Raw genomic sequence first — 576,716 nt, forward strand, 5'->3', positions numbered from 1 at the left:
CTTTATCCATCACCACTTCACCTGATTACTTAGATATCTGAATGCACTCTCATTAAAGGAGTCCAAATAGGGAACTGGGTGAGGATTTGTCAGCAGTGCTGTACAAAGAATTCTTATGTTGGCTCTGAGGTTAGAAATATACCTGTGGTCCACAGTATATGACTTTTTTTCTTTTTTTTTTTTTTTTGGTAAAAGTATGACTTTTACACAGGAAGCAATTTGTAAGAAATTAAGTTATCAACTCAATTTTGCCAAGTGAAAACATTCTAAAGAATTCACTTCCCTCTACTACCACCATAATTTCATCAGTGGACATTTTAAAGCCCTCTGGTAAAAAGAAAAAAGGATAAATTTCTTGACATTAAGTGAATTTGCTTTATGAAAAATCCATCATGTTATACAAAACTTTCTTATTTTTGCAAATGGTATCACCCTACAGAGCAGGATTAGATCACCACTAGGTTAGATGAACTTCTCAGATTCTACTTTAACAGACACACACACACAAATACATTTATTTTGGAAGTTTCTACCACAAATTAAATACATAGAAAACAGAAGAAAATGACCTATTAAAACTAAAAGGAGAAATGAAAGTATCAGGAAAGAGAACAGTGAGATAAAACCAAGCACAGTAAGGGAACATTGAAAAAGTCTACGGATAGAATCAAAGAACAAAAAGGTGAACCTAAGAGGGGACTGTATAATGATGATGAGGATTCTCAAGCCAAACAAGATTTTGGCTTGAGAACGAGGCACCCCTGACTGAGATACAAACTGTACTTTCCCAGGACAGCTGGGGAAGGCGGGGGGCGAGCCGGGTGCTTGTGCTGGCTGAGGGCCGCAGCCACTGTTCAGCCCTTGCTGAGTGCTGCCACGGGGAAATCCTGGCCCAGTGTTGACAGTTCTGATTTCTCCGAGAAGCAGAAACATGGATTAAGTGAAATCCCCCAGTTCTTAAATCTTACCGACTAATTCACTTTTGAATTCTCTTTGAATCCCTTTCAAACAAAACAATTTACCCCAAAGATACAAATGCAATGAAACGCCGGGACACCTGCACCCCGATGTTTATAGCAGCAATGGCCACGATAGCCAAACTGTGGAAGGAGCCTCGGTGTCCAACGAAAGATGAATGGATAAAGAAGATGTGGTTTATGTATACAATGGAGTATTACTCAGCTATTAGAAATGACAAATACCCACCATTTGCTTCAACGTGGATAGAACTGGAGGGTATTATGCTGAGTGAAGTAAGTCAGTCGGAGAAGGACAAACATTGTATGTTCTCATTCATTTGGGGAATATAAATAATAGTGAAAGGGAATATAAGGGAAGGGAGAAGAAATGTGTGGGAAATATCAGAAAGGGAGACAGAACATAAAGACTGCTAACTCTGGGAAACGAACTAGGGGTGGTAGAAGGGGAGGAGGGTGGGGGGTGGGAGTGAATGGGTGATGGGCACTGGGGGTTATTCTGTATGTTAGTAAATTGAACACCAATAAAAAATAAATAAATAAATAAAATTAAAAAAACAAACAAAATACCTGTCTCCACGGCGCTCAGCCTCCCGGTGCAGCAAGGGGAAAAGAGGAACAAGGATAACATCCTGAAAGATGGTCAAGGGAAGAGGTGTAGCCAGAACAGAGCCTAAAGAGGAGGAACCAACAGAATAGTGTTGCAAACGGCAAGACAATTTCAAGGAGCGAGTGGGCTACAGTGTTAAATGCGGCTGAGAGTTCCAGGAAGATACTAGGACCTGCTTTTGGAAGCAGTTTCAGTGGAGTGGTGGCATTAAATCCAGACTGTTGTGGGTATTCCTTGTGAAGCTTAGCAAAGGTGTTTTCTTAAATCACATTCATTCACCAATAATATCCAAAAAACCTAAAAAATGTTAAAGAATATCGTAACCAAACCTGAAAATTCTATTCTGGTGAAGAATCTTGATAGCTCAATTCCAAACAGAATATAAATGTCAAACTTTGAGGTAATGGATAGGAAGCAAAGCAAATACTCTAAGAATTTTTACCTTATTATCTCAGATGCTTCCTTAGTCTCATAATGTAGCCTACAAGCTACAGAAAATCCCTCTGCGCTGAATACCAAGGGCAGCAGTGAAATACCCCCTCATTCCAGCATCTCAGGCTCTGCTTTGTGAACCACCCTGACGACCCCACTTTTCCAAAACAAATCACTAGCCTTTCTATCACATGTCTGCATCCCATCCAGGTGACTTTGGGGCAGAAACAAAACAAAACAAAAACAAACAAACAAAAAAAAACAAAAAACACAGCAAAATAACCATTATTTTCATATTTATCATAAATTATAGAGCATTTGCTGAAATGCTAGGTTCATTATCTAAACTTCCATATTTGCTGTTATTCCCCTACTAAGTAAATGTTGTTATTCCTATTTTATAACAAGCAAACTGGAGCTCTGGAAAGTTAAATAAATGCACAAGTTTAAAAACTTAGTCAAGATTTCAATCTAGGTCTGATCCCAAATTCCAGTACATGTGAAAATTTCCAGTACATGTGAAAATCCTTAATGATGTTCCCCAAATATTCCAGCTGTCTGCCTTAAGGACACATGCGTGGCAGGGCTGCACCTCTGGGTACTTTCCTGCTTGGGTGAGGCCATATGACAAATTCAAGCCAGCAAATGGAAACAAGTGTTTCTTCTGAACCACAGAATTTGTTGGAGACTCTAGAATACTGTCTCCTGGAAAAGTTTAAGACAGTGACAGCTTGGGTCCCAGAGTACACAGACATGGAGCATAGCTCCCAGCCAACTGGCAAAATGTAGCATATATAAGAAACACTCCTTGTTGGAACCCCGACTTTTGACTTGTTACCACAGCCTGACTAGTGTATCCTCACTGCTATCACCAGTGGTCTCAAAAGTGAAACACACACATCTCAGTGGGTGAGGATACAGTATGAAAATAGAGCAAAAGTTAAGGTCCACTGAGCTTTTCAAAGGGGGTTCATGTAGTCTATCTAGCATTAGGCAGCTGCCAAAGTTATAAAAGAACTCTGCCTAATGTGCCCAATTTTTATTCTTTATGGTTTTCCTTAGACCTTTCCAATCTCGGGGTACCTGGGTGGCTCAGTTGGTAAACATCTCCCTTCGGCTCAGGTCATGATCTCAGGGTCCTGAGACAGAGTCCTGCATCGGGCTCCCTGCCCAGCGGGATGCCTGCTTCTCCCTCTCCCTCTGCAGCTCCCCCTGCTTGTGCTCCCTCTGCTTCAAAGAAATAAATAAAATATTAAAAAAAAAAAAAAAAAGAACCTTCCAATCTCATTAGCAGTAAAACCTAAGATTTAGTAAGTGGTTCTCAACTGGGGTAGAGTTTTGTCCCCAGGAAGACATTTAAAAAATCTGGAAACTTTTCTTCCTCACATCTCTGGATGGAAAGTTCTATTGGCATTTAGCAGTAGAGGCCAGCAATGCTCCTAAATATATCATGATGCACAGGACAGCCCTCACAATAAATTATCCAGCTCAACATGTCTGTGGTGTCATCGTTCAGAAACTCTGATATAAGTGCAGAATGCCTCTCTGATTTCAGGGGGGGGGGGAATGTCTGATTCAAAAACAGCAATTTACTTTTTAAAACTGGGTAATTATTTTTGCTCAGTAAACTCATGCATTGGGTTCTCATTAGGCCTCATGTTGATACTGTACTGGTTAAGATTATAAATAGTAAATAAATAGAATTTTCCTTTTGTCAAAATAAGGGTAACATAATAAGAAAACTCAGGAGAAAGACTGTAAGTCATCCCTGTTCAGAGAATTGATTTCAGCAGAATGGCAGTGATTTGTTTCAGTACGGTGTGCTTGTCATCCTAATTATACTGAAATAAGACAACTATGAACTTCCTAGTCAGTATGTTAACAGTTTGTAGTATTTCCTTGGTTTATACGCTTATCACAAAGGACCTTTATACTCTGTAGATTCATTAAAATCGATTGTCCTAATTGATACATGAAGATAAATTAACAAATCAAAATAAAAAAGAAAGCTCTCTTGGGTTCTGTTCCTCCCTTATACCGACCAAAAGACTGAAAAATTCATCCAGGGGTTAGGTAAATTAGAAAGCAGCCTTTCTGTGAGCAAGCACAGTGCTAAGTCAATACCTCTCCCTAGTCCTAATGGTCCATTAGTCTAATGACAACTCCTCAGCGTCATATCCTATCATCTCAATTTTCATGACTGTTAACATTTATGAAGCACTTACTATAGAGGCCAGGCAATGTACTAGGTATTTTATTAATAATCAAAAAGTTCTTGTTTCTAAGCACTTAGAGACTAGACGGAAGTAATAGCAGTAAACTAAATACATATAACCAGTTACTGGTGTGCAGTTACTATGAATCAACACGTATGAACTGGGGCACCCAGCCCGGGAGGACGGGAGTACAGACAGGTTGGTGCTGATTACGCCGAGCCCAGGATAATAAGCTAGGTGAAGCTAGTTGGATGAAGTGCTCAACTCTGAATGGCAGCTCAAACACCTTCACGTACGAGGGAACAATGCTGAACAAGAAATGATACTTCTTACAACTTGCTCTAAAGAAAAGAAAAAAATAAATAAAAATCCTTTCAGTTATATTTTTTCTGCAAGATGGAAAAAGATTTTAAACAAGATGTAAGACAGGAAAGAAGAATCAATATGTGAAAACATATGGAAAGGAAGAAAACCACTCATTTGTTCAATAAAAGTAAAAACATTATGAAATTCCCAATTAAATTCTCAGAAACTAAAGAGATCTGCTTCTTCAGCTAGTTCATGCATGACAACCAAGGATACATGAACAATTGTGTACCAGCACTAATGGGCACAAATTTCCTTCTTACTGCTTCACATGCTTGTACACAGGTGCTTGGTCTCCTTCAACACCCATGAGTCTTAGAATAATTCGTTTGTCCTAAATAAACCTTCATCATTCTAAAAGGCTTTAAGCTTCAACCTGATTTCTAAGAGCCATGGCCTAAATGCCTATCACTTTATCTCCCTCTGTCCTGAGACACAATGCTATGCTTCATATATTTATTCCAAATCCCTTAAAGCAAGAATCTGTAATTGTATTATTCTCAATTATATGTAAGGACAAAATAAAGGCTGGATATAATTCTAAAACAATTTGAGAAGAACATTCAAGAATTACAATTTGGACAAACAAATGTTGATTTAATTCATACATCTTTTATTCTTCTTTTGGCAAACATCAGATAATATGAGCAAAACTATATTGCTCACTATAGTTACATACATTCTTTTTTGCTTTATATAAGTTTGTAAACATATGTTAAGTGGATAAAATTCTTGGCTAAGGACATACTCCAAAACTCTGACATATACTTTTCTGAGTTAGGAGAAAAGAAAGCTTATGAAACTTCCATTAGACCATAATCACACAGCAAACTAAATTAGTATATGCTGTTTTTAAATTAACATCTGCCATTTTTTAAAGACTTCAGTTTTTGGTTACAGCTAAAATGATTTTTATCTGAAGTTTATGAAAGAACAGAAGCTGACCACACAAATCTTACTCATAAGCATATTGGCCGTTTCAAAATAAAAAATAATAAAAATAAACCTATAATCAAGGAAATTCCACTCATCTTATTAGAAAAAAAAAATAGCTACCAATGTTATTTTAAATATAGATGGCAATTTGTAATAACTAGGTTTCATGATATTTGCTTTATTTCTTAATGCTTATCTTTTGATTTTAAAGTAACAGATTACTTTATAATAAAGCCAAGCCATTTAGCATTTTATAATTTAATTCTTTTATAAATTTCAGACCCCAAAAATTTCAGATCAAGTATTACAAAACAGTCAGCCTTCAGAATATATTTTGTTTGGCAGACAGAATGGTTTTTCTTCTTTTGAATTGGAATACCTTCATGCAGTACTTAACTTGCTCTAAGCTGACCCATCCCTACTAGCTTCCCACATTGTCACCAGCTGGGCATGTGAGGCTGACACCCGTTTTTAATATTATAAAACTCAGTATTAACTTACAAAAATTAAGTTGTATTCATGGAGCAAAAATTCAAATATATCATAAACTTGATGCTAAATCTTAATACTCATTCCTAATTTGAGAAAAATAGATCAAACCAAATAGGACTCATCTTCATAATACTTAGTTACATAAAACATTATCAATAAGAAATGTTTCTATATATGGATACTGTCTTATTAGAATAGTGTTAACAGTAACCTGAAATCTGAGATAGATAAATCATTCATATCACAAAGTATTATATACTGTCTTTTCTATACAGTCTTGGCTCCCAAACAGTGGGCTTCAACTTCATCCCTACATATAATATAAACATTCTCAAATATTTGAAATAAAGGAAAGGTGTCATTAATAAGGCTAATTAAAATTACAACAAAGGCTTTCTTCTAATCCTAGAGAATGAAACAAAAAGAGAGGTAAGACAAATTGGAAACGAGGAAGAATTTGAAGTCAAGTTGGCCCTGGACCCTTTTACATTGCTACTCCTTCTGTTTGTTCAAGTTAAAGAATAAGAGAGGCCACCAACTGCTCCTTAGTGGAACAGGCTGCAAAGAAAACAAAACAGCTAAGTGATGATGAGGAAAACAAAGAATATAAAAATTTGTAGTTATGAAGATGATCAAGAAATGATGGAGCTCCGGCTGGCTCAGTTGGTAGGGCATGCAACTCTTTATCTATCTCAGAGTCATGAATTCAAGCCCTATGTTGGGCAGAGAGATTACTTTAAAAAATTAAAAATAAAATAAAAAAATAAAAGACATTAAAAAAACTGTAAAAAAAAATGATGGTAGTAATTCTATTCTGAAGTTTAAGAAACAGCAAGGAGTAACAAATAAATGAGAGAGACAGTAATCTGACAGGTCTTTACTTGCACACAAATAAAAGGCTAATCTGTAATTCTTTAGAGGTTTGATCTGATAGGAAACACCTATTTACCTCTGAATTTGTCTCATTTCTTAAACTTAACTGATTCCCATGTGAATAAATATTTTAAAATTTTTAGTTATTAAAGCAAGGTTTATGGCTGCATTTTGACAGGGTTATATAAAAAGCTTCATAGTATTAATCCCATCAGTACCAAGGTTACTGAAATCAGATTCACTTATAAGCATTAATTAAATTTGCTGTCACCATTACCACATATTTGCAATGACAAAGAGACCAAGTCATTTCATTTCTTCAAGAATAGTTACATTAAAATGCTTACTGAAAGCTTTTAATAATGAGAAAAAAAATTTATTTTCAGTGCAGAACAAAATGTTCAGGACCCTATATTAATAAAAATATCAGTAAATAGGGTGCCGTCTTGGTCTGTAAATGATGTTCTCCAAAACTGACTCACAAGTGTTTTTAAAATACCACTGAGGGAACACTGGTTAAAGTTTATCGCTGACACATTTTTTAAAAAGTCTGTTAGTAGCTTTGCCATAAAACTGATTTAAGGTAGTTGTGTTTTTCAGTAATGTTAGAACAACCCAGCACTTGTAAGAATAGTCACATCAGCACACTGTACTAAAACATAATTGTGCAACATTTTGTAAACTAGCTGCAATTTTCAGTAGCTGTGTTCACCAACTGTGTAACAGAATTGTAATGTTCTCCTAAGCCGTATGCATGTCTCATATATCTGAAATGAGAAAAGGAGAAATGAGTAGTTTAGACGAAAGTAATTCATTGTATATAAATGTTTATTATGTATATAAAACCAAACACTCTGAATGAATCACTCCACAGGGGTATCATTCAAAGACTTCATTGACATATTACTTAAAAGTTCAACACCATTTGAAAAGCATCAGCAGTCCCTAAAATCTGGTTCACTAACTCTAACTGAGTTTAAGTCAGGGAATACACAATCACTGGGGGGTAAAGGGAAATACTACAATGCTGAGTGCTCAATAAGCTTAAATTTTCACCTAAATCTAAGCCATTAATGACTACCTTTGTAGGTTTGGCTAATAAACACTAAAACCAATAGCAAATTCTCCATGCTTTGTTTGAGCGAAGAATTCTCATTCATGTAAAATACTTCTACAATATAAATTTTTAAAATCTCTAAGGAATAAACAATTAGGCAACATGAATACATTTCAGCTTTTACACTTGTTGAAACTTAGCATTATTCATGTGAAACCGGGAAAATATGAAAACTAATGCTAAAATTTGTAACCTTTAGAAATGATTTTATTCTTAATTCATACACAAGAATAAACCACTAGAAGTTTTTAAACACTTATCTAAATCACATATTGATGGTGCTTTCTAATTCCATAATTGCCTTTAACATAAAATAAGCATAATTAATGCAGCTGGATTTTTTTTCCTGATTAATAGACATACACAACCTAAAGTCTTTGAATAATTCTTTTTGTCTTACTATGAAAAACATAACAGTAGAAATTTCCAGGTACTTACACAAGTATTAATGGTTTTTTGGGATATTCTTCACCAACTACAATAGGAGGAGAATCTGCCTGGATTATCTCTATTGGTGTTTGCAAAATGTGAGACAAGGCTCTTAGCTAAAGGAAAGAAAATGTATTAGTAAGGAAAATAAAAAGGTAAATCTTACTCAAATCATAAACTATTCAGTATGGGCAAACATCATCCAGGATGGATCCAGGAATATTCTATTCCTCACTGTATACCAAGAGCCTGCCACATAGTGGACACTTAATACATATTTTTTTATTTTTTATTTTATTTTTTTAATACATAATTTTTTAAAAACAAATATAATAGTTATTTAATCAAATGCAGAAGTTTTAAGCCCTGGCTGCGCAACAGCTTTTTAAGAAATAGCAATATCATAGTTAATGAAGTGAGGACATAGGTAGATTAGATTCATTATACTAGTCTTTCTACTTTTGAATATTGCCAGTTTTTAAAAATACTATTGCTCAGGCACTAGACCAAATCAATTACAATTTGGGAGGTGTTGGGGGTAAGGAGAGAAAGAATAGGTAAGAGTAGGAGGTGTATTTTTTTTTTGAGATGTATTATTTTTTTGTAAAGCTTTCTAGATGATTCTAACATACACCAGTGTTGATAACCACTGTTCCATAATTTTCAAGGCATAAGTAGAATGAGTTACGGATATGAAATTATACTATACTTTCATGGAATTTCCATCTGATTAATACACAATGTTCATTTCACACCATTTGTTATCGAATTAGAGCTTAAAGCTAGATGAATAATAATAAATATCGGTAGTAACATTACTTAGACTTACCATGACCAAGCACACTAAAGCGCTTTATGTGTATTAATTCATTCAATCCTCTGGGATATCCCATATATCCAATAACCCTATGTGATATGTACTACTGTAAAAGACCTAGAGTCTGGGACGCCTGGGTGGCTCAGTGGTTGGGCGTCTGCCTTCGGCCCAAGGCGTGATCCTGGAGACCCGGGATCGAGTCCAGCATCGGGCTCCCTGCATGGAGCCTGCTTCTCTCTCTGCCTGTGTCTCTGCCTCTGTGTCTCTCATGAATAAATAAGTGAAATCTTAAAAATAAATAAATAAAGACCTAGAGTGTGAGGCAGAGAATGGTTAAGCTGCCTGTCCGAAGTCAAGCATAAGGAAATAAAATGATCTGCAACTGAACTAGTGTGACTTTGAGGCCAAGTTCAAAATTAATCATTTAACAGTCCTCATAGTGCCCTCATCTATATATTTGCCTGATTATAAGAACATTCTGTCTAGAGCATGGTCCTTTTAGGAAGTTTTAACGAAGAAATTATTTCAGGAATATGAAGAAAATCCTATGCTGCACAGTAGCAAACGTAATCCCATATTCTATCTCATAAAATGTTCCTTTGGGACATTTTTTTCTTATAACTGAAATATCACTTTTTTTAAAAGCCAGCAAGGAATGGATGGCATAAAGAAATTTCTGGAAATCTTAACATCCCTTTGAAGACTTTCGAAATTATATAAAGAATTTCTCTTTAATAATTTAAATATACCCCATTGTGAAAACAGCAGCTCTTATTTCAAATGAATTCACAGACCAAAAATTTATGACTGTTCGTCAAAAGATATTTTAAAGTTTTTTCCTAAAAAATTTTTTTTAAGATTTTATTTATTTATTTGAGAGGGAGAACACGACAGGTAAAGGAACAGAGGTACAGGCAGATGCCCTGCTGAGCAGGGAGCCCAACACAGGGCTCTATCCCAGGACCCTGAGACCATGATCTGAGCTGAAGGCAGACACTTAACCAACTGAGCCACCCAAGCACCCCTTAAAGATTTTTTTTCTCCATTTAAGAAGACTTGCTTAGGTCTCTAGTTCTCATTAATTTGTGACCCTCAAAATAAAGTTCAAGCATCTTTACTCCTAATGTAGTCACAAAGCCACAATGAAAATTTCCTCAGTTTAGAGACCCAAGAGAGGCATACAAAACAAATGGACATATAGTTCCCTCTGGTGGCTCAGAAGAGGTACAAATACAGCACTACTGAGACAAAGATTTTGAAGAAGCGTTCACATCATTTCTTTAAAAAATACACTTCTTGGAAAAAATATATATACATTTCTTGAAGAAGTGAAATACTCCAAGCCACAATGACCTACCAAGTACACACCAGCGGTTTATGACCCCCACTCAATTAGGAAACTCAAGCTCGGGAGGTTGGCTGACTCCCTAGGGTCACCAAACTGAGAAGTAGAAGGAAAGCCAAGACCCAAACTCGGGACTTTCTCTCTCATTCCCTGACTTTCAAATACCCTGGGCTGCCACTTGGACCAATTAGATGTTTTGTTCATTTTGTTTAACGAAACAAAGTTAACAATAAGTTAATCAAATAAGCTTTAAAAAAAATCCTGATTAACTCCCTACAAGTGACTGAACACACTGATTTCCTACATGTGAATTTTAATATATCAAATACTGCTTTGAAGTCAGTATCAACTGAAATTCCAATCGTAATGTATTATGGTAGGACCTGACCTGTAATTTCACAGAAAAATAGTTTTCTATTTTCTGATGTAATGGATGCTACTTTACAATACTGATCTTCATCAGCTGAGCTACTATGGTCAGTTTCACTGTACTTGAAAAAATCTTCACTTCTGTAAGTCCAAGAAAATCAAATATATTGCCAGGAGCAGCATCACAAATGCAAACACACAGAGGCAACATTAGCCTCATCAACCCACAGATCAAACACTGGGCTATTTAAAATGAAATAGGGCTTTACTTCCCATAGATACATACTTTAACCACAAGCCTAAGAATGTTAACTCCTTATTTCAGTGCTTCATCAGTAGAGAAAAAGCAAATACGTAAAGAAAAGGGATATTCAATGAGAAACTGGGATCATCTGAAAAATGTCTGAATGCTACATGAGATTTAGAGATGATCTTAACGATCCACAAATGTCATGAATAGTTACAAACTTACCTCAAGCTGACCTCCCCATGCAGCTGTGTTGACGATATCATCACAGTACTTTCTAAACTCTTCTGTAGAGAAAAATGAGAATATAGCACTTAAAATAATTTTCATACATAACTTACAAGATCCCTTTTGTAGCCTCCACAATTCCTGATCATTGCTCAAGTTGTGACCTTTCTCGTTTCTCTTCCCTGCGCTCTGGAGAATTTAATCCACTTCCCAGATTGCTCCAACTTTGTACCACCTCTCCATCTGAGAGCAAAGCAATTCATTTCTGTTTCTCTCTCTCAGACTGAAGCCCAGGGACCTTCACTACATAACAAGGCTATTCTGTTTACCCAAGCAACCCCCAAATGGCCACCATATTCACTACCTTGACATAGTATTTTAAAGCCCAGACCTGCATCTGAAAAAATACACTGAACAACTAAATCAGGTCTACTGTCAGAACCCATTAAGACATGTGAGAAGAGGTGACCCGGGTGGCTCAGCGGTTTAGCGCCACCCTCAGCCCAAGGCCTGCTCCTGGAGACCCGGGATCGAGACCCGTGTAGGGCTCCCTGAATGGAGCCTGCTTCTCCCTCTGCCTGTGTCTCTGCCTCTCTCTTTCTCTCTCTCTCTGTGTATCTCTCATTAATAAATATATAAGATCTTTAAAAAAAAAAAAAAAGACATGTGAGAAGAGAACTGGGGTAAAAGTGGAAATGAGTGGAAATTCCTTTCCCAGCAATAGCAGCAAATAGGGCCTCCACTTGCTATTTTTGAAAGCATTTACACCTTATTTACTTCAGTATCAGTTCTACCCAAAGAAAGGGCTTCCTAGATCAGTCATGAGAGGACGTAAAGAGCTAATTGCAGTTTAATGGCACATTTTGAGCATATGTACTTTTTTAAAAAGTTTTTTTGTTTTTTTGAGAGAAAGAGAGAGCACAGTGTGCATGCGAGGAGATGCTGTGGGAGAGGGAGAAGCAGACTCCCCACTGAGCAGGGAGCTGGGGACTCTGGGATCATGACCTGAGACAAAGGCAGCCACTTAACTGAATGAGCCACCCAGGTCCCAAGTATACACACTTTGATACAGAAAGTTAAAATGGGAAACTAACAGCCTCCCCGTTCAGAGGAAGGGAAAACAATTAAGGGCATCTACAGAAAACTGTGTACTGTGTGTTTGCCCCATTCACTGCTATATCCCCCATGCTCAGAACAGCACCTAGAACAGTCCCTGGCACTTAATGTCCTTCAATAAATATTGGCTGAATGATTAAGAAATTATGTCTTTTATCTTTTTCTTAAATTCAGCATGCGGAATTGCCACTTCTTTTCCAGTGCCCTGCAACTAGCAGAGTTAGAGATTCCATTAAAAGAAAGCCAACCTTAACCTTCCCTTGTCCAGCCCATCCTGGCCGTATGACTTGCTCCCAAGGGATACCACCACACCTTGCAGTCTTCTCATAAGGACTAACTTGCCTCTGTTATACCCCTGACTCCCCCCAAAACTCTCAGGCTTTCACCTGGTCTCCTTTACTTGCTAGTTGTGCTTTTTTTTTTAACCTCTCCATGAATCATTATTAATAATAATAAATAGTAATAATAATAATATAATATATAATATTATTAATTATTAATTATTATTAACAGTATTATAAAGAATAATAAGGCAGGTTATTAAATGACTTATTTTTGGTTTTACAAAGTCAAATTTTGCCTAAATATATGTATGGCGTATGGAGAAAATTAAATCTCCCAAAGTACAAGATGAAAGAATTTTGTTTTCCCAATCATTCTCTCCTTATGGTCCTGGGGCCTTATATGTCCATAGACTACTCAAAGCTTACCTTGCTCTACACCCAAATCTGTGACATGTGAACTTACAATTTTTTCAATAATAATGCTATTCCCATTTTTATCTTAAATAAAACAATATATTTAGCCACAAAGAGTGGTTAAGTACTTAAAAGATCTTAACAAGCAAAATGTACTAGTATCTATTAAAATAATAAAAATTAATTCTGCCTAAATTTTGAGATTTTTTTCCCTCCATAATAATGATCACAGGTTTTTCTTCTTCTCAATCCCAGGAATCATTTTAACAGCCAAGATGGTGGGGGGGAGGGGGACCGGGGGGGGGGGCGTAGAAAAAGTGGGGGAAAATTACATTACCTGGAGTATACATATTTCCTGTATTAGGATTTGTTAAAAACGGCAGAAAGTCTTCCACATGGCCTTGTATATATTCAGCAGTTTGACTTCTCAAGGCAGCCACGGTCAAGGGGCATTTCTGTTCTTTCAGCTGATCTTCAATGGCTCTGTACATACAGTGGCCATCAGATGGAATCTGTTTAATTTCCAACTGTCTAGCTGCCAATATTTGAGCAAGTTTTTCACTTTCTATGTGCCTAGCTCCAGACAAGTTCTCAATTTCAGCTTCAGCTATCCTTTCTTCTCGCTCCTTTTCCAATGCAGCTTTTTTGTCCTAGGAGGAGAATAGAAGAAAGTTAATTCACAAATAATTAGGATTATTTTACATTGATTGAGAAGACAGAAATGTAAGACTCTCAAAACTTCCTACCATCTTCCTTCTCCCACAAGCATTATCATATTGATGATCTCATCACTTACAAACTTTTCTATACTATGAACTCCTTCCTTTATTCTCATCTGCATGTACCCAACACCAAGCTCTGTACTAGGACAAAAAAAAAAAGGCTTTAAATTTTTCTTTGAAGTCTATTTAAAAACTACATGACAAGTTTCTAAAAATTCTACTTACTGATTTTAAAGTACTGCATTAAGACTAAGTTATCCTAGGCCTTAAAGCAACATCATCATCATATTTATGCCAAGCTAATCCAAGCTTCTTATCACTCAACTACTAGGGCATTAACATGCTAAATCACCAGGGAGGCATCAATATGCCAAAGCTTTTAGATGGTACAGGAATTCTATTTATCTAGCCTAAAGAAAAAAGAAAAAAAAACAGTGCATACACACACACACACAGGCATACACATTTAATCAAAGCAATAGATAAAAACATTCTTCTTATAAAAATTAAAACGTTGGGCAGCCCAGGTGGTTCAGTGGTTTAGTACCACCTTCAGTCCAGGGCGTGATCCTGGAGTCCGGGGATCGAGTCCCACGTCAGGCTCCCCACATGGAGCCTGCTTCTCCCTCTGCCTGTGTCTCTGCCTCTCTATCTCTCTGTGTCTCTCCTGAATTAATAAATAAAATCTTAAAAAAAAAATAAAATGTTACAGATAGACTGAAGTCCCCCTAAGGGCCACTGCCTATTTCAGTGCCTGCTCTAGAGGTCTGGTGTGTATCTTTGTAGATTTTTTTCTAAGCGTTTTAACAAAAACAGATGCATTCATAAAGAAGTACAGAAAAAAATATTTTAACAAAAACGGTATCATATTACATTCTGCAATGTGCTTTCCTTATTCAAATCTCAGAGGAGCTCTTCCCATGGCAACATATGCAAAGATGGGGTGAGGGTAGGGCAATGAGATCTGTGACATGAGGATGGATAGGAAGTAGAGTGGGAAGGTAAGAAAAATGAGGAAAAAAAAAATTCTGATGGTTACACTAGCAAGGATCAAAGCAAGAAAGCACTGTATGTTTCATAGCTAAATATGGATCGTATAGCCAGCGTACCATAAAAACATGCTAAGAGATGAGGTTGGGGACAAAAAAGGTATGTATATAATTAATATACGTTAAATCTATTTATATATTGCTTAAAAATTAGATATAACAAAATATTTACAGTGCTTTTCTCTGGATCATAGGATTACAAAATAAGTTGTTTTCCCCCCAAACCCATACCCCCATCTATCTCCCCTTTAGCAACCATTACTTTGTTCTCTGTATTTATGTCTGGATTTTGTTTACAAAATACATTTTGTTTTGTGTGTGTGTACATGTGTATATGTGTGCTTTTCTGCATCTTTCTAATTCTCTATCATGAATATGTTCTACTATATACAAATCATGAATGCTTTTCAATTTAAGAGAACAAAAAAAGTTAAATTCCACAAATCTTGATATTGGTAGCAAATTACAGTGAAGGATTTGGTAAACCAGGAAAAAGTAAGAAAAAGTAAAGATTTTCATGTCCCTAGCTCTCATTCCTCCTTGGGGCACAAGAAATTAATGGAAAGGCAAATTTCAATTTAACTTAATGTTACAGACTTGAACTACTTGCCTGTTACATGCTATGCTGGAACCTAAAGTGATTTATAAGTTACCTGAATCAAAAACCGTATTATCTCCCTAATAAAACATATGCCATTTAAGTTTATTCTGCCCAAATCCAGCAACGCCAGAAGTAACATGAACCAATTTATTTCACTGCATACCTACAACTATGCATCACAGCAGCATACAAATCTTAAAACACAAGGTGGCACTATTACTTTATAAAAGTCTAAAAAACATTTTCAGGGGGGAGAGGAAGGATAAGCACCTTGGATATCATCTAATCCAAAACCCCTCACTTTCACTTTCCTCTGAGGAAACAGCACGCAGAAAGATTTCCAAAGGCCATACAGCTGGTTTAGAAGCAGAGTGGGACCAAGGACAACACAGAGCGCTCCTTCTATCCAGGCACCTAAATCAGAATAAAAGTTGGAGCAGATGGGAGCTGGAGTTAATTATGTCATATACTAGTACTAGAAGAGTGGAATTTTATACTATCTGCAAAACCATTTAATCCTCTAAAATACTAATCTAAGCATTTCACTTTTGCCCTCAAGTTCTGCTTCAGTGTTACACAGCAATTGTGTTTTCTTTCGAGGGCACAAGGTGGGAAATTTACTGGATTCTCTTCCCAGCCAGGGATAGTTTCCTAGTTTCCCAATGGCGCTAGGCACTGTGGTTGCTACAGCCCTAGTGCTGGAGACAGAATGGCAACAATTAAATCTAATGAAAACACATACTTAGGTACTTAGGATGAAAACAGCAATTAACTCATTAATATACTGTCAGTAAAACTAGAGTCACGTCCAATATGGTAATGCAGCTAAATCAACTCTGAAGAGAAATCTTAAGAGCTAGGTACTCGTCCTGGGTTTCTATCAAACTTTCAGTTTGCCACTGAGACAACTGGGCTTCAGCTTTCTCATGTGTAAAATAAAGAAATTGAACTAGATCTCATTCCAGCTCCCAAATTTCCTATTTTTGGAACCAAATTCTTCTAAGTTCTACTTTGGGCTCTTTGCAGCATACGGAAAAGCTTCCTCCACTGAAGTCTGCTGAAGGAAATAAAATACTCCCTCTGTTTTTCTAGATTAAAAATAAGATATTTGCTCTACAGTATTCCAATAATAAATCTTCATAAAGTTTTGTCATGTTTTTCTAAGAGAGAATGGTATCTCTCCCAAAGATATACACAATTAACTAATTGGCTTTTTATTTTACTTGGTGACTTTGGTGGGGGAAAAAAGTTCAGGTATATATAAACTGTATTATAAACCTAAGTGTTTTCAGTTCTAGAATCCTATTAATAATATTACTATTAATACTATTAATGTAACAAAGCAATAAAAAAACTTTAGGCATTACTTCTAGAGTGTTTTCTCGGGATCCCTGGGTGGCGCAGCGGTTTGGCGCCTGCCTTTGGCCCAGGGCGCGATCCTGGAGACCCGGGATCGAATCCCACATCGGGCTCCCGGTGCATGGAGCCTGGTTCTCCCTCTGCCTGTGTCTCTGCCTCTCTCTCTCTCTCTGTGACTATCATAAAAAAAAAATAAAATAAAATAAAATAAAATAAAATAAAATAAAATAAAATAAAATAAAATAAAATAAAATAAAATAAAATAAAATAAAATAAAATAAAATAAAATAAAAAAATAAAATAAAATAAAAATAAAAATAGAGTGTTTTCTCTGCCAAGTGTTTAAGCAGGTGACTATGGGAAGATACTAATTTTTTTGTTAAAAAAGGTTGAAAAGGTATGCATTTCAGCTATGCAGTATCTTAGGAGAAAAGTAACAAAATGTTTGGGAAAAGTAAGGGAGTTGTTTTGTTGCCTAAGAGTCCGGCTGGGGATGAGTAAGATTTGATAAAGACAAGAAGGAGTTGGGACCTTCGTTTTCCAGAATTAAATAGGCTACTCCAAGATGTATCAATTACTAAGTAGAGCCAATTCAACAAGTATTTTGTTATGCCACTGTCAAGCAAAAATTCTGACCTTTGCTTTTGATCTATAGAAGCTAGAGGACAACTATAAGGCTAGCACAAAGAGAACACACATCGTAAGTAGGAAGTTAAAACCGGTTAACTTCCAAGATACCACAAAGTCTATGATTTTATGACATTCATAATCATAATATTTACTCAAGAAAATAAAATCCTACATACGTATGAGAAATGTCTGACAATTTGCAACTTAACTTTCAAACAACAAAAAAGACTCGGTCTTGACTTGAATTTCTAAGAGGCACACTATGCAAGACAGAACATGGTAAACAATACTATCATTTGCTAACCCACGAGCTCTCCAGGCCTTGTGTTAGGGCTTTGGAAACAGTACAGTATTTAATACTCACAACAACTCTATTAAGTAGGTATTATTTCCCCCATTTTATACACATGAAATTGAGGTTTAAAAAGGTGAAGAATCTTACCCCAAACCGAAATAGTAAGATTAAAACCTTCATATGTCTGACACCAAATACCATGTCCTATTAAATTAGGTACTACTAAATTATAAAATGCTAAGTTAGCTTAAAAATAAAAATTTAAATCCTATAAAACATCAAGCGTTAGTAACAACATTTGGAACTAAACATACTGGATTTAAACCCCTTCTTTTTCCAAATGAACAGCCCTTTCCTAATCTAATATCATTCCTGTAATTTTGATTTCATGAACTCACTACTTCCAACTAATCAGCTTCCCTACAGCTCTCCAATAATGGAAAATTTCATGCTCACATTTTTTTTCTGTGCATGCTGTTTCTCCTGCTTCAAATATCCTACTTAAATAACTGTACTTTCTTAAAATTCCAACTCATTATTTAATACTTGGCACAAACGAACGTTTCCTTCTCTGAATTTTCACTGCAACTAACCATTACAAAGATACCTGCATAATCCTGAGAATTTTGTTACACCTGTGTATCTTGCTTAATTTCTAGATTCAAAGCCTTGTTTCACCACTTTTTACCATAGTTTTTAACGAAAACTGTGCATCAGAATCACCTGGGCCCACAATGTGAAGATTATGAAGTCTGGGATAATATATTTGTAAAAAATATCCTTTGCACACCCCCTTCCTGTCCCTACTCTCTAGGAAACCTGGAAGCTGAATGTGTTATTTTATATTGCTTAGGCGTATTTTCTTCTCTTTAAAATGAGGATAAGAATCTGCTTCTCAGGATTATAATCAGGACTAAATGAGATTTCATATAATCTATATGCCTAGCACTGTATCTGGCACCTAGCAAGTGCTTAATAAATGTTAGTTCAGGTCCTTTGACAAGAAATTCCAACATTTTCTTTTCCTATTCCTTGGCTATACAACACCTAAGATAGTAATAAACGTATAGCACTAACTTAATTACTTGGTGACATGACATTCATACCCGTCTCTTTTGTGCTTTTGATATCCGAGGTGGCTGATTCTCGAGAACCAAGTTTGAAATGTTAACAGCAACAGAATCTATCTGAAGGAAACAAAAGTATTACAAGTTAATGATAAATACTTTCAAGTTATTTTTTAAAGTATTAGATTATATTATTGAAAATCGCAAATATGTATAATCCCACAATTCAGATTTGAATGACAGTACTAGATGCAACAGTACGTGACATGGATTTGTCTTTTTCTATTTTTAAGGGAGAATTCATCAGATTCCCAGAAAGTCTTGTTAGAGCTCTCCAAAGATAATGTTCATCCCTGCAGGCTTTCCTTCCTTCTAGAAATTTCCACTCCATTAATCTGAATACTTCCTGTGAGTGCCAACTCATTCAGCAGTTCACCTTTCCCCTCTAAATGCTGAGAGTACTTATAAAATTTTTAAGGTCCTGTCCTGAGGCGCCTGAGTGACTCAGTTGGTTACGCGTCAGACTCTTGATTTCGGCTCAGGTCATGATGTCAGAGTCCTGTGGAGCCATGCATCAGGCTCCACACTTAGTGGGGAGTCTGCTTATCCCTCTCCCTCTGCTCATCCTTTGCTCCTCCCCCTGTACACACATAGTATGCGCACTCTTTCTCTCACATAAATAAAATCTTTAAAAAAAGAAAATAACAAAATCATGTGCTGGCTCAGGTCATTACTGCCTTCATAACCTCAAATGTGGCAGCAAAGGCCTTTCTCCATCTCAATTAGCCAGACCTGATGAATACTGTTGAGCTTTCTCTATCCTCTCCCATCTATAAACTGATAACTACAGGTAGAAAAGTTAATGTATTGTTGAAATATCACGACCAATCTTAATCATCAAATGGCTATCGTGTTTGGGGAAGAAGAAAGATGCTAGTCTAATGATTAACATTAAGAACTAGTATTTTATTACTGCAACTGTAACTTAGTTATGAGGCCTCTAACAACAAAAAAGACAGCAGTCTCCAAGGCTATACTCAAAGTATCCAAATATCAAAATCAGATTAAGACTTCAAAGAGTGTCTATATCAACTTTAGTAAAATTAGAATTCTTTTATTTTTTCAGAGGAATCTGCTAAAATCTACAAAGCACCTGGAAAGCAATGACATGAGAATTCAGATAGTGTTCAGAAAGAAAAGCAGCTTAAGTTAATGAAAAAGATACTGGGTCAAAGTAAAATAGGAGTTTGTATTTTAACAGCATTAAACAGTATGTAGCTTAAAAAAATCAAACATTTTTGTCCTTGGAAACTTAGGAAAGAACTCTCAAAACTGAAAATTGAAAGAGCAAACCAGACTATCTCGCTAATTGAAAAGATAGGGAGATAATCAGGAATACCAAGATTGTGACAACACGATTAAACACCTGGAGCATCACGCCTTGCTACTTGGCAATAAAATACATTAAGGCATAAAAGGCCAGGATCTTCTGACTAGCTATTAAGGCTAAAGAAAACGAGACCATGTTTAATATAATGACCACTGTAAATCAGTAAAGACAAGTTGTTTTCCCTGTCAACAGCAAACCAAAAATAAACCACATAAAAGTAAATTATGGAAGATAAAGTTTTTGTACAGACAAAAGAAGTTTCTAACTATAGAAAATAGAGGGGTGCTTGGGTGGTTCAGTCGCAGTTTAGCGTTTGCCTTTGGCTCAGGTCATGATCTCAGGGTCCTCGGACTGAGACCCACGTGGGGCTCCCTGCTCAGTGGGGCGACTGCTTCTTCCTCTCCCTCTGCCCTCTCTCCTCACTTGTGCTCACTCTCTCACGTGCTCTCTGTCCCTAATAAATAAATAAAAATCTTTAAAAAAAAGAAAATGGAGTAAGGCTACGGAGTCTGTGATCCTTAATATCCAAACCCAACAATAAACTACCATACCACACAAAGTTATAACAGAATTCTGATTTCACATCTTGGAGTAAGACAGTCCGGATTTTTAACTCTCTTAACTTAATAGCTGTTATAAATTCAGAAGGAAGTTCTAATCTCTCTGAGCCTATTTGTCTCTTGGAAAATGGGATTATCTACATTTACTTCCTGGGTTCCTCATAATGTGCTACTATGAAAATCACATGAGAATAATGCATATAATATGTTAAAAGTCGGGGATCCCTGGGTGGCCCAGTGGCTGAGCACCTGCCTTCGGCCCATGGTGTAATCCTGGAGTCCCGGGATCGAGTCCCATGTTGGGCTTCCTGCATGGAGCCTCCTTCTCCCTCTGCCTATGTGTCTGTCTGTCTCTCTCTCTCTCATGAATAAATAAAATCTTTAATATAGATATATATATATATATGTATATATATATATGTTAAAAGTCTTTGGCACACAATGTCTATTACTACAATGATAAAATAAATATTAGTTAAAATGAGAGCATGCTCCAATTTATCGAGAAACAAAAGGGAATTTTCATTTGTTACAGCTTGTTCCTAATGCACTTTTATAACCTAAACATGATCTCACATTTGCTGTCCCATTGTTTTCTTACAGACTCTTGTGCTTAAACAGCATTATTTGCATCATGTTATATGTGGAGAAGTTCATGCTCGGGAAGCTTAAGTAACTTTTCCAGGGTTACAATACTATTTAATGGCGATTCTGGGGCCAGAGATCTGATCCTCCAACTTCCATTTGGTGAAGTTTCCTCTAGTCCGCTTTATCAATCTGTTCATTTTTGGGGCAAGTACATAACTGAAGTGTCCTTTTTTTTTTTTTCTGCCCTCCCTTACAAAAATACATTCCCACGTAAACCTGCTCCCAGAAATTGTCATGAAAGGTGATACATGAGCATGATTGTGTGACTTCCGTTTCTTCCAATACTATGATTTCATACAGTGAAAAGCGGCTTTCAGATGCCGCAGGCAAAGAGAAACATCACATACTTTTCCCCCCTTAGAATTCAGCTTTAGTTGCTCCAGTTCTTCTTTATGTTTCTGTTCCATTTCTGCTTCCAACTTAGCGACATCTTCAGTGAGTTGCTTCCTCCTCTTTTTGTCATTCTTGGGAACAGCATTCTTCATACCCTGAATTTTGGCTGAAAATCCACCAAAAACCATTAAGCCAACCACACAGGGGTTAAGAGGAGATGAGAAATAGGAACAGTCAGGGGATGATGGCAAGGGGAGAAAAGGCTGCAGACAAGTAATGATGCACACAAGAAGGATGATCACATAATCACACATTTACAGAGAAGAGCCCAGACGGAGAGATCAGAAATAAATATCCTCATCAACCGAACTGTAGGTCTGTTCAGTCAATAAAAATCCTCAACCAAACTAATCATCTGTTCAATAAATAAAAATCCTCAACAACCGAACCGTACGTCTATTCAATAAATAAAATCTCATCAGCCCAACCGTTCGTCTGTTCAATCAATAAATCTCATCACCCAATCCGCACGTCTATCAATCTCATCACTATCCACACGTCTGTCCAATCAACCAACTTCCTCATCACCCAATCCCAGGTCTGTTCAATCTCGTCACCCAATCCGCACGTGTGTCCAATCAATCAATCGCATCACCGGAACTGCACGTGTGTCCAATCAATGAATCAATCTCATCACCTGATCCGCACCTGTGTCCAATCAATGAATCGATCTCATCACCCGAACTGCACGTGTGTCCAATCAATGAATCGATCTCATCACGTGATCCGCAGGTGTCTCCAATGAATCGACCTCATGACCCAAACCGCACCTGTGTCCAGTGAATCTATCTCATGACCCGAACTGCACGTGTGTCCAATGAATCAATCTCATCACCCGAACTGCACGTGTCCAATCAATGAATCGATCTCATCACCTGATCCGCACGTGTCTCCAATCAATGAATCGACCTGATGACCCGAACCGCACCTGTGTCCAGTGAATCGATCTCATGACCCGAACTGCACGTGTCCAATCAATGAATCAATCTCATCACCCGAACTGCACGTGTGTCCAATCAATGAATCGATCTCATCACCTGATCCACAGGTGTCTCCAATGAATAGACCTCATGACCCGAACCGCACCTGTGTCCAGTGAATCGATCTCATGACCCGAACCGCACGTGTGTCCAATCAATGAATCAATCTCATCACCTGATCCGCACCTGTGTCCAATCAATGAATCGATCTCATCACCCGAACTGCACGTGTGTCCAATGAATCGATCTCATCACCTGATCCACAGGTGTCTCCAATGAATAGACCTCATGACCCGAACCGCACCTGTGTCCAGTGAATCGATCTCATGACCCGAACCGCACGTGTGTCCAATCAATGAATCGATCTCATCACCTGATCCGCACGTGTCTCCAATCAATGAATCAATCTCATCACCCGAACCGCACCTGTGTCCAATGAATCGATCTCATCACACGAACCGCACGTGTGTCCAATCAATGAATCATCACCCGAACCACACGTGTGTCCAATCAATCAATGAATCGATCTCATCACCTGATCCGCACGTGTCCAATCAATGAATCGATCTCAGCACCCGAACCGCACGTGTCCAATCAATGAATCAATCTCATCACCCGATCCGCACGTGTGTCCAATCAATGAATCATCACCCGAACCGCACGTGTGTCCAATCAATCAATGAATCGATCTCATCACCTGATCCGCACGTGTCCAATCAATGAATCGATCTCAGCACCCGAACCGCACGTGTCCAATCAATGAATCAATCTCATCACCCGATCCGCACGTGTGTCCAATCAATGAATCATCACCCGAACCGCACGTGTGTCCAATCAATCAATGACTCGATCTCATCACCTGATCCGCACGTGTCCAATCAATGAATCGATCTCAGCACCCGAACCGCACGTGTCCAATCAATGAATCAATCTCATCACCCGATCCGCACGTGTGTCCAATCAATGAATCATCACCCGAACCGCACGTGTGTCCAATCAATCAATGAATCGATCTCATCACCTGATCCGCACGTGTCCAATCAATGAATCGATCTCAGCACCCGAACCGCACGTGTCCAATCAATGAATCAATCTCATCACCCGATCCGCACGTGTGTCCAATCAATGAATCATCACCCGAACCACACGTGTGTCCAATCAATCAATGAATCGATCTCATCACCTGATCCGCACGTGTCCAATCAATGAATCGATCTCAGCACCCGAACCGCACGTGTCCAATCAATGAATCAATCTCATCACCCGATCCGCACGTGTGTCCAATCAATGAATCATCACCCGAACCGCACGTGTCCAATCAATCAATGAATCGATCTCATCACCTGATCCGCACGTGTCCAATCAATGAATCGATCTCAGCACCCGAACCGCACGTGTCCAATCAATGAATCAATCTCATCACCCGATCCGCACGTGTGTCCAATCAATGAATCATCACCCGAACCGCACGTGTGTCCAATCAATCAATGACTCGATCTCATCACCCGCCCCGCACGTGTGTTCAGGGTGACTGGGGGGGGGGGGGGGGGGTAACGTCTCGGGCTAGCTCCGTCCCACATCCTTCCGAGACCTCGGGACTGAGCGCAGGCGTCTCGGGAGGCCGCGGGGGGGGGGGGGGGGCGCAGCGGGGACAGCGGGCAGGCACGGTCCGCGGGGGCGGGGGCGGAGGGGCTCGGCGGGCCGGGGCCCCGGAGCTCCCGAAGGCCTGGCGGCGAGGGCCCCTCCGGGGCGGGGGCGGGGGCGGGGGGCTCCCGGGGCCCCGCAGGACCGCTCGCCCGCCCGCCGCCCGCCCCTCCGCCCCTCCGCCGCGCCCGGGGACGCCCGCCCCGTCACCTTGCAGCTCTTTCCTCTCTCTGCGGTGCCTCCTCGCCAGCTGCTCCTCCTCATCGAGCTCCTCGGCCAACGCCGCCTCCATGACGACCGGGGAGCCGCGCACCCGCGCCGGCAGAGGCCGCAGCCCGCGCGGCCCGGCGCTTCCACCCTCACCCTTCACCCGGGGCCCCATTGGCCGCGGCCGCGACCCAGCCCCGCCTCCCAGACGGCTCCGCAGCCGAGCCGAGTCATTGGACGGAAGGGAGCGGCGCGGGGACGCACGCATGCGCATTCCCGGGCCTGCCCCTTCCCGCTCGGATGGGGCGGGGCGGGGCGCGAGCACGACAGCCGATTGGCGCTGACGTGAGGCGCGCGGTGATGACGCCGCGGGCGCCATGTTGGGCGTTCCCTGTCGCGCCGCGCGCTGGGCAGCGACCGTTAGATTGCCGGCTCTCCGGTCGCCGAGAAAGGCTGCTCGGGAGGTAAGCGAGGGGGAGAAGCCGTTTGAGTAACAGGCTGGTGGTGACCAGTGGGACGCTGTGGGCCCACTCGGTCGAGTGGCGGTGGTTGAGTTCTGTGTATTTGTTTTAAAGGTGGTCCTAGCTGAGCTCGGAAGAGACCGCTTGGAATCGAGAAAATGCCGCCTCTGGACACGGAAGAGCTGGGAAGCCTGGAGAGCTACGGGGCGGGGCAGCTCGCCGACCTGTGCCCGGTCATAAAGAGGCTGATGCGAGAGCGCCTGAGGAGCATCAGGGTCTTGAGAGCGAGAGCGGAGGCGGGCGCGCTCGTCCGGTCACAGAATCGAGCTGCCGACGCGAATACGACCCCGGAGAACCGGGACGCCGGGAAAAAGGAGAAATAAATGGAAGAGGAGAGGAGGCCCATCTCCAGCATCGTGCCCGGGAGATAACCGTCGACGCTTAACAGAAATACTTGAAAACAGCGCAGCCGAAAAAACAAAAAAAGAAAAAAAAAAAAAGAAAAAAGCTAAAGAACCAGTTGAAGGCAGTTTTCCAGATTTGAAGGCCGGTCCGAATCTGCAAACACCAAAAGTGGGTAGAACACCAGTAAAACTTGACAGAAAGCAACACGTAGACACACCCTGGTAGCGACGTTTGTAAAACTGGAAGGAGAAGAAAGAAAATGTTAAATAATTCGGAGAAAGGTTATCTAAAAAGAAAGAAAAAAAAAAAAAAAGGCAGGTTATCTATAAAAGGGTGGAAGTCAGACCCACCCAACCCCCACCCCCGCCGGTTTTTCCCTCGCAGCTCCAGACCCACAAAGGTAGTGAGTGGTGCAAGGTCTACTGTTTTAAGGAGGAACGGTCTTGAGTGAAGAGCTGTGTATCCTGCGAGCGAAGTCGTGGTTTCTACACGGAGGCAAGCGGGAGGCGTTTCCAGATGCAGGGGTGGGAGAAGGTGTATCACCCACACGCCGGCCTTAAAATCCCCGCCAGGTTCTGTTCCCGCCGCCCGCAGAAGCGACTCCAGAGTGGGGAGGCATTAAAGCTTGTTCAGTTCCGTTAAGGTTAAGTTATTAAGTTGTTAACATACAGGGTCGTGCAGAGATGGCGGAGTCGGGTCTGAAGTTTCAGTTTATCTCCTTTGAAACGGAAACGCTGTGCTACAATGTTCAATTTAGGGAGCAAATGTTACTGTTCGTAGTGTGTAACGTAGACATAGACGAGCATTGCCGTTCAGCTAAGCAGAAGTAAAAGAAAAGGGCTTTGTCACTGTGGCCAGGACAGAGAGAGTAAAGGCATTCCGAGTGTTAGTTCGGTAAAATGGGAAATTGGACACAGTTTCGGGTCCTCTTATGTTTGATTATAGAGGAGGAATAAGTAAAAAGTTTGTTTATAGTGTTAATACCGACAGTGTAAAAAGAAAATGTCCAAATCTCTGGCTGGGGAGACGGTAGCTGTGAACCTTGGCTTCTGTACATCTTGCCTCGGGAAAATCCGCAGTTGCTGCTTCCTTCTGAGTAAATTTGGCGTTAGATAAGTGTTAACAGATAAAATATAGCGGTTTTATGGATTGGAGCGGAAGTGATGAAAAAAAAAACAGCCAGGAAACCTTAAAAGTAACATAGATTGACAGAGGTACAGGTGAATCATCACAGTCTTAAACAGGCTAACTACTCTTGTTGAAAAGATTCCAGTTGGGTCAAAAATGACTCTGAACCTGAAATGTGATGTTCACGTTTGTATAAAACAAAGGATTAAAGGAGTTTAAAGATAATGAAAACCTTTAAGTCATAGAAATTGAAGTAGGAAGCAACATTTGTATCAGAATTTAAGCTATAACAAAGTATACAACACAGTGTAGGATGTAGCATTTAAGAATCTTTGGTAAATAACGCGTTCATATGCAGACTGTTCAGTATCTTGATGTGAGTGGTAATTTTTAAAAATAGTTCATTTTAGGTATTTAATAAAGTAATTTCTTTTTTTAAAATATTTTTTAATGTGTGTGTTTGTTTATTCATGAGAGACCGAGAGGGGCAGAGATGCAGGCAGAGGGAGAAGCAGGCTCCTCGCATGGAGCCCAATGCAGGAATCCATCCCTGGACCCCAGGATCACGCCCTGGGCGGAAGGCAGACGCTCAACCCCTGAGCCACCCAGGCGCCCCTAATAAAGTAATTCTTAATTAAAATACATATGCTGGACACTGACTTCAACACTTAGTAAATGTAGTTGTAGTAAATGAAAAAGGATAAAGTAGGAGGGATGTGAATGTGTGGATAGTATGCATTACTTTGCTACTTTATTTGCATTCTCTTCAAATTATCCTGAAACTTCTCTAAATGGTCTTGTACTAGAGAAAACTTGAATATATGATCACATTGCACAAATGACTACATTTCAAGGAAGCCTAGAAACTAAGGTTAAAAGCTGAAAAGTCACATACTTAGAATTTTGGAATGTTCCTAAATTATTTGGGTCAAGGAGAAAAACACAATTTAGGAAACGCTACAATAAGGACGTTACACATTATATGCTGTGGAATGAATGTACAAAAGGCAAGGAACAGGGAACCAATGGCATGTGTACACCTAAGATAGAGTTAGTAACAGGAGTTTATAAAGTTTGTTACCTTCCCATCCTAAGTAGTAGATTTTCTCCAATATAAACTATTCTGAGTGCCACAGTTAGTATCTTGGGGACAGATTTCTCCCAGTTGAGTTTTAAGTTCTAAACAGCTGATTTTCAAAGAGGAAGAAGCCGAAGTCTTTTCTCACCACCACAACCCCCACATACACACGCGGTTTTTTTTGTCTCTTAGACCTCCATATAATATTTCTTGCTGTATGGTTTTTATATTGAAATTATGGTCCTCAGCAACATCAGTATTGCCTGGGAGCTTGTTAGAAACATACCTCAGGTTAATAACCGCATGGGAGTAGATTATAAAATATATTAAACAGCTATAAGCTTTCTCACTGAACGTAAGGCCTTGTACATTATAAATGCTTAATGCTAAATAGTATTAGGAACAGTTTTGCTGAAGCAGTGTTACTGTATAAAAGTGTTATCACTTGATTGTAAGCTATTGCAACGTCCCTATTTGAACCAAAAGATTTGGTCACATTTTCTTAATGTTTCAGGGCAAGACTGGTACTCCTGTTTTCCTCCTGTCTGGAAAATTTGTAAATTTAGGACACAAGGAAAACTTTAGAAATATTGGAGGACAATTTAAAATGGTAAAGACTGAGCCTGTGTAATAATAATAAGCCTCTCCCTAGTGAATAAAATGACCATGGAGTGGATTTAAATTCAAGTCATGTGCAGATCACGGTTTCTGGATGAAATCAAAGACTATAAAAGCTGTAAAAGGCCTTCATTGACAATAGAATTGGTGACAAGTGGATAAATAGGATTATTAACCATTGGAACAGCAGCTCTAGTAAATTACAGATAGGACTTGAGTTCTCCAGTGCTGTACTCCCCTGAAGGTGATAACATTCTTGTATTAGTAAGGGTGGGCTAGAATATGCAAACCAGTTGCCTGAAGATATTAAGATGCATTATGATAAAACATACTTAGGGTAAAGCTGAAATCCTGTATTTCTTAAAAGTGTCCGTGTGTTGATGCTGCCAGTCTGGATACATACCACGCTTTCAAGTAGAAAAATAGTAAGACCTTCACTGTGTCTACTAACCATGAAAGTGAGGCTCAAAAAGTTATTGGCTTAAGGCCACATAGTAAATATGAGAACCAAATCTGATTTCAAGGCTGAAATTTTTGTCAGCTATGTAATCCTGCCTCATCCACACTACAGCACCTTAGAAGATTGTTAGGATAAACTTCTGGTTTATGTGATAAGGAAGAAAGCTCATTACTTCAGTTAAGGTACATACACAGAAAAAATGGCTTATGGGGGGAAAAAATGAGTTGTGTTTGTAACATACTGATCGTATTTGTGACAAGTCAGATGTTTAGAAATTCAGGTCCAGATGCAGAAGAGATGTCAAGATTGGAAAATTTAGGTTTGAGTTTTCTTTCTGATTCAAAGATGGTATTTGAAGCCTTGAGGAATCAGCCTGAAAAGGATGATAAATACAAGGAGAAAGGAAAAAGGAGATTAAACCTTAAGGGACACCTGTATTTGATGGGTAGGTTTAGAGGAATAGAAGATTGAGATTTGTAGTTTCAATTGAATTCGACATCAAAAAACAATGCACACTGCAGTCACCCTTATACTTGAGGTGGCTAATATGGAGTATGGGCTTTTTTTTTTTTATATATCCAAAATTTCCTTTTAATTTGTAATTCACAAATTTTAAAAAAATAAATTGGCACGCCCATTGCTCTAAATGTTCTAATTTGTAGTTCACTGATACATAACTATATATAGTCAATTTTTGTTACTAGTAGTTATTTCTGTAAAGTCACTCAAGCACTGAATTAGTGAATACTGTATCGTTGCATCAGCGAGAAAGATAGGATTAGGTTCCTGTGAACATCTGGTCACATTATTTTCATCAGCTGATCAATACATAATCTTGTTTTAAGATACTTAAATACGTGTTGTTGATTCACTAACATTAAACTCAGCCAACAGCCCTGTTATTTCTCTGTAAGGCACTTAGGAACCAACACCACCCAACATTATTCTTAGGCCATTTTAAACAGCAAAATCACCAAGAAAAAGCACAAAAATGTGAAAACCCCAGTAAGTATATCATGAAAGGGGCACTTGTTTGCAGCCTGAGAGTTGAGACAAGAAAACAGTGTCACCTTGTATTATCATCTAGGCCTATCCATGTCAGGTGACTCAAATTTGCTGCTACTCCGCATATGTACATGCCATAAAAGCGCCATAAGTATTGATTTGAGGGTTTACTAATTTTAGTAAATTCATATGCAGAACCTGCAAAAAAATGAATATGGACTCTAATTCAGTATGTTTTTGTGGAATTTCCAACTAGAATTTGGGGAGCCATACTTACATTTCATCCTTGAGAGGGTACAACCACTGATAACCCCTACAGAATTAAGGGTCATTGCAGTGGTCCTGAAAGACTTGTGCCTGGTTACCATGAACTCAGCAGTTTTTCCTTCTTTCCTTTCTGTCGGCACTGAGCCAGCAAGTCTGGATTCAGCAGCTGCAATTTTGCTGTCCTGTCTGAGACAGCAAGATGTTCCCAATATGGAACAAAGCCAAGTTGAAATCTAGACTCTGTCTCAAATATTTCAAAGAACTCTCAAGACTAAATGATGGTATAAATCTACATGCCAAAAACGTATAGAAAAATTGAGGGTTTGCGTTTTTTGTTTGACCAGACTGAGTAATTGAGAGAGTATGAATTATGAAATGAGGTTGATCTTCAAGGGTCACACTCACCCAGCTGCAAGGCTCATTAGGGTTACACTGCTGAAGGAAATTGGGCCTCGGTTTGTTTTGTTTTTTAAGACTGATTTATTTTAGTGCGGACAGCATGAGCAGGGGGAGGGGCCAAAACAGGGAGAGAGAATCTCAAGCAGATTCTCCGCTGAGTGCAGAGCTCAAAACGGCTTGATCCCAAGACCTGAGAATCATGCATGACCTAAGCCAAAACCAAGAGTTGGATGCTCAACCAACTGAGCCACACAGGTGTCCTTGGGCCTTAGTTTTAATTAATTGGCAATTTTGAGCCTCTCATCTTGAAAGCTATCATAGTAATAATAGTAAAACAGTGTGTGTCTCAGTTTTAGGTGGCTGTAACAAAATACCACAGACTGGGTGTCTTAAATTTATCTCTCACAGTGCTCAAGGCTACGAAGTCCAACATCAAGGTGCCAGCCAACACCATTTCTGATGAGGGTTCTTCCTGGCTTGTAGATACCTGCCTTCTCACCATGCCTCCACTTGGCAGAAAAAGCCAGGGGCAGAGGGAGGAGGGAGGCAGAAAGAGCATGCTCTGTGGTGTCTTAGAAGGATACTGACTATATTGGGTTAGGGTTCTACCTTATGACCTCATTTGACCTCAGTCACTTCTTGATTCCAAATGCAGCCACAATTCGGGAGAGCAATTAGACCTTCAGCATATGAATTTTTGGGGGCTGGGTGTGATTCAGTAATATGGGAAGGCAATACAATTTAATGCAGTCTAAAATAACTGCTAGTTTACCAACACTAAGCTTTTAGGCAACAACCTATCTTACTTAGTTGTTGGTGTGCTTAATGTTTATGATTATACAAGTGTGGAATGAAAATCAATTTGGAATTTTGAGTGTAAGAGCTTTTTGGTTTCTGAAAAAAAATTTTTTTGACTGGACTTAGACCTTGTTTTCTCTCAAGAATTGCAATTGTTTATTTTCATATGGCTGTTATGATTGCTAAAATGGATACTATTTATTATAAAGTCCTTGTGTATTTTACTATCTTGTTTAAACCTCAGACAATCCAGTAAGATAGGGAAAAAAGCTATTACCATTATCAACCCTCTGTTAGAGATAAAGTAAGGTCCCAGAGGTTTGAAAAGGAGCAAACAGTTGTATAGTGAAGAAATGATCGATAAATTTATTTCAGTGTTATTAACTTATTAACATTTTTTTGAGCATGGCTTAATAATTCATAGCAAACCCAGCAACTTCACTTCTAGAAGTTCATCCTGGAAGTGCAATAGAGAAGTGTGCAAAATTCATAATATTAAAAACTAGGGAAAGATGTGTATTTCAGTTATAAGGGCTTAGTTAAATACATTAACAGGAACCATTAGGAAAGAGTAAGCTCTATATTAATTGACATGGAAAGTACCTAGTGACATGTAGTAAGAAAAATAAAAAGCCAGTTAACAGCAAATATTGTAATACTAATTGTACATGTGTGTGTGTTTGTATATCTTTCCTTATCTAGAAAATGTATAGAAAAGTATTTGGATATTGCCAAAATTAACAGTACATAGTATACATCTGGATGGTAGCTTTTTAAAATAGTTCCTTATTTTTTACCTTTCTTTAGCATGTGTCATGTTCGGAGCAAAAGAAAGGCATATTACTTTTTAAAATTAAAAACACTTCTGCAGAAATTTTGAATAAGGTAGAGATGACAAGTGTTACCCCTTATCCCACCATGCATAGATGACCTGAGAATGGGATACTTCCTTCTGGAAATTACTTTTAAATTACTTTTCAAATTTAGGCTGATACTATGTATAAGTTTCTGCTTTTTGTTCACTTGCAATCATAATACAAACATTTCTCCAAGTCATTGATTCTTCAAAAACATTTTTAACTGCTGCATATTTTCCCATCACATAAAACAGCTGTCAAAAATCACCATTTTTCAGCTTGTAATCTGCTTCTCAGCAATATCAGATGCTATTGACTATCTACATTTCTACCTAAATGTCAATGAAGCCTGCTCTTGTCCCACCATATAAAAAAGAAGACATGTGCTCTCCCCACCCACCTTTTCTATTTCTCTATTTCTCTGTTGAACTTGCTTGACTTCTCTCCATAACAGTTATCACTAACTGATAATATTTTTATCCTTGTTAAATTGAGTATTGTCTATCTCCTCCCTTAGCTTCCATGACATACCCTCTCCTGCTTTTTTTTTCTTTGCTTCTGACTGCTCCTTCTCTGTCTCTCATTAAAATTTGCTGGTTCCCTTAGGGGTCTGCCCCAGGCCCATTTTTCTCCCAACTTAACTCCCATGGCTTCAATTACTACATCTATGTGCCAACTGGGCCTTTCTCCCAAGTGCCGGAGTCATACAAATACGGCCTCCTGGGTTGCTTCACTTGGATTGCCCTGCAGGTACTTTGGATTTAACGTGCTAAACAGCTCTTTAAATTTGTACTCCAGTTGTTTGTTTGTGTTTTTGTTCTTTTTTGAATAACATTTCTGTATCTCCAGAATTTTTGTGTGGGTGTGATCTTATTAAATGGCACCACTCCACATCATGAAGAAGGCCCCACATGTTTTTGTTCCTGCTTTCATCTCTGATCCCATCTCCCAATCCCAGAACTTCTGCCATCTTGGTCTTTTTTTTCTGTTTTTAGAAAAATTAAGCTTCTTTCTGCCTGAAAGTTTTTTACTAGGTGCTTCCTTGATTTGGGAGAAATATTCCCCAAATTTCCTAAAGCTGACTTTATTATCATTCAGGTCAAAATTGGTTTGTTTCATTTATCAGAGATGCATCACCTAACCAACAAGCTACCTGAGTCCGGGGGAGAGGCGGGGGCGGCTCATGATAAGTGTATGTCACTTATCTCAAGGAACTATCAATGACTACCTTTTGTATCACTGTAGTAGCCCTGATTATTCTCTGATAGCATCTTTTCCTTGCCTTTTTTCTTTTGCAGTTTTATTTTATTAAGGTAAAATTGACATACAAGCAACTACAATCAACTAACCAGGAAGCGACGCCACTATTGTCTCAGTTGCTCACGTCAGAAGCCTGGCTATCATTTTTGACTAGGGTTTTCCCTTACCCTTCACTTTGAACAAATCATTAAACCTCACTTTCTAAATGTATCTCAAATCAATTAACCTACTTCCAGTTTCTGGCACCACTCTAGATCCAGGATTGAATCATTTCTCACTTGTATTAAGAAAATATAATATTCCTCTCTCAAGTTTATCCTTTATACACAATAGAAGTGATCTTTGTAAAATTGAAGCCAAATTTAAGAGTTTCAACTAAAAAAAAAAAAGAGTTTAAACTCAAAGTAATTTTTCAATAAAGTGTATGTCTCTTAACATGCTTCTCAAGGCCACCTCTGGTCTCATCCCATGACACATTCTGTTATAATCTGTTTGAGCCATTCTGAACTTTGGTACCTTGAATTCTCACACTGTCCCTTCCCTCAGGCATGGAGTACCTTTGGAAATAGTGCTTTCTCACCACTGGAAATACTGATCTGCTGTCACTCCCTGACCGCTCTAAAGTAATACACAATTTTTTTTTCCCTATTCATTCCCTATTGTAAGTACCCTAATTATTCCCCTAATAATACTTTTACTTTTCTTCTGTTTTCTATATTTGAATATACTTCCACGAAGCACAGACTAACTAAATCTGCCTTCTTCACGCTTTTGTCCTCATTACCTAATGTAGTGCTTAGCACCCAGAAGTCCTTTAGTAAACTTTTTAATAAATCAAACATGGACTGGATGAGCAATAATAAAGACCAAAGTACATTTAAGCTACCTTTCATCTTCATATGGTTATAGAAATATTGTCCTATGTCTTATTATCAATATTCTTAGACTCAAATCAGTTCCTCAGTGGTAATTAGAAGACAGAAGATCAGATCTTGTCCCTCCAATGACGTTTTACCCAGTTGCAACTAATAGAATACTAGTAGGTGAAAGAAACACCTTCTAGAGCTTTCTCTTTGGGCATTTTAACTTCTGGTTCGTGTCTTAATTTATATTGAATTCCCCCTTTTTCAAATATTTTCAGTTGCAATGTTCCCGAAGTCTCTCATTTTTGTTTTCTTGCCCATTTCTAAATCCTTCTCGCTGAGTTATTTTTCTTCTTCCTTCACGATAATTTTTTTTTCTTTTTCCTTTACCTATCACTAAGCAGTCATGTGGCATTGGTTAAGAATCCTGAAGTGATGGAATCTGATATAGTTGGTATGGCAAATAGTACTCAGCATCCATTCCAACTTCTTCCTAAAGTTGAAAGAAATTTCAAGAACTGGAAAGATAAGTACTTTATTTCGTTTATCTCTTAAAGGATTCCGGATGCAAATTAGTTTGTTTCCATCAATTAGAGGGACATACCCAAGATTAATTGAGGTGGACTGTTTTCTCCTGTTATTTCATCTGTATGACCAGTTAGGACATTTATAGAGACCCTGGGTGGTACTGCGGCACCATTCCAGTGTCCAGTGCCTTGTACCTCATCTCTAGGTATCTTTCTGGTGTCTGATCAAAGCCACGGAGACATGTTCTTAAAGTCAGCATGTCTTGTGGCAGCCTCTGTATTAGCCTCTTTATGCCTGAGTTTCCAACTTTAAACTGAGGGGGATGGAAAGATGAAAAGCTATCGTTTTATTTTTTTAACCACAAAACCAATTTTTTTAATGAAATCCTATGCAGCAGTCCAGTATATGAAACACGTAAGGGGCACCTGGGCAGCTTAGTCAGTTAAGCATCTTCCTTCAGCTCCAGTCATGATCCCAGGGTCATGAGATAGAGCCCTGAATCAGGCTCCCTGCTCAGCGGGGAGTCCGCTTCTCCCTCTCCCTTTGCCCTTCCCCCTCCACTCATGCTCTGTCTCACACTTTCTCTCAAATAAATGAATAAAATCTTAAAAAAAAAAAAAAGAAAGAAAGAAAGAAAGAAAGAAAGAAAGAAAGAAAGAAAGAAAGAAAGAAAGAAAGAAACCGGTAAGAACAGAGCCAATGAGACTAAAAGGAATGAGTGGCATGGAAGCCTACCTACTATTTCCTAAACTTGAGACCCCACTGACAAGCCTCGAGGAATTTAGTTTGAATATCACTGGATAATCTGAAGCAGAAATTTCCAATCTGTATTTTGGAATCATCTGAAGAGTTGATTAGTTTTGTTTCTAATGTTGATGTTCTGGTCTCCCAAAAAAGTCTGCTGTTGGGACCAGGCAGGTGTATTTAAAAAAAAAAAAAAAAAAAAAAAAAAAACCCTAGATGACTAATATGCAGCCAGGATTGGAAATAATTTGTCCATATAGTTTTGTTTTGTTTTGTTTTGTTTTCTGATTCTGAGCACTCAGCTTTCCACTGCTTTTCAATAAGGCAAATCTCTCCTCTCTTTCTGGGGACTTGTGTTTTTTTTCTCAACCTATAACTTCTCTAGAAGTCCTTGGATTTTGCCAAATTCTTACCTTTCCTTATACTTCTATTCTTTTATGTTACCTAGCTGGTCCAAAACCAGTGTCAGGGATCCCTGGGTGGCGCAGCAGTTTGGCGCCTGCCTTTGGCCCAGGGCGCGATCCTGGAGACCAGGGATTGAGTCCCATGTCGGGCTCCGGGTGCATGGAGCCTGCTTCTCCCTCTGCTTATGTCTCTGCCTCTCTCTCTCTGTGTGTGACTATCATAAATAAATTTTAAAAAATAAAAAAAATGCTTCAAAACCAGTGTCAGTTCCAAAACAAAACACTATCTGTTTCTTAGGTCTTTATTGTAGTCCTGTCGTTCTTTAATACAAGCTTACATAGAATAATTTAATGATTAATAGATGGGACTTGGAGTCAGAATTAGGTTTATATGTCTTCCCTCTATTAACTCTGTCATTTACTAACTCTTTGGACAAGTTAGTGGACAATGGTAGTCTTGCTACACAGAATCATCACCATAATTTGGTAGGGCAACACCTGCAGAGTGCCTAGAACATAGAAAGTGCTCAGAACTCTTCACTGTTACAGTTACCATATATGTAAATAAATCTCCACTATTCAATTTTTGTCTCTTCATAGAAATTAAAAACTGACTTTTGAACCATATGACAAAGTATAAATGATTTCATTAAGTCAGTCTACTCAACTAATTTTTTTTAAGTACCTGTTATGTACTGTGAAAGTAACCAAATAGACAGTCATCTGCCTTTAAATATCCCAAGTGTTAATGGTCAAAGATTCTATCAATTGAAAATGAGAAATATTCATTAGGGTGGAAGAAACAGACATCACGAGGGCTGAGTCTAACATCCTATTTATTTGACCTGACAAGTGTTGCCACATATTTCTTTTAGTTAGCACTCAAACATTTTTTTTAAAGATTTATTTATTTTAAAGAGAGAGAAAGCACAAACAGGAGGGACAGAAGGAAAGAGAATCTCAAGAAGACTCCATGCTCATTGTGGAGCCCAATGTAGGACTTGATCCCAGGATCCTGAGACCAAGAATTGGATACTTAACTGACTGTGCCACCCAGGCACCCCAGCCCTCAAACATTTTAAAAATCGGATAATATAATATTTTTAAAAATCCAACACTGACTTCTCGTTTCTCTAGAAAAATTAAGCTCTCACAAACATTGAAATTATAGAGCAGCAGTGGTGTGGCACCCTTTATTTGGGGCATGTTTTCTCCAGCTCCCCACATCTTGCCATTCTCTGTTGTCTCCTCATCACTGAGGCCATATGTCATTTGCTGTTTACATGGCACTTGCACAGGGGTTTTTCTCAGAGTTAAATGTGAACTGTTTTTTGTAACCATGTCTCTACCACAAGTGGGAAAATAAAAGCCAGGCCAAGAAGACACATGTATCAATAAAAATGAGAGAAAGTATAATTATTTACAGAAGTGAAGAATATTCCTTGTTTCTAAATAAGCAAAATATGTGTACGTAAAAAAAATACAATTTAAGAAGCAATTATTAAACTCCTAGTCATTATTCACTAATATATTTTTGGCTTTAAGAAGGAACTAGACTGAGGGGCGCCTTAGGGGCATCAGGTTAAGCACCTGACACTTGGTGTCAGCTCAATTCCTGATCTCAGGGTTGTGAGATCGAGACCCATGTGGGGCTCCACACTCAGCATAGAGTCTGCTTGAGATTCTCTCCCTCTTCCTTTGCCCCTCCCCCTCGTTATCCCTCTTCTCTCTTTAAAAAGAAAGAATAAGCACATCTTTAAAAAGAAAAAAGAAGGAACTAGGTTTATCTTGTGGTCCCATTGATCTCTTGTGCTACAAATATTCCTTAAAATACCATAATATTAAATATTTGCAGTAAATCAATGAAGATAATGACAAAGGCATGTTCTTTTTCTTTTTAAAAAAAATTTTTTTTTTCATTTGCTGAGCAAGTTGCTGAGCAGGGAGCCTGATGCGGGGCTCGATCCTAGAACCCTGGGATCAGGACCTGAGCTGAAGGCAGACACTTAACTGACAGAGCCACCCAGGTGCCCCAGCATATTCTTTTTCCTATGAAGACTTGTTTTTTTTTTTTTTTACTTGTACCAAACAAGTTAATATACGGCTTTATATGCAAGTAAACAGATAAGTAGACAAGTATAAATTGTATGAAGTACTATGAAAGAAACTAAGCGTGCCATAATAGAGAATAATAGGGTGGTTGGGATGGTGATGGGAATCTTTTCAGATTTGTCAAGGATGGTCTAAATCTGAGAAGGTAACATGTAGGCAAAGATCTGAATGAAACATAAAGAGTCAACCATTCAGAGTAAGTGGGGCAGGTATTTCCAGAAGAAACAGCATATTCCAGGCTATTTACTTATTGATGTTAACTTGAACAAGTGTTAGCAATCTTCTACCCATGGCACAGATGCCACATGTCACCTCCAATCCCTTGCCACCAACAGATTCAGTATGATGCAAGATTTAAAACAGATGGAGGTGGGTTCCTGTTCCTGATGTCCCACGGAGAGAAAAATAAATGGCAAATAAAACTAGGCCATGAATTCAGATAGAATCAGCTAAGGATGATCCTTTGTTGTCATTATGTGAGTACCCACCTAAGTCAAAACCATGGAAAATGGGGAGTTTACCTTCAATGCCCTCCCATCCTCCCTTCCATGTCCCTCTTCCACCTTCTGACATTCTTTCCCACAAGCTATAGGCAAATCAAACATTCATGCTCTTCTCTCTTTATCCAGAGTTGTCCTTTTACCTTATGCTAGATAGACCCAGACCCTACAAGTGTACAGCCTCCTACCCCACACATCAAACAAAAAAAGAAAGGGAGGGAGGAAGAAAAGGATGCTCCTAACAATCTCAGGTGTTGAAAAAAGTTATTTATTATGCTTATTTGAAACAAAATAAATGACCTTAGTTACTATATGTGTCTTAAGCGTTTCCAGAACTTCTATGCTTTAGAGATGATGGTTAACCTGAATGTATTTCCATTTGGTTGAGTTTGAAGAAATTATTTAAATTAAGGGTTTCACCATGGGTAAGGAGAATGATACATTAGGGTGGTTTCTGACACCGCTTCTCCTCATACATGCATTTTGAATGTTCTAGAAGAAAGATAACAATATTGACAGTGATGACTTTTGAAAGTTTGCCAATCAATGAAAAAAATTATATAACCAAATCCTAATAGCCTGTTCTGTATTATGGGTACTTTGGGCCAACTGAAAATGTTATTTGCTGGGTCTCAAGATTTGCTTCTTTGCTTAATTCCTTTAGAAAATATATTTGGCTTTATTTTTCTAAATGTGGGGTTTTCTCCTGAAGTGTCTTCCTTTTTTTTTTTTTAATGTTTCTTACCAGTGTACCAGGAATTGTGATCAAAGGCACTGGAGTGGGTTGCTGCTGTCAAAGCACTTAGTACATTAACAGAGAATAGACACAGAATAAAAGGTGAAAAGGCAGTTAGATTCTAGAGGAACCTGAGAGTTTGGGAATCTAAGTAATGACGCAGAATGCATCAGAAGATAATGCAAAATTTTCAACACAAGAAGTGGCCAGAGTTCAAATATGAATCAGAATTACTGCTGAAAATCAGCCCCATTGTTTGTTGTGGTGATTACCCATTCCTCCCCAACCAATTACAGTGGTTCGGATAACACACTGGGTAATGTAATTTTCTTGGCAGGACTGTTATTGTCTATGCAGTAATTCATGTAATGCCCTTAATTTTGTTTAAAAACACTTAGTTTAGACTGCTAACTCTGGGAAACGAACTAGGGGTGGTAGAAGGGGAGGAGGGCGGGGGGTGGGAGTGAATGGGTGACGGGCACTGGGTGTTATTCTGTATGTTAGTAAATTGAACACCAATAAAAAAAAAAAAAAACACTTAGTTTTAACTTAAATCAGCATTATCTATCATGGTGGGGAAAAGATCAGATTCTGTCAATGTGATATTTATATCACAGAAGTCTTAAGACATGTCATTAGAGTACTTTCTAGCATTTTGATTATACTGAAATTAGGTAATCAGTGGTGCCTGTTCTGAGTAGCATGGGAAGAATCAGGAATGAAAAGCTCTGGGAAAGGAGGAAAAAAAACACAACAAAGATTTCCAACACTTCACTCTCTTAGATTTTAAGGAAAAATTAAATTTATTTTGTAAACAGCTATAAGTTATAATAATTTACCATTTAAACAAAAGCTATGTTATCAAGTAGAAAAAACAATGAAAAAATTATATTCTTTTTTAACAGTATTAAAATTTCAGCTCAACCATCTATTTACATATGTCTTCAAACCCACTCTTTTATTCTTGTATAGCAGTTACTTTAATTTTTCAACATTTAAGTCATCCTTAAAATATGACTATGAAACAACAGTTATGATTTTTTAATCAGCTTAATTAGAACATAATCAACAGACAAAACTACATTTTTTTGAGATTTATTTATTTTAGAGAGAGAGCATGCGGACACCTACACAGTGGGGTAGGGGCACAGTTAGAGAAGCTCACGCAGACTCTCTGCTGAATGGGGAGCCCGATGCAGGGCTTGGTCCCATGGCCCTGAGATCATGACCTGAGCAAAAATCAAGAAGCAGACATTCAACGGACTGAGCCACCCAGGTACCCTTAAAATTGTATGTATTTAAAGTGTACAGCATAATGATTTGATATATGTATATACTGTGAAATGATTACCACAGTCAGATTAATTAACACATCCATCACCTCACATATTTAAATTTTGTGTTTGTGTGAGTCTGTGCATGTATTGAGAATGCTTAAAACGTTCTCATCAAATTCCAATCATACGAAACAGTGTTACTAATTATAGTCACCATACTATATATTCTTTTTTTTTTTCACTTCATACAACTTTATGATTTCTCCTGAGTTCTTTGACTCCTGAATCTCTTGGAATGTGACTTAGACTCAGAAGTTGCAGAAATAGGGACACCTGGGTGGCTCAGCAGTTGAGCGTCTGCCTTTGACTCAGGGTGTGATCCCGGGGTCCAGGGATCGAGTCCCACATCCAGCTCCCTGCATGGAGCCTGCTTCTCCCTCTGCCAGTCTCTCTGCCTCTCTGTGTGTGTCTCTCATGAATAAATAAATAAAGCTTAAAAAAAAGTTGCAGAAATAACAAGAGTTCCTGTGTACCTTTCAGCCAGCTTTATACTATTTTACCAAAAGCAAGAAAGCACCATTGATAAAATATCATTAACCGTAGATCTTGCTTGGATTTCACAGGTCTTAAAAGCACTCCTTTTGTGTGTTTGTGGTACAGATCTATGAAATTTGCTACATATATAGATTCATGCGACCACCACCACAATCAGGGCACAGCACTATTCCATCACCTCAAAAAATTTCCTTGTACTACTGCTTCCTGGTCACACACTCTTACCTAACTCCTATCAAACTTCTGATCCTTGGACATGTTGTCTTTCTTTTTCTACACAGTAGTTTTGGCCCTTTTAATGATTTTTTTTAATTTATTTATGAGTCATAGAGAGAGAGAGAGAGGCAGAGACACAGGCAGAGGGAGAAGCAGGCTCCATGCACCAGGAGCCCAACATGGGATTCGATCCCGGGTCTCCAGGATCACGCCCTGGGCCAAAGGCAGGCGCCAAACCGCTGCGCCACCCAGGGATCCCAGTTTTGGCCCTTTTAAATGCCTGTTAAAAGCAAAGGAAAGGGAAAGGAAAAAAAAAGAAAGAAAGAAAGGAAAGAAGGAAGGAAGGAAGGAAGGAAGGAAGGAAGGAAGGAAGGAAGGAAGGAAGGAAGGAAGGAAGGAAGAAAGATAGAAAAAAGAAAGAAAAGAAAGAAAGGCTGCACCTAGACCCTTCTCTCATACAAAGCGACAGCCTAAGTGAGCCCTGGGAGAGGAGCAGGAAAGCTGCCTCCCCAGGCAAAGATCCACTGTAAAATATTGCAGGTTCATCTGCTCAACTATTAGCTTAACTAACACTTGCTCAACTATTTTGCTTAACTTGAAGCTTAAATGAGACCTGTGTCTGGGAAGGATGGAAAAAAGAAGAAATAGAAGAAGTTGGAGATGAGAAGCAGAGACCTGGAAGCAGAGCGGAAGAGGAGTAAGAAATGGGCTCTCAGAAAACAAACTGAGGGTTGCCGGAGGGAAGATGGAGGGGGTGATGGGTTAAGTGGGTGATGGGCGTTAAGGAGGGCACTTGTTAGGATGAGCACTGGGTGTTGTGTGCAAGTGATGAATCACTAAATCCTACTCCTGAAACCAATACTCCACTGTATGTCTGCTAACTTGAATTTAAATAAAAACTTAGAAGAAAAAAAATGCTCTTTAATTCAGTTTTTTAAAAGGATTTCCTTAAAGATTGTATTTTCTCTCTCTTTCTTTTTAGAGTGGGTAAGGGCAAAGGGAGAGAGACCCTTAAGCAGGTTCCACACCAGCATGGAGCCTGAGGTGGGGCGTGATCTGTCTCAGAAACCTGAGATCATGACCTGAGCCGAAATCAAGGTTGGATGCTTAACTATCTGAGCTACCCAGGTGCCCCTAAAGATTTTATTTTTAAGAAATCACTATACCCAGTGTGGGGCTTGAATCTATAACCCCCAGATCAAGAGTCACATGCTCCTCCAACTGAAACTGCCAGGCACCCTTCTTTAATATAGTTTTAATATTTTCTTATTAAGGATTTTAGGCTCTTAGGTACTGCTTTGTTGAATTTTTGAATTTTTTTGCTTTGTTGATAATGTAAAAAAATATGTTTTCTATTGTTTCCTATCTTGTTACCTCCAGTTCACATAAAATTACTGGTCTTTCTAGCTCTTTTCTCTCTTTTTGGCTTCTATCTCTTCAACTATTTTTTTTAATTTTTTATTTTCTTCCTATTTCCTTGTCAGGGGGAAAATATGTCTTTCCTCTATTCATGAAGAACAATTTTCTGATTTCTTCTGATGCTTTCCACCTCCTAATAGTATTCTTATAAAGTCTCACCCACCATTAGTAGGCTCATCAAAGTAAATTCCCAGACTGATTTCTGCCAGCCAGAAATTCTCTCCTTATTTCAAAAAATGTTAAGGAAAATAGTTTTGCCTAGAAAACTATCACAGAAAGTTTACAGTTATTGGAGCAGAGAACTGTTATAACAATTAAAGAAAATCATGAAACATCATAAATATTGAAGGCTACTGGAAGTTTGCAGTGGCTGAAATAGCAACTATTATAGCAATGCATGCAGTTCTTAGAACTCAAGGATTATCTTACTTTTAAAACTTGAAATTCAGCAGTGAAATTCTTCATTGCTTAAAAATAATAAGAGATTATAATACACACTTCTAAAGTATAAAAAAAGAATCTGTAATTAACCCAGAAGGGAAAAAGAATGTAATTGTATTAAATATAATCCAATGTAATCCTAAAAACTATTTTTAAAAGTTGTTTTTAGAGATGATAAGGATCTTTATTATGTTAATGCTTCATAGAGAGAGACTGAAATAAGTGATTCAATAACAGGTAAAAACCTTTGGGACACGAGGACAACAAAAGGGAAAGCAGCTAAGATAAATGACCACCTGCAAATAACCTTGAGGGAGTGTGAATAAAGGAGGAGTTGTAAAAATTGAGGTAGATGGTCAAAGCGAACAACCTAACTTTCATATCCAAGAGATCATCCTAATAGAATTGAAAAAGATAAGCTTTGGGAGACTATGGCTGATAACAATTAGGTTACTAAAGGATTGTAACAGATGCTTCCATCTGTATATGGCTTCATATTTCTCAGCATATGCAATCTCTCTGTAAGGCAGTTACGTTTAAAAGCAAAGGGTTTGGGATTAAATGACTTGGGTTGAGATTCCATTTATAATGCTTAAGCCTAGCATTAGGATGAGTGAGCAATGTGATCTTAGAGTTTTAGCATCTGCCTCAGTCAAAGGTATATAATGGTAGTACCCACTTCAAGGGCTGCTCTGAGGAACAATTGGGACAATTCACATAAAGTAGAAAGCCCTCATTAAACAATATTAGCTACTATCATTATCAAAGGCAACCCACTTTCCTGTTAATCAATTTTGTCACTTGAGATAGAAATAAAGTATGCCAATCCCTGGCTTCCCCAGTTGGCTCAGTTTTGTATCTGTGCTGTTCATCAGGACAAGAAATAGATCAAAATCTCCATATCCATCGGGGCATGGTAAGACATGGGGGGGAGCACCTGGCTGGCTCAGTCGTTGGAGTAAGTGACTCTTGATCTCAGAGTTGTAAGTTTAGGCCCCATGTTGGATGTAGAGATTACTTAAAAATAAAATATTTTTTAAAAATATATATCATCTAGTCTCTGTTTCTGAACTCTGAGCTTATAAACTTGTGTCCTCCAAGCTGCAAACTTTCCCTATATTTGTCCATCCCTTTGAGTGGGTGATGCCCCACTTGCCCCCAGCTTCTGATTTCTGCTGCTGACCTGGCAGCTGGCCTTGAATATAAGCCTGTTCCATTGATACCCAACAATGCGTGGAGCCTATGCCAGCCCTTTTTCCACAGAGGTTAGACCTGTGCCTCCAGTTACTAGTTTCTAACTCTTCATCAGCTGGATCACTGCTCTTCTAACGCTGATTGTCAGTTCTTCTAGATTCCCTTGCTGCTAGTCAACAGGTCAGAAGCCTTGGGGTACTGATTTGATCTGAAACAAGCTTCAGTTTTCCCTGACCATTTGCATGGTGCTAACCTGCTCCTATAGCCTGCCCTATGCTCCTATCAATTCTATTTATTCTTGCTTCTGACACCTCACCGTTCCCTTTCCAACTAATTACTATTTCCCAGTGTGCCTCAAAACCAAGCTGGTCTGAACTGTGGTACAGAAAGCATGGACGGGGCACCTGGCTGGCTCAGTTGGAAGAACACGCAGCTCTTGATCTCAGGGTCATGAGTTCGAGCCTCATGTTGGGTGTAGAGATGACTAAAAATAAATAAACTTGAAAAAAAAAAAGCATGGAGATATTTCATAAGAAATTGAGGGTTCAATGTCATATGGCTCAACAGTATTAACTGTCCTACTTATTTGTTGCACAGGTTTACTGTGACATGAGAGTCTGTACACAAAGCATATTTTAAACTATAAATTGTAAAAATATAATGATAATAGACAGACGTTCCTCTTTTGTTGCCAGCTGTCCCTTCCTTTGCCTTTCTGGTCCTGTCTCAGGCATCCCTCTGTTTTTAATTCCCTTTTTCTCTTTCTCTCTTTTTCATCCCTCTGTTTAATTTCCCTTTTTCTCTTTCTTATCTTCTACTCCATCTGCACCCTTTTTTCCCTTATACTTTTATTTTTTCCTATAATGGACTCTTATTTCTCTTTGGGAAGTCAGTGCCTCTCTAACACTGGCATTATAAAGCACATTTAGCTTGGAATTTCCACAGCAAATTTGTAAAATACAAGCACGTAACCACCTACACTAAGAAATTCATTTCCCAATAAGTAGTTCGTATTTGTTCAAATTAAACATGGAAGTTAAAGTCAGTCCTGGAAGACAAGGTCCCCCATTCCTCCAGGTTCATATTAGTAAAAAAACATTTGGAAAGAAATCTGTTGCTCAAAGAGGCAATTCTATTTTCCCAGAAGAGATAAGATTAGTAATCAAAATATTGGTATCGATGGCAATGATTTTACTGCAATCTGTGCTCACAAATCATTTTCTATTCCTAAATATTCCTTTATTCCATTACTTGCTAATATTTCCAGATGCCATTCTATTCAGTGTTTTTTTCACCTTACTAGTAATAACATTTTTAGTTGAGACTAAGTAAGTTACTTTCTAAGGTGTGATTGTGTAAGAATTAGATGCTCCCTGGAACTCCTGGGTGGCTCAGTCAGGCAAATATTTGGTTCAAGTCATGATCTCAGGTCATGAGATGGAGCCTGGTGTCTGGCCTGTGCTGGGTTGCAGGCTCCATGGGGAGTCTGCTTCTCTCCCTTTCTCTCCCTCTGCCTTTCCCCTCACTCTGCTCTCTTTCTCTCTCTCTCAAATAAATAAATCTTTAAAAAATAGAGGGGGCACCTGGGTGACTCAGTCAGTTATGCGTCTGCCTTCAGCTCAGGTCATGATCCCAGGGACCTGAGATTGAGCCCCATATTGGGGGGGTCTCTTCTCCGCAGGGGGTCTGCTTCTCCCTTTCTCTCTCCCTCTGCCTCTCCCCCTGCTTGTGCTCACACTCTCTCTCTCTCAAATAAATAAATGAATAAATAAAATCTTTTTAAATATTAATTAGATGCTCCCTTAACTGTGTTTTCCTGGTGTTTTCTTCATATATTCATTAGTGCAGAAATGGTTTGATTTTCTAAGTGTATGTCACACTCAACTATAAACCCCTCAAAATTAGAAGTCATGCTTTATTCATTTTTTAAAAAAGATTTATTTATTTGAGAGAGAGAGAGAATGGGGGAAGGATAAAGGAGAGAGAGAGAGAGAATCTTCAAGCAGACTCCCCAAGGAGTGCAGAACCCAAAGTGGGGCTCAGTCTCACAACCCTGTAATCATGACCAGAGCCACAATCAAGAGTCAGACGCTTAACCAACTGCCACTCAGGTGTCCTAGAAATCATGCTTTATTCATTTTTGTATCCCCACACTTAGGATACTACTTGGTACTAAATCAATAGTGATTTTTATGATTGAAGAAAAGGGCAGATAGGAATAGCTGCTCAGAGGGGGTGAGCTCAGCGGCTTAGCACTGCCTTCAGCCCAGGGCCTGATCCTGGAGACCTGGGATCGAACCTTACATCAGGTCCTCTTCATGGACCCTGCTTCTCCCTCTGCCTGTGTCTCTACCTGTGTGTGTGTGTCTCTCATGAATAAATAAATAGAATCTTAAAAAAAAGAATAGCTGCTTAGAAAAAACAAATCAAAATAGTGGTTGAGGGATCCCTGAGTGGCGCAGCGGTTTGGCGCCTGCCTTTGGCCCAGGGCACGGTCCTGGAGACCCGGGATCGAATCCCACGTCGGGCTCCCGGTGCATGGAGCCTGCTTCTCCCTCTGCCTTTGTCTCTGCCTCTCTCTGTCTCTCTGTGACTATCATAAATAAATAAAAATTAAAAAAAAAAATTAAAAAAAAAATAGTGGTTGAATCTGAAACTCTCTCTAGTATTATGGTAATGAAAAAATTTCAAACATTTGAAAATTTATGTTATTTTACTAATCCTGAGAAGCATTTTGTATAGATTTATGTTTCTAATCCTCTGGTTCATTAGAAATAGGAGAAAACTTAATGGTAGAAGCATTTGTTTAGAGCTTATATGTTTTATTTTAATCAATTTTTTCTAAATGGAAATTCATATTATTATCTTCAAGAGATACTTTCAACCTTTAGACACAAAAAGTAAGTCATAGAAGAATGAAGATCTTTCTTGTATCAGGCCAATTAAAAGTTACCTATTTATCTCTGATTATTACTCTGAGTTGAAGTTAATGGTGTTCCTACCAAAGGGATTATGTATCACGTATTTTGTTTTCACATATTTTACTTGTAGTTTTTGTTTGTTTTACTTTGTATTAATAATGAAGTTAGAAATTTAGTTAAGAATTGGATTTTTGTCTGCACTGAGTGGGTTCATTACTAGATACAATTTAAGAGTCAATTAATGGCCACTAAGAGGATTTGTCTTTCTGTTACAGGGTGGGAAAATCCTTCTGTGGGAGGTAGAACAGTGGCTCACCGTATCCTAAACCCCTGGGAGCGTGTTACTTTGCATGACAAATGGGACTTTGCAAATGTGATTAAGACTATTGAGGTGGAAAGAATTTCCACATAAATAATCACAGGAGTCCTTCTATGTGAAAGAAGGCAGGAGAGACAGAGGCAGAGATTTGAAGATGCTCCAGGGCTGCTTTTGAAGATGGAAGGAGGGGGCACGAGTGAAAAGTAAGGCATGTGGATGGCCTCTTAAAGCTAGAAAAGGTGAGAAAATAGACCCTCCTCTGGAGCCTCCACAGAGGAATGAATGCAGGCAGCTTTGCTGACAGCTTAGTTTTAGCCTAGTGAGAACCATTTTGGACTTCTGACGCCCAGAACTCTAAGATAATAAGAGTTTTGCATTTCTTTTTTTTTTTAATTTGAAAGAGCGTATTGCTCAACATCCATAAAAATAGAGCTTTGCACTCACAACTAATGATCAAAATCCCACACCACCCTATTTGCATTGTTTTAAGCCACTAAATTTGCGGTAGTTTGTTACAGCAGCAAAGCAAACTAATACGCTTCCCTTATGTTATTCTACATACATGATATTATTGGTAAATAATAAGCCCCTCCTGTCATGCAGGCCAGAGACAGCTGCATGGGATCAGGTTAGCTGTCCTGACCAGTTAGTGTTCATTAGTGTGGCCACGGTGATTGGTGACCAGTGAGGATACGTGACCCGTAAGGTCAGTGACAAACTGACTTAGGCAGACAGAGAACAGGATGCCTTGGAAAGACTGAGCGACCAGAGGCATAGCCTTAAGAGTCAGATGACCAACACAGAGTAGCCTTGAGAGTCAATGCCCAATAAGATATGAGAAGGACAAGGCAGGAAATGGTACCTGCTAACTCATGTATCATGTAGTCTACGTTTAACATGAAATGAGAACGAATGAGGCTGAGGGTTCTATCAGCGAAAGTATACATTTTGATATTGCACGGGCTATAAATCAGCATATAAAGAGAAATCATATTTAGAAACATATATGGGAAAACTAGGCAGCCACTAAAAATATTTTCAACACAGACAAAACCAAAAGACATAAACCCAGAAAAACATATGCCTTATTTGTTATATGTGTTGAACTTTCAAAAGCTGACTGAGAATCAAGGGGACAGGTACTTTATTCAGGCTATTGTGACAGAGAGCATCCAAAGGGAGTGTTTCCTGGAAAATGGGAAACAAGGAGAACTGTATGCAGCAAAGAAACAAAAGTGGCCGAGTGCCAATTACAAGTTTGGTGACCAAGCAGGCAGGTGCTGCCATTTTTCAGAAAAGGTAGGGGTGGGTGGGTGTGGGGGCGTGAAGAGAGAGACAGAGAGAGGGAGAGAGAGAAAGAGAGGATTGGGGAGAGAGAAATGAGGGGAGAGAGAGAGAGAAAGCAGGAGGAGGCAGAAAGGGAGAGAGATTTGGCCCATTGCAGTCCATTACAGTCTGTTCTTGGAACTGTTAAAGAGGGAATTGAGAGGAATTAGTTTCTCAGGACCAGGGCGCACAGGGGTCAGGGTACTTTTGGAGCAGAAAAGTTCACATTTCTCCACACAGGCAAAAGAAAAGTCTATTTGCTAGATGAAGATAAAGAAATTCTTTGTAACTCTATGTATTTCTTTGTCAGGGAAACACCTGTTATAATAAACTCTGAAATTTCAGGGGTGTGACACAATAAAGCAGATTTCTTTCACACAAAGCACTTCAAAACCCAAGTTCTTGGTGGGCAGCTCTCCTGTAAGTAAGTGATATAGTGTCTCAAGATCCTTCCTCCTTGTACCGTTTTCAACATGTGACTCCCACGGTCTCCTTGGGGCTCATTTCCTGCCATCTATCTTAGAGAGGAAAGGAGCATAGCAAGGAGGGAGGAGAGGATCCCACAAGGGAGGTTTTTACGGGCCAGGCTCAAAGGAGTCTGTGTCACTTCTACCAACTTCCATGGACCAGAATTTGGACATATAACTACCCTCAAGTGCAAGGATGGCTGGGAAATGTAACTTAGCTGGGTTTTCAGGAGGAAAAGGGAATGGGTTTTATCAATCAAGAAAATTTTAAATTCAACATGAATGAAAATTTGAAGTGGCAATAAAAAAAGATGAACCCCCCCCCCACCAGGGGAAAGATGGCCAATACCAAGGACTGATAAAAATATTCAGTAATATTCAGAATCATTAAGGATAAAGTTAAGGAAGTTACCAAAAAACCTACTTTTCATATTAAATTATCAATATTGAAAATAATAGTCCATGTTATTTTCCTAAGCTGCTAAGAAACGGAGAGTGCCAGTCACCAGAAGTGGGAGTAAAATGATGATCAAGTTCTAGGGGGCAACTGACAGTACACACCCCAAGATTTTTACCTGGGCATAGTCTCTGACCTAGCCTTTCCATTCAAAATAATTTATTAAGAATACATATCAGAAAAGTGTTCAGAGACTGTCTGAAGTCATCCTTGACCTTCTTTTTTTTTTAAGTTTTTTTTTTTTTTATTTGAGAAAGAGAGAGAGCACAAGCAGGGGGGAGAAGCAGGCTCCCCACTCAGTGGGGAGCCCGAGGCAGGGCTCAATCCCAAGTCCCTGAGATCATGACCTGAATGGAAGCCAGACACAGGCATCCCCATCCTCTACTTCTCTCTTTCATACACTGCACGAAATCCATCAGGAAATCACGTTAGATTGACCTTCACGGTATATCCATAATCTGACGCTCTTTCCACCTTCACCCCTTCTGTCTTTCTTACCTATAGTCCAATTTTGACACAAGTAGCCATCGTGATCCTTTTAAAACCTATGTCCTATCAAGTCCTTCCTCTACCCTAGGCCTCCAAGAGCTCCAAAGTTTTCTCATCTCAGAGGGAAAGCCAAACTGGCTGCCCATGATCTGCCCTACCCAAGCGGATGGCAAATTTCTCTGATCTCATCTTCTATGCCCCCACCTCACCCCCACTCCCCAGCTCACTTTGCTCAGGCTGCACAAGCCCCCCACTGCTCTCACACATGCCAAGTGTGTTCCCTCCTCAGGACCTTGCTGTTCACTGTCCACATCTCTGCTCAGACATCAGTGAAGCCCACCTAGCTCATCCATGCAAAAAGGCAACGCGCCCTCTCCCCCTCTCTCTCCTATTTCCCCTTACGCTGCTTGATTTCTCACCATAACATTTATCACCCTCTGATGAATGATATATCGTCTTTCAACTAAGTGTTCCCTGTCCTCTGTTGTTATGAGATCGGGGGTTCTGTAACCCATAAAACAGTGCCTGACACATAAAAGGCATTCAATACATATTTGCTGAATGAATGAATAAAATACTGCAAAAGTTCTGAAATATCAAAAAATAGAGGACTCGTTACATAAAGTGGGATGATGCAGTGAAGGGTCGGACCGTCAAATAAGAGAATCAAAAGCCTAAACGTGCCTAAAATAAAGCCTGAATGTGGTTTTGTATTTCATAGGAGGAAATTCTGTGAATACCAATTTCTAAAGAGATAACAGTTATTATTCTTACCCAACTGGTTTCTGAAGCCATAGGAATAGGAAGTTTTTCATCATAAAATGATTTTACCTTTATCAACGGCTTCTCTGGTCTCAAATAGGCTTTTCTGTGAACATGGGTGTCTCTGAGGGCTGAAAAGATTTTTTAAAAGCAATCTTATTCCTTGCAGATTGTAATAGTCTGCTGGAGTGGCCATAAGAAAATGCCAAAGACTGCTTGGTTTCAACAGCAGAAATTTATTTTCTCACTGTTCTGAAAGATGGAAGCCCAAGATCAAGGTCCAACAGGGCTCAGTTTCTGATGAGGATTCTCTTTCCAACCTGCAGATGGCCTCCTCCTCACTGTGTCCTCAGCTGGGCTTTCCTCAGTGCAGATTCATCGAAAAGAGAGGGTGAGAGCAAGCATATGCGAGTGAGTGCAAGCTCTCTGGTGTGTTTTCTTACACACATCAACCCTACTGGATTGGGGCCCCCATTGTTATGACCGTATTTAACCTTAATTACCTCTTAAATGCCCCATCTCATCTTGGTAGCCCAGCGTTTAATACCAGATACTCGTATTTCTTAGGCAAAAATGTCTTAATCATCAAAAGCTTCTATTTGGGGCAGCAGTCCTATCTATTTCCTTATCTATATCCATCCATCCATCCATCCATCCATCCATCCATCCATCCATCCAAGTTATTAAACAAACTTAACTCAGTGAAGTACAAATTAAGAAATAGTTATAGTTTCCTACAAATGCTGCCCCTAATCTCCATTTTAAATCCCTCCTCCTTGCCTCCTATAGCAGATATCTTATAAGTTCTTGGGTAAATTTTATAATTTTTTGGTCAATTTCAGTGATTAAAAAATCCATTCAGTCTATAACTCCAATTTCATATTCAAATAAAAGATTTCCTTTTTTTTTTCTGTCATCGATTAGCATTGTGGTTTGAAGGACCTGAAAAGGGTGTGTGTGTGTGTGTGATATGGGCTTCTCTTTACTTTTCTCTCATTCTTCTACCTTGGGGGAAAGAATGTACTTTACCTTTGGGCTTTAGGTCCTTCCTTCCTTTTCCAGGGAGTGGACACAGGGAGGAGTCAGAGGGATTCAAGCGGTCATGGTTGTAGTCTTCCTTGGGTTGCCTGGCACTAGCTGGTGACAACAGTCTCTCCACGGCAGGGATTCAGCTATTAGATTCACAGAGGAGGCACAAACGTGAATTCCTTCTCCTTCTCCTTGACTTTATTTTTAAAGTAATTTCTGTACCCAACCTGGGGCTTGAACTCACAACCCCAAGAGTTTCAAACTCCATTGACTGAGCCAGTGGGCGACCCTACAATGTCAGTTCTTTAGGGACCATCCCAGTCCACCATGTCCTGTTTCAATTCTTCCAATTCAATTCTTTTTCAATTCTTTTTTCAATTCTTTTTCAATTGAATTCTTTTTTTTTTTTTTTTGCCCTATAATTACTTTTTGTGTTGGTGCCAGCATGATGGCACAAGCCCAGCTAGTTAGGTGGTGCTCAGTTGGCCTACCAGAAACTCATGTTCTCATCAAAGCAGAGGTGATAGCTGAGCTACAGCATAAGCCTTTCTGTTTGTCCTGCCATCATTTGCCAGTTATTTTTTTCCTGTTCATATAGACCTTAGGAAGATCAACTAGGCTGTGTTCTGATTTGATATACAACTGGAAAATGAGGCACTGCTTTTCCTTTCATGCAGGTATGCCCAGATTTTGCAAGTAATTACCTTAGATCCCTTCTCACTTGACTTTTTAGAAAAGGGCAGCAGAATTTACTAGGCTAACAATATATGACTCCAATAATTCCCATTTTTCTCCTCCTGTGGCTTCTATGGATTAGGGGTAGTTATTGAGGGTTATTGAGGGACCAGTTCTGCTGATTTAGCATGTGTGAAGTACCTATTCTTTCTTTGTCCTGAGCTTTGGACCCTGGCTATCAGTTTTGAGCCAACAGGGAAAGTTCTGCCCAAGTTTGGGTCAAATATCCTCTACCGAGCATTGCATTTCACTCTTCTCTTTTGGAGGGTGCTTACAGAGCTTGTGTCATACTTTATTTACACTTATGGGATCCAATGAGATGTAAGATAGCTGTCCCTCATTTTGCTGATGAAACTGAGATAGTGACAGGCAATCCAGGGCTAATTAATTGAAAACAAACTCTTCTGTGACTGCAGTCAAGCCTGCAATCCTCCTCAATTGTTTTTGCCAACTTTTGCACCTTTTTCAATTCCATAACATGGCCTTGTGCTTTCAGAGTTATAACTTTGTCTGCTGGAGAAGTAAACAAAAAACCCTTGGAGCTGAAGGTAAAGCTCTTTAGTCTGGGTGAAGCCGAGTACCCATCCTTCAAGCTTCCCTCACCTAACAACCAGCTTCCTGCCTTCCCAAGGCATGCAATAAATAAGGGGTATTCATTATGAATGTGTAATATATATGAAATCTAACTCTAATAAATCCCTGTTTTCTTGGACTTCATGGAGTTCCTCAGAGGTTTTTAATAGGCATTCCAAAAGACCTGGGAAACTTTATGAGCCATATATAGCCAATGGCTAATATATATATATATATATATTCTAGACCATTGTACTTTTAGCTTAGTTCAGCGATGCTTATCCCCTGGTTTCCCTTCTAATAGAGTTAAAAAAGGAGAGTAGTTAAAAAAAAAAAAAAAAAAGCTTACACTTACAGCTGTCAGGCACTGATAGTTATATTCCATACATTTTCTCTTTTAACTATCATAAGTACCCCCACAAGGTAGGTATTATTTTCTTTGTCCTACAGACTAATTAGACAAATGAGGTATAGAGAAGTTAGGCTACCTTAACCAAGGTCACCACTTAGAGGTAGTGAATTCAAATTATGTAGAATTATATTCAAATACAATTGATTTCCAAGCATGGGCTACCCCAGCACAGAGGAAAGACCAAGAGATCAAGGTGACAGAGTTGGGGTAACAATCTGATATGCACTGAGATAAGCAGTTATAGCCCTTACAATAAGTCTTTAATATGAACATAATCTACATCACATAGATGTTCGTAAAATATACCTCTTAGGACTTTAAAATTTCAGTTTGAACTTCTTCCCCAAAGCATGGCGTTTCTTGAAGAACTCTCCTTTGTCTTTCTCAATGCTTTTCTTACATCACATATTGTTTTAGCTGTGATAGATCGTTATATAATGACTCCAGTGAGTCACACCTCCCTGTATTCATGCCCCTCCGAACGTCATACCACCACCACTTTCCATCAAGACGTGAATGCGGGCTGGCCTCTTGACTTGCTCTGACCAATAGAAAGTGGTAGAACTAACCTTGTACCTGTTCCAAAACTTGGGGCTCATGAGGCCTTGGCAGCATCTGCCTTTGCTCTCTGGGGAGTGCTATTCTGAGACTGCTGTGCAATAAAGAAGCCCAGAGTGGAAGTGAGTTTGGAGGGAGAGGTTCAGCCAACCTAGCTTCCTCAGCTGAGCTCAGTCTACAGCTGAACCGCCGGCCAAATGCATCTTCCTGAAAAATAATCCTGTTATTTTAATCCCCAAGTTTCAGAATGGTGGATCCTTCCAAAGCAATAAATAAAGCAGAGAAAGTGGGACCAGGAATACAGAGTAATAGACTAACCCAACATAAAATGGTACTTAAAGTACAAAGCAAGAGATGAGTGTAGCAGAAGTTAGTACTGTTCTAACAAAACCCAAACACATGACAGTGTTCAGGGCCAGGCAGCAAGTGAATGCTGGAAGGGGTAGAGAGGAGACAGTTGGTGCAAGCTAGGAAAGCAGGGAGGAAATTGCTCCTGGAGACTAGACAGAGGTGAGCTAAGTAACTGTTGCCTGTGGTACCTTGGAAGGTAGTACATGTACCTGATGAACTTGTTGATCTCACTAATGTGATTTCCTTGTATAATATAGACAGTAACAATTATCTTCTTTTAGCTGGCTTTGATGGGAGGTGGCATTTCCTATTGCTGCCATAAAAAATTTAACAAGCTCAGCATCTTAAATCGCATAAATGTATTATTTTATAGTTCTGTCAAAATCCAGAGACAATAAAAGTTAAGACCAGATCAGTAAAATAGTATTTAGAGCTTATTGTGCACAAAAGAATAGTCCATGAATGGGGCTCCTGGGTGGCTCAGTCTGTTAAGGTCATGTCAGGTCGTGACCTCAGAGTCCTAGGATTAAGCCCTGCCTTGAGCTCCATCCTCAGTGGATTCTCTCTCTCCTTCTCCATTGTGTGCCCCTCCCCGCACAAATAAATAAATCTTAAAAAAAAAAAAAAAAAAAAAAAAAAGAGAGTTCACGACTGGGAGTCTCCAAATCCAACATTGAGATGAAGTTCAGAGGCATGCTGTTTAGGGTGGCTTTTAACGTGGAAATGAGGAAGTTCCTCAATCTTTTACAATGACAGATTTTCACTATGGAGGTTGACCATGGAAAGAGGCCCCTGAGCTTCTAACTTTCTTTGCTCAGGAAGCAGGAGGCAGGCTGAAGGAGATACAAGAATACGGTGGAAATGAAATTGCTTGAGACCAAAGCCTAGATCTGAAAAGTTACCAGAGCTTCCACAATCACTCTCTCACCCTCTTCAAATGCTTCTCTGAGACTACCAGGCATGCAAAGAAACCAGGAGTGAAAGACTAGGTGGAGAGAGAGAGAGAGAGAGAGAGAGAGAGAGAGAGAGAGAGAGACAAGGCTCTCCCCTCCCCCCTCCTCCCCTTTTCAAGCTGTTCCAGCTGAGCGAGCCCCTAACCAATGAGGTTAGCTGAATGCAGCTGCCTGGATATAAGCCCAGGCAAGACCAATAGGATAACCACACAGCTAACCTATAGAATCACAAAAAATAACAAATCATGTTGTCTTAAAACCACTGGGTTGTGGTATGACTCAGTAGTAGATAACTAGTATTGTAGCTTAAGTAGGTCATGTACGTAGTAAGGTAATAGCTTTTCTAGCTCACACATTATCTATATTGTCCTGTTATTCCAAAAGACACATCCTTACCTCATGTCCTGAGATGGAAAAGTATCATAATCATAAAATGCCTTGGATTGAGGAGTATTATTTAATGTTTATTGAGTAACCATAAACTATAGTATCATTTTTAAACCAGAATGAAGTGATACCTAATAAAAGGTTTTCCTTTTCACAAAACTTCACATTGCTGCAAATACAATCTCAGTATACCCTCAACCTTTCATAGTGTGAATAATTTCCACTAGCTGTGTCATCCTCTAATGAGCTCTGGAATGGATAGGGGAGCCATATAAAGAAGAAAGAAAGAAAAAAAGCCTTTATACCTGGGCAATAAAGAAACCCTGGTTGCAGAGAGACACTGTAACAATAAAAACACTGGTCAGATGGCAAAACCGTCATCTTTACCAAAAAAACTCAAGAGATGCTCAGTGTTTTTCCTGCTAACTATGTGCTGTAGTAGATTCTGGTACTGGGTAGGATTTCCTCATACACACTTCTGCTTGTTTATTTGGCAAATCTTTATCCGGTGCTTCTTAATGAGCGAGGCATTGCTGACTCACAAAATCAGTTGGGAATAAAGGGTAGGTGGGTGGATAAGGGAAATGTAAAAACGCTGTTAAAATAGTGTGATAGGTGACAGGACAGGACACCACAGTCATAGGATTTTGTTGATTAGTTAAGTTTCTTTAACCCAATAACTTGCAGGCTGCAATCGTGAAAAAAAACAAAACAAAACAAAACAAAACAAAACCCTGCTACTCGTTTTGTAAACTGTTTATTTTTGCAGGCAGTGCTACATCTTGACCTCTCACTTTTCAGGTTTCTGGGGCTCTACAAATGCCCTTGGATTATATCATATGGGGATCCTTATATGGTGGTGTTCCTGATACTACTGACCCCCAGAAGATGCTGCATAATAGAAAACATTATTCTTTGATTTTTTTTTTCCCTTAGGATTTCCAGCTGATGTCTAAATGGGGTTTTTTGAGAAAGAGTATCTTCAGAGAGGAAAATGAAGACCCTTCTTAATGTAATATGAGAAGTAGTTTCAAATGTCTGAAGTCAGCTTTCTTCATGACCCTTTATAATCTGCAGCTGGGACTGCCAGCCTCGTTTTTTGCTTGCTTCTGACTGTGCTCCACCAGACATCTGGAGCATCAAGAGCATTGCTCTATGTATTCATCTTCGCGTGCCCAGTAAGCACAGAATACATGTTTGTTGAATGACGCAAAGAACCACTGCAGAAAAAAATGATCTTTTGAGACCTTCGCTGTTTCCTGATTGCATTTTTGCCAGGCATATTCAAAACTTTTTACTTCTAAATCATTTTAGCAAACCACCAAAGTAAGACCATGATAAACACGAAAGCACGCCGGTAACTACGACTGGCTCAAAACATTTTCATGAATATTTTCACAAACTTCATTATTGTATGAGGTGTCAGGGACAACGCAGTCCAAAAACCAAACTAAAAGGGCAACGTATTTTGTCAAATTAAACTTGTAAAAGCCAACACCGTCTGCATCGTTTCTACAAGGTGCTGCTACTAGAAAACAAGGACAAGCGCGGCCCAGCACCGCTCTTGCAGAGCTGTATTTCCTCTCAGACAACAGCTGTTGCAAAGTGATTTTCTAGCAAAAGCAGCAGCCCCCAAGCAGGAACTGACAGCCTAAGGACTAAGGACTAAGCTTTCGTGGGTAACCGCTGCGACGCTGCGCAGCACAGCACCCCTCGTCCCCCTCGTCCCCCTCGTCCAAGAGCTAAACCTGAGGTCTGTGTTGGCCGCAGTTCCTCGGTAATCAAGTCACAGGCCTTTCCTCTCACCCCCTTCCCGCTGCTCTCCGCCCCTCTCCCCTGCTCCTGCTAAGGAAACGAAAAGGGTTGCAACCCCTTGCCCTGGGCCCTCCCGCCCTTCCTCCGCAGCCCTACTGTGCTCCCGGCTCCGCCCCTCCCCCCGCCTCCTGCCTTGGGACACGGCCGGGGTGGGGCCCTCCCGGAGGCGGCGGCCGCACCAGCAGCAGCAGCAGCAGCAGCACCTCCGCGGGAGCCGCAGGCCCGGCCTCCCCCCGCCCCCCACCAACCTGGCCCAGCCTCCTCCCTCGGGCCCAGCCTCCTCCCTCCGGCCACGCCTCCTCCCCGCCCTCCCCGCGGCCCAGCCTCCTCCTCCTCCTCCTCTTCCTCCCCAACCCCGCCTCCTCCCCGCCCTCCCCGCGGCCCAGCCTCCTTCCCCCGGCCCCGCCTCCTCCCCGCCCTCCCCGCGGCTCAGCCTCCTCCTCCTCCCCGGCCCAGCCTCCTTCCCCCGGCCCCGCCTCCTCCCCGCCCTCCCCGTGGCTCAGCCTCCTCCTCCTCCCCGGCCCAGCCTCCTCCCCGCCCTCCCCGGCCCAGCCTCCTCCTCCTCCCCGGCCCAGCCTCCTTCCCCCGGCCCAGCCTCCTCCTTCTCCCCGGCCCAGCCTCCTCCCTATGGCCCAGCCTCCTCCTCCTCCCCCGCCCAGCCTCCTTCCTCCAGCCCCGCCTCCTCCCCGCCCTCCCCGCGGCCCAGCCTCCTCCTCCTCCTCCTCCCCAGCCCAGCCCCCTCCACGCCCTCCCCGCGGCCCAGCCTCCTCCTCCTCCTCCTCCTCCTCCTCCCGCGGCCCAGCCTCCTGCTCCGCCTCCTCCCCGTCCCCCTCCCGCGCCTCCCCCCGCGGCCCAGCCTCCCCGCGGCCCAGCCTCCTGCTCCCTCCGGCCCCGCCTCCTCCCCGCCCTCCCCGCTGCCCAGCCTCCTCCTCCTCCTCCCCGGCCCAGCCCCCTCCACGCCCTCCCCGCGGCCCAGCCTCCTCCTCCTCCTCCCCAGCCCAGCCCCCTCCACGCCCTCCCCGCGGCCCAGCCTCCTCCTCCTCCTCCTCCTCCTCCCGCGGCCCAGCCTCCTTCTCCGCCTCCTCCCCGTCCCCCTCCCGCTCCTCCCCCCGCGGCCCATCCTCCCCGCGGCCCAGCCTCCTGCTCCCTCCGGCCCAGCCTCCTCCCCGCCCTCCCCGCGGCCCCGCCTCCTGCTCCTCCTCCTCCCCCTCTCCTCGTCCCCCTCCCGCTCCTCCCCCCGCGGCCCCGCCTCATGCTCCTCCTCCTCCCCCGCCTCCTCCCGCTCCTCCCCCCGCGGCCCCGCCTCCCGCTCCTCCTCCTCCCCCGCGTCCTCCCCCTCCTCCCCGCCCCCCTCCCGCTCCTCCCCCCGCGGCCCCGCCTCCCGCTCCTCCTCCTCCCCCGCCTCCTCCCCCTCCTCCCCGCCCCCCTCCCGCTCCTCCCCCAGCGGCCCCGCCTCCCGCTCCTCCTCCTCCCCCGCCTCCTCCCCCTCCCCGTCCCCCTCCCGCTCCTCCCCCCGCGGCCCAGCCTCCCCGCGGCCCCGCCTCCTGCTCCTCCTCCTCCCCCGCCTCCTCCCCCTCCTCCCCGCCCCCCTCCCGCTCCTCCCCCAGCGGCCCCGCCTCCCGCTCCTCCTCCTCCCCCGCCTCCTCCCCCTCCCCGTCCCCCTCCCGCTCCTCCCCCCGCGGCCCCGCCTCCCGCTCCTCCTCCTCCCCCGCCTCCTCCCCCTCCTCCCCGCCCCCCTCCCGCTCCTCCCCCCGCGGCCCAGCCTCCCGCTCCTCCTCCTCCCCCGCCTCCTCCCCCTCCTCCCCGCCCCCCTCCCGCTCCTCCCCCCGCGGCCCAGCCTCCCCGCGGCCCCGCCGCCGCTGCGGCAGTCATGGCTGCGGACGGGGTGGACGAGCGCTCGCCTCTGCTGTCAGCATCGCCGCCGGGAACCGTCACCCCCACGGCCCCGCCGTACCTGCAGGAGAGCAGCCCCAGAGGTGAGGCGGGCGCGGGCCTCCCGCTCGCTGCGCCGCGGCCAAGGAGGCAGGCCCCGGGGCGCTGCAGCTGGGGCGCGGCGGGCGGGTCGGCGGGCCCGGGAGCGGGGGCTGCAGACTGCGCCTGGCGCGGGCCCGGGTCCTTGAGCGCAGCCCCCAGGAGGGAGGGCGGGGTGCGGGCGCGTGCCCCGCGCCCTTCTCACGGCGGCTGTGCGTGTGCGTGTGCGTGTGCGAGTGCGAGTGCGTGTTTCAGCACTTCTTGCCCGCGGGCCGGGCGTGACAGGAATCGCCCCGGCGCAGCCCCCGGCGCCGCTGGAGGAGGTGCACAGCCTTCGCGGCCATTCAGCCTTCCCTGCTGAGAAGCCCCTAGCACTGCTCACCTTGGGATCTGCCCTTGAAAGGGCTTAGCTTGAAAAATGTGCAGAGCCTGCCCTCGCCCCCCCCCCCCCCCCGGGCTCTGTTCAGTCAGGGAATTGTCTTACCAAGAGGAATAGCGGTAATCGATATTCCTAATATGCCTGAAATTCCTGCCTTTCCTTATTACTCCCCTTTGTAAGGAGTGTGCGTTAGCCTTGCTGGCCGATGAGGAAGCATAGGAAGGAAGATGGGATATTTCTGATGCATCTGGGTGAGGTTGAAATGAACTTACTTCTGAAAGTAACCCCGGCTAACCCTGCACGCATTTCTATTTATTTCACTTCTCAAGATGGAATCAAAAAAGATTTGATTAGCAGTGGGATCTGAAGAAAGAAGTGTATACGTGTGTGTGTGAGTGTGTGTGTGTGTGTGTGGGGGGGTGTTTAGCAAACTATTAAAAGATCTATCTTTGTTCTAAGCCTTTTAGTGGCTTTCTATAGTAGAAAGAAGGTGGAGTCACGATTTATTGAAAAGGGAAGGCAAGACTTGAAAACCACTTAGAGTTATGAAAAGAATGGCCAAATATGGCACTTGCAAATGTAGCTTAAGTGCATCTCTCCCTTTCCAGCCGAATATGAGAGGAGTTTCAGAAATCCCAAGGAGACAAAATGTTAGTGCTTTCGAAAACGTAGGCAGATCATGTTTCTTGTAACACAACTTCTTGTAAGTTCAAGTCTGGAATTGGAGCAGTTGTAGAGCAAGTTGGACTTGTTTAGTATTTAAAATTTCCACTTAATGGTAACATTGTCCCCAACTTGAAGAGGAACAATCTAGGTCTTAGTCAACACCTTACAAGAAGCAGGACAAAGGAAAAAGATGTTTTGCTGTGAATAATGGAGTGTGATCAATCAGTTGAGAAATAAGGTGCAAAATGGGACAGAGACTTATCTACAGGAAAAACCCCAAGTCATGTTTGTATTAAAGGTGTATCAGAGGACACCAGCTGGAGGAATTTCCTTTAATGCACAAATTTGATATTAATAAAAAATCAAAATCGGGTCGGTCTAGGATAAGTTTAAACATTTATAAATGAATGTTGCAACTTCCCCAAGTGACCCTTTAGGGCAAAATATTTGCAGTTTATTAAAAGACAAGGTTTGGATTTAAACAACTGTCCTATGACAGATTTTCATGTCCTCTGTCTTACATCTTTGTTTTTGTATTTTTAGTCATAGTGGCTAAATTATTCCACAAATGTGTTCATGCTCATGGACCTGCTTATAGATTTCTTTATCATTTGCCACATATTTGTCTAATCTGGTAAGACCAGATTAACTGCACAATCAGGTACAAATCACAGTTCAGCCACTGAAGAAATTCAAAATATTAAAACGCAAAATGCCATGGGGTAAATGTTAAAGATCTTACTGGCTTTATTTAATGATTCGTGATTCTAGCAGCATCCCATCTAGCAGATAGAAAGGAGTTTCAAAAAGCTGTACCAAATGAAAGCCTTCCATGGGCAGAAGGGAGTGGGAAAAAGGCAAAAAGTGGATGGGTTGTGGCAAGATCACTTTCATTTAGGGGATGGGGGTGGTCTGTCAGGCAGATGACCTCACTAGTGCTAATAAGGTAGTTCTTGACGGACGTTCCAAGATTCCATTTCTGGGTGAGGCCAAAAGTGTAATTAAGGCTGTATTTGGTGATGTGGAGCTTAGCATAAGTGACTCCATTTTGAGCCTGTTGTCTTGTTTTTAACAACTGATTTAGCAAAAAGCCATTTCGGCCTTATGATAGAGTACAGTTGTGTTTTTTTTCCTTAAACTGGTAAATAAGACAGGTTAGCTAATTAGAAATGCTAATTTCATGTGGCATAGTACCTAGGAAGCAAGAAGCATAAATTAGAAGTAAAGACATTTTATGTTATTGGCATTTATGTCAGAATATCTTTTCTTAAATAACAAATAAGCATCTTCATAAATGTTTTGAGTGATACACAGATCTGATTCTAGGAGACCTGTGGTATTTACTCTTTCATTGATTCATTGGGCAGTATGGTGTGCCAGAGTCGGCTCTAGGTCAACAAAACTGACCAAACATGCCCCCTCTTGAAACCCACATCGAAATGAAAAAAAAGAATAAACACGGGGCTGAATTATTTGTATTGTAAGAAACTGTTCCTAGACCAGATGTTTTCAGTAGTTGACAGGAATTAAAGGTTGGGATTCAAAAGACTGGAATAGAATGTACTTTTTGATAATGAACTTTGGTTTATGATACCATTTGTAATCACCCAGAATTTTTTTTTTAAGTAGTTAAGAGCCATAGCTAATGACTATTCTCTCCAGTTGAACCCTTTGCTATTTGTGTCACCACCGTCTAAGAACACGAATGTTAGCTCTCACTCAAAGATGAAATAATCCATTTTAGGTTGAAAATTGGTCAAGTATTTGTAGACAGGTTATTGATAATGTTGTGGGAAGCAGTTAGTGTTTCGCATTTGGTTTTAGCATAATGAGAATCATGTGTGGTCCGTGTAACAGCGCACCTGGGTTTCTGAGTGGAATACCTCTAGTGGTCTTTGCTGTCAGTATTGGATTCCTGCATAGAGTAGGAGATCATCTCTCCTACTGGACCATTTTGACCATTTTGTGGTCAAAATGCTCCATTTGGTACGTATGTCAGCTTTTATTAAGGCATAGAAATTAAAATCAAATAAATACACTTTTAGGCTCATTTGAAAAAAGATTGGAAGAAATATCACAAAGCTTACACAACTTGGCTATATTTATTGATTTCTTTATTATCTGCTAATTTTATAGGTGGGATATGAGACTTTACATTTATGAGACTTCCTCTGTGAAAAATGTTTATATTTAGGGCTGTCTAATTATCTCTGTATTTAATTGGGAAGGTGGCTATCTACTTCACTATAGTTTAAAAGAATTATTACACAGAGATAGTTTCATTTACCTAGTTCATTTATGTCATTCATGCAGCAAATAAATACATGAGTACTAGCCAAGCTCTGTGGTAGGATGGGAAGAACAGATATGGCCCCTCTTCCAGTTTAATGGGGGATATTGAGACATAAATTACACAATCGTTTGAACAAGTGCACAGCGCAGGGGCATGAGGACAATGCCAGAAATGTATCTGGTGCCATGAAAATATGTAATAACAAGATCTAACCTGGCTAGAGAAGACAGGAAAGGCATTCCTGAGACTTGATTGAGGTCTCAAAGTTGAACTTGGCAAGGGGTGGATCGGAAGAACATTCTAGACTAAGAAAACAGTACGTACAAAGCCTTTAGGAGGATTGAGTGTGGTGAGTGCAGGGAACTGAAACAAGGACAGTGTGGTTAGAGTGGAAGTACTGATGGAGAAGTGGGTGTGGTGGATGTTCTCCAAAGACCCACCTCTCCCTCCAAAGAGCTATGCTTTTTTGACATTCAAGTCCTTGGATGGGTCCCCTCCCTGAATCTGGACTGACCCTGTGATTCAATTTTGACCTATGGAGTAAAGTAGAAGAGAGCTGAAAGACTTTGGAAACTAGGACGTTAGAGGTGTTGCAGCTTTTGCCTTGGTCTCTTATAAAGTGCACCCTGAAGAAAGTAACTTGTCCTGTCAGAATTTGAATGCACTGAGACTACCGTGCTTTGAGGAATCCCTAACTAGACAGGTGGGGAGACTACACGGAAAGGAGGATGCCGACCAGCTCTCAGACCTGTGGATGAAGAAGCCATCTTGGATGCCCAGCTCAGTCGGGCCTTCAGATGACTCCAACCCAAGCCAAACTCTTACTGTAGCTGCATGATAGATTCTAGAACAATCCACAGAATCATGAAAGGTAGTATTAAACTGTTGTTTTAAGCCACTAAATTTTAGGGTGATTTGTTCTGCAGCAACTGATGACCAGAACAATAAGAATTGCTCAGTCCATGCAGGGTATTATTGGTCGTGTTGAGAAATTTTGCCTTCAGCAAAGGGTTGATCCAGTTAGATCTTTATTATTATCATTATTTAAACTGAAATATATTTGGCACACAATGTTACATTCATTTTAGGTGTAGAACACAGTGATTAGTATTTATGTTATGCTCTGCTCACCATATGTGTAGCTACCATCTGTCACCATACAACACTGTTACAGTACTATTGACTATATTCCCTGTGCTGAACCTCTTATCCGTGTGACTTCTTCATGCCGTAACTGGAAGCCTGTATCTCCCACTCCCCTGTCCCCAATTTTCCCACCCTCCTATCCCGTCCTCTCCACCCTCTGGCCACCATCAGTTTGTTCTCTGCGTTTATAGATCTGTTTCTGCTATTTGTTTTGTTTTTTAGATGGCATATGTAAGTGAGATCATACAGTATTTGTCCTTCTCTGTCTTATTTTACTTAGTGTAATATCCTCTTGGTCCATCCGTGTTGCCATAAATGGCAACACCATTTTTTAATGGCTGAGTAGTATTCCATTGTGTGTATATGTGTGTGTGCATGTGTGTATGCACACCACATCTTTATCCATTCCTATGTTGATGGACACCTAGTTTGCTTCCATATCTTAGCTATTGTGAATAATGCTGCAGTAAACATAAAGGTGCATATATCTTTTCGAAATTGTGTCTTCATTTTGGGGGGTAAATACCCAGTAGTGGATAGAATTACTGGATCATATACTATTTCTATTTTTAATTTTTTGAGAAACCTTCATAACTTGTTTTCCACAGTGGTTGTGCCAATTTATATTCCCACCAACAATGCACAGAGGTTTCTTTTTCTCCACACCCACTGACACTTGTTTCTTGTGTTTTCGATACTAGCCTTACTGACAGGTGTAAGGGGATATCTCATTGTGGTTTTTTTTTTTTTTTAAGATTTATTTATTCATGAGAGACACACAGAGAGAGGCAGAGACACAGGCAGAGGGAGAAGCAGGCTCTATGCAGGGAGCCTGATGTGAGACTTGATCCCAGGTCCATGAGATCACAACCTGAGCCAAAGGCAGATGCTCAAGCACTGAACCACCCAGGGGCCCCTCTCATTGTGGTTTTGATTTGCATTTCTCTGACTAGTGATGTTGAGCATCCTTACATGTTTGTGTTGGCCATCTGTATGCCTTCTTTGGAAAAAAATGTCTATTTTTATTATTTTTTATTTTTTAAATATTTTATTTTATTCATGAGAGACACAGGCAGAATGAGAAGCAGGCTCCGTGAAGGGACCCCAATGTAGGACTCGATCCCGGGACTCCAGGATCATGCCCTGGGCTGCAGGCAGGTGCTAAACCGCTGAGCCACCAGGGATCGTAATTTTTTTTTTTAAAGATTTTATTTATTTATTCATGATAGACACACAGAGAGAGACAGAGAGGCAGAGACACAGGCAGAGGGAGAAGCAGGCTCCATGCAAGGAGCCCGACGTGGCATTCGATCCCGGGTCTCCAGGATCGCGCCCCCAGCCAAAGGCAGGTGCCAAACCGCTGCGCCACCCAGGGATCCCCAGGGATCCTAATTTTATTATTTTTTAAATCACTCTATTTCTAGATTAGAGAATGAATGAGACGGGAGCAAGAGTTGATGAGAATAGATGACTTGAGGGGCTACTGTCTGATTCAGGTGATAACCTGTGAAGATAGCATGGACTCAGGTCGTGGTAGGAGTGGAGAGACAAGATGATATTAAGGATGTAGATTAAAGATGGGTTGATGGTGGATTGTGAGAGTGAGAGGGAAGTGGCAAGGCTATCTCTCAGAGTTCTGGTGTCCACAGTCTGATGGTGTGATTGCCCACAGTGAGACAACACCAGAAGAGCATCAGATCATGAGCTTAGTTTAAGACATGCGGCATTTAAGAGTTTCAAATATCCAAGAAGAGATGATAGATGGGCAATTGCATCTTAGGTGTAGAGTGGAGAAATGAGGCCTGGGCTGAAAAATATAAAATTGTGTCATTTGCCTATTGGTAACAGCTAAAAACATGGATGTTGGTTCAGAGCTTCCCAAGGCCCTACCGCTGTGCCACGCAATGTGCTGAGATAGAACGGACATGGGTTAAGATACTGGTTCTCCTCAGTCCTTAGAACAGCAGAAGCCTTTAGGCCAGAGGCCTCCCGCTCTGTGTAGCTATCGAAATATTGTCACTTTCTCTGTGTACTGGCATGTACGGAAGTTTGGGAAGCTATATATGAGACTACTTAGGGAGAAAGAATAAAGTAAAAAGAAGAGAGAGCCTCGGACAAAGCTTTGAGAAACTCCAACATTCAGTAACTAGTTAGAGGGGGACGAGCCCCCAAGAAGGCTGATGAGTAGCTTCCAGGCAGGTAGGAGGAAAACCAAAAGACTCTAATATCACAGAATCAAAAAGAAGAGAACATTTCAAGCAAAGAGTGGTCAAGCAGGTCAAAAGCTGCAAGAAAGAGCGAATAGATAAGAACTCAAAAATGTCTTTTGAACATTAGTTCAAAGGTCACATTAGTGACCTCACTGAGAGTTGTTTATATGCGTTTATAGTGTTCATGTTGAAATCCTTGGTAAAGAATCAAAGAATTATTCACTTCCATCTAATGCAATATTCTAATGTAGATTTATTTTAATTTTAAAATCACTTTAAAGCGACAACTTGCAGGAAGAGGCTAATATTCTTTTATTCTGAAACACTTAGGTTTCCTCTGAAATATAATTAGAAAGGCCTTGCCTTTTTCTTTTCACCTTTGTTTCACTTTTTTAAAATGTGCAAATTTGAGATTGCTTGAGAGAATCTTTTCAGTGACCAGAAAATAAATTGACTTTTGGTGTAAGGGGTAAGTTATTTACTACGTACTCCAGTACTTCTTACTTAGAAACTGTCCAGTAAATAAGGTGTATTTTTAGTGATCCTCTCCTGTCCGCTACCTGGCGAAGTCTAAAGTTAGAAATGGTGCCTTAGTTTAAAGTGGGGCAAAGTTTCATCTCACTTAGAACTATGTTCTGCACTAGCCTAGAGTTTTATTGAGTGTTAGTTCAGGTTGAGATCACAGAATACCATACACTGGGTAGCTTAAGCACCAAGCATTTATTTCTCCCAGTTCTGGAGGTTGAGAGGTCCAAGATCAAAATGCCAACAGATCCGTGTCTGGAGAGCTGTCGTCTTCCAGGTGGCCGAGTGCTGACTCCTTGAATCTTCCTCACATAGTGGAAAGAGAGCACGAGAGCTTCCTCTTTCATTCCTTTATTTATGACACTAAACTCATGCATGAGGGGTCCACTCTCCTGACCTAATAACCTCCCAAAGGCCCCACCTTCAAATGCCTCTACCTTGGGGTTTAGAGGGTCTACCTGAATTTTGAGAGGACGTAGACATTCAGTCCATTGCACTAAGTTAGAGTTCTTGAATACATTTGGGCAGTCTATTAAATTTTGGAAACTCCTTGTGTCCTTGCAAAGTTTAGGGTTGGCTGTGGATTGGCAGGAAAACATGATGCCTACCCGGACAGAGACCTTACACCTCATGTATAACCCGCTGTAAGATTGGATTAACTTTTCATTTTATTTGCCAAGGATTCTGAAGCCCACTGGAAGCCGGGTTCCCGCAATGGGTGGAAACAGATGTGGCACATTTGGGAGCAGCTACCTGACAGCCTCGATAGGGGTGTGCACCAGCCGTGGTGCTGAGTAGGGTCTTGCAGAGGCTTGATTTTGTGATCTGCTGAAGCTAATGCCACATTTAGGAGATTTTTTCAAATTGATTCTTGAATCAAAGTCTGCTTCGCTGAGGCCATGTCGTTAAGGGAAAATAGAGCCCAAACATGGTGAAGTGCACCTGCTTCCAGTTTCCCAGTACTGTGGCAAGCCCGTTTCCTATTAAGATCCTTTCCTATTATTTGGTGAGCATCAGTCTCCATGATTCTTTTATTCTATTTTATAATGCCTACATTTCCTCCTGGCTCTGCTCAGCATCTTTAATACATTTCATTCAGTCAGTCATCCTTTCAAATATTTGAATGCCTATTATAGTGTTCCAGATGCCTGGGAGCTTATGTTCCAGTTAGAGGCACATACATCGAGCACTATAATTTCAGAGTGAAGAAAATAAAGCAGCACATGAGGATGGAGAGTAACTGGCCACATGGGGAGTGTTTCAGATTGCTTCAGGAAAGATACCTCAGAGATGACAATTGCTCAGAGGCCTGGAAGATTAGCTGGAATCAACCACTGGAAGACAAAGGAAGAGGGTGCCAGGCAACTGGGACAGCAAGTATAAAACGCACTGTTTCAAAACATAGAGGGCAGGGGGGTAGAGCTGAAGTGTGGCAGCAGGGATTGAGGGACTGGACCAGGGAAGATGACACTGCGTAGGTCACCGTCAGAGATGTGGTTGCATTCTGAGAGTAATGGGAAGGCATGGAGGGTTTGGAGCATAGGAGAGACATGAAATACTTAGTTTTTAAGAAAATCTTCCTGGGGGTGCCTGGGTGGTTCAATCCGTTAAGCATCTAGCTCTTGATTTGGGCTCCGGTCATGATCTCAGGGTGGTGAGACTCAGCCCTGCATCGGCCTCTGTGTTGGGCGAGAACCTGCTTAAGATTCTCTCTCTCCCTCTGCCCCTGCCCCCATCTCTTAAAAATATGAAGAAAGAAGGAAAACGAACCTGGTTGGCATGTGGAGAATGGAGAACTGGATTATTGGGGAAAAATAAGAAGAGACTAGTAAAATATGATACTAATTGGGAGGCTCTTAATGTGGATGGTGCTCTGAACCAGGGTGGAAGTGATGGAAACGGTGGGACGTGGATTCAGGACATATGTAAGCCTCGAACAGCAGGACTTGCTGATGGATTGCATCAGTGGGAAGAAAGGAATCACAAATCTCCAGAAATGACCCCAGCAATGAGGAAAAAAAATTTTTTTTTTTTTCTAAGATAGACGAACAGGAGTTAGGTATGTGGGGCAGGGGGAAGAAGGACAGTGGAAATCAATATTCTGTTTTTAGACACATTAAGCTTGAAATACTTTTAGCCCTCACTTCATTGGAGGTATCGAGTAGGCAGTTGGACACACAAGTCTGGAGCGTGAAGGGACATCAGGGCTGGAGAGTAAATGTTGCTCACCAAGTATTTATCATCCGTGTACTAACACTTCACTGTGGCAAGAGGTGATGATCTCAATTTCCCATTTATTCCCAAGGACTCTGCATGTTGTTTTCAGGAATGTCAAACTTTTAGGGTAGAGCATTCTGTTAAAGTCTTGCAAGATTGCCAGATGGATGCAGATGTTAGCCGGATGACTACAGATGTTAGAGAGGAGAGCTAGCCAGATGGATGTTCATAACTCTCTTTGAGGGCGGTAAGCAACTATCTGGGAAGGGATCCAAATGGGGGAAAAGCAGACAACACTGGATCCAGCTATGAGCTCAGCTACTGTGTGTTTTACTTTTATAAGGATGAAGAGATGTTGCATACACTGGGAATGGCATTCCTTTAATAGCTCATAAGAGGAAATACATTCTACCTACTATTTTCTGTTCTTTTAAGAGAATTTCTCTATGTGGGTTGGGGGTAGGGAGATACATTGGAGTTTGTGTTGCTTTGGCACTTTTCTAGATTCTTTTCTTTCCCTGATTGATGTAAAGTGAATTTCTTTTTCTCTGCAAGAATTTTTAAAAAGCGAAAAAAATAGAAAGCATGGCTCCTCTTGGTGGCCTTCAGGTGAGTTTCTCAAGCACTGTATAACTAAATCCTTCTAGAGTCTCAGGGATGAGCTCACCACCAGTTACGGTTTAGCCTGTGGGACCTGCCACTTGAGTTCTCTCTGCCAGTGGCTAGCTGTTGACCTTAGAATAGTTATTCTACATTGCTATGCCTCAGTTTCCTACCTGAGAAGGAATGATTTAGTATGTTCCTTTTTGCTTTTTTGTTCTATGCCAGTTTTTCTTGGTGAGGGATCTGGACACACCTAGGAAAATATAGCTATAACTTTATAGGTGGTTGTCATGTTACCTCCCTCTTTTACTTCCACGGTCCCTCTGTCACTGAAATCCCTCTCCTATTTTCCTTTGAAAATTGGGAAGACAATATGTTGAACATCAAGGAGTATTATGTGACTCTTTTAGGCATTGGAAGCCCAAATGGCACGCAGTATTTTCTTCTGTAGGATGTATTTGTACGTGCCACATGACTGGTTAGGGCATTGTATCAAACCACGTGTTTGTAAAGGTAATGACAAAATCTTTCTTTCTCCCATACGTTGTCAAGTTGAGATATTTAAGCTTGGTAGACTCATAATAGGGATTTTAAAACAGGATACTTCTTGTACGAAAGCCTCTAATTGTTCAACATTTGAACATGTGATTTCTACAGAGGGAGAATTTAGGGGAAGGTATGTGACAAGATGAAATTTTATAGTTTCGGAGATTTAAGTGCTAAGATTTCACAATCCAGAGGAAAAGCAACACATGGAGGTGATAGTAGATTTAAAGTGAGAAGACTTGCACAAACACCTGAGTTGTTATTAATCTTAGGCCATAGGATGTTTCCCCAAAAAAACACTGATTTCTACTGAGCTGAATGAATTATACCCATTAATACAAAAGTATTTCAAAAATGCATAGGAAAACCATTTTTTGAATTTATATTTATAAGTATATTTATATTATATTTATATATATTTATATTTATATTATATTTATATATAAATAGTATTTTCAAATTTATATCACCAGAATTCTATTCTGGTGATTCTCTATGTAGAATACTTTGCCATGCTCAGTAAAAGAGTATTTGCATTTACTACCAGCCCTAAATTAAGACATAAGTTGTTGTTAAAGCTACCAGACATACCCGAATACAAGATGACCTAAGTGCCATATTTTAGAGCCTGCCCCACATCTCTGTGCAGGTCCATGTACTTACACCTTGCATTTCAGTGTGTTTGATTCGGTCCATTACTCCGGCCTGTCAAGGATTTAATGGGAGGGATCCTTCCTGTTCTGAAATGGAAAACACATCACTGTGCATATATGGTTTTACTTAAGACCATACTCGTTGCCTCATACTGGTATCATTTATTAGCCACTTCTAGTGTTTTCAAGGTAAGGGTATACTGTTTACTTCCTATGAGTAGATGAATAGGAAAGGGGTTTTGGAAACTAAAACATTCAAATTCTACCCATCCATCAAAGCCTTTTTTCTTTCGTAGAATCCTTTCTAATCTCTATTACTGGAAGACATATGTTCTCAAATATCTCTCCACATTTCCATTGTATGGAAGTATCCCTTGATATTTCCATTGTATACTGTTTTTGTTTTTTGTTTTTTTTTTGAGAGTATAGAAAGTGTGTGAGAGAGAGAGGAGAGAGTGAGCATGTGTGAAGGGAGTAGAGGGAAAGGGAGAGGGAGAGAGAGAATCTCAAGCAGGCTCCATGCTCAGTGTGGAGCCGGATGCAAGACTTGATCCCATGACCCTGAGATCATGACCTGAACCAAAATCAAGAGTTGAACGCTTAACCAACTGAGCCACGTGGAGATGCACCTCCATTCTATATTTTAACATTTATGATGTATATGAGCCCCTCAAAGGAGACAGTGAAGGAGATAGGATTCCTGTATCTTTCATCGCCGTGTCCCTTACATAGCCCCTGGCAAATGATCTAATACATCTAGGCACTCAACAAATATCAGTTGAATGAATGAAAGCAAGGAAGGATGGCATGATGGGGATTTTGAAGTCACTCGGGGAGTGAAGCTTTTGCAGCTCGAGTAACAGGAGAGTAAAAGACAAAGCGATCCCGCAGAGCAGATAACCAGATGTCCTTCCATGTTAGAAATGCCCGCATGGCAAAGGAGGGAGCTCCAGGGCTGTACCCTCTGCTGGCTATAATGAGGAACTTACTCTCTTGGGTTAACTTCTGGAATTCTTTAGCAATCTCTGTATTTTGAAATGAAAGTTAATCCATGAGATAAAAATATCTAAGCACTAGAATTTAAGGGACTTATTCACTAAATATCTTTATACATTCATTGTATGCTTAGAAAATATTGTGGTGAGAAGTTCATTTTATTTCATCTATGTGTCTGATTTTGCTTAGATTTATGGTGCATATGTGCCAGATTCGAAAATTGCTGAACTATTGACTTCATCTGGAATCTTTTAATCCCTAGGTCATTTTTCGAATGGGTGAAATATTTTAAGATAGGAAAATACTGAGTATAATGTTGTCATTCATCTAATTATGTCGGACCTTATTTGTTTGTTTGTGTGTTTATATATTTTAAGTAATCTCTGTGCCCAAAGTGGGGTTTGAACTCACAACCCTGAGATCAAGAGTGACATGCTCTACCAACTGAACCAGCCAGGTGCCCCTAATTATGTTGGACCTTACTTTTTGTGCCATGCTGTTTCATATGTTTAAGCAAATAAAAGTACAAATCTGGTTGAACTTTTTCCTTTCCCATGTATTGAGGTCATTTTACCTCCTTATAGTCTCTCTTTTCTAAAATGTCTTGTAACAAATTTGAGACACAATTATATTTGAGTTCATTTTATAACCAATTTATAAATACTTGTAAACTGTAAGTTATCGCTTAGTTGTCTTAAAGGGGTGTCTCTTTTTCTTTTAGAAATGCACAGTCTTTAGAAATGTAGACATGTGGTGAAAATGAGCTGTCTAGAAGAGTGACAGAATGGGAATTCTTTACCTTCTTAGGCTATGGGAGTTTCTCGAGGCAAGTGCATTTTTTTTTTTTTTTTGCCCTGGGAGCGCCAGTTTGTTTTTCTGTACTGAAAGTAGGTGTCTCTATTTTTCTTGAAACAACATGCCTTCTTGGAAGCAATATTGCAAATAACAAATTATGAATGCAGCCATGCTTATAAACAATATGATTTCACAAAAATCATGTCAGAAAAAAATTGCATTTTGGGGGGAAATAGAGATAAGCGCAGTAATTGATAAAGAATTGATAAAGAATTGATAAAGTAATTGATAAAGAATACATAACTTATTCACCGTCAATACTTGAAGAAAGCACTAGTGCCACAGGTGAAATGCATTATTAAAATGAGGCAGAAATATTGCCTTATGAGAAGTAGAGAAGCCGGAGCAGAAGCTTTTGTCATCCAGGAATTGGTCATTGGCAGGTCATCGGGCATTTCTTGCCAGCATCTCCAATTATGTGGCAGTGTTTTGACACAGCCCAAATGCCTGGGATCACTAAGGGAGGGGAAGACAACAGATTAATAGCTCAGGGTGGAATTCAGTGCTCATGACTGCCTGTTAGATAAGAACGCCCGGTTTGCTGGTGCCTTGGGTCCTGCCATGGGCACACAGGAGCCCTTGCAAGCAATATTGGAGGCATTTGGGATGTAGACTGATACTGGTTCCAAGCTGATATTACAGCCACACTCAATAAGGTTTGGCTGTTTTTCTAGAGCTGCTGTGTGGAGAAAGGATTTAATGGTAACAATTTAGAGAAAGGTTGCAGTATTGGAGGAGAGCTCAAGTGTGCTAGAATGACTGTACCACCACCCTCCTCTCTCCCGCTGCCACCACCCCGCACCCTGACACACACACTCTGCCTGAGTCAGAGTTAGATGCCCTCTGCTGTGCTCACAAAGCCCCTGTGCGCATCCTTATCAGAGCTCTTACCACACCAAGTTGTACTTGCCGTCTCACTGCCTTTCTGCCAGTAAGAACTCAGCTCTTTAACCCCGGGAGCCTGTCTCCTTCCCCTTGATGTTCCTGATATACATCTTGCACTGTGCCTGGTACACAATAGGTGCTTGCAACCCACTGAATGCTCACTAACTCCTGGGACCCCCCCCCGCCCCCAACACACACCCCTAGCATGCCTGGCTGGCTGCTACTTTTCTCCTGATTTTAGCTGAAGGCCTCTTGACTTTCTCTGGCATCAGAGCTTGAGGCGGGGCTTATATCACACCTTCTCAGTTACAAAACTAGGTTTGCCCCGGAGCAGCAGTCCAACTTAGCAAATGAGCAAATCCATGTAGTAGATGGATTTGCACACTTCACTGCAGCATTCTAGCTCCCTAAGCCTTTGGGAAGCCCTTCTCCTGTACATGCTGGGGACGTTCTGGCATCACAGCTCCATGAAGTGTCTGGCCAGGTCTCCCCAACAGACAAGTAAACCGATAGAGAGCTACTTCCAGCTTTAAAACAAACATCGAATCCAGAGCATCTGACAAATGCACCCATATGATTAAATTTGGCTCAACTCAGTGTTATATTCCATCCTCTCTGGTTTAACACTCTTAGGATCTACCCCCACACATATTCTCCACGTTTCTGACAATATATATTTCCAAACCCTTGCAATTCTCTTGGTGTATAAGCTGCTTCTCCCTGAGTCATGCTCTCTACTTGTCCTCCTGGAACATGTTGAGATCTGAGCTTAGTTATGGATGAGGACGAGTCTTAAGGAGAATGGCTGTCAATAGTGAGATAACAGCAGTTTTCCTGTGAGGGAAGGCTCATCTCTTCAAACGCAAGAAGAAAAGCTGCTTTCTACTCATAAAGGAGGCTAAAAGTGACTCAAGGGTTCTCAACTCCGCTTGGCCCTATTCCATGTTTCAGGGGTCCACTCGTTTGCACAGTGTTCCAGCTTTTACATGAAAGCATGGTAAGGCTGTGGATTTACCTGACATTATAGTTTTGCAATCTATACAATTACATCTGTGTTTGATTTACAGCAGTGTAAGCCCTGTGACAATTGGAAGTAAGGGATATTTGAGGGCTACTATAGAAGTTCTCTGGTTCTCTGACCATAACTTAAGCGTTTAAAGACCTGAGCTTCTCCTTTTGTTTCTGCAAATGCTCCAGTGTTTTCATGGGAATCCAATCCTATATCACAATCTGAAAATCTGAATAATAATTGTTGCTTCTGTAATGGTCTAGTGAAGGAGCCACAAACGTCACAGTCATCTGCAGGGGATAATCGGATTCATCAGGGTGCTGCTGCGCGTCACCAGTCACTGCCATACTGTGTCCCATGGTAAAAGAGCTCAGCACTGCATTTAAGCACAAGGCATGACCAAGCCATTTCTCCAACCCTATGTTTAAAAAAAGATTTATTTATTTGAGAGAGAGAGAGAGAGAGAGGGAGAGAGAGAGTGAGCAAAGGGAGGGGTAGAGGAAGACAGTGAGAATCTCAAGCAGACTCCCCACTGAGCACGAAGCCAACGTGGGGCTTGATCCAATGACCCTGAGGTCATGACCTGAGCCAAAATCAAGAGTCGGATGCCCGGCCAACTAAGCCACCCAGGTGCCCCCTCCAATCCCATTTTTGAGGGTCAGTTTCCTGGGATTATACTTGGCATGAGTTTTTGTGTCAGTTAAGACCTAAAGATAGAAACCACTCATATGAATATAATAGATTAGGTATGAAGTTGTTACCTAGGTAACTAAAAGGTACAAATACTATCCTGAGGTGCCAAGTAGGTAATCAAATGCAGGAAGCAGCTACCATGAGGTCTGGGCCAAAAGTACAGAGGGAAGTGATTGGAGTCACTAAGATGTAGTCATTTAGAGGTGGGGTCCTATGGAACTGAGACATGACTTCTAAGAGGCACCAGCCAACTGGTCCTGATGTCCCTGAGCTCTGGAGAAAGACTTTGTACACCTGGGAAAAGGGCTGTCAATCCCTCCTTCCTCCCTGAACCTTGTCGGCTCCCTTTGTCACCTCCTGTGAATGCAGCCTGCAGCCAGCTGGCAAAGCTACAGTGTGGTCTGCAGAGTTCCAGCTCAGGCATGACAAAGCAGAGGAAGGTAGGTTGGGAGCTAAGGGTCAGTAACCTAATAGGTAGCACGTTTACCTTCCATGCTGACATCAGCCAGATGGAACCTTCTGAGGATGTCATGGTTCTAGAAGAACCCAGGAGTCTCACAGAATAGATTTATGCCTGTGGTTTCACAGAGGGGAGGAACAGAAGGTGGTCCTCCCCCTTCTCGGTGCACACCTGCAGGGGAGACGTCTTACCCTGGAAGCAGAGAACCCACCCAGCCAGGCTCACTGTCCCTCATCCATGGTCTCCACCAAGATCCTAAGGAGGAGAAAAAGCTGGCGGGGCTTTCTGCACAGGCTGGTCCTTTATGCTTTTCTTGCTCATGCTGTAATCAGAGTGTCCTAAAATATCTCTCATTTTAATTGGATGTCGTTTTTCAATTTTGATACCACATCTTTCTTTGTCAAGGGCCTGAAGGGGTGAATAGAAAGTGTGCGTTGGTGAAGTAAGTGAATTAAACTGGAAAATATTGCCACTGAAGAGACTTGGAAAGGAAGAACTGAGCTAAGAGAGAGGTCAGAGCAATCCAGCAAAACAATTTGAACCTTTAAAATGCTGGAGGATATATCTGGTAAAAAAAAAAAAGAAAAAAGAAAAGAAGTCTGGATTAATACACTAGGATGAATTAGCAGGATGAGGGGTTTGTTTGGCATAAAATAGACAAATTAGGTGTTGATGGTGGGAAAATGTAATTTGATCACCTGTGGGTTTACAGGATAATAATGGTTCCTTTGGAGGGTTTCAGGAAGACCATTATGTATGCCTCGTGATCCATATTCTTTCATTTTGTCTCTTTTACGAGTCTCAGTTTTTCTATGAAGTTTTCATTACCATGAGTGGATTCTTTTTTTATACTCTGTCTGATTTTTTTTTATTTTCCATCTTCTTTCTCCTCATCCTCTTCCCTTTTAGCTCAGATCTGATTCTTGTCTGTGTGTTTCTACAGAATTCTCACTCGTCATTACATATTTTGCTTGCATTAAATTATTCACTGAGGGAGACAATGGTTATTGTGGAGAAACCTCTGGGAGTGGAGTCAGCTCTTGCCTTTGCTGAAGGCTGGATACAAATCTGTTCAAAAGTTAGAATCTCCAGGCCTCGGTTTTCCATAGGTTGAAGAAATTAGACTCTGTAATTCCTAATATTGCTTGAATTTCTAACAGGGAATATAATTCTGGAATTTTGAAGGAATGTTTCAGGACTGGGGACTCCTGGTCTAACAAATACTGCTCACATGGAGGAAAAGAGATTTTTCACTTAGGCAAACCCCATGGAGAAAACGACCATTGTTTAAGTAATAAGTCTCTTCCAAAATGAAGACTTTTTGTGACTCTTGATATCTAAGGATCCTGAGTTCTGAGATTACAGTGGGCTTTTTATCCAGGCCAGAAATTTGAAATAGGTGTGATAGTTGTGATCTGTTGACTTTTAGAGTGAAAAGAGAGAGAATGAACAATCTAAATTGCCAGTTGTCACTAACAGTAGAATGTATGTCTGCAATTAAAAGTCCCTTACAAAAAGGAGGTGGGGTTATAGGTGAAGGGTTGTTTTTTTTTGTGTTGTTTTTTGGGGTTTTTTTTTTGAGGGAGGGAGGTTAAAGTACAAGACATATCTCTGTATCAGCTTAGGGCTGAAGTAATGGACAGAAAATTGAGACAACAGGCCTGGAAGCACTGTGTAGTGGAGCAATTAGGCTGCAGCATCTGTCATTCTATTGATCTCTTGGATTGATTCCATTTATCTGGTGGGCCAGGCCAGTGTCTCCCGACTACCTCCCCTCTGTCAGTGCGTATTTGGAGGGTGTTCCTCTGTATAGTAGAGACCCTTTCTTCAGGGAGACTTACTTGGATGTTAGGACCCAAGCTCCTTCCTCTTCAGTGAGAGCAGCAGAGAGATAGATGTGTCTGAGTGATTCCCTCGTCCATCCATCCATCCATCCATCCATCCTTCCTTCTTTCCTTCCTTCCTTCCATCCACTGATTCAATGAATAGTCACTGAGCATCTCTCATAGACCAGGCACTGTGACAAGCACTGGTGAGTCAGTCCCGAACAAGCCCAACAGACTTTGGTCTCATGGAACTTAGAGCATCTCCCATCTTAAATTTCTGATCTTTCTTCTTTCCCCTTCCCTCCCCTCTCAAGCCTCCAAAAGATTCAAGTATATTTTTGTCATAATCAAAAGCTATTTTTTTTTTGATGGTTAAAGATTATGTGTGGCACAAATCCTAGAGAAAAAATTCACGGGGTTTTGTTGGCTGTGATGCACTGTAAATGCTTTTTTAAGGTCCCCTACTGGGATTTTTAGATTCCTTGGAGCAAAGCTTTGGCCTGTTGAAGTAGGTGAGCTTTACTGGCCATTTATGTATACGGCAGTGTGTGGCCTCCTCCCCTCATCCTCAATGACTTGTTTTCTTTGTGAAATTCTCTTGTCTTTAAATTTCTATTCTGTCATATTATGTAAGATAGACACCTGGAAATATGGGAGAACTACTTTATGTTACTTCATAAGAAAAAGGCCAGCGAAGAAATGGCTTTTATTAATAATGCTACTAATTATTAATATAACATTTATTATTATACACCAGGCAGTGTGTCTAGAATTTCTAGTGAGGTATGTATTTGTTTTTCCAGAACAATATCTTCTTTATTGAGATCTGATAAAGTAATCTGCAAATTGCAAGGGCTCCAATGTACTGTTGACTCATTGTTCCTTTAACCTGTTTTTTTTTTTTTTCTTGATTAATACATGACAAGCCACTCTGGATCAACTTCAAATTCTTTCAAGGATTTAGAGCTATTTTTATAATTTAAGACATCTATAGATTCTTTTCAAGTTTAGTACTTGGCAGTGTTCTGGTACACGCCTCCCAGAAATCTATGTGTATTGTCATTTCAAAGTGGCCTCTTTTGGAGCCTGACTGCTGTGGACTTCAGCTTATTGTGAATTATTTATTATTATTTTTAAAAAAGATTTATTATTTGTTTTAGAGAGAGAGCATGTGCATGCAAGTGGGGGGGAGGGGCAGAGAGAGAGCATCTCAAGCAGACACCTGCCCTGCTGGGGCCCACGTGGGGACTCGATCCTACAACCCTGAGAGCATCACCTGAGCTGAAACCAAGAGTCGGAGACTAAACAGACTGAGCTACCCCAGGTGCCCCTTATTATGAATCACTTAAATGAGTAGCACTTATTGCTAATCCTTTGCTAGTCTAAAAAAATTCTATATGATAAACCTCAAGGATGCCAGATAGTAATATGTGGATTTTAAACATACCATGTGTGCTATACTTTAAAAATGCCAGAGTTCAGAATCTAATTCAGTGGATAGAAAATCTCTGTTTCAGAAATAACTCTTCAGTTCCCTTTAGAAATCCCATTCCAGGGGCACCTGGGTGGCTCAGTCAGTTAAGCATGTCTTAGGTTCAGGTCATGATCCCGGGGTCCTGGAATCAAGCCCCAAGTGAGGCTCCCTGCTCAGTGGGGAGTCTGCTTCTCCCTCTCCCTCTGCTGCTCCCCCTGCTTGTGCTCTCTCTGTCAAATAAATAAATAAATGCAATCTTTTAAAAAAAGAAATCCCATTCCAGAGTAGTATATCTAGATTCCTTTTCTCAAACCTTCACAACAATATATACCTCTGGTAGATGGGCATGATTCTGAAACTGAGCTTCCGTCCTTTACACAATCAGGCAAACTTAGGATTCAAAATACTGTGTGTGTGTGTGTGTGTGTGTGTGTGTGTGTGTGTTCTAGCAATTTTCTTTTCTTTTTCTTTTTTCTTTTTTAAGATTTTAGTTATTCATGAGAGACAGAGAGAGAGAGAGGCAGAGACACAGGCAAAGGGAGAAGCAGGCTCCATGCAGGTAGCCTGACATGGGACTTGATCCCTGGTCTCCAGGACCAGGCCCTGGGCTGAAGGCAGGCGCTCAACTGCTAAGCCACCTGGGCTGCCCCTTTTGTTTTCTTTTTAAAGGTTTATTTATTTATTTATTTATTTTAGAGAGAGAGAAAGAGCACAGAATGGGGAGGGACAGAGGGAGAGGGAGAGAGAGGATCCCAAGCCGACTCCCTGGCGAGGATGGTGGATCCTGACCCAAAACCAAGAGTCAGATACTCAACCAACTGAGCCACCCAAGCGCCCCTATTCTGGCAATTTTCAAACACACACAAAAGTAGTTAGAGCAGAATGACCTTCTGTGTCATCATATTTCTTCATTACCAACATTTTGCTAATCTTGTTTCATCTCTTAACCCATTTTTGTCTTAGAGAATTTATTTATTTATTTTTAAAGATTTTATTTATTTATTCATGAGAGACACAGAGAGAGAGGCAGAGACACAGGCAGAGGGAGAAGCAGGCTCCATGCAGGGAGCCCGATGTGGGACTTGACCCCCAGACCCAGGATTAGGCCGTGAGCCGAAGGCAGATGCTCATCCACTGAGCTGCCCAAGCATCCCTGTCTTAGAGAATTGAAGCTAACTCCCAGACATCATATTTTTTACTCATAAATACTTAAGTACATTTTCTGAATTTTTAATGTTCAGGTTAAAAATTTGAGATACAAATGTGTTGTTTGTTTTTGTTTTGTGTCTGAAATTAGCTTTGTTCCATGTCGGTAAGTTTAGTTTTCCTTCATTCACTTTTGTCTCTCCTTAACTGCCACCAGAAATTTTTGTTGTTGTCATGGCCAGCGGTTACATACTGGCCCCTTTGTAAACACAGCATGGCAACTGCACACTTTATGGGTATGTATAAGTGATTTTAAAACTTTGCTCTCGTTGACTATTTCTCTTTCTTGGTAATCAGATCATGAGCGGGAAGATTTTTACTTTAGGCATGAATCATCACTTTCCCATTATAAGCTCTATGAGTTTATGTAGGAACAGAGTGGGTATGTTGAGTATAGTCTGGTAAAAGGAAACTGGATCATTTGGGCAGACCAAGGCAAACATGAACGAACGAATGAATGAATGAATGAATGAATTTAAAGATCTTATTTATTTATTCATGAGAGACACAGAGAGAGAGGCAGAGACACAGGCAGAGGGAGAAGCAGGCTCCCTGCAGGGAGCTCGATACAGGTCTTGATCCTGGGACCCCAGGATCACACCCTGAGCCAAAGGGAGACACTCAACCACTGAGTCACCCAGGCACCCTGGCAAACACAATTTAGATTTTATCAGAGTAAGAATTATTCTACTTCACAATGTAGTCCCATGTGTGTTGCATGCTCTGAAACTTGGATGAGTTGGCTAGCTTTAAAAACATAAATACAAGAATGAGGTCATTTTTGATAGTTCCTGCCTTACTTCTGTTCCCTGTGATACCACTGGCTCTGATGCAGTGACTGGTAACCTTTTCAGCGGAACTTCCACCTCCGTATACAGCCATCGCCAGTCCTGATGCCAGTGGTATTCCAGTAATAAATTGCCGTGTGTGCCAGTCTCTCATCAACTTGGATGGCAAGCTTCACCAGCATGTGGTTAAGTGCACGGTTTGCAATGAAGCTACGGTAAGTGGGGCTTTCCATTAATAAAGCCTAAACTGTTAGCTGACATCTTCTCTCTAAGGGAGATACTCCAGTAGTGTTCCTGAGAAAGGTAGATGTGGGCTTGATACAGATATGGCCATATTTTCTCATTCTCTTTTATCATACAAAGATGTCTCCAGGTATTTAAAGCTAATTCCATTACAAAAATTTCCTGGTGAATTGAAATATAATGCCATTTGGCCCTTTACTTTCTAACATGAGACTGACCCTAGTCGGGTATTTATAAGTATCTTGTCTATCCACATCACAACTAAATCCATTTTGATTTTCACAAAAATGATGACATACCAAATTTCACTTTAATGCACGCTTTGCAGCTTACTATGTCAAAAATTATTTAAATTTTCTTTACATCTATAGGATGTTGTATGGTTTTTCTGGGCTTAAGTTCATTCATTTATTATTGATATCTGTGCCAATGTGTTTGCAAATAGCTTGGCATTTAATTCTATTTGCTTGATGGTAATTTAGAGAAATGTTCAAAACTTTTGAAGGGCACTTTTTTAACTGAAACTTAAGAAGAACAACTACATTTTAAGTAATAGTTTTACAGTTTCAAGTAATGACCTCCTAAAGTGTATACTGGTTAGATTAAATATATTTCCACTTTTATGGTTAGGCTTTATTTTTAAAATTTCAATCTCTTGCAAAATATGCAATTAAACATTAAATTTAAATATTAAAATAATATTTAATTGCTGGTATTTGTGTATTTTTCCTTTTCAGAAAAGCCTTAAAAAAAGTCAACCAGAGATTATTGTGCCTCTCAGAGCCATGAAACCTATGTACTGGGCTTTATACATTTTATAAAAAAGTCATAAAATAAAACCTTAAGTCATGAAACAACATATTTCATTGTAAATATGTATTTTTCATAAGAGACATCATTTGGAGATGAACTTTACTGTGTAAATAGAGGCGATACCTACAAAACCAGATATTTTCTTTCTTTCTTTCTTTCTTTCTTTCTTTCTTTCTTTCTTTCTTTCTTTCTTTCTTCTTTCTTTCTTTCTTTTCTTTCAAGATTTTTTTTATTTATTCATGAAAGACAGAGAGAGAGAGAGAGAGAGAGAGGCAGAGACCCAGGCAGAGGGAGAAGCAGGCTCCATGCGGGGAGCCCGACGTGGGACTCGATCCCGGGTCTCCAGGATCACGCCCTGGGTCGAAGGCAGGCGCTAAACCGCTGAGCCACCCAGGGATCCCAAAACCAGCTATTTTCTTTTTAGGTTGAACACTCACTGGCAAATTTAGCATTAACCTCCATGGTGCTCATTTTGGAGCTAGCAACCAAATAAGAGTTGTCAGGCATAGATGGCAATTAAAAAATAATAATAATAAAAAACACAACAACCCAGTACTTTGGATTTGATGTTAGTGTTGATTTTTTTCTCTTATTCGGTCACCCCTACAAACTTTTGTTCTTTAATGAGTAGAAAAAAAGTTTTAAAGCCTTCGATTTACCCTTGGAAGTGAACAGAACAAGCTATGGATTTAGCCAACAGCCTCAATCTGGCTACTCAGAAGTTCATTACACTGGAACAATAGGATTTGGGTATAAATAAGCTATTTCTGGACACAGAGTAAGTTATGCTGACATTTTTATATCATTAGAACTCCTGTTAAATAAGGAAATATAAGTATTTCTCAATATTCTACAGAAAATGAATATTTTCTCTAATATTTAATCTAATAATTACATTGCCTTGTGTGGAATCAGTTATATTACAGGGAAGGAAAAGAAGGGAAAATGTGTGTGAAGAGTGCTTTAACAGATGACTTGCCAATGTTTGCAATGTGATATGATCTTAAATTTATGAGTGAAGATGTGTTAGGCAACTAGCAGCTTCTCTGGAGAAATTCTGGGTTGAAAAGAAGAGGTAAATGGACCAGGGTCCAACAGAGCAGCTCCCTTCTGTTCATGGTCACTATCCCTTGCTCAGTTTCACTGTAGTTCATCCTCATGTCACCTAAAACAGGAGATCACTGTGTCTGTTCTCCTGGGTAGCCAACTCTGGTTGGATCCTGACATTCCTAAGGAGATTAAAAAAATGAAATATAACAAAGCAAAAAAAACACAGCTAATGAAGTCCTTATTTCAGTAGATAAAATTGGGAGAGGAAGGAGAGAAGGTGGGGGAGAGAAAAGATGGACAGATTTTAGAAAGACTTAGGGAATCCAGAATTTCAAATAAAGGGAAAAAGCAATTTCTAGGACAAGTTAATAGAAAAGTTGAGACGTTCTGGAGGAATAGTAGAGGTAACTGGCTGTGTGATTGATTATGAGTGAGATCTGGAAGCTGATGAACTGGGGTTTGCATCCTAGTTCTGCTACTTGGTAGCTATCAAGATAAGTCCTTGGGACTTACCTTCCCTACCCTGTGGTTTCCATATATAGAATGGTATTATAATAATAACATCTACCTAATAGGGTTGCTCTTGGGATTACAGGGGTAAAGTGCCCAGCACAGCACCAGACAAATACAAATTCATTTTACTAAGTAAGAATATTAGAACTTATGCATAAAGACAATGCCATTTTCACCCCTGTTTCCCTGAAGATCAGACATGGGAGGCATGGGCGGGCACTAAAGACCAGTTCTAGTTCATTAGCCTTGTTTTGTAAATGAGGGAACTGAGGTCGAGAAATAGGTAGGAATAAAAAAAAAAAAAAAAAGTAAAAAATCTTGTCATGTACCAAGTACACATTTACTTAATTGGAAAATTTGGATACACAGGAAATAACCCAAGTTCTGGTTTCTTGATATTTTAGATTGGCTAGTAATACTTTCTGGATGTTTATAAATTTTAGATATTCAGGTTTTATCTGTAATATAATTTAATAAATTGTTGATGACTTATTGCTAACTTTTATGTATTTCTAACATATTTATTTTTCTAAATAAATAAAAATTTATTTACCTAAATTTTTAAATCTTTTTTTGAAATATCTTACAGATACACAGAAAAGTTACAGAAATAATAGTACATATTATCTACAGAGAATTCCCACAGACCCTGTACTCACATTCCCCAAATGCATTAATATTTTGTCACATTAGCTTTCTCTAAATAAATAAATACATAACCTTTTTTTTTTAAAAGATATTTTAGGGTAATTGCAGACATGAGGCCCTTCTACCCCTAAACATTTTAAGGGGAATTTCCTTAAAAAAAAAAGGACATTCATTTATATAATCATAGTACAATGATCAAATGCAGGAAATTAACATTAATACAATGGCTATTATTTGATCTTTGGACCTAATTCATATTTGCTCAATGACTCCATTAAAAAAAAAACAACCAACAATATGATCCAGAAGTGAATCTAGAATTCCATGTTGTATTTGGATACTGTCTCTTTAATCTCCCTTAATCTGAAACGTAGTCTTTGTCTTTGATTGCCTTGACGTTTTCAAAGAGTACAGGCAAGGTGTTTTGTAGAATGTTCCTTAGTTTGAATTTGTCTGTTATTCCCTAATGATTAGATTCAAGCTATACATTTTTGGCAAGCATGCCCAGGAGTGATCATCTAATCCTCTCATTGCCTCATAGGTTATCTACATTACAAGCCTAAGTCCTTATTTAAAGGAGTGTTTTCCTTGGTGTTTATTCTTGCTTTTAAATTTTCTGTAAAGTTTTAAAAAATGGTAGCATTAAGAGTTATTGCAAGTTGTTTGCTTTTAAAAGACGTAATAAAATTAATCACTTTTTATATTCTAGACAGAAAAAAAAAAGTTCAAATTTGTTATATACTCCTCTTTGCTCACTAGTTTGCTCTTCCCAAAGAGGTGCAAGAACCTTTAGTGAATGTTTGCACCTGGTAGGACAGATAGTTGACTTTGGTCTTAAAACTTTAAAGGGAAAACAATTCTTTTTTTTTTTTTTGGGGGGGGAAAACAATTCTTGTGAACTTAAATTTTCTTCTCATATTAAAAGGGCATTGCAAGCTAGTTTTGAAATAAGCCCTTCACAATTACATCTCTGCAGCCCCAGAATTTCTTAGAGTGCTTGCCAACATTTGAGCTATTTAACACCATGTATGGTGCATTTTTCCTTTTTTTTTTTTTTTTGGTGCATTTTTCCTTAACCAGTACTTTGGTAGCACTATGGGGAACCTAAGTTTTTAAGGAACCACTTCCTTTTTATATACAAACAAGCTTTGGCAATCTGTCCTTTGGTTAATTTGCTGTGTTTGCATTTTCTTCCCTTATCTAGCCAATCAAAAACCCCCCAACAGGGAAGAAATATGTTAGATGCCCTTGTAATTGTCTCCTCATTTGTAAGGACACATCTCGGCGAATAGGATGTCCGAGACCTAACTGGTAAGAGATAAAAATTCATTCATTCATTCATTTGTTCATCCAACAAGTACTTATTGAGAGATCATTATGTGCCAGGCTTTGTTCTGAGTCTTTGTTCTTAAAATAATTACAGGGCCAAGATTATTATTTTTTCTTTGTTGAAGGAATGATGTGATTAGTTTGAAATTAATGGTCACAGGTATTTGTAAGATATAATATTATTGAATGAGCAATGAAAGTTTTCTTGATGTTATATAAGTACTTAATGCCCTGTAATAAATTAGTGACTCCTTAAACTTATTTAAAAGTAACCACTTATCCTCATTGTTATGTATATAGTGAAGTTCTTAAGAATACTTCTAATAAAGGTATTTATGAGCTCCCTAGTTGCAACCTGCAGACCTTTGTTATCTGAATAAATGGAATAAACCCTTTCTGTAAGGCATGTAGTCAAGTGTTTAAACAGTTACAAAGAAGGTGTTTCTAAAAAAAAAAAAAGAAAAAAAAAAAAAGGTGTTTCTAAGAACACTATTTGCAAGCCACTTCTTGCGTGGGTTATATCAGTGAAGGGAGGTGAACCCAACTGTAATATGTATATGAAGTGATTAAGATCAATTCAAATAAAGATGTTTCAAAAAAAAAAGAAATAAAAAAAAAATAAAATTAACCACCTAGTTTACCTTTTATGTAATTCATCATAACCTGGAAGTGTTTTAGTCATCGTGTCCCTCACTGCGTGCTGTACTAGTCTCTGCTGAACATAATCTATGCACTAAGTTCTGGAGCTTTTTGCCTTTATCAACTGCCATTATAGATATCCCCAGATAGAAGTATATCAAGACTTTAACTCTGTTTTTTCTGTGATTTCTACCTCTTTGACCATTATATGAATTGTTTGCAACCCCATCTGATGGTAGACTGGGGAAGAGAAAGGAAAAAACCTCTCATTTTCCTTTTTGCCCAACTCTGGTTAAATAGACATCAAAGAATACCAGGCTACCCAGAGAAATTTTGTTGTGACTCAGCACTTTGGTACCTTCATGGCACATGCATATTTGTTGATGTAGCATATTTTAACTTGTGTAGTCTCCTACCAAACTCAACTTGTCTATCCTAGATAGAGAAGGATAAAAACTATTCTGATTTGAATTTGTAAGAACTTGGAAATGGCAGTGAAATGGTTCCAAAGGCCATTGATTAGAACCAACTCCATAATATATGATTTCCATCACAAATATTTAAAAATCCTCATTTTTTTTTGCTTTTGAAATATTGATTATTGCTACTTTCTGTGAATTTGGCTTTAAAGCCTGACAATATGTAAAACAAGTATAATCTATTTCAAAATCCTCATTTTTTTTTGCTTTTGAAATATTGATTATTGCTACTTTCTGTGAATTTGGCTTTAAAGCCTGACAATATGTAAAACAAGTATAATCTATTTCCAGTGCTATGCCATATATTACAGGTTTTTCCCTCAGTCCATTTATGGAATAGTAAAGCTGTTTCCTTTCTCTCTACAGTAGACGCATAATTAACCTGGGCCCGGTAATGCTTATTTCTGAAGAACAACCTGCTCAACCTGCATTGCCAGTCCAGCCAGAAGGTACAAGGGTTGTCTGTGGGCATTGCGGAAACACATTCCTGGTAAGTAACCAGACATTTGCCATAGGGACATCAATATGTCATAGGGACATAAAAGTAGGTCATGATCACATATTCAACTACTGCTCATGGTCTTACAGTTTTATCTGAGTGCAAATTAATCAGAAGATTAAAAGAAAACCTTTTTAAGAAAGACAGTTAATCAGAGGTGCAGCTAGGATATACTGCATATTTTGCGAATTAGATAAAAGGCACATCCTCTGATTGGTTCATTTGCTAAAAGGGGCCTCTCTGGGTAGGCTAATGAGAAACAGTGCCCTTTCCTTCTGGGCTTAGCAACATGGGTGTCTTGGCTTGGTGCGTGGCTAAAACTCTCACCTCCTTAGCAGAAAACAAAGTGCAAAGTCTCATGTAGTGGCCCAGTTTCACAGTTTCTAGATTCAAGAATAATTCTTCTTATAATGCATCAAATGTTTTCTGATTTTTAAAAATTAAACTTGGAGTCAAGGGAGTTAACTCTGATGTACATAATTAGATAAAATACTTTAAAAAAAACAAGAAGGTATAAGTAGTAAGATAGGAGTAAGATAGGAGCAAAAGTGACAGGAGTTCTTATTTTACTACTTTTAACTTTAACCCTAAGTTGATTTTTAAAAGTTAATTTCATAATGCTTTACTCTGTCAGGAAGATTTCCTTTTGTTATTCAGCCTTCATAAGGAGACAAAACATTTTCCTTAGAACCTAAGTATTAATGAAAACTTCCAGAGTATGAACACGGGCAGGGCTGAGGTCACAGTCTTCCATGACAAGATCTCCTGTTTTGGGATAAACTAAGAGATGAACCTGTTCAAGAAAGTGTAGATAATTTGCTTTTTTCCCTTCTGATTTTTATTTTAGTAGAATGATTCATGTACATAACTTCAATGTCAAGTAGGATTGTAAAGCTTATAGGGAAAATAATGGTCATCCCTATATACTGTCCCCTAGTTACTTTGAACTCTTTCAGCTGCTCTGCTGGTATTTACCAACATGTGTTGATTGATTGATTGATTGATTGATTGATTGATTTAAGATTATCTATTTTTTCATAGAGACAGAGAGAGAGAGAGAGAGAGAGGCAGAGACACAGGCAGAGGGAGAAGCAGGCACCATACAGAGAGCCTGACATGGGACTCGATCCAGGGTCTCCAGGGTCATGCCCTGGGCTGCAGCCGGTGCTAAACTGCTGCGCCACCAGGGCTGCCCCCAACATGTGTTTAAATCCTTTGCTTATCCTTTTTTTTTCTCTTTAATTAGGCAATTTTAGATATTACCTATTACCCTGTACAATGGAGGTTGAGGATTTAGCATTCATAGCACCTTTCCCCCACTCATAGTCTTTCTCTTGACTCCATGGTCCCGGTAGAGTTTTAATATTTTATTCAGTTAATACTTAGTGTTTACATTTTTTTATGATTACGTAAATTATGTTTACAGCTGAGCAAAGTAATATACTATATTTCAGTACTGTATGGTTTTTAAAATTTTTTTGAATTTGTTAATAATTGTCTGTCCTCCTTTTGGGGCACCTGGCTGGTGCCCTGGCCAGTCAGTAGAGCATCCAAATCCTAATCTCCAGGTCATGAGTTTGAACCCTACATTGAAAGTAGAGTACTTAAAAAAAGAATAATTGTCCCTCTTCCTTTTGAATTTGTTTAATTTCCGATGTACAAATCATTAATTCTTCCCATACTCTTTCATAGAACTATAAAATTGCTATCAATATAGTCAAACACATCAGGGAATCTACTATTATTATTGAAGTTTCTTGCTATACAATTGCCACCATGGGATTTCTCTTCATCATTATCCTAGGAATTCCTTTTTCCTTTTCCTGTATTGGATTCTGTGCCATCCTCACAGTCTTTAGTTTATTCTTTCATTTTGGTGTAGTACATCCTTTCATAGCTTTCTGAGAAAAGATGCAAGGAAGTAAATTTGAGACCTTTTACTTAAACAGTCTTTCTTTCTTTCTTTCTTTCTTTCTTTCTTTCTTTCTTTCTTTCTAAGATTTTATTTTTGGTGGTGGGGAGAGAGACAGAGAGAGAGTGCACATGAGCAGCGGGGAGGGGCAGAGGGAGAAGAAGACTCCCCACTGAGCAGGGAGCCCAGTGTGGGATTTGATCCCAGGACCCTGGGATCATGACCTGAGTTGAAAGCAGACACTTAACTGACTAAGCCACCCAGGCACCCCTTAAACAGTTTTGAATCTAATCTCACATTTACTTTATAATTTGTCCAGCTGTAGAATTATAGGTTGCTAATTGCTTCCTCTCAAAAATTTAAAAGGCTTTTCTCCATTGATGATGAGAAATTCAACTGCTACTCTGATTCTATGTCCTTTCTATCTGACTTTTTTTCATTTTCTCTTTCTTCTTTCATTTTCTCCAGTGCTCTGAAATTGCATTATAATTTGTCTTAGAATGGATAAAGGAAATGTCATACATGCACACAGAGGAATATTGCACAGCCATGAAAAAGGATGAGACCTTGCCATTTGCAGCAACATGAGTGGACCTCAAGGGCGATATGCTAAGTGAAATAAGTCAGATAGAGAAAGACAATGATTTCACTTATATGTGGAATCTATAAAACAAAACATGAACAAACAAATAAAAAAGCAGAAACAGACCCGTAAATACAGAGAACAAACTTATGGTTGCCAGAGGGGAGGGGTGTAGGGGTTGAGTGATGAAGGGGAGTGGGAGAAAGTGTTCCAGTTATGGAATGAAGAAGTCATGGAATAAAAGGCACAGCATAGGGAATATAGTCAATACAGTTGTTCACTTGAAACTAATGTAACATTATATGTCAACTATACTCAAATTTAAAAATGTGAAGAAAAAATGTGTCTTAGGGAAAATATGTTTTAACTCATTGTCTGGGTACTTAGTGGGCCCTCTTATAGTCCACATTATTTTCTTTGTTCGTTCTTTCTAGAATCCTTTATATTAGATCATCTGAATTATTGCCTTTCTTCCCTTTCCTTCCCTTTCTTTTTCCCTTCCCTTCCCCTTTCCTTTCCCTTCCCTTCCCTCCCCTCCCCTTTCCTTCCCTTTCTCCTTCTCCTTCTCCTTCCCTTCCCTTTCCCTTCCCTTTCCTTCCTTTTTCCTTTCCCTTTGTTTTCTTTTCTTTCTTTCTTTCTTTCCTTTTTTTTTTTTTTAACATTTTCTTTATAGATTTCTCTCCTTTAGTTACTGGGAAACTTCCCCAATTATGCCTTCTAAACTTAATTCTAAATTTTAATTTCAGATTATTTAACTTAATTTTTAATTTTGAAGCGTTTTCCTCTGTTCTATGGTTATTTTCTTCCTTTTCCTAAAGAGCATTCTCTTCTCTATGGCATCTTTCTGAAACTATTAATTCTGTCTTTTTTTCTGAAGTATTATTCTTCTTTATGCCTTGTCTCTGTTTTCTGTTTTCTCCCCCACTTTTTCTTTTTCTTTTCTTTTCTTTTTTTTTTTTTTTTTTTTTTTTTTGGTGATAGAGATTTTACTGACAGGTTCATTTATATTTGAGGGTTGGTCACTGATTGAAAGCTGTACTCATGCAGCAGAAGTTAAGCTCCTTCCTTCCTTCCTTCCTTCCTTCCTTCCTTCCTTCCTTCCTTCTTTCCTTCCTTCCATTTCCTCCTCCTTCTTCCTCTTCCTCTTCTTTTTCTTCTCCTTTTTCTCATTTCTTGAAGAACTGTCAACTCTTAGTATCAAAAAGTCTTTTTTTTTTTAAGATTTTATTTATTTAACAGAGAGAGGGAGAGAGAGCAAGCATAAGCAGGGGGAGGGACAGAAGGAGAGGGAGAAACAGACTCCCTGCTGAGAAGGGAAGCCGGATGCAAGACTCCATCCCAGGACTGGGATCATGACCTGAGACCAAGGCAGACACTTAACTGAGCCACCCAGGTGCTCCTCAAGAAGTCTACTTTGAGGGCAACTTTCTCTGGGAAACAATCCTCTTGTTTCTTGTGAGTAATATGCTGGGAGACAGCATTTGGGAGTTAAGAAAGATAATGAGAAGAAGGTCTCATCCAGTGTTCAAACCACAGACTTTAACTTAATTCCCTTCTTTTTAGGATGTTTTATCTTGCCTTCTGCTATGCCTGGTGTTTCTAAGTCTATAAGCTCTCTAGTACAGTTTCTTTTCAGAATAAATTCCTCTTTTCTTGCATGCACTGGGGAGATGAGGCTTTCTGGTTTTGTCATGTGTAGGGGAAGAGTTTACAACTGACACTGCTGCTTGTGTCACTATTTCTGGCCCCATCTTGGAAAACGTGTAATGGCCTCAATCGCTCTGTCTTTCGTCAGTGTGAACCAGCTTTGCATTGACATATCTCTTGGCAGACAACTTTCAGCATCCCTTTCACTAAGCCAGCTGCCAAGTCTCCGCTAGCTTTCCATTGTCCAAAAATTTGAGGCCATTTCTCCTCTTTATCCTTATGGTATTACATATTTTTAAATTCATTTACTATCATTTTGGCCAAGTTTGGGAAAGAAAATGGAAATGCATGCATCTATCTGATTTACTATACTTAATCAGAATTGGTAGGATTTTTCTGAACTAGTAGGAAAAGATAAATCTCTCTTATATTTATGTTTTATCGATTAAATCAGTGAGTAAGTACATAAATTAGAGAATATAGTTGATGGGAGTAATTAACAAACTTTCTTCTGAAAATTACTGTATACTGCTTTTTTTCCTATTTAGAAAAGTTTATTGAATATTATTTCTGCATTACACTTATTGAAAAAAAATTTAGTTGTCCCTGAAGGCACCCAGTCATTTCACATGATCTGTACCCTAATTTTTTTTGTATAAAAATTACAGGTTAAGTATGAAATTAGTAAAATGCAGCATATGAAACTTCATGCTGAGCCTAGACACAAGTCCAAAAATAAGTTACTCTATATTAGTAGAATAGTGTTCACAGTATATGTTTCCTATGTAAGTCATATTTGAATGCAATTTTTAGAGCCATAGTTAAAGATATTTTGCAATTTGCTAACTGTAGGTGTCCACATTTTCCTTCTACCACATAATCTGTTCCTTTGATTAAATGAGCAACATCTACTGGGATCCACAGAATGCAGCAAAAACAAGTAGTGTTTATTTCTCAAGATTTGAGAAATCTGGGCAGACTGGGTGGCTCAGTGGTTTAGCGCCTGCCTTCGGCCCAGGGCGTGATCCTGGAGACCTGGGATCGAGTCTCACGTCGGGCTCCCTGCATGGAGCCTGCTTCTCCCTCTGCCTCTGTCTCTGCCTCTCTCTGTCTGTGTCTGTCATGAATAAATAAATAAAATCTTTAAAAAAAAAAAAAAAGATTTGAGAAATCTGGTTCACCTTTAGTGTAGTTTCCTGAGATCTCTGCTCCACTGAAGTCAAATGTAAGTTTTTTCTGCATTTAGTCTTAACACGCAGGGCTCAGGTGCATATTCATTATTCTAGAAAAATCCAGCAATTTGCTGCATCTCTTTTTGTCTTTGTGAACAATATGGACCATTCTTCTGTTCCCTTATCAGCTGTTGTAGAATCAAAGAGCTTGCCCTTAGGCATCTTGCGACCACCCAGGGCCAGTGGCACGTGCTGACTCTGTAGGCCACACTGGATGTCCTGCATAGGCTTGCCTGGAGGCACCTGAACTTCAGTGAATACCTCCTTCAAGGTCTGGTACCACTGGCCCCACAGCATCCCACATGGAACCACCCCACTGCGCTCCTCAAACAGGGCCAACATTCTCCAGTAGCTTCCCCACTGCAGCCCCAGGGAGCGAGGTTATACTGCTTTAACACAGGGCAATACACTCTGTACAAATTGATAGACATCAATTGATTTGACTAAGTTAAATATATTTATTATTTTCTTTCTTATATGTGAACAAATTATATTTTGAGATACTATTTTTATTTATTTATTTTTTAAAATTTTTTTATGATAGTCACAGAGAGAGAGGCAGAGACATAGGCAGAGGGAGAAGCAGGCTCCATGCACCGGGAGCCCGACGTGGGATTCGATCCCGGGTCTCCAGGATCACGCCCTGGGCCAAAGGCAGGCGCCAAACCGCTGCGCCACCCAGGGATCCCCGAGATGCTATTTTTAAATCTTCAAAACAGATTTCAACTTAGGAGAACTTCCCTCCATAATTACCTTACATTTGCATTTTGTTCAGTTATATTTTGTATTCTAAATCCTTGCCATGGGTAATCTTATAGCCACATTATAAGTGAGCTGATTTAATATGTTCACAAAAACAGACTGAGTGCATACCAGGCACTGGGCTATATGCTGGGGAAGCAGGAACGTACATTTCCTGCCCTCATGGAGTTTTCTAATCTGATTGGAGAAGAAAGACAATTAAAACAAGAATGATATGAAATGTGTTAGATTACAGTAGGACATAACAGAGTGTTCTTAATGCACGGCATAGAAGTACCTAGCCTGGAGGAAGTGACACTATCCTAAGAGTAATGGGAAGCTTTGTAGAGCTTTATAATTAATTCTGTATAAATGGATGCTATGTATAGAATGGATTGCATAGGGACAAGCCTGATGAGGAACAAGACTAGATGTTTAGCTTTTATTATCCAGAAAAGTGAAGATGATGGATGGGAATAGCATAAAGATTTTCAGAGAGAATTGACATACTGACAGTAGGGTAGATAAGGGAATGAGGTAAAAAGGAAAATCAAAGACGACTGTTAAAAATTCTTATTTAATTTTTTGAAATCATCTGGCAGTGAATTCTAGAGAATGATCCAAACTGACAGGTTAAAAGATATGTATGTGACATGATTTTTTTTATTACTTATAAAGGTAATTTATCCATTTAGATCCTTATACACCCTGGGAGAAAATTACTAAAGTAATGTACAATCCAGAGACTAACTTCTAAAAGTAGCTTTTTTTACTTAATATTTAGCACAGACAAGTGAATCATATTAGCACAGTAAATAGGATTAAAAATTTTAGTTCTTTAGCAGGAAAGGCTGTTTTGGATTAATACATGGTATTTAAAGATGATATAAAAATTCCTAGAAAACGAAGTTTTTGGTGATTAAGGGAACATGGTACATACCTAGGGGGTAGCTATTACTTTTGAGAGTTTCAGATTAATGAGAGATGCTCAGTGTCATAAAAACTAAATAGGATGCAAATCTCTTAATTCTAATTCAAGAACTTTGCCTTATCCTTATTATCATGCTGATCACAAAGGGTCTTCTATCCTTTGAGTATGTTCTTTGTCCTTCAAGCTTTCAACTATTAGGATTCATTTACTTTTTCTCTACCTTGTTTCAGCCTTGGATTACAAGGCCTAAAAACAATTGAGACAGATTATAAAGCTCAATGACATTGAAAAGGGAATATGAAAAAATATCAGGGACTGAAAAAGAAAAGGACAGAAACACATGATAAGTCATACAGAAGAATATAAATATGCATAATATTTAATCCTATGCAGTTGTTAAAATTAGCCTCAATTTTAGCTGTGAGGCTTCTGGAGTCAACAAAAAGAGAAAAACATGATCTATTATAAGATATTCCTGACACTTTTTTGGAAGATCACATAGGAGAGGGTTTATTGGAATATTGTAACGTGAAAGAGAATGATTTCCATGGGTTAAGATAAAAGAACAATGTAATGGACTATGTCCTCGACAACTTTCTGTTTATAATAACATCTTCTAAATATATCAGTGTTAAAATACTAAAGTTAAATTTACTGTGAATCCATACTTACCCACACTATTCCTTTCACAGCTTGGTTGGAAACAGTGGTGTACAAAACCAATGTTTAGAAAAGTTAGATTTGTGTTTTCCGAAGTATACTCAATATAACACTCATTTTATAGAATAATAATAGGTATTCAGTGAATGAAGAGTTCCGTGGTCATTGGGAATTGCTACGATAAACAAAAAACTGAGCACAAATTTTTTTACAAGTATATTCTTTAGCACTTTTAGCATGCATTATTGTTACTATCCAGGAAGGAGTTTTAATGTGGTATTTATGGACAGGTTTTTAAAAAGATTTTTTAATTTATTTTAGAGCAGGGATAGGGTCAGAGGGAAAGAATCTCCAAGCAGACTCCCTGCTGAGCACAGAGCCTGACTTGGGGACTAATCTCAGGACCATGAGACCAGGACCTGAGCTAAAACCAAGAGTCCGAGGCTCAACTGACTGAGCCACTCAGGTGTCCCTCCAAACATTTTTTAACCTCTAAGCTATTTTGAGGTCATCATCTAGTCAGAATAATGTTTTGAGGGATGTTGCTTGGAAAATAGTTTTCCAAAAGAATAAAGGGAATACGTAGCCTTTAGCTAGCCCTGCATGAAAAATGAAGAAATTTCTTAAGACACTGAACAGTGGAGTTTAATTTTGCATTTCTTTGGGGGCAGGTGTTCTCTGTTGCTGATGAAAAGCAGGTCCAGATGGTTTGTCAACCAATACTTGACTATGGGGTTGGCATGCCCCAATAAAAACGTAACACAATCTACAATATGTGCCTGAATCATAGATGATGGTTCAAACTTTGCTCTGAAGTGAGCCTGCGTAGTACCTTCAGTCAGGGTCAGATTCTCCTTATTTGGACATAGGACATATGGTTTGGTGTCATAGCAGATAGTAACGATATTAACTTGCAAATTCAAAGTAATGACATCAGTTACCTATTGTATCCCTTAAAAAAATAAAATCCAATAAGGTACTATCAAAGAATTCATTTTTAGCAGTATAACTTTCTTATGGCCTTCTAAGATTGATTTAAAAAAATATATCTTGGGGAAACTAAGTTTATCTGTTACATAGAACGGTTAGAAATAAGTCAAATATTGGATGACCTCTACTAAAAATGATTGAGTTATAGAGAAGTTGCCTTTAATCTTCTGATAGAAAATAGATAATTTTTCCCCCTATTGAAGTTCTAGTAATAAGATTCTAAGAGTACAGAGGCTGCATTTTAGATAAAGGAATAGTAGTAAATCAACTTCCTTTCAAAAGCACAGGTATTTGCATTCACTTGAATAGATTATGGCAAAATTATTTCTAATAATAGATGTTCTTCTGTTCTTAGTTTGCTGCATTTAAGTGAGTACTGGGAGATAACAAAACCCAACGTGTTAGGTTGCTGGCTGTATAATTTACTAATTACATAATAAGGTCTTAGCTGTTTGCCAGTTATAATTGAATTCACCATGATTAATCTATGCTGAAATGAAGAACATGATTAAATGATAATATTGGACTAAATCATCTCTTTAGGTTGGTCATTTAAAATTCTGGAATTCTTATCCCAATTTTAAGCTTGGATTTTGAGTTCTCTTTGCTCAAGGGTTTCATAACTGCTTCCTTAACTACTTTGCTTTTTTTAACTATGAAAAACTTAAATTTGTTATTTGTAAATAAAATTTGAAATGATGTTACAAGTTCAGCATCTGTCCTAAAACTAAATACAGTAACATAAAAAAAGGGACACGTGGGTGGCTCAGTCAGTTAAGCGTCCAACTCTTGATTTTGACTCAGGTCATGATCTCAGCATGGTTCTGCTAGGCATGGAGCCTGCTTAAGATTTTCTCTCCCTCTGCCCCTCTCCCACCTTCTCTCTCTCTCTCTCTCTCTCTCAAAAAAGTACTCATCACCTCGTCCACCTCAGGTTGGGGTGGTTGGGCCTGTTGGGCCTGTGAAAAAAAAAGTACTTGGTAAGATTTCTGGATTCTTCACTTCTTAATATTCTGTAGAACTCAGGAAATTTTTGTCTAGCACATGAATTCTGGCATTTTTACTATTAAGCTTTGCAATAAGTTAACTTGTTACAAAAGTATGAAAAAAAAGACTTACTGGCACTGGAACAAAAAGCGTAGCCTTGGCTTGGCATTCTTAGATGTTGAAAAATAATTATTTTGAAAAGAGAATGAGCATTCATGTAGAGTCTCATCCCTACTTTATTTATCAGGAGACTCTATGTGCCTACTGTGACTGAGATCATTTCCAGGTTAACTAACTTTCTTTGAATTTCCAATAAGAATGAAGAAAGGGAAGTCTAGGAAAATATTTATTTGTTTTTTTCTTTAAAATCAATAGTTTTTAAAAATTAAAAAAGAAAAAGAAACTGTTACACATCAAATGCTTTCTGAAAGTTATCTTGTATTGTGTGGAAAACATTTTGATATGGATAATTTATTGAAGCTCTGCTATACCTAGAACTGGAAGGTTTGGAAAGAGATGTGATTTGGAATCTTTTTTTTTTTTTAATTTTTTTAAATTTATTTATGATAGTCACAGAGAGAGAGAGAGAGAGAGAGAGAGAGAGGCAGAGACACAGGCAGAGGGAGAAGCAGGCTCCATGCAAGGAGCCCAATGTGGAATTCAATCCCGGGTCTCCAGGATCGCGCCCTGGGCCAAAGGCAGGCGCTAACCCGCTGCGCCACCCAGGGATCCCTGATTTGGAATCTTAAACAAAAATTATTTTTAATAAAAGAAAAGTTGTTTTGGTGACCAAACTGAAGTACTTAAAGGAATTCTCCTAAAACTCTAAAGGAAATATAGAAGGAATATAGAAAAGTAAGCAAAGTGAAAAATGAAAAAAAGCATTTTTAAATAGACATTTTGTGATTAAGATTTACTTTAAATTTATATTGCACATCCTTTCAAAGGCTATAACCCCCTACCAGTAAACCATTTCAAGGATCTTAATAACAAGGAAGGTAGCCCCTTCTATTACCTACATTTACAGGGAAGAAAATTTGCACCATAGCAGGAATATCTTTTTATTACATAAAGTAAGCAAGGACAGAACAGAGAGCAGCTGCCTGACTTGAGTTCTCTACCTCTCATGTGTTTTGTTTACTTTGTGGACTTCCGCATAATTAGATTATAAATGTGTTTTAGTAATGAATTTAAATATCCATATATTTAAAAGACTAGTCCTCAAGACTTTTTTTAAAAAGATTTTATTGATTTGAGATAGAAAGAGAGAGCCCAAGCAGGGGTGAGGGGCCGGGGCAGGAGAGGGAGAGGGCGTCTGGGTGGCTCAGTGGTTGAGTGTCTGCCTTTGGCTCAGGGCATGATCCTGGGGTCCTGGGATCAAGTCCCACATTGGGCTCCTTGCAGGGAGCCTGCTTCTCCCTCTGCCTGTGTCTCTGCCTCTCTCTCTCTCTCTGTGTCTCTCATGAATAAATACATAAAATCTTAAAAAAAAAAAAAAAAAGAGAGGGAGAACAGACTCCCCTCTGAGCAGGGAGCCCAACTTCGGGCTCAATCCCAGGACCCTGGGATCATGACCTGAGCTAAAGGCAGACGTTTAACTAACTGAACCACCCAGGCGCCCTTAGTCCTCAAGATTTAAAAGCAAAACATCTTTGAAGGTCCATGAAATATATTTTTATTCCTTGAGAGTGAACTGAGACATAAAGCTGAAAGAAATGACCCTAATTACAGCATTACGTTCAGATTTCATTGTAAAGTCAACCTAGATTGCGTCAGAACTTTGGACAAGTCATGGGAACTGCTGTAGAGGAGAATCCCAAACTTTATTTTAAGGGAGAGGAAGAAGTATTGGAGGGGAAAAGCTCCTATAACCATGAGAAGGGGGTTGCTTCTGCTGTGATCCCTGATAACATTTGAACTAAAAGAAACATCTTATCAGATTGGATAGTTTTCAGTTGTTTTTCTTTTCAATCTTTTCTTTTTATTTACAGTGGATGGAACTGAGGTTCAACACTCTGGCAAAATGCCCACACTGCAAAAAAATGTAAGTTTTACTACCATTGGAAATGCTACTGGGAAGTACTTGAGAACAGTTTAAAGAGCAGAATTCTTACTATGGTAGATTTTGATTTGAAGATATACCATGGGATGAATGCGTACTTAATATATTTATGCTTTCCAAGACAAAAAGAAACCCATATCTTTAAGCTGATTAATATGTTCCATTTTGAAATGAAAATGATTGGGCTTGATTATCACTCTCCAAAGGGAAATCAATTTCTAGGAAAGAAATTACTAATATTACCAGTAACCCGGTGAGGATTTACAAATGTCCTAAGAGGTTATAATCTATAGCAAATAATCTAAAATTTATATTTAAAAAATGGACTGTAATTTAGGAGAAGCACCAGTTTTTTGGAAGTTTATAATTAGATAGTTGTTAGCTTTTTAAATTTCCTGTCTAGTGAGACTATTCTCTGAGAGCAAAGTTTATGTAATTATTTATGTATCTTAACTACTCAGTGTATTTTCCTCTATTCCTAAATAGCGTACCTAAGGAAATTTACAAAAGGTGGTATAAAAATGGTAAAAAAATTGGAGATATTTTGATTAAAGACATATTATGGCAGCTCTATTGGGGGTGGGTCCCCAGATCACCCCAAGATAATGTGATTTTCTAGGAGGATTAATAAGAATTAGTGTATATTTGTACTCACAGCTATGATTTATTATACAAAGCAAAATCAGCAAAAGAAAAAGACACAGGGGACAAAGGCTGGAGGACACCAGGTGCAAGTTTCCAAGAGTCCTCTCCTAGTAGAGTCACACATGAAGGGCTTAACTCCTCCAGCAGGGAATTGCCACAACGCAGGTGAAATATTATCTATTGGAGAGGCTCATTAGAGATAGCGTCCAAGGTTTTTATGGGCGCTGGTCACATCAGCACCTACTGCATAGCACACACCAAATTTCTAAACTCTCAGAAAGAAAGCAGGTATTCAGCATAAATCATATAAATCATATTGCTTACATAAACAATTTAGGCACAGTAGGCCACTCTTATCAGTTAGGGAATTGTGGGAACGTTTTAGATATTTAGGTTCACAGATGCCAGCCAAGGGTCAATCCTGAAAGCAGACCTTTCTAAGGACACCTGTTTCAGGCCTGCTATATATGAACTCTTTCTGCACAATATTTATTTTGATAATAAAATTTTAATTTAAAAATTATTGTTCTTCACTTATATGTGTGAACTGTAACTTTAGCTAAGGAAATTAAACTGCAGTGGGTTGACAGTTAAGCTTTAAAAATGAAAATATGAGTACATAGTTTAATTAGTGTGATCCCTAGTATGATATAAACACCTTATCTGTTTTGAGGGACTCCTAATGATTTCTAGGAGAAAAGAACTGAGAAGTGTCTGAGTAAAGTATGTGTAACAAAATTTCTCCGTTTATCTCTGCTGGATCTAATTCCAACTGAATATAGCCTTGTAAGGATAACTTCTTCATAGCATATTTCTAGGTTCAGAGGAACAGACATTTCCTTTTTTTTATTTATTTGTGAAATTAATCAACTGAATTCTTGACTTTGTCGAATCCAGTAGAAATCTGTACATAAGAAGCAAAGTGGACAACCTCAAATACTACACAGAAAAAGATATACTTGAGAGACACTTCCGTACACATGTATGTGAATATATGTGAATGATCCATATTTTGTGCGTTATCTATATTTTCACAAAAATGAAAAAAATTAAATTGCAAATATCTTCACCAAAAAGATTAAATTGGATGCAAAATTCTATGGAATTAAAAATTCTGTGGCACCTACGTGGCTCAGTCCATTAAGCACCCAACTCTTAGTTTCAGCTCAGATCATGATCTCATGAGTTGTGAGATTGAACCCCATGTGAGGCTCGAGCTCAGCATGGAAACTGCTTGGGATTCTCTGCCTCCCCTTCTGCCCCTTTGTGGTGCATGCATACACTAGCACTCTCTCTTTCTCTAAAAAAAATAAAGTCTTTTAAAAAATTAAATAAAAATCTACGGAAGATAAAAACCAGAAACGTCTTGTGATTAGTAGAGTGTATGCTAAGTACAGTGAGGGTTACTTTATACACAGAGATCTACTAGCTGTAATCCTTCCAGCAATCCTGGAACACAGGAATTATTATCCTCATTTTACAGATGAGGAACTGTTAGTGAGATTAAGGATTTTGCTTAAGTGATTTGCTTGGGTAAGTGTTTTAGAACAGTGGCAATACTTTGCTAATAATAAAGAAACGTTGAATGTCCAGATAGTCTATGATTGGTTAAAATTCCACAAGACAGTGTATTCATGTTAAGAATTTGTATCAGTTACTTAAGGAACAGCAGTGCATAGAAATTCACATGGAATAAATCTGCTTAAAATCACTCTTAAAGGAACGTTTATGGAATTGGAATCACATGCTAAACATGGGAGGACTCAGGGCATCCGTTACTTATTTTAGTAAAGATGCTGTTATCACATGAATGCTCATGGCTTGTATCTACATTTGTTTTCTCTTTGAATGTTCTTCTTCATAATAAAATGATGAGTCAACTGTTGAGATAAGATTCTAAGGAATCTTCTTTCTTTTTTTTTTTTAATTTTCTTAATAGATTTATTTATTTATTTGAGGGGGGGGTGGAGAGGCAAAGGGAGGGGAAGAGGGAATCCTAAGCAGACTTTGCACTGAGCATGGAGCCCAACGTGGGGCTTGATCCCATGACCCTGAGATCATGAGCTGAAACCAAGAGTCAGATGCTTAATTAACCCTGTGCCACCCAGCCGCCCCAGGAATCTTACTTCTTTAAACACAAGTACAAAACACGCTAAAACTATGTTGAAGTTATAGAGGTTACTAAATCATTGCTATGAAACCATCACAAAACACGTGCAGGAAAGCTTGCCCCAGTGGCTCCAGGGACCAAGAAGCAGTTTTTCATGTCACTGTTTCCCACTGGGGCGAGCTTGCTCTTTCGGTGAGCTGGACACCTTGCGGCCACTGCGGGACAGGAGCTGTAGTCCTAGTATTCTGAAATAGTACTTGGTCTACATCGTTATAATAGACCTAAGACTGGTAAAGAGGCTGGTTTAATCCGTGATAATTACTATTGGATATCATTTCTCCGTATCACTGACATACTCCTTTGTGGATCATCTCCTGACATTTTAAACGATAGTAGGCTCTTACTCTCTTTTATTTTGCTGTTTCGTGCTTTCTTTTATGATTATCCATGAATTGAGTAGACAGTCTTGTGCGAGGTACCGTATGCTTGAAATAGAGGATGTAAACTTGTCTTTGGGAACTTATTCTTGTGGATATAGGGGAGAGAATAGTCAAGTACAATAAAGTTTTAAGTGCTTTGAAAGAGCCACACCTTGCATTTTCTGCTCTCAGAGCCCCGAACCCAGATTAGAGGGAAAGGGTACTTGAAGAGAAGGCTTCCAGTTGGGCGGATGGTATATGAAATAGGTTATTAAAGATGAGTGGGAGCTACCTGTGCAGAGGTACAGTGGAGTCAAGGTATATAGATGTGATATTAAGGAAATGGAACAGATAGGATTGAATGTGAAGGTATGAGAGCGGTTGGGGTAAAGGACGACTTTCTGGCAGGCTATAGAACCATTTGCTAAGATAGGGAACTAGCATCTAGAAGAACTATGTCTGGCAGACACATGCCAAATTCACTTTGAACCTATTAGATATAAAGAGACTCTAGGTGTGCTAGACTGTCTGAATCTTCATCCCTTGAAATTCATATCCATCTACTTTTCAAACCACCGATCCTTGATCAGTATAGCCTTGGCTCCTCCCTGCCTTTACCAAGATAACTGACATCTGAAAATGATTCCGTATTGGTTATCTTTTTACAAATGTACAGCTGTGCACTTCAGCGAAACCCTTGCTGGACACTCCCTTTTGATTAAATCCCTGTCCCTGCTTAAATCCTTCTCCCATCCCTCTTAAACTCCCAGCCCTCTAGCACCAGTCCTGCAGCCTCAGCAGGGGAGCTGCCTGCTGTGTCCGACTGAGGCTATCCGTGCACGCTCCGTCTTCCCGCTGCCTGCCCATACGCCACCTATATCTGGGCGTACTTCATTTTCTCTTCTCAGAAGGAGGCAGTTCTCTTCCCTTCGGTGCTTATTCCTTTGTTTGATCATGGCACCCATTCCATCTGGAGTGAAGTGCAATTAGCCATCATCCCCGCTGGATCCCTGAATTTGCTTTTATAAAATTCATGTCCCAATGGCAACTTTGATAGATCTGATCAGTCCTCATCCTGCTTATATTCTCTGTAGTCAGTATTTGGTTCTGTGGATCATCCTGGTTTTTTCCTTAAAATTTGTTATTTTCTCAGTTTCCAGGTACCACTTTGTCCTGCTCTCTTCCCACTTTTCTTTTTTTTTTTTCTCTTCCCACTTCTGAGAACATTCCTGTGCTATTTCCTTTGTTGACTTCACTTTCTCTTCCAAGTAGTTAAATATTGTTTTTCTCCAGGGTTGCAACTTTACCACACTAGATCTTGGTTTTCTCATAGTTTCGTCTGTCATATAAATGCCATTAAATCACAACAAAAAGCCACTAAATCATCTCAGGTCTGTCTTTGGAGCTTCATATAATAAATATGCAGCCTGTATTCACCATTTTCCCTATGATTATTTCAATCTGGATGTCCATAGGTATCTCAAACCTACATACCCAACTTCCTTACACTCTGCAAACTAAGATTCCGTGTCTGTTGATGAATATATTGCACTAATGAATGTTATCCCATCTGCCCAGCAGACCAAGCCAGAAATCTGAATGTATCTTTATTCCCCATATCCAAATGGAAACAAGTCCTATCATTTCTCTCCCTTGACATTTCAGTTCTGATCTCTTATTCCCACTATTCCTACTTTAGTTCATACGTTTAGGATCCCTCTCTAGGACTGTTGTAACAGCTTTCTAATTTATCTGTTGGCCTTTAGCCTTGCCGTTCTCTTTTCCATTTATTAGAGTAATGGCCCAGATACAAATATGATTTTAAACTCTGGCTCTAAATCTTTTAGTAGCTCCAAAATTCATGGTCATGGTGTACAGTTGTACAGGCTGTATATTGCACAAGGTGCTATTTTCATTATTATCCCAGGCTTGTCTATTTGTGGCATATAAAGTATCCTGAAGAAGGACGTATTTTACTTATTGATATAAAGGCACCATATGGACTATTATAGGCCTATTGCCTAAAATCCAAAATCAAACTCCAAACTTCTTAGCAAGGTATATACAACCCTCCAGGTTTAGGTATTTGCCTTATCTATCTAGTGATGTTTTTATTATGCTTTCTTCCATCTTCATACACAAATTACTATGTACCAGCCTCAATAAAATATTCAAATTCCATAAATATACAATACAGTTTCTTGCTTCTGTCCCTAAATCTCATCCTGCTAGACCTCAGACAGCCTGCCTAGTCCGTTCCTCCTTCCTATATACTTGGAAAACCCCTACTTAACTTCACAAATTAACTCCTACTATAACCCTTGATTCTACTACTCTACTACTCACCTACAGAAGCCTTCTCTAAAAGAAAAGTTACTCTGCTGCTTGTTTCTTGAACAAAATTCTTATGTTCTTCAAACCTGAACGATGTCACTGTTACCTGCTCAGATTACTTACTGGCTTACTCACCTCTTCACATCTTATCCTGTCCTTAAGCTATATCTAATAAAACTTTCCCTGGCTACCTCATCTGCAAGTTGTGCTGTAAATAACATTGATTGGCACCGTCTTCATTTTCCAGATGTCCTTTATAATGCCTGTGGCCCATGGGGGGAGTATTGTGAAGGGAAAAGTTACTAACCTGGGGAGCGAATAGTTAGATGTTTGGGAGGTATTGCATGATCTCTTACTTTTGGGAGATTCCTTGTCCATGTTTTGTATATTAGAGGCTCTTGACGTTCATATCCAGTAACATAGAGAACTAGTTAACTATAACAAACATTCTTTTAATGCATAGTTCAGTTCATATAAAAGTTAAGAAAATACCCAGGGATGGGAAATAAAGAGGAAAGGACAATCATGGCTGTCATTTCAAGTATCCTGAGGGTATTTGCCAGTACTGGTGATCTGGGCCCTTGGGCTTCAATGTTCAGATGAAGAATGAGAGGAAGGCCTTGGCCTCCCAGAATGTGGAAAGTTGAAATACCATCCCGTCACTCCCAGAAAAAGTGCTTAAGGCTGTTCTTCATGAAAAGAGTGGGTAGGGAAAAAAAATCTACCAGAAAAGGAATGTTACAAAGTAGAAATTTGATGAGCCTTATATTTTACCTCATTTATGTGGTCTAGGAAAAGCCAGTCTCTGACATCAATTTAAAGTGGTTTAGGGTTTGTATCATTCTAGGGAACCTGGGAAAAGCAAATGAAAATTCTCTGTGGGTGAAGCCTCCCCTAAACCATTCTTATGGATTTCTTATATTAAGAACTGCCAAAATAAATTATCAACAAAAGTTACCAACCACATGAGGAAGCAAGGGACTATAAGCAGAATCAGCATCAGAAACAAACAGTATAATTAGATTCCCAAGGACTTCAGATATAACTATTATAGAATATGTTACAACCATGTATAAAATGTTTTTAAAAATAGAAGTGAGAAAACAGTCCATAAAAAAACCTGTATACAAGCTTTCATGGAACTTTATTCTTAATAGACCCAAATTGGAAACAACTCAGATTTAAAAAAAAAAAAAAAAAGGGAAACAACTCAGATGTCCTTCCATGGGTGAATGGTTAAACAAACTGTGGTACTTCCATACCTTGAAATACTACTCAGCAATGAAAGGAATGAGGTATAGACATATGCAACAGCTTGGATGAATCTATGCTGAGTGGGAAAAAAACAGTCCCATGAGGTTGCCTACAGTATGATTTCATTCATCTAACATTTTGAAATGGTAAAATTTTAGAAATGGAGAGCAGATTAGTGACCATGTAGTGGGTGCAGAGGGTAGGGCAAACCAGAGGGACACAGGTGTGGTTATAAACGGATCCTTGTAGTGTTGGAACTGGTTTGTATCTTTACTGTGGTGATGGATACTTAAACCTACACATGTGATAAGATTGTATAAAATTAAATACGCACATACACAAATGAGTATAAATAAAATAGGAAATCTGACTGTCAGTGGATTGAACCAGTGCCTACATCCTGGTTCTAATACTATACTGTAGTTTGCCAGCTGTTCTTACCTTTGGAGAAATGGCATAAAAACCCATGGGATCTCTCTGTATCATTTCTTATAACTGCTTATGAATCTACAACTGTCTCAGAATAAAACATTTACTTAACATAAACAACAACCAAGTAGATTTTAAAAGAAACAATAAAACTTACAGAAAATACAATGCAACGAATGGACAGATTAAGCAGCAGGTGAAGCTGAAAACTGAATTTTTGGTGGGTTAGAAGAGAGAGGTAAATAAAGTACCTAGAATCGAACAGGGGCACACAGGTAAGAGTAATATTAAGAGAAATGTGTATGAGAGGCATCTGAATTATATCTGATTCAGAAGGCAAAACTGGAGAAAGAGATGGGGCATTTTGAAGAGATAATCCCTAAGGATTTTTCAGATCTGTGAAAGATATGAACCTTTAGATTCCAAAAGAACAGTGAAATCCATGCAAAATAAGCAAGTGCCTTACAATGAAATTGCAGAAAACCTAAGATAAATATAAGATAATAAATAAAAGCAGAGAGAGAAGACCGATTTTTTTCTAAAGAATTTTTAAAAGATTTTATTTATTTGACAGAGAGACAGCACAAACAGGGGCAGAAGGAGAGGGAGAAGCAGGGTCCCCGCTGAGCAGGGAGCCCGATGTGGGGCTTGATCCCAGGACCCTGAGATCATGACCTGAGCTGAAGGCAGATGCTTAGCTGACTGAGCCATCCAGGCTCCCCACCCCCAGATTTTTACTATAAAAAAGTACCGGTTCTGTCAGCAAACATCTCAACAGCAACAATGAAACCAAAAAACAAATTTTAAAACACTTAAAAGTATTAAGAGAAATTAAGTATCAAACTGATATTATAGACCAACCTAAGCCATAAGAGAATAATGAAGGCATTGGTCTGTATTTTAAAATGCATACCAACGCACCACAAACAGCAACAATAGCAAAAAATCCAGAACATTTACCATCTTGATAGCCTCACTAAAGAAACTGCTAAAAGATGAACTTAGGGAAAATGGGAAATATCCTGAAAGAAATTTCTACAAGGCAAAAAGAAAAGGTGAACCAAGATATTGTAAACAGTCATCAGGAACATTGTATAAAAGAGCAAAAACAGCAGTAATGAGAATATTAATGCTAATGAATTTGGGGAAATAATACAAGAGAACTGACATATTGGGAACAAGAACATCTAAGATGGGAGTAGAAGTTTGGAAGTTAACGCTTTCTGTGATACCGTATTGGGAGGGTAGATCTGCTAAATGATTTTGGTTTTTAAATATTATGTATGTTAAAAATTTCTGCTAAATTAGTAGAAATAAATTGTAAAACTTTCTAAATAGTAGGTGGAAAATGAAATAAAAAAATCATGGTCCAGCCACAAGAAGTCTAGAAGTGAGGGTGGAGAAGCATAGAAAATACAGAAACTATAGAAAGCCAAAATAAGATAGCAGAAATAATCCACATATATATCCGCTGTCAGATTATATGTAATTAGACTTGGACTCATCAGCAAGACGTGCCAGGAATTATCAGACTAGCCAGAAGTCCATGTGCAGTTTGAAGAAGAAACCCATGAAATACAAGAACATAGGCTGAAGATAAAAGGAGAGAAAAAAGGTCAAATCACAAAACCCTCACCAAAGGAAAGCTCCACCATGCAACACTAACCAACATGAAAATAATAATATTAACGTCACTTAAAAGAACAGAATGCTGTTCTCGTCTTTATTTTACCAGAAGAACTTTCAAAGTCTAACTGGCCACCCAGCTAACCACATTTTCTAGTCTCTCTTGAAGAAGATTGTAGCCATGTGTTCAAATTAAGGCAAAACTGCTTGTCTTAATTTTCTCTTCCCTCTTCCATTTGGCTGGAAAAGGCATCTGCAGCAGGAGACTTGTCACCTCTGTTGTCTGGCAAGAGCAGTTAATCCCAGAACAGAGCTGTTTCTCCAGCCTGAAGCTGTACATTTATCTTTGAAATCTTATATGCAAGAGAAATAAACTTTTTAAGCTACTGTATACTGGATGTCTCTATTCTAACATTTTAGCAGGTACCTTGAGTATATCTCATGTGCTTTAGGGTAAAAAGAATGATTATTATGGTCACTCCATCAAAAACATAAATTCTGGAGGCTCCTGGCTGGCTCAGTCGGTAGAGCACGTGACCTCAGGGTCGTGAGTTCAAGGCCTACCTACACTGGGCATGGAGCTTACTTTAAAATAAATAAATAAATTTTAAAAAACAAATGCATTAATTCTGGGTTTGTGTGAACCATATAATATGACTTCAAAATAAGTGAAATAAAAATTTATAATTATAAGAACTGTGCTCTTGTACACCAAGACATTAATATGAAAATGTAAATTCTAATACTCTTAGAAGATTTTAGAAATATTTATATGACAGGTAGAAAAGAATTTCCTACACAAGGCAGAAGAAACCTGAAAGGAAAACATGGATAATTTTTACTATGTTAGAATACATTAATTTCATGAATTAAAATTTATTATCGAAACATGTTATTCAAAATGAATTTTAAAACCCACAGGCTTAGAATCCTCAGGGACAGCAGCATCTATGTGCCAAGTCAGAACTAAAACCACCGTCACAGATTTCACCCCACTGACTGTTTATAAGACCCCTGGTGGGTGTAGTTTAAAAAATTTTAAGAACCAAGAATTCGCTCAGTTATTGGCACAGTCTGTGAGCCATGGGTTTGAGGCAGTCGGTGAGCGCACTCACATCTGCATGAGCTTTGTGGTCCCGGAGCAGGATGTTCCTAGCACCCTCTGCCGGGCTGAGGTCCACCTGCAGCCTCCCTCGGGTGGCTGGAGAAAGTTCCTAGACAGGTTCACCTCGCAATCCTCAGGCTTCTGCCTCTTGAGAACTATTGGGTCTTGCGTGCACTTGAATCACACGTGATCGAGAACTGACGAAAGATAATACTTCACTTCTGTGACCAACTGTTGGAATCAGAAATTAAAACAACAACAACAACAACAACAACACCTTGGTAACATTGTGGGTACCAAGAACCTGTATAGTTTATACATTGTAACATCCTGTTGTAAAATCTGTTAAAAGGCATACTTTCAGCAGGACTTTGTAGATAGTTGAAGAGGGGATGGCCAAGCCAGGCACAAATTATGTATCTGGAAAACATTCCTTAGAGATTTTGTGTTTGGCACTTTCAGGTCATCATCTGGCGGGAGTTTATTTAGCATTGGCAGCCTTTCTGAATGTGCTTTTATCAGGTTTAGAACCTATGTTAAGGGTTTTAGTAATATTTTAAAACTCTTTGTTTTAAAAATGGTTTTTGTTTGTTTTTTTAAGTGAAGGTTAATCTTACAAAAAAAAAAAAAAAAAAAATGAACAAACAAACCCACAGGCTGAAAGAAGATAGAAATAGTATAGACAACTTCCTGGAATACTATGCAAATTATATAAATATCATCTGTGAGTCCGTAAGCTAAAGATAGCCCCAAAACCAAGGGATAATAAAATGAACAAGTGATTAATAGAGAAAAGAAAACCAGTAGCCAACTAGCCTTTGAAAAGATGTTCAGTTTTGCTAGAAATCATGTTAAAACCACAGTGAAATACCCTTCACACCCATAAAATTGTCAAGCATGAAAACAATACCCAGTGTTGAAGTGTTGATGTGGATGGAACATTGGAAGCTCTCGTATGAAGATGGTGGGGATGTGTAAATTGAACATTTATGAAAGCTGGAGGTATGTCTACAATACAACCTAGCAATTCTGTTCCTAGGAATATGTTTGAGAAAATTCCTGCCTGTGTACGTACGAAACACAAAGGAGTGTTCAAAGCAGCATTGTTACAATAGCCAAAAATTAAGGGGGGACACAAAGCCCCACAACCAAACCTTTGTCTGCGCGTTAACGGGAAGAATAAGTAAACTGGTACTTTCATATAACGGAAGATAGTTGTGAAAATGAGCTAGATCTCCACATACGAGTGTGCAAGAGTCTCCTACAGAGTGTTAAGCAATCAAAAAAAGGGCAAGTCACAGAAGCATAGTTCAGCACCCACACATACAAAGTTTTAACACATGCAAAACAGCACGACATAGCTCATGCAGATACCACGCGTGTACTAAATGCATATGAGATTTTTAAATCTATGCAGTAGGTACCTGTTGCTCAGTACTTTATCCCCATGATAATATGACACTGGAGTTATAGGGTAGCAGTAGGGTCTTTCTTTTCTAGGAAGACCTCCCAGAGGTAGTGATTGTGTAGGTTGGACGATGGGAAATGAGCATGGCTTTTCTAAGGATAATTCACGCGCTGAAATTAATGTACTAAATAATAAATAAATGTACATTGGCCCACAGAAAAGCTGCTCCAGTATTCACTGAAGACCTTTTGATTTCCTTAATACACAATCTGATAAACTGAGCTGGTTTACAGTCCTTGGCAGATTAGACTGCCAGAGGCAGATACACAGGTAAATGGGACACGACAGCCGGCTGTGAGGCATGAAGGCAGGGAAAACCCCCAAATGCCTGCGTAAGAATTCAAACTAAAAGTAGTCTAAGGCTAACTATAAAGGCAGTGAATCTTACATGTCCTGGTAACTCCACGTACAAGCTGTATGCGATGGTGACGATGACCCCAGGTGACCCAGATGCTTGTTTCAGTTCAGGAATTTAGGAATGTTGATGATACATATTTGAAACATTATTCATTAATTTTTTTAAAAAAGGTTTAGAACTTAAAGGAAGCTATTTTGCTGTTACGCAAAATTAACCTCTTTGGAATAGCACATCTCTAAAGTATGCCTAGTAAGTAATACATTTATTTATTCTATTTATGCAGCATACCTTCCTTGAGCAGTTACTCTGTGCGAGGCATGATGTTGACACTGGCCATGCAAAAGCAGATCAGATACTTGATTATTTGATTCACTAATACAGCACCTCCTACATGATGTGTGTTAATATATTTATACTTAGGAAGAGAAGAAAGTGCTAATTTGGTGGTGTGATTCTCTGCTATACTTGTACCATTTTGAAAATTACAAAAATTAAAAGTGTAAATAACTCAAAAGTATTGGATTTAAAATTTCAGTTGAGAAGTGTGGCAACAGTATAGGCTTTTATGAATTTCCCATAGGCTTCTTGCAGTATGTATTGAAAGATTTTAAAAAGTTTAATCTCGTTGATTTTATAATCCTAATCTTGAAATTTTGAGAAAACCAAGGAAACTAAACAGAATGCTTTTTAAAATGATGTTTACCTGGCATTATTTACAGTAATGAAAATTCTAAGTGTTCAGTAGTAGGGGATTGGTTAAATTAGGTTATATTCATCCATTGGAATTCCAATTTGACAATATTTAATGACATAGGAAAATGCATATACTATGTTAGTAAATTAAAAAAGACTATCTGGAGAAAAATATGCTGAAATACTAAGTGACTATGTAGTGGGTTTATAGGTAATTTTCCTGTCCCTTTTTATTATTTACTCTATTTTTCAAATTTTCTACAGTAAACATACACTGTTATAACTGCAAAAAATGAAGCGCTATTTCTAAGATAGCACATATTTTCCATCTCAGAATACATTTTTTTTTGAAATGGGTTTTTATCTTTGGAGATCATTATTGATCGCAGCGGTTCTTTTGTGGATACTGTCAATAACCAAGGCTTGAACTTTGTGTAAAGCCACTGTAATATAATTTATCATTCATCATTATATTAACTTCTTAAAAAGGACATTTTTATGCATGTTCTTCTCTCTCAAAGAAATAAATGGAAGTACATGTATTACTAAAGCCATAGAAAAGTAGTCACAGAGATGAAATGGAGAAACCGCATGTCAGTAATGTTCTCTTCTGCTGTCATGAATTTGCAGTTCCTCAGTGGGTAGTGCACTCCCACGAAGACGCTGCTGTGCATATATTACCATTGGAATTATATGTATTTTCATTGGAGTTGGATTAACTGTGAGTATTACTCTACTCACTGTTAGAATTCTTTCTTCTTAACTTTACCAGTAGTAAACGATGAGGCCTGGGACAGCCTTCAGTGATCCCCAAAGAGCCTGCCTCCCTGGCATACCAGTCCCAGAAGCTTCTGAAGGACTGTGGGCAATCTGAAGCCCAATCAATCTATGGACCCGTTTGGAATGGAGCTTGCCCATCTGGTGAAATGGTGTTTGGGGACTCCTCTGAAGGTCTCTGACATTGGGGACTTCACCATCCATTAAGCAAAAGCCCACTGTTTTTATTTAGTCCCATACCAAAGCAAAAGCACTACTCAATCAGCTATGGAGGTCTGAAAAGCCATTTTTATTCAAATTAAGCACAGATTTATTATCATTATGGGGATGGCTTATTTTTAGAGGAGACTGAAGCTAAGTAGTTGGCGTGGGGATTATTCTCCCCCAGGAGAAGGAAGGAGTTACTGATCTTTTTTGCTATTATTTACCTCCCATTCTCCTTTGTCCTACCTGGTCCCATATTATCAGAGACACTCCTCTTGTGTCATACAACACTAAGGAGTTTCGATGACAGGTTTACTTACTTATAGAAACACCATGTTCAAGTGGGCTTTTTTTTTTTTTTTTGCATAAAATTCATAGTTAATATAACCGGCAATATTGTCTTACTAAATTTGACTCTGTCAGTGATAGTCCACAAATGCATCAACTCCTATTTCATAGGGACATTGTGGCCTTAGGGATGTATTTCCTAAAAATCACATATAAGCCAACACAAGCTCTTTAAATAAACCTTTGGTTAAAGTTTTTAATCTTTTGTTATTATATTGCTTTTTATTTTAGGTTGGCACCCAAGATTTTGCAAGGCGATTTCATGCAACCTATGTTTCTTGGGCAATTGCTTATCTCTTAGGTTTGATTTGCCTTATCCGAGCTTGCTATTGGGGAGCCATACGAGTGAGTTACCCAGAACATAGTTTTGCATAAGCTTGCTTGTAACTTGGTGATGCAGGTGAGAGTATCTGGCAGTTCTTGATAAGCTACTCTGGGCATCTTTGAGTCATTCATCCTAATGGATTCCATTCTGGTTTCTGTATAAAGTTCCAAGACTTTGGGAGTGTTTTATGAACAAATGCTCATTGCACTACATTATATGCAAACAGTTTGTTTTGCTGCTAGGTTTTCAAAGCTCTGAATAATAAAACTGTGTCTTCATGTTCTTTTACATCTCTTAAAGATATTTTGGATTTGCCAAACATTACATGTAACATCACCTTTCCATTATTGTTTTTAAATCAGTTCCATTACTTGCTGATCTGTGAGTATTCCCAAGGAGTATTTATAAATATTTCTACAATAGCTTCACATTTATACTCACATTTTAGTTAAACAGTATCAAAATTGCTCGCTTTAAAATCTAAGCAATATGCATTTTGCTTGAACTGCTTACTGTAACTTTAACCTAAGATCATAGTGACCTTATTCAGGAAAAAAAAAAAATTGAGTGTACCTTCAAAGACTTGACATTCTTGTCAGATAAAAACCATTTCTAGATACTGTATGCTTGTTTTTTGTTGTTTGTAGAAAGATACAATATTTTGGTAGTAATTTAAAATACAAGAATGAAAATATTTATTTGTCCACAGTTGGAGATAATGTTGGATAAATGTTTTTTCTCAAAGATCACAGGACTTTTGTCTTTCATTTTTGTCTGCTTTTTTATTTACTAATTTTAGAAGTTCTGGTCTAGATTTATGAAATTTAATGTTAATCAGCTGTATGTATTCCTTTATAGATGTTGGAGGAAGTATTTCACATAACATGTTTTATAATAACCATTTGAACAAAGATATATTTACCTTAAGTTGCCCCCCTTTACATTGGATCATGGTGAATTTTCCTTATTGGGCTAATTATGGACTACTTATATGAGAAGAGAGCCTGTGACATTTTACACTAGCTAAAATGTTGAGATTAGAGGTAGTTATTCTTATCATTCTTCTCAAATATAGTCTGGTCTGATAGTTACCCAACTTATTCAAGAAAGTAGATCACAGACAAAAGACAACATAGTTTTCTAAGAATTCAGTAAGATTTAAGGAATCAGCTCTCGCACTGCCCATCTTTGCAGTTTTGGAAAAGAAATTGCTTAATTGAGAAATAATGTTCTAAAGCCTTTAATATAGTAGAATTAAGATAAGGGGATAATATGAGTAAATTAATTGGCTATTCCAGAGATAAGAATAATAATTTAAATATTTATGTTCCTGACTAGTATAAAAATGTACTCATCAGAGAATTTGGAGCAAAATATGTGTAAACTTTAAAGAGTAAATGATAAATGTTTAAATGCAGTAGCTCAGGATTATATGTACCTTTGAAAATACGCTAATAAAGATTATTGTTCAAAAATTACCTTGTTATATTTCCATTTTTTAAAAATAAAATGGTGTTTCCAAAATTGCCTTGAGTTATTACTCTAAAAGGAGTTTTCGTGTTTAAGAACATATGTAATATTTCTTTATATAATATTCACTTATTTTTTTTCTAGTATTTTCCTGCTTTCATTTTAGAAATACAGATTTTAAATCCATTAGTAATACATTTGATGTAAGGTATGAAATAAGAATCTAATTTATTTCTTAATGGCTAACTAGTTGTAACAGCAAACCCACATTAAATTATATGCTGCATGATCTTTTTCCTTTTGGACTATAATTCTGTGATAGTAGGAACTTGGGTGGCCTTTCTCACTGCTTTATCTTCAGCATTTAGAACAGCACCTAGTGCATTTGTATTCAGTAGATATTTGTTGCATGAATGAATAAATGATTGGATGAATTGGTATGTTAAAATTTTATCCCTTGGGTTTAGTCTTTATATTTTGTTACAGAATATATAAGTGAATATCCATATAATCTTGTGTTAAAGAAAAACTTTCTAAGTAAAACCTCAAAACAAATCACATAAAAGTACTGATAGATTGTATGATAAAAAGAAAAAAAGAACTGTGTGAAAAAATCATAACGAAAGCCAAAAGATTAACTTTGATATTTCCACAATAGTAGAAAGAGTTAATCTTTTTAATACAGGAAAGAACTAAAGATACAAAAAAAGCAATTCATAAAAGAAGAAATGCTATAAGTAATAAACATGAACTTCTTTTCAGTTTACTAATAATCAAAGAATATAAGTTAAAACACAGAGATTCTATTTTTTACCTACTATATTAACAAAGAATGAAAAAGAGCGATTAATCCCCGAATGCTGATGATCCAAGAAAGCACACACACACACACACACACAGTCTTTGACATCGTAATTCTGTCTCTAGGAATTTATCCTAAAGATGTTCTGGATAAAAGAACAAATATATTTGTATAATAATACTTATCACATTTTTGTTTACAATCGAGATTAAAAGTAAGAAGTCTAAAAATTCAACTAAGTTATAGGTGAAATAGATCATGGTACCTATATTGTGAAATAACAGGTAGTCATTAACAAGATGATGAAATTTCTTATTTAATTGAATTGGCAATGGTTCACAAAATAATGTGTGACAAAATCAGATTACAAATCAATATGCACAGTGTAATCTACTTTTTGAAGAAAATGATTTTATGTGTATGTGTTCAAAAAACCAAGGCAAATTAAGCACTAAAACATTAAGAGGGGTTATCTCTGGGTGATAAAAGATAATAGTTAACAGATCCTATACTGAATAGGATCCTATATCAATTAATACAAATTTTTACATCCAAATTTAAGAGACTTTATACCCAGTTTTATTTAAAGTAAAGCGTTCCTTCCAATGCCTAGTACAGATAAACACAGAAAGTGCTGGGAAAATGTTGTTTGAAATACACCAAAGTCACTAATCAGGAAAGGAAGGATTTTTTTTGTACCTGCTGTACGAAGTAGTAAAAAATGGCCTAGTTCTTAGAAAAAAGGGAAAAAATGGAACCACACTCAGTTATTTTTGAGCACGTCATTTGGAAGACTACATGTGTCATTTAGAAGATCCTAATAATGTGTGTAAGGTACAGTGCTGGCCTCACAGCACGTGCAGTTTAATAGCCTCAGGAAGCCTAGAAAGCACATATTCTGGTTCCTGTTTTACCAGAAGAAATTGAAGTATCACTCTTACAGATCTGAAAATGTGGGTTTTAAGTGGGGTAGGCAACTGCGTTCAAAACAAGAACTTCTGGATGATTTTGATGTAGGTTTTACTGAATCACTGCACTATACCATGCACACGCACGTTTGCATCCACTTTCTCTGGCATTCAGATTTTCTTAAATAGAAAAGGCTTTGATTGTATTTGAGTAAATAATGCCATTTCCTTCGATTATCTTTTTTTAAGCTCTTATTTATTTATTCATGAGAGATGCACAGAGAGAGGCAAAGACACAGGTAGAAGGAGAAGCAGGCTCCTCCCTGCGGGGAACCCGAACTCATCCCAGGACCCCAGGATCACGCCTTGAGCCAAAGGCAGATGCTCAACCGTTGAGCCACCCAGGCGTCCCACCTTTGCTTATCTTTTGTTTTTAGTTTTGATCTAGCTATGCTTGTGCTTGTATGTTACGAAACTACAGCCATTTCCATGTGCTGGAAATTGCTATAAATGACAAATTACAATTGCTAATTGTACAATTAGCTATAAATTACAATTACAAATTGCTACAAAATCTAAATCTGCACTTATTTGATGTGTTTGAGTATTGTGTATGTATATATAGGCACCGAAGAAAAAAAAACCCTAGTGCTTATTGATTTGCCTTAATATTAAATCTATGTCATAGTCATCATGACTCTACCACTGAAGAAGCTCAGAGAGGCAAAATAATTACAAGTCATTCAGCTTATATGTGATGGAGACTGTTGGGAGCAAACAATCTTCCTTCAAAATTTATCTGCTTTCCACCACAGCAGGAGATTTTTATTGTGCTTTGCTTTGTAGAGAAAAACTTGAATTTTGTGCCCCCTGCTGTTCATTGTCTATAACTGATTTGTGGAAAGAAAATTGAAAACTGCCCTCAGTATTCATTTCACAAATGGAATACTTCTGTTTAAAAAATATTTTTATGAATTGATATTTTATCCAGCTTTCTGTTAGAGGATTTTATGTAACAAAATATTATTACACATATTTATTTTCTTTTTTATAATTAGCATAAAGTCATAAGAGTGGCAAGGAATATGACATTAAATATGAGGAAATTGACATACAATGAATTTTAATGTAACTTATTTTTCTTATAATAGCAATATTGAAATGATTGGTAAATAGCTCAAAATGCTAAAAAGGATCTGTAAAGGTCTTTAATTTTTTAAATCATTTTATATGCTCAGTTACAAATAAGATTGTTATGTTTGGATAAATATACATATATTTGACTTGAGGGGGAACATTATGTGAAAAGCAGAAAAATTAAAAGCCTATGCGTTTTGGGGACTGGCCCACAGACTTAAGTATCAGATAAGGTTACAGTTTTATAAAGTAAATATGGTTTGTAATTTGACAGGTGAGAAGCTTCGATCTACCAGAAATCAAAGATTTTCAGTTTTGTCAGTGTAACTAAGCTCATTTAAGGTAACTTGCTAAATAGGAATTGATCACACACTTTCAACAAATTTTTAAATTTACCTTGAGTGGTTTATACATGTGTAGGTATTAATGGTTGGTTGTAGAGCTACTGAAGGTTTCCAGTGCTCAAATTGATTTTTTTCTGAAAAACCTTGCTGCAGTGTCTGATATTTCTACATTAGATAGATCTTTGGCTTACGATATTGGACATTTAAATTTTATATTTTCATTAGTTCTTAAGCTTTTAGCAAGAGCAAGCTTAGGATATTTGTAGAGAATTCCTTAGCTTATGCAAGGCTTCATTTTTTTCCTGGCTTCTTCTTGAATACCTGTCTTATTCTTTCTTTTGAAAGTTCCTGTCTGCCTACCATCTGCCACTTACAAATATCCGTTCACTCCCCCCTAATCAATGCGGACTTCAGTACCTGGTTTTCATTCTTACCATATGCTATTGATTTAAATGTTGACGTGAATGGTCTGGACTCAGTTCTGATTCCCTCAAATCTAATGACCTTCCATCCCACTTCTGCTATTCATCTCTAGGTGTACAGGGGGGTACGCATACTTGGAAGCACTCCATCTCTGAACTCTTACGCTCAGATAGTCACTCTCTGGACCTGTACTTCCTCTATCCTTACAAAATCCTCACTCTGTTTTTTTTTTTTTTTTTTTTAAGATTTTATTTATTCATGAGAGACACACAGAGAGAAGCAGGCTCCCTGCGGGGAGCCCGATGTGGGACTGGGTCCCAGGACTCCAGGATCACACCCAGAGCCAAAGGCAGATGCTCCACCACTGAGCCACCCAGGTGCCCCTTCTCGCTCTCTGTACTGTTTCATGAATACCACCTTCAGCACTTAGAGTTTCTTAATTATTTTCCAGTCTCTTGTCTCCTAGATTTCCAGTAAATCCCACAACCACACAAATACCACTAGATTTTTAATTTTCTTTTTTTTTAAAGATATTATTTGATAGAGACAAAGAGTAGTGTGTGTGTGTGTGAGAGAGAGAGAGAGAGAGAGAGAGAGAGAGCATGCGCGGGGAGTGGCAGGCAGAGGGAGAAGCAGACTCCCCCAGCGCAGGGAGTGGGGCTCCATCCCAGGACCCTGAGATCATGACCTCAGCCAAAGGCAGATGCTTAACTGAGTCACCCAGACACCCAGATTTTTAATTTTTACCTTCAGCGGCTCCTCAGGGTTGTTTCCCTGTCTCCAGCAGTTCCTGCAAATTTCCCACAGGTGCTATCTGAAAATTTCAAAGTCCGAACGCCCCTTATCACACTTTCCACAGTAGACCCCCTTCCTCCCATGGCAGATGATTTCACCTATTCTCACCTTTGTCCCTTCCCTCCACCTACACTAGACCCACCCCATCCCCCCATTCCTCAGGGAACTCCCAGTATCTTATTATTGTATCCGTCCAGATGCCCCGTTGTGGGCATCTACCTGGCATCACCATTTTCTCTTCTCATTATCACACCCTTTAGGGCTCATCAGGTCTCTATCCTCTCAAGGACATGCACTTCTCTTTCTTCATGTCTAGGGACCCACCTCACTTGTCCTCATCAACACTGCCTGGGTTACCCTAGGAGTCTGGACGGATCCCCCTGCGGCTGTTCTTGCCTTGCCCGCCTCCCGTCCCTCTCCTCAGCCCATTTTAAACAGGTGATTCCTTTTCCAAATGTGCATATGACCCTTTCTTATCTGAAGTCCTTCAGTGTCTCTCCCCCTAGGAGTTAAGACTCTTCATGCTCCTGTAGCCTCATACTGAACCACTTGCTCAAGCAGCGCCCGTATTTTGTGTTCCTGCAGTGTTGAATCACCAGTACTTCTCGTATTCACTGTGGTTTCAGTTCTGTACGTTTTTGGTCACGTGCCTCTCCCTGCAAGGAATATCCCTAAGTTAGTAAACTCCTTTTCAATCCTTGAAAATCCTCCTCCAGGAACCCTCCCGTGATCCCACCTCTTTCTGTCAAGCCCAGATAGAATTCTTTCTTTCCCTGTACTACTTCTATTCTAAGTGTATATTTCTAACTACTACCTAGACTATCCTCTGTTTTATTCATTTATAGCTACTTTTTAAAAAAAAAATGATTTGAGAGAATGTGAGCAAGAGGAGGCGCAGAGGGAGAGAATCTTAAGCAGGCTCCCCACAGAGCATGAAGTTCCACACGTGGCTTGATCTCACAACCCTGAGATCATGACCTGAGCTGAAATTAAGAGTGGGACACCTCACCGGCTGAGCCACCCAGGCGCCCCCAGGTCATTGGTACTCCTAAGACTATCCTTGTCTCCTTGCTGACTGTTCCTCATACTGTCCTATTCCGGTTTGTCTGTATCCTCAGTGCCTGGCACCTAATAGGCAGAAGCCTTCAAAACTCTTTTTTGCTGAGCTGAGCTGAATCAAACCAAGTCTCTATCATGGGTTTTTAGTGCATTGCGGTGATGACTGTATGCGTGTGTGCCCCTCGGTGTGCACGTGTCCTCCATAAAGCGCTTTGTAAATGTTTGTGCAATAAGTGAAGGAGACGCAGACTACGGGCAGGAGGTTGGTACAGATGCTGATGCCCCCTCCTGCCTCTCAGCTTTTCCCAACGCCCCAGGCTTTCAGTAGCACCCCCAGGTGCACACACGCCCGGGGAGTGCCTTCAGCACCACCTTAGCTTACTGAATCAGACTGGTCTGCTGGTGAGCCCGCACCCTCACTAGACAGGACGTTTCACCAGAGCATGTAACCGGTTTGTGTTCCCTGTGCTCCGATAGGGTTTTATTTTTATTTTTATTTTTTTATTTTTATTTTTTTTTCTGATAGGGTTTTATTAACGAAAAGGAAGGTACTGCGAAGGTAAAGTCAAATAAGCTAGGAAAACATAGTGGTAACAAAAACCTCTGCTGACAATTAGACGCACTTAACTGTAATTATTATCCTTGGAGTTGGGATTCCTGTTTCCACTCTCGCTTTTCCTCAATCCATTTTCCAAACCATTAAACAACAACAACAACAACAACAACAACAAATACCTATGGCATCCAGTTACAGATTTTGTTTATTTATTAGATTTTATTTATTCATTCATGAGAGACAGACAGAGAGAGAGAAGCAGAGACATAGGCAGAGGGAGGAGCAGGGTCCGCGAGGGAGCCCAGGGCAGGACCCGATCCCGGGACCCCAGCATCACACCCTGGGCCGAAGGCAGGCACCAAACCGCTGGGCCACCCAGGGATCCCCCTGGTTACAGATTTTAAAAAGCTGACAAACACCAGCTATTCAAAAAACCCATACAAATATCTTGTCTAAGCCACCCCCAATTCCCCCTGCATTTTTACTTTTCTGTGTTTTAATCGCCTCTTCGTTGGGCAGTTTTGTAAATATTTCCTTGAAGAAGAAACCTTCTCTTTTGACTAGCCGGATGGTTCCTGGAGCCTGCACTCAACATTTTCCACATGTGGGGCTTGGACTCCAGGCGAGTTCTCAGGGGAGGCCGCGGAGCTCCTGGAGCCCCACACACCCCGTCTGCCCAGGCGTTTCCCAGGTCGCCAAACTCCAACCTTCTCCCGCTTCCTCTCGCCGGACTGATCTTTGCCGGACGTTGTTTTTCTTGCTGCAGGGCATTGAGACCTAGTCTGCTTCCCTAGACAGTTGGTTTTTTTTTTTTTTTTTCCCTCTTGTACATGAGCTTTAAGGTGTATTTAGATGATCCCTTTTCGGAGGGGCATTCCTTTCCTCACCTCGTCCTATTTTTATTTTATTTTTAAAAATAAGTTCATTCATTCATTCATTCATTCATTCATTCCTGAGAGACACAGAGAGAGGCAGAGCGAGAAGCAGGCCCCCGGGCGCCCCCCGCCGCTGACCCCGCCTCCCGGCGCCCCCTCTCCCCCGCCCCGCGCCGCCGCTCCCCGAGGCCCGCACCCCCACCGCGCCTCAGCTCAGGGACCGGGGCTCCCCTGGGCTCCGCGAGGCCCCTCCCCCCGCCCCCCGCCCCCCCCGGCCCGCCCCGACGCCCACGGGGACGCTCAGAGAACAGGGAGAGTGACCGAGAGCGAACGGGCTGAAGGCGGAACACGGGGCTCGCCCGGGGCCGCTCCGGCTCATCTCGGTCCTCGGGCCGCCTCCGACGCGAGGCTCCCGCCCCGAACGCGAGCGCCCAGCCGGCTCCTCAGCCCCGCGGAGCGCACCCAGCTCCCGGCCGGGCTCTCACGCGCGGGGCCTCGCTCACAGTCGCCGCCCCCGCCCGCCGCGCGGCCGCCGGGACGCCCCGCGAGGTGCGCGAGCCGCCGGCTTAACGGTCGTGGCTCCGCCGCTCTGTCGCCGCGCTCCGCCCGGGCCCCGCCCCCGGCCCCGCCCCCGCCCCCGCCCCGCTCCACTCCGGTCCCGCCCCGCCCCGCCTCGTGCCCGGCCCCGCCCCCGGCCCAGAGCAGACGCGCGGCGGGAGCCGTTCCCCGACGGGCAGCGGGGCGCTGGGTCGCCGCGTTTGGGCTGAGCGCCGCGACGCTCTGCCCCGCAATCCTCCCCGATCTTGAGGCGGTAGGTGGGCGCGGGAGACGAGCCCAACGGGTGGGCGCGGAGGGGGCCCGGCTGTGGGGCGGCGGACGCCTGGAAAGTTGTGAGGGAGGAGACCCCGCGTCGGGCGGGCGGACCGGCCCTCCGCAGGTGGGAGCGAGGACGGAGCGAGGGGCGGCGCCCGGTGTGGACACGGCAGCTGGGGCTGGTGGCGGATGGAGACCCAGCCTGTGGGGGAGGGTCAGCCCGTGGGGGAGGGTCAGCCCGTGGGGGAGGGTCAGCCCGTGGGGGAGGGTCAGCCCGTGGGGGGAGGGTCAGCCCGTGGGGGGAGGGTCAGCCTGTGAGAGGGGGTCATCCTGTGGGGGAGGGTCAGCCTGAGGGGGAGGGTCAGCCCGTGGTGGGAGGGTCAACCTGTGAGGGAGGGTCAGCCTGTGAGAGGGGGTCAGCCTGGAGGATCAGCCTGTGAGGGAGGGTCAGCCTGTGAGGAAGGGTCAGCCTGTGAGGGACGGTTACCCTGCGGAGGGCAGGTTTAAACAAAAACAAAAACACCAGAAAAAAGTACGTAGCGCCCTGTGCCCAAGGACCTGGTCCCAGGTCGTTGGATGGTTGGAAGACCTCTCTTGCCCTGTACCCTGGCACCATCACTACTATTTTCAGGAAACTTTTTTTCTTTGACGTTGTTGTAGTTGTTTTTATTAATAAAATAACCCCCAAGTTAATAATTAGACAAAATTATACTCAAAAGAAAACGCAGCAGGAAAGAAAAAGAGTGCAAAGACATATATGGTTAACTCACAGAAGAAAATCAAATATTTCATCAGAGTATATGAAGATATTCCACATAATTTGTAAAGATACGCTGTTAAAAAAAATACTGAGAGAATTGACATATAACGGTTTCAGGTTGATAACATAATGATTCAGTATTTGTATCAAACCATTTTAATTGCTAACGATCTAAGGAAAGCCCCAGAAAAGGACAGTTACATCAGTTACGATATCCACAGGCATCCGTGGTCTTGATGGTTTTACCCTACTTCAGTGTTAAATTTTATTCCTCTTGGAAGACACTTCACAGAGAAAAACAATTTTTTTTTATCAGTTGTAAAGAGAAGGCATGAAATGGAAAATACGATGGCGTAGTCTCTCCTCTGACAACTTTTTGATAGTTTTACAATTTCCTGAATGTGGCAGCTTGATTAGAGGAACACACAATCCCTGCTATGGAGGCACCTGGGCCCTCAGAGGGCTAAGCATCGGCCTTCCCTTCGGGTCGTCGTATGGGGCCTAGAGTCAGGCTTCTCCCTCTCTCTCTGCTCCCAGCTCCCCCTCATGCTCTCTCTCAAATTAAAAAAAAAAAAATCTTAAAAAAATATCTTTTATCATCTATGTTATAATTGGTTTGTCTCTTACTCCCTGTATTTCCTTTATATTCTGTCAGTTTCTCAGTATGTGCTGTTTACTTTCAAGCAGCATTTGGTTTCGAGGGATCCTAACTTTGCATGATTAATATTTTGAAGTTGAAAATTGAGATTAAATCCTATCTGATTATCATATGGGAAATATACACGATGAAAGCTTGGTCTTTTCACTTCTCAGATTATTTAATTGTATATGATCTCGCTCCTTTTCGATTCCAGGGTAGTTAACATGCAGTGTTGTATCAGTTTCAGGTGTATAATAATATAGTGAATGAGTAATTGCATAAAGTACTCATTGCTCATCAAGGTAAGCGTGCTCTTAACCCCCTTCACCTCTTTCCCTCACCTCCTTCACTCACCTCCCCCCTGGTATCCATCTGCTTATTGTCTATAGTTAGGAGTCTGTGTGTGTGTGTGTGTGGTTTGTCTTTGTTTTTCTTTGTTCCTTTGTTTCTTAAATTTCACACATGAGTGAAATTTGTCTTTCTCTGACTAGCTTATTTCACTTAGTATTATATTCCAGATCCATCCATGTTGTTGCAAGTGGCAGGATTTCATTCTTTTTTATGGCTGAATAATATTCCACTGTGCCTCTATGTATGTGTGTGTAGGTATATCTGTGTATCATGTCTTTATCCATTCATCTATATGATCTTGTTTTTAAAAAAATTATTTATTTTAGAGAGAGAGAGGGAGGGAGGGAGGGAGGGAGACAGAGTACATGGGGGCAGGGGCGAGGGATAGGGAGAGAGATCTCCAGCAGACTCCCTTCTGAGTGCAGAACCTGGCAAGGCTGATCCCAGGACCCTGAGATCTGACTGGGAGCTGAAATCTAGAGCTGGATGCTTTAACCGACTGAGACACCCAGGCACCCCGATCTTATTTCTTAATTGCAGCAGAACCATCAACACTTTATAAAGAAATTTAGAATTTAAGTTGGAAATTTTAAGTATAGTATCTGGTTTCTAAATACAGTACATGGTATGTTTCTTATGTTGTGACCTATGATAAGTAAGGCACAGTGCCAGGTCTACAGAATGAAGAAAGCATAATTTATTTAGCATTCTAAGAAAAATGATAGATTGAGGGAATGGAAATTATTAGTACATAACAGTTTATTCAGCAGCGCCTTATATGTAAATGTCCCTTCTCATAATTCATTTAAAGAAATCCAATAAGCAATGTCCACATGGAATACTAGAGAGATGTCTTTCTTTTACTTACCAAACATGCAGGTTTAGAGACAAGAGCATGAACTTTATAGTTAAATCTTCATTTTTACCAAATACATATTATTTGAGCTTGAGAATACCATTTTTCCGAGCATTAGGTTTCACATCTTAGAGGTAACTAAGGTATGGAACTAATAATGATTTCCTACAACAGTTAATGTATGGCTCAAAATTAAGTGAAATATCTGTAAAGAATTTAGCATGTAATAGGACCTCAGAAATGGGAATTTGAATTAAAAAAGAATAGTATATATTGCTTAGTAAGATTATGTCCCAAATGGTCAGTATCTGTGCTTATTATCCCATCATACTGCATTTTAGAAAATTCTAGGATAATTTATAATTTCAGAATTGGTTGGTCCTTAGCATTCATATGATTTTTTTTAAGCAGAAAAAGAACCTAAGGTGTAGTTAAGTATTGCTAGATGTAGAATAGCAACTAAAGCTTCTTGACATGTGGACCAATATTTTATTCATAGCAGTTGGCCTTTTAAGATGATTTTTAAATATGTGTAAACTTGGAATAAAACCTTTGTTCTGTAGTTATTACTCAGCATATATTAATATGATGAAATTTTGAGACAGTGGATCAAATGTTTTTTAAAAACTCTATGAAAAGACTGTATATTAATAGTTTAAAAGACAACTCCATGATTGGCCCCTACTTGTTATCCAGTGTTGTAAGTGGATTCTTTTTTTTTTTTTTTTTTTTTTGCAAGTGTTGTCCTTTGTAACAGTTGATACCAAAATGCCTACCCTAGGTTGTACTAGTAGCTTCAAAGGAAACTTTTGGAGCTCTATGTGGGGTGAGTGAGGTATTAAGAGTTTACGGTTAAAATGATTTTGTATAATGATTTTTTAGTTCAGTTAACTATTATTTTTTACATAAACTGGAAATTAGACTTTGGTTTGTGGAGTCCTGTCCTTCATAGATTATGATCCTATGGATCAGTTTTACAATAATAATTACTGTAAATACTTGGCTTTTTCGTAAATAACACTGTAACATGATGCTGTTGTATACTGGTGCTTTCCACACTTAATCCCTATAATATCAGTTGTCTCTGTGCAGGAATAATTCATTTAAAAATATTAAATGGAATACTATATGGCATTATATTTTCTCATTTCCTTAACTGATGATGTGAATTTATATATCTGGAGTTCTTGCTTAGTTTTCCTACTATAAATGGAAAGAGTGGCTGATACTAAAAGATCTTTTATTTTTTGTTTATGTTCTTGTGTTGCAAAATCATATAATAGTTCTGTAACTCCCAAACTCTTGAAAATCCCTAGTTTGAATACTGTGGATTTGCAATGCTCAGCAACTGGAAAGGACTTTACAACCTCTCAACTCAATTTCAGCTGAGCAATGAAAAACAAGAAAGTATGTGCCAAAGTACTCTATTGTATTCTGATTCATTAGTTTCCTATGAGAAACAGGATGGAAAGTTCCTACATTCTAGTATTAGGGTTCTAATTATAATGTCTTTTTGGTTGTTATTTAAAATTTTTCTCTCCACATAGAAAATGTTCAATATTTGTCTGAAGTATATTTTTTTGCTTATATACTTACAACTTTTTTTTAATATATATATATTTAAATTTATTTATTCATGAGAGAGAGAGGCAGAGAGACAGGCAGAGAGAGGGAGAAGCAGGCTCCACGCAGGGAACCCAACGCGGGACTCGATCTGTAGTCTCCAGGATCACGCCCTGGGCCGAAGGCAGGCGCCAAACTGCTGAGCCACCCAGGTGTCCCTACTTACAACTTTTTTGACTCCTATTATATCAAAGTTATATTGCCAACGATTACAGACATTATTAGTTTTGTTTAGAAGGTTGTTAGTAACCATGTTGAAATACCAGTCAAGAGACACATTACAAAAACTTGATAGATATTAATTTGGAATGCTGGCTGGCTTATCTCCAAACTTTAGGAAAAAGTAAATACTTTGTGCTTAGTTATCAGCACTAACTTTGAGAGGTTACTTATAGATTTATGATTTTTAACATTTGAATTATATCCAGAGGCATTTTTTAAATAGATGAAAACATGTTATTAGCCCAATTATATACTTACGGAAACAGTCATTTAGGATAGTGATTTGCTTAAAATCATATGCTTACTATTGTTTCTAGATGAACAAAGTCAGGTGGAATTTTACTTTAGGCTTTGTCTTAATAGGCATCATAATTTGGAAAGCTGTGTCCTATTCAGGCATCAGAAGGTTTTGGTTATACTTAGGAGGTATTTAAATTTATATATTTATTTAGTAACACTAGTTATGTTGCAGGTACTAGGATACAAAGATAAATAAGATCTAGTGTTTTAGTCCCAACTAACTCAGTCTAATCAAACAGGCATATAATAGATTTACTCTGATACATCTTAGAATAATTAACAAATAAAATACTGTAGGAGCTAGTGGAAGAAGAAAGATAAAAAGATAAATTTTTATTATTATTTTATTGTCAACTATTCATGAGGAACTAGAAAACATCAGGTGAACTACTTTGCTTAACATTACTGTTGAGACATAAAGATATTTTTTCCAAAGGAATGCCAGGAACTTGACCTTGGTCTTGAAGGATGAATAGCATTTTGGGAGAAGAGCAGCAGGGAGAGTGAAGGAACTGCAGGATGTATAAATATATGGTGAAACAAATAACATTTATGAATTCAACAATTTATTAAACACCCACCAGTGTTCTAGGCACTGTGCTAGATGCTGGAGATATACCTGGGTGAGAGAACTGTAATTTAATGTTCAAAGGATAGGTAATTGCAACTAGTGCAATAAGTATCACATTGGAAGAGGATAGATGCACGGGTGTTTTGTGAGCACATAAAGGTCCTTAACCAGAACCTGTTCAGTTCTGCTTGGGTGTGCAGTGGAAAAAGATTGGGCAAGATTCTTGACTCTTGTTGGCCAGAAGCATGAACATGGGCATCCCATCACTTCCTAGACTCAGGACCTTGGACAAGATACCTAATTTCTCTAGCCTTATCTGTAAAATTAGGATTATAAAAAATGATGAAGCTAACATTTATTAAGCTCTTACTATGTACCAGGCATTGTGCTAATCTTTATACATATATCTTATTTAATCTTCACATCACACCTTAGGAGAGAGGCTATCATTTTCCATAGTTATATAACTAGGTATTGGAGCCATAATACAAACCCATGTGGGCCAACCTGAGACCTGAACTCTAACTCTTAATTGTGCCTAATTGATAGAGTTGTTCTGAATCTCAAATAATGTAACTTAGGTAAATGATTTACTCTGCATGATACGTGAATGTTGGCTCCTGTTTCTATTGTGAATAATCCAGGACGTGATGAGGAACTGAAGTTTTTAAAGCAGGTGTGTGTGTAAAGGGATCATAATTTGGAGAAAAAGAGGTTATAGTCACCTATTGGTTCAGCAAATGCTTGTGTTTTACCTACTTTGGATCCAGTCCAGGTACTGTGTTAGTTGCCAGGGCAAGAGGGTGAATGAAAATATTATTTCTTACTTAAAGAATCTGCTCCTCACTTTTGCTAAGTATGAAAGACAAAGAAATCAGTCATTATAGAATAGTACAATGTTCTCTGATACCATGATGTAGGCGTACTCACTGTGTCCCTCGAATATAGAGAAGGAGGAGAGTATTTAAATCAGACTTAGTGATTAGGGAGATGAATTCAGAGCTACTATGGAACTAAAAGTAGTGGTAAGAAAGAAGAAAATAGATTTGAGAAATATTTTGGAAATAGAATGGGCAGGAATTAGAGCCTACTTATGGTGTGAAGGCCCTTTTTTAGATCTTATTTAACCAAAGGTGGTCTGAGGGAGTTGAAGACTAAGGAATACCAGAGGAGGAACATCTTTGGAGTCAAAGTGATGGATTCAATATTGGATATATTGAATTTGATGTGTCTGTGATAAGATATAAATATCTTAAAAAATAGAACTGGAATTTAAAGGAGAGGTAGGTACTAAATGTATAAATTAGGGTGTATTTATCATGTAGATAAGTAGTTGAAATCATGAGAAAAATGAGGTCAGGGAAGAGGATCAAAGCCAAATTTAGAAGAATTCCTAAATTTAATTGGAGAAAACAAGAGGAATAAGCCAAGGAAATTAGAAGGTAGTCAAGGAAATAGGAAACAAACCAAAAGAAAAGTCAGGGAAGTTATGGGAGGAAAATGTGTTAAAAGAGGGACTGTTCCATTGTGACAGATAACTATAAAAGTAGCTAAGGTTGTTAACAAATTAAAGGCTTGTGATCCTGTTTTCCAACTTACCTTATAAAATAGATATCTTCAAATGAATGCTGTGTGTGTGTGTGTGTGTGCGCGCGCGTGCACGCACGAGCACATATAAAAGCATCTTGGGTATCTTTTTGAAAAGATAAAATGTATTTTTCCTTCCTGAAGTATGGAACCTCAAGGTCTTTGTGATAATGGAAACCAAAAAATTGATTGGTAAACCGCTTCAACCAGCAAGACCTGTTCGTCATCTGACCTCTCCCCCTGGTGAGTAATCTAGGGTACACACCTTTAAGTATTCATTGCTTAGTGGATAAGTAGTATTTGAAAGGCTAAATAATATACAAAAATTAATGATCTTGTTTGTTGGAAGAGTTTAAAGACCAAAGAAAAAGACTTTTAATAGTCTATGTGTCCATAGTCTACCAGACTAACAAAGGTAGGAAGAATAGCTCTTGCCTGAGAACAACTTTGGGTATCCTTTTTTCATGTCTCGTTTTCATGGTTAACTGGCTTCTGCTTAGAATGATACTCTCAATACAAATTGTGCCCTGTGATTATGATCACGGTGGAGCAATCATTCTGGAGAGAGAATTAGCCTCTAAAAAAAATTCCTAATGGTATATTAATGAATGAATGAATGATTACAAACAAAACTGCGGTTACAGATTAGGGCTGTGCTTGAGCTGGGGCATATAGATTTTCAAGAAATCTAAACAAAAATTTCTAAAATTAAAAATTTCTCTTTTGCCTATAAAACTAGTATTTTGGACAAATTCTTGAAATACTTTTTCCTAAATTGGATTATTAACCTTCTGGGGTTTTTTTGCTATTGCCAGAATGGCTTCTGTATTTTTTTTTCCAAAACGATTTTATTTATTTATTCATGAGAAAATAGAGAGACAGGCAGAGGCACAGGCAGAGGGAGAAGCAGGCTCTCTGTGGGGAGCCCGATGCGGGATTTGATCCCAGGGCCCTGGGATCACGACATGAGCCAAAGGCAGGTGCTAAACCACTGAGCCACTCAGGTGTCCCCAGAATGGCTTGTGTGTGTGTGTGTGTGTGTGTATGTGTATCTCCTAAATATTAATATCTAAGTGTGTATTTCTTACCATCTTATTAAAATACTCTAGTCCATGAGTTCAGCTGAGTAACTGGCTACTTTGGGTGCAAACATGAGGCAGGAAAGATAGAAATGGTACCAGTTCCTCAGTCTTCAATTTGTTCTCCCATCCTTGGTTCTTACAAGGAAGATTATCTCTGCTTGGGTCATGTTTCCTCTGAAGATGGCTGTGACTTAGGACAGACCAATGAAATGAAGGGATCTTCTGGACCATAGTTTTAGCAGCGTTGATGTCATCTCCTGCTGTGCTGAAGGAGCGGTTGTTTTCGGGCCAAGTCTCAGATTTTCTCCTAAAGGGAAGGGTGTAAAGCTATTGGCAGCATCTCCTTTCAGTGACCAGCCTTTTTACAACACCCCTCGCTCCCTCATCTGTACAGATTCAGTTTCTTATTAATTGTTTCCTTCCAAGTGTGGTATAGGGGTAAAAGGTGGTAGGCCCATCTCTTATTTAATTATATCCTCTTAAGATCCAGAGAGAATAGTTGTATTAGGTAGAAAAGTTTAGTAAATCAGAAATTAACTTCTGCCTTTTTCAATATACTTCTGTACTCCCTGGCTAGCTCACATCCCCAGAGAATCCTACTTTTTCTTCAAGACCCAGATAGAAATATTTCCTTTTTTTTTTTTTTTTTTAAGATTTATTTGAGACAGGGAGAGAGAAAGAAACCAAGCGTGAGCAGGGCTTGAGTAGGGGGAGGGGCAGAAGGAGAGAATCTCCAGCAGACTCTGCACTGATTGTGTGTACCCTAAGATCATGACCTGAGCTGAAACCAAGAGTTGGACACTGAACCAACTGAGCCACCCAGGCACCCCAGAATTATTTCCCTTTGCAAAGCTTTCCTCTGTATCACAAAGCCCAGTCTGTTCTCCCCTGGGATCTTCTCTGTACCTCTCATATAATGTATTTGTTTTTATTATAGTGATTGTTTGTGAGTTTGTAATTTAAAATAGGTCATGAACTCTTTTCACACTTATATACCCATCCCCTAACACAGTGGCTGACATTTCATGGTGTTTAATAAATATTTGTTAAGTAAATGGGCTATCAGAAAACAGTTAAAAAAACAATAGCTAGAATATCCTGGATACTTAAGGTTTTTGGGTGGTGGTGTATTATTTATTGAAGTTATGGGTATTTAAAGTAGTTTTCTTTCTTTCCATCCTAACAGGAGCAGTGTTCCCTTTCAACTTTCAAAATGAATATTCATGCAACACTCAATGCTTACAAAGTGGAGTTAGCAGAGTAAGTACTAGAAATTATAATAAAATGAAGCATTGCAGACTGGAAGGTAACATTTGTTAGATGGGTATTTTGTGCCAGGTACTGTGCTAGGTACTTTATATACTTTTTAAAAAGTTATGATATATTTCAAGAACATATTAAATAAAAGTATACATGTTGCCCAGCATTTTCAAATCCAAACATTTTTCTATATTTGTTTTAGAAAATGTTAAAGAGAGGGGCTCCTGGGTGGCTCAGTTGCTTAAGCATCCAACTCTTGATATAGGCACAGGTCACCATCTCAGGGGTGTGAGATAAAATTCTCTCTTCCTTTCCCTTTGTCTCTCCCCTGCTAAAAAATGTTAAAGAAGAAACCTAACAGATACATTTCAAAACCCCTACTTCTCGCTCCACTATCCCATTTTCTTCTCACCCTCATCTTCTCCCTTTGTGGGTATATGAGAATAGTCCTCTTTGCGATGGGATCCTGCCATCCGCAAGTGTTGTGTTAAATGCATGCGGTAGGGCTTGCCGCAGAGATGGGCCCAGAGAGAGAGTGTCTGGCCTCGGGGACACACACCCCCTGCCAACTCTCTGGTAGGAAGATGAGCCACTTCTCAGCCCTGTGACCTTACACTTCTCAGAGCCTCAGTTTTCTCGCCTGAAAATGGGGCTAACACTGTCTTTCTCACAGGTCAGTGTGACGTGGAGGCAGCAGTGAGCTCATGCTCCCAAAGTCTTAGCACGTGTCTGGCATGTAGTAAGTGTTCCCTTCACACACGCAGCAGTTCTCACTGTACCTATGGACCGTGCCTCCTCCCCCATCTCACTTTCTTCTCACCATCCTCTGTACCTTCCTCCAAATTATTTTCAATTTGTTATTGTTTCTGTGAATGTATTAATACTTTTGCTACAACAAATAGAATTGTTTTACCTGTCTTACAGTTTTATATAAATAGTATTATACCCACATGTGTTTATGCCATTCTTTTTGCATAGGTTTATATTTTAAAATTTCTAATATAACTTTTGACTATGTAAAATAATCAAAGTTTAAAATTGAAAACATACAAAATGGCATTTAGTGAAAAATTTCCCTGCAGTCTCTATCCCCTAGTCACCAATTTCCTCTGATCAGAAGTAACCATTGTATCAGTATCTCACCAGATACTTCCAGCAAAAGATTATGCATGTACTTTTTATAGCATAAGTTATTCATAATAAATAGAATATGAGGCAACTATTAAAATGAATAAAGCTGTTCTATATGTGCAAATACAAAAAATCTCTTTATTAATATGCTATATTTTTTATTCCATTTCTTGTTGGTGGGCTTGGCACTTGTTTGTATTTTATAATAAAATCTCTAGTGAACATCCATTCATATGTTATATTTTATACTATTTGAGAGGTTTTCTGCTTTATAAAACTGAAGTAGAAGTACTGTTAACAGGTAATCTTATCTTCACTGTTCTTATTTACTGCTAAGTTACTCTCCAAAGTGATTTGCATGAGCAATGTAGGAGAGGTCTGATTTTTCTACATCCTTACTTTGTTATCATCAGACTTCAATATTTTGTCTTGTTTAATGGATAAGAATTTTTTTTTTTTAATAAGATTTTTACTTATTTGAGAGAAAGTGTGCACATGAGTTGGGAGAGGGGCAGAGGACCACGGGGCTTGATCCCAGGACCCTGAGATCATGACCTGAGCCGAAGGCAGACGCTGAACTGACTGAACCACCTAGGTGCCCCTGAGAAATTATATATTTTTGTTGGTTTTAATTTTTAATTTTCTATTATTTGTGATGTGAAGCATCTTTTCATGTGCTTAATTTTCCATTTGGATTTTCCCTTTTTTCTGAATTGCCAATTCATATCATTTGCCCATTTTTCTTAGGTTGTGTTTTTATTTTTGGTTTATATGCCTTTAAGCTATATTTTGGATTTTAATTCTCTTTTTTGTATGCAGAACAAATAAATTATTTCCTGGGAATATAGTCTATGAGAAAATTGTTTCTTTTTTATGATGTTTTTGTTCAGAAGTTTTAAATCTTAATATAGTCATATTAAGATTTCTTTATGATTTCACTTTTTGTGTCATTGTTTGTGAGGTCTTCCCATCCCTGATATCAAAAGGTATTTTCCTACATACATGTTCAGGTATAGTCTACCTGAAATTGATTTTTTTGTATGATACGAGATAGAAATCTAATTGTTTTCATGTATGACCAGTCGTCAAGTATAATTCATTGAATAATCTATTATTTCCATATAGATTTATGACATCTTTATTATATAATAAGTTTTCATATGTATAGGGTCTTTTTCTGGGCTCTTTATCCTGTTCCATTGACCTATTTGCATCTCTCTCTGTCAGTACGGTGGTATCTTAATTACTCTTTATATTAATTTTTTATAAGTCTCTAATGTTTTGTTTTATTCTAGCAGCTAGCATATCCCTAACTAACATAATAGTAATGTTTGTAACTCTTTTTGGAAACATCGACCTTTTTCAAAAAGCTTTATGTGTAAAAAGAGTATATTTAATATTGCAAATTTTATAGAAGAAAACCAAATCATTTAATTAAATTTACTTCTAAACTTAAAATTTTATCTGCTGCTTCAGTTATAATGGAAAAACTACTAGAACCTATGTCAGAAATGCCACATATATGATAGATACTTTTTGCTGTGTATTTTTTAAAACAACTTCATTAAGGTATAATTTACAGTGAAATGAACCCATTTGTTCAATGAGTTTGACAAATATATACTCTATATAACTAACCCCACAATGAAGATACATTTTGATCTTTCCTCTAAGTGCCCTTATGTCCCTTTGTAGTCATTCATCATCCCCGCTTCCACTAATCCCTAATGCTCCTTCCTCCTCCAGGCATCCACTGATCTGCTTTCTTTAATTGTAAATGAGTTTTGACAATTTTAGAATGTCATGTAAATGAAATCATACATATATATCATTTGGTGTTGGATTTTTTTTTGCTCAGCATAATGTTTTTGAGATTCTTTTGTGTTATGTATATATCAGTAGTGGGTTCTTCTTTTTCTTTTTTTAGTTGGTTTCTTTTTAATGTGAAATAGTATTCTGCTCTATGACTATAGGACAGTTTGCTTATTCATCAGGTGGTAAACATTGACTTGTATCTAGGTTTTGGATATTATGAATAATGTTGCTCTGGACGATTGTGTTCAAATTTGTGTGTGGACATACACACAAATACACAGGAATGGAATTTATGGGTTTTATGAGAAGTTTGTTTAGCTTTATAAGAAACTGTCAAAATGTTTTCCATCGTGATTGTACTATCTTATAGTCCCACCAGTATTATGTGCCAGTTCCAGTTGCTTCATAGCCTACCAATTTTAGCCATTGTAGTATGTGTTAGTATCTAATTGTATCTTAAATTTGCATTTTCATAATGATTAATGAGATTGAGCATCTTATCATGAGCTTCTGTTCCATTTGTATTTTTCTTTTTTCTTTGGTGAAGTGTCTGTTCAAATATTTTGCATATTTTTGATATTTGGGTTGTTTGCCTTATTTGGGTTTTTGATTTTGGGTTGTTTGGGTTCACTGAATTGTGAGAGTATTGAAAATCAGTATACATGTGTGAGTTTATTTCTAAACTTTATTATGCTTTATTGATTTATATGTCTTTTATGCCAACTATTGAGATATAATTGACATGTAACTAAGCTTAAGATATACAGTAAGATGATTTGATACATTTATATGTTGCAAAATGCTTGCCACAATGAATTTAGTTAAAATATTCTTCATTTCACATAATTACTATTTGTTGTTGTTATGGTGAGAACATTTAAGGTTTATTCTCTTAGAGGGTGGCTTAGTGGTTGAGCATCTGCCTTCAGCTCAGGGTGTGATCCTGTGATCTTGGGATCAAGGCCCACATCGGTCTCCCTGCAGGGAGCCTGCTTCTTCCTCTGCCTGTTTCACTGCCTCTCTCTCTTCTCTCTCTCTTTCTATGTCTCTCATGAATAAATAAAATCTTAAAAAAATTTATTCTCTTAACTTTCAGTTATATAATACAGTATTGTTAACGATAGTCACCAACTGTACATAGGTCTTCTGTATGTCCATCTTTTTGTCAAGATCACATTTTACAGACTGCTGTAGGTTTATGATAAGTCTTGATATAAGATAGTGAAGTTCACTACAGTCTTTTTCAAATTTGTCTCAGCTGTTTAGCTGTTTGCATTTCCATATAATTTTTAAATGAGCTTGCTAATTTCTGCAAAAAAAAGTCTACTGCAATTTTGATTGAGTGTAAGGATTAATTTGAGAAGAATTAACATCTTAACAATATTGAGTCTTCTGATTTGTGAGCACATATTTCCTTTTTTTTGTATTTTCTAGAATGGGGTCTTGAAGATCTTTTGCCAAATTTATTATAAGCATTTCATATTTTTTGATACTATTATAAGTGGTATTTTTTGTAAATTTCAAATTCTACATGCTGGTTGGTAGGATACAGAAATAGTATTGGTTTTTGTATATTGATCTCATTAAATTCACTTATTAGATCTGATACTTTTTTTTTTTTTTTTTGTAGACTTTTACCTCCCATTCATGTTCCATAACACGTTCTATTATGGGAATAACTTTACTGTAGCTTGTACTATAAATACATAATGCATTGCTGTTATTTTTGATTTCCTGTGTTATCTTTTAAAATAACTTAAGTAAAAGAATGAGTTTTACTTCACCTTCATTTATTCCATTTCCAGTGCTCTTAATTTCTTTGTATAAATCCATGTTTCTCTCTGGTATTACCTTCCCTATGTTCGAATAACTTCTTTTAACTTCTGTTTTTTATTATTACCTCATAAAAATTTTTCTTTAAAACTTTGACTTGAAAAATAGCTTCTTCTTATCTTTCATGGCTCTGTGGGTTGACTGGTGTCAGGGACCTTTTTCTAAGTTCAGTAATGTGCATACAGTCAGGTAGCATCTAGGATCAGAGTCATTTAAAGTCTTGACTGGATGGCAAATGGCTTACTTACATGGCTGGCAGTTGATGCTGGGTATTGGCTTAGGGTTCACCTGCTTCAGTGTAACGGAAGGAACACAAATGGCCTTTCCAAGTGTCTTGGGCTTTTCACAACACCATGTTTGGGTTCCATGGCTAAAGTTCTAAAAGATAAGAAGTGGAAGACTCTCAAAGCCTGGAAATCAGTAGAGTGTTATATCTACTGTATTAGATCTGTTTCAGCAGTCACAGAACTTGCTCAGATTCCAGGGGAGGAGATAAAGAATTGACTTGTTGTTGGGAGGAATGTCAAGATTTTATAGCCATCTTTGATTTATTTATGAGTAATTTGAGGTGGTTGGGTGGCTCAGTTGGTTAAGCATCTGACTCTTGGTTTCAACTCAGATTATGATCTCAGTGTCCTGAGATTGGGCCCCATGTTGGACTGTGCTCTTAGCACAGAGTTGGCTTGAGATTCTTTCTCCCTCTCTCCCTCCCTCCCTCCACTTCCCCCTTGACTCATGCTCTGTCTCTCTCTAAAATAATAAAATCTTAAAAAAACAAAACAAAACAAAACAAAACAGTAATTTGAATTTTCTTTCATCTGTATTATCAGTTCCCGGCCTTTGCCCATTCTTTTTTATAGGCATTATTATTATTATTATTATTATTATTGTTTGTAGGAGCTCTTTTATACTACAGAAATTAACTCTAAATGAGTTAGTTTTTTTCCTGTTTAACTTTTGTTCTAGGAGTAGAGTTTGATATGCATTTAACCTCTAATTCTCCTTTGTTATCTCAGTCGCGTACAGTTTTCTTTTTTTTTTTTTCGCGTACAGTTGTTTAAGATGAGCGACAGGAGCTGGGAACATTTTTGCTATAAATATGAAAAAGCTAAATAGAATATTGGGTATTGTACCATAAATTGCAAAGAACCTTGACTTGGAAAAAAAAAAAGACCTACTGTTTCTTTTGCTTTATTTAAGCCTATTTGATTTTCCATTTCCTAAACTAGCTGTATTACCCCATGCATCCCAACACAAAGCTGCTCTTTTCTTCCATAAACATTCATTTTTTACTAGTCAAGCCAGCCTAGCTACTACTGATCCTCTGAGTGTTATGCATCATGTAAAGCCTTTCCTGACGTTTTTAAGCCAACTTTGATACTCTTGCTCATTCTTTCCATCACACTTTCTGCATATCTTTATTATAGAATTCTCCAGCTTTATTGATTAGATTATATAAGATTGTTAAATTTGTAAGATTATATATGATTTTATTATAAGATTATAATTGAAAAAATTATAAAATTTTGGTAGATGTACTTTCTTACATGCTATGAAAGATTTGAAATAATCAGTATTTTTATATATTTATATATTTTTATATATTTTTGCTAATATATGCTGAAATGACAAAGTACAATTTTTTCCAGTTTTCTTGAGGTATAATTGACAAAAATTGAATATAGTTAGGCTATACAACATGATTTTTTTAATAAAAGTATGTAACTTGATCATTTATGCATATATACATTGTGATATGATTATAACAATTAATTAACACATTCATCACTTCATATAGTTACCAAATTTGTGGGGGAGTGGGAGGGCACTTAAGATCTTAGCACATTTCAAGTATATAGTACAATATTACTTATAATCACCATGCTGTGCAATATATCTCCAGAACTTATTTATTTTGTAATTGAAAATTTGTATTCTTTGACCAGCATCTCCCCATTTCCACTATCCTTAGCCCCTGGCACTCATCATTCTATTTTCTAATTCTGTGAGTTTGATTTTTTAACATTTCATATGTAAATGAGATCATACAATATTTGTCTTTGTGTCTGGTTTATTTCACTTAGTATAATGTCTTCCAGGTTCATCCATGTTGTAACATATGGCAGGATTTTCTTTTTTTATGGTTGAATAATATTCTATTTGTAAACTTTTCATCTATCTCTATCACATTTTGCTTATCCATTCATCTGTTGATGGATATGTAAGTTATTTCCTTATCTTGGCTATTGTGAATAATACTCCAGTGGATGAACATGGGAATGTACAGTCTTCAAGACAGTGATTTCATTTCTTTTGGATATATACCCAGAACTGGGATTGCTGGATCTTTTGGTAGTTCTACTTTTAATTTTTTGAGGAACTTCCATACTGTTTTCCAAAATGGCTGAACCAATCTTCATTCCTATCAACATTGTACAAGAATTCCTCCCCCTCCCCCATTTTTGCCAACAATTATCTCGTCTTTTTGGTAATAGCCTTCCTAATAGGTGTGAGGGATATCTCACTGTCATTTTGATTTGCATTACCCTGATGATTTAGCAATGTTGAGCATCTTTTCATGTACCACTTGGCATGAAATGTTTTCTTTGGAAAAATGTTTATTCAAGTCCTCTGCCTATTTGTAAATCAGATTATTATTATTATTTTGCTATTGTGTTATATGAGACCTTGATGTTTTGGATACTAACCCCATATTAGAAGTATGATTGGCAAATATTTTCTCCCATTCAGTAGGTTGCTGTTTCATTTTGTTGTTTGCTCCTTTTGCTGTACTGTTTTAGTTTGATGTAGTCCCACTTACTTATTTTTTAGTTTTGTTGCTTGTGCTTGTGATGTCATACCCCAAAAATCATTTCCAAGACCAGTGTTGAGCATTTTCCATATGTTTTCTTTGATGGTTTTTATGGTCTTGTATTTGGTTTTGATCTATTTTCAGTTTATTTTTTGTATATAAGCTAAGGATCCAATTTCATTCTTTTGTATTTGAATATCCAATCTTCCCAGTACCATTTTTAGAAGAGACTATCCCTTCTCCATTGTGTATTCTTGGTTCCCTTGTCAGAGATTAGTTGAATATATATGTGGGTCTATTTCTAGGTTGTGTCTTCTTTTAAAAAAAAAAAGATTTTATTTTTAAGTAATCTCTATACCTAACATGTGGCTCGAATTCACAACCCCGAGATCAAGCCAGGTGTCCCATTGTTTGTTTTTTATGCCAGTATTGTAATGTTTTGATTATTTAGCTTTGTAACATAGTTTAAAATCGGAAGTGTGATGGCTACAGCTTTGTTCTTACTCAAGATTACTTTGACTGCTCATGGTGTTTTAGGGTTTTTCCATATGAATTTTAGGATGGCTTTAGCTATAAAAAAAGTACTATTTGAATTTTGAAGGGATTGCATTGAATCTGTAGATCATTGCAGATAGTTAAGGACATTTTAACAGTATTCTTTCAATCTATGAACATAGAATATCGTCTAGTTATTTATGCCATCTTTAATTTCTTTAATATCTTAATGTTTTCCATGTGCAACTATTTCACCACCTTGGTTAAATTTATTCCTAAGTATTTTCTTCTTTCGGATACTATTTTTTTAAAGATCTTATTTATTTATTTATTTGAGAGAGAGAGAGAGAGAGAGAGATAGCAAGAGAGAGCATGAGTAGGGGGAGAGGGAGAAGCAGGCTCCCTTCTCAGCAGGGACCCCAATGCAGGGCTCAATCCCAGGACCCTGGGATCGTGACCTGAGCCAAAGGCAGATGCTTAACTGGCTGAGCCATCTGGGTACCCCTAGATACTATTTTAAAAATAGATTATTTTTTTTTTCTAAAGAAATTATTTATACATGAAAGACACAGAGAGAGAATGAGAGAGAGAGAGGCAGAGACCCAGGCAGAGGGAGAAGCAGGCTCCACACAGGGAGCCCGATGTGGGACTCGATCCCGGGACTCCAGGATTACACTCCGGGGCAAAGGCAGGCGCTAAACTGCTGAGCCACCCAGGGATCCCAAAATAGATTATTTCCTTTTTTTTTTTTAATTTTTATTTATTTATGATAGTCACAGAGAGAGAGAGAGAGAGGCAGAGACACAGGTAGAGGGAGAAGCAGGCTCCATGAGGGGAGCCCAACGTGAGTCTCAGTCCTGAGACTCCAGGATCCTGCCCTGGGCTGAAGGCAGGCAGTAAACCACTGAGCCACCCGGGCTGCCCCTTCTCTAGCCTTTCTTTTCTTTTTTTTTTTTTTTAATTTTTTTTTTTTAATTTTTATTTATTTATGATAGTCACAGAGAGAGAGAGAGAGAGGCAGAGACACAGGCAGAGGGAGAAGCAGGCTCCATGCACCAGGAGCCTGATGTGGGATTCGATCCCGGGTCTCCAGGATCGCGCCCTGGGCCAAAGGCAGGCGCCAAACCGCTGCGCCACCCAGGGATCCCAATAGATTATTTCTTAATGTTTTCTTCAGATTATAATTTACTTTTGAGTTTGATTTTAGGGCTTGCATTTTAGTGTCACTGAAGTGTGCCTTTGCACACTTTAAATTTTTAAATTTAAAAATTTTTAGAAGGGACTATATAGTTAATATTATTGTTTATTAAATCTTTTTTTTTTTTTTTTTTTTTTTTTTTTTTTTTATTGTTTATTAAATCTAATGGGAAGAAAAACTTTGGACAATGAAGATCTTTGGCATTTTCATATTTTTCTACCTCTACTTAAAAATTTTGCTAAAATTTAATTTTTTTCTGATAACTTATTTTGATGATTCAGTATTATAGAGTTATCTCATTACTCTTCATTGTGTCATAGGGTTAAATAATTAATCTTTCTAACTTCATGCAGAGTTGCCTTGGTAGAATTTGCAAATGTTTAAGGAATGAGCTATAACTTGTTACTACTGTGATTGATAGAGCAGAGATGTTTATTTTTCAGGATAGATATCTTCAGAGAAACCTACCTTAATGAATTACCATGGTTCAGAGTATGGCTGACTATTTGCAAACTGATTTTTGTCAGCGTAAGGGATTATCTGAAGGATAGATTGCATTGACCAAATTTGTGAAACTGATTTATAAAATCCGAGAACGCATTATTTTATCATGAGAAATCTTACTGTCATGTGCCTATGATATTTTCTTATTGGTTCCAGGTAGTTTATTAAATGCACTAGGGAGATTAAATTATAATCAGGGTACTTCTCAGTGAGCATGGAATCAGAAGGGGAGTTAGTTAAAAAAAAATCATGACAAAATAGTTAAAGATACAGGTGAATATATTTTGAAAGATTTTTTCTTTTGCTTATTTTTAATAAGCATTCTCTTACAAGATTGCTTATCCTTTAGTCCAGAAATATGTTTTGACTAATACTTTGATTGATTAGGAAAATAGTTTTGGATGATAAAAAAATTTTTTTTTTAAGCCAGTTAAAAAGTATATATTTTTTTCTTTTAATAGTGTAAGACGAATGGAATGCAAGCCTTTACTCAAGGTCATAATGAACAACAGCAACATCAGTCTCCAGTTAAAAAAGGTACATTTTTTACCATAATTCCTAAATTTCATAAAGGAGTCTTAGCATTCCTATTTAATAACTGCTTAGTTGCAAACCTTATGTACATAAATTTTATTGTATTCCTTTGGTTGATTTCTGTCTGTATTAGAAATGCTATAGGTAAATATGACTGCTTTAGAGAAGAAACCATAACAACAAGGCTTGAACAAGGTAGAATTTTATTTCTGTATATTCTATAACAGCTCATAATTGGGCTGGTGTCTTCATTCTGCTCTGGTGAAATGTTACTGGACTCAATCGTATTGCTTTGCCATCTTTATTATTTTTATTTATTTTTTAAAGATTTTATTTATTTATTCATGAGAGACAGAGAGAGAGAGAGAGGCAGAGACACAGGCAGAGAGAGAAGCAGGCCCCACGCAAGGAACCTGACGCGCGACTCAATCCCAGGTCTCCAGGCCCAGGCCTTGGGCTGAAAGCGGTGCTAAACCGCTGAGCCACCTGGGCTGCCCAAGTTTGCCATCTTTAATATATGGCTTCTATCTCTGCCCAAGATGAATGCCTTTCCTTCAGTCACTATATTCCCTGTCTAGCCATCAGGAAAGACGTAAAAGGGAGAGGTAGTTCTCCTTAAAAGTATGACCTGTAAGTAGCATATATCACTTTCACTTAATAACTCATAGACCAGAACTTAGTCATCCTATCCTGTATGAAGCAGACTGGAAAATGTAATCTTTAGCTGTGTAGCCTGCTAATTCTGTTGCTGAAACAGAAGGGAAAAACTGCTGCTCTTGGGGATAACCAGTAGTCTCTCCTACCGGCTAGTTTTTAATAAAATAAGAGTTATTTATTAATTTATCTTCTAGATTTTGTCAGTCTATATAATTTAAAAGTCATGAAAGTACTCTGTTAGCTTTTTCTTCTAGTATTTAACTATTTCTAAGTAAAATGTTTAAATTGTTTCCAGCTTTATTTTTTGATATTGGCAGCCTATTTTGGAAAATGAGAATTTATGTCTTCTATGTCAGTTGCCTCACTTCTTCACCCTTCTGTCTTCCCTCTCTACCGTATAGTTATTTCACAAATTTCAGTTAAAGCATTACCACTCTTTATATTATAAGACAATGTAAATACAATTGCTTAGCCAACAGGTGCATATCTGTTTCAGACAATCCATTATTTTTCTTGGAGCTAATGATCATGTTGTTTTTCTATGTAACTGCTGTTAACTGTTTTCCTTAAGTGCTCCAAGAACTCTGTCACACTTACCTATAATATTTTTCTTATACACAAATATATCAGTTGGTATTTTCTCCCCCCTGAGAAGGGTTTTCTTTCAAAATCCTTCATGATCCTTTTCCAGTATAGACTGCTTACTCTTCAGTACTGTTGTCCTGGAATGTACTTTTACTATTATCATGGGATACCCCTTTGCAGTTCTTTGGTTGCTTTCTCCTTTTAATTTTTATTTAATTTCCTCCCTCTCTCTCTCCCTCCCTCCCTTCCTTCCTTTCCTTCTTTCCTTCTCTTCTCTTCTCCTCTCCTCTCCTCTCCTCTCCCCTCCCCTCCCATCCCCTCCCCTCTCCTCTTCCTTCCACCAGGGGAGGAGCAGAGGGGGAGGGAAGGGAAGCAGGAAAGAATCTCAAGTAGACTCCGTGCTGAGCACTGAGCATGGAGCCTGATGTGGGGCTCCATCTCATGACCCTGAGACCATAACCTAAGTTTAAATCAAGAGCTGGCTGACTAACTGACTTAGCCATCTAGGTGCCCTTTCTTTCTCCTTTTTTAATTGAAGTAAGTCATTTTGAAATGTATAATTTGGTGGTTTTTAGTATAGTAGTGTACAAACATCACAACTGTCTAGTTCCAGAACATTTTTATAATCCCAAGAGGAACCTCATACCCCTTAAGTAGTCATTTTCCATTCTCTCCTCTGCCCAGCCACTGACAAACTCTGATCTACTTTTTGTCTTAATGGATATACTTATTCTGGATATCTCCTCTAATTGGAATTATATGTGACTTTTTGTGTCTGATTCCTTTCACTTACCATAAGATTTTCAAGGTTTATCCATGGGTAGCATGTATCAGTATTTCATTTTTCATTCCTTTTTATGGCTAAATGATATTTTCTTGTATGGATATGTTACATTTTGTTCATCTCTCAGTTGGGCATTTGGGGTAAACCTTTTGGCTGTTATGAATAATGTTGCTGTGAATATTTGTGGAAAGTATGTGTTTGAACACCTATTATCATTTATCTTGGATATATACCTGGGAGTGGACTTGCCAGGTCCCATTGTAATTCTATGTTTAACTTTTTGAGGAACTGCCAAACTGTTTTCCACAGTGGCTATTCCATTTACGTTCTTAGTAGCAGTGTGTGAGGGTTCCAATTTCTTGACATCCTTGTTAGGATCTTTTTTTATTATAGTCATTCCAGTGGGTGTGAAATGGTATCTCACTGTGATTTTGATTTGCATTTCTCTATTGTCTAATGATATTGAGTGTCTTTTTCTGTGCTTGTTGACCATTTAGATTTTTTCTTTGTAAGAAGGTCTACCCAAGTTCCTTGACCATATTTTAAATTGGGTTATTTTCTTTTTGTGATTGAGTTATAAAAGTTCTGGATACTAGACTTTCAACTCTTTTTTCTGTCTGCCACTTCCCTCTCCTGTCCCCGTGCTCACTTCCTTTCTTCCCCTGCATACACACACACTTAGGTATATATAAGGTATTTGAGATCTATGTATTAGACCTTTATCAGATATATGATTCAAGGCTTTTATCAGATATATACTTATCAGATATATAATTTACACATATTTTCTTCTATACTGGAGTTTCTTTTCATTCTCTTGATAGTGTACTTATCTGTACAAATTTTTAAAAATTTGATAAAGTCTATTTTTTCTTTCGTTGCTCATGGTTTTGATGTCATATGTAAGAAATCATTGCCAAATCTCAAGTCACGGAGATTTACTTCTATGAGTTTGAGTTTTAGCTCTTATATTTAGGTCTTTTTTTCCACTTTGAGTTAGCTTTTATATATGGTGTAAGTATAAGCCCACCTTCAATTCTTTTTTGTTTTGTTTTGTTTTGTTTTTGCCTTGGATATCCAGTTGTCTCACCACTATTTATTAATGAGATATTTTTTCTCCATTTGATGATCTTGGCCTCTTTGTTGAAAATCATTTGAGTATAGGAGTATGTGTTTATTCCTGAACTTCTAGTTTTGTTCCCTTAATCTATATGTCTATCCTATACCAGTACCACACAGTTTTGATTACTATAGCTTTATAGAAAGTTTTGAAATTGGGAAGTGTGAGTCTTCAACTTTGTTCTTTCAGAAGGTTGTTTGGGTTATTTGGGGTTTCTTGCAATTCCATGTTATTTTTAGGATCTGCATTTTCATTTCTGCAAAAAAATCTCCTTTTCTTTCAAAAGAATTTTGATAGGATATTAGTGAATTTGTAGGTTACTTTGGGGGATTATAACAGTATTAAAACTTTCAATCCATGAACATGGGGTATATTTCCATTTTTTTTTCAGTCTATTTTATCAGTGTCTCAGTTTTCAGTGTACAGGTCTTGTGCTTCTTCAGTTAAATTTATTCCTAATTATTCCTTGTCATGCCAGTGGAACTGTTTTCTTAATTTCCTTTTTGGACTGTTCATTCATAGTGTAGAAAACACAGCTGATTTTGTGTAGGGACATTACTGTAAGCTTACTGAAATAAAAAGAATTATAAGAAAATACTGCCAATTGTTATGTGTATGCCACCAAATTATTAGGTAAGCTAGATGCAATAGAAAAATTACTAAAAACAGAAATTACCAATACTTCCTTAAGATGAAATAGAATATCTAAATAAGCATATAGCAAGTAAGGAGATTGAGTTTGTAATAAGAAAATCTCCTAACAAAGAAAAGTTCAGGACTTGACAGTTCCACTGGTGAATTCTACCAAACATTTAAAGAAGAATTAACACAACTTTCTCAAACTCTTCCAAAAACTTGAAGAACACTTTTCATCTATCCTGTAAGGCTAATATTACTCTGATACCAAAGCTAGACAAAAACATCATGCAAAAAGAAAACTATAGATCAGTAATCCTCAGAATATAAGGTACAAAAATACCACCAAACCAAACCCAGCAGCAGAATAAAAAGATTATATATCATGGCCATGTGGGATTAATCCTAAGGGTGGTTCAGCATGTGAAAATCAATTTGTATAATACACCACATTAACAGAATGCAAAACAAAAAAAAATAACATCACCATCTCAGTTGTTACAGAAAAAGCGTTTGACAATATCCAACATCCTTTCTTAATAAACACTCTCAGCAAGCAAGAGATAAAAGGGAATTTCCTCAGCATAATAAAGGATGTATATGAAAAGCATATACATAGTAGTGAAAGATTGCAAGTTTTCCCCCACTAATATCAAGAGCAAGTCAGGGATAATCACTTTTACAACTTTTATTCAACATTATACTGGAAGTTCTACCCAGAGCATGTAGTTGAGAAAGATAAATAAAAGACATTCAAATTTGAAAGGACAAAGTAATTTCTATTCACAGATGACACAGTCTTATACATAGAAAACCCTAAAATGTAGGACATGTAAAAAATTAGTAGAGCTGATAAATGAATTCAGCAAAGTTGCAGGATACAAAATCATTGTTATTCATGATCTTAGTAATTTAAGTCTTTTTTCTAGTTGATCTTTGTCAATTTTGATCTTACCAAATAATCAACCTTTGCCTTGTTGGTTTATTTTTTATCTCTATTTCATTTATTTTTACTCATCTTTATTATTTCATTCATTCTGTTAGCTTTCGATTTAGCCTGCCATTCTTTTTATAGTTCCTTAATGTTTGATGTTAGGTATTGATTTGAGCTATTCTTTTTTAATATAGGCATTTGTAGTTATAATTTTTTATCTGGGTGCTGCTTTTGCTGTATCCTTTAAGTTTTGGTATGTTGTGTCTTTGTTTTCTTTTGTCTCAAAGTATTTTCTCAATCCTCTGTTATTTATTCTTTGATCCATTGGTTTAAGAGTATGTTTTTAACTTCCACATATTCATGCATTTTCCAGTTTTACTTCTGATATTGATTTCTAATTTCAATACATTATAGTCAGGATATTTTGTATGATACCATTGTTTTTTAAACTTTTTAAGACTTATTCTGTAGCCTAACATGGTTGATCCTGAAGAAAGTTTCGTGTATATTTCAGAAGAATGTGCATTCTGGTGTTTTTAAATGAAGTGTTCTGTACGTGTTTGTTAGGTGTAGTTGGCTTATAGTGTTGTTCATGCCCTCTGTTTATTTCCTTGTTGATCATCTGTCTAGTTTTTCTGTTCTTTATTGAAAGTAGGATCCTTGGAATCTCCAGCTGTTATTATTAAATTCTCCGTGTGCCTCCAGTTCCATCAGTTTGCCTTTCTGTTATTAGGTAATATATGTTCATAATTGTTATTTTAGTGAATTGACCCTTTTACCATTCTATAATGTTCTCCTTTATCTCTTGTAACAATTTTTGTCTTAAAGTCTGTTTTTATCTGTTATTAGTATACCCACTCCAACTCTCTTTTGGTTATTATCTGTGTCACACATCTTCATTCATTCACTTTTAACTTATTTTTATAATTGGATCTAAAGTGAGTATCATCGTTGTCAAACAGCATATAATTGGATCGTATTCTTAATGCATTCTGCCAATTTCTGTCTTTTAATTGGAGTGTTTATGACTGACATTCAGTTGTAATTACTAATAAGGAAGGACTAACTACACCCATTTTGTATTTGTCTTTTAGAAGTCTTATATCTTTTTTGGTTTTACATTTCCTCCATTAATACCTTCTTTTGTGTTTAATAGATTCTACTGTATCATTTTTATTTCTTTTTCATTCCCCTTACTGTATATTTTGAAGTTATTTTCCTGGCAGTTGCACTGGGGAACTACTTAATTTACAACAATGTAATTTGAATTAATAACACTTTAGTTTCAATATTATATAAAACTCTGCCCCTATAGTTCCATCCCACCTTTACATTGCCATTATGACAAATTCCATCTTTATATGTTGTGTAATCTATCAACCTAGATTTATAAATCTGCAATTTTATGTATTTGTATTTCAAGTCATATAGGAATAAGGGGAAGTTACATCCAAAAATTCATTGATACTAGTTTTTAGCTTTCCAGTGTAGTTAAGTTTACTGGTTTTTACTTATCAATGTGGACTCCAGTTACTTTATTATTTTTTTTAAGATTTATTTATTTATTTGTTCATTCATTCATTCATTCATTCATGAGAGGTGCAGCAAGAGAGGCAGAGACATAAGCAGAGGGAGAAGCAGGCTCCCCTTGTGGGACTCAATCCTGAGCCTGGAATCACACCCTGAGCTGAAGGCAGACACTCAACCCTGAGCCACCCCAGGCATCCTAATTCTGGTTACTTTATACTTTTTAATTTCAAGTTAAAAGATTCCCTTTAGCATTTTTTTTTCTAAGCAATGAACTGTCAGTTTTTGTTTATCTTTGAATGTCTCAGTTTCTTTTTTCTTTCTGAAGGTAGTTTTGCTGGATATAGATTTTTGGTTGATTTTTTGCTTTCAGTACTTTGTCTTCCCCACTGCCTTCTGGCTTCCATGGTTCCTGATGAGAAATCAGCATTTTATCCAATTGAGAATCCCTTGTAAGTGACTAATTGCTGCTCTTGCTGGCCTCAGGATCATCTTATAATAGTTTGCGTATAATGCATCTCAGTGTGAACCTCTTTGAGTGTATCCAGTTTGTAGTTCATTAAGCTTCTTGGATATGTCATTGTATGTATTTCATCAAATTTGTCTTAAGTCTTTCTGCCATTATTTCCTTAAGTATTTTTTTTTTTTTGTCATTTCTCTCTCCCCTCTCCTCCTGTGACTCTCACTGTACGTTTGTTGGCATTCTAGCTGTGGTCTGACAGGTATCTTAGGTTATGTTCATTTTTCTTTTTCTTTTTTCTTTCTATTCCCCAGACTGGGTAATGTCAATTGACTTATCTTTAAATTTGCTTACTCTTTATTCTACTTGCTCATATCTGCTGTTGAACCACTCTAGCGAATTTTTTCACTTTTCCAGAATTTGTCGGGGTCCTTTTCATAATTTTTATTTAACAATATTTTCTATTTGGCAAGGTGCTTTCTCATGGTTTCCTTTAGTTCTTTGAGCATATTTAAAATAGTTTATTTAAAGTCTTTCTCTAGTAAATCCAATGTCTGCATCTCAGAGAAAATTTCTTTTATTCATTCATAGGGACCATACTTTCTTCATTCTTTGAATGCATTGTATTTTGTTGTTTTTGAAAACAGTATTTTGACTATAATGTATAACTGGAAATCAGATTTTTTCCCTTTTTTAGGCTCTATTGTTGCTGCTTGTGAAATTTTTGTTGTCTAGTGACTTTTCTCAACTAATATTGTAAAGTCTATGTTTGTTACATGTGGCCACTCAGGTCTCTGTTGTGATATCTTCATGGTCAGCTGATGATTTGGCAGAGAATTCCTTCAATACCTAGAACCAAAAAACAAGAGGAAAAAACCTCTCCCAATCTTTGTTTTTTATTTTTCCTCTCCCAATCTTTGTATATGGCTTCTTTACGTGTGTTGGGTATGCCTTTAGTACTCAATGGGCAGTTTACAACTCTTCCTTTGACTTCTTACTTCTGAGGAACCTAAAGGTCAGCCAGAGATGATAGTTTAGGACCTTCTCAAGTCTTTCTGTGAGCATGAGCCTAGCCTTTAGCATGCATATAAACTTCTAGAGTCCTAGGAACATCTGAGTCTTTCCATGCCCTTATTCCCCAAAGCATCTTTTTCCCTAATCTTTATTCCTAGGCTTTTTGGGTTTTCCTATTATTTGCTTTAATTGTTATCCCTTCTCCCAGGAGGAATTGGCTAATACATTTTCCTGTAAATGTTTTGCCAAATGAATTCAGATAGCAGCCTCAGCCCTGGAAGAGTTCTTAGGTAAGATACAGGCAAGTCCTTTAAGATAGTTCTTTAGGGGGTCACCAGACAGGTCAAAATGAACAACCACAGTTCTCTGAGAATATGATTTGCATTGCTCTCACCAGTACTGGCAACCTGTATCAGGAATGAGAGCAGTTGTTTTCAAGGCCATTGCCAAGCTGGTTTGGGGGAGATGCTCTCAGGCAAGTTAAAATGCCACAAAACTCTTTACTAAATTTAGCTGTTCTTTATTAAGTATTAAGTATTACCCTGGTTTTGTAAGCTTTTTATTTTAAAATTCAGAAAAAGTTGGTTCTGGAAGTTTTTGACTGTTTGTTGCTTTGGTGGAGAAATAGATTTTTAGAGTTTCTTTCTTGGTTACTTTTGCTGACTTTACTCTCTTGTTTCTTGACCCTTATGTTTTCTTCTTTTTTGATAAACCTCATTTTGCTCAAGTGCATTTTCCAGGAGCTTCAAAAACGAGTATTGTTTGTAAAATCTTTGAATTTGTGTATCTAAAAATGTACTATTACATGCTTGATTGATAGTTTCATTAAGTGGAACTTCTAGGTAGAATGAAACTCTAAAATGTTATGCTAAGAAGCCAGACACAAAAGGTTACATATTATATGATTACATTTATATAAAGTATCTATCTTGGTATTGACAATTCATATGATTTTTTAGTTAGAGCAATTCTAAGAGGTCCTGATTTCCAAAGTACTACAAACCTAGCAATTTTACTCTACCGGTAAAATTACCAAAGACAAATGAAAAAAATATGTCCACACAAAATTTGTAGTATATCCATTTTATCCAAGTTGCCAAATGTTGGCTTAAAGTTATTCATAGTATCTCCTATTTTCTATTTAACATCTGTACAATCTGTGGACAACCCCTTTTTAAAAAACTGTTTTTATTTAGAGAGGGAGAAAGAGTGGGGGTGGGAGGAAAGACAGGCAGAGGGAGGGGGAGAGAGAATCTTAAGCAGAGCCCAACATGGGGCTTGATCCCATGACCCCTAAGATTATGACTTGACCTGAAACCAAGAGCTGGACACTTAAGTGACTATGCCACCCCGGTGCCCCTGGACAGCCACTTTTGATCTTCACATTTGTTTTTTGTGTTCTTTTCTTAATGAATCTAGCCTAAGATTTGTCAAATTTGTTTCTCTTTTTCAAAGAACCAACTTTTGCTATTTTAATCTGATGTTGTTTTCTATTTTGGTGATATCTCCTTACAAATTTATTTTTTATACTTAAGGTTTAGTTCTTTTTTCTAGCATTTTAAAATGGATTGTTAGGTCATTTGTTGTAGATACTTTCTTATAAGAATTTATAAATTTCTATTGGAGCACTGCTTTAGCTATACACAAATTTTGACATTATAACATATATTGTCATTCACTTTAAAATATTTTTAACTGCCTCATTATTTTATCTTTGACTTGTGAATTATTTTGAAATATGTTAATTTATAAGATATTTGAAGTAAGATATTTGAAAATTTTCTGGATTTCTTAATTTTGTTATCAGAGAATATAGTCTGTATGATTTCAAGTCTCTTGAATTGTTTTTTTTTAGCATTTTTTTGTTGAAGTACAGTTGATATATACATTAGTTTCAGGTGTAAAACATAATGATTCAAAATTTGTTTATATCGGGAAATGACCATCTCAATAAGTCTACTTAACATCTGTCACCATACATAGTTCCACATTTTTTTTTCTTGTGATGAGAACTTTAAGTTGTACTCTTTTGGTAACTTTCAAATGTGTGGTACAGTATTATTAACTATAGTCACCATCCTGCATAATACATTCCCATGACTTATTTATTTTATAACTGGAAATTTATACCTTTTGATCCCCTTTCTCTACTTTGCTCACATTCTATCCCCTGTCTCTGGCAACCTCCAATCTATTTGGTGACCTTAGTTTCTTTTTAAGATTTCACATATAAGTGAGGTTTTACTTATATATGTCTTCCTCTATTTGACTTATTTCACTTCACTTAATGCTAAGTTCATTTATGTTGTCAAAATGGTAAGATTTCATTCTTTTTTATGGTTGAATAATATTCCATTATACAGCACATTTTCTTTATCCATTCCTATGTCAGTAAACAAGCTGCTTCTGTATCTTGGCTATTGTAAATAATGCTGCAGTGAATGTAGGGGTACATATATATTTTTGAATTAGTGTTTTTGTTTTCTTTGGGTAAAAACCCAGAAGCAGAATTGCTGGATTTTATATTTCTATTTTTAATTTTTTGAAGAACCTTCAATACTCTGTTTCATAGTGACTGTACCAATTTACATTTCCACAAGTAGTGCATGAATTTCCTTTTCTCCATATCCTTGTCAATGTTTGTTATTTATTACCTTTTTGATATACTAGCTATTTTGACTGGCATGAAGTGATAACTCATTGTGGTTTTGATTTATATCTCTCTGATGCTTATGTTGAACATATTTTCTTTTTGCCATCTGTGTGTCTTCTTTGGAAAAATGTCTATTCTTGGATTTTTTTTTTTTTGGTGTGGAGTTGTAGAGTTCTTTGTATATTTTAGATTAACCCCTTATCAGATGTATCATTTGCAAATATCTTCTCCTATTTGGTAGGTTGTCTTTTCATTTTGTTGGTTGCTTTTCCTTGCAAAAACTAATTTGATGTAGTTCCAATGGTTTATTTTTGCTTTTATTTCCCTTGCCTCATGAGACAGATCCAAAAAAAAAAAAATATTGCTAAGACTGAGTTCTAAGATATTACTACTTTATATTTTATTTTAGGAGTTTTATGATTTTAAGTCTTACTTGTAGCTCTTTTATCCATTTTGAATTTATTTTTGTATGTGGTATAAGAAAACAGTCATTTCAAAATAAATTAAAAAAAACGGTCATTTCATTCTTTTGTATGTGCTGTCCAGTTTTCCCAGCATCATTTATTAAAGAGACTTTTTTAAAAGAGATTTTATTAATTTATTTGAGAGAGAGAGAGAGAGGGCCAGAGCACAAGCTGGGCAGGGAGCCTCACACAAGGCTCAGTCCCAGGACTCTGGGATCATAACCTGTGCTGAAGGCAGACACTTAACTGACTGAGCCACCCAGGCACCCCTTAGAGACTGCCTTTTCCCCATTGTAGTGTATTCTTGCCTCTTTATCATAGATTAATTGACCATATAAATGTGGGTTTGTTTCTGGCCTCCCTATTCTGTTCCATTTGATCTGTAGGGGTTTTTTTTGTTTTTTTGTTTTTTTGTTTTTTTGGTGCTAGTACCATAATGTTCTCATTACTATAGCTTTGTAGTATAGTTTCAAATTGGACTGTGATACCTCCAGTTTTGTTCTTTCTCAAGATAGATTTGGCTGCTCATGGTCTTTTTTGGTTCCACACGTTTTAGGATTTTTTTGTTGTTGTTCTAGTTGTGAAAAATGCCATTAATATTTTAATAGCGATTGCATTGAATCTGTAAATTCCTTTGGATAATATGAACATTTTAATAGTATCAGTTCTTCCAGGCCATTAACATGGCATTATTTGTGTCATCTCCAATTTCTTTCATCAGTGTGTTACAGTTTTTAAAGATAGGGTTTTTGGTTTTGTTTTTGGTTTTTACCTCCTTGGCTAAATTTTTTCCTAGGTATTTTGTTTTTCTAATGAAGATATAAATGGGATTGTTTCCTTAATTTCTCTTCCTGATAACTTGTAATTAGTGTATAGAAACATAATAGAGTTTTGTATTTTAATTGTATTTTGCATCTTACCAAATTCACGTATTCTAGTATTTTTTTCTGTAGAGTCTTTAGGGTTTTCTGTATATAATATTGTGTCATATGCAAATAGACAGTTTTACATCTTTCTTACCAATTTGAATGCCTTGTATTTCTTATTTCTTGTCTGATTGCTGTGGCCAAGACTTCCGGTACTATGTTGAATAAAAGTGACAAGAGTGGACATCCTTGTCTTGTTCCTAATCTTAAAGAAACTTCCTTAGAGAAACTCAACTTTTCACATCGGGTATGATTTTAACTGTGAGTTCATCTTACTTGTGTTTTATTATGTTGAGGTATGTTTCCTCTGTACCCACCATGATCTTTTTAATGTATTGTTGAATTTTCTTTGCTAATATTTTGTTGAGGATTTTTGCATTTGTATTTATCAAGGTCTGATTTTTTGGTGGCATCCTTCGAGAAGAGGATCTATCAGGATAAGGCTGGTCCCATGAGTTTAGGAGAGTTTGGAAGAGTTTTACAAGGATTGATACTAATTCTTTGAATGTTTGGTAGAATTTGTGAAGTTGTCTGGTCCTGGATTTTTGTTTGTTGGGACATTTTTGATTACTGATAAAATCTCCTTAATAATTTGTTCAGATTTTCTCTTGTTACTCAGTTTTGATAGCTTCTGTATTTATCCTAGAATTGGATAAATTTGGTTGTCAGATTTGTTTGATGTATAATTTGTTCATAGAAGTCTCTTTGTACATAATATTTTGTATGTTTGATATTATTTGTAATGTCTCCTTGTTGTTTGTGTGTTTTTTTTCAAACCCCTTAAATTTATTGAGACTTGTTTTATAGTCCAGCACATGGTCTGTTGTGGTGACTATACCATGTCCACTTGAAAATAATTTGTTATTTTGCAGTTGTTGATGTAGTTTCTATAATTGTTAGTTAAATCAAGGTGGTTGATATTGGGCAGATCTAAGTATTTTCTGATTTTTTTGTCTAGTCTGTTTTTTTTTGTCTAGCACTTTTCTATAAAGTGCTAAGGGGATTGTTTTCTATTACCTATTTTTTGTGAAACTATTTTATTTCTGTCATTTTCCCTCTATGTATTTTGAATCTTTGTCATTAGGCACAACCCATCAATAATGGTCTCTTTAGCTGATACTAAGATAGCCCCTCTTGCCTTCTTTTCCTACTGGTATATCATTTTATATCCATTTACTTTCCATCTATCTGTGTATGTCTTGCAGGCAGCATATAATAATACTTTCTCTTTTTAATCCATTGTGTCAATCTATGGCCTTTAATTGCAGTGTTTAACCTAAGAGTTAACTATGTCCCTCAGTTCAAATCCCTATTTCGGAAATTAATTTTATTGGAACACAGCACATGGTTTACTATCCGTGGCTGCTTTTGCATTGTAAGACTGAGTAGTTGTGATAGAGACTTTATGTCCCAAAACTCTCATATATTTACTATTAGTCCTTTTATAGAAAAAAGTTTGTTGGTCCCTGGTTTAGACCATTAACATTTAAGGTGATGTAGTTGGATTTAGGCCTTTTATCATTTATTTTGTCCAATTTTTTTCCTTTTTCTGCCTTCTTTTGGATATTTTTGAATTTTTGTTGGTATTTGATTATAGCTGTTGAATTTTTAGCTATATTGTATTTTTATGTTGTTGGTCTGGGATTATAATATCTAAATCAGTGTACTTGTTAATATTATACTACTTCATGCAAAATGGTGATGCTAAAACCTTGCAACCATGTGTAGGCTTCTTCCCTCCATTTCATTGCAGTGTCCTTTTTGGTGTTATTGTATGAATCACATCTCTACCAGAGAATGTCATTAAGCTTTGATTTCAACATTCACACATTTAAAGAATTTAGAAGGAAAAAAAAAAGGAGTCCATTATATTCATTCAGCTATTTACTCTTTATTCTTCATTTCTGAATATTAAAGTTTGTCTAGTTTCATTGCCTTTCAACCTCAGAAACTTCCTTTAGCATTCCTTGTAGATCAGCTATAACTCTACTACTTATGAATTCTTTGTTTTCTTTCATTTTTGAAAATGTCTTTTAACTTCACATGATTTTAATCTCACACAACTCACCTCCACTTCAGATGACAGTTGTATGTAGTAGGTCCCTAGATTACTCAAAATTTCTGTCCAACTTGGCTGTATATTAGGTTAAATCTGCCTTTAAATTTGATCATTTGCTTGAACAGCTCACAGAACTTAGGGTAAACTAACACCAGTTTATTATATAATGAAAGATATGATAAAGGATACAGATGAAGACAAATGAAGAGATACATAGAGCAAGGTCTAGAAGGGTCCCAAGTATGGAGTTTCTATCCTTGTGGAGTATCACCCTCCTGGTACATGGATGTGTTAACCAACCCAGAAGCTTTCCAAACCCCAACTTTTGAGATTTTTATGGAGGCATCATCATGTGGCATGATCAGTCATTAACTCAAATCTGTAGCCCTACCTACTTCCTAGAGGAGGTAGGGGTGGGGCTGTAAGCTTCAAGCTTCTCATCATGGCTTGGTCTTTCTTTTGACCATCCTGTCCAGAAGCCCACTGAAATTCATCTCATTAGAAAGAAGGACATTTCTGTCACCCAGGAAAATTCAAGGGATTTAAGAGCTGTGTATCAGGAAGTAGGGTCAAAAACCAAATCCTAGAACAAAAGATGCTCCTAGTACTCTTATCACTTAATGAAATTACAAGGTATTTTTAGGAGCTTTGTGCAAGGAACCAGGGATGGAGACCAGCAGAAAATTTTGTTTCACAGTATGGAATTCTAGGTTGTCAGTTCTTTTCTATTACCACTTTAAAGATACTGCTTTTCTGTCTCTGGCTCAGCAGGTGATCTTTTATGGTGATCATTTCTGATGAGAAATATGCAGATATTTGAAGATAGGGACCCTATCTTGGATCTTTTTCACCAATACTTAGCACATCTCTGATGTACAGATATACAACAAAATTTTCTTAAACTTATTTTGATTGTATTACATTTTAAGTATGAAGACTAGACAGGCTTCTTAGGGTCCTATTTTGGCAGGATCTGAGTTACCCAACAGGTGTTACTGCTGTTAAGCTTACGATCCCTTCACTAGATCTGAATAGCCTGATGGAAGAGACCATGCATTACCAATTTTCTGAAATGTTTCTCTCCCAATCTTCCTTGGTTACTTGGCTTCCTTTCCATGTAAAAGGAAAAGTGAAGGCAGTAGATACTTTTCAAAATTTCTTGCTTCTCTTTTTTTTGCATAGAAAATACTCATTATTTTATAAAATAATGGATTAGCAAGGGACATGCAGAAAACCATGAGCCAAAAAAGTGTTCTGGGAGAGTATTTTATAACATTGCATCTGATGTTTAATATCTATAGAGAGAATTAAGTACAGCAGAGATTTCCTGTTGAAGCTCTCAAGTGTTTCCATCTGCAGAAAAAAGCCAGACTTCCTGCCCGATCATCCCATTGTACTTCAAAAACCAGTAAGCAGTTCTCTAATTTTGTATTGTTTTCATTCTAAAATGTTTATCTTTAGTATTTTCACTGGATTCTTTCACTAAATTTTTAATTTTACTGTGGAATATAATTCAGAAAAGTACACCCATCTAAATATATAATATGACCAACTATTGTAAGTAATTACCACTCTGCTCAAGAAACAGGAGGGTATATTTTAAGAAATATTTTCTTCCATTGAAAGATAAAGAGTCTAAAAGTTCTACTGTTTTTCAATTCAGTTCTATGATCCATCGGCAGTAGATTATACTCTATGGTATAAGGTAGGGGTCAGGTTTTCTTTTCTACATGGATATCCAGTCATCCCAGCGGTATTTACTGAAAGGACAGTCCTCTGCCCCCTTTCTGGCAATATATGTATGGTCTGCTTGTGGGTGCTTTTCTCAGTTCATTCTTTTTATACAGTAAATCACATTACCTCATTTATTTGTGTGTTTTTGCTCGTCATAGAGCTTTATATTTGTGTCACTGCATTAAATTTCATCAAAACAAATACAATAAATACACGTATATTTTAGCATATTAATCGGAAAGCCAGGAGTTTTGATATTGGGCGTGGGTTAAATTGTTGCTTCAACTTGTGTGCTAGTATACCATTCAGTTTTATGATTGCAGATGAGGTTGATGATCTCTAGTTGTTAGGATTAAGTGAAATAATGTCTAGAAGGGCTTGAACTGTACTTAGCTCTCATTATGCACTTAGTAAATGTAGACTAGAATTTGACTTTAGAGTCTTCATAAACTATTTTATATGGGTAAAAGTATTCAGTTGAGAGGAACTCAGAATATAGAATGCTGAGAATAGCTCAAATATGAGACATACCTCTTGTGCTTTCCATTCTTGGGGTTTCTAGTCCTTTGGAATGCAAGGCCCTTTTTTCTCTTAAACTCCCTAACTTGAACTCCAGTCAGTTTTTCCAAATTTAAGCAGAAATTCAAGTTTTTTTCACACAGGAATATTTTATCATGGAAAATGTCCTTAATGATGTTCAGATTTTCCAACCATACAAAAATATTCAGAAAAGATCTTAGGAGTGTATATGAATAAATCTAAACTTCAGTGCTATATAAAATATGGTCACTTTTTCATTTGAAGACTTATTTCATCTCTAATATTTTATTGTGTAAATAAAAGTCTGACATACACGTTATTTTGAACAAGCCAGGTACCACAAAAACAGAACAGATTTGGAATACAATCTAGTATATTTAAAAATGAATTACACATTTTATTAAACAAAGGAGAACTGTTTTGTCAAATTCCAGTTACTTTAATACTTTCTATAGTAACATGCACTTAAGATCTGTAAACACTTAATAGGATCACAGTATTTGGTTTGATAAACTAAGTTAAGTAGTAAAAACTGTATTCATTCGAGCTAATTGATAAATTAACTTTTTCTTCTATGTTACAGGAAAACCACCAAAGTTTTAAGTAGCATTTTAAGAACAGATGAATTTGAAGATAAAGAATTATTTGTTTTATATTTTGGACACCTGCAAATGAAGTGGATCTAGTAACAATAACTGTAATGGACTCTGACAATTCAGTTTATTTTTAATTTTGATGGTTGGGTATTTGGTTTCTCCTAAAATGAGAAAGATATTTTAAACTATAAAGAATTTTCTAATCAGTTTCAGCTTTGCAGGCAGTTTCCTGCATAAATTGGGAAGTAACACTGGAAAGTAAGAATTTGTTTAGTAAAGTGGAAGGCTGTATTTATAATTTGCATGCTACTTGCAATTTTTTGTTTTTCATCTCATAATAATGGAATGGAAATGTAAGCTGTAAAGATTCTCAAATATAAAGTATTTGCTATGATGTATATATGGTACATAATTTCTTGTTGCTATTAAAGTTGGCTTTTCTTTTTCCCATTGATTTCATACCAGCACTTTGAAAGGATCTTTACAATCTCTCCTGAGGCTTAGAATGACCCAGGATGTTCGATGCATAGTTCCCAGTGACAGGAAGGAGACTATTTTAATAGGCATGTCTTTGGTCTCTAGGTTTTTGATAAAATTGTTTAAGATTCATAATTACTAGCAGAGATTGACAATTTGGAAAAAAATGAAACTGAAGGTGAAAAATAGCTGCTATTTGTTGTCTCTAATCAGACTACATAACAAAAGAAGTTGGGCAATTGCAAAATAAAACTGATATTTTTATTTCCAAAGGAGGAAAAATTTAGGCATTTGCAAATAACTGAGGTACATTAAGTTTTAATTCTGTAATTTCTTATAGCAAGAACATGTATGGATGAAGAATTTGGGGGTTAAACTTTTACCTCCTAGAAATTTTATGTAATAAATTTCCTGCATTTTGTCACTCTGGATGTTACTATTGAAAAAAGTTTCTTCCAGCATAGTGTCAAAAAAAATTGCTGATATAAAGGTAAGTGTAAACTCTCCCTACTTCTACTCACAGATCCCCAGGTCTACTGGCAAGGCATCCAAGACCACCATTTGGCAAAAAATTTATCTTAAACTGAATTACCAGTAACTTTTTCTTCACTGGTTTTGGGCTTATTACCTGGATTCAAGCTTTTAGTACATGGTAGGCTTCCCATTGTGGTCTTTTAGTATATTACTTTTCATTACTTCGTTCCCCAGGAAAATGTTTTTTATAGGGAAAAATACATTAAAACCATAAATTTATGGGTTACTTAAAAATAAAACATTTATACTTAGGGCCCAGATTTTTTGTCCTATTTTCCCTTTATATTATAGGTTTCAGTGTGTATGGATGTACATATACACACACACAATTTATATAAGAGCTGAGGTCAGTATTACCATATAATTAAATTGGTTTGCTTTATTATTTACCTATTCTTAAAGTTAAAAAAAAAAAAACTATGATAGAACCTATTCCAGTTTGGAATCTAAAGAGCCATTCTGCTTAGCATGTTACTGAGGGCAGAAACCTTTTTAAAGTCAGACCACCACCATACTTTGGAAACTGCTTTACACTCAAAAGACTTAGGTAGTTTCTGAATCTAATACTGAAAAATGTTTTGATTGACTATAATTTGTATTTTTCAAACCATTCATAACCAGCCTTTTCAAGAAGAGTTTATATATGTCAAAAGTCACTGTATATAATCAGAGTGAGACTACAAAGACTGTTTTATTATCTGTTTGCCTTTGTACATATGTATAGCTTGTTTGAATAATCATTGTACATCTCCATTAATGTTCTCTGCTTTGTATATAAATTAAAAGAGTTGAGCCAGGTGTTGTTTCATAGTGTTTGTCATCTTTAGAAATGACCAGAGACACACACACACATATATATGCGCACACAATACGCACATTTGTGTTATGTGTGTGTATATGTCAAAATTTACTGTCCTTATCTAGTAGAAGCTATGAAAAAAATTTTTACTTAGATAGATGAGGACTGAGTATACAAAGGTATACCTTTGATAGGAGCTAATATAAATTAGTTTGAGAAAATATTGTAGGTCAAATTTTATATTTAAAAAAAGCAGTTTAGTTCAACCTTCTCAGTTTTCTAACAGTGGAAAAAAAAATTACAGGTTTCCCTTGAAGACCTGTGGTTTCAAGAGAATCTGGACTACAGAATAACATGGTAACAAACTTCCATATGGACCGGATTTTCATCAGCATTTATCGGAATAGATTTTATTAAAAATATATGAGCTTGTATAGCAAAGTATATTAGGTACATAACTGTTCTGATGAAAGTAGAATTGTCTTTCTGGTGTTAAAACTGGAAAAGGTATGTCTAGTACCTTCCCTATTTTATTAAAGTTTTATGCTTGTTTTACATTTCTTCTTTGTTCACTTAGGTGAAAATTTTGTTCTTTAAATATCTTGAAATCATTATTTAAAGGCAAATGTCTATTTTTCATAAGAAAATTAGTCCCCTAGGATCATATGCTAAAACATTTGAATCAGATTTTCTCAAAGTAAAACTCTATTCTCTTGATTTGTTGAACTTACATACAGGGAATTATGATGCTAATAGATGATATAATGATGTCACAGTACTATATGGTATCCTATCACAGAATTGTTCACTTGTGAAAAACCAGTTTATAACCTGACAGGACTATACAGAGTCTATAGATTATAGCCAAGATCATTGTATGCTCATGTATTAATATTATTTCTTTAGCTTAAAAAACAGAAAGTATTTTTTCACAGTTCTAGAGACTGGAAGTCCAAGATCAAGGTGCTAGCAAGGTTGATTTCTTCCGAGGCCTCTCCTTGGTTTGATGTTGGCACCTTCTTACTGTGTCCTCATATGGCCTTTTCTCTGTACACCTGCTGTTGCTCTCTCTGCATAAGGACACCATTTTGGATCACATATTAGCTTTTCCAGTAAAGTAAATACTCATAAGATCATGAGCTGGGAGTGGAGTGAGCGTTACTGAAGAATAAACTTCATTCACAGAAAATCAGTTACTTAAAAATGACAAAACACTGACTTAACCTTGATAGTCTGACAAATCTACAAAAGCTATCCTATGAAGTAATATTCTCAAAGTTCCCACTTCAATTATTTTTTATCATTTCTTTTTCACAACTTTGTTCCTTTATGGGTATACTTTTTTCACAAATTAGGATTTTGCCACTAAAGGGTTTACAGTGTAGCAAAACAGCAAATATTGAGAAGAGTGAACTTTGAAAATTTAGCTAAACTTCACATGGAAGATATACAAGACATTTTAGAAGAGCGCACATCTTAATTAAACAAAAGTATAGAGTAGTAACTGCTGAGAATTTTCTAATTCACATTTTAGATTAGAATACTTGTTTTCCACTTGGAACCATAAAGAAAATGTCTAGGAACATCTAGTTGTTCAGGATCCACCACGAAGCTGAAAAGAAAAAACAAATTTTTATGATTTTATTTTAATAGATTTTATTTATTTGACACAGAGAATAAAAGTAGGGAGAACAGCAGAGAGAGGGAGAGGCAGACTCCCCACTGAGTGGAGAGCCCGATGCAGTGCTGAATCCCAGGACCCTGGGATCATGACTTGAGCTGAAGGCAGAGGCTTAACTGACTGAGCCACCCAGGCCCCCCGAGAAGAACAAATTTTTAAATAATGAAAATAATTGCCAAGGCTAAGTTCAAGGTGTAATCATCCTTAAACTATTCTCTGGGACCCCTGGGTGGCTCAGTGGTTGAGTATCTGCCTTTGGCTCAGGTTGTGATCTGGGGGTCCTGGGATCGAGTCCCGCATCGGCTCCCCACAGGGAGCCTGCTTCTCCCTCCACCTGTGTCTACCTCTCTCTCTCTCATGAATAATAAAATCTTTTTTTTTTTAATTATTTTCTCCCACCTTTAATCTGCGTAATTATCTTTCAAGTCACTATTTCCTATTTGAACCAAGATTGAACTCTTCCTATGCAATATTTGTACCAGATCTTTTGGCATTTGGTCGTAGTCTAATTTTTTGTTATGTATGAATGGAGCTTATCTTGGCAATGAGATTATAAATGCCCTGAAGATGAAATCATGTTGTTTTAATCTACCCAGTACTGGAAGCAGTTTGGGAGCATAAGATAGTTTTACATAACAATTTCAGAAAGACTGGGTATAAGCAAGTAGATGTGTTTTAAATATTTTTTAGTATATCTATATTGTAAGACTGAAAATGTTTTCCCTTGTGAATACAAATACCCCAAAGACAAATCTATGGTAAAGAAGTAAGAGTAAGATGGAATCCTATGGAAAGGATTAAAATTTGTTTACAAAGTTATTTGGGTGATAATCAGGCAGGCAAATAGGATAGGATCTTACTTCCTTGTGTATTCTCATCTTTTCTCTTAGCCACAGGCCTTTCTCATTTGCTAAGGGACATTCTGCTCCACACACGGAGTTCTTCATACTTTGGGTGTTTTATGATGGCTAGTGGGCCCGTCTGGCCGCACTCCAGTATACCTCATGATTTTGATATTTGAGAGTCCACAGGAATATATTTCTTAAGATGTACTTAGGTAAACCACTTAGAAACTTAATCAAAAAGTCTTATTGGAAATCATAATTTGTGAGTTAAAATTATAAACCTACCCATCTCTGTATAATAGGTGTTTTTTCATGTTTTTATTTTAGGTCTAATTATGTACAGCTAAAATGCTTTTGTTTTTATTTTTAGCCTTCATATCCATATAGCAAAAAAAAATTCGTAAATATGATTACTAAAAATTTTACAAGTTGTATGGCCATTAAAACCATGAATAGGGGCACCCGGGTGGCTCAGTCAATTAAGCGTCTGCCTTCAAGCTCAGGTCATGATCCCAGGGGCCTGGGATCGAGCCCCACATTGGGCTCTCTGCTCAGAGGAGAGTCTGCTTCTCCCTTTCTCTCTCCTTCTGCCTCTCCCTAACCCCCCTGGAATAAATAAAATCTTTAAATGTAAGCTAATTCCGGCAATTAGTCCAGGGAGGTGTATCTGCTGTTGCAACTGACAAAACATTCACATTAAAAAGAAAAGATAGGGCAGCCTGGGTGGCTCAGTGGTTTGGCACCGCCTTCAGCCCAGAGCATGATCCTGGAGTCCCAGGATCGAGTCCCACGTTGGGCTCCCTCCATGGGGCCTGCTTCTCCCTCTGCCTGTCTCTCTCTCCCCCTCGTAAATAAATCTTTAAATAAATAAATCTATACATAAATCGATAGAATAGAAAGAAAGAAAGAAAGAAAGAAAGAAAGAAAGAAAGAAAGAAAGAAAGAAAGAAAGAAGAAAAGAAAAAAGAAAAGAAAGATGCCCCAAATAGAGGTTAAAAATCTTGAGGGAGATTTAAAACATTGCATTAGAAATCAAACCTATCTTTTCTTTTTGTTCTTAGAAATTTCAGTGGTTACCGTTGAAATTAAATGTGATATGAAAATTAATGCAAAACTGGGCAACAAGGCATTAAACTGCAATGAATTGGGGCTCTGGGAATAAGAACTGACCTAGCCCAACTCTTCTAAATTAGAAAATGATTTGAGAGAGAAAGAGTATTAGAAAAACTTTGGCCATATTCATGGCTTTCTTATTTGAGGATTAAGTCTGAGATATACAGCAAAGGTGAGTCTACAAGTCTACCATCCTTGGGCCAGACAGACCTGTCCTTAGGATTCAGAGTAAGTGTTTGCCTAAATCTCAGAGATGGTAGGTCGGCTGACTGGAAAGCACCCACCCCTGATCTCCCCCATCTCCCCACCTACCTTCAATTTCAGAATTTACCTTTTTACTTTCCATCTTTTCCCTAATCCATCAAAATCTACCCTAATTTTCAAATTCTTATCACCGTTATTAAAACCGTTCTCTTGAACAGTGACCTCTTGTCAAATCCAGTTTTCAGTTCATTCTCTTCAGTCCCTCTCTACTACACACACAAGCACTGTGCTTGCACGGTATTCTTTTGGTTTCCTTGCTACTCTACTAGTCTGATTCTCCTCTCTGAGTGGTTCCCCTCTGCATCCTGAATAAAGGGAGCTTTCCCCCTCCCTTTTAAATAAAGGCATTTTCCTAGGCTTCTGTTAGATACTTTGTTCTACCTATATATACCCTTTCTCACCAAACCCAGGCTTCAAATACCATCTTGCTGTGGTTAACCTCTCGAAACTGTATTGGCAAGTGAACTCTCTGGGTAGCTCGGGGTTCAGGTGCCTTCTTTTTCCTGGCCTAGATTATTGTCTTACCTGACGAATCTCTCACCAACCCGTGACATCCACCTTTCTCCCAACTGCCAGTCACTACTGAGTAGAGCATTCACCACTCTTCTCAAAAACCTTTAATGACTCCATTTTATGAAATTCAAACTCCTCATTGTATTTTCTACCCCATTTCCTACTCTTCCCCTCTCTACATGTACCATATATAAGCCCTATGCCTTGGTCTTACCTTTGTAACAATTAGTCAAAACATTTAACATTTTTTTGCATTTGTTCATGTCTATAATTTACTTCTACCAAAGTATTCTCTTTCTTTGTCCAACTCTCACTTTATAAGTTCCAGCTCCTGAGTCCTCTCTTTTTAAATCCACATGCATATTCTGACCAGTGGTAACTGCTAGGATATGCCCTGAGCTGGTTGGTTTCTTTGTCTTTCCTACTGGATAGAAAGCATTTTATGGGAAGTGACTGCATTTTTTCCCTTGCACCGTCTCTAGCTCCCAACATAGTATTTATTCAGAATTGGATCTCAGCACTAGCAAACAGGCTAAGCATCCCAGTATATCCTAGTACCTGGCACATATAACAGTCAGCAAATATATTTCACTGGTGACTGGAAGGGTACACGTACAAATGAATTTTAGTTCTCAATTATCTTAAGCCTTGGCTAGCAGACTTCTTAGACAATTCATTTCAAATTTCTTTTTCCATTCTGCTTTCCCCCAATTACATAAAATATTTTAATAGCTATTAAATATTTCCAGCATAATTCTAATCTGGAGTCTGTGGGTCACACATTTCAAGTTTATTCAATACACTGTATTGTGGCAAAGCATTTGAATGATTTTTTGGAAATATCATGATTTGACTTGTAAGTTTAATAAATTACTGAATGTGACCAGGAAATGACTAATATTAGAATACAAATAGGATCAACTAAGGACTAAAGACAGTAGAATATATAGATCTCTTATTCCCCCCACCCCTTTTAAAGTATAATAAATATAGCACCATGATAAAGTGTAGGGGGAAAGAACATAGTATGTTTTAAAAAGCAAAAGACAAAAAAAAAAAAATAAAAAATAAAAAAAAATAAAAATAAAAAGCAAAAGACAATACAGAAAGCACATAGAAGCACTGTGAAACCAGGATAATTACCAGGAACTAGCATAGTAGATGTGAGTTCTGGAGTTTCCAAGAAATCCACGTTGCTTCTTTGGAATGTCTTGCTATAATTCGTCTGAAGGTGGCTGTATAAATAATTATAGGTTAAGGTTGTGCACTTTTATTATCTTCCTAAGGAGAGTGCAACAGAGTTCAAATTCAGTCAAGATGGCAAGGTTTGGGATGGTATTAATTAAGCATTTGAATAGACTTCTTTTTATGGTTATTTAGCCTTAAAAATGAGACTCAACAATTGTCATCAGAAAAAAAATTTTAAAGACTTTTTAAAACAGAAGAACGTTAATTCTCTATAGAAGATAAAACAAATGGAGAAAGATTTCAACTGCAGACAAGTTTAAACAGAAGGAAGAATATATTGGCTGTCAGGATGATTAAAAAATAGGATAGCTAAGAAGGGAGACTATAGATTTTCTCTCACTCGGGAAAAAAAAAAGAAAAGTAATCTAAAAGTGTAGGCCTGGAGTACAAAGTTGAGTAAGTTGCTTTTAAATTTCCCTTTTGAGTTTGAAATTCTACTGGTATCATTATGTATTGTAGTCTTAAAATAGTCAAAAAAAAATAGAACTTCTGGGTGAAATATTTATCAACGAAATTTCCAAGTGTTCCATTATTTCCATTACCATATTTAAAACCCTAAATATGGACTTACTGGAGGGCTATATTCCCTGCCATTTAAAATCAACTAGAACTATATAATCTCAGAATAGCAAAAATATTCTTCATCCCATTCTAATTATATGTTACTTATTTGTAATCAATTTCAAATAGGTGGATCTGTTTAACTCTGTTGAGGAATAAATGACAAAATATGTACATTCAACATGTACAATATGATTTTATATACATTAACTGCATAATAGTTACCAAGAGAAGTTGATTTTTTAATTGAATGTCTTTATTCTCCCTCTTTTTTTTTTGCAGTGTTTAAAGACATTTAGAAAAGTTAAATAAGCTATGATGACTTTAGTCATTATATATAGTTTCATGGTAAAGTAAAATACCACAGAATTTATGAAAAATTAGAAAGTAAAATTATTTTCTCATCCTTTTCTGTGTCCTTTGTCCACCTGCCCTCCTGACACTTTAGACACCCATGACCCATATCTCTTACATCAGTAAAATGGTTAACACTTAAAGTGGTATCATTACTAAAAGCATTTGTGCTTCAAGAAGAAGCACAATCTAATCTAATTTCTAATCTATGAAATAAATTCCTAAAAGGATGGGATTTAGGAAAATGAACAAATGGGAAAGAGGAGATGTAAAGGGAATAGAGCTCTTCCCTACAAGTCCTAAAAACATAACGTATATTTCCCTCTCCTTGGCTCAAAAAAAAAAAAAAAACTGCTTATTACTTACCTATTCCACACACTGCTGTTCTCCCAAAACTCATAAATTATGTAGCGAGATTCACTGGAAAGCTTCTGTATGGAAATACTGAAATGGAAAAGTAAAAGCATAAGTAGCCCCAAGAAGCAAACTAATTTTTCCTTTTTTAAAGATTTTAGTTAATTATTTTAGAGAGTGAGCTGGGGGTAGGGAGGCAGTGGGAGAGAATCTGAAGCAGGGTCCACGCTGAGCAAGGAGCCCTACGTGGGGTTGATATCATGACCCCGAGATCATGACCTGAGCTGAAATCAAGAATCAGGTGCTTAACTGTCTGCCACACAGGTGCCCCAAGAAGCAAACTAATTTTTCTAATCATCTCTGTATGTGGTATGAAACAATCTTAACCTATTCATATAGGAAACAACTATGGTGCCTGCATGAAAATGAAATTTTTGTGAAGAATTGATTAGTATCTCCGTTTTGTTTGACATAATTTTTTAATTTTCTGGTTTGGCATCATGAAAATCATCTCAATATATTATAGACATCACACACATAACTTCTGTAAAATTTCATTCATTCAAAATATCGAGTATCTGTTGTGTTAGGGTTCCGAACAATGTTGAGTGCCTGCCACTGCCCTTGCCCTTGCCCTCAAGTGCAGCTCCTTGAATCTGTCCTCTCTGCTGCCATAGCTCTTCCCAGATTCCTGGCCTTACCTTAGCCTTGGATTGACTGCTTCTACATTCTACATTCTAGCCATAACTGTAGGTTTGTTTTGTGTTTTGTTTTTTGGGGTTTTTTTTGTTTGTTTGTTTTTTGCTTTTCCAATTTGGGGCAGAAAAATTTGTTCCTTGCAATTCTTTGATTAGCTTGAGAGTGACTAAAAGGCTATGTAATACGGTTTAGAGGAGTTGGATTGGGAGTGTGCTGCAAAGACACACTGGGGTGAAGGCTGGATTTAATCCTGGAGCAATGAAGAACCACTGAAGGATTTAAAACAGGTAAATATTGGGGTTCGAGGTGGGTTTTAAATATCCTGATGGTGGTGTGAGGTATCCCATGGAGAAAGTCAATACGACAGAGGAAGAAAAGCTAGAAAGGTGGTGAAACTGCTTAGGGGAATGATGACAAAGATCCAAATTAAGGTAGAAAGGAGGAGGGGACAGATTGATAAATTTAAGGGAGGATGAGAGACAAATACAAAGATGCCTTTAAAAAATTAATTCCAGGAACTTCCAGGGAAGAAGGTGGAGAATGAGGACCCTAATTCACCTTGCCCCACAGACAGAACTAGAGGACAGCCACATCAGTGTAAGTAACTCAGAAAATGACCCACAGACCAGCAGGACAGATTCTCCAGAGCTAAATGTGGAGAAGAAACCACATGGAACAGGGTAAGAATACTGTTGGGAGCTACATGGACCACGGGACTGCTGGCAGAGGAGAGGGACCCATGGGGGCTAGAGAAGAGACAGAAACAGACCCTCACACTAGGAAGCCTGCACAGGCAAGATGAATTTGATTTGAAAATCAGAAGGGCCAAACTGCATGAGTTCTTACGACGAGTGGGACTTAAGACCTACTTTAAAAATCATCAGGGCTGGCTCTGGGAGAGCCTGGAGGGCAACAGGAAACTGAAGCCCTGTCCTTTAGGAGCACGACAAACAGCCCCATGAACGTACAGCATAGAAGCAGCAGTTTGAAAATACGATTGGGGTGTCCTTGTTTACTAATCTCAGGGCATGTGTCGCAGGGGCAGGGATCAGTGGCAGGTTTCTCCAGGAACCAAGGAACAGGCAGGTCCACTTCCCTCCCCTGCCTTCCAGTATGAACACACAGCCACCTGGGGGAACCCGAGCAGCAGACAGTCCCTACATAACGCGCTAATACTATGCCTCCTGCCCGCCCCCGATCCCTGCACTTAAGCAGATCCACCCTCTCCAACTTGGCCTGTCTTGGTCCTGGTGGCTGCAGGTCCTTCCCACAGTGGACCAGCACAAGCCCTGCGAACACCACACATCCAGCCCCTGCACACTTCAGTGGATCTGCCCCCCTCCCCCCTCCCCCATACACACGCTATTGGCCAGAGCCCATCCAAAGTAGAGCCAGAGCTTGGCAGTGCACAAGCATCTCTGCCCAGGCCGGCATCACTCCACAGCGATGCCTGCCCCTGGGAAAGGGGAAGATAGCCACATCCCCACCAGCCCAACTAGGGCCCCAGCAGTGGGCTGAGGGTGGACATCTGGTCTGACCACAGGCCCCACTCAACAATGAACAGAAACTTTCAGGATACAAAACGGTGGAAGTGCCCTGAGTTCCGTGCTACTACATTTCTGGCAAATGCCAGGTCTGACTCAACTCGGGCCCAGGCCCACCTGAGACTGGACCACTTTCCTACACCATACACAGAAATAAACTCAAAATGGATTAAGGATCTAAATGTAAGACCTGTAACCATAAAAATCCTTGAAGCAAACACAGGCAATAAGTTCCCTGACATCAGCCTTAGCAACATTTTTCTACATCTGTCACCCCAGGCAAGGGAAACAAAGGCAAAAATAAACTATTAGGATTACATCAAAATAAAAAGCTTCAGCACAGCAAACAAAAAAAGCCAACCTGTGGAATGGGAGAAGATATCTGCAAATGACACATCTGATAAAGGGTTAGTATCCAAAAAATATAAAAAAATTATACAAGTCAACACAGAAACCCCATAAATAATCCAGTTAAAAAGTGGGCAGAAGACACGAACAGACATTTTTCCAAAGACAGATGGTGGCCATGAAAAAATGGTCAACATCACTAAACCTCAGGTAAATGCCAATCAAAACCACAATGACATATTACCTCAAGCCTGTCAGAAAGGGGGAAAAAAATAAAAAACCCACAAGAAACAACAAGAGTTGGTGAGGATGTGAGAAAAAGGAACCCTTGTGCACTGCCGGTGGGAATGCAAACCGATGCAGCCACAGTGGAAAACTACGGAGGTTCCTCAAGACATTAAAAATAGAATTACCGTATGATCCAGTAATTCCACTGCTGGGTATTTACCCAAAGAATACAAAAACATGAATTGGAAATGATATATGCACCCTTATGGTAATTGCAGCATTATTTACAATAGCCAAAATATAGAAGCAAGTGTCCATCAATAGATGAATGGATACAGAAAATGTGGTACACACGCACTTCCCCAGAGGAATATTCCTCAGCCATAAAAAAAGAATTTTGCCCTTTGCAACAACATGGATGGATTTAGAGAGTATAATGCTAAGCAAAAAAATTCAGAGAAAGACAAATACCATGATTCACTCCACGTGGAATTTCATAAACAAAAGAAATGAAGGGAAAAAAAAGAGACAAATCAAGAAACAGACTCTTAACTATAGAGAATAAACTGGTGGTTATCAGAAGGAAGGTGGACGGGGTGGGGGGTGGGGGGGATGGGTGAAATAGGTAAAGGGGATTAAGAGGACACGTATCAGGATGAGCATTGAGTAACATATAAAACTCTTGAATCACTACACTCTACACCAGAAGCTAACACAGAGTTAATTACCACGGAATTATAATTTTTTAAAAAATAAAAAATTCCCTCAGTCCAGCTTGCTCAGTCTACAGTTTTACATTATATCCAGATTAGAAATCAAAATGAGAGTCTAAACTAACAGCAACGATATTGATTTAAAAGAGAATAAAGAATGTTCTTAGTGTAAAAGTCAAGCTAAATGTAGTTTAGGATTTACCTAAGTGCGACCAGCAGGTGGTGGTAACTACACACAGAAATTTTAATGCTTTTTTTCCTTTCGTTCTTTGCCTGTAAATAGTTTTTTCATAGCTGTTTATCTTAATTAAGGTATGATGTAGCAAATATTGCTAACTCAATCTCAAATTTTCTAGGGAAAAGGTTTATAATAGAATCAAAGGAAGCGGATGGAAAGTGAAATCAGAGATTTTCTAATTCTCGGAGTTCATAAGTGAGCTCTTGGGTGGGGTTCCTGGAAATCCTTGAAATGAGCTGCAAATTGATGTGCATGTCTTTTTTATTTTGGGAAGAAAATACATAGCTTTCACAATAGCCTCAAAGCGTCTATAATCTCCAAACATAAGTTGATGATGTAATGGGACAAATTTCAACCCATGACTGTTTTTTCAGGACAAAGTTTAAAATATTCAGCTTAGCACTTTAGGCTCTTCAAGAACTACTGATTCATTTATATTACTTATTACATTAAAAGCCAACTTATCCTGCAATCTAGACCTTCTAGACATCTGTAAGCCTGTAAGGAATTAAAAAAATATTTTTAGCATCATTCTCAAGCGTTTAAAGAACTGAAAAGTATCAGTGTGGTCAGGCAATGGTTTGAAGTATAGACCAGCAGGCCTACCTTTCTCTACAACTTCGTAGCTTTGTTACTCTGGGCCCATTACTAACCTCAGTTTCCTCATCGGTAAAATGATGATAAAAACAGGACAGTGAGGACTAAAGGGTTGCCTGCAGAGCAGTTAGCCCAGTCCCTGGCAAATTTGGGGTGTTGAATTCGCTGTTAGTTCAATAGCTCAGAAGAAAGTGGCACTTCCACTGGATGCGCAGTTACAAAGGCTAATAAGTCTTAAACGGTTGTTAAAGCTGAAAAGCACGACAGAAGTAAAAGGAACTGGAGAGAAAACCAGACCAGGCAAAGCAAAACAAAGCAAAAAACCCCCAACAACTGAAGGAAAAAGACATTTGTGAAAACAACGTAAAGCTGCAAGCCAATAATGGTGGCAATTGCTGTATCATTGTACGCGCCAAGAGCGATGGTGCCGGTTGCTACCATGTATGGCTCTATTCCTGCCCCTGGTCTAAGCACTTGACACAGAATGAGTAATTCTACCTTCACATGGACTCTGGGGCGATACAGCAGACACTGCTGCCTGTACGATTACTCACTCTTAACAGAAGCCTGCCACCGCTGAGCTCACAATATAACCAACGTACCAGTCGGCGCTGGATTGAGACAGCCATCACCAGTTCCCGCTTCTCTGTTGGATACGGGTTTTCTCACCTGCTCTGGAGTCAAGGAATGACCATGTGACTTGAGCTGGACCAACGGATACCAAAGAACGTGTGCTGGGAAGCAAGGGCTTCTCGGAAATGCTTGCATCCCGAGCCTCAGACATAAGAGGAGGACTTGTTGGGACTATTCTCTTCTCGTTCTTCCTGACTACAGGCCGACTGGTGAAGAGCCAGGTGGCAGGGCTGAAGACCAGCGTGGATTTTGGCTCAAAGGGACACAGGTGAAAATGCTAATCAGAATTGCTCTAAAGACTGGGTGGTTTCAGTTATGAGCAAGACTGACCGATACACAGCAATGACATTTAAGGATATTGCTATTTAAGACCGTCCAGTACAAAGTGCGACATGTGCGTAATGTGCAATGACGACACTAAGAATTGGTTAATTATGAAAAAATTGTCAGCAATATTTCTCTCGAAAAGGCAGAGGGCTTGAATGATCAGCTTTCAATTATCTGCACACTTAGAATTACATAGAACATTTCTGAGCCTTTGCTAATGTGCTTCAGTCTCCCTCCTTGGTGTGTCCTCTGACACCACTCACTGGCTGAAGCAAGAATTCTTTGGCTAAGTTGTCCCTGGATACAGTGACTAAGAGCTTCAGCCCTGAGCTCTGGGAGACCTTGAATATCCCCAACAGCTGGAAAAAAGTGGTGAAACAGCTTCCAGGGGGAAAGGACGTGGCTCAAGAATAGTTGGCGTTGAAGATAAGTTACACAAAACTCTCTTCCTCTTGGCTTCCTCCTTTTCCTACATGCCCTACTTTAGCTCATAGAACCTAACCACTGGAGAAAAGGCACAACACAACACAAGGGAGTCTCCTGCCCCCCGCCCCCACCCCCACATTTCTCCACACCAAGCTCCAGCCACTGAATTATGTTACTTGCACAAAAATGCTGATAAATTATTCATAGTCAATATGCCACAGCATATCATTAGTTCTTTAAGATGTTTCTTTGGCCATGGTAAAGTCTCAGGATCACGTCTTCTAATACAATTCCACATTCATGTTCTCTAGGCCCTTGACATGGAATTCAGAACACATAACATATTCTAGAATTCTTATCTAAGACTGACTTCAGAAATCATTTCATCCTATTTAATAGTTGTGAGACTTTAGCCTATGAATGAGTAACCTATTTCCCCAACTAGATTCTAAGACCCTTGAAAGCAGAACCTTCCCTCACTTTTCCTGATGTCAAGCACAGTTCTAAGAATACACTGGGTACACCACATATATTCAATTGGTAGCTCACTGGGGATTCGTAAGCCGTCATGATTATAAAATAAGCAAAAAGAGGGGCGCCTGGGTGGCTCAGTTGGTTAAGTGTCTGACTCGTTTTCAGCTCAAGTCATGATCTCCTGGGTCGAGTTGTGAGACTGAGCTCCACGTAGGGCTCCACGCTTAGCAGAGTCTACTTGAAGATTCTGTCTGCCCCTCCCCCAAATCTGCTCCCTCTCTCCCTCTCAAATCTTATAAAAAATAACCAAAAAGAATCATTTTTTGTGTGCACACACACAACGGTCACACAACTGATTTACGTGGCTTTTCCGCTAACAATCATTTTAGAACTCAAGTGACTGACATTTTGGTAAGGGTTCCGTCAGCCCCTAAACCTCTTGAGTGTTGCGGTCAGATGACTTCAGGGCAAAAGCCTGAGTCAGTTGCCCAATTTTGAGAAACTAAGACCTTGTAATTGGAACAGGAGGGATCTCGTCCATTCTACCCCTGGTTAACCACAGGAAGTCCAGAAAACTTTAATTCAAGGATGACCAAATACTAGCAAGAAGGAGTAAATGTGGGTTTTGGAGTCAGATACGCTAGGGCAAGATGTTTAATGCATCTGAGCCTACTCTCGCCTTCAGAGGATGTGATACATACTTCGGATGATTGCAGGGAAGACTAAATAAGAAAATGGAAACAAAATGCCTAGTCGTTAATCCTTAATTCCTACTTTATTTGATGGCAACATGTCTTATCTAGCCATGGTGAAGCTCAGCCTATTACCAGGGGAAAAGAAACTGCAAAACTGATAATCCTGAGTTCTATTTTATCAGCCAAGCACAAGGCAATGGTGCAGGGCATGCTGGAGCACGACGGACAACGTGAGTGGCCCATCTGATTGCTCATCAGCTGATACAGAAGAAAACTGAATTTGACGAAGTGGCACGGCTGAATTTAGACAGGCATGTGGGCATAACGTGTATTTCACATGGTTTCCGTCCATGGGGAGCGATTCTCTGATGCTCATTTCCATCTGATTAAGTCTACTTTTTTGATAATTCCAGTAAAAGACAGAAATCAGTTGAAAAATCAGCAATAAGTGAGTGAAGAGTTCTTAAATAAACGAGCTTGCAAAGGAAAAGGAGAGGCTGAGAGTCTCTTTATCTCATTGGAAGAGCACCCCCCCCCCCGCCCCCGCCCCCGACCTCACAGCTGGAGCCCACAGAGCCAGGGTCCTAGGCTGTTGAGAGAATAGTCTGTAGCAGGTCATGCAGGTCTATCTCCATAGCTGCTCTCCCGCCACAGCTCCCGTCACCCCTCAGGGCCGTCTGTGTAGCTTCTAGCCCTTTCCCCAGCGCACATTAAAGAACTATCACCAGTCCTTAAAAAATACCCACCATTTGCTTTGACGTGGATGCAACTGGGGGGTATTATGCTGAGTGAAATAGGTCAGTCGAAGAAGGACAAACATTATATGGTCTCATTCATTTGGGGAATATAAAAAAATAGTGAAAAGGAAATAAAGGGGAAAGGAGAAAAAGTGAGTGGGAAATATCAGAAAGGGAGACAGAACATGAGAGACTCCTAACTCTGGGAAATGAACTAGGGGTGGTGGAAGGGGAGGTGGGCGGGGGGTGGGGGTGACTGGGTGATGGGCACTGAGGGGGGCACTTGACGGGATGAGCACTGGGTGTTATTCTATATGTTGGCAAATTGAACACCAATAAAAAATAAATTTATAAAAAAATAATCAAACTCTGTGCCCTATTTATAAATGTGAGAAATCTAACCCATTCCTGGAGACTGTGACTACCAAACAAGACTTTATCTTCCCCATGTCCCCACTTCTTTGGGTGAGCAGTTCCTGCTATGGACGGTGTACACACACACACACACACACACACACACACGCATACTCACATGCATTTTCCAAGCATTCCATTTCAGTTTCAGAGGAGTAGGCTTTTAAGACTACATATACTCAAACTGTGGCAGACCCCTAAGTCACTGAACTAAAATGATTAAAAATGGTTTCAGTGTGAGCCCTTCTCAGTTTTTTGTGAACAATCAACAACGCAAACTCAGCATTTCCTGCGTTTCTACTATGCAGGCATGCCTGGAAGACTGTAGGCACTGAGCAAGTCCCCTGCAACTCGACAGAGTGGGTCACTGGTCAACCAGCTAGAGGATGAGGCCACAGTCATCCCAGCTCACGTTTTCTGGGCCCCTCGGTGTTTAGCACTCAGTTCATCCTCACAGTCGTCCTAGGGTCTTAGCAAGTTCTCCATGAGGAACTGGGCATTATGAGATGCAGTTTAAACAAACCCCGAGGTAGGGGTAGATTTGGTTGTAGTTTTCCAGAAGCAGGTGAGTGGCCAGGTCTAAGGCGCAGGTTATGCTGGAAAGACAATGGGCAGCTGGGCACTGCTGACACTCAGGTGGCGAGAGCCAAAGTGAGCAGTGCTGTGCGTTTGTGAGTAGGAAAAACATAGGGTCAGAGAAACATCTAGCATTTGGTTAAGCAACTCAGAGAGTTACTGCAGTTCCTGATGAAAGGAATTCTGTTAAGAACTGTTTCTGTAAAATTATTCTAGTAACTATTGATTGGACCACTTGGAGCAGAGACACTGAAAATGAGGAATAGTTCATAAATTTTAGTAGCCACAGATAATCGAAGCCTGAACTGGGGCGACTACGGAAAGAAGTGGTTTCTTTTCTTTATTTTTTTTTAATTTATTTTTTTGATGACCAAGGTCATAAAAAATCAAGACTTCAGACTTTGTACAATTTCATAGTGGCTGAAATCACTATTAGGCTACGGGGCACGCTGCCAAGGGAGCAATCAGAGCTAGACGCACTAGAGCTGGAGCTCATCTATCGGGGTGATTTTAAATCAGTGTGGGCCTGCCTGGATGCAGAAGGGGAGGTGTCAGGCGAGGAGAGAAACTCCCCTCTTCAAACCGTTGTCACCATTTTATTTCCCTCGGTGCCCCCAATGATCAAATCCACACAGAGTCCAAGAATCGAAGAGAAACACCCAATTAAAGTCTGCAGTCTGCCTCACCCAGAGGGCTGGGTGCTCAACATAAACAACAGGCTTCTCAAATGCCCGTCCCCCATACCTGCTCTCCCAGTTCCCTCCATTAAGGAACATTCAAGAGCGCTTACCGCAAGCATCCGCTCTGGGACGAAGCACTCTCCACATAGTGTTTCAGAGCAAGCTGGAACTCTTCCAAGTCCTCTTCTATCACAGACATCTGACGCTGGACGAGCATGATGTGCTGCCGAGGAAGAGCCAAGTGTTACCACTCTGGCTGCCAGGGAGCCCCCCTTAAGCTGACCCCCCATGGCCCAGCCCAGTCCTCCTCACAGAGCAAACAATTCTCATCTAAAAATACGACCAAAAGGAAGACCATGACTAATCCAAGTAATAACACCGTAGAAAAGCTGTAAAGCAGGCTGGATCTTCGTCTTGCCTCTAGGAGCAGGTGCTAAAGAGAGTGTCTTCCCAAGGATACACTTCCCCGTTAAAAGCGGTGGTTCTCAATTAGAAGCACTGGGGAGGTCTTCAAATTGCACTTCCACCAGAATCTCTGGAAGTGGGGCACAAGCACTAGTATTTAGTGGCTCTAATGTGCAGCCAGGGCTGAGAGTAAGTCCTACTCTACACACTGCGCAGCTGCAGCTTTACCTTAAATATTTTGGGATATTAGCCATGTGTATCATGACAAACAAATTTCAACCTTCGTGCTCAACGTGTTGCGTTTCCAAAGGTACATTAACCACCGACCACATACCACACAGGCCCTGCTCAAAATCTCATGGCGTCAAAGGGAGCCTGTGTTTAAATGGAACACACTGGGCTGGATGGCAACTGCTTCTTGCAATAAATCCTATTATCTTTATAGCACTTGTAGTTTGAAGACTTCCCTATAGATCTGCCTATGGGCTTCTCATGGCACTTTGATCTCAAGATTAAGCCTTTCCTCCATCAACAGTTGGTAATGAATCATAGAGGTGGAAAAGAAAGAAAAAAAAAAGTAAGGATTGGGCGCGAATGATAAAAGTGTGAAACAACAATGTCAGGACAGTTTAGAATATGAGGAAAACAACTTGCACGATATTACCCAGCTGTGTGGTGGCAGAGCCAGAGTTAAGACCCTGGTTGGCTGTCTCCTCTCCAATGAGTTTCTCACGTCATGTTCACAGCCACCATTGTTGGAGACCAGTCCTATCAAACGTATCATATCAGGTTCTTTATATGTTCAGTTCTTGTTCCTACTTTGCTTTCTTACAGGTAAATGCTAGATGCTGAGTATATAGGGATGAATCAAGATAGAATCCTTACCTTCACGGAGTTTAGTAAAGAAATCAACAAGGTTTGAAAACTATATCTATGGAATAATTTTAGGTATTGATACGATCATGAAACTGATTATATGTAAACTGGCAAGAAGTCTACTGAATTTTTGACAGAACTGTGTTGTGCAATAAATCTTGATCCCAGTCTCAAAGTCCTTTGATCGTATAAATCTTAAGGTAATATTTGGGCCCCCAAACTCACCAGAGCAGGAAGCAGGCTACTGTTTAACCCCTATAAAGGACAATAGTCTTCAAACAGCTCTTTCCGATGGAGTCTTGGAGGATAATGAACCAAGAAGAAACTCTCAAAAGGACAACAATGGGCAACAGAATTCTTCCCAGAATGGAGACCCAGTTTCTAATCACTTCCTTCACTGACAAACACCTTCCCAGCATGAATTCATTGTTGCAATGAACCAGTGAATGCTGTGTGCTGTGTGCTAGTCATGCCTTTCTCGAATTGCAGCTCTTACGACATTTCTCCTGGCCCAGTCCTAAGTATTATGTCAGACTGCAAGGAACTGCCTCTTGATCTTACAGGGAGGACTGGTCATCACCCAGAGATCCTGGTCTTTGAGCCAGAAGCAGTAACTGCAGAGGACTTAGGGTGGTCTCCTCTGTGAAGGGGTCTATGTGTTCTATATATGTGAAAAGAATGAATATTTGATGATCAGAAGGTTCACTGTGGCAAAGACTCCAAACTGTCCCCCTAAATCCCTTTCCTCTTTTTTTCTAGGTAGAGTTATGAGTGCATATTCCATAATCCTTTGAAGTTAGGTGTCCTCAGCTGATGCATTTTCACCAACAGAAGACACGCAGGAGTGCTGTGTATTGCTTTTGGACCAAGACTTTCTAGAGAGATGTGACCTCCCTCCAAATTCTGTTCCCCTTTGCTGTTGATAGAATGACCTGCTTTAGAAATGGCAAAGCCACACTTAAGAGGAGGCTGTGTCCCTGAATCACTGTGTGGACCGTTTTACTGGGCAAGGGAAAAACTTTTATTATATTGGAATCATTCTCCATTTGGGTCTATTTGTTTCCATAGCCCAGTCGCCTTAATGAGTTCAGTAATTTTAATTGTGCTTTGTTTTATTTCCCTTAAGGATCAGAGACCAAGAATCAGTAGATACAAGCCTATTAACTGTTTCCTAAGATCATGTAATGAACAATCTCCTGTACCAGTCTCCCAGGACCTGGTTTTAGTATCAGTAACTAAGAGTTTAAGTTAATCTCTGCCAAAATAATTGTAGACATGTTCTTTTGACAGCAGTCTACAGGGACTTCTTGATCACGTATTTGTAATTAACAGGGACTCAGATAATTTCTCATGGGCTTTCCTAATAAATCTATCTACCTATTCCACCATAATTCTTTTAGTCTGAAGGCAATTCTTATGTGATCTAAATTGCAATCAAGAACAGACTCCTTCACTACTCCCTGAAGGCGTGCCCTTTGAAATCTGACTTTTTAGCTTCTTCTATCAAAACATGGATCCTATTTCCCCTTCCCTTGGATCTGGGCCAGCCACATAACTTAATTTGTCCAACAGAATGGGGCAGAAGAAAGCAGTGTGCCAGTTTCATGGTTAACTCCCCAGAGGCCTTGTGAATTTCCGTTCTTTCTCTTGGATCCCTGAAACTGCCATGTGAACAAACCCTTGGAGAGCAGGGCTCAGCCAACTTTTTACGAAAAGGGACAGAGAGTAACTATTTTAGGCTTTGTGTGCCATAAGGTTCTTGTCACACTCCACAACTCTGTTTTAGTGTAGAGACAATAGACAAATGGGTGTGGCTGTGTTCCAATAATACTTTATATATAAAAACAGGTAGTACACTATAGTTTTGCCAGCCCACGTGTGGGAGGATGAACGACCACATAGCACAGGGCTGAGTCAGTGGATTTATCCCAGTGGAGGCCCCAGACATATGAGAAAATCCAACCAAGATCAGCAGAGCTGGTCTGCAGCTGACTAAGGAGGCCAGTTGATACCAGAAGAACCACCTACTTGATCCCACTCTAAATTGCCTACCTCTAGAATTGTGGTTTAAATCACTGAGTTTTGGGTGGTTTGTTATATAGTAATAGCTGAGTGATTCATTCACGTACACACATGGATGTAAACGTAATTTGGAAAATAAATTTACTTTGCAACCAAAACAAGGTATGTCTTTCCCCTCTTTTCCTCAGACATTTGCACAAAGATATCAATTTATGAGGCCCAGATAATCTATGTTTTATGACTACTGTGATAACAGCTTTTTAAAATTTATTTTTATTTTTTTAAAGATTTTATTTATTTATTCATGAGAGACACAGAGACAGAGAGAGAGGCAGAGACACAGGCAGAGGGAGAAGCAGGCTCCATGCAGGGAGCCTGACGTGGGACTCGATCCCGGGACTCCAGGATCACGCCCTGGGCCAAAGGCAGGCGCTAAACCGCTGAGCCACCCAGGGATCCCCAACAGAAGCTTTTCAAATCTTGGGTAATTTAAGGTAGACATTCTGAGGTCCTAAGAAAATCCTTAAATTTTCTAGGCTGGTCAGATCAAGTTGTAGGATGAGGCACATGGGAGAATTACAGGAGTCCTAATATCTTCATTCTATGTCTAAATGTCACTTACATCAAATATACAGCATGAGATCCTTATTGAAATCTAGTGGGAATGGCCAGCCCCAGGCATTTTCTTTCCTCTGCCTTAGAGGGGCTTAGCCTTTATTATTTACTTTATAGGGATTTTGTAATGATGGAATTATGGTGAAATATTTACAGAACAGTGTTTGCTAGTCACATTAGGTTAGTGGCATCTACCTTTGAATTCTTGGATTTTTTTTCTCCAGAAATTTCAGCTTTTTTAATCTCTGGAGACAGAAATATTTTAAATGCAACTAATTTGTTTCATGTTTTCTAGCTCTATTTATGACATTTACCATTGTGTTCCAAGCACATCTTTAGAAATGTAACAGCCTTTCTTGTGTGTTCTTGTTCAATCTCATAATAGCTATTGCAAAGCAAAACTATGTTTTAATAGTCCATGACATCTTTGATGGCAATAATCCCCAATACACATGATATTGTATGTCAGGATTAATTTACTTCACAAAATATTATTATTCACAGGTTTTATGAGGGTCAAAAAGCAGAAAAATAATTAGATTTGTAAATTCCTATGCATAAGTTCTTCTGGTATAAACAACAATATGCTCAAGAAAAGTTACAGCTTTTGAAACTCACCAGAATGTGATCAAACCTTGTTTAAAATTATATTGAATCCAAAAAGAACCCTTTTGAACATAGAAAATATTTAGGAAATTGTCATCATTTTCCAATAGTTGTGCAATACAAAGTGCCATGTGAAGCATACAATGGCAGCAAGCAGAAAGGATCTGGGTGGATAAATATACCTGGCCAGATCCAGGATGTGTGGTCTGGCTGGATTCCCTCCAAAAATCATACTGACCTTTCAATGATTCATACTCTCTGCCTAGTATTTGACAACTAGAAGAAATTACCCCCCAATTTTCCATGAGCCATAAAGTGATAGTCTTGGATTTTAGATCTGAGTTTCTCTCTGATGTACATTTCCTATTTTATTATAACAAGAGTAAAATTATAAATTGTGAAGGTTGATGTCTTTATAAAATGCTTGTGACAAATCATTTGGAACATTTTAATATTCCTACGTAGCACCTTAGAACAACTGTTCTTTTAGTACAACATTGGAAAAATTCAATGTTGTAAAAGATATATAAATATTGTTTCAAACTCCTACTTATTCTTTTTTATTTCATCTTCAATACTATGTCATTCTCGAAGCATTTGCTGGCCTCCTAAGTTGAGCTGAATTCCCTTGCTGTCCAAATCTATGCTTTTCTATAATAATTGTCATCACTTGACCTGCTTGTTGAATCACTGCAGGTCCTCTGGGGTCTTGTAGCACCTGCAATATTCACCACTTTTTCTCTAGACCCTCCTCCAGGGCCTGGCATGAAGCTGGTGGTCAAATAAGCAAAAGATGCTTTTGCTTTTAGCCACTGACCATTCTTAAAAGCTCTTTTTTTTTAAATTTTTTATTTATTTATGATAGTCACACAGAGAGAGAGAGAGAGAGGCAGAGACACGGGCAGAGGGAGAAGCAGGCTCCATGCACCAGGAGCCCGATGTGGGATTCGATCCCAGGTCTCCAGGATGGTGCCCTGGGCAAAAGGCAGGCGCCAAACCGCTGCGCCACCCAGGGATCCCTTGAAAGCTCTTTAATAAATTTCATTTATGCACTATTCATTCCAGGAAAGGATTTGAGGTGGTCCTGCAAACTCAAGAGCCCTACATCATTGTCTTTCATCTATCTCCATTATCATGTCAAAAACAAACAAACAAACAAAAAACCTGACTTCACTTTTACTAGCTATATGGCCTTGAACCAGTTACTTTATCTTTTCATCCTTGGTCACGGAGTGAAATTGGAGCAGTGCGTGGTACTTGTTTCATAGAGATTGGGGGAGGATTAAAAGGAATAGTGTAGGTAAAAATCTTGCCCAGGATAGATACTCAATAGATGTTACTTCTCATACTCTGCTCACGGAGAAAAAAAAAAAAAAAAAGGACCTAAAAAAGAAAAAAAAGAAGAAATAATATCCTAGACTCATCATTATGTAATGACTCACGTCCCAGAAAACTAGATATGGAGCTTGTAGGGTTTGGGACTTTTGCTGTGTGTTTAAATAAGCCCACCAGATACTACTGATCTGCTCTCATGGTAGGAAATCTCATGAAATGGAGTCATGTTAGCTCACACCCTCACTGGCAAAGAACAACTCCACTTTAATGTCCAGAAATGCACCAAACAGTGAAGTCGGACTATTATGGTATGGGGTGCAGGTCTCGTGTAGAACTCCTGGGGTCTGGCTAGGGTATTTAAATCCTTCCACACCTTAATTCTCATCTGCAAAATGGGCTTAATGATGGCACCAACTCGTCTGGCTCTTATGAGGATGAAGTGAATTATAGATGTGTGTGTTTGGCACAATGCTTGGTACGTAGCAAAGGCTCAGAAAGGAACAGCTTTAAACAAATAAAGTGTATCATAAAAATGTATTCTTTGCTTTCCTATGTGGAACTTATTTTTCAAGGTTCTCAGGTATTCGCTAATGGAAAAGGAAAATTACCTCTCTAATCAATGAAGTCTAAAACTGGTTTTGGACACCAAGATAAATCGCTGAACACAAAGGAGCATGCAATGCTGAGCGCTGGCTGTGGATGGTGGAGACCTGTTTTGCTCATTCTGCATACAGGTTTCATAAGAATTGATGGTGATGCATCACCACCATTAATGATAAAATACAACTTTTTTTTTTTTTTTTTTTTTTAGAGAGAGAGAGCCAGTGTGAGAGAAGACAAGCAGAGAGGAAGGGCAGAGGGAGAAGCAGCCTCCCTGGTGAGGAGGGAGCCGACCGGATGGATGCGGGGCTCTATCCCAGGACCCTGGCTGGGCTCATGACCTGAGCCGAAAGCAGATGCTTAACTGACTGTGCCACCCGGGCGCCCTAAAATACAACTTTTCATGACACATATCGGTATCTCTGAGGAAAACAAACTTGTTCAAATCATTACTAGATGTGTATTCCCAAAGAACATAATTATTTTGCCTCTACGTGTCATTAACAATAGTTAAGGAATACCCTTTCCTGCTTTTTAACTAATATTGACTGCTGAACCATCTTGCCCAATCCTATTTTGTTTAATACTTCTATGTACTATTGAGTTAGTATTGCTGTGTGGGTTGATAAATCTTTTACAATTGACATTGGCCTCTCTTCTGTCAGGGACCAGAGAATGGAACAGTCTGCTACCTTCCATAAGCAATCCTTAGACAAGTTTTCTCCCACTTAGCTAGTGAGAGAGAATTGTCACAGGTTAAGAACTTACGTAAGAAGAGACGATGATGGTCTCTCTCTCTCAATATTAGAAATGAGACATTCAGTTTTCTTGACTGGAGTGGAGCTTTTTCCACATGCAAATCTAATTGATGATAGAGATGCAAGATTGCAAGGTCACAGTCCTGTGCCTACGGGATGGCTAGGAATAGTATTCTTAGTATGTGCAGTCGACAGCCTTCTCTCCTTCACAAAAAACATTTTGCTTCCCACCCAAATGTACCCCTTTAGAAATCTGGGTGCCTGATGAATTAATACAGACCACACACCCCTGTCTTTGGAGGAACAGAAACACTGAACACGTAGTGAAATATAAGTTGTCTTTGGGAGAAAGAGTCCTCATCTATGGGATTCTAATCATAGCACCATTAGTAAGCTGCTCTCAGAACCCTCTTTTTTGTTGTGTCTCCATGCCTATTAGCATCACTTCGTCTGTTCTCTTCCAATCTCTATAAATGGCCACCACTCTGGATAGACACCTTTTCCTTATGAGCATAAATGTTCCTTCCTCTCTAAATGTCAATTTTTTTTTTCTTTAAAAACGCTTTCTGAGCACTTACAGCGTGCCTGGCCTTAGGATAAAAGCTGAGATACAATACTGCATAGCATCAAGCTTCAGCTCAGGTGCAGCACTCAGGCTCGCAGGGTTGTTGTTTGTGATACAGTGTTTTTCATAATATAATTTGAATGTCGCCCTTCTGGCCAATCACATTCATTCAATTATTCAATAACTCAGTGATTTATATATGCATAAAATTCTCATTTTGCACACAACACATGCAAGTACTTACATAAAAACCTTGTAAAGTAGGCATTCGTTTTCTACAAATCACGATTTTGAAACTACCATGCAAAATAAAATATACCTCCATACTACTTTTTCAAATTTTCATGGAGATAGTAACTAATTTTGAATAAATTAAATCATATCTTCAGAGTACATATTTCTAACATTTTGATCTAGAAAAGAAGTACTCACAGATTTAGTATTCCCTTCAATAACTTCTTCTTCCCGTGGTTCAAGTTTGAGATCCTTCAAGAAATAGGGAAGGAAGGCACCAGGAGTGAGACACAGGAAATACCATATACTTGAGTGGTAACTCTTTTATGGCTAATATTGTACCAAAAGGACCTCATTATCTTAAAGGAAACGGAATGATTCTGATTTTAAAAATGAAGCCGTTCTAGTAAAGCCCCTTTTACCTATTTATCAATGGTAAAAAGCCATTTCAGATGTGTTTAATTTGTTCTTACTTTAAGTTTACTGATGACATCAAAAGAGAACAAAGTGGAGCAGATTCATTAAAGCAGGGAAAGGATAGGTCAGGAAAGACCAAGGATGACGAGGCTGACCTCTTGCTGTCAGTGCTGATCGCCACTTTTCTCAGAGATCATGACAGACATTCGTGGAAGTGCAATAATACTCTTATACTCTAGTGATAATGTGACATCACTAAAACATGAATTCAAAAGCAATTGAAAACATTACTGATCTTTTCTAAAAGCCAGCGACTACTAAAAAGATCCTAGACTCTTCTGCAGTGATCAATGGACGGCGCTAATGTCTCCGGTGAAACTAAGCATGTAATCTCTGAGGACTTCATTCTAAGAATATATATCCTAGCTTTATGGTAAGTGAGGATTATGTGCAATAATCCCTTCAAGTAGATAAGAAATAAATTGAAAATTGTAGAAATTGAGACTGTCTGAAATAATATAAGCTTGTTAAAGACAGAGCTCCGTAGCTCTAACGCTGCTGTTCTCTTGTAAAACTGTAGACAAGTTATTTGGACTTTTCTAGGGTTCCCTTTTACTGTTTCTTCTGCCTTGAATTCTCTATTCCTTAGGGAATGCATCTAGCTGGCTCCTTCTCCTCTCTCACGCCTCAACTCCAACATAACCTCCTTAGAGCAACCTGCCTGGATCACCCACTTTAAGTATTCAGTGCCTCGTCTCTACCACCCTGCCTTACTTTGTCTTCACAGTACTTTTCACGATTGGGGGGTCACCTTGTTTCATTGGTTTGTTTACTAATTTTCCTGTCTTTATTGGACCAAGGGCCTTACCTGTTTGGATCACCGCTGTACTTCCACTGCCAGAACAATACCTGACATAAAGCAGACGCTCTATAAACACTATTGAGTAAATGAGCGGCTGAGTGAGTGCCCCATTGAAATCACAGCTTTAAAAAAACAATAAAATAAAAATAAATAAATAAATAAATAAATAAATAAATAAATAAATAAATAAGAAATCACAGCTTTTCCCTGAAGGCAAAGTGATGCAATGCATATGCACGTGAGCTGAATCTTAAAGAATAACCTACGGGTAGAAACTGCAACGACAGTGATCTCCTTGACCACTCTTTCCCTGACACCAGGTCAGGTACGCTTTTCACTTCCATCTTCTCTAAGTTAGGAACAACACCTAAAACAAGTGGTATGAACGCAGCATCCTTAGTTCTACTCCTTCAAATGAGGACGTCCTGTGATCTGATGATACACTTAAGGCGTCATGAAAGTCGAAGAGGTTTTGCTGCTGTTGTGTTATTCGACACACAGTTTTCTGCAGAGCTCAAGCAAAACATAAAATCTAATCTCAGTATATCTCCAGAAATTCTCATGGGAAGAATGAATGCCTGAAGGAACTTGTAGAAATTTCAAGTATTATCCCCGCCTACACCCCCACCCCCCACTCCCCATGAATGGTACTGGGCTTGGTTTACAGTGCAGGAAGGATTTATCGTACTAAGTGCAGAGAAAAGATAACAGGTGTTCCACTGCAGGTACACTTCCTTTTAATGGGGGAGATCAAACCCGGCGCCAACAGCTGCAGGAGACAAGAGAGTCAGCTGTGAAATGACATGCACTTAGCTACTGTTTGGCAATTGGGTAGTTTTTCCTCTAAAAGCCTAATTCACAGTACAGAATAAGTTGTAGAAGAACATGGAACTTGCACTGCCTCTCCATTCATTAAGACAGGTCATGCTGAGCCCCACACAGCTGGGACCCAATGCCGAAGACCAGCACATCATACTTTCAGCAAACCTCTCAGACGGTGTCCTCAAAATGAAACCCTTTCATAGGAAGGGAGGGAGAAAAAGTCTAGGAAAGAAAGAGATGTGATAATACTTTGATATAAAGTTGCGGAAAAAAAAAATAGGCATGACCTAAGTTTAAGCCTTCCTTTAAAAATAGCTATATAAAGTTAAGACACCAAATAAAGACAGGTTTGCCAAGAACTTCGAACCTATTTTTAAAAGGAGGTATTTATGTTCTTTAAATGAATCTGAAATTACGTAACAATTGAGTCTTTATGTTTTAACAGGGTTTGTTTTCCAAATAGAGGTCACGCATTCCCACGTCTTCCACGACTGGGAAGCTAATTTCCTTAGCCACCGTTTTTCTTACGGTCATGTTTAATCTTAGCTCGCATACCAATTAATAAAATCAGGAAGGAAGAAAGTTGGATAGTAGCAAGCTCTAAGTTTAGGTTATTTGCCTGGTTAGTGGTCAACATAAATGTAACAAGTAAGGACATGGTGGCAGAGGGACTGGAGTTCTCCAAGGTTTCTTCCCCTGGACTTGGTTCCTTGCACACAATCTCCTTTTCAGAGATCCTCCTCAACTTCAGGGCTTGGAGCGTTCATCTTTGTAGAGACGGCTCTTAAGATCTTAAACTGCGGACCTGACTTATCAACATGTAACCGAACATGTCTGCCCAAGGGGCCTACTGGATCTTGAAATCAACACATGTGATCAACACGTTCAAGTGTTCACCACGCCTCACCTTACCCGTGATCTCTCACTTTTCTCTTCCTTTCTGCTAATGACACGACTAAGGCGGTCAGGCTCAAATCCTCAGACTCTAATCTGAGATCCCCCTGTGCTTTACCCTTTATACTCATTCAATGGCCTTGCCTATTTCACTTCAAGGCTTTCAAATCTGCCATCTTCTTTTCAGTCACATTGGCCAGGCCCATCTCTTGCCATTCCTGATCCCAGGGGGCTCAGACGTACAACCCGCTCTTTAATGGCATCGCTTCAGCGGGCTTTGGTGGCTCTGAGTTTTCTTGTTTGAATCCAGTTTGAATTCTTGCTGTCCAATTTTCTATCTCAAGAATGTTTCTGGTTATGTCACTTACCTGTCAAAAAATAATAAATGCCTCTTATTTTCTCCAAGACCAAGTCCACATCCCTTACTCTGTTATTTAATGCCATCCATAATATGGCCCCTATCCATCCATGCAATCTTACTTGTTACCACGTACCTAAACGAAAGAATCCAACCAGGCTGGCCTATTTAAGGTTTACTCATGCTACCATCCTTACCTGACTGTCCTCTCTAGCTGCTCTCTTTTTACTAAAATTTTACTTGTCCACAGCAAATATTTGTTTGTTCATTGGTTGGTTAGCAGACTGGCATTTATTGCAATTTTAATGACAATACATTTTCTTTTCAGTGAATTCTCTCTTCTCCTTTCAATACAGTGCTCGGGGACCGTCAACCAAGATGCTTTTTCCCTCCCTTATCCAAGTCATCAGACTGGGACCAACCAGATTCTACCCCTGGAAATCTTGAGCACAAGATCAACAGACTAGAGATGGCTGGAACTCATTTATTCCAGGAGCAGTAGCCCGAGGGACCACCCAGTATTTCTCACTTAAATCCCTAGGGTTGTCTCCTGACTTTTCCTGAATCCCAGTTTCTACAGCGCCTGTTGATTCTGTGAGCACTCCCGTATCCTTGCAGAAAAAAATTGATTAAAGAGGTGATTTCTGGGGACACCTGGCTGGCTCAGCGATTGAGCGTCTGCCTTCCGCTCAGGGTGTGATCCTGAAGTGCCGGGATCGAGTCCCGCATCGGGCTCCCTGCATGGAGCCTGCTTCTCCCTCTGCCTGTGTCTCTGCCTTCACTTTGTGTCTCTCGTGAATAAATAAAATCTTTAAAAAAAAGAAAAAAGAGGCGATTTCTGTTGCTTGTAAACAACAATTCCTTTTTTTTTTTTTTAAAGATTTATTTATTTATGATAGACACAGAGAGAGAGGCAGAGACACAGGAGGAGGGAGAAACAGGCCCCATGCCAGGAGCCCGACATGGGACTGGATCCTGGGACTCCAGGATTGCGCCCTGGGCCAAAGGCAGGCGCCAAACCGCTGAGCCACCCAGGGATTCCCTAAACAACAATTCCTAATCGTCATCATTTTAGGGCCCAACTGAAGCCCCTCCTGCCGCACTAGATCCTTGCCAAGCACCTGGCTCACAGTGATCGTTCCCTCAGGAAGCATCTGTAGATTGCAATTACCATCTTTGCAGTTGGTCAGCAAGAATTTACTGAGCCTTAACTATGAACCTGGTTCTGTACTATCACATGTTTTAAGAAAAATCTGTTAACTCCATTTTTATTTATAAAGCTTAATTTTACAAGTAGACTGTTGGGTTCTTCAAAGTGAGTAACTGTCTCAAACATAAACGCTTCTTCTTGGCACCTGGCACGCACAGAAAACACATATTCTTACTTCCTGGCAAAACCTGCCTCTCCTGTCAAAGCTGTTTCAGGGGAACACCACTACAATGTCAGGACCGCACGCACTAATTGATTCTGTCAATAAAAATAACTGGAAACACAAAATATAGATTTGAAAAACTCGTCACATCCCTACTTGCTTGCTCACGGGGTAGTTCCGATGCCAAAATTCATCAGTTAACATGCTAATTTATAGGAGTTGAGACTGTAATTTCATCTTTTTAGTATATGACACAACCACTTCCCTGAATCATTCCAGAAAATTCCCAAGATATCCAGGCTGTCCCTAAGAGCTGCCATCTGCATCGGTCAAGCATACTGCTCCCTATAGCACTGATAACCAAAGAGGCAGGCAATGCAGTACATTCATTTAACTTGAAATGTTACATCCTATTTTTTTTTTAAGATCAACTGATTTATAAAAAAGAGGGAGAGCGTGCGCACGTGAGCAGTGGGGAGTGGCAGAGGGAGAAGCAGACCCCACTGAACAGGGAGCCCATGTGGGACTTGATCCTAAGACCCTGGGATCATGACCTGAGCCAAAGGCAGACATTTAACTCACTAAGCCACCCAGGCGCCCCTCTACATCCTGTTTCAAATATGACTAGGGGTAGGAGTAGGGGGACTGAGAATTAATGTGAGTTCCTGTATCTGCTTTCACAGAAATGCCTAGATAACTACCCAACAGCCACAGCCACTTGTAGCCTCATGGAGCTCCTGGCTGTTATTCTATCTGTGGGGCAGCCACGGATATATTAATGCAGTGAGGAAAATGGGTCAGAATGTACTGAAAAGTGAGAGGGAGAAGAAAGAAAAGGAAGCACCTACCTTCTTTTCCAGTCGATCAATTAATTTCTGGAGTCTATTGATCTGGGTCATCCACTGGTTATCTTCTTCTAATAAGGCTTGAGGGGAAAATCATGAGGGCAGTGTATTAAACAGAGCAGGAATGCTGGGGCATCTCAGAACTTTCCTTTTACCCCGAAGGAAGCACACAGTGTCATTGACTAGTCACCACCCTTTTAAGAAATAGATTCACGTGAGTGCTTTCTAAGTTATTGACTTCCATAGACCATGTGTCCCAGCGGGTTCATTTGCACAAGTCTGTGCTTTTTATGTTGTTGCCTGTACTGGCCTTTGATGGTCAAAGAACAGATCCCGCTGAGCCGTTTTCACCACCCCATGAGATGGCTGATTTTTCTTTTGAAAAAAGGAAAGCATCAATCAGAAATTCTAAATCTGCTTCTGGGACAGTGGCAGGAGCCGGGAAAGTAACTGGCCCGACCACAGTAAGGAAGCTGGTGGCTCCTTTCCTAGGGACCAACCTGAATAAGCATGGACACTATGGCCATGGCACCGCAGGGAAGAGTGCAGAATCTGAAACCTGCTGATTGTGGTCAGATTACTTGACTCCTCTGGCCTCGGCTTTCTTATTTTTAAAATGGCAATAATATCATCACTGGCCACATGGTCATTGTGAGGATTAAATTACAACAGATACATATATAAATACACACACATATATACGTGCATACATATGAGGTCTACGTCTGTCTGTGTGAACATGAGCACACACCTACATCTAGCACCAGATCCAGCATTATGTAAATCCTGCTCCTATTATTGCTGCTATAATTATTTTTTTAGTTTAAAAAATGTTTAAGTATCTTTTATTTTATTACTGATTTTCCAGTAAGCTCGACACCCAACATGGGGCTAGAACTCATGACCTGGAGATTATTCAAAGGTGCAACAGGGGAGTGCCTGAGTGGCTCAGCGGGGTGACTGCGTGGCTCAGTCGGTTAGGCATCTGTCTTTAGCTCAGGTCATGATCCCAGGATTCTGGGGTCGAGCCCCATGTCGGGCTCCCTGCTCACTGGGGAGTCTGCTTCTCCTTTCCCTCTGCTGTTCCCTGATTGTGCTCTCTGGCTCTGGCTCTAAGATAGATTAGATAGATAGATAGATAGATAGATAGATAGATAGATAGATGATAGATAGATAGATAGATAGATAGATAGATAAAATCTTTTCAAAAAAGGTGGAAAGGGAGTATCTGTGGTCTGAGCCCCTGCACAAACATCCTGGCATCTTTTGTGTATCCTCCTTATGGCAGCTCACTCAAAATGATTTCATAGGTATTTGCTGAAACAATATTATTGATTATTTCTGGATGGGAGGATGTGATCGAATTCAAACTAAAAAGCCTTGTTTTAGCTTTGAATGGTAAGAAGTTAAGACCAAATTATAAAGCAGTAGAATTCACTTCTCTCTCTGCATTCTTGGGTAAAAACTCCTCTCAAAGCCCATCACATAAATTATGATGCAAAAATAAGCAGGAGCACACAGAAGTAGCTACCAAAAAAAAAAAAAATCAGAATAAGGGTGCTTTATAATAGAAATCATTGTCACTGTATAAACACAGTTTATATCTGTTTTTTAATTTACAAATTAGTTAACACATTTCCATTCTGCGTTGTTCTTAAAAGGACTTAAGGTGACTGTCACTTCAAAATTCCTTAGAAGGATATTTTGGGTTTCACTCTGTTTTCTAAATGGTTAAAGTGCAAAAGAAAAATCTGTATTTTTACTCAGGAGCCTGGTATTGTCATTTCCTAATCAACACACGGTGGACTGTGTTACTGCTCCCAATTTTTCACTTTCTTCCTGTTATAGAACTGTATGTGTACAGCCGGTGCCCCTCAACTTTGCATACCCCTACCACAACGGGCCGAGTCCGTTTCCCTTCCCACTGTTACTGGGTTTGGCATGTGACTCATTTGGCCAATGAAGAGTCAGAAGCTAAGATGCACCCGGTGGTTTTAAGTGAGTTGTGTGATCTGGCCTGACTGTTTGTGCTTCTGACACCTGCCAAGAGAAGAAATCACTCCAAGGAGTCGCCGATCCCAGGAGGCTACGTGAGAAGCAGGGCCGAACCCATGCTACAGGCTGGAAAGGGCCCACCCAGCTGAGATCACCCGGGTCACCATCAACCACAGACCCGTGAGCAAAAATGACAAATCTTTGCAACTGTAATTGCTGAGCTTCTGAGGTTGTTTTGCAGTAAAAATGGACTAACAAACCATATGACCTTGGGACAAACTGCTTCACTTCTGGCGTAAAAAAGATACTAACCTCTATCATATAAGGATCAGGATAAGATAGACAGTGTTCAAGAAAGCACTTTGAAACCTGTCAAGCACAATCCGTGTAAATATAGGCTATAGTTAATACCTTGCTTTTCTGGAACATTAGATATTTAAAGGTTGATTTGTTTTAAAATGATATGTCATGATGTGTGCAGATACACGCCTGTGCACGTACACAGGCATCATATGCATATATGCAGACTCATGCTTTATAGAAATTACTGCGATGTTTCGCCACATGAATTTCTACATTTCCAATGGATTGTAATTATTAGAAATGATGCCACTAAAATATAATAACCTAAAATATTATGAAGGTGTTAGTCCAAGAAATGTTATATTATATTATATGCTTCGAAACTGCCAGCATCATGGGAGGAAATGAGGATCTCATATGTTTAGGCCACTTTAGGGGACCTGGAGCAAATGAGGGTATGAACTAACGGGCTCCTTTCTTGAGACAGATGAGTTCTACGGGTCTCGGTCTTCGGTCCCTTGTGTATTAGGTGACCCCTCATCCCGCCGAGCAGGGCTGGGTGCAGCTGTGGGATTCTGATGGAAACTGTGGGGCAGGGGGGGACCACCAGCCCATGCTGACTACCGGAGGCTCTCGGCCTCTGTGGCTTCAGACAAACTTACCAGGTGTAAGAAGAGCGTTCCATCACTACTGCTGCCTTATTTGCCCAAGAAAAACAGTAAGGCACCTTGCAAACCCAAACGGATCAGTCTGGAGGCAGAGAAACGACAGAGCTTCCTTACCTGGAGCGCAGGCACTGAACTGAGGGCTCTTGGGGGAGAAGCTGTTGTGTCTCTGGACGCGGCGATTTGATCGCTTTCCAGGCCACTGGATCAGCAGGACTTCGGGCTTGGTGGGCCCTTGCCTTGAACGACAGACACAGCATTTCAGGGCCTGCACTCCTGGCCTCCAGACACAGCCCTTCAACCGTCAGTCCCAAAGCTCTGCCGGTGCAGTGAACTGAAAAGCCGGGAGAATTACTGCTTGGCCGCTCGCTCTAAAGACCCAGACGGGGCGGTATGATAAATGTGACCCTAAAAGGAGAAACTGGGAGCTGCCTTTACTCTTTGCAAGTCTCGGTAAAAACTGTATGTGCGACTCAGGAAAAGCATCTTTCTTTTCTTGACCAAATCATCAATGGAAAAAAATCCATCAGTGGGGGCTGATGGATTTAGTGTGAGAACACCTATGGGGCTCGGTCAGTCTGAAATTCTTTAAATCAAGGCTCTTTAAATCGAGGCCAGGTAGCCATATGATTTTAAAACTCAGATAATTAAAAAACAAATAAATAAAAGTCAGATAATTCTACGAAGCTTATTGCAACACACAGGAGTGCCTACTCACCCATCTCCACATCCTGCCCCTTTCACAGAGGGAACGCTTCCAGCAAGTGTTAATCTGTCATCCCCGTATCTGTATATAATATGCTTAAATTGCTGTCCCTTTACTCTTCAGTTTTAGGACGTACCTATTAACTTCCCAGTACGAAAAGCTCAGGTCAATGACATATATAAGGAACTTACAGGAAGAGTGTTTGAAAGGATGGGTTCAACCTGGGAAACAAGCCTTTGGTCTTTCTCTACTCCTCTCCTGGTTGGAATATACACCTGATAGCTGGAATTCCAGCAACCATCTTGGACCATGAGGCAAACTTGAGGACATATTTAGTAAGTGAAAAATATAGGAGGTCTATGATAAACCTGAGAGCTGTCATATCTTAGGCTGCCACCATCAAGCTCCTTCTTAAGACATAATAAGTCCTTATGTGTGTTTAAGCCACTTTTTTCCCCCTGTTACATACAGGCAAATCGAATGCTAATTTACTCCCCAAAAATATAATCAGCAAGGAAAACTTTCTTTAGCCTCCCTCTAATGCTGATCCCTCAACACTCCCCTTTAAATTTGAACTTCCATTTTTTCTTCATTTTGGTCGAAAAGGACCTCTAATTGCTTCACAGGAAAGGGTGCAACGAGAGGCAAAATTATTGAGATACTGCATATTAAAAAGATACTTTTATTCTACTTTATTGGCAGTTGTATGAGGTAAACAACTTAAAAATTGTTTTTTAAACTCTAGTATAATCAATGCACAGTGCTGTATTAGTTTCAGGTGTACAATATAGTGATCAAGTCTATACAGTACTCAGTGCTCATCATCATTAAGCGTGCTCTCAGTCTCCTTCATCCATCCCCCCACTCACTTCCCCTCTGGCAACCATCCCTTTTGTTCTCTAGAGTTAAGAGTCTGTAATTGGTTTGTTTCTTTTTTGTTGTTTTATTTTTTTTTAATATTTTATTTATTTATTTATTCATGAGAGACGTAGGGTAGGGAAAGGCAGAGACACAGGCAGAGGGAGAAGCAGGCTCCAGGCAGGGAGCCCGATGTGGGATTCGACCCCGGGACTCCAGGATCACACTCTGGCTGAAGGCAGGCACCAAACCGCTGAGCCACCCAGGGATCCTGTTGTTTTATTTCTTAAATTCCACAGGACTAAAATCATATGGTACTTGTCTTTCTCTAACTGACTGACTTTACTTAGCACAATACCCTCCAGATCTGTCCTTGTTGCTGCAAATCGCAAGATTTCATTCTTCTTTATGGCCGAGTAATATCCCACATACCTATATATGTATATACACATACACATACCACACTTTCTTTATCTACTCATCTATCAATGGACACTTGGGTTTCTTCCATATTTGGGCTATTTTAAGTAACACTGCAAAAAATCACATGGGCTCATATATCTTCTCAAATTAGTGTTTTCATACTCCTTGGGGAAATACCCAGGAGCGGAATTGCTGCATCATATGGTAATCCTATTTTTAATTTTTTTTTTTTTAATCTTTGATAGTCACAGAGAGAGAGAGAGAGGCAGAGACACAGGCAGAGGGAGAAGCAGGCTCCATGCACCGGGAGCCCGACGTGGGATTTGATCCCGGGTCTCCAGGATCGCGCCCTGGGCCAAAGGCAGGCGCCAAACTGCTGCGCCACCCAGGGATCCCCTATTTTTAATTTTTTGAGGAACTTCCATACTATTTTCCACAGTGACTCTACCAGTTTGCATTTCCACCCACAGTGCATGAGGGTTCCTTTTTCTCCACATCCTCACCAACACTTGTTTCCTGTGTTTTTGATTTTGGCTATTACACCAGGAGTGAGGTGATAACTCACTATAGTTTTGAGTTGCATTTCTCTGATAGTGAGGTTCAGCATTTTTTCAAATGTCTGTTGGAAACCTATACACCTTCTTTGGAGGAGTATTTGTTCTTATCTTCTGCACATTTTCAATTGGATTATTCTTTTAATGTTGTATATGATCCTTATATTCTTTATATATTTTGGATATTAGCCCTTTTTATTGAATATATCAGTTGCCAATATCTCCTCCCATTCATAGGTTGTCATTTTGTCTCATTGGTTATTCCCTTTGGTGTGCAGAAGCTTTTCATTTTGATGTAGTCCCAATAGTTTATTTTTGCTTTTGTTTTCATTGCCTTAGAAGATATGTCTAGAAAAATACTGCTATAGCCAATGTTAGAGAAATTACTGCCTGTGCTCCCTTCTAGGATTTTTACAGGCCACACATTTAGGTCTTTAATCCATTTTCAGTTTATATTTGTGTATGGTGTAACAAAGTGCTCCAGTTTTCCCAACACCATTTATTGAAGAGATAGTCTTTGTCCCAATGAGTATTCTTTCCTGTCATAGATTGCCTATATAATGATGAATTATTTCTGGGCTTTCTATTCTGTTCCACTGATACATGGGACTGTTTTTCTGCCTGTATCATTACTAGCAGCTTTGAAGTAGATCTTGAAATCTGGACTGTGGTACCTCCTCTGTTTTGCTGTTCTTCAAGATTGTTTTTGGCTATTCAAGGTCTTCTCTGGTCCCATACAAATTTTAGGACTGTTTGTAGTAGTTCTGTGAAAAAATTCTGTTGGTACTTTGCTAAGTATTGCATTAAATCTGTAGATCGCTTTGGGTTATGTGGCCATTTAAAAAATATTTGTTCTCTCAATCCAGGAGTATGGAACGTCTTTCCATTTCTTTGTGTCATCTTCAACTTCTTTCATCAATGTTTTCAGAGTACAGGTCTTTGACTTCCTCGGTTAAGTTTATTCCTGGGTATTTTATCATTTTGGGTGCAACTGTAAATGGGACTGTTTTCTTAATTTCTCTGTTATTTCATTATTAGTGTATAAGAATTTAACAGATTCCAGAAAGCCCGAGTAGCTTAGCAGTGTAGTGCCACCTTCAGCCCAGGGCCTGATCCTGGGGACCGGGGATCGAGTCCCACATCGAGCTTCCTGCATGGAGCCTGCTTCTCCCTCTGCCTGTGTCTCTGCCTCTCTCTCTCTCTCTCTCTGTGTGTGTCTCTCATGAATAAATAAATAAAATCTAAAAAAAAAAAAAAAAAGAATTTGACGGATTCCTTTACACCAACTTTGTATCCTATAACTTTGTTGAATTCATTTATCAGTTCTAGTAGATTTTTTGGTGGAATCTTTAGGGTTTTCTATATAGAGCATCATGTCATTTGCAAATAGTGTTAAGTTTCACTTCTTCCTTACCAATTTGGATACCTTTTATTTCTTTTTGTTGTCTGACTGCTATGGCTAGGACTTCCAGTACTATGTTGAATAGAAGTGATGAGAGTGGACATCCTTGTCTTGCTCCTGACCTTATGAGAAAAGCTCCCAGTTTTTCACCATTAAGTATGATGTTAGCTGTGGGGTTTTATATATGGCCTTTCTTATGTTGAGGTATGTTCCCTCTGCACCTACTTTGTTGAGGGTTCTTATCATGAATGGATATATTTGTCGAAAGGTTTTTCTACATCTATTGAAATGTTCATATCATTTTCAGCCTTTCTCTTAACTGATGTGATGTATCATGGGGACTGATTTGCAAATATTGAACCACCCTGGCAACCCAGGAATAAATCCCACTTGGCTGTGTTGAATGATCTTTTTTTAAAATATATTGTTGGATTCAGTTTATTAATATTTTGTTGAGCAATTTTACATCTATGTTCTTCAGAGATATTGGCCTGTAGTTCTCTTTTATTGCATTGTCTTTATCTGGTTTTGGTATCAGGATAATGCTGGTGTCACAGAATGAATTTGGAAGTTTTCCTTTCTCTTCTATTTTTTGGAATAGTTTGAGAAGAGGTAATAATAATAATGCATCTTTATTCTTCTTTTTCTAGCTCCTTTAGGTATAAATTTAGTTCATTTGAGATTTTTCTAGCTTCTTGACGTAGACCTGTATTGCTATAAACTTCCCTCTCAAAATAGCTTTTGCTGTATCCAAAAGACTTGGGGCCATTGTATTTTCATTTTCATTTGTCTTTATGTGTTTTTTAAATTCCTCTTTGATTTCATGGGCGACCCATTCATTGGTTAGTGGCATGTTATTTAGCTTTCATGTATTTGTGCTCCTTCTAGATTTTTCTTGTGGTTAATTTCTAGTTTGTCTTATAGTCAGAAAAGATATATGATAAGACTTCAATCTTTTTGATTTTGTTGAGACATGCTTTCTGGCCTAACATGTGACCCATTCTGGAGAATGTTCCGTATGTACTTGAAAATATGTATTCTGCTGCTTTAGGATAAAATGTTCTAAACATATCTGTTAGATCAATCTGGTCCAGTGTGTCATACAAAGGCACTGTTTCCTTTTTGATTTTTTTGTTTGATAGTCTATCCATTGATGTAAGAAGCATGTTAAAGTGCTCTACTATTATTGCTTTACCACTGATTACTTCATGTGTTTGGGTGTTCCCATGTTGGGTGCATAAATATTTACAATATTTACCTTCTTGTTGGATTATTCCTATTATGCTTATGTTGTCCTTCTCTCTTTCTTGTTATCATCTTTGTTTTAAAGTTTACTTTGTCTGATATAAGTATTGCTACTCTGGCTTTTTCCCCTTACATTTGCATGATAACTGTTTTTCCATTTTTTTACTTTCAATCTCCACATGTCTTTAGGTCTGAAATGAGTCTCTTATAGGCAGCATTTTTTTTTTTTAATCTATTCCACCACCCTATGTCTTTTGATTGGAGCATTTCATCCATTTATATTCAAAGTAATTATTAATAGTTTTGTACTTACTGCCATTTTGTTATTTGCTTCATAGTTGTTTTTGTATTTCTGTGTTCCTTTCTTCTCTTGCTCTCTTCTCTCATTGTTTGATGGCTTTCTTTCATGATATACTTGGACACTTTTTTCTTTTTTTTTTAGTTTTTGCATTTCTTTTTTTTTTTAAGATTTATTTATTGCAGAGAGGGAGCAAGTGAGTGGGGTGAAGGGTCAGGGAGTGGCAGAGGGAGGAGAAGAGACTCTCAAGCAGACTCCCCGCTGAGTGAGGAACTCAATGCAGGGCTTGAACTCACAACTCAGAGATTATGACCTGAGCAGAGACCAAGAGTCAGAACCAACTGAGCCACCCAGGTGCCCCTATTTTTTGCATTTCTGTTATTGGTTTTTGATTTGTAGTTACCATTAGGTTTGTCTAACAACCTAATGTCATAAGATGTCTAATAACATCTTATGTACAAAACAATGTATACTAAGTTGATGGTTGCTTAAGTTTGAAACCATTCTAAAAGCCCTAAATTTTTACTCCGCCATGCCCCATGTTCTAGGTATATGGTGCCATACTTTACATCCTTTGATTTTGTGAGTTCTTTGACTGATTTTTATAGATACACTTTAATGCTTTTGTGCTTCCTACTTCTCTTACTAATGCTTATGGTTTTTCTGTTCCACTCAGAAAGCTTCTTTTAACATTTCTTATATGGCTGTTTTAGTGATAATGAAATTTTTAAACTTTTGTTTGTCTGGGAAACTATATCCTCTTCTATTCCGAATATCTCCTCTTTTATTCTACCCTTGCTGGATAGAGTATTCTTGGTTGTGGGTTTTTTGTTTCATTTCAGCACCTTAAATATATCATGCCACTTTCTTCTGGCCTGCAACGTTGTCTGCTGAAAAATCAGCTCAAAGCCTTACAGTGTTTCTCTTGTGTGTAATGGTTTTCTTTTATCTTGCTGCTTTTAAATTTTTATCACTACTTTTGCCATTTTAATTATTATGTGTCTTAATGAGCATCTGCTTGGGTTGATTTTGTTGGGAGCTCTCTCTGCCTCCTGGATCTGGACGTGTTTCCTTTCCCAGATTCAGGAAGTTTTCAGCTATTATTTCTTCAAATAAACTTTCTGCCTCCTTTTCTCTCTTCTTTTTCTTCTGGGATCCCTATTATGTGAATGTTATTACACTAGATAATGTCACTGGATTCCCTTAATCTAGTCTTACTTTTTTATTATTATTTTTTCTTTCTTGAGCTTGAGTGCTTTCCACTATTGTGTTTTCCAGGTAACTGAGCCATTCTTCTACTTCCTCTAGTCTACTGTTTATTCTTCCTACTGTATTTTTAAAGATTTATAAATTTATTTGAGAGAGAGAGCATAAGCAAGCACAGGTGGCAAAGGAGGGGCAAAGGGAGAGACAGACAAAAGCTCAAGTAGACTCCATGCTGACTGTAGAACCCAACATGGGGCCCATCTCAGCACTCTGAGATCACAACCTAAGCTGAAACCAAGAGTCATGCATTGAATTGATTGTGCCACCCAGGCACTCCCCCTCTAATGTATTTTTAATTTCTGTTATTGAGTTCTTCATTTCTGATTGGTTCCTTTTCTTTTTAATATTTGAGGGGATTAGGGGCAGAGGGAGAGAGAGAATCTCCAACAGACTCCCCAGTGAGCAAGGAGCCCAATGCAGAGCTTGATCCCATGACCCTGAGATCATGACCTGAGCTGAAATCAAGTCAGGCATTCATCTGAATGAGCCACCCAGGCACCCTATGATTGGTTCTTTTTTTATATTTGCTATGTCTTTGTTGGGAGTCTCACTGAGATGAAGGTCCTGGTCTTTTCACAAGTGAGTATATTTATGATCATTATTTTAAATTCTCTATCTGGCATATTACTTATTTCCATTTCACTTAGCTCTCTTGCTGTGATTTTTGCCCTGTTCTTTCATGTAGAACATATTCCTCTGTCTCTTCATTTTGTGTAACTCTCTGTGTCTGTTTCTATGTTAGGAAAGTCAGGTAGGTTGCCTGCTCTTGAAAGTAGTGGCTTTATGAAGAAGAGGTCCTGTAATGCCCTGTAGTGCAATGTCTCCAGTTTACCAGAACTTGGCACTTCAAGGGGTGTCTCCTATGTGTGTTGTGTGCACCCTAATGTTTTGGCTGAGCATGTTTGCCTTCAGTCCTGTCATCTGCAGTTTCTCTCTTTGTTGCAGTAGGGTTTGGTCCTTATTTTATTAGTGGCACAGTCTGGTGCTTCTTTGGGGTTGAGTTTGGTCACAGCAGACATTTGCCTGAACTGTGGTCACAGTGATCTACAGGGCGCTTTCCCTGTGTTGTCCACTGACTGGCTTTCATTGGTGGGCAGGGCCTGCAGTCAGACTAGATGTCTTCCTACAGCCCACTGCTGGGACCACAGTAGAGCTGATATTTGTGGTTACCTACCCCCCTCCCTAGGGCAGGAATCACTTTGGATTCATACTGGACACTGTAGTGGCTATTTGCCCAATGGCACATTTGTTGTGCTGCTTTGGGCTCCTGCCAAGCTAGGTGGGAGGGGTCAGGTATGCAGAAGAACATGGGTGCAAGGCATGCTCTTAGCAAACTAGATGAAGGGTGTTTGTGCTGTTCATGAAGGAGCTCATGTGTCTACACTGAGGTGCATGGGAGGGAAATTATGCCTGCTAGCTCCTTTGTTCTTGGAGAAGTCTCCCAAAGATCTCTGATCCTCCAGCACATGTTCTGAGATTAATAAATAAGTCTCAAAAAAAAAAAATAAAAAAAAAATAAATAAGTCTCCTTTCTGCACAGTCCCTGCATTTTTCAAACTGCTGCTTCTATGCTGTATCTCAGCAGGGATGTCGGTTGTGCTGTTTCTTTAAGGACAAGGACTCAGTTTCCTATCACCCTCTAGCTCTCTTTAAAGTTCTTGGTCTTAAGCCCCACTGACTTTGAGAACTCACAAAGTTAAGCCCCTCTTGTTTTCAAATCCAAATTATAGGACTTCATCTTCCATATGTCGGTCCCTTATATCTGGGGTGCCTGCTGTGGGGTCTGGTCTTTTCTCTTCTCCATGTTTGCAGTGCCCCTCCCTCCCTCCCAGAGACTATTTGGGGTCTATTTGGCTCCTGACTGAACCTCCACCCTTCCTACCATTTTCAATGTGGCCTCTTCTCTTCACTTAGCTATGGAGAGTTTGTTTTGCTAGCCTTCTGGTCATTTTCTGTATTATTTACAATGATGTGGGTGTATTTAGGTATTTCCATAGGACAATGTGAGTCTAGGATCCTTCTACTCTGCCATCTTCCCCAGAAGTCAGAGTAGAGAAATTTAGGTTGCAAATCATTTTCTCTTCAAATTTTGAAAAAAGCTTCTTGATTGCATTCTAGCTTCCAGTGTCATTATTGAAAAAAATCTAATGTTTTCTTCATCCTTTGTATTTGACCTGGTTTTTCTGTCTGGAAGATTTTAGACACCTCTCTTTGTCTCTCATATTCTGAAATCCCATAATGGCATGCCTTGAAGCCAGATTTTAGGATTCATTTTAATGGGCTCTTGGTTTGTTCTATCAACCTGGAAACTCATGTCCTTATTCTGAGAATTATTTCTTAGACAATTTCTCTCTTTTCTCTTTCTCTTTCTGAAATTACTACTTTTCAAATATTGGGCCTTTTGGACTACTCTATAATTTTATTTTTTTTCTTTTCCTATTTTTCACCTCTTTGTGGAAATGCCATCACACTTTTATCTCCAAATCTTGCTCACAGGTTATTTCTGCAATCATAATTTCCAAGAGGTCTTTGTGTGCTTTGAATATTATTTTTTTAAATAGCATCCTGTCCTTAATTCATAAATGCAATATTTTTCTCTGCTTTTCTGAGGGCATGGGGTATTTTTGGAAGCTTTCTTCTGCTCTCTGGATTATATCTGTTTCTTCTAAGTTTCTTTTCTTGTGTTTGATTTATTCTCTTGGTTGTCCCTGCCTATTTCAGAGGAAGGAAACAGGGATGACTGGGGGTGGGGAGGGGAGTGGGGATTGCCAACTTGTACCCTCCCCTGTCAGGTGGCCTGACTGGGCCTATTCATTAGGGGACACCATCTTTGGTACTTTAAAGTTTTTCTCTTGGACTGATGAGATTCCACAGAAATGCCAGAGAAGCATCCCAAAACTATAGTGTATAAGCCCAGCTGTCAGTGCTTTGGGAGCACAGCATGCTGAGTGGCTTTCAAATCTCACTGTTCAGCATGGAGACTTTCACTTAATGCCTCTGTTTTTAGTATCATGTCATGACCACTGCTGTGCTAGCTGTATATCTATTCACCTTCTCCAGAAAGCACATCGCTAAGCTTCCTCCCCTCAAGGGGAGGGGCACTTATATAGCACTAGATGGAGCTTTCAGAAATATGTTAGCCTCACCTTCACCACCACTATCAGCTGCACATGGTAAAGCCAGTTCTTGAGCCTCTCTGAGGTTTCGTGATACCAATTACATTACATCTTGGCTTCATACATTGTCTATGTTTTGTTTTTCTCAGGGCTTCAACATCAGTCACCACTAGATTCATTTTATTTCCATACTCCAAGTTTCTACCCCTTTGGTTCTTCTATCCTTATTTTTGCACCTTTATAACTCCTTGCTCTGTTAATGTCCAGGCTCTGTTAATGCCTTTATTTTGAAAGGTTTAGGGAGGAAGGGAAACAAATCATATGTTTACCCTCCAATCTTTAACTAGACCACCCTATGGATTTCCCTATGGCATTAAAAAAAGATCAAGTTTCTAGCAGCTTCAGGAGTCATAAGAATAGGTGACTATAGCAGCTCTTCTCTATGTTGAACCTAAGGGAATGTAAACTGTCTGAAGTTTTATAATCACCTGTAAGCACAACTAAAGCCTTCCCTTAGTTCTACAATAGACAACCATCAAAAGGAGAAAAATAATTTCCAAGCCTAGGAGGAATCAGTCATTTCTCTGGATAAAGAAGAACTTCAGAAAATAGAATAAATATTCAGATTCTATTATAAAAAGAAATTCACATATAATTAAACTGTGCTCCCAGAAATCTGGTTTGTGAGGAAGAGAGGCTTATATAAGAGGACAGGGGTCTCTAGAGGGAAACTTCAGTGTAACGTAATGATTATTCTTGTCATTGGTTATTAGGTACTCTCAAAAGACATGGAATTAAAGTGGCTTCCATTTAGCCAGTATGCCAGGACAGATACAAAGAGCGTTGTAGAACGACATCTGAAAATCTCACCTCTGTGGCATTCCAGCTGTATGCATCCCTTCTCTCTGAAATTGCCATTTTCACATGAATAGACACAGACATTCTGCCCAACATTGCATGTCTAACTCATTACTGCAGGATGAGTGATACTGTGTGATCCCTCCCTGGGGTTGAGAGCTAGAATAGATGACTTCTCAAAATTTGCTACATTCCAATGAAGTTCTGTATCCCTAGGTCTCACAAATATTAAGCCCCAAGGTAATGCTGATGCTGAAGGGGAAACAAATTATTATAGCGCTAGGATTTTTAATGCTATCTGCAGGTTGCAACTGTTGACTATGCAGGGCATCATGGAATCTTCCTTTATGTTATATATTAAAAAAAGGATAAGTTTTTGGATACATTGATTTGACCTCTCCTCTTTGACCTAGTTCTAAGTCTTTCCAAATCTCTACTATATACTGTTATGACACTAATTTTCCTTAAAACTTGTTTTCATTATACTTCTTTATTCACAACCATCAGGATAATCTCTGATCATATCAAATCTAAATGCATCTGTGTAGCTTTTAAGACCTTTCCTAACCTTAGACTCCAGGTAGGAGTCCAGGTTGTTCTCACTGTCCCAGGTCCTCATTCACTGCTGTTCTATATAGTTCCCTTTACCTGGGATTCCCTTTCATTCGGTTTCATGTATTTAACATGTAGTTGTGCCAGGTACAGGGAAATAAGGCAAAGTCCCCGTCATTTAGAAACTCAAAGTCTAGTGGGAGAGAGAAATAAAGGACTGACTTTGTACGTATGTCTAAGTAGAGGGTACCGAGCAAGTACACAGGGGTGGAGTAGGAGGTATAAAGTTCTACTTTGAGAGCAAGGAAGTTTTCCCAGAGCAAGTGCTGTCGAAGCAGTGACCAAACAAATGAGAAGAGCCAGCTAGAAGAAAGAAGATGGGTATTATGGGATGGGTGAGGAGACTCATCTCTTCAGAGAGAATATCCTCTACCATTAAATCTACTGTAAAGATCTCATTCAAATCTTATCTCCTCTGAGGCTTATTTACCAGTCTCTTGTCAAATACCATGAAAAGGACAGCCACCTTTCCTGTCTTGTTTTTTTCTCCACTGGTGAGGGCCCCTTGGGGCTCTCTTTACTTTGGTTTCTGGCCGCCAGCTGATTGCAAAATGGAATTAGGGGGAGGAGACACTGTACTTTTAAACATGAACTTAATTTCTACTCTTCAGTCAGGGTTACCAGAGACTTCAAATTGGATATATGGGCACAAACCTAGGGTGGAGATTAATTTTTTTTCTTTTTCTTTTATTATTTTTTTTAATGAAAACTTCCTGGGAGGAGTATCATGGATTCGGGGTGGGATTTGGGCATCCCTGGGTACCTTCGTCAAATCCAAATTTATGTCAGATCCATAATAGCTCTCATTCTTCCAGCTCTGTTTGAGATAGAAACCTATAAATAAAATATTCATCAGTCCTCTAATGTCTTCTACTTTCCTTAAGTTCTGCATTATCACACTCCTTCTCATTAAACACAGCTGCTGTGCAGCTGTTGGTAGCTTTCATAGGAGGTCAAGGCTAGCCTGTGGCCTGAAACAAAGAACAGCTCTTCATCGTATATTCACTACATGGTGGTGCATGCAGAACTCAAGTTTGCAAGGGAGGACTGTAGAAAATACCCAAAGTGCAGTTGAAGAAGGGAAGCAGAGGCCTTTTGCAGGCTTCCTCTCATGTGGCAAATAATTGATTCTAAAAAGGGCAAATCCACTTTACATCAAGAAAACCTAAATAAAACAAAGAAACCAACCTCATTTTCCTATTTGGAACATGAAATCAATTTCATTGTGTTTCAAGATACTTATCCTCTGCTCAAACTTGAGGAACTGGGTTGTTGCTCTTCTAAAGCTATTTGTTACATCTGCCATTTGATAGAGAATCAATCAAGACCATGAAAGAAGTTTATAATGTGAAAAATGCTGCACAGATCAACTGCTGAGTGCAGACCCATGTTCATCAGCTGCACAAGCTCATTACGCTTGAGATTAGAGGCTTTTTTGTTAGAATTTGGTGGTGTTCACTCATCTTGACATTGTAAACACATGGTTGAAAATTCCACTGTTTCTCTGAGATGTCCTAATAATTATGTATCCATTAATTTGTTTAGAAAAATTGGCCCTACTGAGTAGGCTATTATCAGCCTGTTCAAGAAAGTTACTGTGTGGTTCTCCCTAATTTCAAATGCAAAAGTTAGATGGTCATGTGTATAGGTTTGAAGTAACACATGCAAAAATATGTTGCATAAGCCAGAGTTTTGCCAAGCCCTTCTCTAGCTTGCAAGGTATAAACAATGGAAACTCAAGGACCAACTGTTGGTTAGAATAATTGGGACGTCTGCTTTACACAGTTCTAATTCAGGTTTCTCTTTAGCATTAGCATCTTTATTTATATAACTATTATAGTATCATTACTTACCTTCTCAGTGATATTAATTGGCAGTCTTGAATTTTGAAATCTTTTCCTATTATTCGCTTTTCTCTATTTCCTTAAATAAATAGGCTGATTCGATTCCTAGTTCCTAGGTACATCCAGGTTCACTTAACTTTTAAGTCTCTTTTCTATCACTTCTACACTTTCATATATTACCTATTTGCAAGATAAGCCCAAATATCCTCAGGAAATACCATGGAATTATCTTTCATCCTTCTATTCATATTTAATATCTTTTACTCTTCCTAAATCCCTGGCAACCTATTTCCCCTTCTGTATGGTATGTATCATTTTGCATCTTGCCTTATGGTTTTAGTCTTCATGTCTTATTTACATAATAGACATTAGCCTCCTGAAGAGTCACACCATCTAAGATGTATCTTTACATTATCACAGTGTCTTTTAAAGCCTTCTCTATCTACTAAATTAGCAATTTAAATTTGAATAAATGATGAACAGTAAAAGTAGAAGAGTCTCTTTTAGAGGCAAATATAAGGCGAGCACCCAATGGGGGTTCCTGTAATTCTATTTAAATTTATTAATTCCCATTTTTTAGTTTTCACTAGCTTAAGCATGATGCCCTTCAACTGGTCTTTCATAGTCCCTAAAGAACCACCACATGGAAATATTTAACTTGCCGTTCTTGACGGGTTTGTTCCTCAGTAGTTTCCATGGCACATTCCAGAGAATTCTGGAGAGACTGCAGCTGATTCAAGGTCTCCTTCAATAAAAATCGAGTTACAAATTGTTCCAAATTGGAGGCCTCTTGGTAGTCCTAAGGATGACAAAGCAAAGGCAATTAGAAGTATGGTAAGGAAAAATATCCAGGAATGGCTTTCCCCGTGTACCCATCGATCTCAGATTAGTCTTTGAGGAGAAACCAGGAAGAGAGAGGACATGTTGACCTTGGAGGCTGGGGCAGAGCTCTACCCACTCACCAGAAGTTGAATAGAAGAGCTGCAGAGATAACAGGAATCTCTAGCTCCTCTCCCATTATACCTGCCTCAGTATTAGGACAAAACCCTCTAGAATTATGGAACAGACATCTATAGAGAAGGAAAAGAATATTATCTGGGGGAAAAAAAAGGTGAGAAGGTGACTAACTCAGAGTTTGTTCTGTGCTTCAGTAATGACCATGACATCATGCATTTTCTCTCTTGTCAACTAAATGCAGTCACGTTTCAGCAACTGGCTTAGTTCCCTCTTGATGTATTTATTATGCCCAATCTGTATTATACTGAAGCCAAAGGATATTATGTGTAGTTATCCCAAAATTCAGAAAAGTTAGGCATGGAATGTTTAAACAGTTTACTAAATCTGCTCATGTCCCTCCCTCAGGAACCCACCTGAGGCCTATTTGCATCCAAGTCAGCCAAAAAGCACCATTCCTTCAAACGGCCCAACGTCTACCTGGAGATCATCGCATACACAATAGTCATACTCGCCAACTTTAATCTCAGGAGACAGGTGGGCTGTGCATGGTGCCACCTGCTGTTTTTGTTTCTACAGTCTCAAGGAGAACCAAGAAAGAAGCAAAAATCAGGTTGGCAGGGACCAGAACCACTCTTTTGGGTCATGAGCCCAGCCAGCTAAACCTGATTTTTTAGAGTATCAGGTGGGAAGGATAAATACAAGTTCAGCTGAGAAATAGATGGATCTAGCTCTGTCCCTAAGTGATTTTTATAGAGGTGAAAATATGAAACTGAAAGGGGTAATAACAGTGACAAGATAATGCTGGGAGTCATGATGCACTGGGGAGTCTCAGGTCATGGTTGTAAACCCAAAAAACAAGGACATGATTAGTCAATCTTTCCGGGTCTCTGCTCTCTCATTTACAAATCGGACTATAACTCAGGCATACCTTCCAACTCAAAAAATACTCTGTGCTCCTCTTCACCCTAAATTAGGACATAATGAATCATGGCCTCCTGGCAAATGTTACTTTGGGGTTGTTCTTCTGATGGCGCAATCACCTAATGCCACAGAAATCCTCCTTTCATTCTTATTTTGAAATCATAAAACGTTTCAATCATCAGTTTCTCTTTAAGCCCGTTCTCGTAGGTGAACACAGGGAATTCTCATAGCTAATGATCTGATTTAAAACTTAAACATTTTAGTGCTTTTAAACTCCACCTAAGAAACTAACCATAGACCAAAACATTACATGCTTGTAGTAACCTAAGGATTTCCGTGAGTTAATTCAAGGTACAAATACACGAAATATTTAATTTTACCAAATTGCTTGTTAGTCAATAGCAATAAAAACTTCAGAAAGTTATTCAATTGTGTTTGTTTTTAAATTGAGAAAAGTTTTCTCTTGAAAAGAAAATGTGGTCTAAAAAAAGGTGTGCTTGATGTTTCCGCAGTCATTTGCATTTTGTGAAAGCATATTTTTTAAATAGAACTTATTTAAAAAATAAAATAAATACGGAGGACGATCATCATACGGTTTCACTCATAGGTGGAATATAAGGAATAGTGAAAGGGATTTTTTTTTAAAGATTTAATTTATTTATTCATGAGAGACACAGAGAGAGGCAGAGAGACAGGCAGAGGGAGAAGCAGGCTCCATGCGGGGAGCCCAACGTAGGACTCGATCATGGGACTCCCGGATCATGCTCTGAGCCAAAGGTAGACAGACGCTCAACCCCTGAGCCACCCAGGTGATTCAGTAAAAGGGATTATAAGGGAAAGGAGGGGAACTGAGTGGGAAAAATTAGAGGGAGACAAACCATGAGAGACCCCTAACTCTGGAAAATAAACAAAGGGTTGCAGAAGGGGAGGAGAGTGGGGAGATGGAGTAACTGGGTGACGGGCACTAAGGAGGGCACTTGATGGGACGGGCACTGGGTGTTAGAGTATATGTTGGCAAACGGATTTAAATTTTAAAAATGTGAAAATATAAAATAAACAAAATTTATTACAATGCCAAGACAACAGATTGGTGTAGTCAGAGATTATGCCAATTATATTTGCATCTCAGTATACACGGACACTAAAGCAAATGATAAAATTTTATACCTGTTTGTAGACAGCTTGGAAAGCGAAGAGAGCATACATTCACGGAGCAGTGCATTATCACATTAGCCTCGCTGTTTTCTCAGTTAAATGTTAATTATTTGTCATGTCAGAACTATAGAACTAACTGCTTCTTTTTGCAATTAGATTTTAGTTTTTTAGACTCAAAGGTCATGCCTTCTATTTCTGTGTGCCTCATGGTGCCCACACCAGATGCTCACTCAATACCTGATTGCAGAGAAACTCCTAAGTCTGAAAATGCACTGGGCTGGCTAGTGTGGTCTTACATATGAAGATTTTGGTGATGCCAAAGTTCAGTATTTAAGGGCAGTTAAAATCCGACAACTGGCTACTCCATAGCAGCAAATTAAGGAGTGGTTCTTATACTGAGACTTCTCTCCCCCACTCTGATGAGACTTTGCTAACCTCATTAGTGACTCTTCAGATAATATTAAGAGGTATCCAACTGCACTGGACACAATCGCTGATGCTTGGACACTGAGAGGGGTGGCGGGTGGGTTTACGGTTTTGGAGTATTTAGTTTTTTGAGTCAATATGAAGATTGGCTGTTATGTGCTACTCCTTGATCATAAGGAGAAAAAAAGAGCTTGTTTTCTATTGTTTATCCTTCCAGACTCCGTTCATGGCACCATCTCTGTAGAGCCTCTCCTCTCCTTGACCCAACATTTTGCTTCATGAGATTAGGACATTTCTTTTCCCTTCTCTGTGCTCCTAGCCAGTGTGTAGAATCTACTATTGCATATTGTAATCTGCCGTCTACTTGCCCGTCTCCCTCATCCTAGGCCAGCTCTTTAAAGGTAGGAAATCTATCTTATCATCGTCTCTGCCTCCAGGATGCTCAGAACAAAGCCGGGCCCCATAAATAGAGCATCAGCCCCATAAGTGCTTAAACAGTATGTGAGCAGCAGGAGACCACCTGCAGATCTGGGCACCAGAGGGCATGGCTGAGCCCTGGAAACTGCTCCTGCCTTCCCCCAGGCGCCAGCTGCCTCCCCCTGCCTCTAGCCCTTGATGGCAGCCACTGTTGTCCAGCTTGCCTGGTCGTGTGGGCTCTGCAATAAATGGAAATAAAGCTTTGTTCTTAACAGACTGTTTGTCCTCATTTCATTTTCTGGACCGTTTGTTAGTCTTCTTCCCTTCCCTTAATCTGAATCCCAAGGTTTAGGACGGCAGACCCAGGTGGCATGATGCCAATCTTCCTTTCCTTCTCTCAGATGTGCAGCAGATGTTCCTTTGGAAGGCAGTGGCAAAAGAAGCAGATGGAAGATTAAATAGATAACAAGCTGGAAAATGTCAGAGCCTGGCCCTTTCTATTCTCAACAAATGTGTTGGTTCTGCAGGTACAAAAAGGGATCTTTGCATTCTGAACTCCCCAAAGACTGATATGTTGGCTTAAAACACATGCTCCTGTAAGCAAAATCCAGAATCTGAGAGACTGGCGGAAAGAACATCTGCTGGTCTAGTGAAGCAGTCAAAAACCCTACAGACGGTACCTGATATCCAGATCCTGCCACTTTTTCCAAAAACAGTTTAATCCTTTACGTCCATTAGAAAGGATATGGGCAAATGAAGCCTAAAAATACATTCCCCAGATCCCAATAACGTTCATGCATGTCACTGATAACTGTCAGTTCAATTCATCTTTAAGCGCAAGTTGTTAACTCGCATTAATATTTCCATTTGTGTCTCTGGAAAGCAGGAGTGTGACCATTTCGATCTGCCTATTTCTTTTGCGCGGAGCTGGAACAGGGTGAGGATTCATTTAAATAAAGAGCCCAGCATTAGAAGCAGAGTTCCTTGAAAATGGGGTTTCTTGGGGGACTGTCTGAGCATCTTCACTGTCCGATCATTTCTCAAGAAGCAAGCTCCTGCCCATCCGCGTAATGGAAGAGGAGAGATCCGGGCTGCTAAACAACTATGAATCATCGGAGTTAATTAGCAAAATCATAGCATCAGTCTTCCCTGTTTGTATTTGCCCCACTTGAAAATTAATCAAGTCTGTGACATCCAGTCTCAGCGCCTTCTTGTTTACGAGATCAGATGCAATCACATTTAGCAGGGGGCACTGCTTCTGACAGCCGCTTGATCCAAGCCCCTGCAGCCTTCCCTGTTCCCAAGGGAGACAGCTGTGCTGGCTCTGAGACCAGGGGAAAATTCACTTTTACAAAGATAAGGTTATCTTTCTTTCTCCACTTCCCCAAACTGTTGGCTTTTAAAAAATAATAACTGGCTTACATGCTTTATCTACATCCTACTTCTGTAAACATTCTTAGACTTTCATTTTATTTTATTTTATTTTATTTTATTTTATTATTTTATTTTATTTTATTTTTTTAGACTTTCATTTTAAATGACTTTTCTTTTAAACTGGGAGAACACTAGATCAATTTTAAGCCTTATAAAAAAAAACTGGTCCTTAATTCAGAGTCTTGAAAAAAAATAGACTGAGGTTAATTCCAGATAGACAGTTAGAAATTTTAGATATCAGCACAAGAGATTAACATATTTTTCACACTTCAGAGCCCCAAGGATTAAAGGAAATATAAATTTTTCAGGCTAGTGAAAGAGAAAACAAGGCTACAGTTTTGGAATAAAATGTTATTAAATTACCAATAAACTAATTTCTAAGCCCTGTGTTGACCTATTCTGTAGTTCGAAATCAGAAAATATTTTAGAGAGGAGTTCTATTATTAAAGAGCTTTACATTGACAAACTCCATTGTAGAGGGCTCATCCTGAAGTTATCAAAGATTGATTTCTTTTTTTTAAGATTTTATTTATTTATTCATGAGAGACATAGAGAGAGAGAGAGAGAGAGGCAGAGACACAGGTAGAGGGAGAAGCAGGCTCCATGCAGGGAGCCCAATGCAGGACTCGATCCCAGGTCTCCAGGATCATGCCCTGGGCCGAAGGCAGGCGCCAAACCGCTGAGCCACCCAGGGATCCCAAAGATTGATCTCATGTAGGCTTCTTTCCTCTGGCTCCTTCTTCTGCTATTTCATACCAGGAGACTCTAACAAGAACATATGGCCCCTTAAATGTCTTTTCCCAAAGAATAATCCCATTCTGCTTGGAAGTAATCCTCAAACAAGTAGAATTTTGGTTAAAAAAAAAAAAAAACCTGGATTCAAATGTGGAAACAAAAACAGAGTCAGCCCAAATTTGAGGGTTAATAGGTAAAAGATGAAGACTTGGGTCCCATTCATCACATCTAATAACACAGGGTGGTGATTAAGAATCTGGGTTTGAAGACAGTTACACATAAGTTCTAATCAGTGTTTATGCCACTCAACAGCAGTGTGAGCCTGGGGAAGTACTGGACCTCAGTCCCCGTTTTCCTAACTATAGATAATAGTGCCAAGCTCATAAACTTGTGAGGACTGAATGAAATATAGCCTGTAAAGCACATGGTAAGATGTCTAGCTTCTAGTTTCTGATAAATGTTCATCATTGCTATCAGTCCATTGGAGGAACAATGTTACAGAGTGTAATGAACAGATAACTGGCTGAAAATTCACAAGCCTGAGCTTGAATGTTGTGAGAATAGTTCACTTCAGAATTTTGCTAGAATCTATGTCAGTGTTCAGTGTATAGCAGGATCTTCACAAATATTAAACTTTCGCAAATATTAAACTTCATAAATATTAAGCTACAAAGGAGTTCCTTCTATATATATTTGGTTTTTCAAAAAAGATTTATTTATTTGAGAGAGAGGGTACAGTGGGCGGGGCAGTGGGAGAAGGAGAGAGAAACCCATGCAGACTCTGCATTGAGCACACAGCCTGATATGGCACTTGATCTCACAACCTTGAGATGAGACCTGAGCCTAAATCAAGAGTCAGACACTTGGTTGCACCAAGTGCACCACCCAGGAACCCCTTTATATATTTTGTACTGCACATCTCCTACCCTGCTTGTTCAGAAGTGTATACCTTTTAAACACCTATTTCTTACTATATTGAAGCTGTGACCCATGGAATTAAGTCTTTGAGAAGGTCAGTTAAAAATCCAGAGTTCAACTGCAAAAGTAATTAGAAAGTGTTTCTATTCTTGTTTCTCATCCAGGATAGTACAGGGGCCCCAATATACCTATCTAAGCAACACTTCCTGCATTCCTCTTTATCATTTCTGAATCCTACAAGCTGTATCCTCTTCCAGGGCATTTCATTTTCCAGAATGTTTTCAAAATTACTTCTCAACCTGTAACCTGATTTTACTTCCTTTTCCTCTTTTCTCTCCCATATCTTCATATGTATACTGGCTAAGATTTATTCCCTTCTCCTCAAGCCACTGTAATTCTGCTTCCATTCATCTAGGCCAATTTCCTTATTCTGCATCACAGAATTGTAGAAACCAGAAAAAACAACAACAACAACAACAAAAACAACAACAACAGCAGGATCTGGAGAAGATGGCCATGTTGGTGGTATAGCTTTTGAAACTCCTGGAATCCTCTCATAAAGAAAGAGCAAACATAAAAACAACAAAAACCCCCATAGACAACAAATGCAATAAAACTAGATTTCAAGGTATTATCATGAAACTCCAATGACAAATGGGTAAGAACTAAATCACTGACAGCCACAAGATCTTCACTGATGGTATCACTGGATGTTTAAGAAGAAACAAACGGAAATCATGGGATACAATGACAGACCTGAGGATGAGAGAACTCCAACAGTCAACAAATATTCACTAGAAGGCACAATGGGCTAATTTGAGAAGCAGCTAAACCCAGGAGGAATTGTATCCAAAACTGGATGAACATAAAACATCCTAATAAAGCCTACTGGGGCTGGAATTGTGGAGGCTCTGTGAGCTTGTTTTTTTTTTTTTTAAAGATGTTATTTATTTATTTCAAGTGCCAGCAGGAGGGAGGGGCAGAGGGCGAATAAAAGAGAGAATCCCAAGCAAACTCTGCATGAAGCCCGATGTGGGGTTCGATCTCATGACCGACCCCAAGATCATGAGCTGAGCTGAAATTAAGAGCTGGAGGCTCAATGGACTGAACGAACCAGGCACCCCAACCCTGTGAACTCTAAAAATCAACTAGCTAATACTATATGCTAAGAGAGCCCTACAGTGAAGGGAAACTGCTGGGAGTCAAATCAAAACTGAGCAGGATGGGGTCACAGATATAAAGAAGATTTAGTTCAAAGTAGGGGACAGGAACAGCACCAGGAACTCTTAGAAGGAAAGCCACTATATTTTTTTTAATACTACAAGACAACCACCTACAAGGGAGCTCTATGAAGCTAGAGAAAAACATTCTGAACACAGTGGTCTTTGAAAAATTCAGGGAAATTAATATTCTTTATAAAGTGGGCAACAGAAAATTATTAAGGTTAACTTCTATTTTGTTATTATAAGAAAAAGGATATTAAAGGAAAAACAGCATTCTTGCAGATAATGAAAGCATACCAGAAAGACAGAGCTCACTAAACAGATCAAATGTATAACCAAGTATTTTTAAATGAGCTAAAAGACATTGAAAAAGAAAATGAAGAAGTGAAAGAACAACATGTATCAGTTAGATTAGCTCAGACACAAGGTGACAAAATTCAGAAGAGAATTAGAGAAGAAAATTATTTCAGAAATGAAATCTAAATTAGAAGGAACACAAGAACACATAAATATAACAGGTAACACCTTAATAAATGAAAATGAAAAAGAAGCCATCTTCAAAAGAAAGCCATCATCAAAAGAAACCGAGAAAAGTAAAAAGATTGGAGAGGGCATAACAAATATTGAACATAGACAAAGAACACCCAACACATTTATAATAGAGCTCTTAAAGAAGTATAGAAATTAGCAAAAGAACAGTACCAATACTAGAACCCATTATTCAAGAATGCTTTTCTGAAATAAAAAGATTTTAAAAAAATATTTGAAATTAGATATTCAAAGCATGAAAGGTGAAATAAAATGAAGTCATGTGTATTGAGGTGTTTTCAAATGGAGCCAGGAGGGCAGGGCATAGGGAGGTGAGCCTTACACACGACTTCACATGGAACCATATACTTTTAAATTGGGTTAAACCACACATCAAGGACTCTGCAAGAAGAACACTTGTAACTTGCCATAGTGAGAGACTTTTGCTTAGTGATAGCCTTAGCGACTAATTATGTTTAGGCAAGATTAGTATTCTGTCTCCAACATGAACCAAAATTCTTGTAAACAGCTTGTACAGGTAAACAACTTAACAGGCATTCTCTTTTTGTCTTTAAAAATCCCTAACTTTTGCTCCCTAGTGAGACACTGTTTGGATTGCTGCCCAAATCTGTGTACCTCAAATGGCAATTCTTTGTTCCCAAATAAATGCTTTTACTGAATTCCTGCCTCTTGGTAATTTTAGATTGAAAAAAGCACATCACATACCTAAGAATATCAAATAAGAACAAACATCAAGACGTATTTCTGTACAATTACTGGGCTTTAAAAGACAAAGCAAAAATTCTTTGTGTACTTAGACTTAAAGAGCAAATGACATACGGGGGAAAAAAAAAAACAAACACACACACAAACCTAAAAACTGGATTATCATTAAAATCTCCAGAAGCCACTTTCTTCTGTTAGATGAACAGGAACTGCACTATGAGAATGCAATCAGCAAAATCTAATCCATGAGTACCTCATCTCTCTAAAGGACTGCAGGGTAACCTGTAATTTAAAAGACATGTTAACACACGTAAAAAGGGGCACAATTAAACTATAGTTTTCAGAGATGAATATTCGTGTGATGAATCCATAATAAAATGCAAGGAAATGATCACTAGAGGAATCCATTTGGTTATTACATTCAGGAGGAGGGAAGATAATTAGATCAAGGCACATGGAAGGGCTGGGGAAGCTGGCAGGTTTGTTTGGTTTCTTGATCTGGGTGGTGGTTTGAAGAGTTTGCCTATAATCATTAAGTTCTACATATGATTTGCATGAATCTCCTCCTTTTAATTTTATTTTTACAAAAGTTATGTGTAGGAGCCAGCCTGGTAGGGATACACTATCCTCATATTTTTGAGAGATTGTGGGAGTAGACAGTTAAGGGCTGTAAAATACAGGAGTCTTTGGCAGGCAGTAGGACAAGAAAATCTGTAAACACTTCCAAATTAGTAATTTTTATCACCTCTCCTATACTATCTTCTCAACTGCTAGCCTGTATTTTTCTGGAGTGTAACATAGAACCAAATGTTAAATTTTTCAGCATGAAGAGCACAGAGCTATATTTACACATAATTTGGGCTAAATTTATGCTTGTTGATGTTGCAAATAAAATTTCTTCCCCATAAATATGATGCTTTCTACCTTATTGCTCACATACTTTTCTTTGAATATCATTTTTAAGCACATAATATCTCAAAGGTAACACACACTTGTAATCTGATTCCTCCTAAACAGTGTATGTATGTGTCAGATGGATAGTTCTATTTTAACCACAATCTTAAAATATGTTGAGTTAGTATGTCTAAGTTACTGAATTTGTCAGAGGCAAATACATCTTCAAAACGTCATTTATGATCTTTCAACTTTCAAAGACATATTATCCTTGTCTTTGATCCAAACAAACCCTATGACAGAGGAGTAATCAAGTATTAAAGTTTTAGGAGCATTTCCAAACAGCATAATATATGGAAAATAGTAGACGCTTAATACATATGAGCAAAGACATGTTTTTGGATTTAACTTGCTTTTGTGGTCCAGTTATGGATAGAATACCAAAACATTCCAGTAACTTTCTGTTCAGGAAAAAATATTCCTGGGAATAATAACTTCTTCAGAATAATAAATACATAAGGATTTTTGCCAGACTTTAAAAAATTAAAATATTATATTTCATCAAACATGCAGTGCCATTATGAGATGCATTTTTTTTTGTATTTTGTATGCCACTAAGAAAAAAAATATTTGCAATTCAATTTCATCCACCATCAAGTGCAAGATGTATTCCCATTTCATAAATGTGAAAAAATAAATATGTATGTGCCCTAGAGATCGATGGAATATGGGGTTTCGGTACATTTCAATATAGGAGTGACTAACAACAAGAAATATAAACAATCTCTTTGTACCTGTAACTTCATACTTTATGTGTTCCACATTTAAAAGAATTTTTTTTTAAGGATTTTATTCGAGAGACAGAGTATGCCTGCAGGTGGGATGGGGGCAGAGGGAGAGGGAGAAGCACACTCCCCACTGAGCAGAGAGCCTGAAAGGGGCTGGATCCCAGCAACCCAAGATCATGACCTGAGTCCAAGGCAGACACTTAACCGACGGAGCCACCCAGGCGTCCCTATGTCTTTCACGTTTTAAAGTCTGGAACTTTTTTTTTTTATGATTTTATTGCCCTGAGCCAAACACAGGACGCTCAACCACTGAGCCACCCAGGCATCCCAAAGTCTGAAATGTTATACTGAGAGACAACATTGAATATTTATCCTGAGTGTTCTAGAAAATGACTGGTCGACATAAGAAGAAACTGGCTATGGACTGAAATCATAACCATGGCTCACCTTTCTTAAAATCAGGTTTGTGTCAAGGTCTTCTGGTTCACTTTAGAAATATCTGGATAGGCTTACTTGAAATCCTCAGATGCATCCTGAACGTGAGTCAAGCATTCATGGTAGACGTGTCTCTATGGCACAAGGTAACTAAACTAATGCAACCTGCTGACCATGTCCAACCACACACACACACATCCTGGGTGGATCACAAATAGCAAAGACCCCCTAATTCCTATGTGACTAGGAATATGCAGGGAACCATCCGGGGAGCACAAGAAGAATGGGTTATAAAAATCTACTATATTCTCCTTTAGATGATGATACAGATTACTTACAACCAGTTCTGAATACATTTTCAAAATGGTAAATTGGAAAGTAATATTTACATTAAAAAATTTCGGGCAGCCCGGGTGGCTCAGCGGTTTAGCACCACCTTCAGCCCAGGGCGTGATTCTGGGGTCCCGGGATCGAGTCTGGCATCAGGCTCCCTGCATGGAGCCTGCTTCTCCCTCTGCCTGTGTCTCTCCCTCTCTCTCTGTGTCTCTCATGAATAAATAAATAAAATCTTTTTTAAAAAATTCCTGGAAGCTCCACTTTTGGCAACAGAATTTGTTAAATTTCCTAAAAAATACTTCTTTCACAAAAATATTAAAGTATGACAAATAAATGCATGGCAGAGCTTCTAAGAAAGAAAAATGAAAAAACCCTAGCAGTGCCCCCAAGTGAAGAGGAAACAGACACACAGACTTTAGTGTTATAATCTAGCACTGAAATCCTTGCTGTCCTTTAGGCATTTTCTTGAGCCAGAGGCTTCAAGTTTCAGATTATAACTCTGGGGGGAGCTGGAAGTAGAACAGACAAAGGAACATGATTCATAAACAAAGAAAGATGACAAATTGTCTCAGGCCTAGCTATTGGATGCAAAACATTCTTGAAAACTTACAACCAAAGCCTAGTTCACATTAGAGTCTGAAGTTCAATTCCTTTACCTGCAAGATGCAGAGAATTCCTAAACTGAGAGATTAAAGTAGTTCTATATTAGTAATATCCTGGGGCTCCAGTCAGAAACAAAAAAATACATTCTTTATTTAGGAAAAACATCATTAACCACATTTCTCAGAATACCCAACAATTCACTCATCCACATATGAATTCATAGCTAAAAAAAAATTCAATCTAACTATGTATCCATATTGCACAAAGAAAAAAAGAATAAAAAAGTATCTACAGAAACAGGCTTCAATGCTCAAGAATATTTTTTAAAAAGGGTAATTGAAAACATGAGAAAGGAAACAGTATAACACAAAGCCAGGTGGATTTCAAAAGAAGCAATATGAACTTAAAAAGACTGAAACACTCAATGAACAGAGTAAATATCAGATTAGATACAGATAAAGAGAGGTTTAGGGAAATAGAATATAAATCTGAAGTAATGATCCAAATACAAGCACAAAGACAGATAATATGCAATAGGAGAGACGGAGAAAATGAGAAGGTCTAACTTTCTGTAGAGTTCTAAGGGGTGAAGGAGGAGGCAAGAGCGGACAGTTTTGCAGCGCTGAGCAAAGCTATGGTATCTCAGATTCAGCGATTACAGCAGATGCCAAAAAGCATAAATAAAGAAATCAGGGGATCCCTGGGTGGCTCAGCGGTTTGGCGCCTGCCTTCAGCCCAGGATGTGTTCCTGGAGTCCCGGGATTGAGTCCCACGTCGGGGTCCCTGCATGGAGCCTGCTTCTCCCTCTGCCTGTGTCTCTGCCTCTCTCTCTGTCTCTGTGTCTCTCATGAATAAATAAAATCTTTTAAAAAATAAAGAAATCAACACTTAGATGCAATATAATAAAAATTCTTAAATAGAAGAAGTATTGATATTTGATCTTCTTTTCCCTCTCGAGGAACCCTTGTTCCAGCTCCCACTGGACATGTGTCTGCTAACCCTGCAGGTGCGCTCTTCTCTGTGCCACAAGGCAGAGGAAGTTGCAATCACAGGCTCTCACCTTTAGAGTTCACCACAAATAAGTGATCAATCTCTCCCAAAGTCCCTTAAACTCTAAAGTGCAAGGGATCAATATTCTGCATGGGTCCCCTGAAGTTCTCCACTAGCTTAGACAAATTATCTGACATCGCACTTTAGAACTTTCAGCTAATAAAGAGGTTTCAGTAATTCTTCGCAGGCTTTATTGGACTTTCCCCTGTTCCCTTTGGAAGGTATTTGTCCTGTATTTTTGCTTTTTGTCTTTTTCCTATTATGTGTTCTGATTTTTCTTTCTTGTTTTATAAAACTTCTTTAAATGTTCTTGATTATCAGTCCTTTGATAGCTGAGTTTTACAAACACATACTCCTGTTTTTCATTTTCTTTTCAACTTCCAAGTGCTATTTTTTGAAGCATATGATAAAGTGAATATGATGAAGTGAAAATGATCAGTTATACCACATTATAGATATATTATTGTGTTCTATACCTTGTTTATGAAATTCTCTTGGGGCCAAAGTTAAAATTTCTAATATTTACTCTTCTTCCATACATTTTGGCCAAATCTAACATAAGTTAGGTTTCTATAGATATTCTAACTAATGGTTTGTAGGTATGATTTTTTTTATTGTTTTTCCTGCTAACCTCTCTTCCTCATCTTCCTAGAATTCTGATTCTATGTTTTAGCTTCTCCCTCAGTTCTTTGTCTCTTAATCTTTTATACTTTATATATCTTTGTCTCTTTGAATCACACTCTGTGTGATACCTTCAGTTCTGTCTTCCAAGTTCCCTTATTCTTTCTTGTTACACAGAACCTACTGCGAAGCTAGTATCCTGGTATATTAATTTCGGCTATATATTTTTGACCCATACCTATTTTTTGTTCTTTCTCAAATTTTCTTGGTCTTTTTTTGTATACTCTTACTCAATTTCTCACATTTTTAACCCCATCATGTATTGATATATTAACATATTTATCCACTGCCTGATATTTTCAATGTACATAGTTTTGGATTGTGTGTTGAGATTTTTAAACAACATCAGCACACATTATTTGCAAGATTAGTCTTTGAAACCTATTGGACAAGATTAAGAGGATTAAAAGAGGATTTGGTTTACTTTGGTCTAGTTTATGCTTATCTAGTAATTACAATTTTGGAACAATTTTAAATTAAATTCTTGGCTTGAGGCTATTATCACTAAACAGGAAGTTTAAATTTGGCTTGAAAATTCATAAGGGCTGACTTACAATTTTCAGTTACCCTTTGTTTATTTGGTACTCAGGACCATTAGGAGTTATTTTCCTTTTTGTGAACAGTGAAACTTTTTGGGTTCCAAGTTTATGCAGGTGGTTTTTTATTGGAATCTTTACCATGGAGATAGGGCACTCCTTGGAGAGCCTCCCTGGGAGCATGGCTAGGCCTTCTGCCTTTTCCATGGTGTTCTGAAAGTTTTAAAAGTAAAAGTTAGGATTAAAGTCAACTTCCCTGCACTGCCTATTTTTTGAGGTCCCTCTTAGATTTTGGCCCATGAGGAGTCTTTACTGTCTTTCTGGGTAACTGATATATTTAGGAATTTAAAAAATATATCGTGCCCATCATTTTTATTTTGTTTAAACAAAAGGGTTATTCAAGGAATCTATTACTCCAACACTACCATAACAAACACTGCTTATTATTTTCTATGATTACTTTACTTAAGCCTCACAAACTTGTCAAAAGAGATTAAGGTCTTAAAGTCACATAGCCTAGTAGGTAAGTTTTGACTTTTTTGTTCATGAATGAGTAATAATTGTTCCATGGGAAAAAAAAAACTTGACAAAAACCAACTCTATTAGACACCTAACTCTGGGAGACGAATAAGGGGTAGTGGAAAGGGAGGTGGGCAGGGAGTTGGGGTGACTGGGTGATGGTCACCGAGTGGGGGGCACTTGGCGGGATGAGCACTGGGTGTTATGCTATATGTTGGCAAATTGAACTCCAATAAAAATTTTTTTAAAAAAAACCCAACTCTTTTTTGTTAAAGATTTATCTATCTGAGAGAGAGCAAGAGAGAGAGAGCGAGCATGCACATAAGCAGGGGGAGAAGGGGCAGAGGGAGCTGATCAGGGAGCCCAACATGGGATCCCAGGGTCCTGGGATCATAACTTGAACTGAAGGCAGATGCTTAACCAACTGAGATACCCAAGCATCCCAAAACTAACTACTTTTTTTTTCTTTTAAAGATTTATTTTATTTATTTATTTATTTATTTATTTATTTATTTATTTATTTATTTATGATAGACATAGAGAGAGGGGCAGAGACATAGGAGGAGGGAGAAGCAGGCTCAATGCCGGGAACCCGACGCGGGACTCGATCCCGGGACTCGATCCCGGGACTCCAGGATCGAGCCCTGGGCCAAAGGCAGGCGCCAAACCACTGAACCACCCAGGGATCCCCTAACTCTACTTTAAAAATCTGCTGACTTGTATCCTAAAAATCTACTATTATAGGTTAAACTGGCTGAAAAGTTAGGACACATTTTCTATAGATACAGCTGTATTAAAATTTTAAATTAAAAAGATAACTTTCTTTCAAAGTAACAATTTGTTCACCATAAATCAGAAAATACAAATAAGCAATACAAGATGTTAAAATGATTATTCTAGGACGTCTAGGGAAAATGGCAGAGTAGGAGGACCCCAAACTCACTGCATCCCACAGATACAACTAAGTAACACTGACATCAGTGCAAATAACCAAAAATAAAACAACCTGAACACTGACAGAACAAACTCTGCAACTAAATGGAGAGAAGACGCCACACTGAACAGGACTGGGAGGTCAGAGACAGAGACAGTGGGGAGCTAAACCCTATTGAGTCTGGCCACCTGAGGGAGGAGGGAGGGAACGAACAATGGACACACTGAGGAGTGAGAAACAGACTATCACACTGGGGAACCTGCATGGGGAAGACGAATTCCCTTAGAATTTGGCTTTGAAAATCAGTGGGGCTGAATTTTATGAGTTCTTACAACAAGCAGGACTTACAGGCCAGAACTTTAAAAATTAGCAGGCTCAGTTCTAGCAAAACCCAGAGGGTCATGGGAAGCTGAGTCTTCCACCCTTAAAGAGCACAACAAACAGCCCTACTGAAATACAGCATAGAAGCTGCAGTTAGAAAAATGCATGGGGTACACAGGAGGGAGCGTTAGTTACTAATCTCAGAATTTGCTAAGGGACTTCTCCAGGAACAAAAGAGATGGCAGGCACCATTTCCTTCCCAAACTCCCAGTATGGTGCTGGCATTCACTATCTTACTTATTCATACCATGCCCCACCTCCACCAGTCCTTGAGCTGTGGGTCTCCTCCTCTAGAAGTCAGGCACGAACCTTGCCAAACTTTTATCTTCCTACCTTCCACAGAGGATGCCCACACCTTAAAATATTTCCTACATGCACTTTGTGGAATGGCCAGATGGTCAGGTCTCCCCCGTGGTAGAGTACCAGCACATGCAGCTTAAAGTCCCCCATACTTACCCACACACACCTCACAGAACACCCCAGCAGGCTGGGTCTTTACAGTAGCTGGGTTTATCCTGTGAAGAGGACCAGTGCTTGTCCTGCCCACCTCTTTCAAGAATAACAGACATACCTTACTTTTATAACAAACAGAGACACACATAGATATTTAGGCAAAATCCAGAGACGAGGAATATGCATTCTGAAAGAAAATGAAAAGACAAAATCACAGCAAGAAACTAAGCAAAATAGAAATAAGTAATGTGCCTGATAGAGAATTTAAAGTAATGATCATAAAGATACTCATAGACATGAGAAAAGAGTGGAGGACATCAATGAGACCTCAACACAGAGATTAAAAAAAAAAAAAAAAAGGATGAATCTGAGATGAAGAAAACATACTAACTGAAATTAGAACTACACTTGATGGAATAAATAGCAGGCTAGAGGAAGCAGAGGAATGAATTAATGACCTGGACAACAAGAGTAATGAAAAGTAATCAAGCTGAGTAAGTGAAGAGATAAAAGAATTATGCCCAGAGCAGACTTAGGGAACTCGGTGATGCCATTAAGCATAATGACATTCATATCAAAGGGAACTCCGAAGAATAAGAAAGAGAAAAGGGAGTAGAAAATTTATTTGAAGAAATAGTATCTGTAGACTTCCTTAATCTGGGGAAAGAAACAGATGTCAGGATCCAAAAGGCACAGAGATCCTCCAAAAAAATTACTCCAAGGAGGTCCACATCAAGACACATAGTAATTAAAATGGCAAAAAGCAGTTGTAAAGGGAAAAAATGTAAAAACAGCAAGAGAAAAGCAGATACTTATACGCAAGGGAAATCTCATAAAGCTATCAGTGGATTAGCAAAAATGTTGCAGGCCTGAATAGTGTGGCATGGTAACATTCAAAGTGCTGAAAAGAAAGATCTGCAACCAAGACTACTCTATCCAGCTATCATTCAAAATAGAAGGGGAGATAAAGAGTTTCTGAGACAAAAATGAAAGTCGTTCATGACCACCAAACCGGCCCTATGAGAAACAGTAGACTCTCTGAGTGAAAAGGAAAGACTGTAACTCAGAGTATGAAAAGTGGGAAACATGGAAGAAGTAAAAATAACTATTTCTGTGAAAACCAGACAAGCGATTCATAAAATGAAAGAATGTAAATTATGACACCATTTACCTAAAACAGGGGGAGAGGAGTAAAGAATAGGTTTAAACTTAAGCAACCATTAACTTCATATGGACCGCTATATGCAAAGCATGTTTATACAAACTTAATGGTAACTACAAATTAAAACAAAGTAATAGATACACAGAGAATAAAGAAAAGGGAATCCAGGTGTATCATTAAACAAAGCCAGCAAACCATGAAAAAAAGCAAGAGAAGAAAGGAACGGAGAAAAACTACAAAAACAACCACAAAACAAGTAACGAAATGGCAATAAATACATATCTATCAATAATTACTCTGATTGGCTCAGTCAGGTAAACATCCAACTCTTGATTTTGGCTCAGGTCATGATCTCAGGATGAAGCCCCACGCTGGGCTCTGCATTGAGCATGAAGCCGCCTTCAGATTCTCTTTCTCCTTCTCACTCTGCCCCTTCCCTCTCTCACTTTCCCACTCTCAAAAAAAAAAAAAAATTACATTGAATATAAATGGATTAAAAGCTCCAATCAAAACACATGGGGTGACAGAGTGGATTAAAAAAAAAGATCCATCTATAGGCTGCCGACAAGAGATTTGTTTCAGACGTAAAGACACCTGGAGACTGAAAGTGAGGAGATGTAAATGGATGTGAAAGGAAAGCAAATGGATGTGAAAAAGAAAGCCAGGGTAGAAATATTTATATCAGACAGACTTTAAAACAAAGATGGTAACAAGAAGGACACTATGTAATCAATAAACAAGACAATCACACAAAAAGATATAACAATTTCAAATATTTATGCAGCCAATACAGGAGCACCCCAGTACATAAAACAATTAATAATAAAGTAACTAATTGATAGTAACAAAATAATAATAGGGGACTTTAACACCCTACTTACAGCAATGAACAGATCATTTTAACACAAAATCAACAAGGGAACAGTGGCTTTGAATAACACAGTGGACCAGATAGACTTAACAGATACATTCAGAACATTCTATCTTAAAACAACAAAATACATATTCTTTTCATGTTTACGTAGAAAATTCTCCAGAATAGACCACAAGGCACAGACAAGCTGGAACAAATTCAAAAAAGATCAAACTCATACCATGCATCATTGCTGACCACATGCTATGGAAAATCAATCTCAAGAAATCAACATCTCAACCTCAAGAAACAATATCAAGAAAAAAACTGGAAAGACCACAAATACATGAAAGCTAATTACATGCTACTAAACAATTCAGGAGTCAACCAAGAAATCCAACAAGAAATCAAAAATTACATGGAAACAAGTGGATATGAAAATACAATAGTCCAAATAAAAAAAAATACAATAGTCCAAAAATCTTTGGGATGCAGTAAAAGTGGTTCCAAGGGAAGTTTATAGCAACACAGGCCTACCTCGAGAAACAGGACGCTGGGATCAAGACATGAGCCAAAGGCAGACATTTAACTGACTGAGCCACCCAGGCACCACAAATTGGTGAATTTTATGGTATTTTATACTTCAAGTTATTAGCACATCTGTATTTTTAATGTTCTAAAAACAACTATGTGCTTATTTTTAATTAGGTATTTGGACTTAAAAATGCATGCATATTACCATGTCCATAAATATTCATTTGCAATATAATTTTTAATGGCTAAATGGTATTTTTCCATTATATTCATCATTTATTCATTCAATTCCATACTGTTGGACATTTGGTTTATAACAAATATTAGAAACTATTACATGAGGAAGATCCCTTACAAATATACTAAATTCTTTCTTTAAGCAAATTTCTAGGAGTTGAATTATCAAGCATTTGTAGTCTTCAACAGATATCACCAAACCCACCCTCCAACACGTAAAGTCCCATTATTGTGTTTGAGAGTGTTCATTTTTCTGTGTTTGTGAATAATGGACATTACTAAACTTTTTGATTGAGAAGTATATATTTTGGTTTCAATTTAATTTATATTGCCCATTGTTAAGCTTGAATATTCATAGAATATAATTTACAGTATGTGTATTATACACACGTGGGGAGAAAGAGAGGAAAGCTCCTTTGCATTTGTAAGTAGATAATTCAATTCATTCCTTTTCTATATATATCTCAATAGTGATATGTTTTGTACCAGAACAATCTAGGAAATTTCAAGAAATAAGCAACTTGGCATGCTAGAAATGAAATGGGCTTTAAAATCAGAGACTCAAATAAAATCTTAAAAAAAAAAAAAAATAGGGGCAGCCCCGGTGGCTCGGCAGTTTAGCACCTGTCTTCAGCCCATGGCTTGATCCTGGAGACCCGGGATCGAGTCCCATGTCGGGCTCCCTGGATGGAGCCTGCTTCTCCCTCTGCCTGTGCCCCCCCCCCCACCCTTCTCTGTGTGTGTGTCTCTCATGAATAAATAAATAAATAAAATCTTTAAAAAATAAAATAAAATAAAAATAAAATCAGAGGCTCCAGTTTCTTATTCTTAAGAGAATCAATAGGAGAGTCACATGAGCAAGGCTGCATAGTAAGAAGCTCTGAACCTTCCTTCCTTCCCCTTGCAGAGACAATGATTTAGCAACATGTCACAGACAAATCCAAAAACTACTCACAAGTCTCCTGCACTTTGGGCAAACATGAAACCAGGCTCACTGCAGCCAGATTTCCGGACGCCTTCTCGTCAGAGACCTCAGCCCAGCACAGCACCAACTGGATCAGGATTAGCTACAGGTTTTCTCACTGGAGAGAAGGGATTGGTTTGTGTGTCTAGCAACACAACTTTTCCACGAGGACTCCCCCAAAGGCCTGGCTTCTGTCTTGCCAGCCCTGGAGCTCTCACAGCCCTGGCACAATCTAGCCACCTGCTGAAAACTGAAATGGTGGTTTGGGCTGGTAAATGCCATAAATCCTCCCCGATGCTCAGCACAGATTGAGAAGATGGAAATTCCAGCTCTCAGCCTCCACCCATAGGGGGAAAGAGTTGTTCCCTTCATCTAGCACTAAAACGTCTCCAGGGCTGCTCAAAATAGTTATTCGAGTTGAAATAAAGGAATACTAAATAGCAACTTTATAGCATTAGAAACTCATTAATAAAGGTAGATATAGAATCCAGAATGCTGCATTACTATAACGGTGATAGGTAAGTCACTTTTAATTCCAGCATAAAAGTTAAAAGTATTAAAATGTAACTGTAACTAAAAATACATTAAAAGATACACCGTATGAATGCATATAAATTGTGACAGTAACAACATGTGGGTGGGAGAGAAGTTAAAGTGTAGAGTTTTGGTGTGTGATTAAACTTATCTATTTAAAACAGTCTGCTATAATTATAAGACATTTTATGTAAGCCCTAAGGTATCCATAAAAATTATACCCATAAAAGTCACACAAAGAAAAAAGCAAGCAAGCAAACCCTATCAATACCAAAAAGTCAACAAAATATAAGGGAAGACAGCAAGAGGAAAAGACAGACAAAGGAATAAGGCTAAAAGAAAATAACAAAATGGCAATCTTTCCCTATTAATGATTGCTTTAAACACAAATGGAGTCAACTCTCCAATAAAAACACATCCATTCAGCCTGAATGGACGAAACAAAGCAAAACATACAAGATGTTCTCTACAAGACATTCATTTCAGTTTTAAGGACACACAGAGCCTGAAAGTGAGAAGGTGGAAAAATATATTACGGACAAGTGGTAACCAAAAGAGAGCAGGAGTGGGTACACGTACACCACGCAAAATAAACTAAGTCAAAACCCCTCAGGAGACAAAGGATATTACAGAAGGACAAAACAACCAATCCACCGGAAAGAAATAATGGTTATAAATGTATATACATGCAATATCAGGTCACCTAACTATACGATGCAAACACTGACAAAACTTAAAAACAGACAAAAATACCAGGACACTTTAATAACCCACTTTCTAAATGGACAGAAGACTCACACAGAAGATCAATAAGGAACCAGAAGATCCAGACCACATTATAGATCAAATGGTCGTAACAGACATATGCAGAACATTCCATCTAACAGAAGAATGCTAAAGTTTATTTAAGCGATGAGAGACATTACTGTTCTTCTGTTGAAGGCGGAGGGTACACCCTCTGATTCTGGGAATATACCTTCTTTTTGCCACATGCTATTTTCCACTGGACCCAGAATTAATTAAGCCTTTAGTACAGATCATATGTTGGAACACAAAGGAAATTTTCATTTCAAAAAGACTGAAATCACATCAACCTTTTTAACCACAATGGTGGAAAATGAGAAATTAATAACAGGAGGAAAACTGGAAGACTCATAAATATGTGGAACTTAACACACTCCCAAATAACCAATGGGCCAAAGTAGAAACAACAAAAAAATAGGATTCCCAAAAATGGACATACAACTTACCAAAACTTATGGAATGTAAAAAAGCAGTACAAAGAGGAAAATTTGTTGCTAGAAACGCCTACATAGATGACAGGTCTCAAATAAATAACCTAACTTTATACCTCAAAGAGCTAGAAAAAGAAAAAAAAAAAAAACAAGCTATGCTTAAATTTAGTAGAAGAAGATAATAAAAATTAGAGCAGAAATACATGAAATAAAGGATAGCAAAATAACAGAAAAATTAACAAAACTCAGAACTGATTTTTTTTTTAAATTCATGAGAGACACAGAGAGAGAGGCAGGGACACAGGCAGAAGAAGCAGGCTCCATGCAGGGAGCCCAATGTGGGACTCAATCCTGGGTCTCCAGGATCAGACCCTGGGCTGAAGGCTGGACTAAACCGCTGAGCCACCCGGGCTGCCCAGAATTGATTTTTTTAAAAGAAATAAATTGACATTTGACTAGATGAGAGAGAGAGAGAGAGAGAACTAAAATATAAAACCAGAAACAAAGAAGAGACACAATGGATGCCAGAGAAATATAAAGGATCCTAAGAGACTACTATGAACAAGTATATTCCAAAAAATTGGATAACCTAGGAAAAAATGGATAAATTTCTAGAAACATACAACCTACTGTGAATAATCATGATGAAACAGAAAATCTGAACAGGTCTATAACTAATATGGAGATTGAATCAGTCATCAAACACCCCCAACAGACACAGGTTCAGATGGCTTCATGGTGAATGCTACCAAACATTTAAAGAAGAATTAACACCAAGACTTCTTAAACTCTTCCAGAGATTGAACACTAATGAACACTCCCAATTTATCATACGCCATGACTAAGTGGGATTTATCCCTTGAATGAAAGGATGGCTTAATAGGATAATCAATTAATATATCACATTACAGAATAAAGGATAAAAATCACATGATAATCTCAATATATGCAGAAAAAAATTGAGTAAATTCAATACACTTCCATGATAAAAACTCTCAACAAACTAGCAATGCAAGAAAAGTACTTCACAACATAATAAAGGTCATACTTGAGAATCCCACAGCTGACATACTTATTGTGAAAAACGAAAAGCTTTTCCAAGATCAGAAACTAGGCAAGAATGCCCAATCTTGCCATTTCTACTCAGCATAGTACTGGAAGTTCTAACGAGACCAATTAAGGCAGAAAAAGAAAATAACAGACATCCAAACCAGAAAGAAAGAAGAAACACTGCCTCTGTTTGAACACAATACGGTCATCTATATTAAAAGCCCTAAAAAACTACCATAAAAAAGAAACCATTAGAACGAATAAGTACATTCCATAAAACTGTAGGATACAAAAACAACATATAAATAACAGTTGCATTTCTATATACTAACAAACTATCTGGAAAGATAGTTTAAGAAAGAAAATTTAAGAAAAGATTATTAAGAAAATAATCCCTTTTAAAATATTATCAAAGAGAATAAAATACCTAAGTCATAAACTTAATAAAATACTTAGTCATAAATTTCACCAAGGAGGTGAAAACTATAAAATAACTGATTAAAGAGAGTAAAGCAGTTACAAATAAATGCAAGGATATCCTCTGTTCCTGGGCCAGAAGATTTAATATTAAAATATCCATCCTACCTAAAATGATCTGTAGATTTAATGTAATCTCTTATCAAAAGCCCAAGGACATTTTTTTTTTACAGAAATGAATTCTATAATTCATATGGAATGACAAGAGGCCCTGAATAGCCAAAGCAATGTGGAGTAAGGACAACAAAGGCAGAGGCATCAGACCCTATGAATTAAAAATATACTTAAGATTTACAGTAATCACAGAAATCAACTCAAAATAGTTTTAAAAGCTTAAATATAAGACCTGAAACTGTAAAACTCCCAGAAGAAAACACAGGATAAATGTTCCATAATCCTGATCTTGACAATGATTTTTCTTTAGATGTGACATCAAAAACACAGGCAACAGAGATCCCTGGGTGGCGCAGCGGTTTGGTGCCTGCCTTTGGCCCAGGGCGTGATCCCGGAGACCCGGGTTCGAATCCTACATCGGGCTCCCGGTGCATGGAGCCTGCTTCTCCCTCTGCCTGTGTCTCTGCCTCTCTCTCTCTCTGTAACTATCATAAATAAATAAAAATTAAAAAAAAAAACACAGGCAACAAAAACAAAAATGTGGAAGTGGGACCTTATCAAATAAAAAGTTTCTGTATACTGAAGAAAACAGCAATGGGAAGGGAGAAAATACTTACACCGCACATATCTGATAAAGGGTAAATCTCTAAAGCTTGTAAGGATAACAGCAAAAAACCTTATAACCCAATTTAAAAACGAGCTAAAGACTTTAATAAATATTTCTGCAAAGTTGACACATCAAAAACCAAGAGGTAAATGAAAAAAAAAATGCTCAATGTCATTAAATATCAGAGAATTGCAAATCAAAACTACCATATTGCCTGAGGATGATTGTTATTTAAAAAAAAAATCAACCCAGGGGAACCTGGGTGGCTCAGTGGTTGTGCATCTGCCTTTGGCTCAGGTCATGATCCCAGAGAGTCCTGGGATCGAGTTTCACGTTAGGATCCTCACAAGGAGCCTGCTTCTCCCTCTGCCTGTGTCTCTGCCTCTCTCTTTGTGCATCTCATGAATAAAATCTTTAAAACAAAAAAAACAAAATCCAAAGACACTAAGTGTTGGCAAAGAAGTGGAGAGATTGGAACCTTTGTATACTGTTGGTGGGAATGCAAACTGATGTATCAAGGCAACTAGTATGGAGGTTTCCCCCCAAATTAAACAGAACTACCAAACTACGAAAAGATCTCACTTTTCAGTACTTAGTCAAAAGATTTGAAATCATGATGCTGAAGAGCTACCTGCACTCCCATGTTCATTGTAGCACTATTCACAACAGCCAAGGGATGGAAACAACCTAAATATCCACAGGTAGACGACTGGATAAAGAAAATGTGGGCTGACAGTGGAATATTATTCAGCCTTAAATTTAAAAAAGAGGAACTGTAACATGTGATAACGCAGATGAACCTTGAGAATATTTTGGTAAGAGCAATATGCCAGTCGTGGAAAGATAAAGACTGCATAATTCCATTTATATGAAGTATCTAAAATAGTCAAATTCAAAGAATCAGAGCGGAACAAGGGTTGCCAAGGGCTGGTGGGGAGGGGGAAATGGAGAGACAGTAATCAACAGGCTCTAAGTTTCAAGTTAAGCAAGATGAATAAGCCGCGGAGATCTGCTGTGCAGTGTTGTACCTATAGTCAATAATAATATAAGGTACATTTAAAGGTTTAAAAGGACTGATTTCATGTTAAGTGTTCTTACCACGGTAAAATACACATAAATAAGTATGAAAATAATAAAGTTTGAGAACCCCGAACAAAGGAAACCTTTCCAAACCTCTATGTTCAAGTGATTTTCACCACATAAGTGTCTTTTTCTTCTTTAAACAAAAGCTTTATTTTCAAGCTCATGGATTAATCTTTACTTGGAAGAAAAGGGAGAGGATAAAATATGTAAAGGAGTACCTTTTATTTGCTGAATATCCCTTTGTAAATATAACTGTGAGGGTGCATTAAAGAAGGAAATAAAATATACCACCTGCTTTTACAGCTGTACAGATTAAAAAGCTTTCATTCAACACTCAGGTAACATGAACACACACAAAACATAAAGAGTGCAAATAAGGTTTTCGCCAAACACTAAATACACATAGAGCTTGCTAAATGGGGAACATTCTCAACCTCCATTAAATGTATAGGACTACTAAAAAGTCTCGCTTTGAATGAGAGATATCTAATAACGATAACAGGGTATCGTCGGTTGTGGTGGAAAACAATATTCGGGATCAAAAAAATCACTAAATTTCATGAGCAATCAGAAAATCATTCAAAGACAATACATTACAGAGCTGGAAGGGATCACTGAATCTAAATTCCTCCTTTCTGAAATGGGGTCCACACACAAGAAGTATAGCTTGCTCCAGGTCACAGAACTCTTCTAGACTAGACTAGAATACAGGTGTCCCTTTCCTTCTGCCTCCCATCAAAAAGTGTTTAAAACACACACAAAAAAGGCCCCTTGATCGTTCCTGGGTCCGTGTTAAGCTTCTCTGGAGAGAAACAGCAGGTGCCAGCCTCATGAGGCCATGAGGGACAGAGGCTCTTGATTATAACACTTGTGCCCCTAAGAGCACTGCTGGAAGGAAACCTTTTCAGAACAAAAAAATAAGCAATTAAAGAAGAGGACATATATCATCTAAATTGCAGCTGTATTTCTCTTTAAGCAGACAGTAGCAAAAAGAGCATAATTTCTTGATCAGAGACACTTAGATCACATTGGCCTCAGAAGGTTTTTTTTTCCGAAACATTCACAGCCTCCAGGTAAAGATTTATAGAAGCCTATCCTGCAATTAGTATCTCTAGGCTGACAGTTATTTAATTTATAATTTCCTATTCCTCTTTCATATTTGATAGGTTTTTTTGTGTGTGTGTTCCGTACTGAATCCCTCAAAAACTTTAATACTGAAATGTAAAATTAAGATTCTAGGAGAAATAAATATGTTATAGCCTCAGTACTCATCAATCTGTCATCGCTGAAATAAAACCATTCAAATATTCAGAATGATTAAAGTACATTTATACGACTAAAAAAAAAAAAAACCCAGGAAATTGATGGAGCATAATTAATTCACTTATTATATAAACAACAAAAAGCAGATTTCAAGTAGGTACTTTGAGCTCCAGGCCTGGAGTAGTATAAAAAATGAAAAGACTAAGACGGTGATAAAAAACTCTGACAGAAATCTTGATTATTTCTTAACAAAAGGATTCATTTTAATCAGAAGCTTAGGTTTTGCTCCTTTGCCATGGCAACAGATGTAAAATCCTGTACCTGGAAGGTTACAACGATAATCTGCATTATGCTCACCAGAGGCACTAAACTGTGTTAACAGTTTAGTGATTGGACTGGAAGGAACTAATTGGAGTATTTCTACCCTGTTTCAAATAATATATATATTTTTTTTGAGGCTGTGATTCTAGAGAAGACAGTCTTGGCCATTAACTCACAGTAGGACTTTAGGTAAGTCCATTAACTCACCTGTGTTTTTTCCCCCTCAAATCTATGAAGTGGGAACACTAGTCTCAGCTTTCATCCCAGAAACGGGCTAGGTCTGTTGGTCACTGACTCATCTAATGCTGAATGCAAAGAAAAGAACCATTTTTTTACTTTTTTTTTTTTTTTTTTTTTAGACAGGTGGAAGAAATTCTCCCATGCGTGCTCTACCCTCCTGCTATAGGACCTCAAAAAAAGTTAAGGTGGGGAGCCGCAGAACACACAGGGTCATGGTCATTCTGCTCCATGCATCCTGACCTTCGCCCGATCCATGACTGTTCCCACTTCAACACGGGAGGACTGAGGTCAGCTGCTTCACTGTGGAGCCACTATTTTCTCATTGAAATGAAGAAAACGACTCTATAATTAAAAAGTGGAAAGACGAAGTTAAACTCTTCAAGAAAAGCAGGGGAAAGTTTTTATTCCTTCTGATGCACCTCATTAGCTACTAGTAGGAGCTCAGAAATCCTGGGGCCCCATCCTCGTCCTCTCAGCAGGCCTTCAACCACCTTTTGCTAAGGTATCAGATAACAAAGATGTTATTAAGTCTTTTTCTTCCCAGTGACATTTGCTTTAAAAAAAACTTGTAAACACCGGAGAGTCTTAAAGAATGAAAAACCTTTGAGACTTAAAAGAAATGGGTATTTAAAGATGAATTTTTCAAGAATTCTCAAATCCTTGTCCATGTTCTGAAGCCACACTTATGGGGCAGGCACGGAGGCGCCCCAAGAACCAGCTGATGGGGTGTGCTTAAGTGACAGCCTGCTGGACCTGGGGGGCCCCTCAAGTGCTCCTGCTGAGGCCATTCTCTCCAGGTTACTCCCAGCCCCTGACGGAGCACAGGGAAGGTTCAAGAGCTGGGCCCCTTCCCCTTCCCAAGATGTGGGCTCCCAGCTGGTCTGGCTGGGACTTTCTTGGCACTTCTTGCCGGGCTTTCCTGTCTTTGTCTAGGTGACAGATCTGCATCGCCCTGTGAAGGTTCTTCCCGCAACCCCGGCTTCCTCTTCCCTCTTCCCTTCATGGGGAATCTCTTGAAATCCTAATTCCATCTTGGCATCTGCTGTCCACGAACTAGCGAGGACTCAGTACCCCATAAATATTTGTTATGCCGGATGAAGAAGTCTCAGGATGAACCAAGTGAACTCTTAGAGGAGGTGAAGAGATAGGTGAGGACCTAGATCTTAGGCGCTAACGTATCACTTGGCAGGTGCTCGATCATGAGTGTCTTGGGACAGTTGGGCTAAAAGAGGACTTAGGTTAATGTATGCTCAGTGGCTGGTTTTGTATTAAATGCTCAGTAAATAGTAGGTATCCCTATTAACAAGAATTACGATGGATTCCGAGTGAAAAAGTCAGCTGGGAAGGAGACACTGACGTCATGGATGACACAAAGAACCAGGCAAGAGAGCAGGTCAGATCGTGGTCCAAGCAATGCTCTGGGCTCAGCCACTGGGTACAGCTGGGAATGCCCTGGAGCTGCTACTTCTATTGAAGCTTTAAGGCTTTCCAGGAAATGTTCAGCTCTAGGTGGCCCCAAATACTGATTTTGAAGAAAATTTTGAACAAAAATCAAAAATTTGATTTTTCAGGGTTTTACAGGTCCCTAAGTGGTTAATATAATGTCTGACTTCAGTGAAGTTGGGGGACTAGCAGTAACAATCCATTAGGGCTACTGCTCCAGGTCTAAAGACAAGGCTATGTTTTCAATTTGGATTTGGGGCCCCAAGTGGAGAAGGATGGAAGAGGGGTGAGAACAGACAGGATATTGGGGTGAGACCCTGAATCCTTCCTATCTGAACTTATTCTCAAAGAGAAGTCCCAGGTTTGATTAAAGAGGCTTTCTAGGTGTCGGACAGCATGTTGAAGCCTCACTCTTTACCTCCTGAAAAACAGTAGAGGTCATAACTAGGGGCGCCCCTACAGACTACTACAGAGGATACAGGGCCTGCAAGGAAACAACCACCTCATCCTATAGCAACAGTGATTTAAAAAGGAATTATTTTACACCAACTGATTATTCTCAAAGCCATCTAAATCATCGGTCAGCGCGGACTTTCAGAGGGCAGCTCCAGATCCCTCAGTAAATTGAGCCTACAAGTGAGAGCGTTCACTACATGCACTGTACTTGCCACAAACCTAATTAGTTAAGTCACATACGAGTGTCATTTTTGAGAGGTTAATAAATCCATCCATCCTCTCCCCCGAGTACCAGGGGTCAACTTTCATTTGTCTATGCCTGATGTGAGCTGCTGCTTTTTGAAATGCAATGAACTTTCCGAAGAATTGGTAGGTTTTCTTTTTTCTTTTAAGCATAAGATAGAATTACATTTCGGCCTTACTGAAGCATACACTCTGATAACCCGAACATAATTAGAAGATCTGTTACACCCGACCAGGTATTTAGCCATCTTAATTCAATCTGTTAGTGAAAATACGGGAGTCAGATCTGTTTTATTCATAATTTTGGGCAGCCCGGGTGGCTCAGCGGTTTAGCGCCGTCTTCAGCCCAGGGTGTGATACTGGAGTCCTGGGATCGAGTCTCCCTGCATGGAGCCTGCTTCTCCCTCTGCCTGTGTCTCTGCCTCTCTCTCTCTCTCTGTGGTTCATGAATAAATAAATAAAATCTTTTTTAAAAATTCATAATTTTTCAGGACCTAGAAAGGTCATACCTGATACCTACACACACATAAAATACATTCATCATATGCATAACACCCCCGGCAGAGGTTGAGGCAATGCTCTGTAATGACTATATTCATATTATTGCAATCGAACCCTGAATATTAAAATTGGTTTTGTAGGGACTCCTGGGGGCCTCAGTGGTTGAGCATCTGCCTTTGGTTCAGGTCGTGACCCCGGGGTCCTGGGATCGATTCCTGCATCGGGCTCCCTTGCAGGGAGCCTGCTTCTCCCTCTACCTGTGTCTCTGCCTCCCTGTCTCTCTCATGAATAAATGAATAAATAAAATCTTAAAAAAAAAAAAGTAAATAAACCTGGTTTTGTTAACCAAATGGACTGCGGCACCAAGCTGCCCAGACAACAAGGACACCGAGGCATTCAGTTTCTAGAACTTTCTGGATGTCAGAGCTGCAGATCAGAGGTGGGCGTGCAGTGCTCTCGCATCCTAACCGCTCCCGCGTCCATCTCCGCAAGATCTGCGGGCACAGGTGGCACCGGGCTGCCCGGGTTCGGCTTGAGGCGGCAGCCGGAGCTTCCAGCCTCGCGGGCTCCTCGCTAACCCTACGGCGGCTCCTGTGGGGCGGGGGGGCGGCCCGGGGCACCTGCGGAGGGCAGGGGGGGCGGCGGCCGGGGGCACCTGCGGAGGGAGGGGGGCGGCACGTGGGCACCTGCGGAGGGCGGGGGGCGGCCGGGGGCACCTGCGGAGGGCGGGGGACGGCCCGGAGCGCCTGCGGAGGGCGGGGGGCGGCCCGGGGCACCTGCGGAGGGCGGCCCGGGACACCTGCGGAGGGCGGGGGGGGGGGGGGGGCAGCACGTGGGCACCTGCGGCGGGTGGTGGGCAGCTCGGGACACCTGCGGAGGGCAGGGGGCAGCCCGGGGCACCTGCGGAGGGCGGGGGGCGGCTCGGGGGCACCTGCGGAGGGCGGGGGGCGGCACGTGGGCACCTGCGGCGGGTGGTGGGCAGCCCGGGGCACCTGCGGAGGGTGGTGGGCGGCCCGGGGCACCTGCGGAGGGTGGGGGGCGGCCCGGGACACCTGCGGAGGGTGGGGGGCGGCCCGGGGCACCTGCGGAGGGCGGCCCGGGACACCTGCGGAGGGCGGGGGGGGGGCAGCACGTGGGCACCTGCGGCGGGTGGTGGGCAGCTCGGGACACCTGCGGAGGGCAGGGGGCAGCCCGGGGCACCTGCGGAGGGCGGGGGGCGGCTCGGGGGCACCTGCGGTGGGCGGGGGGCGGCACGTGGGCACCTGCGGAGGTGGGGGGGCAGCCCGGGGCACCTGCGGAGGGCGGGGGGGGGCAGCACGTGGGCACCTGCGGCGGGTGGTGGGCAGCTCGGGACACCTGCGGAGGGCAGGGGGCAGCCCGGGGCACCTGCGGAGGGCGGGGGGCGGCTCGGGGGCACCTGCGGAGGGCGGGGGGCGGCACGTGGGCACCTGCGGAGGTGGGGGGGCAGCCCGGGGCACCTGCGGAGGGCGGGGGGCGGCTCGGGGGCACCTGCGGAGGGCGGGGGGCGGCACGTGGGCACCTGCGGCGGGTGGTGGGCACCCCGGGGCACCTGCGGAGGGTGGTGGGCGGCCCGGGGCACCTGCGGAGGGTGGGGGGCGGCCCGGGCACCTGCGGAGGGTGGGGGGCGGCCCGGGACACCTGCGGAGGGTGGGGGGCGGCCCGGGGCACCTGCGGAGGGCGGCACCGGGGCACCTGCAGAGGGCGGGGGGGCGGCCCAGCCACCTGCGGAGGGCGGCCTGGGGGCACCTGCGGCGGGTGGGGGGCGGCCAGGGACACCTGCGGAGGGCGGGGGGGGCGGCCCGGGACACCTGCGGTTCCTGCTCTTCTGAAGTGGGCTTCCTCGGTGTTGCCCCCCCCCCCCCATCTCCGCAGGCTCCGAGGCCCTGGCTGTGCTCCGGGGCCGCCTACAGGTGGGCGGGCAGGCTCCGCAGCTCCCGGGGCTCCACGGGCGGCAGGAGGGCAGGTTCTGCCTAAGACCATCCGTTTTGATCCTATTAAGGAGGCGGGGGCTGCCCAGGAGCCGGGTCTCCCTGACAGTTGTTCCTCTGTATCCTTACGGATTAACTTCTGTTGGGTTTTGCTCATTCGGTCATTGCCTGACAGGTGCACCTCCATCCAACCAGGTCTCTGCCCCTGAGGGCAGTGGGGTGCATGGCCCCGAGGTAGCAGGTACCCCTAGGTACTCACCAGACCGCAGCTCCCCCCACAAACAGGCCCGTTGGCTTCAACTCTTCATCGGGGGCTTATAAGGCGGTGCAGGGGGTAGCCTTAGGATGAAGTGGAGTTTCATGAAGCTGAAGTTAAGGGGATCAGAACACCCAACTTCTACTTGATTATTTCATTGGAGGATCCACACCCCAAAATTTTACTTAGATTATCTGTCAGCTGTTCCACCTTGTAGAAACAAAATGTTTGGGTCATCGTTCTAAGAAATAATCCCTAGCTCCATAAAGCCCCAGACCGCACGCTTAGCAATATTTTCCAATAAATGAATAAAGACTAAAAGTTGGGGAAGACCCTGGAAGTGACCCTAACTAGTCTCTCTTGACTCCCTACAGTGTGCCACACGTAGCGACAGACACCCCGTATGTGTCACCTTACTCGGTGCCGCCCGCACCCTTGGGAGGGAAGTACAGTTATTCACATCCTGCAAACGAAGAACCAGCAGCACAGAGGGTCACCCGGGCACACACCAGCAAGTAGCAGAGCTGGGATGCAGGTACATATTACCTGGTTCCAAAAATTGGTCTTTCCAGAGACATCTCTGCAGGTATCCTGACTTATATAGTTGGGGGGGGGGACCGTTTTCCACTTGTTACTATATCAGGGTGACCCATGCAGAACTCAGAGACAGAAATAACAAGGAAATAAAAGTAGGTTTCCCTTTTTCCCGGTATGATGTATTTTCCTTCCCTACTGAGAGAATCAGGCTGTAGGTATCAAGAGCAATATTAAAAATACTTTAAAAATAATAAATAAAAATTAAAAAGTAAAAATATTAACGTGGGGGGCAGTCCGGGTGGCTCAGCAGTTTAGTGCCCGCCTTCAGCCCAGGGTGGGATCCTGGGGACCGAGGATCAAGTCCCGCGTCAGGTTCCCTGCATAGAGCCTGCTTCTCCCTCTGCCTGTGTCTCTGCCTCTCATGAATAAATAAATAAAATCTTTTAAAAAAATATTAACGTGGGGGGAAAGTGCGTGGAACTATTAAAAACCTACGTAAACGCTATCAATTCAATTTATAGGCTATTTTGTGCTATGTCTTTTTTCTTCCTTGCTCTTTAGATTATTACCATGAAAATGAGGCTTCTGTTTCTAAGAAACTCTAAAAATATTTCTCACCTGCACCTACCATGTTCTGCCACATTATAATCTTGGTTACAGTTCTAAAAATGTCAGAACAGAAGATCGTGAACTGAAGATGTGTCACAGACAAACACATTTGAAAGACAAGTTTGACATAGTGGACTGAGGGGGAAAAAAATTCCAACTGTGAGAAAACTTGATCATGACCTACAGCCTAAAAAAAAAAAACTCATGCTTTATAAAATACAAAATTGTACGAGCACCATGATTAAAACTGCTGATTCCTGGGATCCCTGGGTGGCTCAGTGGTTCGGCGTCTGCCTTTGGTCCAGGGTGTGATCCTGGAAACCCAGGACTCAAGTCCGTTGGGCTCCCTGGGTGGAGCCTGCTTCTCCCTCTGCCTGTGTCTCTGCCTCTCTCTCTCTCTCTCTCTCTCTGTGTCTCTCATAAATAAATAAAATCTTTTAAAAAAAGAAAACTGCTGATTCCTGTTTTCTAGGGCTCCCTAGTTGGCTACAAGGTACACCTGCTTGCCGGGGAACCGGACTTCCTCTGGCACAAGTGGAATCCAGGGTGGGCAGTCCTCATTCCAGGAGTTGGTAAATTCAGAAAGCGTATGCTGCTGCCCTAGACAAGGAATCATTCCAAATTTCAGAGACAGTCTTCGGTGGGAATTCCACACACCTGTTCTCTCCTTGCCTCCTCTTAGTCCCTTGTAATGGACTGTGACTTTGGCCAACTTGTCCAAAACTGGACCGCCGGCACCGAGCCCCTCTCTTCTTTCAGATGACTCATGCTCAGCAGTAATCTGCAGTATATCCTTCCCTCTCCTGTAAACTAATATATAGTAAAAACACATTTGCTGAGTAGCTTCAGTGGCCCCAGCACCATAAGATACTTCAAGACACTGGGGTGATAAAGTGAGAACTGATAGTGGCCATCAGTGGGGACACCTGAGGTGCTTTGAGAGCAGTTGACTCCCCTTGGAAGCATGAGGAAGGAGGCTTCCCAGGGGAAGCGACATTTAAGCAGAGTCCTGTAGCATCACCAGGAATATTACAGGACCAGCCAGATGAAAACCAAGCAGGTAACTGGAGCTCTGAGAAAGAACCTGGGAAGGTCAAAGGAATTCATCCACTCAGAAGGACCACTGCATAACAAAGTCCAAATGGGGTAGAGACTGCGAGGGATTCAGAGAACTGTAAATGGCTAAGCGTGGCTGGGACAAAATCACCCAGCACTGGCAGGAGGTGGGACTAGAGAGATGAGCAGGGGTAGCTGATGGGCAAGGAGAGCCCAGTTTTTGGTGTTATGTGTTCTGGGCAAAGCATCTGGACTTTCTTCCTGAGGGCAATAGGGAGCCATTGTAAGGTTTTAGCCATTTAGGTTTTAGAACAGGGGAAGTCTTATTTTGAAGGAAATATGTCTCATCCTGTAGGGTTGAGTGAGATGGACAGACGACACTGGAAGCAGAAAAATTCACCCTGTGTCTGTGGCAAAGAATCCTAGTGAGAATCATGGCGGTTATGCCTCACAAGGCCCAGAGAGGAGTGGAAAGAGGAGAGAGAGGATGATGGATGGGAGCAATATTAAAGAGAGAAAATTGCTGGAAAAGATGAATGATTCAACCATGGGGGATGAGTGTGTCCTCTTCAGATCTTTGTTGCCTTCCAAATGGCCCTTTTATTGAGGTGATAGTCACATAGGTGATTTTTCATTTATAAGGTTTATTGTCATAATATTTTGACTATTGTATATATTACAAAAAATTTGATAGATGGCATCTTAGTGATTTAATTTTCTTAAAAGCTAGAAATCATGAGGATAAATGTCTCCTAGAATAGCTATGGTTCATATATGACTGAATCATAAGGTAAATCAAGATACATCTCTCTCTCACACACAAGCAAGATAACACCTGCGAGTTAACCCTCCACCTACCATGATTTCATTTAATGCTGATTTTCAGATGTAGAAAAATGACCTGATTATGTGAAGAAGAGTGATATTCTACATATTTTGATATTCTTGAGAAAAACAAAGAAAAATCTTTACATATTTTCTAAACATTTTGCCTAATTGTGGTTTTGTTTGTTGTTGAAAACCAAAAATTCTTGGCCTTTATCCACTACTCCTGGATCACATAAAAATATACTCCACTAGGGAAACACAGCGCTGGCAATGCTGGCTTTGTTTAACTCATTTTGACTGATAATAACGAAAAAAGAATTAGATCAAGAATGGCATTTTTAAAAATGAGCAAAGTTCTTAGTTCCACTATACATTTTCTTAATGTGGAATAAGTAATGCTGTTAAAAACAGTGGAACTTCCTAGAATTCATAAAAAATGACCTAGATTCACATACACATAAATATGCATAAAACATGCATAACTTCTCTTTCAAGGAATAAAGATCAATATTATGACTGAAGTCAACATTATCCTAACTTTTGAGGTCATAGTTGGGAAATTTAAAAAAAAAAATGTATAAGTAAGAGCTCACTGAATTGACCCACAGGTGACCAACTCCATTCTGTCAAATTTTCAGTGTCCCTCAGCTGCTGCACGATTGAATTCTAAATTTCCCAGCCAATTTGCCTTTCAGCCTGAATACCCACCGGCATCCAAAGAAGCTTTATGCTTCCCAAACACTGTGTTCCCCAAATTTGCATGAAAATACATTGTGTTGCTCACATGTGCTAATGTTCACTCACTTTCCTGAGAGGGACTTCCATTCCCACTATATTCTAGAAATCTCTGCCCATTGACTTGCTTTCTAGCCTTTGAAGTTCAGTTTAAATGCCATTTACTCCTTGATAACTTTCCAGATTAGGAGGACAAAACAATGCTTCCCTGTTCTCTATTCTTACAGTGAGGAGTTTGAACCATTTCTATCCAATCTACTCCGAGCTCTGTGCTGCAGATAGTCCCGCATTACCCAATTCTGCTGGGGGGGGGGCGGGGGGGTGTCTCTTGAGACCAGTGTCTAAACCTTGTGCATTCTTTTCCATTTCCCAGCATGGCATTTCCACTGAGCCAGTGACTGAACCGAGCCTTTCCTAAGAGACATGGATTCGCAGTCATTTAAAAAACTGGATTTCTGAAAACTAGTATTTCCAAAGTACTTTTAAAAGGCTTGTTGGCGGTTTGGCGCCTGCCTTTGGCCCAAGGCGCGATCCTGGAGACCTGGGATCGAATTCCAGGTCGGGCTCCCGGTGCATGGAGCCTGCTTATGTCTCTGCCTCTCTCTCTCTCTCTCTCTGTGACTATCATAAATAAATAAAAATTTAAAAAATAATAATAATCCTAAAAGGCTTGTTGTAGAAGAGTCATCTTTACTATTCACTCAAAAAAAATGTATTATCTCAGTATACGTGCTTCAGCTCTATGGGTGCCTATCTCCTTATGCATGTATTTGCATATGTGGCTTGAGGTTTCCTTCTAAAGGTAAAGCATAGTTGATTCTATTTTTCAGCATTCCTGATATTCAACTAACACAAGGAACGGACATGAAGGCCAGTTTTTAAAAATCAATTTGGTTTCTTTTAACGGAGGCAGATGTTAAGAGGGAAAATAAAGATTTCCTTCCACCATTCCACTGCACATGTGCACACACACAGTTAAAGGCTGGCTACTACTTACTGGTGGTTTTATTTTTTTTTATTTTTTTATTTTTTTTACTGGTGGTTTTAAAGATAGGAACATATATTCTTTGATTCTTCCCTTGGAGAACTGGAGTTTAACTTTCCTCCCCCTGGGTGTGGGCTGGACCTTCTTCTAATGAACAGAATGTGATAGAAGTGATAGGATGTTACTGCCAAGATTGTATGATAATGTAGGATAATCTTAGTCTCTCGTTTTAGTTGGTTTCTTTGCCTACATCTCTTGGTCTCTCTTTGTGAGGACTTGCTCTGGAGAAAGCCAGTTGCCACGTATAGGAGCAGCCCTGTGGAAAGTTCCACGTGAGGAACTGAAGCTAACTGACCGAACATGCCAACAGCTGCTAGGAGGTATTCCTCAAGCACCTTCAGATGTCTGCAGTCCCAGCTCACAATTTGACTATAACCTCATGATAATCTGAGTCAGAATCACCCAGTTAAGCAACTCTTAAATTCCTGACCTTCACAAACTACATGAAATAACTGCTAATTTACGGGGAAATTTGTTACACAGCAGTAGATAACCATTGTGGCTAACAAGTCTAAAAATATTTTTTTTCCTTTTCTTTCCAACCAAACAAGGTTTTTGTTATCTTTTCAAGAAATTGGCTAGAAACTCTGATAGCTTCAAGCCTAGAAGGTCTAGGAAGGAACTTAGAGGGCATTAGCTTGAGGTTTTTGACCTTGAGCGAGTTACCTAAACTTTTTTGGCCTCAGTTTCTTTATATACTTACAGGAACAAAGCGGAACTTACCTAATAAAATATTAGTATAATAAGTATACAAAATATTAGTATGATAAGTATACTAAAATCTTAGTATAATAAGATACAAAAGTATTTAGTATAGTTTTTGGGAAGTGGTATTTGCTCAATAAATGCCAGCTATAGTATCATTACAATTTGGTTCAAAAAGAAAAGCTAAAAGGTTGCCCGAGGAGACATTCAATCTCACAGAGTAATACGGAGCCAATACCCAGTCAGCTACAGGTGTAATTACAGAAAACAATCTGCTTCCCATACCGCCAGAAGTCAGGCCACTTGCAGGGCAGCTGGTAGTCTTGAAAACTAAATATGATCCATAACAGAAATTCAAACTGCATTTTGTCCAAGTCCAAAGAAATCCCAGGAGTGTGTCACTTTTGAACCACACCAGCGATCACAGACCACACCACAAACGACAACCTCGTGGGGCTATGAGAGCTACAGACCGCGTGCCAGTACACAACCGTCAGATGGTTGACTAAATCCTTCCACAGGGGACAGACAAAAAAACAAGTGGCCAGGAGCTCTCTCGTCCTGAAGCCACATAGGAAACACAGGTGTAACACCACATTCATCTTGTTTTGTACATGCTACTCAAAAAAGGACTTGGGCAAAAATAAATAATCCTCAAATAACATTTAGTATTCCTTGTTGTGCAACAGCAAACAAGAAAGAGAAAGAACGATGACATGATGATAATTGATGCCTGTCAGATCGAGAAATACAACACAGACCAATTTTTAGTCTCTCCCTCTGCACTTTTCCACTTCAGGCAAAAGAAATGAGGCTTTTCAGATTTGATTCTCATGACAGAAGAATCACATGCTATGCTGTGTATCCCCCTAGATATGTCTGCATGGAGGTCTCCTTCCCTTATTTAGCTTTGAACAAAGATCAGTCCTTTAGAGACAGGGCTATAGCCTCATGAAGACAACTGTAGTTCAGAACTTATCCTGAGGCCAAATAAACTAGCTTTTCTATTTAAATAGTGTATTTTGTACTTCGTTAGGCAGATACTTCACTCCCAATTTGTTAGAAATTAAGCATACCAGCCAGCAATCTAAGAAAGATGAATTTTAAAAAGATTTCCATAAGAAGATAAACAGCTATTCAAAACCATAGGTACATGACACACAATGCAATAATTTCTTACTATAACTTATTTCTGGTTGGGGTGGGAAAAGGGAGCGGGGTTGGGAGGATTATCTGAAAATAGAAAGTGATCCTGAAAAAAAAAAAGTATTTGTAGGGATCCCTGTGGATTCAGGGGTATATTGGAAATTTACCTGGGGTCTCTGACACCTATCTAGAAATTTGTTGGATTTTTTTTTTTAAGTCTTGTCAAGATGATTTGCAGGATCACCCCTTGATTTTTTTACACTCATTCAAGAAACAGTAAATAAGGTGAAAAGTGACAAACTGTAGGCAGTGTGACCTGATCCTGACCACTGATAAACCATAGCCTCTTCTGAACACGACTGAGGGCCTCTGACAGAACCAGTCCCCAACTACCCACTTACAAGGTCAAAGAAGGGCTGATACCTATAGGCCCTTCTCTCTTCCTTCTCTCTTAAAATCCTGCCCCTTAAGTTGAGGCTCACTTAAGTCTCACCTCCTCCCTGACTTTTAGCTGATCACTAAAGTTAAACATTGATCTCTCATTTTTGAATGCCAAGTTTATTCACAGCCCGATGTACCCACCAGTAATTAAATACATTTTTAGTAACTCTATTATTCATTTTTTCCTCCTCTGATAAAAACGGAGAACCTGTTAATATATTACAAGTTTAAGTTTGTAGTATTTTGTGACAACTTTTAAAAAGTTTCAGTTGGTATTGTGGAAAATTATCTTGTTCCTCTAAGACATAAGGTTTTAAAGTGTAGAGTCACATTTATTACGGCCTTGCAGCAGTGAAGAATCGGAAATCTTACATAACAGGCATAAGGTGCACCTTCAAAGTTCAGATCAAAAAATGGGAGAAGGTGAGTCAGAAAGCTAAAGACTAAGTAGAGCGTTGGATTCTGCGGGAGACGGAGGGATGGCTTGGTTCTTCCAGTAAGTGGCAATGGATTTCAAAGCTAGAACCCATAATATCAGCAAAGGAAGATAAATAATATGTCACAGAGTAGCTACTTTAGATGGCAGCTAGCCCAGTTACCAAATTTATATACCAAAAAAAAAAAAAAAATCACTTTCCATTATACCACCAATATTAAGTTAGGGATATGGAGAGGCGGGCCATTTATAAAACCAACAGAAATATAAAATATCTGTGAATTGATCTAACAAGATGTGTTTTGAAGCTAGATGAAGTATCATAAAAAGCTTAATGAGACCTAAAAGGAAGCTTGGATAAATGAAGGATGTATGCAGCTGCATGGGAAGGCATATTACCAAGATGGCAGTTCTCTTAAAATTTCAAACTTAATGTAAATCCATAAAAATTGCCAGAGAATTGGGAAGCAACTATAAAACTTATGTATAAATGGAACACAGAAAAAACAACTCTGTGGAAGAGAAGAACAGTGAGGGTAGATTTGCATTCTCATGCTTTCAATATACCCAAGTATTCAAAAATTAAGACAACATGCTAATAATACTAGACAATATAGTTTTATAAGTGGAACAGGACAATGAGCTTGGGCATAGGCTCAAGTAGTGAACAAATGAGAAATGTGGCATTTTAGTGAGCGGGATAAGAAAATGGAGAAATAGGGCAGCCTGCGTGCCTCAGCGGTTTAGCGCCGTCTTCAGCCCAGGGCGTGATCCTGGGGTCCCGGGATCGAGTCCCACATCGGGCTCCCTGCATGGAGCCTGCTTCTCCCTCTGCCTGTGTCTCTGCCTCTCTCTCTCTGTGTGTCTCTCATGAATAAGTAAATGAAATTAAAAAAAAAAAAAAAAGAAGAAAGAAAGAAAATGGAGAAATAGTGTGGGAATAGTGAGCTATTTGGGAAAAAAAAAATCAGGTGGCTCCTATTTTGGCTACTTTCAGGTCCTTTATAAATCTACCCAGAGCTCAGAAGGCCACCAATATTTCTGCTTATTGATCTCCAGTACATTAGCCTTCCTTTTAAATAAAAGTTAAATATCTTTTAGTTGACATGGCAGGTAACGTCCTTTTTTAGTTAACATCGGTTCTTCTGATCACAACAGACTATGCATTTCAAAATGTATGAGCTTCCTTGCCTAGAAGTCTACTTATACACCATACATATTTTAGTGTTTAATTATTATTTTAGCATTTAGTTATCTGCTTCTGTCTATGATGTCTTTCATATATTCTTCACATATTACACAAAGCTCTGTTCATTTGCCTACAACAAAGTTAAAAATAACCATACAAGATAGAAGTCTCCAGCCTTTGCTGATCCACAACTAAACCCCGAGGAGCTCGATCGTTTCAAAGACCCCTTTTTTTTTGTGCCATGATACAACTTGGAATTGCATACTTGCAATATGTTCCATATGGGACCACATAAACCTTAAATTAAACATTTTCAAGTGAGAACTGGGTTTAAGTCTCACTCACTTTATGATAGTAACTCAACTAACTACCTTATGACTCGGTTTCCACATTTTTGAAATGAGTATATTTTTATTTGCCTGACATTCTTCACCAGGGGCTTATGAAGAATAAATGAAATAACGCGTATCGAAGGACACTGAAGTCTCCAAGGCACTATATACACTCTAGTTGGCATCAACTGTTATTCCTCATTCCTTTTTTGTTCAGAGCCACTCAAGCCCTAAGCTGTTGTCTGGTAACTTGGCTCAGGGAAGTCAGGTCAGCGGCCAAGAGTTTGGCAGGGTCCCAGCAATGGCTAGGAAGAAATACTGATGTGGTTGCCCGGAGGGTGCTGATCCAAGTCCCGAGAAGGACTCGGCTTCACTGTGAGCTGGGGTTCCTTATCCTCCTACCCACCAGCTGATGATCTTGCCTCAATCACCTGCACCATCGTCTGAGCCCTCCTAGTAAACCTCAAAGTGGTCTCTTCTCACCTCTAAATTGTCCCCTGAGTCATACTCACATGACCTGGGTCGGCTCTCTAACCTCCGTTTTGCCCTTTCCCTCTTCAGGCAGTGGTGGCAAGCTCCTCTGCCCAGGATTCCTTACTCTGAGTCAGCACATACGGCAGATTCCTTCAGGACGGAAAGGTGGGTCTTCTAGAGAACCAGGTCTCCCCCCACCAGGGAAGACTTAACACATCGGCCTCTCCAAGGGCCTGGGGTTCTTCTTTGCCTGCACTGAGCACAAGTCTGGTCAAGGCTGAAAGGAGGATCCTAAAGCACAGGCCTCACACGGGGCTTCCCTCTTACTGGGCCAAATTTGCAACCTCCAGATACTTTTCTCCTACTCCCCGTGGCTCTAGTCTCTACCTCCTCTTCCCCCAATACACTCACATAAAAGACACATCATTTCATTTTTTTTTTTAGACACATCATTTCAAATGGGATGTCAAATACACTTGTTTTCCTATGGTTAGCATGAAGTCCGAGAATATTTTTCATTTTCATGAATACGTAAAAGGATCTGTCTGCCTTCTATGAGCTATGAGGCCGTTGTCACTATTCCGCACATGGGACTATTTCAGCACCTACAGTTTTAAGTTTTTGTTTTTAATGATAAATTCTACATAAAACTGTAGTAATTAGTGATGGTTTCCCTAGACAGGAATTCCGAGACCTACTGCGATTTCTTCTTCACAGAAGAACACACACACACACACACACACACACACACACACACACACACACTGGCTTTTCTCAAAAATGAAAAAAAAAAAAAGATGAGTTTTAACAAGTGAAAGGAATACAGAGCCCAGGGAGCCCAGATGCTAAATATAAGAGAAAGATGGGAAGATTAAAAAGAAGGTGTCTACGGATCCCAGATTTAGGAAGCAACGGAAAAACAGAAGCAACGATGCTAGGACTCAAGTCTATTTTTTTTTTATTTACTTTTTTTTTTCTTAAAACAATTGAAGATTATAGAATGTCCTTGTTTGAAAAATAACTTCCGGGTGAAAACTACAAAATATGTATACATTTTAATTTTGGATATTTTTTTCCAGCTTCCCTCGCCAAGGTGAAGTAATTATTCACACCCTAAGGGATTATTTTAAGAACGCTGCTCTTCACTTTCCTCAGGAACATTTCCTTGGTGAGCCTTACCAGTAAAGGCTGAAGGGAATCCAGAATTCCGTAGATGCTTATGTAAATGGCACAAGATGAATCTGAACTTCAGCATCAGAATTCTACATTTGTTTTGAGATCACGAGCACATTACATACTAACAACGTACGTTAGCTTCTCACCCCATTGTAGAAAGAGAAATATAACATTTTTTTTGGTGACATCCCAAAGCCAGACAGGGAGTTGGCCTTTGAGCTACTTTCAAATGACCACTTAGTATTTGACCTATGGTGCTTATTTGGAAAAAATATGCAAAGTGCAATCATCCAGGTAACCCCTGGGGACCTAGAGAACGGGTTAGGTTAAGGGACCAGGAGGAGGAAGGATGCAGAGGTAACAATGCATCCGTCCTGAGTCACCTCCTGGGGCTTAAGTGAAGCAGCTGGAATCCATTTTCTCCATTCTCTGACGCAGCAGACAGATGAACTGCACCAACGGCTTGCATTTCACTTTTCATAAAAGCCTAGAACAGTCAGCCCTCCCTACCGAGACAGGACTTTTCATCTGGGTAAAAATACAGAGAGATTCTCAAAAAGAAATGCTGGATCGCTCACTCAGAAGGGTTCATTGTGCTAGACAGTATGGAGAGGATGTCAGTCAGTCCAACAGTGGCTTGAAAAAAAAAAGAAACTGTCAAACTCCTGCATTTCACTCATCTTTGAGCTATCGCACAAAGAGCCTAATTTTATCTTTGACCATTTAAACGAAATCTTTTCGTCCTTGATTAAGCAAGATGATTACACAGATCAAATGCATTTTTAAGGGTCGTTGTTAAGAAGTAGGTTTTGTGCCGGAGACACCAAAGTAACAGGTGGATCTTGATTTAAATCCCACAAAGCCTCGCTGTATTAATTCAAAGAACACGATTTTAGTTTAATTTGCGAGAAAAATGAGGATTATGTAACTTGCTTTTCCTTCCCGCTAAGGGATATCTGGACACTTCTTAGATGGATGGAAGGGCAACTTTTCTTCCAGGAGTAAACTTAGCTTTCAGAGCTCTATGAATATCCATAGAAGTCAATCTATTTAACCAATCAATAAATTTTGGGGTACTTTTTATCAGGCTCTGTGTATCCCAGAAAGGTACTGCCCTTCTCCCTCTTTACAGACAAGGAAAACAAAATACATGGTTACTCATTCTGATCACTGCCAGCAGGCACAGGAGACACTCAGAGAGAACCTCTTTCGCTAAGGCGGTCGGAGAAGGCCTCACTGAGGACTCGGTCTAAAGGGGAGGCCTAGAGGAGGAGGGGGGAGCCAGCCCCGCCAAGCAGAGGTTCCCAAAAGTTATCATTTCTGAAGGGAAGGTCCCAAGGCGTTAAATCTTAGGCACTTTCCAAATACTCCTTCTTAACAGATCAAGAGAAAACGTCTTCAGGTCCCATTCTCCCGTTCTTTCTTTGTGGGATTGGTTATTTGGATATAGGACAACTCAGTAAGGCTGATGGTCCCATTTTCTCACACTTTTTTTCTGCTTTACTTTTGGGGAGACTTTCTAAACTTTATTTCCCAGAATTCTGCTAAGCCTTTATTTCTGCTCTCTTGTTTTAATTTCAAAAAGCTCTGTAGTGTTCTGTTGGCCATCCTACTCTTCAGGGAAGCGGGATCTCCTCTTGTCGCTCTGAGGAGGCTGAGGAGACTGGGAGCTTTCATCCTCCTGTACAGCCCCCTTGTTACTGTGTCCCTCCCTTCTTCCCTCCCTTGTCCTCCCTCCTTTTTGGTTTGTCTTGGTCTCCGCCTTTCCTGTAAGGAGTCTGGTGGCCCTTGGCTGACGTGCATCTTTAAGGATGGGCTGTGGACAAGCCTTTAGGATTCAAGGGCAGAAGAGGGAGCAGAGGCTGAGCTCACCCACCATGAGGCTCTGGGTCCTTCCTATCGTACTGCTAAGATTTCTCCCAGACAACCTCTTTCTCTGCCCGCAGGAAGCCAACCCTCTGAGTGGCCACCACTCTGGGAGGTCAATGGGTGAAGATAGCTGGCAGTCTTTCCATTTAGTTCCTAAACTTTTATTTTCTCCCTCAGTTGTGGTGACACCACCCCAGGGCAGAGAGCTTCTCCTTTAACCCTTTCAGGGACCAAGTCTAGGTTTTCTTCCCAGCTGGGTCAAGACACAATTGCTCAGCTGGGTAGGGAAGAGCAGGGAATCACAGATTTCCAACAACACCCCCCCCCCCACACACACACACCTGTTTAAGCCCCTTCATTCCCATCCGTTTCCAGGGGCAACTAGTGCCACTAAGGGCCTGAGCCTTTCTAACAGCCAAGCTGTGGCTTTCTGCTTTTCCACTGCAAGTCAAGCAGTCAAATGTGTCAGGTCTGCTGCCAGCAACCATTTGTTCATTTGCTTTTCAGTACAATTTTTGCTACTTCCCCACAAAAAAAAAAAAAAAAATCTCATTTTCGTTTTCTTTGGGGGCTTCAGGAGCAAGCAGAGTTCAGTGATGTACACATAAATCTGCTGTCTTTATCTGGAAAGTCCATGTAAGCTATAAAAATCTGTATTTCTTGGGATCCCTGGGGGGCTCAGTGGTTTAGCACCGCCTGCAGCCCAGGGTGTGATCCTGGGGTTCCAGGATCGAGTCCCACATGAGGCTCCCTGCATGGAGCCTGCTTCTCCCTCTGCCTGTGTCTCTGCCTCTCTGTGTCTCTCATGAATAAATAAGAAAAATCTTTTTAAAAAATGTGTATTTCTTGTTATGCACCTCACATACTAAAATATCTTGATTTACAGACAAGAAATTTCATTGTCCCCTCTCTCAACCCCTCTATAGTAGTCAAAGCTATGGACTACTCGATGCTTCATGGAACACTCTCCTCAACTTCTAGACACTACAGTCTTCTAGATTCCCTCTCTCTGCCTCAAATTCTCGTGCTGGCTCATTCTCTTCACCCACCAACAAAAGTTGAAGTTCCTTAAAACTCAGTGTTAGATCCTCTCCTATAGTTAAAAAAAACAAAGTTTTTTATTTATTTATTTATTTTGCTATATAGTCTCTCTGTAGATTATGTCGTTCAAGTTCTTTGCCTAAGTATTAACAATTCACAAACATATGTCCAATCTAGACTTTACCTCTCAGACACAGATCTATGTATCTAATGATATACTTGGGCTTCCTTAATTTCCCCAAAACAGCTTAGATTCTACAGGCCTACGAGAGAACTTATATTCTTACCCGCCTAGACCTGGTCTTCTTGTCTATTGTCTAGGCATACAAGCTAAAAACCAGGATTCACCCTGGACATGTCCTTCTCCCATCCCCCATATTCATTCCTTCTCCATGGTTTACTGGTAGGCTCTCAGGTTGACGTACAATTAAATTTCCTTTTCTCCGTATCTTCTTCCAGTACCTTTAAACTACCAACATCTCCCACCTAAGTTAGTGAACTACCCTCCTCACTCACCTTCCTAATTCTATTCCCCACATTCTCCACCCTAATCCCAAATTCTTATATGGTCTTTTCAAAAGGCTGCATGAATGTCCATATCTTTGCTGAAAATGTGGCTGATTTATTTGCAACTAGGATACACGTCTAAATCTTCATGTTCCACAGCAACATCATGAAAGGCACAGCCCCCATCTACCACGTTTCATGTCTCATGATGCTGCTCTTGGGCATTTGAGACTTAACCCTATAGACTATCTGTACTTGAACACCCTGTGCTTGCCCCACCCCCTTCCAATGCAGGGCCTCTGTACGGGCCGTTCCATGCATGTTTTACCTTTCCCTAGCCATGACATCATCTGTAATTGCTCAGGTGTCATCTCATCCAGCAGGAGTCCGGTGTCCCATCCTGTGCCTCCCTCTGTGGTGCTGCACTACAGTTGCATGTTTTCACACTTTTCTCACGCCCAGAGCACGAGCTGATGGAGCAGCTCTTTGTATCCTCAGCAAAGAGCACAGGTTCTGGCACCTAGTATTTTGTTATTGTATTGTGAATGGCTACAATAGCTCATCTCATATTGAGAAAGTAGGTTATAAAAACCAATGTATAGGACAGATTAGGAATAAGCAGGATTTTCAAGAAAATTATTTCAAAGAAGAGATTTACAGAAAATAAACTCCAACATCTTACTTTTTTTGTTTTGCCCATTGCCTTCAGGATGGAGAGATTTAGGTCTTCAAGTGCTGCAAGTACATTCTCATATTCGCCCAAGTGCTGGGAAAAATATTCTGAAAGTAGAGATATTGAAAAAAATTCATGTTTGCATTTAGGTATCATAAAATAACAATAAAATCTACTGGTGATTTATTCCACAAATGAGTAAAACAAATAAAATGCTATAAGTGAAAACTGGAAGGTTTTCAAAAGAGACTAGGGTGTCAATATACTCATTTCATTAAAAAAAAAACTGAATAGTTAAAATTATCCTTGCAGAAATGCTCTTCCGTACAAAAATAGGGGAGAAAAGGAATCTGGATCTGTGAACAATAAAAATTTGTTCTCAACAACATATTATTATAGCACTCATTAAAAAAGTAACTTCAGTAAAAAATTAAACTATATTTTATTGTTTCTCCTGGGAGACATTTAAGAAGGTAAGCTCTCCTCATCATGGTTAAAATTAATAATGCTGCAAGACACAAGGATGACCCCCTTAGCACCTCCCATGTAACTTTCCCTATCATGATTTAATTTTTTTCCAACAATCTGGTCAGAGCTAAAAGGATTTTTATCACATTTTCAACTGGTAGAAATAAAATACATTGGATGTTAAGATTAGGAGTATGGAATATAGACTATTCCCAAACAAGCTGAAGTATAGGCAAGATAAATGCAAAGCCTCATATTTACTTACAGAAATCTATATATTTCTGAAATTTGAGATCTAGCCTAACCAAAATTCATAGGAAGTCTATATTGAAAAGATCTAGAGCTTTCAGTCACTAGAAAATCATAAGACCTCACCATTCCTATGAACTCATCTTTGAATGAGCTATAGCTTATTACTGTCTCTCTTTAATGTGCCAAAAGTATTTATGTCATCAAGTTGAATGGTAAGAAAAATCAACATAAAGCTATTTGAGATCACTGAGATAAATTTCAGTATGTTTTATCAAATCTTTAAATTAATGCTCAAGATGGAATTATTTGCTGACATTGATCTTAATAACAAATGGGAAGCACCACCGAATGATTTATTAGTAAATGTACAGAAATCATCTGAGAAGAAAAATAAACACAGGAGAGCAATAAATCAATTCTAGATTACGGCTGTCAAATTATAATTTGTGTACACATGGATTAAAAATGCATGGCATATTTTTGACAAAAAGTAAATGCTTTCCTGATTATGCATTCCTTAAAAAATGTAACACACATTCCTTAATGTGTGTTACAAATTATCCCACATAAGGGTTCTTTCAGGAAGGGATTAGTTGGAAAACAAATAAGGAAGCAGATATTCCTTAAATACCTGCTTGACAATAAGATTTTAATTCTTGGCTCTCATACTGATTTTGAGTGTTGACCAACATGTCCCACCTTGTTGCCATTATTCGGAATAAATGAAGTTCCTGTGAACAAAATTGTTGTGAACTAGCAAGCAGTTAATGTGGCTCCAGAATATTAACTGACAAAAATAATTAGCAGAATAAAATCCACACTAAATTGAAACAAGCAAAATGTATAAAGAATACTGGAAACAAAATTATTAGCAAAATTTTAATATATACAAAGACTCAAAAAAAGACTGCCTGTTTGCATTTAAAATCCCCATCACTCAGGGATGCCTGCGTGGCTCAGTGGTTAAGCACCTGCCTTCAGCTCAGGGTGTGATCCCGGGATCCTGGGATCGAGTCCCACATCGGGCTCCCTGCATGGAGCCTGCTTCTCCCTCTGCCTCTCTCTGTGTCTCTCATGAATAAATAAATAAAATTTTTTAAAAAATAAAAATTAGAAAACAAATAAAATCCCCATCACAGAAATATATTAAGTGAAAAATAGAATTTTGTGCTTAAAAGTCAAGGTTAAAAAAATAAAAGAAGGAACACAGCCTTTTAAAATATTGTCATAAAATACCTGGCTTAATCAATGAAGGTGTCCTGGAGAGAATATAAATTTCCTCTCTGCTGTGAAATCAAGTTTATGAAGGTACGTGCTGATAAAGAGCATGAGAAGACAATGAGGTTTCCGGGCTGACACCTATCTAGCCTGCCTGCCTACCTTCCTGACTTCCTTCCTTCCTTTCATTTTTTTTTTTAAGATTTTATTTATTCATGAGACAGAGAGAGAGTGAGAGAGGCAGAGACACAGGCAGAGGGAAAGCAGGCTCCACGCAGGGAGCCTGATGTGGGACTCGATCCCAGGTCTGCAGGATCAGGCCCGGGGCTGAAGACAGCACTAAACCACTGAGCCCGGGCTGCCCCCTTCCTTCCTTTCTTTATTCGTCTACTCATTCATCTCAATTATCAAAGGAGTCAAGAGAAAAAAAAAATTACTCCCCAAGCAATATACTAGCACACAAAGAAAATAACTCGAATAGAGAGAACTACAATACCCAAGCCCTGGATAGGAGTTTAAGAATAAGAACTATTTTGAGGTGGTGTGGGTCAGTGTCATTCAAATTGTTTTACAATCTACCAACAGTCATTTACAAGGGCAACTAGAGCTCCAATGAGCCAGCAACATTTAACATATATAAAAGAGAATCCACACGCTCCACTTCATGATGGTGAAGGTTTAGTCATTTAGTCATCCAGGCACTTAGTGCCTTCTGTGTGCCATATAGGTTATACTAGGAGCTTAGAATACAAAGAAGACAGAAATTTTAAGGAACCTACAACCAGGTAGGAGAAGTAAGTATTCCAACAAACAACTGCTATACACATGATCATTGTTCCAGACAATGGTTCAAGAACCGGGTACAAAAATGCAATCAAAGTACAGGGCAAAGCAGGGGACATCCCTTGATTGCTTTGCTCTGGTGGCCAGGGGGCTTACATTTATGGGCCCCATAGGACTATGGAGAAAGAGTTCTTAACCAGGTACCCCCCAACCCCATAGAATAGCACAGAAATGGCAGACTGAATCACACCCATAGTCTTACTGAGAAAAAATCCCACTAGCTTATCTTCAGAGCTATGGCATGAGAGGTAGGCTTGTAAGGAACATATATCTAGGGACCAACATTAATCCTCTCTAGAGACTGGGGAGGCAAGCATCACCATCTATGTGCTTCCTCTTGGCCCTACCCAGATCATTGGTGTCTTTAAAGGAGCTTATGTACACATCTGGCATCCCAGCTTTCTGGGCTGTTGCTGAGCCTTGATAGTCTACTTGATGATCAGCAGGGCTTGTGTTTATGAGCACGACAGGATAATAGCAAAGGAAGAAATACTTCTAAGTGGCTATCACCCAGGGATCAGTGCAGAGGGAGCAGAAAGAAATAACTGTCACCCAGACTTTCCCTAAAAGAAGTATATTTGCATACTTTAAAAGCTGTTGCCTGAGGGTCTAGCTTCCAATCAGGGTAACTGTGGATGCTAACTAAGATCTTCCCCTCTGAGACACTGACCTGACTTGGCACACCCTCAGTTACTGGGAACCACTAGAATAAAGCAGGCTACTTGAACAAGATTTGAAGACAACCAAGAGCTAGGGAAAGGCTGAAAGATAAGGTACATCTCTCATATAAGAACATTCTTTCAAGACTGGAAGAGGTGATCATTTTAAATAATACACAGAAATCAACTTAGAGAGAAAAAAAAAAGATGAAACAGAGGAATATGTACTAAACAAAAGAATAAGGTAATAATTTAGGGGAAAAAAAAAGACTTTAATAGAGATTAGTGATTTACCTAAAAAAAGAGTTCAAAATAATGGTTATAAAAATAACTGCCAAAAAAAAAAAAAAACTGCCAAACTTGGAAGTAAATAAAGTCAGAATTTCAAAAATATACAAAGCACCAAACAGTAGTCACAGTATGAAGAATGCAAAAACTAAAGTGAAAAGCACAACATAGGACTTCAAAAGCAGACTAAATGAAGCAGAAGAAAGGAAGGCAGTCAAACTTATCTAATCAAAGCAGCAAAAAGAAAAAGGAAAGAAAAAAAGTCAGGAGAGCTTAAGAGACTTATAGGACATCATCAACTAGACCAACATTCACATTATAGGGGTCTCAAAAGGAGAAGAGAGAAAGGAGCAGAAAAAAAATCTTGTTTGTAAAAATAATGACTGAAAACTTCTCTAACCTGGGGGGAGGAAATAGACATACAGATCCAGGAAGCCCATAAAGTTCCCATCCAAGTAAAACCACAGGGAACCGCACCAAGACACATTATAATTAAACTGTCAAAAGTTAAGGCAGGGAAAGAATCTAAAAAGCAGCAAGAGTGGGATGCCTGGGTGGCTCGGCGGTTGAGCATCTGCCTTTGGCTCAGGGCACGATCCCGGAGTCCTGGGATTGAGTCCCACATCAGGCTTCCTCCATGGAGCCTGCTTCTCCTTCTGCCTATGTCTCTGCCTCTCTCTTTCTTTCTCTGTGTGTGTCTCTCTCATGAATAAATAAAATCTTTTTAAAAAATAAATAAAAAATAAAAAAACAGCAAAAGACAGATGACTTGTTAAGTACAAAGGAACCCCTATCAGTAGATTTTCAGCAGAAACTTTGCAGTCCAGAAAAAAGTGGCATGATTATATTCAAAAACACTGCCAGTCAACCATACCCTACCCAGCAAGCTGTCCTTCAGAATTAGAGAAATAAACAGTACTCCAGAGCAGTAAAAGCAAAAGGAGTTCATCAGCACTAGACCAGCCTTACAAAAACTGTTAAAAGAACTTCTTTAATCTGAAACAAAAGGGTACTACTTAACAGGAACACATTCAAAAGTGTATATCTCACTGGTAAAAGTAAATGTGTAGTAAAATTCAGAATAATCTAATGTTGTAAAGGTAGTGGGTTAATCATTTATAAAGCTAGTATGAAGGTTAAAAGACAAAAGTATTCATATAATGATAACTATAATAAATTGTTACTGTAGACACAAGATAAAAATCTGTAAATTGTGACATCTAAAAAAGGTTTCACAGGGGTAAGGAGGTAAAAATATAGAGCTTTAGAATGTGTTCCAACTTCAGTTGTTATCAAGTTAAACCAGTTATAAATTATTTTGTGGAAGCCTCATGGGAACCACAAAGCAAAACCTTATAGTAGCTAGACACACACACACACACACACACACACACACACACAAAGAGAAAAAACTAAACTATATCACTACAGAAAAACATCAAATCACAAAGGAAGAAAACAAGAGGAAAAGAAAGGAACAGAGGAAAGAGAACTACAAAACAGCCAGGAAACAATCAATAATACATAAATACGTATGAATCAATACTTACTTTAAATATAAATGGACTAAATTCTCCAATCAAAAGACAGAGTGGATAGATGGATTAAAAATAGAGATTCGTTTAGGATATAAGGACACAGACTGAAAGTGAAGAGATAGAAAAATATATTCCATGCAAGTAAAAACCAAAAGAAAGCTGGAGTAACTATACATATATTAGATAAAATAGAATTTAAGACAAAGATTATAAAAAGAGACAAAGAAGGTTATTATGTAATGATAAGGGGTCAAAGCCACCAAAAGAATATTACATTTGTAAATATATATTTGTATATAATTTGTGTGTGTGTGTATATATATATATATATATATATACACACACATAACATAGGAGCACATAAATATATAAGGCATATATTAACAGACTTCAAGAGAGAAACAGGAATGTAATAATAGTAAGGGACTTTAATATGCTACCTACATCAATAGACCATTCAGGCAGAAAAATCAATAAAGAAACAATATTCTTAAATGACACATTAGACCAGATGGACTATGTATATACACGTACACGTACTTACATGCATATATACATACATACACACACACAAAGACCATTCCATCCAAAACCAACAGAATACAAATTCTTCTCAAGTACACAAGGAAGATTCCACTGGATAGATCCTATGTTATGCCACAAGATAAGTCTTAATAAATTTAAGAAGACTGAAATTATATCAAGCATCTTATCTGATCACAATGGTATAAAACTAGAAATCAGTTACAAGATGAAAATGAAAATTTACAAATATGTGGAGAGTAAACTATATGCTCCTGAACAACTACATGCTCCCTGAATCAAAGAAATTAAAAGAATGCCAATAATACCCTGAGACAAATAAAAGTAAAAATACGATATACCAAAACTTAGGGAATACTCCAAAAGCAGTTCTAAAAGAGAAGTTCATAGAGCTAAATGCCTACCTACATCAAGAAACAAGAAAGACCTCAAATAAATAACCAACTTTTGTACCTCAAGGAACTAGAAAAGAACTGGAGCACAAAGTAAGTAGAATGAAGGTATTAAGGAAGATCACAGCATACATAAATGAAATAGAGACCTTAAAGACAATAAAAATCAATGAATAAGAGCTGGTTTTTTGAAAGATAAATAAAATTGACAAACATTATCTAGATTCACCAAGAAAAAAAAAGAAGGGACAAAATATCAGAAATGAAAGAGACATTAACAACAGATACAACAGAAATATAAAGGATCAAAAGGAGCTACTATAAGCAACTATACCATTAAACTGGATAACCTAAAAGAAATGGATAAATTCGTAGAAGAGTAATACATAACCTACAAAGGCTGACTCATGACAAAATAGAAATTTGAATATAGACCAATTATTGGTAAGAAAATTGATTCAGTAATCAAAAACCTCCCAAGCAGAAGTCCAGGACCAGATGGCTTCACTGGTGAATTCTATCAAGCATTTAAAGAACAGTACCAATCCTTTTCAAATTCTTCAAAACAAAACATGGGGGGGAGGGGTGAAGAGGAAGGAATATTTCCAAACTCATTTCATAAGGCCATATTATCCTCCTACCAGGGAGGAGGATAACCAGAAAAGGACGCTACAATAAAACTACAGGCCAGTGTCCCTGATGAACACAGATGCAAAAATTCCCCCAAATTGAAAGGAGAAAAAATGAGTGGGAAACATCAGAAAGGGAGACAGAACATGAGAGACTCCTAACTCTGGGAAACGAACAAGGGGTGGTAGAAAGGGAGGTGGGCAGGGGCTGGGAATGACTGGGTGAAGGACACTGAGGGAGGGGCTTGATGGGATGAGCACTGGGTGTTATTCTATATGCTGGCAAATTGAATGCCAATAAAAGATAAATTTATTAAAAAAATAAAAATAAAAATAAATCTTTAAAAAAATAAAAATATTATAAAAAAAAAATATCCCCCAAATTATTAGCTAACTGAAATCAACATTACATTAAAAGGATCATATACCATGCGGGATTTTTTCCAGAGATGCAGGGATAGTTCAACATCCATAAAAATCAATCAGGCATTTAACAAAATTCATGCCCAGTCATGATAAAAAAAAAAAAGTCTCACTGTGTACAGAGGGAATATATCTTAACATAATAGATGACAAATGTGATAAGCCCACAGTTAACATCGTACCAATGCTGAAAAGTCAAAACTCTCCCCGTAAGAGCAGAAAGAAGATAAGACCACTTTATTCAACACTGTACTGAAGTCTTAGCCAAGGCAATTAGGCAAGAAAACGAAAAGTCATTCAAATCAGAAAGGAAAGGTAACTGTCACTATTTGACAGAATATTATATATAGAAAACTCTAAAGACTCTACCAAAAAAATTGTTAGAATAAACAAATTCAGTAAAATTAAAGGTACAAAACCAGTAATATATAAAAATCAGATGCATTTCTGTACAATAATGAACTCCTTAGAAAGAAATAAAAATTCCATTTATGATTGCATTTAAAGAATAAGTTTAACCAAGGAGATGAAAAATCTGCACACAATCTATAATGTAGGAAGACATTGATGAAAGAGATTGAAGACCAGTAAGTCTGTGCTCATGGACTGGAACATATGGACGTTTTAACAATATTATCTAAAGCAATCTACAGATTCACTGCAAACCCTATCAAAATTCCAATGGCATTTTTTGGAAGTAGAAAAAACTACCCTAACACGTGTACAGAACTACAAAAGGTCCCAAAGAGCAAAATTTTGAGAAAGAAGAACAAAGCTGGAGGGCATCACGCTTCTCAGTTGGACATTCTATCACAAACTTTGGTAATCAAAACAGTATGTTACTGGCATAAAAAGAGATGCACAGATCAACAGAACAAAACAGCCCAGAAATAAACCCATGCATATATGGCCAATTAGTTTATGACAAAGGAGCCAATACATATAATGGGGAAAGGGCAGTCTTTTTAACAAATGGTGCTAGAAAACCTGGACAGCTACGTGCAAAGGAAAAGAAACCAATGCTATCTTTCACCATACACAAAAATCAACTTAAACTGGGTTAGAGATTTAGATTTAAGATCTGATACCATATAACTCCAAGAAGAAAACATGGCAAGTTCCTTGATATCAGTCTTGGCAGTGATTTTTTTTTTTTTTTTTTGATTTGACACTCACAGAAAGGCAACAAATTATAAATAAACACGTAGGACTACATCAGACTAAAAAGCTCCTGCAAAGCAAACAAAAACAAAATGAAAACACAACCTACTGAATAGGAGAAGGTATCTGCAAATTATACATCTGGTTAAGTGGTTAATATTCAAAATATATAAAGAAATCCTACAATACAACAGCAAAAACAAAAAAACAAAAATAAGCAGAGGATTAGACATTTTCCCAAAGAAGACATACACATGGCAAACAGGTACATGAGAAGGTGTTCAACACAGCTAATCATCAAAGAACTGCAAATCCAAATCACAACGAGATAACAGCTGTTGGAATGTGGATTATCAGCAGGATGGTAGTAAGTGTTGGTGAAAACGTGGAGAAAAGGGAACCCTCGCGCACTGTTGATGGGAATGTAAATTGTATATTTTCAATACAGAAAACGGTATGAAGGTTCCCCAAAAGTTATAAATAGAACTACAGTACCTCCCAACAATTCCACCTCTGGGTATTTGCCCAAAGGAAACAAAAACACCAACTCATAAGGCACCTGGGTGGCTCAGGTCACGATCTCAGGGTTCTGGGATCAAGCCCCGCATTGGGCCCTCTGCTCAGTAGGGGAACCTGCTTCCCCCATCTCTCTGCCTGCCACTGTGCTACTTGTGCTCTCTGTCAAATAAATTTAAAAAATCTTAAAAACAAAAGACTCCCGGGATCCCTGGGTGGCGCAGCGGTTTGGCGCCTGCCTTTGGCCCAGGGCGCGATCCTGGAGACCCGGGATCGAATCCCACATCGGGCTCCCGGTGCATGGAGCCTGCTTCTTCCTCTTCCTATGTCTCTGCCTCTCTCTCTCTCTCTCTCTGTGACTATCATAAATAAATTAAAAAAAAAAAATTAAAAAAAAAAAAAACAAAAAAAAAAACAAAAGACTCCCCACTAATTTAAAAAAAATATATATATATATATATACCTCCATGTTCATAACACCATTATTTATGACAGCCACGACATGGAAATAACATAAGTGTCCGTCGATGGATAACAGTGAAGAAAATGTAGTTATATATACACAGTAGAATATTATTCAGTCATGAAAAGATAGAAATCTTGCCATATATGATAACATGGATAGAACTCGAGGGCATTCTGCTAAGTGAAGTAAGTCAGAGAAAGACAAACACAGTCTCAACTTGTTTGTGAAATTGAAAAAATAATAATAAAACTTCTAGATACAGATACTTCTAGAAAATAGATTGCTAGGTGGGTGAAATAAATGATGGTGGCCAAAAGGTACAAATTTCCAGTTACAAAATAAGTCATGGGGATGTAATGTGCAACTCAGTGACGATAGTTAATAATACTGTATAATGTATTTGGAATTTGCTAAGAGACTAGATCTTACAGTTCTCAATACAAGACCGAAAAACTGTGTGGAGTGATGCACGGTAATTAGACTTACTGTAGTGATCATTTCACAATATGAACAGTTATCAAGTCATTACTCTATACCTGAAATTAAGGTTAGGTCAACTAGATCTCAATTAAATCCCTTATTGCAGTACCCTACTGTGAAAGAGATATGTTCAGATAATCACCTTCCCCCCCAAACCCCCCCCCCAAAAAAAAAAGTATAGGTCAAAGAATGCTGAAGTCCCCTGCAGGGAGTCAGAGACAGCTCCACAGAGCAGGCATGACAAGGCCTGGATTAACTGATGAACAGGACTTAATCTTCTGGATAACCAGAGAAAGGGTAAATAAACAGCAGCAGGCAAGCAGGTGATCTCTTACCATATTTGCAGGAACACGTATAGGTCAGCCTTGCTGGGACATACAGGACAGGACTGAAACATATTTGAGGAGAAGGGGTGGCAAGGAAGCAGGATGCCAAAAATCAGTGATGAGAGAGGAAGCTGGACAGGTTGCAAGTAGGCCTTGCTAGTGCTCTAAATTTATCCTCAAGTCTAGGTCAGTATTTCAGACCATCCGCATCAGAATCCCGTAGAGAATTCTTAAGCCTCAATGCGCCAGCTGTGGTCTGGGCCAGCAGCATCAGTATGACCTGGGAACTTGTTAGAATGTAGCACCTCGGGACGCCCTGGTGGCTTAGACTCCTCATTTTGGCTCAGGTCATGATCTCAGGGATCTGGGATCGAACTTGGCTTTGCATCAGGCTCTGTGCTCTGCTTGGGATTCTCTCTCCCTCCCCCCCTCCCCCTCTTCAGTCTCACACTCTCTTTCTAAAATAAGTCTAAAAACAAAACAAAACAAAAAAGAATGTAGCATCTCAAGCCCACCTCAGACCTACACTGAGTCACATTCTTCATTTTATTAAGCCCCTAGGTGATTTGTAGGCACATTTAAGTTTTTTTGTTGTTGTTGTTGTTTTGGTTTTGCTTTTTTTTTTTTTTTTTGGCACATTTAAGTTTGAGAAGCATTGCCCTAGAGTGCTCATTAGAAAGGAAGACTGAGGTCTCATCACTGAATCGGAATCTTTGGGTTAAGGCCAAGGAATCACCACGTTTTATAGACATGCCAGGATGGATTAGGACCTGAAATAAATCTGAGAATCACTACAGGCAATGGGAAGCCACGGGACAATTTTGGAAAGTAGAGTGATATCTTCCAATATTCTTTTTTTTATTATTAATTTATTTTTTATTGGTGTTCAACTTGCCAACATATAGCATAACACCCAGTGCTCATCCCATCAAGTGCCCCCCTCGGTACCCGTCACCCAGTCACCCCCACCCCCCGCCCACCTCCCCTTCCACCACCCCTAGTTCGTTTCCCAGAGTTAGGAGTCTCTCATGTTCTGTCTCCCTTTCTGAGATTTCCCACTCATTTTTTTTATCTTCCAATATTCTTATGAGCAAGGCTATCCTGGACATGCTGTGGAAAGCCTGGGAATGTTGACGACACACCATGAGGAGAGACAAGAGCACCATCAACTGTCAGGAGTGATTTCATCACAGAACAAGGACCTTGCATCATGCAGAAGCTGAGGTGAGGATAGGTAGGAACTTGAAATTTCAGCAGTATTATCTACATACCCGAAGATGCGATAGGCGGGAAAAGAAGACCAGTGATAGCTTTGCAAGTGACTGAGCTTGGACTGTTTTATCCCTGTTACTGCGCTCAAGTGTCTCATTTGGATCACAATTCCAGGATGAGCTGGGCAAATCACAGCATTAGAGAGAAAGAAAGATCCAGAATAAATACTGGTTCATTAGAACTCTAGTTTGTTGACAGCATGGCCCATCAAGAGACACTCAAGCCACAGGGCCAGAGGGGAGACCATGTAAAATTCCAGGCAGGAGGGAGAAGGTGAAGTCAGGGCAGCGATGGAGGTAGAGGTGACTGGGATAGAGACCTGGGACTGCAGCACATGGGGCCTGAGACTGGATGTGAGAGCTGAAGGCAGCTACCACGCAGAAAAGGTGCTGGTCATTACAGACTGTGGGTAAGAAGGGGAGCACCAGCCTGGGGGGGCCTGAGTGTGCAGGCCTGGGTGGTTAGTAGTGCAGAGCAGGAGCTCCAAAGCAGCAGAAATGAGTGAGGAAGGAACCCAAAGGTGGGAACCGTCCCGTCACTCACAAACCCCAAAGATTATCCCATTCAGAGGCACACCCAGGGCTCGCATCTAAGGCGGGTTCCAGCTACTGGGGTCACACTGAGGCCATCTGGGCAGCCTCTATCCTGCAGCCCTCTGCACTCGGGCTCCTTTCCTCTTTTCTAACAACATATCTCTAAGTTCAGGGTCTGAGGCGGACCACAAGAGCCAGGACAACTCTGATCCTTCCAGAGAAAGGGTCCAGGACCCCAGAACACACCTCATTCTCCAGATGTAACCTTCCTCTGTGGCCTGGACTTAGAGCTGCACTTCACATGTGCCCCAAAGGGTCAGAGTAAAGCAGAAGAGGCATGAAGATGGGGACACCCCCCACACACACAGGGTGACCTCTATCCCTTCAGCTCTCTATGGAGCATAAAATGCTGAATATATGCATGGTCTCAGGACAGTCCCCCCCAAAATCCAGTTTATGTGGAACTCTTTTTACCTCTTTTGCTTGTAGGATACTTCTTTTTTTTTAAATCTATAATAGGATTTGTTATAGTATCAAAAGACAATAAAAAAGAGCTGCATGGTTCCATGGGTAAAAAAGCAAAAACTCTTTCCTCCAATAACTAGAGTAGATTTCCTGGAGAAGTGATGCGCTTTTATTGAAACCTGCACGTGAGTTCCACGGGCAGGAGCACACAGAATCGTACAGCGCACACGGAGATGCGTGACAGCCCATTCTCATCAGTTGAAGCGAAGAATCTTGGAAAGATTCTAAGAGTCTAAAAACATTGTCCTCTAAGAGAATAGAGCACGGTTTACAGACAGACGTATTCGACAAGTTATCTATCAGAAAGCAAATTATCTCCTCGCGGAGGTTCAATGCAGTGTCTTCGCTAATAATATGCCGCCTGAAGGTTAGATTCTCCCTTCCCTGCTGTACTTGACTGGTGGTGGCGCATCACCGAGTTTTGTTTTCCGGTTCTGCATCTTAATGCTCCAGGTGGTCGTGTTCTCAAGTTTGAAGTTCTAAGAATTTCAAGTCCGAACCACAGCCCCATACCCTCCGCCCAGGCCACCCTGGGAGCTGATCTCACAAAGCATTCTTAGGAGTTTAGACGACATCTATGGTGTGTATCTTGCTATAGGTTCCCGAGAAGTCTACTAGACCAAGAGGAAAATACTGAGGTGAGGGAGACTGGAGAGGTGGGAAGAACCCATGCTCTGATGGTGCGCCAGTTGGGAATCTAAGGACAAGGGTCATTTTGAGAGAATGCGTATCAGTGTCATGCAAAGTGTTTTACATCTTTTTTGGTGACTTTTTTTTTTTTTTTTTAAGTAGGCTCCACTGCCAGCATGGAGCCCAGTGCAGGGCTGGAGCTCACAACCCTGAGATCAAGTCCTGAGCTGAGGTTAGGAGACAGATGCTTAACTGACTGAGCATCCCAAGAGGTGCCCTTCTTTTTTGGTGATTTTATGAATGTGCCAGATAGCCACAGCTCTAATAGTATGGAAGAGGAATAGTGACTTGTGATTTTCTGGCTGGCACAGGTCCCTCAGCACTGCCCAGGCTGGGGCAAAGCAAGCCGGTGTTCTTCTGGGGTCTGACCAGGGACACTCAGGACACAGTTACTAAAAGGAATCTTACATATAAAGCTTACCTACTTGTCCTCCCCTTGGAGTGTCCTGCACCCTCAGTTTTTATAGATCTTACTTGTAAGCAAATTAAAAAAAAATATTTGGTAGACAGCAACTAGATGAGAAAGTAGAATATTGAATGTGCCTGACTTTGCTCACAGAGCTTTCTTGGAGAAATGCTTTCAGATCAGCACTCTAGCTACACGAACTTTCATTGCAATTATTCTTCATCCATCTCTAAGTATCTCAAAATACTTAGCTGCCAAGTTCAAGATTTGCAAAATAGTTCAGTTAAAAAGGAGTAAGGTTTATCACAATAGTTGAAAACTGGATCGAGGGACACCTGGGTGGCTCAGTGGTGGGACGCCTGGGGGGCTCAGTGGTAGAGCGTCTGCCTTCAGCTCAGGGTGTGATCTCGGGTGAAGGGATCGAGTCCCACGTTGGGCTCCCTGCGTGGGGCCTGCTTCTCCCTCTGCCTGTGTCTCTGCCTCTCTCTCTGTGTCTCTCATGAATAAATAAATAAAATCTTTAAAAAAAAAAAAAACTAGGTCGAGTCGGGAAAGTAATATTTTTCCTCCTGATAGATTTAAGATCACAGCTGAAGATGGAATGAACAGAAAACCGAAGACTCAAAGCCAGAGTTCAAACTCTACACCTAATGTAACTGGGTTATGTACTGGATTGATAAGATCCAGCCGAAAGCTGCTCTTTGGGAAGGCCTTCCTAATCACGCCAAGAGTGGCACGCCTAAACACTGCTGGTGGGCGTGCAAACCGAAGAACCTCTGGCCACGAAATCACACCTATAGGCATCTAACCACACAGGACTACGCATACGAGAGTATGAAGATAATACAAATAAGGATATTTACTCCAGTACTGTTTGTCCAAGCAAAAAGCTGGAAACAGCCTGAAAATCCACAAAAGGGATTGGATTGAAAAAACTAAGGTAAATGCAGCACACTTAGAGCCTTTTTAATACAAGGAACAGTGTGCAGCTGTACTGATGGTATAGTGTGACCTCACTGTTGGAAAAATTCTCTATCAAGGCGTATGTGTCGATGTCAAGGTAGGAATAAAAATATCTGGAAGGATATGCTCCAAGCAGTTAGCAGCGGAGACTAAGGGAAAAGGAGAGGGAGAAAGAAAGAGAGAGACGGACATTCCAGCTTATATGCCTATGTGATCTATTATTAAATTTTAAAAACAGATTTTCTCAACTAAAATAATACTTCAATAGATTTTGATTTCTAGGTCCATAATTTAATAAATTAACAAACTAAGTAAAAGCAACAGAATGCAAGTTTTACCTGGACCTTCCAACTGATTCTATGGAAGAGTCCAAGAAATCTGTTTCCCATACTGATCAAGTGCCACCCCTCCCATGCACAAGGGGGAATTTGTGCGGGGTGTGAGTCGACAGATTTTACTTGCTTGTACTGAAGCATCTGGTTTTGATTAGAATCCAACTTAAATATTTACTTTATATTTACAAAATAACAAGACATGAAGCTATACTCTGGAAATTAAAATGCACATTCTTGAACAGAGAGGGGGAGGATTATAACACACGATTGGGAATACTAGTATCGCTGGTTTTAAAAACACAGAGCAAGTTGGCTGCATTAAAACCCCATACACTAGGGGAGCCTGGGCGGCTTAGTCTGTTAAGCATCCGACTCTTGATTTCAGCTCAGGTCATGATTTCAGGGTCTTGAGATCAAGCCCCACAGCGGGCTCTGACTGGGAGTGGAGCCTGTTTGGGATTCTCTCTCCATCCCTGTCCTTCTCCCTCTGCCTCACTCCCTATCCCCAGCTTGCATGCTCTCTCTCTCTTAAAAAAGAAAAAAAATCCATTTGCCAATGCTCTAACTATGGGGAAAATCATAGTCAAATCTTCTCCCAATAAATACAGAGTAGGTTCCTAATCTACTTCGATTATTATAAAAGACAAACTTTTGTTTTTGAAGAGGATTAAGATACACGGATCATACTAAGAGCGAATAATGTAATATTCCTTAATGACAATACATTAGCCACACAGCAAATAAAGAGGAGCCGTAAACGTCTTTCTGTTAAAAGCCCTCCTAAGAGTTTGCTTTCTCACAAGCCATGCCTATCTACACAAAATTGAGTAGGAAACAAAAAGAATTACCTGGATGATTTGAGGAAATCATTACTTTGGCCTGACCTATCCAGACACGTGAGGCAAATGGGTCTCCCAACTTCACAAAATTATCAAGATAATCTCAGTTCTCTGCTTCATCTCCTGACTTCACTGGCAGGGACTATATGCGCATGGATGAGAATGGATCACAACTTGACCTTTATAGTGATTGCTGTTCTCTAGAAAGCCTGGTGGCCATGGTCCTACTGGCCCCTTTGCCCACTTGGCACAGTTTCATACGTGTGTGTGGATGGGTTATGCTTGAATTAAGTGTAAAAGTATGCCAGGATTTTTTCTCTGTTTTTCTCTACCAGGGTTCCATAATTAACAAAATCATAACACGCCTTGGTATCAGATACCTGGCTTCTGCATAGACAATGTGCTTTTCAGTTGGATTCTTCTCACTGAACAGGAGCTAGACATTATGTAGGAACAGAAAACAGTGTTTTATGACCACTGGAAAACTGGAAAGCTTATGATGAGTTTGTGTTGTTTGGAGTGATTTTCTTGAAACCTTGTGTTCTGATATTTTGTTCTGACATAACCTCGCTTGGCGTTGTCCTACAATTTTGATGAAATGAAAGATGACCACTCTTGAATATTGTATTGTATTTGTACAATACAAAATATTGTATTGTAAAACTTTAACTTTGTAAGAATTAGAAGATGTTCAGGAAGTGCCTGTGACTTCATTTAGGAGTTTTAAAGAATCTCATCTGTAAAATTATTTTTAAAAAACCTAGATGAATAAAAAAAATCAAACTTGGACAGGAGGTTTTCTTATATAACTACCTTAAAACATAAAACTTCTGAAAAAAACTTCTTTAACTTCTCAGTATTCAGAGAAAAATGATGGTTTCACACTGAATAGTCTCACAATGCTCCATAGTTTTTTTTTTTTTTTTTTTCCCATAACAAAAAATAAAGCTTGTGATGCCTGGGTGGCTCAGCAGTTGAGCATCTGCCATCAGCTCAGGGCATGATCCTGGGGTCCCGGGATCGAGTGGGCTCCCTGCATGGAGCCTGCTTCTCCCTCTGCCTCTGTCTCTGCCTCTGTGTGTGTGTGTGTCTCTCATGAATAAATAGATAAAATCTTTTAAAAAATAATAAAGCTCAGAAATCTTTGCCTTTTCCACATTCCCAGCCTTTGACTTTTGTTTCCAACCGTGAAGATGAAGAAAATAAATGAAGAGGCTGTATAAATCAGCAATCTGTAGAAATTCCTCTATTGAAACTGGTTTTGCGAGTGACATTTAAAATTCTAGAAATGTTAAAAAATAAAATAAAATAAAATAAAATTCTAGAACTGTTTAGGCAGGTATGGAACAAAGTTGCTCTTACATGTGAAGGGGGGGTCAACTTTGAAACACGGCAATAAGAGGCAAACTACTTGAAGAGGATAATGAAGTCCTATTAAAAACCAATGTAAAAATATATTCAAACTAGTGGAGAATTTGCTATTGTAAAACTAACTGTACCAACTACAAAACAATTCTCCATGAACAAATTAATGAGCCCCAACTCTTTCTCCAGTGAAATACAAGCTTGAGTAAAACTCACAGACAGGATAAATCCCTTGAGATCTCAATTATCTTTTACTATGTTCCAAAACTCCTAATCTAGGACATTAATTTCAGGGTATATAGGAGTTTATATAAAATGGTATTCTTTTTCATTCTAAAGCAAAGTAGTGAGTTTGACTGCCCACCTCTTCCCCCCAAAATACCACAACTTACCGCATAGTTCTTCTGTGTCAAGGTTGCTGAAAAGAAAAAGAAAAAAAAAAGTATTACTTTGGTAATATTTAAGTTTTTAAATAGTTAAATACTGTTATTCCCCAATCTATACTACTGTATTAATAGATGATATGTAGTTATAGCATTTCTCTTATAAATTCTACATTACTTAATCATATTAAATGACAATTACATCAGATTCTTTTTTTTTAAAAAACACATTTATTTGAGAGGGAGAAGTAGACAGCCTGATGCAGGGCTTGATCCCAGGACTCTGAGATCATGACCTGAGCTGAAGACAAACACTTAATCAACTGAGTCACTCAGGCACCCCGGTTTTATCAGATTCTGTCTTTGAACAAATAATTCCTGGGTTTGTGTTTCCCCCAGTATCCTGCTGGAGGATACTGCCTAAGTATTAAGCTTATAGGCTTTGGAGCCAGAATGCCTGAGTTCAAATCCTGACTCTACCATTTACCACCCATGTAACCCTGGGTACTTGGCATCTCTGGGTCTCAGTTCCTCAACCACAAGATAAGGATAGTAAGTTCTGTTTCATATGAATGCAATAGGATGTAAGTGAGTTAATACATATAAAGCAGTTAAAAGAGTAACTGGCATAAAAGGTTACTTAATAAATGTTAGCTATCATGATTTCTGACTTGATAGAATGGCTATAATGGTTCCATACTCAACCACTGAGGTTAAGTTTGACTCAATGCCTTTTTGGAATGACCTCTGAAACATAACAAATATTCCATGGCGTAAATATTACATGTAAAGAATAGTCTCCTCTTACTCTTATAAAGTATAGAACAGCAGAGAAAATATTCCTATCAAAACAATGTCTTGACCATGGCGGGCACAGTACAGGAATGCAAGAATGGTCCAAATATCAAGCAATAAGTCAATATAAGGTTACATTATAACCTAGAGGAGAACACTCGTATTAAATACTAGATGGGGAAAAAATAAATAAATAAAAATAAATAAATAAATAAATAAAATAAAATAAAATAAATACTAGATGGGAACTTAATAAAATCCAACACTCCTAATTTTGGTAAATTTAAATAAAATTGGAATAAGAGTGGACCTCTTAAAGATGGTAAGACTTACTAAAAGTCAGCTGCAAACATCAATTAACTGAAAATCTTGGACACTGTCCAGCTGCCCCGTAGGTCAAAGCTCAATGGAACTAGCCGTGATCACCCAGTCCTCCTCCATGCGGCAGGCAGGCCCGGTATGAGTGGAAGCATTCCAAACACTGGGTCTTTTTTTTTTTTTTTTCCATCACTAGTTGTAATATAATTTTAAATTCAGGATGTTATCCTCAGATGCTGAATATTTGATTTTTTTTTTTAATATTTGATTTTGGATAAAAGAGTCTTCTGTGGTAGTTTCAGCGTGGGTTTCTGCTCCTTCATGCATTCATTCACCCCACAGGCATTCATTGCTGTGTGCCAGGCACTGTTCTAACCGCCACAGGTCAATCAGGGTGCAACAGGTACTGAGATGAGGATATCCACTCCCTAGTCTCTAGCAGCTGGATTTAGAGGTACACTTGTACGGTAAATGATTAAAATGTGGTAAAATCGTTGCTATGGGGGAAGTGGCTAAGTGCAAGAGTATCAGGGACTATAGAGGATGAAATTTTGCAGCGACATCTCAAGGGTTGAATGAGTAGAAAAGGCAGACAAAGGAAAAACATTCCAGTGAGAAGAAACACTATTTGCAAGAAAAAATATGCAAATGGGGAGTAGTTCCTTTGGCTGGAACATAGATCATTAATAAAGAAATAGGACTAAACAATGAAAAGCCTCATGTGATCATCTAGAAGGTTTCTACATTCTCTCTTGTGAACTTGGCATCACAGAGGATTTTAAAGAAGCTGAGTGACATCGTCAGATTTATACTTTAGAAAGGTCACTAGCACATGGGTTGCAGTTAGACAAAAAGAGGGTGAAAAAGAGGCCTAGAGAACAGTTTGGACATTATTACTAGGGTAATAATATATGTAAAATTCGAGGACTCCTACGCACCTCCATTGGATGGTCTTGCACACCTCCATGGGTTGATTACTCCAGTGTGGGATCAACTGGCCCAGACTAGTAATTTCAAATCTACAAATTTCTAGGTGAAATCTCTTCACTTAACTCCCTCAACAGAGTTGTCATCATTTTATTTCATTTATCACATTCTTTCTCTGTATGTTTCTTCAAATCATTTGATCGTACATTGCAGATGTGCTATCCTTTTACCCCTAAATTCTTCAGTGTGTATTTTCTACAAATAAGGATGTTCTCTTACATACAAGTGAAGAAAATTAATATTGATTCAATGCCATTATCAAATCTGGCAGTTCTCAGGACGCTGGGTGGCTCAATGGTTTGGCATCTGCCTTTGGCTCAGGCTGTGACCCTGGAGTCCCGGGATTGAGTCCCGCATCAGGCTCCCCACAGGGAGCCTGTTTCTCCCTCTGCCTGTGTCTCTGCCTCTCTCTCCGGGTCTCTCACAAATAAATACATTTAAAAAAATCTTAAAAAAAAAATCTGGCAGTTCTCAAATATCTGTATGTATACTTAGCCTTACACCTTTTTCATTTCTTTTTGTGTAATTTATAGTGTATAAATATTAATAACAGTGGTGAATACATAGGATTTGTAAGTCTTTTTTATATGTTAGGATTTCAAGCCAAAAAACCATTACCTAATATGAGAGCTTGATCAGAGGTGCAGGATGGATAGGCAGAGATGGGGAGAAGGGCCAAAAGGATGGTCAAATGTGAAGGATTTCGAGGTGAAACTATCAAAACTTGGAATCTTACTGGATTCAGAACTAGATCACCTCAAAATGTTTAGTATCATTTCAAACATTTTGGCCACTAACACATACGTGTCATTTCCTGACCTTAGTGTTTTCATAGAACTTCAGCCTTGGAAAAGGATATGAAAGGTCACAACGTTGTTTTTTTGTATTTTCCTCAGAATGGTTCACAGGTTCATAATGAGATTTCCAATTTTAAAGGAATGAACAGTCCAATCCACTATGAGAGCTGAATCACATGGAATATATCATAAAACATAGTTTGGAGTAATTTGCATGACATTAGTTTTACTTGGTCCTTAATAAAAGGCTACGTTCCCAGAGTACTATAGTGACTGGCCCCTCAAGCACCCCTTTATTTAGCTGTTTCTGTGCTAAATTTGTTGTGCATAGAAAAGCATGGTTGTTTTTAGAGTAGCCTCAGATGGGTTGTTTCTATATAACTGATTTCTTCCGAGATACCTCCGTCTGGTGGGAACGTGCGATCGTAAAGGAATATTCAGCCGCAGATAAGCCTACAGTATATCTGACAGCGTGTGATATTGTCCTGCTTCTTTTCACATTTATAGCAAGAAAACCTATAATCTTTTAGCTATGCTATTTTTTTTAAAGAAAGCTAGATGGAAAGAATAAATGCTAGTTACATTATAAACACTCTTATGGAAACAGACCCAGAGGGGTGTTCCTATCAGAATGCATCCTCAGCTAGATGCCAAGGCAGGGGAAAGCACAGACATTCAGTGCAGCCCGACTGACAAGTGAGGGGGAGAAATGGAAACAAACTAAGTGCTCATTAGCTGAATAACTAAGCAAATTGCATATCATTACATAATCATTAAAATCTATCTAAAGAGTTGTCAATAGCTTGAGAAAAGCTTATGTGTGGAAGTTATGTAAAAATGTGAAACCAGATATAAATGGTATACGTAAGATCAAAAAAAAAATCAATTATATTAAGGACTTGGGAAAAAGTGAGTAAGAACGCCAACAGTGGGCCACGTTGCTTCTGGATGCTGGGACTCTGGGTGGGTTTGCCTTTTGCCTTCTTTACAGTTTTCCAAATCTTTTTGTCTTATTACAAGGTTTCATTTATAATGGGAAGAGCGAATTTTGTGATTATAGATAGAATGACTCAAGGATGCTAAGCATAAAAGGTTCATATTGGCTAACTTATGAATCTACTTGGTATAAATTACGATATATCTGTCCGTTTGTACCCACCACTCAATTCTGCAAAATGCACCACTCGGATGCTCCAAGTGCAACAAGGACACCACATGCACTGAAAACACCCTCATTTACACGTCTTAGGGGGAGCTGAGGTTTTGACTTTACTCTTCTGTGTTGGGCACTCTTGAGTTCTGAAGAGCTAAATCGCCCTCCTGAGAAGTATGTTTACTGTCAAGAAAAGAGAAAATATTTGGGAAGTGCAGACTGATTTCTACTTGGGAATTCAGCATCTTTCTAATATAACCCTTTAGAAGTCCGCTCTCAATTCTAGGGTCTACCTCAAAACAATTTTAGCTTCACATTAATATTCTTAGTTATCTCCGAAGCATTTTTCAATGGGTTTAGAGATCTTTGCAGCATAAATAAGAACAAAGGATTATGACTTTCTTGCTGAAAAATCACCCTTCTAAACTCCTTCTTTGCTTCTGATTATATTCAAGATTTTTAGCTTCTTCAAAATTAACACGCTGTGGATCTTAGCAGGAAGCTTTAACATCTAAGTCCCACCTCACATTTCACTGAGCTTCCAGTTCATCACCCGCCAGTCTGAACATTACCAGTGCAAAGAGGTTTCTTTCTTCAGTTGGCAAAACACTTTGCTAAACACTGCTAAGCTCCCTAATAACCCGAAGGAGTTAATTCTGGCTTATGAAGATGTTTACCTCCAGACAGTATTTGAGGCAAGGAAAATGTGACTCAGCAAGCAACACGCTTAGTTACTCCCTGATGGGAGCACTGTAGCGATGCCCACATTGGTTTATTGGCAGACTAGCAGGCTGGCTAAGTAACAAATATGCTCAGCTATCATAGTGTTCATCTTACAAAAGAATATTATGATCTTCCAATTCACTAAGAATTCACTAATAATCTGAGCAGAGTATCTTTCCATTCTGAACACATTCATCAGAGCAAATGTGTTCAGCGAGTTCTGACGCAAAAAACAAAACAGCATGAATGAAGATCAATAGGAGCAATATTGGGGGATCAGAAAAATGATAAAGACCCCGACCTTGCAGATATGTTGGAAGGGTTTTTTAACCCCACGAAGTAGATCTGTAATTGGTCATAAAGAGTCTGGTCTTCCTAGAGTCTGTCCCTCTGGTGGAGGGGGACAGGGCAGACAGTGAGAAAGACTAGGGCCTAGATTTGGGATGTGCCTCCTCTGATGGAGCAGATGCTGTAGATACAAACTAAGATGAGCTGAGCTCTCTCAGCTGAGCCCTCTCCATCTAAAGCATCACAGAATTGTAGCCAAAGGGATTTCAGGAACAGATTCTATTCAGATATCGCCATAGGCAGGGGCAAGTTTAGTCACCAGAGCCCTGACCCAAGAGGTAGCATGAGTGCTGGTCCCCGCTTGTAGAAGAACGACCATACCACACAGGTTATCTAACAGGGCCTTGGACTGTGCGATGAGCCAAGAAGACCAGAACCAGCATAGAAATGGAAATTGCTCTTTTTAAACATTAACATTTTTTTCCCCAGTGCAAAATGATCACCACAATCAAGTTAACTAATGCATCCATTACCTCACATGATTATCATTTTCTTAAAAACTGGTTTTTATAATCAAGACAAATACTCAGTTTCAGAAGCAAGGCAATATGTACGGCCAAGCTATCAACACGGTGTGACTGTGTACACGTCGGAAAGAGCTCTGTAAATCCCTCCTGCTGAAGGCCAAAATTGCTCCTGGAACCTAGAAGAGGTCAGATCCTGTAATTACAGGTAAAACAGTCTTAAGTATATGGAGATGAGGGCTGAAGAGTGTTGTAGCGGGCAGCATTTGGCAAGCAGCTGGCTTGAAGTGTGGAAGTAGAGTCTATAGTGATAATAGACTTTGCATTTGGTGTCCTCTATAGGAGGAATTTATAGGAGGTACACAGACAAGAATCTGAATCTTGCTAATACTGAGACAGATTAAGGTCAGACTATTTCCACACATAAACACAAGGTCTCCTGTGAGAGACACAAGGAGATTAGATAAACATTCTATTTTTCAAGGCAAAAGTTAATCACTTACGTGTCCAAGACAATAAACACTTTCTATGTGCCTTGTACTGGGTTGACCTCCCCCAAGAAGGTTTGTTCAAGTTTTACACCCAACATCTATGAATCGATGGATTCATAGATGGAAATAGGATCCTTGTAGATATAATCAAGTTAAGGTGAGGTCATACTGAGTTAAGGTTGGCCCTGGTTTGGACTCAGAGGCAGACAGGGAGAAGAGGTCCTGGGAAGATGGAGGCAGAGACTGGAGTGTGATGTTGCCTTGAGTCAAAAACACCAAGGACTGCTGGCAAGCACTAGAAGCAAGGAAGTGGAGGAAGAACTAAGAATTCTCCCCTGGAACTTTGGAAACGGCATGGCCCTGCAAACAGCCTGGTGTTAGACTGCTAGCTTCTAGAACAGATTTCTGTTGTTTTAAGCTACCCAATTGGTGACACTTTATCACAGCAGCCCTAGGAAGCTAATACATGTTTTACCACATGCTGTGGTCGATTCCAAAGCTATACCCACAAAATAACACTACCTTTTCATTTCTGTGTCATTTTAGTAACTTGGGAATTTAGTGAACTGAAGAGCTGGCTCGAAAGTTGGCAGTTACTATATTGCATTAGATGAACTGAAGTTTGGGAATTCCAAATGAAAGCTCATGGTACCCCAAAGAATCAAGCAAAGGGAAAAATAAAAATAAATTTTTTAAGACCCCAAAGAACTCAAAGTTAAATAGCAGCAACATACTTGGAGCACTTGGCTTATGCCAGGTACAGCGTTGAAAGCTTTACCTGGTGTAGCTCACTTCCTACAACTCTGATTTCATGATCCCTATTGTACAAGGAAGGGACTAGGCCTTAGATAAGGTTCAGTATCTTATCTGAGGTCACACATATGAGTGGCAGAACCAGGATTCAAACCCAGGTGTGTTTAACTCAGGAAAGCTCTTGGGATGGCCGGGTGGCTCAGTGGTTGAGTGTCTGCCTTTGGCTCGGGGCATGGTCCCAGGGTCCCGGGATCGAGTACCACATCGGGCTTCCTGTAGGGAGCCTGCTTCTCCCTCTGCCTGTGTCTCTGCCTCTCTCTCTCTCTCTCTCTCTCATGAATAAATAAAATATTTTTTGAAAATGCTCTTAGCCATGAGATACAGGAATTACGGACTCAGTGATAGATATCTGGAGTCATCAGAACAGGGAGCACTCAAAACCATAGGAATAGTCAAACTACAAAGTGTTCATAGTTCATAGAGAGAGCCATGGATGGACACTTCGATGTAAAGCACCATGTCATCACACCTACCAAAGGTGAGGGTAGTGATCTCTCCAACTTGCTTTTCCTTCATTGAATTCTGAAGTCACACAAGGGCAGGTACTTTATCCCATCTACTATATACAAACATTAAAAATAGGATCTGACACAAAGCAAGGACTGGATTAATACTTTTTGAACTGAATCCTAGAGATGACCATCGTTTAAGACCCCAGTAGAGAACAATCCCAATTTATGATGAAAAAAATTAAAAACCTATGAATATAGTGAACCAAGGAAGTAAAAGATATCTGTACTGAAATCCTTAAGATACTGATGAAAGAAACTAAAGACACAAATAAGTGCAAGATGTTCTATGCTCATGAATTGGAAGATTATGTGTCCATACAATCTAAAGCAATCTACAGATCCAATGCAATCCCTATCAAAGTTCCAATGGCATTTCTCAGAAATAAAAATAATAATCCTACAATGTGTATGAAACCACAAAAGATCCCAAATAGCCAAAACAATCTTGAGAAGGAAGAACAAAGCTGGAGCCCATCATGCTCCCTGATTTCAAATGATATATATTACAAATCTATGATAAAACAGTATATTATTGGCATAAAACATAACAATGAAACAGATTAGACAGCCCAGAAATAAACCCATGAATATTCATAGTTAATTTATGTCAAAGGCGCCAAGAATACACAATGGGTAAAGGACCGTCTCTTTAATATATGGTGATGAGAAAGCTGGACAGCCACAGGCAAAGAATGAAACTGGGCCCCTGTCCTACACCAAACACAAAAATGAACTCAAATTCAGACTTAAATTTAAGACTTAAGTTTAAAATGGAAATTAGGGATGCCTGGGTGGCTCAGCGGTTGAGCGTCTGCCTTTGGCTCAAGGTGTGATCCTGGAGTCCCAGGATCGAGTCCCACATCAGTCTCCCTGCATGGAGCCTGCTTCTCTCTCTGCCTGTGTCTCTGCCTCTCTCTGTGTCTCTCATAAATAAAAAAATAAAAAAATAAAAATAAATAAATAAATAAAATGGAAATTAAAGACTCAAAATTTAAGACCTTCAACAATAAAACTCCTTTAAAAAAAAAAAAGTGGGGGTAAGCTCCTGAACACTGGGTCTTGGCAACGACTTTTTTTGGATTTGACACTAAAAGGCAAAAAGAGCAAAAACAAACAAGTGGGACTTAATCGCAGCAAAGCAACCCATTAATAAATGAAAAGACAAGCTATGGGATGGGAGAAAAATCTCTTAAATGTCTCTCTGATAAGAAGTTAATACACAAAATATATAAAGAACTCATACAACTCAATAGCCAAGAAACAATCTCATTGAAAAACTGCCAGAGACTTGAATAGACCTTCTTTAAAAGAGATACAAAGGGCCAACAGGTGCATGACAAGGTGCTCGACAGCACTAGTCATCAGGGAAATGCAAATCAAATCCCCACAGAGACACCACCTCACACCTGTCAGAATGGCTCTCCTCAAAAAGATGATAAACAGCAAGTGTTGGTGAGGGACGGAGGGGAGAGAACCGTCATGCACTGCTGTTGGCAATGCAAACCAGTAGAGCACTACGGAAAACACTGTGGAGGGTCCTCAGAAGGCCAACAATGGCACTACCACAAGTTCTAGCAATAGACACCCACAGCTGGGTATTGAAATGAAGAAAACAAAAATGCTAACTCAAGGAGCCGTGTATGCATCGCAGCATTATTTACAATGGTGGAGACATGGAAGCCACCTACGTGCCTATGGACGGATGAGCGGATAAAGAAGTTGTGAGACATTCGTAGGACTATTATTCAGCCACGAAAAGGGGACTCCTGACATCTGGGAAGACACGGAGGGACCCTGAAGGCATCATATACGTGAAATAAGACAGAGGAAGACAAATACCACATTCTGCAGAGGAGGCTAAACAGGGCAGGCAGAGGATTAAAAAAAGGGGGGGGGGAATCAGCCCGGGGTCTCAGAAGTCTAGAAGAGAGTTCCAAGAGCTCTTGAGACTGAAGAAAAGATGCAGTAAGGCGTGAAGAAGAATCAGTACAGTTCACATTTGAGGTCTTTGGCAACTTATGAACAACGCTTTCAGTCCTTCCCTGAGATTGGGGGCCTCAGAGATGCAAGAACCACGTCCACATGACTCTGAAGAAATGGGACACAAAAGCAAGAGATAAGGGAAAACTAAGGTGACATCGTGAGAGCTGGAATGGAGGGAGAAGGTCACATCCCCAGGCTGGAACCAGCGGGCAGAGGGGACAGAGGTGGGAACCGGTGGGGAGACGCCCGCCAGGAAGACACAGGGAGGAGGAGCCTGAAGCACAGGTATAGCCTGAGGATGGGGAGGCGTAGTTCTTTGTGCAGACCAAAAATTAAAACAAAACAAAAACCAAAAAAAAAAAAAAAAGGCAGACAGCTCATTGGTTCATATCTGTGACTGTTTTCTAATTTTTTTCCTAGAAGTTTCTAAATCTGGCTGAGCATCTGAACCACCTGGAGACTGTTTTGTCTTTTTGTGTAGATTTTCAGGCGTAACATTTAGAGATGATGCTTCAGAAATTCAAGGTGTGGCTCCTCTGTCAGAAAAGGTGCCAGGGTGATTTTAGTAAGCGGCCTTTACCCGTGACACTGGGCCTCAAGTCAGGTATTTCTTAGAAGGGAAACCATCCGCAAAGAACACCTGTGTTATAATTTATTGGTAATTGTGTAAGCATCAGCTCGGCCATTCCGTCAGCCGAATCCCCTCTCCGACCTCCTTCCCTGGCTCTCCCGACGTCCAAGGTCCATTTAGGAGGAGACGGGACCCGCTCACACGGGAGGGCGGCCTCCAAACAGACAATGGCGCATGTGGCCTGGCTCTCTCGTAGGCCGCGCACCACGGCTAGTGGAGGAGACCGACGGGAATAAAACTCCCCCGAGGCACGGTCAAGTCTCCTCTCTCTGGACGGGTCCTAACACTTACGTGGGCCTCTAGGCCCGTCTTCCAACTCCAGCTGCAAGCCGGCTTCACCTCCTGGGCCTCCCCAGTGGGCCAGGCCCGGAGCCTGTCGGACAGGGCTGCTGAGCCCGGGCCCGAGAGTCTCCGTCGTGAGGAGGGCGCAGGCCTAGGCCTTCCTCTCAAGCCTCCAGTGATGCTGCCGCGGCCACCGGGCCTTGCCCACAGCTTGAGGGCAGCTGCAGCTGCTTGGCCTACTTCTCACCTGGGAGCTGCCCTCACGGGCCACAAGCACCCCCACAAGCACCGCCTTGTTCACGGCTCGTGAAGGAGTCTTGTAGCTAACTGCGGGCGTTAGTCAAGAGATGGACTTCGACACCTCCCATTCGAGGCGTCGCCCACGGGACCTTAAGTCACAGTTGTGTCCAAGGCTCTGATTTTGAGCAGCTTTGTGGACACAAATAGTGTTGAAAACTGCACCTTGAGTGTTGCCGCGTATGGAGAGTGTAACGGATCTGTGTTTTACAGACATTCTTTCCACAAAAGGTATTTCGTGTGTAGGGGAGAAAAAAAAAAACCCAAACCCTACTCTGGCTTTCCAGTTATCTCACATAAATAAGGAAATACTGGGGATGCCTGGGTGGCTTAGCGGTTGAGCTCCTGCCTTAGGCCCAGGGCGTGACCCTGGGGTCCTGGGTTCGAGTCCCGCATTGGGCTCCCTGCATGGAGCCTGCCTCTCTCCCTGCCCATGTTTCTGCCTCTCTCTGTGTCTCTCATGAATAAACAAACAAAATTAAAAAAAAAAAAAAGGAAATACTGGGGTGGAGGCTCCGGGAAAAATAATAAAAGTTTACCAGACACTGTTTTCATGGCTGAGGTTTCTCATTGCCGAATTGTAAAATAACCACTAGCAGCTGCTCGGGCTTAGTTACGCTCTCGGCTGTGAGAGGATGCTGAGCTCTAACTGGCTGACTGACATCTGTATCTTCCAGAACTGAAAAGCTGTCCCGTGGCTCAGGTCCTCATAGGACGAGCATGGGGCTCCCCACCCTTCCAATTCCCTTTTCTGTTGTGGTCTCACTGCTTCCTCTCTATTGCTCAACCCCGAGCCCCTCCCCGGCTGCCCCCAATCAGGGCTCCTCCCAGTGTCTGCTGGGGAGTTCTTCCCTTTTCCTTTTCTGGTCTTCGTTCTTATTTCTTCCACCTCCTGCTATGTCTCAAACCAATGAGCTGTGACACTGAAAAGCTTAGTCTCTACAAGGCAGTAGACCTCTCTTGCTTAGTCTACTCATCTCTTCATTCTTCTCTACCATCACCCCCCCCCCATCTCTGGGGAACCTGCCCCCAACTATAGGTTTCTTAAGGAGCTGCTGACCCAATACCCCAGTTCCTCCCTACCTCAGCCCAATCCACTTGGCCACATGCATGTGCAAGAAAATAGTCTCCTCTCCCCTCAGCTGTGATGAACGGCCCCGGACTGAGCCCACTGTGTAAATGGGGCCATTGAGAGTGCTCCCCGGGGATTTTGTGCATGGCCTCTTAAGAGCACAGCTCCCTCTTACCTCTGGAGGGGCTGAGGTAATAGGATAGAGCCTCGCACTACCGAAAGCCGCTCACCCTTCTCGCCACATGGCACAATCTTATCTGTGGTAGAAGGAACGGAGACAATCCTGAGAGAGAAACAACTGGAGGGAGAGGCAGGAGAAGCAGTGGGACAGCATGAATGAATAAGAATAATGACCCCAAGTCCCTAGATTCCCTGTGACAAGCTGTTACACCAAGAGTCTCTCTCTAGTCATGGAATCAATGATTTCTCTCTCTTTTCCTCTTTCTTAATCTACTTTGAGTTTAGCGTCTGTCACATGTGGCTGAAAAAAGACTGAAAATTCATACTAATGACAGCACTTCTCCAAAATTAATCTTCCCTCCATGAGGGACATTAAAATTTGGGACTTCTGCTGGCTCAGCTGTGTCTACCACCGCGCGGTGGCGAGCCCTTCCCTCCCTCCTCTCACCTCAGCCTTGTTTCTTATCTAGCCCCTTCTCTACCCAGAACTCTTTCAGGAGCCCCACAAACATTCTCCAGAGCAGTGTTTCTTGAACTTTCCTTGGGGAAGGGTGAGATTTTTAAATTTCCATTTTCTGCCAGAGTAAGAGTTTTATATATACATATAAAAAAAACTGTAAAAATGAATTACTAGATCATGTGCTTCAATATCATCGCAATGTCAAACACCGTCAAGTTTCCTTATCTCAGGTGGACAAGTAACAGGTTGTGGGCCACTGTGGGTCTGTGGCCTGCACTTTGAGAAGTGCCAATACGGAGAGCTGCTATCGTGCAGACTGATTTTAATGCCTCTGTTTTAGTTCTCAGAATTTCTTTTTTAAAGATTTATTTTAGAGCGAGCACATGAGTGGGGTGGGGGGTGGGGGCAGAAGGAGAGAGAGAGAATTTCAAGCAGGTTCTACCTCCAGTGCAGAGCCTGATGCATGGCTCGATCCCAGGACCCTGAGATCATGACCTGAGCCGAAATCAAGAGTCGGACACTTAACCAACTGAGCCACCCAGGTGCCCCCAGATTTTATTTCCAAGAAACGTGTTTTGCATCAGAAACATCAGCACAATGTGCAAATAACAACCGGAATCTGCTTTTGTTCTATCACAAATAAGTTAGGTCTCTATTGTCTAATCTCTTAAAATAACTGGATTGTTAAAAAGCCCAAATTTAACTAAAAAGGAGTTTATGGTCCTACATTTTAAAGGGTTTCCAAATAATGTCAACAAAGTGTTAAAGGTTCATACTCTCCCATCTTCTTATGTATTACTTAATAAAATTTCTAGGTAAAGGATTGTTTTACATTATATAAAATGGCTTCATGAATAAGGGGGTTTCATAAGATGGGTTAAGTTTCAAAAAACACAGATTTTTTAGAAGTATACACAAAGCATCAGAAAATTGTCTTAAGAAAGTTTGCTATGACTGGGAATGTCTAAATCTTTTCAAAAGATGAAAAGAACTAAGAAATATAAAGGCTACTTTGGAGAGTAGAAAAAATGATGTTTGGGGGCATATTTACACCTTTTTTATATGATAAAAATTGTTTGCATAACTCTGAATTCGGTGTGCCTCAGAAAATATTTGCTCCTTCTTCCTAGCATTTCTAAAATTCAATCTTGTTGCCTTATTTTAAACATCACGTTGCCATTCAGAATTCAACCTTTGCCATCAGGCAAACAATAAAAAAAAAGACCAGTGGAAAAACACTTCAGAAAATTGTTCAATCTAGGAAAGAAAGATAGCTTTAGAAGTAAGAAATGAATCCTTTCCTTTTTTTTTTCTAATTAAAAATCAATATTCTGTTGTCACAAAATACATTCATGTGCCTTGTATGTATACGAGAGGAAAAAAATCAATTCTTCTGGGATCTGTATAGGTTTTTGGAAAGGATAGAAGTTCCCAAAAGTAAGCACTATACTAAGTTAAAAAGTGCAAAAATGTTCATTGTAAGTGAAGGAAGAGACAGTTTATTGTGTGGCATCAAGATATATGGTATCTCTTCCAACTTTCTTCTGTATTGTTATCAAGTTTTCGATGTTCTAGATTTTTTTTTAATTTATGTATTTTAGAGAGAGAAGAAGAGCAAGTGGGGAGGGGAGAGGCAGAGGGAGAGCATCCAAGTAGATAAACACCCTGCTGAGCACAGAGCCTGACTCGGGTCTTGAACCCACGACCCCAATCATGACCGGAGAGGAAATCAGAAGTCACATGCTTAATGGATATTCTAAATTCTGTATGTGAGTTGGGGGAGGGGAAGTAAAGAGGATACTTGGTAACAACATTTTGGGCTTTACATACATCTTCTATCTCTAATATCCAATAGAATCCATTCCATTCAACTTTTTAATTTATCCACTCAAAAATACGGCTGGATAGAGGTCTTATATATATTTTTTAATCACTCCCAAAGAAAACCCTTTTTAATTTAAACATAAGTAAATATAGAAGTCTACATACAAATGCTGAGCAATATATCCTGTCAGGGGCCTGCATATCCCCCCCTTCAGGACCAATACATTAACCTACCTCATTGTTTTGCTTAATTTTACTGAGATTTCCAAAACTCAATTGTACAAGTTTATTTCAAACATCATGCTATTGAGAGCTTCATCTTTATCATCATGCATATGATGTACCTTTTTTTTTTTTTTTTTTTTTTTTTAGCAGGTAACAATCTACAACAGGGCAAACATTCAAAAGGTGAAACAGCACCTCCAGTGACAACCCTTTCCCTCTTATCTCATCCCCTAACCATTCAGGTCACTTCGAATATGGGCATCTATTATTTCCAGTCTCGTGTGTATCCCAATGATAGTCGTATATAGCCTAACGATTTTTTTTTAAAGATTTTATTTATTCATGAGAGATACACAGATAGAGGCAGAGACACAGGCAGAGAGAGAGAAGCAGGCTCCATGCAGGGAGCCCGATGTGGGACTCGATTCCGGGACTCCAGGATCACACCCTGGGCTGAAGGCGGGCGCCCAACCGCTGAGCCACCCAGGTGTCCCACAATTATTATTATTATTATTATTATTATTAATCAAAAAGTAGCATGCTCACAGTAGCATGCTAGAAGAAAGAAAAAAAGAATATCTCCAACATTTTAATAAAAAAAATCTCGGGCTCAGTTAAGCATCTGCCTTCTGCTCAGGTCATGATCTTGGGTCCTGGGATTGAGCCTCGCGTCGAGCTCCCTGCTCAGCGAGGAGTCTGCTTCTCCCCCTCCCTCGGCTCCTGCTCTCTCTCTCTCAAATGAATAAATAAAATATTTTAAAAAATAATCCCCCATAGAGCTCCAAGGCTTCACTGTGCTAGTTAAGTGGGCATGCTCCTACCTCCATAACTTCGTTCCTTCTCTCCCCTGGACTTGGAAAGACTTCTTTCCTTCCTTCCTTCCTTCCTTCCTTCCTTCCTTCCTTCCTTCCTTCCTTCCTTCCTTCCTCCTTCTTCCTTCCTTCCTTCCTTCCTTCCTTCCTTCCTTCCTTCCTTCCTTCCTTCCTTCCTCCTCCCTCCCTCCCTCCCTTCTTCCTTCCTTCCTTCCTTCCTTCCTTCCTTCCTTCCTCCCTTCCTCCCTTCCTCCCTCCCTTCCTTCCTTCCTTTTGTCACAGTGAGCCCCTTCAATGCCATGTGGTGTCCCATCTACACAATGCTGTTCTGGTTCTGACCACACCAGCCCTTCTTGACCTCCACTCCCCCGAGCCCTCAGCTGTGACTCCCAGCCTCTTCTGTAATGCTGACCCCAATGAGAATCTGATTAAAGCCATGAATCTGGGGATCCCTGGGTGGCGCAGCGGTTTGGTGCCTGCCTTTGGCCCAGGGCGCGATCCTGGAGACCCGGGATCGAGTCCCACGTCGGGCTCCCGGTGCATGGAGCCTGCTTCTCCCTCTGCCTTTGTCTCTGCCTCTCTCTCTCTGTGACTATCATAAATAAATAAAAATTAAAAAAAAAAAAAAAGCCATGAATCTTCTCTGTTTACCCACCTGAAAACTGCATATAGACACAAACACAAAAACCAATGTGGTAGTTTGAGTACCTCCGAACTATCCTTGAAACCCTAGCTTCCACAGCTTTTCTCTCCAAATCAACCAACTTGGTCCTGCCTTGAACTGTTATTTAGCTGATAAACATAACACGTTATCTCCCTCCTAGGCTGGTGAACTCCTGACGACTTCCTAGTGTCATTCTCGGTGTTCTATGAGTACCTCCTACATACAGGGGGTCTCCCAGGAGTCAGGGGTGCACCAGGTAAAGCAACAGGTCATTGTGCAGATTCCCAACCTTGCCTGCTCATAGAATCACCTAGAAAGCTTTAAAAATACTAATGCCAAGCTCCTGTCCCCAGAGCTCTTACTTAGTTGGTCTTAGGTGTACTGTTGGCCTAGTGATCTTCCAAAAAGATCTCAAGTGATTATAATGTGCAGGCAAAAATTGAGAACCACTGGTGGGTGATAATAGTGAAGTTTTTTCAGTTAGACTCGCGGAGTTTGAACTGAATTCTCATATTTTCATTACCAGTGACCTCCTAGCCAGTATTTTTAGGTAGTTTTCTTCCTGTTTTTGTGCTATAGCTCAGCTACGTCAGAGGATCTGGTTTCTGGGTGTGGCACTAGGAGCAGCAAAGAAAGTCTCAATGGAAATATTCAGTGAAAAAAGGTTGGACAGGCACAACGTACGTAGTCAAGTCGTCTCTCTGAGCCACCGTCCTTGACTTGGTGGTACTACCAAGCACTGACCAAGTGTAATCACAGAGCACATGAAGAGTGCCGCCTTCCCAGCCCTCGCCCGGGTTCCCTGTCTAAGCATTTTCCTGTGGGAGATTGGCTTCAAGAGAGACAATTTCCCTGGGAACACTTTTGTGCAATAATCACCCAAGTATAACTATGTTCTTCTCAGGTTCAAATAGTACTATCTGTATTTTAGGATTGCTGCAAATTCAAAAAGGTAAAAAATGATCTATTAAACATAAGCTTATCATTAGAGAAAAATTGTGAGCTTTATTTCAACTGGGTGAACACTAGTTTCCTTTTTCTCTTCTTTATATATATATTTAAATCAGGGTTTTTTAGGGTGGGTGGCTCAGTGGTTGAGCGTCTGCCTTCGGCTCAGGTCATGATCTCGCAGTCCCAGGATCGAGTCCCACATCGGGCTCCCTGCAGGGGAGCCTGCTTTTCCCTCTGCTTGTGTATCTGCCTCTCTCTGTGTCTCTCATGAATAAATAAAATCTTAAAAAAAATAAGGGTTTTTAAAATTTTTATTTTATTTTTTTTTTAAAAGTAGGCTACATGCCCAATATGGGGCTTGACCTCATGACCCTGAGATCAAGAGTCACATGCTCTACCAACTGAGCCAGCCAGGCACCCTGAATACTAGTTTTTTAAGGTCTTTTTATAAGGATGGAACTGAGAAGATAAAACTGAGTATGGATTTAAATTTGTATCCCCTCCCCCAAAAAAGCTAAAAAATAATTACTCTAAGATGTATCAGTGAGCTGCTATAGGCAAATCAATCGATCGCCTCAGCTTCTTCTATTTAAAATGGGCATAGCTAAGTTGGGGATGAATGGGGAGACACATGATAAGAAAATTCAAACTTAAAGACACAAAGTTCTGGTTTGACTCCCTGATCCACTCTTTGCAAGTTGTATGGCCTTGGGTAAGTCACTGAATTTTTCGTCACCATGATAGATGGTGGTAATTTAAAAGAAGGTAACAGCATAAAATGTTTAGAACAGTGCTTTGTGCTCAGTAGGATCGTGGCAGATGGTAGCTTGCCCTCTTCCTGACAGACATTCATATATGGTCAAATCAGATATTTGCCCACAATGAGTGAGCATGTAGGGTTATCAAGCAGAGACTTTGCTGATGCATTTCTCCACAAACACCCCCTCCTCCTGCAAGAAAACTGGAAACAACAAACCATATTAGTTCATTTTAACTTATTTCAGTGAAAGTGACACTGAATCCTGTGTCCTGAGGACGTAAAGAAATAAACACAATCAAAAACCAAATGGGAATTTATTTATTTATTTTTTATTTATTTATTTATTTATTTATTTATTTATTTATTTATTTTTTTAAGGAATTATTTACTTATTTGAGAGAGTACGAGCAGGGGGAGGGGCAGAGGGAGGAGGAGGGAGAGAGGGAATCTCCAGCAGACTCCCAGGCGAGCGTAGAGCCCAATGGGGGGCTTCATTCCACCTCCCACCACCCTGAGATCATGACCTGAGCCCAAATCAAGAGTCAGATGCTTAACTGAACGAGCCACCCAGGTGCCCCCCTAACGGGAATTCAATGATTTCAATGGAAATAAAGAGACCCGACCCCTACTAATAATATTAGAGTACTCAAATCTTAGATCTCCTGCTCCCTAATGGCAGGGGTCCTTCCTCCAAGCTGTCCAATAAAGCGTACTTCGTGATTTGCAGGGTGTTACATTACCTACCAGCTCTCTGTATGCATGACAAATAATCCTCACATGATTTATCTTCTCTCCACGGTTCACGATCCGTTCCAGTCCACCAGTACCCAGCCTCTGTGACATCACACAGGGTCCCTTCAAGCCTTAGTGTTTCTCTACTAATTTTACTGATTCCTTATATGACATGTTTGGCGAAATGTGCTGCTTGGTGAACAGGGCCATTTTCTTTTTTTTTTTTTGGCCATTTTCATTTTATTGAAATGAGCATCAAGGAGCATTACTATTAGAGAAGATATTTTTCCCCTTCCAGAGCAACTTCATCAATCATGTGGAGTTAAGTTTTGCATTCAAGAAAACAAGCCTTAAAATCAAAAAGGTAATTAAACTGTCTTTTCCTATCCCATCTTATTTACTTTTTTTCTATCTCTCTAGTTTCTCCTTTCTGCCTGTCCATCTTTGATCTTCCTCTCTCCATTCCTTTCTGACATCTAGAAGAGGAAATTCCAATGATTTGAAGTTAATTGAGGACTACTCTGCTTGACAGGTCATACTCTCCTCTTAAAATTTTTGGCATATTAAATTAATTCTAAACCAAAATCCATTCTGGTCCTTTCTCCTCTGGCTTTGGAGAGTTCAAAAGCAAATAATTTTGTTACAAAAATGGAAATTATAACTACATACAATGATCAACTATGGTTGTTTTGTTAATAGTTTTATTAAACTATTCGTGATTTGCATGGTGTTACGTTACCTATCAGCTCTCTGTATGCATGACAAATAATCTTTACATGATTTACCTTCTTTATCTTATCTTCTTATCTTTATTGCTTTATTACAGATAATAGTGAAAAAAATAAATAAAATCTGTTTTTTAATCTGTCATAAAAATAATATTCAGAAATCTAAATCCTTCTATTATTTTAAACTCTACAGGGCACCTGGGCAGCTCAGTCAGTTAAACGCCTGACTCTTGATTTCAGCTCAGGTCATGGTCTCAGGGTCCTGAGATTGAGCTCTGTGTCGGGCTCTGTGCTGGACATGGAGCCTGTTTGAGATACTCTCTCTCCCTCTCTTTCTGCCCCTCCTTCTCCCCACCCCCAAAATAAATAAACTATATGTCAATTCTAGTCTGGATGGTTTAGCATACAGTAAGCACTCACTAAATAACTGGAATAAACAAATAAGTAGATAATAGCATCGACTGAAAAAAATACTTGATTTTTGATTGACGCATTCTCATTATCAAAGATACTTAAAGCTAAATTCTCTGTCCTAAATCGTTTGCTATAAAAGACTGAAGACCAGTCACAGCTAGTCTCTTACAATAAGCAACCCATAAAACATTTATTTAAAGTATTCTTTGAGGCTTCTGGAACGATCACAGTTCCATCTCAACAGAGATCAAGCAAAGTTCATCACAGATTTAAATCTATTATGACATAATTACTGCAGTTTCCATTTTGATGACAATAAGATGTCTGTTATTTTCTTTCTTTGTGAAGCATCAAGGGTAAGTGAAATAATTACTCCTGCAATTTCAGTGTTAAACCAAAAGTTATTTTGCAATAACAAGCCTAGGAAAGCATTAGATACCAGTGGCCAAATGTGGTCATACTGAAGACATGTGCACCCAAAGGATACCTATTAAAGGTAAGTTGGCAACACTGGTGGAGTCATTCCAGGTCTGAAAGGTTACCTTATGTAAGTGGCATTAAAATCAAACACAATCGTAGCTATGTTCAGTGTTACCTTAAAGCTGGCATGAAAGTACCTAGGTATCATTTTGTGGTAATTAAGGAGATGTCACTTTTTGTTCACTCAGCCCAGCTTAAGCTCTGCTTCACAGAATTTAGGATGTACCAGGTGGCACTTCATTCTAGAAAACCCTGTGGTCTCCCGGCAACTCAAAAGAAGATATAAGCATTACTTTGTGGGCTTTTAAAAATTATTCAGGGAAAATCTACTTCAAAAATTAGGAACATAGATGACACTCAAAGAAGAAAAACGACCACGCTATTTGGAGAAAAAAAAAATTGCTCACTTTGGAAATTTTGCTCTTAATTTTTACCACTTACCAGTGTTTTCTGATTTTCCATAAAGATGAAAAAATTGCAAGGTCTCAAGATAATCAAAAAGACATCAAGTGAAGTGAAAGCAGTTATACTTCAAATGTTTTCTTTGCAACAAATATCACTTGAAAACTGCTTAAGGTTTTACTTAAATAAATAAATGTATAAATACGTACCTATGGCTCATAAATTTTTTCGATTAATGGAATTTACTATTTGTACAAAATACTATAGTCAATGGGAAATGAACCAGTGCCTGCTTTGGAGAAACTTTTGGGTTTTTTTGGAGGGCGGGGGGAGACCAAAGATAAACACCTGTGAAACTGAAAGTGTACTAATAAAACAGCATATTGAAAAGCTCTAATTAATAATAGTTCAAAATAAGTATATAAGTACTATAATTACGCATGGTACGTATTTTCAAAGAATGAATCAAAGTCTTCCCGTCTGCTTTTATGCCCACAACATCTGTTATTATTTCCTTCTACTGAATAGGTTACTACTGAATAGGTTACTACTTTCTTAGAGAACCAAAGACAAGATAGACCACAAACAAGAGAGGAGTGTGATAATTAATTTTACATGTCAGCTTGGTTGGGCCACAGTGCCCAGATATGCGGTCAAAATTATGCTGGATGTTTCTGTGAAAGTGTTTTTGGATGAGATTAACATTTACACCAGTGATCTGTGAGAGTAAAACAGCCTGTCCTTCATAACGTAGGTGGGCTATGGTCATACAAAGACATGGATAGAAAAAGATCGATCTCCCTCAAGCAAGACAAAACTCTCGAGCAGATGGCTTTTAAACTTGAGCTGCAATACTTGCTCCTTCAAGCTCTCCAGCCTGCCAGCCCACCCTGCAGATTGGGACTCTTTGGTCTCCAAAATTACATGAGCCAATTCTTTAAAATAACTTCTTTCTATATAAAAATATATCCTATTGACTCTCTGGAGAACCCTGACGCATACCGAGGGTTGGATTCTTGACTTTTGACCCAGGTAAGAAAAAAGATTTAGAAGAATATGACTCGGTAACAGCTAAGCCTCCCTACCCCTCAACTAGATACAAGTTCCCTAGAAGAGGGGAAAATGGAAAGAACTGAGATTCATGTGTTATCTTCCCAAAGGTCATTTACCCTGTCTTCCCTTCAAGGCCAAGTCTGTAGTGGAAGTGGTGTTTCGGTGGGAGGACCGTAAAGAAGTGTGAGATCGGACAACAGGGAGGCTCTGTGACTCATCCCCAGGTAGAAAGACTGGTTTTCCTCTAGGTTGGCATGATGGGAGCAGCAGATCTATGGGGGATGGGGGTGGGGTGTCCGGGCAGGACCTGCGACAGCTTCACAAAACTGCCTACCTCTATAGAGACCGGTTTGGGAACAATACAGGGATCATCAGGCTCTGAGAGCAGTAGAGATGTGGCCCCGGGAGCTGAGAGACATGAAAAGTGCTAAGGGGCTGGGAATAAGGGAATGTGCAGAGGGAGATTCTGAACCGAACTCCTGACCAAAGATCACGCAGGAAGAAGACACCACTGCAGATACATCCCCGAGAGCTGAACACAGGGACAAACACGTGCCCCTCTTCTCCCGTGATTTTGCACCAGGAATACACAACCACCAGGAACAGAGGAGAATGACCCTCCATTGACTGCAACTGATTCCATTTCCACCACCCAGCAGAAGAGGAGGCTCGAAATAGAAATTACGCTGACTTACAGGGAAAAAAAGAAAAGTGACACATCCCATCTCCTTCCCACCTGAGTTTCTGGTCTGATATACCTGGAAGTCAGGAAGCAGCACAGAATAGAAAGTAGAGGTAGGGATGGGTTCCGGAGTCATGGGTTCTAGCCCAGGCTGACACAGTCATAATTTTGAGAAATCGCTCTATCTTCTTTGAACTCGGTTTCCTCAAATGAAAGATGAAAGAGTTATAGACCCAGATTTCCCTGAAGAAGCTTGGTTTTTCCTCTTCCTTGATACACTGTCAGTGATCAAAAACTATAAGAGGAAACATCCTGCTCAGAAGGAAGTACTTCTGTCTAAAAATGACGCTAGACTTTGAATTTCCACAGTTTCCAGCCCATAGCCAGTGCTTGGTACGTATCTGTATGAGTGAGATGAAACAAATCTGAGTCCAGCGTTGGAACTATCCGAGGGGTCCCGTCCCGTAGCGTGTCTCACTCTTCCGGTGGGAGAGCATGAACCAGTTCTAATAACAGGCAGTGCAGCCAACGAAAAATCGTCAAGTTCATTTTTCTGCTACACGCTAAAAAAAATATGAAAGAGTTTTCGGAAATTGCAAAGAAAAAGAACAAGAGGAAACCTAAAGAGAGTCTTCCCTCCTTCCTTTGCTAGGGCAAGCGCTACTTAGAACTCTCTTGGAGATGAAGAGGGAAGGAAAACCAGGAGCAATCCATGCATTCAACCAAAAGGAATGATTCTGGAAGGGACACGAGAGAGGTGACCTTCCACGTTTCTGCCTATCCTCATTTGCCACGTTCTAAGGCCACTTCTCCAGCACCTACAATCATGTCCCGCAAGGCCTTGGCAATAGTCACAAGGCTCTTAAACACACACCGTAAGAATCATGGGTGATGTACCAAGATTCACTGAGAAAAACAATACAGGAAAGATGGTCTGGCCATCTCAGTGTCAGCACTGTCTTGACACTGCAGCTCTGCAGAAAAAGTCCTACGTTGGAAAAGCCTGGAAGTGTGGTGAACAGCTCTAGTCGTGCTCAGTGCAGAGCTAGACAGCCCAGGACTCCTCTGAGGAGCAAAGAGCTCTAGCAGACAAGATGTTCCAGCCCACGTAAAACAAACAGCAAACAGCCACCAGGAAGCCCACCCACACAGCCAGGCCCTCGAGAGCCCGCTGACGAGTCTGGTCTGCACACAGCTTCTGCGATGAGAGCTGCAGCTTCACCAACCCTCCCTCCCACCCAGCCACCCAGCACTTGTCCTGAAGGGATGAGAAACAATGGAAAAATTCAGAACGCAGTACCTCTGCATCTACTTGTTCAGCAAGTACATTGGCACCGGATACAACTTTGGGCCCAAGGACAAGTAGGTCGCCTTTTTAGGAGGCTCCCTGTGACCCACCTGAAGAATGTTCCAGAGTCTACCTTTGCACTGCACGGGGTCCTGGCTATCATGACCTCTCCGGCCTGAGCCACCTCTGTGTCCCCTCTCCTCCGGTAATTCCTTCCAGCATCCAAACTGTCCTCCTTTCATTCCGAGCTGCCACAGGAGGCCCTTCTCCCTTAAGCCAGACCCCATATATCCCATCCCCCCTTTCCTCGCTGTCCTCAGCCACAAGTCTCTAAGTCCCTTTCACCGCTGGGAAACCATTAGGAGAGCAGGGAGGTGGAGTCCCTAATGGGGATGGCATTTCTTTATCTTTTTTCTATTTTTATTTTATTTAAACTCAATTAACTAACATCTATTGTATTATTAACACATACTGTGTTATTAGTTTACATAATTAATGACCATATATTGTCATATTAGTTTCAGAGGCAGAGCTCAGTGATGCATCAGCGGCATACAACACCCAGTGCTCATCACATCACGTGCCCTCATGATGACCACCACTTGGTTACCCCTCTCCACACCCCCCTCCCCTCCAGGGACCCTCTATTTGTTTCCTAGAGGTAGGAGTTTCTCATGGTGGGACGCCTGGGTGGCTCAGTGGTTGAGCGTCTGCCTTTGGCTCAGAGTGTGATCCCGGGTTCCTGGGATCGAGTCCTGCATCGGGCTCCCTGCAGGGAGCCTGCTTCTCCCTCTGCCTATGCCTCTGCACCACCCACCCCCTCTCTCTGTGTCTCTCATGAATAAATTATTTATTTATTTATTTATTTAATAAAATTTTTTTTAAAAAAAGGAGTCTCTTATGGCTTTTCTTCCTCTCTGATATTGGCCTATTTTATTTTTCCCTCCCTTCCCTTATGATCCTCCATTTTGTTTCTGAAATCCCACATACAGGTGAAATCATATAATTCTTTCTCTGATTGAGTTATTTCGCTCAGCATAATACCTTCCAGTTGGCGACGGCATTTCCTAACTCCCTTTCCCAGATGATACCCAGAGATTCAAGCAGCTCCAATATTCTCCTGTTATTACTTAAGTCAAGGTCCTTTTGACCCTCATCTGTCTCTAGACTGTGCCCATCTCTTTTTTCAAAGGAAGTCCATTTTCCAAGCTCCTGTTGCCTGCCAACGACATGATTAGGAAAAAAGCAATTCCTGTCAACTGGAGTTCACATTTCTAAGGTGAACTCTTCAGAGAGGGAGAGTTTAATCTCCAAGGGCTCTCTAGAGAGCCCAAGATAGTTCGTTTCTACGCACATCGTCCAATCAACTACTTCCAACTACTTGGTCACTAAATTGACAGCTTCGTCACAGCTATTTTTGTTCTTCCACAGTAACACCTCTTGAAATATCAGATTTCTATTAATTGAGGACACCAGAGCCCCTGCCACAGACACTAGCAATAGCCCTCACAGAAGAGTTAAGACAGCGTGCCCAGAATGAAATGAATGGGACAGCTTCCCAGCCACCATAGTCTCCCCCCCACCCCCACCCTCCGGCCTGAACCCAAGAGGCAGCAATGAGCAAGGACTCTGTGCTTCGTGCAGTTCTGCAATTACAAGTACGATTAACCCAAGTTGAACAAAACACTGAAAAGTTTGCTTGGCCAATGCCTTCAGAAACAGCGTGAGGATTACCACTCTGCCAGACATCAGGGGAGTACATAAAGACTGATTTAGGGGCACCTCTGGGTGGCTCAGTGGATGAGCATCTGCCTTTGGCTCAGGTCATGATCCCGGGGTCCTGGGATCGAACCCTGCATCAGGCTCTGTGCTCAGCGGGGAGCCTGCTTCTCCCTCTGCCCCTCCCCTGACTTGTGGTCTCTCTCTCTCTCTCTCAAATAAATAAATAAAATATTTTCTTAAAAAGAGATTGATTTAACAGGACACTGTATAGAGTAATGGCTAAGAGCCAGACTGCCCAGGCTTACCTCACACTCTCTGTGTGATTTTGGGAAAATTACTAAATCTCTCCGTGTTCCTGCCTCCTCATGCAAAACGGGCTCACTCGTAGGTGTCTTTTGGTAAAGATTAAATAAGTTAATGATGGAACATACTTAAAACTGGCACATAAAAGTTAGCTAGTATTATTGCTCTGCATTATCAGAGTATTGATCATTCAATATCTTTCCAGATCAGAAAAATTTAAACCTACTCAGAAAGACTATTTTTTTAAAATGATGATTCAGATAAACATTATTTTCAAGGATCGCTGAAGCAGCCTCCTAATTGGTCTTTCTGTCTCCAGACTTGTCACCTTTTATCAATCCTCTTCGTTTTGGGGAGATCCATCTTTCTAAACCAGAAACCTAGTGTGGTCACTTCCATGTTGAAGACCCCTTGACGGCTCCACAGCGACCTGAGGGTAGAAACCCAGATGCCCCACTGGCTAACAAGCCTTTCATAAGTGGCTCTGTCTGTCTCTCTGGTCCCTCTCTCCAGCACCCTCCTGAACACAGTGATTTGGGCTGACTGCATGTCTTCCAAGATGCCCAATATGCCACTCTCTCTTACCCAAAGCTTCCCCATATGCCATTCTCTTCGGCTAGAAACTTCTCTCATCTCCATCCCCACTCATATCCACACCTCTTCTTGATAGTAGCTCAACATTCACTTAAAAGTCACTTTCAAGAGGTCCTGGCTGACCCCTTTCCACTAGGTCAGCTCAACCCCTAACTCCAAAACAGTTTCTATCTCCCTGTCATAATTAATCAAGTTACCACTTTTCTACTTCCTCGGCTAAACTATAAATCTCTCGTTCACCACCATGTCCTAAGTACCTCGCACAATATCTGGCACACAGTAAACACTAACACTTTGTTAGAAGAATGGTAAGTTCAGGGGCGCCTGGGGGGCTCAGGGGTTGAGCGTCTGCCTTCGGCCCAGGGTATGATCCTGGAGACCCGGGATCAAGTCCCACATCGGGCTCCCTGCGTGGAGCCTGCTTCTCCTTCTGCCTGTATCTCTGCCTCTCTCTCTCTCTCTCTCTCTCTCTCTCTGTCTCTCATGAATAAATTAAATCTTTAAAAAACAAACAAAAAAAAAGAATGGTAAGTTCAGTTGGTATGGCCAGACAGACTTTTAGACCCTTCAAAGTTCAATTTATTAGCCTCCTTCTCTTCCTAATCGCTAGGATTCTCTTCCTTGGAATTCCAAAGAACTTTCAGTGGGTTTTTGGGGTAACCTCTTTCCATATTTGAGTTTTGTTTTGTTTTGTTTTGTCTTTTTTTGTTTTTTGTTTTTTTTTGCTAAATCAGGGTTGATATAAAACTATTCAGGGGCACCTGGATATCTCAGTCGGTTGAGCCTCCAACTCTTGATTTTGGCTCAGGTCTTACTCTCAGAGTCATGGGATCGTCCCCAACGATGGGCTCTGCACTCAGCGCTGAGTCTGCTTGTCCCTCTCCCTCTGCTCCTCCTCTACTTGCACTTTCTCTCTCTCTCTCTCTCTCTCTAATATATACATACATACTTACATAAAATCTTTAAAAAATTATTCCTAAAAGGCTACGGGCCTGATTTAGAAGTTAAGAGGAAAAGTGGGTCTCACATGCTGGTTCTTTGCTGTTCTGGCCACAACACTGAATGTCTGATACAGTGTATCACAGCCACCTCTCTGCTCTTCCCACCAAAATTAAAATATGTAATATCCATAACATTTTTATTAAATTTCCAGGGATTCATGTTACTGGTCAAGAAAACTTATGTCAAAAACTTTAAATAATAAACCAAGGACAGAGATGTCTGTCATGGGCTTTGAAATCTAGATTGCCTTCTTCGCCCTAAAGAATACTTCTTCAAATAAAATGAGGGTAACAATTTTTCATACATTCATACTATGCTCTTTTCATTGGACTATGTTTCTCTGAATATACTCTATATTAAAGACAAAAATCCCTTTGAGCTTTTCCACATGTAGATTTCTAATTACTCTGAATCATTGTTTTTAATCTAAAGTTCATTAAAAACAGATTCCCAGAAAAACTTAAAAACAAAATTAAACCATTAAGCCCATTAGTGAATGAGTCAAGAATAACGTTCAGCTGATACCCATGCTCAGCTTTCTTCTTAATATAGTCTGAGTTCACTACTAAAAGCCCTTCCCATTCTATTCTTTTCCCCCACTGAGAAACCTTTTTTTGTAAGATTTTTATTTATTCATTTATTTGAGAGAGGCAGAGAGAGAGAGAGAGAGCATAAGCAGAGGGAGAGAGAGAGAGAAGCAGACTCCCCACTGGGCAGGGAGCCCAACTGGGGGACTGATTCCAGCACCCTGAGATCATGACCCAAGACAAAGGCCGAAGCTCAACAGACTGAGCCACTGACGCGTCACAAGAAACTTTTTAAGAACAGAAATGAGAATATAACGTTCTATATAGTAGGAGCTTCTTTTAAAGCAGGGAAGCTTTGTTTATATATAAATACAGATCTACTAAATATACAGGGACAAAGAAAAATTCTTATTTTGAACATATTTTTTGTCTGTTAAAGAAATAATCCATATTTACATCTTAAAATTACATTTCATGGTTTTTAATTCATGGGAGTAGAGAACTATTTTAAAAGATAAATAACATTTCCAATGTTTAATTGAGAGTCCAAAGCCAGACTCATTATTTATTCTTTCCCCTACAAAAAGAGTCAATTCTCCTTTTTGATCTGAGAGGATCTGTTAGTAGCATCATCCTTTCCCTGGCCGGTCAGCCAGGACCTAAATTCTAAAAGTCAACCCTAATGTGCCATTGTATGCTTTTCTTACATCCAGTCAATATATCCCATTCCTATAGCAATCAATCAACTAAGTACTTACCGAATGTATTGTAGCAATTACTGGAAAGATGAGAAAACCATATTCTTGCCTCAAAGGATTGCATGATTTAGATTTAGAGACAAGGTTAATATGTTCATGAAACAATCAGCAAAAAATAATAGATGATATACAATTATATGGTATTGTGTCAAAGTATAAACTGCAATTATAGAAAATTTGGAGAAAGAAGATGATAATCAGGAAAGAAGGAAAGGTTAGTGAATACATCTTAATAATAATAATCATGATCACTATTTTGTGACAGGTATTTACATATTATTGCTAAACCTTGCAAAATGAGTTTTTACCTGGGCTCCATTTTGCAGCCAATGAAATTAAGGCTCAGTAAATAGCAATGACCACCCAGAGTCCTCACTGCTAGAAAGTGGAGGGATTTAAGCCCAAATTTGACCAGTGGCTGAGTTCTTTCTGCATTGCAACATCACTTTTGAATAGACCCTGATGGCTGGAAAAGTTTAGGAGGTAGAGGTGAGGGGCAAGACTATTCAGGCCAAGTGCACAGCATGAGATACGGGGAAGCAGGGAACCATCCCTTCTCATGAGCCCACACTATGTCCTAGAGACTGTGCTGGGTCTGGGAATCGCTGAAAAGCAAAATAGTCATGACCTCTGCCTTCATGTACTTTATACCAGGGAGGTGAGCATTAATCAAATCAACGCTGAACAACATAAAATTGTAGTTTATATGAATGCTTCGGAGAACAGATACACATTATAAGGAGAAAGTAAAATGAGAAATCTAACCTAGTAAGAAAGGTCAGGGAAATCATGTGTATATGATTATTTAAATATGGAAAATGATACAGAAGATCACAGCTTAGGTGGTCCAGATTGGTCATGTGGGGTGAGATTGGCGTGGATCCTGAGAGAGGGCAAGAAATCCAAGAAAATGGCTTTCTGTGATTAAAACAATGCACACAATAGAAGCATGGCAACCAAATGCTATTGGAAGTTAAGTCAAGGTGCTGAAATTTCAGGTATTTTTAGTTCTTTCTTAAGATTTCTGTATTATTTGAATTCTTTTTACAGTAAGTATATGCTATTTATATAATTGTTTATTATAGAACAAACTATCTTCCTTAAGAGACTGCTCTGGAAAAATTGCATTTCAAAAGGAAGCAATCACTATCAGACTATTTGTAATCTATACTCATTGCAAAAATCCTAAAACCTGGAGGTATCATAGAGAAAAAAATTATAAATATGCCACCAAACTGACTGTTTTGAGAATAATGCAGTTGTAAAAGAAAGCTTGCATTTGGGTAGTGGTCCTGACCATAAGGAGAATTAGATGGATTCCTAAGATAAATGAGCTGGGGGGAAAAAAAAAGACACAATTGGTTGGTGTGCTGGGGGATGAAGAGAGAAGAAAACATCCAAGAAGTAAGTATCGTGTGTTTTTAAAAGATTGGGGTTAGCATTCTACTGCCTTGATTTCAACCATTTGGTGGATCCATTAGGGAAGAAAGAATACTGCATACTGTGAATAAATAATTCACCTAGGTTTCTCCGTAGACAATTTTTATTTTGAGCAGTGATCAATTTTACTTTACAACCAGCGATTGTATTATGGTGGATGGGAAGTGAGTTCAGTAAAAATTAAAAGAGAATTCACGTTCTTTACTGGGAGGAAGAGATGACAACCAGAAAAGAATTCTCTAGATAAGGTTAAAAATATAAGATGATCTAAAAGAGCTTGAAAGCAAAAGCCTTTAACACAAATGATTAAAGGAAACAGTAAAACCCTGTGAGTGCTCTGAAGAACAATGGAGAAAATCAGGCAAATGCACAGTGACGGGATGGAAGGCGGCCGGGAACTAAGTCCAAAAGTAGGAGATGAATCCCCAATATAAAGGTAGGATGGAGGGTGGGGAAATGTGCAAAGAATGGAAATAATGTCCACAGAGAAAAAGAATAACATGTCTACATTGTGGCGACTCCCACACTGTAAAAATCCTACATAATGATTATAAAAAGGGAAGAGATTAAAGCAGCAATTAAGGCAATTACCTCTATACTGTACATCCAAATATATTCTGCTGGAGAGAATGAACCACCTTCTCATCAAAAAGAAAATACCTGAAAGTGATTTTTAAGACTGGCTATGGAATATTTTGACTTCTGGTAGACAAAATAAATAGCTGAAAATCTGAAAATTTACTGAAGTGGCCTGACCATGAGGTTGACTTTGGTTTTTAGGTAGCCATGAGATTCCTGGGCCCTTACACACCGTCCCTGTGTAACCCTGGGTGAGTCGCTGAACGTTCTGTATCAGACTGCCTAACTGTACGCTGTGAAGAGGAATGATACCCTTTTATTTGGTTTTTGTGAAGATTAAATAAGACGATGCAAGTAAGTGCCTGGCACGTGCTCAGTCAATAAATGTACTTTTCTATTCAATTAAAAATTAAACACTTTCTCAATATAATTTTAGAAATTATATATGAACTGCCTTGACACAAACTGGGCCTCTCTACCATCGGAGAAAATTGAGACCAACTCTTTTTTCTCAGAAACAGCAACTAATCCATTTCCCACATCATCTGGAAAAAAAAAAATCTCCTTAAAACTTTATAAATCCCCCCCAAACTATGCTAATCTTCTTAATTATAAAGTAGATTTGTTGAGTCCTCACTTTTCATCCAGGAAAGAATCCTCAGCTCAATCAACACTGCAGATTGTAGAATGGCCTGATTTAAGAGGAAGCGGCGGTGGTGTCAAGCAAAAGGCTTCACGGGAAAGTAAAGAATTTTAAAAGGAACTCTCAGGAAACAGCCTGTCTTTTTTCTCTCCATAGGAGCTAGAGATGCTCAAAGAAAGTAAATGTGTTTCAGAGATGACTGTGGTGAAAGGCACATCTGAAAAATAGCTGAATAATAAGTAAATTTGATGGCCGCAGGTTTAGTGCTAATGGCCAAATGGAATCAATAACTGGAGACGTGGTAATGGATTAGGGTGAGGTCTAGAAAGACTGTTAAGACTTCTGTTGTCAGACTCTAAAAATGCGGCAAAAGTGCACCCGTATAGAATAGGCTCACATAGGGACGCCTGGGTGGCTCAGTGGTTGAGCATCTGCCCTCAGCTCAGGGCATGACCCTGGGGTCCTGGGATCGAGTCCCTCATCCAGCTCCCTGCGTGGATCCTGCTTCTCCCTCTGCCTGTGTCTCTGCCTCTCTCTGTCTCTCATGAATAAATAAATAAAATCTTTAAAAAAATATGATCAAATAGTGTTTCTTTTAGCCATCTTTGGTGCTAATCTTTAAATTCTTAAGAAATAAGGATAACACAGTGAGAACTGCCCCAAGTATCCAAACTAGGTGGGAGTAACTATGGAGCAAGACTAAGGGAATAAAGAACAGGTGTCACTCACTGAGCCCGCCTAAATTTGGGCAGTCCCTGAAGATACAGAGGGTTGGCAGGACCACAAGGAGCAAAGACACCGCACTGCAGGCATGATTGTAGGAGTTAGAGTAAGGGAACAGAGGAACACAGGGACATGACACAATCAGATGGGCAGGAAGGGAGCAGGTGTAGGGAACCAGAACCCTGGACAGCTCATGTAACCAGGATCTCCAGCTTCCATCTTTTCCATTAGAGAGAACTCCAGATTGTCCCGAATGACCTCACACTCAATAGAAACTCTCTGGAGTTCAAGCCCCACCAAGCCTCTTGGCCCATTAGGGAAGTGAATTATAATCCTCTATGAGTGGGTAAAGGGAAGTCTTTGAGGTCAAGTCAGCAGGTGACCTACAGGTCTTGGCCTGCCCAGCTTCTAGCATCCTGAAATTCTGAAAATAGCATCCCGGTTCTCATTCACATTCTATTTTCCTGAAAACAGTGACTTTCCAGAGATGTGAATGAAACCCAAGCCAGGCTAACATAAGTCAAGATCAGAATTCTGCTGGGATATTGGGAAAGGAAAGCAACCTCTGGGAGCTCACCAAGCTGGTAGCGATACGAACCCAGGGCTTCTAGTAACCATCCTGACATCCATCAAGAGGATCTACTCAAGAAAACAGAACTCCTGCCTCTCTCTGGAAAACAGCATACACCTCCTGGCCTTTCTCTGGTTATGCCAAGGAGGTTACTTAATGCCTGGACAGCGGTCAACTCACAGCTCAGTGCCTACAGCTAAGTCTTTAAAAATTTTTTTTAAAACTTAAATGCAAGTTAGCTAACATATAGGGTATTATTAGGGGTAGAATTTAGTGATGCGTCAGCTGCACATAACACCCAGTGCTCATTCCATCAAGTGGCCTCCTTCATGCCCGTCACCCAGGTACCCCGTCCTCCACCCACCCCCCCCTCCAGCAACCCTCAGTTTGTTTCCTAGAGTTAAGAGTCTCTTATGGTTTGCCCCCCTCTCTGCTTTTATCTTATTTTATTTTTCCTTCTCTTCCCCTTTGGTCATCTGTTTTGTTTCTTAAATTTCACAGATGAATGAAATCATGTGGTATTTGTCTTTCTCTGATTCCTTTTGCTTAGCATAAAACTCTAGTTCTAGTTCTACACACACACACACACACACACACACAATCTCTTCTTTATCCATTCATTCCCTGATGGACATCTGGCTCTTTCCATAGTTTGGCTATTGTGGACACTGCTGCTATAAACATTGGGGCGCAGGGCCTCTTCAAATTACTATGTTTGCATCCTTTGCATAAATACCTAGTAGTGCAATTCCTGGGTCATAGGGTAGATCCATTTTTAACTTCCTGGGGGAACCTCCATACTATATTCCAGAGCGGCTGCACCAGTTTACATTCCCACCAGCAGTGTGAGAGGGGGCTCCTTTCTCCACATCCTCACTAACATCTGCTGCTTCCGGCATGGTTAATTTTAGCCATTGTGACCTGTGTGAGGTGGTGGTAGCTCATTGTGCTACAGCCAAGTCTTGCTCACAGAGCTGAAAGAAATGCTCCATCTGTGTTGGCTGCTCATTTGCTCTTGGCCAATTTGGGCCTTGCTGGAATACTTGGAGCCCTCTGCAGCCACAGCTCCTTTGCCCATTCTATACTGCTCAACCTCAACTCTGGACACCTGCTCCGTCCACCCCATCTTACCCCGTTATACTCTGGAGTTTGATTTTCCCTTCCCTCCCTTGACATCTTGAGATACAGCCACACCACCTTTTACTCTCTTCTAAGTTCTTCACTGTGCACCTCTCGGGCCTGGCATACTTGCTCAGCACCTGAGACTGCGACCTCCTTGTTCTCCAGGCACTTAGGTCTTGGTTTTGCTTTCTGAGTCTCCAGTTCCAGGTGAAGATGGGATTGGTTGTGTTAAGAGGAAGATCTCTCTTGCCCACTACAAAGAACTTTCCAGTCACTACGTGGTGCAAGCTACGCCACATATGCTTTGGCCAACCCTCCCTGGGGTACTGATACGGCCTTCTTTTCCTACTGCCCACAAAATGTGTCTACTTACACATTTTGTGATGAATAATTCAAGGGAGAAAGTGGCTGCATCAACCAACTCATCAGGCTTTAGCATTTCACTGTCATGCACAAATACAGGATGAACCACCTTCTGTTTCAGAAGGAACCAAATCCTGCCATCTGGAATAAACCCTCTGCTATCATTACTCTCCAATTATTATGGGATTTTATCTCATCATTGGTGCATAAAACTGTCCTCAAATATTAGAAAGACTTGTCATAAAATATTTGTCTTCTGCATGCCCCTAAGGAACAGAACTAAGAAAAATAAGTGGAAGTCGAGAGAGAAATTTTCAGCCTACGAAAGAGATTTTTGAGCTTTTAGAGCTAGCTCAAGATGGACTATGCTCTTTCAGTAGGTGGTGATATTTCTGTCACTTTGGTGTGCTTCAGTAATTTAACAAGTATTGGGTGAAATCCCAGTAATCGGCACTGAAAAAAAATTATTTTAGCCTGGAATGAGGAATACTCGACCTGAAGACGACAGTTGCCCATCTCTAGTCAAACCCTCCCCCCACCCCCATCTGCAGGCCCTGGGAAGCTTTTCTGTGCGTTCACTCTGTGACCTAAGAGCAAAACTCCCATCTGCTCTACCATTTGGTCTATCTTAACAATCTGGAGCTCCAAAGTGCAGGATACTGAAAGAATCCTTTTTGGTCTCTAGGGGATCTTTCCCCCGCCTGTGCTATGGTTAACACCACGGGGAATTATGTTAATTTATTCCTGTGTTCCTCTAACTGACTATAAAATGTAGACAAGCTGGCTTTCTGATGAGTAAGAGCACTTTTGACGAACCATGGAAGTTTCCTCTTGACCTACTAATCTCCCTCTTTATCTGTTCCTGCTCTCTAACTGATGGGATGCTTTCAATTTTTAAGCTATCCAAGCTGTAGATTTTAGTCTGTGCTGAACTTTGCCCAACTTATATGCTAAGCGCTTTGTGTATTCTTTTTTAGACAGTTATGTATACCAAATTTGAGAAAAATGTGTGTCCGAAACCCTTTAATGAAGCTGGAAAAGATGTAACAAGGCTAATTCAAAGGACTGAGAAATTAACAATTCTTTCTTTCTTTCTTTTTTCTTTTTAAGAAGAAGAAAAAAAGATTAGGCATATTTGACCCAGAGATTAGACAGTTAAAATGAGGCTTGACAAAAGTCTATGAAATCATGAAAGGCTTAGTAGGGTGGATATGGCATTTTTCAGAATGTTCTGTAATATTAGATTGCATGCATTTCCCTTAGAGTTTGAGAAAGTTACAAATTTCAATGATAGTTTGCCCTCTTGACAAAAAACTTACATTTTGGACTTCTTTTTCTTTGCTATGCTATATATCCCCAGTATCACCCACAGAAATACACTGGCTTTTTGTTCCACACTCAATCAATTATACCCTTCAAGAAAAAAAAAAAAAACAACTCATGAGAATTTTCTAAATGTCCAAACGTGGTGGAAAAGTTCTGCCAATTTTAAAATTAATGTTTGGATAAAGGTGATGGGAATTTAGATTTCTGATGCCTTCAGATTTCTCCTGCTTTCATTTAGGGTGTTGTCATTTCTAGTCCCTGCTCTGAGTGAAATATTCAGGCTGTGTATATTAGGCCTGAATATAATTTCTGGCAAAATGTTCTAATTAAACAACTAGGATGATTCGTGGAATTCTCATTAGAACAAGATTATACCGCATCTTGAGCTTAAGCTTGCACCTGTACAAGCTGGCAAGGTGACCACAAGTCCCTGGATACCCTGCTGAACACGGAGGGACGTGTGGTGGATGGTTTCATTTTGAAATACACTAAAAAAAAATTCCCTATGATTCAGACCTATAGATACTTCCAATCTTGGTAATATCCATGTATAGAAATCTCTGCAGTATCTCAAAAGTGTAAGCTCTTATGAAGTTGCACGTCTTTGGATCTGTTCTTATTTCTGTTGGTTATAGTTGCACCCAGGAGAGGAAATCTGACTGAAAAGGTCCAAGTGGCTCCAGGGCACACTAAAAGCCGCCTGCGATGGGATCCTCTAAACATAATTTCTTAAAAGCATATATTGATTTTTTAAAATAAAGGAGCAAAGAAATGACTGAATGAAAGGAAAGGAAGAAAAACCAGGAGAGTTGGATTTGGAAATTAAAACTGCTACCTAAAAGCATGTAGAGAGGGCAATATATTTATTTTTTACTTATTAAAACTTCATTTTTATCAATGCACAGCTCTATGTTTATAGTTTGTCTATTTAAAAGCTACTTACAAAAACGTGGTCTGAAAATCTATAGGTTTACCTGATGGGTTTTTTTTAATGTCATTTTTATAAGGAATAATTTACTTAATTTTGGTATTTAAAATACCTTATGTGGTACTACAGGAACAGCTATAATTACATTTCTAAATAATATTTGCTTTCCATGATTGATCATAATATTTCAAGAACATTCTTCATGAGAAAAAAAGGGAGACTTTAGCTAGCAAGATAGGTTCTCAATATTTTCCTTCTTTCTTTCCAAATATTTGCAGAGTGGATATGTCATTTTTCAAACATGGCAAATATAATATTTATAGCAAAACGATGGATTTCCATAGATGGCAGGAATGGGCTAATATGATCTTAGAATATGCTTTTGCATGGGATGAAATCTTACTCAAATCAGCTCAAGAAAATGCAGTGCATTAAGTAGACAGTGACTTAATGGACCTCCAAGAGGAAGTTAAACCACCAGACGGGAGGGGGGCAGGAACCAGGCATCCCTCGGGGCCTCAGCAGCACACACTCATGGTATCTGAATCTCATGGTTCACCATAAATATGAGACCATGAGTCTGCGTGACACGATCCAGCCCATCCTCAGGCCAGATGTATCCTTGAGCAAATCTGACTAGTTGGCAATATGAGAACATATTTTCTTAGAAATTATGTGGAAGGGGAAAGAATATATGGCATATATAATATAATCACTAAACTAATTAAAACTTGGATCACGCGAAGACAAAAGTTATCATTTGCTTGAAGTGTAGCTCCGAAATTTGTGTCAATGTTCGAATTAATCTCCTTAAAAAATCAAAGCCTGACACTGACATTCTTTTTTAAAAGAAAAAAAAAAGGAATTTCACTAATACAATTCAGAAGTCTCTAATATATTTCAGCTCCAAATTAGTTTGAGCACCATTATCATAAAACAGTTACCAGAAAACACTTAAAGTGCTTTTACGAATGCGTATGTGAGAGTAACTGGTTGAAATAATTACTCCTTTGGACTTACTGTATAAATCACTGCCTATACTTCTTTAGCACTTAATATAATCTTAATGCGTGCCAAGTAATTTCAACTAATAAATGTATAAATAAAATACCAAATCAGGCCAGTAAGGTCTACCGAACACTTTACTTTTCACTAATAGGAGTAAATGTGCTTCGAAAAATCTCTGTGAGGCCTAATTTTGCAACTGTGATTCTCAATAATTGTTCCAGTCCCGGATATTGTTAAAACTCTAATAATAACTGTAATGAGGAAGAAATAATCAGCATACATAATGGAGTATTAGCATCTCAACTTCCAACAACTGAGCCACAAGCGGAGCCTCTGCTCGTTTTTTCACTTAGGTTATCATTTCTCAGACCGGCTCACACGGCTTCCTTTCTTCCTTTCTTCCATGCATAAACATCATTCCTAGCAGTCATTTAAGACTTCAGCTAACATCTGTGGTCTTTCTCCACCTTTACCCCCTTAGCTCTGTCCATCAGTGGAGCCACAGTGACCTATAAGGACGTTTCTCCCTGGCTTAAGTGCTTGAACAGCATTTCCCGGCCTGCAGTTTAAATCTGAAGCACTCTCGCATCTCAAGAGTGCCAATTCCTTCCTGTCTGGCCCATTCTTCCCTTCCCAGATTTTTCTCCTCCTGCTCTCAGCCTTACAACTGACACTTTGGTAACATGAAAATACTTGTCCCTCCCAACCAGCTTGACCATCCGGGCCTTTACTTATGCTTTTTCCTCCACTGGAATATATGTCCCCCCATCCCTTTTTTTACCTACCTAGTTTCTGCTCTCCCATAAAGACTCAGCTCCAGACTCCCTAATGCTAAGAACAGTCCTGGAGGCTGCCAAACTAGGCTAAAAATTTCCTTGTCCCACTGTGTGATCCCAAGGTGCGTGAACATACCTCAGTCACAGTATCTATGATATTTTCTTTTTTTAAGATTTTATTTATTTTATTGATTGATTGATGAGAGACCCAGAGAGAGAGAGAGAGAGAGAGAGAGGCAGATACATGGTCAGAAGGAGAAGCAGGCTCCTCACAGGGAGCCGGATGCGGGACTCGATCCCAGGACCCCAGGGTCATGCCCTGAGCCAAAGGCACCCCACAGGGAGCTTACTTCTCCCTCTGCCTGGTCTCTGCATCTCTCTCTCTCTGGGTCTCTCATAAATAAATAAATAAATAAATAAATAAATAAATAAATAAATAAAATCATCAAAATAAAAAAAGAAATGATCAGTTAGTGGGGTCTACGTCCCGTAAATTATAAGCTGGTTCCCTGTCACACCACCCATACATAGCTAGGAGGGACTCAGATCTGTTGAAGGGAATGGAGCTTCTGACACAGTTATCAGCTAACACCTTTTCTGACAACAAAACACTTAAGCCATTTCATAGGGAATTTGAAATTCCAACAGAAGTCAAGAAATTTACAGATTGATTATTTAACAAATTTGCAGCTGCTTGGGGAAAGCGAATTTAATCCTTAAACTTTTCTTACTAGGTTGCCACAAAAAAAGTCTGTGCTTAGATGTAGTCCGAGAGCATTTTCTTGGCAAGCTGGCTCACTGCCTGGAACCATGTCAACGCTTTGCCTAAAGCAAGACAGTGATTGTTCAAGTAGCAGACACGCTGATGGGTCTTCCCGCGTGACCGAAATGACACATCTTCCACATTAGAATCCTGTAATCACGACTGTTACAGATAATGGGATTTGGTTCAATTACCCAAACCAAACAGCACATTTCTGTTGTTCTATATCCTCAATTCCTCATTATTTTACATTTTTAAGTATAGTAAGAATATAAATAGAAACTTGAACAACGTTCTACCAATGCAAAGACTTATATATGCAAAATAAATAAAATAGATCACTGTATTCATTGATTATAATAGAAAAAAAAAATTCCGTGTCCTGAATTACCTGCATGTCTCAGGTAACAGGGACTTAGAGTTAAGCACATCTGAATTGTCCAGATAATCACTGCAGCTCCACATTTTACTGCACTAATAGAAGAATGGCCTAAGGACAATTCTTAGATGAGGAAAATGGAGATGAAACCTAAGAAACGAGGTAAAATTCTACTTTCTTCTTAACGATAGAATTAGAATTATTTATAATCTCTGCTTTTATTTTACATTCTGCATACCCTATGGCTACCTTAAAAGGGCTCGCAACAGAAGATCACTGTTTTGCAATTCAATACTCAGCTTTTCAGAGTATTGCAATTACTCAAAAGGGGGTGTCTCAAAATTAACCACAGAGAATCAAACATTACAAAACATGCCCTCTACGTATTATCTCATTCTCTCCTTCAAGTGTGTGCTTGTTCACACCTTTTCTACATCGTTTACAGAACCCAATAGAAAAGTTCCTTACTTGGTATTATGTGTATCAATGGTATGGAAGAGTTCATGTAATTCTTCTCCACTCAGAACACCATCTGCAAAGTATGCTTTGAATTCTTCAAAGGACAATTTTCCATCATCTGAAATGGTAGGAAAAGACAGAAGAGAAGCAAATCATTTCAAATTTGTATTTTGACAAAATTTTTAAAAACCGCCCAAGTGCTTATGCAGGTTTACTTGTGTATGGATATACATTTATTTAAAAAGAAAGAATAATTCAAGGTGATAAAAAGGAAATAATTTAATATACCCCCATAGTACATAGACTTCAGATGTATACGCCCTTATGGACTAGGTCTACATGGTTTTAAGTATGTTTGGGAACATTTATTTCTAAGGCAAACATTTAACAAGCCATTTAACTAAACAGGCCAAAGAGATATCCACCCAACCAAATAGAGCCTAAAGGCAATTATTTAGACATTTTAGGTCCTCATATACAGGACCTGGCAGCTTACAGAATAAGCAGTAGTTTTTAATAAGTGTATATTGATTGAATGAAGGCGAACATTTAGATTTTAGAATTATTATAATCCAACAAGCCGTCTTCATCCCTTCACTACTCAAGCAAATGAACACTTTTTAAAGACAAACACATTTTACTTATTGTGGGACACAAAAGTGAATGACCATCAAATCAGGGAGTCTAATAAAAAGAGAAAAGAGGTGTAGACATAAGCACAGGTATGTTACACAGTTAACACACGGTAAGTGCAATAAGAGATACACTTTGGAATGTAGGGGAGTTAGGGCAATCAAAGATCCCACTATTTGGGGGCATGAGGAGTTTAGGAACTTTTGCACCTGACTTTCTACTACAAGTAAATCTGAATAAGCAGAGATGGAAGAAACACATTAGTAACAGATGAAAGTAAAAGACCTCTCAAAATACAGAAGCAGAGAATTTAAGGGTCTTGATGGACATGTCGGAAAAGGAAAGCATCCTTCTTTCTGTGCAAGACGCTGGTCTGCCAGTTGTCTCAGGTAAGTGGCCAGATGACTTAAGTGGTGGGATGATCCTCTCCACTTACAAAGAGGCAGCAAAAAAAAAAAAAAAAAGGGAGGGGGGGCAGCAGAGGACTAGGAGGAAGGAAGTTACAGTCACCAAACTCCTATTGTGTGTTCCTACTAACAACACCATACTGAACAAAGTAGAATTTGTCTTTGGGTTAAAGTTGATAAGATTTAATAGGATTGGATCTTCAAGATCCATTTGGGGCTTCTTCTTCTTCTTTTTTTTTTTTTTTTTTGCCTCAAAAGATGGTCCCCAGACCATCCAGAGTTCAGTTAAAATGCAAATTCCTGGGCCCTACCAGCAAATCCCTGGGCCCTACCAGCAAATCCCAATCTCACAGAGGGCATGGAGCAGTGGGGTAGTCAAGAAATCTGGATTTTTCGTGACCTGTGAGATTCCTTCTCACATTAATAATTAACGCAAGGACTCAATAGACCTCATCACTGAATGACCTACTTTTTCAGATAGGGATTTAAAGGCTGTAACATTTTTAAAAAATCTGTATTTGCAAAATATAAATATAAAGACCCCGGAGAGTTTTTAAATTGCATATGATTTTACTTTTTGACTGAATAGGTCAATCAGTCAATCTTCCAGTTAATTCTTGCCAAATGCTAACAGAGCAGACTTAGCATTAGAGATCACAACAGCCTGATCTGGAGTTCCTCACTCCCAGAGGCCCCCTGGACTGGATGACCTGTCTGGCTCAGCCATTCAAAGACCACAGCAACCCAATGCAAAATGAAGCTGAATCCACCAGGCCCATCTATTGTCTAATTTTGTATTTCTGCTTTTGGATGGGCTCTTTTAGTGTCATGTCTCAAATGACTATTTTTAACTCTGGCTTCATGTAACTGATGTTCCAGACTAGACATAGTTTTAGTATCTCCGCTGTGCACCTCCTTACTTTGACAAAGAAAATATATCACCAGGTTGGGGAATTGGACACAAACCACATCTAGGTATGGGGAGGAGGAAAGAAGGAAGAGGGAAGGAGGGAGGGAAAAAGATAGAAATCAACCCACTCTTTCCAACTCTGCTATGGAAATGTGTAACAAATGGGATACATACATATTCATGGTGGAATGTTCCCTTGGTGAGTATTTAATGGTTCTCAGGTAGGCTGACAAAGGCTATCATAGAACTTAACCTGCCTGTGCACTTTGTGGCAGGGTGAGCCTCTGGAAAACTACTTTACAATCAGCAGATGTAAGTAAGCTCAAGTGATAACGTAAATACCATCAAAGGCATCGAACAAGTGCTCTGATGATTCTATGAGGGTGAAAAGCCTTTTTACTTTGTAATTCTTATTAGAAAGAAATATAAAAAGAAAAAAAAAAAGAAGCATTCAATTATAGTCCTGAACTGAAGGGTGGAAATTATATTTTTAAAGCCTGTTTTTACCACATCCAAGATTCCTGGAAGTCCTAAATTTGGGCTACCATACTTTTAAATAAGCAATTGTAAAGAGTTACTTCAGAATATTTCTAGACTAGTACCTTAATGTCAAACAAAAGTATTACAGTATTTTTTGAAGGAAAAGGAGACAAAATACTCCTTTCTAGTGGGGTTCTGCATTAACAAAGCAATCTTAATTTTTTATTAAAGTTGCTTTTTTCTATTTCAATTTTCCTGCTGGTCTTCTCTTTTGAAATGGAACACAATTAAACCTTGATTTATACTGGTTTGGCCTACAGATTAGCCAAATCCTGTGAGATCTGATATACTATGATAATAAATCTTTTTTTTTCCCCCCAGGATTTTATTTAAATTCAAGTTAGTTGTATGTAGTATAGTATTAGTTTCAGGGGTAGAATTTTGTGATGCATCAGTTGCGTATAACACCCAGTGCTCGTTACAAGTGCCCTCCTTAATGCCTGTCGCTCATTTACCCCATTTCCCCACCCACCTCCCCTCCCTAGGATAATAAATATTAACCTTTACCACCAAAGGGTACAAGTTTTTCAGTTTTTTTTATCCGACTTACATGCTCTGCCTGAGTTTATCCTGAGCATACCTGGCCCCTCCTCTGCTTTATTTTTAAAGTATTCTGGTCTTATACTCTATATCCGATTAATTTTTGAGATTGAGGTAGCAGAGAGAAGTTGCTTAGAAAAGCCTTAGAACAAAGAGAATCTTGAGCTTTTAACATAGATTTGCCGTTTGTCAGTATAGCACTTTCATCCATTCTCTCATCAAATTTTCGCTCAGCTTCTACTAGGTTCCAACACTGTTTTGTGCTAAGGACGATGGCAGGCAACCTCGGAAGGAATTTATATTTATGAAGGAGGATACAGCAAACGAGCAAACAAATGCCATATGATAAGGGCAATTCTAGGAGACACAGTATGATGTGGGACCATGTAGAAAAGAAAACTAACCCAGATATAAGTATATAGGGAAGGATTCCCAGAAAAAAGTGACATTTCAGCTGAGATACAAGTGACAAATAGGGGTTAATGGGGAAAGAACTGTAAAGGGTAAGAGTATTCCAGGTCAAGGAAATGCCAACCACAAAGCCAGGGGGCAAGAAATAATATAGTTGGGGAATTGAAAAGAAAAATCAGTAAACCAAGTCAAAGAATATATGCTAGAGTAGAATGATAGTTACCAGGGGCTGGGGCGGGGGAAATTGGAAGATGTTGGTCAGGGGTACTAAGTTTCAGTTATTCAAGATGAGTAAATTCTGGAAATCTAAAGTACAACAATGTGACTACAGTTAACCATATTGTAATGTATACTGGAATTTTCCTGAAAAGGTAGATATTAAGTATTTTTACCAGAAAATAAAAGAGTAATTGTGTGAGGTGATGAATAGGTTAAGTAACTTTATTATACTGAATATTTCACAATACATGTGTATACAAAATTAGCAAACTGTATACATTAAATATACACAATCTTAAAGTGTCAACAAAGCTGGGAGAAATGACTACATGCTGGGTGGGAAGAAAGGCAAGCCAGAGAGTTAGATACAGAGAGTCAATGCCATGAAAAACCATATAAATCTGGTTAAAAAACTTCTGAATTTACCCCAGGAGGAGCCATTGTCCTATTAGGAAGCTTACTGTGGGTGAGTAGAGTGGGGTGGACAGGTGTGGCGCCAGAAGAGAAGACACATTAGAGGTCACTGTAGTAATTAGGGTAAGAATCAATGGTGGCTTAAACTTTGGTGGTGACAGTAAGAACACAAGATATGTGGCCAGATTTATCATCTGTCTCAGAAACAGAATCAGCAGGAACTGGTGATCAGTTAGAGGTGACGGATGAGAGGGAACAATAAGTCAAAAATGATACCCATCCTGGATGCCTCGGTGGCTCAGCAGGGCATGATCCCAGGGTCTGGGATGGAATCCCACATCAGGCTCCTTGCAAGGAGCCTACTTCTTCCTCACCTTGTGTCCCTGCCTCTCTCTGTGTCTCTCATGAGTAAATAAATAAAATCTTTAAAAAAAATGATACCCATACATACATACAATGGAATATTACTCAGCCATCAGAAAGGATGACTACCTACCATTTATACTGACATGGATGGAACTGGAGGGTATTATGCTGGGTGAAGTAAGTCAATTGGAGGACAATCATCATATGGTTTCACTCATATGTGGAATATAAGAAATAGTGAAAGGGACCATAAGGGAAAGGGAAACTGAGTGGGGAAAAATTAGAAAGAACACTGGGTGTTATATGTTGGCAAATTGAATTTAAATTAAAAAAATTATATCCCTCTAAGACTGAGTAATTGGATGGATGACATCTCCATTCACTGCAATAGAGAACACATGGCAAAAAGCATGGGGTGGATGGAAACAGTGCTTAGATCTATTGAAATTAGATGTACCTATGGAATAAGTAGATGCATCTAGAAAGCAGGAGCATCATGGTCGTATAGAAAAGGAGAAGGAGAGAGGAAGAGGGAGAAAGGGAGAGAGAAAGAGGAAGAGGGAGAGGTACTTCTGCATTACCAATATATACTAATTGAGGTCCTAGAAGTGAGTTCATTCTCCCAGAAGAATGCCTACAGTGAGAATGAAAAGGTCCCAGAATAGACTTTGGAAATGCCAACTAAATCCTTTAAGTTTCAGATTTTATAAATGCTTGGCTGTTGCAAGGATTGAGAGGCTGTACAGAAAACACCTGGCACAGTACCTAGCACAGAGTAAGCGTTCAACAAAGGTAGGTATGATTTTTGGATGGATTTACTCGTTCAGTCCTGCTCAGTCATGACCGTTACACATGAATTAGTTCCTATCTTGTTCTTTTTCTTAAAAAGTACTTATGGAGTGCATACAGAATAATGGGTATTTGATATGTTTATTGAAAAATAGAAATTTTAATTTATTTTCTTAGGTAATAAGGGTTTACATAGTCTAAAACTTTGGGCAGCCCGGGTGGCTCAGCAGTTTAGCGCTGCCTTCAGCCCAGGGCCTGATCCTGGAGATCCGGGATCGAGTCCCACGTCGGGCTCCCTGCATGGAGCCTGCTTCTCCCTCTGCCTGTGTCTCTGACTCTCTCTCTCTCTCTCTCTCTCTCTCTGTGTGTGTGTGTCTCTCATGAATAAATAAATGAAATCTTTAAAAAAAATAAAACTGGAGCTTCTTTGAAAAAAAAGAGTCTCTTTAAAAAGAGTCTTGTGGTTTATTAAGATTAAATATTGTGGTTTATTAAGATTAAAACACCAAAACATGATCATCTTCAAAAATAACAACAGCATCTTTGTACAAAATGAACACCTGGAAAGCATTAGTGAGTTTAACACACAAAGAACAGCATATACTTTGCATAATATGCAAATTTTTAGAGGCAGAAATAAAAATAGCAACCTTGTTTCTAAAATGAAGATCTTAAATTGCAAATCAAGAAAAATAATAATTAACATATTAACATTTAATTAAATGTAAATAGATTAAACATGTTCTATCAAATGTACCTATCACTTTGCACAAGTCATTTAATATCATTGTGCATTAACTTCCTTATCTCTACAAGCTTCTACCTGTTAAATGTCTAATGCCATATATTTGTTTTAAAACAAGTTATTAAAAAAATAAAAATAAAACAAGTTATTGACAATCTATAAATGCAAATAAAATAGAAGTTCTTCTGATTTCAACTCTAATATGTAAAACCTTAGACATTATCACTCCTGTCCTTAGCAGAGCAAAAGGCTGAACAAATTAAAAATCAATGACTTTTCTCGGACTTATGAGAGAACTGAGGTTGCAGGACAAACCACTACCCAAAATCTGAGAAAAAGACAAAACCAGAGAATCATAGCCAAGATATGCTTACACAGAGGAGAAGCTACTGGAGACACAAACTGATAGAAACACAGAGTAATTTTGATGAATTGCTGGAGGCTGGGTACAGACTAGCTTGAGAGGGAGAAAATCCTGGGGGCTTCGGGCTTTAGGGAGCTTCCACACTTTCATGGGTTTTGTCTCCAGGAACCGCAGCATGGTTCTCATAGTGAGGAGACAAAAAAAGATGTAGCTTTTTTTTTCACCATGTAGCTATGGCACAGGGAAGAGCAAGAATAATCAATAAATAGACCCAGAGTGCTCATTATAACTGAAGTCTATTCTTCAGGGGCACAGATTTTATCAGAACTCTACCCCACTTGGGGGAAGGACATTTCTCTCACTGCAGTCCCCTCTAGCCTTCATATCAAATAAGTTGAAGGGAAGCTATGAAACACTTGTGAAGGTCACAGCCCAGAAATATAGGCCCACTAAAAGACTGAGATTTAATCATAAGATTATTGAACACATATGCTCCTCCATTCCTTACCATTACACCAACAGGGCTCCCATATAAACCCAGTGGATTCCAGCTGAAAGAGCTGTAAGACTCAGAATCTCTCTGAAGAGTACTTAGGGAAGCTCAGGTCAACAGGGGAGACAAAAAGACAAGAGGAATTTGAAGGCTTTAGCACCTACAGCTGGAGCAAACATTAAACACTGCCCAACTCCTACCAGATAATCATTTCTCAAGCTAGAAACCCAGTAATCTCATTTCCCATTACCTGATACATGATGATCAGCTTTCACAAAAATATTACAAGGAATGAGAAAATGCAAGAAAAAGCACGGTCTGAAGAAACAGAGCAAGAATCCGAACCAGACTCAGATCTGACACAGATATTGGAATTATCAAACAAGAAATTCTAACTATGATTAGCAGGTTAAGGGGTCTAATGGGAATAAAGAGAAGAGATGGGTAATGTAAACAAAGAGATGGGAATTCTAAAAAAAAAAATCAAAAGAAAATGCTAGAAATCAAAAACACAGAAACAAAGAATGCCTTTGGTGGTCTCATCAATATAGCTGAGAAAAAAATCAGTAAGCTTGAAAAAAAAACAAAGAACCTGAACAAAACATCTAAGAACTCTAAGAGATTTCAAAAGGTGTTACATAAACAACTGATGAAGAAGAAAAGATCGTACAAAGCAGAAGAAATATCTGAAATAATAATAGCTAAGAATTTTCCAAAGTTAATTACAGAAACCAAAATACATATCCAGGAAGCTCAGAGAGCGCAAACAGGCTACGTTCCTGCCCTGACATCCCCCCCACTCTGACCCAAACAACCCTAACATGTAGGCATATCATATTCAAACTACATAATATCAAAGATAAAGAGAAAATTTAGAAAGACATAGAAAAATTAATCTATAGTTTATATAGGATCAAGAATACAAATTAAAATTACAGGAGACTTCTCATGAGAAACCATGCAAGCAGAAAGAGTGTGGAGTGAAATATTTAAAATGTTGGAAAAAACATCCCATAATCTAGAATTTTATATACAATGAAATTATTATTCAAAAGTGAAGCCGAGGGCAGCCTCGGTGGCTGGGCAGTTTAGCACAGCCTTCAGCCGGGGGTGTGATCCTAGAGACCCAGGATCGAGTCCCACGTCGGGCTCCCTGCATGGAGCCTGCTTCTCCCTCTGCCTGTGTCTCGGCCTCTCTCTCTCCCTGAATAAATAAATAAAATCTTAAAAAAAAAACAACAACACAGAAGTGAAGCCGAAATAAAGACCTTCTCAGATGAACAAAACTGAAGAGATTCAGTGCCAGCAGAACTTCTCTACAAGAAATGTTAAAAAAAAAAAAAAAGTTCTTAGGGTGAAGGAAAATGATTTAGGTCAGGAACTCAGATCAATATAATGAATAGTGTCAGAGAAAGAATAAATGAAAATAAAATATTTTGTTTTCCTTATTCTGAATTAATCTAAGAGATAAATGTATAAAGTAATAATACTAACAGCATATTAGTAATTAATAGTATTTTGATATGTGAAATAAATTATATCAATTCATAAGGAACAGAAGAAGATCTTGGAAATATTCCAAGGTACCTGTATTACCCATGAAGTTGTATAGTGTTATTTTAAGATTGATTTATATTAGTAAAAAATAAATATTGCAAGCTCAGATTGGTGAAAACTACAGAAACAACTAAAAACTTTTTAAAAATATAATTGATTTGCTAAAAAAAAAAATATAATTGATTTGCTAAGAGGAGACATTATATACAAAATGCTGTTTAAAACCTGATAAGGCAGAAAAAGAAGAGAAAAAAAAGAACCAGGGGAACTAATAGAAAATAGCTATAAACATAGTAGATATTAATCCAAAAATACCAATAATCAATTTTAATGTGAATGATCTAAGTACACCAATTAAAGGGCAGAGATTGTTAGGGTGGGGAAAAAAAAACCAAGAGCCAACTACATGTTGTCTACAAGAAACCCACTTTAGACCTAAAGACTCACATAGGCTAAATCTACGCAGATGGAGAAAGACATATCATGAGAGTGCTGAACAAAAGGAAGCTGAAGTAGCTATATTAATTTCAGTCAAAGTAGACTTCAAGAAAAATTATCAACGATCAAAAGGGAAATTGCTTAAGTATAAAGGGGTCAATTCTCCCAGGAGACAACAATTCTAAGTGTGTATGTGGCTAAAACAGAACATCAAAATACATGAGGCAAATACTCTTAGAACTGAAGACAAAAATAGACAAATCCACAATAATAGCTGGAGATTCTAACACCCCCCCTGAATCTAGACACAGACTCTACACTTTTTGAGATAAGAAAAATTAACTCAAAATGGATCACAGACCTAAATGTAAATGCAAAATAAGAGAAACCTTGGATCAGGTGATGAGTTTTTAGATACAATATTGAAAGTACAAAAAAAACAAAAAACAAAAAAACACTGAAAGTACAACATGAAAGAAAAAAAATGATAAATTGGACTTTATTAGAATTTTAAAATTTCTTTCAAGAGAATGAAAGACAAGCCACAGGCTGTGAAAATATCTGCAAAACACATTTAAATAACGACTTACATCTATAACATACAAAAAAAACTTAATATAGCAAAAAAAAATAGCAATGAGTAGGCAAAAAAGCCAATTAAAAAGTGGGCAAACACATGAATAGACACAAAACCAATGAAAATATACATGCAGCAAATAAGCATTTAAAATATTATCAATATTGATTATAATAGGGAATTAATCATTTAAATAGTAATGAGATACTACTACATACCCTTTAGAATGGCTTCCCTCCAAAATAAAAAAAAAGAAAGAAAGAAAAAACCAAACACACACAAAAAAAAACAGCAGCACCAATTCCTGGCTCGGATACAGGGCAACAGGAACATTAATTCATTGTTAGTAGGACAGCAAAATGTTGCAGCCGTTTTGGCAGCTATTTTGGCATTTTCTTATGTAGCAACCATGCTCCTAGGTATTTACCCAACTGCTTAACAACTTAGGTCCATACAAAAATCCATGTGAATGTTTATAACAGTTTTATTCATAATCACTAAAAGTTGGAAGTAATTAAATGTCCTTCCATAGGTGCATGGATAAAATAATTTTGGTACATACACAGAATGGAATATTATTTAGTTATTTTTAGAAAGTGAGCTATCAAGCCAAAGAAAGTCATGGATGAATTTTGTCAATCTAAAAAGGCTATATACTGTATGATTCCAATTTTATGACATTCTGGAAAAGACAAATTTGCAAAAATAGCAACAAGGTCATTAGTTGTCAGGAGTTCAGGGCAATTAGGGTTCAAAGGACAAAAACGGGATCTTTTAGGGTAGGGTGACTATTTTGCATGACATGGTATGACAGTAATATGGCATTATGCATTTGTTGAAACCCACAGAACTTTACAGCACAAAGAACAACAAACTTTAATGGGTGCCAATTCTTAAAAAAATCATTTAGGAGTCCAGGGGATTCCAGGCTGGAATGCAGAATGTGACAAAATAATTTAAATATATTAGAAATGTATGAAATGACTTCACTGAAGGTAATGAGGGAAAACAGTGTTGACCTAAGCAATTCTGGAAATGAATGGAGTCTATATAAAGGCAAATAAGCTGTCCGGAAGCACTGTAATATAGTTGATATAGTTGACAAAGTTGGGGGTACAAGTAAAACATCCTGAATAATACACATGCATACTGGGACTGAACAGTTATGCAAATGAATAGCTGACGGGGTGGGGGGGGGAGCCAGGTGTCTCACTGTTTGATAGGTTACTGATAAGCAAAGGGAGGAGGTGGTAATGGTTTAAAGTTTGGGACATCACTATGAACTCATGTTTAAATTAATATAGATACATACGAGTACATGCAGAAATATGTAGAGATATGCATACACTTGGGCTAGTATACACATATATATATTTCCTTGCTCCATCAGCCGAGAGAGCTGAGAAGCAACAATGACACACCAGTAAAAATGAGCACATCTACCACCCACATTGTTGTTTTTAATATCATTCTCCAGTAAGAACAAAAATCAAAGATCCTTGGAGAAGTGACTGATTGTCATATTGCGACAGGAATTACAAAAGATGAGCCTCAAGCATCTGAAGGGCTGGAGAGTAAGGAATTATTAAAGAAACCGTAATTATGAGGGTAGGACAAAGGCACACAGGAATCTACTGAAAGAGCTCCCGATGATCAAAGCGGGACAATTTGAACAATAAAATATATTGAGTAGTCCCGGATTCATCACAGAATAAATACCCATGTGTCCATAGTGTTATAAACAAATACTGAATAAATAAATACATCTATAAAGAGAAAATAGACAAATCTCCCATGCAGAAGAATTATAAATATTTCATGCACATACTCAGTCCTCAAGGAAGTGGAGCATAACTCCGCACTCCTTAGGCTTGGGCTGCCCCGAGTAACTTCCTCCCAAAGAATCAACGTTGCAAGTGAAGAAACTTGACAAACACTCCCTGAACCAAGTGATTGAGGCCAACACCAACAGTCATAATCATGTTGACAGTGTAAACCTTTGATATGATGTGATGGTACTTTTCCTCTGTGATCTTCCTCCCCCAAACACATAACCCCAGCCTAATCATGAGAAAAACATCAAAAAAATCCCAGTTGAGGGACATTTTATGAAACACCAGACACTAGTACTCCTTAAAACTGTCAAAATCATCAAAAACAAAGAAAGTCTGAGAAACTGAGCCCAAGGAGATATGATTACTAAACATAATGTGCTGTCCTGCCACAGAAAAAAAAGACATTTAGTAAAAACTAAGGAAATCTAATTAAGAATGGAGTTCAGTCAATAATGAAACAATATTGGCTCATAAACTGTAAACACAAGTACCACACAAAGGTAAAATGTTAATAAGGGAAACTAGATATTAGGTATATGGGAACTCTCTATAGTAGCTTCATAGTTTTTCCATAAACATAAAACTGTTCTAAAATTTAAAATGTATACAATAGAATGTGAAAATTATATGGATTTAAATAATATGTTAAGAACTGATTTGCTATGTTATCAGCATGGTGAAGTCAATTATGTTTATTCACATTAGATCTCAAAATCTACCATATTAAACTCAACAATCAATTCAATGAATTTATTTTCTTAACCCCAAACAAGCTACTCTGGCTCTCTTGTTTTCTATAGATCATCTGGGAGAATGAAATGTGTTTTACGTATTGAAATGTGTTTTACGTATTGTTTATTGTTTTACAAAATATGCTCCATACAAGCAAAAATAAGCTGACCTACTATTTTCCCAAGCATTTCTATTCTACATTTGATCAACTGTATTCATCACAACAATTTCATTAAGTAATTATATATTCTTACTTTTATTTCCAGGAGCAGAAGAAAACTGAAATACAACAGGATTAAGTAATTCCAATGTGGTCCCTGAAAGCACATCTCCTGGAACATATTTTTGGAAGCAGGTCATTAAAACTGCCATCAGTTTAAAATTGACCAAAGTGACCAAAACTCAGGTAGAAAACTGAATAATCCAGTCAAATGGTTAGCTCTTCACTGACTTGATAACCCAAGTATTTAGTATTTAGTAGTTCCTTACCAGGAAAGCTTATTTCTTATATCAAAATAATTTTGTCACTTGGAATTGTGTTGGGAATATGAAAACACTGTCTTTATCCTGAATTAATGAGTGTATATTACTTTTTATGGCTAGAAAAATGTGCTTTTAATTTAGTAAAAAAAATACAGTCAACATATCTGTTTAGAATGGAGAAGACATGGTATATATATTATATATGGAATAATACTCAGCCATCAAAAAATGAAATCTTGTCATTTGCAATGGTGTGGATGGAACTAGACAGTGCTATGCTAAGCAAAATAAGTCAATCAGAGAAAGACAATTATCATATGGTTTCACTTATATGGGGAATTTAAGAAATAAAACAGATGAGAATAGAGGGAGGAAGGGAAAAATAAAATAAGTCGACGTCAGAGAGAGAGATAAACTATTAAGAGACTCTTAACCACAGGAAGCAAACTGCGGGTTGCGGGAGGGGAGGTGGGTGGGGAGATGGGGTAACTGGGTGATGAGCATTTAAGGAGGGCACTTGATGGAATGAGCACTGGGAGTTATATACAACTGACGAATTACTGAACTTACCTCTGAAACTAATAATATGTTAATTAATTGAATTTAAATTAAATAAAATAAAATTTTTTAAAAGATACCTATTTAATGTCACTTTCATAGAGAATTAACAATGTTGTTTAAGGAGAGACTGGGAGAAAGGCAACACACACACACACACACACACACTCAGCCTTTTGTAGAATGACCGACGAGAAAACATTGTTGGAGGAACATTTAGTCATTTGTAGAGAAGGTGTATTCAAATTAGCGATGGAGGGAATACCCCATTTGTAGACAAATTTTACTGCAAAATGAAAATTAAAATATTTTAATAAAGTTGTTATATATAGAAGGAATACCACACATAATTGCTTTCTTTTCCCCTCCTTTATATCTTCATTTCCAGCAAATAATCCCTGCTTTTTTACCTTCCAAAAGAGGAATGTCTGTCATTTTTGCCTAGTCAACACATCTACTTTCCTCTATTTTGGTAAAAACACTTTTTCATTTGACAAATCACCTGCCCTCTCTCTCCCTCTGTGTATGTTAGGTGAGCCTTTATGCAACTCACACCACTCTGGGGGGAGGGGGTGTATGTAATCATGAAAAATCAGTTCATTTCATCCCCTGCTTATTGATTCAAGAATGGGCATGTGACTGTAGTTGATCAGAGAAAATCCTGAGATTTTTGCTAAAATTATTCTACAGGAGGTATTCTCTCTTTACTCCGGTTTGTTGAAGTGGTAGGATGCATTCCAGGAGTTGTCTTTGTCTCTCCTGGTAAGAAAGCCACTCAAAGTAAAACCACCCAGAGGAAAACCAAAACTGAGATGGAGAGAGAGGGAAGGGGGCAGGGAAAGAGTGATTCCTGAACACCTACATGTGACTACTTCTTCACACCTCCTGGGTATTTCAGTTATAAGAGCCAGCAAACTTCCTATTTTATTTTATTTTTTTAAGGTTTTTATTTATTTATTCACAAGAGACACACACAGAGAGACAGAGGGAGAAGCAGGCTCTCCCTGCAGGAAGCCCAACCTGGGACTCGATCCTGGGTCTCCAGGATCACACCCTGGGCTGAAGGCAGGCGCTAACCGCTGAGCCACCGGGGCTGCCCAAACTTCCTATTTTATAATCTGAATTGGGTCTGTGGCACTTTGAACTGAACTGATCCTAATGATAAGTCAATCAGAGAAAGACCATTATATGGTTTCACTCATGTGGGGAATTTAAGAAACAAAACAGATGAGAATAGAGGGAGGGAGGGAAAAATAAAATAAGTCGTTTTATTTTTTTTTTTTAGCTGTTCTTAATTTTCGTTCATCTTTAGACATTTTGAGCATTATTATTCCATAGGCTCACCTAGGCAACCCCAAGCCGAAAGAACTTTCCTCTGAACTCACATTAGTATATTTACCATTCAATTGGCTTCGTGATCCTTCTTGCATCATTGATGACACTCGATTTTATCTGTTTTTAGGACTTTTTTAAAAAGATTTTATTTATGTATTTGACAAAGAGAGAAAGCGAGGAGCACGAGCAGGGGGGAAGGGCAGAGCCTGGCTGGGGTCCATTCCAGGAGGCTGAGATCATGACTTGAGCCAAAGGCAGACTCAACCAACAGAGCCACCCAGGTGCCCTGTTTATGACCTTTTTTTTTCTTTTTAATCAATAAGATGCTAAGTTCCCAAAGGCCATTATCCACTATCTCTTCCTTATCTCAAGTCCCAAATCATTTAGACGTGACCAACCAAGTTTTCTCCAAATCCTTGTGGAAACATCAAAAGGAGTAACTTTCATTAGACAAATACGATTTGTGCTCGTAGCATAAGGCCTTTGTAAGGGCTCACAGTTTTCGGTCTGCTTTCATAATCCATCACAAGTAAAGAAATCATATCCTTAGGACCTATATGAAATGAGTGAAGGCAGAAGGGAACTGACAGGTTTTAAATGGTCACTATATGCTAAACAAAGTCCTTGGGACTTTACATATATTTTCCGTGCATTTTCCTCATAACACTGCTACTCCTTAAATTTTATTATGTTTTTTTTTTACTTTAAAAATGAGGAAACAGGTTTATTTATTTTTTATTTATTTATTTATTTTTGGAAACAGGTTTAGAGAGGTTCAGGAATTTGTCCAAGCACACACCCTGGTGAACATATACTGAAGTTTCTATGTTTTTAATCTTCATATTTCTACCACCTTCCAGGGTCCAGCAAATCAAGAGCACTCATAAAATATTAGGCAAATGAATGAATGAGCAAATGAACGAACAAATGGTAGAGCCAAGATCAAAGGTTCCAAATTTCCGTTAAACTAACCTACAAGGGACCCCTGGGTGGCTCAGCGGTTTAGCACCGCCTTCAGCCCAGGGCGTGATCCTGGAGACCCGGGATCGAGTCCCGCGTCGGGCTCCCTGCATGGAGCCTGCTTCTCCCTCTGCCTGTGTCTCTGCCTCTCTCTCTCTCTCTGTGACTATCATAAATAAATAAAAATTTTTAAAAAAATAAATAAAAAATAAACTAACCTACAAGTAGGATCATTACCAAAATAATCCCATATATTTTTTTGTCTTTTATTTTTAAATTACATTGACTCACTCAGCAGTATGCATGTGGAAACACTGATATTTCTACATTTCAACAGCATAACCCCACTAGAGAGGGGAGCCACAGTACCTGAGGGTCCTGAGCGAAGTACGAGGGGTTTTACGTTGGAAGAGAAGCTGGATATAAACTGTGTTTACTTGTTCTGTGACCTTAAACAAGTAATCCACATCTCAGGTTACTTATTGATAAAATTGGGATAATGGTATTATCTTCCTCATAAGACTGTTCTGGAAATTAAATAAAATCATGCTTAGCAGAACATCTGGCATATAGTAATCCTTTGGTAGGGTTATTTACAGTAATTACAGTAATATTTTCTTTTGAGTCTGAACCTATTTCCTCGTGGTCACAGAGGTCTTAGTAAAGTACAAACTATTCTATTTTTAATAACCTAGGCATGATTTTAGAATATTAAGGAGAAAGCCATGTCTCTTGTTAGCAGCAACAGATCATTCGTAAGCAAGCTCTCATAACTAAAAGTGACCCCAAAATTACAAAAAATAATTTTAATATGTGAGACATTCACAACGTAGATAAGTCTCATTGCCCACCCAGTTTCCCCGAGCCAGAAACCAGAAATCTCACCCTCCTGTCCTCACCCATCACTATGTACCATTAAATACCTTCATCTTCAATACCTTCATAACATACATTTTTTATTAATTACCAAGTCTGTGCTAATAATACATTCAAAAAATATAAAACTCAGTATCAAAAAAATAAAAAAATAAAACCTCCATATTTTCTCTCTGTTATCTCTACTGCCATGGACTTACTGAAGCTTTCAATAGCTCTAAAATTCAAGGATTTTGCAGTAGTCCAGATGCCAGATTACGGAGGCTTTAACTCGGGTAGAAATTTGGAAGTAGTGAGAAGTGATTCGATTTTGCAGGTGTTTTTCACTGTAGAGCCAAGAGGGCCACTAATGGGTTAGATGTGGAGTTACTGGAGAAGGAGCAGAATCAGGGAAGCCTCTGAAGCTTTTGGTTGGAGCACCTGTTGAGCAGTGGTGTTTCCCGGAGTTGGGAAACACCTACTGACGCGGGGAGGCAGTTGGGATTAATGAGTGTGGTTTCAGGTGTGAGCATGGTAGGTATGCAGTATATATTTTTTACAAATTGAGAAATTGTGTTCAGCAAGCAATTTCTACACAATTTTTCAAATTCTGCGCCTTTGTACTCGTTTTCCTTTGACCCGGAATTACCTGTCCCCCACCTACCCTACAGTTACTCAGACGAATTACACCTCAAGAAGAGGCTTACTCAGCACCCAAGGCACAATTAGAGCACCCTCCTCTAGGGCCCCATAGCAATTCAGTCATGTTCACAGAATACTAACAAATAAATCAAGCATTATACTAAAGGTGTAGAGTTGTTGGCCTTCAAAGAGCATCCAGGCTAATGCGGGGTTGGGAAACATACCCACAGACTAATCAGTACAATGGGATAAATGGTGTTACCATTTATGGTAACAACATGCAATGGATTAGCCTCGGTTCTCCCACTCTTCCTCCATCTTCTATATGCAATGGAACTATAGATGAGGGGGGCACCTGGGGGGCTCAGTCGGTTCACTGTCTGCCTTCGGCTCAGGTTCAGGTCATGATCATGGGGGATTGGGCCCTAGCCCCCACTAGTGCTCTCCCCACCCCAAATAAATAAATAAATATCTTCAAAAAAAAAAAAAAAGGAAACTATAGATGAGAGAATGGTGGGCAGTGAGGCAAAGACACTAATACTTAGAGTTGTATTTGTCGTGTGTATGGGACTTTGTGTTACTTCAATGAATCATCACAACAGCCCTATACGCTGAACTTGAACGTGGATCTCTGAGTACCTACCAAGTTATGCAGTTGGCATGCGGCAGAACTAGTTTACGTATCAATCCCTGACTCCTAAGCCATTCTCTGCCAAAACAAATTCAGAGGGGGCTCCCCCAGGGGAGAGAGACTGTAGGCTAGAGGCAGAAGGATGGAGGGTCCTTCCCAGCAGAGGAAGCTGTGCATGTCTACACACTGAGGGCTGGGGGGTCAGCCTTGCTTGGGAGTCTGGATTTTATCTTGTAACAAACGAGGGATTTTGAACAGAGAAGAGATCGTATCAGAGTACACCGTCCGAAGATGACTCCCATATAGGATCTAGGGCCGATTTCTATCACAGCATTTATTACAGTGTATAATTATTTTTAATTCATGTTTATCTCCACTCTAGAATTCAAACTTTAATTTAACTGAACTTCATTCCATTCCTTGTAGTGTGTGTTCATGTGTGTGTGTGTGCGTGCGCAGTGCTGACTTTAATTTAGCCTTATTTATTTCAGTATCGTTAGTGCCCAACATAGGGTCTGGCCAACAGGCGCAGTGCCTGGTCGTAGCTGAATGAATGAAAGAAAGGAAGATGGAAGAAGAGTGGGAGAGCCGAGGCTAGAATTTAAGATTTCTAACTCCAAACCTTGCACTATCATTTCGGTGCATAGTTCTCATCAGCCCTAATAAGACGTTTTAAAAAAATGTGATAACCAGTTGGGGAAAAAAAAAATCAAAATATTTCTACTTTTAAAGGAATCCACTGACCCCACTGGTCGTTTTGACATCATCAAGTCATAGTCAACAAAATCCAGCTTCGCAACATTTTTGATATTCAGGAGAACCTAAGGAACTGAAGGTATCACATATGTTTCAGTTTTTCCAATTTCTTTATTTTATCGAAAAACCAGGAATAAAAATTAATTCCATTTCCTTAGTTTTCAGAATTGGAGTACAGAAACGAATTTGGGCATATAGGGCCAACTCCAAGCACACAAGAGAAACTGTATTAGGGTTATTGGTTTGCAAACAATAAGAAGAGCTGAATGGCCAATGCAAAGATAGAGCAAGCAGCAGGGAAGGTCTGAGGGCTTAGTAAGGTCATCGCGGACAGAACACTTGGGCGCTGCCAGGGGAATAGTTTAGCAGCAGCAGGACAGAGGGTGGGACATTGTGACTGTCCCACCGAGTAAGAATAAGCATTAGGATACAAAACGAAAATGAGGTGGGGGGACACCTGGGTGGCGCAGTCAGTTAACTGTCCGACTCTTGGTTTTGGCTCAGGTGGTGATCTCAGGGTCCCGAGATGGAGCCCACATCAGGCTCCACAATCAGTGGGGAGTCTGCTTGAGATTCTCTCCCTCTCTCTCTCTGCCCTCCCAGCTCTTCCTCTCTCAAATAAATAATTTTTTTTTCTTTAAGATTTTTAACTTATTAATTCATGAGAGACATAGAGAGGCAGAGACATAGGCAGAGGCAGAAGCAGGCTCCTCGTGGGGAGCCTGATACGGGACTCGATCCCTCGACCCAGGGTCCCATCCTGACCCAAAGGCAGACAGACGCTCAACCGCTGAGCCACCCAGGCGTCCCAAATAAATTAATCTTTTTAAAAAATGAGTATAGTTAACACTTATGTAGCTTCTTAAGGGCCAGGCACCTTTCCAAGAAAATCTACATTATCTATTTTATTTTATTCAAAGATTTTTATTTATTTGACGGAGAGCTAGAGCCAGAGAGTGGGGTAAAATGGCAGAAAGAGAGGGAGAAGCAGGCTCCCCCCTAAGCAGGGAGCCCAATGAGGGACTCGATCCCAGGACCCCAGCCAGGATCATGACCTGAGCCAGAGGCAGCTACTCAACCAACTGACCCGCCCAGGTGCCCCCTGTACTATTTCTTTTAATCGCTCAACATGCCCATGAGAGAGGCATTGGTTCCTTTTGCTTCATTTTTGAGAAGCATTGTTTTTCTTTCCATTTTACAGATGAGGAAGCTAAGTAAGTTGCTCAGATCACGGAGAAGGAGAAACCAGGATATGAACCTAGGCCGTCTGACTGCAAAGCCTAGCTTAACCGTAGTGCGACATGCCTCCCACGTCTAGATGGAGTGAGTACAGATGATTCACTGCGGCACAGAAAGGGAAGGGGGTGCTGGGCCGCTAACCTACAAATCTAGATCACAGACAGCACTTATGGTAGAGGCACCATTTTACAGTAGACACTGCGCTCTGTAAACTGCAGGCTCTGACTTCTGAGCCTTTGGCTGCCCATGGCATTCATGTCATTGGCTCAGTAATCTGAATAGAAATTCTGTTTGTTTCTATGACAGCTGATTAGCCCAGCTATGGAAAGATAAGAATTTTCACAGTTTTCTGCTTTTGGCAGAAAAGCAACACATTTATGAGAGTGAAACTGCTTTATATTTTAGAAAAAAAAACATACTGTGGAAATAGAAATGTTGTTTTTCCTTATTTTGTTAAAAAAAAAATGATTACAGTCAGAACTTGCACTCCTGTACTCCCACATATTGTAATGCTGATGAGCCACTTCTAGGGTCCTGGTGAGGGCATGAGATTTTTTTTTTTTTTAAACAAATAGCTCTTACTAGACTGACTTTCTTTCTTTCTTTCTTTCTTTCTTTCTTTTTCTTTTTTTTGTGTGTGTGTTTTGTGTGTGTGTGTGTGTGTGTTTGTGTGCTGACTTTCAAGCTGGTAGGTGTGTAGTTGAGGAGCTTGTGAGTTTGCATACGCCTGAGAATAAGCAGGAATATAGCACTGCATCTGATCCCCACTGCTCTGTGATTAGTTACTTGATTCTGTTACACTGACATTCACAACATATTTTGAGAAAATAGTGAGGAACTATGAAATAAAAATCCGCCTTACGCCAATAATTCTGATTTCCAGAGCCCCGTTTTTTTAATCTCTTCATCCTTACTTGGGGCCAGGATCCCTGATTAAAAGGTCAGGGCGACCACAGAGGTGATGCTTGACCAAGTAGCTGACATCAAAACACAGCCTTGTTATCAAGACGCAGGAAAGAGAGAATCACAGGCCTCTGGGTGGTACTCTGAAAGTCTCCCTGCCTTCAAGGAAAACGCTCCCACTTACCGAACCTGTGTTCCACCCTCCACCTGGGGTCACATTCGTACACGTCAACTGAATAAACCAAACCCTGGGCAACCACATTGAGAGGCTCTTACCAAGCACTGTCACTTAATCTATTAACATTGGTTATATAATGATCCAATGAAGTCTTCAAAACATTCCCAAACACAAACTCAACATCAACTGTTCTTATATTAGTGTTATTTTTATTTTTTATTTTTTTTAAAGATCATATTTATTTATTTGGGGGAGAGAGAGAGAGTGAGAGAGTTGGGGGAGGGCAGAGGGAGAGGAGAGAGAGAATCCCAAGCAGACTTTGCACCAGGCACGGAGCCCAAAGTGGAGCTCAAATCTCACAACCCTGAGATCATGACCTGAGCCCAAATCAAGCTTCAGACACTTAACCAACTGAGCTACCCAGGTGCCCCTGTATTAGTGTTTTGAATGCCAGATGTAGTTCTGTTCCGATTTTAAGATTTTTTTCTTTTTTTTTTTTAAGATTTTATTTATTTATTCATGAGAGACACACAGAGAGAGAGAGGCAGAGACACAGGCAGAGGGAGAAGCAGGCTCCATGCAGGGAGCCCGATGTGGGACTCGATCTGGGGTCTCCAGGATCACACCCTGGGCTGAAGGCTGCGCTAAACTGCTGAGCCACCCAAGCTGCCCAATATTTTTTTTTCTATTTCTGAAAAATGCCACCAAAATTCTGCAAGGGAATACACAGAGTCTCTAGATTGCTTTGGGTAATATAAACATTTTAACAATAGTAAATCTTCTCAGTCATTAGCCCAGAGTATCGTTCCTTCTATTTGTGTTTCTTCAATTTCTCTCATTAATGTCTTTCATTAATGTACAATTAAGTTGTACGTTAAAATGTACAATTAAAATGTCCGTCAATGTACATCTGTACGAGGCTTTTACCACGTTGGCGGAACATATTTCGAGGTATTTCATTCTTTCTGATGCACCTGTAAGTGGGATTGTTTTCCTAATTTCTCTTTCTGATAGTTCCTTGTCAGTCTGCAAAAATGCAACAGATTTTTGTATATTGCCTTGGCACACTACAACTTTACTGAATTCATTCATTAGTTCTAACACTGTTGTTGGTGGAACCTTTAGGGATTTAGCTAATACTATTAACCAATAAACAACAGATAAATAACATCAATACTTAGTTTGATGCACTAACCTAGAAGATTATGCTTCTTCTTCAGTTTTTAGTATCAGACTGTTGGTTATGCACCTCTTACCAACAGATGTGCAAGTATTTATTATTGAGCATGAGTGTTGTGACAGGCTCACTACTGTGGCCCTGGTGCCGTGTGAAATAGGCACGTTGTCCGTCCTCACAGACGTATAATGCGCAGGATGCTGGAATAGATCAAAGGCCAATGAGGAGAACTATGACCATCTCTTTGAGGGATCAGTCAACTCATCGGGATTAAAAGAGCCCCCCTTGCAGTCTACCTCTTTACTAGTCAAGAATGGGAGATCCTAGCAAGCGCACGTCAGCAAAAACAATCTGCAGTGTTATTTACTGTGAGCCTTTTGATTTTGCCTTTTTCTAAGGTTAAATTTTTTTTTGCAAATTTTACGAATTCCCATGTGCCATGTCCCTTTTCATTCAACCTGCATATACGTAAGATTTCTCAAGAGCTTCTGCATTTTTAGGTTTGATTCTGGGCTCTTTAGATCAAAACACTCACATCCCTAATCTATTCTACTTCGAGGTCTGTCTTGATGTCTAGGATCCCAGCCTATGACTTTAAAACAACAAATGATTCTCTCCGAGACACAAGTATGACAGTTAATTGCTCTCATGTATTTTTTCCCCCACCTATTTCTCCAGCAGCTTCTCTCATGTCAAATAGATCCCAGAAGCTAACTCTGTACTCTGGTAAGCTAAGTGTCATGCTGCTTACCACCTCTTATTCCCATCATTATTCTATCACCAATTATGCAGTCCATAAGGGATTTTGTCTTATGAGGGTCTGTTACCCAGAGATCATGTACATGTAGCAGCTGCTTATTTGCAAATACAAAATGGAATGAACACATGGTTCAGAAAGATGGATTTTTTTAATGCTGGTATTTTCTCATTTTGTTAGATTATCCACTATCCTTTTTTCCTTTTTTCAATCCCGCATGTATGCTAAATAGTCTTTTCTCCCCTACTAAACTCCACTGAAATAGAAACAACTGGAATGTCACCAAATGTCTCCAATAGTCAAGGCATCACAACCCCAAAAACAGCTCAAGCTTTACGTAGTGATACTGATCGTATTGATCATAAAAATATCAGCAAAACAAGCAGGTGTAAGCTGTTACTATGTACCATGCACTTCCCCAGGGGATTTTACATATGTCACATCATTTATTATTCATAATAACCCCATGACATAGACAGATGCTATTATCTCTAGTCTGTAGGTGAGAGAGCTGAGGGTGAGGTTTGTTACTTACCCAAAGTCACAGAGCTGCTAGGTGCACCTACCTATCTCTGCCCTTCCCCCACTTTGCACCGGGAATGGGGAGAAGAGGAAAGCAGAATGGAAGGCAAGGGAAAGAGGTGATAGAAGGGAGATGGGTAATGGAGGAGAGTGTCATTAATCAGTGTTAATTCGCTAAGTGAACATGCACTGAGCACCCCGTACTGGCTGAGCAGAGTGCCTGTTAATAAGACAAGTTGCTTGTCCGAGACAGGCACGTTTGGCTTAAGAAAATAGAGTCACTAAAAAAAAAAAAAAAAAAAAAAAAGAAAATAGAGTCACTGGCGAACAACTACAGTCCTCACAAAAGGGAATAATTAGTGCAAACCAAAGTGCAGAGAACACAGGTGGGGGGGACCTCCCAAGGGGGAAGGCTTTTCAGACAAGGTGCCTTCTGACCCCAATGCAAGCAATACACAAGAGTTCTTGGGGTGGCTAAGAGTGGAAAGGGGGGGGGAGCAGGTGTGAGTCCAAGCAAGGACACCACAGAAGTGTGATAGGTGGAGTGATGCTCGGAGAAGCCCTGGTGCTTCCGAGAGAGCGGTGGAAGAGGATGCATGGTGAAGACCATGAGAGTAGGAGCAGAAGGGCAGGTAGCTTTGACAGCACACTGGGCTCAGCATTAGGACAGGGAGCAAGGAGGCGAGAGGTATCCTATGTGGGAAGGAAGGAGGCAGGTAAAAAAAAAAATAATAACCAGGACCACACAAGGCTCCCAACCAAGGGACCATTCTTCATAGCAAAACATATGAGGTTCTCATCAACTCCAATAAATCATGAATTGGGTCTTCAGGTGCTTTTTACTGTGACTATGGATTACCATCGTAGGCCACCAGAAGAGGTAAGTTTTGATGGAGAGAAGAATGCTATGTACAAAGGTATGGATAACCCTCAGTTGGACCGTGGGGTCCAGAGAAAGGAAGGTGGAGCCTGAGAAAACTAGGAGCCTGGGTAGAGGGAGAGAAAAGGCATCTCTGAAGTAGAAATGGCTGCTGAAGTACGAGGCAGGTAGCATGGAGCCATATGGACTATTCAGCTGTGTTTCAGACATCGCTGACTTTGGATGGCAGGCACAGGGCCCACAAGGGAGATGAGAAGGCAGGATGACTGCATCATTACATCTGTCTTAAAAATTAATCAAGTGATTCAGGTGAAACAAGAGAAAAAAAAAAAAAAACCCTGAATCGATAATATATTAACCCCTGCAACATAGTCTGAGCAAACATTCTGAGAGGCAGGCACAGTTAAGTATTATCAGGATCGGGGACAGTGTTTTAATGCTCCTCGGATTAAGATATTTTCTGCTGTGGGAAAAGCTAGATAGTGCCAATCAAGCTTTTCTCGATCTGGCTGCTTAAGGGCTAACTAGAGCACAACAAAGGTATCTAAAGTGTCAGATCTGGACTCTGCCAGTAATCCCACCCCACAGATAAGAAATCCGATTTCAAGAAAAGGAAAGGACTCTTGGTACCCTAAATTTGTCAAGAAAGTCTTGTCAAGAATATGGCTCTATTATGTACTCATACTACAGCAGCAAAATAAACTCAATAAGCTCTGATTTGGTATTCTATGGAACAAAACTTGTAGTGGGATAAGAGTCAAAAGATACTGCTTATGACAGCTTATAATTGGACGCAGCGCAGGCATCGTTTAAATTGTAGTTCCACTGACAGGACTTTTTTTTTTTTTTCTTCTAGTTTCTCTGACTTCTCTGTCTCTGTAGATTATCAGTCCCAGCGCATACAATTCGAATACGAGAGCGATGGCCAAGAGCCATGGGGTGAAGGTAAGTTTGGCAACGCACACTTCCAGGTAACCAACTTAACCTCCAGGTACCTGTTACAGCGCAGCAGCGGCCCCCAAGGCCACCATGAAATCCAGCTTGGACACCCTCGATTTTGAAGCCATGCAGACCTGGGGTTCACGTCTCAGATCTGTATCTTATTAATTCCAAGAAATAACTCAAAGCACTTGGCCCAATGCCTGGCACACAGTAGACACTCAATGAATAGAAGCTGTTATTACTTTAAAATTAAAGCATAAAAGGGAAAAGGCAGAGCTATGACAGCTGCTCACTTCAAAGGCATAAATTCCATCTTCCTGTCAAATGTAAGTACCTCTTTCAATTTCTCATGAATATCCAGACGGAACCATAAACTTCCCTAAAACTCTTATTAGTACCAGAGGCTGACACTTTATGCATCAGTTTCTTGGGTTCTCCTCTCTCTTCCATACTATGCTTTATAGGGTGATCTAAATGGTAAGAGATCAATAAATAGAAAGTGCAGTTTTTTTGGTCTTACCATTTTTATCCGCTCTCCTCAGTATCTGAAAAAGAAAAAGGAAAAATGTTATTACCATTTTTGCAGTTGCAGTGAACATTACACTCACATATAATTCACCCATTAGTAAATGAAAGAAATTCCAATTTTAAATAAAGGTTTCCCAGTTGAGAGGTTTCCTTAGAATAATCAAAAACTGAAAACAACCCACATATCTTTGAACAAGTGAATGGACAAAAAAAAAAAAATCTGTGGCACATCCATACGGTGAATACTGCTGAGCAATAAGGAGGAATGAGCTCTGGATTCACACAATAACTTGGATGGATCGCTAAGTAATGATGTTGGGTAAAAACCTAGACACAAAAGAGTACCTACTACGTGATTCCATTTATATAAAATTCTAGAAAATGCAAACTGATCTACAGTGACAGAAGAAAGATTAAGCGTTGCATACAAATAAGGAGGGAGCACATTAGAAAAGGATATGAGACAACTTTTTGGAGTGGTAGGTGTATTTATTATCTTGATTACGGTGATGGCCTCACGGGGATATATGTATGCAAAAACCCATCAACTCTTCACTTTAAAAATGTGCAATTTAATATACATCAATCATACCTCAATAAAATGGGAATAAATCGAAACAAAAAAGTAATAGATTATGGATGAATAGAGCTTACATGTCCACATTATATCTTACGTTAGGTCTATGCATTAATTTTATTATCTTTGGTGGATAAGAGCTGCCTGGCTATCAAGTCAGGTATCTTTGGGATTTCAAAATTTTCTTCTGGGCAACCAGTCTTTTTCCTACTCTGGGCCCATGAGCTCGAGGACTGGGAAGAGCACTCAGGCCTGGCAAGCAGGGTGTCCCATCACTCCAGCCACAGTGATTACTCAGGCTGGAGCACAGAGAGAGACACACCTTCCTCTGCTGACTCGGAACCTGGGAAGATACAGGTAAGAAGCTGCTGTCTACCCTTCCTCGGTTGTATGTATCGTGGATTGAACCGTGTTGCCTCAAAACACATGTGGAAGTCCTAACCCCCAGTAACTGTGAAGGTGACCTTGTTTGAAAGTAGTCTTTGGAGATGTAATCAAATTACGATACAATCTTACTGGACTGGGGGTAGGCCCTATACCCCAAGACCGGTGACTTTATAAGAAGAGAGAGATTTGGAGATGCAGAGACAGGGGAGACCACATGATAATGTAGGCAGATGTTGGTGTGATGCTGCTGCAAGCCAAGGAGTGTAAAGGACTGGCCACCATTGAGTCCCTAGGAGACAGGTATCGAGCAGACTCTCCCCTACAGCCTCAGAGGGAGCAAGGTCGACTTGCCCGCACCTTGACGTCACCCCCCTAGCCTCCAGGACTGAGAGAGCAAATCTGGTTGTTTAAGCCCCTGTGTGCAGTACACTGTTACAGCAGCCACAGGAAAGTAATACAGCATACGACCCGGACATAACCAGCCCTCAAGAAAGCAGCGTCCAACCAGAGACCGAAGAAAGTAGATCCTGATGACACTCTCTGAGCTTCTGATCAAGACACCCTGACCAGACGATCTCCAACTTTTCATTACAGAAGCCCATAAGTTGTTTTAAATCTTAAGAAAGTTTATTATTTTTTCTGTTAGCGACAATCAAATTAGCCCCAGCTGATAACCATATACTGACAGGGGAAAAAAAAAAATCTGGAGACTATAACACACAGCTATGTTGTATATAGCACCAAGGAAAATGTCCTTTTATCATACTGCAAAGATAACCTTGAATCACATGAAAGGGGCACTTGAGGATCATTTTTTTCTGAGCCGTATACGTTAAGTAACCACAGCTACTCTTAAATTTAGGTCATCGCTTCTTGGTGGGCAGCTTGAAACGTGAGCGATAGTTCTCACTACCAAAGCTCTACTGCTTTCTACTGTATAAACATTACCCCCTTTCCTTCTGTTGACTTCACGAAGATGAAGGATTGGTTAAATCTGAACATCACTACAATGCGTTTATTATCAGGTACTAATATTACTAAAAATCTCACCTAGGAAAAATTTCCGACAACAGATATGCATCATCCCGACTTGTGTGCCTAAGAAGTTGGTCCCCTTTATCAACTAAATTTATTCCATTATTGCAAGAAAACTGCTCTCAGCTGTAAGAGCTTCTATGCTTAAGGCTGAATGAGACACAAATCCTTTTTAACTCCACAGAGGTAATTTCTAGTGGGGGTTCTGGGACTCCCATCTCTCCACCAGGACCAGTGTCCTCCTCTCCTCTGAAACTGTGAAGCCCCAGCGGAGTGTCAGGGAGACATGAGACACAGCCTGAGTCTTACCTTTAATATACCCTCAGATTCTATTTCAAGAGCTAGTGTGTCCTTATGAGTAACTAGAATAGGAATAACCACACACCAGAGACTCGGATCCCCGGCTTCCATCATTTCATAAAGAACTGTCTTAAACAACATTCAGCCCCTTAGTGATGACATTAAGACAATAACTTTCTTTATTAAGACAGTTCTTTGTAATTAAATATGAACAGAACTGGCTCTGCTGCAAATTTTGCCTCTGAGCCCACAGACTAATAAAAAAGGTCCTGCAGGTGCGGACTGAGTTCATAACGTCAGGCCTCCACAGCCCTCCGGACTGCCTAATCCTACACGTTAAGACCACAGGATGGAGAGTAAATGGACACAGATACCATGGCCAGAACGCACAGGTTATGCTGTTTCTGCAACAACTTAAGAATGATCCAGCAGCACCCCTAACCCCCCAAAGCGACTCTCTGGTGGCCTTCATTGAAATTCCTCATTTTGCACCTGAAGTCATCCAAGGCGGCTGTTAAAAATGCAAATGCTATCACCGAGGCCTAAAAAATGGACAGTCACTATTGAACTAATGTTTGCTAAGTGCTTCCTACCCTGTACCTGGTTAAAATTAAGTAATGAGCTGAGATGGCCTCCGAGAGGCCAGGAGAGAGGCCAAGGCAGCTGGTGCTCCTCAGATCGCCGAGTGGCACCCAGAAGGGAAGACCCGCTGGGCAGACCAGGGGGTGTGGCCTGGGCCTGGGGGGGGGGGGTAGTTCTGCTCCACCGGTTGCCAGGAGATGGGCCGCAGGGTGGGGGGGAGCAGTGAGGAGGCCTGGAGGGAAGGTAAACCAGCACGAACATTTTTATCTTCTCACTCTTGCCTGGAATAGGGCTGATGTGAGCCGACAGTTTAAAACATATGAGAGACTCCTAACTCTGGGAAACGAACTAGGGGTGGTGGAAAGGGAGGTGGGTAGGGGGTGGGGGTGACTGGGTGACGGGCACGGAGGGGGGCGCTAGATGGGACGAGCACTGGGGATTATTCTATATGTTGGCAAACTGAACACCAATAAAAAATAGATTAAATAAATAAATAAATCATGCTAACATTAAAGCTGAGCTTCTCTTATTTCTGCAGGTTTCGAAACCTAGGGGAGTGCCGTCTGTCTGGCCACTCAGGGTAGACAAGCGAGGGGGTTAACTGCCATCCTCCCGACTGAACAATGTCGAAGCCCTCTGTCCGGCTCACCTCCTGCACAGGTGAGGATGCGTAGCTGCGCGGGGGACTTTGCAATGCAGTATCGTTGGCAAAGCAGAACTGTGACTCGTTGTCACCAAGTCCCTGAGCGCCCAGGCATCGTGCATGGTGTTCGGTGTTCACGGGTATGCATGACGGGTTGGGGGAAAGGAGGCAAGAGCAAGAGTAAAGTCACCTCTATCCCCTCCAGAACTTTCCAGGCCCCGCGTCTGCCTCTACTAAAATGAGGAAGGGGCCACTTCCAGCTACAAAGCAAAACTGTTTGGGAGAAGACGGTGGCACCACGTGGTGAGGTGGTACCTAATTCACTGCACGTGTATCATGCCTCAGGGGCTGACCGAAGGTTGGCTTTTCTCCCTTGGCACAGCAGCAGAGCTGATCAACGTAAAGACCCAAAAGAGGGACCACACGCTCTACAGACTAGTACTCTAAATTGCAGACTTTCTTCTGGTATCTGGAAAGAAATAACCTGCAAAGACAGGATACAGGTGGCAAGAAAGAAAAGAACCGCCACCCTCCTGGTCCTTCCACGTTGCTGCACACGACACGACACGCAGTGCAGTCCCCCTCCCGCAGGCGGCAGTGGGCCCAGTGCTGTGCAAGCCCTGGGGCCCGCCCTGGGTTTCCTAAGCCCCCCCAGTGGGCATTCGAGAATATTCCAGATGAACTGCTAAGCAATCCTGTCATTTTTTTTTTTTTGATAGAAAAGACTATAAATCACACTCCTAATGGGACAGTGTCTGTATTGATTTGTGGATTTGGCTACTGTGATGTCGGCACTGGGTAGGGGACAGAGATGTAGCAATCCACAGAGCACACTTACACGGCACGTTGGCTTTTTCTTCTCAGTTTTCATACCCTATGAACTCTCACTTAATACAACCTCCTGATTTGGACATATTGGCAAATGGAGCAGAAGCCAATAGTTAGGGTCAATCTCTCTCTGATTATCTGATCTATGGCTAGTGTCTTCCCAGCTGGACATGCCCGGTCATGTCATCAACGGCATCTTCAAGACCGGTTCCAATCATTTCTCAGAGGACTGATTACTACAGTGACACTGGAATATACACACACTGGAAGTCGAAGTTTTCCTCAAATTTGGAAATTAGTCTGGGTTTCATCCCTGTACCTCTTTGAAAAAGGGGGTTACCTATGACCTACTTGCTATAATCTGAACAGAATTCAAAAAGCAATCATTTTTAGCAGTGCTACTAGAATATATTAAAACAAATCAAATAAATTAGGTATTTATATATCACATTTTATTTTTGCTAAAAGCAGTATGATCCAGAAATGAATAATGCAAAAATCCCCAAGTAACAAATCTTTTCTCGTGTCACAAATTTCGCCAGAGTGCTAGATTTTTCACAAAATATCTCAAAGAAAAGTATAAACAAAATCTTTTCTATTTGAGATAAAATCCAGTGGCACTTTTTTTTTCTATAGACACTAAAATTTACTGGCGAACAAGCATGTCAACACTTCTCATGTGAAATCGGTTTTGTGTTTTTATTTTTAAATTCTAGAAATAGAAGAAGGCGAGGGTATCCTATTCATAGAGTACGTGTTCCTTCAGGACAGGGACCTGATGCTGTTTATTGACAGAGCTTAAGAACAATCGTGTCTATACAATAATAAGTAAGATTTTAATTTCCTCTTTTCTTTTTTAACAGCAGTTTGAACAGTTGGGCTACATTAGCGTGGGTGCCGAGGAGGCTGACCTTCATTTATACAGCTCAGTCCATTCATCTCTACGGCATCTCCAGGAGTTGTTAACTGCTTTGGGAAAGTCACAGAGGAGCACTTGATATCCTTGGGGGACAGAGCGAAGACCAGGCCAGAATGAATGGAGGAGCCTCTTGCCGGCTCTGAACCAACTTCAGGGCAGTTTAGCCACTGACCTCATAACAGACGTGACTTTCTGGGACCCTGATGCTACTGGCTGAAGATTCCTTTCTCACGTGTGCTATGTGCCTCCCTCCCCCAGCTCCATTTCCTCAAGGGCTTTTTGGCCCTGAACAGCAGGATTTAAAAGAAATAACAGCATAGCCAGTCAAACCACCAGCACCAAAACACCATCCGATTGACCAGAACCAAGCAGGGAGAAGTGCTCAGGAAAAATAAGGTACTCACTCCTACTGAGAGAAGGAATGGGAATCAGACTGTTTGGGTGGGAAGAGGGCCAGCCGGAGAACGCCTGGGTCCCCAACTGGAACAGCACGGTGATGAGGGGAGGACGCTGCCGGGAGACACACCTGCCTTAGACCAGATCTTCTTATTAATACGGTTTTCTATCCCAATTTAAAAAAACCCAGCTAGGGCAGCCCGGGTGGCGCGGTGGTTGAGCGTCTGCCTTCCGCCCGGGCCTGACCCTGCAGACCCAGGATCCAGTCCCACACTGGGCTCCCCCCATGGAGCCTGCTTCTCCCTCGGCCTGGGTCTCTGCCCCTCTCTCTCTCTCTCTCTCTCTGTGTGTGTCTCATGAATAAATAAATAAAATCTTAAAAAAAAAAAAAAGAAAGAAAGAAAAGCCGAGCTAATCCGTTCAAAATCAACTTGGGAGGGCCCCTCACCCCATCCCTCTTCTCTTCATGACATCTGCTTCCCCACGAGGATACTAGTAAACGGGCTTCCTCACATTTTCATCTCTCCACAAATGAATGTATTTTAATTTCACGTACAGCTGGATTTTTAATAAGAAACGATCTCAGGGGCGGGTAGAGGAGAGGGCACAGGGCATCCTCCACGCCTCGAGCCAATCTTCTATCACGCCTAGATGAGAAGTGGCCAGAACTGGGCCCACAGGGCCAGCAACTACCTCCAGGGGACAGCAGGGCTGTGACGGGAGCGGCTGAGGCCCGCAGGCCACAGGGATGGAAACCCTCCTCCCACAGCGGAGGAAAGAGCCGGGCCGGGGAAAAGAATAAAGTACAGAAACAGCAGAAAAGGGGCAGGAAAGCAAAATGGAGATATAAACTGCTGTAAAGGTAAAAACCCCAGCGTGGGGGCAGAAAAGTAGGAGAGAAAAAAAAAAAAAGGCAACCAAGAATGAGAAAAAAAAAAAAAACAAACCGATCAGCATTATCAGAAAAATGAAGGGACTTAGTCCCGAAGGGGGTGCGGGGGGAGCCCCAAGGGAAGAGCAGTGAGAATGCAGGACCGAGGAGCAGGCAGGGAAACTTGGGGGGTCTCGGGGAGGCGCGACGGAGGGAGGCAGGAGGAGGATCACCGGGAAGGAGAAGAGAAGCAAAGGGGCGTCCCGGGAGCTCCGTCCGTCCCTCCGTCCGTCCGTCCGTCGGCGCCTTGAGGGTGCTCGGCGCCCGGGGGGAGGCGACCGCGGTCACGACCCGGCGCCCAGGCCACGCCGCCCCAGAAGCCGACTTCGGCGGGTCTCCCGGGGCCGCCCCGCCCGGAGCCGCAGGTGCCGGACCCCGGATCCCGGCGACTGAGCGGCAGGTGGCCCCCCGCAGCGGCGCGGGCAACGGGGGACGGGGGGGCCCGGGGAGCGCAGGGGGGCCCCGGGGAGCGTAGGGGGCGCGGGGAGAGGGGAGCGTAGGGGGGCCCCGGGGAGCGCAGGGGGGCGCGGGGAGAGGGGAGAGCAGTAGGGCCCGGGGGAGCGCAGGGGGGCCCCGGGGAGAGGGGAGAGGGGGGCGCGGGGAGAGGGGAGCGCAGGGGGGGCGCGGGGAGAGGGGAGCGCGGGGGGCCCCGGGGAGCGCAGGGGTGCGCGGGGAGAGGGGAGCGCAGGGTGGGCGCGAGGAGAGGAGAGCGCAGGGGGCACGGGGAGAGGGGAGCGCGGGGGGGGGGCGCGGGGAGAGGGGAGCGCGGGGGACCCCGGGGAGCGCAGGGGTGAGCGGGGAGAGGGGAGCGCAGGGTGGGCGCGAGGAGAGGAGAGCGCAGGGGGCACGGGGAGAGGGGAGCGCGGGGGGCCCCGGGGAGAGGGGAGCGCAGGGGGGGCGCGGGGAGAGGAGAGCGCAGGGGGCACGGGGAGAGGGGAGCGCGGGGGGCCCCGGGGAGCGCAGGGGTGCGCGGGGAGAGGGGAGCGCAGGGTGGGCGCGAGGAGAGGAGAGCGCAGGGGGCACGGGGAGAGGGGAGCGCGGGGGGCCCCGGGGAGAGGGGAGCGCAGGGTGGGCGCGAGGAGAGGAGAGCGCAGGGGGCACGGGGAGAGGGGAGCGCGGGGGGCCCCGGGGAGCGCAGAGGGGCGCGGTGAGAGGAGAGCGCAGGGGGGGGGCGCGGGGAGAGGGGAGCGCAGGGGCGCCCCGGAGAGAGTGGAGCGCAGGGAGGCCCCGGGGAGCGCAGGGGGTCCCCGGGGAGAGGGGAGCGCAGGGGGGGCGCGGGGAGAGGGGAGCGCGGGGGGCCCCGGGGAGCGCGAGGGGACCCCCCGGGGAGCGCGGCGGCCCCCGACCCCACTGCGCCGCCCGTACTCACGTCGAGGAAGATGGACATGCCCTTGGACAGCTGCAGGGCTGAGCTGAGCTCGTCCGAGGAGTTGGTGGAGGACGGCGACGTCTCCCGGGAGCCCTCCATCCTCCCGAGCCCGGCGGCGGCGGCGGAGCGGGGCTGGGCGGCGGGGCTGGGCGGCGGGGCTGCCGGGCGGGAGATGGCTCCGCGCTCCGCCGCGACTGTGCCGCCCCCCCCCGCGCTCCCCGCTCGCCGCTCCCCGCTCCCTCCGCGCTCGCGCCTCCCCCTCCGCCCGCCGCCGGCGCCCGCTCCGGCTCCTCCCCGCGCTCCGCACCGCCGCGCCCCCGCCCGGCGCCCCGCGACCCCCTCGACCCCGCCCGGCGCCCCCGCCGGGCCGCCCCCCCAACCGCGACCCCCGCCCGGCGCCCCCGCGACCCCGCCCGGAGCCCCCGACCCTCTCGATCCCGCCCGGCGCCCCGCGACCCCCGCGCCCCTGCCCAGCGCCCCTCGCAACCCCGCGACCCCGCCCGGCGCCCCCGCGACCCCTGCGCCCCCGCCCGGCGCCCCTCCGATCCCTTCGACCCCGCCCGGCGCCTCCGCGACCCCCCGCCCCCATCCGGCACCCCCGCGCCCCCCGCGCCCCTGCCCAGCGCCCCTCCCACCCCCTGGACCCTGCCCGGCGCCCTGGCCCGGCGCGCCGCCCCCCTCACCCCCCCCCCCCGCCGCCCCCTCCAGGCCGCGTAGAAGCGGGTGCGCCCCTGGGTCCCCGAGCACACGGGGAGGGCGCCCGGAGCCTGCGCCGTGGGGGGAGCCGCGGTCCTAGAGGGTCGGGACCTGTCTGCCCCTGCCCCGCACGGGCGGGTGGGCTCAAGGGCCGCACAACTGGGGCGACGGGGTGCGGATCGGCCTGGGGGTCACATCAGTCGGGTTTGGAATCTCCGAGGCCTGCCTCAGTTGCTCCGCGACCTTGTGACCTGGGAAGTCAGCGGATCTTCAAGCCCCGGCTCTCTTCATGGGTAAAATGGTGACAAGGATGGTGGTCCCCGAAAGGCCCCCGAGGCCTCCAGGTGGGCCTGCACCCGCAACGGGAGCGGTGCTGCCGGCCCTGCGGAGAGGCGGGAGGATCTGGGGAAAGTTCAAGCAAGACGATGCCCAGAGTAGACGAGTAGACGGCACACGGAAGGATGCAAGTCCTGTCTCTGCATAAGCATTTAGACGAGGGTCATTGTTCAGTATTTGGGGGCGTCTGGCAAGGCCGCAGGAAATGAGACTGTCGCCTTCCAGCAGGAGAGCTGTCCCCTGCTCCTTGGGCATCGAGATGTGCAAGGCGCACACCCGCGCTTGTTGGGTTAGGACTTGAGCAGCCTGAGAAGAGGACTCCGAGAATAGCCCCTTGGCCTACCCCAACGCCACTTACCAGAGTGCATGGGGCAGGCCCACATCTCCACTGTGGCTTCCTAAGGAAGGGACTATATTGGGGATCCCTGGGGGGCTCCGTGGCTGAGTGTCTGCCTTGGGCCCAGGGCGTGGTCTTGGGGTCCCGGGCTCGAGTCCCGCCTGGGGCTCCCTGCATGGAGCCTGCTTCTCCCTCTGCGTGTGTCTCTGCCTCTCATGAATAAATAAAATCTTTTTAAAAATTTTTAAAAAGGAAGGGAATATGCTCTTTCTAGAAGGTATGTCCACAAACAAGATGGAACAAAATGTGAGTGCTAAGGGATATAAAGTGTTCCGGGTCTCTTAGGGGGCGCAGTTTGATACTCTGGCTGTTGGGACCTTTGCTTGATAAAAGGGACAGTATTTGCAATCGATGGTAAACGTTGCTAGATATTCGGTACTTGATAGAAATGGAAGGAGAGAAAAAAAAAGAAAGAAAGAAATGGAAGGAGAAGAAGGTCCAGGTAGGGGGGACAGCCCGAGCAAAGGCGGGGTACCGGGAAACCGCACGGAATCTGCAATCAGTCCACCGGAATTCTGTGAAAATATACAGCATCCCAGTCCCTACTCCAGGCTTATTGAACTAGAATATCAAAGTCTGAGACTTGGGGATCTAAGTCCTGCCCCACCCACGACTCATACACACGTGCCCTTGGGCAGGGCCAGGACCAGGATGAGGCCAGGAAAGCACCTTGGGCACAAAATCATAGGGAGATGCTCCCCTGCGCTTGCATGATCCCGAGAGTGGCTTCCTTTTCAAGTCGCGCCAGGTCCCAGCCCTGCCCTGCAGGTCAGGGTGTGCGAGACATGGATCCAGGTGTTGTCACCTCTGGCTCTACAGTGGACTCACCAAGGATGTGTGGCAACTTGACGATGTGGCCACAAATTCATCGCTGCGCTTCCTACCTACAGAGAAGTGGGCCCCCTCCCTGAGTGACCCTGACTGCTTCCATGAATAAAAGGCAGCCGAGGTGATGCTATGTGGCCTCCTGAAGCTAAGTAGGGAGAAGGCCCCACAATTCCACCTTTTTCGGGGGAATATTTGCTCGTGGGCTTCCCGGGGGCAAGCTGACTGCGTGGAGCCACGATGCTCAGGGGAGGCTCTCTGGGGAAGCGTTGGGAGGCGCTAACAGTACTGCGGAGCCCGGCCTTTGAGGCATCCCGGTCCAAGCTGCAAAGAAGTGAACAAAGAAGGCTCTAGATGATTCCAGCACCTAGCTACCTGAGACACGCCTAACCATTTGTGATTTTTTTTTTTTTTTTTTTTTTTAGCCAGGACCCCAACATCGTAGAGCAGAGACCCACCATCAGTGTTGTGTTCCTTCTGAATTCTGGACTCCCAGAGTTGGGAGCAAACTAAAATGGTCTCTGTTTTATACAAATTAGTCTTGGGTGGTTTGTTTTATAGCACTAGACGACCACAATAAGGAGCTTTTAAAAACTCCAAAAAACAGAAAAACCAAATTGATGCCTGTCCTTCACCCTCAGATTCATATTCAATTAGCATGCAGTGGGGGCCCTGGGCATCAGTGGGTTTTTTTTTTTCTGTTGTTGTTGTTGTTTTTTAAAGCTCCCCCCACCCCCCCAGTAATTTTGATGTGGAGCCAGGAATGAGAACCACGGAGCTGGTCTACACTGTTCAGCTAGGGAAATAGTAGAAGAAGATGTCAGAAGACAGGAAGAGGCCGTGAAGTAAAGACTCTTGACGTCCAGGGGTAGAACTCTGGATTTAATTAGGCTGGGAGTTAGAGACAGTAGTAGATTAATTGGGGAAGACGTTAATTGGAGCAGTGCCTGAGAAATATTAATCTGGCATCGTTGTGTGCTTTCACCTTATTAACTGTAAATCTTATTATCCGCACTGCTGGAATAGCGCCTTCCCTGGGCCAGGTGGGCACCAAAAGGAAAAACAAAATCATTAAAAACAGATTGTCCGACTCAACAAACGGGGTGCTGGGCTTCGGGTCACCGAACAAGAAATGCCAAAAAAGAGAAGGAGAAGGGGTGCCGATCATCGACATCGGGCTACCAAGTTTAGGAAAATATGCTACTATGTGCTCCTGCCACGCACGGAGCAGCGGACAGATATTTCTGCGACGAGTGCAGTTTCAGTCTGGTCCCTCCAGCCCAAGCCGTGGGTCCCTCAGCCCTTAGGTTCAGCGCTGCACGTGGGGACGTTCTGATGCCAATCCCACAGTATCAAGAGCCGGTGACAAAGGAGATCTTCTCTGGTTTTACATGAAAAACAGGAGAGGAGTCAGTCACTATTCATCCTTCAAAACCAGGGAGCTATTTGTAACACTTCAGTAAGAATGTTCCTTTTACCTCCACCAATACAAATGCTATTTTCTGTACCTGTGGCTTTGCTTATTTCCTCTAATGGGCCATAAAGAAGAAATATAAATTATAAAACGACCAACTAGTCCTCAGTTTTTTTCTTTTTTTTACAATTTCAGCATACACACCATAATGCCATAGTCGACTTCTCTTTTTAATGGAAATGTCATGTTCGTAGAAGGCTCCAATAGAAACGGATGGCAATTAGATTCCCATTCACAGCCAAATTCAATAGGCTCTGCAAAGTGGTAACCAAACATATTTTTAGTTTTTTTTAATGTAGAAAGCGTGCATTTTTGAAAACTGTTTTCACACATCATTTTTCTGAAACACAGATGCTTCCCTGCTGTATGTAGTATCAGTTACGAATGGAGACAGCCGACTTGGGGGAGGAAATGCATCTCCTTACCAAATTCTCTGTAGCAAGATCCTGGAGGAAAAAAAAAAAAAAAAGAATTGTAATTCTAGATTCCAGCTCTCGGGCTTCTTATGATAAGACACTGACACGAAGGTATTTCTAGCATTTCAGGAGATGATAGCTGTGCGGGAACATACTATATTTCAATCCATCTCTGCTTCATGGAGGAACTGTTATCTAAACCATTTCAGAGGGCCAGGAATCGATCTTATTTACATTTTTAAAATTCTACAGAAGGTTATTCCTTCTGTGGAATCATTGGAGCAATGATTCTGAAAACTTCCCATCAGTTTAGGGGACATTTTCATTGCTTGGGCAGCCCAAGATCCAACAAACCTTCCTCATTTAGGGAAAATGTTCCCATGCTGAGGATCCTGATTAGGGGCAGGATGTGTCTCTTCTGAGGAGGGAAGATGATCCCAGGGGTCAGGGACAGATCACAGATCTGTCAGGGAGCAGAAAGGTCTAGGCTCAGTTGACAGGATGCTTTGCTTGGGACTTTAAGTCTGGATGGAGGGCCACGAAGGGAAACTTCTTGATGGCAGTGGACAAAAGCAACCGACTGCCCGTGCCCACTCTCCTCTGTCTGTTTTTGGGAGTTCAACATTTTTAAGTCTCCGTATAAACGATACCAGGCAGTAGTATCTTCCTCTGCCAGGCTTATTCCAGTTAGCATGATGTCCGTAAGGCCCAGCCACGGTGTCACAAATGGCAGGCCTGCCTTCTTTCTCGTGGTGACTGTATCACAGCCTCTTTATCTGTTCATCCATCAGTGGACACTTAGGTCGTGTCCACATCTTGGCTACCGTGAGTAATGCTGCGATGAACCCAGGAGCACAGATATATCTTCAAGATCTTGTTTTCATTTCCTTTGGATGTATACCCAGAAGTAGGATGACTGGATCTTTCAGTGGTTCTATTTTTAATGTTTTTGAGCAAGCTCCATACTGTTTTCCATACTGCCTTGTGCTATGGAAAAGCCTATTAGGAAACTCTGGAAAGTTAGTAAGAGTTGGTTTTTGATGCTTGAACTATGGGTACAGTCAGTCCAAATTTCTCCATTTGTTCACCAGGGGGGAAAGGGTTCCAAAAGAATAATCCTATTCAGACATTTATTTAGTGTCTGCCTCATGCCAAGCAGCTGACAGGCCTAGCTGGGGAGATGTGAAGAAAGACTGGCCCTTGCCCTTGCAAAACACATGCAACTTAAAGAGACACTATTTTAATAGACAGTTTTAATGCAGTGAGACAAGAGTTAACACCAGGTTTTGCAGTGAGTGTGGAGAAAGGATAGCGGAGGGCAGAGCACGGTCCCCATTAGTACCTTTCCGCTCGGCCCTTTCTGTAACTGTAGCCGGTCAGATGAGGACTCAGAATAGTAAGTGCCAGGGGCCAAAATGATTAACAAATAATGGCAATTTTCCTACCAGCTATTTTACCCTGGGGTTGATGTTTTTCTGTTACACCACTGTGTGAGCAAAATAAAGTTGCCATCCGTGGCCTAATGGACTTAATAGCTCTAGCATCTTGTCATATCGAACAAACTTCAAATATCCAGCATTATCCATCAGCCATGTGCATTCCTACAGTCCATCTTCTTCCTTTTCGTGGGCAAATTTTCTCATCTGTAAAAACAAGGTTGAGGTATTGTGTGCAAAGGGCTTAGCAAACACTAGGCACAGAGAAAGTGCTCAACAAAGATAATCGTCATTATCCCCAGCAGCACCAAGACTTTGCATCCACCACGGTGGAAGGGCCAGAGGGACTTCACATAAAATGCATGGCAGGGTGTCTGGCACAGAAGGGTGCTTAAAAACAAAATTCAAACGAGTAATGTGAAGATCCGATTGGCTTGATTAAGCAATTCATGAGGCGGACAGTATCCCATCTAACAAGTAGAAGGGGGTCCACTGAGGTCAACGAAAGAAAGGATTTTAAAGGCACAGAGAGAGTGGAAAAAGAAGAAAAAAGGAATTTATTAGCAAGGAATGTATTGTGTAGGCAAGTTTGCCCTCCTAAGGAGAACAGAGGGCATCTATCAGAAATGTCCTACCATTGACCGGGAAATCCCTTGTTGACTCTGAAAGGTCACATCCCCTGGGGGATTCCCTGTGGTCAGGGTAGGTATTAAGTCTTGGTTTACGGACACCATTTGGGGCCTGTGGTTTTCTTTATAACAGGGTTCTGGTGAGCAGTGGTGGTCATTGTTATTATGAGATTGTGATCGATAGCCTTGGACTCCACTGATTGCTCCCTCCTCCTTGAAACTCTTAGCCTCATCCTCTGTTCAGTCTTTTTTATGGATCTTCTAATTCTTCCAAATGTTAATGTTTTCTAGACAGTGTCCCTGATTCATCTTTTCCTTTCTTTGTGGCTCCCATTCTCACCCACAGGTATTAATCCAATCCCATTGTTACCATTGGTCTTCAGGCTGATGACTTTGCAACCAGCAGACCCCTCCCCTCCTGGAGGTTTTTATTTCAGTCTGTTTGGTGCACATCTCCTTATGGATATTTCTTAAGGCGTTTTGAACTGAACGTGTCTAAAAATGAATTCGTCATTTTCTCCTAATTATCCTATCCTCCATATCTTGTTGAAGACTGTCATCCTTCATCAATCCATCCAAAAGAGAAATCTGGGAATAACTTCAGATCCTTCCAGCACTGCCTCTCACCCCTATTCAATCAGTTGCAAAGTTTATCTTGGAATCCACCCCCTACCTCCATCCTCACTGCCACCACCGGAGACCAGGTAACTGTTCTCTCTCCCCTGGAGCAGTGCCACAGTCACCTGCCTGGTTTCCCTGCCTCCAACCTGTCCTTCCATGCTTTCCACCTTCTACGGAGTGAACCTTCTAAAACACACATCTCAGAATAGCATACACCTGCTGAAAATCCTTCAGAGGCTCACTGGAGCCTTCAAGATACAATCACCTTTGCCTCAGTCACCTCTCACCATTCTCCCTCTACCTCCTCCCCAGCCTCAACATTCTAACCACGCAGATTTACTGGAGTGGAATGGAGTGGGTAAGCGGACAGATTCTCATCTAAAAGACCTGGGCTCAAATCCCAGCCTACCTTTTTATCACCATTAGATAACACTAAGGCACTTGACTGAGCCTCTCTTTTTCTCAACTCATAAATAGAAATAAGAATGCTACCTACTGAGCACGGTTTAGATGAAGATTCAGTTAAATAATGCATGTGAAACACCTAGCATGGGACCTTGCACAAAAATAATGGCAGGCACGCGTATATGGCTATTTATCAGTACTGGCAGATCCTTGGATATGCATTGCTCTCCCAGGCTCCTGGGCTCTTGCCCTTGGCATTCTCTGCCTAGAATAAACACCTCCCTTAACTGGCCTGCCCGTCATTTAGTCAGGATTTTAAGAATCAACTCAGACATCTTTTCCTCACTCACCCCTCTTGCCCCCACCAATCCCCAGAGTGAGGGGTTTCCCTAGCACTCTCTACATGCCCATGTCATGTCCCTTCTCACATTTTTTTCCATAGCACTCTATGGAAAAAAATTTCCATAGCACTCTCTACATGCCCATGTCATGTCCCTTCTCACATTTTTTTTTTAAAATAATTCTTTAGTATCCTCTTTGCTTACCTCCCTGCCTAAACTCTGAGATACTAGAAAGTAAGAACTGCATTTTTCATCTGTATCTTGTGTCTGGTAAATTGCTAGACACACGGTAGGCACTCAATAAATGTGGAATGAATGAGTAAAAGAGAGAAAGATTAAATAAATCTTATAGTCATCAAAGGAATTAGAGTAAGAGAATGAAGGATGTTACCTGCTTCCTTGTCATAATATCCAATTACGTGAATTGATGATAAAAAGATACAGAGACGAAGCAGGGGGACTTCAAGATCTGGAGGAGGAGTCGGAAGCTTCGAAAATAGAAAATATAGGTAATAGCTATTATAATTTTATTTTTATTTAAATTTTAGCATACAGAGCAATATTGATTTCTGGAATAGAATTCAGTGATTCATCACTTACATACAACACCCAGTGCTCATCGCAAGTGCCCTCCTTAATGCCCATCACCCATCTAGGCCCATCCCGCACCTGCCTCCTTCCAACAACCCTCAGTTTATTCTCTATAGTTAAGAATCTATTATGGACTGACTCTCCCTCTCTTTTTTTCTCCCTTCCACTATGTCCATTTGTTTCCTTTCTTAAATTTCACATGAGTGAAATCATATGGTATTTTTCTTTCTCTGACTTATTTCACTTAGCATTATACTCTCTAGCTCTATCCACGTCCTTGCAAATGTCAAGAGTTTTTTTTTTATGTCTGAGATATATATATATCTCACATCTTCTTTATCCATTCATCAGTCAATGGACATTTGAGTTCTCTCCATAGTTTGGCTCTTGTTGCTAATGCTGCTGTGAACATCAGGGTGCAGGTACCCCCTTCAAATCTCAATTTTTGTATCCTTTGGGTAAATATCTAATAGTGCAACTGCTGGATCATAGGGTAGTTCTATTTTTAACTTTTGGAGGAACTTCCAAACTGTTCTCCAGAGTAGCTGCACCAGTTTGCTTTCCCATAAACAATGCAAGAGGGTTTCCCTTTCTCCACATCCTTGCCAACACCTGTTGTTTCTCTTGTTGTTAATTTTAGCCATCCTGATACATGTAAGGTAGCATCTCACTGTGTTTTTGATTTGTATTTCCCTGATGATGAGTGATGTTGAGCATCTTTTCATGTGTCTGTTAGCCATCTGGATGTCTTCTATGGAAAAGTGTCTATCCATGCCTTCTGCCCGTTTCTTAACTGGCAGTTAGTAGGTGTTATTTAGGTGCTGAGTCGCCTAAGTTCTTTATAGATCTTGGATACCAGCCCTTTATCAGATATGTCATTTGCAAGTATCTTCTTGACCCTTCCGTAGGCTACCTTTTAGTTTTGTTGATTGTTTCCTTTACTGTACAGAAGCTTTATATTGATGAAGTCCCAATAGTTCATTTTTGCTTTTGTTTCCCTTGCCTCCGGCAACGTGTTGAATAAGAAGTTCCTAAGGCCAAGATCGAAGAGGTTGCTGCCTGTGTTCTCCACTAGGATTTTGATGCTCTCCTGCCTCACATTTAGGTCTTTCATCCATTTTTTTTTTAAGATTTTATTTATTCATGAGAGACACAGAAAGAGAGAGGGGGGCAGAGACACAGGCAGAGGGAGAAGCAGGCTCCATGCAGGCAGCTTGATGTGGGACTCGATCCCAGGACTCCAGGATCACACCCTGGGCCTAAGGCAGGCGCTAAACCACTGAGCCACCCAGGGATCCCTTTCATCCATTTTGAATGTATTTTTGTGAATGGTGTAAGAAAGCGGTTCAAAAAAAAAAAAAAAGCGGTTCAGTTTCATTCTTCTGCATGTTGTCCAATTTTCCCAGTATGTTAAAGAGACTATTTTCCATTGGATATTCTTTTCTGCTTTGTCAAAGATTAGTTGACCCTATAGTTGTAGCTATTATAATTTTAATAAGCACCTATGTTTTTTTTAAAGATTTTTTTATTTATTTACTCATGAGAGACAGAGAGAGAGGCAAAGACACAGGTAGAGGGAGAAGCAGGCTCCATACAAGGAGCCTGATGCAGGACTCGATCCCCAAGAATCCAGGATCATGCCCTGAGCCCAAGCCAAACACTCAACTGCTGAGCCACCCAGGTGTCCCAATAAGCATCTATGTTTAAAAACATTCAGGCCTGTAAGAGGTGGGAGGGGGCACCTGACAACACTGTAGATGCCCCAAGGATCCCTAGAAACAGGCTTCCTTCCTTTCTAAGGTTCTTCATATAAATGTGGACATTTGGGGATCTCACAATGAGTTCCTGGGGATGTGTTCCTGAATTCTGAGGACCCAGGATGCAGGAGGGTGGGATTAGGGGAGCCAGATTTAGCTCTGGAGTTGTGAGCAAGTGGCTTAATCTGTCTGAACCTTAATACCATTTTATCAGATTTTTGTGCGGTTATGAGAATGGACATAAATTCAACTGTGAGCACTTTGTGTGGGCAGACTCTGAATATTCTGTTCCTCACTGCGTCCCCAGCACTTAAAGCAGAGGAAGCTTTCATTGATATTGTCTGAATAAGTCAGAAACCAGTGCACAGTAGGGTCATCATTACGTGTGCAATGCTATGGACTTTACCAAACTCAAAGAGGTGTTAAGAGATCATGTGAATGTGCCCACGCTCTACCCTGGCAAGTGCTGTCCTAGAAATGACTTTCTCATATGCCTGAAATTATGGAGAGACTGAAGTGCCTGCTTTCACCCTGCTTAGCATTATTCCCACTTGGTTGCTCCTCTGTGGAAGAAAAGTTGTAACATTTCCTTGAAAAGTGCAGATTAACTTCTAATTAGGGAAATCTGTAAAAACAGACTACTTGTTTTCTCCAAAACAGAACTCCCAAAAGCTGAAATGTTTCCTGGTTTGTAAGTGAGCCAAGGTTATTTGAAACCGTTTTTCAAAAACGATTTCCTATTAAATTTATTAAGCTACTTCTCAGTGTAGGAGAGTTGGAAACCATATTCTAATCATATAATTGTTCTAGTGGATGCTTCAGAACCCATAATATACATTGATATGTTTTGTGATGAAACAACTAGTCCTTTGGACTATAGTACATTCTTGAGGTGAGCCGACTCAAAGTATTAAGAACCATATAAGATTCAACATTTTATTTACATCTTAGGGAAAGTTTTTGAAGTGTCTAATTTACTAAAGTAACTTACAGCCTGAATTACACTTGGGAAAATTCTCAGAATTTAACAATGGCAATGACTTCCTCCTTCCAGTTTCCTTCCCAGCTTCTAATCGGTATGTTAAAAAAAAAAAAAAAAAAAAGGGAGAGGTTTGGGGTTAAAGGGACAACACTTTTTTTTTCTTTTTTTTTTAAGATTTATTTATTTGAGGGAGAGAGAGAGAGAGAGAAGGCACCTGCGAGTTGGGGGAAGGATAGAGGGAGAGAATTTTCAAGCAGGTGCCGTGCTGAGCCCAGAGCCAGATGCGGGCTCTAGGAGGGGATAGTGGGAGGCTCCTCAAGCTCACCACCCATGGGATCATGACCAGAGCCCAATACCAAGAGTCAAGTGCTTAACCAGCTGAGCCACCCAGGCACCCCAAAGGGGGTCACACTTTTTTTTTTTTAGCGAAGTTCAATTTGCCAACATCTAGTATAACACCCAGTGCTCATCCCATCAAGTGCCCCCCTCAGTGCCCATCACCCAGTTACCCCAACCCCCCACCCCCGCCCTGGGTCACTCTTTTTAAAATGGAAAATATCAGTCATATTTCAAGAAGGGAAAAGAAAAACAAAAACTGATAATTGTGTCATTCTGCCCGTTAGCCTTTAACTGACACCTACTTCCTAAGAAATTGGGCTTCAAAAAAATTCTTTTGAAATGAACCGCCAGTATTCTGATGGGCAAAATTGCTTTAGGTTTAAAAGAATTTCCCAACTTCACTGGGTTCTCTTTCATTTTTGCTAAGGGGAGCCATCATAATAATATTGAGAGAGAGAGAGAGAGAACGCGCCTGCACACTAGGTCGTGCACAGGCTCTTCCACTTTGACTTGTGTGCTCTTAGGCAAATCATTTAACCTACCTGCACTTCAGTTTCTTCATCTGAAAGTGGGAATGAGAATAGCACTCACCCCATGGGGGGCTGTGACGATTACACAGACTGTTCCACGCCTGGCTCAAAATAGTTGGTCAATAAATCTAATCATTATTAATTTATATAAAAAGCAGTGACATAAATCTCCTCATAGCTCCTTGTGAATATGAGCAAAAGAACAGGGCAAGCTTTGATGGAAATTTTTAATCTTGGGCAGCCCTGGTGGCTCAGCAGTACCGCTTTTAGCCCAGGGCCTGATCTTGGAGACCCGGGATCGAGTCCCACGTCAGCCTCCCTGTGTGGGGCCTGCTTCTCTTTTTGTCTCTGTGTGTGTCTGCCTGTGTCTGCCTCTCTCTCTCTCTCTCCCTCTCTCTCTCTGTCTCATTAATAAATAAAATCTTAAAAAAAAAAAAAGAAAAAAATTTTTACTCTTTTTTTTTTTTTTTTTTTTAAGGAGAATGGGAACCATCTTGACCCTTTTCACCCCTCACAAATCCAGTCATTCACCGGGTCTCATGAATTCCAACATAAATAGTTCTGAAATCCATTGCCCTTCATTTGTCTGCATTTCTGCCTCAGTTCCTTCTGGAGCACCTCACCCCTGAAGCTAGAGCCTCTTCGTGGAACTCCGCATCTCTCACGTTTCCTTCCCCTATCAGTTCTCCAACCCACAGAGCAATGATCTTACAACCTATGATTCCAATTTTCTCTCTGCTCATGGGTAGTCAGTGGCCGCGGCTGACCCTGGATTCAGTGCAAGTGAAACTTTGTGTCCTTTTTGTTATTCTCAAGACCCTGCAAAATCCAGTTTCATCTTTCCCCATGAGCCGGCCATGATTTCCCCATGAGCACGCACACGCACATATCCTTGCATTTACATGCACATGTAATGTGTACACACACACATACACACACACACACAGTTCCAGACTCCATGCTTTTGCCTCCCCAATCCTTCTTTATTCTTTAGGTTTCACTTTAGAGTCCACTTCCCCTGGGAAGCCTCAGGCAGGCCTTTCAGGGCTCCATACTTTTTCTACCCAAACATTCAAACTGTGCAAACTGTCCATTGTCATGTCTGCAGACTGTAAACTCAAAAAAGGCAGAGGCCAATGTGTCTTGCTTCTTTTCCACTGTGTATTAAGCGCCTAATGCATTGCAGTGGCTTAGCAAGTATTGTTGAATAAAAATCTGTTACATGATAAATTGCCATGTTTATTCTGTTCTCTTAAAACTTAAAATTCAGCAAACAGTACCTCATATGAAAAAGGAATATTTAAATTAGATGAGTTTTATATTAGTTTCTTTCATGGGAGCGGTGCTTGAGAACAAATGGTAAACAAGAAAAAAATGTTAAAATGTACCATTAAACACTTTTCCCCAGGCTGAACTGCTTTGAGCTATTGAATTTTTCTTTCAGAAACAGCATGAATTTAACGTTCATTTTAGCAAAAGACAAAAAAAAAAAAAAAAAGATTAAAGATGAGAAAAAGAATTCATGTCACAGTCCATCATGTTCAGGCTCAAAAAGACATTAGCATTCAGTTGATGGGAGGGAGGTAAACTCATTCAATCTGTGTGGAGAGTAGTTAGGCAACTCCTATTCAAGTAAAATTGTTTATGCCCTTCAGCCAAGTAGTTTACTTCCAGGCATTTCTCTAAGGGGATAAGCAGACAACATCACAAAAAAAGATGGCTTAGCCCAGATTGCTCAGAAAAGAGTCTGAAGCAATGTTCAAGTTTGTGGAGAGGTTCAATCTTAGGGCAGTAATAGGGAAGCCTGGCAGGAAAGGAAGGAGGAAAAAAAAAAGTGGTACTTAGTGAGGTGGCCACAGTATCACAAGAAAATAAAGCCAGTCAATAGCTCAGGCCACATTTCTCCGGTCTGGCTGTGCAGCCCCACTGCACCTGGGAACCCGCCTGGTGTTAGAGGAAGGAGGGCAGCAATCCACCTGTCATCTTTCCCTGGTCAGTTTAACCTCCCTCCCTCCTTACCTGATCCCTCTAGGTACTAAGAATTCTTGCACTTCCAGACTGCTACTTGGTTCATCCAGGCAGTCCTGGGAAGTCACTCCTTCCCCCCCCTCCCACAGAACAGAGCTGGGAAGTGGTGGGAAGAGTCAGAACCATGGGTCCCTTTAGTTTAGTTTTTTGTTTTTTGTTTTTTTTGTGGCTTTTTATTTAAAAAAAAGGGGGGGGGATTTTAATTATTTATTCATGAAAGACACAAAGAGAGAGGCAGAGACCTAGGCAGAGGGAGAAGCAGGCTCCCTGCAGGGAGCCCGATTTGGGGCTGGAAACCAGGAAATCCGGGATCACACTGTGAGCCAAAGGCAGATGCTCAATGCTCAAGGCTCAACAGCTGAGCCTCCCAGGCATCCCACCATGGGTCCCTTCGAATCCAGCTGAGGCTAGACTCTCATCTTTGGGGGAGATGAGACAGCCCCCAGAGCTAGGAGATTGGGCCAGTGCAGAGGCAGTGCAGCTCTCCTCTCCACTGAGCTTCCCGAGAAAGCCGCTGCAGGCCTGGCAGGCAGGTGGGGCCAAGAACATTTGGGGAAGAATATGAATTGGATCAGCATCGATGTACACTGTACATTCATTGTAATATGGTTTATGAGCCCCGATTTCTATACAACTCAAACTTTCATGAATAGAGGTTTAGTCCAATAAATTTTAATGTATACAACATTGTATTGAATCTGGTTAAAAACAATATCTAACATATGATAGAATGTATGCAATTATGTAAAGAGAATGTGACTGTGTGTGTGTGTGCACGCGTGTGTGTGTGTGTAAGCGTAGAGATAGTAGGAGGAAAGATTTCTACAATATAAAATGTTAGTGGCCATTTTATCCGGGTGGTGATATTTTAAATGGCTCTAGTTTTTACCTTAATATTTTCTTGTACTTAAACAAATTTATAGTGATTATATATTATTTTATAATCATAAATATTCTGAAGTTATTCCTTGTCTTTAAACATTTCACGTCAAGAGCGATGCTTAATTGATGGCATCATGGCACTCGTTCTACGTGAGACCAGAGGAACCCGTGTTCCGGCTCTGCTATGCTCTGGTAGGCCCAATGTGACTCTCACCTGGAAAGGATTAGTGGGTATATCAATAATCCAGAATATTATGGATTAATTTATGGCATTATTACCAAGTATGATGAATTCACCTGATGAAGATTTAACTCTCAAGCAACAAGACTGAAGCAAAGATACATTGAAAGCCCCCCATTCTGTGCAGCCCGGGTGGCTCAGCAGTTAAGCACCTGCCTTCAGCCCAGGGCCTGATCCTGGAGACCCGGGATCGAGTCCCACGTCGGGCTCCCTGCATGGAGCCTGCTTCTCCCTCTGCCTGTGTCTCTGCCCCTCTCTCTCTCTGTGTCTTTTATTTATGAATAAATAAAATAAAATCTTAAAAAAAAAAAAGAAAAGAAGGAAAGAAAGACTTCTATAGATGTGCTTCCGCACTATCTTCAAAGCCACTTATTTGGACCATGTTTTAAACTGACAGTAGGTCCTCACACTCCTCCTGCCCCTCCCTTTCCCACACGTCTGCTTGTGCCATCCTCGTCTTTGCTCCAGCACACGCAGCTGTCCGCTCTCCCTCCACCCTTATGTCCACCGGGAGGGGTGTGAAGTCCTCCCGCAGGAAGTGCATGTGCTCCCTCTTCTTGGTTACCTCCTCAGAGCAACACACCCAGTCAGTTTGCAAACTACCCTGCCTCTTAAAATTCTTCTTCAACTCCCCCAATAGAATTCATAATATTAGATATTGTCAATAATCCCAGAGAAAAAATTTAATTTGCTTACATAAAGCATGAATAACTAGATTTGCAATTCCAAATGTACAAATTTATCATTTCATGTGACAGGAACAAATCCTGCTTGAAAACGATACTGAGTTGCAAAATGAGACAGTGATGCAATAAAAATGTATCCCAAAGCACTGAAGTTGAATAAATGAAATGACAGTGGTTTTGAAGCTTCTAAGAGTCTCAGGCTGGCTCTGGCTTCATAAAACTATTAGTTCCAAAGCACGAGAGCCAGTAGACTCCATTGCACTCTCTCCAGAGGCAGGTCGGCCTCCTGCCAGCGCAGAGTGACTAGAAGTGAGAGGCAGATGGGACCTGCCTCTGGCAAGTGGGGCCTGGCATCTAGGAAGTACGACGAGCACCCCGTGTCAGAGGAGACCCACATGAAGGAGGTTTGTAGGGGAAAACACTGCTTTCCAACATGCAGATTGAGTAAAACAGTGGGGAATTTGGTGTTGAAAAGAGACCACAGGCTCAAAATGGCATTGCGTTGGTAAAGACCAAGTCAGTAAACCAAGACTTAATACCTAAGCTAACTGTAATTCTAGCCCCCACCCCAAAATCTAACATTTAACCAGTCAACATGGGAATCTCCAGGTCAGCACTAGGAAATTTACTGATAGGCCCTTGAGGAGGGCAGCGTTGCCTACATTGGATTTTTTGCTAGTAATTTCCTTTTTTTCCACTCTCTGTACTTTTTAAAAACCTTTCCCTTCCTCTAACCCTTTGGAGCTCCCCTCTACTTGATAGTCATTTAATAAAGCCAATTAGATCTTTAAAATTTACTACAAATATCTACAGAGATAGCTCGTAAAAAACAATGTTCTTACAGGCAAAATATATGGAGAGCCTACACACACACACACACACACACACACAGCCCAAGAGACAGGCATGATCCCTTTTCCAATTTTGATTTAGACTTGAATCCCTCTGCAGAATTCTTCAATAAAAAGGGAAGCTGCTGAGTCTCCTTGTATAAAGACCACTGCGGGCCTACAGCAAGTTGTGATTCCTCAGTCCTTTCCCAGATCGACCCGCAGGTATTTCCTGGTTAATGATACGCTGGGATGCTGCTGGATTGACAAATTGGAGTCTGAATTGATACTAAACTTGGACACTAAGTGCCATCATGAGCCTCTCCCCCCATTACAACAGCAGTGAATGGAAGTCAAGCAATAAGTAGAGAACTGCCTTGTGTATATTACGCAGGTGGTTCCCTAGGCCCACAGACCCAGCCAGTGGTCATTTCCTCAATTCTCAAATGTCACATGAGAATGAACATATTTGGTAAAAGGCAGACTCTTCACATTATTAGTTTCTTGATCCGTGGAAGAAGAGCTATTAGGGTAGACAAAGGCCAAGTGAAATCTCCTGAAGCTTCCCTTTTCAAACCAATATAATAAACCAAAACCAGGATCACACGTTGAGTGGAACAGCAGAGATCAGTGGCACTTTGGAAGGATAGAGGAGTATCACATCCCCACTTAATTCATCAGGCTGGCCCCTGCAAGAACTGAATAGATTCTGGTGGATAACAGCAAATGCTACAAATTTGGCCCAACAGCCATCTAAGCCAAATGTTGTCATTAATAAAAGAGATCAATACAGCTTCTGGTGTGTGGTATGCAGCTATCGATCTAGTAATGCATCCTTCTCCAGCTATCAAAAAGAAAGAACGAAAACTGTTCATGCTCCCATGGGATGCCTGTGGTTATACATTCATGGTTTTGCTCCAGTGAGAGTTAACTGTTCTGGTATCTGTTACAATATAGTTCAAGGGAGCCTGGATCATGTGGATATGCCATGGAACATTAGCACTAGTCCCTTATATTGCTGATGTCACTTTATTTGAACTAGGATGTGGCAAGTGTTCCAGATGCCCTGGTAAAACACACATTCTCTGGAGGGTAAGAGCAAAACTCTAAAATATATCAGAAGGCTCTTATAGTAGAAAAACTTTGAAGAGTCATGTGGGGGCAATGTTAGTCATCTTCTTCATGGTAAAGGACACGTTATCTTACCCTGTCGCTCCTGCAGCTAAGAAAGAAGCACAGCACTAAATAGGCTTCTTTGGGTTTGGGAAGCAGCATATATTGCTCTTGTAGATGCTGTTTCCACTCATTGATCAAGTTATGTGAAGGCTATCAGTTTTGAGTGGGATTCAGAGCGCCAAAGGATTCTGTAGCAGAGTTAGGCTTGTAGTACAAGCAGCCCTACCAATTGGGTCACTGGGTTCAGCAGATCCCGTGATACCGTAGCTATCAGTGTGGAGTTTCTAGCAAAATCCAGTAGGAGAATTATAGTGCAGACACCTTGGATTCTGGAAAAAGGCCATGTTATCTGGAACAGGTAAGTGTATGAAAAATTGAAAACCAACTTTTGGCATCCTTCACGAGCCCCAGCAAATATTGAGCTTCTGATCATGGAATTTATTAAGTGACCATCCAGTCAGAATTACCTATCATGAGCTGAGACCTGTCAGACTCACTATGTCATGTAATCAGCAGAAATCCATCACGAAGTGAAGATGAAATATCTGAGATTGGACTTAATCATGCCTAGGAGGCAAGAGTCATATACAAGCACAGGTGATCCATCTCCCGTAGATTCAGAGATACGGCCTCATGGGGCTCCCTGAGATCAGATGATGGAAGAGGAGAAAGCCTAGGCTTGGTTCACAGACAGTTTAGCTCACTATGTGCTACAAATTGAAAATGGATTGATGAGGCAGGGATGTTCTGAAAGACGGTGGTGAGATAAGATCTTCCCAAAAAATAGAGCTTCTGTGCAGAGAACCTCATACTTTGTGTGGAAAGAAAAATGGCCTGAATTAAGAATGTATATAAAATCCTAGGCAGTGGTGAATGGTTTGGCTGGTTGGTCAGAGTCCTGGAAGAAGCAGGATGAGAAGACTGGGCACAAGGAGGCCCAGGAAAGAGGCACGTGAATGTATCTAGGGGAAGGGGCACGAAGTGTCAATATCTTTGTGTTCTGCATTACCGTCCACTGGAAAGCATCCAGTGCAGAAGCGCCACGTGGACAGGATTACTTATCAACTTCTGTCCTCGTCTACTTCTATGCTTATGCAATGGCCCATCAAGGGAACAGTCATAGTTGTAAACATGGAGGCTCTGCGTGGTTCAGAATGTACAGGAACTCTCTCACCAGCCTGATCTAGCTAATGCCCCTGCGGAGTATCTGACCTCCCAGTAAGAAAGAGCAATCCTGAGCATCTGATATGACATTATCTCTTAAGGTGACCAATCAGACAGTTGTAGTTGATTACATAAAACCCTTCTACCCTAGAAAGGACAGTAATTCATCCTAACATAGAGTAGGGGTTTACTTTTCCTTCCCGCAGTGCCCCAGCTTGTATCGTAATCAAAAAATGGGATTTTTCTTTATGGGATCCTGTATGACTATGACTTGGGACAAAGAGACTCACTTTCCAGCAAAGGAGGTACAGCAGTGGGCCCATGATGATGGGATCCCATGTAATAGATGCTGATATCGGGTATATAGGGCATCTTCGAGGAGAATATCCCATACTCACAGGGTTGTTGTTTTTTATATCATATACCCTATCTCAGCATCTATTACATGGTATTGTATCTCCAATAGACAGAGTACGTGGGTGTTGGAACTAAGGTGCAGAAGTGGGAATGACCCAGTCATCATTATTCCCAGTCACCCTCTCAGGAAATTTGTGTTTCCCACTTCTGTAACTTTAGGCCCTGTGGACTAGAGATCCCGGTTTCCAGAAAGGGAATACTCCATCCAGGGACGATGAAAGTCTCCTTAAACAAAGAGCTATGGCCCCTGCCTGTTTATTTTGGGATCATTGTTCCAATAGACCAGCAGACCAAGAAATGAGGTACCATACAAATCATTTTGAGGAGGTATTAGATGAGAGGCGAGGAGAAATACGCTTGGCACGCGCGCTATCCACTGAGCATCTCTAGGTATACTCCCGTGCCTGATTTTAATCGAAATGGGCAAATACAACTGTGATCTGAAAGGGGGCATGGCAGCCCGAGGCTTAGTGCCTTTGGGACTGTGGGTCTAGCTCCATCACCAGGCAAGCCATCCAGACCATCGAAAGTATACGCTGAGGAGGAGAGAGATACTGAATACTAGTATGGAGGTCACATGATAATGAGTTTCAGTTTCTTCATTGGGACAGAAAGCAGTAGATCTATAGTGTGTTCTACCTAAGGCTCCTTTTGTAGGTTTACACAGAAATTATGACCAAACAGAAGCCAGAAAAAGCTGTGAGTGTACCAGGAAAACTTAATGCCAGAAATAAGTGGATTGGGATGGTCCAAGCAGGGTGCAGCAGAGGCTGGTGACGCTCTGCCCAGAGGCCTTTTACCACACGCACCAGTGTGTGTTGGCTTCTGACAATTTTTTTTGCAAGGCTGGTGAGGGCCACCTCACCCAGAGATGTCTCAGTTGTGGACCTGGTTCCTCTGTGAAGGTGGCTCATCTTCCAATGACTAACTAACATGGCCATACACCAGCCTCGCTCTCTTGCCTCTGGAATGAGAACTGCACTTCAGAGGTAGGAGAGCAGGCTGGAACCATGGGTGAACCACATTCCCCACTCGTGCTGCGCTGTCCTGATTTTCTCACTCCCTGCCTGTTGTTTTTTTTTTTTTTTTTTTTCCTGAAAGTATTCCCTCTATAAGTCATTTGCACCAGTGTTCCCCTTCAGAGTCTGTTTCTGAGGAGCCTCATCTAAGGCACAAGCCTACTTTTCAAAAAGTGTTACTAGGCTAACATTCAGTGCTAGACTCACACCGAACCCCAGCTTTCTGGGCTAGGGATGCTGAATTATTTCCAGGCTGTGGTTGAGAGGGGGGACTAGGACAGTCCTGGAAAAGGAAGCAGTGAGCAGTGTCACCAGCTACGATGACTAAGACATACCCACACTGGAGGCTGCAGGGCAAGTTCCAGGCAACCCATGATCGGCAGCCAAACCAGGAGTCAACTCCGCCGTCGTAAAAACGTGAGTAGAAGAGAAGGCCTCTGCATGTGGGTGGACCGCTCTCAGGAGACCACTTCTATTTCTGGGGCAAAGAGGTCAAGAGGGATTTGTTGTCTTTTCTAAAGAGAACAGCGTACCCTCATAATCCCTACTGCATTCTTCAGGCACACACTATCTTACCTCCTGGGGACGTCAGTCCCACAGTTACAGATGTCTAGTAATGACACTAAATAAACATTTGCTTAGTGAATGAGTGAATACTAATATCCCCAATGTCAGCCTGTGTGTATCTGAAGTGCCTGGAGCCTGCTTATCCCTGTATGTAATATTCATAAAGCACTTTCAGTCCCATGACAGAGGCTCTTTGCAGACAGAGTACAGTTATCTCTCTCTGAAGGATATGGGGAAGATTAATTAGTTAATTTCATAAAGTGCTTCAGGGATGAAAATTGCTTTATAAGAACTAATTATGAATATCATATTGTGTATATGCCATACATTCATACCTCTGAAGTTGAATGAAACGCATGGGTTTTTTTTTTTTTATTGCTATAAGGAAGTTATTGGAATTCATATACCCCTTCTTTCTTAGACTAAGACTAGACGGTTTTTGTGGTTCAAAGTGTAGGTTTTGTGTATCATGCTGCAGAGATAACTGAGTCTGGCTGTGCAGCCGGGGAATTAATGCTAACCACTTCTTGTTTTGGGCTCATTCAAAACTGCAGGCAGAGCCCATTGTAATTTAAAATACATAAAATGTAGCGGAGTCCACATTCTTCCTCTACAGTATCCAGCTGGGAGACTGGGAAAACCAGTAAAACTCTCTGTGCCACAGTTAATCTGTCATATAATAGGACACACTCCATGAAACCAGATGATACAGTTCAGGTATAGACTTAGCAATGCAGATATAGACTTGGTTAGTACCGGTAACTGCTGGTGCAAAAACTGAGCTCTGCAATCATGACTATTAAGTATGTAACCAAAATATTTGATTTCTCTCTCTTATTGTCCCTTCAAATAAATTTATCCAATAGAAGCAATTTCTTACACTGTGCAACTGCATAAAAACTCTTGGCTTGCCTCACAATTTTTCTGCTTATTGTTGGGTTATGTCACCAGACTAACTTGGCAATTAGAATGGCCATTGCTGGAACAATAAATTTGAAAGTAAATCGTCTTTCCCAGCTAGAGCACAGTTAGGGCTGAACTGCCTATATTTGGCACATGGACTCTGGCCTTCCAGTAGCGCAAAGAGACCACCTAGGATTTGGACTTGGTCTTTTAGACTTGGAAAAACATGGGTCTTCCACTCATAAGAACGTGGCTCATTTGGCATGGAATCTGGCCCTGTGCGCATGGAATGAGGACCCTCCCTCTTTTTACCTCCAGGAGTGAAACTTGGCTCCATGCATTGAATGTGTCCCTCTAGTGTGGAAGTGAAACTTCTAGGCATGGAAAGTTGCATGGACTTAGCCCTTCCAGGCATGAATTCCATCCCATCATGTATGAAATCTGGTTTTCCAGATATGGCCCTGAAGATATATAACCTACCTTTGTACTATGGAACTACATCATATGTGTGGGGAGGTTGGCATACCAGGTATGGGGCCTGGACTTCAAGGCACATAACTCAGCCTTCCTGGCATGAACCACGTCATCCAGTTGTGATACCTGGCCCTAAACATAGAATTTGATCCTACAAATAAGGAGCTTTGACCTCTCTGTGTAGAACATAAGCCCAGAGGAATGGAATCTAACTAACCAGTTATGGAATCTGATCTTTTAGATACTGATTTAAAACTTTTAGGTTGCTTTCCCAGTCATAAAATCTGTTTTTTTTGTTTGTTTGTTTGTTTGTTTGTTTTTTTTAATGACTGGTCCTAATTACAGGCATGTAATTAGAATTCCAGGAGTGGAAACTAACCCTCTGAACATGAAACCTGGCCCTCCAGGTATAGGATGTGGCTCTTCAATCATGGAACGTAGGCCTCTAACTATGGAATTAGACTTTCCAGTTACAGAAATTAGTACAAAATGTGAATCCTGCTTATCTAGGCATAGAATTTGGTCCTCTAGGTGTGGAATCTGGACTTCTACATGTGGCTCCTAGACATCTAGGCATGGAATAAATGTTGATTATACTAGGAACATGGTCACCCTGTCATGGAATTTTGTACTACGTATGTGTAATTTCAATTTTCAAACATGAAACTTGACACAAACATGAAACAGCATGAAAATTGATATTCCATTTATGAGGTCTCAATCTCAGAGTGTGAAATCTGAAATCTGGCTCAGTAAGCATGGACCTGCCATTTCATATGTAGAAGTACAATCTCCAGTCATGGTACCAGGCCCTACAAACATGCAACTTGGCATTCCATGTGTGGACTCCGAGTCTCCATGGTCTTACTGTGGTGAATGTGGTATCCCAGACTTGGAATCTGGTATATAGGTCATAGAAGCTGTCCTTGCAAAACATGGGCCCATGCCTCCCATGTATGAAATTCACTCTCCATGCATACATGTTCAATATCCAAACATGAAAATTGACCCAACAGGCATAGAATCTAGTCTGCCATGCATAGACCTTTGAATTTCATGCATAGAACCTAGGATCTACAAGCTTGACACTTAGTACTTCATGTGTGGAATGTTGATCTCCAAGCATGGAAGGTGACACTACAAATATATAACCTTGTATTTCAGTCATTCACTTGGGCTTGCCAAAACATGGAAACTGATTTCCCAGTCACAGATCCTAGAACTCCATATATGTTGTCTTAATGTCCAAGCAGGGGTTGAAGCCCTACAAGCATGGAGAATGGCATCAATGTGTGGATTCTCAATCTCTGAACATGGACCACCTCAGAGTATGGGTCTTGGTGCCCAACCTGTATGTCATAGATTTTGGCTTTCCACATAAGGAATTTGACCTTCCTGGCAAGGAACCTAAAACTCCATGTGTGGAATCTCAACATCCATGGGTGGAATATGGCCCTGCAAGTACAGAAACTGGCATTCCATGTATGAAATCTTGACTGCCAAGCATGGAGCCTGACTTAGAATCATGGACACTGGCACTCTGGTATGGATTATAAGAATGAAACATGGCCAGACATGTTTGAAAGCTTACATTCCAGACATGGAAATTAGCATTTCAGTCAAAGGCATTGACCCTCCCAAACATGGAAATTGTTCTCTGTGGCATCATATGTGCCACACTATGTGTTACGGACTGAATTAAATCCCCACAAATTCATATGTTGAGATTTTACCCCTCAGTGTGACTTATTTGGAGATAATACCTTTAAGGAGGTACTTAAGGTTAAATGAAGTCATAAAGGTGAGGCCCTAATCCTGTAGGACTGATGTTTTTATACAAAGAAGAAGAGACATCAGAGCTTATTCTCTTTGTGTGTGCACAGAGGGAAGCAAGGCCATGTAGGGGTATAGGAAAAAGGTGATTATCTGCAAGCCAGGAAGAGAGACCTCACCAGAAAATACATTTTTTAGCATCTTGTTTTAGACTTCTAGACTCCAGACTATGAGAAAATACCTTTCTGTTGTTTAAGGCATCCAGCCTATGGCATTTTGTCATGGCAGTCTGAACAGACTAATATACCATAAGGAATTAATTAATTAACTATTTTTTAACCATAAGGAATTTAAATCTCTAGACTGTAAGCATAGAACCTGGTATACTATTTGTGTAATCTGAATCTCTGAGTATGAAACCTGGCTACAAAGAACCTGGGATGCAAGAAATCTTACAAGAAATCCATGCAAGAAATCTTAATCTCTGAGCATAGAACCTGGCACTCCAATATATAATCTCAAATGCAGTGATGGAATCTGTATCTATGAGCACAGAATCTAGTTTTCCATGTGTACAATCCTAATCCCCATGCATGAGACACAGCACCGCCTTACATGAACTGAAGCTGGCCCTTAAGACATGAAACCTGGCACTTACGTCATAGAGGTCACCATTACATGAAACTATGCATAATATTTTTCAGTACATATTTAATACTGACATTTCTAAGCATTTAAATTGGATCTACAAGCTTGGTAAATCCCATTATATGTGGAATCTTGGCCTCCACACATGCAGTCTGGCCCAACAAGAATTTATCATTTCATGTGTGAAATTTCTTCAACCTAGCCTTTAAATCATGCAACCTAGTACTCCATGTCTGGAATCTCAAGCATTAAACATGACACCAGGCTCTATATACATGGTACTGATATTCTATGCAGAGAGTCTCAATCTCCAAATAAGAACTGAGTTCCATATGTATTACACTTGGCATCTCATGTCTGAAATCTCAAATTCCATGCATGGAACTTTGCTCAATTACAATGGAAAACTAGCACTTCATATGTTGAACTTTTGTCTACAAGAAATTCACCTGGTCCTGGGGTACCTGGGTGGTTCACTCAGTTAGGTGTCCAACTCCTGATTTCAACTCAGGTCATGATCTTGGGGTCATGAGATCGAACCCCATGTCAGGCTCTGTGCTGGGCAAGAAGTCTGCTTAAATCTCCCCATCTGTACCCCTCCCCTATGCCACTTGCTTGGAGAAAGAAAGAAAGAAAAAAAGAAAGAAAGAAAGAAAGAAAGAAAGAAAGAAAGAAAGAAAGAAAGAAAGAAAGAAAGAAAGAAAGAAAGAAAGAAAAGAAAGAAGAAAAGAGAAGAGAAGAGAAGAGAAGAGAAGGGAAAGGAAAGGAAAGGAAAGGAAAGGAAAGGAAAGGAAAGGAAAGGAAAAGAAAAAGAAAAGAAAAGAGAAAGAAAGAAAAGAACAGAAGAAAAGAAAAGAAAAGAAAAGAAAAGAAAAGAAAAGAAAAGAAAAGAAAAGAAAAGAAAAGAAAAGTTAATTCACCTGGTCATAATAGTGTGGAACTAAGCACTCCATATATATAATTTTAAACTGCAAGCAAAGAATAGTTTTATATGAGTGAAACCTGCCATTTCAGACATTGGTCATGGGTGTGAGTTATAGTTGTTGGCTTTCCAAGACAAGGAACCTTTACCCTCAGGCATGGAACATTAAATACATGTTTGTATTCTCAATATCCAAACATGTGCTTGGCCCTGAAAACCTGGAAAATAACATTTTATATATGGAATATCTCTGAAAATGGATTCAGGCCGGACAAGCATGGAAGCTGGAACCTTACATGTGGATTATCAATCTCTAGACATGGAATCTAGCCCCAAAAGACCAGGACCTGATGTTCCATATGTAGAATTTCAATCTTTTTTTAATTTATTTTATTTTTATTTTTATTTTTGGAATTTCAATCTTGAAGCTAGACCTGTCGCTAAAAGCTTTCAAAATGGCATCCAATGTTAGGAATCTTAATCTCCAAACATTCAACTTGGCTTTATAAATTTGAAATCTTTAAGTCATACAAGGATCATGGGCTTTCACTATTAGAATTTGTGTTTCTGAGACATGCAAACTTGTTTCCCAGCATGGATTATAAGGATTTGTATCTTTAGATGGAATATGGACCTAAAGCATGAAATTATGTATGGAATATAACATTCATGTACAGAACATGGACCAACAATGATGGAATGTAGCACTCCATGTGTGGATTTTTAATTTCCAAATATAGAGGGTGGCTACAGAAGTATGGGTTGTGACATCTAAAGTTGCTTGTCACTCAATGACACACACTCTGTAAATCATGGAACCTGGTCTTCCAGGCATGAAACCTGAAACTCCCTGTATGTAATGTCAATCTCCAAGCATGGAACATGACACACAAGTGTAGAATCTTCATGCTGTTTGTATTAAATATAACTCTTCAAGCAGGAAATCTGGATTTCAGTGTGAGGAATCTCAAGCTACAAGCATAGAACATGACTTGATTTGCTTGTAGCCTAAAACTCCAGTCATGGAAACTGGTGTTTCAATCACAGACCTTGACTCTACAAAAAATAGAGCATAGATTCCCAGGCTTCATACCTGGGAATCTATGCACATATGGATCTCAATTTCCAAGCATGGAATCTGACACTCCATTGTGGAATTTCAATCTTTGTGCAAGGAGCTTGGCTCTAAAAGCACGTAATCTGGAATACCTTATCTGAAACATCCACTTTTAAGCATGAACCTAACTGTATAAGCATGGAAATTGAACACCACGTGTGGTATCATAATCTCTACACATAGAATTTGGAACTATTAACAGAGAACCTGGTTCATTACGTGTGGAATCTCAGTCTCCATAAATGGAACCTGGATGAACAGTCATAGACACTGTCACTTCTTGTAAGAATACACAAAATCCATCATGGTATGTGGTGTTCCATGTTAGAATTTCAATCTACCAATATGGAACTTGACTTGCCATGTGAGGAGTCTTACACTCCAGACATGGAACCTCATGTTTTAATTATAGGCTTCAGCTTGCCAAGTCATAGAGCCTAGTTTTTTAGACTACCCATCCATCATATATGGAATCTTGTCCTCTAGACATAGAACCCAATCCTACGAGTTTGGGAACTGACACTCTATGTATGAAATTTGAAGCCCTGACCTTAGAAATTAGCCTTTCAAATAAGGGACATGACACGGCAGGGGTGGAAATTCTGTTCTTCAAGCATAGAACTTGACCCTGTAAGCATGGAATATGACACTGCATATGTAGGATCTCAATCTATAAGAATGGAACTCAGCCTTACAAGCATTGATTCTGATATCCTCTGTGTGAAATCCTAATCCTTAAGCATGGGACACTGCCTTAGTGTGAGAAATCTGGCATTCCAGACATACAGAGATTGGCTCCTCAAGATGTGGAACCTGATTTTCTAGGCAGCAAACATGGCACTTCACCTTTGAAATCATCATCTTTAAGCATTAAGCTTGGCTTTATAGGAATGGAACGTGGTGCTCCATCTGTGGAATCTCATTCTCCAAGCATGAGACTGTGGAACATGGTAATCGAGACTTAATAGTTGGCATTTGAGTCATATAAATTGATGCTCTAAGGACCTACATCTCCCAGGTTTGGAACGTAGCACTTCTTATGAGAAAGTTACACTTTTAGTCATTGATTTAGTTCTAAGTGTGAATTATACCTTTCCAGGCATAAAAGTTGGTTCTCCATATGAGACTTAGGCCTTCTCTCTAGGCATCTAAACTTTCTTGAGGAACTTAGCCCTCTGAGGATGAACTTTGGTCTTCCAAGTGTTGAATGTAGCTTTTCAAACATGGATCCTAACCCTCTAAGAAGAAAATTTAACTTTATAGGCATGGGAAGTCTATGCAAATGTGAATCCTGACTTTCCAGACATAGAATCACTGCCTCATCTGTGCTTCTGTCTGTGGATCAGGGCCTTCTAGACATGGAATTAGCCCTTCCAGGCAAACCATGGCTTCCTATCTGTTTGATATCTCTTTCTTTTGGGGTGTGAAACCTGAACCTGAAGAAACAGTATCTAACCCATCAAGTATGGAATTTGCTCAACTAGGCCTGAAATACTGAATCTAGACTTCTTGGTATGAAACACAGCCTTTCAGTCTTGATAATTAAGTCTAGACTTTGAATTATCCCTTTATAGAACTGTGCCTCCAGGCACAGAACGTGACATTTCATGTGTGGAATCTCAATCTCCAAATATGGAACCCCACAAGCATGGAACTTGGCACATTCGGAGTCCGTTTCAAATTCCATGTGTGTTTCTTTACCCTACGTACATGGAACATGGAAAACTGTATGTGGAAGCTCAGTCTCCAGGCATGTAATCCGACCCTACAATTGGGGAAACTGGCACTCCACATAGGATACTGGGCAATTCAGTCTCAGAAGGATCAGATATGAATCCTGGCATTATAAGCGAGGAATCTGCTGCCATTCTATGTCCAGAATGTCTTTCTTCAAATATGGAACATGGTCTTACAAGTGTAGAAACTCATAGTACCTGGATTTCAGTTATAGATACTGTGTTATGTAAATAAGCCAAAGATGGCTTCTGTGCATTTGCCCCTAAATTGTTTCTTCACTGCAAGCTAAGAATTGTCAACTCAGAAGCCACAGGTATCATACTTAAATTTTTATATATCCATTTGGTTGTTTTTTAAATAACCCAAATAAGCAGAATTTTAGCCATTTAGAGCCTGCCTGCTTTATGAGACTTTATGAGACCTTATGAGATTACACTCAATATCTGCTGGTCATTGATAAGTAGAGTCTTGTGGCTAGAAGATTCCACGCTACCCCTGCCCTTAGGGTCTCTGAGGACTCAGAGATTCCCTGCCATGCTGTTGAACAACAGCCCCTAGATTTAAAGATCCTACTTCAATCTTCCTCTCTCCTAGGAGTTCCTTTACCTTTTTCCTATTCTGGAGGGTGACCCACTCACTACAAATCTCTGCATGGACTCATGCTATGCGGGACATTCCTCTCTCATACAATTCTGTCCAAGCACCACACAAGAAACTTGTTGTATGTTACTGCCTCCCATAGTCGTTACTGTTTCCTTGATCAGACCCCAGTCCCTTAAATGAACCCCATACATGGTGTCCTCTAAAACTTGGAGCTTGGTCTCCCAGACCTGGAACCTGGCATTCCATGTTTGGAATCCCAATCTCTAAGCAAGGAACCTGGCCCTATACCATTGACTCTGTCACTCTATACCCAGAATATCATTCACCAAGAAAGGAATCTGGTTTCTCTGATATGAAAATTAGAACTTCATATATAACCTTTGCACAGTGGCAGTATCGTACCCAATGAGGTTTATCCAAGGCACGATTATTGCTAATTGAGAACTTCACATATAGAATATCAATCTCTAAATATGGAATATCAATCTTCAAATGTGGAACCAACCTTATATGCAGGCAACCAGCACTCTGTACTTTCAGGACTGATGTAGGTCTTCTGGATATGAATCCTGCCTTTCCAGGCATAAACTCTGATCCTCCAGAGAAGAACCATTCCTAAAGGAATAGAACTTGGACTGAGGCATAAAAACATGGCTTTCTAAAGCATGCACATTGCTCCCAACCCCCAGATGTTTAATGTGTTAGAGATAGTTGTCTCTGAATTGTGAAATTTGAGTGGTTTTAATTTTGATTTGTGTGTGTACGTTTGTGTTATATGTTTTTGTCTGTAGTTATTATGTAATTTAAGAGTAGTATAAATTTTCACATGCTTCCTTCACATGCTTTCATGCTTCCTTTTATCAGAAAAATAGATAATTACATAACATATATGCTGGTTTACAATGCAATCCTTTAAGAAAGTCCACAATCTGTTGCATGTAATTTTCCATTGCTATAGCTCTTATGCCATCTTCTGGTCTAAATATAATTCAACTATTTGGGAATGTCTAGCATCAGTGGTTAGTACCTCAATGTTATTTCAGAAATTTTACTCCTCCTATTTACTGCAAATATCTATTTTCACATCAAGTGTAAAATTTAAGTCAGCAACTTAAAAATTTATGATCACATAAAGTTTAATATGGTGGGAAGAGAATATTGGAAAATCTTCAGAGATAGATTGAAATAAATACATTCTTGAGTAAACCTACATGAACCTAAAACACAGTATAAATGTATTTCTAACTATTGATTAAAAAAAATAAAAATATTGATTTAGATACACTATAGAAAAAGCATAGGATTTGGAGAAAAAACTAGCTTTGAATACCATTTTTGCCACTTATTTATTAAACAATCTTTATAAACTCACTTAACTTCTCATCTACCTTATTTAATCCCTATTAAATGAAGAGAATAATATCTTTCTCAACTGCCTCTAGCTCTTTTTCCTGCTTAGTCTTGAACTTTTAATATATTATTATTAATCAGTATGTGTTACTATCTGAACACTAAAGACATAAGAGATTTTTTTTTTTTTTTTTTTTTTTATGATAGTCACAGAGAGAGAGAGAGAGAGGCAGAGACACAGGCAGAGGGAGAAGCAGGCTCCATGCACCGGGAGCCTGACGTGGGATTCGATCCCGGGTCTCCAGGATCGCGCCCTGGGCCAAAGGCAGGCACCAAACCACTGCGCCACCCAGGGATCCCGACATAAGAGATTTTAATTTAGGAAAAAGATAAACCAGTAACACCCCAGGATAGAAAAAAAAAAAAAAAAAAGCTGCTCAGAGTTATTTGACATTCTAGTTAATATTCTGGAATTTTGAAAAACATGTTAACTATGTGCAAAGATAAAAGGGATAAGAGTTGGTAAAACAACACTTTCATATCCAGTACACATGCAGGATTTTCACAGTTCCAGAAAAGAATAAAACTCTGAGTGCCAAAATTGATTGAAAGAGGTGATGTGGAGACATAAGAAGATATAATATTAAAGGTTAGGCTCACTAATCAGAATAAAAGATCACTCATCTCCTGATGATGGTTTTCAAAGTCAAATCCTTCAGGTGCAGAAGCTGACAGCTCCCAGCTGTTCCATCTCTGGTCCAAAAAAAGAAGCCTAGAATATCTGCTCATTCTTAACTCCTGCTCTAACTAGACCCCCAATTTCTCCTACGGACTCTCATGTGATTTACCCCCTTGCTCTCAACATCTCCTGTTTCCTCAGACAAGATAACAGATGTCATTCTACATTTATTTTGGAATGTGTGTGATAAATGATTAACATCTATCCATTAGTCCAAACACCATCACCACTGGTCAGCATCAGGAGAATGGGGCCTTATGTTTTGGTTCACCATTTAAAATCCCAGAACGTAAGGATATTGAACATAGTAGATGTTCAGCAAATACTTCTGGAACAACAATTAAATAAATGCAAAGAAGAAAAAAGGTGAAATGACAAAACATAAGAAAGAAGCAAGAGCTTCTGCATTTGGTTCATAGTATATATTTCTGGGGCCCATGATACTGCAAATGCATCATTTCACTCTGCTTTTATGATTAACTAAGGGGATTATTATTAATAATTTTTTAAAAGTAAAAGTACAGGGATCCCTGGGTGGCTCAGCAGTTTAGCCCCTGCTGTCGGTCCAGGGTGTGATCCTGGAGTCCCAGGATCGAGTCCCGCATCAGGCTCCCTGCGTGGGGCCTGCTTCTCCCTCTGCCTGTGTCTCTGCCTCTCTCTCTCAATCTCTCTCTCTCTCTCTCTGTGTGTCTCCCATGGATAAATAAATAAAATATTTTTAAAAAATAAAGTAAAAAAAAATTAAAAAAATAAAGTAAAAGTACATTTTTACAGGGGAAATTTAAAAGTATAATAATTACAAAAAATAATATAATAATTACTACCTTCTAGAATGATTCTCCATAATATCTTGGCATATTTGATCCTAGCATGTTCTGTGATTATGCTTTTAAAAATAAGCATTATTTTAAGTTAAGAAAGTAAGTATTATATGAGCATACTATTCTGCTCTTTCCCAAATGTCTTAGAAACACATTATTAAAGTAACCTATGCACATTAGCTGACTTTAAGAAAGCAGGACTTGAGGTCTTTCGTGCCCTTTGGGAAGTTATGGACCCATCTTCTACATTATCAGCTTCTGTATGTAGAGTGAGAGCCATGGCCTTCTAATAAATAGAGTCCTAATGACGACACTCCATTGTCGAGAAAGGTCTAGTTTGAGATCTATAGTCTGTCTCCTATGACAGAAAAGTGTGTAAAACACTTTAATAGGAATAGTCACTGGAAATGTCCAACTTTCAACCTTCCGATTTTATCTAAAAACTGTTTGGGAACAGTGTTCTTTCTCATTTATAGTGTATTGTTCACTGAATCACCTATACAGTTTTATGAAGAAAGGAAAGCATTCTGTGCCATTTTCCCAGAGTCCTTAAAAGTAATATGGTCTACCTTGGATTGGTGTCGATGGAGTAGAGGCTCTGGTCCTCCTGACCAGATTGATACAGTTGGCCGCTAAACAAAATCAGTTTTCAAAATGGAGCCAAATGTCCTTCAATTTCACATGGATAAGTTTTTTTTTTTTTTAAGACTTTATTTATTCATGAGAGACACAGAGAGAGAGAGAGAGAGAGAGAGAGGCAGAGGGAGAAGCAGGCTCCATGCAGGGAGCCCAACATGGGACTCGATCCTGGAACCCCAGGATCACACCCTGGGCCCAAGGTGTTGCCAAACCTCTGAGCCACCCGGGCTGCCCCAAATATTTCAATATAACTTATACCTGCTGCTAGTTGTATAATCTCATTTTGATGCTTTGCTTTGTACCTTAGTGGCAAGTCATCTATGTATTACCTATGTATACTGTTAGGTAGATTTATCATAATGAAGAGAATCTACACAATTTAAGACTTGACTTTTGGGATTATGTTTACACCTTCATTGAAACTTTTTTTTCAGAGAAACGGTTTTGAAAACACAGTGGCTGACACTCTGTATATGTTTTATAATATACATGTATACCCAATTTTGCAATAGCAAGTGTCTTTTTATATTATTATTCTCTTATAAAAAAATATTATCTTACCTAGAAAAGAGATGCTCCTCTCCAACCACTGCCAAATACCCTTTCTTTTTATTTTATTTTATTTTATTTATTTTATTTTATTATTTTATTTTATTTATGATAGACAATAGAGAGAGAGAGAGGCAGAGACACAGGCAGAGGGAGGCAGAGGGAGAAGCAGGCTCCATGCCGGGAGCCCAATGCGGGACTTGATTCCGGGACTCCAGGATCGTGCCCTGGGCCAAAGGCAGGCTCCAAAACACTGAATCACCCAGGGATCCCCACCAAATCCCCTTTCTATAAGAACACTACAATTGTGGTTTATCAGAAAACATTTTTCTTTTGGTCAAAATATGTGAGGCAAATTGGATTAAATTACAATTCTTTTGTTTTGCCCCTCTATGTTAAGGGATATATGTACAATCTTCTTTAAAAATTTTTTCTGTTGGTGACGGGTACTTGACGGGATGAGCACTGGGTGTTATGCTGTATGTTGGCAAATTGAACTCTAATAAAAAATATATACAAAAATATGATTTGCGGGAAAATTTTTTTTCTGTTGATATCAAGGCAGCCTCATTCCTTTCTTTTTTTTCCCATTCACTCATCTGTTAAATGTTTATTGAAATTTTACTAAGTACTAATCACAGCTCTGGATACCAGGTAAACAGCTGAAAATGAGATAGACATGGACCCTCCCTCCTAGCCTCACTCTGTTCACTCCAAACAATAAAGAGCCTCTGTGTCTCTATTTAAGAAAATCATGTCACCAAGTGTGGAGACTTAAAATAAGATCATAAAGTAGGGGACACTGAATAGAATTAGAATCAGGGAATTAGTCCTGATTGCCCCAGACACAAAGATAAGAGAGGGTAAGAGAAACTGTGTGAAGCACCTTCCTTTAGGTCAACCTGGCCTGAAACCCCAATTCCCACAGACTCCTCTCCATGCTGGTCTTCTACTCCATCACCACACCCATGCTGATTTATTTTTCTGCTCTGACATTTTCCATGACATCAGAGCAACTGAAAACGGTCCCTGGTCTGTGCTGAAGGCCTACAACAGCAATTCCTTCATGGGGAAGTGGCACAGCTGTGTGTCTGAATAACAGTTTTGGACTTAATAAACTAGATTGAGCAGCATCCTTGATTGAAAAAAGGGGAGGGCAGCCCGGGTGGCTCAGCGGTTTAGCTCCACCTTCAGCCCAGGGTGTGTGTGATCCTGGGGTCGGAGAATCAAGTCCCACATCAGGCTCCCCGCGTGGAGCCTGCTTCTCCTTCTGCCTGTGTCTCTGCTTCTCTCTCTCTATGTGTGTGTCTCTCATGAATAAATAAATAAAATCTTAAAAAAAAAAAAAAGAAACAAAGTGGACTAGCCTTTTCATAGTGAAGCCCACTGAGATCCACATTGCTCCTGATTGGACTCTACCCCAGATTCCGCAGGACTGACCTAGGGAGCTGGGTCACTGGACTGAGCCTTCCTCTCTCTCTCAGAGCAATGAAGGTTCCAGAGCACGGTCAGCAGCCAGCAGCAACAGGCCCCAGACTGATCCTTGTCAGGATGAAATAAGGTTCTTTGGCATTTGGGAAACAAACATAGGAAAGGAAGGTGTCATCATTGTTTTTGTTTTCACAAATCCTTAAGAGTGATACCAACTCACATTATCCAGAAGTGGGGTAAAATCATAAACCTCCGTAGCCTTCACAGCACAGAACTCAGGCTGGTTAAGCAGACTCAGGCAGGCCCAGGGAACCTGAACACTCACCTGCCCATTGGCTACCCCTCCTCTCAGAAGCTAATTTTGTTCTACAGGCTGCTATTCTGTTCTAACCTGAGGGGCTTCCCTGAAACATCTTTACCTTGATGTCTATGAGGCCTGCCATGGCTCCCAGGCCCTCCTGTCTTGTCCTACTGATTAAGTCACTTTTCCTGAATATTGGAAAATAGCACTAGGCAAAGCTGAATCTGTCTTTCATCCCCTCTCCAGACCAGGGCAGGGCAATTGCTCTTCTTGCTAATTATGCTTGAATTTTGCCTCTCAACTCCCAACATCCTCCACTGGATGCTTGGCCGAAAGCGCCAACCCCCGTAGCCATCAGCAAGCCAGGGCATCCTAGGTCTTGCCATTCTCAGCTCTTTCCCATGGGTCCTGCATGCAGCGTTTGTTACTGTCACTCCACAGAACTGTAAGAGATGGGAAGACTATTCAATAAGTGACTGAACATCCTCCCTCCAAAAACAGCACTCACAGTATAATGAAAGGGTTTCCAAAAGACAGAAAGAGATATATCTACCAGCAAACAAGTAACTTAACAGGGGAAACAATAGCAAGAAATAAAAATTAGAAGCAAGAAAGCCAAGAGGCAGTGATAACTGATTCGGCGGCAGCCTAAAGAAAATTGAAACCTAAGCTTGTGTTGGGGGAAGCCAGGATTTAAGCTGAATCATGGATTTAACTGCAGAGAGGCTTGAGAAATTAAGCCATTGGTAACTCTGAGAAGGGGTGATGCAGATGCAGCTGAGAACTGGGGAAGTAGTTGAAATGTGGTTAAAAAAATCATTAGATTCCCAGACCTCTTTCCGCTACCCTTTGCAGCAGGGGTAGTGACACCACCTTCCTTCAATTTAGAAGAAGCTGGTAGGTTTCTTCTTCGTGAAGAGGTTGAACCAGATAGATTCTGAACTCATGGACACAAGACATATACGTGGGTGGCACCGTGCCACAAAGTGGAAGATGAAGTGAAAGGCTCTATTCTGAATTACAGACCTCTCTACCCTTTTCCCTACTTGAGTCCTAGAATGCTATTTTCCAGGCTCATATCTCCCAGACAGGAGAATGGAGGATTCTTCCCTCAGGCCAAAGTTCTACAGATGATGAAGTTCTCCCCCATGGAAATGGCCCAGCCAGTTACCCTTTAAAGAAGCCAACCAGACAATAAACACCCACACAAATATCCCATCAGCTGTGTAGGCTTCACTCATAAATATGATCAGTAGCCAAAGCTCAGCAGATACCAAATGAAAGCCACAGGCATGAAATGCCAAAGAAAACAGGTTGAAAAAGAAAAAAAAGGAAAAAGAAATTTTAAGGAAACAGACCCTCAAAGCCCCCCAAACTAAAAAAAACCATAGAACTCTCTGGCCTGATCTCCCTCGGTGTCGACTGTGTGCTCAGTCCTGAACCATGGGGAAGCAGAACAATCTGGTGGCCCTATATGAACACAATAGCTATGTCCAGATCAAGGGTTACAAACCAGTGTTCAGGGCCAATGACCCAAGATTATCTGAATTAATCAAGGTCTACCTGGGAAGAAGTGAAAGAACAACTAGAAAAGAAAAAGGCTCCAAGTCACTGGCTGAATTTAAAGAAAAAAAAAAAAAAAGAACAGGAAGAAAGATTTGGAAAAATAGGGAGAAATTATTAAGGGGGGAATGAGAGCTCATCTATAAAAAAAAAAGGCAGGGAAAGAAAAGAGAAAAGAAGAAATCTGGTAGGTATTCTTCTTCATCAAGCTCTCATTCTTCTGACAGTTCTTCAGATTCTGAAGATGAAGATTAAAAAAAAAAAACAAGGAAAAAGGTAAAAAAGAACTGTTCACATACAGCTTCTGAAAATTCCATGTTGGAAACTGAATCAGACAGCCAGTAAGGATAGTTTAAAAAAGAAAAAGAAGTCAAAAGATGCAACTGACAAAGAAAAGGACATGAAAGGACTCAGCAAAAAAAAAAAAAAAAGTTTCCTGAAGATAAACCTTTATCATCTGAGTCCTTATTAGAATCGGATTATATTAAGATGGTACAAGCAAAAAAGAAACACAGTGAAGAATGAGAAAAAGTAACAGGAAAAAAAAAAGATAAGAAACACAATAAGAAGAAAAAGAAAGCTTCTAGTTCAAGTCCTGACTCATGGTAGCATTAAGAAAAATCAGGATTCCCTTATAAAGAAAGTGCAATATCTAAGGACATTTCAGTCGTGAGAATTATGACATAATCACTAAAATGCATGCATCTCCTTGTTTTCAGAATTAATCCTAGACTATTCAGTAGCCACTCAGAGGCCATCATCGTTGCCCGCTGCTGGAACACCTACTTTTTTCCTTCTCCAGTCCTTAACTCTGGGAGATAATACATTGCAGTTGTGCTAGTGGTTAAGATGCTTGGGGATGGAGTTCATACTTTTGACTAGAAGTATCTAACGACAAATCAACAGAAATAGAATCTGGCGACATCATTAAGATGAACTAGAAATGACCAGATGACTCTAGTTAACATTTTTGAAATAGGGATTGCATTAATATTTCAAAATCCTTCCTCTGTAGAGAAGTGTATTTTAATTTTTTCCCCCTTATATACTTTTATTTACCTGGGGAAGGAGCTTTTAGGGTGGGAGGTGGGGGTAGATAGTTTGCTGTCTTTCTAGCTGGTAGACTAGCCTGCTTTTTACCCTCGCACATCCTGTTTTTGTGGACACAGCAGCCATGCTTCAGCGGAGGTCAGAGCTGAGTATAGCTCTCTTGTCCTTTGACATCCTTGGACTCTGTTCTTTGCCGCTTAAGTGAACCAGAGAAACAGCCCTTTGCAGGATGACAGAGCCCCAGAAGCTCCGGGATTTACCTCTCCTTCAACAATATTGAATTCTTTTTAGCATTAGAATGTGTTATAACTTGAATTAGTTTTGACCACATGTTGGCTTTGGAGAGGAATCATTTCAAATAGATACCGGTACTTCCTGACCTTGTTAGCTACAGATTCTAAAATGTAGGTTTTATACTGTTAAGTTTTTACTAGTCAGGAAAATTTTATGTAACCAGTGATAGTTATTTTATTTTTGTATGGATTTTGTTTAGGCTGCAGTGTTTGGCTTCTATTAACTCCTTATTCTTGCTACCTTAAGTTCCATACTGTGTCTAATGGCATACTTGCCAAGACACTTAGCATGTAAGAAAAGCAGGCTTTTGATTTTTTTTTTTTAAACAGTTTCATATTGAAGCTGAGACTTAACCATAAACAAGTTGAGTGGCAGGCCCGGTATGCTATGTCTTGTTACACAAAGCTATTGCCAGAATCTTAGTAAATACAATATTTTTAAAAATTTGCCTTTGTCTATTCATAACAAATTATGACAGGCTAAGTGAGAATTACATTGTTGCTCTTCCTATGTCATATTTTACTAAGATTTTGTGCCTCATACCTACTGCTAAATTGTTTACTAGTAATGTTAAAAGGAATTGATAAATCATTTTCATTTTGTATTTTATATAATTAGGCAACATGAAATATAATGTATAATTTTGCCTGTTACAGAGGGCGTGCTAGTGATATGGTATATGCACAAAACATTTTGGCATGATAAGGGGCTGAATAAATAGCTATTTTACTTTTAAAAACACATTAAGGGTGGCTCAGCAGTTGAGCCTCTGTCTTTGGCTCAGGGCGTGACCCTAGATTCCTGGGATCAAGTCCCACATAAGGCTCCTTGCATGAAGCCTGCTCCTCCCTCTGCCTGTGTCTCTGCCTCTCTCTCTGTGTCTCTCATGAATAAATAAATAAAATCTTAAAAGAAATAACACATTAAGAAAAACTTTTAAGGGGATCCCTGGGTGGCTCAGCGGTTTAGCGCCTGCCTTTGGCCCAGGGCGCGATTCTGGAGACCCGGGATCGAATCTCACCTTGGGCTCCCGGCATGGAGCCTGCTTCTCCCTCCTCCTGTGTCTCTGCCTCTCTCTCTCTCTGTGTCTATCATAAATAAATAAATAAATAAATAAATAAATAAATAGAAAAACTTTTAAAAACCCACCCCTATAATTAGTGTCCTTAGAAAGGTAAGGCAGTGGTATGCAGGAAACACTATACAATAAAAATGGAGTATGACTTTAGGAACAACAGAAATCCTAGAAATTAAAAATATGATACAGAAGGGGGCTATCTGATAAAAAGATCGATGATAAAGTAGAGAAAGTTCCCAAAAACTAGTAATAAATGGATTACAGAAGAAAAAAGATTAGTTCAAGAGACTCAACATTCAAACTGTAAGAATTCCAAAACAAAACCAAACCCCCAAAAACCAGAGTGGGGAGAATGAAAGGAAGAAAATTCATTTCAAGAAAATGGCTCAAAAATGAAGAACGTAAGCATTCAGATTTGAAAAGGCCTGGTGTTAGCGCTGCCTGCAGCCCAGGGTGTGATCCTGGAGACCCGGGATCGAGTCCCACGTCGGGCTTCCTGCATGAAGTCTGCTTCTCCCTCTGCCTGTGTCTCTGCCTTGCTCTCTCTCTCTCTGAATGAATAAATAAATAAATCTCTAAAGAAAAAAAAAATGAAAAGGCCTGGTGATGCCCAGCACAGGGAGTGAAGGAGGCCCAGATCAAGGCCTAACATGGTGAAATAATGAGAGTAAAGAGAACAATGGGGGAAAGAGAAGACCCCAAAAGCTTACAAAGTTCAAACTAAGGTGGCGCAGCGGTTTGGCGCCTGCCTTTGGCCCAGGGCGCGATCCTGGAGACCCAGGATCGAGTCCCACGTTGGGCTCCTGGTGCATGGAGCCTGCTTCTCCCTCTGCCGGTGTCTCTGCCTCTCTCTCTCTCACTGTGTGCCTATCATAAATAAATTTTTAAAAAATAAAAAAAAAGAAGTTCAAACTAAAAAGAAAAAAAAGAATCAAGATGGCATCAGACCTCTCAAGAGGAACACTGTAAGCCAAAAGGCCTCATGGAAATGTCTCCAACATTCTGTGAAAAAAGAATTTGCAGCTTAGAATTCTATACTTAGTTATCAAACAAGGTACAGGTGGAATGAAAACAGATTTTAGGTGTGTGTGATGGTGAATTTTGTATGTCAACTTGGTTGGGCCACAATGTCTAGATATATGGTCAGACGTCATTCTAGTTGTTTCTATGAGGGTGTTTTTGGCTGAGATTAAAATTTAAATCAGTGCACTCCGAGTAAAGCAGGTGGCCTTGCAAAATGTGGGTGGGCCTCATCCAATCAGTTGATGAGCTGAACAGAACAAAAGGCTGACCTCCCTTGAGCAAGAGGGAATTCTGCAGCAGATGACCGACTGCCTTCTAGACTTGAACTGCAACACTGGCTCCTTTCCAGGTCTCTGGGCTGACAAACCTTGGGCTTCAAGTGCAGTGTTAGCTCTTTGCTGGGTCTCTATTCTGCTAGCTCACAGAACTTGGACTTGCTAGCCTCCATCCTCACATGAATCCATTTCTTAAAATAAATCTCTTTATATATATATATATATATATATATATATATATATATATATATATACTTTCTATTGGTTCTGTTTCTCTAGAGAATCCTAATAAATACTTTATCAAAAATTTCACTTTCCATGTGCCCTCTCTTGGGAAGCCACCGAAGAATGTGTTGCACTCAATCAGGAGAGTAAACAAAGACAGACACTGCACCCAGAACATAAGGGACTTAACAGAGCTGGACGCATATGGGAATTTCCAGGCTAAAGGGGAAGGAAATGTCCATGGTGAGGCAGCTTTCCCACAAGCCGGAGAACAACTAGTTCATCAGGAACAGATGTGAGGGCTCCAGAGAGAATATCTAGGTCAGAGAGAGAGAGCAAGAGAGGCAACAAGGAGAAAGAAACTTGTAGACAATGGAGGGTTTGACTGTTTGGAGAGCTGGAGAGTTTGGGGGAAAATTAGTGATAGACACATAGAAAATAAGCAACTGAGAAAAAAGGATAATGATCTCCTGAGAAAATAAAAAGCAATGTAAGGAAGGATAAATCATCGTAGTATAATACATAGTGGGTCAGTGGACGGAACATCAGATTGCCATCTTGTCCAAAACTATGATTGAGAAATTGGAAAAATGGGGAAAAGGGAAATGGAGAAAATGATCTTTCAAAGTAGAAAGTCAATAGGTCATGTCTAAAATTTAGAAAATGAAATATGAGGGTTGCTTTGGTTTTTGAGAAATGAAAGCAAATATTAGGGGGAAAAAAACAGCTATAAAAAGTAGCTAAAGGAATTGAAAGTGGTTGCCTCCTAAGAATAACTGAGAATCTGTAGGGATGGGACAGAAAATAGCCTTTTTCAAATTATAGTTTCACAGAATTAATCTTTTAATAGAGATAACGTTTGTGTATAGCTCTCATAAAAATAAAGCTAACATATAAAATTAAAATTAATTGGAAAAATAAGAAAAAAACTTAACTTTCATTACATATGTTGCTATGGTATCCACTTGTAGAAAGAGGCAAGAGTGTTTTTGTCCTGCTTTGCTGGCCCAATTCTGTAACTTCTTCAGTCTTAAAATAGAATGTTTGGGTTCCATGACAAGATAGCAAATTTTTAAATACTTTTAGGAAAGAAGATCATTAAGAAATAGTGTCCACATTCATGGAGAGTGGATATTACACATATGCTTCTTCATCCATGGACTGTTTAAATTTAACAATGCAGAAAAATGTTAAAAGACAGTAGCCCACTGGTCAGATGTGACTTGCAGATGTAATTTATGTGACTTGCATAGTTTTCTAGAAAACATTTAAAATTAGTTACCTGTATTTAACACGTGGAAGATTTAGCATAAAAATTTTAATCATTGGCTTCTTCTAGAGAATTGTAAGGTAGGACTACTTTGGGTCCGCATTCCCTCATTCACCCACATGCCATCACGTAAAAGAATAATGAAGCTCTTTATGCGATGAAAAAATATTCACAAACATATATTAATGTTTTAAAAACCCCGTGAAGATACAGAATATTGCATGTAGAATGGTACCATCGGGTAAGAAAGGAAAATATTTAAGTTTATGTATCTATTTGAACCTGTACAGAATAGCTCTGTACGAGCACACAAGCAATAGGTAACATCTAAAGACAGGATGTGGTAACTGGGACACAGGATGAAGGGAGATCTTTTCACTTTTTGTAACTGTTGAATACTGAACTATGTGAAAAAGTACTTTTAAAAGTTCAGAATTTCTTAGCTCTAGAAATATAAATAAGTATATATCTGAATATGAGTAGGTAACATAGAAGTATGAATATATTTTTATATAGAATGTATTCTTTATAGTATACCTACCTATGAATATGTAAATGTTTTCCCCCTCTTTTTTATTTCTTTTTTATTTTTTGAATTTTTTGTTTTGTTTTGTTTTCCCCCTCTTGATTGTTTCATTCTCATTCCACTATTAGAAGACTGGAGATATACAAAATTAATTCTGTCTTGCACTTAAAAACATAATCCTGAAGAAAGAAAAAAAAAACCATAATCCTGAAAACTCCCAACTCTTTCACCAAGATTTCCCCTGTTCTTCTTTTGATCTTTATATGCACCACTGAAGAGATTCCTTCCATGTCTGTACAATTTTATCACCCAAAGAAATGTTAGAGACACCAAATTAATGAATCTACACAGTGTTAGTTCTTGAGAAACTAAGAGTTAAAAATACCTATTTTCAATGGCAAATGCAACACGTTTAATAATCTAATGAAAGAACTTTAAGTATTCCCTCTACTTGCATTTTTGCTAAACCATCTTACTGGTTATTTTTTTTCTCCAGTTGTATGTACTATGTTGGTAACTAGAAAGCCTCTTCTGATTGAGATGCTCAGAGATATCGTACAGAATGATGATCTTAGTTTCCTTCTGTTGATGTTCCACCTTTTCCTAATCCTTTTAATTCCCTGATTTCAATACCAAATAAATGGGGCTCTTGCAAATCTCAAAGGTAAGCGGGTGGCTGGATCTTCTGTACCTACTGAATCAGTCTTATATAGACAAATCCAGAGGTTGGGGAGATGTGGGAACCACACACCCAAGTACTTTCCGGGACCAATGCTGAGGTGACTAAACAATACAGCCATCTGCTCGGTGAATGGGAGGACCATTGCAGTATCAGAAGAGATCCTAATGCAGGGATCAAGGACACTACTAGCAGACACGAGAGGGTCCTTTTTGGCCGAAGATTTGAAAGGCTTCATAGAGAAAAGTAGATAAAGAAAAAATGAGGCTAAAGAGTTTCATCTTCACCTAATTGATTTATTGGTCTCTTATGTAGCAAGGTCACGGACTCTATTTTTTATTTTTCATGTCATAGTTGAATTTCTGTTAAAAAGACATCAAAGGATAAATGGCAGAGCAACATTTATCGGAAGGGCTTGATGACTTTTAAAACTGAAATGACAGGGATCCCTGGGTGGCGCAGCGGTTTGGCGCCTGCCTTTGGCCCAGGGCGCGATCCTGGAGACCCGGGATCGAATCCCACGTCGGGCTCCCAGTGCATGGAGGCTGCTTCTCCCTCTGCCTGTGTCTCTGCCTCTCTCTCTCTCTCTCTCTCTCTCTCTGTGACTATCATAAATAAATAAAAATTAAAAAAAAAAACTGAAATGACAGTGATAATAGCTATACTAATTTTCTGAAACTTTTAGGTTTGTAACATTTTTCATGATGAAGACCATAATGGTATCATAATAGTATTTTTACAAGTAAGTGACTATTATAGGGAATGACACTAATATTTTATTTTAATTTTTTACACTAATATTTTAACACTTGATCTGATCAGTGAAAAGGAACAACAAAGTATTATCAGAGACAGATGCTCAGAACAGTTAAATGCGCTTGGAGTGTGTTTTAAAATCAAAGTTGTGAGGGAGATAAGTGAGCATACAGAGGCCATTAAAGTCATTCAAGATTATTAAAACCAGTATCTTTTCCCTACCTCTTACCTAACTTTTTTGAGCTTCTGAACTTCTATCCAGTAATATGTCATTTTTGACCAGAACACTTTCTGTCCTAGATGGAAAGGAGCATAGCATAGCAGTTATTTAAGAACGTGGGTTCCAGAAAGAGATTGCCTAAGTCCTAATTCTAGTACCACCACTTACTAGCTCGGAGACTTTGGGAAATCTCCTCATTCGTGCTCTCAGGGGCTGTTTCCTCATGGGTGAAGTGGGGATGAAAACAGTAACTACCTAATAGATTTATTGGAAGCATGAAGTGTAATAACAATTAACAGAATTTAAAATGGTATATTGTAATCACTTAATAGATATTATTCCAGCTGCACCCAAAAGGGTTATTTAATTTTTGTCGTGTACTTTACAGCAAAGATGTGTCCAACTTTCCCACCCGCTATAGGGCAGAACAAAGGTGATTACACTGTTAAAAAAAATTAATCTGCTACTTGAAACTGGATACTGTTGGGAGAATAATACTGTACTGTAATAATACTATACTATACTGTTGGGAGAATAATTAGACCCCGTGGATAATTTCTGTGGTTGATAAAATTCTAGTGTCAGAGTTTTTATGGCAAAGACCCTTTTTTACAGAAGTGATGATTTTGCTTCTCTCACAAGTGTTACTTCTGTAAACCCCAGGGAATTTTGGTTATATTGATTGAACAATAATTCTAAAAATTCAGAACTAGAGTGTAATACTTTTTGGCAAGCAAGAAAAGTTGTGATTTTGTAGACCATCTAGTTTTACTCATTATTTGGAGCCATATTCTTTTGTGAATTTCTACATCCTAAACAGAAGAAGAACTAACTTGGACATTATTTTGTTGACTAATTTTTATGCTTCAGCGTTTTTATGCTTGAATAATTTGTATGTCCTCGGTGTTTTTATGCTTCTTTAATCCTATTAGTCCTATTGTCTCACATGTATCAGTTCAATTTTTTTCAGTCTTTTTCTCTTTGTTCTTCAGTTGGGATAAATTTCTAGTAGTTTATGGACACTTTCTTCTGTAACCAGCTATTAAGGTCAGCTAGTAATTTTTTCATATTATATAATGTACTTTTTAGTTCCAGATTTTCCATTTGGTTCTTTTTCAATGGATTCTATTTCTCTGCTTACATTTTAAATATGTTTATCTATTATAAATATACTTTTCTTAATGTCCTTCAGCATAATTAAAATAATTGCTTTAACATTTTTGCCAGTTTCAATATCTAGGTCAACTTAGGTCAGAATCCACTGAGAGTATTCTCTCTTGAGTATCGATCATACTTGCCTCTTTCTTCATATGTCTAATATAGATAATATCCTAGACATTGTGAATTGAAAAGACTCTGGATTGTGTTTATTCTTCTGAAAAGTATTCATTTGTTGTTTCAATAGGCAGTTAAATTGGCTCAACTAAATCTCCAAACTTTGTAACTCTTGCATAGGCAACAAGTGAATACCAATTGTGCATGCATAGTTCAGGGAATCAGCACAATTCTGGACAAATTTTAGACACGGGATTTAAAATTCTTTCTTGTATCTCTCTCTTTTACCGATTATCCTTCCTCATTTTCCAGTTACTATGGTCATATCAAATTCTGTCTCTGGATTTCTAAGCTAAAAAGACTGGGGGTTTTTTGCTGAAAATTTAGTCACCTTTCTTGGAGTTTACTGGAGCCTGTCCCCAAGCAAAAAAGTATATTAATTAAAATTTTAAAAAAGTATAAAAATGAAAACACTGGAGTTCTGGTTCAAGTGATGTAGAAGGATCCTGAATTCACCTCCTCCCACAAACACTGAATTTACAGTTATATCTGGAAAAATTTCTCATGAAAAAAAATCCCCAAATTAGCTGATTGAGACTTACATAGAGGGTGAATGAGAAAAAAACATCATCAAAGTGGGTAGGAGAAATGGAGATACAATCTGTTTCTTTTTTTTTTTTTAATTGAAGTACAGTTGACATGCAATGTTATATTAGTTTCAAGTGTACAACATGGTGATTTGACTAGTTTATATATTATTACTTTGTTATGCTATGCTTACCACAAATGTAGCCACCATTTATCACCATATAACACTATTACAATACCATTGACTATATTCCCCATGCTGTATCTTTTATCCCCATGACTTATTCATTCCATAACTGGAAGCCTATAGTTGAGACACAATCACTAGAAATCCCATTCCCAGAACATCAACCCACAATTGGGAGGGAATTAACAACACCAAATTATCCTTGAGGAATAAAGGGCTGGAATCTTACATCTGGCACTTTTAGGACCTGCACCTGAGAGACAAACCCCCCAAACATCTAGCTTTGCACACCAGTGGGCTTTGTGTCCATGAGACCCACAAGGCTATAGCAAACTGAGAAATAGTTCTTTAAAGTTCCCAAGGACTTGCCCATCTCAGGGCCCAGCACAGAGGCAAGCAATCAAAAAGCACCCAGACTTTCTGTGAAAAGGCTAACTTGTTTATCTTAAAGCATTGACCTGGGGGGCAAGCATCTAATTTAACATACATCTAGAGGCCTACTGAGGTACTTTCTGGGTACAGAAGCCAATGGGTACTATTTTTGCACTCTCTTTCTGTTTTGCTCCAACTTGCAGGTATCCCTAGGAGTGTGTACACTCCTAGAAGAAAACACAGGGGTTAAGCTATTAACATTGGTCTTGGTGATAATTTTTAAAATTTGACAACAATAGCAAAAATAACAAGCATGACTACAACAAATGAACTTCTGAACAACAAAAGAAATGATGAATGGGATCCCTGGGTGGCTCAGCGGTTTAGCGCCTGCCTTCGGGGCAGGGCATGATCCTGAAGTCCTGGGATCAAGTCCCACATCGGGCTCCCTGCATGGAGCCTGCTTCTCCCTCTGCCTGTGTCTCTGCCTCTCTCTCTCTCATTAATAAATAAATAAAATCTTAAAAAAAAAAAAGAAATGATAAACAGAATGAAGAGACCATCTATGGAATGAGAAAAAATGCAAACCACATATCTGGTTTGAGCCTAATATCCAAAATATGTAATGAACTCGTAAAACTCAGTAGCAAAAAAACAATTTGATTAAAAATGAGCAGAGGATCTGAACAGACATTTTCCCAAAGAAGACACTACATGACCAACAGGTACGTGGAATGGTGCTTGGTATCACTAATGATCAGGAAAATGCAAATCAAAGCCACAGTGAAATATCACTTCACACCACTTGGAAAGGCTATTATCAAAAAAGATAAGAAATAACAAATGTTAGGAAAGACGTGGAAAAAGGGTACCTTCATATACTGTTGTGGATTTACAGGCATACCTCGGAGACATTATGGATTCAGTTCCAGAACACTGCAATAAAGCAAATACTGCAATAAAGCTATGAAATTTTGGTTTCTCAGCGTACACAAAAGTTATATATGTTTACTCCACAGTCTACAAAGTGTGCAACAGTATTATGTCTACAAATTATATACCTACCTTTATTAAAAAATACTTTAAAATTTTATTTATTTATTTATTTATTTATTTATTTATTTGAGAGAAAGAGAGAGAGCAAGAGCGAGAGAGTGAGAGAAAGCATAAGCAGGGGGAGGGGGCAGAGGGAGAAGGAGACTCCCGGCTGAGCAGGGAGCCTGATGTGGGGCTTGATCCCAGGACCCCGGGGTCATGACCTGAGCCAAAGGCAGACACTTAACCAACTGAGCCATCCAGGCGTCCCTAAAAAATACCTTATTACCAAAATTCTAACCATCATCTGAGTTTTCAGCAAGTCATGATCTTTCTGCTGGTGGACTGCTGGCTCATCAGTCTGCTGGTTGCTGAAGGTGGGGGTGGCTGCAGCAATTTCTTAAGACAACAATGCAGTTTACTGAGTCTACTGACTCTTCTTTTCACAAACCATTTCTCCGTAGCCATCTAATAACATTTTACTCACAGTACAACTTCTTTCCAATATGGAGTCAGTCCTCTCAAACACGGCCTCGGTTTTATCAATTGAATTTGTGTGATATTCTAAATCCTTGGTTGTCATTTTAACAATCTTCACAGGATCTTCACCATGAGCAGATTCCACTTTAAGAAACCACTTTTCTGATGCCTGGGTGGCTCAATGGTTGGGCGTCTGCCTTTGGCTCAGGGCCTGATCCTGGAGCCCTGGGATCGAGTCCCGCATCGGGCTCCCTGCATGGAGCCTGACTCTCCTTCTACCTGCGTCTCTGCCTCTCTTCCTCTGTGTCTCATGAATAAATAAATAAAATCTTTACCAAAAAAAATTAAGAAACCACTTTCTTATAGGTGATTAATAGTATATGTATTATGATGAGCACTGAGTAATTTGTAGAATTGTTCAATCATTATATTGTGCACCTGAAACTAATATAACACTATATGTTAATTATGCTTCCGTTTAATAAAAGGAACCTCTTTCTTTGCTTATCCATGAGAAACAACTCTTTATCCATTCAAGTTTTATCACAAGGTGGCAGCAATTCAGTCACACGATCAGGGTTCACTTATAATTCTAGTTCTCTTGCTATTTCCATCACATCTGCTGTTACTTCCTCCACTGAACCTTTGAACCCCTCAACAGTCATCCATGGGGGTCAGAATCAACTTTTTCCAAACTCCTGTTGATGTTGATATTTGAGATTCCCATGAATCTCAAATGTTCTTAACATTCTAGAATGGCAAATTCTTTCCAGAAGGTTTTTAATTTCCTTTGCCCAGATCCATCAGAGGAACTGCTAACTATGGCAGTGATTGCCTTGAAAATGTATTTCGTAAGCAGTAAGATTTGAAAGATGAAATTCCTTCTTGATCCATGGGCTGTAGAATAATTATTGTATTAGCAGGTATGAAAACAACATGAATCTTTTATATCTTCACCAGAGCTCTTGGATGATCAAGTACATTGTTAGTGAGCAGCCATATTTTGAAAGGAATCTTTTTTTTTTTTTCTTTCTGAGCAGGAGATCTCAACAGTAGGCTTAAAATATTAAGTAAACCATGATGTGCTGTCATCCAGGCTATGTTGTTCCCTTTATAGAGCACAGGAAGAGTAGATCTAGCATAATTCTTAAGGGCCCTAGGATTTTCAGAATGGTCAATGATCATTGGCTTTGACTTCAAGTCACCAGCTGCATTAGCCCCTAACAGGAGGGTCTGTCTGTCCTCTGAAGCTTTGAAACCAGGCATTGACTGGTCCCCTATAAAAGTGAAAGTCCAAGATGGCATCTTTTTCCAATAGAAGGCTGTTCCATCTCCATTGAAAATATATTGTTTAGGGGATCCCTGGGTGGCTCAGCGGTTTAACGCCTGCCTTTGGCCCAGGGTGCGATCCTGGAGACCCGGGATCGAGTCCCAAGTTGGGCCCCAGCATGGAGCCTGCTTCTCCCTCTGCCTATGTCTCTGCTTCTCTCTCTCTCTCTATCATGAATAAATAAGTAAAATATTTAAAAAAGGAAGATCTATTGTTTAGTGTGGCCACCCTCATTAATTATCTCAGCTAAATCTTCTGGGTAACTTGCTGCAGTTACCACATCGACACTTGCTGCTTCACCTTGCACTTTGATATTATGGAGACAGCCTTTTTCCTTAAACCTTATGAACCAAACTCTGCTAGCTCCAGACTTTTCTTCTGCAGCTTCCTCACCTCTCTCAGCCTTCAAAGAATTGAGAGTTAGGGCCCTGCTCTGGATTAGGTTTTGGCTTAAGGGAATGTTATGGCTGGTTGGATCTTCTATCCAGACCATTTCAACTTTCTCATAGGAGCAATAAGACACCTTTGCTTTCTTCTCAGTCATGTGCTCACTGGAGCAGCACTTTTAATTTCCTTCAAGAACTTTTCCTTTGCATTCACAACTTGGCTAACTGTTTGGTGTAAGAGGCCTAGATTTTGACCTTGGCTTTTGACATGTCTTCCTCACTAGGTTTAATTGTCTGTAGCGTTTGGCTTAACACGTGACTGTCCCTTTCACTTGAATACCGAGAGGCCATTGCAGGGTTATTAAGTGACCTAACTTCAATATTATTGTGTCTTAGGAAATAAGGAGGCCAGAGGAGCAGAAGAGAGATGGGGAAACAGTCCAGTTAGTGGAGCAGTCAGAAAACACGTACCATTTCTTAACTTCACTGCCTTTTTTTTTTAAGATCTTATTTTATTTTTTTAAAATTTATTTATTTATTTACTTTTTCATGAGAGACAGAGAGAGAGAGAGAGAGAGAGGCAGAGACACAGGCAGAGGGAGAAGCAGACTCCATGCAGGGAGCCCGATGTGGGACTCGATCCTGGGTCTCCAGGATCACACCTTGGGCTGAAGGTGACACCAAACCACTGAGCCACCTGGGCTGCCCAATTTCACTGTCTTATATGGGTGTATTCCTGGTGCCCCAAAACAATTATATCAGTAACATCAAAGACCACTGATCACAGATCATCATAACAAATAATAATGAAAAAGTTTGAAATATGGTGAGAATTACCAAAATGTGAGAGACATAAAGTGAGCAAATGCTGTTGGAAAAATGGCTCCAATAGACTTGCTTGATAGGAGGTTGCCATAAACCGTCAATTTGCAAACAAACAAACAAAAAGTGCTATCAGTGAGGCACAATAAGCAAAGTGGAATAAAACAAAGTATGCCCATACCTGTGAATTTTACTCATTCATATGTTTATAAAATGTTAATTAGCCTTTTATCTCCACTTCAAGAATGTTCTTAGCATTTCTTATAAGGCAGGTCTAGTGGAGATGAACCCCCTTAGCTTTTTTGTTTGTTTGTTTGTTTGTTTTTTAATTTATTTATGATAGTCACACAGAGAGAGAGAGAGAGGCGGAGACATAGGCAGAGGGAGAAGCAGGCTCCATGCACCAGGAGCCCGATGTGGGATTCGATCCCGGGTCTCCAGGATCGCGCCCTGGGCCAAAGGCAGGCGCTAAACCGCTGCGCCACCCAGGGATCCCAGCTTTTTTGTTTGTTTGGGAAAGTCATTTCTAAAGAATGGTTTCGCTGGGTATAGTATTTTGCCTATAGGTTTTTTTGTTGGTTTTTTTTTTTGTTTTTTTTTGTTTTTGTTGTTCTCAAAATTTTGAACATATCTTCTTACGTTCTCCTGGCTTGCAAACTTTCTGTTGAGAAATACACTTATAATCTTACAGGGGCAAACTTGAATTGTTCCTTTATAGCTCTGTTTGTCTTTGACTTTTGACAATTTCATTATAATGGGTCTCTGCGTAGCTCTTATTGAATTCATCCTATTTGACATCTTTTGGGCCTCATGAATCTGGATGTCCATTTCTCTCAAGTCTGGGAAGGGTTCAGCCATTATTTCTTTAATTAAACTTTCTGCTCTTTTCTCTCTCTCTTCTCCTTCTGAGACACCAATAATGAATAGATGGTTTCTCTTAATGGTATGCCACAATTCATGTATACTTCTTCATTTTTTTTTCATTCATTTCTTTTTTCCTTTTTGATCTTCTGACTGGATACTTTCAAATGACCTACCTTTTAGTTCACTGATTCTTCTGCTTGGCCAAGTCTGTTGCTGAAGGTCTGTTTGGAATTATTCAGTTCAGTCATTTTTATTCTTTGGCTCTAGGATTTCTGGTTTTGTTTTTGATGTTTTAATAATGTCTATTTCTTTGTTGATCTTATTTCTCCCATGCATTGTTTTCCTTATTTTGTTGTGTGTTCTTGTAGTTGTAAGAGAATCATTCTGAATTCTTTAACACTTCACAAACCTCCATTTCTTTATGGTCAGTTATCGGAGCTTTATTAATTTCCTTTGGCTGTACATTTCCTTGATTATTCATGGTACTTGTGGCCTTATATTGGTACTTGTACATTTGAGGAAGTAAGCACCTCTTTCAGTCTTTACAGATGGGCTTCAGCAGGCAAATCACTTCAACAGTCTGTTTTTCCAGAGACTCTGGGAGGGCTGCTTGGGGTTGTCCATGGTCAAACTGGGTGCTGAAGTCCTTGAGCTCTCAAGTCTCATGCCTGGATGAGCAGATAGGCATGCCTGGTGCTTGGGGACATAGGGACTAGTGGTGGCTGGGTCAGTGGTGATGGGCCTAGAACTTGGGTCTTTGTGGGCAGACTTCTAACCTGAGTCCATAGGGGCCAATCAGAAACTAGGGACAACTGGGGTGGGGGCAGTATGTGAGTCCACAAGGACTGGTCTGGTACTGAGAGGGACTAGGTTGGAGGCTGGGGCCATAGGAGCTGACCTGGCACTAGCATGAGCCTGGAGCCTAGGGCTACAGAAATAGTCCTATAGCCTGAGGCCCTGGGGACTGACTTGGGAGATTAATTGTGTTGCAGTTGGTCTGTCTTAGGGTGGGGCTGAGAACCTAGGTCTATAGGGACTAGCCTGATGCTGGGGTGGACCTAGGGTCGTGCTGTGGGTGCTGGCCTACTGCTGAGGTTAGTTGAATTTCTATATTGATGGTATTTGGCAGCAGATCTGGGTTACAGCCTAAGTTCATGGATCCCCGTCTAGAGCCTAGGTTCACATAGGCCAGTTGGGACCTAGGAGAACAGAAGCTGCCTAGCACTGAGTTGGAACCTGGGTTAGTGGGAGCCTGGTGCCCTGAGAGCTGCCTGGGGCAGTGGGAAGCAGTTGGTGATGGTTTGATCTGGAAACCTGGTTCTACAGAAGCTACCTGGGGCCACTGGTGCTGGTCAGTACTTGAGTTGACTAGACCAGGTGCCTGGGGCCACTGGAGCCACCTGGGGCTGCTGTAGCTAGCTGGCACTGGGCTGGATGAGGAACCTGGGTTTGCTGGACCTTCTGAGAATCTCGTGCCATGGAAGCCACCTAGGGTTGCAGGAGCCACTGGGGCTGCTAGACCTTGCAGGTGCCAGGTGAGCTGAGGGTCTAGGTTCCTGGAAACCCTCAGGGAGCCACTTATCGCCATGGGAGTGGGCCTGGTGCCACTGTGGGCTGACTTGGGTCTGTGGTAAAGTAAGAAATCTTCACTTTCCTCTCATGGGGAGAGTCTCTCTTCATGTTGGCCAAACTGAGCATGTGGAAGGGGTGATGGTGGGTAATGTGAATCTATATTTTTCTAATTGCCGCAATGTCTCTTTTCTTATTCTGTGTTTCATTCAGGTGCTATAATCCTTCACCTGGAATCCTTGGTTCTTGTGGAGGTATTTTGCCTGCAGATGGTTATTCAAATTGCTGTTGGTGGGGAGGGACAAAATTCCTATGCCGCCATTTTTTGCTGTCTTCACTCTCAAACTTTTTACTTTTATTGCATACCTACTTAAAGAACCATTATGAAAGTTTCTAAGTGCACAAAACAAAATTGCTGTGCCATGGGAAAAAATGCAGAGGAGAAATCTGACTAAAAGAAAATCATCACTTCATGTTAAAGAGAAACTTTATTTTTCTGAAACATAAATTCCTCCACAGTGGACACCACAGCTGTGAGCTTCTAATTTAAGGACTCTTGGCAAATGTGTTTCTCCAGCTATGAGAGACATGTCCTGCCAATATTCGGAGACCAGGAGAGTAAGATATGGGGTAAATAAAAATAGGATTGATTTTTATATAATTTACCCCATCCTTATCTACATAATTTTTTTAAAAAGATTTTATTTATTTAATCACGAGAGACAGGGCAGAGGGGCAGAGGGAGAAGCAGGCTCCATGCAGGGACCCTGATGTGGGACTCGATCCTGGGACTCCAGGACCACACCCTGGGTAGAAGGCAGGCACTAAATCACTGAGCCACCCAGGGATCCCCCTTATCTACATAATTGACTCTTAATACTGACCAACTGTTTTGTCTTTCACCTCTACTAGATGTTTACTTCTCCTTCTCTGCCTATTTCATTTGTTCATAACCTTAAACACACTTCTGACTCCTCCCTAGAATGCCCTCCACTCAGTATAATTCATTTTCTGTAATACCTAGGTACTCAACATTCAAACCCATTCAGATCAATAATAATTATACTCTGTTAATATTTTGTGTAATTTATGCTAATTATTCAATATGAACTCTACTAACACTGGAAAATTTCATAGGCCCCACATGACAATAGTTGTACTTCTAGTTTTTCTTGATTGAGAAAATAATGATATTCATTGAAAAGTAAATTAGTATAAGGATCCCATGAAATACCTTTGTGGTTTTTCAGGGTCCTGGATCTATAGGTTAGAAAATGGTTTGAACACTTAATGCCACATATTTTTTTCCTAGTGTTTTCCTGTGAAGATATAATTTCTCAATTAGATTTTATTTCCATAAAATAATTATTATAGTTTTGACTATTTTATTACCTATATTCTCAGTATGGTGTAGGTACTTATTATTTGCCAAACAAGGGAACAGATGACAATTTAACTGAATTTCTTGTATGGTTATATAGCTATGTAGATGGTAATACATTTAACTAGTAGTGTTATTTGGGCTAAAAACACTTTATAGAAACTAACATAACATATATGTAACTTGACAGACTCAAGGTATCGAAGTCCTTGACAAGGCACCAGAATAAACTCCTACCAGTACTTTTTTAAATTTTAAGAGGTATACAAATCACTTGGAACTTTAGTTGAAATGCAGATTCTGATTCATTCAATTGGAGACAAACTAGAAAATTCTCAGAAGGTGATATTACTGGTCTGTAGACCACTCTTTGAGTAGCAAGGCTCTAGTCCCCCTGAATTCTGGTGACTTCATTTCCACAGCACTTAAATAGAGTTCTTTATTGAGACAACAGGGGGAAAAATGTCAAGAATCAATGCCAGTCTGGGTTGCTGTAGAGATTTGGTCAATGGTTAATAGTGTTTTAGTTAACTACCAAGACATCTAAGTAATGTCTCCTGATGATGTAATGACATTATCTTCTCGCTCTTCATCATTTTTTTGCAATGTTCTCTTCTGTCTAGAGCTTTCTGCACCTTTTTCTTTTTTTAAGATTTTATTTATTTGAGAGAGAGAAAGAGGGAGAATGAGCAGTGGGGAGGTGCAGAGGAAGAGAGACAGGGAGAGAGAGAGAGAGAGAGAGAGAGAGAGAGAAGGAGACTCCCCGGTGAGCAGGAAGCCCAACATGGGGCTCCATACCAGGACTGGAGATGGATGATCTGAGCAGAAGGCAGACACTTAACTGACTGAACCACCCAGGTACCCCACCTTTTCTTTCTTTTCTTTTTTCTTTGCTTTGCTTCATTTTTGAGTTTCATGTGGCTCTCCCTGGCTACAGGGACCCCAAAATTACAGGCATGTTATTCAATGACTAATTATTGTAGGATAAATTCTTTTTACACTTATCTATGAAATACACACTTATCTGTGAACCATAACTATTGCAGCTTTATATTTCTTCCTCATCCTCATTGTGTTGGAAGATTTTGAACCATAGCATGCTGTTAGCAGGTGTTTTTGGCAGATGTTAGCTAGAAACATCCCTTTTTTGGGCTAAACAAGAAATGATTCCCCTCTGTGTAGGAGATAATACATCTGCTCTATGATTTTTTGATAAGAAGACTAGCTTCTGAATGTCACTTAGAAAATCATCACCTCTCAAAACCCAAATATTCTGTTCTCACATTGGCTATCCTCATTTCTATTTCAAAATACTCCAGTAAAATCAAACTGCTTCTTACTGACAGCTGTTTATGGGGCACTGGCATAGGAAAGCATTTATCTCATCTTAATCCTCTAGATGAGATAAATTCTCCTGTGGTTTAAGTCTTTCTTGATTAGATCCTTCTTTACCCTCTTTCTTGTTCATATTTACAATTAGTATATCATATAAGACAACATCTGAAAACTTGGCAAGGGGAGGAGGCATCTTTGCTCCACGTTCACACAATACGTTGTGGTTTACACTGTGAATCCCACTTATTGCTTATGTTGAAGTTTTCTGCTACTTACACATTTCCTCCTAACACACCATGCCATGCCAAGGACAGGAATAACTTTTTATTTACCTCTAAATAATATAGTTCATGGGCACTGCATGATTTTTAGTGAAACAATACGATCTGCCACTATCTTGGCCATTTGTATACCTTTAAAACTACCAAAGACCTAATCAGGATCATGAAGAAAATGGAGTATTGTTTCAATTAGAAAAAGAATGGGATAAAATGGGATAAAACCCTCTAGGAATTCACCTTGTACTCTGACCACACATCCTTGGCCTTTCTCTGAGACTTCTTTTTCTATCAGTAGTCAGCTCTTTAATGTTGACGAACCCAATGCTCTGTCCTTAATCTCATTTTCTTCTCTCTCTGGACTCTTTCCCTAATCAAACTCCCACAGTCATGATTGAAACTACAATGATGCTTCCTCTTTCCCTGGCCCAGATTTTCTTTCTGGGCCTCAGGCCTATGTATCTTATTGACTACTAGGTGGCTCCACTTGAATGTACTATACATGTCACAAATAAAACACATTCAAGAGTTTATGAAGCAAGCCCTCTTTTTTTTTTTTTTTTTTTGAGTTGAATATTTTAATTTTATAGTTGGCTCAAAATGTAACATTAGTTTCAGGTGTACAACTTAGTGATTTGACAAGCTTATACATTATGCTGTGCTAACCACAGTGTAGCTACCATCTGTTCTGTCATATAGCTGTTATAATATTATTGACTATATTCCTTATGGTGTGCCTTTTATTCCTGTGACTTATTCACTCCATAACTGGATGCCTGTATGTCCTACTCCCCTTCACCTATTTTGCCCAAATCCTTCCACCTCTCTCCCCTCTGGCAACCATCAGTCTGTTCTCTGTGTTTTATAAGTCTGATTCTACTTTTTTGTTCATTCATTTTTGTTTTTGTTTACATTCCACCTATAGAATCCTATGATATTTGTCTTCCTCGCTATGACTTATTTCACTTAGCATTATATCCTCTAGGTCCATCCATGTTGTCTCAAATGGATCTCATTCTATTTTTATGGCTGCCTAACATTCTACTGTGTGTGCGTGTGTGTGTGTGTGTGTGTACCACACTTTTCTTATCTATTTGTCTACTGATGGACACTTACGTTGTAAAACAAGCCCTCTTATGGCCTCTAAGGTGACTAGTGAAATAAAATCCTTCCTAACTGTATCCTAGGAGATATTCTAAACTCTTTTATCTCCATTATGTCTAATATCCAATCAGTCATCAAGGCTTACTGATTAATTCCTAAATATTAAAAAATGTATCACTTTTCTTTATATCCACTACAATTATTTTGATCCAGACATGCATAATTTCTTTCCTGGGCTCTTGCAATATGCTCTTTACTATTCTCACTACCTTCAGAGCTAACATTCTAATTCATCTCCCACACTGCTTCAAGAGTAATCTCCTAAAGCATTAACTCTGATCTTGTCATTATATAGCTTTAAATTATGAATGGCTCACTAGCTATTAAGTGGTATCCAAATGGTTTTGTCTTCTTCTTTACCTTTATCCATTTTCTTTCCAATTTGCATTTCTTTTTCTAATTATTTATAGATCTCCATTTCTTTTTTGCCTCCATTCCGATTATGCACTCTTCTGTCTACCTTCAGTCCTCTGCTAGCCACTTTAGAAATATTAGTCAGACATCAAGACTCTGCTTAATTATCATCTTTCTGTGGAGGAATAACTGGATCTCCTCCCATTCTGATCCTCCCTTGCATGCAGTTCTATTATAACCTCAATGCTGTAAATTTACTTGTCTGTTTCCCACATAGGACCATGAGTGGTTGGCCTCACACACTGTCTGGCACAGAACATCTGCTCAATGAGTATCTCACAATTTTTATGTGATTGTTTGCCTGGTTGCTTTTAGCAACTTACTTTCTGCATCATGTTTAATGTGTCATGTCAATTTTTGGTCAAAAATAAATCTGTCTCATTTTACTTTATACGTTCATCAAAGATGCTCCTGAGTAAGAACCCTTAGTAGAATTTTTTTTCTTCTGATATAAATACCAAGAACAGCTGTGCATCTCCTAAACAATTGGTTTGTGAATGTACAATTATTTGTAGTACCTTGAATCTTGAAACTGATTGTATTTCCCTCTTTGCTCTTATACTAAAAGAAATTCAGAGTTGAATGTGTGGCTCACCTCTAAAAATGGTATGAAAACTTTTTTTAAAAAGTTTTTTTTATTCACTAATTTAAGCTCTTTTTTGTTTTCTATCATTTTCTCTTTTACTAGATGTTCTCATCATTTCATCTTTTCCATTTATAAGTTTTTGTAAGAGACAGTGGCTTTTAAAACATATAAAATTAATAAGTGATACTGAGTTATTTTGCCTAAATTGAAGCCTCCTTCCTTTTTTTTTTTTTTTTTCCTTCCTTTTTTTGATATTCAAACTTCTTTTTCTTAATTCTGGTTGAAAAAATATTGGGAAAAATATAATCAATTTCTCACTTCTTTTAATTAGCCATGATGTAGGTTTACTTTAAACCTTAATCAGTAAACTGTCTTCAGAATACCATTTTCCCCCAGCTAAGAAAAATTTACACTCCACTTTAGAATAGACTTCTTGAGATAAATTTATCATTTCTATATAAGTATTGCTTGTTATCTTCAGTTTCTATGTGCCCATTATCATTAAGATTGCTATATTTTATTGGGTTATAACAATCATTGCTGTGAAGTAGCACTAACCTTTCCTAGCATCAGATAATTTTGATTAAAATTAAAAGACATGAGAACCTTAGTGGTAGTTACACTCAATATTCATTTTATAATAATTAGTTAAGTTGAACCTGTATTTTATGAGAATTTTTCTAAATATATCACATTTCATAATTTTTTTTTACATTTCATAATTTTAAAAGTTTTTCAGAACTAGTATTACTGAAAGACTAGGAAGGTATTAAATAATTATCGGTCTCACCCTAGGGATTTATATAAATAAAGGTTGAACAAAATATTGTTTTTGAAAATATGGGAGCATTGGAGAACTACAAGGCATAGACAAATTCCTAGACCAAAAACCAAGAGAAGAAAATCCAGAAAGGGAAGCATAGTATTTGGATCACTTTCCTTCAGGGACATAATTCTACAAGAGATGGTTCAGAAGCGGAGAAGCTAAGCTAGGCTTTCCACAGGCTTGTAAATTTAGGAGGATAAAAACTGGAACGCAGAGCCTGCCAAAGAGAGGGGGTTCCTGGCAAATCCTCAGGTTTGAGGTTGGGAGCCTCAACAGCTGCATCTAAGGAGGGTAACTGAAATAGCTCATCTCTCACAAAGACTGAAGCTCAGTTTGAACCATTCAATCCCTGATTGAATCAAGAGCATCTGTATTGTTTTCACACCAAGTTATCTGCCAGAAACAGCTGTAAATCTTATTTGGGATGAAGGTACCTATCTTGGGCATTAGATTGTCTCTATAATTTCTCAAGTACAACAACTGGCACTGAATTTAAAAGATCAGGCCCACAGAGACAAAACTATGGGATTGAAACCAAGGAAAACAATAGACAAGACAACAGATGCACAGATCATCCAGATGGTGAAATTTCAAATACAGACCCACACTGCTTAAAGTACAAATAAATAATGTATTTTAGGGTTTATATCACATGTCAAAGTAAAACTTATGACAACAACAGAACAAATACAGGAGGATGTAAATCAAGTTATTATTAAGAAGGTTCTCACATTGTAGGGAAATGCTATATTAATTTAAAACAGATTGTCATAAACTAAGAATATGTATTATAATAACTGGAACAACTGCTAAAAATAAAAGACCTGTAGATAATTCAGAGGAGGAGAAAAATGGAATACTAAAAAAATTTATTGGTCAAAAAGTAGAAAGGAATAATGCAGTCTCAAAACAGACTAGAAAATAAGCAAAGATTTTCTTAAACCCAACAATATGATAATCAGATTAAAAGTAAATGAACTAGATGTTCCAAATAAAAAGCAGAAATAACTTAGGGTAGGGAAAAAAAGGCATCCATGGGGTTACTTTATGAATGAATGAATTTTGGTTTCACGTGTAGTAAATTAGATAGTTTAAGAATTATTTATCATTAAAAAATGGATTGTTATACTGCTATTCTAATACTTTCAAAGAGATAAGCAGAACAGAGATTCAGTACATTCCACAGATATAATTTTAGTTTTCAGTCTTTAAAAATGTGAGTTCTCAATATGAATCATGTCTATCTTTTTTTAATAGAATTTGAAATTGTTTAGCACATACAAAGAAGAGAAGTTGTAGAATTTGTTCCACTTTTATTTTCCATCTCTGTTCACTGTCTTATTTTAATCAGGTGGCATAAAGTTTGCTTTGTATATAAAAAAACCTCACTTCTGGAAGCAGGTGCTGGAAATGACTAAGTTCTAGGATGCTATGGAATGGGCTATATCCTAGGGATTAAAAGCAATGCCATTTCCAGGCAGCCTTTGATCCCTGAGATGAACCCGTCCTGACTACTGAAGTCCTGAATCTACTAAACTTATACTTTTTTTGGAAAGAGTGGAGCCATAAAAGAAGAGTAGGACTTCTGGCAAAAAGTAACAGAAGTTTTTAATGGATCAGAAACTTTGCTGTCTTCTTAAGGAAGATAACGAAAATGTGAATGTCAATATACTGGCAATGGCATATGTTCAGTGTCACTCTGAATTTTTTAAAAAAGGAGGTCTATTGATTATTGCTGTGCTAAACTGTGTTTCATTGTAATGCAAAAATAAAAATTTGATCTTTGGCATTAGATACCTGAATTCAGCCACTGATTAGGTATGTGTGACATTATAGATCCCAAAGATAGCTAGAACAGTAACTCCCATCCTATGTTTTCTTTTGTCATAACCCTAGCAAAAGGCAGAGTCTGTTTCTTCAGCTCCTGAATCTGGGCAGGTCCTGTGACTGCTCTGACCAGTAGAATAGGGCGGAATTGATGCTTTGTCATTTTCAGGCATTCCCCTTTACTGGCCTGGCATCACTGCTTCCTGTCTTTTGGAAGCCAGCTGCCATTTAAGTAATGCACATGCTCTGAGACTACCGAGCTGTGAGAAGCCTAAACCATAGGGATTGGCTGTGGAGGATAAGAGATCCTGTGGAAAATGAGAGCAATCAAGGAGAAATAAGCTACCAGGCATGTATGAAGAAACCGTCTTGAAAGTTGAGTATGATCCCAGTTGCCCAGCTGATACCACATGTATCAGAGACAAAACATCTAGCCAGGCTCTTCCTGAATTCTTGACTCCATAAAGTATGAGCAAAATAAAACCATTGTTTCATGTCACAAACTCTAGGGTTAGCTTGTCAAGCAGCAACGATTACCAAAAAATGTCTTAGCTTGGGTAATCCATTTAGCTGACCCTCAATATCGTATTTAGCCAAGTCACCATGACTCCTAAGTTTATAATCATCGCCAACCAACATTATCATTACCTTAGCTACTAAAGGATAGAAAATAAATTGTTAAAGTACTCTATCTACATATACTTTTACAGCTATAGGTTGTCAGGGTTTAGAATTTCGTATTTAAATCCTTATCCTGTCACTTAACATTTGTGTGGCAGATGACATAATTTCTCTAAGATTCGATGTACTTGTTTTTAAAATAGGGAGAATGTGGTGTCTTTTTACTGAGTTGTAATGAGTTTTTTAGATTTGTATTTATTTGTGGTAAGAAGGGAACACAACAAGAGATCAGCTCTCCTAACAAATTTTCAAGTGTCCAATACATAACTGTTGAGTACAGGGACCATGTGGTACAGCAGATTGCTAGAGCTTATCGGTAATGGGGAATTACTAATCAATGAGTATAAAGTTTCAGTTAAAGCTGATGATGATTTAGTGAAATACTACATTGTATTATATCATGTTTTGACATCTTACAAAGCATTTCCTGCTGGAAATAGACTGTCTCCCTGGGCGTCCCAATTCTCAGAGATAGCAAAGGACTCAGCAAGGAGCATGCTTCTAATATGAGAACTCACCATTCCAGAGCCAGACTCCTCTTCCCAGCCTGTGCTCCGAGAGGCATAATTCTGCCTTAATCATCTCAGGGGCAGGTATCAGACAACTAGGGACCACTCGTAACCTTGGAGTCTGCCAAAATTCTTTTTTTTTTTTTTTTTTCCAAAATTCTTCAGATAAGCCAACCCTAAACTGCTCAGCTTGCCCTCCCTTGCCTTTCCCACAGAAACTCCAGTAAAAGCTCAGGCCTAAACCTATCCCTCTAACAGCTTCGGCTTCCTGATCAAAACCTGGTGCTCCTCCCTGGCCCTGCATGACCAGCCATGTCTCATGTTTCTAGAAGAAATGTGACTGACATTAAATTTCTCTTCAAATAGCATTGACCTCTCCATGTCATCATTCAGTCACCTTTATAAATTAAGACCCAGGCACAAAGTGTACATGTGAGGTACTTAACACAGTATTTGATACATTAATAACAGTTCTTGAAATTAGGGGTATAATCTATGAAATAACTATAAAATTCCAGACACTAACCTGAAAGTTACTTGCTCTCAAAATAATAGCTGAATTTATACTGAAATCACTTTATATTTTCTTATGATTTTTCTGTAGAGTCATTCAAGGTAGAACCACAAACTGTGAATTGATATCTTGACCTCAAACATGCTAATAACACTGAGTATTTAAATGTTCCTTATGCTCATACATCACTATACAGTTTTAAAATATTCTCAGTCACATTATCTCAGTTTGACCTCACAGCTCTCCGGTGAAATGTTAGGGCAGTACTCCTCATCCAATCTACAAATGACAAAAGTAGGCCAGGAGGACCTATGGTTGGAAAGTGAGAGAGGTAGAATTAGAAAATATGATCTCAGCCTGTTTTCTCCATTAGTACTCATCAGAGGGATAATGAAAACTTTCTTTCCTACTTTACCTAAAAAAATTTGGATTCCAGGTCAATTTCAAATATTATCTTACCAGGTTGTCCTTTGATGTCTCCAATTCAGAAGACTTTCCATTTGAACCCCTGTCATTTGTTTGGATGCTTATACCCCCTGTGACATTTGACATTGTATGGTGGATTTATAAGTTTTTGCACAGCGAGAAATAGGAAAAGGCCTCAGGGTTTAAACATGATGTCCAACACTGTCCAAAATCAACACCATGCTGAGGATTTAGTTTAGAGGCTAGAGTGATATTTAAAGGAAGAAATTCTCCTTCGCAGGACTCCTGTCAATGTTATAATCATGTTCTAATCAGTTATATAATTATGACTGGAGTAAAGAGTACCTACGTTACTTTTTATTTTCAACAATATCTTATTTTCACTGACTTTCAACTATATTTGAATAAATAAAAAATGAATGATGAATACAACTTTTTTGGGATAGCTACAACTGCTAAAAAAAAAAAGTGTCTTGGTGGAACTAATTAGAGGCTGGGTCTTATGAAACATCAACAGTAAGAAAAAAGAGTTTATGGACTTCGTGTCCACAACAGTAAGAAAAAGAGTTTATGGACTTCGTGTCCATGAATTAACATCTACATAGGTGACTTTTAGAAGCAGAGAAACAAGCTTTCAGCAGGGAAATCAGATATGAGTTTCCATAGGAAATTTTATTATGGATTTTAAATATGTCTGGGCTTTACACATGGGAATTTAAACTAAGGGAATAGTTTTATGAAGATAGATACTAATGGTAGCATTTTTATAATAACTAAAGTAAATGCACAGTCTATTCAAAAATAGGAATTTGGAATTTGTGACAATAAATTATGCACAAACAACTAAATATAGTGCTGTGTATATATAATATGTAAAATAAAATAAATTATTATATTATAAAAGTATACTTGAGAGAGATAATCAACATTTTAGAGTTCCCAAGGGTTGTAATAATATCTATACATACATAATGTCTCAGAGTCCACAGAAAATGTAATCAGTGGTCATTTCTGATTCATAAATTTATGTTTTTTTTTCTTTTAAGAACCTATATTTTCTTTTTTTTAAGGAACCTATATTTTCTAATCCTTTTATAATGAACCCAGAGTATTTATGTAGTAAAAAAATAAAATCAAAGTTTTTTTTAAAAAAAACAATAATATGCTTGGATTGTGCCTATGGTACAGGATTCAAGATGAAATATATACTTTGCTTCCAAGATTCATAAAAAAGAAATATTAAAAATTAACCTTTAAAAATAATGTAAAAACACAAACTAATTTGCATTAAATAGTTGACGAACCAAATACAGTGCTCATTAGCATTACAATGTTAAGGCTTGAATTAGAAATGAAATTTTATTTAGTGATTATGACTTTTCTTCTCTATCCACACATTTTTGATACCATGAAAAGATTAGATCGGAAACAAAAGCTTATTGTGAAGGGAAGTAACGTAAGAAAAGAATACAGAATACTTAAATACTTAGAGGAAACCAAAAAACATATTTCTGTTCAGAGTTCAGGAACGCTTTCAGTCAAATGGTATAAAGGGACTAAACCGACATTTTTTTCAGTGTGCATCATAAGCTCAGTATTTTATAAACATTGCTCAGTTAGTTCTTATAACAACTTTAATGGAGTGGATATATTTTTTCCTACTGTACAGAGGAGGAGAATGAAGCTTGGAGAGACTAGTCAACCTGAGAAAGGCCACAAAGATGGTGAATGGCAAAATCAGTAAGCAATCCAGTATCTATCTGATTTTAAGCCTCTTGAATGTTTTGTTATGCCTCTACCTGTAACTGATTTTCTCCTGGGAATGATTTTATAATTTGGCTCTACATTCCTGAGTAAGAGATATATAACTTTTACATAAATAGCCTAAAACATCTCTAATTAATTATACATTAGATATTGGTATGGTATATCACATAAAGACCTCTTATTTATATAGAAGCCATTGTTAATTTTAATAATGTAATTTAAATTATACATGATCTCAGGCCATATCCTTTCTTAATATCATATTACATCCCATTATGCAAAGCCTGTTTTTGCTCTATTCAAAGGCTACCCTAAAAAAGATGTTCACATTAGAAATTAAGAGCATAAGAAGGGCAAAATTCAGGATTTATTTTATGCTCTTTGCAAAATTACTTTTAACATAAAAGAAAACCTCAGGCAAAAACATATTAGCAAATAATATTTTTTCTCTTGAGGTACCTGTATGTCCTCTGAAACAACAATAATGTTGGGTTTGGTGATAGCATAGGAAAAAATATATCCTGTTTATGTTCAGAAACTAAAATGACTTAGTTGTAGGTTATGTTACTTGCTATATACATATAATTAAAAACACATCTCCTGGGGTGCCTGGGTGGCACAGTCACTTAAGCCTGGAAGACTCTTGGTTTCAGCTCAGGTCGTGATCTCAGGGTCTTGATATCGAGCCCCATGTCATGCTCCACACTCTGCCAGGAGTCTGCTTCAGTTTCTCTCTCCATCTCCCTCTGCCCTTCCCCTTCCCCTGTGTGTGCACTCTCACTCTCTCTCTAAAAAAAAAATAATAAATCTTTAAAAACATACCTCCTAAATTAAATGCAAAGTCTCAGGTCAGTGGATAATAAAATCCAATAAATAGGTGAGAAGTATATAAATTTATTTATTTATTTATTTATTTATTTATTTATTTATTTATTTGAGACAGAGAGAGAGAAAGCATGAGCTGAGTGAGGGGAGGAGCAGAAGGAGAAGCAGGCTCTCCACTAAGCAGGGAGCCCGGGTGGGGGGCTCCATCCCAAGACTCTGGGATCGTGATCTGAGCTGAAGGCAGATGCTTAACTGAGTCACCCGAGTACCCCAATGAGAGGTATATGAACATAGTTGGTGCATGGAGAGCACCTGAACTTGAGCTCTGGCAGATAGATTTTGTCTTGGAGCTACAGGAGCAAACACAGGACTCAGTCAAAAGGAGTCCCTGCTCTTGTATTCTCACCACTTGATTAGATGACCACCTATACCAGTGTCACGTGCAGTGCTGATTAAATAACATAATAAGGGACCACAACCCAGAACTAGCAGCATCTTTGAAGCCCATAAATCTCTAATTGTAGAAAACTAAAAGTTACTCAGGTTATCCTTAGGTCTTTATGTTTAAGAACCCTGCTCTGGGGATCCCTGGGTGGCGCAGCGGTTTAGCGCCTGTCTTTGGCCCAGGGCGCGATCCTGGAGACCCGGGATCGAGTCCCACGTCGGGCTCCCGGTGCATGGAGCCTGCTTCTCCCTCTGCCTGTGTCTCTGCCCCTCTCTCTCTCTCTCTCTCTGTGACTATCATAAATAAATAAAAAAAAATTAAAAAAAAAAAAAGAACCCTGCTCTGATCCTCTAAGAATAGCAACCTTCCTGAATAAGCCATGGAGAATGTTCTTTCAATGATCGCAGCAAACAAAATTCCCAAGAAAATTATATTCCATTGTTCTGGACATTATGGGGAGGCTATCAAATATTTAAATTCATTTCTTGTTTAGTGAACAAGAAATATTTCTTCTTCCTAGAAAAGGAGCAAGAAAGGCCAAGATACAGCAAATCACTCCTGGTCTATGTTCTTCCCTAAATCTACTCACAGTTACTCTCCTGACATGGACTAAGAGCCAATGTTCTTTCTGACAAACCAATTGCAGAATGAGTGCACACATTGCACAGTGATGCAGGGTGAATAGTAAATCCCTAGTGATGCTTGCTTCTCAACTTCGAAACTTTCTACGCTCTCAGAACTTGCATCCTTGGTTGCCTCTGTATGTTTTGTGCTCTTTCATAGGATGGTGCTTTTACATCCCCAAACTCTGGGATAAGTCTGCAGATCACCCTGTCAAGGCACCTGGATTTCTAATTGTGTTTGATGACACAATGTTTGTCATTAAACTTTCCAAATAGCTCCTGAGGGTAAACTTCATGGTTTAATGACTTCTTGGGTGAGCAAGGTCATTTCAAGTTTCTCTAGATGAGGTGTATACGACAAACTCTTTTTCTTTTCTTTTTCAACAAACTCTCTTTAACTGACACCAAACTTCTTAGTGTGCTACTGATGCAACTAAGCTCCATTTTCTTTTTTCACTAGATCCAGGGTCAGCAAAGTATGGCCCAGAAGTCAGACCTGGTCAGGCACCCATTTTTGTAAATACAGTTTCATTGGAACAGAACCACAATTATTCATTAGATATTGTTTTTGTCTGCTTTAACGATACAGTGGTGGAGTTGGGTATTTGTGAAAGAGGTGGTATGACTTGCAAAACCTGAAATTATTTATTATCTGGCTCTTTACACATGTTCTTTAATGTATGTCAAAGTTCTGCTGGTTCTTCAAAGATCACGTCCACTCTCATAAAAGTGAGCAATTTCTGGTTGATCCTGAGAAGATACCCAAGTGCCTGAGAAGCTTGCCAAGACTATCAACATTCTGCTTTAAAATATCTACATCTCCTACAAAGAGTTCACGGAATTCAAATATTTTTTCACAGCAGCTTTGATGACTGCATACCACAGATGGCCAAACACGTGATCTGAGTTCCAAGTGTTCACCCAGACAAGCCCAGAGGCCAGGGACAGAGAGTGTCCTACCTGGAGCTGACACTCCAGTGGGTCCAGGTACCCACTCACTCATTATTAACCTGGGCATGCCCCACCGGGAGCCACCCTCCTGCCAGGCCCATCATTCAACCAGCCTGAGGGAGTGAGGATGCCATAGGAATTTATGTTTTACTGCATTCATCTTTTTTCATTTAAAGATTTCCTGCAGGGATCCCTGGGTGGCTCAGCGGTTTAGCGCCTGCCTTCGGCCCAGGGCGTGATCCTGGAGTCCCGGGATCGAGTTCTGCATCGGGCTCCCTGCATGGAGCCTGCTTCTCCCTCTGCCTCTCTGTCTCTCATGAATAAATAAATAAAATCTAAAAAATAAAAGTAAAAAATAAAAAAATAAAGATTTCCTGCAGCAAGCATGGCTATTCAAGTTATCACTCTGTTATCAGTCAGCTTTCATCAGGAAAGACTAGAATTCCCAAATCTCCCAAATCGTAGTGCTTACAACACCAAAGGTCTACTTCCTGTTTCTGTTCCACATCAGCTAGGGATTGTCTCAGAGCCTGCTTAGCATGTTCTCTTTATTCCAGGATCCAGCACTGAAAGAGCAGTGTCTCTTTGCCAGGAACCATTTTAAGGGGCAGAGGGGAATGATGGCCCAACTTTGTGATAGCCCTTAAAACTTCTGCTCAGACATCCCATATTTTTATTCCACTGACCAAAACCAGTCACATGCTCAAGCCTGATAGAAATTCAATGAAGAAATATATTCCTCCCATACCAAAGGCCTACTCCAAACTCCATGGCAACAGGGTTACAACCTTGTTACAGGGAAGAGTGAGAAAACTGTGGAACAATAATACAATTTATGGCATATTCTTTACGTGTTTAGAAATGGAATGGATTTCTGATTTCGTAAAGTGTCATCTCCTCAGCACTAGGAACTTAATTTGGCCCCTGGTACCTTTAAGCGCATGAATCCAATCTGGACATACACTGTGTTTGCCATTTTCTGAGAGTCGAAGAGCCTCAGAGCCCTGTCTTGTCTGGTAGCCAAACTGATCCTGAAACCACAACCTCAAATATTTGCCTGTCTCAATTTCAAGTCTTACGAGTCTCTATTTAAAACTACAAATCCAAAGAGAACACTGTGTTTTGTTTTCACAATTTTCAAAGATTTTTATGGACTGGATAAATGGTACATGCTATGATGACAAAGTTAAAATCCTGCTCTGCTACGCATATCCACCCACACACTTCTGGGGGAAAAGGTAAGTTTAAATAGAATTTTCTGTATCGCTGATGACTTTTAAGCTAATGGTTCTTGCTCAGATCATTCCGGGAACTTGTTCCAGGACGCATTTAGAGCCAGTTGATCAGTTGTAGATGAAAAATCAATGTCACTATTGTCCAGGTGTGGGACACATATATTTATACCACCACTTTTTGGCCTTCTCCCCGCCTTTTGGTTTCTTTGGCTTATCCACTCAGAGTATTTATTAGACGAGTTTTATGTGCTGTTCACTGGGTAATCCCTTTGTCTTTGCTCATCCCAGATTTCTTCAGCCTTACTGTGCTGGCCTCCATGACAGGCATCACAGAATCACCTTCTGGGCTAGCCCGGATTGGGCTCCTAGGTCCGTCAGTGAGCAGGCTGACGGAGGCCAATTCCTTGGAGTGTTGCTTGCGTCCTAGCTGTATGTTGATGCAGGCTGCAAAGCACCATGGGGAGAAATTACCTGAAGTCATTATCCTAGTGAGGTCCTGTTGGCACCCCAGACACAAACTGGTAATTGCATGCAGACTATATCAACTGGGAGGTAAGATACATATATTTCTTTAAAAGGCTCTTACTTGCTTCAGAAGGATTCATTATGAGGGTTTTGCCATTTAAAAAAAAATGCATTTACTTTCAAAATTGGTTATGTGTTCCTATAGCACAAAAATCAGAAGGCACAAGGGAGGTGTACAGTGAGGATAAATCTTCCTTCCTTCTTCTCAGCTACTTAGAGGCCCTCTCAGAAAGCAACCAGTTATCATTTTTGTGTGTGTGTATCCTTCCAGAGATATTCTCTACACACACATGCACGTTTCCTTCCTTCCTGTCTTCTTTCTTTTGGGGGATGGCACCCCTTCTGCACTTCATAATATGTTTTAAGAGTTTTCCTTTCCACTACATATAGAGCTGCTTTATTCATTCTGCTTGTTGAAAAAACAAGTGTTATGTGTGGAGACTAAGGACCAAACCACTTGGGTCCAAATCCCAAAGTCATCATTTATTAGTTCCAAGGCTTTGGGCAAATTATTTAACCTCTCTATTCTTTAGTTCCCTTGTAAGGGTGTTATAATAATTAAGCAATTTAATGTATAAATAATGCATTTATAGTTATCCCTGGCACCCAGTAAGTTCTGAAAAGGGTTTCTTATGGTCATTATTTGTTGTTATATATTCCTGGGCAAAGTGAAAATTCTCCATGGTTTAGCCACTCCAGGGAAACCTATCAAATGCTTCCCTCAAAAGATTTCCTAAATGTCATCTTACTCTGTACATCAGCATTTATCAAAGTGTGACCTACGGACCACCTGTATCTGAATCACCTGGAGTAGTTCATTAAAAGGCTGGAGTAGTTCATTAAAAGTCAGATGCTTACCCTAGACCTACTGAAATCAATGTACAGAAGCTGGAAACTGGAAATTTGGGGTTTAATTAACAACCTGAGCATCCACACAAACAATTAAGTACTACAACTCAGTGATTTAGCCAAATTACTCCCCAAGTTGCTGTAAGTTATAAATGGACCCACTTTTTCAGGAAAGCTTTAAATTTCTGTATCAGCTCTGTTATATGGTCCTTAAATCTCAGAAAATTACAGGAAGTTGCTATCGCCTAGCAGAATTTTGTGTTCTTCATTAAAGTAATTTGTGGTCTAATTTTAGTTTCCAAAAGACTAGAATATAAAAGCCAGAATCAGTCTTCAAGAGGAAATTAATTGCTTGCATTGTTATCTTTCTCAACACGGGGCAAAGTGCTTATTAAGTGGAATTTTTTTTTAAACATTTTATTTATTCATTCATGAGATGAGAGACACCAAGAGAGAGGCAGAGACACAGGCAGAGCGAGAAGCAGGCTCCCTGCAGGGAGCCCGACGTGGGACTCGATCCTGAGTCTCCAGGATCATGTCCTGGGCCGAAGGTGGTGCTAAACCGCTGAGCCACCAGGCTGCCCATTATTAAGTGGAATCTGGAGTACTAGTAGACTGACAGAGGAAAAGTAATGATCAAGGTTAATGTTTAAAGCAGATGTTTAAAAAATACATTAGGCAGATTCCGTATTTAAGGAACAAAATATAATGGGTCATAAAAGATAAACACCCATGAACTCCCTGCACACCTCTCTAAAATCACCTGTTCTCCTTGTATTTCTTTCTTTAATATCACCTTTCTAACGAACTAAGAATGATAGACATTTTTACTTAAATAACACAAGTATCCACAGTGGTTCAGAACAAGAAAGATATGAATATACTAAGGGGAACTCATTTCTGGAATGCTGTGTGTGTGTGTGTGTGTGTGTCACAGTACAGTGTAGATAACACCAACACTTCCATGCTTAGACAAGCTGACTTCAAACCTTGTCTTCTTCAAGCCAGGTCAGTACTCAGTCAATTGCTTTTATAAACCAAAGATCAGGTTTCCCCTGTGCTTTCAGGCATGCTCGAGTTTACCTTGCTGCTCCGTGGACAGAGTGAGTGTAGTTGTCCCAGCTACAACTATCCCATACCCTGGTGTTCAAGCTGAAGCTTCTAGGGAGATGTCTGGGAGCTCAGCTTGCTGAAGCCAAGCAAGAAGACAAGTGCCTGGGGTTCCTGCCACCATCCCTACTTCAGCCAGAGCTTCTCCCCTTGTCTGCTTTACATACCAGAACGTCCAGAGATGCTATTTGAAGAAAGAGTCCTGTGGCTAACAAAAACGTAATAGACATCAGTGTCCAACGGAGTCTGACAGGGGACTGAAAGATATGGAATAGCAGAGCCTGGAGGTTTTGCTACCTAATTGTACTGTCTCCACCTCCTATGCTGGTTTACTAGTTCTTCGTCCTACCATCCTTAAATGAAGTGGCTTCTCAGGACTCAGTCCTTTGTCCTCTGCTTCCCCTTCTCACCCCTTCCCCATTGGAGAAGTAATCCTGTTTGACAGCTTCACAATCATCTTCTCTCTGTAGACAACCATCATATCTACCTCTCACTTAAAAGCATGTGTCAAAATTGAGGATTAGAGAAATTAGATAACCTGCTCAAGCTCAAGGAGCCTTAAGGGGCAACAGTGGACACTTCATCACTCCCAAAGCTCATGCTTTAACCCCTGTGCATCTTCTGTTCAGAGCCCTTTCTCACCTGAACCAAATTACATGTGTCTATTTACTTAAGATATTTTGTAATTCGAAATATTGACGTCATGTCAAATTTGACATGTTTACATTGACATGTTTACAAATGAATTGTTTTCCTCTAGAAGGAAAAAAAAATCCTTTTTCAAATCACTATTTCTACAGTGGCACATCCTCTAACAATTTCCCAAATTGAAACTCAGTAACATAAATGCTCAAAAAAATGCTATCAACTCTCACCTTGAAATAGGTTACACCTGCCTGTTCTTGTCTCACTATCACCACCTTTATTTAGACCCTATTGCTTCAGGCGTAGTCTGTGCAGGATTCTCTTCACATGTACCTATGTTTCCACAGCAGATGCTCTCAATCCCAGAGAGCTTGCTTGAAATACAAATTTCTAGGTCCCAACCTAAAGGGGCGGAATGAATAATTCTGATAAAGTGGCCTAAGAAACACTGAAATACGGCTTTAGACTTTCCTCACAAGATTACAGCTATCTGAAATTGTCAAACTACTCATCATTACTCTGAAACACAATGTGGGAGATATGTGTGAGGTTGAAGATAATGACTTCAAACTGGAACTGGAAACAAACTGTTGGCTATCAGAAAGGGGAGAGGTTGGGGGGCTGGCTAAATAGGTGAAGGGGATTAAGAGGCACAAACTCCCAGTTATAAAATAAATAAGTTATGGTGATATAATGTACAACATTGAGAATATGATTAATAATATTATAATAACTTTGGTGACAGATGGTAACTAGACTTTTCATGGGGATCATTTTATAAAATATAAAAATATTAAGTCATTGTGATGTACATCTGGTATGAACAGGATATTGTATATCAGTTATACTTCAATAAAAAATGACTCAAATTCATCTGGGAAATATAAGATAAATTGGAATATCTAGCTATTTTCTAAGAGTCAGGTGCAAGGCCAGATATTGCTGATACTCCTCTACCCTGAACAAAATAAACAATGACAGAAACCCCATAATTGGTACTGTATAAAAACTAATCCTAATGTAAAAAATTACATTAACAGGGATGGAATAAATTAACAAAAAATTAGTCAAATGCTTGTTTATAAAATAAACAATACATCCATAATATCCTATTCCTATTCCTAAATACATCCATATATCCTATTCCAAAAATTTTCCAGGTGGATAAAAGAGTCAAAATTAAAAGAAAAAAGAAGAAACTAGGGACACCTGGGTGGCTCAGCGGTTGAGCATCTACCTTTGGCTCAGGGTGTGATCCTGGAGTCCCGGGATCGAGTCCCACATCAGGCTCCCTGTGAGGAACCTGCTTATCCCTCTATGTTTCTGCTTCTCTCTGTGTCTCTCAAGAATAAATAAATAAAATCTTAAAAAAAAAGAAGAAGAAACTATATAAAACTAAGGAAAATAATACACAAATTTTCTCCTGGATGGTAAGAGACTTTTCTCCAAATAAAAATTATGAAAGAAATCACAGAAGAAAACATCAGATTGACTACATATTAAAAAACTTAAGATGTCAAAAAGCATAAAAAAGTTTTAAGGCAAATAATTAACTGAAAGCCTTTGCCATAAAAATGGCATTTTTTATCTCTAAAGGTTTCAATGATTAGATTGAGTCTAACTTGTGAAGGAGGAGAACTTTAAGAATGTATTTCTTAGTCAGAATTTGTTTTTCTTATTTTTTCTTTTTCTCTCTTTTTTTTTTTTTTTTTTAGAATTTGTTTCTCAAATAACAATGTAGGCATTACTCCAATTCAGTAAACATTTAGTGGAGGAGTTGCAGTGGTTAAAAAGGGCAACAGGCTCCAAGTCTCTCTGAACAGTCTCACCACTTATCTGCAGCAGTCCATGAGGCGTGGTTCAGAGACTCAGTAGTTCTGAGAACCCACCACGCTTGTAGGGCATGATTGCAGGGCATTTACAAAAGTGCACAACATGGGGCCATGTGGGCAGTTCAACTTGGCCCCTGCATCTTGCACAGCAGGAGACACACTTCAATGGTCAGTATATGGACTTGATTTTAACTTTGAAGTATCCCACTTCAAACTGTCCTCAGAAAATGATCCTCACTTTTTTTTTTTTAAGATTTTATTTATTTATTCATGAGAGACACACAGAGAGAGAGAAAGGCAGAGACACAGGCAGAGGGAGAAGCAGGCTCCATGCAGGGAGCCAGACGTGGGACTCGATCCTGGGACTCCAGGATCACGCCCTGGGCCGAAGGCAGGTGCCAAACCACTGAGCCACCAGGGGGATCCTTGATTCCCACTTTTAAGATACATCCATGAAAATAAAACTAGGAGGAAGACAATCAATATGCTAGAGAAAGAATATTTTTAAAATGGAAAGTAAAATAATTATTTTCAATCGTATACTATCTCAATGCAAGACTTCTCTAAATGAACACTGGCCCCCAAGGCCTGCTCCAGCCACCCGAGTCTCCTCTTTCTTTCTAAACATATGTTGTGCATTCCTCTAAGCAAGCGCTGCCCCAATTAGTTCATATCCTTCCCCTCATTTTCTCCCTATCTGAATTCTATTCATGTTTCAACATTCAGTTCAAGCTTTCTTGCCCCCTTGAACATTTTTCTGAGCTCTTCAGGACACAGCAAATTCTTCCTCTTTGAAATTGCAGTACTGACTTTTTGTACCAATTACCTGGCAAACTGGCCTTGCCACATCTCCCTTCAGTATTGTTATTTATCTTTATTATTTTTTTTAAAGATTTTATTTATTTACTCATGAGAGACACAGAGAGAGGGGCACAGACACAGGCAGAGGGAGAAGCAGGCTCCACGCAGGGAGCCCGATGTGGGACTCGATCCCGGGTCTCCAGGATCACAGCTGTTATTTACCTTAACTGTCTCCTTAGGAGTCAAGAGTCCATGCTACTTTCAATCCATTATCCTCAACTTAGTTCTGTGCTCACAATGTGTGTATAGAATGTGTTTGTCTAAAGATATTCAGTAAAAGAATTAGGCTCGATGTCAGACTGATCTGGGTGGGGTATCGTTCTAACTCTGTAATTCAATTTTCTCATTTGTAAAACATGATGACATACTCCTTAGGATAAATGAAATGTGAAATTCATGGACAAATTTATAGTGCAGTCCTCGGCACAAAGAAGGAATTCAATAAATCACAGCTATTATTTATCACCATCATTATCATCATCACCATCATCATAATGTTCTTCAGATCAGAGATGATTTGGGTCTATGATGTACCCTCACGTCATTATTATTCAACAAATATTTATTATGGCATCTGTTGCATGCCAGACATTAGAGACACTGCAGTAAAGACGGCTGATTAGTTCTTGTCCTCATTGTACTTACAGTCTAGTAGGAATTGGGTCTCCCACCATTTGCTTCAACGTGGATGGAACTGGAGGGTATTATGCTGAGTGAAGTAAGTCAATCAGAGAAGGACAAACATTATATGGTCTCATTCACTTGGGGAATATAAAAAAATAGTGAAAAGGAAATAAAGGGGAAAGGAGAAAAAATGAGTGGGAAATATCAGAAAGGGAGACAGAACATGAGAGACTCCTAACTCTGGGAAACGAACTAGGGGTGGTGGAAAGGGAGGTGAGCAGGGGGTGGGGGTGACTGGGTGACGGGCACTGAGGGGGGGCACTTGACGGGATGAGCACTGGGTGTTATGCTGTATGTTGGCAAATTGAACTTCAATAAAAAGAAATTTTAAAAAAAAGGAATTGGGTCTCATCACAGGAACCAAATCTTAACCCATTAGGGCAAAAGGATTCTATAATAACTTTTTTTCTTTTTTTTTGAGAGAGAGAGAGAGAGAGTGAGCAAATTGGAGGAAGGGCAGAGGAAAAGAGAGAATCTCAAGCATACTTCCTGCTGAGTGTGGAGCCCAACGCAGTGCTCAATCCCATGACCCTGAGATCTGAGCCAAAATCCAGAGTCAGATGCTCAACCAACTGAGCCACCCAGGCGCCCCGCGTCTGTAATAACTTCTAAGTAAGGTATACTATATTACTTCATCATTCATTTGTCTTCATTGAAGCAAAAACAACAAAATCCAAACCAAAACCATGCCGAAAATAACCCTTCCTATCTTAACATATCCACTAATCACATTTGAATTCTTTATTTTGCATGTGATAGGACTTATGTTTTTGTTACACCTCTGATGGTCATCTCCTAAGAATGTAAATGCTCAATGGGATGGCAGAGAGGTTGACAGCTGAACCTTCTCCTTACACACACACACACACACACAGGCTCTTAAGGACTTTGCACGATATTGCACTAGTGCCTGGCACATCAAATCTGCTGGCCCTACCATGAAACTAGATGGCTTCCTTTCCCCTCATTTCCCAAACCTCTATTCACTACCACCATCTCCAAAGCAGGCTCTTTGACTCTATTAACAGCTATTGTTGAAGTATCTCATCACCAGCTAAGTGAACATTTAAAATAATGATAATTTTTAAAAGGCTGGCATGTGCACACACATCTTCTCTTAGACTAGTGCTTAGACCTCTGACATAAATTTAGGGTCTCATTTTTTTTCATAGCATCTGTTAAAAAATGCTTCTTCTGGAGACTCGTCTGGTGGCTTAATATTTTCCATATGAAAAAATATTACAGATGGACTGGTATGTGACCTTCTGGGTGATTCACAAGAATGAAATGAATGTCACTAGGAAAGGAACAGCAGTTAGAGCATATGAATGGGATGAGGAAGGGGAATGCTTTATTTTGCCCCTTGCATTTGAAAAAGAACCTTACTTTTGGCTAGTTTATTATTTATATATTACATAATGTGATAAATTGAGCCACTTAGAGGGCTAATAGATGGGTGTGGATTTGGCTTGGTGCTGTTTTGTTTTGCTTTTGTCTAGCTAATTGTGACATGTCAGCACATTTGGAATTTTGTATAGGAAAGAAAGGGAAGAGTAGCACTTTACGGGAAATGCTGAAAGGATTCTTCTGGAAGAAAGAGAAGAGATATAGGAGAGCTTCCATGAAGCATGGAACCCTGGAGAAAGAAAAATATTCAAAGAGGGTTTTAAAGAAGTTTTGCTCTGTGCTATGTGTTTGAACTCTCTCCCCTGTTGGTGTTCCCCACAGAAAATTCCAGAGTTGTTTTTGTGTGTAAGGAAAGCAGGCTACAAGATGAGTGCTGACTGAAGGCCTTATTAGCAGCTTGAGAATGATATTGTTCAAAAAGGGGATGGTGCCATTCTTCCATTCAATTTTTCAATATGATTTTTCTTCAGGGGGAAGAACACCTGAGTCCTTAATAAAATATCATACAGTATTTTAGGGTGTTCAAACCAATTCCCTAACTAGTCATTCAATATTTACATACCTCAGATAAGCCATCGTAATTTAGGGACATGTTCTCAAGCAAACAACTCTGTATTTATTATTTTTATTTTTATTTTTTCTAAATAATGCATGTCCATTGTCAAAATCTCCTAAGTTGAGAGAAGCGTGTATAGTGAATAGTCAGCTGAGGATAACAGGTGACCTATGTTAGAAATTTAGGGTTAGGTCACTTAGATTTTTTCCTTGTATTTACCATCAGTCTCTTGAGATATTGTTATCTCCATACTTCTACTGCAATGATTTTACAAGTACTGCTTAATACTACACAATTTTAACCTCTGTCATTTTACATCTTTTGTGCTTATTTTCTGGAGTCAGAGTTATCTAGTAGAATTTGTATTTGGAAAGTACCTGTTAATGATATGGGGCTTCTAAATATTTTTAAAAATTATTTTGCATTTATATAATAGTTAGGCACTTAATTCCTTAGGTTTCTTTTTCAGGGAAAGTTTTAAATTTCTACTTCATTTCTTCCTGAAAACTCAATATTTCTGAAATTCCTTCTCGGGCAATATATTTCTTGATTGTCTGTTTTGTGAGAATGTAAACCTTCTTTACTATAATTTTAGCAAAATGAAATTAGAAATTATCTGTTCTCATGCACTCTAAACTACCAAATGCAATTCTAAAGTTTAAAAGAAATATGGTTTTAGATTTTCTATGTTACTATTCCCTGGATGACATAATTTAGACTTAACAACAGTCAAGTTTAAAATTTCTTAGGTCTTGGGATCCCTGGGTGGCGCAGCGGTTTAGCGCCTGCCTTTGGCCCAGGGCGCGATCCTGGAGACCCAGGATCGAATCCCATGTCGGCTCCCTGCCTGCTTCTCCCTCTGCCTATGTCTCTGCCTCTCTCTCTCTCTCTCACTGTGTGCCTATCATAAATAAATGAGAATTTTAAAAAAATAAAATAAAATAAAATTTCTTAGGTCTCATATTTACTGGGGAAAAAATTAATTTGAATTCTGACTTAAAATGAAAGGAAGAAAATAAAAATAAGAATCTTAGAAGTTGGGAAGAGAAATGTATTACACTATATCCTTTCCATATTCAAAATGACTTTCTAATAAGGAGGATATCTTCTTCCCCCACCATTCCCCCCAATTGCTCCTCAAATACTTCCGCATTGTGTCTAAGGCCAATCATTTATCTAGGCTGCAGATGAACGGAGCCTCCTGTTTCCTACTTCCTGCCTTTGGTCTCTCTCTACATCCTGATCAGTATAGAAGGCTGCAGCCAAGTAAGAGAAACAAGGACTATATCATCCCTTCTCTGAGTTTAGATGATTCATTATTGCTTTTTGCATACATTCAAATTACCTATCCAGACCACAGATCTCCAATCTCCTTCCATTCCCATGTGACACCCCGAATTCAAAGGAATGTTTAGGGGGTCCCTGGGTGGCTCAGCAGTTTGGTGCCTGCCTTCATACCCAGGTTGTGATCCTGGAGACCCGGGATCAAGTCCCACGTTGGGCTCCCTGCATGGAGCCTGCTTCTCCCTCAGCCTGTGTCTCTGCCTCTCTCTCTCTCTCTCTGTGTGTGTGTGTCTTTCATGAATAAATAAATAAAATCTTTAAAAAAAAGAAATGTTTAGCACTATTTTTCTCTCTTTCTTTTTCCTTCACTATAACTTTTTCATGTTGCTCTTTATATACAGAATCATTTCCTCTTTTATATCTTTTAGGTCAGTCTTATTATTCCTATTCAAAACTCAAAATCACACAAAAATAACACTCGCATTTCTTCAGGAAGCTATCCTGAATAAGTGAGCCAAGGTAAAGATGAGGATAAAGTAAATAGTTCCTAAGCTTGACTCATGTAAGACATCTCACTCAAGGATTCACCACCTGTGAAATGTTCCATCCATTTATTACTCATTCACTAACTCATTTATGAAATATTTGTTGACTTTACTATACCCCTAAAACTAGGGGTAAAACTTATAGCAACATGATTAAAACCAAAGGCTTGGGGCTTAAATCCTAACTGCCATTTACTAAGTGTGTGACTGACTCTGCAGAGTCACATATTAACATTCTGTGTGTCAGTTTCCTCATCTGCAAAATGGGCATAGTAATAGATCCCAAGGGCTGTTGTGATGATAACATAAGATAATCTTTTTTTTTTTTTTTTTAACATAAGATAATCTATGTAAAACCCTTCAGCCTATTATGGGGCCATGCCAACTGTTTGTGATGGCTTAGAGATAGCATTATACTGCTTAGCATGAACTAGAGACAATACTGTTTTAATTTTTTATGCTCAGAAATTTTTTATGCTTTCAGAGTAAGGGAAAACAGCTGAGTTCCACCTGCTTCTCTGATTGAATCTTATGAGTAATTAAGCAAAGAGAAAATACAGCCATACTTCAGATATGATAGAAGCATGTCCTTCTAAGAAGCAGGGCCTGTTCTGATAGAAAGAACCATGTGCCTAAGGTTTGGGGTTAAAGTGAGATAAGGAAAATCTTTAGTACTTGAGAGGATCTGCCAAGTCATTAGAAGTCTCTCATGTAGGGGGGTAGCTGGGTGGCTCAGCGGTTGGGCGCCTGCCTTTGGCCCAGGGTACGATCCTGGGGTCCTGAGATCGAGTCCCACATCGGGCTCCCTGCATGGAGCCTGCTTCTCCCTCTGCCTCTCTCTGTCTTTGTTTCTCATGAATGAATAAATAAAATCTTAAAAAAAAAAAAAAAAGAAGTTTCTCATGTATGCAGAGCTTGCTTTCACCAGCGATGTGGTATGATCCTACTCAATCCTTTGGGCATGCAGTGGAAATTCAAGGGACTTACCAGCATTTAAAAGCTGTCATCATGTGCCTACCCTTGCCCCTCACGGTGTGCCAACAGAAAATAACCATCTGTTGCAATGCCCTGCCTTGGAACCAATGGAAGAAGGGTGAGAGTGAAGAATTAGAGCTTTCTTCTTTTCCAGCCACAAGACTCCTGCCTAGGTATACCTGTTTGGTAAGTTAGAGAAGATTTTTAATAAGCTCTTTTCCCCCTTGTGACTTCTAGGCTAATTCAGAGCATCCATTTGTAGTAGTATGATTTGGCTTTTGTAAACCATTTTTTCATACAATTAAAATACCTTTTGTATAAAGCAAGCTCTAACAATAGTTCAAATAAATACCCTAAAAGGAAGGAAATGTGAATCATTTGTTCATTAGTTGTGAGTGCTATACCAGCATAAGATGTTAACAACAGGGGAAACTGAATGCTGGGTATATGGGAATTTTGTACTATTTTTACAACTTAAAAAAAAAATCTAAAAGTATCCTGGCATTGTTTGTTTAAACAAACAACAGAAATATATTGGTGCAGCTCTATTCTCAAATTTGGTTCTTTTTGTTTGTTTATTGGCTAAAGAGAATTCTGTTATTGTTCAAATGGAGAATCAAAGTTTTGTTTTCATTTTAGAAAGTCAACTGTTCTTTCATAGTCAACTGAATGTTGAGAATGGAAGTAAGCCAACCACCTGCAACCCCAGTCAGTTCAAGTTCAAAGCAAAATAAACTTAAGGAAATACATAGAAGCAAAAGATTATATATACCGGCTCTAAACTGGATTCATTCACCTCTGCTCCCCAGCAAAAAAGAAAAACAGTATGTCTCTCACTAGGTCATGATTCTAACAAATTATGGCACATAAACATAACAGAATATTACATACCATTTTGAAATAAAAGAATGTAAGAACTTTGAGAATCCTTAATTATGCAGTGGGGATAGCAAGATATGTGAGATATGTGAGAGTCTATATTCAATAAATGCAAAAATGTAAAGAAAAGTGTGTGCATACTGTTCATCTTAGAATAAGAAATGTTGATATGTTCACTAAAACATCAACATTATCTTTGATAAAAACAAATGATATTACAGTGAAGTAGTTAATTTTTTTTGCATGTGTTAAACCTCTCTTAATGAATTTGTTAAGAAACAAATAAGCATTCCATTCCTTTCCATACCTTCTAAATCCAAATGTGTTGACCTAACAGCCCTAATTGCTAGACTAGCAAGACCCCCGACTTTCTTCCTCTTTTCAAGGTTCCTATTCCTCAGTATAGATGACTTGGGTAAAGGGTTTAGGAAAGAAAGGAAGGGAGCTGTTTGTCTTCTATATGCATCTCTCGTGTCATTTAGTTCCAGAAATAATTTTGCTGTCTGCTTTATTTGTTTTGCTGTTAGTTTCGGGATCACTGTCCTCCACTGCATTAAATGACATCAAATGGAGGAGGAGGCCACATTGCTCCATGCTGTTCTTTCCTTTATAATTTTGATCTGTGCCCGTCAACACTTAGTCACTGGCATTACTGTGCAGAAATGTGCCTTTTTTTTCTTTTTGGTCTATAACTGAACTTCACTCAAAAGCTTCCATTTCCGCACAGTTGTAAATTTAATCTTAGAGTCAATCTACTTTCATCAAACAAACATATGCCTAAAATTTCATTTTCTAAATCCCTGATAATAAAAAGAAACTTTTGAAGTTTGAAACTGTAGGCAACCGGGTCTTGCACTTAAAAATAAGGCTTTCAAAACTACTATTTATACTGAGTTATTTCAAAATCCATTTATAAACTCAATGGATTCCTTTGCTTCTTTATGTACCTTGGTCTCTGTTCTTTAGGGTAATAAGTCATGGATATTCTGTTCAGCTTTAACGGCAAAGGGGCTTCAGTGTAAACAAGAGAGAAAACATTAAATATTTCAAAATATCACCTTCAGTCTACCTCCCTAAGCTGCCTTCCAAGCTTTGGTTCTCCTTATTTCTGGGATGAAAGGGCTTAAATAAGACATAAAAACCTTTCTCCCCAAAACCCCTTTGAACCCCCACCTCAACAGAACAGTTGAAATCAATATTACAAATAGCAAAAAAACAAATATTTTGGGGAAAGATGGTAGAGTATGAGGATCCTAGCTCATCTTGTCCCACAGATACACCTTAGGTAACAGCCACGTCAGTGCAACCAACCTAGAAAATGACCCAAAGACTGGCAGAGCAGACTCTCCAAAGTTAATTGCAGAGAAGAAACCACATCAAAAAGGGTAGGAGGGGTGGAGATGCAGTTGGTAAACAACTCCCAGTGAGACTAACCAGAAGCTCAGAGGGATACCACAAGCACAGAGAAGGGAGGGGAAGAGACCCCATACCAGGAACCCCAGATCCAGGAGACCTGCTGTGGGAAGGCAAGTCCCCAAAACATTTGGCTTTGCACACCAGCGGGGCTTAACTTCACAACTCTATACAACCAGCGGGGCTTAACTCTGGGTACTTTAAAAATCAGTGAGCCTAGCTCTGGGAGAGCCAAGAGGGTGTTAGGAAACTGGGTCCATGCTCTTACAGAGACAGCATAACAAATAATATCTCCAAGATACTGCACACAAGTAGCAGTTTGAAAAGCACCTGGGATATACAGGAAGGTGATTTACTTACTGATCTCAGAATCAAGCTCACTGGAAGGACAGAGATCTTTAGGAGATTTGTCCAAGAACAAGAGAGCTGGAAGGTGCCATCCATGCCCCTCCCCAGCCTAGAGAGCAGGACACTTCCAGAACCAGCAAGAGCACTTTACAGCTAGCTTGCTAACATCTGTGTCTGGCCCCGTCTTCTCCTACAGCAATGAGATTGAATTAGCAAAAAAGCCCCACAACAACAACAGCAAAAAAAAAAAAACCCAACACAAATTCAAATGAACCAAAGTCCAGGACCAGATGGCTTCACAGGTGAATTCTACCAAACGTTTAGAGACGTGTTAATACCTACTCTTCTGAAACTATCTCAAACAACAGAAGAGGAAAGAAAGCTTCCAAATTTATTCTATGAGGCCAGCATTACCCTGATACCAAAACCAGACAAAGACATTACAGAAAAAGATAACCATAGGCCAATATCTCTGATGAACACAGATGCAAAAATCCTCAACAAAATATAAGCAAACCAAATCCAACAAATACATTTTAAAAAGCATTCATCAGGCAGCCCTGTGGCTCAGTGGTTTAGCACCGCCTTTAGTCCAGGGCATGATCCTGGAGACTTGGGATCGAGTCACACGTCAGGCTCCCTGCGTGGAGCCTGCTTTTCCCTCTGCCTGTGTCTCTGCCTCTCTCTCCCTCTCTCTGTGTCTCTCATGAATAAAATAAAATAAAAATCTTTAAAATAAAAAATCATTCATCATGATCAAGTGGGATTTGTTCCAAGGATGCAGGAGAAGCGGTTTGATATCATAAATCAATCACTGTAGTACATCACATTAACAAGAGTATAAAACCCCCATGTGATCATCTCAATAGAAGCAGAGAAAGCATTTGACAAAGTACAATATCCATTCATGATAATTACCCTCAAAAGAGTAGGTTTAAAGAGAACAAACTTCAACATAATCAATGCTATACATGAAAAACCAACATCAATACTCAGTAGTGAAAAACTGAGAACTTTTCACTTAAGATCAGGAATAAGACAAAGATGTCCACTCTCATAACTTTTATTCATCATAGTACTGGAAGTCCTAACCACAGAAATCAGACAAGAAAAGAAACGATGCATACAAATTGGTATAAAGAAGTAAAACAAGTAAAACTTCCACTATTTATAGATCACATGATATTATATTTAGGACACCCTAAAACTCCACCAAAAAAATACTAGAATTGATAAGGATTCAGTAAAGTTGCAGGATACAAAATCAATATACAGAAATCTGATGAATTTCTACACTAATAATAAAGTGACAGAAGAGAAATTAAGAAAACAGTCTGATTAACAATTATACAAAAATGAATAAAATACCCAGGAATAAACTTAAGCAAGGAAAGACCTGTACTCTGAAAACTATACAACACTGATGAAAGAAATTGAGGATGACACAAGCAAATGGAAAGATATTCCATGCTCATGGATTGGGAAAACCAATATTGTTAAAGATGGCCATACTCCCCAAAGCAATCTACAGATTTAATGCTACCCTTATCAAAATACCAACAGTATTTTTCACAGAACTTCTAGAATAATCCTAAAACTTGTATGGAACCACAGAAAAAACCCAAATAGTCACAACAATCTTGAAAAAGAAGAACAAAACTGGAGGTATCACAATCTCAGATTTTAAGATATACTACAAAGCTATAATAATCAAAACAGTGGTACCCACACAACAAAAAAGATCAATGGAACATAATAGAGAACCCAGAAATAAGTCCATGATTATACAATTAGTCTTTGATGAAGAGCCAAGAATATATCATGAGAAAAAGACCTCTTCAAGAAATGACGTTGGGAAAAACTGCACAACAACATGCAAAGGAATGAAAGTAGACCACTTCCTCACACCATACACAAAATGCATTAAACTCAAAATGGATTAAAAACCTAAATATGAGTTCTAAAGCCATAAAATTCCTAGAAGAAAATATAGTAAGTTCTTTGACATAGGCCAGAGAAACGTTATTCTAGATAGTCTCCTGAGGCAAGGGAAATAAAAGCAAAATTAAACTATTGGGACTACACCAAAATAAAAAGCTTTTGTACAGGGAAGGAAACCATCAGCAAAATAAAAATGCAACCTACTGAATAGAAGATATTTGCAAATGATATATTGGATAAAGGATTAATATCCAAAATATACAATTCAACATCAAAATAATAATTATTTATTTTTATTTATTTATTTATTTATTTGAGAGAGCAAGTGAGCAAGCACCAAGAAAGGGGGAGAGACAGAGGGAGAGGGAGAAGCGGACTCTCTGCTGAGCAGGCAGCTTGACATGAGGCTTGATCCCAGGACCCCAAGATCATGACCTTAGCCGAGGTCAGATACTTAACTGACTGAACCACCCAGACAATAATAATCATCATCATCATCATCATCATCATCATCATCATCATCTAATTCAAAATGGGCAGAGGACATGAATAGATATTTTTGGCCACGTATAGATGGCCAAAAGAGGTAAGTGTTGGCAAGGATGTGGAAGAAAAAGGAACCCTCATGCACTGCTTGCTGATGGGAATGCAAACTGGTGCAGCCACTGTGGAAAACAGTATGGAGGTTCCTCAAAAAATTCAAAATAGAATTACCATGTGATCTAGTAATCTATATATGTCACATCTTCTTTAATATTAGAATATTTCTCCAACCATTAGGAAAGAATGAAATTTTGCCAATTACAACAAAATGGTTGGATCTAGAGGGTATAAGGGTACGTGAAATAAGTCAGGGAAAGACAAATACTGTATGATTTTACTCATATGTGGAATTTAAGAAACAAAACAAACAAAAAAGACTCAAATATAGAGAGCGCAGTTGCTAGGGGAAAGGTGGGGGGGGGCGGAGAATAGGGGAAGGGGATTAATAGTATATGCACCATGAACGAACACTGAGTCAAGTACAGAGGTGTTGGATCATACTGTACTGTAGAGTTGAAACTAAAATAATCTTGTACCTCAGTTATACTTGAATATAAAAAAATACAGCTTGGCAACAACATTCCTCCTCCCTCACCCCAATTCTGATCCATTAGGGCTGGAACACAATCTGTATTTTTGAAAGACTCTAGGTATATAATAAAGTAGATTTGATGAGGGTAAAGCAACTATTTTCTTCAAGAAAATAATAATTTGCAAAATTTCAATTTTATCCTTCATAAAAGCAAGCACATTTTAACTTTTCCAGGGCAATTTATCCTGTGAAGTGCCTGAATCTTGAACTTCTCTATTTTAGGAAGGTGTTTTTTACCATATACTCATGGTAGTAAAGGTGTCAGGGTGAGGGATAGGTTCCAAGCATAAAATGAAGGTCTGTGAGGTAAAGTCAAGTCTCCATCTTCTATTACCAGAATACTTTTCTGTTTTATCATCTGAAATTATGTGGGATTTCTTTTTGTTTGGTTTGTTGTTGTGTTCTCCATTAGAAGGTTATTTTTCCTAAATGGTTGTAATATTCCAGAATGTTCTTCACCAAGAGTGCAGCAAATAACAATAACAAAAAGCCCTGGAAATAACAAGGGGAAAAATCAAGAATTATTACCTAAAAGGCATGGAGTATGACTGGAGGCATGGCATAGATTCGAGACTGTTTTGAGTACATTTTGGAAGAATGCAGAAGTGTAAGTTTCTTAGATAACATTGGCTTAGGTCTCTATGAGGAAAGTGTTCTTACAACTATTTAGAGTACCGCAACTTCTGGTTTATTCATTTTACTATGTATTTGAGTTATGGAATTTCATAATAAGATATTCCACTGAAAGTACAAACATGATTTGTTGAGGTTATTGCCTCCAAACATTCAGAGTTCTAAAATCTTATTTCAATTTGACCAAGATCTTCTTCCCTTTTAACAAAATCAGAAACACAAAGTGCTTTCATCCTCACAATAAGTCTGAGCCTCAACTTTTAATGTTTTCTACTTTATCAAACTCAACCCCCATACCGTACTGTCCATTTAAAAATATTCAACACAAACATGTTCTCATTTGAATACTTTACTAGCAGAGTTAATGAGATGTATCAAGCAAAAGAGCTTCGGAATAAGTGATAATTACCCGACTCACAACTGTGTTCCTATATCACAAGATTTAACAAACTCCTATAAAAGAATGTGAGCTGTACTTTAAGCCTAAGTACAAAGTATACTTTGGGCTAAGTATAAAGATTAAAGTATACTTTACCTGATGTTTTCTCTACAGTGTCATTCTTACTTAAACTTATTATTATAGACAGCTTCCAACTTATAATCTTTCAATTTAATGATTTTTTTTAAATTTTTATTTATTTATGATAGTCACAGAGAGAGAGAGAGAGGCAGAGACACAGGCAGAGGGAGAAGCAGGCTCCATGCACCAGGAGCCCGACATGGGATTCGATCCCGGCTCTCCGGGATCGCGCCCTGGGCCAAAGGCAGGCGCCAAACCGCTGCGCCACCCAGGGATCCCGATTTTTTTTTTTTTTTTTACTTTACCATGGTGGAAAAGCCATACCCATTAAGTAGAAACTGTACTTTGAATTTTAAATTAGCAAGTCCAGCTGCAGTTTCTCATCAGCCAGGTGATCACAAGGGTAAACAACTGATATACTTACAAGCATTCTGTACCCATACGGAACTTTTTTCAACTTCAGTTCTATACTCAATAAGTGACATGAGATTTGTAACCCTTTATGATAAATAGGCTTCGTGTTAGACAATTTGCCCAGCTGTAGGCTAATGTAAGCGTTCGGAGCACATTCAAGGTGGGCTAAGTTGCGCCATGATGTCTGGTAGGTTTGGCATATTAAATATGTTTTTGACTTATGGGATTTTCAACTTATGATGAGTTTATCAGGATGTAACCCCATCATAAGCCCCATATTAAAAGATAAATATTGAAATACAATTACAGGAGACTTCTTTTGATGAGTGTCTGTTTTGAGGATGGCAGGAACTTTTTCATTCTTGCTTGCTTTCAAGATGCTTTCCTCCTTCTGTATTTTACCTTCTCTACTTAAGGGACAACTGTCCTACCATGGAGATCCTACTTCCATCATACAGTGGTTATTTGGATAATGGCAAAACCTAGCTCATCACCCAAATTTTCCAGGTGATGATGACATTTAGCGTCCATCTGACACAGATGAGCCACAATTTAAGAATGAAAGATACTCAGGAGGTAACTGCTTGTCTTCTGTCTCCCCCTTTATATAGTCAAGGGGAAGATCCCACATAAGCCCCTGGGATTCTAGTCTCTGACAATTTCCATGGGCAAGAAATACTTTGCATTTATCCTAAATTTGTCCCCATGATTATGTTCTCTCAATGAGCCTTTCATGAATAGAGATAATTGCTCATTTCTTCCTTCAGGAGTTTGTGGTATACTGTAGAAGGCCGCTTACTAACTATTTAAAAAAAAAAAAAAAGATCCTTCAGATTATATGGAGACTACTATTTGTTTTTTTTTTTAATCAGACTTAGGAAACCAATTGGAGTTTTATTTTCATATCTGTGTGTCAATAAGTTATATACTTCCTTGGCTCTTCCTTTTTTTTTTTTTTTTGACTCTGAATAATTATTCAAACTTTTATATCCTAACTCAATTGTAAGGTCCAAAGTTACATACAATATTCTAAAAAATTTACATGCAACCTTCAAATACATTTCTTTGCTAACTGCTAAATATATTGTATTTTATCTAACTGCTAAATATATTGTATTTTATAAGATGATGGTAACGCTATTTCATAATTTGTATAGTGTCAGGGTCTGGGCTGTTGCCAAACACATACACACACAGGGAGAAAAAAACCCTGAAAAACTGAAATTTCTGAAGTAGGTGTACATCGTGTGTCATTTGAGAGAATGCCTGAACACAGATACAAGACTATTTTTTCCTCAGATTGAGGCTGTTTGAATTGGTTTCTCAGTGGTGGGTGGGTGGTATCTGTTTCAGAATCATGGTTGGGAGTTCTCTAGGTTGCTACCTGTTTACCTCTGGTGCTCCTGGAGCACCCACAACAGGAAGGGCTCCTGCATCTAAAGGAGTCAGTCAAGGCTGCATCAGATATCAAACTTAGAGCAAGGAAACTAGCTGAGCAAGGAAAAAGAAACAACCTACTATACATTTTAGGATGTTTCTTTAGGTTAGATTCATCTGTGCCAGTTTCCTGGTACCTCATCTCTGTGCCAATCGGAAGTCACCTGTTTCTTGCCAATTTTGTTATTTCCAGCACATTGGACCAACTAACATTGAAAGCTCTTCCATCTGTGAGCTGTCAATAGCTCCACCACCACAAGTCTCTCTAGGACCAAGCAGCTGTAGAAGCCTCTTGAACAGCTCACAGTATTGACTGGACTTGGCAGCAACTGACTTTGGAAGTACTAAACCAAAAGGCTAGCTGGTATTTCACTTGATTAACTGAAAATCTAGACATCCATTTTGCTGATCATGTTCCCAGAAGCAAGCAGCTGTGGTTGAGAGCCCCCGTTCACGGTTTTTGAGCTGAGCCAAGACATTTCACTCCCTGGGAACAAAGGCATGTTGGGAGCAGCCAGCAGCAATCCTGGAGCTTGAGAGTGAAGGAATGTTCTGGCTAATGAGTGCCAGACAGACATCTTTGGTATTTGTCGAATTCTTTCGCTTCAACTAAATATTATTTATTACTTTGCTGCTAATAAAGGGGCTTGCTGTGCTCAATATCCCCACATTGTCCAAAAGATCTAAACCACTGTCCAATGGTTACCGGCCTGGGTTATTACAATATCTCCTAATCAGTTTCCCTGTTTCTTCCCTTGCATCCATTTTCTAGAATGATATTTTTAAAAGACAGATCCCTTCATTTGCTACTGAGCTGCTTAAAATTTTCTAATGGCTTCCATCATGCCTAAAGTCAAGTCCCTATTTCTTATCTTGACTTACAAGGACCTGCCAATCTGCCTCAGCTCACTTCCTGTGATTCTCCTCCCCAGTGTGCCAGGTACATGGTTCTTCCTGATGCTGAGTTCATCGGTGGCTTACTAACCTTACGCCTGCTATTTGTGCTCTCTGCCTAGAACACCCAGAAGAATTTTCTCAGTTCATCTTTTCCTAATGTGACTGAAAACTAATTGGTACAAATAAACAGAATTAGAGTGAGTATAAGTTTATTTAGCTTTTCTTGTACATACGTGCATAAACAGAGCCTTCTGTCCCTCCTACCTTTCTTGGAACATATTAATATTATGCCCATAGTTGTCACATTTTTTTAATATTAGAAATTATGCTATTCATTTATCTAAGAAACAATCGTATCTATACCTCTGTGGTCTAGTTCATGGCTAAAGACTCTAGTAGGTCAAATTCCATCTACATCTCTGGATTTTATTTTATTTTTTTTTTTTCGTCTCTGGTTTTTAAAATATTAAGGCCCAAACAACTCAGTCCTGGCTTTTAAGGTAAAAGTTAAACTGCCATCAGAAAGAGCCCCAAATATACAATGGCTTAAATGAGATAAATGTCTATTTCTCTGTCATGTAACAGCCCAGGGCAGCCTAGTGGGCTAAGTCTCTACATGGATATTCGGCAACTCAGATTCCCTCCCTATTCATGCTCTGCTGATCCTTGGTGCTCACTCCTCTTCTACAAAGTCTAACTAGCTCACGGCCATATCTAAGGTCTAAGATCTTAGGCACATCTAAGCCTCTAGCCATATCTAAGGTATCAGACAAAAGAAATAGGGAAAGTAACTTTCTTTTAATCAAGTGAGGTGGAAGTTACGCTCATTACTGCTGATCCCCTTCCATAGTAGTATGAAGTCCTATGGCTACACTTAGCTGCAAGGGGGCTGGGAAATATAGACTCCATCTGGGCAAACATGTCCAATAAATAATGGAAGACCAGACAGTGGGGAGCCACGAGCTGTTGTCCAAATTCACGTAGGCAGTGCTGTGCTTGATGAGTAAAAGATTAACACAAAGATGATCCTCTTCTACACTGACCTATTTGAGATATGCAAGAAAGGAGTGACAGAGGCCAAAATATCATCTTTATTACTTACAAATGCCAGGTTGTAGGATATGGCTTTGTGTATGTTACTCACAGGAGTCTTACAATGCTGAGTCAGAGTGAGGTACATAGAATCAAGTTTAAGGCAGCAATGGACCAAAGCAACTCTTCCTGTGTGGTGAGGAAAAGTGTGTCCTCGAAGGAGCAGGAGAACATATGCTCTCTGTAGGAGAGACTGCTCCCAAAAGGAAGAGTGGCTGGAATTCAACCAAGTATTCTAATGCTCGGTTGTTCTAGTCAAATTTACTAGGTCATTAGGTCCACCTCTCCTGAAGTGATGTGAATGAAGGAGTGGAGGCAGCCTGGCATGCACGTCTCCAAAGAGTAAGAAAGAGGAAATCTGGAGTGCAATTAAACTAAACTAGATACCAATGCCCCTCTAAAACCCCCAATTCTCGACCCCCTACCAGTCTAAAGTCTTCTCTCTAAAGCTAATCCCTCCTCCAAACTTCCATGCTGTATCTCTGCTTGGAATAATTTCTGCGGCATCAATTTTGTTTTCTTGCTTACCCCTGAGATCTTTTCCCACTGATTTCTCCTCCACAAGTAAATGTACCCATATCTTTCCCGTCTTAAAGAAAAACTGCTTTTGATCCTGAGTTTTCTTCTAGCTATAATCTCTGCTCTTACCTTCATAAATAAGCCTCTTGAAAGAATGATCTGAATTCATTTCATTTTCTGTTCATTCCTCAACCCACAGGAATCTGATATCTACCAGCGTCACTAACTGAAATTGCTCTAATTTCCAAATCAAATGGAAGTTAGTCAGTCTTTATCTCACTTGACCCCTCACAGTGACTAATACTCTTGACTATATTTTTTTGACCACTATATTTTTTGAAATAATATTTTCTTTCCCAAGGTATCCATGACAACCATTTCTGTTTCCTTCTATCTCCTTAAGAAGTGTCTTTATCTCCTCTACCCTATAAATCTTGGTATTCCCCTAGAATTCATCCTTAATCTTTCTTTTGTCATTATATACACTCTCCTTGGATAAACATCTAAATCACCAAAACACAATGATTCCCAAATTACAACACTAGCCTAGATCTTTCTCCTGAGCATCATACCAAACATCCAATTTTTTATTAGATGTCTTCGCACAGACGTCCCTCAGTTCAGCACGTCCAAAGTTAAATTTATTAACTTCCACCTCAACCTGGATGTTAACATCCACTAGTCACCCTGGTCAAGAATCTGGGAATCATCTCTCATTTCTCCCACTTCTTCAAAAACTCTCATTTAATTCTATATCAAAATTCCACTCAAATTAATCCCTTCTTCATCTCTGCTATCATTCATTACCTTATATAGGTCCAGACATCATACATGTTCACCTATACTCTTGCTTTGGCCTCTAGTCTTTCTCCTCTGGAAGGAATGAGGAATTTGAATGGATCCACTGGGAAATCTTTAATACTCTCCTCAGAATCCTGATGTAATCACCTCTTATCTCATCTTTGACAAGGAACATGGCCTCATTCAGAGGAGGGAGAGAACATCTGCACAAACTGTGATTTTTGTTTTAAAGCAGTTAATAGGGGCACCTGGGTGGCTCAGCGGTTGGGTGCCTGCCTTCAGCCCAGGGCCTGATCCTGGGGACCGGGGATGGAGTCCCACATTGGGCTCCCTGCGGGGAGCCTGCTTCTCCCTCTGCCTGTGTCTCTGCCTCTCTTTGTGTCTCTCATGAATGAATAAAATCTTTAAAAAAATAAAAAATAAAAAAAATAAAGCAGTTAATACTAACATATACTTAAGAAGATAAATTAGGCAGCAGAACCCTGTCTAAATCTCCTGGATTGTGAAATACCATCAGAACAGAACATACTTTAACTTCACAGTAAAGTCGAAGCCCTTTCACATGATATGTAAGGTTCCTCAAGACATTGTTCCTGCTTGTCTCTGGGTATCCCTGGGTATCCTCCACAAGAAACTACTTGGAGTAGCCCTTCCACAGAGTATTTGTTAAGTCCAATTTAGATAATTGAAGCTTTCAGAACTTAACCTAATTTTAGATCAAAGTAATCATCATCATCTATTACATAAACAAAAGTACCAAGATGGTGTTCAGTGATACATATAGTTCTGTGGAGCAACATTGCCCATACCCCACAGAACCACATACATACCCAACACCTTAGACTCAGAAAAAGCTGAGGGCAGATTTTACCTTTGTTTTTTTAAATTTTTTTTTAAGATTTATTTATTAATGAGAGACACAGAAGAGAGAGAGAAAGAGAGAGAGGCAGAGACACAGGCAGAGGGAGAAGCAGGCTCCTCACAGGGAGCCCGAAGTGGGACTCAATCCTGGATCCTGGGATCATGACCTGAGCTGAAGGCAGGTGCCCAACAGCTGATCCACCCAGGTGTCCCGAATTTACTATTTAAATATATTCTAACCATAACTCTATTCGATTTTTATTTTATTTTTAAGTAAGCTCTATGTAGGGCTTGAACCCATGACCTCAAGACCAAGAGTCACATGCTTCACCTACTGAGCCGGTCAGGCACCCCAACATAACCATTCAAAAGTAAGATAATAAACGCTAAATTCATTGTTTCTCAATTTTCTTCTCTATTGACTCGGTGATGCCTGAAGCAGGCTGGTCGCGTGGTTAGTTCTGGGAGAAGATAAAAGTTTTACAGTGACTTGAAATAGAATCTGATGAAAACAGTATTAATTTTATTATATAGGAGGTTATAAATAATTTTAAGTATCATTGCTATAGGTGTCATATTTTAAGTGCAACTAATACCAGTTTTTTAAAAAATGGTCCTGAAATGCCATTTTAGGATCTTCTATGTAAGAAGCTGACAGAGTTTTTGGAGCATTTTCCTAGCATGCTTTTTCCACACATGAGAAAAGAGCGTTTCCAGTATAATAGTACATATTAAGCCATTTTAGCATCCCCTCAATTACCTGTCTCCTCTAATTGACTGCATATTCCTTGAAGGCAAAAGAGTATCTGTCTCTCCAGAGTAGAATAGTCTTAAGCCCCATTAATGAATAATGAATGAAAGCTCATGGAGCTTCCAGGTTAAGGTCAAGAGTACTTAATCAGGGAATTAGTACTTCAAAAGGCATGGGAAATTGCATCACATGCTGAATTTTACAGCCTAGTGACTGGCAAGGTGGGGCAAGAGTACTCCTTTCAATTATTTGCCCTCTGTTCTTTCATTTCTGTATGAAAGTTATCATTTTTTGGTTTATATTTTCCTTTTTCCTCACTCCTTGTCTTTCCTCCTCCATAAGCTGTTCCTTATGGAATAAATTACATTTAAGTTTTTTGAATAAACTTGAGTTTTCCTGAACTAAATATTAGTAATACGTTTATGTTAACTTTTTCTCAGCAAGAGTCTTTCTAGACTGCTTTGACTTCTGAGGGCTTTACTCTTTTGACAATGTTATTTAAGAGGTTATTTAACATGAAATATGGTAAGTATATTTTATAAAAGCAATAGTTTATAAATAAGATATTACTACTTTCTTCTGCTCTCTCCTTTTTCTACCTTAAAGAGATAGAAAAATTTGTATGAGGCAGTAAGAGGCTTTAAAATGGACTTTTTGCGTTCTATTTCTGGGATTAAACATTAAGTACAATTTGCTAGAAATTCAATAACTCAAGAAATTAATAGTCATCTTGGTATCTATGTTTATATACTAAAAAGTGCTTTATATAAGGTACCTTAAGGGACGCCTGGGTGACTCAGTGGTTGAGTGTCTGCCTTCAGCTCAGGGCATGATCCTGGAGTCCGGGATGGAGTCTCATATCGGGCTCCCTGCGAGGGGCCTGCTTCTCCCTCTGCCTGTGTCTCTGTCTCTCTCTGTGCGTCTCTCATGAATAAATAAATAAAATCTAAATAAATAAATAAATAAATAAGGTACTTAAGTAAGTGGAACTGTAAGGATTATCTGAAACAGAAATATCACTTTGAACCAAGGGTTACTTGTGACCACACATAAATACAAAAATGGATTTTACCTGTCATTTAAAAATGTAGTTACACATTAAACATTTTTATGAATTTTTATGCAGCAAAAACTACAGCCAGATTCACACAGTTTCGTGCACTGCTTTATACTGTCAAAAGTTAGAAGTACGTTTTAGAGCTGAGTTGCAGAGATCTTTTACAATTTATTTCAGCTGTAGTGTATTTCTTTTTCCTTAGTCTTTCTAATGAAATATAAGAACTGCTGAAGCATATAAGTCTTCAACCATTGTGAACATGAATGGCTGCAGTAACTCCCACAGGTGGCTCAACACACACACACAATAGGTAACATTAGTCTTCTAATGGTCTGTGACATGAAAACAGAGAGGTGATCCAATGAGAAAGGAACTTTACGGTTAGTGTCTAGAAAGGAGATTCTCGAACGTTTTGTTCATTCAACAGATGCTTATTAAATAAAGGCTGAGCCAGGTGATGGGTGCTAGGAATCCAGCAGTGAGCAAACCAGTCTCCTGCACTCCTGCAGTTTATAGCCTAGTGGAAATGCAGATTTTTATGAAGAAATTATAAGAGATCTATGAAAGAAGGATGGCTATGGGGTTATGGACACATAAAATCCAGTCTGAAGGGTTAGCAATGAATTAAACATATTTGTATGAGATCTAATTTTCCTAACTTCATCAGTTATGCAAATGATAATACTTCTAGAGTTAACGTTGGCTACACACTCTATATTTCCGGGGAGATGAAGAAACCATCACCTGGAAGACCCTCCTCAATGCTACTCTGCATAAAAGTTATAGTCAAAGGCACAATGAAGTGTCATTCAATAGGCGAAAAAAAGTCTACTGAGTGCCTACTAAGCACTAGAGAATAAGACATGTCTCCGCCCTTGGGAAGCTCCCAATCTAAGAAAAGATGGCTGTGGAAGAATAACAAAACTTGATGAGCATCTCAAGAGGAGAAGCTGATGTAATGAAGAAGCAAAGCCAGTCAGCTATTATTAGCTGATGGCTTCAAAGAGATTTGCAGATAAATAAATAGCTCTGACTTTGGCATCTTTAGGGTTCTGTGGGTGTCTCAATTTCAGTGCTCTTTGTCTCACATAGAGTGTGTCCTTTTACATGATCTCTGTATTAAGGTGCCCCCCAATACACACAACATCCCAATGTTGAGTGGCCTAGGACTTGGTAACTCAGGTAACATCAGTTCCAAGTGTAAAAGAAAAAGACTCTTTTACCCTTGGTGCTCTTTTTAAAAATCTTGTCTTTCCTCCCTTCTTACTATTAATAAAGTAGCAAGACTCTTAAGGCAAAAATTTGGTTGTAGGCCTAGTGCAGAGAAGTCAGAGGCCTCTTTACTTTCATTTTATCTAGGCTTTAGGCCAACGGCACAAAAGGAGTCCTTGTAGAACTCTATGACTCAGCCCCGCTCACTAGGGCTCTGGGTTAAAGCCAGAGCCAGACTTATTGTAAAGAATGTCTGTGTATAGGGATGGTGGAAGGGGAGGTGGGCGGGGGGTGGGGGTGAATGGGTGACGGGCACTGAGGGGGGCACTTGACGGGATGAGCACTGGGTGTTATTCTGTATGTTGGCAAATTGAACACCAGTAAAAAAATAAATTTGTTATTAAAAAAAAAGAATGTGTGTCTGTGTGTCTGCTGTGTGTCCATGCTTACACTATTCCACCAGTCCCCAAGGAATCAGAAGATGGCTGATTTATTTTTCAGGATTTAGGAATCCCCCAAGAGTCTCTTTTTTACCAAAAAAAAAAATCTATCTAACAGAAAACAAGAAGGCAACCACACTTTGCCTTTTTTTTTTTTTTTTTAAAGAAAGGTACCTAATTACTTGAAATAGTTTTGTTGCTCCTTAGGCATAGAACACCATTCCACATTGACATTCTTTATGTCACTTTATGTCACTTTATGTCGAGGGAAGGAGGATTGATTGCATTAGTAAGATCTTCGGATACTGATTAAGCTGCCTTTTTTTTTTTTTTTTGAAGAGTCAAAGTTTTCTTCGAAAGGGCTATAGGTCACTGGAGGCCTCTCTGTTGCTTCCATTGGCTTGCTGGCAGGACAGAGCAGGGTGTTGGAGGGGGGGGGAGCACAGAGAGGTTATCCTCTCCCTAAGTTTGAGGCACAACAAAAAGTTTACTTCAGCAACACAGAGGAGAGCTAACAGGGTCCTCTCCAATTGGCTTTCTCTCCATTTCCACGAGTGCTCACTGGAGTCTTAGGGCTGCCTTTGAAGCTAAAAAGGAAGAGAGAGCAATCCTCCTCGGAGGCTGCTATAGCCTGAGGTTATTTAGGCCAAACAAGCTCAAGAAAAAGAAGCCTTTCAAGTGCACGGCCTAGTTTACTTGAGCTTTGTACTGTGGCTTCAAGCCAAATTCCCAACTAATAAAATTTTTTTACTGTTGTCATTCGGTTATTTTTGCCCTTGAATTTTGCTTTATAAGAACATACCTCTCAGAAGTATTGGGGAGGTTATAATTATTTGAAGCAATTTCAGGGACATCCTTGATACTCTCGGCAAAACATCATTAAATAGTACCCTGAAACTCACTCAAATTTCTAAACAATGTTAAGCGTGAAAAATTGCTTTAGAAGCAAAAATGCTATTTTTGTTTGCAGAATACATTTTACTGGTATTGGTGTCAGTAAAGGCCCTGACAAGACGGTACACAGAGTAATAAAACTTTTACAAACCAGGCCGTGAAGGTCCACAAGATCTTGATAGTGAACCCATGACCCCGCACACTGAACAAAGGCTACCCGTGCTCCTCCCTACACCTGTTCATCTGCTTTGCTGGGTTTGGAATTTGAGAGCTCTCAAACACTAGGAGAAACACAAATGATTCGAATACCGGTAATAAAATCATATCTACTGCGAGCCACACTGCAGCCCACCATTGAAATTGTGCGATGAACAGTACTGATCACCATAATATGCCATGCTCCAGGTTCCAAAAGCAAACGCTCAAGACTTCCCATTGCACATACATTTAGAAATAGGTCTTATCTGCTGCTTGCGAGGGCATCCTGTAAATTCTGACTTTAGTATACCAAGTCTCAAAGATCTCCACCCGGATGGTTTCATCTGCTGTTTCTAGCAAGCCTGGGGGTGGATAGGAGCCATGGCTGGTCCCTTAGGCGAGTTACTATGCTCATGTAGCTGCTCTCCTAAATCGTCAGGGGTTTTGCATGTGTAATCTGGAAATGGATATTGAATTGCATAGTAATTTGAAAATGACGCAAAAACATTAGTTTTACAATACAGACCACAAAAACCAAAGCTGGAACAATATGGACATTGAGGTTATGATAATGAGGATGAGGGGAAAGTGCTGTGTTTATTCAGGATTTTAGACAGCTGGTAAAGATTGTTCTACTCTCTTTTCCTAAATGATGGCACCTACTTCCATGGCTTTATTAACCATTAAAATGCTGGTGCCTTCTAAATTTTGCATCTCCAGGTTGTATTTCTCTTCTGTGTTTTCTGACTGGTATAGTCTTATGTCAGCTCTCTAGGGAAAAAAAATGCCACTTTGATTCACATTGTTTTTTTTTTTTATGATAGGCACACAGTGAGAGAGAGAGAGAGAGAGGCAGAGACACAGGCAGAGGGAGAAGCAGGCTCCATGCACCGGGAGCCGACGTGGGATTCGATCCCGGGTCTCCACGATCACGCCCTGGGCCAAAGGCAGGCGCTAAACCGCTGCGCCACCCAGGGATCCCTGATTCACATTGTTTTAAGGCATGGTCGGGGCTGGTTTTGGATGGAGCTGAGGCTCTATGGCAGCATCTACAGATAACTAAGCTAAAGAAAAGACAATTTATGGGGCACCCTGGGTAGCTCAGTGGTTGAGCATCTGCCTTTGGCCCAGGTCATGATCCTGGGATCCTGGGATTGAGTCCCGCATCAGGTTGCCTGTGTGGAGCCTGCTTCTCCCTCTGCCTTTCTGTCTCTCATGAATAAACAAATAAAATCCTTAAAAAAAAAAAAAGAAAAGGCAATTTATGTAGGCAACAAAAGCAGATGGACTCTATCAAATCTGATGTGCTAAAATTGCTTTAGCTTATTTTTAATAACACATTTTCTTTATTTGTGACACTATGGATTATTTTTAATTCCAAATTATTTTTGTTCTTTAACAGACCTCAAAAGTCAGTTAGATAAATCATTAGGCTAAAAATAGAAGACTTAAAATAAGCACAGTTTATTACTGGGTTGATCCATGATGGACAGATGAAAAACCTCCCACAGATGAAATATCTGTACAGACAATACTAAAACATGACATGAGGCTATCTGGTGTTATGCTAACATGTAAAGGCTCACATAGTATTTGCAAGGCAGGTTTGCAAAAGAAAAGGTTGCGACTGATTGTTTACAACTGAAATAATGGGATCCCTGGGTGGCACAGCGGCTTGGCGCCTGCCTTTGGCCCAGGGCGTGATCCTAGAGACTCAGGATTGAATCCCACGTCGGGCTCTCGGTGCATGGAGCCTGCTTCTCCCTCTGCCTGTGTCTCTGCCTCTCTCTCTGTGTGACTATCATAAATAAAAATGTAAAAAAAAAAAAAAAAAAGCTCTACAACTGAAATAATGATCATGCCTCATTTTTAGGAAATTGATATTTCAAAATATTAATTCACAGAAAACCTGAACATGGAAACAAGAACTCTTGCTTAACACAAGACAAGAAATTATATAGACCTTTCTATGAGACTTTAGCAATCATTAAAAAACCATATTCTAGCCCGAATTGTATGAAGGCATGTTTTCTGCTGACTTCAACAGATAACACCTTTACATAAACTCAGCTGAAATATTTATACTCAGGGAGGTATGTTTCTCCAAGTTTATTTTTGAGAACATTTGCACAATGAAGTTTTTCTTTGGTATTTGTCTATGCTTGCCCTTATTTCTCATTCGATTTAACTATCTATCCTATAATAGCAAATACTGTTTCAGCAGGGAAACATTTTTCTGTTTGTCTGAAAATATCAGTGTGTTTTTTTTTTTAATTATTTATTTATTTATTTACGATAGTCACACAGAGAGAGAGAGAGAGAGAGAGAGAGAGAGGCAGAGACACAGGCAGAGGGAGAAGCAGGCTCCATGCACCGGGAGCCCGACGTGGGATTCGATCCCGGGTCTCCAGGATCGCGCCCTGAGCCAAAGGCAGGCGCCAAACCGCTGGGCCACCCAGGGATCCCAATATCAGTGTTTTTATAGGTGAATGTTTTAAGTCTTAAAAACACAGGACAACTTTATTTGTTGTCCCATTTGCTTTTTTTTTTTTTTGTGTTTTGAGGCTGACACTGAACACCCTGGAAAACAATATCACAGGTTTCATATTTTTCCACTTATATATTTTATTTAAAAACATTCATATGAAAACTTGAATGAAAAAATATGAAAGAAGATTCACTCCAGGAAGCAAAATGGCTGTGTGAGCCCTACAAAAATCTTATTCAGAGAGTGAAGAAACAGCAACATCAACCCAAAACTGATTTTGTTGTATGTCATTTACCTGCGTAGGTGTTTAAAATAAAAAAGTGCTCCCAGCTGCTTTACTTTCACAGAACAAAGGATTTCATGTTAACCTCTTCCAAAAGTTATCAGTTTGTCAAACATTATATTACCAAAACCCAATATTACTGAGATAAGCTGTATAGAATTTAGTGGCAAAAAAAGACAATTCATTAAAATGCGAATTTTAATGCTACCTAATAAATTAGTAACCACCTTATGGCACTCTAAGATTATAGTAAATACCTAGGCATTTAAATGAAAATGTAACTTCATTACCTTTTAAAAAAAACTTAGGCTAAACTTGAATATGTCAGTGATGCCATTTGTTTTCCTTCGGGACTATAGTTTCTCAATATTGTTGTAAATATTTCTTACTTTAAATGAATTTGGATTGAGGAAAATGTTTAGAATGTTGGTTCCTTTTTACCTGTATGCCTCGTGGATTGGTGAGAAGAGCTCTCCAGCACTACTTTTGCCCTGCAAGCACGCGGAGGCAGAGATTCCTTAGTTGGGATTCCTCAGAAGGGCTGCTCGAGCTTCTCCACTTGATCCTGGAAGACAACTTCAGGCCCAGCTGTGTTCACTTGAGCATGAGTGAGACAGACTCCACTACAATCTCCTCCTACCTATTTCAACATTTGTAGAATAAAGATGATACCTTAAACTGCAAATAAACATCAAAATTGATTCCATTTTTATTATATAGAAGATTAGCATACAAAGCACTAAGGATATTTAAAAAAACTTATCCATATATCTAACACCCAAAGGAGAGCATTTTGGTGGATTTCCTTCCAGTATTTTTATGCGTACTTATTTTCAGTATATGTTTCCTACACAGTAGTAAATCCTCATTTTGTGGGTCCAAGATAAGATTGCCTATTATAAAAGGAAATATACAAGTTCAGCATTGAGTTAAAAAATAGAGCCAAGATTTAAAAAAAATGATATGAAACATTGAAATACCAGGGAAGAGCACAGAATCAGATTTTCACATTACCTGTATCACATTGAAGACAGAGTAATTAAGGACGATGTCCCTTCCAATAAGAGAATCTACTAGGAATCTTTCGTTCCAAAATAAAATTAGGAGGTGACGTGGATAATAGATTCCATATTGCTTAGTAGTTTATCTGTGCAAGGGAGAATCTTGCATTGCTCGTTCCAAGGTTGAAATACAGTCCAAGGAATAATATTTAATGCATTCTTTCCATGTGATCATAAGTAATTTTTACTGTTTTGGAAATAATTTTGAAATAAATCCCTGATGGGGTTGCCAAATACAAAAAAGTGCACTTCATAAACCGGGGATTGAGGAGATATTACAAACAACTCTATTTACTCTAGAAAAATTCTCCTTTTTTTTTTTTTTAAAGATTTTATTTATTTATTCATGATAGTCACAGAGAGAGAGAGAGAGAGGCAGAGACACAGGCAGAGGGAGAAGCAGGCTCCATGCACCGGGAGCCCAATGTGGGACTCGATCCCAGGTCCCCAGGATCGCGCCCTGGGCCAAAGGCAGGCGCGAAACCGCTGCGCCACCCAGGGATCCCGAAAAATTCTCCTTATTAAATAGAATTTTAGGGGTGCCTGTGTGGCTCAGTCATTTGAGCATCTGACTCTTGATCCTGGCTCAGGTCTCGATCTCAGGGTCATGAGCTCAAGCCCCATGTTGGGCTCCATGCTGGGAATGGAGTCTACTTACTGATAAACAAATAAATAGATTTTTAAAAATTATTCTAAGTTAGAGATGTTCAACTGCTTAGAGGGGAGTGTTATTTCATCAACTTACTTGTAAGGTAATAAATATTAAGTTATAAAAAAAAGTTAATGAAGTTAAAGCTTTAGAAATACAAGGAACCATTTTTATTACAGTGTTTGTCGTATTCCCCAATAGAAGGATCTGTGTGGAACAAACTGAATATCCGATTTTCTTAGATTTCAAACTCATGTGTCCAACAACTCCGTGGGAGGTTTTCTCATTGCCAAGTAGCCTATAATCGTGACATAAAGTTTCTTTCCTTTTAGCTTCTTTTTTAAATGAACCAGTGTCATCAACGTTCATGTATCTTTTTTAAAGAGACAACGAACTTCTTGAAGGTTGGGACCATGTCTCTCTTTTATATTCCTGGCACTTTTCAATGGCTGATATACCTCAGGCAATCAGATGGTGTCTTTTTTTTTTTATTAATTTTTTTTTCTTTAAATAGGCTCCACGCCTGGTGTAGAGCGACACAGGGTCAGAATTCAGCACCCTGAGATCAAGAACTGAGCTGAGATCAAGAGCTGGATGCCCAACCAACTGAGCCACCCAGGTGCCCCAAGGTGTCTAACAAATGAATGAATGAGCCACTTTCATATTAGTGCTCTATACTCCTTTCAGTATTTCATAACAAAACAGGAAATTATTTTTTTTAACTCCTCCATGTCCTTCTTCATCTTCATTATCAAACTTTATTAAATAGCTGTGTTAGTTTCCTGTGGCTGCTATAACAAATCATCATAAACTGGGTGGCTTAAAAACAACATAAATTTATTCTTTCACAGGTGTAGGCTGAGTCATCATCCCTGGGAAAACGGAGAATCTTTCCTTGCCTTTTCCAGCTCTAGTTCTTTGGTTTGCAGATGCATCGCTGAGTCCCTTCCTATCTTCACATGGCCTCTCTCCTCTCTGTATTTTCCTCTTCTGTCTCTAATAAGGACATGTGTCGTTTGCTTTAGGGTTCACCCAATTAATCCAGCATGATCTCATCTTGACATTCTTAATTACATCTTCAAACATGTTTTTTTTTCCAAATGAGACCATATTTTAGGTTCTGGAGAGACCATCTTTTGGGGATGTCTATTCAACCCGCTATAATAATTAAACGTGCAGATTTCTTCCTACTGAATATTTTACACTTTTAAAAATAGGCATAGGGGATCCCTGGGTGGCTCAGTGGTTGGTGCCTGCCTTTGGCTGGGGGCGTGATCCTGGAGTTCTGGGGTCAAGTCCCAAGTCAGGCTCCCTGTGTGGAACCTGTTTCTCCCTCTGCCTGTGTCTCTGCCTCTATCTCTCATGAATAAATAAATAAAATCTTTAAAAATAAATACATAAATAAAAAATAAAAATAGGCATAAATATTTGTATTAGTGGCACAAATGTTAAGCTGACATTATAAAGAGCCTCAAAAAACATGGTGGCCTAAAAAAAGGCAGAAGCTTATTTCTCTCTCATCTTACAGTCTGGCCAGCCTAGGCTGTAGAAAGGCTCTGGTCCATTAGGTCTTTAAGGGATCCTGATGCCACTGATGACTGTCATCTCAGTATCTCAGCCCAAGAAGCAGGAATAAAATAGAGCAAAGTATTTCCTTTAAGCAAATGAGACTGGAGTTGCAGGCATCCCTTCTACTCTGCCGTTCTATCGCTGAGAACTTATTTACACGGCTACTGCTAGCTGCCAGGGAGACTGGGCGATAGTTTCTTTAGTGGAGTGGCCACATACCCAGATAGAATTTTAGTACTAGTGGAAGGTAGAGGAATGGAGTGGAAATCACTAACAACATGTGAAAACTTAAAAAAAGAGGCAAAACTTTAACTCTCCAAATCATATATTTTTAAATTAAATAGCTCATTGGTAGAATTATTCACAAGTTATGCATATAATTACACCATTTGTCATCTTCATTCATAGGCTGGAAAATAAACATTAACTTTCCTGATTTCTTAAAATTCTTAATGTCTTTGGCATTAATTATCTTAAAGGAAGAGATTACTCTGACACTCTTCAGAAGTCAAATGATAGGCACTGTGTGGTTAGTCATTGTTATTTTCCTAGAACTATCATTAAAACTTTATTAGAAAATATATCTGTCTTGGGTAATTCATCCCCTGGTTTCCATGAAAGAGTGTTTTTCTGGACTTTTTGTCCTCCACCCCTTTACTCTTCCACATGGTGGTGGAAGGAATTACCTGGGAGGAGGATGACAGCCATTCTCTGCGCTAAAGATTCAAACTTTCCCTCTAATGTGCTGTTTTGAGGACTAGACTGGCGCAGTTTGTCATTACTTGGCTTTTACTCCAAGACAGACTCCCCATCGACCCTATCAGTGATAGAGTTAAAGTTTGGGTCGTCCTTTTCCAGACTCATGCGTCTCTTCCAGTTTAGAATTTAGGTGGTGAGAAGAAGGAGTAACATATGAATCCCTCTAATTTCAACAATGACTATGAAGCTTCTTTGTTTCCCACATGATTTGTGAGCATAAAAATAGTGAATCAGAAAGTTCCTGAAAGGCTACAGCCAGATATTATGTTTAATGTTGTTAAAGATACGGTAATATTTCTGTCCAAGGGAGAGATCTGTTTCCAGTTGACACCCAATCTGATAGTTATTCTTCTAATTTGAAAGGAGCAAAACATAATACCTTACTCCCATCCCGCTCCATACTTTCCTCCTACCCTGCTCCTACCTCATCACTACCAACAGGCAGCACACAGAGGCTGGAGTCTAATATGAAAGACAGAGAGGGTTAATGGGCTGCAGAAAAACAAAGAGAAGCTATAATGGGTTATAACTATTTAGCAATGAGAACTGAACAAATCAACCTCCTTAGAAATGCCACTGGCAGAGATGACACTGATGGAAACATTCAGAAATTGCAAAAAAGATAAAGAAAGGTTTGTACAAGGAAGTGACCATTTCCACAGCCCTGCAAGAGGAAAGAAAAGCACGAAAACACAAGAAAAGGGCCAGCAGAACCTGGCACCGTGGGAACAACAGAGAACAGAACAGAGATGGCTCCTTAGGCACACTTGGCTAAGGATTCAGTTGCAAAGAGAAACTTGAAGCTAAAATCAAAACTTTGCTGAATTGTTATTATGGGTTCAATTTAGGATCAAGTTACTCATATATACTTCACTTTCTCTTCTGTGGTGTCAGCCAGTTGTAACCGATCCTTCATGTTGTGTCTACAAAGTTCCTACGTATCAGGGGAAACTCCTATAGTTATTAAGAGTATATGGAGGCTGGAAAGACCACAGCTGATACCTGGAATCAAAGTTCCGATGTTAATGGACATAGTGGGTAAATAGCACCCCTAGATGATGCTACCTCACAAAGGCCTGACCATACCTGAGTGGGCTTCATGTCACACATTTTTGAGGAGTGACTGATGAATGACCATGACCAAGCTATCCCTCTCCCTCTCTCTCTCTCTCTTTGGCTCTAAAAGCATTATACACGACACTGGCAAGAAAGTCATCTGAGGGATCCCTGGGTGGCTCAGCGGTTTGGCGCCTGCCTTTGGCCCAGGGCGTGATCCTAGAGACTCGGGATTGAATCCCACCTCGGGCTCCCGGTGCATGGAGCCTGCTTCTCCCTCTGCCTGTGTCTCTCTCTCTCTCTGTGTGACTATCATAAATAAATAAAAATTAAAAAAAAAAAAAGTCATCTGAAATTTTGCAAGATTTCTTAGAGCCCATTTTAAAGATTTTGGTAGCATGAGGTCCTTTGAATAAATTTTATAGTATTTTGGTTACATTATGGAACATAATTTTAACATTCTGAGATTCCTTCCCTTTCCCTCATTCCCCATATTCGATCATTCCAAGTAATCTTGATTATGCTTCTAGACATTCTTTTTTGTTGTTGTTGTTTGTTTATTTATTTATTTATTTATTTATTTATTTATTGCCTCTAGACATTCTTAAGTGTATTTCCTCTTTCTGTAAATGGGTTGAGGTCCATTTACTTTGTCTCTTGGACGTGTGAAATAATCTACCAAGTGGTTTTCCTCCCTCGTTCTCCTCATAGCTGCCAGTAAACTTTCTAAATCCAGATCTGATTCACTCTTTCTCAAACTACACAAATTTCAGGTACTCTCAATGGACTATAGGATAAAATCCCAACTCTAAAGAAGTGGTTCTGAAAGTGTGGAACCAGGACCAGCTGTGTCAACATCACTAGGAAATTTGTAAAAAATGTAAATTCTTGCCCTCTCTTACCCCAAATCTGCAGAATCAAGATCTCTGGGGATGAGGCCCAAGGATCTGTGCTTTTAAAAGCCTCCAGGGGATTCTGATAAGTGTCTAAGTTTGCAAATCACTGCTAGAGATTGGCCCAGCGGTTATGCTGTCTCACTTCCCACCCCCCAGGCTCACATGTGTCCTCTGTGCATCTGCCCTCAAACCTTCCCACGACTTCCCAAGCATACTGTGCCCTTTCACATTTCTGTGCTTTGGCACTTCCTGTGTCTGAAATGCTATTCTACTCCTCCACTATCTGGTCAACTCCTACTAGGTACCTTAAATCCCTTTGGAATAAGCAGGATATAAATAAGTGTATACTCATCCTTCAACATCCAGCTCAAATATCACCTTTCCTGCAAAACTTTCTCTGATACCCAGACAGATTTAGTCACTCCTTCCTCTGTGCTGCCCTTATATCTAACGCTCCATGCTATATTTGTTTATGCCTCTCACACTGCAAGATGGATCTGTGAGGGCAGTCTCAGTTTCAGTGCGTCCTTTAAAATGCTGAAATCATAGATGTTCCCAATAAATAATTACTGAATAAGACCTTATTTGGTGGTTTAAGAAGCAAGCCTGTCTACCCCTTCTGTTTGGTTTTTTAAAATTCCTTTCTGTTGACTGAAGATGAATCCTCTTCTTCCAGGGGAGATTGCTCTCTTCTTTCTCTTCAAATGGGAGGACAGATTTGAGAGAGAATGACATGAAGAGATGAGGCAAAAGAAAATCAGCCAGATGGGTCACTTTATGCCTGAAGGTCAGCAGAGTATGCCTTTCTTCCGGAACTCTTACTTAAAACAAATAATCTTGAAACAAATCCAAATTTTAAAAAATATTCTCTAATCATATTTTTCTTCATAAACCTTCATTTATGAGAACAGCTGAAAAGCCACAAGTATTTAATACATGTTGGAAATCATAAAATTCTGTGTATGTATGCCAGAAAATAATAGATTCAGTCTACAGAAATTATATCAGTCTCTGATCATATTTTCTATACTGGGAAGCAAGGGTCATTGATAATAGGATATTCTGAAATTTTTTTTCTTTCTAAACAAAACTTTAAAAATAATATTTTATATTCATTTGTCTTCCTAATATCCTATATGGTGTTAATCAATGTAGTGTCTAGACTGAGCAATACTTTGTGTGTACATCTACTTGTTCGTAACAGTTATAATAACCGCAAGGCTTAGCATTTTCCTACACTGTCATGAATGAACAACAGTTTTCTAACTGAACCTCGATATATTGTTTTCACAGAATTGAAAAAATTTGAAATTAGAAACACCAAATCTTCTGACTGTTCTGAACTGGAAGTTCTATCTGTACCATCAGCCTATAACTTCCCATTTTCTCACCATGACTGGTAATTAGCTATATAACCACTTAGCTGATATGAGTGGGTGCTCCCCCCTTTTCCACTACTTTTGACCTGCTACCTTCACCAAGACTCACTTCTTCCGGGTCAAATATGTATTGAAGAGCAGTGTAAGAGAAGAGGGAGGCTGGAGATACAGTCCTGAAGAAAATGTGTACTGGGTAAAGGATGGGCGGGTGTGTAAGCAAAATGATGGTGGATCAAGGCTGGACAAGATTATAGAGTTTCCCATCACAATGGTAATCATGGACAGAGGGAGTTAGAGATGAAGACTGGTTATATTCACCATTAGCTCTTGGAACTAAGGAAACCTAGGAACAGAAGGAAGGACGCTTTTTGGAAATGGCCAGCCATCAGGAATCGTCTACCTTGCCCCTGCCATCCCAAACCTCTTGACACCACTCTGATGCAGCCATTACCCATGCTTTGTAACTCAGTTAATGTTCTCTTCTTCACAATTAGACTGTCCCTCCTGAAAGGCAGGAAACATCTTTAGTTCATCTTTATATCCTTAAGGCAGCTGGCAAAGTATGGATTCCCAAATAGGCTTCTGATGAACAAATAAGTTAAATATCATTCAGAAAGAGTTAGTTGTTAACACTGAAATAACCACCGCACACCGGGTCCAGACTCTCATTTAAATTATATATCTTAAGCAAGTCTGAAAAAAAGAAGGCACTTGTCTTCTGTGAAGTGCTCCAAAAGTAGTGTTCAAAGTATTTGCCTTGCTAGCTGGAGAGCTTCTCGAAGAACAGAACTGTTCTGATTCCACCACTTGATTCATTGCTTACACTTTCCTTAGGCTGCAGGAGTAGTCACTGAAGGATGCCTGGCCTGTGTGTCCACTTGGCACAGAGTTTCAGGAAGAATTCAAGGCTTCTGAAACTCTATTACAAATTAAGCCAGATTCTAATTCTGATCCCAGAACCCTAAAATCTCCCCCAAAACCTACCAATCAAAGATGTAAACATGAAGTAGAGAAAGATAAAGACATCACAATCATGCAAAGACTCATAACGGTCCATGAGAAACAATTTGCATGAATAACAAGAAATCCTAGCAATAAATCCTAGCAAATTAATTTAAACTATTAATTTCAAAATACCCACATATCAAAATGTACTTGTCATTATGGATGTACTTACATTTGAGTAAAGGTAATATTGGGAAATATTGTAAAATCCATAATTATAAAATAATTTAGAGTTTGCAGAGTAATTTACCATTGAATTAGTTTTTAATAGCATCTTACCATTTTGCATTTAAATGTGATTAATTAATAATGCTTGATTGGATTCCCTCTTCTACCTCCTTCCCTCTCCTCACAGATACTAAGAAAAAAAGAATTCAAATGACAGACACAGTGGCAAGTCTAAAACAAGGAGGCTGGAAAAATGTACCCACTGTATGACTGACACCTAAAGAGCTGAGAAGATAAGCCAGGGAAATTATTTGTGATCAGGGAAATTCATGGAAATCATGCCCTAGGCTACGAAAGGGTAGAGGAAAAACTGTTTGCATCTCTCCAAATAAACCCCCAATGGTGGACTCCATTATGATTAGAAATCAGCACTGGCAAATTTGCTTTTGTTTCTGGCCATTCCTTTAAACCTGAGAGAAAGCTTCCCGACATCTAATCCTTTCCCCTCATCTTTTTCAGAACCTGGTTTCATCACTTTCTTTGTTTCTCAACCCTTTTCTCTCCCCAGGCTGCTTCATCTCAACTAATAAACACGCTGGAGTATCACGTAATCTCGCCATCTGCCTCCCCTGGCATTCCCTACTAGCTCTCACCCTTTTCTTCCTTCCTTTCTGTTCAGGATCATCACAAGAGCTATTTAAACTCTGCTCTACTCACCTTTCCAATAGTCCCAAACTTCTGAAATTTGCCTTTCATTGAAAGAACTTTCCCTAATGCCATAATGGCTACTTTTATTTTTTAAAAAGATGTTTGTTTGTTTATTTATTTATTTATTTATATATGGGGGAGAGAGAGTTGGTGTGAACAGGGTGAGGAGCAGAGAGGTAGAGGGACAACAAGCAGACTCTCCACTGAGTGGGGAACCTGAAGCAGGGCTCGATCCCAAGACCCTAAAATCATGTCCTGAGCTGAAGCCAACAGTCAGATGCTTACTTGACTGAGCCACCCAGGACCCCTGTAAGTGGCTATTTTTAAAACAGATTATCTAAAAAACATTTTTAAATGAATGAATGAATGAATGAATGTATGAATAAATAAATAAATAAATAAATAAATAAATAAATAAATAAAACAAATTTTCTAAGGGACACTTATTGGTCCTTCTTTCACCTTGAACCCTTTGCGACACTGGGCACTGGTGACCCTTCCTTCCTTCTTAATATTCTCTCTTCCTTGGACTTCCAGTGTAATGATTTCTCCTGACCTTTCATGATTCCTGAACTTTGATTTTAAAACCTGGTTCCATCACTTTCTCTGTATAGTCTTGGATAAGTTGTGTGAACTTAGGTTAGTTGTACTGAACTAATCAGCCTTTGACCTTCTTAGCTGTCAGTCAGGTCAGGGTCCCAGTGGGTGACAGAGGCCATAGTAAAGAGTCTAATCAAGGGAGTATTACGAGGATGGTGAAGCATCAGGAAACCATTGGCAGAGCCAGGTGGAGCTGGAAACTTGATAGAGGAACTTTGGTCATGGGAGAATTCAGTCACTGCCAAAAATAGTGAAGCTGGGTTGGGAAAGTGTAGTAAATACTCTGACCCCTTCTTACTCCTACTATCGTCTAGTATTCTTCTGGTGCTTTCCATTGGCCAAACCTTAGTGGAAACCCAGAGTATGAAGGAGGCTGGATGATGGAAACTCTAGAGCTCAGCCTCCTGAGACACACAGCAAGGCAGGGAAAAGTAGAGAATGAACCCTGATGGAGGATCAGCAGAAAACAGCCAGTTACAAGTGCACTACCTATCATCTCCTTCATTAATTTAAAACTATTTCATGTGCCAGGAACTATTCTAGAGAATACAGAGAATCCCAAGACAGAAAAGATGACCACTTTCATGGTGCTTTTGGTGTTCTTAGGGAAGACAGTAAAGCAATAACCATAAGTATTTGAGATCACAGATAACAATTGAAGAAAAGGAGGACTAAGACTCTAATGCAGACTTCATCTCTGAGACTACTGTAGAACTTAAAATAAATAAGAAGGGAGGAAGGAATAATAAACTTTTTAAAAGCTAGGGGAGAGTATTCAAACCAGAGAGATTAGTAAGGGCAGAGTGCAGGCGTCCTGAAGTTGACACCAGGTTGGCTTATTCAAGGGAGAGACAGGAGGCCAGTATGGCTGGAGGGAGGGTAGCAGGAGATGAGGTAGGACTGGTTGGCAGAAGCTAGATCACAAAGGGCTTTGTAGACCAGGCAAGCAGTTGGGATGTTTTTGCTAATGCAACAGGCTGGGGTGGCAGGTCGGAGCGTAAGTTAAGGCATATCTAATTTCCATTTGTACAATATACCTTCAGCAATTCTGCGAAAAATAAGTTGTAGCAGGCAAGGATGGAAACATCCTGTTATAGTTTGCACTGTCCTGACTGCTCCCAGGTTCAGGAGAGCTGCGGGGGGGGGGGGGGGGGATTGGTTTGTAGGGGTGACACTGTTTGGATGAGGATGGGTGCCTGACCACAGACTGGTTGGCCACTAAAGATGTGGCTTAGAGATAAAGGGTCTTGCAATTAGACTGTGCTTCTGAAATGTAGATGAGAGGATAAAAGAACTCGCAGTCAGTAGTGTGAGGACAGATCAAAGAGGTAGAGAAAAAAATGGAGATCCGATGGGAACGAAGTAAGAGAACAGCTTCTGTTTCGAAGGGCCTGGATTCCTACTAGCTACTCATCTATATCCATATAAACACTTCTGCTTTCACCTTTTTAATTAAGTTGGTCTCTGGATCTCTCTTTCTTACATGCAAAATAGTCTAATGAACACAACAGTGTTCTCAAGATTTCATTCTTCCCTTCTCATTCGTATCAGTCAGAAATGACAAAGATCTGCTGCGGTAGCAAATAAACCCCTCAGATCTCAGTTGCCCAAAATGACCAGTGTTGACTTCTCACTCACTTTAAACACCCATCATGAGGTGAATGGGACTCTTTTCTGCATCATCCTCCCTCTAAAACCAAGACTCACGGAGCATATCCTCTCTAGAACATTGTTGATTGTCATGGCAAAGAGAATAAAAGAGTTCTGGAAGGTCTTGCATCAGCAATTAAATGCTATGCTCACAATTCACGGCAGAATGTGTCACGTGGCTCATTCCAACGACAAGGAAGCCAGGAAATGCAACCCTACTTGTACCTGAAAGAGTACAGAAAATATCTGATACATTTGCCACCATTCACTCATCCATAACCATGGCTTTGCCTGCTGCCTATGCACCAATGTCAAAATTTCTAGAAGCCCCATTGTCACTCCTTATCCATATTTTCAACTACCTACTGGAAGGCCACCATTGGCTTATATCATAGATATTTCAAATCTCAAGTACCGAGACTGAATCCTTTATCTTTCCCAGAAACTTTGTGTTCTTTCTCTCGGTTAGTGGTCCCATTATTGAGCCACTATATCAAATAAACTCAAGTGTTATCTTTGACTCCTCCCTCTCTCCCACCATCCAGTTAGTTGCCAGGCCTACAGATGTTCTCCTCTAATTTATTTTCATCCCGCTAACCCCATGACCATTACCCTACTTCAACCCTTCATGGATTCTTGCCCAGGCAATTTTGTTGGTCCTCTCTCTGGTGTTTCTGCCTTAATATCTTTTCCTATAAACTGTGATCATTTATTCATTCCTCAAACATTTATAGAGTCCTTACTCCTTCTTAGTGTGTAAATAATGAGCCTACCTTGAAGAAATTCAGTCTAAAGGCAGAGACAGGGCAGCCTGGGTGGCTCGGTGGTTTAGCGCCGCCTTCAGCCCAGGGCGTGGTCCTGGAGACCCGGGATCGAGCCCCACATCGGGCTCCCTGAATGGAGCCTGCTTCTCCCTCTGCCTGTGCCTCTTTCTCTCTTTCCTTCCGTCTCATGAATAATAAATAAAATCTTAAAAAGAAAATAAAGGCAGAGACAGTGATGTAGGCCAAACATTTCAACACAATGAGCAAATGTGGTAATTATGTAGCGAATAGTGGAGAAATGGAAAGGAAACATCAAATTGAGTGTGGTGCTGATGGGAAGGTAATGTTGGAAGCTTCCAGAGAAGTATAACTTCAGCTAAATGAGAAGGCACTAGGGAGCTGCTCCTCCACCTGAACCACAGCAGCTGGAAAAGGCGGGAGGAAGAAGCATGTGTCTGACATCACCGAAGCACTTGTCCTGACTCAGCCAAACCAAGGTGGATTGAGAAGAATGGCGTGCAAGAGCAAGCAGGAACCTGATCAGCGAGGACCCAAAGTGTCCTGGTCAGTCATCCAGCAGGCAAGTGGTGGAAGGTCATCTAATGAAGTAAGAAACTCAAAAGGAGGAGCAGGTCTTGTGGGGATGATTATTTTATTATTTTATTTTATTTTATTTTATTTTATTTATTTTATTGGGGGGATGATACTTTCAATTATGGATACCTTCACATAGCTGAACACTGATTCCAGGCATAGTAGCAAGCATCTAACTTTTCTTTTCTTTTTGATTTCTTTCTTTTTTTTTGCATCTAACTTTTCTACAGATGACCCTTGAAAAATGTGGGGATCTGATCCCTACAGCCAAAAATCCCTATATAACTTTTGACTCCTTCCAAAATTAACAATAGCCTACTGTTGACTGGAAGCCTTACCAATAAATGATTAACACACATTTTTGTATGTATATTATGTGGTGTATAATTTTATAATAAAGGGAGCTTGAGAAAAGAGGTTATCGAGCACATCATAAGGAAGAGAAAATGCATTTACAGTACTGCACTAGAATGAAAAAAATCTATGAGTGGACCCACGCAGTTCCAATCACTGTTGTTCAAGGGTCAGCTGTATTTTAATTCTCACAATTCTACGAGGCAAAAGTGTACTATTATCTTCATTCTGCAATTTAAAAGCAAACACTGAGATTCAGAGATTAATGACTCGACCGCTTCCACCCTTACTAAATCTGTTCTGCATTGGAGCCCAAGCTGCCAGCCGCGTACCAAGCCCTGCGAAGTTTAAGGTTCCTGCGGGACCAACCCCCGAGTGTGTCCACAGGCTGGAGGGCAAGGGGAAGGAGCAGCTTGGGGTGGGGCTGGGAGGTCATGAGAAAGGGGGGGGGGGCACGGTGGGATCAAAGCAATGCGCGCGGATGAGATGGCTCAGCCGACTCTGAAAAGGAAGAAGAGGACAACCAGGGACATGAAAGTTAAAAAAGGGCAAAAAAGTGGAAAAGACACCAGCAGAAAGAGTTGGAGGAGCCCTTGGACAGCGGGAATCCTTGAAATGTCTCTCCGTCAATCTTTTTTTGGGAAGTCCCTAGGCCAGGTGTCCCTACTATCAAGCCACTTATAGCAAAGGACCTCTGGGGTCAGAGGGGGCATCGGGTCAAGGGTGGGCCTTTCTACCCCACTTCTCCATGCCTGAAGGACCACGTGGCGACCTGATATCCCACGTGGGTGGACTACCGGGGAGCTTCACTGTCATCAGAGCCCATCAGGAACTCTTGTTCCTCTAGGGCCGCCCGGGGGACTGGGTGCCAGCGTCCCCAAAGCCGCTCGCTCCAACAGGTTCCTGCGCAAACGACCCACAGACCCACAGGCGGCGGCCAGGATCCCGGGGCAGCTGGCGGCCTGGACGGGTCTCGGGGGAGGGGGGGGGAGTGGAGGAGGGGGGCGGGAGGAGGGGGTCAGGGGGAGGGAGGAGGGGGGTAGGGGAACATGGAGGGAGAGGGGGTAGGGGGCCAGGGGTAGGGGTAGGGGGTAGGAAGGAAGGGGGAGGCTAGAGGGAGGGAGGAAGGGGCAGAGGGAGGGAGGAGGGGGCAAGGGGAGGGAGGAGGGCGGTGAGGGGGAGGGGAACAGGGGGAGAGAGGAGAGGGGCAGGGGGAGGGAATAGGGGACGGGGACAGGGAGGGAAGAGGGGGTAGGGAGGGGGTAGGGGAACGGGGGAGAGGGGAGGGGAATAGGGGGACGGGGGTAGGGAGGAGGAGGCTAGAGGGAGGGAAGAGGGGGCAGGGGTAGGGAGGAGGGGGCGGGGGGAGGGGAACAGGGGTAGGGAGAAGGGGGTAGGGAGGAGAGAGGCAGAGGGAAGGAGGAGGGGGAGGGGAACAGAGAGGGAGAAGGGGGTGAGGGGGAGGGGGTAGGGAGGAGGGGGCAGGGGTAGGAAGGAGGGCGGGGGGGGGGTGGCAACAGGGGGAGGGAGGAGAGGTGCAGGGGAGGGGGGAGAGGGATTACCTAAGAGACACTTACTGTCCCCCCTTCACCTGGACCCTTCCTTCCTTCTTAATATTCTCTCTTCCTTGGACTCCAGTGTAACGGTTTCCCCTGACCTTTCACGATCCCTGAACTTTGATTTTAAAACCTGTTTCCATCACTTTCTCTGTTACAGCCTCGGGTAAGTTGTGCGAACTCAGGTTAGTTGAGGGGGGAGGGGGCAGGGGCAGGGGGGAGGGGGCAGGAGGAGGGCAGGGGCAGGGCGAAAGTTGCGGGGCAGGGGGAAGCGCGCGCCCGCCACGGGAGGGAGGCGGGGAGCGCGCCGGGCCCCCAGCCCGCCCCCGCCCGGCCCCCGCCCGCGCGGCCCGCGTCCCTTCCCTTCCCGCCCCGCAGCAGCCCCGCCGCGCCGGGTCCCCGCAGCAGCCGCGGACGGTGCGTCAGGAGGGGCGGGGCCAGCAGCCGCCGCCGGCCCCGCCCCGCCCCCGCCGAGGCCCCGCCCCCGCCGAGGCCCCGCCCCCTCCGGCCGAGAAGGGGCGGGGCCGGCCGGCGCAGGGTCCGGACTCGGAGGCGCTGCGGGCCGGGCGGTCGGTCGGTCGGTGGGTCGGTCTGTCCGCCCGCCGCGAGCCCTGGCCGCCGCCCCCCGCCCCCCGGCCCGGGGCGGACGCAGGGAGCCGAGGCAGGGCGTCCGGGGCGCCATGAGGGGCCGCCGCCCGGCCGGCGCCGCGGCGGAGGGGCTGGCGGGCTGAGCGCCCGCGGCGGCCGAGGCATGCGGGGCCCCGGCGGGCGGCTGCTGCAGGCGCTGCCCCGGCTCCTGCCGCCCGCGGTGCTCCCGGGGCTCCCGGGGCGCGCGGGGCCGCGGGCGGCGGGCGGGGGCGGCGGGGGCGGGGCCGGGGGCGGGGGCGGGGGCGGGGCGGGCGCGGCGGCGGCGGCGGCGGCGGCGGCCTCGGCCTCGGGCGTGCTGCTGGGCGCCTGCCTGGAGCGGCCCGGAGCGCCCGCGGCCTCGGAGCTGGCGGCGCCGGGCGGGGCCTCGGCGGGCGGCCCCGGGAGCGGCGGCGCGCTGGGCGGCGTGGCGGAGGCGAGGGGCTGGCGCTGCTGCTGCCCGGGCAGCACCTGTTGGTGCCGCAGCGCCGCGCTGGTGTGCGTGCTGGCCGCGCTGTGCTTCGCCTCGCTGGCGCTGGTCCGCCGCTACCTGCAGCACCTGCTGCTCTGGGCCGAGAGCCTCGACTCGCTGCTGGGCGTCCTGCTGTTCGTCGTGGGCTTCATCGTCGTGTCCTTCCCCTGCGGCTGGGGCTACATCGTGCTCAACGTGGCGGCCGGCTACCTGTACGGCTTCGTGCTGGGCATGGGGCTGATGGTGGTGGGCGTCCTCATCGGCACCTTCGTCGCGCACGTGGTGTGCAGGCGCCTGCTCGCCGCCTGGGTGGCCGCCAGGATCCAGAGCAGCGGCCGGCTGAGCGCCGTGGTCCGCGTGGTGGAGGGCGGGAGCGGCCTCAAGGTGGTGGCGCTGGCCAGGCTCACCCCCATACCTTTCGGGCTCCAGAACGCCGTGTTCTCGGTAAGTGCGGCCCCGCCCCCTGCGCGCCCCGAGACCCGCGCCCCGAGACCCCCGGCGGGGCCTCCGCGGGAGACGCGCTGCGGGACGGCGGCCCCTCCCGGGCGCAGGGCAGTCTGGCTAACAGGCAGCTCCCCCCTCCGAGGGGGAGACGACTGAAAAATGCACATTTTACCCATTGGTCTTTTTTTTTTTTTTTTTTTTTTCTGCAGCAGCTTTGGCTCCAGAGAGCAAAGGTTTCACACGCCTAGCTTTTTCCTCTTGCTTGCAAAAATGCATCCAGGAAATTTAAAAAAAGGCGTCCAGGGTTTTGACCCAAGTTTTTTTTTTTTTCTTTTTTTTTTCTTTTAACGACCCACAGCTGAAGGAAGTGTTTGGGTAAACAGCGCAGGGAGTAGCTCCAGAGTCCGTATGACAGTCTCCCAAAATTTGTTAAGAGGTCCCTTCTTCATAAAGGAATTTGCTTTGGTAGAATGCAAAAGGGGAGATCCTCCTGCTTCTTTTTTTTTTTTTTTTCTTTTCTTTTTTTAAAGATTTATTTATTCAGGAGAGACACAGAAAGAGGGGGAAGCAGGCTCCTAAAATTTGTTGAGAGGTCTTTTCTTCATAAAGGAATTTGCTCCGATAGAATGCAAAAGGGGACATCCTCTTGCTTATTTTTTCTTTTGTTTTTTTTTTAAAGATTTAATTTATTTGTGAGAGACACAGGTGGAGGGATGAGAAGCAGGCTCCCTGCAGGGACTCGATCCTGGTACCCTGGGGTCACGCCCTGAGCCGCAGACAGACGCTCAACCACTGAGCCACCCAGGCGTCCCGCTTATTTTTCTTTGGAGGAACTTGGTTTTGAAATCACTAGGTAGGGGATACAACAAAATAGGACAGATAACCTTTTGCCTAGTAAGCATGTTTTTTTTTTTTTTCTTTATACACCCCTTCTACACTTTTTTTTTTTTTTTTTTTGCCTGGTATCCATATGTTCTGCTTATCCAACTTAGTTTTCTCTAGCTCGGTGCAACTGATTGAGGAATAGAAATACTGCTAGTGAGGAGACCATCTGACTGGAGGAAAAGAACCCAGTCTTGACAACTTCCTGACTTTGGAACGAAGGCATCAGTGACTCTATGTCCCTGCTTTCCTCTTTCCTAAGGTGAAGGGATTGAGCTAGGTTACTGAGTTCCCCAAATTCAATGATTCATAGAGTTCATATAGTGATTTCCAGGAACTCAACCCTTCAGCTTGACTTAAATAATGTGTGTGGAAGTAAAGGGTTACAGCACTCAAAACTGTAGGAATAGATGTATTTTATACTATGGTAGTGATTCTGACACATTGTATTGTTTCGAAAATAAATTGTTAGTCTCTAGAAACTTCCTCATCTTGTTTTGTATTAATATTTCCAACCGCTGATTCCTAAAAGATAAAAATTGGTGTTTTTAGGAGTGTGGTATACTTTTAAATATCTCCTGATTCATTATTTTGAATGATTTTTATCACCAATTGCTAGCGCACCAACATATTACTTTCACAAGCTGTAACCACCAGGTTAAGCAATTTCAATAAACTAGCAGTTTACCTAAAAAAAAAAAAAAGAAAGAAAGAAAGAAAGAAAAAAGAATTCTAACCCTACCATTTTTGTGATGAAATCAAGAATTTTTTTTTCTTAATTTTTAAATTCCTTTTGCAAATCTCATGTTGATTCTACTCAATAGCAATGACTGTAGAATGAGAGTCATGGAGGTGTGAAAAGAGATAAGGGTCTTTTTTCTTTTTGTAGAGAGGAAGTTTAGTGTTTTTGGTAGTTTGATATGTTTTTTGCCTTAAATTTTTCCCTTTTACAACAACTTATAGTATTAAGTATAAACATGAACTTTGACCCAACCTTGGATAATAATGGATCAAGTGTTCTAAGACTTTGGAAGAGGTTTGGGACTAAGGAGAGGTAAAGAGTTTCGTTCTGTTAGTTTGCCTTTTTTTTTTTTTTTTTTTTTTTTTTTTTAGATTTTATTAATTTATTCATGAGAGACACAGGCAGGAGGAGAAGCAGGCTCCATGCAAGGAAGCCCGATGAGGGACTTGATCCCTGGTCTCCAGGGTCACGCCCTAGGCCGAAAAGGGCGCTAAACCGCTGAGGCACCTGGGCTGCGCTCCTTGTGCTTTTTCTTGTTCACCTACTGTGTGCTTCCTATCCTAAGCTCTTCCCAAATGTCATTTCTACTCTTTAAATCATCCCTGCACAGTGTATTTATGAGTATAGTGTAGACTGTTGTTTAACAGTTTGGAGCACAGGACTGACTGCTCTGGAGTCCTACTGTCTGCACAGAACCTGTTGACCTTGGTCAAGTTGCTCATCCTCTTTGTGGTCAGTTCATTATTTGCAAAATGGGGAAACTAGTGGTTACTTACATCATAGGATTATTATTGGGACAATTACACAAGATAAATACATGCAGTAGAACCTAGCTTAACAAACACGTGTTGGTTTTTGTCACCATTACTATTTTTCTTACCCGAGGTCACTTGGGTACTAAGTAAATGGTAAGGTAAACCTATGCCCTATGGTTTGATGATAGGGGCCCAACCCATGGTTCCATTTCTTCACTGTATGTTTAGTAGCTACTGTAGTCCTGGGTATATAATGAGAACTCATATATTTGTTAATTAAAAATAAGACCATTTTGGGGTGTTTGGTTGGCTCAGTCAGTTAAACATCCAATTCTTGGTTTTGGCTCAGGTTCTGACCTCAGGGTCCTGGCCTTGAGCCCCATATCATCTTGCTCTGGACTCAGTGGAGAGTCTGCTTAAGGATTCTCTCTCCCCCTCACCTTCACCCTCTCTTCTCTCTCTCTCTCTCTCTTTCTCTCTCTCTCAAATAAATGAATAAAATCTTTAAATAAGATAGTTTTTTTTAATGTTTTAACATTACATGAATACAAAGAAGTTATACTTTGTGCTTGGGAATAACGTAAGGTAATTATGTAGTTGAAACTGCACTTGACAAGGGGTAACTCTTTGAAGTTGGTGCTGTGGGGTCAAGAGAAAAGAAGGAAAAAAATGGAAAACAGCCTCTTGCAATAGATATCATTGGCATAATTTTACTGTGAGAGAAACAGAGGCTCAGCCCTCCAGGGACTTTCTCAGGGTCACTCAACCACCAAGGGGGGAGCTTGAAACCAGGATGGGCTGATAAGGTTTGTCATACTGTTAAATTTTACTCATAGCCATAGCAGGGGGGATCGTAGAGCCGGGGGATATAGTCTGTTACATCTTGTTCATTTCTTAACTACCTGGTTTTTAGCGATGTCTTTTCTTTTCTTTCTTTTCTTTTTTTTCTTTTTTCTTTTTTCTTTTTTCTTCTTTTTTCTCTTTTCTCTTTTCTTTTTTCTTTTCTTTCTTTTCTTTCCTTTCTTTTCTTTCTCTTCTTTCTCTTCTTTCTCTTCTTTCTTTTCTTTCTTTTTTTTTTTTATTAGCTCTTTCAACCAAAACAGTTTACTGAGTTCTCCCAGGGTATGTGGGTGAAAAGAAAGCTTAGTGTAGGCTGATTCTTACTTTATTATTTTTTTAAAAGATTTTATTCATGAGAGACGCAGAGAGAGCCAGAGGGAGAAGCGGGCTCCCGGCTTGGGGACTCGATCCCAGGACCCCGGGATCACGCCCTGAGCCGAAGGCAGAGGCTCAACCACTGAGCCACCCAGGCGGCCCAGGCTGATACTTATTTTAGTCTGACTTTCTGAACTTGTGCCCTCTCTGGCTTCATTCCATCTTCGTTCTATCTCCAAACTCTCTACCCCTACCCCTCTGCCTGCCCACAGCTCCCCACCTTCCGGGCATGGCTCTCTTGTCTTCTTTCCTTCCTGTCTTTTAAAAAAAAATCCTCCCCCTCCCACCCCTTTCTCCTCTATTCCAGCTAAAAGTCATTTTCTTAATGCTCGTGATTAAAGAAATTAATCTGAGCTTACCTTAAAGAGGAAGTAAGATGTAGTGGTCACGAGAGGCATAGGCTTTGGAAATAGTCCTGGACTGGCCCATGCTGAGTTATGAGGGGGCAGTAAGCTGGTGCAGTGAAGGCTTTAGGTGTTTGCCCGGCACACAGGCAATTCTCAGTCACTGTTAGCAGTTATTAGTGGTGAGGGTAGTGGTATTTACACTTTAGACCCAGGAACTGGATCGTAAAGGTTAGTATATAGAAGAAGGGAGGGATCTCTCCTTTGCTTTGTGACTATTACGGACTGTATTGCTTTGCTTTTTCCACGCGTGCTAAAGAGGGATAAGGAAGCTGACACTCTCCACTTTTGAAACTACTGAAATAAGAAAAACATACATATACTTTATAGTAGCAGTTATTAGATCAAAAGAAATGTAATTTCCCAGGTACCTATTGAAATTTTTTCCTTTTTTAAAAAAACACTTTTTTTGGGGGGGGGGGAGCTGGGAAATATTTAAAGCTCCCACCTCCCCCGCTTTTAATGTAATCTTGTATCTGTAGTTATTACCGCCTATAAAGACAGATTTATAGGCATATAGTTTCTGTGTGTGTCCCTATTGTTCTGACCTGGACACATGTCTCGGATGAGCATTTCTTACAGCTGCAGTCAGGACAGGTTAAATTATGCTGTAGTAAAAACCCCTAAATCTCCATGGGTTAAAACGTAAAGGTTTACTTACCTGTGGACACAGAATCAGGTTCAGCTTGGTTTGGGGAAGGGGCAGGGAATCTTTGCTCTGGGTCACTTGTCAGCCAGGCTGACAGAACCATCATCTTTCACTTCGTTACTGTGACATGGTGAATTGCACACTGGTTTTTCAAGCTTTCATCTGGAAATAATCTCATTTTTTACTGGCCTGAACAAGTTACCTGGCCAGCAAGCGGTAACTTCAAAGAGCTAGGCATGTGCCAGGAAGGAGCTAGGACTGGGGTGTTTGGTGGCAGTCTCCATGACTCTGTCACTTGATTATCTCCCTTCTCTCTCTCTCATCCCCCACAACTAATCATTGGCTGAGTCCTATGGATCTTAACCTCCTGAAAACTTCTATTTGACCTGCTACCATTACTCTGTTTCAGGCATCTCTGCCTCCTACCTGGTCTCCTTGCCTTTGGACCAAGAATTTCCAACTTTTCTCTCTCTCCAGAAAGATCTTTCTAAAATGCAAATCTTTTTTTTTTTTTTTAAAGATTTTATTTACTCATAAGACACACACAGAGAGGTAGAGACATAGACAGAGGGAGGAGCAGGCTCTTTTCAGGAAGCCCGATGCAGGACTCGATCCCAGGACCCCGGAATCAGTCCTGAGCCAAAGGCAGATGCTCAACTGCTGAGTCACCCAGGCATCCCCTAAAATGCAAATCTGATCTTGTTGCTCTCCATTGGGAAACTCTCTGGTGGGTTTTCTCTTCCCCTAAGGATAAATTCCAAACCCTCATAGTATACATACCTCTCTCCCGTGTCTTGCCTTTCCTCAATTACTAAGTGCTCTTTGATGTGTTAACTTCTTTAATACTCAGCATTCTAGGAGGTAGACGTGATATTTCTGATTCAAACAGCAAACCTGTCTGTAGCTTTGAAACGTCAGGTTTTCCTTTTTCCTTTCCTTTTCCTTAGAAGAAACTTGTCTGTAAAGTTGGAAAATAAAAACATTCACAGGAATAACATCCCAGTTATTATTCCAAACATCCTACATGTAGTGAGCATGAGAGTAGTCTCTTAAGATCTGCTCTCAGATGCCCCTTTGGAGACATCTGGACTTTCTGTAGTTTTTTTTTTTTTTTTTTTAAGATTTTATTTATTTATTCATGAGTGACACAGAAAGGAGGCAGAGACACAGGCAGAGGGAGAAGCAGGCTCCATGCAGGGAGCCCAATGTGGGACTTGATCCCGGGTCTCCAGGATCGCACCCTGGATCGCACTAAACCACTGCGCCACCAGGGCTGCCCCTTTCTGTAGTTTAAAGTTGCCTTCTGTGAAATGTCGGTTTTAATCCAAAAAGTATCATGTGATAATTGGTTGACATGGGTAACAGAATTCATAATGGTACTTGCAGCTTCCAGAGGGGAGATCCTAAAAATAGTCTCTGTCTCTTTTTTTACTTTGGTCATGGAAAAGCTTAAAAAAGTCAAAGATCTGATAGGTTCCTTTCCTTAAATAATTCCCCATGGGAAATTTTGTATCTATCATCATTTAATCTTTGAAACCTAAAATAAAAACATGAAGCATACCATGAAAGATTGTCTTATTCATAGGTTGTATAGATTTACATATGTGATACCCCTTAAGCATCACAGCAGGTCTTCGAGGAGCTATCCATGACTAAGAGGAAGTTACTTAGAGGACTGGTTATCACTTGAAATCAGACTTGGTTCTGACATTTACTGTGACATCTTGAGCAAGTTATGGTTGCTCTTTTAAGCCATACTTTCTGTTGGAACATGTGTTTAATGATACCTGCTACGTGATGTGACGAATACATAGTTGACTGATTATTTAACATTTCCTCCTTTCCATCCTCTGCATTCCAAAGAGAGGACATCAGAACTCAGATTTTTTTTTCTTTTGTAACTTAACAAATATTCGTATTACACTGAAGTGTCAGGCGCTGTTCTAACACGCGCACGTTACTTGCTTGACACTCCTTTCAACTCTAAGCCTCATTTTACCACTAAGACTACTGAGGCACAAGGTGGCAAAGTAACCCAGGAGCACGCAGTTAGTAAACGGTATAGAAACGAACTTACCCACGGTTCTGCTGTTGGTCCAAGAAGAGCTGAATTTCTCAGAGATTTCCTGATTCCAGGTGCAGAACACTTGCCCTACAGCCCAACACATAAATGTAAGGTGGACCTCCTATGTGTCAGGCTCTGGGCAAGGCTCTATACAGTTGAATTAGACATTATCCCAGGACTTTAGAGCAGGGGTCGACAAACTGTGGTCCCTGGCTGGGTCCACCATCTGATTTTGTATGTCACCCAAACCAAAAGGTTTTTTTCATCTTTAAATGATTGGGAAAAAAATGTCAAAAGAAGAATATTGTGTGCACGGTACATGAAATTCAAATTTCAGTGCCTTTAAGTAGCATTATTGGACTACAGCCATGCTCATTCATGTTTGTACTGGTTGTGCCTCATTTTAAGCTAAAACGGCAGAGTTGCAGCAGAGACTCCATGGCCTACAAAGCCTAAAATATTTCTTACCTGGCACTTGATAGAAAAAGTGTGCATTAGAGCTTCAGCAGTGACTGTAATAAAACAACCATTAAGCCTGGGCCCCTGCATCTGTAGGACGAGGCCCTTAAGCTCTCCTGTATATCTTACTTACCTTTGCATTTAAGAAAATTATCTTTTTAAAAACAAAAGCAATAAGTACCTGGGTACTGGGAGTAGAAGGCAAACAAAGTAGAAATGAGTAAATTTAAAAGTACAAGACCTGGCCCCATCACCCTGGCTCACTTCTCAGTGAAATCATTTTAAAGAATTATGTGTTAGCAAACTGTTAATCACTTATTTTTGTGGGTCCATAATTGGTTAAAAACAGCAACAGAAAGATTTTCTGTTGGTTTTGGGAGGGCAAGGAGCTGTGAAACCGGGGTACGAACTAAATGACAGCGAAAGGTAATTAAAGATGAACTTGAAGCAAATAGAACTAATGTATTTTCCTCACCTTTGCACTGAGTAGTCAAGAAAAAAAAGTTTTAGTAATTTAGGTCACAGTTGAAATTAATTTTACAAGTAAATAAAAGTTTTGGACTGGCTCGTGATTGTAAGACCACAATTATGGTAAAGTCTTAGCCTCGTGGACTTTTGGGGACCTATAGTTCTGTCTCAGTTCCTCTGTGACTTTGGTGAAGTCATTTAATGACTGGCCCCGTCTTCTTATTCGTAAAGAAAGAGGTTAGACAAGGTCTCATAGTTTGCTCTTAAGAAGGCAGATGTTCTGAGCAACAATTTAACATGCCTCCTTCTTTTAACAGTTTGGCAGTAGTATGTTTTATAAAAATGTTTTCTCATCTTAAATTCTTATTCTGTATTATATTTATGACCATAGATTCAGATGCAGATGATGGGTCATGATACTTGTCGCCGTTCCAGCATTATCTAATGATCCTTTCTTCTCACTGTTAATACTGATTCACTGCAGTATTTGTTTAGCAGTGTTCATTGTAAAAATTGAGAAGTATGGCTAAGTACAGAGAAGAAAACAATCATTAAGATTTTGGCGTTTATTTTTGTAGGCTTTGCATTAATGAATGCCTGTGCTTTCCTTTTATGACATGGGGAGTGATTCTTGTGACCTTTTACTGGATGTAATGAACATTTTGGTCATTAAGTGTGGTACAGAATGACTCAAAATGGACACTGTCAGCTATGGTTTTCTGTCTTTGTATCTTTATCCCTGCTGAGAGCTGGGTCTTAGATATAGAGGCATTAGATAAATTTTTGCTGGATGAGTAAAAATAATAAGCCTGTGTCGTTTTTCAGCTCTACCAATAAGATCTTTTAAATGTATGTTCCAGAAAGTATATGCAGTGAAACGTGTGTGTGTGTGTTTTTGTTTTTTGTTTTTTTTTTTTCGGGGAAAGGGTTAGTGTGTGTGTGTGTGTATTAGTCAGATTCTCAAATGGATCAGTGACTCCTAAAATATTTACGAACCATTAAAAGCAGTTCCTAATTTAGGTACATTGAACTAATGAAAAGGTCTGTATGTATGAAGGTGGCCTCTGAATTGTAGGTAGACCTACTGACCTAACCATCTTTGTCCGTAGAAGCCTATACATTGAAGGCCTCTTCAGCTGTTAGAGTGGGGTCTCTCAGAACCCATGCCTTGTTTTTGTTTTTTTTTTTTTTCTTTCCAGTAGCAAGACTTTCCCCAGTACTTTCACAGTTGCTGCTTAACAAGAGGGTCTCAAGCTTGACATTAGGTTGACCTCGGAGGTTACTGGAAATGCCTCTAGTACTCATTCAGTACTCACTTAATAAGTAACTGGTAGGTACCCAACCTGTACCCACTGCTATTCTAGATGCTAGAGTCATAGCAGCAAATAAGGCAAAGTTCATCTCAAATCCTTTAGAGTGCTTGCAGTCTAGGAGATCAATAACATTCCTAGGTATGGTATGGCATAAATTTTGCTGATAATTTTCATTTATGACATTATTTCCTTTTGAGGGGTTGGGGGAAGGTGTTTTCGGTTTTTGGACAACTAATTGCAAGTGGACTTTCTGTCCTAACGTCTTTATAAACAGGAATTATGAGAAGTCTCCATGTTTATAAGTAGTTTTGATGTTACAGTCCACATCCAATGAATATTGGTACGTTTAGCACCTAATACATAGTAGGCATCGTGCTAGAGGCTAAAGACAGAATGAAGAACAAGACAGGTCCCTTTCTTGACAGAATTAGTAGCCTGGAGAAAGGGCGAAGGGCAAACAGATGGTGAAATCTTCTGTCACTCTCTAGTGTGAAGGGGATGGGGAGGGTCTAGTGTCCTATCAGAGAACTTGAGAACTATTCTTAACACAGGCCTGGGAGCTCAGGGAAGGTTTGCTAGAGACATCCATGACTGAGCAGTGAAATACGGTTGAGGTTGAGGACCAGGACTTTTGCCCAAGTAAGAGGAGTGGGAGGAAAGATAGAAGTTTCCTTGTCAGAAGGAACAGTGTACAAGGGCCCAGAAGGAAAAGCGAGCAAGGAGTGTTCTAAGAACAAGAGAATTTTGATGTGCCTGGAACATAATGTGATGTGAAACAGGAGATCATCAGAGTCTGGGGCGTCAAGCACGTTGCCTGCTGAAGTGAACCCCAACCTTACTCTGATGGCAGTGGGAAAGGATTAATGCAGGACTAGATTTGCATTTTTAAAAGATTTCTTCGGGATTTAGCATAGGTGGTGAGTGGTGGGGAGGTCTCCCTGTGGGAACTAGAGGGGAGAGACTGAATAGGGATAGAACAGACAGTAGGTAGGTTTTTTAGGGATTTAGCAAGTGGACGGACAAGATGGGCAGGAGGGAGGAATGAGCCTGTCACTGACTTCTGAGGTGTCTGGCTAGAGGGACTGTGATTGGGGACAGAGGGGGAGAGGTATCTTGGGGAGGGAAGGAAAAGGAAGGGTGAATAAGTTCATGTTTTTTTTTTTTTTCTTATACTGGTGGTGAAGTTTTTATATTTCTGGAGATGAAAACCACCGGTGACCCTCAAACGACACAGGGTCGACCCCCACCCCGCCCCTGCTCAGTCACAGATCTACATATAACTTCTGACTCCCCGAAAACTTAACTACAAATAGCCTACTGTTGGCCGGAAGCCCTAGGAAGCCTTAGGGACAGCTTAAGGAGTCGATTCACAGATATTTTGTCTGTTATTACATACAGGTAATGTATTATCTACTGTATTCGTATAGTGGAGTGTGCTAGAGAAAAGAAACTCGTACAGAAGAGCAGTACAGTCACAGTACTGGACTGTATTTCCTGGAAGAGGTCCGCGTAGACGTAGTTGTAGTTGCCATTTGCAACTGTTTGTGAAATATCGATAGTATTTTGAGGATATATATACAGTAAGACACACAGTTTGTCAAATAAATAGTAATTAGATGAAAAGATGAAACCATATTCGTTTTCGTTTCCTTTGACCATTCCTTTCTTAAAATTATTTTGGGGGTTTACGATTTTTTTCTATATATTATAAGACATGTTTTTAATTGGAATTTACCTTCATTGCAACTTTCTCGATTAAACAGCATCCTTGGGACACCCGGGTGGCTCAGTGGTTTGGCGCCTGCCTTCGGCCCAGGGTGTGATCCTGGAGACCCCCGGGATCGAGTCCCACGTCGGGCTCCCTGCATGGGGCCTGCTTTTCCCTCTGCCTGGGTCTCTCTGCCTCTCTCTCTCTCTCTCTCTCTCTCTCTCTCTCTCTCTCAATCTGCGTCTCTTGTGAATAAATAAAAAGTATTAAAAAAAAAAAAAACCAGCATCCTTATTGTATAAGCCAAGAAAATTCAGGAAAGCATACTTTGCTGAAACTAAGATTCGCAGAACTGTGGATAAAATTCGAGCTCTCCTGAACACAGATCACCTTTATATTCTTCATTAGATCCATGTCAAGATATTCAGTGTAAAAATTATATAGTTTCTGGGATCCCTGGGTAGCGCAGCGGTTTGGCGCCTGCCTTTGGCCCAGGGCGCGATCCTGGAGACCCGGGATCGAATCCCACGTCGGGCTCCCGGTGCATGGAGCCTGCTTCTCCCTCTGCCTGTGTCTCTGCCTCTCTCTCTCTCTCTGTGACTATCATAAATAAATAAAAAAATTTAAAAAATAAATAAATAAATAAATAAATAAATAAATAAATAAATAAATAAATAAAAATTATATAGTTTCTTAGTGGATTCACTTAAAGCCAGTAAAGCCATTGCATAAATATTTGGAAACTGAGGAAGCGGGGAGGGGGGGGGGAGCTTTCTGGGGGGAGCTATACTTTGTGCTGTGCCTGAGGGGCAGCAGTCCCCACTTCCAGGAGCATCTGAGTGATCCATCTGAAGATAGAGGTTTTCTTACTCTCAGCCCCAAACATCAGTCAGCTCTTGCTCTTTAGAGTTAAGCATTTTTCTTTTCTTTTTTTCTTCTTTCTTTCCCCCTCCCCCTCTCAGATGGGCTCTCTGTTTTCATGATCTCTTTGGTATAAGGTCATGGTCTACATTAACCCTTACTGGCCCAGAGAAACAAATCACACCTCTAAGCAAAGCACAGTACCTTCGGGAATAAGAACGCAGGTGCCTCTGCGGTGCTTCTGGAGGATTAAAAGCATCCTTTTTAAACTCTTCCTGGAGTTTTAATGATCACAGAAGCGGAGCCACAGGATAACAATGACATCCCCGTTTGAGATTTATGTTCTTCAAAGAATGGAGCTGGATGCCCATCCTGAATAGGATATGAGCTTAGAGGAAATGCTGGAATAATTTGCAATCTGTTCATCTCAACGAAGTCAGTAAACAGTCGAAAAATGTGTGTGTCTGTGTGTTGCCGTACTGGTTAAATTATTTGACACTCCAGCAGAACTCGAGAATGATTAGCCAAAATCCGTTTTTTACTCTCTTTAGACATACAGCTTTTCAGAAGGGACATATATATAAACAGTGACCCCTGCTTTTTCCCCAGGATGAGGTTTTTGTCATAAAAGGTTTGGCAGGAAAAAAAATAATAATTAAAAAAAAAATAAAAGGCTTGGCGATATTTGATTTCTGCTTTGGACAAAGGTCTTGTTAAAGAGTTGAGTTGCGGGCTTGTTTCCCGCTTAGGAGATGTGCTTAACATCGCCTTTTGGGTATTACTGACTTCACATCTGAATGTCAGTTTTATGTTTTCCTTAGAGAAACTTCATCACATTTAAAGACTATGGACTGAAGCTTTGCATTCTGATATTTTGCAACTTAAATACTTAAAGACAACTTCCAAAACATGTAATGTTCTATTATTAACTGCAATATCATGACTTTTGTGATTCATCGTTTTGCCGTGTGTTCCCATTTTACACATTTGGCGTGTTCGTTCTGTAGGAAGGTCTCTGTTGCTGTAGGTACCCCAAACTGACAGGAGCCTCTCTTCACCTCGTTCTTTGACGAGGCTCTCCGGTGCTCTTCTCCTGGATACAGACTCGTTTCCCTTTTCACCGCAGGCCCCTACCAAGTGTCACCCCAAGTACTTGCCTTGTATAGGGTTCCCTTGCGTGTGCTCTGTAAACTACCCAAACCCCACTGCCAACCGCACTGATACATCCTGTACCTTCCGTGCCACGTTGTCCTTGCTCATTCTCAGAACACCTTAGCTTCCCCCTCCCACCTGTCTCTGCCTGCCAAACCATGTTTTGTTTTCAGAGTCCATTTCAAATGCCTCTTCTTCCACATGGTTGCCCTCTGGCCCCTATTCCTGCAGCTAAAATTAATCCCTGTTTACCCTTTAAGATCCTTCTCCAGAATCCCTTATCGCCTATTTTTAGGTAGTTGATGTGTCTTTGCCAGTGTGTAAATCCTTTGAGGTAGGAGTCGCATCTTCCTTTCTGTCCCTCGCAGGCACCTGCCAGAACATCTTGGCCTGGGCAGCATGGAGTCAGTAATTATTTAGTTAAATTGTTAACCAGTCACTGTAGTGTTCTTTCCAAACCAGCAGTGGTGGATCTCCAGCTAATCATCTGAGTAGAGATGAATGTAGCTTTATTGAAAGTAGGAATTACACATTCATTAGATTGGGTTAGATTGTAGTTAGAGTAACTGTACGTCACTCTTTTAAAATACCAGATCTTGGGATCCCTGGGTGGCGCAGTGGTTTAGCGCCTGCCTTTGGCCCACAGCGTGATCCTGGAGACCCAGGATCAAATCCCACGTCGGGCTCCCGGTGCATGGAGCCTGCTTCTCCCTCTGCCTGTGTCTCTGCCTCTCTCTCTCTCACTGTGTGCCTATCATAAATAAATAAAAATTTTTAAAAAAAATTTAAAAAAAAAATAAATAAATAAAATAAAATAAAATACCAGATCTTGGGGCACCTGGGCAGCTCAGTGGCTAAGCATCTGCCTTTGGCTTAGGCTGTGATCCCGGATTCTGGGATCCAGTCCCGCATCAGGCTGCCTCCCTCTCAGAGTCTCTCATGAATAAATAAATAAAATCTTTTTTTTTCTTTTTTAATTTTTTTTATTTATTTATGATAGTCACAGAGAGAGAGAGGCAGAGACGTAGGCAGAGGGAGCAGCAGGCTCCATGCACAGGGAGCCCAACGTGGGATTCGATCCCGGGTCTCCAGGATCGCGCCCTGGGCCAAAGGCAGGCGCTAAACCGCTGCGCCACCCAGGGATCCCTAAATAAAATCTTAAAAAAAAAAAAAAAACCTACAACAACAAACATCTTAATATTAGCAAAAAGAAAAAAAAGTTTGGTAAAGTGGTCGATAACCTCCTTACATACTAGTAAACCGAGGGGGGGATATAGAAAAGTTATTCACCAAATTAATAACACTAGTAACAACAATAACACAACATTCTTATCCAGGAATGTTTCTATAATTACTCAAAATCTTTTACTTCTCTTGCTAGTTTGATGGTTTTATTTATATTATACATTTCTTATTCGTGTACCTCTAAGCACTTGTGTTGTTTTATATTACACTCTGACCAAGGAAACCCATAAAGAAATGCAAGTAGGAAGATGTATATTTAATACTAATACCAAAATAAAAATAATATCCATATAAACTAGAATGCATAGGATAGAGTCACGAAATACCATTTTTACTCCCTCAAATTAGGAAAGACCAAAATTTGGTACTTTTAAGTTGGTACAAAGTTTTATGTAAATGGAAATCTGACTTGATAATGAATCAATCTGCTTTAATCTGCTCTTCTAGATTACTGATCTCTCCTTACCCAACTATCTGATGGCATCTTCGGTTGGACTGCTCCCTACTCAGCTTCTGAATTCTTACTTGGGTACCACCCTGCGGACGATGGAAGATGTCATTGCAGAACAGAGTGTTAGTGGATATTTTGTTTTTTGTTTACAGGTGAGTTTGAGGCCAAAGGTCTTTTTTATTTTGATTTTTTTTTAATTTTCTTTTTGTATGGCATTGCTGATTTAAGCCTAATGTATTTCATTGAAAATAATTTAGGAGGATTTTTCCCTTTTTATATCTTTTTTTGTTCTCTTTCAATTATACTTTATATTTTGACATTTACATTTTAATTGTGTGGATATATGGAAGTTTATTGAACTGAATTGAAACTTATTAAAAATTCTTGGGCAGCCCAGGTGGCTCAGCGGTTTAGCATCGCCTTCAGCCCAGAGTGTGATCCTGGAGACCTGGGATCGATTCCCACGTCGGGCTCCCTGCAGGGAGCCTGCTTCTCCCTCTGCCTGTGTGTCTGCGTCTCTCTCTGTGTCTCTCATGAATAAATAAATAAAATCTTTAAAAAACAAATAAAAATAAATAAAAATTCTTTAATTAAAAAAGAGATTGAGAAAAATAAGGTTCTTTTTTCAGTGATTTTCAAAGTTCTCATTCTTTTTTGAGTTTTTGTGAAGTGTTGTTAATACTATCTGAAGATAATTTTAGTGAGATTTGGTAAAGTTGGGTTTTTATCTTACCTTTTCTTCAAATTATTAAACTCTGCAGTTGGTAATTTTAAAAGAGTATTATACTGGCAATGGAAATTTTTTTCTAGTACAATTTGATGTAGAACAAATTTTTTTTTTTTAAAGAAAGTATTGCTTTATTCCATTCCATTTGTAGTCCATTACAAATTCAAATAAGATTTGTGTAATGGACTGGTACAAATTGACATGCAAATTATAGTATACCTACAATTACAAGATTGATAAAAAATTCTGCTATGTAGGCATATTTACTCAGTTCCTTTAAGTTGCAACAGGAAGAGTTTAAAAAATCCATTTCTTTAGTCGTGTTACATGTCCTTCCTGAGATTTACCAAAATATGAAATCACCATAACTTTTGCTGATTAAGCAATACGTTGATAATAGCTTTTACTGAGAGCTTTATATGCTGTATATTTAAGCTCATTTAATCCCTACCCAAAGGCTAGGAGGTATGTACTTTTATCATCTCCAGCCAATTGTGTACATTTCTTCCCAACTCCTCCTGACATCAGCAGTGGTAACTTGAAATTGATCGTGGCAGGAGTATTTAGACCATGGAAAATGGCAGGTGCTCCAAATCAAGATTCCTATCTCATCTCCAAGAGCTAGTTTATTGGCACACCAGTGGAGAGTAATTTGTCTAAAGTCACAGCTGCAAGGGGTAGAATCACGATATGAACCAAGGCATTTGACTCTGTAAACTATACTCATAATGAGGACTGTCGTTTACTGAGTGGATAACACCGAGGTAGCCAACATCTTATTGGTCCCTTAACTTGATAGTTTTAAGTTTTATTCTTAAACGTACGATATCATATTGGAAATTTAGTGTTAGCAGTATTCTCAACTTTTCAGGTACTATATTGTATTAAAATCACTGGTAAAGCCAGAGTTGATTTTCTTTCTGTTTTTGAGTACAAGTTCAGTAAACAGAGTAAACCCAGGAATATTTACATTGAACTATAAATAAAGCTTATCAACTAAATGGCTAGTTTTAGGAAAAATTTTGTAATATTTTTTTAAGATTTATTTATGATAGTCACAGAGAGAGAGAGAGAGAGAGGCAGAGACACAGGCAGAGGGAGAAGCAGGCTCCATGCACCGGGAGCCCGACATGGGATTCGATCCCGGGTCTCCAGGATCGCGCCCTGGGCCAAAGGCAGGCGCCAAACCGCTGTGCCACCCAGGGATCCTGAGTAATATTTTTGACATTCAGGGAATCCCTTTTTTTTTTTTTTACTTTTTTTATACAAAGTTTATATATATATGTACACACACACACACACGCACACACACATAAAGAACCTAAATCTAGGTTTAGAGTTTTTATTATAGTTGATTTATTTTTATTAATGTAGTAGGTTAATCACATCCTAAACTTCTTATGCATTATATCTACATGGTAATTTATGTTTATAATTATCCTGAGGTACTATAACAGTCTAACATACACTGCATTCTCAGATTTTTTTTAGTATAAATTTAAGTACCTTTTATGTTTTTCTAGTTTCCTGAAAATGAATAATCCATTTGAAGTATCTTTTCCCCTTTACATTATGTTTGAATAATTAGAACTTGTTATTTTCAGTAGGTTTCATATGATTTTTACTACTTGATACTTTATATTTCTATGCATCTTAGTGAATCATTCAACTGTAATTGGTAGAATTATACTAAAACAAAATAGTTCACATGCTTGTCAGAAGTGTTTCTAAAATATAGGACCTTCTTTTTTTCCCCATCAAGTTCTTACCCCTTTGAGCTGACAAATTTAAGCTTAGTATACAAGATGGGAGAAAAAGAGCAAATATTTCTTAACCCAGACATCTGTGAAAAACAACAGTAACTACCACAACAACAAAAAGTAAAGTTGTATTTATGCCTCAGTTTTATTTATTGATGTTACTTATAGCCTCGCCTCGTATATTTCAGAAGGGGTTTAATTCAGCTTACAAAAGATACACAGGAGAATAAAACAGGAGGGCATATAAGTCCTCTTGAAGAGGGAAGTACATAGGAGAAAAGGGTGAAGCTTAGGTTAAAGTTAGTAGAGTAAAAAAATAATAATAAAGTTAGTAGAGTAAGTGTATTCATGAGGTTTCTCATATTTTACTAGAAAGCCACAAATTTGCCTCTGAGCTTTATAGCCACCTAAATAGAATCCAGTATCTGTAAAATTAAGCAATACAAAATAGATCCAACTTGGATTCTGTGATCTCTCAATTCCGTTACTCTTCTCCATGCCCTATATTTTTCTGTGTACCCACCAGCCAAAACCCTGGATGAATCCAAGTTTTGATATGCTTTGCACCTGTTGTTTTCAGGAAGTCATACAACCAGATTGGTAATATTTAATTCATTGTCACAAACCTTCTGCTGGTTTCTCAACATTACCCCATTTCCCAACTGTTTCCTTTGTCTTCCCACTCCCTCATTTCCTTAATGACTATTGCAAACCTATCTCAGCTCCTCACAATTTTGACTCCTTTATCCCCATTTTTCCTCGTCAGTCTCAACAGATCACCTCCTTTGCTTACCAGAAAAATCAGAAGCCTTCAAATGAGAAAACCTTTAATTTTCGTCTAAGAAACCCACTAATAATCTTCTGTTCTGCTCAGGCTCTCAGCTTGCTCTCCACTTGACAGTGGAAGAAATAGATGCCTTTGTGTAGAAGGATTGTCCTTTTACTTATGTTTGATTCTCTTGTTTTTAAAACAAGTTTTTTTGTTTTTTGTTTTTTACATTATACTACGGTGGTGGCGTGTTGGTAAAAAAAAAAAAAATCAGTACAAATTGCTGGGCCCTCTGTCTAGAAGGGCATCTGGGGAAAATCCCATGTAAAGATGTAGCCAGTGTACGCTCACTAGGAACCTGAAAAAAAATTTTCTGCTAGATCTGAGCGTACTTGATGTGGCTGTCATGTCATTGTTAACTTTGTTGAAATCAGATGTACTTTCCAGTTCTCTTCTGGCTTGATCTCTTAGCAACCTAAGATTCTGTTAACCATGCCCTTTTATTAAAAAAACCTTTTTTAAACACTTTTAAAACTTTTTAAACCTTTTTAAAACACTTTCTTCCTGGGATCCCTGGGTGGCTCAGTGGTTTAGTGCCTGCCTTTGGCCTAGGGCATAATCCTGGAGACCTGGGATCAAATCCCGCATCAGGCTCCCTGCATAGAGCCTGCTTCACCCTCTGCCTGTGTCTCTGCCTCTCTCTCTCTCTCTGTCTATCATGAATAAATAAATTTTTAAAAAAACTTAAAAAAAAAAAAAACACTTTCTTCCCTTAGCTACTTAGAATTTTTTTTTTCCTGCTTACCTGGTTCATTTATCAGCATCTCTTCCTCTTTTCACCCCAAAATTGGTGTTCCTTTCTGTTCTTACTCTGAAAACTTTCCTTTTTGGCAAATCCTGTTACTGTGGTGGCTGCTATCATGTTTATTTCTGTAAGGACTACCTTAATACAAGAGCTCAGCCTTCTTTCCATAGCTTTGGACCCATTCCCTGAACGGTTTGGGTATCTGTTAGGCACCTCAAATGCAGCATGTCTGAGGCAGAGCTTAGCATCTCATCTACACCCTTCCTAAATCATTTCTAACATCTTTTCCATGTCTTTTCATGGCATCACCATAACACTGATAAGTATCAATCCTTGGGTTTTCAGAAAGCAGATCTTGTTTTTTTTAAAGAGAACTAACCTGTTAGAGAACAAACAGAAGATTTGAAGGCCCACCTTTAAAATACCTAATTTGCTCAGAATTATATTGAGGAATGGATACCCACTTACTAGTGCCCCCCCCCAACGAGTTCCAAATTCCCCTCTTGGAACCCCGCCCCCCCCCCCCCCCCCGTGTGCTCTGCCTCTATCCTTCTCCCACTACCCTCAGTGCTTTCCCACAAAAACTATTAAAATTATGAGCATGTTTAATTGAAACAGTGTTATATTTTAGGGTCACTATGGTTAGAGCAGCCTTTGAAACTTACTGGGTCATTAAACATCACCTGTTCTAATAACCTTGTTGCACTGAGAATATTTGCTCCAAACTCTGAAGAACTGATTTACAAATGAAGTTTTGGAATAAGTACCATTTAGAAGATATGTACTGCCTAAACATTGTGATGAACATAGAATGTTAAAGCACATTAACACATAAAGAGGAGAATGGGTGACGGGCACTGGGGGTTATTCTGTATGTTAGTAAATTGAACACCAATAAAAAATAAAAAAATAAAAAAAAAACACATAAAGAGGAATCACAACTTCCTATTGGACAGTGGGAGAAGCACACATAGTGATGTGAAATCATATCACTAGTTGAGTGGCTAAACCTAGACCAGCACCTGACTTTCATTTCAGTGCTTTTTCTAGTATCCCTTTGACTCGCCTTTTTTTTTTTTTTATCACCATGTTTCCCTTTATTTTTGTTTTTTCCCTAAGCACAATTTCATGTTCACGATCTCTTGTCAATTTCTTTTGAAGTTTATTGGCATTTCATTTTTTAAAAGTGGTTCTTAGGGATCCCTGGGTGGCGCAGTGGTTTAGCGCCTGCCTTTGGCCCAGGGCGCGATCCTGGAGACCCGGGATCGAATCCCACGTCAGGCTCCCGGTGCATGGAGCCTGCTTCTCCCTCTGCCTGTGTCTCTGCCTCTCTCTCTCTCTCTCTGTGACTATCATAAATAAATAAAAATTAAAAAAAATTTAAAAAATAAAAAAATAAAAGTGGTTCTTAATATTTTAAGTTTTGGCTGCACGAAGGTAGTTCATGTGCATATGGTAGTGCTTCTCTCTAAATGGACTTAGGAATACCTATGGACATTTATAGTCATGCAAGATATGATATTACATTAATTACATGAATAAAATTCAGCCAGCAGACCTCTGTTGTAGACATTTTTTTTTTTCCTTGAAAGAAGCTTTTTGGTACAAAGAGGCAAGTTTGATTTGTATCAAGCAAACATTTATATAGATTAAAAGGGATGTATATGCTTGCCTTGGGTTAACCTGATACCCTATGTCGGTCACTTATATGTTGTAGCCTCTACTCCCAGTAGAAGCAGCAGAGGAAAGCATAAATGGCAATGGTGATAACCTATTTAAAATTCTTACCTGACCATATTTGAGTAGCGTCCTGCTTGAAACATTTCTAATCCAAATTTATTGGGTTTATTCCTCCCTCTTTTTTCTGTGTAAAATATTATTAACTTTAATGTTTTGTTTTTATTCACAGATTATTATAAGCATAGGCCTCATGTTTTATGTAGTTCATCGAGCTCAAGTGGAATTGAATGCAGCTATTGTAGCTTGTGAAATGGAACTGAAAACCTCTCTGGTTAAAGGCAATCAACCAAATACCAGTGGCTCTTCATTCTACAACAAGAGGACCCTAACATTTTCTGGAGGTGGAATCAATATTGTATGACTCTAATGAAATGTATGATTGTCAAGAGCTAGTGTGCTGTCCAAGGTCTAGTGGTCACCTTACTCTAGTGGGCAGAGACAAGTTCTAATTGTATTACGGCACAAACAAAACTGACTAGTTTTTAAATTGCACAATTTTTTTAAAGGAAGATCATTTTCTGGATATGTAAGTGTAAATGTAGATGCAAATATGGGCTGCACCTCTTGATCATTTATTATGCCCTCAATGGCCTATAGGTCTGCACTTTAGTGTTTTTTTAATTGTTTTCTTTCTGGGTACTTATGAACAGAGAAATAACCCAAATATTTTTCTGCCTAGTGTCTTTATTTATAAAGTCCATGAATATTAGTTGTAAGCATCTTCCCTACTTAAAATGATGAGTAAAAGTATATATTTTCAAATGTATGATATTATTTAGATGTTCTTTGTCCTTTTCAGAAAATGTAGTGGTTTTTTTGTTTTGCTTTTTGTTTTAAATGGGACCACTTTGCTTCCGTTTTCCAGACTAAGTTAGAAATAGACATTAACTTTTGGTTGAATGTATTTTTGCAAGCATCATTGCAGGGCCATTTACACCTATTCACACAAGCTTAAATCCTACATTGTGGGACTGAAGTGCTCTTAAGATACTTTTTTATTTTCACTGTGTAATATGCAAAGCAAAAGGGAAATCATTTAATGGGTGGTGGCTCAAATTAGAACCCATGTTCTAACTTCATTTCATCGGCTTTACTCTCCTTAGATCTTTCATCAAAGGGCTTTCCCATTGCAGTCTTACTAAAAAGTTTTAGTAAAATAAACTTCTTTTTCTTTTTATATTCATCATTAGGCTTTGAGATAAAGATTTTTTCCTTTAAAATGATGGGCTTACCATCATTGAAGATGTCACTCAGGTGGCCTTGTTTGATCAAATCGCCTTTTTAAAAAAACCAAGCTTTAAAATCATGTTTATAAGTCCACTGAATTACATATATGCCCCCATAGTCTTCAGCTTTAAAACTATAACGTTAATACCCAAATTTGTATTATTTGCCCTACAATAAGGTAGGTTTATTTGATTTGTTTTTTGGTACTTGTTTTTCTCTGATAAGACTCAGGAATTCTGAAATGTGAAATTAAGTCTCAATTCTTTCTCTTGTAGCATGAATTGAGTGTATTTATTAGTAGCACTTAGGAGTATAGCATACAATAATTTGGCATATGATTAATATGACCTATGTATTACTCATATATCACCTTGTTTTTAAAATGGTTTAATTGTGAACTTGATTCATTTTTTTACAACCCAGATTATAGATACAAATGCAAATTTTCCGGTTGGTATCTCTTTTTTTTTTTTGCCATGAAAATTCCACCTTATCAGAGACCTCCCATTTGCCTTTTCTTTTCTTTTTCTTTTTTTTTTTTTTTAAGATTTTATTTATTTATTCATGAGACACACACAGTGAGAGAGAGGCAGAGACACAGGCAGAGGGAGAAGCAGGCTCCACGCAGGGATCCCAATGCGGGACTCGATCCCGGGGCTCCAGGATCACTACTTGGGCCAAAGGCAGGCGCTGAACCGCTGAGCCACCCAGGGATCCCCCATTTGCCTTTTATTAGGGTAAAACCTTTGCCCTGATTTATTAAAGTGCAAAAGAATTCTTTGGAAGCAGAGTATTCTAGTCTTCTGCTAGAGACACATTGCACTCGATAATTTTAACGCATAAGTTTTTTGCTTGATTGCAGTTATAATTGTTTTCCTTTCCTTCATCATGTATAACTTTTCTCACCTTTGGGTCACAGTGAAGTTCACTGATATGTCCACATCAAGAAGACCTCAGTGCACCTGATCCGAGAGTCTACAGTAGTTAATTGGCCTCCAAATCCTTCTTTCTTTCATTGATAGAAAAAAAAAATAAGATATTAGAATATTCTTATTCTTTTTTTTTATCCTAATTATTTTTATTTTTAAAAGTAACTTTAGTTTAATAATCTCAATGAACAATATGCTTGATTTATTCTTCTTTGCCTAACCTTGACAATATTTTTCTTGTGCTTCTTGTTTGTTGGTTAGTTTTTGTTAGAGGAATCATTTAAGATCATTCCTTTCAGACTTGTGTTACACTTCATGTATTTTGAAGTGCATTTATTTACTTAGCATTTTGTAACTTGAATAATTTCACCAAATAAATACCTTTTGGTAGTTTGTAATGAGTTCTTCCAATTATTGCATTTTGCTTCATACTTAAATATATAAAAGGTAGAAGAGAAATAATTTTTCCATATGCTGCCAATTATAATTTTATATAATAAAATCATCCATTTTTACTTAAAATAGTATGGATTTACTATTTCTAAATTACTAATGTAAAGCTGCAGTTTTCCTTTTCTTGATTATTTCTGGCCTCCAGGTAAACAGCAGCCTATTATATTCATGTTATTTGGTAGCTGAATTTGGTTACTGGGTATTGGATGTGCTTTCTATAAATTTTATGAAGCATTGCCATGCCTTATTCACCCCATCTTTAACCTTGCATCCCAGATTTATGGCAGTAACAGATTTTACAGGTTCCTTTTATGTTGCCCAAATAATGCCTCCCGTTATAGAGTGTGTATTTGTAAAATAAAATGTTTTTATTTTGCAGTATGAAGTTGTTTTATGCACATTTTAAAAAGCATACAACATACCTAATTTCTAAATCTGATGAAAGATACATTCCATTTTTAACTCTTTTGGGCCTTTTCCTTAGTTTCCATATATTTTGGTTTATTGTTAAATGTTTTTGTTTACTCTTTGCCAAATTTTGTCACGTAAATTGTTTTTAAAGAGCACATCTTTTTAAAACGTGTACATAATTTACTAAGTGCTTTCACGTCCATTTTCATTTGATCATCTGATTTGTGAAATAACTTGAAATCTGTACCCTTTGGTTTATGAAAATAATAGAACCAGATCTCTGTCATTAGAACATGTGTTTTGAGTTTGTGTTCAAAAGTGACTGTGTGGATTTATCCAGAGCCAGCCATACTCGTTTTATGTACCTCGTAACCAACTGCAAACCTTCCTAAGATGACTTTGCTTTGATAGGGTCAGATATGACTCTAAAACATTTCTCTCCTTGAGAGGCTAAGTTCAGTAGTTTCTCTTACTTATCCTTGCTGTCACTGAGCTAAGTGGTACAGCTTCCAGCAAGTCCCAGCAGTTCTGTGTGTGTTAAATGTGCGACGCTGATTTGGACTGTTCCTGGGGAAGGTGCTATGTATGGCTTACTTATGTCAAAATTTGTGGGACTAGCTTTAGAATGCTTGAGAAAGTAGCTAGGTTATCTGCCAGGGTGATACGGGCCAGTCTTTAGATGCATGGTAAATCCATGCTATTCAAAAGCAAGTGGCATTCGCAGAGAAAAAGAAAGGTTCATGAGGACCTCAGGAACAGTGATACTGGCCTAGGTTGATGACTTCAGTGATGGAATTTTGTTTCGGAGGCCCCTCACTTATCAGAACAATAGCTAAAATAACACTCTCTGGTTTTTAGATTGGACATTGCTGATTTCTATTACAATAAGCTATATAGGATATAATTCTTTTAAAGCTCATCTCTTTTTAAAAGCCTTTAAAGAAGGGAGAGGAATCACCTGTGTCCACAGAATATTTGAAACTCAGGAGTTCTAATAACTTTGCATATTGAACATGAACTGTTAATTACACAACTAAATTATAACTTGGTACTTCTAAATTGCTGAGTGATTGCTGCAAACTATTTTCTACGATACCAGAAGATTTAAAATAGATAATTCGAAGGGTGATAATTGATATCCCAGATCACTTGTGTGCCTGAGAAAATAAAAGGTGATATTTCATTTTCCTTCTTTCTTCTCATTCTTTCCCTCTATAATTTAGTGGACTGTATCCACAGGAAGGAGCAGTTTAGGAGGAAGGGAGGGTGGAATGGATGGAATGGTGGTAACTGACCCTAGATGGAGGATGGTTATGGCTACGGCTCTAGCAGAGGCCCTGTGGAGAAATGATTCTGATCTCTAACATTGGCACTTGCTTTTCCAGTTTGGTTCTTCTAATACCTCTAAGTCATGAAATGCTACCCGCCTGTCGAAAAAGTCCTCAGTCCTTTGTCCCAGGCTGCAGTAATGTTTACGATGCCTTCATAATACTGAAGGACTTTCACCAATGTAACTTCCCTTTGATCTCTACCCTTCTTCCATAACTTTCCTTGAGGGCATATTTTGCTGTCATAACACTTTCATCTCAGCACCTAGAATAATACCTGTCCTTGATTATTTGCAGCAGGTCCCATACTGCCATGTGTACATTTTTTTTGGCCATTTATGGTCAAAATGGCTTGTTAGAACACAAAATAGGCCCAAGGCGGGGATACCACATGTCACAGACTGCTTTCAACCAGAGAGGTGCCTGTGGAGCACTCATTGGGTAAGCGCGTGTGGCAGTGCGTGTGCTCATTACCCAAGATCGTTCAGTACTTTCTGCCGTGCTCGCCCTCCTGGGTTGAGCTGCCTGTCAGCACTCATTGTGGGGAGAACAGTAGTAGTACACTGTATTAGGAGTTCGGTATTGAACATCTTCGGGATGCACGCCATGCACGGCGGCACTAACATAGCATATGTGTGTAGGGTAAATGTAACCACTCTGCCATGTTTCGACAGAGTTGATTATCCAAACAATCATTACTAGCTGATATCGCAGTCCTAAAAATGACTAATATTCTGTAGGCTAATTTGTGGGTGGAAGGCTTAAAAAAAATCACAGAGACGTGGAATAGAAAAAAATGAGTAGAATTGCACTGAACCAAAAAAGAGTAATTTGAAAATCATAAATTCTTACAGTAGGTATACAATTAGAGTGGTTGGTTTTTTGTTTTTTTGGGTTAAGATTTTATTTATTGTCTTTAGGGATAAGTGGAGATAGCGGGAGAGCAAGAGGGAGCATGAGCAGGGGGGAGCAGAAGAGGGAGAAGGACAAGCAGACTCTGTGTGGAGCACAGAGCCCCAACCAGGGCTCAATCCCAGGTCATGACCTGAGCCGAAACCAAGAGTTGGACGCTTAACTGACTGAGCCACCCAGGCGCCCCTAGGGTAGTGTGTTTTAATGTAAGTGTGTTTATCCTAGGATGCATAAAATTCATGACCACCGTACAGCAGAAGCAGCTAAGACACAATTCTTTGGTTCTGTCCTTATGAGTTACAAAGCGCCTTTGAGTGGAGATGTTGTGAAGCGTGGCCAGTTTCATGCTCATTATCTCTCCGGGTTCTGCTCAGCAAGGAGGGCAGAGAACCGAGTGGTTTTCCATTAAGTTTTTTCAGTTCATTACTCTGAATTTAAGTTAATGAACTGGTTTTGTGTCATCACATTTCTACTTTAAATTGACAACAGGACAGCTTTGCTTAGAATCCATATTCTAGGTAGTTTTCATAGGAAAACATTTCCTCATTATTTATTAGGTGGACTCGGAACAGATTCTGGGAACATTGGACCTGACATTGTCTTTGCTTCCGCCCACTTGGCTGCTAGCATCTACAGACTGCTGGGCACAGATAAGGTTTGCTTTCTGGGGTGAGGGGTCTTGGCAGAGAAAACCAGAGCTGGGAGGAAAGACTGCAGAGCTGCAGATCTTGGAGAAACTTTTACTTTGAAATTCATGTGCTTCTTAATGGAAGTTTGACCTGGGCCCCACCAAACTATGTCAGCTCTCCTAGGCCTCCAGGAGGCTGAGAGCAGCTGAGTCGCCTGTTTCCTGCTGCCAGAGAAGGAAAGAATTCAGGAAGGCCATATACAAAGAAGCTTCCTGCAAACTTCCTCCAAGGAATTCACAGCCTGCCTGCTTCACATTCCATCCCAGGCATTTCTGATGTCTGGTATTAATTGCAGTATTGTTTTTTGTGTCAAACAACTGGAAGCAAAGTGAACACAGCTTGAAGGGGAATGGCTGCACCAAATTATGGCACATCCACACCACGGGAGATTGAGCAGCCTCTTCATAGAAAGGAAGAACTAAGTGCATGTCCATGAATGCTGACGTCCACTCTCCGAGGCTGCTCCCACCCTATTACTGGGCTAGGTGGGGGTGCTTGACCCTGTCCGTTCCTGCCAATGTGGGATTCCTCTAAAAGAAAGCATTTCCTTACGGACACCCCATCTGTCTGGCTGAGGTTTTCTCAGGACGAAACTGCAACCTGAGGTCTATCTTTGGCTCCTTTCACAGGTGTTAGTCCCAAGTCTTAGTCAAAAGGCCCTCTTGGCCAACTCCTGCTTCTTCCCCTTTATTCTTCACAGGCATTTCTCCCAGTAAGGCTCTTGGGTTTAATTCAACTTGCATCTGTTTCTTGGGAAACCTGAACTGATACAATCTGCTATGATGCAATAAGGGGAAAAAAAAATCACTTGTGTGATATTTCTGCCAAAAATGCATGATCTGAATCTCTTCATGAGGAAACACCGGACAAACCGAACGGAGGTGCCTAGTAAGAACAATTAGCCTGTAGTCCCCCAAACTGTCAAGATTGTGATTAAAAAATAAAGACAAAAACTGTGTCAGGTTGAAGGAGTCTAAAGAGATGAGATGACTAAATGCATGTGTGATCCTATATTGAATTTGTGACGAAGGACATCATTAAGGTAACTGGAAACCTTGAACTGGTTCTTCGTATGAGATGGTGATAACCATCCTGATGGCATGAGACGAAATGCTCACTGGAGAATTCAGGGATAATGAATGGATCATCATGTCTGAAACTGGGTTCAGAAAGATAAAGGTCTTTGCACTACTCCTGCAACTTGCCTGTACATTTGGAATTCTCCTCTTTAAAGAAGTAAATGTGGAATATGGAGAATGGAGTCAGAGGGGCCGAGAAGGAAAGTCTGGAAACAAATTGGAAGGCTGTTACGGATGTCCAGCTAACAATGAGTGGGCCATCAGGTTTGGTAAGGAAAGAGAGATTCAGGGTAGATTTAAGTGATAGAATTTTACCAGACTCATTAATGAATTGGATATGGGGGATAAGAAAAAGGGTTATTAAAGATAATTTTTTGTTTCAGGCTTTAGCAACTAAGTGGAGGCTAGCCTTCAGCGTAGCAAGGAAGATTGAGGGGATAATAGGTTTTTAGATATGTAATAGTTGAGAAGCCTGATAGTAGTAGGGGGTTGATTATATGGATCTAGAGCTTAGAGTAGAAGTCTGGGATAGAGCTGTAAATTTAGGAGTTAGCAGCATATAGAGCTATTGAGATGGATGGGATCACTTTCCTAGAAAAAGTAGACAGGGATCCCTGGGTGGCACAGCAGTTTAGTGCCTGCCTTTGGCCCAGGGCGCGATCCTGGAGACCTGGGATCAAATCCCACGTCGGGCTCCCGGTGCATGGAACCTGCCTGCTTCTCCCTCTGCCTGTGTCTCTGCCTCTCTCTCTCTCTCTCTCTCTCTCTCTGATGTGACTATCATAAATAAATAAAAATTTAAAAAAAGAAAAAAAGAAAAAAAAAAAGAAAAAGTAGACATTAAAAGAAGTCCCTAAGTTAAACCCTGATGACCTCCACCATTTATAGGTCAGTTAGAAGAAGAAATGCAGCTAAGAAGACCGATTATGATGGGACAAACTTGAATACTCATCTGTCCCAGGCTTTTCAAATGGAATGTACGTAGGATTCTGCGTGCTAATCCAAGAGGAAGGCATGCCACAGTGCTGGATTTGTCAGCACCTGCCTCAAAAAGTGTTTTCTTTATTGTAATTTAACATCAGGCTACAATGGACTGACCATTCCTGCTTCCAGCATCATCCTCCATTGTGATAGTGGCTCAAAACAGGATGAGCTGTAAAGGTGGTTTTAAGTTTGCACTTGTATTAGGCTCTCTCCTCCTAAGAACTTTGGGAATTCCCCTCTCTCCTGGGGCTCATTAGAAGCTTCCTATAGTTAACAAACAGGTAACTAGTTGCCTTATTACATGTATAATAGGGGAAAAACTACTCTCATTTTCAATTCACTATCATTGTTACCATCCAAGGGAATTGTAAATGAGAGTTTTCTTAAATACAATTAGCTTAAGGCTACATAAGTATTCGTTCAGACAGTATTCTTATTTAAAAATGTTTAACTCAGGTCTGTGTCTGAAAGATATAAAACACACATAGATTGATTTTATATATTTTATATGTTTGCTGTTACACAAATTCTATAAAAATAGCCAGCATTCTTTATAGAGAGATAGGTGGTAGTTCTTTTTGGGTGAGTCACCTCTCACCCCAGAAAGTCACCTCTTACCCCAGTAACCGGTGAATAGGAAAGCAAAACCAAAACTAAGTAGGCAAGAAAACAATTCTTTCGGAGTGAAAAAGAGTGGAGGCGTGATCTTGACATTTCAGTGAGGGGGTTTCTAGGGTATACTCCTAATAACCAAGAAATCTGTTCCATCATGTAAGATGTGTATTTTGTATAACCCCTCCTCAAGATGTCTTGAGAGCTCTTGAGAAAGCTGATGCATAAACAATCTAGCTAGAGTTCTGGGCTTCTAACCCTCCAAAATGTTAATAGTGAAATTGGTAGTAGTAATAGTGTGTTGAGTTACTTGGGTGGTATTTGCCATTGCACAATTGTTTTTCTCCTTTTTCCCAAAGTTGACCGTGAATAGGGCTCCGCTGAAGCAGATACAGGGAAGTAACGTGTTTCATGGAGTCTTAGAGATCCCTACTAAGGTGTGCAATTCTCCGACTTCATCCTCGCTCTCTCAGGGGCATTGGTCTTGTTCATCACTGCATTGCCGGCACCTAGACTAGTGCCCAGCGCCTAGTAGAGGCATTATAAATATTTGTCGACTTCCTGAATAGTAAAATTAGCATGACCTTGTGTAGATGGGATATGGCTTGCTTATGTTACCGGATTTAATAAATACTCCAAAAATGTTGGCTCTACATCATTTTTTTACTTCTTCACTTTGGTTCTATAAAAACCAGGGAATATAACTTAATACAATTATGCTCTACCAGAGGATCTTCCTTCTTCTGGACTACTGCAAACATACTCCCTTGACTCAATTTCTCCCAGTGGTAGCATCTTACAGAACTGTAATACAGTATCACAACCAGGGTATGACCTGCATATTGATGCAGTCAAAATATAGTTCTATCATAAGGGCCCCTCATTTTGTCCTTTTATTTATTTTTTTAAGATTTTATTTATTTATTCATGAGAAACACAGAGAGGCAGAGAGGCAGAGACACAGGCGGAGGGAGAAGCAGGCTCCATGCAGGGAGCCCGATGTGGGACTCAATCCTGTAAACTACAGGGCCCAAGGCAGACTCTCAACCGCTGAGCCACCCAGGGATCCCTCATTTTGTCCTTTTAATGCAACACCCACTTCTCTCTTGCCCCTATCCTGTACCTAACGCTGGCACACATTAATCTGGTCTCCATTACTACAACCTTGTCATTTCTAAAATGCTAATATAAGTGGAATTATATAGTATGTAATCTCCCAGAACTGGCTTTTTTCTCCGTGAATTCTCTGGAGATTCATCCAGATTGCAAATAATTGGAAAAGAATTCAGTCTTACTGGTTACGGAAATGTAAATGAAGATGATGATGATACTATTTTGTTAAACCACCAAAGCTTAAGAAACACACAAAAGATCACATGCAATGTTTGCAAAATTGGACGAAAATGGGCACTTTCATAAAAACAGTAACAGCTAATATTGATTGCCTGTTACATGCTTTGCAAGGTTCTAAGCATTTTACCTATGTCAATTTATCTAATCACAACAACTCTATGAGGGAAGTGCTACTATTATCTCCAATTTATAGATGAGCAAACCAAGCATTGAGAGGTTAAGGTAATTTGCCCAGAGTCATAGAATGAGTTAATGGCAGGGCTAACAATCAAATATTTATTTCCTAGTTTTTTTTTTTTTTAAATAACTAGTTCGGTTTTTTTAATAACAAATGCAATATTTATAACATCAAAAATTCACTAGTCCACAATTAAAATGATGCTCCCCTAAGGGAGCAACCAAATATTCTGACGTCAATTATTTCAATACTCCACTTCATCTCCTGTGTCCTATAGTGCCATACCGACCAACCCAAATGGGTCTTATCACTACTGAAAATTGTACGTTATTTCTATTTTATCTACAATTTTAAAACTATTTTCCTTTTGATTGTTTACAAAGCCCTGAAACCATGACTGTTGATATCTGACAAAATGTATTATAAAGTAAAACATATGAACATCTTAGTGTATTTCCTAAGTTCCATGATATCTGATGCATTCTACAGTAAAACCAAGTTTATAAGGCTTATTTTCTTAAAAGGAGGAGAGGTCATTTATTTTAGATCTATAGATTCAGATTTTTTAAATGAGAAAACAAGTCAATTGTCCTGGAGGTATCATTCTCCCAAAACAGTGTTTTAAAACTGCAGCATTATTTGTGGAACCGGAGTCCATATTAACTAAATGGATTCTAAACAATCAAAAGTATTATAATTATTTAAATGATTTCTGAGTATGGTAAATGGCACATAGATTATGTTAATGATTGAAATATCTGTCTAGGGATCCCTGGGTGGCGCAGTGGTTTGGCACCTGCCTTTGGCCGATCCAGGGCGCGATCCTGGAGACCCGGAACGAATCCCACGTCGGGCTCCCGGTGCATGGAGCCTGCTTCTCCTTCTGCCTATGTCTCTGCCCCTCTCTCTCTCTCTCTGTGTGACTATCATAAATAAATAAAAAAAAATTAAAAAAAAAAAAGAAAAAAAAAAGAAATATCTGTCTACATTTGAAATAAAATAAGCTATTAAATTTACTATGTTCCCTCTGATAATAGAAATCAGTGAAAGGCAAACTGTTCTTCATTGAGCTTTTGTCACTGTAGTTTATTTGTTTCATTTAAAAAGTGTTCTTGTTTTCTTTCAAGTTTTAAAAATTTTTGAAAATTGTATCAGTGGCTTAACATTGCTCAGTTAAAAATAAATTATTTTCCTAAACTTAAAAATATTATTTCATGATTACTATGGCTTGTCTTTAAGTTGTGATTAAAATTATGACAAAACATTTTGTTTCCTGGGGAAAGTGTTGCATGTATGAACGGGATATCGTTGTCATTATTATCCATAAAACTGGGCAGGTATATTGACAATGTAGGCAATATGATGAACACGACAACAAAAAAGTCACTGAAATGTGACTTGGAGCACATTTGAACAATTCCTGGTTAACATGTCATGTGATAGTTTGACCCTAGGCCATTATAAATTAATGTTGAATATTTGTTCATCTTGGATTTTTTTGTGTTTCTTGAGGTTTGTATTATCCCACGGTAGAATTATTATGTAATTTTGTAAAAAGATTTCTTTGTAGCAAATTCTTCACAGAGAAAATACAGAGAACTCAAAATAATTCTCAGCAGGTTTCAGATATGAATTATATATTCTAATTTTATCCAGTGGGAAATAAAGTACTAACTAAATTTGCCCTTTACCACAGAACATATGAATCGGCTAAATGAGATACTAATTATATGAATAAGGTAGAGATAGTCTGAGAATTAAATCTTATTTAAGTATTATCACTCCTTTATATTGACAAATGTCTAATTCATATATTACAGCCCTTTTCAAGATAAGTGAATTTACTTCTCGACCTCATTAAATTCACATTCAAGCTCACAAATTTTTCACATTATTCTTTTGTAAAGCCCAAATTATCTTAGATTCTTAATAAGAAAATACCGTTATGGCCAAAATAAACAATTTAAATGATATTTACTTTAAAAAAAAAAAGATTTATTTATTTATTCATGATAGACACATAGAGAGGTGGAGACACAGGCAGAGGGAGAAGCAGGCTCCATGGAGGGAGCCCGACGTGGGACTCGATCCCGGGTCTTCAGGATCATGCCCTGGGCTGAAGGCAGGCGCCAAACCGCTGAGCCACCCAGGGATCCCCTGATATTTACTTTTATGTAGAGAATAGATTCATTTCTGAAATAGGGATCTGTGCTGTAAATCCTAGAAGTTAAATTCCTGTCTGCCCATTGAATTCTCTTCTGTATCTGGAATTACTCTTTGGGGAAATGCATGCCCCTATCCAGTTTAGCTGTGATACTGCTCTTAGGAGCAGAGCGGGGACATTTCCATAGTAGCAATGTAGCATTTTCTCTGGTGACCCGCCCATCTCCTGGGAAGTTCCTGTACTTGATTTTGTATGATCTGGTTCCTCCTGTTGGAATAGTCCCAGGGTTAGAGTCCAAGGTAACAGCTAACAGTTTTTGAGCAACTTCTGAGTGGCAGGCACAATTCCAAGCACTTTACAGGCATAATCGAAACCTGTGAGGTGGAATTTATTAACCCCTTTACAGATGAGGAAATGGAAGAGCACAAGCTCTCAGGGCTGGGAAGGGCCTGAGAACATAGCTTGATTCCAGAGCTGGGATTAGGACCTCTCTGCGATGTTGCCTCCTCACTTTGGAGCTTGGAGCTTCTCAGTCGTGCATGGCTTATCAGTGTGCTCGGATATGGGTCCTCTCAGCCCGTGGGGTTGCTGGACAGGCCCTGTAGCCCAATACACCAGTCTGTTCCCGTGGTTGTGAGCAGCTTCATCCACTTACACCAGTGTGCTACACAAAGAGGATTGTTTTCTATAGGTGCCGTAGTGTGAGAATATTTGACAAGCACATTGTCCTAGAACAAAGTACACGTTTAGAGATAAATATATGAATTATGTTTCCTGAGTTGTAACTGACCTTAAAATAAATATTCAGGGCAGCCTGGGTGGCTCAGCGGATTAGCACCTCCTTTGGCCCAGGATGTGACCCTGGAGACCCCGGGATCAAGTCCCATGTCGGACTCCTTGTAGGGAGCCTGCTTCTCCCTCTGCCTGTGTCTCTGCCTCTCTCTCTCTCTCTGTATCTCTCATGAATAAATATATAAAATCTTTAAAAATAAAAAATAAATATTCAGATTCAGCTGCCTCGTGACAAGTGATAACATGGATACCTGACATAATTCTTTCTGTTGCTTTGTATTCAACTATTACAGATGAAGAAAATTTGAGAACAAAGGCGAATCATTTCTTCCCTTGATATTTTGTTACAATTCATATCAATTGGTCTTCCCTTTACATTAGGCAAGATTTGCCCTGACTAGAGTTACCATTAAGTCTTATTAAAACTGACTTTAATTATTACTGATAATTCATTTTTGACTGTTTATTTGGGCTGCCTGCTTCCCAATTAATCGAATTAGCAAATATTTTCACCTTGAATGTTGAGGTACCACAAGGCACATGTGTGCATAAGGTTAATGAGGGAATGCTTTCTGAAGAAGGGATGTTTCCCGGTTTTAAAAAATATATGATGGAGAGAATAGATATGCTCTTGCAGAGCAGCTCATGTGCAGCACTAAAGTGACTTTGGTGACTTCACATCACTTCAGTACCAGAATGAAATAAAGACATAATAGTTTAGAGTCCCTGAGCACCTTAGAAACAGCTTGGAATGAATCCAACTGGTCATCCCAACTGGCTTAAATCAAAGTACACACACAAACACTTCCACTCAAATGTTTTCATTGTGTTTGAAGTGATTCGTTCACAATGCACTAATCATGGAAGCTCATTTGGAAGTGTGGTTTGTGGTTTTCCAGATTTTATCTCAATAGAAGTATTCAGGTAAAGATAAACATGCTGCAGATGAGTCAAAGAGGAAAAAAAAAAATTTCCTCTTGATTGCAAAAAGCCAGAGAATGATTGCCCACTTACAACAGAACAGGTCCAATCCCGTTTAGCACCTTGGTGGGGGCCATCTTGGGAGCTTTGACCATTTCTCATCTGATCTGGATAACTGATTCCGTGTGAAATACCAGGGAGGAGGAAGCAAAGGTGACTTTGAAGTTGTCAGCCTCACTAACTCAATGGTCATTACCATTGTCCATTGTCAAGGAAACTGTCCCCAGGAAGAGGAGTTGGTTGGGTGTGTTTGGGTGGAGAAGATGATGAATTCTTTGGAGAACGTGTAGATCTGAAGGAGCCAGGAGGAGATTCTCCTGTGGCAATTTCATGAGAGCAATCGAAAATGTTTGCTTTGAATCATGTGGAAAGATTAGGACTAGAAATTTTGAGTTGGGAGACATCTACTCATAACCTTAGGAGTGAAAGAGACCTTCTCTCCAAGAAGGAAAGGATAAAGATAAGCTAAGGAGGCTCATCACATTACTGGGATAACCAATCGCATAGGAGAAGGGCTGGTGACAAAGGCCAACAAAGGCCACACTGGCTGCCTTGATCTCCTGAACCCACCAAACACAGCTCTCTTTCATCCTCACCCTGGAATGCTTTTCCCATAGAGAGGTGCTTCCTTTGTGCTCCCTTAATACGCTTTCTGATTTTTATACTCAACCAGAGACTATGACAGGTTCCTGTCTCACCTGCTACACAGTAAATTTATTCATTGAATGAATGAGCTGGATATGTAGAATAGGAAGAGACTGCTCAGGTCACATTTCAGAACTCAAGAACTTGGTGTTCTCATAAATTGGTCAGATGGCGTGTTATTTCAAGGAAAATACAACTGAATGCCCATTGTGCATCAGCGTTCCCAGAACAAAGGCCAGACGTTTTGAAAACAATGTCAACAGGACTCTCCATTTCTCAGCTCTGGTTTTCTAGGTACTGACCCCATTCATCTTCAGGCAGGCTTTCCCTACTCCGAAGTCACCTCCTGGGGTCACTTGCCTTCCTCTGTGAGTCTAGAGCACATAGAGCCTTGATGGACGCCCTTCGGCCCCCCACTCCAGGGAAGACGTGGGGACAGTTTTGAAAGTAGGGTATGATATGGGGGCAGAAACGATATACAGTAACAGAAATCCATGGTAGGAATCATACAAAGGCCATCAAGTGAAGCAACAGTAGGGGATGGAAGGGAAAGGGAGTAAATTCATTCTCCCTCTTCCTCTGCCTTACTGTTAAAATTACAATCTGTTGGAGAGAAGGATGCTGAGCCTCAGGATTACATTGGCCTTGAGTTGGAGGTTCTGTAGACGAAGGAGAGTATATATATATATATAAAAAAAGAAAAAGGCTGACAATAAAGCCAGCCACTCAGCATTAGAACACTGAGCCTCAGTGTTTGTTTTTATTTAAATCTTGCCTTTGGTTTGATGTGAAAATATAATTGTGAAAATCTTATGTAAACTTTAAAAGGGTCTCTAAAGTTCTAAATCTAAATTCTACATATTTTATAAAAATATTTATATGGGCAGCCCCTGTGGCTTAGCGGTTTAGCGCCGCCTTCAGCCCAGAGTGTGATCCTGGAGACCTGGGATCGAGTCCCACGTTGGGCTCCCTGCATGGAGCCTGCTTCTCCCTCTGCCTGTATCTCTGTCTCTCTCTCTCTCTCTCTCTCTCATTCTCTGTGTCTCTAATAAATAAATAAAATCTTTAAAAACATAAAAAAATAAAAATATTAATATATTTATAACGATACAGGTATAGATAGCATGGGTTTTGTAAATCGACCCAGGCCCAAACCCTGCTCTTCCATTTGCTCTCTGTGCGAAACTGAGACAGATGGCTTAAACTTTCGTATCTCATTCTCTTTGGCACTCACATTAAGGGTTAAACGGGAGAATGCACACGAAGAGCATTTAGCACTTGCACAGTGCAACAGTCCAAACCAGTAGGTATTATTGGCATTATTGTTGCGGCTTAAGGATTTCTCTTTTTTATTGTGGTCAAACATACAGAAAACAAAATGTGCAACTTTAACCACTTTCTAAGCATGCGGTTAAGTGGCAGTAAATATATTCACGTTGTTTTGCAGCCATTGCCATCATCCAGCTTGAAAACGATTTAATCTTCCTAAACTGAAACTGTACCCATTCAGCAGTAACTTTCCATTTCTCTCTCTCTCTCCTCCACACTTTGATAACCACCATCCTACTTTCTCTCTAAGTCTGACAATTCTACACATTTCCTGTTAGTGGAATCATTTTAAATTGTTTTAAAATTTGGAATTAAAAAAAGATTTAATAGGGGACGCCTGGGTGGCTCAGTGGTTAAGCGTCCTTCTGCTCAGGTGGTGATCCTGGGGTCCTGGGATGGAGTCCCACATCCGCTCCCTGTTGGAGAGCCTGCATCTCCCTCTGCCTGTGTCTCTGCCTCTCTCTCTGTGCTCTCATGGATAAATAAATAAAATCTTTAAAAAAATGAATAGTAAAGGCCAACTCCACAGTGTTTAGTCATTAATTCCTGCGGTTTTGCTACTCCATGGGCCACATTCCAAAGGCCTAAATCCCACTAACCTCTTGATAATATTTACTAAGGGGAAGGCCCAATCTCTACATTGCATCTTGATGCCCCATCTACTTTCACGAGCATCACAGAACAGCGTTTGTTTCAGAGACTACAAAACCTGAAAATATTTCCTACAGGGACCTCAGATGCTTTGGTGCTTTAATTGTGGCTGAGCTGAAAAGTTTTCAGCCTGAGTATTGCAGCTTTTTCACCATCAGCCTCTCGGCTCCTCTCCCCGAAGTGACTGTAAATTTGCAGTCGGTAAGCAAAATAGATGGTAATGAGACATAAATATTCATTACTAACAAATGAGGGCCTAAATCAAGAGATAAGATTAATTATTCAGAAAAAGCTCTCTTTTGAAAAGTTTCTTCTCACAGATGTGTAGCAATTACGCAACCTGTGTCTTTTTATCATGCATATGAGCTCTAGAGCGTCTGCGTGCCTGGCAAGTCTGCATTCCTCTCTCTACCCTGATGCCAAGTCCTGGCTCCCGGGCCAAAAAGTAAGAGCTGCTAAGCCAGGAATCGTCAAGGACCAAGCAAGTTGTTCCCATAGCGCTGACTTTACCCCCGTGCAATCTCTTAGGGTTGCAAGCTCTTTGACTCCACTCCACAAAGACTTTGCAATGCAAATGTGGTTCTTTGGGGTGGAACGTCCTAGAACTGCTGCATCCTGGAGCCCACTGCGGTTCCCTAGCTCAGCGCCTACCCCCCCGGGGCCTTCTGTGCCCCAGATGACTTACAACCCTTCCTACCAACGACACGAGCCACCTCTGCAACTTCTGCTGGCTGTGTCGCCTCCTGGGCAAGCAATGACCTCTGAACGTGGGGCTGTTCCATCTGTCAAACAGGTGGATACAGAGAGCCCTGTGAAGCCCCTGGTGCCACGTGTGGCACCTGGGCGGAGGGGGTGGGGCATGCAGGTTAAGGATTAGATTTAGGAAAGAGGCCTGCAAGTCTGGGCAGTAGTTTTCCAGCACTTTCTCCTGGAGACTCCTTCTCATTTCTCTGCCAACAACCATCTCACAGCTTCTCGTGCCAGAATCTGGGAACTGCAATTTCCACCCCACTTGCCCTTGGGCTAAGCAAGGCCTGTCCGACCTCAGGCTCTCCTCGCAGCAGCTAAGCCTGCGGCTCCAATTCACGGCCCTTGTGATTTAATTACCTTTATCTCATCCCTACCCTTGGCCCTCAGGACTCCAACTGCGGCTTTGCAGAGCAGGGGTTTGACAGCCAGCCTCCTATCTCTGGCTTTTAATCTAAACAAACGTCAATGAATGGGACAGACTTTTCCAGGGACACTGATATCAACAGAGAGGAAAATTCTGCAGGAACAAAAGCAAAGCAAAACAAAACAAAACAAAACAAAACAAAAAAAAACCCTAAAGAAACAAACCCCAAACCATGTTTACATTTAATGCTAACTCTGGGCACTTTGTTACAAAAGGCGATGCTATGTTTGGCATATACTTCTGTGTCTTTGAAAAATCATGCTGGTATTTATTGGTGCTCACTACAGCCAAGGTGCTGTGCCCCACACCTTGCATATATTATTTCACTTAATCCACCCAGTAATCCTGCGTGGAAGGTGGGTGCCACCCATACCCACTTTATAGATACAAAAACACAAAGGCTTAGAAAGGTGAAGTAACTTGCCTGACTTCACATGGTTTTACGTGGCAGGGCTGGATCAACCAGGCTGACCGGAGAACCGGTGGTCTGGTCACCAGGCCCGAATATTCGGTGATGTGTTCAAGTGCAGGTCCCCAATTCAGAAAAGGTAATACTGAGTTATTCCTTTAAATTATGAAGTCTCTGGAAGGCTTCATTGATGGGTGACTGCATTTAAATTATGGACTCTGCATTTCTCCCCTCTTATCCTCTTTATCTTTTATTAAAAGTTTTGGGATCCCTGGGTGGCGTAGCGGTTTGGCGCCTGCCTTTGGCCCAGGGCATGATCCTGGAGACCTAGGATCGAGTCCACATCCGGTTCCCGGTGCATGGAGCCTGCTTCTGTCTCTGCCTCTCTCTCTGTGACTATCATAAATAAGTTAAAAAAAAAAAAAGGTCCTTAGGTTTAATTTTTTTAAAAAACTAAAATCCATCTGGTCTCTGTTCCTTGCAGTAGGAAACATAAGGCTTCAAGAGGGCCATACAACTGTCCATGTTTGAAATTCCTTGTCCTTATAACATGCTGAATTCATCCAAGAGTACATGGTACTCAAGACCTCAGCGCCTCTTGCGGTTGGAAATATCTTTTTTTAATCAAAATAGTAAGAACATTTGAATAATTTTCTGGGAAGGTGTGCCTGTAAGCTAAGAATTAGGAATGCTTTCTATCCAAGTAAAAAATAAATAGTCCCATTTGTAGAATTTATTGGCTCTATAAAAAAATATCAGGAATTACTTAGGAGATTTTATGCGAGTAAGTGATAACACTTGTCTACAGAGTGAGTCCAGAAGAGAGTTCCCGGGAAGGTTCTATTTCTTCTATTAGAATGTCTATTTTTATTCTTTCTTTTTTATTATTTTTTAGTTCCTATTTTTGTATATGCTTTATAATATATAACTTATATTTGAAACCATGTATCATTATGTACATTATAATATATTATATATTCACATATATCCATATATTTTTATGTATTTATGTACATGAAGTACATGCTCAAAATGCTGTATCAATGAAATAAATAATCAAAAAAAGTTTGGAGAGTATGTTTTAAAATACTTCTGAAATTACAAAATATTAGGAATTCTCAAAAAAAAAAAAAATATTAGGAATTCTCATGAACTTGAGAGTTAAACTTTCAGCATTTCTAAAATATAATAAGCATTTATATTTTGTAATCCAAAGAACCAGAATATTTTTTAAAGATACACTGTTTTTATAAGAAAGAGCTAAATCAAGGCAGCCCTGGTGGCTCAGCGGTTTTCCACCGCCTTCAGCCCAGGGTCTGATCCTGGAGACCCGGGATCGAGTCCCACGTCCGGCTCCCTGCATGGAGCCTGCTTCTCCCTCTGCCTGTGTCTCTGCCTCTCTCTGTGTGTCTCTCATGAATAAATAAACAAAATCTTAAAAAAAAAAAAAAAAAGAGCTAAGTCATAAATAAATATACTAGGTGATGAAGTTAAAAGGGCACTTAGAGGATATACTGGGTTCATCTACATTAAAGTATAATGAGGATTAAAAGCCATAACGATATCCTTGGGGCCCTACAAAATTCTTAATTATGCTCTAGCCTAAATTGTCTTAATTCCTCTGTCTAAAAGTAAAATAATACAGAGTGCCAGTCATTGGAAAATGATGTTTTTTTTTCAAGTCATTCGCTTATGTTTTCATTGGGCCCCTTTGTCCCCAGTGTGACCTACAGGGTCTTCTAGTATCCTGAGGTATCCGATCCAACTTCATTGCCCTTCATGAGTCTGCTCCAAGTCTGAGCTGCATTCACTGCTCTAACAGTGGTCTTGCCTTCGGACATTTCCAGAGCCCACACCCTCTGTATGAGAGAACTACCTGTCCCTGCTCTTTGCCCGGCTAACCTCTTCCATCCTTTCAGCCTCAGCTTAAATATTCGTGGCCTCTCCTCTGTGTTCTATGGAATCCTGTTCTCTCCTTGCCTTTAACATTGATCACATTGCATATGTAGTATCTATCTACCAGCCCTACATTGGTGAGACTCACTTCACATTTCCGGCAGATTGGACTCTGCTCTCCTGTCCCTGGACCCATGTCTAGGTGGAGAAGTGATGGGGGCACGACGGCAGCCTTTGCACTTGCATGATGCAAAAGTTTCTCCAGCCCTTAAGTGGGACTGCACACACTCCCCCATCGGCTGCTTTGTACCTTGCGGGGGCTTTTTAAAGATGCTTTGATCTCTTCACTTAACTCAATTATTTCCTACTCTTTCTCCTTTCTCTTTTCTCCTTTCTGTCCTTTCTTCCTTCTTTAGCTTGTTAGACTGATGGGTTGATCTTCTAATATCTCTGGGTTTTGTTCAGGTACTCACAGCCTGTAGGAAATTAACCTTGGTCCTCTACATAGTGTCAGCAAAAACTTATGTGCCAATCCAGATAGTGGCCAGCTGGGACCTGCCGCCAGGCAGGGGCAAGAGAAGTCACTAGCAGCATAGGGAAGGATCAAAGCAGTTTTAGATGAGAGTCGATTTAGGATGCCATTTGACCCTTGATCCACAATCAGTCTTTTAATGCAAATTTTCCCTCATATGGAAAAGGAAGTATGTGTTTCTTTCTCAGTTTCTAATCTTTTTTTTTTTTTAATCAAGGAATGCATTTTCTTTATCTTTACATCCATTCGCCTCAAGGGCAAGGATGTTAGAAATTATGCCGTCAGCAAAGTGGGGTTTGATTACGAAGGCAAAAACATTGCTGAATTATTTGAAATTCTGTTTTGTTTATGCCCTAATTCAAATATGACCTTGACTCTGTTTAACTGTAATAGATGGTGTATTATCACCATTCCTCAGCTGTTTTTCTGGATCATGAATTCAGATTTATGTCATATGCCAGTTAGTTGATTAGAAGAGTGTTTTACTTAAGTTGTCATTGTGTTGAATATTTCTTTTGTGGATCTGAATCGCAGATTTGTTCATCCCCCTCTCTCCCAAGACTAGCTTAAACAAAATCGACAGATGGTCCTCAAGTAGGCACCATTCTCAAGATTGATTTCTACAGTAATTTTTTGTTGCCTCTAGTGATACTGTTTGCTTTAATATCTTCTCAAGATTGTGCCTTGCAAAGAACAGCACATGAATTTGTCAGTTTCTCAGGGGACAAAGCTTTCATTTAGATCTTCAATAAATAGGGAAAATTATTTTAAGTGGCTGGAAGTTAAAGTGTGAAATTCTTATTTCAGGATATTATTTGCCTTTTAATGGTTGAATAGATGATAAAGTAAGAAGCATCCAAAGCCTCACATTATTATAGTTATCACAGTAATTATCAATAATATATTCCAACTAAAATTACAAATGATTGATTGGGAGACTGTGTTTATGTAGAAACATGGTCTGTTAATAATCATAAACTAAGAACAGCCTGAGCTGGATTTACATATTAATGAGTTTATCTTTTCCCAAATATAGTGACTTAGTTATCTGGCTTGTTTGAAGAGTGAGGTCACATAGTGATTTTTTTTTTTTTTTTAAAGTAATTGAACTAGCTCCTTTTAAAAAATATTATACTCTTAAAAATCTTTTTTCTTGGGGGGATCCCTGGGTGGCTCAGCGGTTTAGCGCCTGCCTTTGGCCTAGGGCCTGATCCTGGGAGTCCCACCTCGGGCTCCCTGCATGAAGCCTGCTTCTCCCTCCTCCTGTGTCTCTGCCTCTCTCTCTCTGTGTCTATTATGAATAAATAAATAAAATCTTTAAAAAATAAAAATCTTTTTCTGATGCAAGATATAGAGAATCTAGAAAATTCAGATAAAAAGAACATAATCGCCCACAATCCAACTGTCCAGAGACAACTATTGTTAATAGTTTAATATTAATCTTTTTTGTCATTTTTTACTTGAATCTAAAACTTTGTATATATAAAAATAAGTGAAAACAATAATGGAAAAATAGGATATATAGCACACCTATTTGTGAAGAATGATAGAAAAAGGTAGGCAAAGTCTCCTTAGTGCCTGGCTGCTGCCTGATTTTAGGCATCTTTTTTTTTTTAACATATTATTTATTTACCTGAGTGAGAGAGAGCATGCAAGGAGGGGGAGTGGCAGGTCAAGGAAGGGGGGAGGAGAGGGAGAGGGAGAAGTAGGCTTCCCGCTGAGCAGAGAGTCCAAGGCAGGGTTTCTTTTTTTTTTTTTTTTAATTTTTATTTATTTATGATAGTCACAGAGAGAGAAAGAGAGAGAGGCAGAGACACAGGCAGAGGGAGAAGCAGGCTCCATGCACTGGAAGCCCGATGTGGGATTCGATCCCGGGTCTCCAGGATCGCGCCCTGGGCCAAAGGCAGGCGCCAAACCGCTGCGCCACCCAGGGATCCCGCAAGGCAGGGTTTCTTTCCCAACACCCTGGGATCATGAACCCAGCTGAAGGCGGACACATAACGGAGTGAGCCACTCAGCGCCCCTGATTTTACGCTTCATATTAAAAAGTATATATCTTAATTCAACAACTCTGAGCCAGTTTTTAAGAGAGAAAAAAATTATTTATGTCCACTAAACTTAATACATTTTGAACAAAACGATGCTTGGGATGACCTCAACTAATAGTACAGGCACAATTGGTAGGTTAAAAATCAAATATACACTTTTTGTGGAGCTCACGAGTGTCAACAAAGGGCATGTACTTCCTTGAGGTTGGTGCCAGAAGATGCCCTCTTCATCCATAATAGCAAAAGTTTGTTGGGAATTCTATTAATTGATGACTAGGAAGCAATGTTTTAAGCAATTTACATTTTTATATGATAGTTTGCTACGTATGTAAGCATTCTACTGTGGTTTATATATGATTTGGGAAATTGGGGTTTGACTGACACAATATAATTTAGGCACTAGAATGATGCACATGTTTAGCATTTTCCTGCATATTTTCGGTACTGTATTATTAATGTTAATAATATATTACAGGTATTAACATTAATCATGCAGGCACATGAGGTGCCTACATATGTCATTGTGGGTGCATAAATAATTTCTGGAAGCATATGTAAGAACTTATTACCATTGTTTGCTTTGTGGCTAGGGACAGGAATGCTAATTTTGAACCATCTGTATATGTTAGCTTTCAAAAATTGAATTACAAAAACACAAATCCAATGTGAAAAATAGACTTGTGTGCCTTTAAACATGACTAGTTTTATCTATTTATAGGAAAAGCAAACATGGTTTTATCGTAGTGATTCAAGGTCTCCTTCAGTATTAATTGTGTAATCATTTACTCAGAGGCTACCAAGATATTAGGAGCTGTTTACCTCTATGGTGGACTCAGGTTGGTGGTTCTGGAGTTCCAGTCAGATATCCAGTGGTCCCTTTCAGGAGCCATTGGGCAGGAGGTGTCTTGTTAGGGAGGGCCTTGTGGGGAGGAGAGACAGAGACAGAGCAAGAAAGAAAAAGAGAAAAGAAGGAGGAGAGTGGAGAGAGAGACAGAGAGAGAAAAGAAAATTGCCCCGAGAGTTTCCCATATGACTGCTTCTTTTTTTGTTGGCTGTTTCTGACTCATAAATCTGTTGTTATCAACTACAACTTTCGTTACTTCTCCTAATCAACTCTAGGCATTCCTTAATGACCTCTGAGATGCTGCTTGAGCTGCCAAATGAAATCCTGCCTCTAGGAGCAAAGACTGAGCTTCTTTCCTGTCTGATGATTTTTGGAAGTGCCCTAGGTAACCCTAGTCCTGGCTTTGTCCGGCTCCAGCTTAGTGTAGGGACGGGATCCTACTTTGCTAGGGAATGGCAGAGATTCCCAGAGTCCCTGTTTATCTGTAGATTTTTGGAGGCATGTGTTCTAACCGCTGTGACTTCCTTCAGAGAAGTCCAAAGTCAGGCTTCTATTCTCAGGTGGGAAAAGAGTAACGAGTAGTAGGACTCTCGGCTGCCTTCATCCTGTTCCCTCTACCACTGCCAACCATTCACCCTCCAAACTTTTCCACCAATGCTTATTTGAACTTAATCGCCCTCTTGAGCTTTGGTAAGCAGGCACCCACTTTTTGCCACCTGCCGTAGTGCTGGCCTAGCCTGGAAATCTAGTAGTAACTGAAATAAACTGCATGCCTCAGTAGATTGGTCTGACCTAGTTTCATATTGGATATTTAGCCACATGATCTGTGTGTCTGTCACAGTCATAAGAAGTTCTGACGACTATTTAGTTTTATCAGGGCTTGGTGTCACTTCCTCTTGAGGACTCATGGCAGTCAGGGCTAATTACTTGGACATAACCGCCAAACCACCCACAGCTCTTTGAATGACAGAAAGCCATCGCGAGTCCTCCAACAGCCAGGCTGACACTGGCCTAGAAGCTTTCATCTGACTTTCCTGGGGACACTATCCCTTAAGCAATTCTCCACCTTAGAATTTTGAAGCAAGCCACCCACAGGCTGTGCCCAAGTAGCTTGTCCCAGATCCTTCGTTGACATCAGTGGGAATGTCTGTTTTTCTGAGAAGCGGTTTCCATTCTTGCCACCATGTCAAGGATGTACGAGGCTCATGCGTTACACAAGTGCAATGACACACGCCTCTCATCACCGCACAAGCATCCCGATGCAACCTGAATTCCTGTGAATCGTCTGCTTGGTTTTCTTCCCCAACACAGCTCCTTCTGCTCTGTTTCTGTCTAACATCAGTTTGCGCGTCTCATGAATTTGTTTTCAAATGGACTTTTTGGACTTTAACACTGTGCCAAGCTCCCTGCTTGCAGAAGACCATCCTTGCTCTTAAGGAACTTAACATCTAGAAGGAGAGAGGAGACAGGTGCCTAATTTACCATGATGCAAGTCAGCTGATAGTGTGCTGGAGTAGGGGTCCTAGCAACCCGTGACAGCCATTCAGAGGAATAGGTCTCTGGAGTGCCGGAAAACTTCACGAAGGAGGTGGCATTCTGAGCTAAGAGTCAAAGGCTGGCTAGGGTTTTGAACTACAACTAGAAGGTGGAGTTGGCATTTCAGGCAGAAGAAATAGTCAAGCAAATGGAAGAAGATCTGAAGTCACATTGCTTAGAAAACAACTGGTAGTTCAGTTTTGACTGAAAAAGAGTACGTGGAAAGTAGTACGTGCAAGTAAAGGCTGAAAAGACATTTTGGGGTCAAATTGTGGCAATCTTTGATTTTCTAAATTAAGAAGTTTAATGGAATTAATTACGGTAATTAATTGAAGTAAAATCACTTTCAAAAAATAATAAACTTATAATTAAAGCATTAATTGAAGTAATAAAGGGGACATGTCAGGATTAGCGCTTTATAGATTAATGTGATAATGGAATGTGGAATGGATTGGCCAGAAAAGAGAAAAATCGTAAAAAAGGTATCGACATAGTAGCAAATCTCAGTTATAGCGATATAAGTGGGGATGTAAAATAAGCGAGTGTAATAGTAGAGTATAAATACTGTGAAAAAATATTTCAGTGTATGGCAACCAGCGAGGTGTCGATATACTTGGTAGTGACTTAAAAGAAAAGAAATGGTGTCTTAACTCATTTTTTTTTTTTTTTTGTATCCTGTGTAGCCTCTATCTTTTTGCTTTTGCACATGGTAGGTATTTGATGATGTGGAATCAAGAGGGTCTAGAAGATAGGCCAAGAGCTGTACCCTGCAAAAATGCATGGGACTTTAGTGCCTGCATCTATAAATATCCAATATCACTATTTAGGATGTTTCTGGGTTAGCCAGACTCAACGTTGTTATTGCTAATTGAAAATGCTGTATTTAAAAAAAAAAAAAAAAGAAAGAAAGAAAATGCTGGATTTATAGCTCCTGGAAATTGAACTGTACTGCAATACTCTTGATATGCCATCACTGTGGTTCTTCTGTACTTCATTCTAGATTTACAGAGTATGCCACCATTACTTTTAATCTATATTTTTTTTATTTACACAAGTAATGCTTCCTTATAATAAATTCACAGGCCACAAGAGCATATAGAATAAGGAAAACAAATTCCAATGCCCCTGGAAAGCTGGCAGGTAACATCACAAGTCACGTTTGACACCGAGAGGGGGCACATACCCTTTAAAAGGGGCAGCATTTCTCAGCTCTAGCCAGTTGTTGGTAAGCAAGAATACAGGGTCTGGGGTTCTAAATCTTCTCATTTTTAAAAAAAGAGATCAGGAAATCCAGGTTTTTAAAAACACTGGTTCTCAATCTCTGTGTGTGTGTGTAAAAAATATATCTGCTGGTTAAATCTAGGCTGATAGTTCACTAGTTTGTAGTCTCTGATATGAAGTAAAAAACTGAAAATCTTTCTATCCCCTAATGTCATTTCTTTTTTTTTTTCTAATGTCATTTCTTAAAGATGTGCGTGCCTAACAATATGCTGTATGTCTCCAGAAACGTGTTACATCGTTATTCTGTAGATTGCTTTTTGAAGTTGATAATAGTTTGAGTGCATTTCATATGCTAGCATATGGGGATGTTCTTCTCCTGCATCTCTTCCTTCTTTTTCATCCTCTTCTTCAGGCTCACAATTTTTCATTGTTAGGATTATGTGATTAAATTACCTGTTCATCTTCTCTTAAGATAAAGTTCTATTATTTCCCTTTCCCTTTTCTTCCATTATAATTGCTAATAAATGGATGTGCTTACAGATGTATCTTTGTTCTCTTGTGCTGACATAGATTCTATGATGGGATGTTGCTGGGTGGTTTCAAAGGCATGGCATTTGAAATTTTCATAGGTAATTCCAAATAGTATTCCAGAAAGGTACCTAGAATGTTAGACAGTGCTAGCTCTCTCATCTTTTTAAAATACCAGCTATAATCTTAAATATTTTTCTCAGATTAGAAATGTATTTGCTTATTTTTTTTTTTGTATTTATTTCTTTTGGGGTGGTGAGGTTGAGCATCTTTTGCTAAATTAATTGGCCATTGTATTCATCCAATAAATTACCTGCTCATGGCTTTTGCTCGTTTGCCTACTGGGTTGTTTTGCTATTGATTTGTAAGAGCTTAACATTTTCTCCCATCCTGTTTGCTTTTGGCTGTATAGCTCATGTAGCTTACCTCTGTGCTGTCTTTTCACCGTATGGAAATTTTAATCTTTTATGTAATCAAATCTGCAAATCACCAAATATTTCCTATGTGGCTTCTGAGTTCTGGGTCACACTTGGAAAAGCCATTTTCTCTTCAAGATTACCTATAATTGAAGATTACCTATACTGAAGATTTCTCTTCAAGTACTCACCTGTATTTTTTGAGGTACAGCTTTTTTTTTTTTTTTGAGGTACAGCTTTATATCTACATAGCTATATAGATATTTAATCCATATGAAATTTATTTTTCTGAATGATTGGGGCAGGGATCTGCTTGTTTTTTCCTCAGATGGCCCAGTTGTCCAAATGACATTTATTTGGACAACTGGACCTCTGTGTGAGGTGTCATCTTTACTATATATGATAATTGGGGTTGCAGGTGAGACCTTTTTTTTTTATAACTCATTTTATTAGTTGGATACAATTGTCATATAGGAAAGCTATTATTTTTATACTCTCTGTCTTATCGAACAATTATTTCTAAGCTATGATTCAGGTTCCTGTTGAGGAGGAAGTGAGCAGTCAGCTGAGCTGAAACAGAAGGATGCCGAGGTTTGGCCAGCCTCCTATGTCTCTGAAAGTGTGCACAGAATAGGCTGTGGTTTTACATGACCTATTAATGCTTCGCAAAAGGGAAATGAGGTGGGTTCCCAATACTCTGAAAATTCTCAGGACTAGGTAGTGTTGATAACTTACATTTTAAAGCAAATTAACTACTAATTGAAAATAAATTAGGATGTTGGCCTGCATTCTCAAAGGGGCAGCAAGCACTCAATTTAAAATTCTGAAGAAACCGTTATGAATGATTGTATTAGGAGGCATTGGTTTGAAACGTTGGTGATGATTCAGCACTTTGTTGACGTAGAATTTTTAAAAATTAAGTGACCACATATGTTTTATATATAACATTTAAATGCCTCATTGAAGGGTGAAAAACATCCATCGAGCCCTTTTATAAGTGAATTGTAACAAATATTTTCAGTAGTAACCATTAAAATTTTACCGAGTTTTATAGTTTACATTGTTCTTTTTTATATTAGAGATGATTTAATACTCATAAAGACCTGTGAGATGGGAAATGAGGCTCTAGTGTGGTCCTTACTTTCCCAATGAAGAATCTGGGAAATGGGGTTAAACAAGCTGTCCAAATTCATGTAACTCTTAAGTGATAAGGCCAGGGTTTAGATGCAGGTCTCCTGAGGCTTCTGGCCAAAGTTCACTGCAATCCACTCTGCTGCCTCCAAAAAGATCCACCATATTGTAATATGAGATGAAATATCCGGATCATCTTGTCTTGGGTCCTTGATTTCATGATTGTGCACCACTCTGTGACATTAACATGGCTCGAGTGCACCAGAATGCTCCACCTTACAAGTCCAAATGGCCTCTCTGCCATGGCCAATGGAAGATTTCATTAAATTCCTCCAACATATTTGGTTTATTTTGATACCCATTGACATTATTATGCTAGACAATTGTGTCCTGTATTATAGTCAATTGCAACATACTTCCAAAAGAGGTTGCTCAGTTTTTACAATCCTACTTTCAACAAGCTCTCTCCTCTGCCATTGGTATGACTATTTGATATTCATAAAGCTTTGACCTTTTTGTGAGTCTTAGAATCTAGAATATTTTAAAAAGCATTTCTGAACTTTTTGTAACAATCATTTTTTAAATACTGTGAGGCTGTAGAGCTCTTTGAATATTATCTTCCTGTCCCAAATGCCCTCTTTTCTGGTGGAGAGAGGCTAGCATAAAAGAGGGTAGATAATAATGGGCTAAGTGTATCTAAAATAATTGGTACTTTTTTTTTTTTCACTTCAAGAATCTCTAATGGATGTCTTATTGATGGCTGGGGAACATACTTTTCTAAAAAATTAGGTCAATCTTTTCTTCCAAATTCCTAAAATTAAAATCTTCTGAGTAGAACAGTGCTGTCTTATCCTGTATGCATTTATTTATTTAGTTAATTGTATATTGAAATTTTCCAAAAATACCCATGATCTTGGTATGATCCTTACTTCTAAAGCACTCATCTCCTCCCTTCTTTTCCACTCTTATCCTGCCCTACTCCTGTCTTACCACTTCTCTCCCCAAATTCTTGACCAGATCCACAGAGCTAACTCATTTCTTCTAAGCTATCTACACAGCCCAAGTGCTGGATAATAGGTATGAGAAAACACATGTAACATCTATTTTAAGTTGAAGAACAGCATAGATGAAGAAAGGATTACCTTTAGGGTTCTGTTTTGTCTGGCTCCTGCCAAGCTTCAATAATTTGAACTGTGAATAAAGAGAACATATGACCTGAAAACTAGTAATCAAGGTATAATTAAAAAAAAAATGACCTTTCTGAGAAATTCTCGGAAAGTTCTACTTAAATAAGGAAAAGTCAAAATACCATATGCTGTGTTCATCAACTTTTTTCAGACTACGTGCCAAGGTTTGACACAGCCAGCCTTCAACCCACACTATGACTGGATGAAAAACCTCTGTCTAGACCAGCAACTGCAGTGAAGACAGGGAATGAATGTCACATTGAAATGTTTTCTTTTAAATAAAAGAACCCCATGCATAGAGTCTCCTAACCAAAGCCATCTTTGTTTCAAGCTTGCATCTGAACTCCTTATAAAATGGGGATACATTTTTCGGGCATTACATCTCTAGCCCTTCAAGGAAGATATCGTCTAAATTTCCTCTTGGGAATACATGACATAGACACAAGTCTTCTGATATAATATTGTAGCATCCGTGTAATTTTTTTTTTTCTTATTTCTATGGGTTGTTTACTGTTTACTTGGTTAACGAGCAAGATATTACCATAATGAGTCAGAATACCATATTCCCTTGTTACCAATAGAGAATCCTCTAAAGGCTTTGGTTTCTTAGCATTACTTTTTGCCTGGTAATTAATGCTAGCAAAAATGCTGTGGGGTGTTTGAGTGTGGATGATGTTAGAAATGTACTATAAGAGGTTTTAATTAAACATGACTTTTGATATGAACACATACCCTGCATGTTTCTCCACCAAATAATATGGCAAGCAGCCTCTAAATCAATTAGCATTGAATTACAAGATTGTCTTTACTTTAGAAACGAAGAGGTTGCTCAAAATAATTATTCTTGAAATATATTGGCATTTACTATGTAGCAGGAACCATACTGAAAATCTAATGAGATAGAAAACAGTTATTTACACCCATTTTTCAGCTAAGAAACCTATAGTTGTGCTAAGTCACAAGACTAGTAAACAGCGGGGACAGGATTCAGTCCAGGTCTATTTTAATTTAGAGCTTGATGTTTAGCCAGGCTTATAGCTATAGAGAAGCACAGGGAATATTTGGCTTCCCCTGAACACATCCTTCAAAAGATGTATCTTTTCAACAAGAAATTAGAGCACCATGTTGACATGATGGCATGATGTGAAAATTATGTTTGAGCCTGGCAGCAACCACACTGTTGTGCTTCACAAGACCCCAAATACTTCATCATGAGACTTTTTGTTTGCTTGTCTTATCTATCTACCCATTACCTGGTGATTCGCTTATTACCTTGTTATTGATTATTTATTAGCCAGTTACCTGTTTTCTAGTTTTAGAAGTATCATAGAGTCAGATATTACTTTTCTTTTTTTTTAATCTTCTCACATTCAGAGAAAGAATATGTGGTCTTCCTAGAGTCCCTGGAAGGACTAGCTATCTTTCTTCCTCCCACAATAATAATCCTGCCTTTATATGAAGATAATAACAGGAGGTCATAGGATGGAGTTACTTTCCTGCTAGTGGTGGTAACTACACCTAGATGTAGTCCTACTCTTTGACCCACCCTAGTAACGAATATTTTTAGGACATCTGGTAAGATTCTGTAGGTTAGAGATGCTTACAAATGATCTTGGGGTTTTGAGCTACAGCGTTAATGGAAAGAGTATGGATGTACCCACACAATCATCCCTATTGGAAAAAGACTTCGGAGTGTTCCTCATACTTAGAATCTCATTCATTATCTTATCAGCTGGAAAGATTTTCTGCAAACAAGTAGATGATGGAGAGCTTGGTCAGGAATTACATGGAACTCAGGACTTGGCAAAAGCTTCAGTGAGACATTGGACAAAGCTACAGTCCATTCAATGAAATGCCCTAGCCCTGAATTTGTGTTGAGGCTCCAGCTCATTGGTAACTAAAATATTTATCCCGTGCCCTCTTGTCTATTATGGGTTGAATTATGCCCCCCACAAATTCATATGTTGAAATTATAATCACCAATAACCTTAAAATGTGACCTTATTTGGAAAGCGAGTCACTGCAGATGTAATTTAAGATGAGGTCTTGATGCAGTAAGGTGGGCTCCTAATCCCGTGTGATGGGTGTTTTTTTTTTTTTTTTAAAGAGGAAGTGGGGCTCAGGGGTTTGTACACAGGGACACCACCATGTAAACATAAAGGCAGAGACAGAGGTAATGCATCTATAAACCAAGAAATGCCAGGTTGCCAACAAACCACCAGAAGCCAGGAGAGAAGCCTGGAGCCGATTATTCCTCACAGCCTCAGAAGTAATCAGTCCTGCTGACACCTTGACCTTGGACATCTGACAATAAATTTCTGTTGTTTGAATAACCTAGTTTGTGAGACTTTGTTATGGCAGCTCTACTAAACTAACACATGGTCTTTCAGAGAAAGATATTCGTTGATTTAGGATTATATACATTTCTTTCTGCCTTCAGATTGATATGAAAAATGTTCTGTTTAAATAGTCATTTATATTTTATAAAGCTGTCATTCAAGATAACCAAATTCTATAGTAAAGCCCATTATAATAAATTCCCATGTGAGTTTCATTGCAGGAAAAGTTTTGTCTTAGTATGTTGCTCTTTATGTTTTCCTTCTTAAAAGTGTCTTAAGGTGATTCTCTCTTTACTCTGGCACCCAGCCACCAAGTGTATTGCCCAAAAACTAGAACCCAAGTGTATAGCCCAAAAGCTGAACTTATGTACCTAAAAATGTCTACTGTATTTGCTTCTTTTAGATGTTTTCTTTTGTTTCCTTATTTGCCTCGTATTGATTTAATTAATACGTAGTTTAAAGGCTTTCAGAAGTGAAAGAAAAAGCAATTTCTTTTTTTTTTAAGATTTTATTTATTTATTCATGAGAGACAGAGAGTGAGAGAGAGAGAGAGAGAGAGAGAGAGGCAGAGACACAGGCAGAGGGAGAAGCAGAAGCAGGCTCCATGCAGGGAGCCTGACGTGGGACTCCATCCTGGGTCTCCAGGATCAGGCCCTGGACTGAAGGCGGTGCTAAACCGCTGAGCCACCCGGGCTGCCCGAAAAAGCAATTTCAATTTTTAAACAAATAAACAATAATATATGCTCTCTAGAAATTAGACATGATTTTTGATAGTTCCAGAGTAATCAGAATCATTAGCTGGAGAGTCTTGAGTGCTGACAGATATTATTCAGGGAGAAAAAAAAAAAAAGAATAGAGGATGGAATCATGCCTTTGGGATCCAGGAAAACTCTTGTGCAAGCACGAGTAAAAAAACATGAAAGACCCAAGATTTTTCCCATATGGTGTTTGGTCAGCTCACCAATAAGTATTATTATATACGATTGGTTCATGGTATCTGTACAAGGTTCATCTTTTTTGTGTGAATGTTGAAATGAGTAAAGATAGTACAGGATTGAAGTTCCTAGGAAGCAACAAAAAACAAGCAATCAGAAGAGGAGGGTGAAGTCTAAGCAGGGAAGCTCAGCGGTGATTGTGGTAGCAGTGCTGCCAGTTAGCAGGCATCGTGGTGTCAAAATGAAGTGAGTCAATGAGTCAATACTGAGTATAGTGAGGTCTTAGTCTGGTGATACAAGCTGTATCTTTTACCCTTGCATCAAAGCCCATTAAGCCAGAGACAAAAGAATTCCAGAAATACAGAGCTTCGGTATTCATGTCATGGAGCATGTGTGCTGGGAGGTTAGCATGGGACTTCAAGAATTCACGTGAACCTTAACAGCTCTCCAGATGACCAGTGCACCACCATACACAGCAATGTACAGGGCACAGCACCCAGTACATCCCAGCATCTGTCAATGGAAATGGAGCTTTATCAGCACTGTCTACAGCTTAATGTCCATCAACTGGCCAGAGTCTTTGTTATAACTTCCTCTCCCTCAGCTATCACTGCAGCTGCATGTAGGGCTAGATGAACAGCGATGAGTTCCAGGCACTCAGATCATATATATATAATCTTGTGTAACCCTCATAATAACCCTATCAAATAGATGTTATTTGACCTTGTTTTAAGGTAAGGAAGCTGAGGCTCAGAAAAGTTAAATACTTTGTCTAAGGTAACTCCTTGACTTATGAGTGGCAGAGCTGGAATTCAAATTTAGGCCTGTTAGGATTTAAAATATTCCCATCCAGACATTCCAGGGAAGAATCATTGCTATTCATAATGCTAACTCAATCACTGTCACTATCCAGTTGAGAATCATCCAGGTTCAATGTTGCCTAATACATTTTTATTCTTTAGTAATAAAAGCTATTTACAGCTTTCCAGAGCATTTCCTGTCCCCCTTTTCAGCCCTCCTTGTCATTTCATTAATGTCACTAATTCTGTCCTCCATAGTGCTGTGGACTGTCGGTTAGATTTGGGTACAGGGCTTTTAAGAAAGGGCAGATGATTATGTCCACTTGGAATCAGCAATAAGTACGCTTTCTGATTTCTATGCAGCATCTCAGGATGATTGGTTTTGTCTCCAGTGTGACCTAGTTGTCTTGCCGTTTTGCAAAATTGGGGATCTGGAGTCACAGTTATGTAGGCCTGAATTTGTTTTATGCAGGAACTTCAACAACTCTAAGCTCACACAGAGCACAATGACAAGATGGGTCTTAGCATCCAGGGGGTGTATGGGTTTAGCTACCACACTGTTCCTGCTTTCTTTTTACTTTACCTTATAATATTTAAGTCAAGCAACTATGTTGACACTCACTCCAGCAGCTTGAATAATGGCCAATGACGTCCGTGTCCTAATCTACGAATGTTACCTTGTATGACAAAAGGGACTTTGTAGTTGTAATGGAGTTAAGGGTTTTGAGATGGAGAGAGTATTTTGGATTACCTGGGTGGGTCCTAAACATAATTATAAGTGTCTTTATAAGAGGAGGAACAGGGAGACTGGATGGCAGAGGAAAGGTGATGTGACCAAAGCAGAGAGATTTGAAGATACTATGCTGTTGACTTTGAAGGTGTACGAAGGACCCATGAGCAAAGGAATGCAGGGAATGCAGTTCTAGAAGCTATAGAAGGCAAGGAATTTTCCCCTCAGAGCCTCCAAGAGGGGTGCAGCCTTGTCAACACCTTAAGTTCAGCACGATAACAGATTTTTGACCTCCAGAATTGTAAGAAAATGAATGTGTGTCAAGTGGGAAGTTGTTTATAGCAGCCACAGGGAACGAATGCACCGTATTTTGATTTTTAAATAGAAGGGGCCCCATGTATTTGAAATATTTCCATCTTTTTTTTTAATGAAGAACCTTTCAGAAAACAGTAATTCCTTTAGAACATTACATTCAGTTTTGCTAATGAGAGGCTGGAAGCCTAGTAATGGAACTTAAAAAAATATGCAATGCCCCTTTCCAGGAAATTTTTTAGTTAATGTGGGTCACTGACTTTGCTTTTTCTAAGATTCTTTGCTCATTTAGCATAATATACCTTGGTGTCCTTTGTTCACAAAAAAATATTAGGGAGAATTCTTGAGTGTCCTTGACTATATCTCCTAGTGATCTTTTAGCACTGAAGGTCGGGCTACAAAAAAGCAAATTTATTCCTTTTGCAGATTTTATCTTTTTCTCTTCATTATAGGAGCTCTGGACTAGCTGCTTATTTCTGGTATCTGTGTGAAAGTGTAGGTCTGGAAAAATGCCACTCTGCCCCATACAAAGGTGAAACAGATGAAAGATATCAAAGAATAAATCTTTGTATACTCACTACAGTCATTTTTGTGTTTACCATGTAAAACAGAATATTACTGCTCTTTCCCCAGCACCTTCCCTATAGGAATTTATATTCAAAACCTCTTATTTCAATTAGATTTCACAAAAGACCTATGGATTCAGCTACTTTCCTTTTCAAATTTCACTCTCAAGAGAGTGCACCTAATGATAGTGGATTGGCATGGTGAATATTTGAGAGAGGTTCTTAGGCTCATGACCCACTTCTGCCGCTGCTCGGATTTCTGAATGCTGCTTGGATCTCAGCCAAGGCACCTTGAAGCCAGTTTCCACTTAGCTGTGGTGATTTCAGGGCCCCACGGCACTGGCTTATCTCAGCAAAGCTAGTAACTTTCCAGAGAATATACTCAGAAAAAGCAAATGTAAAGATGCTTTCTGGGTTTATTGAAAATGACTTTAGAACAAGATGCCACTTTGTTCTCTGTGGCAAGTGTTCGTGGTATAAAAACACTGCTCTAGGCCAGTCTCCCAGATTGGATCAGGAGCTGCTTATTGTAATTCAGAAATTAATGATTGAAAAGGCTTTAAAGCTCTTTTCTCAGGAGTATGTAGGTGAAGATTGGCTGTCACTTGAACACTTGCTAACAATGGAATGGAATTTTTGTCATATTTAAAACTAAAGATGCTGCTTTATAGCTCTAATACACTTGGATGCTGTGTTTATTGCAACAGCAAATTGCAATAAACACAGCAAATTGATAAACAATTACCGAATAAACAGTTAGAGAGGATGTTGCGTGCCCTGAGTGTCCATTGAGTCCTTTCATAATTCATTGTACACGCTTTGAATCTCACTGGAAATCTTAGGAACACTACCTAATAACAGGAAAAGAAGAGGAATATCTTGGATATTCTGTTATATCTTGGATAGTCGGCAGTGTTTGGAAAAACTTAGGTTACAGGGGCACAGGCTTGTGGTTTAGAGGGAAAGGTACAACTCAGAGAAGAGACTAAGAAAAAATGAAAGAGGATAGAGGCACAAGATCGGAAGAGGTATGAGGGCTCAAGAAAGGTTCAACTTGTGACATAGGAGGGGTGGTCATGGACTTAAAAGAGAAAAGGGAGCAGTGAGAATAAGTGTTGGTTTGTTAAATTTGGGGATGGAAATTGAGGGATGTCACAGTTATTTCAGTGAGTAAGGTACAAGTGAGACCAGAGTTTGAAGGGCAGAAATGTTCATAATAATATTTGTGAATAAGATGAGAGAAAGCCAATTAAATTATTGAAAAAAAATCGTCGAGTAGGATGAGTGCTGGGGTAAAGTTGCACATCACAAGCCTAGAGTAGAACAATCAGCTAAGCTCCGCTTTCTGAGTTCAGTTATCTGCACCCTTGGGTCTATCTGCAGTGTGCCCAGGTTGCACAATGTGTAGGAATATAGCACATCTTCCTCTAGTGTCAGTTTTACCTGAAACATTTGGAGTAAAATTTTAATTGCTTAACTATTTTGAAAATAATTTTATTTTATTTTTTATTTTTATTTATTTATTTATTTATTTATTTATTTATTTATTTATTTATTTATTTTTATTTATTCATGATAGGCACACAGTGAGAGAGAGAGAGGCAGAGACACAGGCAGAGGGAGAAGCAGGCTCCATGCACCGGGAGCCTGACGTGGGATTTGATCCCGGATCTCCAGGATCGCGCCCTGGGCCAAAGGCAGGCGCCAAACCGCTGCGCCACCCAGGGATCCCTGAAAATAATTTTAATATAGATAAAATGAAAATCAGGGTAAAGGTCTTAGTGTAAATATGAAATTTCAGATAAATTAAGTGCTTGTGGTAAGCAGCTCTTGATGACAACCCCCAACAGTACCAGGGCTCTACAGGGGTCTGTTCATTTTCTTCCACCGTTAGAGCAAAGTCTGGAAATGAGTTTGAGATGTGAGGGTGCTGATCTACCCAACAGCCTAGACAATGTGAGCAGGACCAAAGAAACTAGAGGACAGGTTTCTTCCCGGGATGGGCAAGGGCTGTAGGCGGACAAGGTGAGGGATTCCAAGGTGTTTGTGTAAGATGCTACAGGTGGCCTTTCACTCGTAAGATACAGTGATTCTCATTCCCCTCTGGCCTAGATGTTCTAGTATCACTGTTTGAGAGATTTGGAAACTGAACCTTGGAGAGATAGAATTTTCTGGACACACAGGGGGCTGAGTGAGCTTGGAGAGGCTCTGAGGGTTTATGGGACCAAGAGGAAGTGGAGGGATTGCAGGTCTTGATGAAGGCAAAGGCAAGGCCAGTGGGGATCAGGGCCTAGGCAACAGAAAGACTGCAAGGGGAGACACTGTTATTTACTGGTTGTTTGATACAGAAGTCATGGCTTAGAATAACAAAATTCTGTAAGCATCGTTCAAATATGTCAAATTGGCCTTATACCTCCATCCAGCTGTTCGGGCTGGTTTATCCTCTGCCTCTCCATTCCTCTCTCCCAATGACAGACTCCATAATGAGGCTGAGATTCTCTTCCTCTTTTGCACACAAGTCACAAGTTCTACAGATTCAAGAAAGTGGAGGAACCTACGTTGAATTCATTCTAAGAAACTCAGTTTTTTTTTTTCTTTCCCACTTCCTCTATTTGGAGAAAAGAACAAACTCTAGTAAATTGTATCTTCCTGCTTCTCCTTAATAACATACATCTAGGGTGCCCAAGATTTGGGGATGAATAAGAGCTGTTCCTCCCAGTCATACATCATTGAGCTCTCTGTGGTCTATGCTCAGGCTTCTTTGCTACTTTAAAGGACTTTTTCCATGTAAATGTTAAGAGCAAAATTTCAGTCTCTTGGGGTTTTAAAATCATTATTATTGTTGTTCATTTAATACTTATTTCTTGAGCTCAAACTACATTTTCACCATTGGTTGGTTATTTATTTATTTATGTATATTATTTTTTAATCCAGGCATCCTCTTTAGCAGCTACCTTGTTTACTTACAATCATTCCTAAACCCATTTGCTTTCTGATAGATGAAAATTCTAAATTACGAAGTCAAATATAGGAGGAGCTTGCAGTAAGCATGGCTGGTATAGTTTGGAACCTGATGTTTGAGCATGATCCAGGAGTGTGTAGGAGTCAGGCAGAGAATGTGGGGCCCTAGGATGCGGGAGAAATCATTGTGTGCTTCAGAGCTGGAAGGTCACAGAAAAACTCTCACAAATTAGGGAGGTCAAAGATACAATTGTGGGCTGCAAAATGCATTCATGAACCGTATGCCAGACAAGGAGAAATCAGCCAGGACAGCTCCATCCCTACCCAGGATTCCCTTCCTCTATCCAATCCATCAGTAGGAACAGCTGTAGATGGAAAATAGCTGTAACAGCTCTAAGCCTCCTAATCTTACGCTCGTCTGACAGTCCAAAAAGACCACCGTGTCTATGTTTGGAATGATTTTTGTCAACAATGTCCCTCTGTAATGATGTAAGTCTGGTAAAGGAAGAGGTGAATGGTAGTTAGTAGACTTGTCTTTCGTGAGGTCAGTAGATTTCTTTATTAAGAACGAGATGCAATCTTGGTGCTTTGGGAACAAGTATTTCCAGATTCTTTTGATATATTTTATCTAAACAGCAGAGGGCGATTAGAGTAATGATACTGATTTTCAGATTAGACAAGTTAATTGTTAACCTAATACAGATTGACCGACCTAATAAATGTACATCCGAGTTGACCATGAGAACCTCATACAAATCCATTTCTGAATCAAAAGAAATTTTGAGATCGTATCATTTTGTTAAAGGCAAATGGACAGCACTGAGAGCATAAATAAGGCCAAGACATGCGAACAATTCATGATTGTATTTTGAATGTCAAGTCGATAAAATTTTAACATTACTTAGTCATTCAGGAGCAATAATGCAGAAATGTCATGAAAAACATCAATGTTGAATGGATAAAGAAGATGTGGTTTATGTATACAATGGAATATTACTCAGCCATTAGAAATGACAAAAAAAAAAAAAAAAGAAATGACAAATACCCACCATTTGCTTCAACGTGGATGGAACTGGAGGGTATTATGCTGAGTGAAGTAAGTCAATCAGAGAAGGACAAACATTATATGGTCTCATTCATTCGGAGAATATAAATAATAGTGAAAGGGAATAGAAGGGAAGGGAGAAGCAATGGGTAGGAAATATCAGAAAGGGAGACAGAACATGAGAGACTCCTCTAACTCTGGGAAACGAACTAGGGGTGGTGGAAGGGGAAGAGAGCGGGGGGGGGGGGGGGGGGGGGGGGGAGTGAATGGGTGACGGGCACTGAGGAGGGCACTTAATAGGATGATCACTGGATGTTATTCTGTATGTTGGCAAATTGAACACCAATAAAAAATAAATTTATTATTAAAAAAAAAGAAAAACATCAATGTTGACTTCATAAAGCACCATCCGACAATCATTTCGGGGGATGGTAGCAATATGATTTCAACAGCAAAGCAATGATAAAACCTAAAGGGTCCTCCTGTCTTCCATTAGACACCTACACGACCAGTCTGAGGATCTTAACAGGGAATTTGGAGCTTTTATCAGAATGACGTTTTCCTTCATGGAGTCTAAGGAATGAGACAGGTGTGTGCCATTATGGCAATTATTGGGATTAAACATCCTCCATAAAGATAGGCAACATTCATTAAACATTTCAGCGTGTGAACTGTGTTTCAAGCCCTGGGACAACTCTGAAAAATCTACCTCTGCTTTTTTTTAAATCATTAAATGGAAGGAAGGGGTGTGGGGAGAGACGCAGAGTGAAAATAGCACCAAGAGGGATATGCCGAGAACAGAGTAGAAAATCAGATTTCCTAGCACCTGGGCAAATGTCTGTTTAGGAGAAATGACTTAGAAACCATGAATATGACATGGCCTGAATATTAGACAGTAGAATTTGCTCTTAAGTCTTTTAACGCGGACCTAAGTGGAAACTAATATTTGAACTTGTGTGTATGTATGTATGTATATATATATATTTTTATTTATAAAATATATATTTTATTTATTAAAAAATATATTTTTACTAAGCAAAATAAAAAACATGTTTTTATTAAAACATGTTTTTATTAAAAGAGAAAACCCCCTGAGAATAGTCTTCACCCATTGAGGGCTGTTGAGGGCGCCCTGTCTGGGTAATTACTTTCCTTCCTAAGCTGTTTTAATGAGGCTGTGTAACAAATGGTCCTTTGAAAAGGGAATTCACATGGCCCTTGATTTTCTCCTTTCCTTCTGGAGAGGACCACAGGGTGGACTATTTGGGGAAAGCAACCTTTGATTAAAATGGGTAAGTGGAAAGGGAAGTCAGGGGTAAGAGAAGTACCACCCAGCCCTTCGGACCCACCCTGACCACAGCTCTTGCAGCCCAGAGTCAACAACAGGCTCCCAGAATTGTGGCCTCAGGGTGCCTCTTCAATCAATGCCTCCTCAGCTCCTGCCCCACTTTAAAGCAAAAAAGCCATGTATCCCTCCTCCTCACCGAGGGACTGACCTTTAATGTAACAATTTACTCTAAATTTAGACTTCTGCAAACTTTACACTGGAGACCAGAGATTGTGTTATAATAGCAACTATTTAACTTGTGTTAATCTCTGGCCATTCAAAAAGAGAGGTCGCCTCCCTAGAGCCCTTTGTCATCTGAGACACAAAGGGGAAATTTAAATGCGAAGGGCATTTCAACATTTCCACTAAAACAATGTTTTAAGGTGACTAGCATTTAGTTACAATGGTCATGCTAAGGAAGAGGAGGAGGAGGAGGAGGAGGAGGAGAAGGAGGTGGACCCCTGCATTCTTGCTCTGAGCCAGATGCTTCCGAAGGTACCTTCAGGGCCCACAATTTTGCATCTTAAAGTTAACCTCACTTGAGATGTGTTTTAGGGCTTTAATCTATGGTGTGGGGACCCTGGGATGGAAGATTAAATCCTTGCTCAAAGTCACACGGCAAGGGCCAGACTCAGGCCCCCGGTGCACCAACTGTAGATGTCACTGTTTGTTCCTGCTTTTGGTTCTCTGCGGGCTAACAGAAAAGGGAAGTGAGGGTATTGTTGTGATAAATATAGACAAAGTACCTAGAAACAGGAAAAGAGAAAAGTCGAGACAACAGGAGGAAAGACTCAGGCAAACCAAGAGATCACAGAGGAAGGGGAGGAGGGGGTACCCGCAGAAGGGGCAACGGGTCTCCGGGCCACCTGTGTGTGTTCTGGGCTGCTGCTGGGGCGACAGGGAGCCCCGGGTTCAGACCCTAGTCGCTCTCTGACAAGGGTCTGCCTGAGTTTGTTTCCTCCTGGGCGAGGGAGAGGGGTCTCAGGCCCCAGCGGGTGACCCCAGCGGTGTAGGGTCACCTACACCTTCCTCCCTAGCCCAGTTTTCTCATTCATAAGGTGGGGATAAAATCAGTGCTTAGCTCGCAAGGCCACCTGTAAAGTGCCCGGAACACACGTGGTGTGTGCTCAATAGTCCCCTCCTTACAGGAAAAACTGGAGCCTCCCTAACTGATCCTCACTAGGAGGAGTAGATATTCTAATAGTTAAGGACTAAAGTAAGGACTCCAGCCAAGGTTTAAATCTTGTCTTTTTTCCTCTCTTTTCTCTTCCTCTTTCCTCCTTCTGTCTCCCTTCCTCCCTCCTCTCCTCCTTCTTTCTTTCTTCTTTCTTTCTTTCTTTCTTTCTTTCTTTCTTTCTTTCTTTCTTTCTTTTCTTTCTTTCTTTCTTTCTTTCTTTCTTTCTTTCTTTCTTTCTTTCTTTCTTTTTCTCTTTCTTTTTCTCTTTCTTTCTTTCTTTCTTTCTTTCTTTCTTTCTTTCTTTCTTCTTTCTTTCTTTCTTTTTTTCTTTTCCTTCCTTTTCTTTCACCTTCTCTTTCCTTCTTTCTCTCTCTTCCCTCCCACCTCTTCTGAGAGCTTTCTTTTTCCAAGCCCCAAATCAATGTTTGCAGCCTTTCGGAATTGAATACTTTGAAAATCTGGCTTTACCAGCATTAATTCTAATCTCTCAACATGATTTTTTTTTTTTTTTTTAAAGATTGTATTTATTTATTCATGAGAGACACAGAGAGAGAGGCAGAGACACAGGCAGAGGGAGAAGCAGGCTCCAGGCAGGGAGCCCGATGCGGGACTCGATCCCGGTTCTCCAGGATCGCGCCCTGGGCCAAAGGCAGGCGCGTTTATAAACCACTGCACCACCCAGGGATCCCCCTTTCAACATGATTCTTCCCAAGGCCCTTTGCCCTCAGTAAACCACTTTGACGATTTAGCTTCAAAAATTCAGATCAACACCACTAGCTTGCTCCTACCATAGAGCAAATACTGAGGGAAAACAGGGGTCTGAGTTGATTTCTGCAAACCTGTGGTGAATGGACTCACATCTCACATTGGGATCTTTCATTTACATTTTATGTTCAGTATGTTATAGAAGACCTAAATCAGGGGCGACTGAGAAAAAAGAGCTCCCATCAAAGGCAGGAAGCCAAACTAGAGAAGAGGGAAGAAGACTCAGCGAGCTGTAAAATGGACACACAAGCCAGGATGAGAGTAAGTGGGTACACAATGAAACCATAAAAGCTGTCTTTTGTAGGCCTTACAGATGTGCATACTGGCATGAGGAGCTTGCTTCCCTCTGGGTGAGAGCAAACTGCAGTAAGCCCTTGAGATATTTCCAAACATCCAATATTTGGAGGTTGTTGGAACAAAGTGCTAAGATTTTTCACTGAGTCGTCACTTCTACAACAGGGCAGGTGAGGATACAAAGACTGTACAGGGCCGCTCTGGCTCTTGCACGTTGACTGGCAGTAACTGCTGTGGGCCATTCTAGTTGCTCCATACCGAAGGCAGCTTGTTACTATATTCGGGGAAGGTGTGGGGGGTGAAATAGTATTAATTTCAATTGAGAATAACCATTCTGGTCCTTGGGCCTTTTACAGAAACTGTATGCAACAGGTGTAACACCCCATGGGATCCTAGCATGAAATCTGTATCATAAAAATAAAAATCTGCTACATGCAGCTAAGTCAGGCAGAGGCAGGGGGTGGAGGCCTGGAGCAATGGCAGCTCTCCTTCCCTTTGGACCCAAGAGCTCCTCCTAGAATCTTCCGGATTCAGCTAAAATATCAAAGTCATCTTTTTTTAGCTAAAGGTCCGTGCTGGGCTTAGAACATGAAAACTAGAATTGTTTTATTGTTTTATCTGACAAAACATTTCTGTTTATTACAATGAAAAATGTTTAGCCTATTAAGACACCAGTCTGAGAGTCTAATGACTGAAAACGTATCTGTCAAAAAATTTAAATCAAGGGACGCCCGGGTGGCTTAGCAGTTGAGCGTTGCCTTCGGCCCAGGTCGTGACCCTGGGGTCCTGGGATTGAGTTCTGCAGCGGGCTCCCTGCAGGGGGCCTGCTTCTCCCTCTGCTCATGTCTCTGCCTGTGTGTCTCTCATGAATATATAAGTAAAATCTTTACCAAAACAAATAAATAAATTAAATAAAAACCCAGTGTATGTATAGGGACAATGTTGTGTTTTCAGGGGCCTACCTCAATCGGGAGTTTTAATTTTAGGACTAAATGGATTTGTACATCCTTTAGGAGGATTCCCTATGTTCTAATGCTTTTTCAAGTTACCTCATTCGTGATGTCAACTGTATTCCTGATACTTAGGGGGATACCCCACAGTCCAAATAAAACAAAAACAAAAACAAAAACCCTGCAGTACTGGACATAACCACAGGATGGCAGGATGCTAACACTTTTGTCTTCGTTTATCCCTAAATCTGGCTTTATCTTTGGAAGTTCTCTTCACAATCATTTTTGGAGGATGGGATAGAAGAGTGTTTAAAAGACTAGCGTGCTCTCTTCTCTCTTTCTGTGTGTGTGTGTGTGTGTGTGTGTGCATATAATTTTACTTAATTTTATATATATGTGTGTGTGGTAAGTGGATAAATGTGGCATCAATCAAATATTTCATTTGCAGGGGTCAACATAAACCAGAATTATATTTTTCCTAAAATATTTGTGCATTTCTGGACCAAACAGACTTTCATTCTGAAACTCGAACTACTGGCTTATTATTGCAAATCGTTAGTGTGTTAGTTAATTAGTGGAGGGTATAACTCCATCTCTCAGGTAAGCTAGAAGAAACAATAAACCTATTTCTGGATCCTCCATTTTAGTGTTTCCCTAAGGAAGAGAGTGAGAATTTGCACTACTTTCATTTCCAAGAGGTGTACAGAAAAAATATGACTGATTCTATGCTCCTGAGTGGTTGAGGATCACTATTTAGATTTCAGAAATAAATGTCAGAAATAAGTATTGGGCTTTCCGAGGTTCAAGAATGAAAAAGCTTAGATACAATAAAAAATAAATTTATTAAAAAAAAAAGAAAAAGATTAGATAAACTTACATTTAAACAGGACATTAGAATATCCTGGGTAAAACTAGCATTTAAGTGGGATAAGTCTTCAGAACCATCTCTTTTACGTCGAGTTAGAATTTTTGTATTTTTCTTAGTTTTTATACTTAGCACTAATGAAATAATTTGGTAATCATAATTATGATTAAGTACTTGAAAAAAGATGGTTTAGTTTAGGGGAAAAAATTGGAATTAAATATTAGAGTGCAAAGACCTAAATTACAAGGACGTGGTAACATTATAAGACCTTCTTTTTGTTGATGAATTTCCCAAAGTTAAACTTTGAAGTTTTATTTTGAATTTGATACCTTCCATTTAGTGGTCTTTCTTTACATAAATAAATGTCAGCTATTTAAATAATTTGCTTTCTTTCTGAAAGATACACTAACTAACGTGAATCTAACTTTTTTTTTTAATCTAACTTTTTTTTTGATAGGCTTTTAAGTCAGGGAGATTAAAGTGTATTATTACTTTTATAACTCTTCCCAAAAATATTCCCCAAAGCTACCAAACAGAGGCAACAACAACAAAAAAGTTTATTAAATTCATGTGAATGAATGAAATCTTGCAAAAACTAGTTAGAAGGTGTATATTTTTACACTTAGTGTACATTTATATTTATGTAATTAGAGTAAATATATAATTTGATAGTGTCATATGGGTTATAATATACATGTATGTATAATATACGTATATATGTATGTATATAATATGTATATCATATACATACATATAATATATATATTGAGTGTTGGAAATTTGTCATTTAGTGAATCTGAAGTTTTCTGGTTATGTCTTTTCACATAGCAAAGATAATATATATTTCACTCATTTATTCACTTTAAAAAGGAAATATCTAAAGGAGAAAATTGCTGGATATGTTTATGTAGCCTGTTAAAGACATTACTCTTTAAAAACGAAATGCTCAAAAAAATATAATTAAGAAAAAAAACGAAATGCTCAAAAAATAAAATTAAGAAAAAAAAAAACAACAAAATGCTCTTTTATAATAACGAATAATGAGTTTTGAATCTGGAGTCCGTGTCATTTTCTCACCCTTATCACATGACTGGCATTATGTATGATTTGCAATGATTTAAAAATATGAAATGTTTTTCATATTTCCTGATTCTTCCTCTTGAGTTTTGAGCATTTTCTGTGTTTATCTTAGGATACAGAGCGACTTCATCAAAGTGGGGAAGAGTGAATGTATCTACCTGTTATACAGCCTCAGGTACCTTATAATTGTTCCATCAATCACTCCATGCTACAAAATCATATTTTTGCCCCTGTGGTCTCTCTGTCTCCCTTAAGTAATTGTAAGCTCCATAGGACAAGACCGGATCTGTTTTGTTCACCATTGTACCCTCAGTACCTGGAACGGAATAAATGTCCTTCTGGCTATTTGTTGAGTAAATGGCTTGAGACCAGTCAGTGCTGCCTGAGACTGATAGGGTATAATATGATCAGGACCTAGGGATCTAGGCAGCCCTCCCTCGCTGTCTGTTCCCTACTTTACAATGACTTCGTTCAAAAATCTCTTCCAGGTACATCTTTCCATTAGAAGAGTAAGGTGGGTTATTGGTATTTTCATGGGGCAAGAAAAGTATTCTCTGGAAAAGGAAAATCACTTCATCAGTCCAACTCAGTGCCCATGGTTTGATAACAGTTTGAGGTCCTCAGCCTTTTCCTTGGAGGAGACATGAGGGATAGGAGAAAAGCGGAAGGAGAAATAAGGAGAAGGTATATGCTCCTGCTTTCAACCTTGTCTATTCTATTTCCCTTCCCAGTGGGCTCACTGGAATGAATGCCTGACTGTGGGCGCACCCTCGTGCCCTCCCTTTGTTTCACATTCCACGTTCAATCCAGCAGCACATTCTACGGGCACCTCCATTGCTACAATCCTGGTTGAAGCCGCCAATGTCTCTCACTTAAATTACTGTGTTAACCTCTTGATTGATCCTTCTGACTCTGTCATTGGTCCTTTTGCTCTATTCTCAACACACTGGTCAGAATGATGCTTAAAACCAAGAACAGATCATGTCAGTTCTCTGCTCAAAAACTTCCACTGGTTAAAACAAAACAAAACAAAACAAAAAAACACGTCCAAAACCCAACCAACCAAACAAAAAAACCCCCTTCATTGGCTTCTCATTTTACATGAAAAGCCAAAGTCCTTACAACTGCTTAAAAGATCTGGCCCCTGTTTCTCTTTCCTCACTGTTGTATCACTCTCCCCCTCAGATAATTCACTTCAGCCAGACAGAGCTTCGTGTCCTTCTTGAACCCACAGGACTCAGTCTTGTCTCAGGGCCTTTGCACTGCCCAGGCTTTCAGCCAGAAATCATTTTCTCCCAAGATATCCTCATTACCTTACCTCTTTGAAGTCCTTGCCCAAGTATTTCACTCCAGTGAGAGTTTTTCTGCACACTGCCCTTAAAATCACCACCCTCCACCCCTCCCGCCCCCAACAATCCCAATCTTCTTCCCACACTTGATTTCAAAAAATGAAATTCTTTGAGCATTTCGGTTTTTTTCTTAATTTTATTTTTTTGGGCATTTCGTTTTTAAAGAGTAATGTCTTTAAAAGGCTACGTAAACATATCCAGCAGTCAATTTTCTCCTTTAGATATTTCCTTTTTAAAATGAATAAATGAGTGAAATGGAAGAAGATTGGCATGTAATACCATCTGATGGTTTCTTTGTCTGTTCACTATCTGCCTTGGAATTTTAACAAGTGAGTCCACTCACCAACCGAGTACTATAGGTGCTTGCCAAGGTCCCTGGGGTAAGAGATTTTGTTTGCCCTTGTCACTGCTATATCCTCATTATCTATTAGAGTACATGGCACACTTAAGTACTCAGTAAACATTGCTGAATGAATTACTCACTGAAGGACAAATTCAAATCCTCTGGTAAATCTTCATGTATCACTGACTCTGCAGAAGCCTTGGTAAGAAGACTTTAATTTCTGCTGTGGTCAATGTTTCGAAGGTTAAAAGAAAGGTGCTTGCTGCATGAACTTTACTCTCCTTTTGCTCCAGGTGTGCTTCCCCTGTCCTCCCTAAGCTCTGTGGGGTGGGGTGCTGCAGGTCATGAAGGTGGGGGCATCAGCAGGAACCTGGGAATTTGTCCCAGGATTTCAGAAGGGAGATTTGGGAGCCACATGCTTTATACCAAATGAAAAGTAACAATATAAGACAGAATGAGCATACAGCTTGGGCGTCAGAGGACAGGCAGCATTTCTGGCTGGTGTGGGAACATTAACTCTGGGGGAATGAGACAAATTTGTTAGCAGAGAACGGGAAAAGAGAGTTCTCATGAATGTGGATGTTGGGAATGAATGGTGTGAGTCACAAGCTGCGTCAGGAAAGCGCACGGTATTTTGAGGGGTAGAGAGCAAACATTTGTTGTCACGTAACCCTACAAGCATAGTGCAGAGAAAAGGGTTCCTGTCCTAGTTTTGCTAAGTCTCCCAAGCAGCATCACGAGTTGGATAGAACTCTCAGGATTCTCGTTTGGGAATCAGGAGAGGCAAGTGTGTGTTCTAGTCCTTAAAAGAGACACAGAAGACACCAGGATCAGGTCCTGGAGAATTTCTGACTCTTTTTTTTTTTTTTTTAAATTTCTGACTCTTTTAAATGTACACGTGCAGGTTCTCCAAATAAGCTTGACTTGGAATCTCAAGAAAGGAGCCCACTTGCTAACCAAGTACTATAGATACGAGTGATTCAGACAGGAAATCTAGGTGAGGAAGGTAAATTAGCAGCCAAGGAATTGACCCAGGCCTACACGGACACTGTCGTCCTCCAACAGGATCACATATAGTCGGTGTTTGACAGAGAACCCGTGATGCCATGATGCCTGTGATTGGAAGATTTACCTTCGGGGGAACAAGAAACTCACCTATGTTTCTTGTTCAGACAGGAAGCATCACAGCTAGTTCAGGCCTGGGGAAATCAAAGGGGTGTTCAGGAGGAAGGAAAGGGTGGCAACATTAGCAACTGACCCTTCTAAACACTACCTAGGGTCACCTCATGGTTTGTCACTTCATCAACAGAAACAGCTGGATTCTTTCTTATTTGGTTGAGGTGCATGGCCTAGAGAGCAAAGGAAAGCCCTGAACATCCAGGGGTGCATGGGATGTGCAGAAGAAGGTGAAACCGCCAGTGACCAGGCAAGCAAAGACAAATGGAAACACCACTTCACGACTCAACCGCCCTGGATCCCACTGTACATAACAGGGATTAGATCATCAGGTTCACATGGGCCTCCTTAATTTTTCATAGCTTCCTGGAGCACAAAACAGAAGAAATAAGGATCTCAGCCACGCGGGTGGGAAAGAGCGTAGGCCACGTGTAGTATCTGCGTGGAAAGAGAGGAGAGGGAAGGTTGATGCCTTCGCCAACCTTAGTGGAGCTTTGTTGTCATGAATGAATTTGAAGCCCGATTTGCAAAGTTCTTTTTAAGTATTGTATGTGGACAACTTTATTTCCTCAGACATCTTTCTGCTCCTTGTGCATTAAATCCTAAAGCCTCAGCAAAGTCGGTAAGTCCAACGTGCTTGCTTTTCCCCTCTGAACTGGTAAGGTCAAAGAGATGTGAAGCTCTGTAAAAACATCCTGGGTGAGGGAGGGGGTTTTGTGCAGAGAGCTCAGTGAGGTAATGGATGCGTTTTTCTTTCGGCACCCAAGGAAAACCCACTCTTGGGTGGGGGCTGCTGTGAGCATAGGCCTCAAAACCGTGATGTACCAACGGGCCAACGCGGGTTAGAACCTTCAGCACCAGCCCTGGATGTACTGACTCGTTTCGCAGACTCTACTGGGAAGGTCCCCATATGGAGATCTTCTCTTAAGTCCTCCTAGTTTAGAAGTTTCTCCTGAGACCCCACTATCCTTTTGGTATTTCCCCTTCACTTCCTCACTCCATGCTCCAGGTACCAGGGCTCTCATGGGGCCTCCAGGTTACCTACGTGTACTGAATATTCCATCACCGCCCTCGGGGCTCCCCACAGAGTGCCTTGTCCAATCTACTCCAATGCTTACTGGGGCCCTCTTTTTGAACTACCCACAAAAAGAGACATCTGACCAACGTATTCACTCTGGGGCATTAGCAACTGAAAACAACTAAAAGCGTTATCAAAAAAAAAATAATAATAAAATAAAATAAAAGCGTTATCACCTTCATTCTAACACGTAAACCAAGGGTTGGACCATGCCTGGCCCAAATGTCAAGTGATGGAAAGAGGGATATTTGGGTTGAGAGTGTGCTGGCAAGGCCTCTGGGGATGCTTAAAACCAGCCCTTCCTACAGTTTGCACTGATGGTTTGGGATCTTAAGTTCTTACAGACAAACTGAAGAGCAAAATGTCCTGTTTTTTTTTTTTTTTTTCTTTCTTAGAATGATGTGTCAACATAAGCTGGAAGCAGAAACAAGACCTCTTTAATGTTTCTTATTTTATATTATAGGGTATATATATATATATTTTCCTTTGCCGTATAGCAGGACACTTTTGTAAACTACTGGGACATAAATTGTAAAGCTTTCCCTTCTGTCTTGGTTTCCTCACTACAGAAAAATCTTCAAAACGTTTTAGAAGAAAGGCAAGTTGCCTGTGAAGAAAGAATACAGAAAACTAAAGAACTATAAAGAAACCACGTTTGAAGGATGAGAAGAAACTACCAGTGGAAGACATGTGAAGACTGAACTTGGAAAGCAAACAAAAAATAGATGCGAACAACTGGGAAATATAAAAATAAAGAAGTTGAACATTAAGATGCTTCTTTGTAGGGCTGAAATAAAGTGCAATTCTGGATCTTGTGAAAAGAAGTGAAAGGAAGAAAAGAAAGAAAAGGAAGAAAGTTTTTAAGGAAAAAGAGACACCATAATAAAAGCTATGACTATTCTGAATTTTTATTTTGTCCAAAATTCTTTTAACATATGATATCATACTTGACTGGACTTATTGCATCATTTTACATTTCTGCTGAAAATTCAAGCCAGATTAAAACACTCTTGATGATGAGAAAGCAGCGCTAGGAGAGAAGATGATTAGGAGGGAGACAAATAGGAAACAGGCAATAATAAAAAAAATAATTAAAAAAAATACCATAATGACAAAAGTGGGTTTGTAAACTCTGAGAGGAAGCACTGGGTAGTGGCTAACATGTTTGCAGCTCGATAGATCTGGATTTTCATTTTGACTCTGGAGCTTTGATGGCAGTGTGGGTGGACCTTGGCCGATTTTCTTGATCTCATCGGTCTTATTCAACTCCAAGCCCTTGTGCCTACAACAGGGCCCGGCACACAGAAGGAAAGCAATTAATGTTTTTTTTTTTTAATATTTTATTTATTTATTCATGAGAGACGAGAGACAGAGACAGAGACATAGGCAGAGGGAGAAGCAGGCTCCATGCAGGAAGCCTGATGTGGGACTCGATCCCAGAGTCCTGGGACTATGCCCTGAGCCAAAGGCAGACGCTCTACCACTGAGCCACCCAAGCGTCCCAACAATTAATGTTTGTTGAATGAATGAACAAAAGACTCCTTCTACATGAATAATGCTTATCTAACAGGGTTGTGGTAAGAATCAAGTATCCTTTAGTTTATTATTAGAATATTATCTGTATTGAAAGTAGAAATATTGTATTGAAAGTCTGTATTCTGGGGAATGTGGAATTTCACATGCAAGGGCCAGTTGGGCCCAAGCTCTTGACACCTGATTTTGGATCCAAAGTTGCACACAGGTAGATGTGGTTCCAGAGCTTCTGCTGTGTCATCACCTTATAGATGGCTCATCTGTGCCCCAACACCTCTAACGTCCCTGTGCTCTACATTAATATGTGCTTGCCCCACAAGACGGTCTATAGATAAATAGCATACAGTTCTATGCACCGTGCATGTATTAGGCGAACATTGTAAATGTTTGGTAAATGATTACTAAATGAATAAATGGGAGGAAGCTGGCAGAGAGGGTAAGAGAGCTGTTAGGCACCATTGCCACGAGTCCCCTTGTGACTCCTACAACCCTCAGTGGCACATCATTTTGTGCCAGATTCGCTCAGTGGAGGTGTTGTAGATTGCCAGTCCCTGGGTTCCTCAGTGTGCCCCTCCACACTCAGAGCGCGCTTCCAATTAATGCCTAAGACCCCAGTTCCCTTGTATCTAGTTATCATCTCCTGAGATAAACCCAACGATGAGGAGATTGTGGACACTGCTGCCATGAACATTGGGGTGCGTGTGCCCCTTCGAATCCCTATGCTTGTCTCCTTGGATAAATACCTAGCAGTGCAATTCCTGGGTCATCGGGTAGTTCTATTTTTAATATTCATCGTTGGATTAAAAACTTGCTCTATTTCCAGAGAGGTGGGAAAACAATTTTCAAAGTTGAAAATTCAACATCTTTTCGAGATTTATCCATGATGAATAGCTGTGAGTAACCGGTTGTAACAAAACAAGTACAAAAGACAACAAGTATAGTGAATGTTTAGCGCTGACTTGGCAACTGACATCGTGCCTGATGTTTGAATGTATCCTACAGATTCAGATGATTGAAATATTTTTACTTCCTACTTAAAGTTGAGCTGAGCAATATCTATTTAAAATTTACATATTCTACTCAGAGACTCTGCCTTTTCAGCAGTGGTTGACATGATAAATGCTAATGTTTAGTTTAAAATTTTAAGACGATCAAAATTTGAAGTTATAAAAATTATGAGAAAATGTTTGTGCAAGAATTTCAGTATATCTTATTGGACAAACTTTATCCTCTCAATATAAATTTTAATTGACTGGCATAGAAGTTTTTGAGGAGGGCAGTTTGGGTGGCTCAGCGGTTTAGTGCCGCCTTCAGCCCAGGGTGTGATCCTGGAGACCTGGGATCGAGTCCCGCATCAGGCTCCCTGCGTGGATCCTGCTTCTCCCTCTGCCTGTATCTCTGCCTCTCTCTCTATGTCTCTCATGAATAAATAAATAAAATCTTTTAAAAAAGGAAGTTTTTGAGGAATAAACTTCCATCTATTGAAGACTTCCATGGTGTGATCTGCAGTGGACACTTCACACATATTGTACCCTTTCCTCTTTCCCCCAAATCCTCACTTATGGGTGAAGAAAATAGGGCCCATATAAGCTGTATCTATTGAGTAAGTTCATATAGCAGAAAAAAACAAAGCTGACATGGGCCCATTGTCTCCAAATCCCTTACTCTTCCTCTATCAAGTATAGATCCTTTGCAGATTATTTGAATTGTTTTAAGAGTCTGAATAGTGTTTGATGAATAAACTTGAGTGATATAAAGAGTTAATGCGATATACTTTCCCATCAGCCCATGGTGGAGTAACTGACCTCAGACTCCTCCTCCCACTGTAAACAACGATAAAACTGTACAAAATATATGAAGCAAAGCTTCCAGACATTAGACATAAGATAACACAGGACTATGATCCCTGAGAAGGGAGAAACACCTAAATGAGCCTCATAATCACCCTAACCTTCTACCTAAAAGTTTTTTGGACCAAAGTGCTAGATAAGGAATCCACACAGATCATGAAGATCTCACTAAGTTGATGTCGTGGAGATTGGCATTTGTAAAGGGGGAAAAAAACTGGAGTAAATTCTGGAGTGCTGGATTGGAATTGAGGTTTTACTGTGAACTCATGGTTTATAATAAATAGGTATGGAAATAAATGTAGACACAAGTATGTGCATGTATACACATGTATTTCCTAGCACTATCTTCTGAGAGGGTTTGAAGGCAGTAGCAGTACCCCAAGAGCAATTAGCAGAGCCCAAAAATTGACTTCTATTTTTTTTTAATAGAGGGAGAGCGAGTAGGGGGTGAAGGCAGAAGGAGAGAGAGAGAATCTTGAGTAGGCTCCACAGCCAGCACAAAGCCTGATGTGGGGCTTGATCTCACAACCCGAGACCATGACCTGAGCCGAAACCAAGAGTTAGACACTTAACCCACTGAGCCAACCAGCTGCCCCTATATAACATTTTTATCCATTCATCTGTCAGTGGTGCCTTGGTTATTTTCACTTCTTAAGATTGTAAATAATGCTGATATGAACATGGGGGTGCAGATATCTCTTTGAGTTAATGACTTTGTTTCCTTAAGCTATACTACCAGAAGTGGAATTGTTGGATTATATGGTGGTTCTATTTTTAATCCTTTGAGGATCCTCCATATTGTTTCCCGTATCAGCTGTACAAATTCACAACCTTGCCAACAACGTGCACAAGTTCTCCATTCTCTCTATATCTGTTCCAGCATTTGTTACCGCCTGTTTTTTGATGATGGTCATTCTAACGAGTGTGAGGTAGTATCTCATTGTGTTTTTAATTTGCATTTCCCTAATGACTAGTGATGTTGAGCATCGCTCTATGTACTTGTTGGCCTTTGTATATTTTCTTTGGAGAAATGTCTATTTAGGTCCTTTGTCCATTTTTATTTTTTATTTTATTTTATTTTTTTTTCCTTTGTCCATTTTTAAAATCGGGGTATTTTTTTGCTATTGAGTTGCACGAGTTCTTTACATAGCTTGTTTATTAACCCCTTATCAAATATATGGTTTGCAAATATTTTTTTCACTTTCCATAGATTGACTTTTCACTTTGTTGATAGTTTCTTTTGCTGTGCAGAAGCTTTTTAGTTTGATATAGTCCCACTTGCTTATTTTTTATTTTGTTGCTTGTGCTTTAAGTGTTACATCCAAAGGATCATTGCCAAGATTCACGTCAAGATTTATTCCTATGTTTTCTTGTAGGAGTTGCCTGGTTTTAGATCTCACATTTAAGTCTTCAGCCCATTTTGAGTTAAGTTTTAGGTCTAACATTTAAGTCTTTAGCCCATTTCGAGTATAAGATATGGGTTCAGTTTCACTGTTTTACATGTGAATATCCACTTATCCCAGCACTTTTTATTGAAGAGACTGTCTTTTCTTCAGTGAATATTCTTGGCTCCCTTCTCAAATATTAGTCGACCATATATGCTTAGGTTTATTTCTGGGCTATTTTATTCCATTAGTTTATTTATCTGTTTTATGACAAAAACAATACTGTTTTGTTGACTGTAGCTTCAAAATATAGCTTGAAATCAGGAAATGTGTTGCATCTTGCTTTGTTCTTTTTTCTGAGGATTTCTTTTTTTTAATTTTTTAATTTTAAAATATTTTATTTATTTATGAGAGACACAGAGAGGCAGAGGCACAGGCAAAAGGAGAAGCAGGCTCCATGTAGGAAGCCCGATGCGTGACTTGATCCCAGGTCTCCAGGATCACACCCTGGGCTGAAGGCGGTGCTAAACCGCTGAGCCATCTGGGCTGCCCTCTGAGGATTTCTTTGACTATTTGGTGTCATTTGTGGTTCCATATAAATCTTAGAGGAGTGTTTTTTCTACTTCTGTAAAAAATGCTGTTAGTCTTGATCGTGATTGCATTGAATATACAGATGCCTTTTGATAGTATTGACATCTTAACAATATTAATTCTTCTAATCCATGAATACAGGATATTTCTATATATTTGTATCTTTTTGAACATTTTTCATCAATGTCTTGTAGGTTTCAGAGATCTTTCACCTCCTTAGTTATATTAATTTCTATGTATTTTATGTTGTTGATGCTATTGCAAATGGGATAGATGTCTTCACTTCTTTTTCAGAAAATTCACTAATTATGCATGGACATGTTACTGATTTTTGAATGCTCTTTTATATCCTGCAGCTTCACTGAATTCAATGATTAGATCTAACTTTATTTATTTATTTATCTATCTATCTTAAGTAGGTTCCATGACCAGTGTGAAGTCCAACACAGGGCTTGAACTCATGACCTTGAGATCAAGAACTGAGTTGAGGGGCACCTGGGTGGGTCAGTGGGTTAAGCATCCTACTCTCAGTTTCAGCTCCAGCTCAGGTAATGATCTCATGGATCCTGGGATCAAGCTCTGCATCAGGCTCTGCACTCAGCAGGGAATTTGCTTGAAATATTCTCTCCTTCTACTCCTCCCCTTACCTGTGTGTGTCTCTCTCTTTCTCTTAAATAAATAACTCTTAAAAAAAAAAAAGAACTGAGCTGAGATCAAGTCAGACGCTTAACTGACTGAACCAGGTGTCCCTAACAGTATTTTTTTAATTAAGATTTTATTTTTAAGTAACCTCTACACCCACTGTGGGCCTTGAACACCCAACCCTGAGATCAAGAGTTGCACATTCCAACGACTGAGCCAGCCAGGTGCCCCAGATCTAACAGTTTTTTTGAGTCAGACTCATCTGCAAAACAGAGACAATTTTACTTCTTCTGTTTCAGTTCTGATATCTTTTATTTCTTTTTCTTGACTGCTCTAGTTAGGACTTCTAGTATAATGTTGATAAAAGTGGTGAGAGTGAACCCTTGTTCACTTGTCTTGTTCCTGATCTTAGAGGAAGAGCTTTCATCCTTTCACCATTGAGTATGACATTAGCTGTGGGTTTGTCATATATGGCCTTTATTATGTTGAGATATAGTTTTCCATGCCTAATTTGTTGAGTCTTTATCATGAATTGGATGTTAAATTTTGCCAAATCTTTTCTCTGCATCTATTGAGATGATCATATGATTCATTTCTTTCATTGTATAAACGTGACATATCATATTGATTGATTTGTCTATGTTGAACCATCCTGGCTTTGATAAATCCCACAGGATCATGGTGAATGATCATTTTAATGTGCTGCTGAATTTGTTTTGCTAGGTTTTTACTGAGAATTTTTGTATCTATATTTATTAGAGAAATTGGCCTGCAGCTTTCTTTTCTAGTAGTTTCCTTTTCTGGTTTTGGCATCAGGACAATGCTGGCCTTGTAAAATAATTTTGGGAGTGTGTTCCTACCTTTTTGATTTTTTGGAAGAGTTTGAGAGGGATTGTTATTAATTAGTCTTTAAGAATTTGGTAAAATTCACCTATGAGGCCATTTGGTCCTGGGCTTTTCTTTTTTGGGAGATTTTTGATTACAGATTCAGTCTTCTTACTAGTAATTGGTCTATTCAGATTTTCTATTTTTTCCTGGTTCAGTCTTGGTAAGTTGTATGTTTCTAAGAATCGTTCCATTTCTTCCAGGTTGTCCAGGTTATTAGTGTATTGCTAAAGTGTACACCATTCAAGTAGTACTCCGAGCACCCTAACTCCATTTGAGAGTATCTATCTATCTATCTATCTATCTATCTATCTATCTATCTATCTACTTACCTACCTATCTATCCACCTATCTACCTATCTATAACTCTCTCCCTTTACTTACAGCATCGTTTACAAGAGGAGATTGAATCACGGATTGGCATTATGCATCTGGAGAGATCTTCAAAAAAGTATTAAAGATTGATCATAAGTAATTCTGCAAGATTTTTAGCTTATGACAAAGGATTAAGTATATAGCTCTATTTGGAACCTTATGGTGGCTAGTCAGTTAGTAGAAAGTTACTGTATCAGAGTCCTAGAGGAAAGAAATGGCACTCTCCAACAAGAAATTTTAGTAAAGGGGACTCTTCAATGGTTAAGGAATTATTTACTGGGTTAAAGGAAACCAATGAGAGGGTGAAGAAACACTAGAGGGCTAATAACTACAGGATATCAACATTAATCCTAGGAGAAGGAGCAGTTAATGGATCCTTGCAAGAGTAACTATATCTCTGGAGGTCAACCTATCGGAACTCTGGCTTTGTGTAAAGAGAAGCTGCTTACTTATGGTAATTTGTAGGTAGGGAGCCAGATGGAAAAATGTACTGAACTCCCTTCCTCCCACTCTCTGATTCACTTCTCATAATGTCCATGACAAGATCTTGTTAGAAGACAACAGGGAATGTGTTGGTAATAGGGAAGGTCAGCTTCCAGTTCGCAGCACAGGTTGGAAGGGGTAAAGGATAGATCTGTAGAGGAAAATGGAAATATTCCAGGAATATATATTTTATGTAGTCACAAGTTCACTTTCATCTTTTTATGCCCGTCATAGCCCATAAGACTGTGGAGGAAAATGGGAAAGGACTTTGGCATTCTCTCCCTGATATGAGCCCCTGAGCATTCCTCAAGCTAATAAGTCAAACAGGGGACAGGTAATTATGCATTATATATTTATACAATGGTACACAACAGATTCATGTTAAAGATAATCAAGGAGATTTCCACTATAAGAGGATAACTCTGCCTCATGCTGCTACTAAGTGGTTGATAAGTTAATTGCATGAGGTGAGTCCTAATTAAGGCCATCAGATCTCTATATTCACAACTATATGATCCCAAGGGCTGTCCAAAGGCAAAAACAATAAGAGTTGGGATTTACCTTCTGTGACTGTACTTACCTATTTATCTGTGTATCCCTTGGGCCTCAGTCAAGTGTCCTCATGCTATCCCTGGCTGTCCAATACCCCCAGAGTATGCATAGTCTAGGTCTGCATTCATAAAATAATCCATGATCTGATATATTTTTATAGTTTTTAGTCTCAGCCTTTACTAACACTCACTTTTCCTGGGATCTTTTCTGATTGGAACCTGCATAGCTTTTGGATACATAAACTGAGAAACCAATTCAAGAAGTATTCTTAATAATAAATTTTTAATATACTGCCTCATTTATAATAGGAAAGGGATCTTCAATGGCTTATTACACAGAAGTTTCTGAAGTAGGGGATTCTTTGCTTACGTATCAAATCATATTGGGAACCATCTTGACTACTTAGTGGTATACAGTTGATTATTCATTGTCTTTAAGCTGTCTTTTGTGTATTCAGACATGTATTTGTTCAATGTCTGCTATGTGTCAGGCATCATGTTAGTGCCGGCAATGTTGAGATAAAAGTACTCTGGTCACTTGTAGATGTTCAAAATTAAGATGCTCTGAAACATGTCAAAGAGATACAGTGAGATGAGGTCTACAAGTGCACAATTTCAGGGGCTATTGGATCAGAGAGTGGAAGAAACTATTATAATTAGGAAGCAGAAGGTGATGGAAGGACAGAAAAGTCTTTCAAAAGGCTTTTTTGAGCTGAGCTCTGAAAAACTAGTAGGAAAGAGTTAAATGAAGAATGGAAAATTTTCTAGGCCCCCCAAATGGCATGACAGCAATGAGATATTTGAGAAACAGTAAAATGGAAAGAGGGAATGTCTCAAGGAGGAGCAAGATGATATTGGGAAATGAGACAGGTTCTTAAGGTCATTATAGGTCAAGCATATGATTTTAGACTTTGCACATTACCCAATGGACTTTATTTCATCACCCAATAAGGATGGAACCCAAGAGATTATACACAGTACATTTGTCTTTTTCTGGTAAGAGATATGACAGAGACTATGCTATTCACTGGGCCGTTTAATTTTCTTTCTAGGCACATTTTCGAGCCTCCTGTCATCCACTTAGGGCCATAAGACTTGTTTTGATCAATGGAATATGATCAGAACACTAAAGGGTCCAGCTTCAAATATCCTGCATCATGTTTCACATTCTCTCGATTCACCTGTCAAGTAATTAAATGTAGGAGATCTAGAGGTGGATTCCAAGGAAGCCCTAGGAGATGGTGGAGCTACATGATAGGTGGGTGTTTTGTCATTGCTCGAAGAACTACCTGTCCAGGAGAGCAGCCATTAGACTGGCGTGAGGAAGAAATGAACTTTGTTGAGGTAAACTTCGGGGATTTGGTGCTTGTTTTTTAGAGTAGATAACATGAATTACATGACTAATACAAGAAGTCCATTGGCTCCTCAGCAAGGGAGTGATATAATTAAGTTTATATTTTAGTAAGATTACTCTAGCAGCATACAGAGGATAAACTAGAAATGGTATGGAAAACTTGGAAGCAGAGACCAGTCATATGATTAGTGCAATAATCCAAGCATGAAATGAAGATGTCTTGATTTACAGTAATGGCAGTAAAGATGGCGAGAAGACATAATTACAGGATATTAACAGGCTAGAATCACAGTACCCAGGGATTAGTTTCAAGCATCTAAGCGTTGCCTTCTTCCTAGAATCACCTGAGGAGCTTTTAACAAGGCTAATATCCATGCTGCAACTGAGATCAAGTAGGTCAGAATCAACATATTCATAAACTCTCCAGGTTATTCCAATGGGCAGTCAAGGATGAAAATCACTGGTTTAGAGCCGTGGTCTCAGAATATGGTCCCTGGACCAGAGGTATCAGTGTCACCTAGGAACTTGCTAGAAATGCAAATTGTTATGCCCTAACTAGGGAGACAATTGCTCTTGTTTACCTGGGACTGAAAGGTTTACCGCTAAAGGATTTTTATTTTTTTTTAATTTTTATTTTTTAAAGATTTTATTTATTTATTTAGTCATTCATTCATTCATTCATTCATTCATTCATTCATTCATGAGAGACACACAGAGAAGGGCAGAGACACAGGCAGAGGGAGAAGCAGGCTGAGAAGCAACACTCTGGGATCACGCCCTGAGCCGAAGGCAGATGCTCAACCGCTGAGCCACCCAGGCATCCCAACGATAAAGGACTTTTAAAGTTAAAATTTTTTTAGTCCCCTATATCAGACCTACTAAACTTAAATTCAAGGGGTGAGGCCCAGCAATCTGCATTTAGATCATCAATCCATGACATCCTATTTGGCATAATAGGCTCTTGTCACTTTGTTGAATGAGTAAATGAGTGAGGAATCTAAAAAACCTTGCCTATACTCTTTGTACAAAGCCAGGCTCCTTTAGCTCAGATCACACCAATCATATTGTTTGGAAGTACTCAGGTTAGCTCTTCAGTTTACAGAAGACTCAAAATTACTTCCTGTTATGAGCTAAATTAATTCTTTGTTTCTAATCAGCAATCTTTTTGGGGCATTGGTTTTGTCTTGTATTTTGCCTAGTGCTGATTGTGCTGGGCATTAAGCCCAATTAGAATTAATTTGTGTTTGTTTTTCCTTGCACAATGCTTCCAATTTAATATAGAAATGGTCGATTTACTTATTATTATTATTACTCATTTCATTTACTGGAATGTCACGAGGTCTAGGCACAGAGTTAAAAGTCGGACCTCTGGGTTTTTCTTCTGCCTCTTACTGAATGACCCCAATACATCTGGATAAACAGTCAGCCAAGGAAAAACAAACACGCCCTCTACAGCGGAGGTGGATTTAGGGATTAGCCAGTGCAGCCTTGATTTCACATGTAAGGAGAGCAACCCCACATCATGGTTTGTCCACAAATGTTGCCTGCAGTGATTATTACTGGTGCCCCCTTTCATTGTTAAGAGTGTCCCCATCGGAAGGATTAATGATATGGTCACCCAACATATGAGGAATTTGAGAGTTGATATGACCTAAGCCTAAGACATGTAATAGGTTAGTGATAGAACTGGACATATGGAAAAAAGTTACATTAATCTGCTTTTCCAGCAGTTCGGGATGGGATGGTTTCTAGTTTCAAGTTTTATTATAAATGTCACTGCTATAATCTGACAAAACTATGCATGTCACCACGTCTAGTCTGGAGTCCTAGAGGATCCCACCAGGATTAGTCTAGCATAGAACATTGAGTCTAAAGTTTCTGATTATACTTTATTCGACTCTATTTTAATATTATCTATCTATCATCTATCTATCTATCTATCTATCTATCTATCTATCTATCTATCATCTATCTAAGTTTCTGATTTGAAAATCCAACTTATATAAAAGGATCTCATGCCAGCAATAAGGTGGTGGCTAAGCACACAGATCTGTAACCAGATGTGTGCCTGGATCCTAGATTCATCAATAGCCAGCTCTGGCTTCCATTTCTCCATCTCTCAGTTTCCTCGTTTGTAAAACAAGGATGATGACAGTAACAATATTACCTAAGTCCTAAATAATGAATCATGTATATATTATATATAACACACTTAGATGTTGCCTGGTACGTAGCAAGCTTCATGCATGTGTTAGCTATGATTATTATTACTTTTATCATCATTCCATCTGGTACTAACCACTCTTCCCTCACTGGCACATCACAGTCCAGTGGTAATAAAGCTTGGCCCAGATTTCTGTGGCTTTGTGAAACTGCACACCCTTAAAAGCGTGCATGGCAAAGGCAAAAACTGTGGCTTACTGACTACTGCATCCCAAGTAACCAGTTTGGAAATGGCCATAAGATAGGTGCTTAATACATGCTTCTGAAATAAATGAATGAAAGGATGAAAAAAAGTAATAGAGCTATTTGTCAGACAGATGTCTCTGCTCCAACTTCCTCTTAGAACTTTATCTTTTGAAGGAAGTACTCTTAAAATAAATCCCACAAAACCCTGGATCTTTTAGAGAGTTCTTGATTCAGAAATGGAGGAAGAAATATTCTGAATGAAGAGGCAGTTATAGGTGCTGACAATAGGGATAGTATCCCAGAGGGGATTTTCCTGTTTTTGTGGTGGTCTGCTGCACACATATCTCTGGAGTTTTAAAATTTAATTTTCTACATTGCCTGTAATTCTATCAGTTGGACAAAAACTTAGATTCATAAATATCTGCTTTGAAAGAGTAGAAATACCTATAGGGAGGCTATAGTGTTATTAGTAAAAAAGATTCACACATTTTAGTTCATTCCAATTTCATTTTTCCTGATACCAGGTAAGGTCACTTACACCAAATTTAATGGAAATTTTGACTGCAGAAGTGAGAAGATAAAAAGAGTAATAAATAACTTTGGATCATGGAGTACTTCTTGGAAAGAATGAGGCCTGGAAGTATATCTCAGAAAGGTTTAGGGCCTGGGGAGCAGGATAACATGAGATGAGAAAGATATAAAAGGAAAATAACATTAAAATTGATATTATCCTGGTTTCTCTCTCTCTATATATATTTTTATCCAGAGCCATGCCTAAACACAAGAAAGATAAGAAAACTTCCCTTTTCTGTCTTCTTTTTTTCTTTTTTTTTTTTTTTTTTTTTTATTTATGATAGTCACAGAGAGAGAGAGAGAGAGGCAGAGACACAGGCAGAGGGAGAAGCAGGCTCCATGCACCGGGAGCCTGACGTGGGATTCGATCCCGGGTCTCCAGGATCGCGCCCTGGGCCAAAGGCAGGCGCTAAACCACTGCGCCACCCAGGGATCCCTGTCTTCTTTTTTTCTAATAACTACACGGACACTGCTCCCCTCACAGAGTTTATGATAGTTGTTAGGAATAGCATAAAAACTATTTATAGATATGAATATAAAGGCAAGGATGAGTCATTTATTTAAAAATTCATATTGATATAATAAGAGAGAGACATATAACCTAAATAATTATGGTCAACTTTTCTGTATTAATCAAAAGCGACAGAGGGAATAGCAAATTTAAAATAACCAATAAGCAAAAACAAAAACAAAAACAAAACCAATAAGCCAAAGATTACTAGACCTTAAGCTTCTTGGGTACAGAGCTAAGCCTTACGTACCACTGATCCCCATAACCCAGCCATAGACAACCACATAGACTCTATGGAATGAAAGGATGGATGAACTGGAGGTTAGAATCAAGTCAGGGACACATTTATTCTCTCTTCTTTGTTTTTCTTCCCCTTTCCTCCTTTCTCTCAGCCTTCCTCTGGGCCCTTTGGACTTTAATATCTGAAGCAAGAATTATTTAAAACTCATCAAGCTAGCTTATGTCAAGGACACGGACTACCTGGAATCCAAAAAAAAGAGGTGAGTCAACCAAACCCAGCAAAAGCATGTTCAGAGGCAGGATCCACTCTAGAGTTGTGCCATTAGAGACCAATTCCTACTTTTCCATCCTGGCCTTTTGGTTCAGATTTTTGAGAGACTTTTATTGGCTACTGTACAGTCAATGGTTTGCTTCACTGGATCAGTGTACTTGGACTGGTATATTTCCTTGGCCCATTCGGTTGTGGGTAGAAGCAAGTCACTTTGGGCTGAGTGTTTTACTAGTTTGCTGGAGCTGCTGTGACAAGGCACCACAGACTGAATGGCTTAAACAACAGAAATAGATTTTTTTCATGTTTCTGGAGGGTAGGAGTCTAGGATCAAGGTGTCATCAGGATTGGCTCCTTCTGTGGACTGTGAGGGAAAGATCTATATCAGGCCCCTCTCTCTGGCTTGTAGATGGCTCTCTCTTTATTTTGTGATTCACATTGTCTACCTTTTGTGGGTGCACGTCTGTATCTAAATTTCCTCTTCTTATAAGGACTTCAAACAGATTAGAGCCCACTCTAAAAATCTCATTTAGCTTTAGTTACCTCTGTAAGGATCCTGTCTCTAAATAAAATCACACTTCAAGATACTAAAGGGTAAAACTTCAACCTATGAATTTTTTTTTTGTGTGTGGGGGGGGCACACAATTCAGCCCATGCCATATATATTCTTTTAAATGGTAACAAGAAGGTATGAGCAAAATTTCTTGCATTCCTGTAATTGAAAACTCTATTCTGATCCGTTATCTAGGGATAATAATTCCAGATAAGTGCTCAGAAAGCAAACAATAGATAGTATCAAACACAATACCCCATTATGTCCTATTGGACAAAATTACATTTCCTTTTAAAATAAAAATACTTCTCTTCAAAATAGCTAGAAATGACCTTCCCCCCCAAAAGGAATGCCATAAAATTCTCTTTATTATAATTCTTGACATTTATTAAGAAATCTAAACTACTCCTAACTTGATGTGGGAAGTCATCTGTGTCCCAGTTCATTTTCGAGGTATGTGTTACATTTGGAGTGTAGGAATTATTCCTGACATTGGAGCCTGGCCCTTGATGTTTGAGAGCATCCTAAACCAAATCAGCATAGAAAGCTTCTTACAAAGCATACCAAATTAAGCTCATGTTCAGCTTTTAATTATTCATCATCCCCAGGGTCGAGGGGGTTGATGTTAGCGTCAAAACAATGGAAACAAGCAGTCTGGATTAGGACTCCGCGGTATAGAGCTGTGTACAATGCAGCAGAGACAAGAGGGAATGAAAAATGAATATGCGCTTCCAGCAGTCTTTGCTGCTGCCTTTAAATCCTACTGGGCAACAGCAGCCCCCGATCAGTGGAGTCACAGTCCTCATAAACTATGTATATACACAGCAAATGAGGGAGAAATATGAAAACGGAATGAGGAAAGATAGATGCAAATGAACAATTTTGGAATGCTGCCTATGTAGGAATGGAAGGGTAGAGAAAGAACTTGATAGGAAGCTTACTACCACCAAGTAGCACCCGAAAGCTTGCTTTCCTCTGTACCTTGGTCCCCTTATTTTTATCTAGAAGTAAGAAACTACACACACACACACACACACACACACACACACACACACACACGGATACACTATTTCTATTTCAGATTAACTGCTATTTAGTCTGATCCTAAATTAGGAAAAGAGTGGTTTCTACGTAATAGAAAAGATCAACTCCGGTGGAGCACCAGCAAGTGGCAGTACCAGGCATTACTCTTTCTTTTAGGGCAACAGTGACACATACCCACTCACGGAGCTGGCTTTGCAAATTCCACTGCTTCACTTGGCAGTAGACAAACAAACCTGCTAGTGACCGACTAGGCCTTTCCACTGAAAAATACAAGGGCAGGACTTTTTTTTTGCCCTAAAATTTGATAAAGTATTTTTATTTCTATTGAATTTAGTAAAAAAATATTGCTATGGACTGAATTGTGTGCTCCCCAAATTCATATATTGAACCCCTAAATCCCAATATGATGGTATTTGTGGAGATGGGGTCTTTGGGAGGTAATTACATCTACATGAGGTCTTGGGGCTGAGGCCCTCATCATGGGATTATATAAGAAGGGATCCTTATAAGAACGGACACCCGAGAGCATGCTCTTTCTTTCTACATACACATGCACGCATGCACGCATGTACACACACATATGCGCACCTCCTCCAGGAAAAGCCGTGTGAACTCACGGTCAGAAGGACGCTGTCTGCGCCAGGAAGAGAGCCCCCACCAGAATCTGACCACGCTGGTACTCTGATCTTGGGTTCCAGTCTCCCAAAACTATAAGAAAATAAATTTCTGTATAAGCCACTTAGTCTGTGCTATTTGGCTATGGCAGTTGAGGAGAAGAAGACAGGTACATTAAGCATATAGGCTGGAGTTTGAAAATTCAGGAGAAAAATTTTCAAAAGATCTTAGAATGGAAGAGGTACTCTCTGTTTTATCAATACTCAGGTAATAATGCTTAATTTCTTAGTGAGTGTGTAGGAGGGGGATAGGAGTTTATTTATTGAGTACCTAGAAGTCTGAATGTGTTCCAGGAACATGCCTTTTCCCATTAAATTCATAATCACTCTGTGAAGTACATTGTCTTTATGTCGCAGAATGGGAACACAATTGGTTAAGTATGAAAACTTAGCTCTATTTTGCTTTTCCTTCGTTTCCTTTTTTACATTTAAAGATGGAATGCAAATATTCTCTCCCCATCCATGACCCATTTTCCACTTCCTGGGAGGATTTATGGACTAAGTCCTTCTAGTCCTTAATGAAAAGCAAATTTTTTTTGTATTGATTTTCCTTCTAATTAGGGTCAATTAGGAAATAAACAAAGAGAAAAGAGTAGAGAGATTTCCCTAAGAAGCCGAGTAACTTGGAAGAAGAGAGAAGATAGAAGCCCACCCGCTCCTTGCTTCCCAGACCATAAAGAAAGAGGTCCCTGGGCTGGGGTGGGATGGAGAGAGGTCTGAGGTACTGGAGCAGGGTGCTTGGAACACTATCCCTTGGCAATGTCCCTGGGAAGCTGAAGGATCCCAGGGAAGTTTGGCTTGTTGACACGGCTAGGGCTAAGAATCATATCTCCTCAAAAAATTCTCCACGTTACTCAAGACGGCTGTAACATTCTCCTCAGCTTATCTTAGTTTTAGATGGATTTGTTCTTGACCACTGGCCTCTGACTTCCCTTTCTCGGAGTCCTTTTTTTTAAAAAATTTTTTGTAAACATTCCTAAAATTTTTTAAAGACTTATTTATTTATTTGAGAGAGAGAGAGAGAGAGACAGACAGACAGACAGACAGAGAGGAAGCAAGCATGAGCAGATGGGGCAGAGGGAGAAGAAGAGAGAATCTGAAGCAGTCCCTGTACTCAGCACAGAGCCTGACTCAGGGCTCCATCTAATGACCAGAGCCAAAATCAAGAGTCGGATACTTCACCAACTGTGCCACCCAGATGCCTCAGGAGCAGTTACTTTAGAAAACTTAACAGTTTAAAATTCTCTGCACTCCTTTGAGCTGTAAATCATCTCCCAGCCTCTTGCCAGTTTTACAGTCAGGAATTTGTTTCTTACAGACCTGGCAGCTACCCATTTGAAATGTAATCACCAAGAAAGATAAGGCACCCACCTCCCAATCTTTGTGCGAGTGTGGGAGCCTTAGATAAGCACCAGTTAGCAAGCACAGAAATCCTAATCCAATTGATAAATCTCTAGGCTAAAAGCATCCTCCAGTATTTTTCTACTACCTTACTCCACGCTTTAAAACCCTGGCTTTTTGTTTCAACTAAGTTGAGTCCAATCTCTCTTCCCAACTGCAATAGTTCTGGATGAAGTGTGCCTTGCTTGGTTACCTTTTTCTGGTGTGATTTACTTTGGGAATATTCCAAGGCTAGAAGAAAAGAACAGAGAGAAAGGACAGTGTGGACATCAACATGAATATATCAGCAGTGACCTGGGTGGAGAGATGACCAAAAACCAGAGATCCTCTTCTAACTCTTTGACGTCACGTGAGATACAAACTGTGGAGCAGACTAGGAGAACCTATGACTGTGGTTCAATTTCCTACCAGTCCAGCAGAATGGAGCTCGTGGTTATGATGATAAGATATGTGTTCCTTCTCACCTCCACTTATTTGTTGATGCTGTCGCCAGGACCATGGGGCCACAGGGCCCTGTCAATGGAGAAATAACAAAAGGAGGCTGAGATCCAGATAATGGATCAAGAGACATGAGGACAGGGTGGAGCCTAGGGCATTTGAAAAGGAGATGCCAAGAAAAGTCAAAAAAGTTAAGTGACAAACTAGGTGATGAGAATTAATAGCCTAGGAGAATGGAGGAAGGGTTGATAAGAGATAACAGGTAAAACAGATGTTACGATAGGCCTGCATGCATAGGGCATGGAACAATAGGAAACAGGGAATCTTGCTTAGTTCTGGAAAATGGGGTGGATTTGACCTAGAATTATTTTTACATTATCTCTGTATCATCATCATCATCGTCATCATCATCATCATCATCATCATGATGCTAACATCTAACAATTACTGAAGGCTTTCTATAGTCCACGCCTCTGATTTACACTCCCATTTTCATAATAATAAGAAATTCAGGTAACATAAGACTTAGGGCATTCATGGGACCACTATTCACTCAGTAGCTTTGAATCTTCTCTTTCCCCCATCCTTCTCATCATATATTAATAAGTCCTGACAATCTCTAAAATAGTGGATTCCAGTCACTTTTCCCCCCATCTCTTACATCTATTATCACCTCCCAAGCCACCTTCATCTCTCCCTGAGGTTATCACAAGTCTTCCCTCTGGATTTCCTACTTCCATGCTTATCTTTCTATAACCTATTCTCCAAGGAGGAGCATGAATAATTATTTTAAAAAATGTATGTTAGATCATATTAATCAACTGTTTGAAAATCCTCCAGTGGCTTCCCATCCACCCCTAGACTAAAATCACAGTTCCTTACTGTGATGTGATCTGCCTTCTGGCCATGTCTACAATCACATTTCAAATCTCCACCTCAAGATAATCTTGTTTGCCATGTCCTCTACACAGAATGCATTTTCATCAGCCTTTTTTTTTTTTTTTTTTTTTGCCTCCTCTTCATTTAGTCTTCAGCTTAAATCTCCTCTTTTTTTTATAAATTTATTTTTTATTGGTGCTCAATTTGCCAATATATAGAATAACACCCAGTGCTCATCCCATCAAGTGCCCCCCTCAGTGCCCGTCACCCAGTCACCCCCACCCCCCGCCCACCTCCCTTTCTACCACCCCTAGTTTGTTTCCCAGAGTTAGGAGTCTCTCACGTTCTTCTGTCTCCCTTTCTGATATTTCCCACTCATTTTTTCTCCTTTGCCCTTTATTCCCTTTCACTATTTTTTATATTCCCCAAATGAATGAGACCATATAATGTTAAATCTCCTCCTTCCCTAACAATCCTGGCCAAAGAACCCAGTCACTCTCTATTTCATTGCCCTTTCATTAATACACTTCTGTCTGAAATTCTTATTATTTGTTTAATTTTTTATTTTCTCTACCACCCACCCCAAGAATCCAATGACTACAGACTCTTGTCCACTGATATATATCCTCGGGATCAGAGTGGAGCTCAAGCTACTCGACTGAGACTATTCATTGAGAAGACAAAAGATACGGAAGTCAAGGAAGGATTCGAATGCCTGCCACGTTTATGCTATTGAAATCATGCTTTAATCTTTTATAATAGGTCCCTATTTTATGTATTCCATCAATGTTATATGATGTTGAATCCAAATTTTTTTAGCATGCGATTTGAGGTCAATTCTGACCTTGCTCCTGCTGATCCATCCAGCTTTGTTTCTCAACAGTTTTCCCTCATCTCCCTCCTCCCCCTGCATGCAGCCATAGGCCCGCAGAACTTACGCTTCCTCTGAAGTGTCATGCACTTTCTGGTTGGGATGCCCTCACACTTGTCTGGCCAGAAGTACTATTTTTCTCTTTCTTAACCTTGATAATAAGTTTTTACAATCTCATCTCAAGTTTAATCTCCAGGAAGTCTTTCCTCACTTCTTCCCTTTTCGCTCTCAAGGTTAGTTGTGAATCTGACACATCTGTAACTGATGTCCACATGCCCTCAAGCCCTACATCACAGTGCGTACCAGCCCAACCTCCCTTTGCCAGGAGAGTTCTCCCTCTCCCCCTTGCTCACACAGCAGGTGGACGATGCTGGGAAATGAGTGGTCTAACCCCACCTGTTTGAGGCGTGTGATCCACACTGCTTCCCTGCGTTCCCCGGTAGGTGTAATCCCAGTGGCTCACAGTGGCACCTTGCCTCATCTTGTGTTTTTCCTTTTTCACTTCCCCACGGGTGTTTCCTTCAACCCCCAAATAAATTATTTTTACTGAAATCCTTGTGTTAGGTTTGTTTCCTGGGGAAACTGAGAGACTGGGAGAGCATCTCCTAGCACTCACCACAGTGTATTACAATTATTTGTTTGCTTTTGACCTTGCTAGAGTGCTTTGGAGAGCTGGGATTGCATTTTGTATCTGTATTCCCTGCACTTAGCAGAAAAGTATGCACCTAGTAAGCATGCAGTAAATGTTCACCAGATCAGTGAATAGTACTTAATAGATATCTGCTGAGCTGAACTAGAAAATAGGATTTCTTAATCTAGGAAGGAAGGAGACAGATATTGCTCACATGGCTCAGTTTTGAGGGTACTTTTCAGTTTCTTGCAGTTTCTGCAGTATAATTCTGTTAGTAGAGATTTGTAGAATAATTTTTCCCAACTGTGATTTTGTTCATTCCTCTGTACTGATTATTCATAATATAAAATGTAGCAGCTCTTGGTGTCCTGGGCTGCTCTTCAGAAATGAACAAATACGCTGAGATTATTGTCAGAAAGTCCACATTTTCTATAACATATAGCATAGCCATTGCTTTAGGGTTGTGAATTTTGCATTTCCTTTTGCTTCTAGGAACTCATGCCTCTCTTCTTTAATTTTGGCTATTATAATCTATATCAATTCTGAAAGAAATTCTCAGAGAAAAAAATATTTTCCTTTATGGTAGCAATTTTAGACTGTATTCTTTTTAGATATTACCAATCACTAAGCATAGCAATTACAGTTATTGCCATTATCAACATAGCATCTTTTTTTTGGAAAAAAAAAAAAACTAAAATAAAAAAATCCCAAGAAAATGGGAGTGTCTGGTTGGCTCAGTCAATTGAGCATCTGATGATTTCTGCTCTGGTCATGATTTCAGGGTCTTGGGATGGAGCCCAGTGTTGGGCTCCTTTCAGTGGGGAGTCTGCTTGTCTTGGCTCTCTTTGCCCCTCCCCCTGCTCATATGCTCTCTCTTTCTCTCTCTCAAATAAATCTTTAACAAAAAAATCCAAGAAAATAGTATCCTCAATTGTTCATTGGAGCAGAGATATTTTTTAAACATAGTGTTTGTTCTCTTCTGGTGAAAAACTCGAATTGCATTCTATAGGGATTAAACCTAGATCTGTGCTAGAAGAGATTAGCCTGTCTGATTCCCTCTGTGTTTCAACTGTCACCTGTTCTTTCTCTGTTGCTCCGTTCTTTGATTATTCTGGTAGCTTGTGATTGCATATTTAAATTATTTTTGAAGTTTCCAAATAAAATTTCTCTGCTATATTCCTAACTTCACTCTAGACTTTGCAACTGTTGTTTAGGAAATATTCACTGTCCCCGTCATCCAGCACAAAGAGTAAACATTCTTGTTCCGTTGATACTTGACTTGACTAAGTGTCTTGCATTGGGATATCGGTGAATGTGATCCATCTCATACCCAATCAAGGCTTTGCATGGGCTCCATGGTTTGGCTCTGTCTCTTTAGCTATACTTTGTCACGAGAAGGTGGAGCCTCAGGCATTGGTGCTGTTTTGACCTTGGTTCCAGACAGGGGGACAAAGGAAGCCGACCTAGACATGTTCTTTAGTCTAAAGTGGAGCCACTACAGTCCACTCACAGATCTGTGAATGAGATACTTGTTTGTATTGGCAGTCATTGAAGTATTCGGGGAATTGTTTATTATGCATCATTATCACCCCAAAGCAGGCAATGAAGCAAATTTCCATGCAAATAAGTCACACAGTTAAAATTTTAATACTCTAAAGTTGGTTTAATATTTAGCAAGTTTATTATCTATATTCACTATGAATAGAATTCAAAAATTAATGTCATAAAACAACATCAATAAACATAAATGTAGCTCTTTGAAAGATGCCAGTGAGTTTTTATTTTGTATTTCTTTCCTTTGGAAGTCTGAGCTGTTCTATTTGCCTATTTATACATTCTAATACTTCCAAATGGAGCTAAATAATTTTTCCAAAAATATTGCAACTAAAAAAAAAAAGCTCTTTTGTCATTTTTACCAGAACGCTTATGAGACTAATTTGGGCCCTCATGGTATGTAGACTAGAGGCTACGGGAGAGACCAGAAAATGTACCTTTCCTTGTGTTCATGGCTTTTGCACTGTGATAAACACACTGTAGGTGATGTATAAGCATTTGATTAAATTTAACTGCAATGTCTTGACGCTATTTTACTCTGTGGTTAATCACCGGCGTTGCAAAAACACCATGGTAGAGCCACTTAACTACAGGGCTTCCAGATAACAGTTCTGTGATTCAGCTGTGCTTTCCTTTTAAAGCATCAAAAATTATTATGTTTATTCAAAAAACAAATATATATTGGTCATCAACCTAGCTTGGGTATCTGTGTTGCCAGCTCCAGGAAGTTCACTGTCCTGTTGAACAGAAAATATTAATGGGAATCAGGAGAAAGGTGAGAGGACTTTTGTTGCCTGTCATTGAGGACAGTGTGTTTTGTTTCCTTTTCATGCTAGGAGAGAGAATCAATGGCTTGGTAATTATGCTCGTTATTGGGGGAAAAAAAAAACAGTTTTCAATACATGGCTCGATTCTGCTCAGGCTAATTCTGATGATAATTTTTCTTGACCATTCATCAACGTTTTAGCTTCTAGCAATGGTGCCAGTAATGTTAACATCTGCTTGAAGAAAGGATACGAATATGTTCTATTGAATTATGAAATATTAGCACATTTTCCCAAGAAATTCAATTTTGGAATATATGCCCGCAGTGCTTATTTCTCATTGAAGGACATAGCATTTTGCTTGTTTTACGCCTTACTTACAATTGACTTGATCGGGGAAATAATCCTTATAGCTAATTCATCAAGATCAAATTTTATATTTTCCTTCTGGCAAAAAGTCTTTGAAGTTGAATTCGAACATTCTCGAGACACTGTTAATTCTAAGAGGGAAGCCCTTATGAGACTTACTACATCACAGAAGTCAGTAAACTATGGTTTGCTGGCAAAATACACTCACGGCAGGCTCTTTTTTAAAGGTATGATTGACATACAACATTATATATGTTCCAAGTGTACAACATAATGGTTTGATATTTGTATATATTACAAAATGATCACCACTGTAAGTCTAGTTAACATCTGGCCATTTTCTGTTTTCGTAAATAAGGTTTTATTGGAACAGGACTATATTCGTGAGTTTATGTATTGCCTACCACAGAAACAATATGGCCTGCAAAACCTAAAATTATTTCCGTGTGATCCATTATAGAAAAATGTTCCAGACTCCTCTATAAGCTATATCACAATCAGTAACAGACTATGATTTTTTTGTACTATTATCTGAAATCTGAGTTAGGCATATCCCCTATCCCCCACATCCCCTGAACTGGGTCTGAATTGCTAAGGCTTTTGAAGTAAAATAATACATTATATTTGAAAGGCCCTTTGTTAGGAGATGAGAGGACTTTTGTCATGTTGTTTTTCATTCCTTAGCAGGCCCGAAAGTGTTAGGTCTTTTCATTTCCACTCTGGAAATCTTTTGTTTGTCTATTTATTTAAGAGAAAGAGAGAGAGAATCAGAGAGCGCATGTGGGCACATGCATGTGTGGGAGTGGGTAGCAGAGGGGGAGGGGATGGGAGGGGATGGGAGGGGGAAAGAATCTCAAGCAGGCTGGGCACTGAGCCTGTAGCCCCAGGTGGGGCTCCATCTCACCACCCTGAGATTGCGACCTGAGCCAAAACCAAGAGTTGGGGCCTTAACTGACTGAGCCATCTTGGCATCCCTCCACTCTGGAAATCTTGATAGAAAATGTGTGTTTATTAAAGAAAAATGTTTAGTATATGGGGTGGCAGGAGGATGGGAACATTTTTCAAATAATGATGAGTCTCATGTCACCTTTAAATATTTTCAAGACATCCTTTTTAAATGTATGGTAAATATGGATAAACAAGGAAGAAATAGGAAGCAAAAATAATGAATTTCTTTAAAAAAAAACGCTACAACTTAATTCTTTTATTCTTCCAAAATGGTCCTCCTGCATGCTTTGATTTTAGTGGGTTTCTGGAATATCTACTGATGCCTTCTATCTCTGCATTAAAATATATATTATCTTTACAGAGACAATTAGTAATTGTCCAGATTATTTATGTTACTCAATCTGAAAAGAGAATAGGAGTGATTTTTGACTTGCTGTTCGCTCATGCTCTTGTATTTATAAGATGCTGTCATGATTACTTGAAAAATACACAAAGTGAACCACATCTGTTGGTTTTGAGCTGGCACAGCTGGAAGTTCCTTAGTTTATGTACTCAACTTTTTATATGGGTATGATTTTTAGTTGCCTATTCTGTCCGTATTTATGCAAATCACAGTGTTATTTATAAGTAAGTAAATAATCATTTCTAAGACAACATCTGCACTACTGTCTGATTATTAAACACCTGCAAAGTCAGCTTGCTCTGAATTGAAGGCCATATACTGCTTGAATCAGACCATAGCTTGAAATAAATTTCAACCATTTGTGTGCTTATTGATCTCAATCTAAATTTGAGACATTTATTTATTGGTGATTGGTCTGAGACATGCCTTTTATTTAAAAATATTTCTGGGTCTTCCAAATACAGAAATCTGACGTGACGAGAACTAAAGAAAGATGTAAATTTTAATTTCCCGACACCCACATCACTTACCGAGTATGTGACCTTGTGACCTTGTGACCATGTGACTTGGAGTTTTAGTTCCTCTTCCTTCATCTGTGAAGTAGGGATCATTGCGCCTCTCTTGTAGGGATTTTCTGAGGGTTAAATAGAAAATGTATTTAAGCATCATGTACACTGCCTGACGTACGGTTGGGTATGAAATAATTATTGTTTCTCTTTCTTTACTTTACATTTCTGCTATGCGTTCCAAAGCATAACTGCCCTTTCTTCTAGGCCATTCCCAAATACCAGAAGATGGGTTATTTAGAGACAGAAAGAGGATGTTTAAGGAAGTTCTAAGCTATGCCTAGGACTACTAGAATTCACTATTATTCAAACTCATAATAATTTTTCGGGAAACAATGAAAATCAGAAGAAAGATAAGCAGGCTGGAGGTAGACATTACACATTTCAATATTTGAAGCTCTTGCAGGTAAAAGGAGGGAGCTGCAAATAAATTATTTTTGAAACCACTTATGCCGTAAATACAACATACAGTAATATACCGTATATCTAAAGATTTTGTCAGACATTAAAACACAATTTAAAAATTATATTGGTTTTGGTCTTATCTCTAGCATGAATATTTCTGCCAATCAAATAAGTTACAAACATGTTAATAGCAGGAAATTGGATGAAAGTGAGATTATAATATATTAAAAGTTTTTCCAGTTCAGTATCTGTAGGGCTTAATGACATTGATTTTACTTAATCTATGTCCTGTATTTACTTCTTGAACAACCACTAGCCAATTACAGTGAAATCTTTACTGCTGTTTTTCTAACTTCTCTATTGATCATTCTTCTATCAGTGGTGCTACCACATGTATCTCATTTATTAATTTTTTCCTCTCCAGTCAATGCTGACCTCTGTTCATTAGAGGCAATGTCTGTGGACTTGAAAGCAAAAATGCTGGGTTCTTATCTTTTCTTTACCATGAATTAGTCATGTAGCTGGAGAAATCACTGATATTCTCCAAGCCTCTAATTCCCTCTTTTGTTGGGCCCTTAGGGATTCACAGAGTTGTGGCTGAGTTCAAGAAATGCTGGACCAAAAAAAAAAAAAAAAAAGAAAAGAAATACTGGACCAAAAGGCAGCAGATGTGAAATGTGGCTTTGTGTGACCTCCAGCAATTTAATTAATCCTGCTGGACTTTAGTTCTCTCATTTGCAAACTTTTGTGCAAATATTTCCCACAGTTACTGGTGCCATCTACACTCCTAAAAACCAAGCATTAGGTCTACAAATGGTCCATGCCAAGCAGGTAGACTGCCCTGACTGGTAAAGGCAGTTTCCTTTATTTATTTAAAAGGTTGTACATCATTTGCTCTGCCTTGTCCAGGAATCTTTAGCTCATTATACTTAAAACACATTTTTAAAAATTTCCTATCGATACGCCATGTTACAGTAGTTTCAGGTATACAAGATAGTGATTCAACTTCTCTGAAAATTATGCTCTGCTCACCACAAGCGTAGCTACCGTCTGTCACCATATAACACTATTGCAATGTCATTGACAATATTCCCTAGGCTGTGCCTTTTATTCCATGACTGGGAGCCTGCATCTCTCCCTTTCATCCATATAAACAACATTCCTATTTTTTTTTAAACACACGTTATTTTTAACTTGTTCTATTAGTAAATACTATCAATTTTCCCTGTCACCCAGTTCTATTGCTTTATTTATTTACTTACTTACTTATTTATTAGAGAGAGAGAGGTAAAAGGAGAGCAAAGAGAGAATTCCAAGCAGGCTCCATGCCCAGTGTGGAACCTGACATGGAACTTGATCTCATGACCCTGAGATCATGACCTGAGCCAAAGTCAAGAGTCAGATGCTTGACTGAGCCACTCAGGTGACCTTGTATTATTTTCTAAATTTTTTTTGTGTTATTTTCTAAATTTTGTTTTGAGTATACCCACACACAATGTTGTTTTAGTTTGTCAGGTGTACGACGTAGTGATTGGACACGTTTATAGGTTTAGGCTCTGCTCACTACGAGTGTAGCTCCCATCTGTCCCCATACGTCACTATTACAGTATCATTGACTATATTCTGTATGTGGTGCCTTTTTTCCCCCACAACTTCTTCCTTCCATAACTGGAAACTGTGCCTTCCACATTCCTTCCCCCGTTTTGCCTAACCCCCACAACCATCACTTTGTTCTCTGTATTTATAGGTCTGATTCTGCTTTTTGTTAATTCTTTATTTTTTATTTATTTATTTTTATTTATTTATTTTTAAAGATTTTATTTATTTATTCATGAAAGAGAGAGAGAGAAAGAGAGGGAGAAAGAGAGAGAGGCAGAGGGAGAAGCAGGCTCCATACAGGGAGCCCGACGTGGGACTGGATCCCAGGTCCCCAGGATCATGCCCCAGGCTAAAGGCAGGCACCAAACCGCTGAGCCACCCAGGGATCCCAATTCTTTTTTTTTTTTTTTTTTTTTTTTAAGGATTCTACTTGTGAGTGAAATCATATGGTATTTGTCTCTCTCACTCTGACTTATTTAACTTAGCATAATACCCTCTAGGTCCATCCATGTTGTCTCAAATGGCATGATCTCGGGGCACTGGGGTGGCTCAGATGGTTAAGCATCTGCCTTTGGCTCAAGTCATGATCCCAGGGTTCTGGGACCAAGCCCTGCATCAGGCTTCCTGTTCAGTGGAGAGTCTGTGTCTCCCTCTTTCCCTGCCTCTTCCCTCCTGTTCACGCTCTCTCTCTTTCTCTGTATCAAGTGAAAAATAAAATCTTTTTAAAAAATGTCATATCTCATCTTTCTTATGGCTGCATAATATTCCATTGTATATAAGTCACATAATTTTTTAAAATGGGAAAATAAGAAATTTTTTTTTGTTTTTTTTTTAAAGATTTTAACGAAGGGAAAATAAGAAATTGACAATACTCAAGCCACACTCTGAAATGAGAGTTGTATGCCTTTGCTATACAAGGAACAAAAGAATTTCATAACTAAGCACACGATTACAAGTAAATTTAATGAGATTCTGTTGTAAAATTCTTGATCTCCTCTCTAAGGAAGTGTGTTTGCTCCTGGGTATGGGCTGTCTTCTCCTGGCATCAGTGATCCCTTTCCCTCCCTTTGTCACACTGACCTTTCCCCATGCTAGCCCAGGTTGCAGTGCCTGTTCCCATTGTACAAAATTTCTAAATATCACTTACAGAGGAGTTTTGGGTTTCTCTGTTTGCAACTGCCTGATGGTTAGATTTTAATAAGAAATAGCTTACCGACTGACTCATGAAAGAGGTTTGCTTTTGCCTCTATTCTGTAAAAGAATTTGTATTTCTGAGAATCCTGGCCGACATTGTCTGTTATGCCTCATGTGTCTCTACCGATTTACAGCAGGACTTGGGGAGAACACCATCACACCTTCCGTTTGGTTGTAAGGGAACTTTCAGGTGAAAACCTATCTGCAATTACTCCTTCATTGGTAGAGTAATGACTTCATGGTCATCCTTTAGAGACATTCCTCCCTGAGTGTAGTGGCCCAAGGCTTTTTCTAGTTACTCTTACATTATATCTGCTGTTGTTTAGGTGTAATTTAGTTTCCATAAATGCTGGTTAGTTCTACTTCTTGGGCAGAAGTCCACATCCCCAGCCAACTCCCATACTGGTCTCTTACATTCTGGGTCGTTATACACCTGCCAACTTCTACCTACAGCTATACATTTAATTGCCCCAGGGCCAAGTATCAGACAACCAGGGACAGCCCCTGTGCCCCAGAGCCTACTGAAATTACCCAAAGCCTGCTTATTTTGCCTCACTTGTTTCTTCCTGCAGAAACCACAATAAAGGTGCTTGCATATAGTTCCCCTCTCTCCCTCTGCCTCTTGACCCAACCCCAGTGGGCTTGCATGGTGTGTTGTGTTCTCAGGGAACTAGGAGTATACCCAAACTGTTAAATACTTTCTGGCTTCTTTGAGCTGCATCTGGCCTCACCATGCTTCATTCAAGGTAATATTGTTTAAAATAGGTCATATATATTTCAAGTTTTTCTCAAAGATTATATACTTATCAGTAACCCCAATAAGTAGTATGAAAGGGAAGAAAAAAAGAAATGATGCAATGGCAAAGAAATTTGCCATTTCTTAACAGGTCCTCAGAAGTTCCCAGGTAAATATATCAGAAACAATTTTATGCAAACACAATTCATGCTGGAGCAGACTATTCGAGATTACGTTGGATTCACTGGATATTTTTGAAAAGGTTTGTTTTTATTTCATCATTTTTAGCATTTGAAGATTCATTCTGTTGACATTATTTAAGGTCCCTAAGCTTATTCATTTCAATTATTCTTTTGAAAACCCACACCAAGGTATAAAATATCTAAACTTTCATTAAATGCTAGAGATGAGATGATTAGTTTTGGTTACTTTGAACTCACCCGGGTTCCCAGCTCAGGAGCCTGTGATTGTATCTTGTAACTCATTTCAGATAGCTGGCGAGTTCGTGTCATCCCTGGTGTTTGTGTAGCCTTTCAAAGACCCGATCTTTTTCTCTAGTGTTATTATAATCTGAAGTAGAAATGGGGACACTTTTTCTGAAAGTATGTCACATGCGCTAGCCATTCTCTAAACTTAAGAATGAGGCAATGTTGGGGAAACTAAAAAGAAGAAAAAAGGGGGGGGCAAGAAATAGGAAGAGGGAAATGCTGTTTGCTACAGTATATTTTTAATAGCAAGAAATAGTGTCATATAATTCTGACTACATAAAAGTGGCACTTGATTAGTCCTGAGCTGTATCTACACATACAGTTGAAATAAAATTAAGAACTCAAATACATTCTTTGACTTATTTACCTAATTCTGTGTCCTCTCCCCTTAGTTTCCTCCCCAAGAAATTTGCTTCTATTCTCCATTTTCTTTCACTTCTATATCTAACAACTGCCATATAATTTTTAAAACGAGTTAATGAGGGCACTAATAGTGTCACTAAATTTACTACTGACCAATATTTCAGGGTACAGTTAAAAAACTATCCCCAAAGGAAAAAAAAACACTACTCTAAAATCTTTATAATAGAATTGATCATTTAGAGCTACCGTAAATAAAGCACTTGAATTTATTCAAGACCAATCTTGTCACTGTAGTCTATGAGCACCTGATGGGCCATTCATCAATAATTAGTCCAAAAAAAGCTTCCCATTTGGTGAATTCAAACTGAATTTTTCTCTCTAATTAGTATACTGTAGAAATGGGTATTTCCTACTCTCATTGTATATTCTTGAATATGCATAAAAAGATACTAATGAAAATTGCTTAGATGGTTTAACAATACTGAATGGCGCTAATTTGACTAAATTTTATATGCCTGGATTCATTTAATAAAATCTTTCCTGTGCATATAAAATATGAATCAGTTCCCAAAGTGCCTATCTACTGCATAACTCATACCTCAGGAATCTTGCTTTAAATAGTGGGTCATGTTAGTAAGAACAAAAAAGACCACTTATTGATCAATAGATCTTGTGACTGGCTTTTTACTTTCTTTGAATCTTACAGATCCATTCAGTGGACAATATCTTGTGTTTCTTCTTTTGAGTCCATGGGTGGAGATGCAGCCTAGGACAAGATCCTGGAGAATTAGCTTGCTCTCATCTTCTGACTCTCCCTCACTGCCTCCAACTCCTAGCTCGGTAAGAACTAGCCTTCCTTGCTTCACATCCCCGATGTCTGTGATTGCATGTCAAATGTTTGGTAGCACATGTAGACCAACTTCTACAAGTTTGAATCTGATCCAGTTTTAAAAGTGTCCACTCCTAGGCCAAACTACCATTTCTAAGGAGATGGAGACATAGGATGTCAACTTGCTGCTGGGTTGTACCCTGGGTCTGGAGGGGAAGCTCCCAGAGATGGAGGTGCAAAGCAAATTGAGTAGACAACTTGAAGTTGCCCACAATGAAATACCCATTTCTCATTTCCCAATACTTTGCCTGTAGCATTTACTTCCAGGCGAAGAAACAGGTGGAAGCTCTAAAGCAGATATTACATTTAGATATTATTATAAACAACAGATATTTTGTCCCAGAGCTGGTTTCTCTTGCGAGAAAGTAGCCTATCTACTTCCCTGTTGTATGAAGTACCAATTTAAGTTATGCATCATCTGACTATTGGCCATCTCTTTCCAAAACCTGTTCCTACAAGTTTTGTTCAGTAATGTTCAGTTTTCTGTAATTTCTTAGATTTTTCCTAAGACAAGTGCTTGTCTTAAAACTTGGAAACTGCAGAAAAGAAACTAACTGGATTGTACCTGGCTGGATCCTATCTCTTAATATTTTTAAATATCAGGAGGAAAACATTTTGTTTATACATATCGGCAAAAACTTTGGCGCACTAACCTGTACTTTTATCTAGAGTAGAGCCAAATAAATGTAGTGATTATGTCATAAAATATTTAGATACGAGAGGGAATTTTTTATTTTTTTTAAGAGAATTTTCAAGTGGGTCAGTAAGCACAGAGCAAGTGGTCAATTTTTTTTCCCCAGAATAAATCTACTGAGGGTGCCTAGCATTATCCTGTGAACCCCACCTCAAAACTTTAGGAAAATAGGCCTCGTAGCAGAGAGTTATTTAAATTCATACTTAACATACAAATAACCTAGCAATTTCTCTTTGTACATTATCAGTACCTCACACATGTTGCAGGAAAGCATAGTTGCTCAGAGCTGGGACTTTGCATCATGCAGATCTGAGCTGAAGACATAGCTCCATCTCTTTCTATATGTGTGATGCTGGCCAATAACATGGGTGCCTTGAACCTCAGTCTTTTCATCTAAAAAATGTAAAAGTCTTACTCTGTGGATTAGATTAATGTCAATAAAGGACTTATTATCAGGTATTCAGTTTGATTAATACTCAATAGGAAGAACTAACATTTTCTAAGTTCTTATAAGAGGTCAGATACCATTCTGTATAGCTTACATACTCATTTAATCCTCACAACAATCCCAGGAGGAAGGTACCACTATTACTCCTGTTTTAAAGACTAGGAAATTGAGGCACAGAGAGGTGTAGGATAATCTGGGTGGCAGTTACAAGGCCAGGATTTGAACTCAGGCAGACTGGCTGATATCTGTGATCTTAGCATGATGCGAAGCAGTCTTCTCAGTGAATGTTAGCTATTACTGTCTGTGTTGTTCTTGTTGCTGCTATTGCCTGAAAGTTAGAGCACAAAATAACATGCACTCACACACTAAATCATAGCTAACTCGTTTGGGAAACAGGGCAAATCAAGGCCAACCACGTTTGATATATCTGGAAAGAGGCATCTTATCATATTAGTGTATCTGTAAGAATACTTAATATGAGTATAGGTTGAACTTCCCCTAGTCTTCATTCTGCTTTTAAAATATCCTAGAGGGGCACCTGGGTGGCTCAGTTGGTTAAGTGTCTGACTCTTGATTTCGGCTCAGGTCATGATCTCAGGGTGGTGAGATCGAGCCTTGCACTGAGTGTAGAGTCTGCTTGAGTTTCTCTCTCTCCCTCTCCCTCTTCCCCTCCCACTGTTCTCTCTCTCTCTCTCTGTCAAATAAATAAATAAATAAATCTTAAAAACAACATCCTAGAACCTTCAGAACTGCCTTTGGTTGTTCAAAGTGCCAAAGATGGCTGTGCTCCCCAACTGCCTCTTGCTCCTTAATTACTTCTAATTTCTGTTCATCAACACTCATAATCCCTTGGTGACATATATATAAATCATATGCTAGAATGAAATATAGCTAGTTAACTAGTTAACTTATTAAGGTTGATTACCTGATAGACTCCCAAAGGATTGGCATTTTGAAATAAGAACTCATTAGCATAAATGAGGCTGTAATCTCACACACGATGTTAAAGAGATGAAGTTAAGGAAGTACAGGGATTGGGGTTGGGAGTGGGGTTTGGGCAGGGATGGGAGAGAAAATGATTTCCTAACAGTTAAAATCACACTCCAGAGTTTTATCCTGCTAATAAGTTATCCTGATCATAAGGTTATTCCTGGATAATTAGGTAGCCTCTGGACCACAAATTGTGATGCTCTTTAAACATTATTTTGGGTAGTTTTCATTTGACCAACTGATGAGATGCATTTGGCTTTTCTCACTGAGACCATAATGTTTTCAAGTTAGATCTTTTCAGTGAGAATGAACACTGTAAACTCATATTAGGAGGCTGTGGTGAGGCATATGAGCTATTACTAACCTCTCAGTCCATATCAGCTTACAGGAAATGTGGATTCTGAATAATAACATAATCAGGGAGGAGCTTGATTAAATCAGAAATTAGACCCTGTTTTAGGTAGAGAGGCAATTTTTTAAATTATGCATTTAAACAAATAGTACTTAAAAATCTATGTTTCCCAGGTTAGCATTATGGCTTACCACGTGTATAGACATGGACATATTAAATATAGATACAGTTTTAGGAATTGATGTTAATAATTTAACTAATCAATGCTAACTTAAGAACCATGTTAGGCAATATTTACAAGGTTTGTGAGATAAAACATGCAGGCACTGATGTTGAATCTAGTTTTCAAAATGAGGAAAGTGAGGCTCAGAGACATGAAGCAGTTTCTGAAGGGCCTTAGTTGGTCCATAGTTGAATCAGGAATTGAACTCAAGTCATCTGACAAGAAAGGTGGAGCTCTCCTCATGATATCTTATGAAGCAGAGGCCAATATTTCTCATAGCTCCTCTCATTTCTCCATTCATGTAGCATTTGCTCACCCTGTGTATATGTTTCAGATCATTACTTCATATATATTTCCATTGTTCTTTCTTGACACATTGTTTCTGCCCCTTTGTTCTATAAGAGCACCACATTTTTTTTGTAATTCAAACCACACACTGTCATCTTTCTCTCAAGTTTCTGTTTACAGTGTACTCCCCACTTGGAAAATCTTCATAGGCCTGACCTCCTCCCTCCTCCCTCTCCCCTTTGGAATAGGTGGATTCTATCCATCTTTCAAGGTCAACCTCAGTTGCCATCTTCTTCAGGAAATTTTACCTGATTTCCTGTGGCAATGCTAAAAATAATTATGATTATTTATTTAATAAAATGCATGTACTACTATACTAATATATTGTGTAACATCCACAAAGATGGAAACTACAAAAATATGAAATAAAGGAATAGAAATAGAATTTCCTCTATTTTCTTTTTATACCCTACTAAACTGTCATATGTATTCCACTTGCAAGACCACTGGTCTATAGCTGTGGTTCTCAACTAAGACTCATCAGGAGTTCTTATAAAAAAGGCATTTTCCCAGTTTCCCCTTTAGGTGATGAATTCAATGGAGATTAAGTGGGTCCAGGAATATGTCATCTTTATTTTACTATTGTTTTTTAGAGAGAGAGCACAAGAGTGGAAGGGGGTAGGGGCAGAGGGAGAGGGAGAAGCAAACTCCTCACAGATCAGGGAGCCTGACTCTGGGCTGGATCCCAGGACAGAACTGAAGACAGACACTCAACTGACTGAGCCATCCAGGTACCCCAGAATCTGTCATCTTTAGATAAATCTCCAGTAATGCTGATGTAGTGGTTAACAGACCACATTTTGAGAAACACTGTTCTAGAGAAAAGGTGTTTGAAGCCACCACTTCTGAAAATAAAAGATCATCTTATGACTCCTCTTTTGGCAAGACCCTTCTTGTAATAAAAGCCACTGAAGTATCTGTTGCTGTGGAATAAATAATGCCAGAACTTTAGTGGCTGAACACAAAACACATCTTCCTTGATCACAATTTGGTAGGTTAACAGCTTGGACTGGATTCAGCTTTTCTGCTGACCTTGCTGAGGGATATTCATTACATTTATATTAAGCTGGCAGATAGGCTGAAAGAAGATAGTCTAGGAAGCCTCAGCTGGGATGCTTTGTCTGTGTTCCATGCATCTCATCATCCCATCCCATCTCATCTCATCTCATAGTAAGCTAGTCTGGACTTATTCACACAGTGGTTTCAAGGTAGAAAGAAAGGATCAGAAGCTGCGCACAAGCACTTTTCAAGCCTCTGCTTGCATCATGCTTGCTAATATCCTATTGGCCAAAGCAAGTCACATGGCTAAGCTTGCTGTTACAGTGGAAGGGTATTACACTAAGGCATGGACACAGGGAAGTGTGCCTCGCTGAGATGATTGCTGTAGAAATTTACAGCAATATATCAAAAGGATTCCTTTTTATATAGACCACTAACAATGTTTAACCAATTTCTTATTAGGTTAAGATCCAATTTATAGCAATGGCTGACAGTATTTAAAAACAAATGTTTTCTTAAAATAATTGAGGAAAATTAAATATTATGCTCCTAGCTGCTTAGGTTTCAAATAGACACAGTATGGAGATGGAAAAAAAATATGACATAGACCAGGAAACTCTTCTGCTTCAGAGTTTGCATATGGATTAAAGAAGTAGGAGGTAGATCATCCCAACTTCAGATCCTCCTCAATAGCAGCTCTTAGGATTGCAAGGAGCCTGCAAGAGGCACCTATCCCTGGGTCAGACAATATTAAACACCAAAGGCCAAAGAAGTGGTTTATGGCACTCTGTGAATACAGCTGGCCAAGGTGGGTATCTGGGTAGAGAAGTAGTAAGAGGAAATAAGAAGCATGTGACATAGGCTTTTAAGGATGTTTGAGCTGATAGTATATTTGTTTGTAGGAATCAGGGAAATAAAAGCTTTATCTTAGTCTGTTAAAAACATCTTAGAGTTTTTCAAATGAAAAATCTACTAAGCAAAATCAAGTGATAAAGGGAATATGGAGTAACATAGGGGAAATTTAAGTCATATTAACCACTGTAAGAAAGCATTGGAATTTTCTTCCATATGTGTTGATCTAGAAAGTGATTAATGCAAATCTGATCCTTCATTTAGTAAACCAACTGATACTTATTTCATAAGTACCTCTCTATGCAAAGCACTGATTATGTTGAATATGATATTCAAATGTACACTATATTACCCGAAAGGCAAAACATCTTAATTCTTGCTTTTTAAATTATTTCTCCTAATAGGGAAAGAGAATACATTAGAAATTGGTACAAATGATTCATTTAATTTTGGCTCTGAATTTTCTATTTTGCATTTTACCTTTCTGTTCTTTTGGCTAATTTGAAGCCCAGAGTCACAGTATTGTAAATCACCATTTGTGGTCCAATGTTAACAATACTTGTAAGAGAAAGAAAGCTCTTTGTTTCCATCAAAACTAAGTGTTTAGTCAGGTATCTAAACACTAAAACTGTATATTCTAAAAGGCTATATTTTTTAACCTTCCCTATATCCCATTTCACAAGTCTTTATTCAAAGTATTTTGTACAAAAAAAAAAGTACTTTGTACAAAATGAAAAAAAAATTGGCCAATAGACTAATTTATTTGATCTGTATAGACAGCTGGACAAGATCTGATTTATATTTTAACTATTTCTCTTAAGATCTTCACTTTAGCTAATATTATAGCCACAGTTTATTGAAAAGTTATGTCATGGGAGCCTTTGCTTAGGTTTATGTAATATTTCATTTAATCTAACACATAAAACAGTATTTCATCCATCTCACAGATGGAGAAATGGAAAAATGCAAATGTAGAGGATCTACTAGTGAGTTGTCTCTGCTACTAACTGATGGAGCTGGGATCCAAGCCCAGGACTGTCTGGTTCTTAAGTCCACACTCATTCTACCCTGTTGCTGCTTTTCCTTTTCCATAAGGAACTTTATAGAGACCAAATGATTGAATTTAAAGACACATTTTCAATAAGTCAGGGATGATTTAGGTATTGATCTGGGCATTCATGGCACAAGAACTTGGAAGGCTTCCTTGTTCCTGAACCTTTGGTCTCCCGTAACAGCCTTGAACAGGTTGTTTGAAGAATGTTACATGGGAAAAAAAAAAAAAAGCTTCTACCTTATTTTGGGGTCTCTGTAATAGTAGCTAAGCTTGATTCTAAATAATAAGGAGGGTAAATATCTAAAAGACAAAGCTGCCATTTTGAGGATCCACTTTGGATAACTCTCCTTTCTATCCCTGTTCTCATATACTGTTCTTTACATTGTAGGGGTTCAGTATTTTCTTAAAATATTTGAGCATATTTTTAAATGTTCATTTCTATTTTTGTTAAAGTCATACATGTACATAGGTTTACCTATCAAATAATACTGTAAGGCGCATCATGAAAACAGCTGTCCTCTGTCTCCATCTTCTCCCTCACCTGCTCTCATTTCCCAAAGGCAAACCCTTCTAACCTTTTCTAACCTTTTCAGCTGTTTTTCTCTGGATTATATCTCTATGTTTCTAAATAATATGTTTACACTTTGTCTTTTGATTTTTTTCAGTTTTTGATTAATATCCATGGACTTCCAGCTTTGGAAAATAAAAGTTCTTTTATTTATTTTAATTTTTTTTTGTAGTTTCAAGTTTTTATTGAAATTCCACTTAGTTAACATATAGTGTGTTATTAGTTTCAGGTGTAGAGTTTAGTGATTCATCACTTACATATGACACCCAGTGCTCTTCTTGGCAAGTGCCCTCCTTAATACCCAAAACAGATTTAGTCCATTCCTTTTCCCCCACCTCCCCTCCAGCTGTAGTGAGCTTTTCCCATTCCCTTTTCTATCTCCTAGCAGGTTCTAGATAAGGACTGCTTCATCCCAGGGCCTAGAAAAAGGAAACCTGGAGGACACTGGTATTCAACTGAAGCTGAAAAGAACAGAGTAGGAAATAAACCCTTATTGTCCTAAGCATTTAGGATTTGGCGGTTATTTTTTTTTTTTACCTCAGCATAATTTAGCATAAGTTGATTAAGTGGTTTCTATGCAGAAGCCAAACAATCCAGCAAACAAAAGCAGCACTAATGCCAGGGCAGACAAACAGTTGCACAAGAAATGAAATGAACAGTCATACATTATACGGCTTAAATATGAACAATTCATTCATTCACTCAACAAATATGTCATTAGCATCTATTATGTGCCAGGCATTGTTTTAGGCCCTGGAAATAGAACAATGGATGAAATAGACAATATTGTTGTCTTCATGGAAATTATAACCGTGTGTGCATACAATGAACAAGCATCAAGTAAATATATCATCAGCCAGAGAAAAACGAAGGAGAAAGAGGAGCACCATGGGGTGCATCTTACATAGGACATAACATTTGCACTGAGACTAGAAAGAAGTGAGGGATTGAGCCACGTGAGATCTGAAATAAGAGTCTTCCAGGAAAGGAATAAGTCTAAGGACTCAATGCAGAGCACATTTACCATTTTTTGAGAAATGGCATGCAGGCCAGTGGGGTTGGGAGAGAATGTGAGAAATGACAAGATTAGACAGGTAGGTGGGGCCAGTTCTTTACCTGGGATCTTTACCCGAGAATATTTCAACAGCTTTGGATTTTACTTTAAATGGATGGCAAGCCATTGGTTGTTGAGCAGAGGACTGCTAGGATCTGATTTAAGAGTTTTAAAGTTCATTCCGACAGCTGTGTGGATAATGGTCGGTAGGTGGACAAGGGCAGAAGCAGGGAGACTATTTAGTAGGCTGTTGCAATAATTTAGCAAGAGATGAGGCTGTCTTGGGCCCAGGGGATAGCCATGGCAATGATGACAAGTAGATAGATTTTTAAAAAAGATTTTATTTATTTATAACAGAGAGAGAGAGAGAGAGAGAGAGAGAGAGAGGCAGAGACCCAGGCAGAGGGAGAAGCAGGCTCCATGCAGGGAACCCAACGCGGGACTTGATCTCGGGTCTCCAGGATCACACCCTGGGCCGAAGGTGGCGCTAAACCGCTGGGCCACCAGAGCTGCCCAAGTAGATAGATTTTTGAATGTATATGGAATGAACAGTGTTATTGTGACTATAGAAATATTTAATAAAATAATGTAAATGCTGGGTGTTGAATTAAACCAAAACGTAAATACTCTATCTATTTCTAGTATCTAAGGTTGTGCATCTGAGGCCATTCTGATACCAATATGGGGAATGCTGTTCTCTCATCCCGGTCCTACAAACTTTTAGGATTTTTCTTTATCCTTGCCATTTGGAAATGCCATGATAATGTATTATAACCATCAGTTTCCTTCAGGAGTTGGAATCAAATATTCTGTATTTTCTAGACGTTTCAAGTAGGAATTGGCTTAATACGGTGAGTTACAACTTTGCACAGCCAGGGAGTGAATGAAGATGAGGAAGTGCAGATCTCACAAAAGGGCCCCAGCAGCTATTGGTCTCAGCTTCTGGTAGCACCAGAGAGGGTGGTTCTCAAGAGGAGTCCCAAACGGTGGGAGAAACTCCACACCCACCAATATCCAATTGCTTCTCCATGGCTGGTGCTCATGAATAATGGCTTTTCCTTCTCTTCACCTTCCAAAGGTTTTGTGAGTGCTTCTCGTTGGTAAAATGAAACAGAAATCCTGAATAAGGGAGCATGGGAAATAGTTTCCAGGTTTTATGCTGGAGAGAAACTTAGAAGATAAAGATGATCCTTTATCTTTTTATATGCCTTTATACTCCAAGGCATATAAAGCTGCCTTGGAGTAGGTCTTTACTCTTCTGACGTGTGGTGGGCTTCTCCAGTCTGAAAACTTCTGCCTTAGGAAATTCTGTTGAATTCCTTTATCTCATGACTTCTTGGTTTCTTTGCTCTTGGATATCTCTTTCAGAAATTCCTGTTTATCAAATGTTGAAAGGAAAAATGCTTCATTTTTTAAGCCTGCTCTCCTCTTTTCCATCTCTTTGTCATACATTTTCCAAGATATTTAAGTATATTTTCCAATACTCCATTGAGTTTTCAAATTTTCTGGACATATGACCATATATCTATATTTTATATACATATAGTTTCGAAGAGCAATTTATGTTATTAGACTATTCATTTTTAAAAAAATGACATTTAATTTTTGTATCATGAACAAAATACATTTAAACATATTTAAGTATATTATTGATAGCTTTTAAAAAAATTTTGCTTCAGTTCCATGGGTTACCTCTGTTTTTCCTTTGTGGTTGTCCCTGGCATTACTCCTTAATAATTGCACATCTCTACTTTATAGGCATGTGGTAATATTTTGCTTTTAGACCATTAATTGTTGAATCAGCCCATATAACTTGCTCAAGTCAATAGTAGTGAGCTGAAGGGACATGTGTCAGGTCAGATCATTTAACTCTTCATCCCAGGCCCTCTAGAATTTTCCTCTCTCAGTTTCTGGTATGGTGATTGGCCAGCTTTGAGAAGGTGGCTGCTCTATATAGTTGGGTCGCTCAGTAACTATAAGGTGCAAATCTGCCCCGGGCAGCCTGTTGTGAGCATGTGGTAGGAGGTTATTTTATATCATTGCGATCTTGAGGTTGACTATTTTGTAGCATAAACTCACCTATCCTCACTAATTGGGATTTGTTTTGTTTAGTTACTGTCTTCCAGCTTACAGAATTTGTCAGCTCCTTGGCCATCCTTTCATAATTCCGAGTGAGGTCCTGAAAAGGTAACATTTACTTAGTGGATGATAGCAGGCTTTCAACTGGGATAATTGTGCAGAGGTCTGCATATGAATGCCATGGGGTGGAGACATGCAGGTGTCACAGGAGGAATTCTCCAATATCCTACCTGCTGGTCATGGGTAGGAAGAGGTATAAACCTGGATTCCAGCTTCCTGAAGACCAGGGAGGGGAGGGAATTGGGAATCTCTTTTTTTTTTTTTTTTTTTTTTTTTATTGGTGTTCAATTTACTAACATACAGAATAACACCCAGTGCCCGTCACCCACTCACTCCCACCCCCCGCCCTCCTCCCCCTCCACCACCCCCAGTTCGTTTCCCAGAGCCAGCAGTCTTTATGTTCTGTCTCCCTTTCTGATATTTCCCACACATTTCTTCTCCCTTCCCTTATTTTCCCTTTCACTATTATTTATATTCCCCAAATGAATGAGAACATATAATGTTTGTCCTTCTCCGACTGACTTACTTCACTCAGCATAATACCCTCCAGTTCCATCCACGTTGAAGCAAATGGTGGGTATTTGTCATTTCTAATAGCTGAGTAATATTCCATTGTATACATAAACCACATCTTCTTTATCCATTCATCTTTCGTTGGACACCGAGGCTCCTTCCACAGTTTGGCTATCGTGGCCATTGCTGCTAGAAACATCGGGGTGCAGGTGTCCCAGCGTTTCATTGCATTTGTATCTTTGGGGTAAATCCCCAACAGTGCAATTGCTGGGTCGTAGGGCAGGTATATTTTTAACTGTTTGAGGAACCTCCACACAGTTTTCCACAGTGGCTGCACCAGTTCACATTCCCACCAACAGTGTAAGAGGGTTCCCTTTTCTCCACATCCTCTCCAACATTTGTTGTTTCCTGCCTTGTTAATTTTTCCCATTCTCACTGGTGTGAGGTGGTATCTCATTGTGGTTTTGATTTGTATTTCCCTGATGGCAAGTGATGCAGAGCATTTTCTCATGTGCATGTTGGCCATGTCTATGTCTTCTTCTGTGAGATTTCTGTTCATGTCTTTTGCCCATTTCATGATTGGATTGTTTGTTTCTTTGGTGTTGAGTTTAATAAGTTCTTTATAGATCTTGGAAACTAGCCCTTTATCTGATATGTCATTTGCAAATATCTTCTCCCATTCTGTAGGTTGTCTTTGAGTTTTGTTGACTGTATCCTTTGCTGTGCAAAAGCTTCTTATCTTGATGAAGTCCCAATAGTTCATTTTTGCTTTTGTTTCTTTTGCCTTCGTGGATGTATCTTGCAAGAAGTTACTATGGCCGAGTTCAAAAAGGGTGTTGCCTGTGTTCTTCTCTAGGATTTTGATGGAATCTTGTCTCACATTTAGATCTTTCATCCATTTTGAGTTTATCTTTGTGTATGGTGAAAGAGAGTGGTCTAGTTTCATTCTTCTGCATGTGGATGTCCAATTTTCCCAGCACCATTTATTGAAGAGACTGTCTTTCTTCCAATGGATAGTCTTTCCTCCTTTATCGAATATTAGTTGCCCATAAAGTTCAGGGTCCACTTCTGGATTCTCTATTCTGTTCCACTGATCTATGTGTCTGTTTTTGTGCCAGTACCACACTGTCTTGATGACCACAGCTTTGTAGTACAACCTGAAATCTGGCATTGTGATGCCCCCAGATATGGTTTTCTTTTTTAAAATTCCCCTGGCTATTCGGGGTCTTTTCTGATTCCACACAAATCTTAAAATAATTTGTTCTAACTCTCTGAAGAAAGTCCATGGTATTTTGATAGGGATTGCATTAAACGTGTATATTGCCCTGGGTAACATTGACATTTTCACAATATTAATTCTGCCAATCCATGAGCATGGAATATTTTTCCATCTCTTTGTGTCTTCCTCAATTTCTTTCAGAAGTGTTCTATAGTTTTGAGGGTATAGATCCTTTACATCTTTGGTGAGGTTTAGGGAATTGGGAATCTCATTCCAGCATCAGCAATTTCTCCTTAACCTTGTTTTCCTGCTGGTCTTTTATCTATTCCCTCTGATCTGAATCATTCATGTATCACCAATTCTGGAGTCTTTCTTGTTTAGTTTTTCCAGAGACTAAACCTCCTCTCTTCCACTGGGCTTGGCAAGGGTTTGTTGTCTGAGTACACAAACAAGGAACAGAATATTGAATTTGTTGATATATAGACTTTCAATCCCTCCTATTTTGTGAGTTCCACCCTTTATCCTAAACTTGTCCAAAATTATCTGGCACCTCAAAATCCAGGTACCCTTTCCTGCAGAAAATTTCAATTTTCCACCTTTCAAAACATTATCCACAACTCTTGTTTGTGGTTATTTCTCTTCTGTTCTCATTATCTTTGTGGATTTATACCGTTTATACTCAGTTCCTACCATAGTAGTGTTTTTTGAAGAAATGGAGGTAATTGTATTCCATCTTACATTTGTAACCAGATACCCCTAAAACATGTTAAACATGGCTGTTTTAGTCCATTTGAGCTACAATAACAAAATACCACAGTCTGGGTAGCTTATAAACAGCAAAAATGTATTGCTTACAGTTCCGGAGGCTGGAAATCCAAGATCAGGGTACCAGCTGTGGTTGGGTGAGGACCCTCTTCTGGGTCACAGACTTCCTGTTTCCTCACATGGTGGAGAGGAGCAAGGGAGCTCTCTGGAACCTCTGCTAAATGGCATGAATCTCATTCTGGGCTTTACACTCATGACATAAATGCCTTCCAAAGTCCCTGTCTACTAATACCATCACTTTGTGGGTTAGGATTTCAACATACGAATTTTGAGGAGACACAAACAATGTAAAGCTTTCACCAGTCTTCTAAAAAAAATCAGATCCTAATTGTAATTAATGCTGTTTGTCCTCCAGTCACCATGGCCAGATTATTAGACTATGCAGCAGAAGGAAAAAAGAAGCAAAAATGTTTTGTTGGATGACATTCTATGCCAGGCACTTTGTTATGTACTTCATTTTATATTGAAATATAATTGACATACCCTAAATTTTATCACTTTAAAATATAAAATAATGGTTTCTAGTATGTTCACAAAGTTGTGCAACCTGCTATGTACTTTTTCATTTTATTAATCGTATCCATCTCAGTAATAGCTATCATTAACATCATCTATATGGTAAGCACACTGAACCAGGCCCCTCGAGACTAGTAGGTTGCCCAAAGCCTCACATGTATTTTAAGAAAAGGTTCATATGACTGCAAAGTCCAAGCTTTCCCATTGCATCTTGCCACTCAAGAAATGGTGATTTTTTTTGTGTGTGTTCTTGATCATAACTGTGAACCCTGGGAAATTTTTCTTTTTTAAGATTTTATCATTTTGAGAGCGAGAGCATGAGTGAGCATGTGAGTGAGGGAAGGAGCAGAAGAGGGGAGGAGGAGGAGGAAATCCAAGCAGAACCCATGCTGAGCACAGAGGCTGATGTGGATCTCGAACCCAGGACCCTGAGATCATGACCTGAGCCAAAATCAAAAGTCGGACGCTGGAGCACCTGGGTGGCCCAGTGGTTGAGCATCTGCCTTTGATTTAGATTATGATCCCGGGGTCCTGGGATCAAAGCCCACATCGGGCCCTCCGCATGGAGACTGCTTTTCCCTCTGCCTCTTTCTGTGTGTCTCTCATGAATAAATAAATAAAATCTTAAAAAAAAAAAGTTGGATGCTTAACTGACAACCACTCAGGCTCCCCCTAATTCTGAGAAATTGCAGTGTTAGACTCCCTGTATTCAGTTTTGTCATTCACATAGTGGAGAAGATCACAACGACCATCACACTTTTACATTTATATTGAACTCTTTCTCTGAGCTCCTGCACATATATTACCTAACATGATTTAAATGGATATGGTGGGAATTTAATATGCAATACCAACCAAAAGTGTAATGAAATTCCTATCTCCATAAATTAAATAAAATTTAACATAGCTTAATTAAATGTTAGAAGCTTAATCCAAAATTATGTTTTCATCCCTAATCCTGATGGCTCATAGGTCAGAGACCTTGTGCTATTTTGAGAAATTCGTCTAAAACCAGGCTAAGAGTAAAGAACTCTGATTCTGCTAGAAAAGCCTGGAATGTGGCCGAATGATGTCAGAATATAATACTCAGTGTAATCTTTTCTTTGATGGTAAATTTTTACACATTTGACAGATAATCCCCCGATATTGTCCTCTAAGAGATTTATTTCAAAACTCCATGTTCATTCATTAATACGTGTCGTTGAGAAAGGAGCACATAATCCCAATGCTCATGTGAAATGTGCCACTATTCTCTGCACATATTGCAGCCATGGTAACAGGAATGAGAGGCAGTAATGTTGTATTTCACGTACTTGACCTATGGCCCTCTTTCTGTTTGGATGGGCGCTTGTGCTATTGATATAAAAATTGTCTACTGGAAGGAATGAGAAACACTCCCATCCCCTTGCACCACAAAATAAATGACTAGAGTAAATATTGCTAATGAAAACAGATTTTTTACTGCTTTAAGGAAGCTCACAATAGGAAATCAAAATGATCAATGTAAAGCAGTGGCTATCAAATGTGATCTTCAAAGCAGTGGTATTGGGATCACCTGGGAACTTGATACAAATGGAAATTCGTGGCTGGACTCCTGACCTACTGGATCAGTAACTGTGGGGGTGGGAGTCTAGCGTTCTAATTTGATAAGGCTTCCACCATGCTGATGAGAATGCCTGGTAACGTTTGAGACTTGTACTATTATCACAAACAAAAAAATAACAATCATGCAGAGATCATGATACATTCAAATTATTTTTGAGCACTATTCTATAGTACAATCATGAGATAACTGAGCCTGAATGGAATTCAAGGACACATTTGGTCCCAGCCTTTCCATGAAGTCAGGTGGTATCGAAACAAAAGAGAACATTTCCATTCTCTTACTGAGGTACAGGGATGGAGAGTCCTCTGCTGCTCTCATTTCTCCTTTGTAATACTAGGTGTTGTGAAGATTAGAAAAATGGTAGGATCCAATTGTAGCTCAAAGAATGGTATGCATGAAATAAAAATCAGAGGGAAAATAACAAAGGTGCTAATTATGAACTGTGTTTTATGATATGAGAATCAGTAACTTCCCCCTCATGTCTGACTATAATCTTTATTCTTTTTTTTTTCTATAATCTTTATTCTATGCAAGAACAGTTAGTAGCCTCATTTTGGAAATGCTCTAAACGGATATAGATTGGTTATCCTTATTTTAATGATTGGCAAAGTGAAATACTGGTGCCCCCAAACTAAGCTTTCTGAGAGCTAATATAAACTGCACATCACATTAGACTTATTTAACGTATTCAGTTAAAACGTAAAATATATTCTTTGCTACATCTTTGGAAAATAGAGAAAAGTAAATGGAAAATAAGTTACTGGTAAAGCCCCTGAGTTACCCAGAATTAACACTTCCCCCATAGCTTTCTGGTCTTTTATCTATGCATTGTGATAAAATTGAGATTCTATGGTACCTGTAATTTTGTACTTTTGGTTTAAGTAACCCAGCTTATATATCACAAATACTTTGTGTCATTTAGAAATCTTCATAATCATTGTTTAATGTAATTACCTAATATACTAATATAGATATATCACAATTTATCTGTGTCTTTATAACTTGGGGAATTAGAACTATTTCCAATATATTTTTTTTTGCTATTAAACATAACTCTTTAATAAACATCTTTGCACATAAGGCTATGTCTAAACTTCTGATCATTTCCACAGAGTATTTTCTCAAAGCTGGAATAATTAGGCCCCAGACCATGAATATTTTAAAGCACTTGATACTTTTTGGCAGTTTTCCCCCAACGATGTTGTATTAATTTCTCTATCCATCAGCAGTCCCCGACATCTGTCTCGTTTCACCTTCGCCAGTAAGGTTTTCATTTTGTTTTAGTTATAAGTAAACTATGTTATTATTTCTTATATTAATTTGCCTTTATTTCATTTACTAATTAAGTAGAACATATATTCATATTCATTCACTATTTGTATTTGCTCTTTTAAGAATTCTTTGCTCTTACTCTATTCTGTTAGGATCTGAGTGCCATTCTTATTGATTTTATGAACTTTTCCAAGGATTTTTTCTCTATTAAGAGT

The 576,716-nt window shown here is 39.8% G+C and overlaps 5 protein-coding genes, 6 long non-coding RNA genes and 3 pseudogenes across 22 annotated transcripts; 10 read left to right on the forward strand and 4 right to left on the reverse strand.

The window, feature by feature from the left end:
- Positions 1–4,248: 4,248 nt before the first annotated feature.
- Positions 4,249–25,001, reverse strand: OTUD6B (OTU deubiquitinase 6B). Of its 3 annotated transcripts, XM_077876302.1 has the most exons (7): positions 24,817–25,000; positions 21,937–22,088; positions 19,031–19,111; positions 13,606–13,918; positions 11,452–11,513; positions 8,458–8,564; positions 5,194–7,669 (listed from the first exon to the last, which is right to left on the reverse strand). In XM_077876302.1, exons 1-7 carry the CDS (start codon positions 24,986–24,988, stop codon positions 7,585–7,587), a joined length of 972 nt encoding a protein of 323 aa, XP_077732428.1. In that variant the 5' UTR covers positions 24,989–25,000; the 3' UTR covers positions 5,194–7,584. The 3 variants fall into 3 exon arrangements, with proteins under 3 accessions (XP_077732429.1, XP_077732428.1, XP_077732430.1); XM_077876303.1 differs by lacking the exons at positions 5,194–7,669; positions 8,458–8,564 and adding an exon at positions 4,249–4,576 and having other exon boundaries at positions 24,817–25,001; XM_077876304.1 differs by lacking the exons at positions 19,031–19,111; positions 21,937–22,088; positions 24,817–25,000 and adding an exon at positions 15,911–16,054.
- Positions 24,786–27,250, forward strand: LOC144300340 (uncharacterized). The gene is made up of 2 exons (XR_013366911.1): positions 24,786–25,277; positions 25,389–27,250. It is a non-coding gene; the product is annotated as an uncharacterized LOC144300340 (long non-coding RNA).
- Positions 27,251–59,911: 32,661 nt separating this feature from the next.
- PIP4P2 (phosphatidylinositol-4,5-bisphosphate 4-phosphatase 2) lies at positions 59,912–115,024 on the forward strand. Its single transcript, XM_077876305.1, has 7 exons — positions 59,912–60,068; positions 81,560–81,708; positions 85,965–86,071; positions 87,574–87,697; positions 99,381–99,433; positions 112,523–112,613; positions 113,453–115,024. Exons 1-7 carry the CDS (start codon positions 59,963–59,965, stop codon positions 113,594–113,596), a joined length of 774 nt encoding a protein of 257 aa, XP_077732431.1. The 5' UTR covers positions 59,912–59,962; the 3' UTR covers positions 113,597–115,024.
- On the reverse strand, positions 92,992–93,543 carry LOC144300275 (nudC domain-containing protein 2 pseudogene; annotated as a pseudogene).
- A 7,566-nt stretch (positions 115,025–122,590) lies between the features above and the next one.
- On the forward strand, positions 122,591–159,389 carry C28H8orf88 (chromosome 28 C8orf88 homolog). 2 transcript variants are annotated; one of them, XM_077876308.1, is made up of 7 exons: positions 122,629–122,726; positions 124,370–124,430; positions 129,783–129,881; positions 131,907–131,980; positions 142,230–142,305; positions 157,423–157,529; positions 158,979–159,389. In XM_077876308.1, exons 3-7 carry the CDS (start codon positions 129,809–129,811, stop codon positions 159,000–159,002), a joined length of 354 nt encoding a protein of 117 aa, XP_077732434.1. In that variant the 5' UTR covers positions 122,629–122,726; positions 124,370–124,430; positions 129,783–129,808; the 3' UTR covers positions 159,003–159,389. The 2 variants fall into 2 exon arrangements, with proteins under 2 accessions (XP_077732433.1, XP_077732434.1); XM_077876307.1 differs by lacking the exon at positions 124,370–124,430 and having other exon boundaries at positions 122,591–122,726.
- Positions 158,662–344,427, reverse strand: NECAB1 (N-terminal EF-hand calcium binding protein 1). Its single transcript, XM_077876306.1, has 13 exons — positions 344,270–344,427; positions 336,295–336,319; positions 310,996–311,104; positions 271,689–271,714; positions 254,176–254,273; positions 207,458–207,594; positions 193,731–193,852; positions 190,654–190,730; positions 185,278–185,331; positions 177,174–177,286; positions 167,747–167,824; positions 166,361–166,452; positions 158,662–162,413 (listed from the first exon to the last, which is right to left on the reverse strand). The coding sequence occupies exons 1-13, from the start codon at positions 344,366–344,368 to the stop codon at positions 162,388–162,390; spliced, it is 1,056 nt and encodes a 351-aa protein (XP_077732432.1). The 5' UTR covers positions 344,369–344,427; the 3' UTR covers positions 158,662–162,387.
- Positions 238,679–240,774, forward strand: LOC144300166 (uncharacterized). Of its 3 annotated transcripts, none has more exons than XR_013366765.1 (3): positions 238,679–238,714; positions 239,742–239,902; positions 240,466–240,774. It is a non-coding gene; the product is annotated as an uncharacterized LOC144300166 (long non-coding RNA). The 3 variants fall into 3 exon arrangements; XR_013366764.1 differs by lacking the exon at positions 238,679–238,714 and adding an exon at positions 238,993–239,093; XR_013366763.1 differs by lacking the exon at positions 238,679–238,714 and adding an exon at positions 239,125–239,306.
- LOC144300344 (uncharacterized) lies at positions 334,307–342,316 on the forward strand. The gene is made up of 4 exons (XR_013366913.1): positions 334,307–334,832; positions 335,689–335,777; positions 339,722–339,843; positions 341,518–342,316. It is a non-coding gene; the product is annotated as an uncharacterized LOC144300344 (long non-coding RNA).
- A 2,965-nt stretch (positions 344,428–347,392) lies between the features above and the next one.
- On the reverse strand, positions 347,393–459,180 carry LOC144300345 (uncharacterized). Of its 6 annotated transcripts, XR_013366920.1 has the most exons (12): positions 458,991–459,180; positions 457,746–457,914; positions 457,521–457,641; positions 456,475–456,670; positions 455,690–455,926; positions 444,643–444,879; positions 438,405–438,575; positions 391,315–391,378; positions 352,237–352,333; positions 349,871–350,056; positions 348,142–348,443; positions 347,393–347,904 (listed from the first exon to the last, which is right to left on the reverse strand). It is a non-coding gene; the product is annotated as an uncharacterized LOC144300345 (long non-coding RNA). The 6 variants fall into 6 exon arrangements; XR_013366917.1 differs by lacking the exons at positions 347,393–347,904; positions 348,142–348,443; positions 349,871–350,056; positions 352,237–352,333; positions 391,315–391,378 and adding an exon at positions 428,891–430,196 and having other exon boundaries at positions 444,643–444,841; XR_013366918.1 differs by lacking the exons at positions 347,393–347,904; positions 348,142–348,443; positions 349,871–350,056; ... (1 more) ...; positions 391,315–391,378; positions 455,690–455,926 and adding an exon at positions 428,891–430,196 and having other exon boundaries at positions 444,643–444,841.
- LOC144300686 (U4 spliceosomal RNA) lies at positions 373,608–373,738 on the forward strand (annotated as a pseudogene).
- LOC144300113 (protein FAM133B pseudogene) lies at positions 380,505–381,149 on the forward strand (annotated as a pseudogene).
- Positions 412,476–416,717, forward strand: LOC144300346 (uncharacterized). Its single transcript, XR_013366921.1, has 3 exons — positions 412,476–412,718; positions 413,004–413,267; positions 415,157–416,717. It is a non-coding gene; the product is annotated as an uncharacterized LOC144300346 (long non-coding RNA).
- Positions 459,181–459,720: 540 nt separating the features above from the next.
- TMEM64 (transmembrane protein 64) lies at positions 459,721–484,887 on the forward strand. Of its 2 annotated transcripts, XM_077876309.1 has the most exons (3): positions 459,721–460,509; positions 474,875–475,030; positions 480,849–484,887. In XM_077876309.1, the coding sequence occupies exons 1-3, from the start codon at positions 459,721–459,723 to the stop codon at positions 481,038–481,040; spliced, it is 1,137 nt and encodes a 378-aa protein (XP_077732435.1). In that variant the 3' UTR covers positions 481,041–484,887. The 2 variants fall into 2 exon arrangements, with proteins under 2 accessions (XP_077732435.1, XP_077732436.1); XM_077876310.1 differs by lacking the exon at positions 474,875–475,030.
- Positions 484,888–521,685: 36,798 nt separating this feature from the next.
- Positions 521,686–531,315, forward strand: LOC144300167 (uncharacterized). The gene is made up of 2 exons (XR_013366766.1): positions 521,686–521,828; positions 530,980–531,315. It is a non-coding gene; the product is annotated as an uncharacterized LOC144300167 (long non-coding RNA).
- The last annotated feature ends 45,401 nt before the right edge of the window (positions 531,316–576,716 follow it).

The sequence above is a fragment of the Canis aureus genome, chromosome 28 (genome assembly GCF_053574225.1).
Source record: "Canis aureus isolate CA01 chromosome 28, VMU_Caureus_v.1.0, whole genome shotgun sequence".
Taxonomy (NCBI): Eukaryota; Metazoa; Chordata; class Mammalia; order Carnivora; family Canidae; genus Canis; species Canis aureus.

Bases quoted from the DNA above. Each gene is read 5' to 3' on its own strand.
- OTUD6B (XM_077876302.1), bottom strand. From the start codon at position 24,988: ATGGGGCCCCGGGTGAAGGGTGAGGGTGGAAGCGCCGGGCCGCGCGGG. The intron at 19,112-21,936 runs GTATGTGATGTT...TGTTTCCTTCAG, and splicing joins TGAATTCTAAGGGGGGAAAA to ATAGATTCTGTTGCTGTTAA. The intron at 11,514-13,605 runs GTAATGTAATTT...TTTTCTCTACAG, and splicing joins AGGAAATATGTATACTCCAG to AAGAGTTTAGAAAGTACTGT.
- PIP4P2 (XM_077876305.1), top strand. From the start codon at position 59,963: ATGGCTGCGGACGGGGTGGACGAGCGCTCGCCTCTGCTGTCAGCATCG. The intron at 86,072-87,573 runs GTAAGAGATAAA...TTCTCTCTACAG, and splicing joins GGATGTCCGAGACCTAACTG to TAGACGCATAATTAACCTGG. The intron at 112,614-113,452 runs GTGAGTATTACT...TTTTTATTTTAG, and splicing joins TCATTGGAGTTGGATTAACT to GTTGGCACCCAAGATTTTGC.
- C28H8orf88 (XM_077876307.1), top strand. From the start codon at position 129,809: ATGGAAACCAAAAAATTGATTGGTAAACCGCTTCAACCAGCAAGACCT. The intron at 129,882-131,906 runs GTGAGTAATCTA...CCATCCTAACAG, and splicing joins TCATCTGACCTCTCCCCCTG to GAGCAGTGTTCCCTTTCAAC. The intron at 131,981-142,229 runs GTAAGTACTAGA...TTCTTTTAATAG, and splicing joins TACAAAGTGGAGTTAGCAGA to TGTAAGACGAATGGAATGCA.
- NECAB1 (XM_077876306.1), bottom strand. From the start codon at position 344,368: ATGGAGGGCTCCCGGGAGACGTCGCCGTCCTCCACCAACTCCTCGGAC. The intron at 311,105-336,294 runs GTAAGACCAAAA...CTACCATTTCAG, and splicing joins GAGGAGAGCGGATAAAAATG to ATGATGGAAAATTGTCCTTT. The intron at 185,332-190,653 runs GTAGGTGCTTCC...TATTTCTTGAAG, and splicing joins TTGATCGACTGGAAAAGAAG to GATCTCAAACTTGAACCACG.
- TMEM64 (XM_077876309.1), top strand. From the start codon at position 459,721: ATGCGGGGCCCCGGCGGGCGGCTGCTGCAGGCGCTGCCCCGGCTCCTG. The intron at 460,510-474,874 runs GTAAGTGCGGCC...CTGCTCTTCTAG, and splicing joins TCCAGAACGCCGTGTTCTCG to ATTACTGATCTCTCCTTACC. The intron at 475,031-480,848 runs GTGAGTTTGAGG...TTTTATTCACAG, and splicing joins ATTTTGTTTTTTGTTTACAG to ATTATTATAAGCATAGGCCT.